We start from the raw sequence: 526,059 nt of genomic DNA on the forward strand, positions 1-526,059 counted from the left end.
GTCAGTCAAATTTGACAGTGGGACAGTGGCCACTTCCCTCTGCAGAGAACCGGGTGGCCTGATGTAGGGGAAGGCAGGGATAACCCAGCCCTTTAATTGAGGAAGGCAGCAGCCAACTGGACGTGAGCGCCGGCTGGCCTGTCAGCCCATGCTTGGCTCTGGGTCCACTGCAGCTTGTGCCCAGCCACGGGGGCTAGGTAAAACCTCGGCTACCAGCGGGTACTAACTGTGCCTGGTGGGGAGAGTTTCCTTCCTAACCATTGCACTAATTAGCTTAACCCTGCAAGATGACAGCTGATTAGCTTGGGCTCTCTAAGAAAATATCTCTCAGCTATTTTGTGTTTGGGTGATCAAAAGTATCCTGATAGGAAATGATATATTATGAAAACCGTAATTTTCTCAAGAATCTGTATTTTGGCCTGACAGTATTTTGAAGAAACCCTTTGAGGGATGTCTTTCTGCAAAGCAATCACAATTGTTATTATAAATACATACCCCAATCGGTCCCTCCTCTGACCTCACACCATCAGATAAGCAGGCTTAGCCTTCAGATGTCTGTAGGGATTACTTTATACCTGTCCATAGCGGTGACTGGGATAAAGTGATCTTTTCTGCAAATACAGTTTAGCCTTTAGGAAGTTACTGCTTAATTGTGTGTTAACCTCAGATATGAGCAGGTGACCAAAGACAGCTTGCCTGTGCTAGTGAGCTATAAATAAAGAGGAGCCTGCAGCTACAGTTGCCTGTGCTCTGCTGCAGGTAAATATTTGCTCATGTAAGTTTAGGGAGGGCAGCTTGCATTCAAATGGCTGACCACAAATCCCCACAGCAGACTGCAATAAAAAAATGCTTTGGTGGCATCGGCTGCCACAGGGTATCAAGACCCTCAGGAAAAAAAAATCCAGTTAATTTTCTCAGTGACATGTTGTTGACACAGAAAGTTAGTATTTGATACCAGAGACTCAGATAATGAAGGGCTGGGACATCACCAGCCTTCACCTCCTAGGCTGAGGCAGGAGCAAGTACTTCTAGATCATCCTGAACATATTTTAAATATGTCAAATGGCAAAAATTCCACAGTCTTTCTAGGCAAACCTGATGTTCATGATACATTTTCTTTCTAAAGGGTGTTCCGTTCTGATTCTCTGATCTGCATCCTCCCTGAAATACATCCGGCCTCTGACTTTGATTAGAACCAGCCAAGTTCTCAGGAGCTGCTCATGTATGTCCTATGTTTCCTGGGTTGTAAATCTGATTACCTCAGTGGTTTTGAATATCCCGCTTCCCTAATACATTCAGGATGGTGATCACTGCTGATGCCAGCTTTTTACAGATTTCTGGCGTGCTAATGAAAAGCTAAGGAGCAGAAAGGCTATGGTGCTGGACAGGTTGAGAGAACTCCACTTCCAGACTCCTTGCAACACCCCTGGGTTTTCGCGTAGCCATGGCAGGTTGACTGACCTTCCCTCTTCATCCCTGCACATCTCTGCTCCTTTCTGTTCCTATAAGTAGTAGTGAAAACATGTGCAGAGAGGGCATGCATATAATAGCAGTTGGATGCCCATGACCAGCTTATTCACTTTAACCCTCCCCAAGCACCTGGGGGTTTTTTGCCACCGTTTGGGACAGGATAGTAGGCTGTATGGTTTGACACAGCACAGCAATTCTTATGTCTGGTGAGTTTGTTTGTTTGACTTTGAATAAGGCAAAACCTTCGCAGTTTGGGTGGGAACATCAAAGCCCACCTAAGAGGATACTCAGAAGAACAGTCAGTTGAGGCATATTGGACAGGGAGAGTGTGGGTCACTTGGGTAGGATGCTGTGCAAAGGCAGAGAGGGCAGAGAGCAGAGCACTGAGGAGGACAAAAGGGATGACCATGCTACTCCCTCATCATTACCACCCCCTGCGCTGTTTTGCAAACTCCTCTGTCAGCAGCACCAAAACCAAATTTCTTACCTTTGCCTCTAAGGTCTTTTGTGGCCTCTTTTCATGCAATCTAGATGTCTCTATTTAGCAAAGGACAGCAGTCTCCTTGACTAGATGCTCTTTCCAGTCTGCACCGTGAAGCAAAGTAGCTCCTCCGTTTAAACACCATGACATCACACTTCAAGGTCATCCTATAAATTCCTTCCTAGAATTCTTCTGCCGTAAGCTCTGTGGAAAACTCAGTGAGAATTAGACTGATGGCATGTGCTAAACATGCTGCCAACCATGTAACTCAGCTCTGACCCACTACTTCAAGCATGGCTGACCTGTGAGGTACCATCTCTGTTGCCTTGTATCTCACATTGGGCTGGGTTGCTGGCACATGGGCCACCTTTCTCTTCTGTCTTTGTACAATGGGTACCTCAGTACAAAACTGGGGCTCTGAGCTGAGATGCAGACAATAAGCAAGTTGGTTAGAGCAAAATGCAGAATTAGTATCAGTCCTTTTCATGTCAAAAAGCTCTTGAAGCTCTGTTAATACATTTTCAGTATTATTCTTTATGAAACAATCCTGCTTAACCACGATGACCCACCAGACTTTTCCCATCTCTAATTTTAATGTAGTTTTATAAAATGGATACATTTGGCATGTCATCTGGAAACATTAACCAGGGAGGTTAAAGGGGTGAGGCTCTTGGGTTTAAAGCATCCATTTAGTGGATAGATAAATGAATTGACTAAGTGCTTGCACATTTGTCATAGGGCTATTATACCTGAATTTTTTTCTGGGCTAGTTATAAGCTATTGGTTAATGGAGTAGAATTAGATTTTTACAGAACTCTGTGCAGATAATTTTCTTGGAAAACATTTTGAAGAGCCTGCCTGTCCAGAATATGAGATGTGATGTTCCGCTGCTGTCTGATTGATTGCTCCTCAAACAGCAGGACTGCAGCTGCAAGCGGTAGCCTGTGGCTCCTCCATTAAAGTTTCTGCACTAGCACAGGAGAGCTGTAATAAAGAGAAATGACAAATTAATGTAGAAGCAGGCTCAAAGCCCTCAGATCTGAGCATCACGAGACATTAAGGAAATCTAACATTTGATCTAGAGCAGGGCTACTTGGCCTGGGGAAGCTCAGGTCCAGAATCGTCATGTCTTCCAATTCTGAGTGCAGACTGTTTAACTTGAGGTCATCCGTCCTCATGAGATGAATGCAAATAAAGAATAATACCAAGGAAACTCCCTCACAACAGGATCTCAGAGAAATGTAGAGTCATCTCAAACCATATAAATACTAAGTAATAGAAAACCTGGCTGAACAAAACACTTGCTATTGAATATGCCAAAAGCTATCCTGCACCAGTGGGGGCAGAAGTGGGGAGATTTCCCCATTTTCCCACATACTTTCCCATAAATGTTTTTCTCTGAAAAGCTCCCTGCCTTTCCCATATTCTAACATCTCATTCAGTCAGGCTGAGGAAGGTACCTAAGGAAAGCTCTGAGATGTTCCAGGGATATGAAGTATTTAATCTCCAGGACACCGTTATCTGAAGTCGGTTGAGACACTTCAGACAGAAATAGGTTCCATCCTAATACACAGTAAGGGAACATATGATATCTTCTAGTTGCTAATTGACAGGAGTCCACAAAATCACCACCAAGAGATTACAGACAAGCATTTTTTAGCCCTAGCAGGGAGGCCAAGGGATGGATAAACCACAGAAATATTCTACAGAAGGTGAGGGTCTATACACTATACACTTAGCAGAGCTTATTTACCCCAGCAAGAGGCCTAGGGGAGGGTGTGTTATCCCTTCTGTACATATCTCCTTTGATGCTTTCTTTTTTATCAAACAAAAATGGTCTCTTTCCACTGTATATCCTTGACCCTTACATATGTTCATTACCAAGCTCTTCATATCATCCTGTTTTGCTCTTTTTCCCTTGCTTGTTATATTTTCCTTGGCAAACAGAGTCTCCTGATGCTCTCTGTGGCTGGGAGGAGCTCCCACAGCACACCCCCGCATCTCAGTTGCTATTCTCTGTTGAAATCCTTCTCAGGAAGCCCAAATGCTTAAACAAAAGTTGCAGCGCATAGGCTGACATGTGCTGCTCTCATGTTTGCTTGTCTGGTAGCTCCTAATTTTAGCCTCCAGCTAGCCTGTGCTCAGGTTTTTTCTCTCGGAGACTTTTTGGGAACATGTTGGCCATTTTGCACTGAGTCTGTGTCTCAGCTAGCACGAGAGGGTTGGGTACTCCGATTGATACTCCTGTGTTTTATGATCATAAAGTTAATATTGTGAATAGTGAGCTGCTTTAGGACCACGGCTTGACATGTTAATTCATGCTGAACTGGAAGTGGACTGGGGCCCAAAAGAGCCTGTGAATGCCTGACCAGGGGAGGCTGAGACAACAGGCACCCAGATTCCTAGCAGGGGCTCATTTATTTCACTCACAGCTACTGTTGGAGGTCAGGGCCTATTTACTGGAACATGATGTGACTGCATCACTTCTGTTAAAATACAAACAAAGAACAGTGTCATCCCAGTGACACTGAGAATGGTCCTTTTAATAAGGTGCATAAATAACAGACTGTCTCACTGGAAACCTGTAATGGTGTCAGTACAAAACAGGGGATAATAAGAAGGAGGTGCCCCCACATATCGTATTAGATATGTTGGCTCTCTCTAGATTTTGTCTCAGGAAGCCCCCAACACTTCTTGGGGGTCCTGCAAAATGCAAGTGTTCAGTTTTGAAACTGATACTCATAGAATCATGGAAATGTTGGCTGGAAGTCCATTCTGCAGGTCTCCTGGTGAAAATGTCTTCCCTAAAGTCCAACCTGGGCCTCCAAAACAATGAAGGGACCACCTCTTGTATCATCTGCTACTGCTGAGAAGTATCTGCCATCTTTGTATCTCTCCATTGGGTGGCTGTAGGCCACCACTAGCTCACCTCTCAGACACCTCTTTCCAGCCCAAGCAAGCCCAGCTCCCTCCACCTCTCCACGAGGGTACGTGCTGTGGGCCCCTGAACACATGGGCAGCCACCACTGGGCCCCACCAGTTTCCCCACATCCCCCTTGACCTGGGAAGGGGAGCTGAGGCCAGACACAGCAACCCAGGTGTGTCCTCACCACCACCAAGCGGTCCAGAGTAAATAACTTCTCTCAGTGCTGGCTGCCTTCCTCCTGCCCAACAGCTTACAGGCTTTCTGGGGAGGAGTTGCTGTCAAAAGCCCTTCATGGGTTCTTTTCTTCCATGAAGTAGTCCAGTTGCTTTTTGAACCTCTGTAAATGTTTGCATCTACAATCTCCTGCGGCAAGGAGTTTTACAGATTTCTTGCGTAGTGTGTGAAGAACCACTTCCTTCTCTTTTGGAGAACTTGCTAATTGCTAGTTTCATTTCTTGTTCTCATACAAGAAAGCACAATGAACCATTGTATAGTATTTATCCTTCCCCTGCCCTTCATGATTTTATAGATCTCTATAGAAGAGATAACAAAAGAGAGTACAAAAATATGCAAGTAAGACAAATGCTGTATTCTGCTTTTCTGTCCCTTTGTTCCCTGAAGCATGTGACTCCTCACGCTTCATTTGAGTTTCAGCTTTAGAGACTCTCTCCTGTCTTCTGTTTCCTTCTCCTTCGTCTTTATGGCACTCCACCAGTAAGCAGCAACTAGGAGTAACTGAGGCTAAACCCAACCATTTTCCTGCTCATTTACCTGTGTTGTTTTGGCAGTTGCTTAATGGTAAACATATGATTTACTGACACGCTTTAGACAGCAACATTCACAAGTTTAATTCCTTGCCTTTGAAAGACAGCCTAGTACAATTTTCCCCTGCATTCCTCCAGGCCACAGAGTCAAGAATGGCCACAGGCAGAGGTGCTCTCAAGACTCCCAGCTGGATTATCATCTGAATTTCATTAGAATTATGAATAGTGCTGCAGATGAAGTTGACTGCGCAAAAAACTAACTTAATCTGTTAAAGAGCTGCAAAAGAGCTGTAATTCTTTCTGAAAGATTGCTTTGGCTTCTTGCTCTGCTAATCTGGTGTTTGTGTTTATGAGGACAGTCAGTATGCATCCTCAAGCAACAATTTTAATGTCTGGTCGACATACGCTGTTTACAGAAGTCACTGATCTTGCAGGCAGTTTGACATTCAGCAAAGAACAAGGCCTGAAGGGAAGGAGATAACCTGCAGGTTAGGAACAACCAGCTGAACCCTACAAAAGCTCAAGAGGAGCTTTGCTAGAGCAAGGGCTTCGGGCTGGGTCTGAGGGAGTGGTACACTTCTAAGCCACCTGTCTGAATCTGACACAGGCAGGAAACCTCTGAGTCCTCAAAATCTTCTGTTCATTCAAGACCTACTAGAAAATAAGCCTATAATCTTCATGTGAGTGGGAAAACTGATGTGGAGTATAGCTGGTGATATCCTGCTAATACTGAAACGAGGGGTTCCCACTCTTCACTCTGTTGACTCAGTTACCCTGAGTCTTTTGCTAATGGAGGACAGTGTTTGTCCTGTGAGCAAGAGATGATGATGCAGAAAGGACAAGCAGCCACTGTATGGGAAGGGGAATTATCATGGGGCTGACACTTACCCTTGCCAGGGACTTTTCCCATGCCTATTAGCCTATCCAGAGCAAACTAAGCTGCGTATTTTTTTGGCCATGAGGTTAAAGGTGATCTCTAGTTAATCCAACACAGCGGTGTGCTGACAGGGAGGCAGTCGTGACTGTGACATTTATTATGCTGCAGAGCCATCTCGTATGGAGGAAAGCCCCTAGAGCTGCACATGAAGGTGGACACAACCCTGCAACAGGGAAGAGGCTGGAGGAGACACGAGGCAGCAGCCAGAAATCTTTGATATGATCCTTTGGGCTGACTAAGTGCAAGTTGCTGTTGGGATGATGCTTGGCCTACAGTTTAGAAAATCGAGTTGTTTGTGCAATAGGTGGGAATTCATAAGGGAGCTGGATCTTGACTTCCCTTCCTTAATGCCTGGTGGTGTCTCTCCTCCTAAAATTATTGAATGGCACCACCTTGTGGGTGCTTGAAGGCGATGAGACTTTCCCATCTTTTTCCCATGTGTTGGCTCTTTAGGGGTACATTTGAATAGTGTGGCATGCAAAGGTTGATTCATTCTCACGCTGCTTGTCAAAGACTAGGCAGTCATCAAGAACTGGTTTTCTGCCAGCTGACAGAAACAGATTTTAGCGCTTAGTGGCTGATTTTCATGGCTTAACTGATTTTGCCTTTGCTAGTGGTCTTACTGGAAAACTGTAAACACAGATTTAATAATTAAAACTTTTCAGTTGTAGAGGAAATGCAGAGGAAAAACACTGAAATATACATTAAAGGTCATCTGCCCTGTACGCAATGTCTTCCCTCTTTCTAAGATGTGAAAATCATGTGGCAGCCAGTCCATGCATCACAAAATTCACTAAACTCATGAAAGTAAGGTGTAACTGGAGAATTTACCATATGTAGTACTGTGTTTGCCTTTAGGGATTACTCCTTTACTGCAGAGTTTCTGGGAAGCATCAGACATATGTTCATGAATAGAACAACAGCTCATGTACAACGAGTCCAAGACTTTCCAGAAAGCATTGGTTGCCTGGTGTGTATTTTATACATCAACAGGGTGCATGTTATCATGGGTGTGCAGGAACCCAGGATGCAAAGTAGCCACTGATGAGAGAGTCAGTGTGACTGTACGTGTATGGAGTATCAATTTTTTTTGGTCGAGTGGGATTATCACACACCTATAAATCCCAGACCACATAGCAGCTCCTTGAAATCTACCCAGATAAGATTTTGCAGAGGGAAAGAGATGATGCCCTGACAAAAAGGACATATTGTAGCCTGGACTACATCAAGAAAATGGAACAATATCTTCAGCAGATCATAGGCAGGTGAGCAGAGAAATTCGTCCACTTTTATTGCCTATGGTGAGAAACACAGTAAAAACATAAATAAATACAAATGGTTAAACTGCCAATTAAATTTTTCAAGCCTGCATCTCGAACTTAATTTCAGTTTTGGAAAAGCGTTTTGCTTTTACAGGGTTGTCCACCCAGCTGTGTGCCCACGCAGGGTTTTTCTAGGCATAGTTACAAGGGCAGGCTGTGCTGGGTGCAAGGTTGTGCCAGAGACATGCTGGAACCCATGGACAAAACCAAGTGGTCAAAGCCACATGGTCCAAGAAGTGAAAAGTGTGTCAGGAAAAGGGATGAGGAAAGCTTGGCAGGGGATAAGAGAGATTTCTGAGAGTAGGCAGTGAGGGTAGGTAGTAGGTAGTGAGGGTAGTAGGCAGAGTCAGGGCAGGAGTGAGAAGGCACAAGGCAAGTCAAAGCAAGGCTCTGGGCTCTGGCCATCCTCCCGTCCCTCACTGTCTGCCTGATGTCTGCTGGCTGGTTCTGCCCCTCGAGCCTGAGAGATCTGCAGGCACGGAGTAGCTTACTGCATGTTACCAATAACCTCGGTCATCAACAAGGATCACGCTATCTTAGGCATTGTACGAGCACAGAATAAAAGACAGCCCAGAGAGCCTACGACATGACGATAGACCAAGATGTACAGATAGGAAAACGTGTGCTATGAAAACAGTTGGGCAGCATGAGAGGCAGTAATATCAGCACATCAGCAGTCTAACCTCTTTGAGTGCTTTTTCCAGCCATGACAGCGAAAGAGGTTTTAAAGCAGGGATCTGGAAGAGGAAATGAGCCAGTCTTAGAGACATTGATGAGGATTTCCTCTTCACTGTCCCAGACGTGCCTATGTGGGAGAAAAGATGAAGATACTCACTTGGAATTCAGAAAACTGATGACAGCAGTGAGCTCCCTGGATCAATCAGAGGCGGATATCAATATCCAGATGTTGAATGGCAGTGGTGGGAAGGATGGGCATTTACAGCCTGAGGAGATGAGCAGTGAATGTTTGCAGCCTCGATGAAAGGGAGTGAGGGAGCCCCTCTAGTGGGAGAATCTGAGAAAGGCAATCGCAGCCATCAGCTGGGAAAATCATCCCTGCAGCAGCATTCAGGATGGTCACAAACATGAATCACGATTGTCCCAAGAAATGGACAGTGTAGCATAATTCATATTATGCAAGGCAAAAAAAAAGGAGAAAAAAATCCAACAGTTTCTGCCAAACTGATTGCAAGAAAAGTCTTTCCTGACTTGATATCTGGCGATGGAGTCAAGCCTGAGCATGTGAGCAGAATGCGCTGGTCTGCTCATGCACACAAGAGGCTTTAAATCGGGTAGAAACAGCAGCGTATTTCATGCGCTTTTCGCCCAGACTCCAGAACTCAGTGTTCATTCAGCAGGTGCTAGGGAAGATCATGGAGACACTGGTATGCTTATATTAAAATATTGGCCCCACCTCTTGTGTGAATCCAAGGTAGCCAGAAGGAGTTGTGGCATGTAACAAAAAATACTATGGAAATAAAAGAAACATTGACTGCCTCTGTTGTTTGGGGAAATCACTATCTCTGTTTCTACCTCAGCTTCCAATTTGTAAAGTAAGGGTTGAACAGTAATTTTTCACTCTTATAAAGAGTTGCTTGATAAAAATCATGAAGGCTCTGAAATGCCGACATACTAAAGACAGGCAACCACATCAGTTTCTGGCCCTGACATATAGTTACACCAAGGTTTTACAGTTTGCAGGTTCTGTTTTAGGACCGGGCTACCAAATAGGACAGCCAGCCAGCAGGGCTGTGGGGGGAGAGGACGGCTCCAGCTGCAGAGCAGGCTTGCTCATGACAGTCCCCTTCTCCTGCAGGAGCCGTGGCTGTCAGGAGGACAATGCCTCTGCCTGATGAAGGCAACTCCTCACTTTCACGGGTGAGGAAGATAATGCATATTAGCCATCTGTAATAGTTTAACACTTTCGATTTTATGATGCAGCAGCACATTCAATATTTCCACCTATTTATGTAGTGGTTTTAGGACTGTATTTGACAGGCTTTAATGTAAATATGGCATTGCTGGCACACAGACAGCTTTTTTTTTTGGCATTGCTTTTACAGTGTCTTTACATAGAATGAGTTGATGTGTGACTCATGTAAATTCAGATTTTTACTTTGCGCAGATGCAGCCCCTCAGTGTAAGCCAGAGAACAGTTGGGGTGTTGCTGTGATTTTAGTTACTAACCTCCAAGCCAACAGTTTCAAATCTGGGATAAAGTTAGATGCCTGTCTCCATGATAGATGGCCTCATTTTGAGAAGGAGTGAGTCCTGACAACTGGAGCTGGCTGGGAGAATGAATTTCTGTTTCACAAAGATGATTCTGTTTTCAGGATATTTTCAGACCCCAGATCAAGATCTAAATCACCGAATTCAAATATGATTTAGAGCTGAACAATATTTCATCTTGCCAACATCAGGACTGTTGGAGATCTCTAGCTGCTGCCGGTGTTTAGCCAGGCTGCTGGAAGAACGAGGAGTCCCAACTCTGTTGTCACCTGCCTGACCGAGCTGTAGTCCAGTGGGGTGGCAGGAGTGAAGGCTGGCTGAGAGCCTTACTCGAGGGGCCGTATGGTTCCCAAGTGCTCCGGTGCTCAGGGAACAAGCCAGCCTGCAAGCCTGTGGACCATCCTTGGGTTTTGGCATGGCAGGGTTGTCCTAGGAGATCCTCAGGCTCCACAGCAGCCCTGAAGGTAAAAGGACCAGAGAGCCATAATAGAAACACTGATTGTTCTTCAGGGTCTTCTGACCCTGCTAGGGTCAGACCTCACCAGAGGCTTTTCCAGAGCTCTTCAGAGGAGAACCATTTCCATTAAAATGTTCCAGTCTTCCCACTGAAGATGCCAGTAGCTTTGAACAAGCAGTCATGGTCTTCAGTGTGTCCACAACTGCGTTGACGTTCAGAAGGTGAGGTGTGTGCACGGCACGGTGCCACCCACACCCCCTGGAGCAACAGCTCTGAGATGAGGGAGGAGTCCCCACTTATGTCATATGGGGTGGCTACCGAAGCCTGTGGAGCCACACAAAGTCTCTAACATTGGTGCTAAGTCAGAAGCTCCAGGTTATTTTCTCTGGCTTCCAGCTACTTCTCTGGAAAGGTGAGGAGCTTCAGTAGGTCCTTCTAGCAGCTCTGTGTAGGTGTCTCAGATCCTTAGCACATCTCCAGTGGCACTAGATATTGCACTTAGGGATGGCAGCCCCCCCTGAATACTCTGTCATTGTCAACATCACTGCCAGGCAAAGCAAAGGGAGGGCCACCTTGGCTATCTGCTGAGGTTTCACACCATCCATGATGCCAAAGAGAACAGCATCCCCCCCAGTCTAACTCCTAAACCCCCGGAGGCTGGATTTTTGATTCACTGACCACAGCTTGGTGCAGAAATGCAAAGCCTGAGACAAGGAGGGAGAGAGAGAAGGAGGGAGGGAGACAAGGAGGGAGGGAGAGAGAAACCATATTCAGAGTGCAATGCACATGACAACTGCAGCATGTGCTGCTGAGCAGAGGGGAGCTTGCAGTCCCAGAACATGAATATAGGCCATGGCCCTTCATTAGCTTGTATTATTATTATTATTATTAGAATGGTACCCAGAGGAATTTTGCTGCCAGTGGTGTCTCTCTCCTTCTGCAAATTATCTCATTAAGAAAAGAGGGCCACACTGATGTTTTGGTTTAATTTCAGTACCTTGCTGTTGAGATCTTGAACGAGTGTTTGCAAAGGTAGCCTCGCATGAGTCACCCAGAACAGTGACTGTAAACATGAATTTGTGCAGGCTCCATTTTATGGAGGGAAAGTGCTTCTACTTCCTAGTTTTTCACTTAAAAACAACAACAAAAGAAAACAAAAGAAAAACAGCATCCAACTGTCATGTATCTTGAAAATTTAAGCCATCCTTCTAAATTCCAACAAAGATCTGAAAGCTGAGCTGATTTCTTTCTGCCTCTCACCTTGGTTACCTTGTAGTAAAAGTTCTTTCCTTATCACTAGTTGTCAACTTTATCAAAAGGAGGTAGTTTTGCTCATGTTCTGCAGAAGACTCTTTTTAAACAGAATATAGGAGGGATTAACTTAAATCCTGCAGTATGCTGAAGCAATTCAACATTCTTTGGGGCATTATTGATGAGTATTTCAGTATGTTTAATAAGGCACAAATAGATGTATTTTTCTGTCCTGAATCAAGTAGATATATGAGCCAGAGGCTTCAGTCAGTGAAAGGGTGGCTTTGACTGTCAAGATCTTTAAATTCTCCTTTAGTTTTCAATTCAACAACTGTTAGCTGGGATCTCACTAAAGGCTGTTATGCACCAACAGCTGTTTCAGGGTTTCTGGTATTTATCGTATTTGTATTGTCAGACAGCTCAGAGGTGTCCAGGATGACATTTTCCTGGGTGCTGATGAATGAGCACTAAGACAGCCCTCCCACAGAAAGTTCATGGTCCAAACACCGTACCTCAATGGACTTAATGGGAAACCACTGTGCCCAAAGCATTTCTGAAGCATCAAAATGCTTCTCCTTTAAGCAGCCTTACAGAATTTCCTGCTTTCATTTTGCTAGTAATCCATCTGCTATTGAGAGAATTCTCACTGGCCAACTTCACATATACATTAAACCATAAAGAAGAAGGAAATGGATGACCAGCTGCAGGTTAGCAGGCTCTGAACTCATTAAATGTGGTAGTAGAAGCAATTTGTCACTGGCTGAGTCATCACAAGTGCCCTGTTCTGGGAATCTTTTCAATACAATTCTTTGAACAAAGCATTAGAGATAAGAAAGTCCAGAAGGCTCTTACTTGGACAAATACATTTTTCAGGTATTTCTGAAGTGCTTATTGTTGATCGGACTGTGCACTTATCCCAGATTAAAAGCCCATTGCAAAAAAACCCACTGGAAACTGCGGAGAACTTAGTGGTTATCTTTGGCTCTGGATGAAGTATATTGTCTATGAGACAACAAAATGCAGGGCCTAGGAACTGGCACTCTTGATGACTAAATTAACTTTGAAGTCTCTGTCAGCCTCTGAGGCCTCAGAAGACACTGCAAAGACTTCCTTAAATAATTTTGTAATGATAGTATGGCTGAAGATTGTTTTCAGTGATCTCTAACAGTTAATTATGGGATTACAACCTGGAGATTGTAAGGTTTAACAGAGCTGCTCACAATCTGGATTTTCCTTTTGCAACGGATTCGATAAAAATAATTTTTAAAATATGTTCATCCCTTTTTGGACCATGAGTTTTGCCAAAAGATGGAATGAAACTGCTATGTTCTGCAAAGCGTCTCAGCCTCAGCACTGGCATTTCCCACACACAAGTACACAGATGTTATGTGTCTGACAAGCTCTTGTTTGCAATACCTATACAGCACTAGAACTACTAAGAAGGTTCAGACAAATTTGTCATCATTGTGTTACAGATGGCACAGCTATAGTTTTTTATTTATTTGCCCATCTGCGTGGTGGTAGGACCTCAGAGTCGCAGTTTTGATGTAGTGTCAGCTGCTGCATGTGCACAGAACAAAGACCATAATGCTTACAGAAAAAATAAAATCTTACTTTGGAGACTGCAAAGCATTTAGCCTCGTTGATATTGTGTAGCACTGAATTCCCCAGGGTAATAATGGGTTGCATAAAAAAGCATTGCTTTTCATCAGTTTTGGAAACTAAATGTATTCATGCCTTCCTGAATGCTTTCTCAGTAGTTGTCAGCCTTGACATTTACATAGAGGTATGGTGAAACAGGGCACCGATACCCATAATCATCACGAGGAAGGAAAACGTCCAACAATATAAGACTGTCTCACAGTCTCAGCCATTCACTGGAAAAACAGCATCTGGTTCAATGTATCTGTAGGCACAGACTGTCTGCAAGGGCTTTTTGTTCTTTAAACAGAGCTCAGCTGACAGGTTACTTTCTGGAAGAGGCATGGTAATCTGTCTATTTATGTACTGTCTTTGAGAGATGTAGTCTCAATTTAGGACAGGAGTTGGGAACTGAAACAAATGGGCTCACGGAAATGGGAGACACCAGGATTTTTGGCATGCAGGCTCTGTGCAATCAGGTCTCAAAAGTATTTTTAAAAAAATGAATAAAATGAACCTTGTTGTTTTCATAGCTGATTAAACTGAGCTGGCATCTCATCCTCCAGACACGAGCATACTACTTGATCTAACCTATATTTGAAGAGATGTATGACATTCAGTGACAGTTAGAAACATCTTTACCCTTCCTTTGGAGTTATTCCAGTGTTTACTGAGTGCCTGCCTTTAGAAATGGGGAATCCCTCCCTGGGAGTTGACAGAGGAAAAGCATTGGATTCCTGGCAGTAGGGACTCTGCCCTGATCAGCCTTCAGCACCCGACAGTCTCCAGACTCTGGCAAGCCTGCCAGCTGCTCGCAAGCAGTTTCCCTGAAAATGGAGAGTTCAATAAGCCAAATAGCTTATTTGGGCCCTGGATCCTATATCTATGAAAGCCCCACTCAGAACACAGAGAGAAGGGTGGTACGAGCGGCACCTCATTGCTTTCTGTCTTCTCCAGCACCCTGAGAAAGTTCACTCTTCAATTCTGCCACCTCACTTGGGTCCTGCTCTTGACCCATCTCCTGGCCCAGCTCACTCTTTGTCCTAAGCCCATTCCAACTTGAGACCTCAGCACCCATCTTCCTTGCTCAGGCTTGTTCAGACCACGACACCTGCCTCCTGCAGCATTCCTCAGGAGGAAAATTGCTTTGGGAAAGACTCAATACTCCCACATCTCTCATCTGAAGGTAAGGGAGGTTTGTCTCGGAGTCGGGGGCCACAGCTAGTGTTATGCCATAGGTCTCTGCCACTCAGGTCACATAGTGACACCCAGACAGTCTTCAACACAACTTGTAGTTGGCCAGTGGCATGCAGTTAAGCACACTGAGGTTATGTATGCCAGAAGAGATGAGAGTGCCTCCAAAAATAAGCATTCAGCTTTCAGCTGGGGTAGAGATAGAGGCCTGCCACATATTTTATAACTTCTGTTCCTTAAAGCAAGAAGATGGATTAAAGGAACAAATATTCATCATAACTCAAGAAATGCTGTTAAAAATTTCCAATAATTGCTTGAGGGGCCAGAGTTCAGAACTTCGCTAACCCCATGGTATTTCATGCTTTGCCATCTGCATCTCTCTCAGCTACTCTTTCCAAGACATGGAGGATGTAACACGAAGTGTTAGCACTAGGTGACCACAATGTTACAGTGCCACAGATTTTGCTTAAGCATCCTGTGGGAAACAGAAGAAAACTTTGCAGATTTACCTAAGTAGTCTCAAGATCCATCTTCAGTCTTACACCTTCCTTCTTTCACTGTTGTGGAGATGCTATCACATTTGCAGCAGGCTCCACTTCGCCTTAAGTGTATTGCAAGGAAGCTCATCATCTGGCATTGCTCTCACGATGCTCATGTTGCATTGACCTATGCTCTTGGTGGCCATCACACTGTGTTGTTGCTTCTAAAAGGCTTGCCCCATATCCACATCCATAGATGCTGGAAGCATTTCCTGTATCAAGGGCTCTGTCTATACCCTGAGCTTAAAAGTGGACAAAGGAACAGGCGAAGGCACACTTGGCCCCCTTGATTTGTGCATTTTCTGTGCATGCTGTTTGTGGCTTGCTGCAGTAGAGCTCAGACTCATTGCAGTTGGGAAGTGAAGCTCTAGGTGAAACTTGGACACAACAGGCACACCCTTCGCAGGCTGGATAAACATGAATCTGCAGGAAAACAGTATGTTGCCCAGGCTCCCCTACCTCTTGTGAGTGCTCCAGGTCTTGGCACAAGGTGGAGGTGAGCATCTGAATGCAGCAGTATGAACAGGACAGATGTCTGTATTACATAATCCCATGGACATAAACTGAACATCCTCCATTTGTCTCTAGATGACTCCCTCTTACATATATTGCATATGATTCTCGCATTTTAGGTAGTTATCTTTCACTTCCAAACTTCTGCAGGTAAATAACCATCTGGGGATTGATTTGTTCTGCATACAGCACATCAGCTGGTCCCATTACATGTAATTCAAATGCTTTCCAAACTGGTAAAGCTCTGCTTATTTTCATTTCCAGCCTCTAGCCATATAGTCAGAGATTGTTTCACTCGTTGTTTGAATTCTGCAAGCAGAAGTGAAATATTCTGCAATTCAGGGCAGGTCAGACTAGATTTTTGCACCATCTCAAAGCCTTGTTTAGTCAGCTGGATGAATTAGAGCTGGTAAGCATGTAGCAGGATATAAAAGAAACCCTTCATGCTCCATAAAACCAGCCTTCTGTGTTAGCTATACTATTCCAGTTTCTTGGCATAGGTAAGCTGTCCACCATTTTCTTAGTAACTGGGCAGTTTCTTTTCTATCCAACACCTTCAGTCTTTGACCTTGGTTTTATCAGGTCTTTTAAGTCACACTCTTTTTCACCGCATCCCTGAGTTGGGATTCACCCTTGCCACCAGCTGAGTCTACCACTCTTTCCACAACCACAGCATTAAGAGCATGAAGAAACCAGAGAGGCGCAGCAGGGCTCTGCACAAGGGTGCTAACACATCACACAGCGTGCCCGCAAGCTGCACCGCGCAGTCTGGGCTGGATGTGGAAAGCAAGACACAGAGAGCATTGCTAGAGGCTCACCGTGGCTGAAGGGGTATCATCCATCACCTACAGATTAGGGTTTTTTCTGGAGGAAAGGAAGAAGACCAGCAAACAGGATACTGAAAAACAGCATACCTCTGAATCAAGAGATCAGGTTTCTGTAACTCTCTTCCTTTGTGCTCAGGCACCTGATACCTGGCAATGGCTTTGCTTCTTTGTGTGTCCTGTCTAGACCATCCTGTGCCCCTCCTGTGCAAAGTGCCTAGAGGAATTCACATCAGTTGTGCCCTGCAAACAGATGCCAATAAAGATCACTGAAGAAAGGCAAAAAGGGAGCAAGAAACATCTCACTGAAGTTTTTGACGTAGGATGCTGGAGATGGTCCCAATCTTCCTCAAAGCCTTTTGTTCTTCTGTCTCCCAAGCAGCATCTTCCTTGAAGTTTTTCACATGTGTGCCCAGGCAAAAGCGTGGTGGGAAGGAGCTGAGCTCAGCTCAAATTAGCCACTAGACCGCTGTGGCCTGTGGCATGCTTGCTCCTCTCTTCAAGGAAATGCCTTGTCCCATCAGCCAGTGAAACGACAAATGTGAAAGCCCCACTCCGAGGCAAACAAGCAATTTATCCTCAGTCCCAGAGACCAAAAGCTGCTGTTACTTTTGTCTGTTTCCAGAAGGTTTCTTCATCCATCCTTGACCACACAGTGCTCCTCATTGCTCCCTGTGTCTTTATACAGAGTGGCAGGAGGAAGAAATGACACAGAAAAGGTGGTAAGCCTAAGCCACATTCTCAGTAGTATGCAGTATGCAAAGCCTTTCTGCTTCGCTTTATTCCAGAGACAGGATCTGTTGAAACCCTCTATCCCTGCAGTACAGTATGGCCATTGCTAGTAACAGGCTGCAGGATTTGTACTCAGTTTGCAAAGGCTCAGCACTGAGGCTTGTCAGGCTTGCTTTGCCTGGACTTTTATTGACCTGCCTGCTGCTTTATTTTAATTTGGTTTATCTGTAAGAGCATTTTTTTCCTTCTGACCAGGTGGCTATGGCCTATTCGGTTTACTTTGATTAGCACTGTATGGTACAACCATAGTTTTATACGTATAGCAGTAACAAGTAGCTATTCTGTGCACCATGAGATGTTCACGACTCCAACTTAATATGCTAGAGTTAATAGAATTAATCATAGGCCTGGTATGACAGCAGAGGCCTTGAAAAGTGGAGGCACAGGATGCAGTGCAGAGGAGTACAGGCATGGGATGGTAAGAAATAGGACACAGGCTTGACTCTGGAGACCTCACAGCTACAAACAACTCACCTGTGGTCAGTTAAAGAAATGCAGATATAGAGCTGCACAAGAATGGTTTTAGGGGTAGCAAAAAGGACAAAGAAATAGTATCTTACATGCATATAATCAACATATATAGTAAATTTGGATGTAAAATTGAGTTTCAATCCAATGAAGAAAAAACAAGGTGTAAAAGCATGTTAACAATCATAAAACTGACCCCCAGAAGATTCTAGAGTGAGGAAGAAGAAACCATCACCATCAACCTCACACTCCTCCCACTGAAGGACTCCAGATGCTAACAATTCCCTGTAACACCCCCACCACCCCAGAATGAAACCACCAACCTCAGGACCCAGAGGAGCAAGGGCAGGGGGAGCATAACACCAGGAACAGGGTAGAAGCTAAGAAGTGTGTGCATAACTATTATTATTATTATTATTATTATTATTATTATTATTATTATTATTATTATTATTATTATTATTATTATTATTGAAACTTTTCCTGCATAGGCGTATTATTTATTTTTCTGTAATAATTAGACCTGGACTAATAATGATTTTTTTATTAGACTGCTAAGATTTCAGTTATACTAACAATAAATTCTTGTCTTTATATATAAGGTGGGTTTCCCTTTTGCCTAGAAACAGTATTTTGAGCATAACACTGTAAGAGGTTCCCAAATAACTCAGAAACACACTATATTTCTCACAGGCTCACAATAACCAAATCACTTTATGAGCTGAAATCACCATCAAAATGTGAAAAATGCATCTGCCCAGGAGAGGTCTAAAGAGGTTCTGCGTCTAAAGGAGAGGTTCTACCTCTTGGTCTCAGCTGAAATGGTAAATGGTGTTTTGGGTAATATAAACTTTTTTTTTCCAGTCTCACCCTTCAAAACTGTTCCTGCTCCTTTGGGTGCTCCCTCTATGAGTCAAAACTGATTGTACTCACCTTCTAGCCTGCACTTTGGAAAGAAGGAAGCCACAACAAATACCTTATGAGTTAGGATGCATTATTTTTAGCCACAGATCAAAATTTGGAGAAATAAACAGAAACTCCCAAACTCTTTATCTTCTTCCAGTTCCTCAGTAAAGCTTTCCAAGTTAATGTCTTCCATTTCTAATGAATCTAGAATGTTTTACAGATGCATTTCATTTGTAATAAAATTCAGAAGAGATGCACTGCCATCAAACATATGCCCTTGGCTTCAGCTTTTCTAAACCACTGAATAAAACAAGAACAGGCCAAGGACAGGAGCCAGCACGGCAGGCAGTACTCTGGCACGGGAGAGATCTGTGCCATTTAACACCACACAGAGATGGGCAAGCCATGCGAAGGACTCCCCTAGTTTTGTGCTGGGCTTCCTGGGCAGAATTACAGTGTAACCTGTAATTACAAGGTAACCCATAATTACAGATGTTTTCACATCCTGGACATCCTGGACCTGTGGTACAGAAGCAATTGCTGTAAGCCCACTGGACGTTCCTGATTCTGGGATTTTGGCTTCCCTCTCCTTGGAGATATTCGCAGGATATTTTCTCTTGACTTTTATGTTTCTTTGCACACATTAGGTTTGACATTGCAGCCACCCCTCAGTGACTGAGGGCTGTCCCTGAAAGGGTCTGGCTTCCTCATTTCTGCTCTCCTGGCTGAAGACTCCTGCACCGTCCCTTGTGCCAGACCAGCCTGTCCTGCAGCCTCAGGGTCAGCTGGGTCAGCAAGCAGAGTCAGTGCCAAATTATCCCTTCTCCATCTCCAAAAAATCATGGTCAACTTTCTGGTCCAAGTGAGCCTGTGAGCTTGCAGTCGCCAGGCTGGGGGCAAGGAAGGAGGGGGGATGCGCAGCACAGGCTGTGTCTCCCGGGGGCTGGATGGCCAAGGAAAGGAAGGCAAAGGTGTCCAGGTCTGCTGTGTGACACAGCCTACAGCAGGTGAAGTGCAGAAATTCATTTGCATTTTACTGCAAAATGACTGCCTGTAAGTCTCTGCACAGCAGAGGGACAGGAGGCACTATGAAAGCAGCTCTGCTCGGTCATCACCCTGCCGTAGCAGTGGCAGAACCACTTTGGTCGAGATGATTGCCATTGGTGATGTATTTAACATCAGAGAAGACGACTGTAAGCCTGCCCGTGCTGGGGTCAATATGCCATGGATTAAGCTGGGAGTGATAGCATGAGGGTACCTGGTACTAAAACACTAAGCTATAATGTCCTGTGAGAGTGTCTGCACGCTGAACCCCTACAGAGGAGCCAACACACTGTAATTCCCCTCTCAGTGTACTAAGCACTAACTTCCCTATACAGATGTACTCTGCATCTCAATTTATCATAGAATCATAGAATAGCTCGAGTTGGAACGGACCCATAAGGATCACCAAGTTCAACTCCCTGCTCCTCGCAGGACTACCTAAAACTAAACCGTATGACTTATAGCATTGTCCAGATGCTCCTTGAACTCTGACAGGCTTGGTGCTGTGACCACTTCCCTGGAGAGCCTTATCTAAACACCTGTAGCAGGTGAGGGCTGCTTAATGGCTATAACCCCTGGGCAAAGACACAGCAAGTCCTGGTTCAGTGCCCAGCCCCATCTGTGAGCTGCTCTGTAAAACTGGGCTATGTTAAGTGTGTGTGTGTGTTTTCCCATACCTGCAACATGGAAATAATGAAATCAATGTAATTCCTAGGGTATAGTCATGATTTACTAGTAGGAAATGCCCTGTGAGAGCTTTAGACAAAAGAGCCTAGCCACTTAAATACTAATTCCCGTCTCTTCTGAGTACGTAAGTCCAAGTTTCAGATGCTTTGGGTTAGCAACTGGAGAAACAAAATGTGTGTCTCCAAGTGCTCGACTAATGCCTGATCCAGAGCGTGCTGGAGTCAGTGGGAACCTCCCTGTGCACTTCAGTAGGCTTTGGATCTGGCCCTGAGCATGCACATAGTTTATTATGACCATGGGTACAAGACAGGTAATACCATGTGCAAATGACTATGTGCATGACTGTGTATGCATTTCCATGCATAACCACAGTAATGGTGGGCGAAAACTGGACATATACTTTTTTATTCCAACCGTATGAAAACTGGCCCTAACATGAAATGTTTGGGGTATAGACTTGAACATCCAGAACTTTGGAAGATGTGCTAGATCTAGACCCAGTTTTGTGAATGGCTTTGTTTTTCTCTTTGAATGACCCCAGACATCATTTAGATATTCAGATTTGATACTTGGATACCCTCTAGTTTGAATATACTGAATATATGTTTGTCTCCTTGCTAAATGAAAAAAGAATTCTTGATTTGCTGTATTTTCCCTGTTTTCCTATCAAGATGGTGAGATACCATCTTACTGCAATCTGTCGATTTATAAGATGCATGGAGGCTCTCCTTCCTTAAACACAAGTTGCCATAAAGGGTGCTTAGTTAATTTCTTTTCTGTGAATTTAATTTTGGTCAGGCCCTTCTGCCTCATCCAACAGGCGCTACACCCTCAAGCCTGTAGGGCTTGGTCCTCTGTGCCTTACCAGAAGGCTGCACAAGTCTGATTGCTTAATCCCACTTCCCCCCATTGCAACTGGCTCTGACCCCAGTCCTGGAGCACGACATCTGAGAAATGCTTAGAACAAAGCTCTCCATCCGCTAGTGGGGCTCGGCCATTAACCTTTTGTTAATGTACCTGCTGTGCAACAGAGAGGCACTTCAGATATTTCCTTGCTAAACAAAGACGGGCGTTTAAACCGAGCAATATGCTTTATGACTCTGGGCATGGTTACTCCACATCCTCTTTGACTCTTTTTTTCTGCAGAGATTGATGTTGGGATCTTAAACATCCCTAATGCCTTATAGACAATCCATTAACATCAGTGTCTCCTAAGTGGCTAGCCATACCATTATTTGTAAAATAGGGATCCCTTCCTAATGCTACGGCTACCAATCCCTTGATTTCCTGAGCATGTAATCAGGCGTATTATCAGCTGTGGAGCATTTTACATTGCTACATATTTTTTTACTATATAATGAGCTGCGTGTGTGTGAGTGACATACAAAAAATAGACGAATATTGCTATTGCACTTACTGCAATGTATGAGCTGATCTGGTTAGACACAAAATGCAGACAGAAATCTGCCTCACCTCTCAAGCTAATTTTAGTCTCTCCCTCTCTTCTCTCTAGCTGTGTGTGTATAAAATCACTTGCAGTCTGACAGCATTCCAGTAACCTGTGCCACGCGCAGAGCGGGATGTACTTACTAACCATCTGCTTGCATGGCATGGGTTAACTGAGCCTGTGGGATTGTGCTTACCTAAACAAAACCACTGCAGTGAGGGGAAAAACAATGAATGGGTGGAGATGATCAGCCCATGCATTCCAGCTAGTGCAGTCCAGGCAGCAATGACAGCCTGAAGGTTGCAGCAGCATCGGGATCTGCATTCCAAGTGCACAGATCTTACAGTGTGGAGTGATTTTACGTGGAGCTGCTCTTTATTTGCTGAGCCATGGCCAGTAACCAGGCCAGCCTGCAGGATGATCAGAGCAGGCACTGCAAGTTCTTATCCTATATGTTCTACCAGGCTGTGAGAGATCACAAGCCTGTGTGGATGCTGGAAGACATGAGAACTATGGAGTATTTTTACTGGGAGGAAAATGCCAGCCTAAGAACCTACTCACCTTCAGAAGCCCTTCTCTATGCAGTGGTGCATAACCACCTGCCTTACGCTCAGTATCTGCTGTCTCATTTTCCAGAGGAGGCTCTCAAGGTGCCTGGGGAACACTTCTGCTATTGCCCATCCTCTGCTCCTCACTTGGCCATGGCGGTCACATATGACAGGAGAGATATCTTGGGGCTGATCATCAAAATTGCACACAAGCTTCCCAGCTTGAACTCCTACATCAATAGGACTGGCTGCTTTCATCTGGAAGATGGGAAAACCCCCCTGCACCTTGCCTGCGAACTGCTGAGGTCAGAGACGGTCCTCATCCTCCTTGGAAATGGAGCCTCTCCCAGGATAGAGGACAGTAAAGGGCTTACCCCGCTGGACGTCATCCTGGAGCAGATGTGGGACTCCAAAGTCAATGTGGCATCAAAGAAGCTCTGCCTCGACTACCTCTTGCTCTTCATGCCCAACCCACAGTTTAAGATGCGGAAAGTTCTGCAGGAGCATCCGGACCACTGGACAGCTTTGCTGGGGGAAGACAAATTCAACAGCCTGGTGGGGAACACACCTGCTTCTTTATATCTGCAAGCTATGCAAACTATTCTCCAGACTCTTCCCCCCTCCCACTTCCCTAAAAGCATCCAGGAACTACCTATACCTCAGGCACTAAAGCCCTTACCATCCTATGGCAAAAAGCTACCGACAAAAAATGTGGTAAATGTTTTTCCTTGACTTTATTTGCCGGGTCGTGGATTTTCAAAGGCAACTTAGGGGAGCTGGTCATCCGCCACCCTCTGCATTTTAGTGTGATTTTAGTACTTAACCTATTAGGCTATGCTGGAAATCCAATATTTTGTGACAAGATTTTAAATGTCTTTTCTAATTGATTGCAGGCACAGCACTTTTAAAGGCAAAAGCCTTTCTTGTTTTCTGTTTGGTTGTGCATGTGAAGGGTTAACTGTAGTTGAGACTGTGTTATGTTTGGTTTCTTAGCTGTCAGCTAGTATCAGTGTACCTGAATTCCCAATACGATAACTGTATCCTGTGTAACATACCTGGGTAAAAAGGAACTACGTGCCCAGTGGGATTTTCAAATGGTCTAACTATGGGACTGTGTTCTGCTAGAGCTGGGAGAAATACCATCCTGTACCAACAGGGTTCAAACGTCAGGTTTCCTTTCTAACAATGATCCAGCATCTTCTAGTAATAACCAAAAAGTCCATGGCTGATGCTGCAGGGACGTAGAGGCAGTACTGCAGGACACCTGATTTTACTGAGTTACTTTACAGAAGGTCATAGCGTGGAGGGCATGAGTTCAGAGAGGGGCAGTGAGTGTATATTCTTTGTGGGGGGGATAGAGATGGGCAGAATAGCTCAGGGAAAGCATCCTGTCTCACCTGGGAGTGAGGGGGTTAAAGGCAATCCCAGCCCTGATGCCTCTACAGACTTGTGCAATGGGGAAGGAACCATTTTCCCTGCTGTCCAGTAAACAAATGGAAATCAGAGCAGGGCCAGTGGAAGCCCTGTCCTTCATAAGTGACATTATTTCTCCTTGACTTGTGTTTTAGGGCTGAACATATCTCCACAAGAGATGTAGCTCACTGACTTGATTTCCCAGTGGGTCTCAGAGCCACCGGCATTTGCTAGTTATGCTAAGCTGGGGTATGATGTTCTGCTGTTACAAGTTGTCACTTGTTGTCAGTTAGAGTATTTTTGCCACCCAGGTCCAGACAGAGGGCCTGATCCTGGAAAATACAAAAAGTTCCTATTGACCCCCCTGGGCACTGCAGGAAGGGTATGTTTGCAGAAAACAGGGCTGGGGTTGCCCTGCTTTCTGGGGAGCTCTGCGCCTCGCTGCCTGGGCAGAACCCTGTCTGTTCAAGGCACTGGTCCTGCTCTCCCGGCCATGCTCAGCACTAACGGAGCAGTGGCAGGATCCCAACTCCCCTTGGGGGACATCCCTTATTTTGGACCCCAACGTTCTCCTCTCTTTGTAAGCGCAACCCTCTGCTCTGCTGAAGTAGCGTAACCCATTTCCCCAGATCCATACTGAACCGCAGTGAAGAAACCACTCATCTCTTTAAATAAATTTGGAGCTGAAGACTGTGGGGCACAAACCCCTTTTAGCAAGGTGCTGGCTAAGAAAGGATGTGTGTTCACCTCTCAATAGCTCTGTGCAAAAATGGCTCATGTCTCATCTGGCTAATTCCCTGCCTGTGCCAAGGCGGCTGTGCTGGAGCTGCACCCTTTCTTCCATCAGCACAGGGAGCACTTCCGCTCGGTTTCCCTGGGCACGGGGTACCTCGCGTGTGCCAGGACGCTGGCGATGCCAGCCACGGCCAGGTGGAGATTTCCTGCAGGGCTGTGCAATGTGCCGGGCACAGCCAATTGGAACATCCTTTTGGAGACACCGGGATGCTCCTCCCAGACGTCCCTTCCCACGTACCATGGAAGAACCTCGGTGCCGGTGCCGCCCGTGCTGCGCTAGGTGAAGATGCAGGCTTGCTTGTGAGATGGAGAAAATGCCAGCCCAGCCCTAAAAGTGGCAAGCAGGCCACGAAGGGGTTAACCCTTCTCCTGAAATCCCACATCCCTGGTGCTGCAGTGTCCTTCCACCCCTGCCCCTGGGGACTTGCATGTCTTTCCCCATCTGTGTCTATTCCTCCTTGTGCAATGGGGGAGGGAGTGAATGGTGGTGGAGAAATTCAGGGTCAATCTCGGGCGAGCGTTTTGCGGAGAGGCTGTTCGCTCGGCAGCCTCTGTGGCAGGTGTAGGCTGCCACAGCTTGGGAAGCAAAGCAGAGCCCAAGGCAGATTTGCATTATAAGCAGTGTCTGAGCTGCTTCTGCCAAGCCCTGCAGGCTCCCCAGCCCTGGCAGCTCCCAGAAACCCAGAGCTGGAGGCAGAGGACAAAGCAGGCACTCACTGCCCAAGGCTGATGAGAGCAACTACGCAGAGCACGGCCCCTGTGGCACCCCTGGAGTCCAGAGGAGCAGGATTGGGTTTGTCCCCAGCAGCAATGCAGTATCTCATCTGGATGTCGGTGGGCGAGAGGCAGAGGAGGCTGGTGATGGATATTATTAGAATAGTAATTAGGGCCCAGGAGCAGAGATCCCAGGGAAGGAGGGAAGGGAAATCATCAACTGTTATTGCACTGGCTCAAAACCATGAGAGTTTTGGTGCTATAAAGAGTTTCAGAAAAGACAGGAGGGAGGGGAAGGCTGTTTGACTTAGGAATCAAAGGAGGCAGGTAGGGATTCTTGGCATTAATGAGGTAGCACTTTCTAATAAGGCAGGGGTCTGTACCCAGAGAGCCAGAGCAACCCACTGGGAGCAAGCGGATCTAAAATGGTGCAAGGATCTCTTGTTGACCGTAACAGTTGTGGGTCATTGCAAAGGTCAGGGTTCAGGCACCTCAGGCTTGATGGGTGGATTTGTAGCAGGCAGCAGGATGCTTGTGTGCATGCATTTGTCCATGCGTGGGGCTACCCTCTATCCACCAGCCCAGACAGAGGATAAGAGATGGATTCTCAGCAACTGCTCAAGGAACTCAAATTCTGGGGCATATCTGCATCTGGTACCACAGGTTGGAAGAAAGCTGCTGGCCTGTTGTTGTCTAATATGCAAAAACTCTGCTGTGCTCAGCCCAGCACGCAACAGGCAGCTACCCACACTGGAAAGATCACTCCACAGCCCTCTCACTCCTCCTTTTCCTTGTGACCTCTTGTGACCCCTTGTGATCTCTTGTGACCATTTTAACAAGAGATCAAGCACCAGCTGGCCCTCAGCTGCTGAGCTACCATCTGACCTCCATGTGTGGTCCCACTGGGCCAGATTTTAGGGCCATTAGCATTGTGGTGATGACTCTTTCCATCACCTGTAGCGATATGAGTGCAGGATGGGGCGTTCTTCTGCTGGAGTGGAGGAATCTTCTCTCTAAACCTGGTTTGCTTATCTTGCAGTGACCTGCCTGTTAGTTTGAGATCCCATTTGTCTTCCTGCTCAGTACAGTGACATTACATCAAATACAGCCAAATCTACCTCAGCCCCGTCTGTGTTGATTTTTTTTCTCCATTCTTTCCAAGCTTGGTCATTAGCAAAAGTAAACTCAAAATATTTTCCAAACTTCCTGCAACCTGACAGTCCGTAGTCTTGAAAAATCCCTATGCTTGCATGACAAACATGTTAGTGACTTTGTTAATCAAAAAGGGTGCTAGGTGCTGTGTAGTGATGTTTACATTTTGCATATGTACATACTGAGTAAGTGTAGCTAAGATCTTTATTTCTGAACTTGGGAAAAAGAATAAAAGCGAGTGAGAAAAGGGAGAGGGCAAAGTCTTTGCTAATCTTTGGATTACAGGTTAGCTCTGCAGGTTACATCTTTTTATTTTCAATTTTGAGGAGCAGCATTGTAAGGATCTGAGTTGTGTGTATGTGACTTCAGTTTCGATGAGTATCACTTCAGTGAGCACGGCGAGCGACTTGGTGTGCATGCGTGCGTGTGTGTGCGTGTGTAAACGTGTGGGCCCATGTGTGCACATGTATGTCTGTGTCTCTGTCTGCCCTCTCCTGGTAAAACTCATAACTGACTTACAGTACTTGTACACATCAGTGATCAATGCCTTAAGAAAGCAGCCTTTTCACGAGATAAGTGTGTGTCCCAAGCTCTGTGCTGCTAACAGGTAAGGACATTTCTTCTTCTCTTGTAAAGAGGCAGCAGCTTTGCTCTTGAAACGGGTGTTTTACCCCTGAACACCTACCACAAGGGCTTCTGCTCGCCAACAGCCACAACCATCCAGTGAAGGGTTTGTGATAGCAGCCACATTTTATTCTCGAATTCATTTTTTTTAATAAAATCTATTAAACAGACTTCTTTGTCTTTCTTTTCTCTGGGCTGCCAGCAAAATTCAGCCACCTATGACTACCTAACCCTATGCTTCTGTCTATTTCTGCAGCACCATTAGCAGGAAGGACAGGCCAGATTCTGACCTCAGTTACAGCTCTTTACACCTGAAGTAACGCTTTTTAAGTCAATTGCATCACTCCCGATGTTTGTTGGTCTAAAGGAAAACAGAAACTGTTTGTGCACTTACATTCTTCAAGGCTCCATAACTCTGACTTCAGCGTATAAATAAATGTGATCCTTAATCCCTGAAAACATTTTTTACATTTTTCGTACTTTGAATGTATATAGATATATATTTTCCATCTCTCTAACACCGCTGGGCATTTCCCTGTTCCCAGTTCCCTTGGCTTTTTTGGAGTCAGCATGACAGTGCCAGATGCTGTTTTTCACTGATTAAGGCCGAATGTTGCCATGCCCAAGTACAAATGAATGTTCATTGTATGATACGACTTTCTTATAAAGCCATACTTTTGTAATTTTGGTTTCTCTTTTTTAGGGAAAAAAAAATCTTCCATATAATTGTGTTTGTACATTACTCACTGCATGATTAAAGATAAAAAGATTGTAACGTGCTGGGAATAAAATATACATACATACCCTGATATAATTAGGTATATTAGCTGTGAAAATCATTTAATCTGATTGTATTACTGTAATAAACTTGCAGTATAAACTTGATGTGTCTTTTATTAGACAGTTGGTCAAAACCACCCACCAGTATCTATTGCTTTTGCTTTGGCTCATCTTGGTGTTTGATGATTTCATTCTGACTGCTGAGCCATTACCTCCAAAAATGTGATCTGAGGAAGATAATATTTTCCTTCACAGGCTTGCAATAGCTGGCTGTGCTGCTGGGGATGACCCCAAGTGATGAGGTGAACCCACATTTCACAGATCTGCTGCAAGGTGGTGATGAATCAGAAGAAGGGGGTCAACAGGGGCAAGTGGTAATTGGTTTTGGAGATTTTCATCTTTTAGGTTTGAGTTCAGCTCATGGCAGCTTATGACAAAGTTGTTTACAGTGAATATTACAGTGCCAGCAGCCTCCTTTCCCTGTCTGGTTTGTATGCAGCCAACAAGCTCCTTTCCTTCCTAAGGTTTTTCTCTGTGAGGAAGGATGCCCTGGAAAGGCTTCCAGCACCAACTCCAACTGCTCCAGTAAGCTCTGCTGCTGCTGAAGGTCCTCAGGCAGATGTGCACCTTGCACCCACTGTGCCACCTCCCTCGGGGTAACAATCCACCAGCTTCTGTGCACAAACACGGACCACCCAGCTCCTCCTCTGCCCTGCCAAAAACAGCTACCCAAAGCATTTCAGATGACAGTATCACAGAGCTTGGACTCCACCGCCAGCTGTACCCACAGATCTCCTCAGTGCGCACTAGTACATACAAGCTATAACCCAAGGAATTTGTATTTTAGCCTGTGCTTGCATAACAAGTTATTGGTTTCATGACGAATGAAGAGAGGGGAATTGTTTTCACTGATCTCACTTAAAAAAGACTATCTCCTTGCCTTCACAGTGGGAGATTTAGCCCTGAACTACTTCACCTCAAGAATGCAGTCCCCAGAGATGTAAGTTTTCTGGCTTATTTACTTCCACCTTTCCTGTATTTGAGAATGAGAAGCTGATTCAATTTCTCTCGTGCCCTGGCAGCTCTGCTGAGCCTGACTATCGGGGCACTAGTGAGTGGCTCTGGCAGCTGAGGGAGCCCTGGGCTGACACATCCCTCAGAGCCAGTCTCATCTAGGTATCAGGTTTTTTACAACTGTAGTTAGTTGTAGCCCACACACCAGCAGGCAGCAAGACAAGTATTTGAATAGAGAGAGAAATTTAAAGGGTATATTCCCTTGTGCAGGCGGAAGCACTGTCAGAAGTAGCTGATGCATTGACCAAAATCCTGCCCACTCCTCTGTTACTTGACTGCACCTCCCTGAGTGAGTCACCCCAAATGCAGCTGATAGGTTTGGCACATCCCATACTAGCCCATGTCTGTCTGGCCAGCACAGCAGCAACGCCTTCTGGGAGCATGGACTGTGTTTTGCTGCACCACCACACTCAGCTGATGATATGGATGACTACGCACAGCCGTCGGGATCCAGCTCCCAAGACACCCACAGTTGTCTCTAGCACTTGGGAAGCCGCTCTGAAGCCAAGCAGCCAGGTTTCTCTGGGGATGACTCCCAAAGGCCACTTGAATTGGAAAATCAATGGTAACTTTCCAGACCAGGTCCCAGTTCCAGCTCTAGTAAAATGTGTTCGTATTTTGCTATGGATCTCCTGTGAAGCAGAGGTTTATTGCTAGTAGGAAGGCTTTTGGTGAATTTCATGCATACAGAGAGAAGATAGCTGTGTTCTGTACACCAGCTATGCCCACCCACGCCATCAGATGGGCAGATTCCCATGCAGAGCTGTGAGGAGGAGGAATGATTATCACAGAGTTGCCAGACTCACCAAAGAAACTATGGAAGAAAAAAGGGAAGAAAAGGATTGGGAGGGGCAGTATGGCAAGATCCCTTCTGGGAAGCAGCTCCTACAGTTACACAGAAATAGGGAAAAGAGTGTGGAGAATCCCAAACCACAGTACAAGCCATGAGAAGCGCAAAAGCACGGAAACCACCCCCTGCCACTTTCTCCTGCAGCTCAGCTTCAGGATCACAGAGAGTGTCAGGTAGCAGTCTCAAAACTGAGGTGATATAATGCCCTCGCCATCCACATTCTGGCTGCCATCTAGCTCAGATGGTCTTTGTCTCATATGGAGAGATATTGTCATGAAGTCTTCAAGTTGGTGTAAGCAGGCGCTGGCATAAGTGGCTAGGAGACACAGGTCCGCCCTGCTGCTGCCTACCTGCTCCCTACCCCTGCCCTCGACCAAGCAAGCCCCAGCAAAGCTGGGTCACAGTGCTGTCACACCAGTGCCACCCAAGGGGATGGGGGCTCTGGTAACGGGAATTAGCAACCAGGCAGGTGGTATTACTCCTTTCCAAGGTTGCTTTTAATTTAAGCAGTAGAAGATCTCATTCTTTGATGCAAAATTAAACAGGGGAGATTTCTACTCATGCTGAACCAAGCCCCCCTCTATCATGCTCTACATTATGTGCACCTAAGAAATACCTTAACTGTCTCCTTAGGCGGAGCAGGCTTGGTATGCTTATAACAGTGAAGGCTTCCGAAATGGGAGAAGAAGAGGCTGACAAGCATTAGAAAAGGAAATAATCACTAGGGCTGACTGGAAATTGATGTTTCTATTCCACCCAAAATTACAATATTGCAAAACATGCTTCAATTCTGATTCAGAATGAAAATTCAAAATATCAAAATTGGTATGGACTCAATCTTACAAGGAAGAAACCTGATACAGATCTATCAAAATATTTCTTAAAGAATAGCAAAATTTTGATAATGATGTAATATTTTGCTTTTTATTTTTAATATTTTATCATATATTGTAGTGTTAAAACACCATAAAATAATGAAAATAGCATGCATTTAAATTCCTCAATAGTAGCACAATTAAAAAAAAAAAAAGACAAAGTCAAAATTTTCTTTATCAAAGCAAACTATTCTGGTAGTTGAAACTCTTAGTTCAGATTTTCTTCTACCAGAAATTTTGTCAAAATAGGAACATAAAAACCACACGGCTGGGTCCACCCAGCACCATGCTGTGTCTCCAGCACTGGCAATAGGAGAGGCCAGGTAAGGAGAGCACCTTTGCCCGACCACTTTCTGCAGTGCATTCCCTGCTTACTCCCTCCAGTACCCACAGCTGTTGGATTGGGAATGTTAGAGGGTACACCCTCGCCCAGTCCTTTAGTATTCATCTTTTGACCTGGTGTCCCAATTTTGTCTAATTCTTTTTTGAGCCTGTTGATACAGTCACATCCACAACACCCCACGGCAGCGAGTTACATTTATCTGCACTGAAGCTCATCTGCCACTTTTTTGCCCACTGAGTTTAGTGAGGTCCTTTAGGCGTCTTTTGCTATCTGTGTGGTGTTTGCATACTTGAAAAAGTCCAGTACCATTGCAAACACAGAGGTTTCACTGTTCACTCCTTTCTCCAGTCATTGGTTATATATTAGACAAAACTAGTTTCAGCACTGATCCCTGGGGAACCCCACTGCTGGCTCTTCTCCATGCTGACCACTAAATCCCACCCTTTGCCATGCTGTGACCAGCTTTCACTCCATGAAATAATTCCTGCGATCCCATGACGGCTTCATTTCTTTAATAACGTTTGGTGTGGAACCTTGCCAACAGCTTTTTGAGAATCCAAATACGTTATGCTCACTGGATATCTCATTTATCCTCTATCCTTTTAAGTTAGGTAAGTCATTTACAAACAATTCAATTTTTACGAAAGTACATTTTGCAGTAAAACCTGTTCTGACAGGAGACGTCAGAATTAAAAAGCATTGTCCATCAGAAGGACCTAAATATTTTTATAAATTGTGCAAAGGCTTCTTGCAGAAGTATTTCCCCCAGCGTGGAAGTGTTGCCCCGTGTGGGATGGAAGCCGGCGGAGCAGTTCAATACCTCACCATGGTACTTCCCCATCCAGTTGTCCTTTCCACTAAAGACTTTAAAAGCTAGATTTTTAGACTTGTAAAATATAGCAGTGCATATATAGACCTGAAATCCTTAATTCTGTATACATCTGTCTCTGGTACTGGGACAAATATAGGTTGGACTGCCTTTTCTACTGTCTCACTTTACTGACCTTATCTCAAAACTTTCTGAAGAACATTATTCTATTATGTGTATATGATACCAAACGTAATTAGCCTCAGTTCACGAAGGAAGTACTTACAGGGTCTCTATCAATGAGGTAATGCCTGTCCCTCTGGAGCAACTCCCATCACAGTGTAAAGCACAGTGTCTTGAGATTGCAGGAGAAATGTGGATGAGATTTTTAAAAAGTCTCTCCTGATTTTGATGCTCTGACTGAAGCTGAAAATGAGCAACTACAGGACAAAAATCTCTGTTCTTCTGCCTGGAAGGTGTTAGGCAGTGACACTGTAAGCAGTCTCTTTTTCTGAGTTTACAGATCTTAGAGAGATGCTGTTTTCAGCTGTGATGCATATATTTTCAGACACTAAACTTCTCACCGATATAGTTGATTACTTGATCAAATGTTTTTTATGGGACTCCTTCTGTGGGTAGAACTGAGCTTCAGTGATAGCTACGGGCTTTAGCTGACTTCTGTACCAGCCGGCAGAGCCCTGTATGGTGACAGACAGAGATAAAATTACATTCCATGCATAATTTGGAGTTTAATGAAAGGAAAGCAGAAATGATAGGAAGAAAGAGCTCTGCCTAAATTAAGTTTCTGCTTAAAGGTGTGTTCCCTAAGCACTCAGAAATCCATGTTTACTTAGATCACCTCACTCTGAGCTGGTGAGCTTCAGGAAGGTGTAAGTTATGGTAAGTAACCCAAATTTGGGATCAGGGAGGCTGAGGGTAGCTTTCCCACAAAATTACCCAGCTCTCCTTTTGCAGAATTAACAGATTCTAGAAGCAGATTTGTGCTTTGTGTTCTTTGGAAAACAGGAACCAGGTTTCAAAAGGTCTCAGTTTTACCCCAAAACACATCATCATCTCTTCAAGTATAAAACATGAATTATATCACAAGGTCCAAACCTAGACCTGTCCATGCCCATTCTTAGCCCCCTTTTGTAGATGTTTAGACCTGGGGAACCCCTTTCACCATAGCCTGAGCCTGTGCCCCCACTGCTTTGGGGGGGATGAACACCCAAATTTAAAGCTCTAATAATTACTGCACATGATACACTATACAGTATGAAAGCACATGCAAGCATCATGGCTGATGTGAAAGAGGAGGACCTGCATGAGTCTTACTTCTTTTTCTCACTCTCTTTTGGTCTCTGGGTAAAAAGACCCTGCCTCAGCCAGGCAGGACTCCATGAGTAATGCTGGGGACAAACAACGTCCCAGTTCAGTGCTGGTGCCAGCTTGCCAGGTTTTGGTGCAGTCGCCAAGCCTCCAGCTGCTCTAAGATTCAGGAAGGCAGCTCCTTGCCTTTAGGAAGATCAGGTCAGACTTTAAATAGGCAACTGCAGCTTTAGTTTGTAGTAGCTACTGCTTTTATTCTCTGCGTGGACCTTTATATCATCCTCAATAAAATCTAAAAACTGTTGAACCTGGGAGTGCTGCTAATGAATATGCTCTCACCAGCTAAAGCAAGAAAAAAAGAGTGTATTTTAAAATGAAAGCCCTGAGTTTAAGTTTTACATTTCAAATGCTTTAAGTGTTTTTTCGTCTTCTTTTGTTCCTGCAGCGTTGCCTGAAAGGCCAGTTTTGCCTGGCTATTGCTCGATTCGCTGCATGGCTCCCTGCATTCAGTGCTCCTGAGCCTTCAGTGCTCAAATCGCCACAGCTTTGAAGTGGATCCATCTAGACCTTTTTTTCCGCCTCTCTTCATCGTCAGTACTGCAAGAGCCCTGCGGGGCTTTTGAACTCAAATGCCACCTTTTATTAGAAGAGAAAATAAATATTGTAACTCATAAAATGGAGGCAACTCAGCTGGGCAAGGCAGGATAAAAATAAAAGGGGATTATGAACAACCCTCCCTTCCTCCAGGCTTGCCTTGGCTTGTTGGCTGCCAGAGCTGCGGTGCATGAAAAAGTAAAAGCAACTTCCTACACCTGTGCAGCTGCTACCGATGATCATTTCCACACACCGCAACTGGCTTGTGTTTTGGGGGGTTTTTTTTACGACTCTTTTAATATTTTCCTGAGCAAAACTGAGGATCCCGGTGGGTTCCGCTGGCTGAAAACCAGCGCGGCCTCTCCTCAGCCGGGCGAGTGGCCGCCGCGCCGCTCCCGGCCGCAAGATGGCGCCGCGACCCTTCCAGCGGCAGGGCGCGGCCGTTGGCGGCCGTGAGGGAACTGGGGCGGTGAGGCGACCCCGCCGCCGTCGTCGGCCCGTCACCGTGTCCGGTTGATGATGATGGCACAACTTTTGGACGCAGTGTCCAAACTAGATCCAAATAAGCAAAAACAGTTACAGGAAGGTGGTGCCACCAAAGATTTGGGGTTTCTTCCAGCAACAGAAGAGCCTCAGGTACCCTAGAAGTTGACCCTGGAGCTGGGCTCTAAACAAAGAGCTATAAACAGAAGCAAATTGTTTTGCACGGGTCTTGGGGGGGTCGCTGGGCAGAGATGAGTTTCAGCCCTGAAGAGCAGCCAGCCATTTCACGTCCTCTCGTCTTTGCTGTCTCTGAGGAACAGGAGAAGCTGTGGTGGCTGAAGCGGGCAGTGGGCAGCTGAGAGGCTCCATATTTGTGTTTAGCAAAGCACGTAAAATCCAGGCATCTGAGGCAGCCCCGCTGGTGCACTACTCCTGCGCAAAAAAGCTCATTAGAGGAGTTGGAGGTGGTGGAGTTGCAAGAGCCACCATTTTCCCCTTTCTGAAGAGCAGGCTGGTGAGACTGACTATGGCAGGACATGGAGGAAGGCATTTCCACTGCGGCCAGGCAAGGAGCCTGCCTGTGAGCGTGGTCATCTCCTGCAGAAAGCAAAGGATTGCTGAGGGGGTTGATACCTATCAGGAGCAAGGAAAGGTACTGCCAAAGATGTCTTTAGCTGTGTTTCTGGCACATTTGATTAAATCTCAAGTAGATCCCTAGACAGTGGTAGCAGGCCTGATAGCCTAAAGTCTCAGCTAACAAAAATCAGTATAGTTTTCTGGAGCTATCACCCTCTGATCTGGGGGTCTGTCCCTTTATTTTTACTCCTCTCTGCCTCAAGGCTAATCAGCAGAGCTTGCAAACCAATAACAAATCGGTTAAAAATCAGCTTTATATGCAAAGCCTAAAATAAAACATCTGTATATATCCCAGAAGCCTTCACAACCTCCTGTTTTATTAGTATCTCTAAAATAACTTTTCTTTCCTGACTCTAATTCCAGCCAGAAGCACTCAGATAATCCTCATAGGACTGTTATGTGTATTTCCAATTAAGCAATTTATAAGCACTGGCTGCGAGGAGCTTTTTGTTCTTAAGGAAATTATTTCTTCATTAAGCATAAAACAAATCTTTTTTTATCCCTGCCTTATCTGAAAGCCCTTGTGCCCCCTTCACATATGGTTTAAGTACTGAACTATGTAGAAGGAGATTAATCATCTTGTATCCCAACACAGGCGAGACAGCAGCTGGGTCAGCCACACAGGGAATAGGCTTTTCAGTGTTTGTTTCCAGAGAGAAGTAAAAGTCAGACAGACAGACACTTACTTTCAAGCTACTTGCCTTTGCCAGAGGCAACCCACACAATCATGAGCCCTTCTGGAGCCTGAGTCATGAAGAACTGCCACAGATAAAATGAAGACAGTCAAGAGGAAAAAAAATCCCATTCATACCCAGCTAATGAGTAGAAGTTCCAAATTGCCTCTTGTTTTCCAGGCTGTGTACCTTAATTAGATGAATCACAGAACACTGAGGGTGGAAAACACAGGCCAGAGAGCTCATAAGAGTCCACGTCATTCTTTTACACTAGCATCATTATCTACCTCCCCGCCAGGGCAGAATGTCCCTCCATTTTCTCGGACAACAAAGTGTCCTGGCGTGAGGCATGGATTAGCATGGAAAATGAAGAGCAGAAATTATGTATGATTGACTTGAGCTAGTAGCACAAGTACTCTATTCCTATTCTTCTCCCCAAATCCAACTATTTACACTTTCTGTAAAGGCACTTACCAGCCCACTTTCTGGTCAGACCCATGACAAAATAGCATGAGTTGCACTGAGCAGCAACATGAGGAACCAACTTCAAAGTGATGGCCCACTTGCTAGTGTTAGGAATTGACTCATCAGAAAGCCTTCTGATGTGGTAACAGGAAGACATTATGAGCCTTGGGCATTCCTGGGACTCTGGGAAGAAACCCCATGTTAGCGTAATAAGTAAACTGCATTCCCTTCATCTTTCTCAAAGCCAGATTAGAAGGAGATAGCCTAACAATGGGACAGTTCCTGAATGTTTAAGATTGGTATCTGGTATAAGTTTACAGTAACAAGTGCAGAGACATGGAAGAACTGATAACAGAAAATGTAATTAGTACAGTTAGTAAACAGCTAACCTATAGAAATGGATAAGAGACCAAGACATTGCGTCATGTAAGCCTATGCCAATGCTTAGCTTGCGCAGGATCAGTGGAAAATGTGTCATGTATTCCAGTGGAACCAGCAGCCCCACATGTTTATCCCATGAATAAGTGTGTAAAATGGCTGATGGTAATGGAGCTAGAGGTGGTGTGTTCAGCTGTGTAGTTCAATGTAGACATCATATAGCTCAGTGAAGAAACGGAGAGTTCAGAATGAACTTAAAACCTTGAGGTTTCTTTCTGAGTCTCTGTATATCATGCCATGCTCAGTAACACCGTTTATCGTCTCCCTTTCTGTTACTGAGTGGACTTTTTTTAGCAGCATAAGGAAGAAATGCTTGGCTGTAGTTCCCTCAGCAAGCCCAATGGCATTGTGTATTTTGGTTATTCTGATTTTACGATGTCTGTCTCCATCTTAAAGGGAAATAATAGGTTTTGAAGAAGGATTTAAAGGAATATGGGGTAATATGTGTCATTGCACATGGCTTCTGGGACAGAGACAACTCTACTGGCAAATGGAGAATCACTGATCTGCCAGGTAAAAAAAAAAAAGTCACTTATGTCATGGCAGCATGAGAGAAAGGAACAGGATAGAGTGACAAGTCATACTTGGTGCAGTCAGCACTGTTGTCAGAATGGAGGGGAGAACAGCAAAGTAAATGTCAGAAACAGATAAGCAGGTTGATAAAGGCACTGTGGAAAGCAGAGATGTGTAGAAAATAATGCTGTAGTGGGAAATTAAGGATGAGGAGGGAAAAGTAGGTGTCAGTGATACTATCATTATGCAGGGCATGAGGTTGATCTGGAAGCTGTGCTTTGGGTTGGCTGCAGTGTCAGAGAGGCCAGAAAGGGGGGAGCTAATCTCAGGCAGAAGATAAGGTAAGAAGATAAGTGGGCAAGAGCACGATCTGTCCTGAGCCTTAGAAACATTGGAGAAGAAGAATCATTGGTATTTAGGTATAGCCTAATGTGCAGAAGAGTCTAGAGAGCAACTGGAGCTGTCTGTCTACTTACCTGAAGGAAAAGGGACATGGCAGCATCTTAGTTACAAAAAATAAAGAGAACAAGAGGAGACAGTCAAAGAGAAAGATCGGGATTTAATTTTCTTGGTGTTCAGTCAGCAAGAGACATGGGGGTGGCAATATTGCCAAAGCAAAGCTGAGTTGAGGGAAATAGATTAGAAGTGGTGAGTCAGATGTGTGAGCTCACGGTTGCACAGCTGATATTTGAAGCTGCAGGAAGAGTGAGGATCATATGAAGCTCCAAGGGGGCATTTCTGGGTTTTAGAGTTCAGATCCCATCAGAACACACAGAGTTCAACAACCCTTAGTCATCACAAACCTGCAAGAGCACGTCAGAGGCAGAGAAGAGAAAGGGAGAGCAGTGGCCAGATATGGAGCTGCAGGAATATTCCTTGGATAGAGGTAGGAATTTGAGAGAAAATCCCTCTCAAATTCAGATCCTCACTGAAGACCTGACCTCTCGGGGGAATCTTTTGTGAGTAAAGGTTTAGGACATGTGCGTCAGCTGCTGTAAAGTCTCTTTTGTAGCCAATCCAGGCAGTACCTAACGGGATGATGCATAACAACACATGGACCACGGAGGCGCCAGTCATATTTCTGTCTATAATTGCACTCATTAAAATAATTTTGTTTAAACAGCTTATCTTTGTTTGCTTTCCAGCAATACCCCTGAAATCTCTTGTGGTATCCAAATGCATTTTTCTCCCCTTACTCAAGCTTTTGTGAAAAGGGAACCGCTTTGTGACATCTCCTCAATTTCTACATACCTGCCTTAGTGACTGTGATAGTAACATGCTCCTCTATTGCTCTGGAAACTAGCTTTACATGCACTGTTTCATCTACTCCTTAATTCTTCCACTGGGGCACTAAATCTGGACTAAGCTGAAATACTAGGACAATAATTCTTAATCCACTGTGGAACATTAACTGAGTGTTAAGACAGCGATTTGCTGTATATTATGAATGTGGATCCATTTCGTTTCCTCTCTGGAGATGCTGATTCACTGATGGAGTGATGTTCTTCCAGGCAAGAAAAGATTAAATAGAGACAACAGACTCAGAAGTAATAAATAAGGCCGTAGAACAAAACTGCCTGATATTATATTATTTTAGAAGCCATATATAATCATGTCATCAGAGACGTGTTGTGATGCACACACGCAAGGGAGCAGAGTTAAGGTGGTGCTTCTAATCTTATACTGTGCTAGTTCGTGAGGTTACAGAGTTTACAACTCTATATTTTACGTCGCATCAATCCAGCACTGGGAAGGAGGTTTGCATCTATTTAGCTACAGCAGTAGTGTCTCCTTTTGGTTCTCTCTTAACCCCATCATAGTCAAAGTGTTCTTCAAAGGAACATGAGCACTATTTCCCCTGCTTCCCAAATGTAAAACTGAGGTGCTGGAGAAGAGGCAGGTGCTTTACTCCCTGAGATCAACAGAACATGCAGTAGAAAGCAACCATGTTTCCTGTTTCCTGCTTTAATACACAGTGTGTGGTCACACTCTCTCCTTACTAGTGCACTACTGCAGAGAGGCTGCATGGCTGAAACTCTGAAGATGAGTTTGGATAGTGCTTCTCTAATACATACAGAGCACAGGCTGGGATCACAGGCAGCCTGTCAGAGAATTGTCACATCACCCTGTCTGAAGGGACCATCTTCAAAACCAGACAGCAGCAATTGATCAAAGACAAGGCTATTGCTCTTCTCTCTTGATTTTGTGATTCTTCAGTCCAGAAGGCAGCTGAGCTGATATTGTTGTCCTGGCTGCTGTTCATACTGGTGCTGGGAGCTTACCAGACCACCCTTCCTCAAGCTTGGGACAGGCAGCACATAGGGAATATTGAGCATAGGCAGAAGGAAGGGGCTCACTGGACTCTGTTTCTGTCTTTTCAGGGATAATGGCCAAATGGCATACATTTCAGCAGTCTTTTGAGTGCACTAATCTACTCCAGGGCCAAAAATTGGTCCATGTAAATTGTGAAAATTAGGCAGTTGTAAAGGTTGTAATTCTCCGCTGAGTGGATCAAGGTGCAGAAAAGAACCTGAGGTTGCTTGTTCATTACAAGAAGCCACACTGCTGTAGGACTTAATGTTGACAAAGAAGCATGCTTCTTTTATCCTGAGCAAACAAATGTCAGAAAGCTGATCAGTGACTGCTTGCAGGTTACGAGAGGATTTGGGTCTGAGAGTCTTCTGTATGTGCAGAACTCCACAAAAGCCCTCTGCCTGTATCTGGGAATCCATTTCACCTAATCCAGACTTGCTAACAAGGTCTGAAGAGAGGGCTTCATCTTTATTCCTAAGCAAAATCAGGGATGCAGAATGCCCCATTTGTTTTTGACAGTCTGTTGTGTAGCTGTATGTAGAGAGATCGAACCTCCAAGACATGCTCTGGAAGTGACCCTGCTCTCTCCTGCAGGTGAGGGTGTTCTCCCAGGCCTGGAGCATGCGTCTCTAATGCCCAGCTCTTCTCTTTTGCTATAGCAAGGGCTGGATGCGTATACTGGTGGCTTACAGTGCTAGCCGCTCTCACTTCATGCTTTGGGGAACTTCACTGTTTCACAGCAGGGTCGTAGTTGACATTCTTAGCACATTCCTTTCATTTCTTTCCCCCGGCATAGCAATTGATATTCCACACAGTGCTGCCTCATTTCTGGTCAGGCTGTTCTTTACAATTTATTTTTAAGGTTTCCCCCCAAACTTGCCTAGTAAGAGCTTTTGCATAATTGCTCCTGAAGATTTGCATTTCAACACAGTATTAGTTCTTGGAGCTGGCTGCAGGCTCATGTCACCTCTCCGCAAGGTTAATCCACACAGCTAACAATTAAATGATCTAAACACAGGAATATGCTTTTGCTTCTGTTCTCAGAACAGCATCTTTCTTTCTTGACCACTTTTTTTTTTTTTACTTTTACCAATTCTGTTGCTTCTGCAATAGGTCTTAAAACTCTCCTAATTGAAGGGGGCTGCAGTATCTGTCAGAAGAATTTTTTGGTGTATTTTTCTAAGTGCTTGTCAGATTCCCCAAGTTTTGCAGCCTTGAGTTAGACCTGGCTGATTTGTGACTGATGGTGCCAGAGAGGTGGTTCTCTTTTTCCTTCCTCCTTAGTCATCTGCTTTAAATTATCATCAGTGATAGGTTTGTTTATCTTCCTCCTTACAGGTTCACAAGGCTTCAGCACCACCTATGTCACTGGATTCAAAGAGAAAGGATGACAGACTGAACCACATTTGCTTTCCAAAATCTAGCTTTAAAGTTTCCCTCTGGACTGGAACTCACTGATTCTAATTCATTTCTGGATGGCACTGATTTAAGTATTTTCTTCAATCCTCTCCCCAGATAAATGATTCTCTATCTCTTTGTAAAGGTTCCTTGATGTTCTGCCTACACTTTCCCTTTGCTTCGGATAATTTTAGAATTCTCCTGTTTCTAACTGTTGCTCCCATTATGATGCTTGGACTCTTGCACACATTTTAAAAACATCTTCTGTCATTCTTACCTTTGCAGTTGTTACTTTGCCATGTTAGTTCTTTTTGATCTTTCTTCACTAGCTTCAAAAGCTCTTTTTTTTTTTTTAATTTGGCAGATAATGTTCCTCAAGTTCAAGCTCTTGTGATCCTATCTGCTCCTATCTGCCACCATCCGTAACCTTTTCCTTATAAATAGTTCTTAGCACTTTGCCAAGATGTCATAATAAGAGTGAAGTGGGAAAAAGTACAGATGCTAATGACATTTATTGAATCCTCCAAGTAATGATCCTTGGCTTCATCTCCTGCCAAAATGTGCTTGATATGCTATCTTTTTGGTCTCTTGCTATGGATATAAAAATGACCTTCCTCCTTATTCTTTTGCTGTAATTTTAAAAACTCTTGTTCCGAATAGGTAGTTTAACTGCCTTACTTGGCAAGTTTAACAACCTGAGGACCACTGGCCTATTTCTTTGATGATAAATGGAAGGGGAAAGTGGGGAGTAAGCTACAGTCACACCATCTCCCTGGGTGATTACAGTAATTTTTTGGAGTTAAGAGCCTGTTTGAATCTCTCTCTACTAGTAAACAAACTGTCAAGGTAGTAAACAAACTACTAGTAAACAAGCAAGGTAGTAAACAAACTAGTAAACTCCTGGCAAGGCACAGCTAAACTCACGCAGCCTCCAAAACAAAGTAGCTGCATCCAGACTGCCTGTTTGGAATGATCTGTAGCCTTTGTCAACCCCCAAACCATGCGCAGGCGTTGTCTGAAAGAGTGTTAGCTGACCCAGATCAGACCTGTGCTGGGACTGTGCTAGCAGTTTAACAGCATAGAGACTCCCTGTTCCAAGCCTGTGTCCAGGCCTAGACTTTACGTCCTTTGTGTAAGGTATATATTGTACTTTGTTCCTTAATTTTTTTCTGGTGTGACTGTTGGACTCAAGAAAGAGGTTCAAGGTGCCTCTCCTGTGATTCATGCTCTGGGACTGAGGCTAAGGGGAACATTTCCATTACTGCAATGAGGTGATTAGGCTCTATGGTACTGTGATAGAAGGCAGACGTTGCAGAGGTATCTAAAATGTTTCATAACGCTGTCTTTCTAGGCACCCTTTCTCCGCAGCTCATGTCAGCCAGACTTTGGAAAATTTTATCTAAAATTGTTCAACCACACATAAAAATGAAAGTATGGCAAGTATGTTGACCTGGTTAAAAATCTTACAATACTTTGACTTGGAACTCTTACTTCTTCCAGGCTTTATAGAAAAAGGCATTTTTGGTATCAAGTAAGCCCCTTTCCCTGTCTCCAAATCATAAACTCTGACTAATTTTAATTTGGACACCCTCAGCAGAAGCTTGTTAGAATTTGGCAGCTAAATTCCTGGCTGGTGACATCTGCAGTGAGCATCCTCCAGCCCTCCAGCTTCTCCCTGCCAGCTCATCTGCCTGTGTGCAGCTCCATGCTGCAACCCATAGCTGGCAGCTTCTCCTGTGGAGAGCAGAGCACTGCAGGATGAGGAGTGGGGAGCAGGGCCAGCAGGCAGGTAAAGGAAATAAAAAGAGCAAAAGTTGGAGACTGTACTAGGACTTGCTATTATAGGAAGGAAGGAGCTATGAGGAAGGAGAATAAGCAGGGAGAAAGCAGAACCAGCCTTTATACAGCCCCATGTCTGTTCTTTCTCATCAAGCATTGAAACAATCCAAGGCTTTCTTGAGTCTCCATGTTTCTTTATTGGCAAATATCTGTATTATGTGGTGATGAAGTATGTATCTTACATCCCTCAAGTTTGTTGATTGAGTTTCTCCCTCATGCAACTGATCCCTATGGATGATAACAGACATCTACTGCTACCAATTACTTATTAGCACATGTGGCAGAGATCTGTACTGGGGACCTAAAAGGTTTCAGTTCCATTTGGAGGTCACTAGGGTTTCATATAATATCATTTATTTTCGATTAACATGGGAAGTGACTTGATAATTCCAATAAATTACTAGGTACTTGAAGTAAACCCAGCTGGAAATACAAATTTCTGTCCAGCTGAAAATCTTAACAATTGCCATTTCACTTGAAACAAAATAGAAAAAAAAGTTACTGTATTTTTGTGTAGAACACTAAAGCAAAATGCCCTTCTAATTTTTCTCTGTGAGCTATGTCTTCAAAGGGTTAACAGAGATGAAGAAAATGAGGAGATCAAAGATTTTATGGAAGGATGACTTTGGTCTCATAGATGGAGTAAGGCAGGGCTTAATCCAAAATTAACACACTGTATGGGTTAATTGAAGGAAACAAATGTGAGAAAGCTACTTCTACTCTTGAACAGCTCATTTAGCTTATCTTTAATGCAAATTGTCAATGCAAGTCCTGTCATGAAAATAAATCTCATTAAAAATACATCACTTCTTCACACACATGTAAACCAAGGAAAGAATGTGCTCCTACCAGGTGAATTTGGTGTTACTCAGCTGCAGAGCAAAGATAATGTGGGTTTCAAAATGCAGTCACTGTTGGTTTCGTCTAGGTTTACATTTTCTGAAACATTTTTCTAAAGGGTAATATCACTCAGTGGACTACCAGAGTCCTTAATGAAAATGGAATAATGGAGGGCTGTAAAGTGATGATTAAAAGGCAGATTTGGAGCAACAAGAGCTTGAAATCCACATTCCCTCTTTACCTGTGGACTCATATTGCCAAAGGTTATGTGTCCTTAGGCTTACAATCTCCTTGAGATTTTCTATGACTTTCTATTGAGTAGAAGTTCAGATAAAAGGAAACTGGGAAAGCAAATATTATTTGAAACTGTATAAAAATGTAAAAAACTATATTGTGCTTATAAATCATGACATCATATTATTATTATTCTCTTGGAGCAGTTTATGGAGCAGTAAAGCCAGAATTCTGTACAGAGATGAAAGTCAATATCTATCTCCATCCCTGCACCAACATTAGTAGGAAATATTGCTAGACATTGCAAGCTAGGAAGGAAAGAAGAAGAATATTAACTAGAGGCTTTTTTCCGTATTATAGTCCCATGTTACAAAACAAACAAGTATATAGTCTTTTTTTGCATGCTTACAGAACTTCCTTTCCACAGAGCAATAAAGGAGCAGAGATTCCTAAACATTTGGGAGGGCAAAGTCTGACAACTACAACATCGGGGATACCTCTAGAGGCAGTGATCTCCCTCCCCTTTAAGGTGAGAAACTCTAATAAAACACATTTGTATGGGAAGCAGGCGTAGAAAGAATTCTAATGATGCTTTCATTGTATTTTAAAATGTATGCATAGAGTGCAGTGTAAGGTCAGGAAAGGTTTTCTTTCATATTTATGGGCCAAAAGGCATCGTCTGTGTCTCCATTCATTCTGCATATACTTTTCCAGGGCTAGGTTGAAGCTTGGTCATCTCAGTGAACTTTAGATCAGGCCCATGACCCGAAAGGGAGTAAGATACGAAATAGGCTGGTTAGCACATTAAATTCTGTTCGGTATCTGGTACAGCCAGAAGGTGGCAGAGCAAGTCTAGTTTACCACGTCTGAATCGCAGGCTCTAGGTATTTTCCAGTCTTGAGGCTGTGGAAAGATGGTGAGTTGCTGCAGTTCTCCCATGTGCACCATTTAGTGGCAACTGCCTGCACACCACTCACAACATTTGCAAGGCTATTAAGAGGGTCCCAGCAAGCTTGCAGAGCTCTCTAGGAAATGCTGCCTGGTCTGGTTTTTGGTTTTTGGTTTTTTTTTAATTATAATTTTGTACTGCTGACTCAACTCTGCTGTTTACTGGCAGTTTGACCAACCCGTCTTTTCAGCAGCAAGCGTGAGTCTTCTGTGTACGCACGTCCTTGCAAACAAATGACATTGGCTTTTGCCGATAACAGCAAGTGAATGAAAGCACATCATTAGAGCAAGTGCTTGACAAGTAGGAGGGTATAAATATGTAGTACATAATTCTGCATAAGTGTTAATATAGATGTCCTCTCATTTCTCCCCTTGGTTACTCCTTAGCACTGTAAGTGACCCACATGAAAAGCAGAGAGAAACCATGTAAGAGGGCAGAGCAGATGAACAAATAGAGAGAAAAAGCAAATAGAGAATGACGAACTGGCCAATATCAGCTGGGATACTTTTTGTATCAGCTTGAGCTGCAGTCCATGTCTTTTAAACAAAACAGCTCTGGGTTGGGTCAGCACATGATGGGGGTTGCTGGGGGAAAAACAGATATTGCACAGAAGTATTGCCAATAATTTGGTAGTCTAAACTGTATCTTCTTGTGAAATTACTCTATTAAATAAGCAGTAGGCTTCAGCAAAATCTGTCTTTTTCTTAAGAGCTACTGCTGCTGGTTAGTAACAAAAAAGCAAAGTTTATTAACAGAAAGAAGCCCCAAGATCTCTGTGTGTTGGGTTTAATGGACTGCAGCAACCCCAGGATAGATATTGCTGCCTCCACAAAAGAAGATATTTACTGTCTTCTGCCTCTCAAGCAAATTTTTGTATGTCACTTTCCCTGAGGCAGCTGTAAAAGGGGAGGTAGAAGAGGGGCAAGAAGAGAATGTAGTAAGCATTGTCTTAGAGTTTGATCACCTTTAAGAAAAGACAGGAACACTTTGGATCTTGCTGGTTTTAAGGGCTTGAAAAACTGATAGATGACAATGGAAATAGAGAGAAGAAGCTCATTCAGTTAAGACTGCAAGAGGAACAGATGATGCAGAGGGTTTTGAACACAGGGTCAGATACAAAGGCAAGAGAACCATGCATGAGGGAGACAGGCAGTAAGGAGAGGTGAACAGAGGATTCTTTGCACTGAAAGTACTGAAGTTACTATACTCTAAATTCTGCATTTATTGTCTGCCCCAAATGTCTGCTGGTTTCAAAGCAGCAATGTACGATAGAATCTGACCCTAAATGGATGTAGTTGTCAAAGTCAACAATAGGAAGCACAGATAGAAAGAGATTTGATATCTTCACTGCAATCCTGCCTCTGGTGATAGTTACTGCTTGAACTAGTCAGAGGAGGGATGGAAACTGTATTTCTTCAAGTCCCTCTGCTAACAGTTCTGTTGTTTTTTAAATTCTAAGAAAGGACCAACTGTATAGCTGGGGAGAAATCCCCCAAAATATCACTGATATTCTCCTGGGATTTTCCCCAACCTTCTAAATTTTTAGCCAACTACAGATAAGATCTACACCCTGAACACTAATGCAGGCAGTGCCCCCCAGACAGACAGACACTCAGCTCTGGACAGAACTGCTTGGGTGAGAGAAGAGGTCACCTACCATGGCCTATGTGGCCCCTGACTGCTCTGCTAACACCAGATGTAGAGATGGCATCTGGAAGACCAACTTATGTCCACAGGCAACTGAAACAAGAGCAATTAGCACAAGCAGCCAGACAGACTGTGGAGATCCTTGTAACTTCCAATTGCTCCTGGCCAGGCTGGAGTTAAACTGACATCTACCACTGAAAGGCTACATAGCTTGTGGTCCCTTCTCTGAGTTTTGCAAACAGTTCTGTGCATGTTACTGCAAGTCCTTTCACATCAAACTGAGGGCTGCAGCTGCCAGGAGGTCATGCGTTGCTCTAAGCATACAGGTCCAAATCTCTTATCTAAAACAATGGCGTTTGGATTGGAAATGCTATTTTGATTCTCCTCTTTTTTTAGTTGCCCCAGCCTTGAAGATGATGGCTTAGAATAGCTGGAATATTTAAAAACTCCACCAAGCACTGTGCTGACAAAACAGCAATTTGTATGTGCTCAGTACTTCTGGCTAATCTCAGCATAGAGTTCACATGCTGAATGAATCTTTTTTTCTTTCATCATTCAGTGTATTAACTCGAGGTCATGCTCCACTGACACTTGCAAACAGCACCCGTCTCTGTCAGTCACAGCCATGCACAGAAGGAGCTTGAAAGGAATTAACTCCATCTAATAGACATAACCAGCTTGCACACAGCCCCTCAGGATGGGAGTGATAGCATTAGGGACTGATGTGAAATTGTGGGAGGAGGGAATAGGGGTTAGCCTGCAGAAATGGAAACGCTCATGTTTGAAATGGTATCACAAATATATAATGTCACAGGTATTTCATTTGTGGCTTGTTTTGAGAGATCTACAAAACCCAGTAGTCATGGCAAAGCCAGCTCCTTTTGTTTTGTATGGTTACAGTTAAAAAAGACCAAATGACACTTTGCAGTCCTGTGAACCGAAGCACAGTGCTCTGTATCACTTCACGAGAAAGAAGTGGTGACTGGATTTTGTTCAAAGCTGTAAGAAAATGTAGAGAGCAGACCAGTAATACCAACAGTAACAGAGCTTTATTAAAGGAAAATGAATAGCAGCAATAAAGGTGCTATTCACAAGAAGCCACTTACACTGCTGATGTGCAACATCACATAAAGGTGAGGTTAGGAAATGTGAGAATTAAGGTCATCTGTGCAACCGATATCTAAGGGTGGATCCATATTTTCTTCTCCTTTCCTCTTTCTTTCTTTCCCCTTTCATTCCAGGAGCTTCAGGAGACTTCTTCCACTGGTGCAAGACTGATTATTTTGGGATTGGGGGTAATTCCACATCTGAATAGATGTGCATAAATTTAATGTGCATAAATTAGCAGCATCTAATTCTGCATTTATATTCTCATCCCAGAATCACCAAGTACTTTACTGAAAGTTTGATATGGCCTTATTGCACATGTGCTGTAGGGAAATGGTTATTTGTATTTCGTGGTCCAACAAATTGAGGCTGTGGGAGGAGCTACTGAAGATCACCACAGGCAATATTCCGACCTAGGATAGGAACTCAGTACTTTTAGCTTTTGTACGCTACTCCCTGAATAATGCTTTCTCTCACTAATGAGAAAATCTGTCCAGGGCAGAAAGGTTAGGAGTATTCCATTCCAAAGAAGAAAATTTGGATGCTCTGACTCTTGTTTTGCCTCTCTTTATACCCAGAATAGGTTTACTAGGCTGGTTGGAAGGAACTGACCGACTCTTCTGTGTTATTAATGTTACATATCTGTCCATAGAATTATCAAGAACTGTCTCAGAAAAATATTAAAGCTGAGTCATATACCAATAACAGCAAACAAATTCACTCTGGCAGCTGCAATACTGAATTTAACTTACTCTTGCTGTGCCTAGGCAGAGTGTGGCATATGGTACTGTGGTGATTTCGTTTCATTTCAGAGTTTCTTTTTGGCATATTGTGAAGTCTAATCACATCTCAAATGGAGTTACTGGAAGCGCAAAGGCAACTCTTTCAATATACTACCATGGTGGGTTGACCCTGGCTGGATGCCAGGTGCCCACCAAAGCCGTTCTATCATTCCTCCTCCTCAACTGCACAGGGGAGAGAAAATATAACAAAAAGCTCGTGGGTTGAGATAAGGACAGGGAGAGATCACTCACCAATTACTGTCACGGGCAAAACACACTCAACTTGGGGAAGTTAGTTTAATTTATTACCAATCAAATCAGAGTAGGATAATAAGAAATAAACCCAAATCTTAAAACACCTTCCCCCCACCCCTCCCTTCTTCCCGGGCTCAACTTCACTCCCCTTTTCTCTACCTCCTCCCCACCAGCAGCACAGGGGGATGGGAAATGGAGGTTGTGGTCAGTTCATCACACATTGTTTCTGCTGCTCCTTCCTCCTCAGGGGGAAGACTCCTCACACTCTTTCCCTGCTCCAGCGTGGGGTCCCTCCCAGGGGAGACAGTCCTCCATGAACTTCTCCAATGTGGGTCCTTCCCACAGGCTACAGTTCTTCACAAAGTGCTCCAGCGTGGGTCCCTTCCAGGGGGTACAGTCCTTCAGGAACAGACTGCTCCAGCATGGGTCCCCCATGGGGTCACAAGTCCTGCCAGCAAGCCTGCTCCAGCGTGGGCTCCTTGCTCCACAGGTCCACAGGTCCTGCCAGGAGCCTGCTCCAGCGCGGGCTTCCCACGGGGTCACAGCCTCCTTCAGGCATCCATCTGCTGGGGTCCTCCACGGGCTGCAGGTGGATATCTGCTCCACTGTGGACCTCCATGGGCTGTAGTGGGACAGCCTGCCTCACCATGGTCTTCACCACCATGCAGTGGAATGCTGCAGGGGAATCTCTGCTCTGGCACCTGGAGCACCTCCTCCCACTCCTTCACTGACCTTGGTGTCTGCAGAGTTGTTTCTCTCACATATTCTCACTCCTCTCTCCGGCTGCTGCTGCGCAGTTTTTTTATTCCCTTTCTTAAATACATTATCCCAGAGGCGCTACCACCGTCACTGATGGTCTCAGCCTTGGCCAGTGGCAGGTCTGTCTTGGAGCTGGCTGGCATTGGCTCTGTTGGACATAGGGGGAGTTTCTAGCAGCTTCTCACAGAAACCACCCCTGTAGCCCCCCAGCTACCAAAACCTTGCCACGCAAACCCAATACAACTGCAAACAAAGGAGTCTGTGCGCCTTACTGCCACATGTAAAGCCACCTATGAGCGTCGCTAGAAAAGTGAACAGGTGTTGTAAACACCTAAATTCAATCTGTGCAAAGACCTCTGCGTCTCTAATGTGTACAGGCAAGCAAGCAGTGTTCTCCAGAGGTTGAAGGAGAGGTTGTGTGTGCATCTCCTCCTGACTCTCTGTTTTGATCAAATGTTCAGTGTGAAAAGCACAGGTGCTGCCTCCATTTTCCTATACATTCAGCAAGATACAGCCTATTCATTGATGATAACTATGAGATTTCAAAGTGAAAAGTGACGTGTTAAGCAGGAGATAGGATTGTTTTACTGATTGAAATTGCAAGTGAAAAGATTATCTTTTCTTTTGAGAAGTATACCAATTTTTAAGGCTATAGACAGCAAAAAGAATGGTGATTTTTACAGGCCAGAATGCAAATTATAGAATGGCACAGTATTACTATGGATCCTGGAAAATGGAGATGTTAGCTGTTTTAATATGAGAGCTGTACTGACTCTCTGACCAATATTAAGCAGATATTGCTCAGATGGTGTGTTGTTCACAGTGATCTGTGTCTTGCTCATGTCTGACTCACGTCTCCTGCATTCTCATCAGGGATCTGTATTTCTTACCATTCCAGCCTCCAAGGTACTGAGCCTCTTGTATCTTGCCATGTGTGGGAGGCCTGGGAGCAAACATCAGGGAGCAGTAGCAGTCACTGCCAGCGTTTCCTGATGTGAAGATGTCAGACAGTGCCCAGCTCTTGGGATCCAACATGGATTTTTCCTCTTCCAGCAGTTAAAGTGCACTTAAGGGGGGGTGGGGGGAAGCCAGAGTGTGAGTCAGAAAGGTGCAAACTTGTAGTTAGAGAAGAATGGGCTTTTCAGTTCATCTTGTTTTTTTGTTTAACAGCCCTGCATCCTATTTTATATCATCATAGGGAAACATCCAGACCTTGTGCATTAAGGATGACAGAAAGTGGACACCCATGGAAGTGAAATGAGCAGGCTTTCACTAGACAATGTGCTTAGCTGAGATTCAGGGTGAAGAGGGAATTCTTTTTATACCAGAATTGCATGATAGTTCACAAATGTCTGTTTGGACAGGTTTGGATAGGAATCCAACCAAAATCCCCAAGGTCCTCAATGAAGGTGTCCTTCAAAGCAAGGAAGGTGTCCTTCAAAGAGCCATGATTCTCCACATAGACACAGAATGAGTGTTGGACAGTCAAGGCTGCCTTGTGGTGTCAGACCAGAATCTCAGAAATCTGCTGCCATCAATGAGCAGATCCCCTTGCTCACAGCTTTTGCTGATATTAAGGGGAATCTTAACATTAAGATAATTCTGCTGACATTCCCGGACCCTTTTCTGGAGATGATATTGAAGTACGAGGAGTGGAGCCAGACAAAGAGAGGTCAGTTTTCAGGAGGTGAAAGAAAAAACATGACAGCAGAGCACAGCAGTTTAAACAAGTCATTTAGTATGTAACAGTGACCACCATGCATGTGGTGATGGTTTTCTCTACTGCTCTGCATGCCTGTTACTGCAACTGAACAAAACTGGTCCTGAGTTGCAAATTTTCATAGAATGTGTAAATTTTGAATTCTGAGTGCTCCGAACTCCTTATGATCTTTGCTGTAAGGAGCCAATCTGCACCTCATCAAAGTCCTCACAAATTTCTGGATAGGTTTGGAATGGACAATTAGATTATTGCTCTAATTTATCCACATATACTATCAGTAGTTACCTTCATGTTCTTTTAATTAGGCTAAAATTTGCCAAAGCATATGAAAAATTGCTTATCCCACTGAAAACAGAATTATATGCTGAGAGCTCACAGCCCATTCTTCAACTTTTGCATAAATATTTTTATTGTATATTTTTATGTTCTGCATTAAAAGTGTGTCCGTGGGAACATGTGCTGGTTGTGAACACTGTACTTTCCACCAGCACCTGCTTCTTGAGCAGGCTAAATGTGGAAGCATGTTCTAATGGTTGAGCTGTACCGTTTATTCTTGTTCTGCAACAGCATCTGTAAAGCAGGAAAAATTGTATCTGGCTGAGTTGACCCAGAGTGAAACCTGACTAAGAGTCTTTAGTTTTGAGCTTCAGTTGTGTGTTGCAGGGAGACTCATTTGTTTTAACTTTTGAAAAAGAAATGTGATGGAATTTGGCCTCGAAAGATTCTGTTAGGATGAGAAATAAAAGGATTTATATTAGAAAATGTCAAAATCAAAAGTAGCCATTTTCCCCACGTTCTTTTCTTTTTTTCCTTTTTGCCAGTTGTAAATGATTGTCCCAAATGCATTCAGACTTCACTAATATCCTAGGTTATGTCAAGACACTGCGTTTTTCTGCAAATAAGCTCTTCATCCCAGATTTGTGGCTTGGCTGTTGAGTTAAGGTTTGCTGCGAGGATGATGCTAGAGCAGTACACCACAGACTGGAGAGAGGGGAGCTGTGGAGATCCTCTACCAGCAGCAGTGTCGCTACCTGTGTGGCACTGCAACCCTGCAGGCAAAGGAAAATAGGAATGTCAAACCCTGGTAGCAGTGGGATAAAACTGCTTAGAAACCCTCAGCTACAGCTTGCCTTGTTGCCCAGCTTTTTGTAAAGCAAGCAGGTTTGTCTAATTAATTAGGAGAAAGTAGGCCAGTCCATTAATTGGACTTAAATCCTTGGATGATGAATATTGACCTAAGCTTCCAAATGTCTGTGCAACAGCTCTCCTTTCTGCATGTGATATACAAAGAAATGCCACATTCTCCCACTTCCAAAAGCCTTGCAGAGTTTCAGTCATGTTTATCCTGACAGAGCCCACATTGTGAGTGTGCCTAGTTTTTGCTGAGGTTAATTCTTTCAAGCCCAGCAAAAAGGCATTGCATATTTGAAGTTTCCTTTCTCTTGAAAGCCTTGTTATCAGGCAGCGCTAGCTCTGAGGAAGACCTGCCTTGGTTGGGAGGCTGCATGTGTTTGCCAGCGGGGCCATAGGCTGATCGAAGATCCTCCGAGGCAGTCACTGATTGACCCAGCATCTCCCCTCCTCAGGAAGATCTCAGTGAAGAAATTCTTTTCTATGAGGTACAAGGTTTGAATAAGCCTTGCTGTAATGAGTGCAAAAGGAGGCTAAATTACCTTTTTTTTTTCCACACACTTACTCATTCCACCACTTCACTTTGGATTTTACTGAAGTCATTACATCAGCCACTGGCATAACCTAGAATATGCTGGAGGGAAGCAGCTTCACTGGTAACAAGTTGTTTTCCTTCTGGGATCTTTCAAAAGTGGTCTCTTTTCCTCACCTCTCTTGAACTGGTTAATTAAATAGGCATACTGGACTGACCACTCATGCCACAGATTTTTATTACACTTACAGATTTTAAAAGGATTTTTTTGTGCACAAAGCTAAAGCAAGACTTCTGTAAATTGGAGGAAGTCCCATTTGCAAAACCAATGTAGTAAAGAATGTAAGAAGAGCACTATTGCATGCCTTTATGTAAAATAATATCTGATGGTTATTTTGGTGAATTATGGAGACATGAATTGATATTGGAGCCTGTGGTGAATCTCTGCTCTAGGCCAAATGTCACAGTTAGTATCACATGCCCAGCAGGGCCCTTGAGAGATACTGTGGAGACTGATATCTCTTTCTACACAGAGATGGTACAGGATAGCCTCACACTGTTCCTTTTCTCAAATTCCATTCTCTCACAGCAGAATTCCTCCTAGAAGGGAGAAAGATAGTTCATTCTCAGTGGTCTGGGGACTGTGAGCAGATTTTATTCTTGATAATCTGGACAAACAATACCTGGAACTGGTTGAAAACCACCATTTCACATATTGCTCAATTTATCACAACTGTAAGACTGTAAAGAAAGCATTAGATCATGTCCCACATAGCTTTTCCTAGGGCAAATAGGGCATAGGGCAAATTCTTTCATATGTCAGATTTCACATCTTTCATTGTCAGATTGTGCTTTTATTGGGAGGGAGGACAGAGTTGTTTCAGTTCTGATGTTGCTTGTTCACAGGAAAAGGTATGTTGAATTCTGAAAGAAAAAAAAAAAAAAAAAGACTTTAATGGCCACATCACACTCCCAAAACAGTAACAGATATCACCAAACTACAGCATATCAGAATGGTCGTTCATACCAAAGGCAAAATTCATCAAGTAAGTCACCAAGAACACTGCTTTTGAAAGTGCCATGTCCTCACACCAACCAAGAGCTACCCATCTGAGCTCGCTAGATGTGACAGCCCCTCCGTGACAATTGGGTGCGGCTTTGGCAATAACCTCTAGAAAAAAATATAATGCATGGGCACTTCAGAGAACAGCACCATACAGAGGGCACTCTGGTGGAACAGAAACATTTGGAAAATGCTCCCATCACTACCCACAGTTTCAAGTCTCTGCAGAATCCTTCTTCTCTAGTACGTGAGCAGAAAACATACTTCACACATACATCAGCATCTTTCCATTCATTAAGTAGAGGTATTTATGTAGAAGTATTTATGTAGAGGTAGGATCTGCACTTGAGTCTACCTTGAGGGTGTAATTGTGTGTTGCTAATGTAATGGCTAGAGCTGGTGATACAAACGACGGCATATGAAAGGTCAATATGCAGAATGCAAGGTTGTGTGGAGCAATTGGAGGAAAAATGGAGTCTGATTTAACAGAGTAAGAAGGAAGAGGGAGGGCAAGGGCAGTGAATGAGAGAGTGACAAGATGACTTTTAAAAATAGGTCCTGCAGAGGTGAAAACAAAAACCTTAACTTCATCATATGCAACGAATGTCTTAAAAAGAAAGATAATAGATAAAGGAAGAAAGAAACAAACCCCAGAATCAGAGCCAAACATTTAACTGATGTAAGTGGGTGCAGAGTTCAGAGGAGCTGTTTCCACATATATCATCATGGAAACATTATGTGTATATCCCCATGGATGCCCTTAAAACATCATAGGTAATGGCATGCCTTAAAACGCAAGTCACAGTATAAGATTCTGATCTCGTATACCCTAGTGAACATCCAGAAGTGGTTTCTACCAAGAGTCTGCATGGCACAAATGAAAGTAGGACTTAACTCCTACCTTCATGTCATGTTTGCCACCATACTTTGCATTTTCTCATGTGCCATCTGACAAATCCATGTGACTCTTGATTCTAACGACAATCAGATAATGTCAGAACCCAGGGCAGCGTTATTAAAGGGATTTAATTGATTTCCCACATAACTTTAAAATAGTATCATATCTTAACAAAAAAATCACGCTAATTTTCTTGCCTTGAAACTGTCTAGTGGTCACTTTTGTGCTTCTATCAGTGCTTTGAGTTGCTCTCATTCACTTTAATGTAAAATGGCTTGGACACTCATATAAGGTTCATTTCAGTATCTGATTAAATATTTCAGTTGCTACATAGTTCTCATCCTCATAGCACTTGGGTGAGTACATCACTTGTCTAGGCCCAACTCCAGTGGAAGTAAGAATTTAAATCTTATTAAAATCATGCAACCAAAAAAAAAATTGGTCTTTTCTTTTCTTTGCTCGTTCTTCCCTTGCTTCTCTGCAGATGTAAAAAATAAATGTATCATTTTGGAAAAGAAAAACTCTATCCAACAGTATTAACCCGATTACTTGTCCTGAAACTTGTCGAGTTTCTTATCCTTGTAATGAGATAGAAATGCTATGGGTCTACAACAGTCATAATAAAATAACAAAGGAAACAGGCAGGAAAAAGAGAAAAAGAACTTTGGCACTCTCTCCTTGTGCATGCTACTCCTACTGATGTAGATTTTAAACTACAAATGGCTTGAAGACCATGGTACCACACTGATTTATGTCACCTGAAGATCTGGTCTAGTATATTACCACTCATTTCAATGTTGACATACTCTGCTGAGGCCACAGAAGGGCTGGCAGGAGATGCTTATCATGTAGATGGAGTTTTGTGAAGTACTCTGAGTTTCTTCAGGTCACAATTTTAAGTACTGCTACTTGAACCTGTACCTCAAGAGGGAGGCAATTCACAGCAATTATATGGAAATCAAGATAGAGGTGTCACGATGAATTCTTGGTGTGCCTGGGTCACATGGAAGTAGTTCTCAGAAAGCCCTTATTCCCTGCACAGTTCCAGTCTTACAGTTGCCTATTAGGGAATTTGGTCTTGGGAGGGACTGTTGCTACAGCGATCTCCAAGGGGCATTCCAGGAAATACAGGCTGCGGGTGTGTTCAGAGGGATCCCGGGCCACCTTGGGGATCCATCGTCCTGGGAGGATGGACCAGCCTGCCCATTCAGAGTCAGAGTCCTGATGCTCAGGACTGTCTATTTATTGTATTTACTGCGTGTGCCTCATCTGATGGTAAACCTTAATGAAGTCTCTGTTACTGGCCGTTCCAAACACTCAGCAAAAGTGCAGATCTCTCATTTCTCTTACAAAGTGCACAGTTACATTTTTACATATAAGAACAGTTTCTGACCAAAAATGTTCTTTCTCTAGTGTGTCTCAGATCCACTAAGAGCTCTGGTTAACCCTCCTCACTTTTAAATATCTGACAGGTGAAGCTGCCAGAGCAGTGTGTTCAGCTGGGCCTTACAGCTCCTCATTTTCCAGGGGGGTGTTTCTTGCGTGCACCCAGACTGTCTTTATGGATCACAGGAAGCATGAAAAGGATTTTTCAAAACAAACAAACTAAACAAAACCTGACTGCTCTCTTTATCCTTTAGCTGGAAGCCATTTCTTCTAAAGGAATCTCATCCAACAAGACAGTAATCATAAATGCGGCACTGAGAGCAAAACAACAAGCAATTTCCTGTACTTTTTCCCATTTTCCACAAGTGCAAATAGCTTCAGTTACTTCCTCAAAGTTTGATGAGTTTCAGTGTGGCCAGTGATCATCTGCAAGGGAAATTTTTTCTTCCTTCCTTGACTTCTGCTTTTCGGTGACCATTAAGCCATTCCACAGAAGCACTGAACATCAGTCCTAACTAATCACCTGCACAGAAACACAAGGAGAAAGGAAGAGGTGGTGGCAGGAACAGCGCAGCTGAAATGCCGCAGATGAAAGACTTTCCGTGTGGCTGGCCTCCGAGTGCTGTGTGGTGTGAACGAGTTGAGTCATGCTCTGAACGCTAGAGCATGAGTAAGAAAGCTCAGCCTCCTCTGAAGCTTGGTTTTATTGATGAGCTGACAACATCAGCTCCTGTTGCCAGCCTAGCTCCCCTGAGTCGCTCTCTGCGTGAGTTCCTCTGCATTAGTCCTCTCTGCCCAAATAGGTACTCTCATCTGCTTGCAGCCAGGGCCAACCGGAGCCACCTGCCATCATGACTCAATGGCAACTGTCATGAACTTGGCATGACTAAGCATCAATGGTAATAACACCAGAAAACAGAGCAAGGGAAGAGGCCTGCAGGAGTTCTGTCTCACCTTCTCATACAGCATTGCCATAATATAAGAACAAAAACTGACTTCATGAGCAGTGGGGGAAGAGGAGGGGTAAGTCTTATGTGCGCTGGCCCCAGTTTACGTGCTGAACTCCTTGCTGATTGAGGTCCTATATTTGAGAGGCCCAGTGCTGACTGGGAAACAGGTTCAGGTAACTTGGGAATGACCATGATATAAGATACTTTTAGAGCTGGAGTTTTCAAAGGAGGTAGATTCCTGATGAAGTACAAAGGGTACTGGGCAGTGGGTGCCCTGACATTCATAGCAGGTTCCAGGTTGGCTGGAGGGAGGAGCCAGACCTTGGCCCCAAAGTGTGGGCTTTTGTACCAAGCCCTGGGTGATGCTGCTCTGAACCCAGGGGATCTGCCCTTCTGAAAAGCACTAAGAGCACTCTACTTATGGAAACTACATCTTCTAAGCACACTGGAGGAAGCAAGCTTTGGCTCATTTGCTAATGTTTCCATTAAGAAGGTGCATTTTTTTAGTCAGAGAGTTAGCGTTTCTTCAGTCAGTGTAGGAAGAAGACCACCTGCCTAGTCCATGCTGATTTACACTGCTCTTGTACTCACTATGATTTATTTGTCAACAAACTCCACTGTGGAAGAATAACAAATGGAGCGTGTTCAGTGAATAGTTTGGAATAACAGTGAGAAGAGATTGCAAGATTCACGAACCAAAAAGAGGGCAGCATTTCTTGAATAGCTTATTCACTTGGGTTTATTTGCCACAGTGAGCTAGGAGCAAATGTAGAGCCAGGGAAAGGTGCTGAGGCCAAACAGGCAGAGTGCCAGGGGGATGGCAACAGGGACAGCAGGCGGTCTTCCAGCTCACTTGACAGCTCTGGGGCCTTAACAAGGGGACCCTAGACTAAGAACAGCATTGTCTACAGACCATGAAAACATCTTCATCCGTACCACCAGTGTATGGAAGAGCACTTCCTTGTTCTAGAGGTGAATTCTTTCTCAACAGCTCACCTAGCCACTGGCCTTTTTGCCAGCACTGTTGCTGGCAGCAGTTGCTAGACCAGATGATAGACTTGTGAGACAGGAGTTTGGGCAAGGCTTTCTTTGCCACTCTGTCCCCTTTTGCTAACCCTCTAAGTTAAAAAGTTACTCTAAATGGGAAGCTGAGGAGCACATAATGACTGTGCTACCTCTAAACTACTTCATCCCATCTTCTTCTGTATGGGTTTACTGAATGGGTGAGGAGAATGATTTAGATGCATTGGCAATTTTCCTTGACCTAATGACCCTACAGGAACTGCTGCAAGCCTTCAAGCTTCTCTAAGCTGTATGGAAAATGAGGGCAACAGAAAAATGGCACATGGTCTCTCCTGGAGCTCTCCCTTCTCTGAGACTTTCATTGCTTCATTGCAACTCCTATATGCCAAGATCTGGGCTAGGACTTTACACAGAATGCCCACCCTTTAGAAGTTCATCAGCACATGATGCAAATTTCTCCAAAAGAGCTTTTATTGCTCCACTATCAGTTTTCTGGCACAGAAAGAAAATTAGGTGAATATTCGCCTGCCCTGGAACATTGCTTTTTTAAATGCAGTTTCAACTGAATACAAAGTTCTTCACTTCTTGGCCAAATTATTCTGCAGAGTCACTTGCTCTACAGCTGCTGCATCCTCCTGCTCCTACATGGCAGCATTTCAGCAGTATCTGGAGGGGAAGAGTCTGCCTGTCATAGCATTACACTGAGCTTTGGGATTCTCCCAAGTGGCAGTCATTATATCACTGTACGGTGATATTATTAGCGTATTTTCATCCAGCAACAGTCAATGTCAGATTGTTTCACGATGTGTTCAACAGGCATCAACATTTCAAAAAACACCAGACAAATGTCTTTTTACTTGACCTCTTTAATGCAATGTCATAGATCATTTGCGTGTTTAACAGCTCTCAAAACATCGATGCATGTGTGCTTACAAAGTAGATATCTTCTCACTCCTTTTTTTCCTCCTTCAAGTGCCATGAGAAATTATTTAAGGAACTTTTAATGAAATGCATCTGTCACTTATGAAGATAAATAGCCATAGTATGGCTTTCCATTACTGGAAATGGCAGAATTAAATTAGAAAATTACAATCCTCAGCATCTTCCCTGACTTGTTTTTGCATAATGTGTTAGAAAATATGCCCACATAGGCAGAATGCTGCAATACCAATAGAGTATGCCATAAAACAAGACCTCTTTTTATGGTTGTTTTGTTAGTTTGCATTGGGGAATTTTCTCGCATGGATGATTTTTGGTCCTGTTTCTGGGCAAGGAGGCCCAATTAGTAAAGGGAACCTAACTAGAGTGGAGGCCCAATTAGTAAAGGGAACCTAACTAGAGTGGCAAATAGGTAACACCCCCCCCCAGCCTCTTCCAAAACATAAGTTCTGGACTTCACTCTATATTGTTATATGGCTCCCAAGCCAAATGGGAAGATCATGGTAGAGCACATGATTCAGACTGTATAATTCCTCATATCCCATCTAGAGGGCATCTCCTTTTCCGTTACATGGAATAAAAATAATGTTACCATTAAAATCCTTGGGGCCACACTTTGGACAATAGCAGTAAACATTGCATTCTGACTCTTAATAGACAAAAAGATGGCTATTAAAGGAGACATTTAAATGAACAGTGGGATGGTGTGAAATTGTCTTTTCAGATGGGGTGGGCTCCTCTTAGTCCCTCAATAGCAAGCTGGTCTTTTTGTCCTCAGAAGCAGATTGTTGGTAATTGGTTTTGTCTTTTTAAGTGAACAGATAGACTCCTTAGAGTCTGGCCCACTTAGAGTAAGCCAGAATGTGATTTGCAGCCTTTAGCCCTGCTGCTTATATAAGCAAAGAGGTAACAATTGAAATAAGCACACAATAGGAAGTCCCTTGTGTTTCTCATCTGTGCTTCCAGCTGGTAATGGAAGATGCATGCAGAAAACTTGTGTCCTTCAGCCCTCCTGTCCAATCCACACCAGCTGCATATGCTCCTGCTCCCCTGCTCCGTCAACTTCCAACTCACCCAGCACTCTTCCACTGATTTTCCTGGTGTTTCTCTCTCTTTCTTTTTTCACGGCATGTGAATTTTGCATTTTTTGTTGCACAGGAGATGGCTTCAGCTCAGACAGGAGTGCTTTACTCGTGCCTGCCACCCAAACTCAAGTTTCATTCTAGGCACATTCCTAATGAATCCTGATCCCTCACTTCCTGAATAAATGCTTTAACTACTGTGCTTTTATTCAAAGCTGGTCACCAATGCTATAATGCCCCTCACCAGCTGGTGTGTAGCTGTTACGCTACAGTTCATGCTGAGCCCAGTGCTGTCTGTGCATGTCAGGAGCGTTCAGCCAGGAGTTGCCTAGAAAAGAGGAAGGACTGCCTTGCATCAGATCTTGTGGGTAGTCAAATGCAGATGCAAAGGCTGATGTGAGCAGAGAATGTTCTTGTAACTCATGAATGTAGCAGGTTAAAAAGAGAGAGAAGGAATTTCCCTATCATATCTTTTAAAATTATGCTTATTTTTTTCCAAATGAAATTGATGTAATTTTTGTTGTTCCTGTTCATTCCAACCTGCTAAATTCCTGAACTGTCCCAAAGGTCCCTGTGAGGAAAAGCAGGGGGGGTGGGGGGAGCGCAGTAACTGAAGGTCCCAATATATTGAATACATTTTGGGGAATCCCAGGGCTCTCTGAGAACAGGAGGCAAGCAGATAAAATGTATGGGGCACAAAGATGGGCTTGTTGAGAGATGAGAGCTTTTAAAGCCCCAGCTGCTTTCCTTTCAGCCTCATCTTAATTGAACTGCTCTGATAACAGCAAGCCTGCATGAAGGAAATGCTCGTTTTCCTAGCTTTGACCTTCAGTAATCCTCCAGGAGTGTGGATAGGGATGCACATCACTTCACTTTTTCCCTGACTATACAAAGGAAGAAATACTCAGATTTGAATACCCAGATGAACAGGAACAGCATAATTGACAAACACAAATAGCACCAATGTCACAAAGAAACAGCATAAGCAGTGGTCAGTGTAGCAAGTGCCTGGTCTCCAGCAGGGATCAGTCTTCAGTTCTTGCAGATGTCAACACGCCCCTGTAATGCCCTAGTTAATTGTGGGATTTTGTTTGAGCATTTACATCCCAAGGTTAGCATGTTTTGCTGACCCTGGTAGAGGATGGCTTATCCTAGGAAGCTTTGAAATTTGATTACCTTTAAGTTACCTGGCACTGCTCTGCATGTTATTAATAATCACACAATGATCAAACTCTTATAAAAATCCAGCCTTAGTATTTAACTCTATGACTTTCTCTGTAGCATATTCTACAGGTTGACTGCATCCTGTGCAGAGAAACGTTTCCTTTTATTTTTTTTCTACATGTAATGCCCTTTAATTTCATCAAGTGACCGCTTGTTCTCTGTCCCTCCATGCAGTCTGGCCAGAGGTGGGATGAGAAACTTCTCCTCTATGCCTCCTGCCATCTGGAACAGGCTTGTCTGTATTTGTCTGCTTCATTGGCTTTCCATCTCATTTCAAATCTCAGCTGAAAACTCCTCCCTTCCCCCTTACTTCTGTCTTCCTGCTCTTATTTATCTCTGAAACTACACTACTGGTTTCTGTAAAGCAGTTGAGAGATGGAGTTTGCATGACAGACAGAATTCAAAGACTTAATCCTTTAACCTTTACACTACTAAGACATGTGTCTGGACCAGGGCTACCTGTGTCTCTACTACGGCTACCTGTGTAAGCAAAACCTGCAGGACCAAGTGGATCTGCAGACCAAGGGGACTTTCTTCTGGGATACATAAAGGAAAGAGTAAAGAATTTATTTAGAGCATTCCTAATTGTAAATGCTAATATCAGCTCCAAAGCACATGGACTTCATGGGCTACAGGAATACTGTAACTGAGTATGCTGTCCCAGCATGGACCAGGGACCTGGGAGCCAGCTGGCCCTCTAGAATTAGCAGAACAAGAAGATAAATGACCAGTGAGTGAGCTGTAGGAAGCCACAGACAGGTTGTAGGAGGGAAATGGTCTTTCATGTCAGATCCTGACATAGGTCAGGTTAGAGGGAAGGAGAGGCTGGAAATAGTATCCAGAATGGGCAGAAAGGCTAGGATTTTTTCAGAGGGAAAGGCAGGACTGAGTTTTGCCTAAGCTTTTTTTAAAACTCTGCCTTGCAAGAAGCTTCAGCATGATGCTGAAGAATCATGCTAGAGAATGGGCTGGAGAATGAGTCCGACTGTCTTATAAAAATGCTGGCAGGTAATGAAAGGAAAATGCTATGGAAAACTGACCCTAAGGTGTGGATGTGGGCTTCCTTTGCACTATGTACTTAACAGCTAATCTTGGAGGGGAAATGCACAGTTGATTAGTGATGATGCAGAATGGTTACTGCCTTGACAAAATGCTGCCTCTTTCCATGTCTCACCATACTGAAAGCCCTCAGGATTTTGATTCAGTTTTGGATGCAAGGAATAGGAAACAGCATCACACATCATGACATGTTGCTCTCTGGCCATAAGAAAAAGAAGATAAAATGAATGCTGGCTACAAGAGGCATTCTTGTAGCAACAGCAACACTTTATCACCCTTTGTGTTTCAAAGTGTTGAGACTCACAGTTAATCCAAATCTGGAAGGCCTGCATCCTGGTGTGTTACCCCGTGCACTGTGAAACAGCTTGGCCTTACTCCACCAGCCCTTGCCCAAGACAGAACACTTTTCACACCCTGTCATGAATTTCAGACTGTCATCAAAGCCTTTCAGCTGCAGCCATCATCTAGGACAGAAAGGAAGCAAGAGATTGACTTTGTCAATAATATTTTGGATATAATAACATTTAGGATATGTTAGATTAAATTCTCAGGTGGTCTTAAGCAGTGGACAAGTCTATGCCCTTCATTAAAAAGCTGAACTAGGAGGAAATTTCCTACTGACATCAGATCTGGCAATCAGTGGAAACCCAAGTATGTGGACAATAACATAATCAAAGCCACCTGGAAGATTTTAATACTTTGAGGAATGCCTGTGCATCTCTCTCTACTTCCTGTCTTCCTCTGTGGCTAATCCCTGATACTTCAGGGCAAAGGAAAAAAAGGGAAAAAAGCCTGAGAAGCAAAATTATGTATGAAGTGGAAAAAGAGTCTTCCTATCCCTGGCAGGTAATCAGTAGAAGCTCCAGAGCATGGAATAAATTTTATGTAAATATATAGTGTAAGCAACACCTTCAGCAAATAGTTGATGAAGTCTTTTTTTCCAAACCCACTTGGTTATTCAAGGACTCATATCTCAAGTTTAAATTGAAGTTCTTTGCCCATCACTACTATATTTGAAAGGCTATTCCAGAATGTCATTCTTCCAATGGTTAGAAACCTGCCCCCAATTTCCAGTCTAAATTTATTCATGTCCAATTTATATCCATTTCATTTTGTTCCAGCATTATCCTTTAGGTTAAACATTTTGTCTCCCTCCCCAATATTTAATCCTCGATGTATCTGTAAAGAGTCATTATCTCCCATCTCTAATCTTGTTTCGCTAGGCCAAACAAGCCAAGCTCTTTTTATCTCTTTTTGTAAGATAGATCTCCTGTTCCTGAACTCATCTTAGAAACCCTTCTCTGCACCCCTTCTAATTTCAGTTTATCTTTTTTGAACAGAGGTGTCAGGAACTGCGGTATCTGAAACGAGGCCTTACCAACATTGTATATGGTATTTTCCTGTCTCCACCGACAAAGCCTGGCCTGATGCACCCTAGAATCAGACTAGCTTTTCACCACTGTATTGCACTGACAACTCCTAGTCATCTGGCACTGGGATAGAAGCACAGGTTTTCCACATGGGCAACATGTTAATTCTATGTGATTTGCTTGGATGTCAAAGGATACATGTATTAAGAAGATGGAAGTTATATGGCAAATTTGTTCTTTTATGCAGAGCAGTTCCCAACAGAAATATTCTAGGGAAAATTCACAGAGTGGAAATTTCCATTCTCCCTTCACATGAATACAACACGCTTTTAAATTGGAGGCCTAACTCCTAAGAGGACCTAGTAAGCAAACACAAAGAGACAAGGCTATTTTGGACCTTGCTTTGCTGAAATGTGGGATTTTCTGACTTGTTTTGTTTTAATTAAAATAACTTTAGAGAAAGATGAAAAACAAAGACTTGCAAGTCTGAAGTCAATGGAAATAAAACAATCTCAGAAGTCCTAATCTCCAAGGGCCTTGTCTTGACTTCAGGAGGGGCTGAGCTTGTTCTGCACCTCTCTGGATTAGGGCCTGAGGAAAGCAAACAATCTTTCCTGCCAAGGGCAGTGTCTTTATGGACTCTTTTGTGCCACATGCAGAATGCAAGAGAAGCTTAAATTACTTTTAAACAAGCACATATGTAAGAAAAGTGTGTGATCATTTGCTGGGGATAGTAACAGAAATAATTATGTAGGGAAGCAGGTTTCCATCTGTTTTTTTTGTTTTGTTTTTAAGATTATAAAGCAACTGGGAAAGGATACACTGAAATGGTGCAGTTCAACATGTGATTAAAATATACTTATTTCTTGTTTCAATATGATTTTCTTGCTTTCTTGATTGGATTTCCATCCAAGCATTTAGTAGAGTCAAGCCGAATACTGAATGTGGTGGTTAAGAAATGTTCAAGAACCTCCCAGCACTTCTAATAAACTGTGTGAGCATTCTGCATGGCCAGAGTCTGCACTGACTTGCGAAAATAAACTTATTCACACTAGTTGTACTGAAGTTTAATGCAGGTAATGATGACATAGAATTGGATCCCTTCTCTATGCTAAACGTTTGGAAAAGAGAGAACAGATCTCATTCTTCGTGAGGCTGTACACAGAAGAGCAGCTGCTCTAACTGTTGTGCCAGTTCAGGGTTGGACACTTTTCTGTTTGAATATTGCACTTGTTGAAAAATGCAAATTTAGGTCTGTCAAAATCTGATTATGAACTGATGTTGATATTAAATTTGTTAGCAACAGACATTTCTGAGTGAAGGCTAAAATTGTTTGTTTGCTGTTTCCCAAAGGGAAATGTTTAATTAAAACACTTACACTTAAGTTTTGAAATAGAAGGACAAACAAAAACATCCTAAAAACAACCTGACATTTTATTTGATTGAAAATGATTGATGGGAGGAAATGGAGGAGGGGAATAAGGGAGTATTTCATGCTGGAAAACTATTCTCCTTTGTTTGCCTGTTTGTTTCAGGTCTGAACAAATCAAACTGCTTTTTGATGTTTTGGTTTGACTAGTGCCCTTGATCCTCAGGGCTGCCAATAAGTCTCAGAAGACCTGCCGAACAGTCTACTGTGATCGTACTTACTTGCCCCCAAAGCTGATGTCTAAGGTTTTGGGAGGAAGCCACAACTTTCTTTTTAATAGACCTTGATGCATTTTTCTGACATTAGTTTGTTACATCACTCTTTGAATCCAGTAAAGCCTTTTGGTACACAGAAAGCAATCTGGACAAAGTGTTACCTGCATTCAAAAAGCCACTAGACAAAGTCATGGAGAAAAAAATAAAGCTCCATCCTTGCTGATACCCTTTCATGCTGCCTCAGTGGACTCAGTGTAACTGAGAATCAGGCCCAGTGTCATTCCCAATGTCAGTCTCGCATGACCTTTCACATCTTTGCAAAGTATGATACAAATTAGTACTTGCAACACTCTTTCAACTATATACCCTGTATACTGAGCAATCTCATCTCATTTTTAAGACAGACAATTAAGATTCAGTAAGATTAAGTGACTGACCCATTGTTACTTAACAATTCATTTGTGAACTGTAAATGATTAATTGGAAGCTCTTGTCTTCCTTTCACCTGGCCAGAATGTTTCTATCGCAATGTAGGGAATAGACCATCAACAAACCTCTCCATCAGAAATCTGTAATCCTTTGCTGATGGCTTGCTTGGCAGGCTCTATCGATACTCTGGGACATAGTCCAAGAAGGGCCCAAAGAAATTAATTGTCTCCTAGCCTGTTTTGAAATATAGGTCAGCCTTTCATGGCTGCGCTAAAGCAAAGACAACCTTAATCATCTAGGACAGCCAGTAAAACCTGGAAAAGGTGGAGGTTTTCAGGCTCTCCCATTGAGGATCTTCCAGGGCAAAATAACATTCTGACTGCCCTGGAGGTAGCCTTAACTTTAAAAAAAAAAAAAGACAAACGAACAAGGAAACCAACTATGCTAAAGTCTGGGACTCCTTTTGTTAGCTTCTCCTACTCTTTCAACCTCTTTCTTCCTAGCTGCCTTTCAATTCCCAGAGTATGAAGCCAGTTTTTAAAACTGGAAACTGAAGTAGAAATGTTAAGTGACTCAATCAGAGAAAACTTAACATAGAGTTCAGAAACTCCAGACTCCCCCTCCAACATTCGAATCACCAAATAGCCCCCCTCTGGAATGATTAAATCATCGTATGGGATGATGCAGGCAACTCCATTGGGCTGCTATTGATGCGGTTCTGATGAAACTTGCTCTTTAGCCCGTTATGAGACTACCAATTCTTCTGGCCCCAGTGTGCTGCCTTTGCAGGGGACGCAAAGTCACCCTGTTGGGACACAGTATTCCTCCACTAAGTTCTTACAGAGCTGGTTGGCAATAGCCCAGAGATATTATCTAGTAGTGGCTTTTCCACCTAGGCCATGTGAACATGAATGTACATCTGCTTGGCTTATTTGCAGAGCATTTGGTAGTGAATTTGCTTCTTAGAACACATTCTTCATCATATTGGGGAAACAGTGAGTTAATTTTTAACCTTCCCCCACTGAGAGATTTAGTAAGTCTTTATCTCCTTGATGCAAATTCACAGTACCAGTGTCAGAAACGATGATCATCAGCACTTATTTCCTGGATGACTTCAGGAATATCAAGACAAACTGCACTTATTTAAGGGTACATTTCTCAATGCTCTCAGGCTTTCCTGCTGTCTTAACATCGGCAGCCATTTAACCACCCTATAAGCTTTCAGTATTTTTCCTAACTTGGTGTAAGCAAATATTGATTGTGACTAAGATAGTAATTGAGTTCATTCATGATAATAGATGGTCCATTGGCTGCACCCATTAAAGCTTCTTTAAAAGCAAGAAACAACTTTAATTGCCTGGAGAGACATGGGATGATATTGCAGCAGATTGGAACCTATTAATAACAGTAAATTCAAGGTTTACCCTAGCTTGTTTATGCTTGTTAGTATTAAAGCTTCACATGGAATAGAAAGATGACTAAAAGGGGCATTCCAGACAGAATACTAGCCTGATTATGCAGCTTTCATAAAACACCCTCTTTAATCACTAAGAATATCTTCATACAGAGCTGCAGAACTTTCTTGAAAAGAGCCTGTTCTCAATTAAATGTTTTTTTTTCCATTACCTGAAGAATCTGGAAATTTGGCATTTGTTTTATGCCCTATCATTTTGTTTGCCATAGGAACAGAGGACCAGAAGGGATCACCGAATTCCTATAAGTTAGTGCAGAGGAAGGATGCACACAGTTTATAAACTTCTAGTGTCTGTGTCTACTTGAAAACCAGAAGCAATTACTAATATGTCTGCATGTCTCCATGAATGATTGGAGGGGCTTTTGTAAGCCAAGACCTTCAAGATATTAACAAAAAGCTGCTTCAGCTAATAATAGTGGCTGGCAGATGTATCTCAGTACCTCTCAAATTTCAGTAAACCTTGGTACACAGGCAATGAGTTTCATTTTTGTAAATATCCAAGCAGAAAAAACTTGTAGAGAAGAGAGGATTAGTAATCTCGGGATGAGGGTAGAGTACCTTTTTCATATATTATTCCACAACCGCATGGTCTTCATTCAGTCCTCAGCATCACCAGTGTTTCAAGGAAGAGAGCTGCTGAGCCTCCTTAGCTTTGGCTTGGAGCTCTGTGACCCTGATAGCACGGCTCCTCCTTTATATATCCCAAAGCACCTGTGAAACAGTATCAAATTAGGATGGTGGGATTTCATAGCCATGCTGCAACAAGAGAAATGGTGAAACAGATTTCTGGTTTCTTCAACCTATTGTCTACACTGGATGTTATCTGAAACCAACTGCTTCATTAAAATTGGCAGGCATGTGAAGAGGACTCTTGAGGACAGTTTCCATTGCACCCTGCAATATACCAAACTTTGTTTTTTTCTGGATTTACAATGGAATTAAATATGGTATTTCATTGAAATGAAATTTCAGTGAAATATTATTATGAGGTCATTCCATTTTTTCTTTAATTGAAAAAAACCCTCCTGTGGTTGGCAGCGTGTCTGAAGCTGACATCAGCAACATCTGGGAGCACAGAGTAACACCTCACAGATGCTGAGCAACAATCTCACTGAAGCTAATGGGCAAGACATTTGTTCATCACGTATGAAAATTAGGCCCCCAGCCAACATTTTCCCATTTCAAGTTAGGAACTGCAATCGCTACTGAGTATCACAAACATGTTCCAAATGTGCCTGCAACAGCATTACATTTTTCAGATATGAAAGAAAGTCTGCTGCAGTTAAGTATTACTGTCCTTTTCATCCAACCTGAAAAGTTTAGCACAAAGGCAAATGGATATTTAACAGATTTGTCACACAAAAAGGCAATATCCTCACAAATCTCTTCAGGAATTCCTGACACTACCCTCCTCCCCACCCCCCAACAGCTGAGGGAGACCTTACAGCCATCCACTCTTGGGCAGTCATTGACTTTTGGGGAAGTATTACTTTAGGAAATTAATGAGGAAAAGCAACTCCTAAGTGCAGTGGGTTCATCTTCATTAAGCAGTTTGCTGATTCTGCTGTCAGCCCTAAATATCAGTTTACCATTGGACTGAGAAGTCCACTCCCTAAAGTCTCTTGCATATGCACTTACTGTTTGTTATTTCTCTTGCAATGCTTGACTCAGCATTAAATTAGCCTCACATACAGAAGGTGAATAGCTGTGACTATTTTTTGCTTTGAAATGGGAAAAATCATGCTTCTGTGATAACACAACAAACATTAAACAAAATGATGGGATGTGTACACCTGCCTGAATTTAAGGTCGCAGTACACCTCTCAGAAAAGGTCATTTTCACTCCATTTGCAATAAGATAAGATGTGACCTATGATCCTAACATGATAATCCGAAGAGCCTCAGTGAACTTGTTCCATTTCCAGAGAATGAGATTTTAAGAGTGTTACTGCCTATAAGGAATTCAGAAATTGTTTCAAAAGCCACTGATGTGCCAAGCCACAAGCCTAGAAAGCAGACCTGAAATATTTTATTCACAGAAGTTTTGAAGGAAGTATGTCTGTGTACTAAGGAGGCAGTCTGGCTGATGCTCTGAAACAGCAAAACCACAAATGCTTGGGTTTTATGTGAAATACATTCTAGTGTATCTTGGCTACAGAATCTGGTGTTCAAAGTGTAGAAAAGTCCCAGACAGGTGATTCAAAAAGACCACGTGTCAGTAGGAGCCTTGAAAGCCATAGAGCATGGCGACCTGGAGAAAATCCAGAAGAATGTCAGGCACATGAAGTTTGGACAGTATGCCCCCCTTAAGAGGGGGACTAGCTGAGGGAGAAGGGAGATAGCTACACAAGGGAGACAGGTTCTGTGTTTCAGAGGAAAAGCCATAACCTCAGGAGGATTCCTGAGCACCTCAAAAGCCTGAGAACCCATGACAGCAGTAAGGGAATGGAGGCAGAGAAATGTACACAATATTTTATTATTTCCTTGCATACATCAGCACTTAAAGTAAAAAGTGATTGTGCTTCTAAATCTTTTCATAAGCATGTCTGTATGTTTTACTCATATGTTTAACTAAAACCCTGAAGCAGTGAATTGTAAGTCCAGAGCACCTACAGGGAAAATCCTTTAAGCTATAAAGCAATTAGCACTAGATCTGGGGACTCAGATAAACTGAGCTACAGGTTGCTCTTCCTCTGTAAGCTTCAGAGACTGGGAACCTGTGTCCAAAACTTCATTGGTTCTGCTGTCTATTCAGATAAATGTATTTGGGAGACCCAACTGGGAACCACCTAATGAGTATCTGGGCAGCAAGAGCTCTTGCCAGTGTGAAAGCAAGCCACACCAACAGCTTTTCAGAGAGGCCTTGTTTCTGGGAACTGTGGTTTGTATCAGTCAGTATAGGACCAGGCTTCACACTGGGCACATTACGCTATGCTGAAATGTTTTTGATTTCCCAATATAGCTCTTTTGAATTAATGTGGTCAACTGAGTCCTCTTGGAGAAACTGCTTCCCAGATGCAGAGTTCCTCTGCAAGGTCCTTTGGTATCTGTGAAACAGGAATGTTGTAGCTAGCTTGACTGCTTTTGAAATTTCAACCGTCACTTCAAATGCCATAAAATTGGCCTTTTCCCTCTTGTGAGCACAATTCACTTGAGGGCACTGAAGCAAGGCAAGTTCATATTTGTGCCTGTATATTGCTCGTTCAGGTGATCAGGGAAGAAATCACACTTCATTGGCGATGTGTTTGATCCTACATGGTATGAAAAGCACAACATGGACTGCACAAATGTGATGCTTACCAGCTTCCACCCTGCTTTATTCTTACCCATATGCTTTATGACCTCTCTTGTGCACACCAGCGTCCACAGGGATGTAAACTCTGGTGCAGATTTAGATGCAGACCCCTGCATTTACGCAAGGTGAGGCAAGCAGAATTACAGGAACATTAATGCTGTCAAATGTCCCTGTGCTATTTTACATGGCACTAAAAGTAAGATGCGACCAGATATCTCTTTTTTGGAAATGAGAATGGCATTTTACCGTATTATAAACACAGTAATTAATCTTACTCCATTTTTGTCCCAAAACCTGCTTTATAGGGTGTTTTGTCCCATTTTATAGCCTGACACATTTTCAGCATTGATTTGTTTGTTTTTCTTAATGGCCAAAACTGTTGTACTGATGCACCTTGGTGCTGGGTGATATTAACAATCAGTGGTTCATGGCTGACACTTGAAAGTGCGGGCATTAAGTGATGGATTAAACTTGTCATTCAAAAGCTCCATCCTGCTTTTATCTGTGGCATGCTCTGTCCTTGATAAAGATTCTCACCAAATAGGAAAAAATGCTTGGAGTATTCAGTAAGAGAAGAGGAGAGATGAATCTGGATGAAAGTGAGAAAATATTTCATACAAGTGATGACTCATCTATTTTTATTTTCCATGTATAATTCCAGGCATGTGTAGAAGGCTGTGACTAGGGGATACCCAATGAAAAAGAAGCAGCTTGGCTGGAATTGAGCACCAAATTTGCAATCAGGCTCTTAATTAGAACACAAACACTGTCAAATAGTAACATTATCACCTATAATTGGTCCAACAGAAAGAAACACTAATTGTGACATTAGCAGCCAGAATGCTTTCAGGCAGGATCCCTGTTAAAATGCAAACACAGTAATTGACATGATGAGGAAGATGAAAAAAAGAAGGTAATAAAAGAGGCTATTATGCTTTATCTTGGCAAATGGAAGGCTACTTTAGAAACACTCAATAGCCAAAGAAAGGGCAGGTAGCTTAAGCAAAGCAGTAAATGAAATAATGAGCATTGTTGATTCACTGTCTTTGTCTTGGGGAGCCAGAGTGATTACAAAGTGATGAGCAAGAGCCAGAATCTACTTTCTGCCTCATTAGTGTAAATTCAAAGTAGCTTCATTGAAGTCGGTACAGTTGAGATTTACAGGCTTGCAGATCTGGCCCCTCAATTACAAGCTCTGGATCAAAGTCTCGCTCTTCCTGGGACGCTTGAGCAGCAAGGCAGAGAGTAAGGAAATCAACCCGTGCCTTTCATAAATCGGATGTAAATTGATCAGCAATTGTTCTGCCTAACCCTAGTGAGGGAAGATCTACCGAAGTAAAGGTTGGGCTATCAGCTGGATCCCATTGGTCTAACCCACCTGTCAGGCAGTTTAGTTCAGCAGGCTGAAGAAGCAAGACCACACTGCATGGAGGGACTATGGCTGCTTCTCCATGAAGTCTGCTCTCTTCCTACACATCCCAAACAAAATGTACGTTGCCATATCCCATTGCCAGTTCCCTTTGTATTCTTCCTGCCAAGCTGGCATGTCTAGATACAGAAAATTTTACCTGGGACTGGTCCCCATCCTCAGGTCTCTCTTTTAAATGTTTCTTGTGTACAGACACTTTGCCTTGAGGCCTTGCCACTGCACCTTGGATCTACCATATCCTGAGCGTACAGATAACCGATGGCTTGGATTGGGAACTCAGTGGGAGGGGGAAAACATAGACAGCATCTCCCTCTGTTCTGTACACCACCAGGAGTGCTTTTACTCAGTAGCGCTACTTCTTCCCAAAATCTAGCTGAAAAGCACTGTTCTTAAATACTATGTCTTTGCTGATAGCTTGGCTTAGTTCCTCGATGATATTTCTCTCCTTTTGCTTTGCTGACACTCCAACACTCCTGTCCAAATTACCATCTCCCCATTTGGCTGTGGGTGAAGCCTTCCCAAGGCAGTGTTGCCTAAGGAGCTGACGCTGTTTACAATCTCAGCTAAGTACAAGCAGAAATGTTAAAACAAAGCAATTGCTGATGCTTGCTCAGCCTATTAAATACCCATCTTCCACTCATGGCACTCCAGTTGCCAATAGTCTTCTGACTGATTTTGAGGCCACATGATATTGCTTAGCTCTATTACCCTAGTAATATTTCCCATGAAGTTCTGGCAAAGGTTTGCTAGAATGTGGATATGTGAAATTTACTGTGTCTTTTCCAGCATGTATACAGTTGCAATTAGAGCCCCAACAGGTAATACAGTTTTCCTGGCACAAATTTTTTCATGTTGGAGGTTTGTGAGTCTTTTACCAGCAGAATGTGCCTTCCAGGGGTGTCACACCCTCAGCTCTCGCAGTGTCCCACCTTCAGCTCTCGCACATGGTTATGCTGCCACTGAAGTCCCCTGTCTGGTGTGTTCTCTGTCACTTTTTTGCTGGCACTGAAACGTAGACCTACCAATGTGACTTTTTTCCTCCATTGTAAAGGTTAGTACTGTATTTAATCCCCCCTCCCCTCATCCTTTGAGACTTCCTTGGTTTTCCTGTGCTTTTCAAAATTAATTGCCAGTGACACAGTCAATTCATTAGCTAAATTAAAAACCTGAGAAGCATATTGTCCAGATCTGCTGATCCCAACCTATCACAGAGTTGTACAAAGTATTTTCTTACCTGGCCTCCATTAGCGGCTGTATTGGCCAGGCTTCTATTCCTTCCCAAATGTCCATACCACTCTTCTTGTTAAAGACCAATTAAAAAAGGAGATAAAAAGGCAGCCCAGCAACTCAACCACTGGAGATCCCTCATTGATTTCTTTGCTTCTCTTCATTCATTAATGGGTCCATTTTCACTTTTTCTCTTTCTATGTATTAACAGCTGTTCCTATTTCATTTAAAGCCTATTAATAAAGACACCTTTTCATTTCAGTTTTCAGCTCTAACCTTCTCGTGTTTCAAGGTAATACAGTGGGAAAAGTACACATCTACATACTTTGATGCACTGCCTAATTTCCTTGGAACTGTTAAATAACAGTCTGTTAGCTGCCATGACAGTCTCAGAACCCCGCTTTTTTTCCCCAAGCACACGCAGATTATTTCATTGAGTGCCAAGTGTGCTTTAGGAATGCAGGGCTGCATCACCACCCAAATGCAGGCAAAGACCACCCTCCCTTTGCCTTGTCCCCAGGCATCTCAGGGCTTTTTCTGTATTATCCCCAAGGGAACATCCCCAAAACAGGTGGGAGAGCCACTTGGGTCTGTAGAGCACCCACACCAGTGACACTGACCAGAAACACATTCCCTTTCTCCTAGGTCAGGCTGCTTCTCTTTCTCAACAGCTTTTTTGGCAAATGTAGTAGAGAAGGCAGAGCCTGAGACAGAGTGAGTGATTCCAGTCCAGGAGATAGGACCCACAAATACGAATGGGGAGTGTGAGAGAAGGCTGCAGTGTGCCACCACACATTTTTTATCTCATTCTGAGGAGAGATCAGAGAGAAGTTTCTAGTCATGCCAGCCTGACTTATCATTGGGGCCAACTTTGACTTCCCAGTTAAGATGAAGGTCAGGGAGATACCTATATAATTTCCGGGATAAAGAGTAAATTTGAGAAGACATGGTCTATCTTAGCAAGATGTTAGGCATAAAGGAATCAATTAAATTGTTCTGTTCCTAGTACCTGAGCTGAAAATCTGAACTGTGTTCCGAGTCTGCCCAGTTACGGTCCATGGGAGACTTACCAATCACCGAAATGAGCCCGGCATTAGGCTCGAATTGATTGAATCCCAGAGGAAAATACTGAGAACTGAAAACTGTAGAAGTCCCACAGCAGCAACTTAATTTGATGGAAATCTGATCTGTACAAGCAGGAAAACAGCCCGCAATAACCTGTTTATAGAGAGAGATTTTTAGAACACTTCCTGTGCCCAGCATACCATTTTCTGCAATAATTGTCATTCTTCTCACTAGCATATGATACTCAGGCAGAGTAAGATGATAGTTCGAAATAATGTGGTGAAGAGGGCAGGTTTGAGGACGTAGTTCTCAATCCACGAATGCGTACCGTAATGCGACTATCCACTAGAGTAAAAGAAGAGGCTGAATGAAAAGACTGGTGGCCCATGATTAATTCAGTCCATTTAACATTTTTTTTCCAGTAAGGAATCTGAGCTCAAAAGAAGCATACAGATCAATTTGAACTACTTCTGTGCTGGATTTTATGTTACAGAACACTTGTATGTATTTCAGTACGGTTCCAGTCATCTTCCTCTTCTAACAAAAGGAAGACTGCACCCCAAAGTGAAGCTTTTAAAACTTAAAAGTGAAGGATTAGGGTTCACATATTAGGCAAGTGAATCTAATGGATTGTGAAATAAGAAGAGTGGGGGGAAAATGAGGGTACATCCAAAGCCCAGTTGGGGAAACGCTGGTCTTGGATGGGCTTTGAATTAACACACCTGTATGAGGCTGAATATGGCACAAAAGTGGCTTTTTTTGTATGAAGTATATTATCTAACTAATCCTTCAGCGATTGTCCTGAAGTTCCTTCCTCAACTCTTCTGTACAGAAAAGATCTTGGTTCCCTTTTCTAGCATCGCACCTGCAATTACACTCTTCGGCGCTACAATTATGGAGGCATTACACTGTGGTTCTGCTCCACAATATCTGTATATTAACATTAATTTGATATAAGCAGAAGAATAACTGCATGACAGAATAATTGCACTCTAATGATTATATAGTTAAAGTACCTGGATTATAAAAATATACATGCATTAAGTATCAAACTAAAGAGATAATAATAAGTCATTAATTCATACAGGCAACTTCCAGAAATATGAATGAGTTATGATTAGCTATCCTAAGGCATAGCACTAATGTAATTACAGTAATTATATTGTATTTATTGAAGGTAAAAAAGGGGAAATTGTTGCATGAACCTTTCTTAAGGCTGTTGTTTTCATTCTGAAATGGAAGAATTTTGTTCAGTTTTTTAGAATGACTTATGCTCTAAGATTTCTTCTCCCCTACTTCTCCCCTTCCCCCCACCCCCAGAGGAAAGACATCCAGGGTTGTTTTGGGGACGTCAGCCTTCAAGGAGGTAAGGAAGGAAGCCAGGAAGGAAAGGAAGGGAAGGGAAGGAAAGGAAAGAAGGGAAGAAAGGGAAGGATGGGAGGAAAAGGAAGGATGGGAAGGAAGGGATGAGAGAGGGAAGGAAAGGAGGGGAGAAAAACGAACAGATCCGTCCATCATTGCCTGCGCAGACAGCCAGAGAAGAGAGAGAAGAGGCGGGGAACGGGGCCCCAGAGCCCCTCACCACACGCGGGTGGCGGCCGGGCTCGGGGGCCGGTGCCCACCCCCGGCCCCGCCGGGCCATGTGGAGGTGCGGCTCCAGCCCTGCCCTTCCCTTCCCAGAGCGCCGGGCCTCCCCCGTGGGCCGCAAACGGCCGCTCCCCCGCCCCGTGCCCGGGGACCGTGCGTCCCCCGCCCCGGCCCCGGGGCCGGCGCTCCCCCGGCCCGGGCGGCGGGCGGCCGGGGGCCGCCGGGCCTTTTTTTTCTCAATGAACGCGCCCCCCCCGCCGCGCGCCCGGTCTCCGCCCGCCCCGCCCCCGGCACATTTGCATAATGACGGCTGCCGGGGACGGCATTGGCTGCTGGCGAGCGGGCTCGGGCGTGATGTCAGCGCTCGCCGGGTAATGCCTGCGTTGTGGCGGGTAGTTGGAGCCGGCAAAGCCCGCGCAGCGGCGGCTCGGGGCGGACCGGCCCGGCGGCGGCCCCGCGCTCCCCGGGCGGCCCGGCCTCCGCAGCGGCCCGGCCCCGCATCGCGCTCCCCGGGCGGACCAGCCCGGCGCCGCGCTCCTCGGCGCCGCTCCGTGGCCGCCAGCCCCGCGGGCGCAGGACGGGGCGCGGCGCGGCGCCCCGCGGGGCGCTGCCGGCCGCCGCGGGCGGGCGGGTCATGGCGGGGGGCAGGCTGCCCGCCCGCCTCCTGGCCGCCGCCTGCCTCGCCCTGAGCTTGGCCCCGGGGGCGGCGGGGCCGCGGGAGAGCCCCGGCCTCTCGCGGCTGCAGAGGAGGAGCCTGGCGGTGGACTTCGTCGTGCCCTCGCTGTTTCGCACCTACGTGCGGGAGCTGGTGCTGGGCCCGCCGGGGCGCGCCGCGGCGCGGTGCCGCCTGCGGCTGGACTGCGCGCCTCTGCTTCGCGCCGCCCGCGGGGGGCTGCCGCGGGCCGCGCCGCCCGCCCCCCCCGGCGGGCCCTCCGCGGCCGGGCGGCGGCTGCGGCGCGCCAAGCAGCTGGTGCTGGAGGTGGGCGAGGGCAGCCTGCGGGACGGCTGCGCCGGCGAGCCGCCGCCGGGCTCCGGCGGGGCGCAGCTGGAGTTCAACCTCACCGAGCTCTTCGCCTGGTGGCTCCGCGCCGGCGACGGGCGGCTGCGGGTGCGGCTGATGCCCGAGCGCCGCGGCGCCCTCCCGGGCAGCGAGCGCGGGCTGTCGGCGGCCATCCGCGCCGCCCGCCCCCGCCTCCTCTTCCACGTCTCCGCGGCAGGTGAGCCGTGCGTTGCATGCCGCGCACCGCGCCGGGCAGCGCCCCTCGCCCACGCCCGCCGAGCCCCCGCTGCGTGCGCCCCCGCGGAGCCCCCCGCGGGCGCGGAGTGCCGGCGGTGCAGCGTGCCCGCTCCGCCGGGACGCGCGTCCAGCCCCTCCGCGCCGTAGCCCCAGTCGCTGCCAGCCCCGCGGCTGCGGGAAGCGCAGCTCCCCCGAGCAGTCGCGGCTTCCCCGAACAGCTTGTCCTTAAGGGCTGCGCTTTAGCCGTGCAAAATGTGTCGAGGGGCTTTTGTGGGGCCAGGAGGACTATTCTGAAAGCGCAGAGGGATTTTTACGAAATGCCGAGAGTTCGTTTGTGCCAGACAGCCGCAAGCGAGACCCAAAGGTTAAAGTGTCAGTCGAAGGACGGCAAGATCAGGTTCTTTGAAACTTAAAAAATACCGTCTTAAAAAGGAAAGCTTCCTCAAAGTGCTGCAAGTGATTCCAAGGTTATGTGCAGGCAGACTTCAGGGAACAGCACAAACATTTCCAAAGCTGGGGCTGACCGCCAAATTTGTACGTTAATGCTATGGGCTGTTGGTATCAATGTTATTACTCTTCTTTAAACATATAAGGTAATGGCCGACAGACAAACCTGCAAGAAGCAGGTTTTCCGCTGAGTTTCATCTTTCTGGAACTGAGTTAATTTCTATCCCTTTTAAAACTGCAGAGGATCCTTAGCGATCTGCACTGTATCAGCTAGAGTAAGACAAGAAGTTGTACATCTGAGGAGGCTCAGGCAGCACTGGTACTTCTGTGAAGAGAGAACCTGGCTTAAAAATTTGGTTCTGGACGGCAGTGATCTGCAGTCAGGGTATGGGGCAGCTCCGTTTCCTCACATCAAGGCTCTGCTTTGGGCCAGTGATCAAGAGAGATTTACATTCTGTGTGTGCGTTGTACCTTTAACACAAGCTCTGATTCAGGCTCTCCCACTAAGAGAATATAATACCTAGAGAACCGCAGAGCCAAATAATTTGTCACACTGAGTTAAGTTAGGTAGCTTTTATGAAGCTGTGTAGAAGTCAATGGTGTGCCCCTGAGTAGCCACCTACTTAATGGACCACAGAATATACCTAAGTAAATTCACAAGAGGTGAGACAAGTCAGTGCTGGGCTTTGAATACAAAGTTGGAGCAACTGATTTTTGATGTTCATCTGAAAAGCTGGGCCAGCAATCTGAATAACTACACACTGAACCCATCTCATTCCTTGCTGCCTGAAACGAAAATCAAAGCAGACTGTCAGAGCAGGCTGGGTGTGAGTCAGTCTTACACTTGTGGCTGAAGTGAGATACCTGGGCTAGCTCTTCCTGTGTCACTTCTGGCAGGGATAACACAGAAGTACTGTCTACCACAAGGTGGCTAGGTGAGGCCAACACTCCCTACCGTCCAGCAGGTCTTGCCTTGCTACATTGCAGTAAAAAAGAATAACTAATAAAAATTAAAGACTCCAAAACCCACTGTCTCTTTTTTCTCTTTGGGGAATTTATTGTGAGTAGCAGTTATTTTGCTTTACAGATCTCCCTCTTTGGCAGTGAAGATACAGCCTTAGCTTTTAATGTCATCTTGCCTCCAGTGCTTATAGCAGTAAGGGAGCTGGAGGGCATGCATTTGTCTTCTTTGAGGACGAAGGTGTGTTTTTCACCTGGGTGAAGTACATGTGAAATAACGGGTGCTCTGATCTTGTGAATACAATGCAGATGGAGCTTTAACCAAAGTTAGTAAAACCCACAGGCTCTGGATGTTGTCTCACTATTAAATGCATATTTTTCCAGAGAGATAAGTAGTAGTTAGCTATGCCCCTGTAAAATCATGTTGGAGACAAGGCTTTGCTGTTCTTACTGCAACACAGTTGTGCAAAGTCAATCATAGGGGATGCAGCAAAAGGAGGAGCAGAGGGAAGGAATATGGACCGTGTTTACCTATATCACAGTAATAACTTCTCCTAGCAGCTGTTCATAATCTCCTGTAAAAATTGTAGTCTCTTCTTGAATTCCACACCAAGGTTGCTAACATGCGTAAGTTGTGTCACTATAAAACTGCATCTCTGCTTTTTCAGCAATGACACCTTAGTGTAGTTATACTGTTACATGGCTTTGCATTGGGTTTGTAACGTGGGTTTGTTTAAAAACATTAAAAATCCATTTTTTCTGCTTTGCGAAGATGCTGCCTATGTGAACACCACGTGTCACTGCCATGCTTAAATTTGTGCCGTGTAGCCCTGCCGACAGCAGGATGTGCTGACACAGTGATAACAGCATGAACAGCATCCACCAGCCCATAAGTGTGCAGATTCTAGCAATTATTAACACCGTTGCAGCTAATGTGTACGGGGCTTAACTAAAGCCCTTCCTAAGGCAACTGAGCCTTTCCTTCATTGGTTAAGCTAATTGGAAATGGATTTCAAACAGCACAATCCTCCCATCAACAGTGTAAAGCTGCTTCACTTACGTTGACATACTTAGCTTTTTTTTTTTTGCCTTTTTTTCTCTCCTCTGCTGGAGATGCCCAGGACTGCAGTACTTCCCAGGAAAAGATATAATTACCTTGCTAAATTATTTTCACCAAATTATCCTCCGTGTGAATGGAGAATGAATTATATTTTAGGATGAGAAAAAATTGCAAGGGGCTGAATTCCCATTGACCTTAAAGGTGACAACAGAGTCCTGTAAATAATGCTTTATTCTCTTTAGCTGTTACGCTCTCTGATACTGGTTCAAAGATGCTTAACTGGAGTGAACCTTTCCCCTTTTTAACAGCGTGTTTGCACAAAGTGTAAAGCAATTCGTCTCAGTGTGTTACTGAACAATTAGTAAAAGATGTACTTACTGGACTGCTGTTGTTGAACAGCCAAACCATAAAGTTCACAGGAATTTCTGCAGGGCTCCTGCAAATACTCTCTATGCCAGATTTCTCTCACACACTCATCCTCATGGGAACAGAGCATCCCACAAGAAAAAGCTTCCATTTAGAGAAGCTGTGGTCCTCAGCCCATCTACCATTTCTGTGTCAGCTTGGCCTTTTCAAAATCGGCTAAGAGAGAGTTTTCCTCTCTTGGAAACACTTTTAGAATTAATATTGGCTGCTTCTCCTTCCTCCAGTGTTTCTCTGGGACAAAAATCAAATTAATTTCAATCATTTCTGTGGAAAAACACACAACAAAAAATGCAGAGGAAGGGAGGGGTGAGCTCGGAGAGGATCGCAGTGCTGCAGATCTCCCATGTTTTAGGCAGGCCTCCCAACTACCAGGTTGCTGTTGACTTTGCTGTCATTGTCTTTGGTTTGGACTGGAAATTCCACCCTAACTCCAAGGAAACCTTTCCCAAAAGAGTTTAATCAAAACCAGTACATTGCCATGGGAAACAACAGCTAGCGAACCTTTCTGTCAGAAGAGTCCTGGCCAGTTTCAGTTCTGGTCTTACAGGATTTGCTATCTCATGTCAAAAAACAGTGGGTCTCTAGCAGGATACTGTCTGGACAGGTTATCGAGTGTTCTTGGGAAAAAATCCTAAATTGTCTCTGCATTGAGACTGTCAATTAAAGAACTGTCTGAGCATCAGCACTGACTGCCCCTTGCATGGCTGATCCTCTGCTGCTGGACTAAAATTACTCCCAGGACTTTTAAGATCAGATAGTGTAGCATGTGTTGTGCAGAGGTCTTGTGGGGACCTTCTTGGCAAACCCATCCCACAGATAATATGGCATGGGTAGGCGCAGGTTTGGGTTAGTCCAAGGTGAGGGCTCTACACTCGTGTGGGCTCCATAGTGATCCAGAGCCCTTGCATCCTAACCCTGCATTGGCATTTGGATTTTGTCATGTTAACATCACAGGTAACCAATCCACTTACTGTAGGGCACCTGAGCCACAAATGTTGCTAAATAGCTTTCTTGTGAGTTTACTCAGGAAGTTTAATAAGCTGAAATGGCCATAAAATAACTTCCCATGAGAACTAATTGCTACTTATATATGCAAAGGTGGGAAGCGTATGTTAAAAAGGGGCATACAGAGATGAAAATGAGTCATTTCTCCCTCTAAAGGTCAATGTACTTTCATTCATGAAATAGATTTAACATTCCGATTATATTTTTTAAATAGCAATGGATAACTTTTCATCCTCTGGCTAGGCGAAATATTACTCCTGCACTGTGGCCTTCATCTAAAATTTTATTAACTTGCCACATGTATTCTCCCTGAAACTGTCTGCATTCACTACATACCAATGCTATTATAATGCTGAGGCAATTAGGCTTTACATCTTTAGGGTACTGCTACCATGCGCCTGAACTCATTTGCAGGAGGAGCCCTTTGCCTAAAGATTGGAAAGAACTTCAGACTAGATGAAAATGTGGTTTTGAAAGTGGACATTTTGTAAATGAAAATCAGAGCTCCAAGGTGAAATTTGGCTGTAGAAAAGTCCGCAGAATTTTTTCCACATATTTTAGAGGTACCAGCATCTAATCAAGGTCTCTTAGTTATATTTTTCTTCTGTTATTTTTTGGGTTTGTTTTTCTGCTTTCAAAGAACAAAGTCTGGAGTTGTGCCATATTGAGCAGAAAACTGGTAAAAGACGTCAGTCACTTTCCAGTTGCTCTCTGTTTTTCTCTCACCCTCGACTGCGACATCAGATGATAAATCAGTGGCAAAATTTGGTGAATAAGACTGAAGCATTGCAGTAGGGCTTCTGAAAGGTTTTCCTTGTAGCGCAAGTGGTTTTGCTCTTTTCTGCTGGGGTTTTGCGCTTTGCCTCGGCTATCAGGCCAGCTTTGCCAGTCCAAAGCATAAGGACGGGCGTGAGTTGCACTTGAGTTTACTCTAGACATAAACTAGTGCAAATTGAGGTTTCCCTTTTCTGCCTTTGGGTTGTCATGGGTGCCAGTGCGCTGCGTGCTGATTACCAGTTGCTAGATCACAGCGAATCCTAAGTGTGCTTAGGAGCATCTTTCCCAGTCCTTCCTGCCCTAAGTATTAGGTCTGTAGCACCTCCCTCTAGACCTCCAGTCGCTGGTGCTCTGCAGAAATGTGGATTTAGTCAGTCCACAGTGCCTCTTCTTGAACTGTAAATGCCTCTTGAAGAGGAAAGTGATTGCCTAGTGATGGGTTTGCCTGGCTTCGTGGGCAGCATGATCCTTGGTCCTGCTGCTGTCCTGCCTGTTCCTGTCCAAGTCACTTTCCTATGCCATCAGCACCAAGAAAACTCATAGCATGTGACTCTCTTGACTGATGGTGCCTTGTTCACTATTTCCATGCAAAATCTAGGGCTTTGCAAATTTGTTGCTAATTATTTGGCAGATAGCGTTAGAAATGATGCTCAATCTTTGAGTGGTTCACGGAAAACATGCCGTGATCACTATTCCACATGGTTTTGCTTGGACCAGAGTTATGCGGTGTTGCTGATCTTCAATGGGAGTCAGGATGACACACAATGTGTTATGATTTCTAGGTCTGTTTTCTGCAAATTTTGTTTACTTTTAGGCTCATTGTTCTTATGAATGTTCTTATTCATAAACGTGTTCAGTAAAATATCCATAAACAAACACCGAAAGGGGCACAAGTATCAGTTTATTATGTTTATTTTTTTATTTGAATGAACGTTTATGGCACATTTTAAAAAGATGTTTTCTCTAAACTTGCTGTGCTTTTATTTCCCCATCCTTAAAAACAGGGAATAAATACCTACAGCAAAGAAGTGCACTGGGACACTAAGTGCTTTATTATACAAATGCAAAGACATTCTTCAAAATCAAAGGCGGTTTTGCAGTGTCTAATTGAATTGTATCCTGAAGTAATCTGGTCATTTAGTTCACTGCACATCTCACATGAACATTACATGATAGGAAATAAAATCTGTGTTTGTGACAATGTTTGTGAATTAACCAATAAAAGTAGAAAAAGTGAAGGGAGATTGGCAGTATTTAGCACTTACTCACAAAATTCCCAAATAAATGAGCGTCATCATAGTAAAGAAGGTATCACCTTTTCAATGTATCAGTGCTAAATCATTTGGGGTGATGGTGTTTTGGGAGTCCAAGTTGTGATTTTCTTCCCAAGCGGCAGCAAATTCCGTGCTGTGCCTGGTCATTTCCTGTCTTTAATTCTCATACCAAAGCATCCACTTGGGCTACCCAGAACTCGAGTACTGAGACTAGGAGATCTACTTTATTGGCACAAATGATTTACCTAACAGCAAACAGCAATTCAGGTTGCCTGCTTTCCAAATCTCTTTCTATCCACTGAGCCACAGCATCTGTTTCCTGAGAAGCCACTTCTGAGCTCAACAGGGCTGCTGAGACTGCAGTGCTGAGCTGAGAAAGGTCCTTTATGAAATGTGCCACATTTGTCTTGCTTCTCTAATTCAGAAAAATTTGGTTGGAGAAAAATGTCATGGAAGCATAAATGCAGATTTGATAAGTCTGACCTTTCTTTTCTTGCGAACAATAAATGTCAGAAAGCTTAAAATGACAAGCTGGAATGGCTGGAGGTTATTTATGTGTTTAAATATTTAGGCAAGAAACACATTTTGAGACTAAAGTCTAATTTACATGAGTATTTTGATTTATGACTGAGGCGGCCAAGTAGCTTCGTGGTTGTCAGTATCCTGCTTAGCATGGCTACTCAGAAATTCCCTGTGACAGCATAGGTAGGACTTAGATATCTCTACTTTCAGAAGCTATAAACTATGTCAGTTGTAGTGAAGGAGAATCATCTTCAGTTGTTAGTTGTGTAGGATCTATGACACGTGGTTGAAGTGTTCTAGCCGTATCCAGTAGAAAGAGCTGGTGGCCGGCTGCAAACAGACTTCAGAGAAGTTTCTAACAACAGGCATTTTCAAGAAAATGGTAAACTATTATTGTACAAAGGTGGAATTGGGCATGGAAAAATAGGTACCAAATATGAAGTGATCCTCGTTGTTTGAAAACAGCATATTAGTTAATATTTTGCATTTATTTTTCCTTTTGGCAAAGAACTTCAGTAGGTAGCTGCAAGGGTAGCTGCAAGAATCGAGTTCTGCTTTGACTTCTAACTTAATTATCTTGCAGTATTGGGTCTGTCGTCAGTGACCGTGGTACAGAGTGAGCAGGGAGGAGGAGAGACTCACATGAGGAACTGGGCTCAGAAGAGGGGTTGTGTACACACAGCTCTGCCATTGACATGTCGTGTGATACAAAATACTTCCCTTTGTGGCAGATACTTCCTTTGCAAAGCAAGGGTAGTTTTGACTGCTTTTGAACTCCATTGGTAGAAGTTGCTATTTTTTGTGGATTACTAGTGCTTTTACTTTCTAAGAACCTCAACAAACACAATAAGGTGCAGTCTGAACTCTCAGATTTCTAAGGGAAAAGCTAAAACAGCCTATCATATTGATTTATTCCCATCTCTGCAGTGCTAATTATAGGACTGCTATTTCCTTCACTTCAGGGATAGCAAACTTCTGAAAGTTAACAATGGCATCAGTTGTGTTTGATGCTACAAGAGATTGAGTTTCTGGGCTTTTGAAAAATTATGAGCCCTGCCTTTGACTATTAAAACACCACCTGTCTTGAAGCCAAATGGTCAAATTTGGATTTGCTTTGAATACTTTGTGAGGCTTTGGCCAGGGTTACTTGTAGCCCTATGAACTGTGAGGGAGCAGGGGATAGGCTGTAGTTCCTCTGCCCATGGCCAGCTGGCCAGGGTGCATTTACCAGCTGCAGCTGGGCACCATCTCCATTTGCAGTGAGGAGCTGCAGGTGTTGGCTGCTGTTGGTGAGTGGGGGCTGCTGAGCAAACCGAGCACTGGCTGTCCTGGGAATGGAAAACATTGTGGAGACAGTGGGAGAAGGTTTGTCCTTTATGGTTTCCTACTTAGGGTATCAGAAACTAACACAGAATGGGGGATTTGAGATTGTTTAAAACTTCAGTGGCCTGCTTATTTCTTCCTGGATTGCAGATGGCAAAGTAGAGATACTAGGCAGGAGCCTTTCATCTAGATGGTTCTAGAAATGTGGGGCATCCCCTTTATAACTTGTCTCTAGCAACTCTTCAGTTCAGTTCACAAATCTCAAAAGTCTTTCAGTGGTAGTTCAATGTTTACATCAAGGCAGAAGAACTACCTTTCCTGCCCAAACAAGGGCACATGCTGAATCCATTTTGGATTGGGATTTCCCCTGTAGCAGTGGACTGTGAAGAAAGAGGAGCAGGCTCTTTCTGCAAGCTTTTCCCCATTTTCTTACTGACAAGCAACTCTCTCTGGTCTCATATCTTATAAAACTTTGATGAAAGAAAACCATGACTCTATCTCCGAGTTACAAGCTGGGCAAAGGGAGAGAAGATGGTTCTGTGTAAGATGAAGAGCAAAGAACACTTGGTGGTGAGTGTAGGGGAAAAAGCAGGGATACTGCAGTGGTGAGGGTGGGAGTACAGTGTGATATGGCTGTGTGTGGATTCTTGTGCTATGTATTTCTTGATGTTAGGAAGAGGTAATACTATTCTAAGTACATACTGAATGATATGCATCAGTAGGCATATTGGAAATGGTGTTTCTCCATATGTCATACTCTTTCTAGGACTTTTACGTTATTGAAGATTTCTTTCCAGCTCAGTTTTGAAAGCTTGCATGGTTCTTCTGAATGCAGTCGCTGTAGTGCCTGTGACATGCAGCTGAGTATCTGCGACTTCACCTATTAGAAATCTGTGGTAATCCTTCACAGCTCTGCAAGTTGCAGCAGACCTCTAATTACAGCTTGTACATTGGCATTCGCCTGCTGTTTCTACTGGCCCGTTAAGTAACGGGCTATCTCAGATGCATCAGAATGTCTGGGCTTTTTATAGCCTCTTTCATGTTATATTCTCAAAGTACTTGAAGCCTTATCACCCTGGTGACAATGCTAAGCATTATTATATCTATTTTACAGAGAGATCATAGAAGCCAGGGATGGAAAAAGCATTATTTGATTATGTTAGACTGCAAGTGCCGAATACAATTTTCTCATATAGAATATACTAAATAGTGATGTCTCTCTCTGCTTCAGCCAAAAGGCCAAGAAAGAACAAGAAATTAGAGTTGAGAGGCTCGGTAACTCACTGGAAATACTGCAGCAGTTATTGGCAAAACCACCTTCAAGTCTTCTCTGCTCCACACTGTGTTTGTGACGCTTGTCTTTCAAATAAATCTGGTTTTGTCACATTCCACACTCTTTACAGTATTGTTTGCTTTTTGGTTTTGGGAGCATCTGTGATCTGCTGAGCCTCTCCCTGTCTTCAGACATCGCCCTGTGGCCTTTCTGTTTGTAGGGCAGCGTATGTCAGCATTAGAGAGTGTGATGCAATGGTTATTTCTGAGGGACATTTCATTATTGATGCTAATTAAACTTGAAACTAATGAGAAAGGATTACTTTTCAGGGCTGGAGAGGAGGCCAGAATAGTTATTATAGGTTAATTATTCTTCTAAAAGACTCGGTTTAAGTAACAATTCATTTTGTCAACTTTTTTTTCTTACACTGTACAAGAGCCTTGTTTGAAGAGGATTCGAAATATAATTGCTGCACTGACCTCATCTAGCTCTCAATCGGTAATCTCCTTCCATCAGCAAAAGGTTAATAAAATCTTTAAGGAAAGGAATTCTGTGCCTTATCTATGAGTAGACAATTCAGAATAGGTCTCCTTGCAAGTATTTCGTATTACCCTTCTGCATGATTTCCTTGGCATACTTTTTAGATTTGAAAAATGTCGTATTCCATAAAGCTTCCAAATTTAATGGTTGCTTTGCAAAACACGCACATTACAGAGGCGGAGAGTGAATCTAGTCGGGGCTGGCTTGAGAGTTGGCACATAAGTCAGAACGTGCTTCCCTTTGTTTTTAAAGGACCAGAGCCTGTGGTCAACCTTAAAAATCTCTCCTCACTTTACAGGGCACTGGGGTGTCCACATGATGACTAGTATTTGCAGAGTAACCGAGGAAAGGAGGAGACAAGGCTCACTTTACATAGGTGCCAAAGTCTCTTTCTCTCTGGGAAGGACTATGGCTTTTGGGGGGGAGGACACACACTAGTGCCCTTAGCTCCTTCCCAGCTCTCATGTTGTCACTTTCTTCCTCTTGGCTCTTTGTAGAGATGAGCAATGGCTTCAGACTGTTGCAATACTGTACTATAAAAAGGGAAAGGGAGAGCTGAATTAGTGATATCGTGAGTGCGGAAAGCTGAATAAAATGTTTGTGGACAGGGAGGATATCAGTCTTTATTAGGTGTAAATGTTAGGGCAGTTTATGTGGTCCATTAACCAGGTGTCTGATGCCTTCTGTCAGGGCACCTGCTTTGCAGATATGGAGCTCTTGTAGTAACGTGAGGGCAAATGTCCATTTTTGAAGGTGATGCTGTGAGCAACAAGGGCTCAAATGGATGGTGGGAGATTGCAGCTCAGGAAAGCCCCTCAGTGCTGGGGCCATTTACCTACTAAGTGCACGTTACAATCTGAGGTGTGACACAGTGTCTTAAAAGGGCAGCATTCACCAGTCCTGAGTTCAAGAAAAGAGTTACATCCTCCACCTGGGCAGTGGTATCAAGTTCAAAGATAAAACATCCTCTGAGTAATCACTCTTGCCACAGGACTCTGCTGAGGCCAGCTCATAGGATTTTGGATAATATTTGAAATGCCGAGTCTCTTTTGCAGTTAAGGTTTTAAATCATACAAAGATTGATCAAAAGCCCGATGTTTCCTTCTCTGCCTTGCCAGCCTACTGTCCTTTATCTCCTGAAACAAAGCAGCATTATCTTTTAAGATCTGATTCAATAACATTTTATGGATAATAATTATGACTGATATTAAGCTTTCAGCAACCAGTCTGTATGGAGACTTAATGTATTGAGGTTTATTACCAGTGTAACCTATCTTTTTACATCGGTTGTAAAGCAGTATCAACTATACTGATAAGAGGAGAAAGAAATATCAATGAACTATTTGCCTCTGCTTCTCTGCAGGGCGCTACTTAATATTGCTAGCACGGTGGGAGCTTGCTGGTGAACAGTTTTTGTTTACAGAATCTGTTTGCGCAACTGCAGAGTTGTGATGAATGAATGAATGAGTGAGCTACAGCAATCCTGTGCTGGGAAAAGGAATCCATTAGTGGATAGACCCTGGAGACCAATCGATCATCCTTTCCGTTTTAATAAGAAGTGTGTGAATTCAAAGTTTTCAGAGATGCTATTTAGAGATGAGCTCCACAACTTCCTCTGAGGCTTATCCCAATGATGGAAGTTCTTGAATGTATGAAACTTCTTTAGACACTGCATATTAGTGGTTTTTTTCCTGAAGTTTCCCAGTTTCCCTGATCTCATCGGGACATAGTTTTATGTATACATGTCATGACTGTTTATGGAAACCCTGAACCAAACTGAAGACCAGGTTGAGCAGAAGAAAGCTCTGGTAGTTTCTAAGTCCTGAAGTGCTGTGCACAGTGGTCTAATATAAATTATAATATGAGAAAGGAAACTCACCTTAGTTTCCATACAGGGTCAACAAGGGAAGTTCTATTGTATTGGCGCTGAAAAAGTCACCTGAAGGACCCAGGACTGGGTCATTGCTCAGCTGAACCTTGTGATGTTCATGCATCATTAACTGTAACTGTACTATATAGTTACCTTTTTTGCCTTGCTCCTCCTCATAACTTTCTGTATAAGGAAATCTACCTCCCTGGTAAGTTCAAATAAGATGCTGTCTGCTTGTGTCCTTTTTGCCTTTTTGATGGGAAAGCAGAAGGGAATTCTAAAGTGCTCTGGGAGCTACATGGAGGCCTTGCTTTGACATCTCTAAATATGTGAGTAATGGGGTGCTTAGAACTGATTTTATGTGTGATGGATGCTCAACAATAAGGAATCACAAATTGTGGGCAGCAGAGCTTGGAGAGGAGAGCTGTTCAACAAGATTAATGGGAAGGGAGACCTTTAGTGTAATGAAAGACACAGTTCAGGCTTGAAAACAGACAATGACACACTAGATCAAGTCTTGAGGAGTTGGACAGTTGGGTTTCCTCTGTAGGCGGTAATGCTATGCATTCATAGAGCCCCTTTCTAGGCAGGAAACACAGAACAGCTGTGAGACAAATGCACTGTGATTCTCACTTCACCCACAAGTGAGTACACTGGTACACCAAGGGATCGGATTGTCTCAGGGTTATCTGTCAAGCTGGTGATAGGGATGTTGAAGGAAACTTAGAAATTTCTTTTTGTTCTAAGAAATGCAGGCCAATGAGAAAAACAGGATAAGACTGCAGTAGAACATAGCTGGGTCTGAGCGCTGTAGGGTTTATTTTACAACCAAAATACAATTCTTCTAAGTATCTCACTGAGCACTCAGTGTAAGGTTGAGGCTGAAGTTGGTGAGATGCTCCTTGGATATCATCTAGCCAGATTTTCCTATGCAAGTGAAACATAATTAAAAAAAAAAACCAACCTTGTTCCCCTTTCAATTAGATAGCTAATAAGAGTTTAAAGGTGTATTTTTTATTACTAGTAGAGATATCAAGTTTAAAAGACAACAAATAACTCAGTATTTTTATTGGAAATAATAATAATAAAAAAAACAGGTGAAAGTGTAGCTCATCTTTCCTTTCCAGCTCACTGTAAGTTGCAAGCTGTTATTAACTCTGAATATCAAGACTAAGGGTGTATGAGCAGGAAGCAGGATTAGCAAAATGTTAGTGGAGCTGGCTACATTGTTATGACTGTAACTGTTATTCTCTCTCTCTGACAAGGATAATAGTGTGTGGAAATGAAGCCAGCAAACATGTAAAATACATCTAAATATAGAGGACAAACTGGCAAATAATAACTGGACCAGTAATCAGATGCAGAAGGCCTTATCTGTAAGTATAGTGGCTTGAAAGATGGCAATGCTGGTAGATAAACATTAAGAGGACTATGAAGCTGAGAACAGATAGAGCAATATCCTCTAAACAGTAAAGAGCTGGAGCATAAGACCCTGGAAAGACATTCAGGACTTATTGCTTGAGAAAGATCCCTAAAGCTGTCAAGCAGATATGCAGCTGGTAAGTAGATGACTCGCTGGGACGTTGACTGAAATGGTAGGAGAAATAAATCAAAGGGGATTGCATTAGTGCAACTGAAAGCAGTATATTACTTTGCTTTGAAGTATAGTGTCCTGTGGAGAAAGCAATGACTGTCATCCCATAAGAATGATCAAACTGAGTGGAGGCAAGTCCCAGATTTAGGCTATAGCATAGGCAGGGGTTTCTCTTCCGTGCAGTCATAATTTCCAGGTTTTCTTGAAGGCCTTGGACTGGAGTTTGATGGGAGGCATAAGGGGCTGATCTTAAGCCTACTGAAGCCAATGGCATCTTCCCATTGTACATCTACTCCACTCTCCTGCTCTCAGGTATGGCCCGGCTGGGCAAGAACCACCTTTCCTGCTCTTTGCTGTCAGACCATCTGCTGTGGGTGCACACGGAGACACAGCACACCTCATTTTTTGTGTCAGAAGATAAGAAATAAAACTTCTTTTCAATCTGGCATTTTTTGTCAGCACTTAGTCTAGATGGTAAGCAAAAGAAGACATTGGTGCTAAGTTTAGTGACCAAAACGGTATTGTCTGTGCTGTCCTTATACAGGCCAAATAAGCGTGTGAGATGCTGAGAGCCCTTGTTCTTGGATTCTTATTGTTTTGCGGAAGGGACTTTGGGGCATAAACTGTTCCACTGTAGCATGGTTGTTAGCCATTAAACACCTCTTGCTGTAGCCAACTCTTAGACCTTTGGCATCCTATGTCTGGGTTTTGAGTTGAATGAAAACAAGGGAAGCATCAGCCCAATAAGGAGAATGAAGGAGTAACAGCATCCTAGTGCAAGTGAAGGGTCTGCATTCTAGTGCAGCTCTCCAGAGTTCAGTGACAGGAGGAAAGCACTTGTCAGGCTTATCAGAATATACCTAAAGAAATGGAAGGTTCTGATAGTCACCTTTCAACTTTACATCCATTGTTTATTAAGCATTGCATCTCTGAAGACCTAGTTTCAAGTTTTTTACCTTTACTTAGAATGAAATTGTTTGATTTACCCCAAGGTACTGTACAGCACGAGCAGACCAGTGGGTCTCCTAACTGAGGATAAGCACCTTTCCCCTTTTCTACCCTGCCTGTGCTACTGTGGTCATGCCTTCATGGTAAGGCATTTTTACATGGTATCCCAGACTTGAAATTAAAAAGGTTAAATTTGCCCTTTCTGCCCCATGAAAAGGTTCTCAGTATATGATACTAACGTTATTTCAATACACTTTTGTCACTTAAAAGTGTGAAAATAAGTTGTTTTTAAAAATAGGGTAAGAGGATTGGAAGGGGGAAATGAAGCAATATCCTTTCTGAAAAGAAAAAGTCAACTAGCTTGAGATGTCCATCTGAATGGAGAACACCACTTTTTACTCAAGAAGGGACAGAAAATGCCTTGTTCCTGCCTCTAAAATCTGTTCCAAAGTATCTGTGATAGTCAAACCCATCTGCAAAGACAAAGAGCTGAAGTATGATCTTGTCTCTTATCAAGTCTTTTATCATCACTCTCATCCCTTTCCCCAGAAGCACTTGGGGATGATGGACTGGGATCCAGATTAAAATGCTTAAGGAAAGAAAAAATAATATGAGGGTCAGACTAGATTATATTAAAGTCACATCAACAGAATTATCAGAGGAAGAGCAGGCAAAGTACCTAAAACGTAATGAAAACTCTTATCCAAACTAGTTTACAATTAACATGGAAGTGCTTTTTAATCTTCTGTGTTAGTTCAGTCTAGAATAATTCAGAAGTATTTTTTTTCCTAGTCTCTAAACTGGTCCAATGATTGCTCCTCTGGGGTAACATCCTGGGAAACATCTGTTTTATTCATAGTTTTGATTTCATAGCAAGACCAAGACTTCTCTCTCATGGGTGCACTGTGAGCCATCTTAGACAGTATAAACTTGTATTCTGCCTCAAGATTTTCATGCTGATCCTCTAAGAAGAAAAGCTTTATATGGTGATGATTTTTGAGCTGCTCTAGACATGTCCCTAGCCTAGCAACAAAAGCCTGACTTTCAGGGTAGCTTTGGGAACATGGTTCTCTGTCTAGAGCCCCATCACTGACCTCCCAACCCTGGTCACTGCTTCACTAAAGCCTGTCTCCAGATACTCATGGACACTGCCATTATCATAGAATTATAGAATAGTTTGTGTTGGAAGGGACTTTTAAAGGTCATCTAGTCCAACACCCCTGCAATGAGCAGGTACATCTTCAACTAGATCAGGTTGCTCAGAGCCCCGTCCAGCCTGACCTTGAATGTTTCCAGGGGTGGGACATCTATCACCCCTCTGTGCAACCTGCTCCAGTGTTTCATCATCTTCAGTGTACAAAATCCTGAAACAATCTTTGTGTCTCTTGAGGACAGAATCCTGCAAAGTCTGGAAGCAGTTCTGTTTTCTCTGGGTAAAACACAGGTATCTCTTGCCTCTTTGTAGCATCTATTGTTGGTACAGATTGCTGGGGTCACAGACAGGGAGTTTCAGCTGTTCCTTTCAGTGCATGCACAAGGACAGAGAGGGTACTTGACTTTTGGAGCTACAGTTTCATGGAAGTTCAGTTTTGAAAATCACCTCTGTAAAAAGTCATAGGTAAAAGGCCTTCTGGATTAGAGCCATAGCTGGAGCTAGAGCTGCAGAGGGGCAAGTTCAGCTCTAGTGATCCGAATCTCACCTGCCTTACATGCAGAGACCAGTGGGGTTTTGTTTTCCAGGCAAACCCGTTTGTTTGTTTGTCTGTTTTTAACAGAAGCCTCTTTGTTAAAGCCTTTTTTTCCTATCTAAGCAAGCTAAATGCTGTGTTATGATTCTGTACTACAGCAAATGGGAATTGCATTCCAAGATGGCCTCTTCCGCTAATGAGGCTGGTTGTGGTGGAAGTTGTACCTCACTGTGACTGACAATGTCATGACTTGGTCCTACGCAGATCTGCCTTGATGCGACTTCCTCCACAGGTTCCTTCCCAAGTCCTATTTTTTATATTGCATTTCTGAACAAGTAACTCTTCTCTCAAAGGCACTCTGTAAAAGCAGCGTGTTGCAGTTCCTCCGAGTAGCACTAAATCTGTGACAAACCTAAGGGAGGTTCCACAGTAAGGTGATAAACTACTGGCTTGTCAACTTTTTTGCTGGCTAAATGGAAAATGAGGCAGGCAGCTTTGCACTTTAAAGTGGAGAGAGATAAGGGCAGTTTCAGTGTTTTGTAATCAGCCATGATCATCCATAAAATGAAGAGTTACTGTTTTTTTTTTTTTTAAACTGATGTCTCGATAGTGAGGGACTCCATTTTTCAGTAGTATTCATGCTTATTCCTGTGCTATTCAGTAACAGAAGATATTTACTAACATGTTAAACAACTAAGATTTCACCTGTTAACCATTTTCCTTGAAATGCAGTTTTTAAAAAGCGTTTATAATTGGAGCTGTTGATGAGGTCAAAACAAGTAAGACTGACACCCAAGAAAATGACAAATTGCTAGAGTTGAGAGTTGTGGAAAGTGAAGTTTTGTAGCAGTTACATAGTCTTTCATGATCCTAATTTTTCAGTAGAATAATGACATCAACAAACCTTGCAATCTTGCTGAAGTGGTAGGGAATAGAAGCAAATTTGGCTTTCTCCTAAGGCATTACACTGAATAGGTTGTGCTGTGATCTGTGTCACTGGGGAACATCTCTGATACTGCAGGGAAGATAAGAAACTCTGACCTCCTGTTTTCTTTAATCTTAGAAAAATTTACATAGTTCACTTTGTTCTTTTCCTTCCTCTTTTAGGGGTTGGATGTAATTTACCTGTTAGTCCTGATAAATGCACATCACTACCCCAGTTAAAACCAGCAGTGAGTCGCAGCCTGGTGCACCTGCCAGGTCAGTGCTTGGCGATGGGCGATGATGGGTGACGTTGCCAGTGGTGCTGCCGTAGGCCTATGCTCTGGCAAGTGAGCTTCCCCAGGTCACTAAAGCTCTTGTGCCCCAAGTGGAACTGTATGTCTGTAATAAAACGTCAGCTGAGTGGTACCTGAAGACCATGGCTTTCCTCTCTGTCTGGACGAGATATGTGAACTGCAAGCGTCTATACCATTACAGTTTGTCTTGGGAGCTGCAGGTCAGTTTCTTGGTACACTAAAAACTTTAATGAGTTTTGCCTTCGCAATTCCTGAACGGGTCTGGAAGTCCCTTCCAACGTCAACCTGTGATTCTGTGATCTGCGACTGCAGACATCATCAAATAGGATTAGGGCAGCTAGAGCTGTGCTGTGTTACCCTGTGTTACCCTGTGATACATGTTCTTAACTCTATTATTCTGGTTTTTTGTGAATGTCAGCGATCTGAGCATCTCTGCTTGGAATATTGTGCTCAGATTTATGGTACTCTGCATACGTGATTGCTCACCACGCACATCAGCAGAATAAAGCAGCATCTCTCATTAGGAGAGTGACGGATTTTTGAAGAGATCATCGAATCCCAAGTCATGCACGAGTTCTCTAACTGCTTTGGGGCACAGCTCGGGTATCTGGTTGTTACATGGGAGTAATATTTGGTTCATCCACAGAGACAGCAGGTCAGGCCATTGACACCTGCCCACTCTGTTAACAGACCAGTGAACCTACTGCTGTTTAATATTTGTATGGTAATACAACACAGTTGAGAATTGAGTTATAAAATGCAGGTCACTCGGTAGATGCAGCAGTCAGTGAGGGAGCGCAAGGTGACAATGAAATGATTCAGATTAGTAAGCGGGGGCATTGCAGCTGTTTGTGCTCTAATTGCATCTCTCCAGATGTTCCTGTGATGTGCGGTAGAAGCCAAGCAGTCTCTAGGCATAACCGTATTTCACTGTTCAGCTTTCCAAACACTCTTCTGTGGTCTGTAGAGAAGAGAGAATTTAAGGACCTAAGCCATTTCATCTTCTCCGCTGTCAAATAAACTCTGTCATTCTGAAGTAACATTTCCTGGGTATATTTTTTTTGTTGAGATTTCTTTTCACATTAAGATCAGCAAAAGCTCTTTCTGGGAAGCCTTATTAAAAATGCAGTTCCTCCCAGGAAAGAAAAGAAAATAACATTTTCAGCATCAAAAGAGATCACAAAATTATCATGAAAAAATGAAATGAATTTTGAAGATTATGCATTGCAGGAAAGTAGGTAAAAGTGACCTCAGGGCTTTCTGCTGTTTGTAAAGTAGTTGCGGTTTTTTGAATAGACATCTGCTAAGAGTATAAATGACAAAGCCTCTCGGAGACAAGAAGTGTCCTGTATTGGGATCAACTTCAAGAAATTGATGAAGATAGCTAATTTCTTTGTGAAATTTATCCTTGTCTATATATTAAAAAACCCCAAACAAAAACCCAACAAAAGGCCATAAGAAACTTCTATTTCTTTTCAGCTACATGCTGTTAGCCTTGCTGAGAATGCAAACACAGATGGCTTCCAGCTCTGTTGCAGACCTTTGCCTCCCAGGATCAGACTGGGTCACTGGCAAGTCAGGCTCTGGAAGTACAAACACTACTTCCCTATTTTGCTCTTATGAGCTGGGTTGTGTTCTGTGGTGGTATAATTAATCACATAACTGCCTGAATTCTACTTGGGCCTTAACTCTATTAAGAAAATAGGAGAAAAAATCTCCAGAAAAGGAGTCATTTCTCCTTTGGCCTTCTTGACATTGTACAAAGGGTACAGAAGAGAGGATTCTGGTGGCTTCAAATGTTACTTTCTATATTGCACACAGCCAAAGTCTTTTCAAACAGTGTCCTTTTTATAAATAAGTTTCTAGTCCAGACATTTAGAGAAAAATGAATCTGGCAGATATCCACCATTTTGTTTTGACAGTCTGAATTGTTTGCAAGACCTTAGCATTGAATGTTTCTCCAACTCTAGTCTAACCTTCTTCTGTAACCAACCCCTCTTCTGTTTCCTCCTCAAACATCCTTTCAGATACACATACGTTTCACAGGAATAGAAAATGTTTATTGTTATTAGCAAAAAATAATGATGCTTTCCCAAGGCCCATGTTTTATCAACAGCTTTTATAAAGTGTCTTTTGCATCCTGAGGTGTGTCTAGCATTTCAGCTTGGAGCAATGCATTGCATACCTGGAAGGCAATGGTGACTGTCTTTCCAGTGTCTTTCATCAATCATTTAAGATGAGTTGTGTAAAATTCAACTGACCCTTCTATAATAACTAGGGGCAAATAGCTTTGAATTGTCATTTTGATAAATTTTGGAGTATTGGCAGTGTTATGGGCTAAGGAGCCAGGCATCCAAGCCTTTCATCTGTCAGTGTCATTATGAAATACCTTAAAAGAACAGGGGGAATGCGTCCTAGCTATTCGATAAATCTTATCTCCATGAATGAGTGGATTTTGCGTGGTTTCATAATCTACTGAACTCTAATAGCCTATATCCTTTGCTTCGAAAATAGCTGCTAGAACAAGGTGTTTGATGAGTCTGTGTATTGTTTTTCTGCAACCCCTTAGATTTTTTTTATGTCAATGAATGACTTTCAATGGTGACTGCCATAGCAATTATTGACCTATGTGATACATGCATGGTTTTAACAATTTATTGTGTGATCGAAACTATTTTTTTACTGGATGGATGCATCATCAGTCTCTTCCCCATGTTTCTTTGTAGGATATAATACTGAAGGCAGGCAGAACACTTTTCACAGCAGCATTGCAAGGAAAAATTCAAAACTAGGTGAAATATTTTGTTATACGTGTTACCAAATAAAACGCTGGTTTTAGTGTCCTGTATAATGCCTACCACATGGTTGGAGCCTCCACTAATAATTTAGTGCAATCTGAGGACTGACTGTTTTATAATTTTCAACATTGACTATGTGTCAGTTTTAGCACAAATTACAAGTTGAGTTCATAGCTTCACACGCCATAGTTTAAATTAAACACAAATAACAATGATATTTGAAATTAAAATAAGCTTCAGTGATAAGAAAGGACAGTCAGTGGAAGCCCAGTGACCTTTTTCTACCCACTATAATGGGATTTCACAGTGCTTTGAAAACTAGTCCCACCAAGTAAATGACCTCTGATGGGGCCATTTTTCTATCACTACAAGATAGATACTTAGCTTTGGTGAGGTCTGACTCTTGTTTTGCCAGCTGTGTTACCATTTCTTTTCTTTTTTTGGAGAAGGCAGGTGAGGAGAGGAAGAGTGAAAAGAAGAAAAGATAAAGTAGTGATGCTGCCTTGCTGTTAATATGTGTTAGACTGCCATGCAAGCTCATTTCCCAGGCACAGGATATTTCTAGCAAAATGGGAACGGATAGTACTGCAAATGTCAAAAACCAAGTCTATACATAGGAATTCCATGTGAAAAGACCCTGGCTTCTAGCTGAATGGTTTATAGGGTATCAGATTAGGAAATGGCCCATTATTTGAATTATGTTAGGTGTATCTAACTCTTACTAGGCTATTAACTGTTCTCCACAGTTTCATGTTGGGTCATCATGACTACTCTTCAGTACAGAGCCCAGGAGAGCAATGTCCTTATGAGATTTTTTTGTCCCAGAGAGGTTGCAGGAGTTGGGCAGAGAGCAGTGAACAATGCAGGCATCCATGTAAAGAGATTTGTGAGCAGATGTGATAGTGCAGGAGTGACCTGCTGGGCTTCCAGGTAGTTTCTATCTCAGTTTTTTTCTTTTCTGTTCTGGGGAGATAGTAGAGCCAGGGCTTATTAGTAAGCTTCTGACTTACTGTGCTTATATTTTATGGCTGTGGTATGTGTCCTTGTGCTGTGGATAACAGAGGTTTCCAGGTGCTGCCTTGTATTTGAGGAAAGATCCTGATTCTCCTGAGGTTCTCCACATAGCACTGGTGCAACAGGATGAGTATCTTCTACCGAAGATAAGGTTCCCCCATGCTCTGAAAGCCTGGACAAACACAGCACTTCTTCGATATGTGGCTGGACAAAACATCTGGGACAAAAAAATAGAATCTTCCCTGGGGTGGGGAGAAAAGTACAGCAGTGTCATTTGAGAGGAGATTAAAGCCGAGTTTAACACAGCTTCATCTTAAGCCAGTGTTAATTAATATAAACACAACTGTGTATATTTTTTGCACTAGTTCAACTTGTTTAACTGACAGCTTAGATTTGTGTGAGTGTGTTTTCAAAAATGAGGCTGCCTAGTTTGATAGTGAATAAGAAGTTCATGGAATAACTTACTAGTAAAGACCAAATTGACCTGTTATTTTGAATACAGTGCAAAAAAGGCTTGACATGAGAGAAATACGAAGAGGCACCAGCAGTATTCTGACAATGCTGATGAATGGCAGGTGGCCACAAGCCTGATTGCTTCTTTTTGGTTGCTGCTAGTGATTCGCAGGCAGGTGGGTGAGAATGTTAAAGGCCTGACACATGGAGTGACAGATACCCTTCGTGCTTGTGTGCGCAATGCAATGGCATGTCTTAAAATAGAGCCAGCTGCATGCATAATTAAGGAGAAATAATTGCAATGCACTTATGTAAATTATCTTGTGGTGCTTCTCCTCCCCCCCCACCCCCTCCCTCCACCCCCATATTTCCATCAGGAAGGTCCCCTAGTCAAAGATTCACCTGATCAGTGAGAAACACTAAAATATTATGTTTGGAACAAGAAAAAAATAATTGTTGTCCTTAAGAGAATAAGAACAACATAATACGAGAGAAGTACGTGGCTCCAAAGTATATAGAGTCAATGTTGGCAATCTGGCAGTTTGTTATATGAACAAAAATTAATTTTAGAAACCTGCATGTGAATTTAGTGGTTCTGTCATTCTCGCTGTCTTGTAACTCAGCTAAATATCTCATATTTCTGCTAGCTGAAATTCTGCCTACATAAGCTTTTTTCATTCAGCCTGTTAGAATCATTCTGGCGATATACGACTGTGAATTTAACCTCATTTCTGTTTGTACTAATTATAAGTTATATTGTATTTTTACTTTCTTTGGGAGGAACACAAAAATTCTATTCTGTATGTCATGGTTTTATATGTCTCCCAGATGACTGTTCTGCATGCATCTAGAGTATTGTTTTCAATAAAATGTTCTTTCACTCTCCTTTGCTCATATCCCCCTTTATCAGTTGAATAAAACTCTGTATATAGCTCTAACGAATTACTGTATTTCCAGATCACTGGTGACTGCACGCATCAGATTCAAAAACAGTAGTCAAGAAGCTGGTGGATATGTTTCACCACTTGGGATGTTTGTAAAATGTTCGCATTAGCCATTCACTCTTCTTGGTGTATGACTGATCACGTAGTACAGAATATACTTTTCAAAAACTCGGATGCACCTTAAGTTCCTAAATCCTGGACTCCTTTTGCAGACCTGTAACGCAAATGGTGGTATGCCCAGCTCCTGCCTCTGAGATCTCATTCTTGCTTTTATAGGATTATTTTTTAGGAGCAACAAGGAATTGAATCACCCTTAGCTCATGCAGTCTTTTGCTGAGACTGCAACGGAGAGTGCAAGCTGTGGTGGTGATGGTGTTGGGGAGTGAACAATTGGCCATTATGCTTTTCACTCAACCTAGTGTTAAATATTGAATACGCCACTTGGCTACTATCAAAAGTCAGTTGGTTGTAGGTATTCCTGACCTAGTCTGGATTTAACCTCATACTGTGCAGTTTGTTTCCTGTCTGTAAGTACTCTTCTGGAACGCGAGAAGTGTGCACGCAGCGCTGCTGTCCAGCAAAGAGAAACGTGGCAACTGCACCATCTCCCTACAGAAATTAATCTGCTTTCCCCTAGGATGCAATGCAACAGGGCAAGGAATAGGGAAAGCAGGAAAGCAGAAAAAATAGCATAAAGCAAGAGATGCACATCTGCTCATTCTGTGCTACATTGTATAATCAAAGCCCTGGAAAAAGTAAAACATCAAGTAATATACGAAGCATGACCATTGATTTCTATTTAATAGTCTCTGCCCTTTTCTCACTTAGGGACAGCTGAATTCAAAATATTTATGGTTGGCTGTGCAGCAAATGCTGGAATGAGCCTTTCCCTGCTCCTTTTGTGTTGCAGTGTCCTAAAATGCAGAGCTTGTGAAACTTCAGAATGTATTTGAGAGAGATATAAGATGTGGTGCAGTCATGTGAAACTCTGAGGTGAGAAGAGTTCCTCTCATGCAGCAATTATCAAGTAAATCTATTCAGTGGTTCATCGACCTCACTTTAAAGTTGATTATCTCTCCTTGGAGCAGTTATTGTTGGTCTGTACATGCAACTGTTTTTGAGTACCGGGTCCAGGGAAGAACGTTTTCCATTGAAAGCTGGCAATATATTGAAATAATTGAGCCACTGTGTAAGTGCAGTATATTGTGGATACAGAGTAGTAATTCCTGAATGAATACAGAGCATGGAACCGCTAATATCACGTTTTAGTACCTGATACGGTGTAAAACTTATCATGTACTAAAAGACAGGGTGTAAAAGCTACTGAAAGGATTAATTTAAATGCAGTATTTCAAACAAGCATCTTATAGCACTCTAATATTACAGGAGCCCAGATTACAGTGCCTATAGAAAACATTGCCCAAAACTTCCCACTTACAATGTTCTTTGATTGCTTATAATTTTCAGCCTTTAAAGCTTAAGAAAAGAGAATTCTCCATGCTGATTATCTGCCAAAGACTCTTTTTGAGTAAAGTTTCAGCTAGGATATCTTATCCTCTCTCAAAAATAAGCATATTAAGGTATTTTATTATGGGAAAAACTGAATTCTAAAGAAGTTGATAACCAACTCCCTGCACTCTTTTTGAGTTGGGGAAGATGGAGCTAGCATTGCGATGGAAGGACTGATAAGCAACATCAGCAATAGCGAAGTCTCACTACTTACAAGAGTATAAATAAAACACTAGGAGAAGTTTTGCCAAACCATCCTTTGGACTTCCGAAAGGTTGGCAGCAATTTTAAATCAATGGATTGATTAAAAGGAATTGCTTGCTCAGTAAGTAAAATCTGCAAAACTCATATAAACTATATGCCAGATTTCTCCATCACATGGTGATTGTTAAATCTTCGAACATAGTTGATCTGTATCTATTTTTGGAAAATATAATTGAGATGGAGCCAATGAATTTGACGGCATCAATTTAATCAATCCCTAATGTTTGCTTGGTTTTGTGTGTATGTGGGGTTTTTTTAAGGTTGGAATGAAGTGAAAGTGCAAAAACATCTCTGTTAAGGACATCTGCAGATACTAATGAGATTAAAATCAAATTGGTTTAGAAAAAGAAGTCGGGCTTCCATCTGATACCATTTTCTGAAAATCACACCCTTGAACTGCAGGGACAGAAACAGTTTCTTCAGAAGGGAAGTGGTTTTTGTGGTGTGTATGCCTACCTGTCAGTGTGTCCTGCATGTAACTGTGACACAAAGTGCTTTTTTCCCACCCCTGTTTTTTGTTGAGCTAGATCTGACACTGCATTTGCCACAGAGTACGAGAATATGGACAGCTTCTGCTGTGTCTAAGAGCAAAGGATCTAAAAGTTCACTGCAGCCATGGACATTGCTTCTTCCTATTTCAGATAACATTTTGGGTACTCAAAACTTCATGAAATGCTTCTCAGGAGCTTTTAGTTTTTAGTTCTTAGTTTACCATTTTGAAGTATGACTTATACTTTAGTCTCCATTTTATATAGATAATCTATTTAAACAGCTCTAATAAGTGAAACATCTGAAAGTTTATGTCCTCACATGTCCAATTCCCTGTTCGTGTACTGAATTTGTCTTTAGGAAAATTGGAGCTCGAAGCTAGATACTAGTAAATTAACCCAGTTTCTAATCTTCCTACATGCTTTTAAATAATATATTAGTCCAGGAATTATTTGGGCCTAAGTATTAGGCATTAATGTATAAATTCAGTGTATAATTCATTAATCAGATGAATGATTTCTAAAGTATCAACAGAAGTAAAGAAGATCTTAAGGGACGTGTGTTTATATGCATATGGACATTACAATGTATAAAATTACCATCCTAATATCCTATTGTGACTTGTGTTTGATACAAATACTGCACAGAATGCAAGTGAACATTTGCCTCTGCTCTCTGCTGTCCTTTCTTCCCCCCCCATTGAAGCACATGCCTATTGAGGCCTAAAATAGACTGAAGTCTCTAGAGATTGGGATAATCAGCTGTATAAGATAAACTTTTACAGAGCTTCTTGAAGTTAAGGCTAAGTCTGTCTCCCAATAGGAGACACTTCCTTTAGGGTGTCCTTGTTTTCTTTATTTTATTTATTTAGCCTGGTTTGCATAACTATGGCCATATTTTGAATTTTTTTCTGAACTCTCTGAAATGTTCTTTATTCATGAACAAGGGATACATCGTCCTCATTTGATATATATTTGGCCATCCTGAAAGTTCTGTGACCTTCTATATGAAGACGGATCATTCTGTATGATCTCTTTTTCTCCTTCTTTGGTGAAATAACCTCTCCCAAATACTACCTTTACCTCTGGAAAAAGATGCACAAGTGCAGCCCCTTGAACTTGTAGACTGCTTGCTTTATTACTTAAACAGCTTCTGCAGAGACCCCTCATTCTGCATGTGAAAGAAACCTAATCCTACAGGTAGGTAGTTGTATTCTTGAGTCATATCCTGAGGTCTTACTGATCTTTGGCAACCTGATGGTCATTTCTGAAGTCAGGCTAAGAAAAAAATATCTGGTCAGGTCTTGTGTTATTGTCTTAAGGAGAGGCCTGTGAGTCTGCAACTGCCCTGTGGTATGCTCTTAAGTAAGTCATCAAAAGGCCTTTCTGTCCCATTGTCTCTGGTGGCTATAACATTGTCATTTTTTTGAAGTGTTGTGAGATTTTTGTCAAGTTAAACAGAATTATTAAAAAATTTGACTCTGTACAGTACACAAAGGTACTGAGGATTATGAATGGCTAGCCAGAAGATGGCTGAGAAAATTCCCCCAGATGTGGGAAAAGTCCATAGAGATATTCTATATAATGTTTCAGCCTGAATAAAAAAATTGGCACCCCTAAGCAGTTGGACTGAAAACTGGCTTCTCCCACTCTCCTCTACAGACCATGTATCCTTCTGTATAGTATATGAAATGCCATAACCACATTCCTGTGAAAGTCAAAAAACAGCGATGACTTCTTGCTTCTACATCTACGCTGTGGTCCCAGTCTAAACTGGGATTAAGGAGGCATGAAGAACTTGGTTCAGTACGCATTTATTAGAAAAATGGCAAATGAAGTTGTGTCAACAAAAGATGTAAGTGCAGCCTAGGCTACCTGTGCATGCAAAGATAAGCAACGTACGTAGGTGCTTGAATGTGTGCTCTTGTGTGAGCATTTCAGATTTTGTTTTTTGCAAGCTACTCAGAATGCATTCTTTCCTTCCAGTCTCCTGTTTTAGGAAGCTTAACTGTCATGTGAGGAACTTAGGCTTTTTCTGAACAGCTAAGTTTCTTTTGATTTTCACTGTTTGCATATTACTCAAAATTTAGATTAGGAGCTTACCAGAAAAAGGGATGTACTGAAGTTCTGTTTGGTACATAGTAGGAATTGAACACATAATTTGCTTAAATGCTTTTACGATTTTACATCAAAAGATACTTCTGAAAAGCAATGCATAAAACCTGAGATTTGAGTAAGATGGGACTGGATGTACAAATATTAGGAGGTCATTTTCTGTGCACGGAGTGACAAAGATTTTGGTAAAAGCAAATTATTAGGGCTCCCAGAAACCATGAAGGGAAAGAATTAACAGTCAGGTCTGTGTCACAAAAACATGCTAGATAGTAAACTGTGAAGTTGCCTTCAATCAATTTTTCATTCAGACTCACTGTTATCTGTTGAACTAATGTCAGGCCATGGATAACAAATGGGATTTGAACATGTCATAATCTGGTAGCCCAGTGACATTATACATTTCAAATCAGCAGTGAGATCTTGATCTTCATCCTCTTTCCCATTCTGAGCATGAAATAACCTTCTGAGGGGCGGTTTCCTTAAATACATCCAAGTGGTAACCCTTGAGAATAGTATGGTCTTGCAAAAAATATTCTTAAATGGATTCTTCTAGTCTGAAGTATTTAACATCAACAGATGTTACAAAATTTCACTGGAAGTGGCCTAGAATGGGAATGGAACATGCCATTTCCCTCTCTCATTTCAGATGGTATAAAATATAGCTGAAATCCAGCTTTTCCCCCAGGTTAAACTGATACAGTCTCCTTCTGAGATTTGAATACTTATTGGGCTTTTTTCTTTGTTCATGTCCTATGTTTCCTCATTTTTGAGCCAGTCTGGAATTAGCAGGGTTAAAGTACTGCAAGGAAGAGTTCTTGCTTTCATTCAAGGATCTCAAAACACTTGAAAAATTAATGAATCCTCATTACAGTTCCATTAGGTAGGTAGATTATATAAATGTGTAGGCTACGGCTAAGTGACTTACCTAGGATTAGTGAGGAGTGTGGCTTTGTAAAGCAGACTTTCCTGTTCGTACTCTTAATTGCACAACCGTGTTGTCACCTGGTCTCATGGGATCTCTAGTTCTGCCAGAACTGGGGAGGTGGGGGGGGGGAAGTTCACCAGTGAGGTCTTTACTGCACCTTCTGCTGAGAGATGACACTGGGGAGGTCTGGATGAGAGTCTCTTGGAGCTGGCCTGAACCGCCAAGCTGACTGCAGTTCGGATAACACTAGCATTTTGATTATTTAGCAAAAATTCAAAAGGCACCGAATACCCTGGATATTAAGAAGGAAATGTTGATGAAATTAGAACCAGTACTTTTACATCTGACTTTCTTTCTTCTGTGGTTTTTTGGTTGGTTTTTGTTTGTGGGTTTGGTTTTTTTTTCCCCATGGAGTAGGGATTATATATTGTTATCTCTTAAGCAAAACTTTTTTTCTCCCTTCATGCGCTCTTGTCTTGTCTGATTCTGAAATGCACTAACTAATTGCTCGGCTCTCTTACGCTAATTCTCCTGAAAGTTCAAGGATGTTGTGCTTGGATGTCTGCTAATTAATTAAAGGTTATGGGTTGGCTCTTAATCAAGGATTTCTTCTGAAATCCACAGCCCGAAATACTCTGTGTATAATGTTCACGGCTGAAATGAGTAGGTGAGGAGACTATTAGCACATTAAAACGGATCTCCGTCCATGATCGAATAGATGAAGTCTAGTACAACTGTGGACACAATTGCTTATCGGTGTGTAAATCAAAGCTTTGTCATGTGGCCCAAACATGGATACTGTATTGCTTTGTGTGAGCATTCACACAGTCAAACAGTATGGCAACAGGACGCTAAAATAACTGGAGATTACTGGGGGTGATGCCAGACATTGCTGCTCTGGCACGCGGTTATGGCAATCCAAACACTGGAGCAGACAGTGTTATGCATGTGGCAGATACACAATATGTGATGCGGAGCTTGCTTTCTTTCCTGAACTAGAGTAAACTACCTTTACATGAGTATGTTCATGCCAGCCAAATGGCCAGTACTGGGAAAGTATTGGTCCTTTAGTACTGGTATATTTAGAGAATGAAAAACTCTTTATTGCAAATGTCTCAGATGTCATAAATTAGCCCCCAGACCTATATGCTGAAGACTGTGGCAGGTCTTTCTGTGGGTTTCACCAAGAGCAGGGCAGGCACCAAGTGAGGGACGTGCTCCAAGAACAGGGAGAGCGTGGGGTTGTGAAAAATCAGGCCCTTCAGATATCGCCCAGGAGCTCATGCAACAAAGAACATTTAGTCCCCTGAGAGGTCAAGGACTGGACCCACGTACGTGTAGTTTGGACATGAGATCTGTATTTATTTTTATCATCTATATATTTTTTTCTAGTTATTTTTGGTGCCAAGTTTAAATCGCACCTTAGCTGAATCTCCTGTTCCCTCAGTCCCAATTGTTTTTTAATAAAAAACCCAATTATTCTCAAGTATTATTTATTGCTGCCTCCTCTGAGGACTATATTTTCCCAGTAGTCTAATACTCACTTTTTTTTTCTTTATATCTCTGATTTTCTTTTTAACATGGGAAATGCATGGGTAGAAATTTGCAAAGGAGCACAGAAGGGGAGTGAGGGGGCAAATTGTCCCCTCTTCTGTCCCATGAGCTGCCCCCTCACCTTGAACGTAAGGTATTCATCACCGTCTCCTCATTCCCCTGATCTCTCGCTCTGTCGTTTAACTGTTCAGTCTGTTACTGAAGTCTGAGTGATTGGAAACTGGCTCAGAGGATGCTTTTCTACTTATGTGTCTATTTTTGTCTAGGTGCAGATTATTAATGGGCTTTTTTTCAGCTATACTCACTAGCATGTAAATTATTTAAATAAAAAACAAATAGTAAGAGGGGGCATCTAATATTATCTTTAAGCAGAAGTTCAGCCCTGAGGACTGCCACCACTAAACCAATCCTACTTTCTTCTGACCAGAAATGCCCAGCAGGTAGAGTTTCAGAACATATAGCATAGGTTGCTACATTAATGTGGCAGATTTCCTCCAGGGAATCAAAACCAAGGTAAGGCTGCAGATCTGTTTCCATAGGATATTTCAAAATGGTATTTCTAATCCAAAGGTAATTGGAGCAAGGTTCTAGGAACTGTCCAGTCTATTGAAAGGCTTCATAGGAGTGGAGTAAGTATTTGTTTATACAGGTATCAGACAGCTACACAGATTTATTTGGCAATTAGGGATTAGTCCATCATGATCACTATTTTCATCCCTACTTCATTATTGCTCAGAAATGTAAAGTACTTGTTCTCTCCCCCCTTAAGGAATACGAAAAATGTTAGGCCACCCTTTAAAATTGCTTGGTCAGTGGTTCTCAATATCTCATATTTCATCCAGTTGCTGAGACTGGATAATTAGGATATTAAGACATGGTCTTGATTAGATAGATACATCTAATTATAATTCAGATTCTACTTTCTAGAAATCTGAATGTGCTCTAGTACCTGCTTTTCTTGTGTGCTCAAAGAGAATCTAAGTTCTCTGTAACTAAGCCATAAAACCCCAGGTGTCAACCAAGTACATGTCTAAATATATGGCTAAAACATGGTACATTTTCTTAAAAGTTAATACCATCTAAAACTGATCTCAGCTTTGAACCGTAGCTGTCTCACTTTTATCATATAGAGAAACGTCTTAATCATGGTATTACTGCCTTTATTTCATGAGAAAGCGTTGCACTGTTGAAAATTTGGATAGATAGCATGCAAAAAGAAATTCCGAAGAATCTTACGGTGTTAAATCACGAATATCATTTATGTGAAGACTAGATCTTCTCCACTCTTGTAATCTGTACAGCTAAAACTTGTTGTATTCTGGGCTGTTGCAGCACCAGCAGTCGTGAGCAAAGCTACACTGACGCCATGTAAGAGCTGTAGATGGTGCCTTGGTATCAGGCACCCAAATTGGCAGGCACCGATGCTGCCAGCGAGGCTGGTGTGCTGTCTGCACTGCCTGGTCCCGCTCCAGCGAGGGTCTGGGTGCTGGGGCATCTGGTCTGTTGGCTTCTAGTTGATGGATGAAACCCATATATAAATATTCTGCAACTTCACAGGGAATAATAGCCCTTTATAATTACAGTTGCACTTTTGCCAACTCCTGCAATTTTACTGCAAGCCTTACGGTATTTGATATCTTCTCTTTAAAAAAGCAAACAAAAAAATCCACTCTTGGAATTGACAGGGAACCAGTGAGTTTTTGTGAAAAGACAGTCTCTTCTTCATGTGGACAAGGGGAGAAAAGTAAAGTAGAGTAAAACCAGTCTCCAGTATTTGGGTTTAAAATCATGAGCTTTCAAAAATGTATGGACTTGAATGCTTGCCTGTGAGTGTTTGGAGAAGTGAACTCACCTATGGAGTTGGCATCAACTCAGCTACACCCTCTGTGGTGCATCTCAGCCAGGGATATCAACAATACGTGAGTTTGCCTGACCCAGGAGGTTTAGTGCACTGCAGGGGCTGGACTGCAGCAACGGGTGGCAGATTGACTTGCTGTGGCGGCCGTGAGCTGCTGTAGCAACGTTTCCAATTTGGAATCATACCTGGCTTAGCCAGATCTTTTAAAAATAATTTTCATTTCTGTCTTTATGTAAGGGAGTAGAAAATGTTCCCCATTTCTTCACTCTTTCTACTTTTTTCAGCCAGCTCCTGTCAAAGGGCAGGGAAGAAATAGGGAGAGGAGTTGGCCACTATGCAGAAAATTTTCTTAAGCGTTTGAGGAAGTAAATACCATTTTGAAGAAGATGCTGCACTTGTGTACACATGTGTATACTTTAGTCACATGCTGCCTGAAAATATTGCAGTATATCCTCTGTAACTTGCTAATATGTCATTAACAGGTTTCAGCATCCGCAATGAGCTGTGTATAGTTTTACATTGCAGTTGTTCTATTTTTGTGTCAGTTGTGCTAGCAGTTTAGAGCTTAGCTAATGTACCATTGACAAATGGCCCTCTTTGAAAGGAGGCTGTATATGTTACATAAATTCATTTACATTGTATATATTCATTTAGAAATGAAACACAGAAGAGAAAAATCAGTGCTTTTCAAATCAAATATGACAAATTCACCAGCGGAAGATATTTGATTTTCTAGCTTTTAAAAAGCAGTCAAGATATTTACCACTCCGAAGTATTTTGTTTTAAACTTAAAAAGACTAAAATATATTCTAGAGCTGAATTTGTCATATTTGATTGGGCAAACTGTTCTTGTGGGCTTTTTTCTTTTTTCTTTCTCTCGGGTTTTCAAGATGAGTTTGAATTTGCAAGGCTGTAGTTTGAACACCTTAATTGAAATGCCGCAACTTCGATATCCTTTGGGTAGTTCTAATGAGACAGGAAGGAAGGAAGGAGCTGAACGGGCAATTACCTTCTACCCCAGAAATGTTAACTCTCTTATATATTATTTGTATTGATACATTTTAAAATTTTCTGGGCTCAGATCCACAAAGGTTCCTGGGCACCTACATTCCACATAAATCCAACTGAGGCAATTCAGCTGAAGACTGAGAACCCCAAAACTGCTGTCTGGTACATTGGGGACCACCCGTGCAGCACCATGCCACATCATCTCGAGCTGTTTGAGGCAGCTCCAAATGGGGTAGTTCAGCACAAGCGGGTACAGCGCAGAAGAGATGCTTGCAGAGGTCCCAGCTGCAGAGGCTTGCACACACGTGAGTTGTGGTCACAGCACTTCACAGGAGCTGAGAGTGTCAGAGTACCAGTCCCTGTTAACAAGACTTCCTAGTGCCTTTTGCATTGATTGGGAGTTTTATCTGATAACGCTTTAATTGTTTGAGTGTAAACTGATAAAATAAATATTGTTAATTTTTTCCCTGAGGGTGTTGCCTGAGGATGATATAAGATCCTGACTCCACTAGTGTTCAGCACTGGGTAAAGAGAATAATTCATTCATCCTTGCCACAGGGAAGTGACAGGCTAAATTATAGCTCACTGTTGTTCTTCTTTGGCTGCGCCTCTCCAGAATAATTTCTTCAAAGAAGAAAGAAGTCTATTATTTCTTGGAACTATTTACAAATTCTGGATATATTAACATAATAGTTGCAGCTGGAAAAAGTATCAGGAGTCAGATTTATAAAAATGGCCAGTGATTTTCTTTTGTCTGTTTAACCAACTGGTTAGAGCAATCACCTAGAGTGCAGAAATTCCAGGTTTAATTTCCTTCTCTGCCTGAAGGACTTTGGACTCGCAACTCCCACGTTGCAGGAGAGCACCTAAGCCATCAAGCAGTGCTGCATTCAGTGGAGGAGGCAGTACTCTTTGCATCTCTGCCAGAGGCTGCTCCATTTTGTGCAGAGCTCTTCAGTATTTGTTTCAGCAAGAGCTGGAGCTCCAGTGTCCCACGTGCGGGGTGAGACGTGTCTCCAGAAGGTCACTGCATCATCTTCTCTCCATTGGACTGGCCACAAATATTCAAGCATCTTGTACAAAAAGGGTAACTCCAGCAGGAGAAGCTGAAGGCGACCCACTTCATAAGGCCTTGTAACTTACTGGTTATAGGGCACTTTCCTGGGAAACGGGTCTTAGATGAACTTTAGACCTGGATAAGAGCAAGGGACATTGGATGCAGAAAGATTGCACCCTCTTTCCCATAGTGACTTCCCCTCCCTGCCACGTACATGCTCTCCCAGGTCTGCAGCAAAAGTGAGAATTCAATTACTCACATAACATTAATCTGAACAGAGAAGATGTGCAAGTTAGGAGATGGAGAAGCAGAAAAAAAGAATGAGAAAAGGCAGGAAATCTTTCTGAAATAAGCAGTTTGTGAGGTTTTTTGTTGTGGATCTTTTTAAGAGCAGACAGCTGAGGTGATAATAGAACAAGTGTATTTAGACTGGTTTTTAGCTGTCTGTGATATTAAATGAGGCAATACTATGCCTAAAAACAAGGGGGAAAACACTGCTGGATATTTATAGGTGTTGGTTTTCTATAGCTCTTTTGTTAGACCGAGTGAATGCTACATAGAGTCTTGTCAAGCCTTTCATTCTTTCTCCCCTTTTGTGAATCCTAGTGCCTTCAAACTCTTTCAGAAAAGAGTCACTTTTGAGAATCTCTGAAAGTAAACAAGTTAAAAAAGAATCAATAATCTTGGCTGGTTGATACATGGAGTTCATCACTGGATCAAACAACCAGTGCTAACGCATGTTGGACTGTGTATTGCTGGGAAGTGTCCGGCTGGGTTAAAATGAGCAACTAGAGGCCATGCTTAGCTGTGAAGTGGGAAAACCTCAGACAGTTCTTGACGTTATGGCCTGGCTCAGAGCAGGCAGCACAGTGCTGGCTACATGGCTGCAGACATTCTACCAGGTGGGATTTGCAGGCTGTTTTTTAATGCCTATTTGTAAAAAGCACCACATCGTTAGAAGGTTTGCAAACCCATGCTTTCCAAACTGTTACTGAAGGATGCAAACCCTGCTGTTCTGAAGAATAAAACCTTTTTAAGGTCATTTTAAAAAAAAGTAATTGAAGCCTCCTTGTGATCATCTCGGAAGGCTGCAGCATGGGATTAAACAGTCTTCCGGTGCCTTGTTAAAATGCCATTTTGAGCATTGCTTCTCAGCCCAGGGGTGCCTGCAGGGCATTTGCTAGAGTGTGTGCAGCTCATCATGCTCATCAGAGGGCCCCCAGTCAAGCATGTCAGCAGCTGTGTGAGGGATGGTCAAACCAAGTGTAGAGCATGAATTTTTCAGCTTGGCTTTATCTGAGTTCTGCATCTTTAATGGACAACACATAGTAAGATGTTTAACTTCACAGTTAATGAGGAAACGTCATAAAAAGAGATGAGGGAAATGAAGGTAAAGAAAGAATTTCTTGGTTATCATCCAGACTATTATTAGGATCTATCTTCACCATGTAGATAAAGTATGCTGCTAAGTGGTATGCAACAGTGAGAAAATGGGATCACGCAGTCCCTCGTGTACATAACCCCAGCCTATGACTAAGCTTGACTTTTACTCTGGCAAAACTGCAGCTAACTGCAAGAGCCAGACGTGAGCTGGAAAACTGAGCCAGACGTGAGCTGCTGAAAACTGCATGGGATGAAGGTCTGCTGCTTCCATCTGAAATGTGGTCCAAGATTTCAAGTGGGTACATGAGGAGTACTGACATTGGCATGAAACCACTTTTCTGTAGAGCTTTGTTTATCCCATATTCTCTTGTTTCAGCCTCCTGTGCCTCTGAAACAGTCCCATTCCAGCTGCATATCTGAGCAAGCATGTCCTCTTAACATCTTAACATCAGAGTATCAGAGTCCCTTCACACTAAGTGGAACCCTTTTCTGCCTTTTTTTCCTCTCCCTTTTTTTTTTTTTTTGTTTTTCCTTTTTACTCTGTTCATGGTAGTTTGCCTGAAGCAATTCATGCTGCTAAGACAAGGTACAATGAAGTGGAGGTCTTCTTCAGATCCTCCTCTGAAACTTGCTGCTTATAGCACTTACACCTCTTTAAGCATCAAGTGGTTCTGTAAAACACTGCTTAGATCAAAGTGGCATGCTTTTTTAGGTATTTTAATCTTTGTCTTGTGATATACAGATTGAATGCTTTACTTGTAGGGACAAAATTATTTTGAAGAGACAATTTCTTGAAATAAAAGCATGTTCTTTAGCTTATTGATGCATCTGAGCCTAGAAGCAACTTCTAAACACATGCCAAGAAAGGAAGAGTGGTGGAATGCAAATGGTGCTAATTGACGCAAAAATTACTGCTCTGATTAATCATAAGATGGCTCAGATACCATCGTTTGACTGGAGTAGGGTTTTCTCCTGAGATGTGGAACCTATTTTTTCTTATTCTCTGCACACAGAACTTGATGTTGCTGCTTAAAGCACAGAAAGGGGTTGCATAAACATTTTAATATTGCATGAGGCTTCTGTAAGCCTGAATGATCTTATGAATGCTAAAACCATGACATACAAGCACAAATGAAAGCAAGCAGCAAAGATCGTGTAGTCTTATCATCTGGATGAACTGATAGATAAGCCAGCACACTTTGGTGGCTTGTCATGTTTTGTTTTCCCTCCTGGGATAATTCAGCCACAAGCTTTAAAAATACTCTGCCTCCCATTATTATTATTTTCAGCATTCCCTTAATATTTAACCTCGGCTAGCAGAGCAGTTACATATCTTTAGATACAGCTATGTACTATGACTTAAAAAAAAGATCATGTGTGAACGGGTTCTTTCATTTGGATGAATGTCATTGCACTTTCTGATCTTATTAACTTCACAAGTAACACTGAAGACTTCTTCCATTGTTCTTGCTGATACAAGATATATGGCTGTAGTAAAAGAATTGAATATCTGAGTAACACAAATTCAGAAATGAGATAAGGAAAAGACTTTGAATGGTAACCAGCTAGGACAACAATCTGCAAAGTAGTTGGTGACTCACATCATTTGCAGTCTTGTAACAACATCCCCCATGTAGTAGCTGTACCACGAATCTGAGACTGAGGCAGAAGTTTGATGGTGCAGCTCTATAATACTCATTGGTTTTATGCAATAAGTGAGCATAATCATCCTTCCAAAAACAGCTGACACCATTCAAACATCGAATGATTATACCGGATCAGACCAGGAACCTATGATGTCTGCCAATGGTCATAGCTTTTAAAAAAATTATTAAAAAAAAAAAAAAAGAAGTATAAGAGTGTGTATAAAGTGGTGCATTCCTTGGTATTATTATATCCCAATTTCCAGCAATTTGTAGCAGAGTAACTTCCCAAGATGGAAGTTCCATCAGCATCATCTTGTTTAATAGCTTTTAATGGGCCTTTCTTCCAAGAATTTGTCTCATTGCTTTTGGAACCCTTTGTACTTCCATGACATTATGTAGACCCCAGTGTCACAAATTAGTAATTGTATCATTTGAGAAACAATTGTGTTTTAAAAGTTGTCAGAGGACTTTACTGTGAACTTCTAGGTTTTGACTTATGAAAAATAATTACCATCTTTTCCCTGCAAGTCATCATTTCATATTCCCTTATTATAGATGACTTCAGTCATCTCTTTTCCAGGCTGAAGAATTCTAGCCTATTTAAGTTCACCAGGTCTGCCATTTGGCTGATCATTTTTGTTGCCTTTTGTTGCCTGAAACTTTTCATGTCTGTGTTGAGAATGAGGGGAAGAGGTAGGCATCTCAGAGGGGAAAATGGGACCAGAATTGTAACATAATGACATTTCCTGCTTTTTCTTGATTTCTTTTTGAATATTTTCTGAAGTTGCCTTTTTGACTTCTGTTGAGTGTTGAGGTGATATTTTCAGGGAACTATGAACAAGAAGTACAAGAACTCTCTTCAGAGAAGCACTGGCTAATTTAGTCATTATTGGATAAATATACTAGGGCTGTTGATCACAATCTAATTAAATTTTGCAGGAAGGAGCGCTAACTCTTAAGCTGTCCTGCTGTCCCTAATAAAACCTAGTGTTTGATGTTCTTTGTTGAAGAGGTTAATGGATACCCTCTGCTTCTTGTCAGTATTTCTCCTTGTTCATCAGCCTGTTCTTCATTGCAGCTGTGACGGGGATACAAGTAGGGACTGTATGGTTGAAATCTTGTTTATTTCCTGCAATAACTGCCTGAGCAAGCAGGAGTTGGTAGTGGAAGGATGGTACTAAAGAGAAATAGGGATAATTAGGGAAGATTAGTGTGCTTCAATTATCTCAAAGATTTACCTTTTTCAACTTGCTTTTCAACAGAAATGAAGTGGGCCTTGCATAGATCCTTCAGTTATCTACCAATTATCAAGGCCATGTTAAAAAGGATGACCAACTTCTGCCAATCTAAGTTATTAATGTTGTAACATCTGGGTACCTCACAGTCTTTTCAGGTACTTACCTTTGCAGTAACCGTGTAGGGGAGATAGGGAACTAATGGTTGGTATTCCCTATCTTCAAAACCTTAAATAACATTTAGAAAACTCCAGCCCGTACCGTGTGGGTGCCTAGACTCGCAGAGTCCAGAGGCCCATCAGATCAGCAGGTGATTCATAACAAGTCCTATGGCAGATAATTGAATCTTGGTCCCAAGGATAATATTGTATTTTCCTTTTTCCCAGTGAACAGCACATGCTTTCTTTGGCCAATTTTTTTTTTTTTTTTTAATACCATAGCACGAAAAAAGTTTGTCTGGTACTCCAGGGCACCTACTATCCACAGATCTGTGCACCAGCTTTGTCAGAGAGCCTCATGCAGGCTTCTGGTGACAGCAGGAACTTAAGCAGTCCCAGACCTCCCTCTGTGGACTGTTTGTCCCTGTGCCATCCCACCCATTGCCCAGGTAGACATGAGTATTGTCTCTTCCCACTTCTTGGTGTTTTCTAATACATTCACTGAATTTGCCTCTTTGCAGCAACTTGTCTAGGACATCTCCTTCCTTCACTGAATGCCTGAACAGATCTTGGGTGACAACAGTTTTTGGCTGTTGCTGTGATTCTCAATGCAGACGGGACTTACCTTTACAGCAGCAGAAGCACTCGGGTTCTGGTTTGCAGTTCTCTTAGCAAGGGACTACCAAGCTGCTTACCATGGCTAAGAGCCATGGGCTCTCTGGCTGTGCAGGCAGTTCTCTGTAGCCTTTGCTTGCTGTGGAGGTAGTCTCTGTGCCACCTTAGAAGAGTAGTTTCTCCCAGTTTATGTCAGGGTAATAAAAAAAAATCTGATTGTTGATGTTTTATGATGATTTCAATATATGCCCAGGGTTAACCTCATGTAATGATAAGAATAACATGTTTGATTGCATTTTCCCCAGCTTTCCCTCTTTCTCTTTCACAGCCTAGTAGAAAACTCAAAAGACACTGCCACCTTGTTCACAGGAGGCAGGAACGAGAGCATTTGGAACAGTAGTGTCATCCTTTTGTTTGATTTACTGGTTGGTTGCTTATGTGTGCTGTTCTGTGTGGATCCAAGTACATTTACAGCAAAACTAGATGCTTTGTAAAAGGCCCAAAATAAGGGAAAGTTGTGCAGTGACAGAGTGGCTGTTAGAGTTGAACAGTTCTTGGGTGTTTTTTTATGTACATGATGTTTCTCTGGAAGAGGTACTCATGTTAAAGGAAACCTCTTAGTAGAAGTCTACTTAGTAGAAGTAATTGCATCAATTACTCTAGATGCTATTGATTTTCGTATGAATTGAAGGGGTTCAGAATCACCCAAGGTCAGACCCCATGTGATGGGATTACAATTAACCCTTGCAATGGCCAAAGCTAACATTACTAATACAGGACTCTAACAATCCTATTGTCTCTCATGACAACGAAGAGATCCTCTGTACCAAGAATAGGAAGGATTCATTGGTTTGCAGAACTAAGACAAACCTAATGTAGGAGGAATGGTATATACTGGGTCATCATGTTTGCTTCCCCACAGACTCAGCTGTAATCCTATTTGAGATTTAAATAACCCCTTTTAAAAGTAGCTGAGATTCCCTTCCTTCTTCCCATTAATACTGTAGAAAGGCTGTTGCTGAACCTCGTTCCTCTACTGTTCAAAAGCTTTGTTTTCAGTTCTGGGTGTACTTCCTTTACCTAAATTTATATTTGTTTGCTCACCTGCCAATAACTCCGTTTGGCTTTAATCACTCTGTTTTTCCCTGATATGTATCTCCAGACCTATTAAAGACAGCAGTCTTCTACCTTTTCACCCTGTATTTCTATTTGATATTTGGTCTCCTTCCATTTTGCTGTTCACACTAATAGCCATGCATGTGATCCAATTCAAACTCATCCTGCTGGAACGTGCCAGAGCAGATCTGTACTCAGCCTGACAGTTCAGACGTGTCTTATGTCTTGTTTTGTCTCATAATTACTGTTAATCACTAAATGTATGACAATACAGGCACTTTCTCCATAGTCTGGTACTTCTATCCAGGCATTCAATTTTTCATTTAAGACTTTATGTTCCTCCTCCTCCTCTTTCCAGAAGGGTGAGCTACTGTCATTTTGAATAACACTGAAATAGTCCCTGTCTCTGTGTACAGGTAACTGCCCCAACACTCTTTACAGTTCTGTAATATATGGTTGTTTCAGTTCAGTCTGGAAAACAGCTACAGAATTTGTATCCAGCAATATTTGTAGGAATGGTTTGAAGACCCCTTTGTTGTGAGTTCCCCTTCCAGGACAGCCAGTTACCACTACTTTGCTTTTAGCTACTCTCGTTTCTCTCTCAGCTCCTCCACCAACCTTCAGCTTTCCCAGTCTCATAGATTCCTTCCATGGCGCTGTCTCAAATATTTTGTCTGCACAGGTGGAATATAAGGCACTGCCCTTGTTTAGAAAATCAATTACCTTAGCAAATATCTATATTAGATCCTCCAGCTTTTGCTAAACCCAAAACACCTTTCAACCCTTTTTCCATTCACACCCAATCTTTTACGCTTCAGAACCTGTTCAGCCTTGAATTCTGCCAGAGTCGCGCTAACAGATCTGTGTGTCTGGATCGCCCGCCTCTTCACTAAATATAGGTGCTATATCTCTGGTCATATGGTACCACCGCTGACTTGATAGATTTATTTAAAAAAAAAAAAAATCTTTGCTGCCGACTTGAAATTACATGTGCCTTATGGCAGAGAACAAATAGGAACAGGCTGTAATGAATATAGAGGGAACTCTCATCAGAGAGATTGCTGGACAGAAGCAAAATTCTCTGTTTCTTTTCCAGTCCAAGACTGAAACAGCCTATAGTATCTAATGGCATAATTTGGAGGTATTGGGAAATTGTTTTCTGTTTTTCATAGGAAATCTCAGTGAAGAAAAGCAATTCACTTTCACTAGCAAAATAGGACTGAAAATTTTGACTCCATGAATACCTTGTTTTTTCAGAGAAAAAACCCAGAATGCTTGCAAGCTTCTCTCCAGAAGCTTGCAATAAATGATGGTGCAGACTTAGGAAGGGATGACAGAAAGACTGGACCACAACTCTACACCTTGGCACTTTACTTCTGATTTTCATTTTAAAAGCTTTGTGGTTTTTCTTTGTTTGTTCTGCCTGATTTCTGCCATATTTATGAAGCAGGCTGTAGCAGTAATCTTGGGTTTTGAGGGCAGCTAGATTACACTAAAGAAAGAAGGCAAAGTAGGAGAGAGAAATGTCATTCAAGATGATCCTAGATGGTATGAGGGCTCTGCGCTCTGTCATAAGTCTGCAATTTGCAGGCTGATACATGTGAACCAGTTTGCCTAACCCCTTTGCCTCCTTTACCTGTAAACAGGGACTGCTGGTCCCTAACCTTTTTAACTAAAGTACTTTGAAATCCTTTAATGAAAAGTAGTAAATATTAAAAATACATAAGACTTCAATTCAAGTTTGATGACTCTTCTCACTGTAGGGAACATGCATTTCCTGTACCTAGCTCTTGAAGATGCAACGAGAAGCGTGGGAAGATGCATGGGCTCAGGGTTGGAGAGGGGCAGGAGTGTATCCCTGGCTGTTTCTGAGCTATTTCTTATCTCGTTGTGGCCTTAATCCTGCAGCACTGGCTCTGAGCTCCTGTATGTAATATGTAATGGTCTCTTCAGATCCTGGACATGGAAGCTCTCTAGGACCTCAAAGGATGTGTAAAAATAAAGTTTTCGGCATAGCATCCACATGCTGCATATAATATGCTGTTTTGTATTCCATCTGTTGCTGTTTGGTGTAAATTTGATGAGTTTTCACTTTCTAAGAAGGAAATCTTATCTTCTTTCTTTATGGCAGGAGTGAGGGAGATTTAGTATTTGGGCCACCAGCAACAATTCTGAGGTTGGAAGTGTCAGAAGCTGTTTTGACACTTCCCCAGGATTGCACTCCTAAGTTAGTGACTGTTTAGCTCACTCAGCACCCCAGTTTTGTTCCATGTGGACAGAAGACAGACAGAATAAGGTGGCAAACAGTTAATAATTTCTGTGGCTCCTGGTCGAAGGGGATTATCATTTGGGACAGCTTGACTGTTTAGGCAATGTTCCCTTATTAATGTCCAGATCGCCATGGATATAACTTCTGTCTCTAAAGACAAAACATAGCTCTTCTGACATTGCTTTCCAAATTCTGCCTGGGGATTTTTTGCATTTTGAGCAGGTGGAGGATAACCACTAACATTTTCTTCTTTTGCTTTCATGAGGAGTACATGGATTGCTAGGGCAATAGGATAAAGAAAATGTTTCAGATAAGACTCAGATGATATTTTTATTCACATGCGTCTATGTGCCTAAATACCGAGGCAGCTGGGCGCATCAGTGTCTTGTTTCTTTAAGAACATTGCCAGAGAGCTACTTTCTAAATGATGACATTTATATATTTTAATATAATGCATTGTGTTCAGAGGAATGTCCAATACAGTAATTTGGTACTCTATATCAGTTCTCAGCTAGTGACTAATCCATCAAATTTGTTCAGCACTACAAAGTCAGAACAAGATTTTTTCTAACTGCCAATGTGGCTAGCTCATGCTGCTCTTAAAAAAAAATCAAGTTGTGGTTTTTTTCCATCCCATATATCATCATCACTGCCCATGGTAAAGACTTTAGAATCTAGGCTTGACTGACTGGCTATTTTTCTTAGAGTTGCATGAGGCAAAGCAGCGCAGAGCTTACTCGTCCAAAGCTATTCAGAGTTTGAAGGTACCCTGTGATAGAAATTTACTGAGCAGATAAGAAAACTTGGAAGGCACGAACGGAGCAGATAAGGACGGCTGCAAATTCCCATGGATTCTTTCAGAATTGGTTTGAGAGTTTTTGGTGTTTTGCTTTGTTGTCTTTTTCTGGCATTGGTGCTGTGCATTTTTGACAAGCCTCAGCAGTTTTAGAAAAGCATTCAGAAGTTTTTGATGCTCATCTGAACCAATTCCATCTAATCAGAACACAAGCTGAATGTTACTATTCACGGGAAGCAATTGTATTCATAGAATTTCATCTTTTCTGATGTCCTCAATTTGTCCTCTGACAGAAGCAACTTTTATTAATCTGTCCTTTCACTGTTATTGATTGACCGTTTATTATGCCAATGCATCCAGCTTATGTTTACACGTAAGCTGTTCAGTGAATCTAGTTGACAGTCATAATTTGAAACTCTCATAGACTGAATGAAAGCACTGTCATATTTCTGTCACCTGCCGTATTCCAGCTTTCAGGGGTAATGGTATAGACGTCCACTGCAAATGCTAGTGACTTCAAATGTTAGACTTCTTTCAGTTGTCAGAGTATTCCCCTCACATTACTGCTTTGGGAAGTCCCTGTATTAGTAGACCCAGCAGCATATTCACAAGAAGACACCACAGCAAGGACGTGGATCTACTGTCAAACTGAGTTCATGTAAGAGATTGTATTGTGGTGCGCTTCAGAACTACAAAAGACAGCTTTCAGCTGACTTACCCGTGGCATGGTGGAGCTCAGAGCTGGGTTATGCACCTTGCCCTTCAGGTGGGCTTTGTGGCATGTGGAGGTTGGATACTAAGTGCTACTTTAAAGCCAGCACAGTATATATCTGCGTTAGACTGCAGCCATTCCCACAACTGCAGATTCCACACACTGTGACTGGGAGTTGACTAATGAATGCTGAAGTACTGAAATATTTACCCAAAGCTCATTAAGGTTGTTCGTTAATGCCAGGCTGGGCTAAAATTGTCGAGAAGTTGGCTTCTTCCTTTCTACTTGTAGCTGGGCCAGATGTATAAGAACAGTCCTCACAGACTTACTTATATACCATGTGTGTAAATGGCAAAAGGCAATGAATAACCAGACATTTCTTCAGCTCATTATTTTTGTTTTGGAACAGCAGCATGATGAAGCATGGAGTTCAGCAGCGCTTCACTTGGAACAGACACTGCACATGGTCTCTCCCACAGGTCCTCTTTTTCTCCATGAGAAATGTGATTGTGCGCTCCCAGCGCAGCAGAATAGCGACTGCATAACTAATACCCACAGTAGCTGGCCCACCCGGAATCGCCAGGCTTTAAGTAAATGCACTGACAACGTAATGGCTAATTACACAACTTAACATGGCTTATCAAAAGTCACTGAGAATGCAGCTCTGCTGTGTGCATATCACATCTCACTGATCTTTGTCCTCATTTCCCCAGTCTGTCTTAAGCTGTTGGCCAGCTCTGCCTTTGCTTGGGTCAGTCGCAGTCAGTTTGCTTTTCTCTGCATAACTCAGCACCAGTGCTGGAGGTGCCTCCCTCCCTGCAGGAGCTCATTTATACCCGTTTCCTTCATGTGAATGAGTGCAGAGGGTAACGCCAGGACTTGTGCGTGGATGCCGCGCAGAAGTTGTCATCTGAAGGTGGTTGCATTGGTCCTGCTACCAGTGAGCTCTGGTTGTCACCTGGGGAGCTCTCTGATGACTGTGTTGCCCAGTGTAGATAATACCTGCTATCAAGTCCTCCTGTTACTGATGACATATGATAGGAAAGAGCCCAGGGTTTGTCCATGGGTTTGGAAGGGGAAAACAGCAGTTTATCTGAGAATCAAACAGATGTAGGTTTGAAATTGGTGAAGAGCCGTGACTAGGGAACCCAGTGGTACCATTTCTACAAGCACGCTTTTCTTAGGTTAGAAATTGCAATTTTTATGGCTTTAACGAGTGCGTCTGAGGTTTTCAAACAACTAATAATATTGTTTTCGAATGAGTATTTTCCCTCTGGTTGTACGTTCACTGTACTGTTTCAGTGTGAAGGTAAAGCTGTTTGATTTCACAATGGGGTTGTTATTTTCCTGTTGAAACTCTAGTTTCTTGGACACCGCATCTTAATATCAAATCCAGCTTTGTCTCTGGGCAGTTCCATAACATTTCCTTTTAAATCATTTCTTAGCTATTTTGGGGTGGGCCGGCAGAAGGACACAGTGGTATGCAGATGATATGAGCCCTCATTGCAAAACCTAATAGCTGAAAGAAGGTAAAGGTACAGCTCATACCCCGACACGTTACTTGTGTTTGGTTGACAGAGGATTTCCTCTTTTGGAGTTTGTGCTTACAAGGTTGCTTGCTGAAAGGTTACCTGCAGGGCCTGATGGCAGCTCTTGTGAGGGTGATAAATTAATATGTTGCACACTAATCTTGGAACGGCTGCTTGCAAAGTAAAGCACTAATCAGCAACGGAGAAGTTGGCTGAACTGTACTCCTTAGTTAGTTGAGGAAGAAAATAAGACATGCAAGATATTCTCTGCTGTAGCCCCAGGAATAACTCTCCATGTTTTTGTGGACCAGCTTTATTAGCTGGGGTCGGTCCTGCAAGGAGGTGCTAAATGAGTCCTGAAGGTGACTTATTAATACCACTCTGGGGAGACTCTGCATTTGAGGGAGGCAGGATGTAATGCTCTGCTTGATAAACTCCTGAGGTGAGGCAGGAGCTCTGGGAGAACCCAAAGCTGAGGAGATTGTTCAGGCCAAACCTTGCTCTGGTGTCATTTTAGGTGGGCTTTTTTTGTTGGGGGGGGGGGGTTGGTTGGTTTTTTTGTTTTTTTGTTTGTGGGGGTTTTTATGTGTGTGTGGGTTTTTTTGTGAAACCAGATTTTGGGAAAGCAGAAGAGAGGGCAGTGTGGAGGAAAGGAGGCAGGAGAGGGGGTTAGAGTCATTATATGGAACAGATTTGGAAAATTTGGAAAGCCATGAGACTGCATCATATTTGGGCATTTCTAGGATGTGACAGTGGTTGCAAATAGCCTTACTGTGGCATCATCTGTTGGGCTTTATTATCCTTATTTGCTGATGACATTCCTGTTAGTCCTTGAAACATGCTGGGCATTTCTCCATTTCCTTCCTTTTGGTTAGCTCCCCAGGATGCTTTGTCTAAACCCTAATATTATAGCCAGACCCAGAAGATATGCAGTTACTATTCTGCTTGAAAATCCATTTTGAATAATGCTGCATATATTTTACAGATTTTATATCCATTCTGTAATATTCTAACTGCCTCCTTCACTGATATACAGCCTCTAGATTTGGTCCTATAGTAATGGGAAAAAATACTATATTACTTCCTGGCTCTTCTCTCCTCATTCTCCAGTTCTCTCTTTCCTTGAAATATGATCTATTTTGTTCTTTCTATTTCTGTTCCAAACATATATTATGCATCCTGATCCCCATATGCACTTGCTATTACTGCTTACTACTTAACTCGGGATTATTTGACTTTACTGAAGCTAGCTAGCTAGCTTAGCCCTCTTTCTGTCCCTCTTTGTCCCCCTTCTTTCCCCCTCTTCCCCCCCTTTCCCTCTCCCCTTTCTCTCTCTCTCCCCCCTCCTTTTCTCACCTTCTATTCATCTGCCTGCCTTTGCCTGCCTATTTTATTTGCATTGTTGGTGGAATGCTCTCAAGGTAAAAATAATATATTTATGAAAAAAGCAGTCTTGCAGACTCACTAGAACAACATTGCAAATTATCAGTTGTACAAGTGTTTTGAAAATGTAGTTTCCGTTTTTCAGAGGGGGAAAAAAAAGGTGCCTTAAAGCGTTGTGCTATGTAAGTATAATTACTTTTAACCATCTATTTTGTTTATTACTCCATCATTTATTTCCCCAGAGAAATAAGACAAGTGAGTTTTGCTTTTTTTTTCTTGTCAGTCCTGGTTTGTGCACTGGTACCTTGGTTAGATGCTGAGTTTACAAGTACTGCAGAGAATATTTGATTGCTTTGTTCTTTTTCATTGGAAGGAGTGATAGGTAAAATGCTAAAAAGGTGAAATTTCAATGTCTCCTTTTCCTCTGTGTAGCTCTTCATCTGTCACTGGAAAAGAAGGAATTTTTTTAACAAATATTTCATAGTTCATGTTTCCATTTCAAAGTGAAATTTGGAAGAATCAATGCTAGAAACCGTTTCTGGAGAGAGAGTTATCTGTATCATTCCTCCATCCTGAGGATGGGAATGGGCAGGACATTTCTGACACTTTTTTTTTTTTTTTAATTTGTTAGGAAGTGGGAGGCAACAAAGACAGCATCCAGCCCCTTTGCCTGGTAAGAAACAAGGGCTGGCTTTGTTAGCACAGTGCTGATCATCTAAAAGGAGCTCAGCTGGTCAACCTGTGCATGGAGGTTGGCTTTAAAGAGGGATCTACTCACCATGCAAGTACCTCTCTCTTTTTTTCTTTTTTTGTACCTATATCACTGCCCTTGGAGATGGTACTCTTCAGATACTGGTTCTGCAGACACTGAGTTTTGTGTAGGTGTAAGTGGACACTTTCCCAAACAGCTCTTTTAAACCAGTGGGCATTTTGTAAAGTCCCACCAGCTTTGTTTCTAACCATCCAGAAAATCAGCAGAGAGGCTCCGAGATTTAGTTCTCCTGCAACACCTCAGCCTACATCTCCCATGTCCCTTTTCCAGAAAGTCACTTCTGCCCTTCTTAAGCCTTGAATTCTTCCCCTCAGTGTGACTGCAAAACCTGCAAACATCTCCTGTAGGGGATCTGAGTGCCTGCAGATAGACATCTTGCATCTCAGACAAATGCTGCCTGCCTGCAAGAGGTCTTTGATATGCTTTTTTAAAGCAATATCCATTTCCTTCAAAAAGGCTGATCTGTCCCATTTGTGATGTGTTTTTACTTCCATAAAACTTGCTGAAGCAATAATCAGCTGTTTTAAAATTCTACTCTCTGCTCACTTCTAAACCACTTGAATGTTTTCCTCTATCCAGGATCTGAGTAGCTCGCTCCTGTGCTTGCTTTCATTTTTTAAAGTAACCGAGAGGTTTGCATGAACAATGAGCTCATGAAAGTGATGAGCAAACAGAACTATTTGGCCAAAAATTCTATCTTTCTATGAACTGACAATATTACAGATTATCTGCTGGGCTATCTGACTGCAATTCAGAGAAATACATGACTTCTCTGGCTTTATTACTGCATCTTGTGTGGGTGAGCCGGTCCTACTCCCTTGCATTTTACAGGCATTGCCGTTATCCTCGTGTTGACTAACATTTAGTTCTGCTGATATGGTGCTTTAGCTCCCTCCTTGAGTGTATTTGATGGCCTCACTGCCTTAAGTAGTGGCTGGCATAAGAATTGTGACCTTCTGGTTCAGAACTTCCAGAATAACCCTATCTGGACCATTTTGTTCCTATTCAAGAAGTACTCGTATACATCTCTAGCCTGCTGTTACAGATAAGAGGAGAACAGAGGCCCATTCTGGTGGTTGTTCTCCAAGAGACTTCCTTTACTAGCCAACCTGAGATGGCCAAGACTAAGTCATGCTGACAGGATGTCATCCCATGAATTCTAAAGAGAATACATTAATCTGACAAGGGTTTTCCATTTAGTCTCCTGCCTGCTACCAATCTGAGCCTTCTTACCAACTGGACCTCAGTTTTTCCTTCCACGTGCAATGGTGACAATGACTTGCTGCTTATCTCATGTTGAGATTTACTAATTGACAGTGCTGTAGGAGCTAAATAGGAAAATGGAGGGGATTTACAGAGGAGGAAAGGTTGGTATTGCTATTTCTTGCATGTTTCCTTTAGTTCCATAGATGTTTATTTCCAGAGAGATCAGTCTTGCTTTATTAATCTGAAGCAGAAATGAAGATGTAATTTGTCAAGCCTATCAAGAAAACTACGTAATGCAAGTGAGACATCAGAGTTACTCAGTGGCACGCAGCGGGCCTGATTCTGCATTCAGTGTGCACCTGCACAGCACAGGGCACACCTAAGCACAGCACAAGAGTGGTTTTAACCTTGAGTAGTGGCTGGTACAGCTGTTCTCTGACTCTGATCTGCAGACACAGCCACTTGAAAAGGTTGTGAGCAGTGTTGTGGGTTACATGCCTCTAAATCCAACTGGCTCCTCTAGGAAACATTTTATTAGTGTTCGGATTCTGCCTCATCTTTCAAGCTGGTTCTACAGAGCTTCCTCTGAATTGCAATGTCTGCTGGATTATGAAGGCTGTGATCCTCCAATATCCTGACTTTATTTGCAATTTGGTAGCAGCCTGATAACTTCCTCCTAGTAACCACAGGGGGAGGATGGAAATAAAGCAATCCAAAATGCTGAATAAATATGAATGGTAGAATCCAAAATAGGTTAGTACATACAGGAAGATTAAGGGAGACGGATGGCTGAGGCATTCACTCTGAGTGGCTGCTGTGGCAGGAGTCCACCACAGCTCAGTCATGCATGGAGTCATCACCCCTGCTTTCAGCAGCCTGTGTGTAGCTGCTACTCCACAGGTACTGGATACTGCCTTCTTGATTGTGATAGAAAAATCCTAGTACAACTAAATTGCTCAGGAGTGTGAGTCCTGTGAATTGTAACTCAATCAAGTAGTTCCATGGGCTTGAATACGCCTACCGGGTAGGGTGGGGCTATAATTTCATAAAAGTCACATCTCTCTAGAGTATCAGCCAAAATCACAGCCTGTTCCTTCTTTCAGAGTAGGAGAATCATTTTTCTTTCTACAATGCCTTGCAATATTACTATTAACTATAGATGGTCTTACTCCTTTCTTTTGGTACATCCTGACCAAACTCTGTAGCCATGTTCAGTTTTTCCAGAGACAGAAAATAAAGATTTGTTACGTAGTCCTTTACATAGTGTTGTATCAATGCACAAGCAAAGTATAACTCCTAATACTTCATTCTTATGGCAAAGAAAAAAGGAATCTATATAGTTAAAATGAAAATGGCATTGAATTAACACATTATTTTGTTGAAGGCCATCGTAAGATCCAGGGCTTGCAGAGGGGAGACAAAATCAATTCATCCTTATTATAATTGCAAGGCTATGATCTTGTTTGCTTAGATGCTATGGTGATAGACTCAAAATTGGCTCTTGGTAAATACAACATACTTTTTGCATAATATTGGTTTAGCTGTTCCAGGAATTTTTCATCTCCAGGTGAAATTGCCTGCTAAAGCAATGTTGAAATTGGCCTTGGTTATGTGGCTTTTTTTAAAGCTTTGCCTGATCATTTCCTAATAGATCATGGTAAATTTGTTTCGTGATCCTATTAAGAAAGAACTGAGGAGACTAAGCATTCATCATTATAAAAATTGCCAGTTTGTCTGAAGGTTCATTCACAAGTGCAAATCTGCCTTGTTAATCTTCTGTTTCCTTTACCCCTGCTGGTACGATTGCTCAAATTTTGCACTAAGTGCAGATATGCAATTTAGCGAGTGTAGAAAATGAAAGCCCTGAATCAATCAGGTGTCATTAAAAAGTCACTTCTGATCTTCTGACAACCCTGCTAGGGGTGCAGGCTTCACTCTGTGGTGTCTCTAGTGGCAAAGGCAGTGTGACTTTTCACTGTGTCCACTCATTCCTGCCTATGTCCTTCTGGCCCTCACCGTAGCTGTATCAGCGTGCTTATTTGAGGGACTTAACTGGAAGATAAATCAGTGAAGTGGGCAGGGCTTAAAAAAAAATCCTCAAACTACTTAACACACTGCGCTGTTTTTTGGGTATGATCCAGTTCAGGCTGCAGCACTGCACACATTTGCATCAGTACAAGGTGGGGAAGGTAAACAGGGAGGATGGGGAAAACACAAAGGGAAGAATGAGATGTCCTCAGGGAAGAAAGGGAAGAGAAAAAGGACAAAATTTTTGCTGGACCAAATGCAATGTGGGATTGTCTGCTGGCCTACTGCTGGGGAGACTAGAACCTGTGAACAAATCAGTAACCTGGCCTAAGCTAGGCCATTGCTGCAGGAACATGTGTGCTCTGCTTCATTGTGATTGAAGAGAATAACTGTTTAGCCAAGAAATGTGATCTCAACTACTAAAATTGTTGGCAGGAAGGAGGGGGGAATGTTGGTAAACAGTTTAATCAAAATGAAAAATGAACGAAAAATTTAAAATGATGACCCATTGTGTCTTCTTGTTTAGATTCACGAGACGTAGAAACCAAGGAGCCTTGCTTCTCCCTAGTATCAGCCGAGACATTCATCTAGTAGACCCATGTTCAGATCTCTGCTAGACTCAGGACAGCAATTGCGTCTCTGAGACACCTTTCCTGCCAGGCTGCAGGGTGTATTTCAGCATTCTCTCCCTCCCTCCCTCCCTCCCTCCCTCCTAAAGCAGTTGAATTTAACCTAAAATAGTTATGTATTGATTGAGATGGAGAGCAAATGTAAAGCTGCCCCAGTAGCCGGGTTGCGACATACCCCCTGGGCCTTCCCAGCTCTGCTTTGAGCCAGGCAGACTGGGGACTGCAGCCCATCTTCACACCATGTCTGAGAGCACTCACCAGCAAGCTATAAATTACACAGAGAGGTCATACTTGCTGGGGCACTCTTTCTCATGGTATACCCATTATTTGAAGCCAAACAGATTTTTTTTTTTTTTTCCCCCTTTGACCATCTATCTTTTTTCTTTTTTTTTCCCTTTCCTTGCCAAACTGTGAAAATACAGATTGAACAGATTCAAATGACATTGCTCTTAAATTGACTCAGTAGAAGTTTTAGTCATAGATGCTATAATGTCACAAAGTTACTGTATTGACCCAGCACAGTTTAAGATGTGTTTGAGGCATTATATTTTATCCAGTATGATATGTATGATAAAGCACTACATAAAGCAATATAGGCCATATGAAGTAAATTAAGCACTTTGAGGTAACAAGTTATTGTACAAAGGGAATGTTTCTACACAGGATTCCCCAGAAACTTCTTGTTACCTAACGTTGTTGTGTCAGAGATCTGGAGAAATTGTAAAATAATGGCAAAATTTGCAAATGAGATGAACAGCAAGGTAAGGTAAACAGCAAGCTTAATGCTCCGGATGCATGAACTAGATTTAAGCAGTAGCAAGGTGAGCTCTGTTAAGCAATGTGCATTGTCACACAGCCAGGCATAAAGTCTGCTAAAGAAACGGGGCTATGTCTCATCATCCCATGTAGGATGAGCATGCAGTATTTTGCAAAGTTATGGCATTGAAAAGGAGATTTCACCTTTGAGGTCCTATCCTTCGGAGCGTTTCTGCTTTTTACTATTGGTGGGTGCTCAGCACAGCTAAGCCTCAGAGCATTTATGAAGACCTCAGTGTGGATTGAGTCGTCTGACTTTTCAGTCCTTGACTTTGAACGCTGTGTTTGACTTTTTATTCTGGCGAGGTCACTGTGATGAGCCAAATGTGAGCAGGGTGTATTGCTGACACTGCTTCTGTGAACAGTAGGAGTCGAGCAAAACATAACGTGCATATTTATTTTGCTCATTTAACATGCAACAAATAATTTAAATAAATTAAAATGCTAACACCTTAATGGCAAATCAATGAATCACTTAATGACAATAGATTCTCCTGTACCTTTTGTGTCTGCATTAATGCTGCATTAGATCAAATGACTTTTATTATGATGGATATGAACTGAACTCATTTAGCAACAGGACAACCAGCAATTTCTTACCATGAGAGTCTCGGTATTTCTGTCAGGGACCTTGATTCAGGGAAACATGACAGTTCAAGGTAGCATTTGAGTTTCTGTACCTCAGGCTTCTATGGAAGTACCTTTTAGAAGGAAAGCTGAGGTTGGGTATGTGCTCACTATGTAGAGGGCTACACAAAACCAGTGAAAACGAATTGCTGAAATCCCACACAAATTCTTGTTATTTTCTGAGTATTTTTGCTGTCTGGATAAAAGGGATGGATGAGTTTTGGGTTGGTTCCCCCCCCCCCCCTTATAACAAAATTAACTATTCAATATTTACAAAATGACCACCCCGCTATCACAAAATTAACTGTTCAATAAGTACAGAATTATCAACTTCAGGATCAACAAAAACCTTGGGGAGCTGATTTTACTTGCAGGAAAATGAAATGGTTTATGTGCAAAACTGGCCTGATCTTAGAGTTAACTGGAGATATTTAATCCCTATTTTAAGACTCTGGGTCAGCTCTATGGGATTGATACACCCTGCCCTAAGGAAACCAAGGCCCCCACAACTTCTGTTGTTTCCCATAATCCTGAACAAAATTCCCACAAAATTCCCCTATCAGAAAAGGCAGTTTAGCTTAGCTAGATGTTTCCCAGCCCATCCGCATTTTCTGTTACAAAGATTATGCTATAGTCATACATTTTATTAGGAGTGATCTTTTGTTTATAATGTACCATGTCGCCATTTGCATGAGATACAGTGTTCATCCAAGAGGCTTGAACCAGGGACAACAGGATTGAAGAGCCAGGCTTTTACATTAGCTATAAATCTCATTCTGGCATGGAGAAGTAGCAGGTTCTTCAAGTTCCTCTAAGCAGCTTCTAGAGAGGCATAATCATGTGCGCTAGACCCTGTATCCTGCATCTGAAACTGATGTTTAGGGCATATCTATGTGGATGGGTTTAGACATCCTGGAGCTTGCTCTGCCTTTGGCGTGGTCTTAGTGCAGCAGTGTGACAAATCTGATGTGTCCCATGGACAAGGCATCCTTAAAAAGAGAAGGCTATTGCCTCCTGTACTGCTGGGTAAGAGCGCAGACGTGTGCAGTTACCGTGAAGTGGCTAATGCATTGTAAATCCACATGCTAGTTTATCTTGCCATAATACATCTGTCTAGCCAGACCCTTAAATTTATTAAGTGAATTTTGGGTAAGAGATATTGTAGTATGTATAAGGACACTTGACTGTGTTATAAAAAATCCTGTGTGAAATTTAGAGCATAGTACCTAACCTAAATTTACAGCAGTGAGACTTTGATGTAACTTTTCATTTGCATCTGAATCCTTACAGAGAGGTGAACTTCTGCTGTGAGATAAGCAAGTTCAGTAAATATCAGCCTTTCATTTGTCTCTGGCACATTGCAAGCCATCTAAAAGACATCCTTTTTGCATTTCTGAGCACAGGAGCGACTGCTGCAGCTTCATGCATTATTGAAGAGTGTGGCCTCAGCTCGTACAATATAGCGGGGATCCAAATGATCAGCAGACACAAGCTGTTTATATGCACACAGATGGGTCAGAAATGAGGTTCCAGAGAGGTAGAACGCAGAGCATAGATAAAAACTTGTGCTTATGCAAAAAGGAACAAATCATTTTTACTGGGGGGGCAGCAGATGAAAATACTGGGCTTTAGAAGTCCAGGTGACCTCTAAGCCCTTTTTTTGTGATAATCTCAGCTGGCCAAGCACTCTGTCTCAATTTCTTCTCTAGAAGCTATTTCGCTCTGTGTATAGCTATTGAATATTCTTTGAAGCAGAACCTCAGTAACCCATTTCCTGGTTGAATGCTCTCACCTGAAGGTCATATCTAGTCATCCATTCCCTTCATCTGACCTGTATCATAATGAAGAAAAGCCTGAAAAGTTATTTAATAGTCAAAGGAAATGCTTTACCATGAGAGAATTGAAGTGCTTGGTCCCTTTAAGTGATCAGGAAAAGATCAAGGGGTCACTTTGGGAGACTTCATGTCCTGTTTTTCTTCTGCTTCTGGCAGTAGCTATGGATGTTAATCCAACAGAGTGAGGTAGGAAAAGGACCTCTATGTGCAAAATGACAAATTCCAATTTGGAGCACAGGTTTCTGTCAAGGGGAGAGGAGGTAATGAAGTGTTGAAACAAAGCGTAACAGCAAGTCCTCCCACTGCCAACACCTTCAGGTCAAGTCTGGATGCCTTTTCTGGAAGATCCGTTCTAAGCAGAAGGGATGGGGCTTAATAAAGTGGCAACTGGGTGAAACGTAAGGACCATTGCTGTGAAAGAGCTCAGATTAGATCTAAAGCTATGTCAATGAATTTATGACAACGCTTGCTTCCAGGTGATGGCATCAGCTTTCATGTCAGGCAAGCGTGTGCATTTGAAATTTTGGAAGTCTTCTATTTTCCTGAGCAGGACAGCCTGAAGATTTGCAAATGTTCAAAACCAAACAAAACCACCCAAAACCAGGAGAACTAATTCTGGTCTACCTCAGCGGCTAGGCCAAGTTCTTTCCCTCTCAAAGATCCTTTAGATGCAAGTACCCTCATGAGCTTCCCTCTTCCTGTGCACCAGCTTTAGCCCCTGTACAGCCACATCCTTTACTGTCCCCTCTTTTCCTGGCATATAATGTTCCCTGTGTTTGTGGTAACACAGGGGTCATTGCAAATTCTCTTCATATCTCTGTCTGTTTGTCTTTGCATGTGTTAATGCTAATTGGGCCTGGACAAATACCATCTACATGCATGGTCTTGTATACCTATAAAATATTCATACTAAGATTGGCAAGTCAGTGTAGCTGGGACCTGAGCTAAGCCAGTAATATAATTTTAAGACTGTAGTAAATATACCAGTGGCTTTTTTTACCTGCTTTGTTTTTTCAAGTGTTAGTTCTACATACATATAAGATGAGTGAGCCAGACTTTTTGTTTAAGAGATGCTAAATTATTTCCATAAATCTTATATTGTTGGCTGTTTAAATTATTATGAGCCAAGGTCCATGGCACTAAAGGCTACACACTACAATGAAACGTGTTCATATTTTCTGTGTTTATGAATTTAAATTATGGTAGGGTAGTTTCTTTCTCTTCTGTCTCATGCTTTTTCTCCTCGGAGCACTCCACTGTGGATATTCACGGATGGGCTAATAATAATTGCAAGGGTTGCCTATTTGTCACCCTGTCATGTGTTGCCAGAGAGTCTTTATTTGTGCTATTAAAAACACACAAATAAAAAACACCTTTTAGCTGTTCGATGGCCCTCCTTGAAGGCCTATTTAGTTTCCAGAGACGAACTGAAAAATCAAGTTTTTAATCCTTAAAAAGAATAAAGAATGAGAAAGAAACTTTCCTAATTAATTGTAACTGATCTAGGTCTGCTTCCTCCAGTCCTGCCACCATGCACCACTTATGCAATGCGTTTCCTCTCTTTATCCAAGGTAGGATATGAGGGAAGTTCAGATCATAACCAAGCAATGAAGAACGAGTAATGTGATGTGCTACCAGTTTGACAATAGCTTTATCTACGTCACCTGTGTATTACAGAATCTTCTCATTTTGAGCTTTTTTTAAAGCAAAACTTTCTCCTACTTTTGTCAACCAAGTGGCTTTGCTTTTCTTTCTCATACATTTCCAGCAATTCATCTCCCACTTTCACCATTGAAACAACCATTTGCAGGTCATAATATAGCAGCTGTTTCCCAGTATAAGGGAACAGCTTACCCAGCTATTGCAAGACAAGGTGTAATGATGCATATGAAATCACAGGTAGAACTTGACTGTGTAGCCCCAGGCAGTTCTCCCAAGCAGGACTTGCCTGGCAGCCTGTGCTTCACATCCTAGTTTTGTCAAAAATATCCTGAGATTTTTTCACTGGGATTAGAAGTTATGAAAATTTTGCTCTCATACCTCTGGTGCTGATATGTGTAGCACCACACTCATGCTCGTGTGCTGAACCAGGGTATTAGCTTAGCAAGTGTCTTCAAGAGTACCTGTGCCGCAGTACCGAGTCCCCTCCCTGCGAACACACATCTGTGGCCTTGTCTGGAGCACAAAGAAAGCTTTTGGGGCAGGGAATGTATTTCTCTTTGTGTGCAGGCAGCGCATAGAAGAATGGAGCTGATCTTGGCTGGAGATGATAGGTCAGGTCACAACAGAAATAGGGAATGCTTATAGTGGCAACCAATGTTATTCTCCTCCCCTGTGGCTGGGCTTTACATAAAGCTTCGAAGTTTTTCCACAGCGCCGTCTTCTAGGATCCTGATAAATTATGTACACTTGCTGGAGTTGGCTATCCGATACTCTCCCTTCTGGTGCTCTCTCTAACAAAATTACTTCCTCTGGGAGCTTCTAGTAATGGAAGAAATGGCCAAGATGAAGTGGGAGCTAGCTAATTGGTAGATGTAGGCTACCTAAGCATTAAGTAAAGTAATCCTACTCAGATCTCATTTCTGTTATCTAAACTTGCTGCTATGTCTCCAGCTGGAAAACAGAGCTTAGGTTAATGAAGATGCACTTTTCCCATGTTTTACAATTGATCTTTCATTATAATAAATATATACAGCACATTTTCAGAGTTCTGTCCGTGTTACAATCTGCTGTTCGCACTTACGCTAATGTGGCCATTTTGCTTTGGGTTTGCTGTGCACAAGTCATGAAAGCCATTAACGTTTCCTTGGAGTAGCTGACAGGCTCTTTCATAATTTGCATGTCCCTTATTGGCATTGGCTGACTTGAGGTCCAGGACAGGTGGTACTTCAGCTTCTGCAAGAGGCATAATATTATTTACTCTGAACAGTGGAGAGTTTTGCTAAATATAATGCCACCAAGGGGACTGAGTTCCTTGGAGTTGGGAATCCACAGAATTATAAAATCTGATCACCAGTTAGGGGTATCAGCCCTGACAAGTAAAAGAAGTCAAAAGGCAGGTCAGCACTCTCCATCTTACATATGAAAGAACAAGCAGGTAGATGTGGAGCATAGTCCTGTAGACTTAATCCTAAACTGTTTCTGTTTCACACTGCTGAAAAGCACCACAGCTGATGAACAGCTGTACTGAGGCTGCTGACATCTGCCCCCATACCAGGGGACACCCAGCAGACTGTGGCTTCTACTGAAATGCTGGACCCTTACGTAGACCATAAACTGTCTTCATGCAAGGTTTTGAGTATGATATTTCTAAATTGCCGTAACAGGTATTATATTTTTTTGTTTGTTTTCCTTTCTGCTGTGTCATGAAAGTTCAACAGATCTAAAAACTGAGGTGGCTGGTCCTTTGAGGACCAAAAAACTATGGTTTCTTTTATGGCTGTTAGTCACAGTTGTTCTATTGCACATGGTTAATAAGTCCAGTAATAATAGACAAACTGCTGATGAGTCCTGTGGTGGTTGTCCTCTGTATATATTTGCTTTTGACATTCAGGATTATCTTAAGCATGTTGTGAATGTCAGGAGAGGAGGTACCATGAAACACCAAGACAGTTCATCTCTAGCTTAACTGTTTTATTAATTTCAGATGCTTTCATCCTACTGTAATAATCCGTTTCTTCACCTCATCCTGCTTTTCTGTGGTCCATCAGGAACCACCTTTGCTTAGCAATGATTATTTTTATATACTTGAAATTTCAGGCCTTGGCATCATTTGTGAGCGACCCTGTGTGGGTACAGTACTGAGTGTGTGTGTGTGCATGTGTGAGCTGCTCTAGCTCATGGAGACACCCAAATGCGAATAACTCAATGTTGCAGTAGTTTGTACTGGCTAATACAGGGCTACTTGTAAGGCTTCCCTAAACCTCAGGTTGGGCTAAGGAATCACTGAAGAGTTACTAAGTGCAGTGCAGGATTTACCACCCAGCTAAATACCAGTGTAATGTGTTTTACTGCTTCTTGGCCTGCTGTTTTCCTCCAGCTTCCTTCTCCATGCTTCCTTGTCTGTCTTTTCAAGAAACCTGGGGTTTTATTCTTCCTTGCTGAGCTCCAGCTCCCAAGATACTGCCTGGAACAAGGCTGCAATGGGTTTTATATTTCTACAGAGCCTTGTTTATGAAAGCCTATGACGTAAAGATGCATAGTCTTTACTGAAGAAATGTGTGTGTGCGCCAGGGATATGATTAGTTTCTGTTGTGTTAGCAACGTTGAGCACAGTTGAGATTTGCTTTATTAGCAATAAACTAATATTTCTGTAGTTTTAATATTGTACAGTCTGTGATATTAGAAGTTATATCACCCTTTAAGTCTTATGTTCAAAGGTTCAGCTGCAGAAGATTTTTTTGTTTGCTGAAAAGAAACTCCTCACTATTCTAGCTTTAATGGTAATAGCACTTTTAGCTTTGAATTGGCACTGGGGAGGGGTGATGTATTAATGCCATCACAGTGTTGCAATTCTAAATGACCAGGGCAGCAAACAATGCGAGAATCTCAGGCACCAGCAATATTCCAATATCCACAATATTCATCCAGCCCTGTGCGTGTCTCCCCAGGGTGAAAGTGGTGCTGCTGTGCTGGCGGATCTCCTTGCTTACCCGTGCAGAGTGACAGAAGAGAGCTCCCATCCTTGTGGGCTGAACAGGGAACGTGGAGGTCACAGCGGTGTGTAGGGAAGTGGGGGTCGTGCTTTGGAGGCCAGTGAGAGGGAAGAGTAGTCTCAACTGTGTTGCAGGCCCCTGCCGGCAGCAGGTCCCAGGCCCCCAGTGGGATCAGATTGACTAGAAGCAAAAGAGTGAGAGAGAGAGAGAATTGCATCTTCCTGCAGCACCTCAAAATCCACGTCCTACAGACTTAATGGAGTTGTGATACTTGGTGGAGGCACAGTCCAGTACTGTGTGTGAGTCTGATGGTATCACCAAGAAGTAGAACACGTTGTGTTTCACCCATGAGTTATTTTTCATCGTGGTTCTCATTGTGTGTTCAGAGATATTTGCAAGGGAGAATAGCTTCTTGGTGTATCGTTGCTTTTTAGGTACGCTTCAGTGGAATTGAGACAGAATTTCTCGACTTACTCTACAGCAGTGTGTTTATGGCATAAGTAGTGAAGAAATGCCCATGAGACACTATTATACTTACCTTCCAGATGATGGATTGGTTATTCCAGCCACAATGCCCATTGAAGGGAGATCAGAAGATAATTGACTGTCAAGCTTTTGAGCAATATTAAGGTCAATTGCTGCAGAGGTCAGTTTATTTGAACAATGGGCCCGTTTACAAAGGGTTACAGAATGCTAATAATAATTTTTGCTTTAATGGAAGTTCTCAACATTGTCAAGGGAGAATTAACTTTTAAATGTTAAGCTTAAATATCTTCTTGAAATCTGAAGGCTCTTGGATAAAGAACCCAGCTTCACTTTTTTTAATTGCAATGAATATGAAAGATTTGAAAAAAATATTATCTGGAAAATGCCAAAAGTCAATGCTTTTATTGCATGCCAAAAATAATTGATTTTTACTTCCAATCAGTCAGCTGAATTGCTAGTGTGTGCATGTATATTATGTGCATATATGTATGTTTATGTTTTTTTCAAATTTCTCAAGGCTTGAGAAAATAATTTGGTGAGAGTGCATAGAAACATGACTGAGGGAAGTAGCATGACTGGGTTAATACTGGGGGGGGGGGGGAGGGGGGAATAATAAAAATCTTATATTGCTAGTAAGCAGAAGAGAAGTTAAACTACCCAAATTCCTGAGGTTTCTGTCCTGAATAGCCATCGAATATGAGGCTCAGGAAACTGCAGGTCAGGCTCTGGAACAGACCAGAACAGATGTGCTCAGAACAAATCCTTATTTTTCCCATGGGGCTCACTGTAGCTTTAAAAAAAAAAAAAAAAGAAGCAATAATTCCTTAACTGATCTGTTCATTTTGTGCCCAGTTCATGTACATCTAACTAATGGGAAAGCTGTAAGACCATGGAGAGCCAAACTGTTGGCCATTGCATATATTAGATCATGTACGTACTACCTTTCTGTTTTCGAATCAAGCTTAGTATCAATGAGATTTCTGGTAAAAATCGCAAGATTTCTAGGTCAATCCATTTGTTGCATTCACAGAAAGTGTTCTTTATACCACTTGAAGTCACCAGAAAAAGCTCACAGTCCTGCTTCCAGCAGAATGTTGGAAAGCACTGATTTTGGCATCTACACTTGCTGCGACTCCCTACTTCTCTTGCTAGTGGGAGCCTTTGAAAGGGGGAGGAAATCACTCTGCCACACACAAGGAAATTAGTCTTTGTTTTTAATATCTCTTTATTTTGTGTGTGTATGTAGAATGACACAGTGAAGCAGCATTGGTGGGAGTTCCCATGTCTCTCAGCCCTCCTGTTCTGCAAGAGCTCTTTCTTCTTCATCAGTTATTAGTACATTTTGTCAGCAGGCTTAGTTGACCTAACATGGTTTTCAGGGAGAGCTGCCACTAGGATGCTCCTTGGCTGCATGCAAGCACCATTAGCTCAGTTCTAAGGATGCGTATTTCTTTTGTTACTGTGGCAATAGCCTTGACTAGTCTTTTGGGGCATTGGGGAGTATTGAGCCTGTGTGCTACCATGTCTGCTATAGCCAAAACTGGACCTATATGAAAGGAAGATAGATGCTGAAGGAGTCTGAGGAAAATTGGCAGGCTTAATAGAAAAAAAAAAACAAACCAAGTCTTGTTCCTATGGTGGACAGGGTTGGAACTCCACCAGAGGTTTGAACAGCTTTCAGAGGAGTGGCTGCGGGACTGTGTCTAGTGTTAGGAACAAGGTTCCTTCAAGCAGGTCTGCATGATATTTTGCAGGCAGATGAGAGCTCTTGTGCTTGTGTTCTTAACCTGCTGGTGGTTACACGACCACAGGAAAGCTATACTCATGTGGAGCTGGTGTGTCCTGCTGAAAGCGGGAACATATTCACCTGGTTTGGCACTGGTAGCTAAGGCTCTGTGTCATTACTTTCTCACCTCACTTAGGGCATGCAAGGCAAGGTGGGCTTGCAGAGCCCTATTCACACATGGCTGCAAAACACCAGAAGACCAGATCCTTGAACGGGTATTGCCAGTTTAAGAGAGATATGAAGACCTCCCAGGCTCCTAGCCATTTTCTACTGCCTAAGTGGTTCAACGAGTTGGTGAAATGCATGAAAATCCCTTTCTTCTAATTAATCACTACACTGTGGGGAATTAGGAGACTGAATTAGTTCCCTAATATCCCTGAGCAAGGGGAACAATCCATATACCTTTGATTTTTACATTAGTCTTCATTCCTTTCCTGTCCTACACGCTTCAGGTGGAGCATTCTGGAGCAGCATTTCAGTTTTATTGCTTTTCCTTCTTTGTGATATTTGTGCAAGCTAAACCAAGTTTAGGAAGGTAAACAGTGCCACCATGTAATTGTTTTGCTTTCTGGTTCTCATGTGCTAGCATACCCCTGAAATGTTTGTGTTACGCGTTCCTTAAAGGAACGCTTACTGCTTGGCTCCCAGTCCAAACAAGTGAGATCCTAAGAAACCAGGACATTTCCAGAAGAGCTTAGCTGCATAAATGTAACTGCAAGACTGGAGCAAATGTTCAAGTGCTACCCTTATGCTATCTTTGTATGAGGAATCCTGTATAATTGGGTCTGGAAATCTGGTGAGGAGCTGGCCGTGACCCTTTCTATATGAGTGCCATCCAAGTAATGGTAATGAGGAGGGGAATGTGCCAATGGATGTAAAGCATACAAGGACTAACTCCATGTTAGTCACGTGCTGAAACAAAAATACTGTACTATGCAAGCTACTGGGCTGCTCCAGGTGAATCTCTGTGGGATGTACAAAGCTAACTCTGTTCAGATTCCTCTGAAAATCCAAACCTCAGGTGGAAGAAAAAGCATGGCTCATGTATGAGTCCAGATCTGTGCAAGATTCCTGGCTAATCTGGGACCAGGGTGCATTGAGGTCCATGCAATGTCTGTGTTTTCATGTGCAATGGGAGGTGGTCTAGAGAAGGGGGAGGACGAAACAGCAAGAAAATGCTGCAATGCAAATAATGCTGTGAGTTTTAGTTAGAAGCAGTATCAGCAACCTGTATATTGCTGTATCTGCTCCAGTTCATCCACCCCTACTTAATAGGCTTTTGGCTTGTGTCTGTTAACAGAGTTATAAAATAACTCTGTTTCTGATAATAGTAAATACCTGATTGTTCTCTGTACACTCAGATGTTTTCAAGTTTTTGGCTATATTCTAGGTTTCTAAATTAAGACATTTTGGTTGTATGCATATTAAGAAGTGTAAGAAAAAAGTAAAGTTTTAGCATATCCTCTTTAGTTTTTGCAGGCTTAAATGATGCCACAAAATAAATGCCAAAAGAGAAACAAGGTTTAGATGGTTACATGATTTGTAGAAGGTCACCCAGGCAGAAACAGAAGTGAAAGACAGAACTTGGAACACGGTAAGCCCAGGAGTCTTGTTCCCAAGTCCTTAACAAGGTTTGTCTAGGAAGGGATGAGTTTATCTTGTCTATGTTCTAGGTACACATTGGAAGATACAGTAAGTTTCTATCACATTTGTTTTGTTTTGTTTTGTTTTAAAAAGGCGGTTGTTAACAGTTGCTTTACTATGTCTCTCAGTTTGGTAAACTTTTTATTCACTCCCTTAGGAGTAATGCATATCTTGTGTACAGAGATGAGCAAATGATTGTAGCAGTGGCTTCTTAGTTGCAAGGCAGTAAAACATTACAATACCCATTTGCGGTGTTGTACAAATGTATGTCTGTTCATCACATTGCCCAACGCTAATGCATTTATATGACTACAAATTCCATTACTTTATGCAACTGAAAGGACAGAGGACTTTGCCAGATAAGGGAGAAATCCCAGAGCACTCTTATTAAGAACCTGATGTCAGTCCAGAAAGGGATGGTGTATCTTGTTTTAAACATTCAACAAACCAAAGCTGAACAAAGGGGAAAATAACAAACTCAAGATGGCTTAAGTTCTGCTTCAGGGCATAGGCAGATTTCCATAGAAAGGTAGAGGAATAATTGTCTGCTAAGCAGACCTCATCTCTGAAACAGGCATAGCTTTGAAAAATAATGATACGAAACTCAGACTATTCTTCTGCTCGCTGAAGAATAAGAAGTCTTATATGCTGCAGGAGGTTGTTCTAGAAATAGTTTTACTGGAGATTAGCTTTCAAAATATTACCATAAATTATTTTTTAAGACAGTCAAGTGGGGCCTGGAAGTTTCTACAGTAGTATTCACGTTAAAACATTACTAAAATCAGAGGGCATAGATTTGCACAGTGTTCCAGTGACAGATACCAAGCTGCGTTCAGCATTTAGAGAAAAGACTTTCCTAGAAGCCTTCTGCTCCAGAGGCTGGTCAGATCCTGGCCACGACTGAGGGTGACTCCTACTGACAGAGGATGTGGAGGAGGCAGCTCTTTTGCCTACCTGGAAGATCTCAGGTAGGGTAATACTGAGCCTAAAGGCAGCTGGATCTGAGCAGGATTGCTGAGTGAGCGACACGGAGTCAGGAGGGCTGGAGCCGAGGTAAGGAGCTCTGGAAAGGGAGATTTAGGGATCTTTGAGCAGACAGCTGTAAGCAAAAGCTGATGCCTCCCAACGTGGTTGCAAGTGTGAGGCTCTCACTATGCCAGCTAAAGGCCTGAGTTCCCCAGCTTGACTTTTTCCAAGCTCTGCTGAGCACAAGGTGGGACTGGAGAATATGCATGCAGGTATAATATTTTGCAAGTCCTCCAAATGACTCATGAGCCAGGGACAGGGTAGCGTGGGGGGAAAAGAGAAACAAGTTATAAGGGTAGTTTAGAATTGAGAGGGATTCATATAAGCAAAAATGGGAATGATGTACTTTTTTCCTATTTCTCAACTAGAACACAGTCACAAGCCCGGGGAGCCGGAGCTGTCGAAGCCCCTCTGAAAATGCCTCTGGACGCCCACTGCATCACTAGGTAGTTAGTGACACCCAGTGACACTTTGGCACCTCTGCCTTGCTGCAGAAGACATACAGTCACTTTTGAAAAATCCCTTCTTTGTGAATGAAGATAAAGACTGGGAGAGTGTTTTAAATTTGTATATTTATTTTCCTGGTTGGTAAAGAGAAGCCTTGAAAGAGACTCGAGAGTGAAGTAGAATAATCAAGCAACTCATTGATCTAAAGTTAATCTGCTGCAACTGCCTCAGCAAATGCTAAAAATGGTCTCCTTTCCTCCTTTCTATAACTGAGGAAACGGCTTCTGCCAATATCTCTCTAACACTAGCAGCCCTTGGCGCTTTTGTCAAACATGCTCTGTGTTTGAACAGATCAAATGAAACTCATTTGTTGTTATTGTTTAAGATTAAGTTGAACTTATGGAATTACTGTGGCATTATTAGGCCAGTTTCCTACGACACAAATAGAATGAAAAACAAAAAATAGAGGAAATTCTGTTTATTTTTTGTTCTAAATCTCCGTGCTGAGGTTTGAGTCTCTGCTGTTCTCAGTAGTGAATTATACAGTATTGTATTCTGCAAAGAAGCACCAAGAAGCTGTCTTAAAAACATTATAATTATTTTACAAAGGTTCTGTGTAGTATACAAAGCATTCAAAATGTTCCCCCAAATGCATGGAAGGTGTGTTTCTGGTGCAAAATAAGAGCAAATAATGCCTTTTAGCTTTGGGCTCTGATATGGAATCTGTACAAATGTGAGTAGGTCACTTAAACTGACTATCTGCTGCTCCATCTGCAAAATGAAACCATTGAGTGCCTAAAGTACCCAGGGAAGACAGAAGAGGTATTTTGGTGCTGACCTGCTGGGATTCATGCAAGCTGAATTTTGCTTTTGTGCTTTCACTGATGGAGAGCATTCCAAATAGGTTTTCTACCAAACCATCAGAAATCATAATTTTCTTAAATGAAAACTCACCAGTCCTCTAAGTCATCTTGAAAATGAGCTATGGCTCGCAACAATTATTTTTATAGAACCTTAGAGCAGTTCAGGTTGCAAGGGAACATGGGAGGTCTCTAGTCCAGCCTCCTGCTCAACATATGGCTAACGTTGAATTCAGACCAGGTTGCTCAGGGCTTTGTCTAGTCAGGGCTTGAAAGCCTGCACATCCTCTCTTGGCCCCTGTCCCACTGCTGTGTCATTCCTACAGGGATTTTTCCTCCCCCCTTATGTCCAGTCAGAACCTTGCCAGCTCTGATTTATGACCATGTCTGTTGCTCTCCCACCACGCACCTCTGCAACAAGCTCGGCTCCATCTCTCAATCATTTTTCTCTAGGTGCTGGGGGCTACTGTTAGGTCTCCCCAAGCCATCCCTTCCCTGGGCTGAACAAACCCCAGTCCTACAGCCTTTCCTCACAGGGCAAGTGCTCCTGCCCCGACCAGCTTGGTGGCCTCCCCTGAACTCACTGTCCAGTTAACCGATGTTTTTCTTGTCCTGGGTGTCCCAAACTGGATCCAATGGTCTAACAAATGCTGAGTAAAGGGGACTAATCACTTCCCTCAATCTACTGTCTGTGATCTTCTTGATACGGCTGGGGATGCTGTTTGCTGTCTTTGCAGCCCTGCTGGCCCACATCCAGCCTGCTGTGCCCCAGGGCCCTTTTGGCAGAGCTGCTCCCCAGCCAGGCAGTGCCCAGCCTGGGTCGCTGCGGGGGTCTGTCCTCCCCAGGTGCAGGGCTTTGCATTTGTCCCTGTTGGATTTCACGAGGTTCCCATTGGCGCGTTTCCCTGGCCTGTCCTTGTCCCTCTGGATGGCAGCCCTGCCCAAGGCATGCCAGCTGCACCCCCTGGTTCATTGTCATCCACACACTTGATTTTAAAACAAAACATAGTCTAAATTGAAAAATAAATCTAAGCACCAGTGGCCTCTGTTCATCCTCCATGTAACTCCACTAATTTTTCTGAATTTAGCAAGATGTTTCTTTAGAAACGTTTTACAAGGAGAGTTTTCCTTGAGTTTAAGGAAATTCACTGGTCTGAAAGCCTTTCTTGTCTTTGTTTTCATCAGTGAGTAAACTTACCCCTCTAGCTCCTTTAGATCATGTGTACCTGTGGATCACAACTTTCTTCAGTTAAAAACAGAAAAGCAAACAAATATTACGTTCCTCCCTACCACCACCATTTCAGGATGAAGTTAAGTTCCAAAGAATATTTGTTCTAAAAAAATGAGCTAAGCCTGGAAAAATCAATACATTGACAGGAGAAACTTTGTTTCTCTGATTCTGCCGGAGGATGCAGGCATTAGGTTGTATCCCACTTGGTTTTAGGTTTTTTACTAGTTCTGTATTGCCTGGAGCTCAGCCACTAGTAAGATACTCGGTAGAGATAATGCTTAAACCACACAGAGAGGGGTTTTTTATTATTTCTTCAGTAAAGTATATCCCTGATGTTTAGTGAGCACATGGAAGCTTTATATATTAGCAAAATCTTTGGCTTTTGACCCCACAGTAGCTATGGATTGTGCTGAATTTAGCTTCCACTTCAAACCAACCTTGCAGGCAGGTATTGTAGGATGTTTTGCTCTTACTGCAAGACTGGAGCATGCTAAAATTGTGAATGCCGCAGCATCCTGATGAAATCCCCAGACAAATGTAATTCACTACCAATCTTAAAATGCTGTTCTACTCCAGAGAATGACTATTCAAAAAAGGTCCTTATTTAATCAATAGAGTAACTCCCTGTGTACATTCAGACACATATAAAATCTGTTAGTGACAACATGATGGGTTTTATTGCTTTTTACTTCTATTAGCATTGCAGAACCAATTCAGCTTTGAGCAAGCTGGAATCTCCACCTTCCTATATTATATCCACCAAAAATAATAGCTGGCACAGCACAGAAGCTCTTAGGCACCTGAGTGCTACCAATAATGGCACTGTTAAGTCAGGTTCTGGTGAGTAACCTACCCTGACCACTGAAAGCACTGGGACTGCACAGGTTTTACTGAGACCATTATTTCAGTTTACATGGTTTTTGCTACTATGTACACTGTACAAGGGCAGAAGAAACCCAGCTTAACTCTGACCCTACGTTGTGTTTGCAGGTTAGGAAATTATTGCATTTTTCATTGTCCAGCTGAGTACTGTTGCTGCATTAATGTAAAGTCTCATTCTAATACTTTTACACAGCTGATTTCTCTGCAGTAGAGTTATATTAAAAATTGGGAGGTGTCATTCAATTTGGTTAAGGAGGTGATCATTTGGATACTGACCTCCAACACCTGCAAAATTGGATGGAAAAAGAGAAGAGAACCTCTGTGCCTGCAGCATTCTGATCTGTTTCTGTGGCTGGTAAAGATACAGCCTGAATCTGTATTACTGGAAAAGCAGCATTACCTAGAAGAGAGAGGAACTCAATTAAGGAAAAAAAAAGAAAAATAAAAAAAAAGCCAAACAGATTATTGTAAAAAGTTTAGATGAAATTCTGAGCAATCTTGCTTATTTCATCCCATATCAATTCTGATTGTCCGGTGCCAAGGTTTCACAAAAAGAGACTTAAAAGTAACAGTTTGGGTTTTGATTACAACGCTGTGATTGCCCTGTCAATGGTGATAGGTCTGTGATAAATCCTTTTTAGACTACAATAGAAGTGGCATCACACTCTGCAGTTACCGGACGTGAGATGATAGAGATCCCTCCAAGCCAGGGTTCCAGACTGGATTTTGATTTTGCACACCTCAAAATTCAAGAGAGTTTGACTGAAGGGTTTTGACTTAGTTTCACTGTTAGTGGATGCACTGTAGGAAGCTTCCAGCTCTAGCTGGTCATGGTGGACATGGTGGGCTAGGTGCTGCTGGAGACACAGAGGCCAGTGCCCTGAGAAGCAGGGCAGACTGCATTTCAGAATAGGATTCAGAGAGGAATGAGGGAAAGTTCTTGACGTTCCCACAGGCAGCCCAGGATGCAATGGTCAGAAAGCAGAAGAACCACCAGCAGATTAAAACTCAGAGCGGGGGAAGTGAATTTGCAGCTCAGGCAGTCTGTACAAGGAGATAATGATGTTAATTCCTGTGAGTAGTGAGCTGGATTCTGATCAACCTTGTGTAAGCAGGTGTACTCCAGAGATAGCAAGGAGCAGAAAAACAGGTTAATGACTATTTTTAGCAATGCAGTAAGGGCAGACTGGACAAGTTAGCACTATTTCCCTGATAAATGTTAGATTGTGGATGGTCAGGGAGCACAAGCATCTGAGATGCCAACTACTAATCGAAAACCCTGCATGAGCTGGACAGAGGCAGGTTTCATCCACAGGAGAACATACTCCGTCCCTCACTGTGAGAATCAGTCTGCTCCTGTACCCTACCATCCCTCCAGTGTCCTTCAGGTGCTCCAGAGCAAGCTTTGCCCTGATGAAAGGCACCTGGCTGCTAAATGCCAGGAGAGACCTCTCCTCAGAGCCAGTGCTGCCGCTGGTACCAGCTCCGAGAGACAAGAAAGTAGTTCCCTCTCGATAGCATGAGAAATCCTGGGCCTCCTGCACTCAGTCATGGGGCAGGAGCAGGGATATAAAACAAGAGGGCAGGGAGAGTGCCTGTCCCTAGTACTCCTCTTGAGTAGAGGAATGGAGGGGAAGAAATAAAGCAGAACTGAAGCAGATATGCTCAATTCCTGAAGACTGCTTCTAGCAGCCCAGAAGAACGACTATAGGGCATCCATGAGCAGGAGGCCATAGTGGCTTAGGAACACCTGAAGCGGAGGCAGATAAGCACTGAGGAGAGCCTGAGGGGAAAGAGAGGATGCTCTTGGTATTAAAATATCTTACTGGGGCCCTTATTATCATCAAGATGTGGGTCAAGTGTCCCAGAGAAAACAGGACCCTGACCACCAAACTGTGTTAGAGTGTTGTCTTGATTGCCAGGTAGTGAAGTTAGTGATTTGGTGGTAAAAATCCTGTTACCACGCCTGTTCTTTTGCATCATCTGATCACCTCTGTATAATTCAGAAACTTTATCAAATTATTCATATCTTTCCCTCTCTTTGCAAGTTGCAACACGTCTGTAGGACAGTGGTCTTTCTCTATTACCTGCTCCAGCTGTCTTCACAGACTTAAGACACCCTGCTGAACCAGAGGCTCTCCTGAGATAAAGTTGTCATGAGAGAAAAGCATGCTTCCTGTTCTTCTTGCCTGGATTTCTTTTAGTAAATGGGATGGAAGGAAAGCTGCTTACCTTCACAAAGCACTTTTTACTTAAGTAGGAGTACAGATATGTGACTCTAAGATCTGCGACGCATCATCTGAGTGGGTTGAATCTGGGGTGACTTTTGTCATGTGCAAAGCAGGACAGTTTCAATATGTGTCTAGAGTCCATACAGTCATCTCCACAGCACGCAGATTAGATGGGGGAAGATGCACTAAGACAGCACCGTGGTGTGCAGCAAACAAATATTTTCATGTGAGATAATCCTCTACAGCAGTGTTGAATAACAGTTTCTTAATACAAATACTTATTCTTCGTGTAGTTTTATAGAGTTTCCCAGAATGTCTCAAACTAGTCCTGGGTAATGCATAGTCAGTTTATTAATGAGTTCTGGGGGGCTGGCTGCTAAGGTGTTACTGGCTGCCATTTATTTCTGCTTGCTAAGCTGTATGAAAAGAACCTTTAAAATACCCCAAATCCTCACCTGATAGTTTCTGTGATTGCTGATACTGTCGTTGACAGAGGGATATTAGGCAGGCCTTGGAAGAAGAAAGGCAGTTTGTAAAACTGATTGTTTCAAAAGACTTCTCCCAAGTCAAACCCAGAAAGTATGAAAAGGCTGAATGCTCTTGCCTCCCTGATGGGACGCAAACTTACAGATTGGCTCTCTGCAGCTCCACACATGCCAGTTCAGCTTACTGCGTTCAGTGATGGATCAGCTGCTTGCGCTGTAAGACAGTTAAAGGTGCGGCTAGGACTACAGGTGTGGGCAGCTTGTAAACAGAAAGGCCAATTTTTTTTGCAAAGGAAAGGAAAATGTGTGGTTTTCATTCTGAAACTGCCTGCCAGTGTTATCAAGGAAGGGTATGGATATAAGAGCATCGTTCTGGTGGGGATTCAGTCTGTTGTAATTCCCACAGTGTGTTGTGCTGTCTCTGACATGCGTCTCCCTCTCTGTCAATAAAAATAAATATCCACCTGAAGTTTGTAGCCAATAGAGAATTTCTTTCATTTGAAGTTTTTATGAGTTTACCAGAGCTGTGCTCGTTCTGTTTTGCTCTTTACTAAATTTTCTGAAAGACCTCATTGGCTCTCCACGAGTTTTTTTTCAGACTTGCCAAGCTGAGTGGCTTCTCCAGTTCAAGGTCCCTATCAGGGGATTTCCAGAGAGGTGCAGCTGCATAGCAAAGTGATATTGTGCCAGATGCAAAAGAATTAGAATTACTTAAGTTGTTTTCTAATGTCAGATTTTCTATCAGGAAATATCATTTTGAAAACTAGGCTTCTGATGGGAATATATCAATTTACACAAAATACTGGGGTCTTTTTCAGTCTGGGAGAAAATGAAAATGAAATGTTTTGACTTTACCACAATGAAGCATTTGGATCATTTACTTCATTTGCAACTATCCTATAGTATATGTTACTGTAAAATTGACATGAAACACTTAAAATTTAATTCCTTTACACAAAAGCATTTGCTCCCAAGCTGGTTTCCTATATAAGATTTTATTTCCAGGAAACTTCAGATTGATTCTTGTTCATTCCAACATGTGGAATGGAAATAAAGAGAAATCATGGAGTTTCCTGCAAAGCAGAAATTCAGATTGCTGCTGGGATCCAGCACCTATTCAGTACCACGGGCATTTGAAAGACCAACTGGTACATAGCTGGAGTACCACACAAAGCAAACAAACAAAAAACCCCAAGGGCTGAAATCTGTTCCCAGTAAATATTTGAGTAATTTCAAAGTATTCATCAACTGCGGTCTGTCCATGAACAATTTGCAAACAGCCAACAAGTGCCAAATTTCACAAACAAACTGTTCATTGCAAAGAGTTTGCCTCTTTACTGTGACTGAGATGTGTGTCATTAAGAAGCCAACTGTTCTTCTTAAACAAGATTTTACCCTCACCATAGTAAAAACTGTATGTGAGGTGCAGGACAGGAGAGTTTAAGGGAAGTGATATTTTGAAAACCTTGCTTAGACATTTGTTCATAAAAATATTTACTGCTTTTTATCCAAGGATTCCCAAGCCCAGTGAGCATCATTACTTCCATTTTAGTAGCAGAAAAAACAAGGCAAAAAGAGAAACTACACAATTTATCTTGGATCCCATTGCAGATAAGAAGAGCTGGGAATGGAATTAGCACTCTTGAGTTCCAGTTCACGAAACAGTATCTATGGGATGATAAGTTGGCTTTTATTTATACTGGGTATTATTGTGGCACTCATCACAGAAGGTGCTGTATAACTCAAAAAAATTCAACTTACTGGTTTCCATAGCAGACTTACAATAGAGGTCTGTATACTCTTCCTTTTCTAGATGCAGAAAATGAAGCATAGATTGCAAATTGTTTTACAGCATTTGGGGCTAGCAGTGGAATAGTGGTGTGATGCTAGCAGTGCTGAATCAGGCTTTTCTGGCCTCCCCTCTCTTAATTTGTCACTCTTATCATCATCTCTACATTCACCTTTAGAGCAACTGCCAAAAGTACTTTGATTTCAAGATGTGCACGCAGATACAACATTCCACACTCAGAGACTAAAGGTAAAACTAAAAAGAAAAAAAAGCCCCACACTGAAGCAGCTCACTGAAGGCAGCTGGTGATGATTCCTCCTTGATTATTGCTTAAGGAGTGTTACTTGCAAGCACCTTATCCCAGGAGGACTTTCTTGGGGTAAAGCCATGGGAGGAAGTCTTCTTGAAGAGGTGTCATCTGTCTTGACAAGTTGCCTGTCCTGATGAGTCTGGTGCTGAGACTGCATTATGATGACTGATGAGACCGTCCTGAGCAGTTAACTCAGCCATTTGTAATCATTTCTCTTACAGGCCTTTTGGTAATCACTTTGGGAAGTTCTTTTTGAACAGTGCAGGTTCTGGGGGGAAGAGAAGCAAAGTTATTTCTCTTTTGCAGGAAAGGATTTAGATACACATAAACTTAGGGAAAAATGAAAAACAAAAATAGGTATAAAATATCTTACTGTCCTTCTAGATGTTCCTGCACAGCTATTTTGTTTTATTTTTGTGTAGCCCCATCCACACACTGGCTCTGTTCCAGCTGCGCAGAATTTCACTTTCACAAGATAGAGTGAAGTCATTTGGCAGAGGCAGAGCTGGACTACCAGAAGTTGGGACCTCAGGGGAGAAGGAAACAGTAAAGGTTGTTTTATTTTCTAAACTTTGCTACTATTTTGTGATGTGAATTTGAGCAGGTCACTTAACCCCATGGTTTCTTAATACCCTTACACATAAGAGGTACGGAATTCTGCAACAAATCCATCATGTCCAATTATTTCCATGTGGTTCATGTCTTCTACTAATTGTTTTACAGCTCCTTATGGGCCAGCTTTTCAGCCCAGCCCTTCTCACCTGTTTTGCCACATCTGAGGAAGGCTGCAGCATTACGTAGGAGTATGTAACAGGCAAAACGGAAAGCTTCTCTTTTCTGTGATAGGCAGATGATAATAACCTGCCTCTTCCTACTCATCTTAGATTGTGTTTAGTTGAGTATTTGGATGGTTGTCTTTATACCAGAAGCCAAATATAAGGCCGAGTAGGACTTCCCAGCAGCATGGTTTGCATCAACAAAGATAACTTGGGCCATCCTGCCCCACACAGAAGGCCCTGCCTTGAGCTGGGGCACCATCTTTTGTATCACATAACTGAACCACTCTGGTGCCATCCAGCAGAGGATAGTGGTGGCTGGTGGCATCAGCTGCTTTACAGCATCACTCACCTCTCTTACATGAATGCTGAGCATTAGTTAACATTTAAGATCTTTGGAAAGCAGCTATACAGAGCAAAACTGTGCCACAGTGGTAAAAAAACCCAAAGAACCAAAACCTAAAAAAATCAGGGTATCTCCAGAGATACTGCTTCTCGTTTTTCTTTTGCACCCAAAAACCAGAATGACAAGTAATTTCCCTTTTACAATCTCTACTTACAGTCAACTCAGAGGTGTCTGTCTGGGTGAAGACAGGAGTTTCTCATGCCTCACGCAAGTACTTTATGGCCTTCATTTTGGCAGCACTTGCAGAACTTCCTTGAGAAGTACTTTCACATCTAACTACCCCACAGTTGTTGTCAGAGATGCTGTCCTTTACCTTAAGCAAAATTAAATATTGCAGTGAAAATAGACAATATAAGCACATTGGCATCTTTCCCAGTAAAGGGAATATGAAGTAGTTTTTATTGTTACTGCCAAGACAGCTGTGTTTTAGATTGAAACAGTCATTGCACCCTTTTGCTATTTCTAGGAATAATGCAGCTTGCCTACCAATAACAAATGTCTAGTATTTTCCCTGGTAGGGAAACACCCTGCATGTATGTTGCTGTTCTGCAACACTGTATCTTAAAAGAAATGTCTAATGCAGCAAATAAATGGTTTCAGCCATAAAAATGGCAGGAAATTCATAATGGTCACTGCTTCACATTTTGTGTCTATTGTACATATGTAGGGCTTCGTATCATTCCTCAGAGTGTTCACTTTATGTTTTGATACGGCAGGAATATTTTTAAAGTTTCTTCTTCTAAAATGCCATCTTTGGATCACAAAGGTTGAGAATTATTCCATATATTAAAGCTGGACAAAGCCTCTAGAGCTGTGGTGACCTTTCTAAAGGTGTTCCCTCTGTCTGCATGGTACAGTTGAGGCACAGTTTCTGTGGGAGACATCGCTTCAGGATTTCTGCCTCTTTGTATGGGAAATCTCCAGTTTTTAACTGAAGTTCCTATGTTTTGTTTCCTTTGCTGCTGGCCTGTTTTAAATGTGAAGGGTGATGTCTGATGTCTGATTTAAAAAAAAGACCCTGGATTTATATTTTCATACGTGGCACCATTATCGAGCCTTCTGCCAACATTATCTTTCACAAGCGCTTGTGCAATAAACATAGAATTTCCCTCCTTTCACAGAAGCAATAGTAGTAATAATGATAGTAATGAGGAAAAATAAGGCTGACTTATGCCACTGCTGTTGCTTTCTTCCAAATAACGAGTATTTACTGGCCACCATTTGCAGCTGTGATTATTGAATGGTTCCCGGCAGCAGAACAAGGCTGGCTTGCTCCTGAGGTGGGCTTATGCCAGGTGGTGCCTGAGTGACTGTTTTGGACATGGCCCCGTGCTTTTTGAGGAAGAAGGATGGTGCACATGTCCAAAATGCTGCTTTTCATAGAGCGCTGTGAAAGAAAGGGGTATATGTAGCAGTAGTATGCGATACAGGGAATGTGAGTTCCCAGGGAAACCTGAATAAATCAGCTGCAGTGAAGTAAAGACACTTCCCAAATTGAGTCAGGCTGAACTGGGACCTTTTGAAATGTCTTGTGTCTGTATTAGAAATCATAGGAAGAAAGTTTGTCCTTCCCTCAGATATGAAATAGGCACATGAAAATTAACTTTTTTTCCATCCAAGCTCAATGCTGCAGTGCAGTGGAAGAGAGTTTTAAATGCTCAGGTCATGTGTGACTGTAGATGGATTCGAGTTGGAAGCGGGACATTTAGTTGCTATATATGAAAGCAAAAAATGTTCCCTAAACTTTGTAATGAATGTCTCCAGAGCCAGAGGTACTGACGTGGTATGAAAATGCGGGAGAAGTGAGTTACCACTATTTTCATCCTGATCAAAGAAGAAGTCTTTAAAAGGTGATGCAGGCTGCCTGCTCTGAGGGTGAACAGCCTCCTGCAGACCACAAAGATTCAGATCTGCACTGAAACTTTCAAATACTCATTCCCCCGACATTTAAATGTTCAAGGAGTTTTTGCATGTAACTTTTTCCACTGAAACTTAAGAAATATGGAGACAAAAATAAGTGAGCATTGAATGCCACACCCTGAAAACAAGAGACACAGATCAAAAGGCAGATGTTGAGAAAAATGTGAGCTTGTATTAAAATTTGCAGGGACTGCGGGCCACTGAGTATCTAAATATCTGCAGCTGTGTTAAAGTGATAACTGCTTAGAGGTGTAAGTTTGTATACGTGTCTGGTTTAGTACGTTAATGTAGTACAAAAGAGGATTTTACGTGTATATAGAGCAGGAGGTTGCTTCTGGGTTCGTTTCTTTTTTTTTTTTTTTTCCTTAATCCCACTACTTAAAATGATATAGGAAGTGTGCAAATCTGATGAGAGACTCCAAGTGGGTGTATGTGCTAAATATGGAAGTAGCTACGCAGAAATCCAAGGTAAAGGCACTATATGGTTTGAAGTCAGTACGTATAATGAATTATTAAAACTCTGCTGAAACAACTGCTATTTTGTTTTCCTTGAAAGCCTGGCCGCTATGCTTCTAGAGGTTATGTTAACTGGGTACAGAATAAGGGGAAGTACCCATAGAGGAGTAATCTGAGACATGCAAATAAACGGCCACTGAGAATATGTGGGATTGGGACCCCAGTTGTGACACGTGAGAATCATATGGTATAATATATATACTGGTATAGCAATCATACTGGTAAGCAACTGCTCTGAAGTCCTTTGGACGAGGAACCCTGTAATGGAGAGTCCTTCTAGGGGCCAGTCCAGCAGGCACTGGAAGGGCTCCCGATGACTGTGAAGGGAGGAACTCTCTAATGTTGACACACATGGACCAAACATTAATACTGCCTCTCGGTTGTTTTGTTGGAGGTTTTTCTAAGCTACAGTACAGCTGCAGCAGACAAATATCCCAGACAACAATGCAAGGGTCACTTTATTTTTACACGTACAGAAAAAATTCAGAACATCTGCAGCCTGAAGTACTTTAGTGTGCCTTGGTAGAAAGGTTACCAGTTGCACAGACTTTAACTTGCGCTTTCCTGCTGTCTGCAGTGTCTGGAGGTCTGTCCGTGCTGCAGGAAACAGCTGGACATAATGGCTTCTGGTTTTCACTGCATCCCTGGTCAGTAATTCAGATGCATTGGTTACCAGTCCAAAGACAAGGACAAGTATTGCCCTGTGCTTGTGCCCCACAAAGTCACCACCCCAACACCCCTTTTCCAGTTGTGATCCTAATATATCTAAAAGCTGATACAATCCACAAGCATCCAAAATTCTGAATGTGTGTTTGTACCTGGAGCTTTGCTGCTAAAGGGCTTTTCCCCTTTGTTTAGCAAAGCTGCAGGCTAGACAGGCGGCAGAAGCCCATCCCTTGACGCAGTCCTGCCAGTAGCCTCAGCTTTTGAGGGGACAAACCAAAGTTGAGAGCAGTTCAATTACTAACTCTCCGTCCTTTGTTTCCTCTGTGTTGCCCACAGAGATGCTTAATTGTGCTGTAAAAGATTATTACGGCAAAGATTAGTCTACTGTTGGATTTCTAAAGGTTTCTTGTACGCACACAGATGAGTAACAACTTTAAGCCATTCCTAGTCTGGTCTGTAATTGAGACCCTGAGCTCTTTATCAGTGATTCATTGCCATTTTGTGGTATCTTACTGGGCAGGTCTTCAGCAGCTGCAGGGCATCTGAGATGCAGTAATATGCTCTAGATGGCAGTATATTTTTAGACTATATTAGTTGAGCTGGGTAGAATATAAGATTGGTCATTTTAATCTTTTTTTTAATGCACTTTGCATGCCACTTGCTTTCAAAGTAGAAATTTAAAAAATTCTTAGATTTAACAATATACATGCAAATACTAAGAAGAATTCACAGAAAGGAGCAAAGAAAACAATATTGTTTCCCCCTGCATTTTTAACAGGAAAATGTGGATTTTTTTTTCCCTGTAATGAGCAGCAACACATGATACTTTGTTAATATTTTCCTGTCACGATGCTTTTGTGGAATTGTAATTTGAGTGTTTCGTGCTCCTCTTCTTCCAGAGTCAAGGTCTGCTGATCAGACCACATCTCCCAGACTTAGCACAGACTCTCCTCGCATCAATAAATGTCCATGGGATGTGATAGTTAGAGGGACTGCCTAGTCGGTAGAAAAGAATGGGGCTGTGGAGCACCTATTTGCTGATTGAATTAATCAGTTTTGAGGCATTTGGGTTTTTTCAATCAAAAGTTAATATTCCCTGTGAAAAGGAGATGGAAAAAAACTACGTTGCTAACAGAAGGGGGTTAAAAGAAAATTTTAAATGAGCCTTACAGAGACAAAAAAGAAAAAAGTAGTCAGGGCCAGAAGGATAACACAGTTGTTGAGTTAAATACAGTTTTATTAGTGACACATGCTTCATGTACAGGAAGTGTATGCTATTCCCAAATGTACTCATCAAGCATCTGCCAGTCAGTGTTGTTGATCACTTCTATGCCTCATGCAGTACGTTTGACTGAATCCACTATCCACAGGTCTGCTACAGCCCACTAAATGCAAATTTCTTCTCCGCAGCAATCCAGCACAGGTTCGGTGACACACATACTATCGTTTATTTGCACTCATCAGGCTTTCAATATGACATAAAATCATTGTAACATAATGCATTATTAAATATATTTTCCAACTGAAAAAGATAAACTTGACAGACTGTCAGCGAACATTTTCATACTTTAGAAAAGGTTTGTAAAAAACCCTGGAGTACATCCACCCATTAATATAAGTAAGGCTGACCAACTATTCAGAGCAAGAAACTGCGTGGAATGAGCTTGCCCTTTGCCTCGTTCTCTGGCTTGACTGTAAACAGAATTTGAATTTTGCTTCTGAATGTCATTTAGACAATGATTTGTATGAGCGTAGTTGAGTCTATGGATTATTCACAAAGCGTTTACTTGGGCTGTTTGTTGGTTTTGGTGCTGCTTGGTCACCTTGATATAATGTGCTCTTTGCACTTTCATGGATGACCGAGTATGTTTGTAGATGGGAAGAGCGGAAAAATGAAAGTTTCTAAGAGGCTGTATGAGTACTGTTAGTGTGATTGTCTGGATTAGTTGTGAGCTTACAGGGAATTCTCAGGCAATCTTTTTTTTCCCCTGGTTGCATCCTTTTACCCCAAAAAAACTGAAACCAAGAACTTTTGTGGAGCCAGGAGCTGAGGAACCCTTTACAAGGACCTCTAGGGAGTACGCTCTCAGCTAGACAGAGGCAAGCCTGAACAACTTGCTGGTCATAGCCAGCCAGGGCTTCATAAATGCCAGGGTCCTGAGAACTCTTTTGCAAGATGGAGATGTTGGGCTTCAGGGCCCCGCAGTGTTGGATCTGCCTCTTCCCAGGATGTCCTTGGTCTGCCTCTGGTTCATAGGAGAATTCTGCAGGGGTTTCCATACCTTGGGACAGTCAGCTCCCTGTAAGATTTTTTGTTTGTTTTAATGAAATTAAGTTGGCTTGGTCCCGAGTAGATTTGGCCTTTTTTTTTTTAATAGGGGGAAAGATAACTGTGTAATATCCTTTCTGTGGAAAATTGCTACCTTTCACTTAGAACTGGAATAACCTTTTCTGAAATGTCAGGCTTTCCCAGAGACTGGAAAATCCAGATCTTAATGAAGGCTGTTTCTAAACACATCATTGTAATATTTGCTAATAACTACTGTGTTGATTGCTGTTATAAACCAGAGCCACAAATACTACTAACGTTGATTTCTGATTTCCATGCAAACAAATATGAATGATTTTGAGATATTTTTCCAAATGTAGATGTAGCTGAAAGTACATGTTGATCCCAGTTATTAACTTACACGTCTATTGCAACTCTGAAATCTAGAGGACAGATACATGAGGTTTGTCACCTCAGATTTACCGCTGAGAAACTGGGAATAATACAGCTCAGCAAAGTGAGAAAGCTTATCCACTGAGTAATGAAGCAATATCCAAAGGTAGTAATAAGCAATATTCAGTTACATGTAGGAATATTCGGTTACAACACGAAACTTTAGAAAACTACGTATGTTAATTGCTGGGGATATTTCTTCCTTCCTACAGAAAGGGTGAAAAAGAAGGGAGGAAATCCCGTTTTTTAAAAATGCCCCAAGTAGAAAGCTTTTCTTGTTGTTCCATCTTTATGTGAACGTGCATGGTTATTCTATTAAAGAGGTATTTTTCATTAAAATAATATATAAATATTTTATTTAATGAATTTGTGGCCTTGAGGCTTGACTTCAGTACACATGAAGCATTTTATATTTTTTGACCAAAACTCTTGGTGAGCTGAATGAATTTCACATCCCCTAAGGAGATTCCTTTGCACAAGTTTAAAAACAGAAATGTCAAATGTTCTCTTCAGGTGCATGTTTCTAGCTGTGATGGAGTACCTTGGGTCAGGATTTGGCCCTGGATATTCCTTTAGGCAGGAATATCAAAGAAACCTCTGTTGTACCTTGCCATACTTCTGACTACTAAAAATGGAGCTGTCAGCTTCCAGTTGCTAATCCATTAATTTTTTTTTTAAAGGTTAGGGTTACTGTTGACAAGTGACAGAGCACCCTGGTACAAACAACTGGAATGGGAGGTTAGCATATTTAAAAAGAAGGAGATAAAATTTTCTTAGTGCTGTTTGGCTTCAATATGTATTGTTTTGGAGAGGGGAAAAAAAATTTATTTTGTAAAATGGCTACAGTGTAGTCTATGTTTGCATTACCCTCGCTGCACAAGAAGCATTTGTTTAGCTGATACAGTCTTCTGTAATTACCTTTCTAGACGTAAAATGCCCTGGAGGTGGAAGAGGAAAGGTCTCTCTTTTTCCTAACCTATAGCTCACTCTGAAATCAAATCATTCCTCACTGTGAAGAGTAGCCTCTTGGCTATACAAAAACCTTTTACCCAGCATCTTTCTCTGAAGATAACTTAATTGGGAAAGATTCATAACTTCTGATACAATCTTCTTGTCTTCAAGTTCAGACCAATAGCCCAAGCAAATAATTTGAGATCAAGTTCCAAAATTAATCCTAAAGAATATGAGAAAAAGGAGTTCTTAGGTTAAAATGAATTGAACTGAATCCATTTCGTTCTTTAAAAATAGAGAAAAACTTTCAATTTTTTATGTTATCTCTTATGCACCTCTTGCTGCAGATAGAGGGGAGGTTTGGGTGCCTGGACTGCCCTGTCTTCTCTGCTCAGATGTTCAACTTTATTTTTTATCTCAATTTACTGCATATATTGGTGACAGAGGGAACATTTCCACTTAGCTGAAGCTGAAGGTAGGCATGATTTCTGAAGAATGCAACATGTAGTGCATTGCAGTTGTCAGAAGCATTTTCCTGAAGGTGAGGAGTGCCAGGGAATTTGGGGTACTGCAGCTGATCGTTGTGTTACTGATTCCCAGGTAAGGCTGATCAGGGTAGTAGCAGTGATTTAATTTTGAGTTCTGTGGCTGCAGCATTAGGGAGAGAAATGCACCTCAGTGACTTTCTCTCAGGTTATTTTGCCATGGGAACAGTGATGTGGAGCAGGTCAGTTTTTCAAGTTTGTGTGAAGTTTTCACAGGATTGTGACCCCAAGGCTTCGCTCTCTGTCAGTACTAAATGCATGACATCTACATTCATTTGGGTCTGTTAGGGGTAAAGAGGCCCCAGAGTTCTTGTCTATGGGAGATCCGTGATCTGCGTTTAGGATATTATATCATTCCCCATTTTGGAGAGTCACTGGGCACAGATGTTATGTATCAGGGATATTGATACTGGTCAGACATCTCACATCAGGCAAAACACACATTGCTTTTAAAACCAGCTTATTTCACGAGCTCATTTTTTATTAATATTCTCTTTTATTTATTATTTTATATTAGCATCAAGGTGAAGCACATTTGTAGGAAAAAATCTGCTTTTAGCAACTATTATAACTATTGTAATGAAACCTGATGTTATTTGCCACAACCAGCTGTGTCAGGGGCTACTGAAAGACGTGTCAACTATGTCTTGATGCTAGGAAGGAAAAGCCAATATAAAGGTTACTCCATAGTTACCTATTACTTCATCATTCACAGTTGAAGGCAGGACACTAGGTTTGATACCTACCCTCATAAATTCCTGGCCTGATCTGTGTAGCCACATTCCAGGCAACAATAGGGGATATTTAGTTATTGTACTGTAACGTAGCATAGAGACCAGGTTTAATTGAGCCATTAGGTATATTAAATTTTTTCCACTCAAGAATGGCTTACAATACAGTGTGAAGTCCATTCTTATCTTGAAGATTATTGCTTTAAGCAATGAGCAAGAGTTACAGCTCTTACATGAGAATGGTTATTTTTTCTCTTGGTTTTGCTATCGTTACTCAGTTACAGGAGTGTGCTAAAAATGAGATTGCACCGAGAACAAGATAGGGCACAACTAACACTTGGTATTTCAGCTTCTGACAAGTCCCTCTGAAATTTTCAAGTTTTCCTTCAGTGGAAGTGGGAAGCAGGGCTAAGCAGAGCTTTAACAGAATCAAAGCAGTGTTTTCCCCAAGGCTTCAGCTATTTACCATGTTTACTATTATCCTCTTATATGTGTCTTTTATTATCCATTACTATTTATCCATTCAAGAGGACAGTTCTTCAGCACTCTGAATTAATTATTACTCTAAGGTAGTCAATTCCTATTGTCACAGAAAGTTTTACCAAACTTTTATTGGGAGGTATTATCAAATTCTTTTGCTGTTATTACAGTGAAGCTTAGCATTGCACCTAAACTAAAAGAATTAAGGTAAGCAACTGTAGTATTCTTGACAAAAATATTATTTAATAGATCAAAAAATGTACTTTTAATTTTATTTCTGAACCACAAATTCTTTTATGGCTTCTCCGAGAAATCAGAACATACCAGCAATGCAACGGTTTATTTTGTTCCATCAAACAAACCTTCCGAACACAAGTTTTGCCTGCCTGTACTTCTACAAAGTTAAATCCTACTTTTGCTCTGAGGACCTCAAAAAATGAGATGAGAATACTCAAGATCCTGTCATCTTCAGAAAATCCAACTTAAAGATTCACAGGGAAAATCTATGCTTTCAAAGCTCATAGCGGTCTGCTTTGCTCACTGACCTTGCATGTTATTTCAGATGCTGTTTCTCTTTGCACCTCTAATATCATTGTGATCTTGCAGAGTTAGTGCAGGTTTGTACGGATCCTCACCTATTCTGGGTCTCTGTAGTATTCTAATCCCCAACAGCGTCTTTGAGATGCATTGGGTTGTTGAACAGGAGCTGGGTACATGTTTGCCTGTTCCATGTACGGGATCTCCACATGCTAACAAAACTTTAAAACAACAAATTGAGGGACTGAAAGGTCAAAGGGAACTTAGAATCAGAGTGAGATTAAAGTTGACAGTTTTTCTAGGTGATGACAATTTTGCTGTTTAAAGCAATTTGTCTTCTGTCTCCCTGTGTGCACATGTATCAGGAGGGAAGAACTGACCAAGAAGTAGTTGAATATCGGTGCTTAGTGCATATAATCTATAAAGCTGTTTAAGATCTTTGTGCTTGATGTGTAGTATACAAATGGCTATGTCATACATAATGTTTATTTTTCTTTTTTTTTAATGAAAGGTCTGAGCACTTCCAATCTCCCAGTGAGCAGCCCTCCTCTTCCTCCTGGTTACTCTGCTTGGAACTTGACCTGGGTCATGAGAGATACATCCCCTTTCTTCTCCCATAGAGGACGACACAGTGAGTAGCATTTATATGTTATCCTCAAGAGGCTGTAACTAACTGCCTAAGGATATTGGTGTAATACTGGAACAAAACAACACAAGTCAAATGATTCATGATAAAATATCCATACTGTCAGCCCCTGAGGGCACTAATAAGCCTTACTGCCCCTCACTAGCCACCCCTGGGGCCTTTCCCCACCTTGCCCATGGGTCCAGGAGCCCCATTTGAGCCCAGCCTGGGGTCAGGCTGATGTCCTGATGGCCCATCACCATCTCCATGGAGGTGCCTGGTGACCTTGGCTGGGCTAGCTTGCCCTGCTGCCTCAAAAACAAGGTCCGAGACTGTAATATTAGGGTGCTGTGTTGGAATCCAGTGATATTGTAAAGAGAAGAGCTGTGTACCAAACTTATTTTTTCTTGCCATCTCCTTTCGTAACTCCCATCCCTTCCAAAATCTGGGAATCTGTTTTCATCTGTTCTCTGGTATGACCTATTTACTGACAAACCATAGCCATTCCACTGTGAAATACTATGGTCGTAGTTAGGACCAGACTGTATAAGGCAATATCTAATATGCAATCCAGAAAGTGACTGAAGTAGAATATATCTACTATATATCTACTACCAGTCTCTATGAGGGGAGATAAGGTGCTGAGAGGCTAATAAGATTTACTCACCCCAAGCCTGTAATTATCTGCTTGAGGGAAAAGTTTGACCTACCTATATGAAGGAGTCCCATATTTCTTCAAATTTATGTTGCAGCCTTTTATGTGTGCAATATATATTCTTTCCACTGGCATACAATATCTGCTCCTAGCTGTTGTATCTGCTTGAACAATGAGGACACACCAATTTCATTTTGGAAGGGACAGTAGTACAATCTTTTTTCCCTCACTTAGCTTTCTCAGAAGTTGCAAGGATGATTTTTAATTTATCCTTTATTACTTCTTCCTAAACTCTTTCAGTTTCTCAGTAATACCTTTCTAAGGGAAGGCTTTGTTCTTAAAACCTAAAAGCATTGATTCCATCTGACAGCATCACATGGAGATAAATGTACTGCATCTAAGCAGAAATGATTTATTGTGATTTTAGCTGGTTGCACAAGATCAAATTCTACCATATTCCAACCATCTGTTTTGCAAGGAAAGGCAGGAATTTGATGAGGTGTTACACAAAATACAATCTTCACTCAGGACAAGTCTAACCTTTTTTCTCCCTCAGGAGGAGTAATTCAGGACATGAACCTTGAAGCTAGTGGGATATCCTGAAGTTGTTTGATTTTTTGCTAGCTTTGCACCTTAAGTTTTCCAAAAGTTGGCAGAACCTCCTCTAAAATTAAAAGGTAGCAGTAGCCCTCAAAGCCACACATTTCAGAATAGAACACCCCATAGCATCACTATGCAGACATACTTCCTGCCCCTTCAGATACGCAGTGTGTGGAGGACTGGCGTGGGTATGTGGAGTAGAGCCTGTAAGCATAGCCCAAGCCTAATAGGACAATTCTTAAAACTTCTCTCTATTCCTCTGCGTACCTGCAGCTTTTAGGCACCTGAATGTTTATTAGTAAAATTCCCAAGGATCTAGATTTCTGTCCAGAACTGCTATGAGCATGACAGAGACTTTCAGCAGCTGATCATTGGCTCTGGATCTTAGCAGCTCTGTGAAGGTCACACAGGGACTCAGCAGAGCAACGCAGAAGACAAACTTAGACCATCCAAGCTCTAAGCAAGTAACCTTGTCCCAGGACCACCCCTGCCTTCTGATTAAGTGGTTAATCCAAAATCACACAATAGTTCATTAGCAGAAATAAAACCCAGCAGTCCTTTACTACTAGAGTGTTTTCCTCTTCTGTCAGAAGCTTTCCTCACTGTTCCCAGCGTGATTAAGATTACAGAGTGCTCTATAAAACTTCTATCAAAACTTTGTTTGCCTAATCATCTGATGGGACCCATCTAATTAACTGGCTGACATTGCTGGAGTGGGGCAATATTAGTTGTCTTGATTACTTTTTTCCCATGTTCTGCTATTGGAGAAATCTCTTTGATTGAAAGGCTGAGTAAATTGAAATGTAGGGTACCTTTTCCTCTGCCAAACTAAATTCCCTGCTCCTATGCTCAGAATTAAAAATTCTGACGGACTGCCTCTAGTAGTTCTGGCAGGAACAGTGCTTGATGATATCTTTGAAACTATATGCAGCAATCCCACAAGGTAATCACTGGCACAACAGGATACTAGAGAATGATGCATTCACAAGACTTTTCTTCTATCTTGTCTAGAGGTTTCTAGATTTGTCTCTATCCAAGCATTGGTTAATCATCAACTACCTCACCTGCCTTTCAGAAAATAAAGACTTAAAAAACCACGTGAAGTCAAAATTATCTGAGAATTCAGCCTGCAGGGCAGGAGGAGTCTCTAAACCTCCATATTTTCGTGTTTTCTTTTGTTCTCTTTGAAGTACACTCAGACTATTTCATGTGGCTAGAACAAACTTTTAATGCATTCTGCATATGCGGACTTATGGTAGCATATTAATCTCCCATTTGCAGCCCTGATGGAACTCTGTCCTGAGACTTAAATGATTAACGGCACCCAGCCACATATTTCATTTCTTGTCCTGGTTGGTTGAATATTAATTTTCTCTTCTGTATAGGTATTGTATAAGAAATCAATTGTCCACTGCATAAAATCCATTAAGCTTTTGTAACAGGGGTTCCAGACGACAGGTGCCCCTTAAGGCCTGGAAGCCTTCATGCAGTTAATACACCCGTCTCTGCCCCATCCCCTACATCCCCTTGGGCCAGCCAACAACACTGAACCTGGAGCATGATCCTGGCAGGGTATGGTGGCAACTGCGGCAAGTGCTACCGATTGGAAAAAAAATCAAATGCAATTCAGCCCATCTAAATTCTGTTTTGAAAGAAGAACACATTTAATGAGAATAACAGGCATAAGGGTTGCCATGTTGGACTGTTTGGGAAACAGGAGATGGCTTTTGCTTTTTAACTCTTCTTATGCCGCTGTGTTGTCTGTGCATCTCTTTGCCAGATCCCCCAGTAGCAGCTGAACTCCTTGGCTGTTGTGAACCAGCTTTGTGCAAAATACAGAAGTACCCCTCTCAGGCTGTCAGATTTCTGCAATATAGTTTACAGATATTTTTTTGCCCCCCTGAAGTTTAGGAAATAGTCGTGTTTTGGATTCCAAAGGTTACTGGGACTAAAACTCAGGGGGAAATAGCAGATTCGGCTACCAAATGACTAGTGTGCTTAAAAACGTTTACAAAAAGTGAGTTCAGCAGAGGAGGAGCACATACCTTCAAGAGTGCATAATTATTCACAGCTTTGATTTAATAGGTACTAAAAGCATAATCCAAAGGATGGCCTCTATTAACAACTTATTAATAATTTCACTCAGTTCTGTGTCTTCAGAAAACTAATTTGACAGGGTTGTTGGTTTTTTTTTTTTACACTTTCTAATGGAATGTCGTCTGTGATGAGTTCATGATTTCCTGAATTGGGTTTGCTAAAAAAAAAAAAAAAAAGTGTTCGACTAATTTTACTGTGGAATAATTTGGGGTCATTCTCACTGCGTACTTGATGCTCAGTAGCATGGCAGTTGCTCAGCAAAGTGTCAGATTACTTATTTTTTTCTCTGGTAGGTTGTGTGCAACTTGCTGAATTCAAGTACTCATGTGCATGCATTCAAAATACCATTTCCTTCATGTGAGCTGGATACCAGATAGATACTGCTGACACGAAACTCAATGAGTCTGAACATCAAACAAAAAGGAAGATGGAGAGAAAGAGGGCAGCAGCCAGATGAATTCGTGTTACAGTTAGGTTCCCATGACTACTTGTTTTATAAATCTACAACAAATCAGACTAATACTGACATCTTCAGAATGATAAAGCTATCGTGATACTTGGCTCAGCATGGCATAGCGAGATGCACGGATATGAACTAATTGTTACAACAAGTTCCTGTTTGGAAGGTGAGATAAAGTCAGGAGAGGAATGAGTAGAATAATACTTTGTCCCAGAGGAAAAATGAATCAATGCTTTCTTAGTAAAGATATTGCAAAAGTGATGTATTACCTTAATTCAAACACATCCTTTTTGCAATCTTAGAAGTACTCTAACATAGTTTTGGAAATTGTGTTTTGAATATAATAGGGCAAGACTTCCATTAACAGCAGTTATTCACACCAGATTAATAGAATTGCTCCATATAAAATAGCAGATTCTGTCACCCCATATACATATGCAAGAATTCTGGTTTAACAATTAGATGGTATTTTTGCCATGTGCAATGGTGCTGAAATCCAGGGGGAGAAAAATCACAGGAAAAGCAGCATCTGCCTAGCTAAACTGAAGGCTGTGCTAAGCAAGAAAGAAGAAAAAATCTTATTGGGGAGAAGTTTTTACTTTCTTTCACGTTATTCTTTTCCTTATATCCTCTTTCATCTGCAGATAATACACCAATGACAGCTCAACATTTTTTCAACAATAAAATAACATACAGTAAGACAACAACTGTCTTTTCTCCCTGTCTCTCAAGTATTCATTTTCTCTAGAGATCTCTCAAACTGCATGCAAAAGGTCCCTTGTATAAATTGTCAAAATATGACAGTTCATCCAACCACTGTTTTGCACCAACTGGAGCATGTTTTCTAACAATCACTGTTAGTTGGTACTTCAGTCTTTAGGCCAGAACTGGTGTTAGAAATGCACTTTCATTTATTGTTTTTGCTGCATGCATGGGAGACTTGGTGGACAAATATTTCTTGTGTGGAGGATGAGCTCTGTCACTTCTTAGACCAGGAGGAATGAAAATGAGAGCTATTGCTGGTTGTTCTCCCAACACCCCCTCCTTGCACCTCTCTCTGTAGCTGTCTTGAAAGACTGCTAATAATTGATTGATAAAGGAGTCCTGGCCCTCTTCTTTGTAGCTTGATTTCCATCGAACAAAGCAGCTGTCAAAAATTTTGGTGATTCAGTCTCTGGTGCGCACTGAGGAGCTGGGTGGATATAAAGTATATGCTGTCATTTTAAAGATTCTCTTAACAAATAAATGAATGGTTGCATTATTGCCGTTTTCTCTAAGCAGTGGCTTGTCCAGCTGTGGCTCGCTCCCCAGAAGATTAATTTAAACACTTCTGGCATGAGGAGAGCCCTGGCTCCCCAGGGAGGCAGGCAGTTCGCCCTGCGCTTGGCACCGAGGCCTGAGCGCTCTTCCCAGTAGTGATTGTCTCTTTGACGGAGCAGGTGAAATTATGCTTCCTGTGGGGTACTGCTCCTCTAAAACTTTTTTTCTTCAGAATGCAATCTAACTTTAATAGCTGCTCCCGAGGGAAACCCGAGCATTTCTTTCAAGGTGGGCGTCAAAGGGATGAGCAGCGCTGGCACAGCCCGCTCAGACGCTGCCCGGCAGGTAGCGCGGCCCTGCGATACCCCCCCAGGATGCCGGGGAGAAACGGGCCGCGTTCAAATCCTCCTTGCCCGCAGCGATCTTTGCCGAGCCCTCGGAGGCGCGCAGCTGCGAGGGCCGACCCGCCGGCCTGCCAGGGGCAGGGCTGTGCTGTCCTGCTGGCTGGCTGAGGGGGGCCCGGCTGCGGCCCCAGTCCCTCCTGCTGAGCGGGAGGTGGAGGGGCTGGGAAGCTTCTACGGAGCTCGCTCCGTAGAGCGGAGGGAATGGGAGGTCGGAAGAGGCCCTGGGCAGCAGCAGAGAAAGGACAGGGCGCTGCCTTGAGCAGGGTGGGGGGCTCTTAGGCAAATGAGGCGAGACCTCGGGGGCCTGCCTTCACCAAGCCGCACCGGGACACCTCCCCTACTCCTCCATAGCCCAGTTTGCCAAAAGGACACGTCCCCATTCCCCAGGTGAGGGCCCGGCTGCCTCACCCCGCTCTGGCGTTTGGCCAGGGCTCTGTACCTGCATAAAATGGCCGCCGGGCTGGCCCGTGAGGCAGGCTGGGCGTTGACCAGGGGAGAGACTGTGGAGAGGCTCATCGCGACCGAACATCAGCACCGTGAGGGAACAGTGGCGTTCCTGTCAGTAAATGCAAGGTCGGGGGAGCGTACGTGAAGACCTGCTGGTGTGGAGGAAGGACGCAGAGCGATAAGCTAACTTGCGCTAAGTAGCTTTAAATTAAAAGGAGGTCCCTGATGAACACAGGCTGCGTCTCAGGGCAGGGAGAGGGGTGGGTGTGCTGCCTGGCTGCTCTCCTCACTGCTTCACTTGCAGGTGGCTGAGGCGCGTCAGGCAGGATGGACCCCAAAGCCGTGCTGTACAGAGCGATGCCGTGGGGCTCCTCGAGTGCCTCCCCAGCTCCTCACCTCCCGTGTCACGCCATGCTGCTGCTCTCATGTTTGTCAGCTCCTGCAGCGGCAGCCCAAAGACCAGGCAGTTACTGTTGGTGCAGGCATTTACTGTTGGTGCAGGCATTTGCTAGGGGTAGTAAGGCCTGGGGTGCCTGGCAGGGATACGTGTCATGCTATCCCTTAAAATGTGCCAGTTTGCCCTTTCTCAGTGCTGAGCAATGGAAGGAAGTAGGTGAAAATTCCTCTTCAAGCTTGCTTTCTCAGCAGGAACCTTGGGTTAAACCCTGCAATTGTTTTTCCTCTTTAATTTGCGTGACCACTGACACCTTTTCCCTTTTCCCCTTGTGATTTTTCCATGCACTTCTATCCTGTGGTGGATTCGCTCATTTTAAACTGCTGCTGTACTTCCAGCTGCACAGGGGAAAGGTGGCACTAGGGATCCATTTGCAGAGTTTCACCCCTTTGTGTCAGCAGGGCAATGCTCGCTTCCAAGGGCCTGGCCTGTATTTGGTGTCCTCCTCGGTGCTCAGCAGGCTGGTGAGCTCACAGCCGGAGAGTACACAGTCTCCTATTTACGCTCCATTGTCAGGGAGAAATACTTATTGCTGCAGGCTTCCTTGTATCACCCCACATGTGTACCCCTGTATTGCTGGATAGAAATTCAGAAGGGCCTGTTGAGGCAATCGAAACCCTTAGATTTAATGCCCTGTGCCCTTTTCTACCCAGAGGGAATGGGAAAAGCTTTAGGAACTGGCTCTGTCCCTGGGATTAATAACTGGAAAATCAATTTGTTATTTCCCTGTCATAAATTAAAAGCTTATAGGCCTTATAACATGAGTATAATAGAGGTTAGTGGGTATTGATGGAGGTCTCAAAGCTCACTCAGCAGAGCACATCTCTACTATACAATGTAAATTATGTCTCCTCCACAAGGCATATCTGTCAATATTTGTATAAAAAAAGACATCCTGTGCAAGAATATTTTATCTGTTTCTATGCTGCTACTGCAATTGTTGCTGCTGGAGGAAGTGTGTTCTTGAGGAAGGTTGTGGTCCTGTTTTGATCAGTGTAAGTGACCTCTACATTGTGCGTTTGCGTCTGTAGATGTAGTACAAATTAGTCATGTTTAAGCTGATGAGATGCCAGTTAGGATGTACATCTCTGAGCTGGTCCTTCTGAGAATAGAGAACCTCTACCCGCTCCCTTGTCTAGTGAGGTGAGAAAGCAATCACACCTTTTCAAAGGTGTGACCAGGCGAGAGTAATGGAGGAGGAGTGATTTGTAAGAGTCAGCAGACCAGGATTGAAAAGGACCTTTTTAAGTCAGACACATGTAGAACTAAAAAGGAGCAGTCTAAAAGGAAATTACCTGCTAAGGTTTTTGTGGTTGAAAGGAGATGTGGTTTAAAACAAATAAACCTAGTCTGTTGTTGGGCAGCTGAAGAAAGGATAATCAGAATAGTTTTTAAACAAGAACAGGCTTTTTATAGCTCTCTTCAGATTATTTTTGTCCTAAAAGAGGCATGTTTCTGTAATGTGTGGTTACACAAATGATCTAAGATGATCCAAAGAGCGAATGATCCATAATCTGACCTGCAGCAATGTAAAAGGCTGTTTCCTGCAGATTAGTGTGTTTTGGCATATTATTTATACTACTATTTTCAGTCATTTTTTTATTAGAAAACTCTAATCAGTTTAACTGAAACAGATGTAGTTGCCAGATATTTTAGTTGTTTGTGCACAAATTATTGCTGTTAGGTATGTTGATTAAAAATAAATAAATTGAAGCACTCACAAGGCTCTAATGTCATCAGACACACATACAGATTCCACTGTCTTTTCAATTGGATAGTAGCTTAATTTACTTTTCAGTCTATGGTTGGTATCCTGCATCTTCTTACATACCAGAAACTGAAATGATTGATATCTACAGCCTTTCTTAAACAGGTGTTTACCTAAATTTGATTATAAGCATCACTTTTGCTTCCTCTTTAAAGACATAATGATGATGAAATAGACTTCTAATAAATTAGCTGTTCTGTCTCTATAGTGTCCAGTGGTTGCAAAAAGATGCAAAAGATTGTTGGACAAGGGGTTGGGGGTTTTTTTGCAATATATTTAAAAAGAGACTTGGCAATTTGCTGGAACTTAAATTCCTATAGAGCCTTTAGGATCTATAATGTCAATATAGCTGTGGCATAAATGCATATACGGGATATAAATCTTTGTGACATCTCTTTAAGAAAACCCACTAAAAATCACAAAAAACCCCACTTTACTGACTAGGCACACTATTCAAGTCCGAAAGCTCTGTATCTAGTCAATTTATATTGGTAGTAGGTTTAAGAAATAATCACTAAAAGTTGTGTTAGATTTAATTACTTTTCCTGCAGCGTTTGCTGTTTTTCAGAAAAGGGCAGAATGGCTTTTATTCAGCTTCCAAAGGCACGTGGCTACTTCTTTATGTGCTTAGCTGAGCAAGAAAAAAATAAACTTGGTGCTGCATTTAAACATGTTAAGACAAAAGTAAAAAAGGAAGGAGAAAGAACTTTTTTTATGCAGAGGCATAAAAAATGGCAGGTGAGTTGTGGAAGCAATTCAAATATTGTGAAAGTTCTGTATTTGCAAATGTGTTTTCTACAGTCTTGTAGCAGCTACCACACCAAGAGCAGCTTATCAGTGAAAAAAATGTATGTGTTGTATATAATGCTTTTTTTATAAAGTATATTATGTTGTCAGTAGTGAAGGACGTTGCGAAAGAAGGAAAGCCTGAGGGTAGGAAGTTAATGTTAGGCTTGGAAGACTGGATGCTGTTTGCATAGACTGTGCTGCGTTGCATCAGATAGCATTTCTTTGTCATCATTTCTTTGTATTGAATAGGATAATAGCACTGAAATTTGTGTCTGATACGAGATTAATTTAAATCAGAGCCTATGAAGAGTGCAGATATTCTGGTGATGTGGGGGGGACTATCAAGTTCTGTAAAAGATGCAAGTATGTTTTCATTAAATCGCAGACGCTCTCAGCTGTATGAGCCAAGTAGTCTCCTTCTCTTTCAAGGAATAACCTGTTGTAAAGGGCATTCAGCTTGACCACAACAGGCATGTTAGGTCATGTCCACTTCTCTGTAGGCTATTCATTGCAAGGGAGGGAAATGGTATTGCTACTTGCCTTTTTTCCTTTACTTTCTCCCCTTCAGGCAGAGGCTTTAGTTGTCTGCAGGGGTCACAACACTAAATGTGACGACTGGTATTTAATCACATACCCCAATTAAGTTGTCCCAGTTGTAGGTCAGAGGCCTGCTGTGTTAAGGGCTCCACAACCGATTGATAGCTCTCTTTTGAGGAGGAGGTTCTGGAAAGTGAGACTGAATGGGGGAACTGAGCTGGCTATCAAGTGCTTGTAGGCACTGTAATCAGAGTGTCAGGGGGTGAGGACTGGAGGAGGAAAATGAGAGTGCCTTGTGGATATTCATGAAGAGCTTCCCTGCCTGGGGGCAAGAGGGTAAGAGCACAAAGGCTTCTGTTCCCAGCAGCTGGATGGGAGAGGAGTGGAAGCAAGCAGTGACTGCTGGAAAGCTCATGAAAATATGAGAGACTGATGGGGGAGAGAAGCCCACAAAGAATTAAATAGTTGATTTGAAATGATTGCTCTTGCCACGTGTTGTCCTTGGCCTGAGCCTTCCCTTCCATTGTCCTGTGGGTTCCGTCAAAAAAGTCCTTGCATGAGCTGTGTTTCTCCCCTCGTCTCCCCTCTTTTTTTTGACAGTGCCTTAAAGCACATACTACTCAAGGTGTTTCCCGTAACTAAACTATACAGTAATGATGATATATCTTCTGTAACATGTGGTTGAGTGTTTGGTTGCTCTTTTGTCTATTTGGGCTTTGATACAAAGTTCAATAGACTCTTAACACTTCATAGGGTTAAAAAGATGTTGGGTTTGTTTTTCTTTTTTTAAAGAACATATAAGGGACTAGAAATAAGTGGTCTGAGGTTTGGGTATGATATTGCAGTAGTAAACTGTATAGCATGAATATATCCACTGTTCCCTGCTGCCTAAATTGAAGTGTGCTTCATGTATCATGAAATTTATATTGATAACATAGAGGCCTGAAAAGGGAAGCGACTTGTGCATTCAAATTTAAGGAAACGTGTATAATCCTTGTTACTGTTGCTTGTGGTGTATATGGATTCCTTACATTATATGGTTTCCATGGTGTTGTGAAGCATTCAAAATACTGAGTGATAAAACACCTGATTAAGAAAATAAAATATAAACTGGAAAAATAGACTCTGCTCCTTCCAGCTTGCTGTTAAAAAGGCAAATTAGCTGGGAAGAGTATAGTGAGAGGGCAACAGTATTAACCTTCAGATTAAAAAATGTTATATCACCAGGAGAGTAGGCTGAACTACATAAATCTGTGCATACTAAGAAGAAATTAGATGTTTAATAGAGAATGTAATTGAAGTTTTAAAAAAAATTAGTTAATTTTACTAATGTCAATTCGGATTATTTGTTCCACTTGCATAGCTATGGCAGGACAGTAGACAGTGTAGAAAACTGCAAAGAAGAGCTGGATTTTTTTGTTGGGCTTTTTCAAATGGATCTAGCCTTTTCAGAAACATTGAGTTAGTTCAGAAATTAGTTAGTTAGTTCAGTTTCTTTCCGTTACTGAATATTGTGTTGATTGCTGACTGTGGTGACAAAAGCACATGTATACAGGGCATTCCAGAAAATTTAGCAATCTTGATGATTAAAAGTAAAATCCGTGCAGGTTATCACTGCATGTTGTGTTAAGCAACTTTGAATTATGGTGTGATAGTAAATTGGACACTGGGAAGTGAATCACAGTTGCACCAGCAGGGTAATTGGTTTCTGAAAGAGAAACATCTCAAAAAGAAACGTCTGTGTTGGAGGCAGGTGCTGGTGGTACTGCCTGGAGGCTAAAGTTTTGTGGCAGCAGATTAAGCTTCTGCTGCTTCTGGTGCCTCAGTGAAGCGTTTCAAACCCAGGGGGTCAGAAGGTTGCTTCGAAGGGTACAGTCCCTATGGCTACCATGTCCCAGCATGTCCCATATGCCCAGGATATATGACTCACTTTGCAGAGTCCTGTGATCACTGAGATGGAACATGACTATGAAGCATGTTCGTAGTCTTTGCACTATAATGGTCCTGGTTGAATTCGAACCAGCATCCCAGAAGAGATTGGCTTTCTGTCCCATTTTATCAATTGACTAAGCTATTTCCCTTTCAGTCTAGGTGATGCCTTTCTCTGCTTTAGCCTGTGCTGCCCTTTTATCTGTCATGAAGGGGAATTACTAGCTCTTGATTTGCTGCTACCTCCATAATGAACCCCCCTGTGCGGTCCATTTTAGACACATTTTTGCCTGTCTGTTTATGGACTTCCTCCATATCTTTCTACCTTGTTACGGAAAAAAGCAAGCCCGAACTTACTGAAGTATAGAATGTGTGTGTATAAACACATGTGTGTATGCGCACCTTCCCGCACAGAGGAAGCTGGATTTAATTAACCTGGGATGTTCTATGTCTGTTTCCTTTTTCCAGTATTTGACTGCAATTTTGAATCTCCTTGTGAGCTGGAATATTCCCTTTCCTCAAAAGATCAGGAGACCCCCAACAACGCCTGGCTCAGAGTGAGTGCAGAGGAGATTTCACAGCTAAACATCCCGGATGGGCCAGAGAGAGATCACTCTGAGAATACACCTAAAGGTAAGATGAATCCACCCCCCTCCTCCAAGAAAAAACCCTACCAAAAAAACCTGAAACCCCACCCAAACAAATATATTCCTTAAAATACTTAAGACAGCTATAATTCTTTTGCTGCCGTAGACAATGAATGCGAACAGTATCACAAACAAAGGGAGTCATTCGGCACGTGAAGGATCTGCTTTTGTCTAAAGGCAATCTGAATCATATATATGGGAAGCAAAATATCCAATATAATATTGTGTAAAATCTGAATCAGGCTGACCCATGCCATGGACCGTATTTGGATGAGAACAGTACTATGGTGCCTATGTTTAAGGTCATTCAGTGGTTGGAAGACATTAATAAAATAGAGTCTGGTTTTACCTCTGCTCTAGGTGCTGTTTACTGCTTGCTTATTTGCAGACGATTTTAGGCGATATCCTTGTGTCCAGGGCTTAGATTTTCTGTTTGGAGAGAAAACAAAAGGTGGGGTTTGCCCTTAATATAAGAAAAAAGTTCCTACCTCTAAAGAGAGCTAGGAAGCGTGAGAAGAAGGGAGTGCAACAGGCTTCTCCTTCCTTGGAAGAAAATTTGGTGTGTTGGAATTATTTTTCCTGCTCGTGATCATATCTGGAACAGCAGCATATTTCATTAATACTATAAGTGCTAAAAAGATTGTTAGGTGTATTTGCACTCTTCTAATCCTGGGAAAGCAGAAAAATTCTTAACATCCTTCCTGCTGTTAGTGACACCTGCTTGAAACCTCTCCCTGTAAGGGTCAGATGATGTTGATGAGAATGGAGCTACAAAATGGAAACGGGGGAGTTAGGGCTACAAGCTTTATCCAGGCAAGGAGAATATAGAACAAAGAGGGATAGGGAAGGACAACAAAGATTATCAGGGATATGGAACAGTTTCCATACTAGGAAAAAAGAAACAGACAAAGATTCTTTATTCTGTCTTCAATGGTGGGACTTAGAGGTCTATAAAAATGCACGTTGAAGAGCAACGGGAAGCAGCTGTGAAGTTAGTCGGTGCTTGGTATAGAACAAGTAAGAGGAGATATTATTCATGTAGTACCCAAATAAACTGTGGTAATAAGATGCATGAATTAATGTTATGGAGGCCAGAAGTATGCATAAGTTTAAAGAAAGATCAGGTGAATTCTTGCAGAATACATTCATTCTGCAAGACATTCATTCTGCAAACAATACATGGTTATTTAATTCAATAGTCTTTTTACAGTCCCTGACTCAAGAAGAGTCTTATACAGAAAGCTGCAAGTGGAAGGATCCTTTTCTTGGTAGCCAGTGTCAGAGATGGCATTTGACTTTGCAGACTTGCAGTCTGACTGCTTGTAACAGTTCTTATGTTCAGGCAAATACTGAGGAAAAGTTTCAGTGCTGCTTTTGTTCATATTCTTTAATTCTGTTTTCTCATCCGTATCAATAGTATAGTACTTTTCCCTAGATAGCCATTATAAATTAATTTTTAAGGCCCATTGCTTGAACACTGATTCATCAGCAAACCTAGTCATTTTGGTGGGATCTGTGTGTAAAGCAGATGGACCACATTTGTGATGCATTAAATATCTTCTAATTTTCACATCAAAGAACATACATGCGCATACTAAGGTACAGCTAAGTGAAAGTTTGAGGTAGATCAGAATGTCTGCTGCTGTTCTCCTTTTTCTTAAATTCTTGTGCAAGCTGGTTGCTGATGACATTTAGGAATTAAAACCTGCTTGTTTTGAATTGAGAAGAGTAGCTGTCACTTTCCTGGAGTGGGGAAAAAAATGGGGAAAACCCATGAGGAAATAAATGTATTGTTCCAGTTGAAGGGCCTGGCCGGGTTGCTGCGGTGCTGCATATTATCGATGTATGTTTCTTTCGGATTCTTTTTGGTAAAGTTATACCTTTGTCTGTATTTAGTCAGTTTTATATGTCTGTCAAAGCAGAAGAGGGGAGACTGTTGGCTGGCCCTGTAGCCCAAAAACAAGGGTAGTATTGGTTGATGAGTTCCAGTTGCCTATTGGCATAAAATTTCATTTCTAAGTCCAAAATTTGGAGGTTTTTTTCTTCATCTGGAATATAGGCAATTTAGGTTGAAACTTGTGTTCTGCTGTTTTCTCCTGTTCCGAGGGGCAAGTACCCAGTGTCACATTGATTTAATGGATTTAGATTTGTGGGGTGGCAGGGTGGGTTGTTTGGGGTGTTTTCTTTGCTTGTTTTGGGGTGGGTTGTTTGGGATGTTTTCTTTGCTTATTTGTTGTGTGGTTTGGGTGTTGTGGTTGTTTTTTGGTTTGTGGTTTTTTTGTTTGTTTGTTTTTAAATTATCAGGCTTGTTGGACATAGTCAGTGGTAATTTTCTCTTGAGCCCCTCAGTAGAGCTGTGGGTCTGCAACTCATAGATGACTAACTCTTGTGCGTATAAAGACTCATTTGAAAATCAACACTTGGAGCTAGCATCTCTCTATTTTAAATCACTTTAATTACAGCTGCTTGGCACAGATAGTTGTGTGGTCTGTTTCAATCTGAAATAATTAAGCACAGTAATTCCAACCCCCACTGTTTCCTGCAAATTGTACTTCCAATTATCTCAATCTCATTTCATCTCCTTTGCAGACAGTAATGCACAGAGATAAACAGATAGCATAACTAGATTTTGGGATGGTTTAGCTCATCCTTGTCACTTGGCTATCAAGTCATGTCAAGACATTGATTGAGACAAATGCCTTGCGTATGATTTATTGTGCTTCATATACATTTCTGTAAAAGGTTCAGTAGGAGATCATTGGTAGATCTCCCAAAGAGAGACATCGGAAGAGCTTCTGTATTTTTTGCCCCTGTCCCCGCAGCATGATACAGCTCAGTCTCTAGGAATCAGAACAAATCAGCATGGATTGAGCTACCTAGAGGAAGAACGAGTTTCAGGTGTCTCAACATTTGGTTGCAGTAACACCTGAGTGCTCTGCTCACTTGACGTGTTCAACATGTGGTGTCACACAAATCATTGATCTTCTGAATAGGGATAGATGGGGAGGTGGCCATGTTTGATATTAAATTATTCAGGGTAAAAGATTGGAGGTCTGGTTTGCAAGGAATTGAAAAAGGATACTTAACTGGATAATAGTGGCAGGTGAAATTCAGTGTAAATTATTGGAATGGAGGTGGTGGGAGAAACAGTCAGAGTTTGGCATATGTAAGGACAGATTCTGAGCTGGTTGTAATCACTTCAGCTGATTTTGGGGTAAGAATAGAGCTGTGAAAACAAACTCAGTAGCAGTCACAAAGTAAATGTAAATTTGTGACTTAACTGGGAAGGGAGTAGAAAATAGAAAACAATAAGCTATAGTATAAATGTGTGGGGCAGCTGTATCTAGAATACAGCATTCTGTTCTGGTTCCCATGTATCAAAAATTATTTAGTACAGCTGGGAAAGTTATTAAAAGAACGGAAACAAGGATGATCTGAAGTATGTAATGTCTGTCTTTTAGGAACACTTAAATTAACTAGGGCTACCTTGCCTGCAAGAGTCATCTAAAGGAACACATGGCAGAGTGTTATAAAAATCCCAGACTTTTCTAAAATCTTTATAAAAGATTTATAAAGGTTTATAAACTCCCAAGACTTTATTAAAGCAGAGAAAGGATGAGTACAGAAGGAATATTTGTTATTTCTTCTAATACAGAATTGGATGGCATCAGATGAAATTAGTAGGTGTCGGGTTCAAAACAAAAGGAGATCCTTCAGTATGTAACAAACAGTAAAACCGTAGAACCTTTTTCCACAAGATATTGTTGGTGCTAAAACCTTTCATGAGTGTGCAAATTGACAGGATATGTGCAGGAAAAAAATAGTTACAGCTACTAAATTCTCAAAACTACCTTTTCTGGCTCAGAAGGCCAAGGGTGGGGAATTACAGCTGTTTGCTCTCCCTGTTCATATATTCTTTCCTATGTATCTACACCTGTTTTCAGAGCCAAATGTCTGAAGTTAATGGCTCTTTGGTCTGTGCTGGTAGGGTTGGTGTGGTAGTGTGTCCCACCCTCACCTCCCAGCCCAGTTTTTTCTTCCCTTTGAAAAAGGAGAGAAATGCACTAAGGGTTTCAGACTGATTTGGAGAGTCAGAGAAAAGGTGCTATTTAAACATTTAATATTATTTGCTATTCTGTTAAAGCCTTGTGAATGATATCGAACCATGCAAAATGGTTATTGGGTTAAAAAAATATTGGGTATTTGGTAGGAAGAATTGCAGGACTATCTGACTGTAGAAATCTATAGAAGGGAGGCTATCAAGGTACTTTGTGTGGTGTTTTGGTTTTTTTTTTTTTAAATTCTGTGCTAAAATGCTTCACTCTCCTCCGTTGCCCCTCTTCTTGTAAGTGGACCAGTGGGTGATAGAATCACTAGTGTATCTGCCAGCTAGGCCCTGCATGGTACATGAAGATCTGCTGGAGCTACTAATATTTCCAAGTCAAACTTATGTAACTTTCTGCAGGATCAGAGATTTAAGGTTAAAATTCCACTGATATGCTAAAGATTGACAGGAAAACCTCCACTGTTGGGATCTGAATCAGGCCTGTATGTGCTGTAATGAGTAGGCAATCCATTGTGGATTACTAGACTTCTTTTCTTTTAATTCATGAATAAGCAAAAAGATGCTATAAAAAATTCAAGCATTCTGCATCACTGACTGCATTTATTTATTTTGACAAGTGTGATTAATTCTTAATTATTTATGATCCTTCATAATATATTCTACCAGGAAATGTACTGCAGTCTATTGTAATGAAATATGAGGAACTGGAGATCTTGCAACTGCGGCAGTATTTCCTAAGGAGGCAGGTTAGGCAACCCAGTTTGTGGTTAGAATGACAGAGTTTGTAGACCAAGGAAGTTGCATTTTGCAGCTGTGTGGACGTATGTGTTTGTCATGCTCAAATGAAAGAGTCATTTGCCTCTCTGATAAACTTGAGATGGGTCAAACCAGCCATAAATTCTGTCCCTCTCAACTCTTGATTCAAACCCAGGGTTTTCTGTACTATGGGAGCCTCTAGGATACAGCTCTGAGTAACAGGTGGTTTAACATCCATCAGAAAGTGTGCCTTTCCAGAATTAATCTCTCCTGCTACCTCATCGCAGTGCTTGTATTTTCCTTCCTCCAGAGAGGCACTGGCTCAGCTTCCTGTCAGCAACATCGCATTGCTGTGTTGCCCATGGACTTGTGGAGGGCAATAATTGTAGTCTCTGAACTGGGAGCACAGCCATGGCTTCCTTTGAAGTCAAACTTTACAAGGAAGAGAGAAACCACTAGTACAAAGTTAATCCTGTGTATTTAAGGAGGAAGGACCAGCAGCAGCTGGGCCCAGAACAAGTACACACAGACTGGATCCAGATCTGTGCTTGATCAAATGTCAGAGTGATCTGTTTCCAACTGTAAATGCAGTTTTAAACTTGAAGGATTAGAGGCTTGACCACTCCTGACTATGGTGATGCAGGCGGGTTGCCTGCTTCTCTTTTAAATCTTGTGATTCTAGATAAAATAAGTGAATTTCTGCTTCTGTTATCTGAAGATTTCAGGACCACGAAAATATGCAGCTACTTGATAAAAATTTTGGATGAAGAGATAAGTTGGGGAGGTATGACCACCATTTCAAATAAGAATCAAAAAAGTAATAAGCCACCCTGCAAATGTGAACACCAATTGAGACAACTCCTTAATGGAAAATGTAGATTAAACTTTCATGAAGGATGGCAAGGGAAGAGGGAGATGAATGAGGACAGTGTCCTAACCAGCCACTGATTAGCTGAAAAGCTCTTACGTAAGTTCTAAAACAAGAAGTATCTGCACATTGTGTTAATGTGGTTTTGATTTTTGTAATTATTACTAAAGAAATGGAGCAAGGCTAAGGCACTGACCATATTAGCAAATGGGAGATAATGAACTGCAGAATTATAAAATGGCTGTTGACTTTAATTTATGATTCCTCAGACAAAGAAGAATGAGGCAGATAATAAAAGACAATAAATAATATTTTGTTTCAGATTACCACTTTATTAACAAAACAGTAGAGTATAAATCAATGTGAACTTGCAAGAAGTGAGTAGTTGAGAAGTTATTTTTTCATGTAGGACTCTTAAGCAGAAAAAAGACTTGTAACACAATTCCACTAAAAATTGGGGAAAAAAAAAGATCTCTGAAAAAGATAGCTATTTACCACAGGGGAAAGAATCAAGGGTAAAGAGAGTAGCTGGGCTCATGCTAGACAGACAAAAGTCTTCCCTTTCCATTAATCCTTAAGCCTGGTTTGAGGATGTGCCTTGATCTCATAGAATTGATCTATTTTATGTGTCTTTTAAACAAGATATCAGAGTATTTCTTCTTTTCTTTAGTAAATCAATACATGGAGTTTGAGGTTTTGACAGGGTGGGTCTGAAAAAAACCCCAGGATTGTCTTCTCAGGAGAATTTCTATTTTGGAAGAAAAATGTTTCTAAACCTGTCGCAAATTTTGACAAAAACCTTGCAGACCTGAATGTTTATTGTGCCCCTCTTTTTAATGCTGGAGAAGAATGTGGATCATCCTAGTCTGCAAAGATTCAATCCAGATGGTTGAATAGTCCTTAAAAAGATACTGCTGTGGTATGATGCCACCCTTGTTTTATTATTTATAAGCATTCAGGTAAGCTACAGGTATCCTATGAAGACTTGTAAACTTTTGCACTTTTGTTTAGTCAAAGTGGGGTTCAGTTTTCTATTAGTTATTTTCCTCTTTAAGATTTAGCCATTCAGTCAGTGGAAATAATTGTTGTGTGTGAGTTGAAGGATCAGCTACATACCACAAGTGAAATAGTAGAAGAATTAAGTGAGATCTGGAAGCAACACATGGACTGAAAATTATTCATCGATCTTACTGCAAATGAGAGATTTATGGATTTGTAGGGCTGACTATCAAGTTCTTTGTAAACAGAGAGGGTTTTAAAATAAAAAATATTATTTACAGTGAATAGTTCTGGCTGTTCTAGTTGAGATTTAAATTTTGATACTCGACTTGGCAACATATACATATCAAGTGTTACAACACAGCCCCATAGGAATTTATGCAACATTAATAAACAAAATGCAAACCAAACTTGCTTCCAGAGTCCATTGGGCTGTGAAGAAAAAAAAATGCAGCCTTTTTATGATGGTCAGATTCCAGCTCATATTCTGTCAGTACAAGAAATGGACCAGATGTTCTTAGCATTTTGCAGCTTGCTCTTCTCATTAGTACTACACTTGTGCTTTGTTATTGCAAAATTATTTCCCTTTAATGAGCCTGCTCTAAAGAGGCAAATTATTGTCTCACTGTAGGACAGCGTGTTTGTTTATAGAGTAGGTACGTATTTATACGGACTATGGATAAGCACGTGGGTTTGTTGATTTTAGAAATCTCGTTTGTTCATTCCTTAATTCAGTGAAGTCTTGCGTGCAACTCAACATGAAGCGTTCTGTTCCCCAAGCTGAAAAAGAAAAATTAATTTCAATGTGCATCAGATGTTAGTATGCTCTAATGGCTTGCTGCATACCTGTGACTAATGTACTTCAACAAGTATATCCAGAAAAAGCATGGACAATGAAGAATAAATGGGTTGTAAAGTGGTCTCTTTCTCACTCTTAGAGATGCTTTCTCCTTGGCAAGATGAGGCATATTAAAAGGACAGCTGGAGGGAAGCATATCCTGCTCTTGGCTGTGTTTGACCTTTTTATAGGAAAAGACTACTGGATTAACACACATTTGTTTTGGTTTTTTTTTCTCTGTGATGTAGGGGCAGTGTTCTTTATCCCCAAATGCTTGTGTATACCCATGCATATGTTGTGTTTGGGGGTTTTTTAATTGAACTTTTCAAGTATAGAAAACTCATATTTGTGCAAAGAACATTCAATTAATTAATAAATTGTTATTTGATAGTTTTAATTTCTTTCTAGTCTGCCTGCTACCTCTACTTTCTGTATATTTACTTTTTTACCATGCCAGTGACAGCTCACACATACGGCTTTGTACGTAAAAATATAATGTATGATAAAGGAGTATCAGCAAGACACTATAAGCCTTGTAGCCTCTTGGCTGCATATTGCCACTCCTTACCAACCATAGTCTAATTATATCCATTGCCAATTATTACAATAACCTGTGCTGCTTTAGTACTTTACCTATGAGGCTCTGACAATACTCTACTAAATAAGGCACTTTATACGGTTTTAAAGAGTTGGGAGAAGTGTTTCTCCATGTCATCAAAGAGAAACTAAAGCACAGTGTGGTTAAATCAGTTGCCCAAGGTGAGTTGTGTTCCTAGCTGTGCCAAACATGTTATATCTTGCACCTTAACTAGTACTAACAGTTAGATGCCTGTTGCTCTACAGTATTTTTGTAATGAAGTTGGCTTGGTCCACTTATAATAAATAGACATTTTCGTGTGGGATTTTCTACAGACGTATTCTGTGAGATTATGTTAAAAGCATCAGTAAATTGACAAGAACTGGAATATTTTCACTAATGTTCTCAACACTAATGATAATGTGTCTGTTCTTGTGTTGCAGTAGCTATCTTACACACCTATGCTTGAATGAATACATTAAAAGAGAGTCACGGAACTCTGAAAGCTAAGAGGTTTTACCGCTGTGACTCTTGCCAAGAACAAAGCCCAAATACTTAAACAGAAGTAAAAAATTGTTAATTTGGAACTGTGGTAGAGAAAAGATCATGATTCAGTCAGGATCTTAGGGTAGGCTAAGCTAAACCCAAGTACAGCTTGACCTTTTTGCCTGATCTAGACAGGTAAATTTGGGTAAAGAAAGAGAAGATAAATTTTTAATATTTCTGTACTTGGTTTTCTGATGAAATTTGAGTTGTTTAGATGCAAATCTGTAAAGGATATGTTAGTACCAATGCTTGTGTAATATCTCATTTTTGGAAAGACACAATTGTATGCACTACTTCAGAGGTGTTGCAAGAAGTATTCCCCTAGGCATGCCTTCAGACGTTAAGTCTTACTCACAGGAATTGTTAATGTTAGAGCTGACTGAAGCAGTTTCATTTACCTTTACCTTAAAGGGGAGGGGCACCTATAAGCTTAGCTGTATAATCCTCAAGTTTTCTCTTAAAGCAGCATAAATGGGGCATGCTTATTTTATCCTACTCAAAGTAACCAAAGAAGGCTGAAGTGTTAAAGATAAGATAGTGATAATTCTGTTTTGTATCTTTTAAAAAAAAGTCTTAATACCATGCAATGCCTGTTTAGGCGGCCCCAAGCAACTTGCCTAGATTCTAATGAATAATCATCCATTCAATTATGAGTTAGAAGCTATCCCTCAAGTTTCATCTGTATTCTTTGTTTGCTTGTTTTGAGAGCACAGTGATTGCACAGAGAGCACAGATGGTGTAATGTACGAACACAAGAATGGCCATACTGGGAGAGCAAGAGAGGGAAGCAAACTTGCAGCCAGGCTTCCCAGAATATTCTCTCGCTATCCAGACAAGCTTGTGTCAGGGACTGTGCGCTGAGAGGAGCAATGGAATATAGTCCTCCATGTTCTGTTGTAAGTCTGCTGGGATACATACTACAGTATCTTGTTGTTGATTTGGGATCTCCAATCCTAGACCCCATTCCTGTGTTGAGCAACACTGCCTTTCTGTGCAGTGAATTACATTGTGCAGCCCTCTCTGTAAAGAAATTGCTTTCTTTAAGTCCCCTTAAATCCCTTTAGTCTCAATGGCACAGTCTTTCTTGTCTATCAAATACAAGCAATCTAGAAATGCTTGACCTTTGTCTTTTACCTTCCCTAAATAAACAGAATTTAAAAGATAAATACGAGTGACTGTCTTTTGTTAAAATGAAAAAAGGCTATTTTTAAAAAACCATTTTGACTTCATGTTAATGGGTTCGTATCACTTGCAAACCCAGGTGAAAGTCAGCTTTGTTAGCTGAATACTGCAGCGTCACAACAGAGATGAGAGAAGCAAGCACCACTTAATTCTAAATGGTATTTCCTTAAGAATTCAAGAAATGTAATAGTGGGCTTTTAGCCATTGTTCTGCATTTTTTCTTCTTCCTGTTCTATGGCTGCGTGCAGATCTTCCCACTCTTCTGTGAGAGGCTGCCTTTCTCAATTATCTGCTGTAAACGTGAGTAAGCAAGATGATGAGTAGACTTCTCCAGATTTGAAGAGGTGTTCAAACAGCAGAACCAGAAGGCTTATTGCTTGCCATTGCCTGTGTTAACAGAATGAACCTGATGTAAGACAGAACTACAATAACTCGCTTTGTACGCTGCTTTTAGTGTGGGCCATCTTGCTGTTTTTGTGTGCTTCCATTGGCGAAGTGGAAAGGTCAGGCAATGAAGGGAAGCATTTTGCTGCGTACCACAGATAGTCATCTCTGGCAGTCATTTGGAGCCTTGCAAGGCACATAAACAGCCTAATAAAGGTTAGATCACAACTCCTTTTCACCTGTCACAGTAATTTTGTTTATCAGAGAAAAGCCCAAGCTGCAGAACTCTGGTATCGATTTTGAACAGCTGAAGGTTCAAGGATGTTCTGTTTTCAAGGTGTTTATTCAGATTGTTGAAGAAATAAAAAGGCCATGTTAAAACAACATTATGATGCGGTTTAATTCCACTCTCAGTGTTTTTCCCGAAAGCGTGGAAGTATTTGGGGAGGACGCAGAGGATGGTTTGTGTTTGACTGCCATGAACAATTAGAGCTTTTCAGGCTGCCAACTGTGGATAGGGCAGGCCCTGCCTGAGTTGATCCTGCACGTCAATGAGGTCACTTCATTACAGGTGAAAGTTTACTGTGACCTACAGAGCTTGGAATTTTACATACTGAACTTTTGTAGATTGGAAGAAAAGAAAAGATCATTCTGGTAGCCTCACTGCCTAAAATACACAGTAGTGCAATTTACACAGTAGTGCAAAACCATTTTAATTCTGTAGTTGTTAGTTTATCTATCCAGTTGGCTAAGGGCAATATATTTAGTGTTATCATGTCATTGTCAAATCAAGGTTCCTTAGGAATTAACAGTTTAGATAATTTAATTAATCTTTGTTTTATCATCAATTAAGGGTTAAAAGCAAGAATCCTAGAGTAAGATACTATAAAATATTATATATCTTAATTCAGAAGCTGTGAATTCCACCTAAAGTAATGACCTTTCCAACCAAGCCAAAGGAGTATCTGTTAAGCAAGAGTAAATTCTAAAAATGACAACTGAGTAAAGATGCCAAGCCATTTGCAAATTAGTGGCAACAGCTGAGTGAACAGCAACAATTAACATTTTTAATAGCAACGTTCTTTAAGGACACTTATTTAAGTGTGAATGCTAGTGTAGGATAGGGAACTGGTTATCTTATCCATCTATGGAGAAAGGTGAATAGAGAGGTAGATGGAGGTTTGGCTTTGCTTGAAGGAATTGGTCATCTAATTAGAGAACAGAAAATCTGGATGCCAGTTACCTGTAAACCTCCTGAAAAAATAGTGATATTTGTAATGGCTTTGAAGCAAGGGATGGCTAAAATGTACTCCAGGCCTTTTCAAGCTTGGTGTTTGACCTGCTGCAGGCAGTTCTCTCTGTGGTCAGCATGCAGAATGAATAGTTAATGGAAGGTTTTTGCTGTCCAAGGGACTGAAGTGCTTTTTGTCGTATGTAAAGCTGAATTGAATATGGACTTCTGGAATATTTGGGGTGTTTGCATTCAGCAATATTATTCCTGATTGCCTTTAAAGTCAAGGAAAACTCAAGAACTAAAAGTTAAAATGTTGACTATTTAGAAATTGAATTTGAGCTTCCCAAAAAACGAAACCTCCTGCTCTGTTGTACAACGGGCATTTGCCAGGAGTCAGTGACAGGACTAAGGGGTATTTCGCTGCAGATGAAACTGTGGAGATTGGCATTCAAGTTTTCCTTGTAGTGATGAGAAATCGCATTGCAAAGTCATACTAGAGCTAATATGCTTTCAATAGTATTGTTATTGTGTATTTGCTTATGTGTTCAGCTGAGATGTTTGAGGAGTTTATGTCATGGACGAGTGCTGAGTGAGCACTTCCAGTTCTTTCCACTGACTTATGGTGAGAAGGTGTCTGTCTGGACAGGTAAGGGGAAGCGTAAAAATGTGCTGGAGTAGGGCAGCTCTTGAGTGATCGTTGTCTTGTATTTTCATTTCAGAGTGAGTGACAAAGTGTAGTTGAAATAACTGAGCTCCAACCAGTTGAGGTACCTCACCTGGGTGTAAAGCACCTCTTAGCTCGGGGGAAGAGGTTTTTTGCATGGAGGAGTTTGGTTGGGATATCCCTGAAGTAAGAGATAGGAATTAACTCTATGGAAAAGATGGGCATTACAGACAATGCCTTTAACCGCTCTCTGCTATGTTTTTTTCCTATCTGTATGAAGTGGTACATTTCAGAGTGCTTTGTGGGTGGGCAGGTGAAATGTACTGCATTAGAGCTACAAATTGATTGCCATGTGTGTTACTTAATGTTACAGCCATTTAACGCTTGGGGAGGGTGGGGCACCAAAGACTGACCCTGAGTGTGATGCCCGTGTTAATGGGCATTGCAGCAAGAATGACCGAAACCACTTGCAAAAATTAACTAACTTGTTGGTTACTTGATTGGTTACTTGGTATGCTACTTTTATCAGCAAGCCAGACTTGGTTTTAATGAAACTAAGTTACTGAACAATTCTTTGTTGCTAAAACAACTATTCATAATACAGACTTCAGAAACTTCAGTGAACTACAGATTACTGTCATTCCTGCAATGTAATCAAAGCCTAGTTCTTGTTCTTGTTATGTTTTCTGAAAAGCACCATCCTATTCCCTCCTCCTCCTCCTCTGATCTTTAACAGGTATTGGCCTCTTGTTCTCCTTTGGAAGCATCTTAGGCTTATTGGATGAAGGGGTACAGACCGCAGGAAGTGGCATTTTGCTAGCCCAGCCATTTGCTAGCCCAGCCATTTGCTAGCAAATACAATGAGCCTGTTTGCGAAATTGCTGAAGTAGCTCCCAGTTTCTCATCATCTGGCTAAAAGAGCATGTTAAGCTGAAGTCTGCGACGTTCCTTAAAGCCTGACACTGTCATGAGGTGATACAGATGTGCATAGTGTCACTGGCAGTGTTGCTGCAGGTATGAGAGCAAGCATAGTGACAGCTCTTGGGGTTTTGTTTGTTTGTTTGTTTTGATGTTTTGTTTTGTTTTTTAACATGAGTGCAATGCCTTTCTTACCTTAGAGACGCTAGCTGGGGCAGTAGTGTAAGGAAGTAACTTTGTGCCACTTTTTCCCACCTCTCTATACTTGAGAGAAATTAGTGCTTGTTATGTATGTGGATGTTATGCACTTCCTGCATGGGGTGGGGGACAGCAGAAAGGCTGGAGTGAGTTTTGCCTCTGCACTTCTGGGGGTGATCCAGTTCATCATCTTTGATCCCTTACAGAGTTGGTATTAGACCAGCAACTTAGACCAACAGCAGCTTGACAACCTGTACTGCAAGCTTGTGAAAGAAGTTCAGGAAGGAAGAAACATTATATTTTGTGAACTCTTTTGCAATTTGGAAAATTATATGAAAGGGGGGGTGGGACTCACCATTTTATTCTCTTCAGAATTAAAACCTAAACCAATGGCATGTAGCTCAGGGAGGGGAAAACTAGGGGAGCAGCAAAGGGGGTGTGTCATGTAGAAACAGTAACATATCTGGTTACTGGAAAAACTCTGCTATAGGGCTCTGTCCTACTAAGGACCAGTATCTGCTGTGTGACAAAATACGCAAAGAACTTGTCTGTGTTTCTTAGGACTACTCAGATATACTTAAAGCATGTGCTTAAGGTTTGTGTTAGATTGAAATACAAGGCTTGCCTCTTTGCAGTATTGCGTTCACAGAATGTGTTATCTGTTTGATAGCATGTCATCTCTGCTACTGAGACCTGCACTTTGGGCACCATGGAACATATTTGTAGAAGGAGAATGACTTGACACTGGCCCCAACACAATGGTGTTTCTACTCCTTTTCAGGCAGAGATAGTGACCAAAAGGATTTCTCCCCTGCACCACCTTTGGTCTATAAAGTACTAGCACTGAGAACAGAGATAATTTATCACCTTTTCCATATTACCAGATGTCTCTTTAATTGATGGGAATCTTTTTACAATCACTTTAAAAAAAAAAAAATTGCTTTTGAGGAATTTTCCCCCAATTGACAGCAACTTAATGAGAGGTTGTGACTTTGTAATCAATTTTAATTATTGTGTAGTTAATAGTGCTAAAAATAACAACTTCAACTTTGATATTGGATGATTGATTTGTGAAGCCACTTGTAAATAATTGGTCTTCTGTTCCCTGAAGGTTTTTCTGTTAATGCTTTTTAGAATAAAGAAAAAAAAAAATCAGGCAAACATTTCAGCAGCTAAAGCACAGATAATATAATGTGCCATAGTAACCACTGCTACCATAACTGGTTTTTATAAGCTAAGAGCTGTGTGTTTTAATAGTTAAACCAGAAAACTGGAAATCAGTATTTCTAGGTGTTTGTCCCATTCCATCACTGACTACTGTGATCATATGGGGGCCATTTTGTCCCTCACTTTGCCAACAAGCAAGACTCTTTAAAATAGTCAGCAGACTCTGTCAAATGTTGTAATGCTAATAAGAATCAGTTCTGGTAAGGCTGATTTACAAAGAGAGAGTAGAAAACTGCATCATCCTGTTATTTTAAGAATACATCTGCTCAGTTTACAGATGACAAGATGGCTTTTTTTCTGCACTGGTGACTGTCAATCCAAAAGACCAGTTTCTTCTGGATTTTTTCCCTGTTGTCAACAACACTAGAGGGTCTCTGACCAGACCTTTGTGGAGCCTGCTCTTCTGTTGTTGAATAATAACTGAGAATTTTACTTTTAATATTTGAAGTAGAGGAGCCTCCTTCTTAATTCCCAGAAATTGTCAGCCTTGTGGCATCAGAGATTTAAATGACATGTTAGGACAAGCCTGTTTGCTTGCATGTATATTAAATGAGGTGAGAAAGAACAAACCCTTTTGGGATCATTGTTGTTTAGAGTAGGACCTCATTCTGTATGTTTGCAAAGTACTTTGAGTTCCTTCAGAGGGAAGGTGCTATAAGTTAATATTACTGTTCTGTGTGTAAGTGATAGTGGGTCATTGGCAGAAATGGGACAGTGAAAATGGATTATCATTAATGTCAGCAAATACAGTTTTAACAATGTTAAAGCCATATCTTTGTGAAACTAAATGAGATTTCTCCTAACACAGCTACTTATTTGTATTCACTATGCATTGCGCAGACTACCTCACTATTCTTAAAGCAACTACCAATCACCACGAGGAGTCAAGCAGACGCTGCATTCTCCATAATTACAAGCAATTTTCCAATTGAATTATCCCATGATTTAATTCCTTAGCTTGCATCTGGAGAGCATCAACAATGTGCAGCTGTTTTGGCTTTGAGAATTAATTGTTGCTAAATGCATTAAGAGTGGTCTTGCTGCAACGATTTCAGAAAAGAGTTAAATCCCAACTCACTTCTGGATTAAACTTTTACTTCTTATTTCCTGTTCTCTTGACTCAACATCATGCTACAAGCCATGGGTTTAGTAGCATTTGTCTTGGGTAGTTGTGAATCTTAATTCAAAGTAAATATGTTTAGTCATTGAATTGAAATCATATTACAATGAAACACAAAGTTTAATAGAACCATGCTAGAGTCAGTAAAGGCTGGAGGGATGGAGATTAATGATAAATTATGCCGGGTTATACTGCTGGTATGACTGCATAGCTATGGTTTGCAAAAGAAAGAAATGGTAACTTTGCAAAGTACAAAATACCCGGTGAAATAGGTATGACTTTTCACATCACAAGGTTCTTTAGGCAGGCCAAGTACTTCAAATATAGGAAGAGCGTCTTAGTCATTTGTCCTTGAGGGAAGGGTGGACAAGCATTTAGACTGGGAGTGGCATGTGTTTTATTTCTGAAATTTGAAAAAGAAATAGAAGGAATATTGAGAGCTTTGTGAGGCTGAGATTATCATCAGGGCTTTCCAGAGTCTGCTAGATTCCAGTGAGAACAGATTTTTTAATCTAAAGTGTCCCAAATTATCTTTTTTTTTTTTTCATTAAGTATGAAGACTGTAGCTAGGGATCTTAAGAATCCTAAAATACAGTGGTGTATTTTTATAAGTCCTGCAGGTTAATGAGAACATTCTTGAACTGTACTTAGTTAAGTAATGATATGAAGAAGATGTGGAACTTGTAAAGCATGCATTAAGTTTCTAGCTTTGACTTCTGTGACCTTTAGACTGGTTATTTAATGTCTAGGCCCCTGCTGTAAACAAATACCTTTTGTGAAGTGTAGTGAATATAAAGTACTCACTTCGTTAACTGGTTTTGTTGCATTAATTCAGATAGCAAAAAATTTTCTAGATTTTTAGCAAGAAAATGTTACTGTTAAATGAATATGGTTTAAAAGATACCCATCCCTGATAAGTAGATGTTATTTATCCAAAGCTCTAGAACATGATAATGTGGCTAAATATAAAAAATTGGCTGGTTTAAGAGTTCTGAGATCCTGCAAGTCCTGTTCATGTATGTCCTGGTTTCGGCTGGGATAGAGTTAATTTTCTTCCTAGTAGCTGGTATAGTGCTGTGCTTTGGGCTTTAGTATGAGAATAATATTGATAACACGCTGATGTTTTGGCTGTCGCTAAGCGGTATTTACATTGGTCAAGGACTTTTTTTTTTCTTCAGCTCCCCATGCTCTGCCAGGTGCCCAAGAAATGGGAGGGGGCACAGCCAGGATAGTTGATCCAAACTGACCAAAGGGCTCTTCCATACCATATGATGTCATGCCCAGTATATAAACTGGGGGAGTTGGCCGGGGGGTAGCAATCGATGCTCGGGGACTGGCTGGGCGTTGGTCAGCGGGTGGTGAATGGTTGTATAATTTTTTATTTTTTATTTTTTTTCCTTTTTTCCCTCCCTTGGGTTTTGTTCCTCTCTCTCTCTCTCTCTCGTTGTTTTCCTTCTCATTATAATTCATTATTATTATTATTATTATTATTTTGTTCCAATTATTAAACTGTTCTTATCTCAACCCTTGAGTTTTCTTACTTTTGCTCTTCCGATTCTCTCCCCCATCCCACCGGGGGGGGAGTGAGTGAGTGGCTGCGTGGTGCTTAGCTGCCAGCTGGGGCTAAACCACGACAGTCCTTTTTGGCGCCCAACGTGGGGCACAAAGGGTTTGAGATAATAACAGATTAACCAGAGCGTATTAAGGAATTCAGATCTGTTAGTAGTTGTGGGACGTGATATTGATCCATCTGTTCCTAGCATTGGTTTACCTGATCTGCACCATGCTCATTTTTTTGCTGTACATGTTAAAGATTGGTGTTGGTTTTTGCAGTTTGCTGTGCTCTGCTTTAATTGGTGATGTTTTGCCTGTGAGATTTGTTATTAAAACAGTGACCTTGGGTTTATTTTGGTATCTAAGTGCTGTACTGAAACCGTTATTGTATGTTGGGTATCATCTTATGGAGACAATTCGCAATTATACCTCTTCCTCTGAGAGGTTTTTTATGGAGGAAATGCAGAATTGTACCTTCACTACTTTCTTCTACAATGCTTCCTCCTTCATTACAATAACTTTTCAGTATTTCGAACAACCTTGGGTAGTTAAGATACTTCTATTGGTATTGCTTGGGAATATTGTTTCGATCTTGTCCAAGGTTAGTAAGCAATTTAAGAATATCATTCAGAGATCTGCCCCGAGGCTGGATAGTTATGAGTGGCAGGGTGTGTGGGATAGCATGGGCAAATGCCTAGGACGGTGGGCACCTCCAGTGTTTTTGGAACTTCACCCCTGAACGAGTGCAGGATCCTGAAAAATTAGTGGACTATTTGGAAAAAGTATGCTGTCACCCTGGCAATTCTAGGGAGACACAAATCACTGCAATGTGCTGGGGTCTGGCCCATGCCTACCGAGCCCTGTTCAACACTATTCAGAACCCTCAAGGATCTGGTGACAAAATGACAGGCACTGTGGCTGTTCCGATTACCCCTGCGACAGGCACTGCGGTGGCTCCAGCCCCCCCTACGACAGGCACTGTGGCTGTTCCGATTACCCCTACGACAGGCACTGTGGCTGTTCCGATTACCCCTGCGACAGGCACTGCGGCTGCAGCTGCTCTGGACAACTCCGTTACAAGCATTGCGGTTCAAACAGGGAACGAACCCATGTCAGTATCAGTCACCCCTATACATAAAAAGAAATCCTGGAAGCAAAAGTCAGCTCGTTTAGAAAGGGAAGATGAAAGAGCAGGGCCATCACAGGGAGAGGAAGAGGAAGAACTCATAAATGAGGCAGAAACCACCCGATCCCTATCCCTGAGTGAGCTGCGAGATATGCAAAAAGATTTCAGCCATCGTCCAGGGGAGCACATTGTCACCTGGCTGCTCCGATGCTGGGATAGTGGGGCCAGTAGCCTGGAATTGGAGGGTAAGGAAGCCAAGCAGCTGGGATCTGTTTCTAGGGAAGGGGGCATTGACAAAGCGATTGGAAAAGGGGAACCAGCCTGCAGCCTCTGGAGGCGACTCCTGTCAGCTATAAAAGAAAGATATCCCTTCAAGGAAGATGTTGTATATCGCCCTGGGAAATGGACCACCATGGAGAAAGGTATCCAGTACCTGAGGGAATTAGCTGTGCTGGAAGTGATTTATGGTGACCTGGACGATGTGCGGTCACCCACAGATCCAGACGAGGTCCAGTGCACAAGACCTACGTGGCGGAAGTTGGTATGAAACGCACCACCGTCGTGTGCCAACTCATTGGCAATACTGACCTGGAAAGATGGAGACGGTCCAACAGTGAATGAAGCTGCTAGTAACCTCCAGGAATATGAAGAAAGTATCTCTTCCTCCCTTGTCTCAGCTGTGGAGAAACTGTCCCGGGAGTTCCAACGGTTCAGAGAAGATATGTCCTACTCCCCACCTATACGGACCAGTGTCTCAGCTATTAGGAGTCAGCGCTCTTCTGCTCAAGAGAGAGGATATAGAGGGTACACACCACGGGGCACCCTATGGTTTTACCTGCGTGACCACGGAGAGGACATGAGGAAGTGGGATGGAAAACCTACCTCAACCCTAGAGGCACGGGTACGTGAGCTGCAAGGAAAAACAATCACCAAAGGGGGTTCTTCCAGGAAAATTGCTGCTCCGGTTTCCAGTGGACAGTTCCCCAGGCAGAGTAAAAGGGCTGATCTTACTTCTGATTTTAATGAAGAAACTCCTGACTCGTATACACAAAAAATGGGTAATGAATATTATGACCAGGATTAGGGGGGCCCTGCCTCCAGCCAGGTGGAGGAAAGGGACAACCGGGTTTACTGGACTGTGTGGATTCGATGGCCTGGCACATCAGACCCACAGGAGTATAAGGCTCTAGTAGACACCGGTGCACAGTGTACCCTAATGCCATCAAGCTATATCGGGGCAGAACCCATCTGTATTTGTGGAGTGACAGGGGGATCCCAACAGCTGACTGTATTGGAGGCCGAAGTGAGCCTAACTGGGAATGAGTGGCAAAAGCACCCCATTGTGACTGGCCCAGAGGCTCCGTGCATCCTTGGCATAGACTACCTCAGGAGAGGGTGTTTCAAGGACCCAAAAGGGTACCGGTGGGCTTTTGGTACAGCTGCCTTGGAGACGGAGGAAATTAAACAGCTGTCTGCCTTACCTGGTCTCTCGGAGGACCCTTCTGTTGTGGGGTTGCTGAGGGTTGAAGAACAACAGGTGCCAATTGCTACCACAATGGTGCACCGGAGGCAATATCGCACCAACCGAGACTCCCTGATTCCCATCCATGAGCTGATTTGTTGACTGGAGAGCCAAGGAGTGATAAGTAAGACTCACTCACCTTTTAACAGTCCTATATGGCCAGTGAGAAAGTCTAATGGAGAGTGGAGAGTAACAGTAGACTATCGTGGCCTGAATGAAGTCACGCCGCCCCTGAGTGCTGCCGTGCCGGACATGCTGGAACTGCAATATGAACTGGAGTCAAAAGCAGCCAAATGGTATGCTACAATTGATATTGCTAATGCGTTCTTCTCAATCCCTTTGGCAGCAGAGTGCAGGCCACAGTTTGCTTTCACTTGGAGGGGCGTTCAGTACACCTGGAATTGACTGCCCCAGGGGTGGAAACACAGCCCTGCCATTTGCCATGGACTGATTCAGACTGCACTGGAACAGGGCGAAGCTCCAGAACATCTGCAATACATTGATGACATCATCGTGTGGGGCAATACAGCAGAGGAAGTTTTTGAGAAAGGGAAGAAAATAGTCCAGATCCTCCTGAAAGCCGGTTTTGCCATAAAACAAAGTAAGGTCAAGGGACCTGCACAGGAGATCCAGTTTTTAGGAATAAAATGGCAAGATGGATGTCATCAGATCCCAATGGATGTGATTAACAAAATAACAGCCTTGTCTCCACCAACTAGCAAAAAGGAAACACAAGCTTTCTTAGGCATTGTGGGTTTTTGGAGAATGCATATTCCAAATTACAGTCTGATCGTAAGCCCTCTCTACTAAGTGACCCGGAAGAAGAACAATTTCAAATGGGGCCCTGAGCAACGACAAGCCTTTGAACAAATTAAATGGGAGATAGTTCATGCAGTAGCCCTTGGGCCAGTTCGGGCAGGGCAAGATGTAAAAAATGTGCTCTACACCGCAGCTGGAGAGAATGGCCCTACCTGGAGCCTCTGGCAGAAAGCACCAGGGGAGACTTGAGGTCGACCCTTAGGGTTTTGGAGTCAGGGATACAGAGGATCCGAGGCCCGCTATACTCCAACTGAGAAAGAGATATTAGCAGCATATGAAGGGGTTCGAGCTGCTTCAGAAGTGGTTGGTACTGAAGCACAACTCCTCTTGGCACCCCGACTGCCGGTGCTGGGCTGGATGTTCAAAGGGAGGGTCCCCTCTACACATCATGCAACTGATGCTCCGTGGAGTAAGTGGGTCGCACTGATCACACAACGGGCTCGGATAGGAAACCCCAATCGCCCAGGAATCTTGGAAGTGATGATGGACTGGCCAGAAAGCAAAGACTTTGGGATATCACCAGAGGAGGAGGTGACGCGTGCTGAGGAGGCCCCACTGTATAACAAACTACCAGAAAATGAGAAGCAATATGCCCTGTTCACTGATGGGTCCTGTCGTCTGGTGGGAAAGCTGCTGTATGGAGTCCTATATGACAAGTCGCAGAAGCTACTGAAGAAGACAGTGAATCGAGTCAGTTTGCAGAGATGAAAGCAATCCAACGGGCTTTAGATATTGCTGAACGAGAAAAATGGCTAGTACTTTATCTCTATACTGACTCATGGATGGTGGCAAATGCCCTGTGGGGGTGGTTCCAGCAATGGAAGCAGAGCAACTGGCAGCGCAGAGGCAAACCCATCTGGGCTGCAGCATTGTGGCAAGATATTGCTGCCCGAGTAGAGAACCTGGTTGTAAAAGTACATCACGTAGATGCTCACGTACCCAAGAGTCAGGCCACTGAAGAACATCAAAACAACAGCAGGTGGATCAGGCTGCTGAGATTGAAGTGGCTCAGGTGGATCTGGACTGGCAACATAAAGGTGAATTATTTATAGCTCGGTGGGCCCATGACACCTCAGGCCATCAAGGAAGAGATGCAACATATAGATGGGCTTGTGATCGAGGGGTGGACTTAACCATGGACACTATTGCACAGGTTATCCATGAATGTGAAACATGCGCTGCAATTAAACAAGCCAAGCGGTTAAAGCCTCTCTGGTATGGAGGGCAATGGCTGAAATATAAATATGGGGAGGCCTGGCAGATCGATTATATCACGCTCCCACAAACCTGCCAAGGCAAGCACCATGTGCTTACAATGGTGGAAGCAACCACCGGATGGCTGGAAACATATCCTGTGCCCCATGCCACCGCCCAGAACACTATCCTGGGCCTTGAAAAGCAAGTCCTGTGGCGACATGGCACCCCAGAAAGAATTGAGTCAGACAACGGAACACATTTTCGAAACAGTCTCATAGACACCTGGGCCAAAGAGCACGGCATGGAGTGGGTATATCACATCCCCTATCATGCACCAGCCTCTGGGAAAATGGAACGATACAATGGGCTGTTAAAGACGACACTGCGAGCAATGGGTGGTGGGACATTCAAACATTGGGATACACATTTAGCAAAGGCCACCTGGTTAGTCACCATTAGAGGATCTGTCAATTGAGCTGGCCCTGCCCAATCAAAACTTTTACACACTGTAGAAGGGGATAAAGTCCCTGTAGTACACATAAAAAACATGCTGGGGAAGACAGTCTGGGTTATTTCTGCCTCAGGCAAAGGCAAGCCCATTCGTGGGACTGCTTTTGCTCAAGGACCCGGGTGCACTTGGTGGGTAATGCGAAAGGATGGGGAAGTCCGATGTGTACCTCAGGGGGATTTGATTTTGGGTGAGAATAGCCAATGAACTAAATGGTATGATGTTAACTTCTATATAATACTGTGTGTCATCGCTTTTATGGTTACTATACACCATATCAATGGTATTTCAATAAGGATCACCCAGGTTAGTGAAGAATGAACTTCGATGAAAGCAAGCAAAGTGCAGTGGTGATGGAACCAGAACTGGCTTCAGCATGCAACAATCCAACACCACACACCATCTCTTCTGCCATGAAGGACTATTATGACAGATGGAGCCCAAAGTCATGGACTAAATGAACTTAATAAACATTTTAGAAGGATGGCCCATAGACCAAGGGAATGATAACTGTGTGTACATATATATATATATCAAGAGACAGGAAAAGTGGTGGTGATTAATTGTATTAGAAAGGTAGAACCTGGGCATGACGTAAATGGTATAGAATAAGGGGTGGATACTGTCCTGGTTTCGGCTGGGATAGAGTTAATTTTCTTCCTAGTAGCTGGTATAGTGCTGTGCTTTGGGCTTTAGTATGAGAATAATATTGATAACACGCTGATGTTTTGGCTGTCGCTAAGCGGTATTTACATTGGTCAAGGACTTTTTTTTTTCTTCAGCTCCCCATGCTCTGCCAGGTGCCCAAGAAATGGGAGGGGGCACAGCCAGGATAGTTGATCCAAACTGACCAAAGGGCTCTTCCATACCATATGATGTCATGCCCAGTATATAAACTGGGGGAGTTGGCCGGGGGGTAGCAATCGATGCTCGGGGACTGGCTGGGCGTCGGTCGGCGGGTGGTGAACGGTTGTATAATTTTTTATTTTTTATTTTTTTTCCTTTTTTCCCTCCCTTGGGTTTTGTTCCTCTCTCTCTCTCTCTCGTTGTTTTCCTTCTCATTATAATTCATTATTATTATTATTATTATTATTATTATTATTATTATTATTATTATTTTGTTCCAATTATTAAACTGTTCTTATCTCAACCCTTGAGTTTTCTTACTTTTGCTCTTCCGATTCTCTCCCCCATCCCACCGGGGGGGGAGTGAGTGAGTGGCTGCGTGGTGCTTAGCTGCCAGCTGGGGCTAAACCACGACAATGTAAAACGTGCAATGTGTGCGGTTAACTTCTCTGAAAGCTTGGCTGTTTTCATCCAGGTATTTGGACAAGTTTGGGCCATCCTTTATACTAAGCCAAATTAGCTTCTGGGTAACATCCTAAACTACCTTAATGTAAGGTAATATAGCCCTATTGAAATGCAGTGTTTTTTCTATTTGTCAAGAGACAGATCCTGCATTAGTATAGCTGCTTATGAAGAAAATTAATTTAAGGAAATTACTTACTTAATACCTGCAGGATATTTGATCTTACACTATGGTATAAAGCTTCTAATTATATTAATGATGGTGAATTTATATGAACGTGGAATAGAAAATAAGTTCTGTTTACATATTTTTTATATTTTCAATACATTTTAAAGACACTGGTTTGTAGAAAGTGTTACTGTTTCAGAGTGTATACACAGATTATCACAATTCTGGATCTGACTCACTTTCTCAAAGGCAATTTGTCTTTGCCCAAGTATAAATACTCTGTACATTTACTTTGGTTTGTTTTGGGGGTTTTGGGGGGTTTTTTTTGTTTTTTTTTTTAGACTGTAGCAAAGTAATTTTTGTTATGCTGAATTGAATCTACAAAGAAATGGAGAGTCCAGTATTTTACCTTTTGTAGCCTTACAATAGAAGAAGGGGGGTGGCAAGCCCCCCGCTATAAACACTGTGCTTTTCAAACACCTTACAATAATAAGGACAATTAGGTTCTGATTATATCTGAATAATATAAACATGATTGGGTTTGCCTAATGATTATGTCTGGCTCATGATTTCTCCTTCCAGCGAGAATCATATTGTGCAGGTTTAATGTAACCAGGACACTAAGGCAACAAGCAATTGAATTAGCCGCTTCTTGCAAAAGTTTCCTTTGTTCTCGCCCAGAAAGCAGCTTTCTGTAGGGCTTGTCTGCTGAAGAATTTCACGCTGTTATTTTTATTCCTTAAAGGAAGGCTTAATTTGGGAACATGGACAAGTAGCAAATGCCCTGAATTAACAACTTTCTTCTCTTAAAAACTAAACAAATGTTATAAGTTCTGTTCTATGGCTGGAGACATCTTATCCCATTCCCATACAAACGAAGTGTTTGGAAAGCCTGTATGGGCAATTGCAGATTCTTCACAAGCTGAAGAGAGAAACTCCTGAAGGAGGAGCAGTGAGAAAGGCGTAGGATTGTTGGACCAACCAATACAAGAATTTATGAGTCATTGCGTCTAGACAGTGTAGAGAACACAGAAGCAGTGGGATAAACGTGGCCACATAGGATTGAGAGGCATTGCTAATATAATAATGGAATAAAGTAAGGAAGCATGTGATGCCTTTAGGACTGGAGTCCTGGAGGCAAAAACTGTAGCAGAAAATGAAAAATCTTGTACATGGAGCATAGTAAGAAATTCTGTTCCAAGCAGGGGTTTTATTGGCTGGAAGTGGAAGTGGTAAGAGAGACTTTAGAGTTTCTGTTAATTGCCACAGCAGTCAGCTGCTGGTGAAGATTTTCTGGAAGAGAGAAGAATATGCTATTGCCGTTGCACAAAGCAGTAACAGCAGTACCAGTCTGGTCAGCTATGTTTGAGAAAGAAAATTGAAAATGGGAATAAGTGTAGAAAAGGGCTCCTAGAATGGTGCTTAGGGAGCAGAGATCTTGCCGCACCAGGTGAGATTACAAAATGGCCCTTTTTAGTCTACTGACATGAGGAGTAGATATTGATGTTTATAAATATATTTGAAGAAAGAAAGGCAAGTGCTGAATTACAGAAAAGAGCTAGCTGAAGGAGAAGGAAGTGTTGACCAAGGAACTTGTGAACAAATACAGGCCACAAATTCATTTAGCACAGAAATGAGAAAGATTACGGAGTATCAGAGCTGTGAATTAGCCTTCCAGTGAAGGGAGCTGGTAATCTAGCCGGTTTTAACATAGCACTTCATATCGTCCATCAACAGATGAAAGAACTGCATTTCCTGGTATTACTGTTATGTGTACCTCTTGCTCTAAAGTACCTACTGTGGTAACTTCTGAATTGTCCATAAGGTGATTATTAGAGCAGGGTTGTTCTTCCCAGCTGTGTACTGCACCCGTCCATTTATACAGAACTACAGTGTGCTGAAAACATCTGTAGCTCAGAGCATGCAGATCCTGTAATAAGTTCCCAGCCTGCAACTGCACCGTCCCACATGGTAGCGCTGTCAATGTTGGCAGTGATACTGTTTCATACAAGTATATCGGCTCTGACTTGCCATTGTTGTGAGGATGCTGGGTTTTCTCTGCTTTTCAAAAATCCTATGTTTTTTTATGGTTTTATTTTCATGTGGATTTGGATGTCCTGAAATACAATCATTTTGCTGAATTTTTTTTTACATCACAGAATGAAAGGGCTTCCTCCACCCCACAGGGTGAAAGTAAGCCACCGGTGCTGTTTGCTTAGCTATACTGTGAAGAAGTAAAAGCGGGCACTTGGCAGATGCATTGGTTCCCCCAAGTCCTCCACCAGCCAAGCACTGAGCACTGCACCGTTTACATTTGGTAACTGAGCAGTTAAGGAAGTTGTTTTCTAATTACCTGGCCAATTATGTGCAGTGCAAAATTCCCTGCTAGTACTGCTGTGATAACCTGAACTGCAGACAGTCTTGTGATTAAACTGTCCCTCGATGATGAAGTCGATAATTAACAAGAAGGCATTTTGCTGAGTAGTGAACAAAGTCAAAGAAAGAACAGAATTGAGTTTTCAGTGCTGTAATACAGTTTTAATGGGGCTCTTCTCAGGAATGAGAATTGTCTTTGACCTCCACTGAAATTAAAAATGCATACTCCTGTGCAAAAATGTGGACCTGATTTCTTTACACAGAACATGATCTTGATGATCAAAGGGCTGGAGAACCTGCCCTATGAGGAAAGGCTGAGGGATTTAGGTCTTTTCTCCCTGGCGAAGAGAAGGCCTGGGGGGGACCTCATTGCAGTATTTCAGTACTTAAAGGGCAGCTACAAAGAGGACAGAGGCTCTCCCTTCACAAGGAGCCACATGAAGACAAGAGGCAACAGGTACAAGTTGCACTGGGAGAGGTTTCATCTCGACATAAGAAATAAATTTTTTTACAGTAAGAACAATCATTCACTGGAAGAACTTACCCATCGCTGGAGGTTTTCAAGATGTGATTTGAAAGGGTGCTAGATAATCTCATCTAGGCTCCCTTTCCCATGAAAGGTTGGACCAGGTGGTCTTTTGAGGTCTCTTCCAACCTGAGCTGTTCTATGATTCGAATTTTAACTGGGTAGAGCACCTCAACAACATATTTTTTCTGTGATAGATTCATGCCAATAAAAACTCGGGCAGCCCATGCCAGCCCTCTTGAAGAGCATTCATAGCTGAACGTCTTTGTCCTTTGTGCCAATATGTGGAGTTCTGTGCTTTCAGCCCTGAAAATTTGAGTGTGCTGTCCAGTGATGACTAAAGATGAAGTTTTTTATTGTTCATTCATCCTGCAGTCCCAAAGTAGGAATCAGACGTTTACTCCTCACTGTGTTAGGTGTTGTATGGACATGCAGTGAACTGGACAGAAAGCCACACAGCTCATCCGTGTCAGCCTGGCATGAGCTAGGAGTCAGGCAGACAGAAAAAGCTATGCTACATTACAGCGTTTTACTTGAACTGATTTTTCTGAAAGTCTGCTTGAGCTATTCTCTTTGGAATTTGTTAGCTTTTATTGAGGGCTATCCACTTAGAAAATTTAATCCTTGTGAAGATGTCAGCTGAGAAAAATTGAAATACTCTAGAGACTGTATTTTTCTCCCTTAGAAAATTCAAAATATTAACAGAAGTAATTATCCTGAATGTGCAAATGTTACAATTACAAGTTATCCTCAACATTGAGAACATAATTAAATTATGGTAACTGGTTTAAATGAACTAAACCTGGATTATTTTATTCTTGCTAAGAGTTGTAGCAAGACAATTTAAAAATATACATGAACTTGTATAAACATCCTTTGGCCTGCTAAAAATTAGTTTTGTACATGGAACAAACCATTTCTCTTAAAAGAAAAAATTTAAGAAAAAGATTAATTTCAGTCAAAAACCAAAACTTCTGGAAAAGATCTTTTGAAGACAAGAACAAGTTAATCAAGGGGTCTATGTTCCAGCTAATGTAGTTCACAGAAACAACAATCATCATTTGGTACATTTAGTGCCTGCAAATGGCTTGACAAACATAGAAAGTATAATGCAGTAATTGCATGAGGTCTGTGGGTACCAGGTTATTATGGCATTGAGATTATCAGCTAAATTAAATCTCATTAGTTTTATATGCTTTTTAAATTTTGTGCTTAGATTCTGAAAATGTTCTTCATGGTTGACCGTGGTACCATCTTCTGTAAAAGAGGAATGTGTCTTCCTCTGTGTTTTTTGAGTGATATTTGTCCTTAGAACAAGTACTTTATGAGTTCCTGTGTGCAGCAACTTCTACTTTGATGGGTTTTAATGGCCTTAAAGGCATAGAAACTTGCATATGATATCTCTAAGGTAAGTCTTACTATGTCATTCATCGCCTTAATAAAATTAGTGGAAATAGCAAAAGCTATAGAGAATTTCGACTGTTACAGCAGATATACTGGCAAGCTCAATTTTCCTTTAACCAAAAGCAAATAGAAGTAACTTCCCTTAAACATCTTTGATGTTTCTGCATGTCAACCATCCATAGCATATGTGACATCAAAACTAGGCTGGACTTTTAAAAAGAAGAATACTTATGAAATTTCCACCATAAAATCTGGCTGCAAGTCCTGAAATGTGATAATATGTTCTTGGTCAATTTAATTTTCCTTCCCTATCTTTAACTTGGGACAGAAACATGTGAATATGAAGTATATTAGCTCTAGTCGGTAGGAATTCAGGCTTTTCTCTAGAGTTGTATGAAAATGTGGGAAGAAATTAGCATTTCTTAAGTTGTAGGAAATTTCTCTCATTATCCTACAGAATTTCATCAAAGCACAAAAAATCGATAGGCCCTTAGACTTGTTTTTATGTTTTGGTTGTTGTAAGCATATGTGTTTAGGTACCTGTGGATTGTACTGTTAGAGAAGCTTCATAAAATGACTCATCTGCCCCTGTAAATTGTTAGAAATGAAACCAGAATCTCCTGCAGGTGCTAATTTTGAAAAGGCTGAGAGTTAATGATGACCTCCAGTGAACTAACCTGTGGGGAGGCCCTAATTTGGGAACAACAATGATAACATTTCTAATTTTATCGTTTTTGAGACTGAAGGTGAGAGCTCTTATGCCATGAAACTAGCATTTCATCACATCTAAGATACTGTTGCAGACACTAGTATTATATCACACTCTTTGAGGTACTGGTGCAAGAAGCACTCAAACGTGTAGGTGTGGAATAAGCACCTAAAACCAACTTCCAGTCATGTCCAGCAGGGGTGGCTTACGTTGTCATAATGAAGCGTTTATAGCTCCATAGAGCTGTGGATATTTTTATCTCTATAAAAAGCTAGTTCTTTCTTATTTTTTTCTTTTCTTTTTTTTTTTTTTTAAATGCTCTTGTCTTCAATACTTTATTGCAGTGAGTACCAGAAGCTAATAGTGTGTTCTATAAAAGCTTTTTCTTTTATCAGTTTTCAAACTGATACATTTCAATGGCTAGACTTTTCTTCATCCTAATGTTAGTAGAGATCTATTTAACATACAGGAAATTATGTTGTTCTTGATTAAAAAAAAAAAAAAAGAAAAAGAAGACTAGATTTATTGAATTATTTTTAAAAAGCTTTCAGAATCTGACTCTCCTTTATCTCCATGGGATTGAGATACCTGAGCACTGTTAGGTACCTAACAGCCTGTAAAAAATCTGTCGGTAGCAGATGTGTGCTATTTATTTGTGCTTTTTTGTTAAGCCTTGCCAGACTATAATTAGAAAGTTTTATAAAAATGTTTCTTTATCTGGACAAAGCATTTCACTGATTTGGTGGACTTCTTCCATAGTTTGCAATGTGATTTGTGCTTGCCTTTTGAGTGAGGCTTAGCAAATTTGCTAAAATGCATTATTGTAATGGTTTAATGTGTATAAATACTTCAGATCTGTGGTACTTCAGAAGCTTGCTATTGAAGTAGTGTGGCTTAATTCACTTCTCAGGTAAAATAACATATTACTGTCAGATCACTCTTTATTAACCAGCTTTCAAAGAATACAGATAAAGACCATTAATTGCTTTTTATCAACAATGTGGTTTTAGCTGGTCACACTGATTATGTAACTGGTATGTCATTTTATAATTGACAGTATATTTCTAACTACTCCACAAAACTCAGTTGTAATTGATAAAAATCAGAGGCAAATGTAAGGAGTTTTCAAGTTACAAAACTGCCTTGGAGAGCTGGAGCTCCTAGGAAGCTAAACAAGTGTCTTCCCATTATTCTAAATAAAATGCACTTGGAAGGCACTGATGAGAGGGACAAGCAGCTAGATTACAAAGGCCGCTGTTAAATAGCTGTAGGTAGACCCTCACTTGCGCAGTAATTCTGGCTTCACAGCTTAAGGGTTTCTCCATGGTTATACAAAATGGGGAGATGGGAGGAGGACTGAGAAGATAAGTAATTATTTCAGTCTGCATATCTTATTTTGAGCTTAATGATTGAAAGGACATGCAAAAATGTTGAGGGATGCTCCTAAAGCAGAAACCTAGAGCTCTGGTGATATCAAGATACAACCAAGTCCTGTGCCCAGCACTTAGCTATACTCTCACTTTTCAGAGTATCAGAACTCACAAAACTTGGTATTCAGTTGCTATAATTTTATCTGGTGGTTAGGAGTAGACTCATTACGCTGGGACCACAGAGAGGAATGAATCAACATATGAGTCTTGTAAGAGACAAGTAACTAAGTTGTTGGGGAAACTGGGAATTGTTCTTAGTAATCTTGTTTACTAGTAAATGCTGTAGTCTGTAAAAGCAGAAACATTTTCCTCTGCCAGTACAAATTCATTAGTTTGCAATTTACAGTGTAAGTTGATACAAAGCCAAATTTTACAAGAGCAAAGTTTATTTGCAAAGAGATCGTGCCATCAGTATGGTAGCTAACTGACTGGAAAGCATATTATCTCTTTCCTTGAAATTCTATTTAAAAGCATAAATAAATGCATGTGGATTTGTACCTAAATAATAAGTTTCATACACAGTACAAAGAAGAGAAGGTGGCAACAGATTTCTGCACTCTAATGTGAGACCAAACTGTATTTCTCAAGAGCTGTTCAAGGAAAGGAGGAAGCCTGGAGAGGCAGAGGAGAGAGGGGTTGGTTGGAATCACAAACTGTGGACTGTTGTATCTGCTGCCACAGCGTGGAGCAACATTGTCAGGGGGCTGAGCAGATGTTGTGACAGTGAGATTTATTGCAGAAGAAATGGCCTTTAGCACGAGAGCTGTGGATTTGCAAAGGTTAGGGCATTGCAAATGGAAAAGAGGGCAAGCCCTCTCCCTTCAGTGGCATAAAATGAGGGTAGTGATTGCAAATGAACTCTTATAACAACTCTTTCCTGGGAACCTTCACTGGCATACTGTAGTGCATATACAAAGGTGTGCACATTTTAGGCACACAACTTTGGACAAAAGTCCTTTATATATAAAAAATGTCTAGGAAATAAGTTGGGGTTTTTTTGTTGGCTTTTTTTTTTTTTAAAGTGAAACAACATGCCAGGGTTTGGCATTAGGGTGAAGAGGCCCAAAAAACCTTAGATTCTAAAATCTGAAGTAAAATTGGCTTTCCTGGAATCACTGTCTTTTCAGGGAATGAATGTAAAAAACAATTGGCATGAATGATTGAAAGTGCTTAGAGTCTATACTTAGAACAGAACTGTTTAAAATCTCTGCCTGTAACTATTCATAGCTTTCATGTCCTTGGTATCTCTTTAAAACAAAAACCCCACATAACTTCTGTGTATGATGTATCATCTTATATGCTACAGAAAGAGAAGGTTTCTAAATGACTTTATATGAAATCAATATAAAATGGCAGAAACTTAATAAATTCTTTGTTGGAGATGCAAGAAGAGTACAGTCAGTCACATTGATTTATTTTTGATGGAGGTGAAACACGTTTAGGTAGCATAATCTATAGCCTGCAGACTAGGGGTTTTTTTTTATTTTATTCCACAAAATTTTCTTGTATTTTCCTTGCAGAAATATCCCTTAGGGTTTCACAGAAAGAAACCCTTTCCACAGCACTGGGTTTCATAGCAATCACTGGTAGAAATACCCATTCTCTGCTACCTTTCACAGGGCTTGGATTCACTTGTAATCTTTCTTGACTAAAGAGATGTGTGGGATTAAACTATCCCGAAAGCAGAGGGGAAAAAAAACATTTTTCCCCTTCTGTTTTTGACTAGCAATCCCATCCCTGGTAGAGAGGCCTTCCTAGTTAAGCATTTGTCAAATAAGCTTAGGAAGCATCCTGGTTTCAAACAGATTGCATGTTTGAGTTGACTTGAATTGTTTCATTGAAGGTGTGTGGATCAGTCCTACTTTGGACTGCCCTGGGGCATCCTCGGCACTCCCAGGCAGTCTCCTGCTCTGTCTCTGCAGCCAGTTCTCTTCTGTCTGTAAACCATTCATCATTGTTGGGGTTTTTATGCTTATAATGGCAATTACCTGTTCTTGAGTTGAACTGTATTTGCAGCTTAATAAGAATTTATAATGGTCTTTGATAGTTTAGGTAGCTTGATAGTTTTCTGAGAGAAAGAACATTAAAATACTTAAAAATTGTATCCTTTTTACAAAAGAGAAGTGGCCTTTACTTAAAGGTTTCTGTATACTTTACTGTACAGAGAAAGTGCTATTAAAGGGAATGATTGGACATGTTTTTATTAATAATCCAGAAGAATACAATCCCACTTCTAATAGTAGTCCTGCCTAGCAAATCACAGCATTGACATTTACAATTCCATATTTCAGCTTACTGGCCTCAAAATAAGAATGTATGTACTGGCATGGTTGGGATATTACAGGACTAAACTTGGAAAACCCGCAAAAATCTTTCCATGGACATTGCTTTAAGTAGCAGAGAGCTCATGGAATATTAATTTTTATCTGTCGTGGTTTAGCCCCAGCCAGCAACCAAGCACCACGCAGCCGCTCGCTCACTCCCCCCCGGTGGGATGGGGGAGAGAATCGGAAGAGCAAAAGTAAGAAAACTCGAGGGTTGAGATAAAGACAGTTTAATAGGGAAAGCAAAAGCCGCGCACGCAAGCAAAGCAAAGCAAGGAATTCCTTCACTACTTCCCATGGGCAGGCAGGTGTTCAGCCATCTCCAGGAAAGCAGGGCTCCATCACGCGTAATGGTTACTTGGGAAGACAAACGCCATCACTCCAAATGTCCCCCCCTTCCTTCTTCTTCCCCAGCTTTATATACTGAGCATGATGTCATGTGGTATGGAATACCTCTTTGGTCAGTTTGGATCAACTATCCTGGCTGTGTCCCCTCCCAGCTTCTGCACCTGGCAGAGCATGAGAAGCTGAAAAGTCCTTGGCTAGTGCAGCAACAACTAAAACATCTCTGTATTATCAACACTGTTTTCAGCACAAATCCAAAACATAGCCCCATACCAGCCACTCTAAAGAAAATTAACTCAATCTCAGCTGAAACCAGGACAATCCTGCATATAATTGCATTATTACTTACTCCATCTTTTCTGACTCTTTCTTTTCAGCCTGGAAGTGGCACACCTGCACTGTCTTTGCATTCTTCTAAATCTGGGCAGTACCACTTCAAAATGTTCTTATCGTGGACATGGGGATTTACTCCCAAGCTGTTGCCAGTCAGTGTCCAGGTATTGGTGGTACTGCACAGCATTTTAAATAAGATTGAGTATTGATTGAGATCCTGGACTTTTCCCCCATACCATGCTGCTGCAGAGGTGATCATATAAAGAAATCAAGCCAATACTGTGGTTTGAAAACCTTTGGGATGATTGTTAGGGTTTTCTTAATGAGTAGGACATTATTCAAAGTTCTTTTTAGGGGAGATTGCTTTTTGTAGGTTTGTTGCCTTTTTTTTTTTTTTTTTTTCCTTCCGCAGAATGTCGGTTTAGCAGTCACTTGCCTTTGTAGTCTACCAATTTCCAGTCTGCACATACTAGGACATTCATATAGCCTGGGAGCTGTAGTAGCAGTCTTACTCATTGTTAGGAAGAGTACTTGCAGTATGTTCAAGTCAGCCTCCAGAGAGATTGCATTTGCAGGCTGTTGTTTTAAGCTTGGGAAAAGCTTTTGAGTGACAGGATGGTCTTGACATTTGATTTAATGTATGAGGTTCTTAAAACTGTTGTAAGTAGTTAAAGATGATAGATACAGTAAAACTAAATGAATACCATTGTGTACAGCAGCAGCAGGGTAGTTTATATAGTAACAAAGCATTACAATGGGTGAATAAGTTCAGCTGAAACGCTAGACCTTGCATATCTTAATCGAAGTTCACATTCCTTCTCTAAACCTTTCGCTGAGTAAGGTTACTGTTAGTAATAGTATAACACAGCAAGCCTTCAGCCTTCTGGGAAAAGCTGGTAAGTCACATTGTTAAGGGATTTTTTCTCATGGCCAATAAGCTACTGTTGAATTGCGTGCAGGACAAGCACTTTGCTTTTTTTTTGATCTGTCACAGATGATACTCCAAGGGTGCTAAACCAGTGATCACATTATGCATTGTAAATCCAAGTTCCTGTATTACTCACATTTACTTTGGACTTCGCCACCTTTTTTAGTGTATCTTTAATCTTTCTCCTTTGGACAGCCTCTGCTATGGATATACTGAGAGACTTCGCATTTTTCTAATTGTTTTTGCCGTAGCTTTTCATGTTGGAAAAGACAAAACATTTAAGCTAAGTAGCAGTACTGATAGTATGCTTGTCTGGGAGTTCCTTGCAGACATCTAGAACATCATTCATCATCTCAGCAGGTCAGTGCTCTCAGATACCATATTTATATCCCGATTTATACCTAAACTGAATGGTAGCAGTTGAAAATTAACACATTCAAGTAAAAAGCATTTCCCTACCAAGGTGGCTTCCCCCTGCCCTTTCTTTATCCAGGGTGGTAGGCTGTGAAGACTGTTCTTCTTGGAGTCATGTTTGGTCATCTGTGGAAAACAAATTAGTGAATAGATTTTAAGGCCAAAGGAGACCATTAGATCATCTGACCTCCTGTGTACACAGTGTATAGAAATTGATCTAGTAATCTCTGTATTGATTCCAGTAAGTTATTTATTAAAAATACACATTGGTGAGTGATGGCTAGCATTTGCTTTGCTTACTATGTTGAGTGGCAGTGTGCAAAGCACACTAAACATTGTCAAAATCTTGCATTATTTCAGTTGTTTGAAGAGAGAGGGTGAAAATACCAAGTTTCTGATAATGACAGTAGATTGCACTTGTAATTTATGTGGGGATCTAAACAGACTGAAAGATAGGAAAAGGGTTTTGGGGGTGGAAGGATCATGTTCAGATTATCCTTTATGCAGCAGTTACCCTGAAAAGTAATTCATCATTTGGCTAAATGTGTTTATTTTTGCCTTATGAAAGAACAGTTTTAAAAGATGCCAAGTTCAGAACCTCTCTCTGTAAAAGGGTTTAGCTGGCTGTAGTCAAACTTCTTCCAAGCTCTGCTTCCTCTCACTGCCTGGCCCAAAACCATGTTGCTGATACTGAGAGCTGTAGTCAGGTACTAGCTCTCTGAAACTTCTGCGTGACTGTGCTCGAAGCCCTGTCTGGTCATCATGTCAGATCAACACAGGTTGGGCTTCTCACCACAGCTGGTGGCAGTGCCTGACTGCAACTGCATGTTTAGATGACCATCTGATGTTATGGTCATATCCTTTTCAGTGTCATGGCCAGAACAATTATCTTCATATAGTCGCTATTGCTATGTTTTTCTTCCTGCATGCCATTTGGCACTGAACTTTATTAAAGTATAGATTGCTTGTACTGGCTTTCTTTTTAATGAATGATTTGGCCTTTTATTTGTGATTACCCTACCTTTACCCCAGTTGCAGACTTTATTGCCTATTGTATTTTTCTTGATGTATGTTATATAGCAGGACCCGTTTACTTAGTAATCATCTGTCTATCATGTTGTAAGACTCGTCGGTCAGTTCTGAAGCCATTTAACCTGTCCCATGTTGATTCTCTGGTGTTCAGAATGTCAGGATCACCTCTTCAAATCTTTTAAAAATACTGGTGTAATGCTGAATTTCTCTTGGAAATTTCCTGTTATTCTAGGAGTTATTAAAGATAAAACTTAATATTTTAGAGAACTCCTTTAGCCATGTCTTTCACAACATGCCAGTGTTATCCCAGAGTAGATTGACTGTGTTTAAAAAAAAAAAAAAGGCAAGAAAAAGCATGAGTTGAATGAACAGTGATTTACTCAAAACTGTACAAAGTCACAAGTGTTGTCTGAATTTACTAATAAAATACCTACGAATAATAAGAAGCTGCTGCTGAAATGTTAAACAGTTGCAAACAATTAGAAAGCATTCTTTTTGTATACTTCAAAGCTACTTTGGCACCTTAAAAAAACCCCAAAACCCACCGTAATTGCTGTTGCTAAAGCCTACTTCTGAATCAGTACTGAATATGTTGGTTTAACAGTAGCAAAGCGCTCAGAAGGATGGACTGTGTCTGAACAGAACTTTTGGCTCACCACCATTCGGGTCAGTCAGCTGAACACTGTCTTGGCGAGAGGCTTCCATTTTGAATGTATTCAAGATTATGATCAAGTAGTCCAGCTGTGACAAAGTTAAATGGGATCTGGATCCCTGTCTGTTATTTTGAACCAGAAATAGCTCAACTCTCACTTGAGTTGAATTTATTTTAATAATGTATTCTGCTTTTAAAAATGCATTATGGTAGTTGGTCAGTCTGAACAGGAAAGGTATTTATACAGTGCTCAGCAGAACCTTAGTTGCACACACGCTGATGCGTCTTTTCTGATAGCAGAAACTCAGTTTTAAGTGTTTGCATAATGCTTGGGTAGACATCAAGAAGGTGGATCTTCTCTTTAATTTCAGTGTGAGGGCATTAAAGATTTATATACAGTTGTAGAGTAAATGGTGAGTGTGGAGTTTTGTGGTGTTTTGTTTTTTTTTTTTAAATATTGTGATAATGTTTGTATGAAGTTCATGTATGTCCTTAAAAGTAAGTTGCATTCATTTATACATCATTGAAGCGTAAGAGCAGAGTTTTAATATTTTTCAGATATTTTATGCTATTTCTAGCTTTAATAAAACATCTGCTTCATAAAATATTAGTGTGAAATTTTTGTAGTATTTGTCTAGGGGTACAGGTACGTTGCTAAGCCAGAGGGTGTTCTTGTATTTATTATGATACTATGATATTATGTAAGTTCTTCCTTTTTTCCTTTCCTTCTTGCTTTCTCCTACTGCTTCCAGATCCATAGTGAAGGGTTGGATACTTCACTATTTCATCTGATGGAGTGAAATGAACACTTTCTGGAAGCTTTCAGCATTTTAATTAAACATGCAGATAGCTGAGGAGCAGTATATATTAAATTTTTTTATTAAAAACATAGATAAGGTACAACGTTAATCAGTGAAAAAGATCTTGCCCTTGCTTTTCTTAATGGATTATATTAGTCATTAGATCATTAGAATGAGTTCAAAGCGCTCCCTCTTCGTCTCATACTGTCACTTTGTTAATACCACTCTCTTATGAGTCACCTTCCCTTTTAGGCAGTAATAAATTTTACCTCTCCCCCCTCTTCTCTTCTTCCCAGCACCCACTTATTTGATTTGTTGTGTAACTTTCAAGGAAAGGCCATGTTACCTGGCTGAGGAGATTGAGAAAGATGCAACTGAAATGAAACAGCTAGGCAGTGAATTAGCTTTGCCGGTTCATATTCTGCTTTGATTTATATTCTTTCAAATGCTTTTGAAGCACAAAAGATGTGCTGGTCTCTGGAAATGAACACTTAATCTCCCTCCCCCTCCACCCCCAAGGCTGACATTAGCTACTTAAGCAAAATCTGATTTATGCAATTGGCCAAGGCTTCTTTTTGACACCTCTATCACTTCCCAAGTGGGGAACTCAAAACAAAACAAAGTGCTTGGAGAAGTGCTCTTTGCTTCCTTGCTGGTACAGATGTGTGCTTGGGTGCAGAATGGCAAACTGGTAGGACCAGCTTTCTGTCCTCACAGCAATAAAAATATCGATAAGACAAGAGATTGGTAATGGGTTTGGGACCTTTTCAGACCTGGGTCACCGGTTCAAATTCAGCCGGTCACCAGACACTGGAAGTCATCGCTGTCTGCAGGGCGTTTGATAGTCAGTGGGAAATGTGTTGAAGAACTCTGTCTTTTCCATCCAAGAACTGTCCACAGGAGCTGGCACTAATTGGCCACTCCTGTTGATAGCTTCAGCAGTGAAGCCAAAGTTTCTGCGCTACCCTGTCAGTCAGTCAGTCCTTAGAGCGGATTCATATCGTGGTAGCAAGGTAGTACGTGGGGACACTTTCTTAAATTTTGACCTATATACTTGTTCTAAGAAAAGCAATGATTTTCATACTTTTTGCTGGGAGATTGGCTGTGAACACTGCATTTATTCCAATCTCTTTCCAAAAAATACAGGACAGGAGTTTTCAAAAACTTTATATTTTCCTTTGATGCAACTGAAAAATGCACACCCCCCATGCCCAAGCAACTGTGAGAGTAACAAAAACTTGTAGCTGCACAGCTGGCTAGTGGGACTAAATCAGTAGTAGATCATGGAGTGCCTCGTAGGATAGGATCCTGATAAGGAGGATTTTTTAAGGAAAGCCTGCTGTCCAGGTTCAGATGAATATTCTGCACCCTGAGTCTAGTAAAGGAGAGGTCTCCAGTAATAAGATGACTATCACGTAGTGAGCAGTCTCTTGCCTGGAGAAAGTAGAATGGAATGCTTTTACAAACACTATCTTAAGCCTGCTGCTTGCTCATCTAAAGATTTCTGTTTGAAAGAGCTTATTTGTATTGTGGCTTAATCTTCTCCTGTCTGACTCTTCTTACGAACGAGCTGCATCTTTTATATTTTCTTGCTTTGCATAGAAGTGTTGCATTCAGTCAGTCCTCAAAAGGAGCGTTGCCTCCTAAGAGTTAATGCTTATCCAGTCAGAGGGTGTATTTGCATTACAGTGCAAACATAAAAGTTCAAACAGTGAATTAAGAATATTGAATTCTCTAAGACACATACTTCCTAAGCAGTTGAAGAGCAATCTATATTGCACACAAAACACTCATCAAGTAATTTCCAGTACAGAACGTGTTTGTAAAAATTTTCCATCTGTTTGCGGATAATTCATGGCTAAATTAATAGAATATTCCTACGTTATTCAGTTATGGCAATGTGCACCTTAGAAATGCCTTGATAAGATGTGCTACAAAGACCAGCTGTATTTAAAACAAAACAAGACCCACCAGATCCGGTGATACACCAGAGGTACATTTCATGATTCATATTACTTGTAGTACAGTGGTTTCCAGGTTCTATATTCCTGGGGAAGGGAAGTACTAAATTCATTAAAAAACCACTCCTATTGTAGAAGAAGATTACATGAAAAAGGTCATCTCAAAGCTTCCTGAAACTAATGAGAAGACTACAAAACCCAGACATTTCAATGGAAAATTTCTTGATAATTTCAGTGCTCTTTGGATCAGGCCAAGTATTTATTTTTTTTATTATAGGATCGCATTTATTTATTAGGAAATATTTCTGATTGACTTTCAATGTTTTCTTGTCATATAAAGTTCTTAAAGTCTAGTTCTGATTTTTACAAATTAAGTATGGGGGAAAAAATGCTTTTTGAACACTCATGCTTCTGCAACTGTTGCTGTGATACCACCACCTTCCTGAGCAGATTCTGTAGTAGAGACCTGCTTGTTTCAGCATGCCGGTAGATTTGCACATGATGATTATCTGTCCACCAAGTTGCAAGGATCAAATGTAGCTGGGGATCAGTGCTCCTTTCTGCCGGGGGAAGAAGGAAGACTGAGGCAATATTGTGGGATCCAACGTATATAGAAAAGCTTGCAAAAGGAACTGGTCTTCTGAAGGGCTTGGGGCAAGTGAGTGTCAGCTGGCGTTAGCAGCCTGATGAAGTGTTGCACAGACCCAGCGTTGTCTTTCACTTGCTCACTCTATTACTGCCAAGTTTCTCATTGCCTCCTTTAGGACTCCTGCCTCAGTTGTCTTTAAAAACAAGCAAACAAAAATGTCTCACCAAAGACCACAAAGTATGCTTCAGAACTGAGACTTGACCTGTGTCACAGCTGTACTTCCTCAAAGGCAGTCTTTGCTGCTGGATCTGTTGTGCTGGAAGCCAGATCACATTTGAGTTATAGCCTTGGCTTCTACACACTTTATTATGCATTTATTAGGCTGTGTACCCCTTCTAGCATAGCTTGGTCACAGAGATAAATTTGGGTGGTTGTCAGATGTTTCATGATGTTTTCTCTTTTTTTTCCTTCAGTTTCATTCATTACAGGCAATGGAACATGCAGCTGTGATAAATTTAATCTGATGATAATGTGTATGTCTGGTATCTGATTCATCTTTGATTTCATGGCTGAATCCCAAAGAAGGGAGAGAGAAGGAAATTAGTAGAGGATCATGGTCATAGAGGATCAAGCAGGATTTAGAAGCTGGTAGAGATGATGAAGTATCAGCAAGACTACTTGCAGCAGAGAAGGTAATAGCTAAAGAGAAACCAGCGTGCACAGGATGGAAAAATACCAAAACTGGAGATAAGAAAAATGCAAAATGAATATCAGTGATTTAAGACTGGGAGTGTGAGACCAGCAAGAAAGCTGCTGTGTGCAAGTAGCTAGAGCAGAGAGAGGGATACATACAAGAAGTGATATTGGTTGCAGGAATTTGCACTGTGCAGCCAGTCCAGTTGCATCAACAACGTTCATTCAGTTGTCCCCTTTACCTCTTCTAGACCACTTCACAGAGTACAAATACCTTTGCTGCTGCCATTGCTGAATGCTAAATAAATGAGTTAATCCTCTAATAAAATTTAGACATGAAATAAATAGGTCAATCCATTTATTCTCTAAGTAGAGTTCAGAAGGATAATGAGGTTTGGCTGGAGGCGGCATGGTGCCCTGGAAGCATATTGCTGCTTAGCCTGTTAATGATCTCAGTATGCTTAATGCTAATTCATTTTAAGCCATTCTTTTGTTTAGATTTTTAAAAATTAGGCTTAAGAAAATACTAAAAAATAATATTTTGAGAGACAAGACCACCAACAGACAAACCTTCAGTGTCTTGTACTTCTGCTTAGAATAAATATAAGTTTCCGTGGTCTTGGTTCTGTCTTGTTCTGTAGGTACTCACCTTGCATCCTATTGCCACTGCTTTGCTACCTTTGTAATTTAGCTGTGGAAAGTCCTCAGACAGATTACACGTTCATGTGTGTGCCACGATAGTTATGTGCCTGTTTAGCCTCTCCATTAATTTTGTAGGCGAGCACATTTCTGAAGAAGTCTGTGAGGTGCATTGGCAGTCAGAATAATGCTCTCTGAATGACCAATTGCAGTAATATCAGTAACGTTTTGTTTCGTTTCCATCTTTCTCCACAGGGCAAAATGTGTCAGTTTGTAAGCTAGTGTATTATGTACTTGCCATAGTGAGGACATGAGTCAAGGAGGTGGACTGCCTTTAGCAGCAAAATGGCGAAGCATAAAGTTACTCCTCCATTTTGAGGATTTGTAATCTAACATTTATGAGATTGCAAGAAAGTCTTATTTCTTTTGCCTAAGCAGCAGACAACTGTATTTTGGTAAAAGACAGTTGTGGATAATAGCTGAGGTCTTGACGTTGGGGGTATGTTCCTCTCTCTAGATCTTACTTGGTTGGATAAGAGCTTCTTCATTTCTTACCCTATTTCATAGTGTTACTTGACACCATTAAAGGCTTGCTGGCCTTTTCTCAAAATGTGATGATTTTCCTGGTGAGCAATTTAAATCCCTATATGACATTTGCTTATATGAGGTAGCTTCTGAGAATTAATGTATTATGAATCATGTTTTAAAACTCAGATGAAAAGTGCAACAGAAATGCAAAATATTTATTATGGTTTTCATGTACAATTCTCTTGTAATGTATGCATATTTGCTACAAATTCATAGTGACATTTATTATCCAAAAATTTTCAGACTTTTTTGCTGTTGGTGTTGTAGGATTGATTTCAGTACAGTCTAGTTTTCGAAAGGCTTTCTTTTTTGAACTGTAATATGCAAATCACAGCAGTAGCAGAATCTCCAACTTCTTTTTCCTTTAATTGAATTTAGCAATTACAAAGCCATGGCACCTATGTGAACTACCGTATGTTATTCATCTTTCTTATTGTTCTCAATTAGGTTGTTGTCTGGTACGGGGATTTTGTCTGCTTCTTCTGCAGTGATTAATATAATAGAGTTATAATCGCACTTATAATCAAACTTTCAGGAAAGCTTATTGGATTTGAGGTGACTTGTATGCAAGCAATTTCCCGACAGCCAAACTGGATGCTTGCAATTTATGGGATGTCAAACCTTTATCATTTCATGGCCAGATTACTAGTACATCTAATAGTCAGGTTTCTGGATTGTTGGTTTTGGTTTTCTTTTCCATTTTAGGGGCAGTATCTGTGCTTCATTAACTACAGTGTAATTTTATAGGAGGCCATTTTTTTCAGATACTTTGTAATTGGCTTGTTATCAAAGTAGCACAAAGCAATGGCCTGTCAACATGAGTGTTCCGGGCTCGGTGAGGTAAGGAGAGCTGACTGGAAAAAAATTGTTTGCTTTAATGACAAAACACAGATAGATTTCTTTTTTAAACTATATATCCTCTCAATGTACTAGGAATATCCAATTTATAGATATATGTATATATTTAGAAGCTACCTTTGCACGGAACAGGAAAAGTGGTACTAAGTTACAGGTTGACACAGTACACAAGTGTGTTGTAAACAAATCCAGGAGATAGATTAAAATGTCCCCAAATAGTGGGACGTCAGAATTCTGTCTTTTATGTATTTTTACCCCATCAACAAGTAGCAGCCTGGTGCTGGAAATTCTTCCTTTTGTCCAGTTACACACTGTCATGGTTTAAACCCAGTGAGAAGCTAAGCACCACACAGCCGCTTGCTCATACCTCCACCCACCCGCAGTGGGAGGGGGGAGAGAATCGGAAGGGTAAAAGTGAGAAAACTCGTGGGTTGAGATAAAGACAGTTTAATAGGAAAAGCAAAAGCCGCACACGCAAGCAAAGCAAAGCAAGGAATTCCTTCACTCCTTCCCATGGGCAGGCAGGTGTTCAGCCATCTCCAGGAAAGCCGGGCTCCATCGCACGTAATGGTCACTTGGGAAGACAAACGCCATCACTCCGAATGTCCCCCCCTTCCTTCTTCTTCCCCCAGCTGTATATGCTGAGCATGACACCATATGGTGTGGGATATCCCTTTGGACAGTTGGGGTCAGCTGTCCCAGCCATGTCCCCTCCCAACTCCTTGTGCCCCCCCAGCCCACTCGCTGGTGGGGTGGGGTGAGGAGCAGAAAAGGCCTTGACTCTGTGTGAGCACTGCTCAGCAGTAACGAAAACATCCCTGTGTTATCCACACTGTTTCCAGCGCAAATCCAAAACATAGCCCCATACTAGCTACTGTGAAGTCAAAACCAGTACACACACATTCTCTGTATGTGATCATCTTCCTTGTTCTCTCCTTGCAGCAAGTGCTATGTGCATGTGAGGAGTGGTGTAGTTAGTAGGCTTGGTACTTTGTGTATGAAAGTACATGCTCTAAGAGGGAAAGGGAAAGCGTGGAAGAGTTCCTTTGCTTATAGAAGATAAAGATTGATTTTATTCAGGACAGAAGTAGGGTAATTTGCTAGCTGTAGAAGAATAGAGGTTGGGCTAAATGTGTCTTTGTTTTCTCACTGTGTAAAGTTTCAAGTGGACCCTGATACTAAGGTACTATGATAGGATATTAGTGCTTTTTCCTGTAAAACTGACAATTCTCTTATAATTGAGATGCTCTTAAGTATCACCAGATATGCAGAGTGTTAAGGGTGGGAGGGTCTTCCTAATCTACCTGAAATAATAACTGCAAAGTTGAAGAAAGTGTCAGCACCTGTGAGAGGGTGCATCATTGACAAAATGGAAAGGCAGATATGATTTGATTTTTTTGAAGCAGCTGGCTGGGGTGGAAAGGTACTACCTTAAAAGTATCTGAATTATAAAGGCCAAAATTTACCAGCTGTGAAGGTTTTAGGATGATCTACATGAAATAAATAGCAGCTGCAACTCGGTTTCTGACTGGGTAAGTATCCACATGACAGAAACCTTCCGTCATAAATTGATAGCCCTGCTGGAAGTCTAGAGGCCAAGGAACAAATTGTCACTGTTATTTCAATAAAGCCAAGATTATTCTGTACACTATAATGTAAGTGGTGCTAGCTTTACCCTAGAAAATATGAAATATTTTGATTCTTTTGAGTGCTGTTATATTTCAGAATGGTTTATGTTCCAAGTGTTTATGAACCATGATCCTTGATCAGCCTTCATCTCCCCTGCACAAGGTATTACAACGTGCAAATAGCAGGGTGATGTCAAACCCTTGAACACCCTTTAGTATTTCCAGCAATAGCATCAAATTGAGTTTGCTGTATATCACCCTCTTAATCTGAGGACTGCAGACTGAGCTGTATAGGACCATAAAGGTTGTCTTTTGGCTTTGTATATCATTCCTCACTATCCTATTTGGTGTGGTTTGGGTCTTGTATGCTTCGTTTACTACAAAGTTGATGTTTTTACTATGATACAAGGTGTCATCTGATTTCCATCTAGCTGTACCAGGTTAGCATTTTCTCAAGAGAGCATTTCTTGGCTTTGTGGGCTGTGTGGTGATGTAAAATTGACTACCAAGTTCTAGTTGTCTGTTGTTTCCAAATAAAGGAAGACATAGTGCTCATACTGGCCTTAATACTATTTTCTATGCAAATTTAAAAAATGAATGAAGACTCACCGACACATTTATTAATGTTCATTTGGGTTGCGGTCTGGAAGGTGCCGGCATCTATAGGATAGCAAGCAATGATCACTGTGAGCGAGGCCTGCCATTTTTGGCTGGCACATAGGGATGCTTAGCTTCTGGCAGAGGCTTTGAATATCAGGTATCTCAAACCACAAAGGTCCTAAGATTCCCCATCTCATCTGTCTGTGCTTGAATGCTGAATTATAGCCGTGAAGAGAGGATGCTGGTGTCATGCATCTCACCAATGTTCTTCTTGTCTCCATCTGCCTGTGTTCAGAGTTCCCATTCAGTTGATTTTCCTACAAGAATGCCAAGAGCTGAAAGTGACTACTGCACCTTTTCTCTTGATGCAAGAGTCATGTGGGTGGTAGTCGTTGAGTGTTGAAGGCTGCCAAAAGAAGGCAGCTTTTTTTCTGTTTCAGCAGTTCTGTTTGTTTTCTTTTACACATTCGTCCTAAAGGAAAAAAAAACAACCCTGTCAACTGTATCTAGAACAAGGGCTACAACCATACTGAGACTTAACTAAATTAAGTACCTTGATAGCTCATCTTCAAAGAAAGAAATTATTTTAAAGCCTTCTCAGTCTGAAAGTCTCTGCAGTGTTCCCTTCAGGATCAGTTCTGCATTTGTAATGAACAGAAAAAGCATGTTATTCCCTTTTTTAAAAAAACAGTTTAATAAAAAAACATTAAAACCTTGCCAGTTAGGGTGAAAAATATTGCCTGCAGGAACTGTAAAAGTGCATGCTGTCAAATATGACATAGATGCACAAATACCTGTGGGCTTATTAGTGCCTCCATAGTGCTGTGCTGTCAGCAGTGTATTTCTACTGCATATGACCTTGCAATATTTACCTTTATCTAAAAGGAAAAGAAGGAGGGAGAGTTATTCAGTGAAGCTTGGGTATCTCCTGTAACCTTTATGGAGCCTCTGCTAACCACTTCATAACAGCCCATAGCACATTTGTTCTGTGTAGGACTCAGGTTATTGAAAAGCAATAGTGGTAAATCCTATGCGGCTGGATGTCACAAGAAATAGGAGAACTCTCTGTTTGCTCTTCATTTTTGTATTACAGTTTACATGTCTGCTGCCTCCACTAGCTTATTCCTAGGGGAGTTTATTTTCCATCCTTAAAAGAAGGCTGTCAGACTGATTTAAGGCCAGAAGTGATGCTTTCAAAAAAACATGGGTTTACGGAACCTTGGATCATTTGACAGGTGGTCATAAGGTTTTGTTTGAAGTAAAAGAAAGCAGAATCTTGTCTGGGTTTAAATAACGTATCCCTTGGCACAAGTTTTGGCAGCCTTGTGCTAATGCCTCCAATTAGGAAAGGAAGGCAGCATAGTCATGCAAAGAAAACTGACCTGCAGGTGAAATGCAAAATGTAGGCAAATTACGTGAGTGGTGTAGAAGTGAGTTAACAGGTAAGATCTTTCCTGTCGTAATAATATAGTGATTTACAGTACAGGTTTTTAGAAGCAGCCTTATTAAAACTAAGTCCTAAGCGTCTTTCCTTGTCGCTCTGTAGAACACCAGTGACATTTGTGAATTTAAAGACAACATGGGTGGTTTCCCAGAAGTATGTTAAATTCATTCTGCTTACATTTGATTCTTGTCTATACCATACTGTATAAAACACTACACCAGTTTACCATAATGCATCAGTTTGCGAAATTAGGTGTTTCTACTAGTGCTTCACTAGCAGGTAAGTCATCTACTGTCAGAGTGAAAATCTGAGGGCAAGGATACTTGTGTTAAGGTAAGCTGTCCCCACTCATGGGCTAGATCTCTTTGGGCTCCTAAATCACTTCTGTACCTCTTGCACATGCTATCTGATGTACCTGTTCATTTCAAAAGTAACATTTGCTGGGTTTTTGCTCCATAGGGATAAGCACTAGGAGGCATTTAGGGGTTAGTGCAGATAGAATCTGACAGCACTGAGGTCAAAATCCACTGTGTATCTGCAGTACAGGAACCATACAAGTTTCATTTACAGCACCTCACCAAAATGTCTCACTTCGGTACTGATAATGGTAATGGTTTTGTGATGAGGACTCACTGAAACCATCAGCTGGAATCACTCTGTCAGGCAGAGCCAGCTTCTAAACTTGAGTGCCATCCTGGGCTGTGTAAAATCCATGTTATGAGCCACAATCCATTTCCAATTCACCTTGCCATTCAGTCCTTGTTCTGTTATCTCCAGGCTAAAACTGGAGTACGGAGATAGTCTTTTAATAAGACAGTAGTTCTCTCAGTCTACAGCTAACAGAAAACAAATAGAACGGAATTTCTCATTTATGCTATATCTTCGGGAAGTGAAAAGAGGATGGAATAATTGTAACCAAGATAAATACACAAGTCATAACCTTCTTAGCATAACTATGCCTGTTTCTAGAAAATTAGAATGTCAGTGAGCTGAAGGTAATTTGTTCAGGATGCCAACAGAATGATGTCTGACTATTTGATTTTTTTTTCTCCTTAGGTAGTTTCTGTAAGACTGAAAAGTGAATGTAGTTGGTCAGAAGAGCCTTGTACCACTTTGCAGATACACCTCCACCCACGTCTCCCCCAAAAGTAATGTGTGTAACTTCCTCAGTTTGATTTTGAGGCAGAAATGCTTGGGAGGGCTGTGATGACATTTCAGAGACATTTAAGTAGTCTTTTCTGACTGTTCCATGAAGAATAAAACTTCTATGATGTATAACGGCTAGTGCTGTTTAATTGAATTTCATGTAAAATTGCTCCATTATAGCTAGGCTTTGTGCTGTCCAAATTTGTTATTTTTTGAGATAAACATTTATCTCTTGAGAAGTAGCATTGATTTAAAAGGCATACTGAAGGTAGGTTTACAACATGTGAGATGATTGGCATGCCCTGTTCAGTGGGCAGATCCCCTGCGTCTGTGTTTTTTGTTTTTAGAGCAAAAGAGCTGTACAGTCTTTCATCCATAATGTTCATCGAGAGCTTGAACTTCTACAATTTCTACTCATGTGAAACCCACATTGAAGCCCCATGGGTATTTGCCTGCAAGAAGAGTGGAGGGCTTAGTTGTCTGCGCTGGAAAAAGCAGTGTCCTTATTATTCCAGTCAGCTCATTGTATGTTCAGAGCCCAAAAGTGTGATAGGCAGTTTGCAGAATAAGTAAAGAAGAAATGGCTCTTCCTCAGCAGAAACGTGATTTATAAGTGAATCGCAGTGCACTCACAGTGAGAATAGTAAACTGAAGAGATGAGGCACAGGAATTATGATTTGGTATTGTAGCAAAAATATTTTGAGATGCATGTGCTTTAGTGGTCACTGTTGACATGACTGAAGCTCCTCTTTGTTTCCTTGTGTGCCATTGTCACTGTCCATTCATAGCTGCCAGCTGTCTTTTCCCTAATTCTCTTGGACTCTTTGGTGCAGCGACTTTATGAGGTATTCTCTGTAAAGAGGCCTGGCCTTCAGTGAGATTCCTAGGCCTTGTAAAAAAACCAAAAAGTTTTTAAAATGATCCATTGGTCTTCCTTGGTACACATTAAAACATTTTTAGAAGGAGATGACAGCACAACCTGGTGACAGGTGATAACGGGAAGGTGGAGGTACTTGGTGCCTTTCTTTTGCTGCATTTTTAGGCCAACACTGCTCCCAGGCCTCGGCATGTAACAGCATGGTTTCAGGAATGGGGCAGCCAGCACTGGGAGAGCACCAAGTTAGGGACTACTCAGAGAAGCTGGATGCATTCAGATCCTGGGACTGGGTAAACCCAAAGCTGCTGTAAAAGTAAGCTGAGGTTAGTGTCTAAAATCTATGAGAAATCATTGCAATTGAAGGAAGTCCTTGAAAACAGGAAAAGACTAGCAGTATGTTCATTTCTAAGAAGGGCAAGATGGAGGACTTGGAGAGCTACAGGCTGGTCTGCCTTATATCAGTCCTTAGAAAGAACATGGAGCATGTCTTCTTGGACTCCATTCCCAAACAGGTAGAGGACAAGAAAATAGTTGGGAACAGTCAGCATGGATTTGCCAAGGATAAATCATAGGTCACCAGCCTGATGGTATTCTGTGTCAAATGACCAGCTGTGTGAGCAACAGAGGACCATGGATGTACTTCACCTTGACTTTAGTAAGGCTTTAGGCACCATCATCCCCAGCACTCATGTGGGAGCTGAGGAGGTCTGGGTGGGTGAACAGCCTGTTGGGCAAGTTGAAAACTGGCTGGGCTGTTGGGCTTAGAGGCTAATAATACTTGGTGGCTTCATGCCCAGTGGCAGCCAGCATGGAGCAGAGCTGGCACCAGAAGTCAGTATTGGGATTGGTAGTGCTCAGTATCTTCATCTGTGACCTGCGTGATGAGACAATGGTCAAATTTCTAGATGATCCTCAACTGAGAGGGCAGGGGGCTTGGCTGATGCACTGAATGGCAGAGCTTTGCTCCAGAGGGACCTTGGTAAACTTGAGGATTGGGGTAATAGGAGCCTTGTGGAGCCACCAGAAGTGAAAAGCGCTGCCTGTGGGACAGGTCCTGCTGGTGCAGCATCCCAGGCTGGGAAGCAGTGGCCCAAGCAGTCCTGCTGAAGAAGGCCTGAGGATTACATGGGACCCAACCCATCACAAATAGGGTAGGCAGCTGTTCAACCCAAAATAAGGTAGGAGGAAGGCAGCCAGCACTAAGAGAAGTTATTATCCCAGCCTGCTTGGTGGTGGTGAGGGCACACCTGGGTTGCTGTGTCCACCCTCAGCTCTCCTTCCCAGGTCAAGGGGGATGTGGAGTAAGTGGCAGGGCCTAGTGGGGGCTGCCCATGTGTTCAGGGGCCCACGGCACGTACCCTCGTGGAGAGGTAGATGGAGCTGGGCTTGCTTAGGCTGGAAGAGGTATCTGAGAGGTGAGCTACTGGTGGCCTACAACCACCCAATGGAGAGATACAAAGACAGCAGAGCCAAAGTCTTCTCAGCAGCAGCAGATGATACAAGAGGTGGTAGCCAGTTTGCTGTTTGGGAGGCCCAGGCTGGACTTTAGGGAAGACATTTTCACCAGGAGGGGGGTGCAGTGCTGGAACAGGTTACTCAGAGAGGCTGTCGAGTCTCCATGCCCAGAGTCTTCTGAGACTTGGCCGAACAAAGCCATAGCTGCCCGCATCTAATGTTGGTGATGGTCCTGCTCAGACCAGGACGTTGGGCAGAGACCTGCAGAGGGGCTTTCCAGTTCATGTGGTTCAGTGATACTGTTGTCAAACAGTGACAGCAGTGGGCAGGTCATTTCCTTCCTTGTGCTGGAAGGCCCTCCAGAGGCCAGAACCAAGACCAGATAGCTGGAGTCCAGCCTATCGAGATCTGATCTCACTAGGACATGTAGCCTTCATCTGAACCATGCTCTGTGCCACTGAACCAACCATTCACCTGTGCCACTATCTTTAGAATAGAAAGGAGAATCTGTTTTATTTCACGAACAAGGCAGATTAGGTAGAATTTTAATTAAAGAGCTAACTGCAAGAAGCAGATGAAGCCAGCTCTTTCAAATGAATGTTGCCATCATAAATGATATTGTTGGCACTTGAGCAGTTCATACTACTAATTCTATGTGATGCCTGATTTTACTGCATTAAGGAGGCAAGCCCCTCACTTTTGTACTATCTTTTTCCAGTTTGAAAAATGGATTTTTAGAGTCCTGAGGTTTAATCAGTTAATGTTTGTGCAATGTATTGAATTTATAAAATGCTATCTAAATGTGAAGTTTAACTGTGTTGTTGGAGAACACTTTTTATAAGTGGTCTGGAGGCCCAGGGAAAAGTCATTATGTGTAAGCTCCTGGACTCCTGTTCTTTTTCATTGATTGCCGGGTCATTTTTCAGCATGTCTGTCAATGTTCAGAGAAGCTCTAACCCATTGTCAGACCTAGGGGAAAGGGTCGTTGTCCCCTCAGCTTGTCTGCTCCCTGACAAATGGTGCATGGGTGAAGCTTGATTTTTTCCTATACATGACTGTCAAGTGGGTTTTTGAATCAGCAGAAGGAAAATCAGCAGCCAGCAGTTTTCACAGGAGAGCAGAGTGGTCCTCAAAAGGTTTCTGCCATCTGCATTTCTTTCCATCCTATAACTGGTGTGCCAAGCCACTCTTCTCCCTTTTCATCTGTGCAACGATGACTTAGGAAAGCATAGAAAATATGAGGAAACTTTGGAGCTAAAAGATGAGTGGAAAGGGGTCTGCCAGACAAAACTGGTATGTAGAATTGATAGTGCAGAACTGATAACTGAGTCACTGAAAGGCAGATTTGGGATGGAAGTGGCGTGGAGACTAGAGATGGAGGAAGGATGGCTGAGCCTCAGGATGGGCAGGGACTTGGTGACAGATGCTTTATGCTATCAGGCATTCAACAAGCTCTGGATAGGATCATCGCCTTTCCCAATACTTTTGGGGAGAATTGGTCAACTAATTGTCTCCTGGTACTGTGTGCATGGATGTACATGTATGTATGTAGAGAAGAGGCTGACAAGGACAGCTTAAAATGTATGAGACATTAAGATACACCATCTCCTCAAGATTTATCTTATTTATGTTATCTGTGGACCAATTTCATGATTCTCCAATGGTCTGAGTTATGACTCTTGCACACTTAAAGCTGACATAATGCAGCCTCTATGTGATGAGTTTAATCCTGGCACAGAATGAAAAGGAGGACGACTACACCAAATAGATTTAATTATGCACCTTCTCTCGTGGCTTTTCTAGTACTTCAGGGGAATAACTCACAGTACTGGCTACTTGTTTAATGTGGTCTCTGATGTTACTGAACTGTGACTTGTTGCAATACCCATTCTGTTCCAGGCACGTTTCTATTCAGGTACTTGTGTGTCAGAATATTGTCAGACTTCTTAATTTTTAAGCTTTTAGCCTCCTGAGTGTAATCGAATAAGCACACTTGAGAGCAAAGTGTCAACTACAGGCACAGCATTAGGCTTCCTTTCACACCCTCCCGTTAACTACTGTGCACACTGTGAAGTACTGAACGGGTGTTCTGCCTCTCTGTTTTTGTTGACAGAACCAGCTTCCTCTTAGCTTTCCCTTTAGGTCAGTCTGTCCATATTGCTCATGATGACAGAAAATTCTCCTACCCTCTAGTCTCAGAACAGAGATCTCAAAAGTAACTTGCCATTTGCCTCTGTCAGCAGCAAAAGAGAAGATGCATATTGGTTAATCAGCTGTGCAAGGCTGAATTATTTAAACACTCTTTTGTCATTGTCTAGGAAAGATTTTAATTTCAGCTTTGAATTTTAAGTTTTTAATTAACTAACTACTTTTTTCAGTTCAGTGCTTTTCAGCTGGGAGCAAACACTGCTGAGTCATTTAGGAATTGGGCTGTAACAGCATCTGGCTCTAGCTCCCATTACGGAAGGCAATACCTGGAGCTTTTAATTATTTTCTTCTTCTTCCTTCTGACTTTTTCCTTTTGAAAAACTGGATGTAAAATGCTTTGTGAAAAAAACATCTTTTATTGTTGTCTATCTAAAGTAAGTAGTGTGATGGGATTCAGCTTTCCATATGGATATGCTAGGGGTTATTAGAATTTAAACTGATAAATAGCAATAAAGTTTTATAATAGTGTTGCTTTGGACACTACGCCTGGGTTTAGGGAAGCAACAGGGGAAACCTGTAAAAGAGCTGTGTGAAGGTCACTGCTAGGAGACTGCTCCCTCTGCGTGTAAGGCTTCAGGGTTGCCTCCAAGAGAATAGGTAAATTAATAAGGAAAATTTCTGGGACTGGAGTGTGAGAAAAAGGAGGACTCCAGTCTTTCCTAACTTCAAGTTATGTTTCTATAGCACTGCTGCAGTTCCCAAGGATCACAGTGAATACCGGTTGTTTGAGGAAGAAGGTTTTTTATGAGTGAAGTCTTTGAATTTAAGAGAAATCATATGGGGCAAATCAAATTTGCCTGATGCCTTAGTGAGATGACAAATTTGACTTTATTTTGCTTTGATGGATTTTTGGCCTTCCTCTTTATATTTAGGAAATGAAAAATACTTGAATAGGAGGTAATTTTAAAGACCCTTGACTTGCGGATATCTGCTCTGATACCAATCTTGGCCACATGCTGTTTGCAGTTGTTTAATGTCTGCCTTAACTTGTCCATTTGTGTAATGTATTACATGCCCACAAGAGTTAGTATGAATTCATTAGCGTTTCTGAATTGCTCTTGCGTCATCTAGAGAAACGTGCTCACATACCTGCTAGGTATTAGAAGTGAAATCCTGGTTCTATTTAAGCTAATAGCAAGAACTCTGATGGACTTCAAAAGAGGTAAGATATCATCCAATTACCATAATTAGATTGTTAAGAATTGTTCAGCTCCAAATTTTGTAATAATTCAAAGGCTGTTGCCTTCCTGAATTTTAAGTCAGATGCAAGTATAGCATGTTGCAAATCTTCTGGTGCTTATGCAGTCACATTGCACTCAGCACTGGAGACTATTCACATTCTTAGTGTTCAGCACATTTCAGAGCCTTGATGAGGCAATTGGAAAAGCCATATAAATAAGCCTAGAAAAAGTATAACAGTATCTCTTCTTAATGTTGTCACTCAGGTAATGCCCAGTTCTTCCGTGGCTTTTACCAACTACTGATCTCCTGCTATGGGAGTTTTGCTTGAATAGTTAATTTGGAAGTTGAATGTAAAATGAAGAATCCAAAGACCAGCTTTGTGGGATGTTTTGTGATACTAGTGGAAATGTTCTCTCCAGTCAGCATCTCCAAAGACCATAAAACTTGATTTAATTTTTTTTTTTCTACTGTACAGTCCCCAGCAGACGTTGACTGTTAATAGTTTTTACAGCTCTAATTTAATCTGGTAGAGTATTGAACTTGTACGTGAAAGGTAATAAAATCCTTTTAGTAAGAAGATGGAGTTTATGTTCAGAATAACAATCTATCAGTTTTGCAAAGGATTGTTAAATTGCTGCTTTATAACTGTGATCAGATTAAGTCAGCCTAGCTGTGTTTTGAGTCTTGCTTTTCAAGAAAGGAAGTTAAAATAACAAAACTATGGTCTTTGGTTATTAGGGAAGAAATCTGCTTGAATTGGCATGGGGACACTTTAATTTGTATCAGATATCAGGATCTGCTCGGTGTGTGTTATTGGCTTGGGTGTGTTGCTAAATATTATTTTCAAATAACGTGAACTTCCCTCTTCATGAATTCTAATGCATGCCACTTTTGTAACTGATTTTTATGTCCCATTGCCCTGTTTGATGTCATGTCTTTAGGATCTTATCTGATTGTGTGATGTCAGGTATGCAAGAACATCTCATGCTGGAAATCCTAGACCTCAGGTGCAAGTTGAGGAGTTGCCTCCGTGTGTTTGTCCCAGAAGAGCCGGTTGCCATTTTCTGCAGTAGACGCTTTCCTTATTTTCCACTGTAACTTCTCAGGCTGCTGTCTTTTTGGGCTGCAGCCACCTTTCCTAGACTGCTGGCTTGGAAAGGTCAAAGGATGCAATAGGGTGCACTGACCTTGCTGAGCATCATGAGGTTGTTTAGCAGAAGAAACTGATCTGGCTCTTTACTGTGTTTAACCTGAGACTGACTAGGGAGGGTTTAGGGTATGAGCAGTTAGCAGGGTGCATTCAAAGCTATTGGGCAGTTATCAGATGACCAGCTTTTAAAGAGGCTAGCAATAGGATGCTAAGTTTGCCCAGTTCCTAGGGCCAAGCGATGGCTCTGTCTTTTGAACATCTCAGGGTTGCCTCAGCATTCTCACTGGCATGAGTTTCAGATGTTTTATGCATCTGTATCAGACAAGGATGTTGGGACAAAGATTGCAGGAATAGGCTTCATTGCTGGTGTAGTTTTGAGTCTTACCAATCTATACCCCTTCATTTGAAAGCTTCTTTGGACAGGTGCTTTATTCATAGTGTATCTGTACATGCATAGTACATTAGCATCAGTTCTCTTCTTTACAAATACTGTTCCCTCATTAGTTCTGAACAGCACAACTTGAAGCTGTCTTCATCATCTCAAAAACATCTTGCTACTAAGCTGATAAGCCATCCTTCCCTTTTTGTGACATGAATGTTAAAATGTTGTAAACAAGCTTCCAAAGGATCAACAGCAATATTTTCATGCAGGCTATATTAATTTGTCTTGTAATATTCCTTTTATGTCAACTACAACTAATTCCCTGTGCTTAAGCATAAATATCTTTTCATGTGTGTTTGTCTGAAGTGACAGCAACTTGCCAGAGACGTTATCAAACACAACACATGAGGATCAGGAAAACCATTGCATTGTGACTGCAGATATTAAAAATGCAGGGAAAAATATGATTAGAAGCTCACTACTTTTGGTAGCTTTCTCCCAGCGTTTGTGAGTGTTTAGTGGGAATGTGGAAAATAAAGTATTTGCAATTTAGACTAGCAGTTCTGAAACAACACAGAGCAATATCAGCTCATAGGGTTTCAGTCACAAAATGCAAACACAGGTGTATTTGGTGTAAAAGACTGAATGCTCTTCCCGCTGCAACCACATGGTTTTCCATGATGATGATGAATGAGCTCAGGACCCAGGAAGTGCTAAGTGCCTGGGTCTGTGGCTGTATATCTAGTTACAATGTGATTATTTTAACTGCATCGCTTTAATATCAGCATTGCGCTGTGCCGCCAGAGTCCAATTTAAAACCTATAGCAGAAGACTCCTGAAATGACTCATTGGTGAACATCTTTCTGAAAAGGAAACGCACTCTTCAGAGCCCTGAGCAGTAGAACATGACACTGGCAGCATGTACCGTGAAGGGGCCTTTCATCTCAGCTTATATCCCTTGATATCTAAATAGCAGCAGCAGTTTGTTTGAAGCTACAGTGCTTTTCCTAGCTATTCACCCGGGAAGATCCCAAGAGCCTTATTAGAGCTGCGAGCTAATAGAAGAAAATAAGCGCAAGGAAATTATAGCTGGAACCTTAGTGTCTTACAGGTCTACGCAGTGATCCCACATAGGGCACGCCATACGGATTCCCTCCCACCGGAGGGAAATAGAAGTGAACACGTAGCTTCTAATTTTACCCAGAAAGTCCATTGGTGTGAAACAGAATATTCTTCTGTCCCTTGGCGTGGATGGGGAATTGATCTCCATGTGATCTTTTAACTCTTTCTAAGTAGTGGTCTCTAATCTGATCCTGGAAATGGTGCTCATATTGATCCCATGGGAGGCCGTCGCATGAAACAGTGGCAAGCAGTGACTGAGAGACTGTGCCTTTGAGGGAAGGGAGGAGTATGAGGATATGTGTTCAAAATGTATCATTTCTCACTTCAGACATGTTAATTATTCCTTTGTGGGGTTTGATGCCATTGATTTCAGTAGCGCAACTCCTGTCAACTTTAATGAAAGAGGATTTGGGCCTCTGTCAGTGGGTTGTTGTCTTTGTATATGTGTGTATGTATCCAGTTGACTGACAGATATGTTGTGTATGCTTTGGAGACAGCAAATTCATGAAACTGGGTTTGTCTGAATTGGTGTTTCAAGACTATTGAGTATGTGCGATGTTAACGTACACCATAGGTGTCAGGCCTGGTTACTATAGGAACTCACTGGTCTGCTCTGTAATAAGCAGATCTAACTTGGTGTGCATGAACAGGAATCTTCAAATTCTGCTGTGTAACAAAGCTTCTGCACTTCCTGTGTGGTTTCATAGCAAGTACCCCCCATTTCAACTTTGGACATGGTTCCAATAACACCAGAGCCAAATGCGCTCTGATAGTTCTTTCCTTAACACTCATGGACTAGATGAGCAGTAAGAGCAAAAAGAGAACATCGCAGCAGACAGGGAAGTCACCCACGAGATTGTCGGGCTTTCAAAAGCAAGAATAAAGTTATGTTTATTCTCTCCTTTTTTAAAATAAAATTTAAAAAAAAAATTAAAAAATTAAAAAGGTAATCTGTCATAGCTTTAGTACTTGCCCAGGTAGGTGACCTCCCCAAAAGAACGCACTAGGAGGACATTTCTGACAAGACTGTGTACCGGTGGTGAGGCCAACACAGCGTAATAGCCATGTCCTTTAGTGATTTTCTAGGCACTGCTTCACAGCAGCGTAGTGTGGGGCTGTTCCTCCTGGCATCCTGGGAGAGTGTGCCAGGGTAGACCCCACCACAGCAAAATTGTATTCCTTTTAGCAATATAATTTAGTAGGTAGACCTGGCCATGTGATGAGTCATAAGCCACAATTGCAAAGTGTGAACCCTGTAAATAGAGAGTAGAAATATAAAAGCCAAAACAAAGGAGGTTAGCGACTATCTCACAAATTTGCTGTAGCAGCTAGTCTTGTTTACTACTAGACTTCACTGATGTTTCAAACCTGGCCCCAAGTCAGGGCGTAAGAGGGACTATCCTTGGAAGCTCTTTTTATTTAGAACCACTGCAAGAAAAGAAGGAATGAGAGCTGCCTTTATTTGTTATTTTTAAAGTCTGACTCCCTGTTGCAAGGCAGTAACATGAGCAAATGGCTCTTGCACCTGGCAAGTTACCATCAGCAATTATTGCAATGCTTAGTGTCTTTCTGCCACCAGCAGAACTCTCTCTGCTCCCTTTCATGTCACAGATTTCAGTGTTCTTATGGGGATGGTACAATTAAAGCCACAAGATTTAGTGCTCTAATTCTCTTTTGTTTGCAACAAAAGGGAGAGACAGGGAAAGATGATACATGTGGCTGGGTTTTTGTTTTTATTTTACTGACCAGCAAAAATACTGTGTATATGTAACTGTGACAATAACAGAGTTTGTTTAAACTCATCAAACCATTCCATTAATAACTGGATTAAAGGCTATTATTTCACATAAAGGAATCTTGTTATTAAAAAAAAAAAATGCCACGGCTACATTTCACTCCTCTTTGTTTACAAACCTCGACATCTGAGCAGGCTGTACCTTATGTATTTCTGCGTGTTTCTTTCAGCACAAATGTTTTCTAGTTTTAGATATGTCATTAATGTGATGCCAATGTCAAGAACACTGTTTCTGACAAGTATGTCAAAAATGCTGCTTATAGTAAATGTGTGTATGGGAGGGAAACATGGTGGTTGACAGGAATCCAGGTTTCATTTTTAGCCCTTCCATTATTACCCTGTATGTGACCTGAGATGAATTGCTAAATCAGACTTTTTCAAAGGGGACATCTGTGAGCATGAGTGCAATTCCCCTGTTCTAAACCAGTATCTGACAGCGAGATATTAAAATCGGAGCTCTTGATCCTCAGTTCAGCAGAGAGAGATGGGAACCACCAAAGGGCGGTTCACCAGATCCGTTTTAGGGTGAGGTGAACTACCACAGGAGCTCAGAGCAGCTGGTTTGCACCTTGTGGTCCACAGCTTAGACACCAAGGTGAAGGTGAGCAGGATCCATTTGTGGCCCTTCCATGGGATTTCTTAGACACTCTGGATCTCAGCTGAGCCATGCTCAGTGATGTGGAAGATCATTCCTCTGAAGGTTCAACCTTGGTATTTTCAAAAACAAGCTGCTGCTCCTGCTAAAATTCATGCACACTTAAAAAGAGGTTTAAATTACAGCCCTGTTGAGCCTTAGTTTCTCTCTCTATGAAATTAAACTGCTCATCAGATCTACATGTTTCAAGTATTAACGGACAGGCTTTATTAATGGACAGTCCAGGAAATGAAATCTCATTGTCTTGATTATCTGCCCAGTCTTGCTAGAATCTGTGGAATATCACAATTCTTCTTGCTTCAAGGGTTGGTCCCTTTCATTTACCTAACTGCACCTTTCATTTACCAACTACACACCGCGATGTGCTTGCTCTGTGGGCAAATTGGTAAATTGGTCAGCTGCCAAAAGGGAGTAATTTGACTTACCTGAAATGAGCAAGTGTGATGAAAATACATTACCTCTGTCCCACTGGATAAGCTTCAGATTATATTGAAATAGAATTAGGCCAAGGGAGTCAATGTACTGGATAATAATGAAATGTTTAATGTGGATTAGCTGCATATAAAATTAATACATTAGAATGAATTGCTGAAGAAAGAAAATGATGTCAGGCCTTTATCCTGACTCTAATGACTTAAAAATGCTGCACTCGTCTGTTTATAGAAGAGCAAAAGTAAAGCTATTGAATTTGTGTTCTTTATTTGGGTGAGAAAAACAGATATAAAGTATTAATATGTATCTGAGTCATCAACTCAAGATCCCACTAGACCAAGGCCATAACATTTGGCTCTGGACCACATCTGAGAAGTTGCAGAGATGGGGATGAACTCCAGGAAGAACAAGTACATGAAAACAAGAATCTAAAGCTAAAACTCCATAATCACCTGCCTGAGCTTAGCTTTGGAAATCTCTTGGTTGATTGAGTTTTATTGTTGCTCTTTGTTATTTTTCCCTGCCAATAATATTTATGGCTTTTTCCACTTTGTGCATTTTCTTCCGGGAGTTAAATCTAAATGTAATCTTTGTTTTGGACCATCCAAAGGTGAGTTGAAATGTTGCTTGCCCGGCAAGATCTTAATGGGTTTCATACAAAATGGGCAAACTTTCCAAACTAGTTGGCAAAGATAATCTTTGACTGGGAGGTATGGAAGGGCTGAAGAGTGAGCTGCGGCATAAAAATGACAAGTATTCACCTGCACTCCGGGAGGCTTTTTGGTTTTTTGTTTTGTTTTGTTCTTAAAGCTTTCTTGTTGCCTCATCTGTTCTAGGTTCGTTCCTGTTCCTCAATGCATCAGAGCGGCTGAGCCCTGTCATCCTGAGCCCTTGGCTGAGAAGCAGCAGTGACCAATGCATGGTTCAAGTGGCTGTTTATAAATTTTACCAGCAGAGTGGAGAATACATTGCTCGTGTCCTTCCCATTGACGAAAGCAGCAGTGAAATATTATCAGTGGAAAGTCCAGAGAAACATGGGTAAGTCTCATCCTCTCATTTGCGTCACAGCTTGACTTGAGAAAAATTACATGATTGTGCAGCAATACAGCCACAAAACGCATGCTGCACATCTACGAAGGGGAGCAGGACACCACACCAGGTAGATGTTGGTCTTTCATGGATCTAAGTTATTGCAGAAGCTAGAGATAGGTTTTTATTTTATTATACAAAGCATCATCAAACTACTGGATCCACGTAACAGTGAGTCTCTGAGTTTATTCTCAGTGCTTACAAGTACAGACGTGGTGTGGATACTCATCTTAAGTTTAAAGCTTTTCTGTCTAATTTGCTCTATCTGATTTCTTTTTACTACTTCTTTACCCAAGTATGCTATTGGGCTTAGAATATCTACTGAGTCTTTGCAGTTTCATGTCGGCATACATTTTAAGTTTTGTCTTGCATTTGTGTTTTTTAAATGCTGTCTCTTGTCAACAGAGCAGTTCAGAGCTACTGGTGGAGGAGGAAAGCTTTTGATCTTTCAAGGGTGCAACTGTTTGAAATATTTTATCCTCTTTGTGCAATTAATTTTAATTGTTGATGATGTCTTAATTTGTCAGACTTCCTGTGCGTTCTTTTAAATTTTGGTTAGCAGCAAAACAGCAGGAGGCATAGCTGAACATAGTAAATATTTCTAAATGCTATAGTAGTGAAGTAACTTAGAATTGAATTTGGATGTATGTGAGGCTAATGTTCTACCTGGCCTATATACTGATTTTTTTTTACTTTTATTTTTTTTATTTCTGCTGTGAAATGTGCGTTAAGAAGCATAATTTTTACTAAGCATCACAAATGTTCTTTGTTTTCATGTGATAGATTAGAGAGTATCTGATAGCAAGTCCTGCTGGCTTGTGCTTGTAACAAGATGTGATTATCTGATTACTGTCTACAACAAATACTGTATTTTCCAGTAGCAAAAGAAGAATGCGCAATAAAAAACCTGACAGGAGATAACCTAACTCATAGAAACAGTTTGAATAGTTGTAATTCTCATGTAACACATGGCCTATAAAAGTGAGGAGGAGAGTTTGTGTGTGGATCTAGATCGTACTTAGTTCCAGCAACATCATCCAAATTGTAAATTACTGTTGATGTCTGGGGAAAGGTAATTAGGGGAGCTGCAGCAGCTGTCTTCTTCCTTAGCTCTTTGCAAATGCTGTGCTCTATGTCACAGCTAATAAACATGCTTTGTGCAAAGTGCCTCCTGCATTGGCAATGCCACTGCTCCTTGGCATTTGCAGGCAATACTGCTGTGTATAAAATGCTTTGCTGTGCTGCATGGAGGAGCTCTAGCTTGGGTCTGTGGGCAGGCAGAACTCACCAGGAGCACAGGCAAGTGCCGAATGTAAGAAACCTTAAAGGGAAGGGAAAGATTACTTTAACTATGATAACAAATGCCTGCCTTTGCCATCTGGTGGAGACAATATGGACTGCTGAGCTGTGTGTTGCAGATGGAGATTGTCACCACAGTAAAGAGGGTCTGTGCTCTTAAAGAAAGTGGTTTTGGCTATAGTTTGGCTGTCCCATATGCTCGCAAGAAGTGTAGCTTGCTCCCCAACAGCATTTCTGTGGCACATAGGGTAGTAAGGATGTGCCTGTTGCTTTCATGGTTTTGTATGGCTGACTCCTTGGTACTCTTGTGTGCTATAAAACTTCACAGTTGGAGCAACTGGCTGGTTCATTTTTCCCCTTCTGGTCCTGTCTCTTCACTGTGAGAGGTAGTAGCTCTTCCCCCAGCTCAGCAATGCAGAAAGGCTCTGATATTGTGCCTGCATAAATGTCACATAGAGATAGTTAAGTATCTACCCGCAGACTGCAGCCACAGATGATAGGGTAGCAGTTTGTTATCATTTGCCCTGAAACTTCATTCCAGAATTTATGAGTCCTCCTCTGCCCTTTGTTTGGAGTGATAATATTTGATTCTCCCAGCTCTGATAACAAAACATGCAAATTTCAGTTTTGTAAAAATCTTTTTTTCTTTAAATAGGAATCAAGAATAGCTGATCGGAAGTCAAGAATAATTCAGTAAAGTTCTTGAATGAACTAGCAACCCTACAGTGGAAGTCTGTTCTGTTTAATATTTTAATTTGTCTTGGAAATTGAGAAGAATTGTATTGTTTTGTAATGAATTCTTTGACCATGCTATAACCAAGTGATTTCTAAAATTTTAGCTCTGGGCGGGAAGTAATGGAATTCCTCAGTGATGAGCCTGTGCTAGAAATAAAAACACTTCAAAGTTTCACAGGTGACACTTCTTTGATTCAATGCATTTTATATATTGCTTTGCAAGCAAGAGGTGTAAAGTGTGCATAGTTCCCAATGACTTGTATGTGCAGTCGTGAGTCCATGCCATTGCTGAGAATCAAGCTCATAGCAGGAAAAGTATGTTTTATTGAAACAGATGCACCTGAAGGGTGGTAAAGCAATAAATTAATTCTAGGGTGGATTTTCTCATCTCTTGAACTCTGCACAGTGTCAGTATCTTTTTACCCTTCTTCTTTTTTTTTTTCTTTTTAAACCACATAACCTGAATTACATATATTAATATCTTACAAGGTCTTCACAGTTCACCTACATTTACAAGAGAAAAAAGTACATGCTGTCAGGTATTACTATTTCATTTAGGGTGAAACTAAGCAGGCAAAGGTTTCGGTTGACAGCACTTTAAGCTGATTTTAAGTATAAATATGTGTAAAGCTATGAAATTTTATTAGTCGGGTAGAGGCAGCGAAGCACCCAATATTTATGTGTTACCAGGGTTCAACCGTGTTGTTTTTGTGTGCAAAATACCAGGTGTGATTTCAGTGGATACTCAGCATGCGTAAAGACTCAAAGGAAGAACTAGTGATGTTCTGTTTGCTCCTCTGGTCTCACTCTCTCTAGGAAAAAATAGCCCAAGCCTGTGGACTAGAGTTGTACCAATTCCATAATGAGGCATAGTCATTACAGAAATTGTTGTGTGGAAGATGCATATTTGTTTTATTTTCTTACTTGACATATTTCATTGCAGCTGATCTATTGCGCGTAGGAAGAAAACTGGCTAATTTAAGATGCATTACACAGCAGTAGGATAGGGCAGATGGAACAGACACCAGAAAGAATATGCCAGAAGTGATAGCTGCAAATGGTTCCTGAGTGATGAAACACCAGAGGCTGGCAAAGGGATGCTTGTTTTGTATTATACAGAAACTTTGCCAAATACAATAATAACTTTTCTACATAATATTTGCAGCAATGCCTACCACTCCGAAGATAATTATGTCCTTGTTTATCAGTTCAACAGAACTGTATACCTTTTAATTTTTTTTAAAGAGCAGAAAGATCTCACTCTGTATTTAATCTCTCGGGTTTGGAACACCTTTGGTTAGACCTTCTCTAATTTAGTTCCTAAGCAATCAGTATGACTCCTCTGTGGGGAACAATACATTACTATACTCTGTTAGAATTAGTTTTGTTGCATGATAGAGTTTCTAGATGATCTGACTTCGTGGATGTGTTTTTGATATGGTTAGTCTCTTCTGGCATCTCTTGCAATTCTGTTGTGTTTTACAAGCACCTGCAAATGATACAGGGAGAGAATCAGTGCAGTGCTATCGATCCTGTGTAATGGCAAAAGAGTTGTTATAATTCTTGCCATGGAGCACAGCACTTTCTGATTTATCCCAAATGTCACTAGATGCGGGTACTGCCTTTTGCTGGTTTTTTTTGCTCCCATGGTGCTGTATGCAATCCTTTCTTTTTGCTATTTAATGGACTTCCTTTTTTGTGTTACTGGAGGTGAGGAGACAGCAAGTACGTTTACGTAGCATATTGGTTATTTAGCAAAGCAGAGTTACTTCCACAATTTGAATGTTGACTTCTGGGTGCTTGTCAGACTGTCACTGTGGCCGCTGATTTTGTTTCACCTCTTATTTATTTTCCCATCTGTTAAATTTATAATTATAGAGCTAGTAAGATTGTAAATGCACTTAGTAGAGTGGGGAAAACACAAAGGAAAACTTGTCAACAAGGTCAGAGTTTGTAATACAGGATTGATTTTTATTTCTTTTGATCTGTGTATTTCAGAGAAGTTAGAGTTGGGCAAGGACAAAAATAGCATTGTTCATTTTAATTACCATTACTATTTTACATCTCTACCTGCACTATTAATGGTAAGCTGCAGTATTATATACCATATATCAAACCAAACTTTTTAATAAGCCCATAGCGAATGACAGAATATCTTCAATTTGGTCTTTCATTGCAGACCTCCCTCATGACTAGTTCCATAACCATGTTCTTGCCCCAAAAAATAATGTAACGAGTGGATCTTAATACTGTTCACATGACTGAAGGTAATTGAGGCCTCCTTGAAGAGGGGAGACAGGGAAGATCCTCAGATCAGCTACTTCAGCAGGAATACCAGGATGCCAGCCTTGTTCAGATGTAGATTCAGAAGACAAGATTTGAACTACTGGACTGAGTTCACTTGTGACATCTATCCCACATTTCCTGCATGAGCTGGGCCCACCACTTGTCCTGTTGTGTTGCTGCTTTTTCTCTATAGAAAAGAGCAGGGTAGTTATTTAGATATTTTTCTGTGTGTTTTTAGATTGTAATTGCTTTATGTTAGCAGGACTTTTGTCTCTTCCTACAAATCCTTGCAACACTTTAGAGGCAAAGGGAGGTTGAGGCTGTGGCACTGAGATCAACGTGATCTGTTCTGTCACCCCACACTTAGGGGATATGGACTGTAGAATCCCTGCGTAGAATTGTTGGTACTGAACTATACATCTTTTGACTTAAGCATACCAATACAAACCACATAAAATGACTTTGCAAGCCATATGTGTTTTTTGGGCTGTGAGTAGGACCTCTAGTCTAGAGCCTTAACCAAAGTTGAGATTCATCTGAAGACTTTTGTGTAAATATGTGAAGTCAAAGGTGTCTCTTAAATAAAACCTGAGATCTGAACATGCATGCGTGAGCAAGGAAGCCGTAAAATACTACTACTCTGTATAGCCAGTACTTTAGTAGGTACACGTATATTTCTGCACAGAGCACTTCCAACAGAGAAAGAGCACCTGTTTCTGAAGGTTACTACAAATCATGATAGGCTATTCCTTTTCCGGCATCTACAACTTCACTTGAGATAGATTGCATTGATAGATGTCAAGAAAAATAAATGAAGGAATCACTAGCATCTGTCACACTTGACCTTGAGGCTTGAAGTCTGAAGGTTATTTCTTGTACTAGTGTTGTTCCTTTTCTTGTTCTTTTTTTTTTTCTTTTTTTTTAAATTTCTTTCCAATAGCTGCACTAGACTGTCTCACAGGCCAGGGGCTTAGTAGAAGGAATTTACTTTCTTGGAACCCTTTAACCTTAAAAGTACCTTTCTCAGATTAGTGGTAAAATGAATTTGCTTGGCTTTTTTTGTGGATGTTTTTTTTTTCCTTCTCCTTGAAAAAACACATTACTAAGTTCAAGCCTTTGTTTTGCAAATGCCTGGACTATGACATAAGAAGAATGAAGACCAAAGTGTGTGTGTTTGGGGTGCTTCATATGGGCACTTAAAATCATTTTTAGGCATCAAAATATGTCTCAAAAAATTTACAGCACATTTTACTCATTTGAGTCATTGTGTCTAAACTATACATTTGAGAAATTCAGGTAATCCAGGAAAATAATCTGGATTTGTGGATTCATTAGAAACTAAGCTCCTCCCGCGTTTGTGGCCAGGTGGTCTGTTGGTGACCTCCTTGGGCTCTGGGAGCTCCTTCTGTGCATGAAATCCCAGAGGCTGGCACATCTGACCCTGTAAAAATGATGCCAAAGTGACCATGGTAACAGAGTTGGGGCACCCTTAAGAGTGGCTGGTTTGGGTATTTATTCTTTTGAAACCAAAAATTCCTTAATATAAATTATTTCTTACATGGCTGAAATGATTTCTTCAGACCACTCTGAGCAACCTAATCCAACTTTTATACTGTCCAAATCCTGGGCCCAAAAATCTGTCGTCTTAAACTTTTATACGTCGGGTCCTTCAGAATTATTTGCAGGCTCTTCTTTTCTGGTTGTTATGCTATTCTCACTTTCCAAAGTCTGGGTTGGTTTTTTTTACCCCCTTCTCTCATTCCTTTAACTTGTTTCCCCTGTTTTATAGATCTTGTTTTCCTCTCTACCTGAGGCTTCTACTTCAATTTTTAAAAGTTATCCCAAACTAATCTTTACAGCCCCATGTTGCGCTTCCTATCAGTGTAGGCATGCCAGGATGAATTTCATTTTCCTAAAACCTAAATGAGCAAACAACCTGCCACACATACACACACCACCCAGCCTCCTCCTCCCAAGCACCTACACGCACTTCATTTTGTCATCTTTGCTTTGCTTTGCTTCGGTGTCCCTTCTGCTATACAGAATTGCAAGCAGTCTCTTTAGGATCCTTTGCTACATAGTGTCCAAGTGTGCTTTTGCACAGCCAAAATGCTTCCAACATTTATTTCCAGAGACTAGGCAACACGCCTCATTAATATTGCCAGCCTTGTTTCTAGTTATTTTTCTGCTCCCCTTAAGCTAAGCTCTCTGTCATTCTTCTGTTGGCAAAGTTTTATAACTAGCCTGTGGTATAATTGCTTTCTGTATCTCCTACTTATTTTTGACCTTAAAAACCTGCTGAGTTCTGTACAACCTCCTCTGCGGCTGTCCCACCTTGGAGCGTGGTTTTGTCATTGTGCACAATTTCCTTGGGGCTTTCCTTGCTAATGCTTAAGAATCTCTTTCTTATCCAAGGCAAATCTACTCTGCCATAGTAAGTGCTATAGAAGATTTACAAGGTAGCATTCCTCCCTTCAAATTCAGAGAGAAATTATTAACTAGGTGCTGATAACCTTGCGAGACTTAAAAATCATGTCCTTGACCCGTCCGGCTGCTTAGGGTGTTAGTGTAGTGGTAATGCGGTTGATTCTGCATTCTAAACCAGGTTCTCAGGTATCACTCTTAAATTATCTTGGTTCTGGTTCATGACTTGCACCACAGGGTTCAAGTCCAGTAGGGCAGCTTTGCACCCTCACTTTAAAGAACACTGTCTATATTGCTGCCTCACCAAAAACGGTGCCTGTTATTCTCAAGTGTTGGTAAATCAGGTGTTTTCCACTCAATAAAGAGGAAAGAGAACTCTGATAAACTTGACCACTAACCTACAGTTTACTTCTGCCTATTAAAAAGAAATAAAAGATTTATTCAACAGGAATTTGCAAGTTAATTCTCAGCAAATTCCCAACTGGAAAATTGAAGGAAATGAAGGCTAAGAAACTGTTTAGATTCTGATGCTTGCTGTGGTGGCAGAGGAGGCGGCTTGGGGTTCTTTTCAGTGATCGAAGAGAGTATTGAACAGGCTTTCTTTCCGCAGGAATACAGTGTGGACTGTGGTGTTTGACACCAGTGTGAAGCACTTTGCAGAGCTTTTAATTTAAAACCTGTGTACCATAGTTGTTAAATAGTATTGCTAATGCCTGAAAGCATTTTTCTGTCATTTTTCTGCCAAATAGCTACCTTTGTTTGCTTTGCAATTTTATTGTTTTGTATGGCACACATGTGTACAGTAGAAATTATATTCCTGTAACAAAATACTGTCTCAAGGGCTCTTTTGTACTGGCAGTGGCAAACCATTAATGTCAGCGGCTAGTCTGGCAAACTAGCAACATGGTTTTGGGTTGACACCAACACCAAAGGCACAGGTTTTGGACAGGGTTGTCAGATCTGCTTTATACACTGCTTTATAAAGCTTATTTCTTGACTTGTGCACTGTGGCAGAAGTCTTTTCCACACACTGTGCTGGATAATGCTTGTTCTTAAAATGAATCAATATAGTGAAGCCGTGAACATTCATGGCTTGCACAGTAGCATTTTGGTATCTTGTATACAGAAATAAAGAGTCCTCCCCATCGCATTTGGAAGTACCCTACCTTTTTTGCAAGGGTTGTGTTCATCTGTTTTTCTTTATGGACATTGAGTTCTCTGAGTCACCGAGTACAGTTGCCAGCTCTTTATAAATGTCAGTCCATAACCTTATGATATTTGTTGCCTCCTATATCAGGCTGACTAAATATGATTTTCTATTGGAAATAGCAGCAGTGAAGTTTGTTTATGGAATGTAATTGGAGCTTTTCCTGGTCATCCCTGGCTTGGCATGCCATTCATGCTGATGGATTGAGGCCACAAAGTTGCATAATAAAGTTCCTTTTGACAAGACAAAGCTATTCTAATCTAGGTCTTGAACCAGCAGCACTGTCTGCCATCCTTCATGAACTTCGCGTGAGGATAAGACTGCAGAAGATCGGCGCAAGTCTCAATCTTTCAGGAGGCAATGAAGTTTTTATGACTCCTCTTCATCTAGCAAGCAGTAGAGTAAATGAGACAAACTCAGCTGTCTCTCGTATTCAGATCAGTGGCCAGTTATTATGATGCCTTTATAATAGAACAAAATTACACTAAGGGGAAGATTTTTATCAAAATATTTACATTGAAATACTTTTATTAAAGAAGCCAAATAATCTGATTTTCTCCAGCAGAAGAAAAATACAAAGTGTAGAAAAACTTTCCCTGTGCAGTGTGCTTGCTCACAGATGTTAAGATAACTTCAGTTAGAAGGTTGCTATCAGTACGTTAAGTGCAATGGATGACCTGATTATTTTTAGGATGTTAAGCATCCTAAGAGTGTCTAGCTAATGTACTACCACACCAGAAAACAAAAACGTGAGATGATCCATCTGGATATTGTCTTAGTTTGAATAGAGACAGTGTTCTCAAATCTAGCAGCTGTTTTTTGCATCTCTGCTCCTTTCCTTTCTAAATGCCTGGCTTTCAGGAGGCCGTGGTGTGGGAAGTGTGGGCTAATGCTTTTGACAATTCAGATCCATATCAAAACCACGATGATTGCAATTTGTTATTATTTCATGCCAGATGAGCTATTCAGAGGCTCATTTCTTAGAGGTCTCTAGATAACATCTGACACAAGTTGATTTCCATTTTTTTAAAGCCAGTTGTCTGGGAACTTGGGCTCCTTTCATTCCTTTAGGCAATTTCTCCGGGTCAAGGCTGGGGCATGTATCTGGACTATTTGAAAGGGAATTGACTCAGCTCTTACGATTTCTGTTTTAGATAGGGGATTTTGATTGCCAGTATCAAGGCAGTTGCAGTTGACAGTGCGTAGTAAAACAGCCCCTCTCAAACAATGAGAGATACCATCAACTTCAGTGTTTATCAACAATCAGACCACTATCAATTTTTAAATGTTTTCTTCAAGAACATCTTGCTTTCTTTTCACTTATTGCTTGCCACCAGTATTCTATTACAAGAGGAAAAAAAAATCCTATATAATTTTACTGACTTCTTTCCTTAATAATTTGAAAACTGGGAGAGTGGTGGTGTCTTGGCCAACAGAATTTCTGTCTTTCCATCTCTTCTCACTTATTCCCAGGGCTCACTTGTTCCCTGCTCCCTCTATATCAACATACTCTTCCCTTCTAGTTTTGTCTTCCAGGCTTTTCTTCTAAACAGGCTTTCCAGCTCCTCAACAGGTCTCACTCTCGCTCTCCTTTCATCTTCACTCCCTGTCTCTTGCTCCTGTCCTGCTTGCATTTGACTCAGCTATATTTCTTCTTCACATGTTCCGTGTCCAAAGGCTGGGGGAGGCACAGAGCAGTTTATTTTGTGTGACCAGGTCTGGTACTGCCTGCTGCAGCCCAGAGTGAGTGCTGGGCACCTTCCCTTCAGCAATTCAGCCGCCACTTCTGGAGGAAAATCTCTGCCAAGAGGACACAAAAATCAGCTTGTTAGAGGCTTGCAAACTGGCCTCATTGAGGTGAATTTTCACAGAAAGGTCCACACAAATGAAGCAAGTGATGCTGTAGCTCTCCAGCAGTGCTTTCATCAAGTGATCTGAAGGACTCTTAAAAACATTAAGACCCTGCTGAAGTAGGTGGTATTATACAGATGGACACAATCAAGCATTAAAGAGATATTCTAGCAGATCATTAGTGAGGTTGGTATTCAATAGAAGTGCGGCTGAGTGGCACTGCATTTATTGCATTATTTTTACTAGAAGAGTGCAGGTTTTAATGGGGAGAAATCATGTTGATGTCTGGGTTTTCAGAGTCAAAGGAATTGATTCCAGCAGAGATGTTAATGTGTATCTTCCTCACCGCACTGTTTGGGGAGCAGGCATTAATCTGCTGAATTTCAGCATATGCACAAAATTTAGATTCTGCATTTGTTGCTATGCAGAAACACTTGTAGGGGCAAAGTTAAGAGGAAAAAAAATTAATTGTTCACAGGCTAGGAAAATTCTAGCTCTGCATCTGCTTCTGAGTCCTCATCATGAGCAGCACATGGCAGATACATTTCTACCCTGCAGGGGACAGGCATTGCACATACTCTTTCCATGTTCTCTTCCCCATGCCCCTCCCAGCTCTCCTTATTGCATTAATACTCCCCACTCCTAAGACAGGGATGTCTGAATTGTGTCTGTCTAACTGAATTGTGAACATTTCGTTCTCAAATTAATCACTACCCAATCCCAATTTCATGTGCCTTTGATGCCTGGTTTTAATTGCCTTAAAGTAGAAAGCTTCAATGAGCAGAGAAATTAAAATTGCAAAATCCTGATGGCTTTTTTTTTTAGTTGAGTTATTTGCCTCCGCAGTCAACTTGAATAGTATGGTTTTTGGTTGGTTTTTTTTTCCTTTTTTTTTCTTTTTTTTTTAAGCAAGTGAATGTCTTATTCGTTTTCCATTTCTGGCAGAGCCGCAGGCTTAACTGCAATGGGTAGGCTACATTTTAGCTCCAGAACATGGAATATGTTTTGCGTTGCCTACGTTCTAGGAGAGATGTTGCAAGTCAGTGAAACGAGCTCTCCCTTTCTTTTGAAGCTGGACTTTTCTTAGGAAGGAAACTGCCATTTGGAAAGATTGAAACCCCTAATATATAATGGAGTCTCAGGGATGTCATGGAGGGGCAAAAGCAGGAATGAAAAGCCAGAAGTAATTTAGGACAATTGCACAATTTCTTTTATCCAGAAATTGTATCTCCCATGAAATCAGAACTTTTCAATTTTGATTAAGTGTTTTCCCTTAGGGCGAGCTAGATGAAATACTGGTTTCTTGGACTGACCCCAAATATCTTCTTAGCTATCTGTTCAGGATTATAGTGGATGTTGTTTTGCTGCCTTAGCTCATGTGCAACAAAGTTTGTATGTCCTTTTTCACAGGGATTGTTCTTTATCCCTCTGATGAGACAGCATGTCTTCTCCCGCCACAATGTGGCATGCCATGGAACTTGCATGACTTGAGGAGCATCATCATGAGTGCTGATGGGAAAACTGTTTATACAAGGAATAACACTACCATTTGAGTATCTCTGTATGACTGTGCCATACGGCAGTATGGCATCATAAGGGAGTGCAGTTGAATGATGAACTGACTCTGAGAGAAATACTGCAGGGCAGCTATATAAAGCAAAGTAAAACATGCTGATAAATGAACATCCATATTTTGCTTTAAAAATGCAACTGTGATGCTACTTTACAAATTGTTGGGGGTTTTTGAACTTAATGAAGTGTAATAGCAAAGCCAAAGGGTCCCGTGTTTTCTCAGACTTAAGAGTAAAGTTACTTTGTGGAGGAAAAACCACCCTGGTGTAGGACAGGTTTATTAATTATTGAGTGAAAAAGAAGTTGTCTGTCAAATTGCTAGATTTCAAATCTGAAATCTGTTGCCTTTTACCGACTTGTTTTGTTTCTGGGACTGATATGACTATTTTTTCCCAGTATTGACTTTTTCTTAATGACTTCTGCTTGTAGTCTTCTGTAATAATTTATGCCATGATTGTGCTCAGTTATTATCTACTGACTGATAATAGAGTTTGTTTTACAAACAACATTCATTGTAACGTAACTGTTCAGTACTGGCACAGCAAGCCGTAGTAATAACTTCTGCAGGTTAATGTTATTCTTTACTCAGCTGTTGCTCAATTATCCATCAGACAGTATCTTGTTTTCTGTTCCTTGCCTGTGACAGCCCTAGTGAGAGTGGTTTGGATTTGTGTTTTTTTCCAGCGTTTAGGTGTAAAATGGATTTTGATGCCTTTTTACCTCAGAGAAGTATTTTAAACATCCTCTTGGAAAGTTCAGGGTGTTCTTGAGGGGCAAAGACATAGCCCTTTTATTGACTGTCTTTTTATACAGTTACCCTTTTTGACCAGAATAGTTATTCAGAGTTGAAGATCCACAGGATGTCTTTGTAAGGAAGAAAAGTTGGCAATGAGGCAAATGGTTTTGGTCACCCTGTTGATTTGAAAGCGTTGTGTTCCTGGAAACTGGAGACATCAAGCACCATAAAAATTTGTTGTTCGCAGCTTGTTTAGCCCAGAAGCCTCTCTAGTCTTGTTTCTGGGCCACTCTCAGTACTTACTGACCTATGTTTAATGTTTGCTCTTTTCTGTATATTATATTCCTGGTTTTCTTCCTTGTTGTCTCTCCCTCACATGTGCATGATACTATATACAGGAACTGGCCATTTCTCTCCCACTCCCTAGAAAGTTACTGTTTTCTCTCTCTTTCTCTTTTTGCTTGACTTTATATGGAGTGAGGGATTTTTTGTTTATGGGCTGGTCATTGCTTGTGCACATAATTTGTGTGTGTTTGTGAGACAGACACACACGTGCATCCATGCATACCTTTTGCTTTCAGACTCTGTTTCAACAGTCTGGTACTGTATCTTCTTACATCCTTCATCCTGGAATGACTGCTGAAGGGTGGCTTTGCTGATCCTTATTACCTTTTGGAAAAGCCATCAGTGTTATGCAAGTCCCATCCATCTGCTAGGGAATGCAATTCTAAAATTATCTTTTAATGGTGTAGAAGAGGCATAAGCTCCGTATGTTTTCAACCACAGAAGGAGAAGGAAAGGAGGGAGTGTTCCTCCAGCTCATTAGTCAGAATGAGAATGAGAAATGGAAACAGCTTCCTAGTCATTTACTATTTGCTCCAAAGTAAATCTATCTAAATATTAGTGCACTGATGATAGTAAAAAAAAGGGGGGGTGGCGGGGGAGGCAAGAAAAAAGCCTTGCCATTAGCTTGTCACGCTCTGTAGCAAGGTACATGGGAGACCAAAGATATATGTACTATGGCATTTCTGTAATGAAAACTTGAGCAATAAAAGTAGTTTCTGCTGTGTTCTGGAAAAGGAATTCTCAGGGGAAATGCATTAACAGTATTTCACATTACAAATTATTATTGCATATTCAGCTATTGTTTCAAATGAGAATTGTGTGTATTACAGGGCGAGGGAAGAAAGATACAGTTAGTATTTCTTCTGTAAGCAGAATTAAGATTTTATGCATCTGGCTGTATCAGTTCTACCCTATAAATTTAAGTTAATACTTTTGCAGAATGATGAGTCTGTTGTCCCTAGGATACTTGATGGACTTACACATGTAGTTCAGGTTACACTAATTGTGGCTGAATATGTGAATCTCTTCACTTTCACTGTGCTTAAATGGAAAAAGGTATTCCAGTGTGAAAATGAGACTTGCTGGATATGTCTAGTAAAGGGTGGTCTCCCATGTTGAATTTACAGACCTCATGTTGTATAAGTTAGATATTACCAAATAACAGTATTTGTGCTCTGAGCGCAAGTTGCATTTTTCCCACCATGCCTAAAAATTTTGAATTAATTAAATGTTTTGTTTCATCCACTCGCCTCTCTCCACCTAGGAGGGGTGTGTGTTTGGAAAGCTGGTTATTTTCATTACCTTCTTACACGGTAATTAATTTTATGACCTTGCACAGGAGGTCACAGTTGTCTTCACAACAACTTGGAATAAAGTTTAAAATGTCATTGAGTATTTCTGTATTAATATGTTGCTAGCAGAAAGCTATTTCTGTGTTGTTAGAATGCTGATTTTCTCCTTCCTCCTCTAGCCTCCTTCCTCAAGGAAGTAGTGTCCTTTCTTCATCTTCATCTACCGTCCTCCCTTGACTGGAGGGCCAAGTGGTCCACTGCTTGGGTCCCTTTACGCTCCCAAGAAACAGCCTCCAGCTGTTCTCTCTGAGTTATTTTTAGTTGGCTCTGACTGCATACCTCAGTTTCCGTTTTCTGATTTCTGAATTAAATTATTGATATGTACTTGCAATTTGGAATTTGGCTTCAAATATGTGTGAAAGTGAGAGACAGAGAAATTATTTTTCTTAGTGTGTTAGTTTCTGGGTGTATAAATTGAAAAGTCTTACAGACAACAGTTGTTCCAAAAGTGGTGTGCCACCAAAGTTCACAGTTCTTTGTTTGCCCCATTAAGCTGCAGAAAAGTGAGTCTAGGGGGAACTGCATCCTATTTCCAGTTTCTGCATTAGCTTATATAAAAGGCAGCAGGAAGAAATGGTGTTTTATCTTAAGGTTCCTCAGTCTGGGAGACTGTCAGGCTGGCCTAAGATTAGATGAGGTCAAAGTAATATCTCAACACTTTGACTGACAAATCACTGAACTTACAGAAGACCTATGCTGATGTTAGCAGAAACCAAGAGATACAGTTAACATTGGTTTCGTTCTACTGTTATAATTACTGCTTTCTGGCAACACTCCAGTGTCTTACCCTGCTCACCTTTGTTGTGGCCTGGCAGAATGGGATGCTGGACATAGTTGCCTTGGAGAAGGCTCCAAAGAAGCATTGCGTAAAGCTTTCCTTCTAATTCTTATGTACTGCTCACATTTGTGCCTTAATGATGTTGCATCAAGACAGTAGGATGTCTAATCCATATCATCAACACCATTCTTTCATTATATTTACATTAAAGTTATGTTAACAGTATCATTAACATCTTAGTGATATTACAGCATAGCCTTATCAGTGTATTCTCAAAATGCTTCTTACTGAAAGAGATTTGCTAAGTACTTTCTTGCTAGTGAGAAATGGTTCTAGCAAACCAGTGAAACACTACCTAATTAAATGAAAGTGGTTAATTTTCCTTTCTCTTCCACTGAGATTGCAAGCCACAGTGACACCCCTAGATATCCTGCCTCTGTACTCAAAATGACAGTAAATTTTCTTCCTCTTCACAATCGCCTGGCAGAGGATCTGAGCCATTCAATTTACTTGCAGTCCCACATGCTGTCAAGATACAAGCCCCAAAAGTTCTGGAGAAACGAGAGTGAGAGTGAAGCACTGTTGCCAAATCAGTAACTCAAGTGTTGATTTGCCATGAGGTTGCCCATCCCAGGTAGGTTAATCTTGGAGCTCAGGTGTGAATGAGGACATCTTAATTAGCACTGCACTGAAGACGTACTGTGACGAAACTATGTAATTTAATTTTGTAGGGGAAACATGGCTGCCCAATCTATGGTGCAAGTACAGCATATTGCCCAGGTGCTTATCAGTGTGCAGCTGACTAGAAATAAAGCAGCTTGACTCAAAAGAATAATCTAAGAAAGGTTTTTGTATTTCCCCATTTATTTCCTTCAGTATTTCTAAAGTTTTGAAATTAGGTTGTTCCTGTGGTGTTCATCATTCCCAAAAAACAGAGACCAAAGCAGGCTTGTTATGAATGTTCTGCTGTTTCTTTTAAAATTGCTCTTCCATGACCATCTGTAGTAGTAAACATGTTTATAATTATATTTACAGGAAACACACATGGAGCAGGTACAATCTGAATCAAAACAAACTGATTTTAAAAGATCAAATAGCTACTGAAAACATACTTGTTGCTTTCTTCTGTAGATGGTCACCTGTGAAGTATGGGTGCTGTTTTAATCTGTTTTAACGTATGCAACATGTGGCATATAAGTTTGGTGAAAGAAATATGGGGAAATATCTCGCCTACCTCAATGTCACCCCCCTCTTTTTTTTTTTTTTTTAAGCAAAATGAGAAATTGTGCCCAGATCTCCCTTGCAATTTTTATCTTCTAAGTGAAATTTCAGAAAGTAAATTTCAATACATCAATTTCAAGCAGCAACAGCCAGACAAGTGAATTGTGGGTATAGATGTTGATTTTAGGTACTCCGAATGCTGGCTGCTAGCAAACTATCCCGGGGGCGGGGGGAGGTAGTGCAAGAAGTTCACTAAGGCAGAAGGACAAAGGATGTTAGAGGACATGCTAGAGGAACAAAGATGTTATGCTAATATATGACACGGTTTAGCCATATATAATTTAATGCTTTGCCCTTCAGCAACACCTTTCAGGCAAAAATCTGCAGGACTTTATCAAATAAGAAGGTTTTTTTATGACATCTTTTCTGCTGTCTTACAGATAGCTGATTAGAAGACTAGCAATGTTAAGTGACTGTTCAGAACTCTGTATTCAGAGCCCAGCAGTCCTGTGTCACAGTTGTGCGTGGTGGTGTTAGACTTCTTCATTTCTGAGCCATTGTCCTGCTGAATGCTTGCTCTGAACCTTGAAGAACTTTTGTCATTGCATTGTTTACGCTGCTCTTTTTTTTTGTTCTCTGTGAGTGCTGTTTCTTCATCACACAGCCATAATTGGGATCCCGACCTTCAGATCTCCAAGTGCTAAAAGCAAATTTTGCAATGAGAGATTTTATGGTTTTAGTCTGATAAAATAGAGCAACAGATGGAATCACTTCACTGTTCAGGATAAACTGTTGCCCAGAACAGGTATGATATCTTAAAATATCTTCCAGAGTTCACTGGGAAATAGGAACAGACACATTTGTCTGCATGAAGTGAAACCTGCCCTAATTCTGAATATTGGGAAAAGCATGACATTTATAGAGATTCCGAAATGTTTGATTCCTAGAGAGAGTATAGTACTCTGCACCACCACTACCACTGAGGCTGGAGGTGTTTTGTGCCTTCAGACAGACTAGAAGAGGCTGGAAGGCATGCCTGTAACAATTTCATATTTCATTATTATTATCCATCTATCTTGCTATAGTGAGTGTAATCCCTTCAACAAACTATCAGTGGTGGTGGTAGACTCTTGCCAAGTCTGAATACAGGTTGCCAGGACTAGTCAGTATGGTGGCATGGATAGAATATTTTCCTGTTAGTTGAAAACACTCACTTGACCTGCTGGGATGTGTTCTTCCTAGCATTGCTCATAGCCTTTGCTGTTGCCTTGCATGAAAAGGTGGTAGTCTTCAGATGGGAATACCTGATAGTTTTACAGCATAGGGAGGGTTAGGTCAGACTTGGGACCACTGGCTAGCCCTGTGTCCCTGTTGTTCCCTTTTGTACTCCTCTTTCTCCTAGCACAGGGAATCTTATTTTTCCCCCATCAGAATAACAAATAAAACTCAGTAATTAAAATTAAGAGACCAATCCTAAACATTCTGTGCATAGTCTCTGCTGCTATAAAGACTGTAAGATTAACCCAAATCTCTACTCATTATAACAGCTATTGGCATTCATCTCTCTTAGAAGTTGTTGATATAAGTTCCAGGTCAATCCAGGTTTCCTTGAGTAGGACAAGTGGCAGGAAAGCCCTGTTCTGGAAAGACGGGCAATACCAGTGGTGCAGAGGTACTGTTGTAAAGAATGAACTTTTGAAGTCTGCTGAGCTCTCTTTTTATTCTTTAGCTCTTTTTCACTCACTTACCATTATCAGCTTTCTAGTTCAGCATGACACTTAAGCGTAAGTTGAATCTTCACAGCGCAGAGTGTTGGTGTTGAAAACTTTCATGTCCTTAAGTTATATGCAGTTCCTTCAGTCTTGAGTGGTCTTTGGAAATTCATTCATTCATTGCTCCTGACTGAATCAGTGGAGACGTGTCCACTTGTGAGCTGCTAAATCAGGTATCCTTCCTTTCTACCATTTCCTTTCTCGTTTCTAGCATATAATATACAGATCTCCCACATGGCATTCAATCAGAAATGCATACAGCAATTTTGGAGGGCATTTAGCCTTCTGTATTACATTCTGCAGGCTGCCAACATCTGTGACAGATCCAAGCACACAGGTGGTAGGATTGTGTTGATGTGCAATATGGCTTGCCCTGTTTTCCCATGTGGACTTGGAGAGCTGGCCAAACATGGGAATTGGCCCAAATGTGAAAGCTGAGATTTGGCTTTGAGAGTTACTAGGAACACAGGCTAGATCAGATCTTTCTTGGTCTAATTTTGTGTTTCCAAGAGTGGAATAGGCTTTTCGAAAAACTTTGCCTTAAGTTGATGCTAGATTATCTGCTTTTCTACATCTTAGATTTTATCCTAGTTTTTTAGCCTAGTATTTTCTATAGCTAGAAACTGCTTTAGGCTTTGAAAGAATTAGGTTAATAAAAGAACATCTTAGGAAAGTTTTTGTTTGTTATTAATTCATTTTTTACCTTTAATTGTTTTATGCTGTAACAAAGCCAACACCTTTTCAAGTGTTAGGTGTGTGTTTCCTTGTCAGGCCCTTCTCTTCTGTCCTGCAGAACAGCCTGGGATATATCCTGGCGCAGACAGTAGACCCGCAACCTAGACCACTTGCTTCACCATGAGTATCAGCCTTGAGATACTGTTCTGTCTGGCTCCTAGCTGGGATTTGTCTATTCTAGTGGTGTTTGGGGTGAGGTGAGTACTGATTCCTCTTTCTGCTAATAGAAATTCCACCATGAAATGAAAAATTTTTTTGAGATAAAAGTATTATTGAGATTGGTATATTTCTATCAAAAATTGTGTTCTGTTACATTTTCATTTTCAGACGAAAACGTCTTTAGCCAGAAAATTCCCAACAGTGTCTTCTTAACAAATTCTTTTTAATAATTTTAACATTAGATGCAATTACAAAGATCTAGTCCGTTTCTGACCAGGTAGTTTTAATGCCATATATTACAACTGACAGCTTGTTCATTAGCATTACTTGTCTCCCAGCTTGTAATGTTTGGAAGTATGAATAATCGTTGTTACTGTGGAAGGAGGCTTTGAGTTGTGACAACTGTTATAGCTGTGTGTTGGTTTTATGAGGAGTGAGTAAATGTCTGTGCAAGTGAGTTAACAGCTTAATCTGCTCCCTTTCTCCCAACATGACTCACTGGAGCATTTCTGTATGCACTGCTGCCACCTCTCTCCCCAGTTGCTGTTTGATTGATGTTAGTCTGTTTGAGCTCTCCATACATGTGTTACCCTTTCTGTACCATACAACTTTTGTCACGGTGCTGATGCTGCCAGCTTTCAGATTGTCATGTGAGATTCCCCTGCAAGAGGATCTGACTTATAGACCCCTCCTGAGATCCATTTAACACACTGAATTAAATTCAAGTAGCTCTTGATGCTTGTTAGCATCTTCTGTCTGACTGACTGGGATCTTACTTCTTAGTTTGAGATTGTTTGTAATATTAGATATGTACATGGTATATCACAGATTTATGCCACTCCCGGGTCCCAATTGCTTTTTATTTTGGGTTTTTTTTCCTGACTGTGCCTCCATGAAGAGCTACAGAATCTGTGGTCTCACTTTACAGTGCATCCTTAGTGTGCAAATGTTTCTCTTCTTGCTTCCTTAGCAATTCATCCTTTTGTAATAATATATTGTGCTCTCAGTTTTGCATACAAGCAGTGCATTCCAGTGTTATCGACTGAGCTGGGAAGAGAATTAAGGTCTGCGTGCAGCTCGGCTGTTGACCTGCTGAATGATCCTGAGTGAGGCTTTTTATCTTGATTTCCTCAGCCTTGAGGACCTTAGAACCTTGTTAAAGAATACATGGTGTTGGACCACCCAAAGTGTAAATGCTTGGCTGCAATGTCTTTTGGAAATGTTTGAGTGCTCACATGTAGTTTTGAAATGAGGCCCTAGTTACGAGTTACTTTCTTTGTTTCACAGAAATCATAGTCATGAGGTGCTGTAAACCACACCTTTGTATCTGATAAGTCTGTCTGAATTTTTGATTGGCCAGCTAGCAATGCCATTGGGGATTTTCACACCACTTCCACGAGCTCCAACCTCACTGTCCGTTGACTATTTTGAGGGCTTAGATTCCTTACATAGATCCCCCAAGTTAAGTTATATCCTAAGCTTGTGTCAGTTCTTGCCTTCAAGTCAAATGATGAACCCCAAATAGTGGGCATTTGTGAAAACGTTGACCAAAGTAATGAATCCAAACACATATCAAAGCCCAGCTGGAGGTGAAAGAGTAGCAAACATGAAAGCTAACAAGAAGGGAGTCCGCGAATACTCTAGTAGTACAAGGAAATTCAGCAAAAATGTTTGTCCATTGGTAAAAGGAAAAGGCAAAAGTAATGGATATTTTTTTAACTTGAGTCTTCACAAGCAAAGCCGCGTCCCAGAGCTCTGTGCATATTAGTACAGCTTGGAAAGGAGAAGTGCAGCCAACATCAGGGGATGTTGTAAACAAGTCAGGGACTGCTTACAGAAGGTGGATGTATTCAAATCCATGGAGGTGGATGTGCCCAAGGGTCCTGAAAAAGTAGACTGATGTGTTTGTGGGGCTGGTGTATAATGTCTATGACAAATTATGGTACTTGGGAAGGAGGCTGGCAAATTCCTGATGACTGAAAATAACAAGTGTTACAGCAGTTTTTTGGAAAGGCAAGAAAGTGGAGGACCTGGGGAACTCATCAACCCCCTTCCCATCCCTGGAAAGGGCATGGTGCACATCATCATAGAGTCTATTGGACTAGATTACTTCCAACCAACATTTTTATGATTCTTTTGTCTGAAAATGGACCCCTGATCTCTGATTTTTGTCTCTTCATTTCAGCTAAAGCTCTGTTTTGTATCCCCAGCTGTGTTCTCCTAAATGTTATATACTCATGATGGGCCTCAAATTGTTGTTCTTCAGAGTCAAAATTCCTGTGAACTTTCAGAAAAGTTAGGTCAGGTCTGAAGCTATGAGTTGCAGCTTAGGTAGTTTGTATTTGGTCTTTATTATCCTTAGCAAATCAATATTCAAAAGTGAATTTCTTTCTTTCTGTGAGATCATTGAGTTTGGGTTCCTCCAGTACCTGGGAAGACAATAAATGCAGGGAATTTAATATCTTGCAGAGGTCAGAAAGAATTGATCTCTTTTCAGTTTATCGTGCTGTAACAATTATTTAATGTGCTATAGGACTGCTGTTTTTTATCGCTTTCCCAAGTATGTGGCTGTATGCTAGAGGCAGACTGCAGAACTAGTGAGAGCAATAGTCTGGCACATCTAATGTTCAGGTGATAGGCAATGTAAGCTTATTTACTACTACTTTAGGTATAAAAATATTATGTTTAATTTTGCCAATTATGTGTTACCGTTTCATATTGTTAAATATTTCAATGTATACTTAAATGCTAGCAGCTCTGAAATGAGGAGAGGGTTCTCAGTTTAATGAGAAGGACATTTTTATTGCTGTTTGCACACTTTGATTAAATAGAAGACACTGAAATTTAAGTCTGATGATTATATTTTCAGGATAACATAATTAACAATAATTTGCTCTTTTCTTAATCCAGTGAGATAATATTTGTGAAATGCCAATGTTCTTAATGAAATGAAGCCAGTGTAATCACGCTAAAAAGTGAATTTCACATGCCAGGACTGTTTCCGTTAACACTAAACTACTGCCCTGGCAATCTCATGCCATAATTCCTGAGCACCCTGTCTCTTACCCACATCTTCTACTGCGGTATGGAATGTCAGGGGACACAGCAAGATCAGGGGCTCCTGTCTTCTATGTCAGAGCTAACCAGTCCTGGATAAATCAGACTGCATGTGAAATGAAAGTAATTAGTACTGTAATGTAGAGTCACTGGAAAAGTTGGTGCCAAGGCTGATTTTCATTCTTACACTTCACTGCTCCTGCGCCCTTTCGAGTGCCTTCCTGGTCTTCTGCTTTAATACAGACCTTGCTATGAACTGAGCAGAGGGAGAGTCCAGGCTCCTACACTGGTGGTGTCTGCCAGGGCGTGCCAGGGCTGCCGCTGCGCTAGGCCCGCAGGGCTCAGTCTGGGGCTGAGCGCCATGTAGCCGTGTGGCACGGGACTGAGTCTCACTAGCAAGCCCAACTGAGGGGGGAGGACTTTGCAGCACGGGCCTGCAAAGGTGTGCAAATGGCACTGAGTAGGAGGTAGCACGTGCTGTGGCTGTGGCCCAGAGTGGATGAAGCTGTCATGCTACAGTCTGTGTCTGACTGTGTAGGTGTGCTTGTTCTCTGAGAGCGCAACTCAGACAGGACTCTCGCAGGAGTTATTGTGATAGATCTGTGCCGCCTCTTGGCTGGGAATTACCCAAACTGTCCGACTCCAGAAACAAACCTGCTGCAGGAGAGGAAGGGTACTGTTCCGTGCCCTCTGAGCAACTTCAGTGAGAGCGCGCCTTTATTTTTTGAAAATAAAAAACCCCAACACAACAAAACAAAAACCCCAGAAGCTCTGTGCTGTTATTGGTCAGCTTCAGCATGATACCGCTGCTGCTGGCTCTATATTTATGTTCCCTCCCACCCCATATATAGCAATTCTATCAACAAGAGCGATCTGTGAGGATGGAGACATGGAAGAAGATACCCATAGGGTCTGCATGTCATTGTGGAGGAGAAGGAATCATTGTGTTTTATCAAATCCTCAACAGCTTGGTCTGCTGGGGATAAATGTTTTTCCCTCACTGCTCTCTGGAATCCTAGTATTCTTCATCCAGCATGATCCCATGGTGTGCAATTGAATTGAGATTCATATGGTGTGGATTGCCATCACAAAAGCATATTTGAGGAGAAATGCCTGAAAAACTTGCCATCTGAGCGGAGATGTTCACAGGATAAATGCTTTCTCCAGCCTCAGTTACCTTCAAAACTAAGTCAAAGGTTGCCAGATCAAATATACCAAACTCTGTTGGGTAACTACCAACATACTGGTGGTCTTGTTGCCCCCGCAGGCAGGACTCTGGCCTCACCAGCCATGACTCGGGGAGGGTCTGGCTTGATTTAGTCATGCTTTTTCTCTCCTTTTTCCTAAGAAGCCTTGGGGAAATGCTTTAAGCTACAGATGCTCTAGAGCTGTAAATCAGTGCCCTTGGCACTGAGTTCTGCTAAAACGATCTTTTCGGGGGGGTGGCGGAGTTTTGGTTTTCTTTCTTCTTGCATCGTTACAGAAGTGATCAAAATTGGGACATTAAATGAAAGCAAAGTTAATTCTCACACTGTGAATTTTGAAGAAGTATATTATTTTTCACTCGCTTCGCTAGCACATTTCAATTTGCAGCTCTGGAAGAAGGAGGGGCAGGAGCTACCCAAGCATCTGTAACTAATGCCTGCTTGTGTTGGAGGTTAATTGTCAGACTGCCTTAAGATATCTGTAATTTATAATGATTATTAATGGAGAGTGAGGCTCTGGTTTGAGTTCTTATATATGATTATCTGCTCAAATTCTTTGTGTACCTAGTACTTTTAATTAGACCATGAGCTTTATAAAGCATACACTTTTGTACTAAATTTCTCTCTTGTTTCTTTTTATTAGTCATATTTCTGCTCCATAGTATTCATAAATCATGTGTCTGGCTTGAAAATAATACTGTTGGCAAGTTCTGTTAATTTGCCTCAAGCTTTTAAAACCTTACCTCACATTTTTAAACCTTTTTTCCCCAAAGCAATGATGACTAGAAACTTTTAGAGATAAATAGTTATTTGACATTGAGAAAGACATCAAATATTGCAAGGCTTGTAATGAATTCACAAAGGATGGCAAGGCAGAGCATTTTGAAGACGTGGATGACTATGTACCTATTACATCCACTTTTCTAAATTATTAGTAAGTACCTGTGTACAGAAAGTGTCACTCAGTAGTTGCTCATTTTCACATTCAAGCATCTGTCTTGCTTATAGCCCGAGGGGTCTGTTTGGGGTACAAATGAGGCTTCCACATTTGAAAGCCTGGCTGAAATCTTTCATGCGATCAAGAGCAGTATTTTCTCCTTATCATAACAGAAACCACTTGTACTTAGTGCTGACACTGTTGCTTGTACTTTTCTGATGGAAGACCAAACACATTAAATGATCAGCAAATCGATGTTCTTATCCTCTAACTGCTAAGTTGACTGCTCTGTGTGGGCTGCAGCCCAGCATGGTGTTCAAGCATTGTATCAGATGTCATTGCCACAGTGCAGCCCAGCTTTTCATCTCTGCTGCTGTTGACACATGACTGCATCCGGAAAGACCTAAAGTGCAGCTTTAACTTAGGCTTATTCTCTTATTCTTTGCGCTTTGCAGCACCTACAGTGTTTATAGTTTCCAACTGTACAGCGTTTTACACTTCCTGTATTTAATTTTGGCTTTAAAAAAGCCCCCTAATTTCCAGAAAGAAGAAAATTCAGTGTAAATATCTGTAATCAGGGAGATGTGGTTTTAAACATGATATGTGAAATAGATCATTCTGATATACTTGTAAGTCTTTGCTTACTGGTTGTCATATGGTATTAGGCTACACTGGCAACAAAATGTTTGCTTTTTCATTCTGTGCCGTGTCTGGTGTCTCACTGGGCAGCCTGGTTCAAGCTGTAATGACTTAGCACACTATCTAAAAATGTGCTGACTCTGGTTGCAAACACAAAAGGTGTGTGATTTAAAACTACCAGTAAGTGTTTGACTTCCTGTTCCTCCAAATAACCATTGAAATGGGAAGCTTTTTGCCTAGGTACCGAAACAGTATAAAGCTTGTAAGCATTTTAGCCACCTTCTGCAGATACCAGGAACCAAGGCATGAAAAGCAGAGGGAATTTCCTAAGGCCCCACACGCCTGAATGACAACACTAGAATTGATGGTTGGTTGGTTGTTTTAGTTGTGTTTTTTTTTTTAGCTGGTTCTCCTTTCATAGGTCTCTGCTTATCTTTATCTTTGTTTTACTTAGTTTTCTCTTCAATAGCGATTTTTTTTCTCCTTCAAAAATTTCTAAAGATAGTGATAGGCTCTCAAAATCTTGGATCCAACCACTTGAACACATCAGTGTCAGGATATTGAATCCCTCTGAATTCCCCTTTAATGGGCTAGATCTGCACGTTCAATGTGGACATCCCAAACTCTTTGATTGTATTTCAGTTTGCATTCAGATCAGATTGCTGGCCATTTGAATCCATCTACAGTTAAAGCTGATTTGAGAGAAACATCAAATACACATGTCCAATTAAACTGAAGTTATCGTGCAGCATATAAATTGCAATCAATTGTTCTTTTCAGCCTTCCTAAAATTCACTGACTGTATTTAATTCAAATCAGCTATCTTTGTGGTTTAGGAATGTACTGCAGTAGGGCAGAGGAGAAATGAGCACAGCTCTCTGTGGTGCTTAGCTTTGGTGGTCTCAAAATGATGGGGTCTCAACATATTTGTGGTCAGCTTAACAGTAGAATAGGCAGCATGTCACGTCTTTCCCCTGCTTTCCTGCTGTAACCACGTCCTGTCAGCCTGGGGCCGCTTCCTTGGGCTCTGACGGACATGTCTGTCCTATCTGCATTATGTTCTGCTACCTTTATAGATGGCATTTGTATATATCCCAGGAACTAAAGCAAAATTGGTACCTAATTTGAAATGTCATTTCAACAGGTTCTTTGCGCTGCTTGCTTATGGTCATGAGTCCCAAGCGGCTTCTCAGATAAGCATTCCAAAAATAGACTTTCATGCTTTTTTTAATAAAAGTTTTGTGTGAAAAGAGGATGAAGAGGAGATGACATGAATCAAGTAATGCTAATGCGAGCAAAGTACCTAGCCTGGAGGGGAGGGCTATGAACTACTATGATCCATGCTCACCTGCAAGGATGATGGAGAAAACTAATTCCACCACACTTCCATATTACTTGTTTGTATGCACATCCCAGATGTCTTTACCTTCCTGTTTCATTTAATGTAACTGTATCCTATTAATAACGCAAAACCTTACAGATTAAAAAAAAATAAAATCTGTCTAATCCAAATTGTTGGAGTCAGAGGCTCGGCTGCGTAGTCACGATAGAGTTCACTCTGTTACCTGTTAAGAGAGGGAGCTTAATTGGAACAAAAGCTAAAAATTTTGGTTCTGGCCTGTTGCTAGCATTCCCCTGGCATGCAGTGACTGAGCATTTAGCATGCAGCAAACTTCTCTAAAACAAAAGGATTATAGGGCTTGCCTTGAAGACAACTGTAAGTAGAAACTACTCCCTAGTCTGTAAGTGGAAGGTTCTGGCTCTAGTGGCCTGATTCATTGTAATATTTATAAACAGTAATTTAAACAAAGTAAAAAATAGAAGGAGGAATTTTAGCCATCTTTAAATTTTTCATCAGCATGTTTAAGACAAGAAACTGGGGCTGAGAAATATGTAAACTGCCTTCTAATTAAAGTAGTTCAATATACAAAGGCTTTCTGGTGCTGTAACTTTAAGGTACAATACGCATTTAATTATCCCCAAGGCAAAAATGACTTTCGGAGTGGTGTAATTCTCCCCATACACAGAATAATATGGTTTACTAAACTGGACCAGGCTTTAACAAGGCCTGCAACAGCAGTAATTTTAGTGGCTCCTTGGAGATTACACAGTAAACATTTTAAAATCTCATTTATAGGAAATGCTTTATTATGGTTTTGGTCAAGCCTAATTTATTGTTAACAGGATTATTAAAGTGATATGAACTGAGGATTGTTCCTGCTGGGTATTACTCACCCTCTGCTCCCAGTAAGGTTGACCAAAATTCAGCATCATCATTTCACTGCCTTATGCAGATGTAGAATACTCTCATGAGAATAACACTTAATTCTTTAACTCTTCCATAAATAAAATACTTTATCCCAAAGTAGCCCACCTCTTGTTTGTTGTAATTTCTTTTGCCTGGAAATTAGAACTAAACAAGGTGTGGAACATGTAAAACTGTCTAATAGCAGTCATTATTTGATTTACTGTTATGCCCTTTTAAAATCAATTGGATTTTTTTCTGTATTTAGCATTTAATGATCACACATCTTAAGATTTTTCAGGAACCAGGGTGTAAGTTGCTTCAGAAACTTCAGAGCAGACTTTAGATTTATTTTTTAGTTTAACTGTCAAAATCCAGGCATAATCGTTGTTCTTTCAAATTCTGTTTGTACTGTTGAAGCATGCCTTTTTTTAGGCAAAGAATATGAATCTGGTCAGAAGTTGGACTCCTGCTGTATATTTCTGGGTTTTGTCCTTCTGTAAAATGACCTACAAAGCCTTATTGACTGAAGATGTGCAGAGCCTGGAGCAAATACCACATTTTAAAGTATCTTAGTACTGTCTTAAAATGACCAGTAGCTTTATTGAGGGACATCAAAACGTTCCATGTGCTGTATTTCTTACTTACTCTTTTCAATTTCATTAAGGAAGGGGGAAGAAGCAGAGGGAGAGATTTCTGAAGCTGCAGTTCCCCAGAGCCTTGGGAACTGGGGGTGTATAGCAGCTGCTGAAGTCACTAACTCATGGAAGGAAGTCAGTAACTGATTGAAGTGTTTGAATCCTGTCTCTTCTTGGGTCCTTTAGGCATGGTCGTTCCTGAACTCTGTTAGTATTGTATTTGTTCTTGCCAGTTGATCACGGGAGAAGTAACTTACCTAGTTACTTCTAGCAATATACTAGTTATGTCTAGTAATGTACCTTGCAGTACATTAATAGTAACTGTGACCTCTGTCACAGGTGAAGAGGGCCAGACAGGGTCAGGTCAAATGTGACTGAGTAAGAAACTTTAGTGCAAACTCAACCCTATATTTTGCAGAAGTTCAGGGTTTGCGACTGACCTTTTTTCAGAGAAAGTGAAATTTTATTCTGGTGTTTCTGGTTCCTTCTGTGACCGGGAGTCGAACAACTCTGAGCTAGGATTTGGAACAGTGTCTCAAGAAATTTTCCATCTCCATTTTAAAAACAGGACTACTTGAAAAGGTTTACATGCTTCTCAGAAGTCTTTGTTTTAAAGCTGAAGCTGTGATGTATTTTAAGCTACTGATGTTGTGGTAAATGTTTTGGAGGTCAAACCAATCTGCAGGAAGTTCTGAGCTCTGTGACATTTGTTTTCAAAGGTGTTTTCTCAAAATGCTGTGCAGTTTGACCACGAGTTCATCTCTGACCGTCCTTTTGAAATGATTAGTGAAGAACAGGTTACATTGGGCAGTGGTGGTTTCTTTTCTGTCTTGGCTTCCTTCTGAAAGTTTGTGTAGCTATTAGGACGCTATCTGTTGCTTAAAAGGAAAAATAGTAGGAACAGAGGTTAATCAAGCTTTTTGCTACATTTGCACAAGTTATTATTTTATTACTTTTCTACAGCAATAGAGTTATCTCAGTTGAAGGAATTGGGGTCCTAGGTGTGGAAACTTGCTGCTATTGTTTGTGGTGTGTTGGTAATGCTTTGGAATAGGGATGGCAGAAGTGCTCAGAAATGAGAATTTCTTTCTTCAGGATTTGTCATTTGAATTCATATCAAACATTCAAATAAACAATCCCCAGAGCTCACACCTAAGAGCTAGACACCCCCCTCCCCATTTCTTCGCTCTTACTAACAGGGAGCACGCTCAGGACTTAAACTCTGATGTCTTGAATTCTAGTCAACTGTGATATGTACAGAGCTGTCTTTTTTTCCCTGGTAGAAGGGAAGGAAAACAACCACAAAACCCACTTCTGCTCATCCTGGCATTAAATGGATGATAAAATCCTGATACTAAACTGACAATTATTTGCAAATCTGTAGAACAGCTTAGTAAAGTCCTTGCCCATGTTTATGTTCGTATTTTAAATTTGAAAAGGATTAATTTTCCAACTCACTGTCTCTTAAATCAGCTAATCATCAACTAAGGAAAATTGTCCATAGCTCTTTGACTGTGTCATTGATGTTGTTTTTATATTCTGGGTGGAAAGTTCATCACCCTTTCCTCTTGCATCAGGAGGAATGCATGTGCTCACAAATACATACAAGCAAAAGTAAGAAGTGATTGTGATTTTTTTTGTTTCCATGAAATGTTCAGAATTATGTGGAGTGTCAATATATCAAAGGAGGAAAAAAAGCATATGACACCTTTTGTTCCCAAGTACCCTGGATGTAAATATATAAATAACATACGCAATTAACTAAAGTCTCCCTGGGTTTGCACTGATGTACCTGACTTCTGCATGTCTCTGTATTTTGAGATTAATTCTCTTGTTTTATACAATGGTTATTAGAACCCCAATGCGGTTGGTAATGTTACTGGTCTCATGAAAATGGATAAATGTTAACCTTGAGAATGCAGCAAATGAACTGGTCATACAAAACCCGAGTCTCTGGTTTTTCATTTCATTTCTGCAGTGACATTTAATTTGAAGCATGTCTTATACATTTCATTCTCTGATTATCTGTACCAGGTATTTACTCCTCTCTGAATTTGCTGCTTCTTTAATTAACTGCAGATATATCTGAAATTCTCTCTTTTGAATGCTCCTTAGCCTGTTCTGAAGAAATGCGCAAGCATCTAGTACGCCGATTTTAGGCTGTTGCTGCCAGCAGGCCTCTAGGTACAACTCCATGTGCAGGTCATTGCGTCTGATGCTCTCCTAAATCAAGGGGATTCTGTAGCCAAATGCCCAACCTTTGAACCAAGTGCCGTCTCTTCAAACCTCTCAAAGAATGGGCGTAATCCACAGCATACCATTGATGGTTTGGGTACTTCTGGTTCAACTGCCTCTTCAAAAGAAAGCAATAGGGAGTATCAAATGCACACGGAAATAGCCTGCGAGCAGGGTTTCTGAAAACGACTGTCCTTTAAGAAGTAAAGTAGGGCTCTGCCAGGAAATGAAACAAGACTGTGAACCTGACGGCCCTTTGTCCAGTGCCTGGGGGTCGGTGGATCGCTCAGCTCTGCTGCCTCCTCCGCCAGGCAGGGCCCTGCCCTTACCACTGCAAGCTTCAGCAGGGTTTCCCGCAGCTGTAGCTCATGAAAATGAGGGCAGATACATGATTGTTTTGCCTGCTAACGACTCACAGTCCTCCTTATCTGAGACTGGCCTGCCTTTGTGAGTTAATGTCATGGTTAAGCCATATCCTACTGATGGGTCGGTTCTGTTTGGCAGGAGTCAGTCTTTGGTTCACAAGATCTGAAGGCAACCCCTGCCTCGTACCGCTAAATACCTTAATGAACAGAAGAACATAAAATCCTCTTAAACTTTGTCTACTGAAAGAAAGAGATCACTGTGAAGGTTTCATCTTAGTGCACGGTTTTTGGAGGGAGACACAAAGATATTCTACAGAGCTAAAAGTTCAAGTTTTTATTACAGCTGCTCAGAAACTTTTGTGCCTCAAGATTTTGTGAAATACTGGATTTTGACAGAAAAAGAAAAGAGTTTGTGGAAGCTTTCAAAAAAACCTGCATAGTATTTTTTGACTAGCTGTAGTTTGTATTTAGACTAATACAGTGCATATTTATTAATGTTTGGGCCACTTTTTGTAGCCCAAAGCATTTGGGGCCATTAAAATTTTGAAAAGCATACCTAGCAGGGAAAGGATGGTATTTCAAATCTTGTTTGAGCAGATGTAGGAAAATAATGAGGTTTGGCTGTATGAGACCTGTTCCAAGTGGCAAGATCTGCCATACAGGATGTCTTTTGTACCAGGCATAGGAGACGTGGTGAATAAATAGTTTGTTTGAGTTTGTGTTTGAGTGGAGCAAGAGGTATGAGATACGGAACTGAAAGAAAATAACGCTGGCAAGGTAGGCTGGGAGCACATATAAATGGGTTTTAAAGAGTGAGGAGAAATGCCATCATTCTCAAGGTTAGATGTGCTCCCTGCCCTTCTCCCCAGTCTGTAGCAGCATGATTAAGCTCCAAACTCCAGAATTATATTCCAATTAACAAAATTTCCCTCTGTGATTTCAGTTCAGTGGGTACTCTGATTTGGTCCCCTTACTGAAGAGCAGGTAAAGCGATCCACATAGAGTTGGTCCTTGGATTTCTTGGAGAAATGTGCAATACAAATTCTCAACCACCTTCTTTATCCCTGTGGTCTAGTGCTCTCTGTAGAATAGAGTGGACCTTCTGGAGTGAATTCTGGTTGGTTTGCTTTCAAGAGGAGGGAACTATAGTTACATCTTACTTGTTTTATGTGGCCACATGCAAGACAGGAAATTTTGGTTATTTCAGTAACATCTTTCTGGTAAATTTATCCCATGCATTGTTTTCTGATGTTCTATAGTCAAGGAACAAAATTGTTACTTTTTTGCAAATGTGCATCTTAAGAGGGATTGATATTTTAATTGAGTATGGTGATCCTTTAATAACACAAGGTGGATTTTGCTGGTGGGAGACTTGCTTCACTGTGGTGAGCTTAGCTTGGGCAGCCCTGCAGAACATGCAGGCAATAGCCTTGGGAATCAAGAAGTTCTGTGTCTTTAAAAGTGGATAAAAGTCTACTTTCAGAGGTTTGGTGCAGAAGAGATCTTTCGCCTCCTGTATGTTGTCCGGTTGCAGACTTTTTAAGCTGTCAAGACATAATTTTAAAACTTAAACTGGAACACATGTGAATATTTTTTTATCCGACTCTAAAAAGATATTTCCAAAACAGATTACAAGTTTCATGCATTCATTCCATTCTTTGCCTTTGTATTGCTTTTTTATTTGGTTGTGCCATCTGACAAAGGGGTTTTCAGGGGATGGGTATTGTGGTTTGCTTTTGGGTTTGCATGTATTTAATTAGATAGCAACACTAGAGTCCCTAATCTTAGCCTATTAAAATGTATTCAGGCCTTTCTGTATTCAAATCCTTAAATCTAAGTCAGTTTTTTACTTCTGGGTCTGCCTTGGCACAGCAAAAGCAGAACAGGGGCATTTCTCTGGTTTTCAGGCATCCAAAAGGTAAAAACAGCTTTAATTCAGTTTTAGTCTGAGGTGGCAACATGCATGAGGCATCCCATATTTTGACCAAAATGACCGTGAGATCGCACGACCTCTCCTCCCTTCATTGTGGTCTTACTCTCCAAACCGTGTAATTAAAAATGAGATTAAAATCTGTATTTTCCTCTGAACATTAGTCTCTGACATTATTGTTTATGTTCTTTCCTGCTTACTATACTCTTACATATATATGCGCATTCAAAGAATATTACTGAAGGATAAAATCAAGCATTCAAAATTTATGAAATGCCAGAATGTTTTCCTGTCCAATCTTAATTCTACCTCTTGTAATTACATTCATTATGATACAGTCTTTAATTATATGAATCACAGTATTTTTAGTACAAGATACATACTTGATTCAGCACAGGGGATAGATGATGCTCACATAATGAGTAGCTATGCCACATTTTTTTTCTCTCATTGTTCAGTTAATGCCTCTGTGGTTTATTTACTGAAATGATTCAAACCTTGCTCAGAAGGCAAAGTTGTTCATTTCCTTAAGGGCTTTATTCTTATCACACTCACGACTAGAATTTTGAATACTTCAGATACTGATTTGTGTCCACACCATCCCAGTCAGGTGGGGAGACTATCTTTATTATGGGGTCATAAATCTGGTCATAATACCTGTGTATGTTGCCATTTTCTATTGGGGAGCTAAGAAAAAGGGGGCTTCAAAAGTATTAACTGATTTTTAAGAGCCCAATTTGAGACATGTATGAGCAGGTTTTTATTATGTGACACTGAATATTCAAAAAGTATCTCCCATGTATTTCACTAGGACAGTGAAAAACTGACAGACAATCTTTCTGCACAGTTTCAAGCTTCCTGACTTTCCAAAAAATCCACCCCAAAAAAACCCCAAACAACAAACCAGAGAAAGTAATTAACCTGGGAATTTTTTTCTGTACTTGGCCCGAGGCAACTACTTATCATGGAAAAGCTGAGACTGGATAGGAATCTACCCCCAAGATTCCCCAAAATTGAAATTCACATTTATGAGAGATGTTGGAAAATATTAATAAGTCATTGTAGTATCTCTACTCACAGTTACTGTAAACTTTTTATTAATAGTTTCTGGTGAATACAGGCATTACAAAAGTGCAGCATATAATTCTTTTCCTCAGCTCTTATCCAATGGCTTTGTCATTCCAGTTTCATTTTACTGTGTCTTTTTTTGTGTGGGGAGAAGGGAGATTTCTCCTTCAGAAAAGATTCTGCTGGAATCTAAAAAATTTCCCAGCTGAACAGTGTGTTTGTAGGAAAAGTCCTTGCTTAAAGAGAACAGCATTTCTTGAAAAGGAATTAATTATTAAAAAGATCTTGGCTGGCTGTATTGTAGAGTTCATTTGAACAACAGCTCTATAGACGGGGCTTGAGGAATGACCAGTGACACCTCTTATGCCTCTATCTTTTTCCTTTTATTTTTTAATTGACTGAGTGAGATTGCATCCATGAGCTGTTCCAATAGAATTTTGGCATTGTAACTCATGTTTTGATATCTTGAAAATGGTAACTTACCTTTTCTTTCAGATAAAATTGACTACTGGCATGGCGAGTAGTTAATTCTTTGTCTTTTATTAGCACGAAAAATGCAGTGGTTTGATTGTGATCATTCTGCTTTAAACAAAAGTATGAAAGTCAACAAATGTCTTGAAAGAAAGGATATTAAGAACTACATGAGATTTTTCTTTGAGGTGATATCAGTTTTTCTGTAGAGCTGTGTGGAAGGGGTTTCTGTTTCTGGTACGGGCTAAACACTACAGTTTCTATATAGGCAAAACACCCACCTAAGCTGCTTGGAATCCCTCCTGGCGTAAAACAGAGTTTTGCTTAAAAAACAGAATGAGGTTTGTCCTGTACGATCTTATCTTAGCTTTCTCATTTAAATGAGAAAATTTTTTTTTTTTTAAATAATCTTTTTAAATGATAGGGAGAGACAGTCATTTTGATCATTTTAATTCTATTTACTTAGTATGATTTTTCAACTTAGGCATGCTACATTTTTAAGTACAGCCATTCTGTCATTGCTCTGTACGTTGTTAAACAGGTCTAAACCCAGACTGAATCAGTTAAGTTCATTGGTACTTTTTTTGTGATAGCATGATTGAAAGTAGAATCTGCCATGTTTAATGCATGGTAAGGCCAAACTAGAAGCCTTATTTCAATGTCTAAGATTTCAACAATGGAAACAGAAGACATGTTAAACTTGACTTTAGATTTAGATTAGATTAAGTCTCTCCTTATACATCTAGGACAGCAAAATTGAGTAATTTTGGAGGCATCTGTAATTATTCTCCAATGAGGACACTTTTTTTTCCATTCTGTGCTGCTACCATCCACTTGTACCCTTCCAAAACGGGACTTGTCAACATTTTAGCACTAAGATCCCAAGCCACGGTTTGTCTAAGGACTGCCAGTGAAATTTGCACATCCGTCTTACCACAGGTGCATACTTGCTGACCCTATATTACTATGAGCTAATTTGTACTATTGTAAGTTCTGCCTTACCCACGTTCCCTCATCTAGAATTTTTCTAGACTGACTAACAAAGCAGCATAGTTTTTAAAAGTGTGAAACAGATCTGCGTTAACAAATACTGCCTCAGTTTTAAAAAATGAGGGATAATTCTGACCACCCAAATGTTGATCTAAGTGGTATTATGTGGCCTGTGTCCCCTGATCTTTCCAGAACTGTTGCTGGGGGTGGACAACTCTCAGCAGCTTTCCCGAATTCTGACACTCTCTGCAAGATGAGATGATTTCTATCAGTAGGAAAAGGCCAGTATCAGAGACAGTGCAGCCCACCTCAGTGGAGTCCCTCAACATATATAACTGGGTATAAATTTGTCATGTATGTGCAAAGGAGCAGAAATTTATGAAGGTGTAACCTGTGGCAGAGGACAGACTACTTTGACATTTAACTATAGCAATCCCCTATCCTATATTCTTTGTTGTATTCTTCTGCTTTTTTTAATACTTCTATTACCATTTGGTAATGTTTGCTTAGTTGGCAACTTAATGATGACACCAAAGAATTCCAGGGTGTTAAGGTAGAACACTCCACGTTGGAGGATCTACCAATTTAGATTTTGCTAACATGTTCAAGGAGAAGGTCAAGTGGTGGTATAAATCGCACTGGTTTAGGTACCCTCTGGACTTTCTTTGTGTTTAGATCAGTTTCTGAATTTCCCTGTGCTGCCCATGGAAACTGTTCTTCTGTAGTACTCAAGTTTATCATGCAAAAGGAGCTTAACTTTAACAGTATCCTAAGAGGGACCCATCCATACCTTCTATCAGCCGGTGTCTCCTAGACAGCATGGCACTGTGGTCAAAGCAGCTGAGACACTTTATTTCTGTTTAGGCTAGATGCAGAATCATTTTCTCAGGAGTTGAAAAGTTCAGAAGGAGAATGCAATAAGATCATTTTCCCTCTATACTTTACAGAATCCTACACAGTAGGATAGACCTTTTTGCTCTTGCATCATTATGTGCAGAGAAAGGTTAGGCTTTCATTGCAGATTTGCTCAAGGCGCATTATACGAACTCCGGAAGAATATATGCTTGAAATTGTCCGGCATGATTTTCAGGAGAGAACAGCAAGAGCAACAAGAAAGTAATATAGACTTGAGCGAATGCTGAAATTATGAGTGTCGTTCTGTGTTTAAAAGCCCTGAAGCAGATTGAAGTCATCAGTCTCTGCTTCGCAGCCCCCATCCATAGTGTCTCCTCATTTTACCTGCATCTGCAGAGTGATCTGTGGTACTTGAGGAAAGGACATTAGAAGAGAACAGAGAACCCTGACAAAATACGTGGGGTATGCTCTTGGGCTGATCCTTTTCAGAGCTACAGGACTGAACTGGATCCAAAAAGAGAGGAGAGCGAGCATTTGGTATCATCTCTGTACCACGCAAATTCAGAGATGCTACAAGGGACGAGCAGTGTGAAGACAAGCTGAGGCTCTCCTGGGAGCTGCTCTTCCTTCCCAGAGCATCCCTGTGCTTGCCTACAGCTCGTGTGCTGACAGAGCCTCCCCTCCACCGACCGGTTTGGCACTAGGCCTTCTTGTCGCTGTTGTGCTAGCAGCAGCTTCCTCCTGATCCCTTCAGCCTCCTCTGCCTTCTTTACATGTCACCGCAGCAGCACCCAGGGATCATGGTGGGCGTTGAATTAGCTCAGCATTTTAAAGGTGGTGAGTGCAGAAAACGTGTTGCTTACATTCACTACTTTTAAAGGGAATTTCAGTTTTCCACCCTTCCCTCCAGCTGCTTTCTAAAGGGAGGGATAGGATTGTATTTCTGAGGCAAGAGAAAAGCAAAACCAAATCTTTATCTTTTGGTCTGGAGGAACCTCCTTATCATAGTTGTCAGAGCTGCAGCTTCTTCACCCTTCAGATGAATGGCAAGACAACTTTTGCAAAGTGTTTTTTTCTAAACCTTATTTCTCAGGAGTTGAAAATAAACCTTGTGTCTTCCTGACTTAATGTTCCCTCAGGGCTGCTTGTACAGCAAGGTTATAGCTTTTGTGGAGTCATAACCTACCACCTAACGAGCCTTCCAGCACCAGGGAAGGCCTGATCTTCTTGTAATGAAAGACAGGCAGGAGAGAAGAAAGAAAGAAAACAAAAACCCCTGAATAAAAACCTTCTGTAGTTTCTCTGTTCCTCACAGAGAGATGAGTCAGTGACCAAACTTCTCTTTTGCTTTCAACCTTTTGGCTGTTGTAAAAAGAGCATGACAAAGGCAATGTCATAATTATTTTTTAACAAAAAATTAAAAAGTTGGAAGACAATTTTATTGCCTGATCCTACCGAAGTGCTGATCCACTTCTCTTCTTCCTTACACCATCAACACTGGGGAAAGAGAAGAGGAGCAAGAGAAGTAAAATGCTGAAGAGGAAAAAGACAGAAATAAAAGAAAGAACTGCTTCTGACAACCATTAGCATTTTCATAAGTTACAATCTGTGCGGTTTGATGGGGCAAAACTTAACTTGTATTTTAGAGAAGATCTCACAGCCAATGGCAGTGTGTGTTGGAACTACAGCTCTGATTTCTCCTGGCAGCAGTATCAGTCTGAATAACCAATACTGAACACTTGCTGAACCGGGGACTGGTGACTTCCAGGTGAATATCGCAATCAACAGAGCCTTTGTCACCCTCTTGCTTGCTTTCTCCTTGCATGTATTTAGTACGTTATATAAAATGAAGCAGGTACCACAGAGGGGTGCATTTTGGAATGCCCTCACGCTGATGATTGAGGTGGGATTTTGATTTGACCTTCTAAACTGAAAAAGGGGTTTTCAGTTGAAGTCCTCTTCTTTTTAGCCAGACTGTCCTTAGCGTTAGCCAGCAGAGTGTTTCAGAGTTTTGGGCAAGAAAATTTTTTGAGAAACAATTACTATCAGCACCTTTGAGACCTCAAGCAGCCTCAGTGTAGTTGCATGGAACAGGCTCATTGTGGACCACAACTTAGCTTAATTCTATGTCTGTGTTGAAAGGGACATGGACAGAATAGTTCCCACCTTCCCCTGCCTCAGTAAGAGCACTGATTCACATTCAAAATCAGTCAAAAAGTGGGATGATGAATTAGAGCTATCTGTAATTATTGTTAATTTTGCTTTTCTTCTTACTTCCCGTTTCCCCTAAGACTGAGCTATTAAATTCCCCAACAAGTAGAAATCTGTTAACATTATTAGTCTAAGGATTTACTTGCAAACTAAGATCTTTTCTTCCAGGGTAACCTCCCTTAGGTATTTAATTTGTACAGCATGTTTTTTCCAGCCTTTCCTTGGTAGAACATAAAATACCAATGGAGCATTTGGCTTTATGGCTTCTGGCTGACTTGGGAAAAGACAGTAAACATTCAGTCCCATCCTCTTGCTCCCAAAACCTAAAAATCCAATAATAACCAGTTTGTTTTGCTGTGTTATGTTCTTGCTGTACTGTGGGAGATTTTACCATTAAAACCACAGCACACCTTCTACATTGAATTTCTCAGTATTTTCTTTTTCCTATTTTAAAATTAAACTAAAGGTAACAGTAGATGTTTGCTAGAGGGAAAACTGTTTCCCTAGAGGGAAAAATGATTTTTTCAAAGAATTCTTCAACATATGCCGTTTATTCTGAGGGAAGAAAAGATGTAAAAATTTAATGAAGTAATCAAAACTTGAAAAGAGGAGAGAAGCATTGTCCAATCGATGGCTTCAAGAGCTGTGTTTGCCAGCACATCCACTCACTAACCGAGTTTGACACTGACAGCATCAAATTTCTGTTTTTAGGACGCTGCCCTGAGGATTTAAGCAAGACATCAGTGTTACAGAAAGACATGTTCTAATGCTTTGTAAAGTGACAAAATTTGCTTTCATTCTGTCAAATTATAGTACTGTGAGCATTAACTAACTGTTGTGGTGCTGGAGTGGTTCCATGTGGATCAGAAACCGCGATTATGGGCATGCCCTTTACTGAAACTTTGTATGTCTCCCAGAGCTGTGGTTTGCAGCATGATACACCAATTACCACCAAAGAAATTGGTAATCAGTGCTGATTAACAACAGAAGGCTTTTTGAACACAGAATTGTACAGAGGGAAACATGCCCAGCAGGTGCCCTCTCTGATATTTAATTATAAGAGAATGTGATGGAGAGAGGTGTTTACAGGACTGGCTCTGGATTACCTACGAGGGGGTTTCTCACAGAAAAGGTTTAAAAGAAAGCGCACACTAGTGTCAGACAAAGGTTAGGACACTAGCTTAATTAGAGCTAATTAACATCCTGTGAGTGCTTTGCTTTTTCAGCCACGCTGCATAACATCACTGTACAAGAACTTTTTGCTGTGGGCTGGAAGAGTCTGATTCTTAAGTGCCTTAAATCAAAGAGCTCCAAGATACTGCTACTGTAAGTCATAGTTTGCAAATGATCTTTGAGGGATTTAGAAGGTGTCAAGCCTATGACTAATGTTAGTTTTCTAGTGCGTGGGTGGTCGTTTAAGTGCCATATAGATGTATGAGGTACTGCAGTTAATGGATTGATTTGGTTGATCATGGGTGTTTTGGTGAAGTTCAGGATCAGGTGGTGTGCTGTTCCCTGATGAACTAGGTTAGAGTAACTGCAAGTTAAATAGAACATTGAAATGCTGTATTCTTTATGTAAAGAAAATTGAAAGATTTTGAACACTTGATCATTTGTTTCACGGATCAAAAATTATTTTGTCCAAAGGCTCTTCAGTTTGTTTGGAAATGAGTCAGTGAACTTGCCATAACTCTTAATGAACTCAGGTGGGATTTTCAAAAGTATGAACATTTGTCTGACTCTTGTCCCACTGAAGTAAGTGTGTTCATCCCTGACTTCATCTGGGGTAAAGTTCAACCACATCTCAGTGCCTGTTTTTGAGAAGCCTACGCTTAGTGCCCAGATCACCTGACATTATTTGGCACTCTTGTTTGCCATGTGAGTGGGTAGGTCCGGGAATAAAGACATGCTGGATACCAACCTTGCTTTCTGCTTCTTAATAAAAAGCTGCTGTTAAGGTCGTAGCTGGGTCAGGCCGGTGGGCAATGAGCAAATATTTGTAGTGCTGCCTCTAGTCCGTAATTGCTCTGAAGATAACAACCAGGCTTGTCAGTCCAATACAACCAAGATGAAAATGGTGGCGGTAGGCTGAGAATATAGGCTGAATATGTAGGTGGAAGCTTTCTCGAAGTGAAACTTTGCGACTTATTTTCTCCTTTCAAATAAAAGCTGGGGAACTAGGAGCATCGGTTTGAATAGATTTTCAAATTGAAACAGGATGGCTGATGAAAACGTGGAAAGTAGCAATGCCAATACATGCTTTCTGACAGTAGTGGATTGTGAGAGAAAGGAGACCTGCAGCCTGATACAACCTGCAGCTCAGATCCTCCAAATAGTTCAAGTACTTTGGGGCAGGTGTATCCTCATAGTGTCTCTACCACATTTTCCACACAGAGGTGCCTCAGACTTGGTTAAAGCATTGAGGTACTACCACACTCTTAATGGAAATGAATTCTTCCCACCCTCTTTTTCTTTCTCCTTATTTTGAAGACCATTTAAGACATCTTTTGAGGTAGTTGTAAAATCAGTTTCTTTGCTTGTTGCATATGTATTTGACTGGAGCCAGACAATGCACTTTCTTCATCTCCCAAATGATATTTTGATAAATCCACATTTAATATTTTTCAATTTTTCTTCTGTCAATTTTTGCAAGCTTTAACAATCTAAACCTCATTGTTGTTATTCCCTTAGTCAGTCACCCGGAAGGATAGGACACAAACACTTAGGCTTGAATTACTGTAATATTTGTGTGTCTGTGCAGTGGTCTCAAGACTTGAACATTTTTATGTACAAGGCAAAAAATAAAGCACCTTAAAAGAAAGTTTAAGTTAAGCATTTCAAGATTTTGGTCAATTAAATCATCACTTAAAAATGTAATGGGTATTTCATTTTCGCTAGAGAAATGTAAGAGGATCTCTGATCCAAAGGTAATTGCTTTGAACTCAAACTGCAATTTGTAGTTTGTTTCACGTGTCACCAGATTTGCTTGTAGTTTACTGGCTACCTTCACCGAGTCTATTCTGTTAAAGGTAGAAGTGCACTTGTTCTGAGATAGATGTAATTTGTTTTTTCTAATACTGTTTAGCAAACAGAATGAGAATTACCATTGAAAAATCTGGATAACAGTAGGGAAACTCTGAAACATCTTGAACAACAAGGGACATGTGAGGAGTTACTATGCATCTTGCCTGAGAGACAGCATGGACCTAGGCAGTGATGCTTTTAGTCGCTGCACCTACCTCAGAGCTGTTTGAGTAGCTTGTGATGCCAGTAGACCAATACCTCCTGTTGAGCCCATGCCAAGCACAGGGCAGTTCACCCCTCCGTACGCCTGCTCATGTATAAAGTCCAACAGCCTGTTGTTTCGACTGCATGTGGTCAGGTAGACGAAGGCGAGAGGTTGCCCACCAGAGAGTGTGAAAGGTGCAACTTTTTCCTAACACAGCAGTACGCTCGTACCCAGCACCCATTTGCAATGAGCCTTTGTAACTCTGGATGAAAAGCACCAAACAAATGTCATAAACGGGTATCTTGGCAAGCTAGCAAATGATACTGAAGCTTTCCACATTAGTTTTTTGTTAAAGGAGAAGTCAGTGATGTGAAGCCTGAATTTATACTCAGGAAATTGTTTTTCGTCCTACGGCATGGGTTTTGAGCAGAGCTGGGCTCAAACAATGTGTTGAAAATTATCTTTTCACAGAATTTTGATCAAAGTACAAATGTCCTTGCCTCAGGAAGCAGTTTGTTTTCCCCTAAGAAGTGATGCTGGAAAAATCAAAAAGAGCAAAGTCTGCTTGCTGGCCAAAATTCACCCATGAATAAATTGCATCACAAAGCTACCAATAACATAACATTTTCAAAGACCATGTCATGCTGTTGCTATAAGAAAAGTGATTTGTAAGACTCAGCATTGTATGGGGACTCTTGCCATAACAGTATTATTAGAAACTATTATTGTTTATAATGCAATAGAAGTATAGACATCTAATAATAATTGTTCTGATTTAGTGGATTCCAGACCTGAACCAAGTTTTGCCAGTTTCATGGTTTGCCTGTTTTGGAAGTTTCATGTAATTTTTTTTGGTGAAATTATGTTGAGGCCTTTTGTAGGAACATACCTATATTTAGTCATATGTTGTTTAGAATAGCAAAAAAATTTGTAATTACTAATACATGTGTGAATCCTGAAGGATCCAAAGGAACTATCCAAATAATGCTACGTGCCCACTGATGTATCATTTTACTTATTTTAATTTTGCTTCTTTGTTACAAAGCTGAGATTCAAGGCTTCTTTTTTGCTCTTTAATACAAGTTTTTGGAATGCAAGAATCCTCCTGTGTCAGGAGCCTCTGAATAGGCATAAATAATTGTTCATGACGTAATTTTTCTTTTCTCTTAGAATTTCCTTTTTAGTGAAAATACCTGCTTCTCATTCTGGTATGGAGTGACACAGTTCTAAGTATAGAAGCTCTGGTGAAAAACGATTCTGACTGTGTACTAGTTCTTTTTTTGTATCCCAGTATTATTTTTGTGTGTGTTCATATGCTTTGGAAGATGAGAATTCCTTCTCCCATCCAGACTCTCTCTGTAAAGGGACATCTGCACTGCCAGAAGAGTTTCAGCTCAACTTGCCTTTGTCATCCTCTGAAAAGAAGGATGCATCTGCAGCTGAGACTTTTAATGTGTTTGCTTGAAAGACTAAATTCTATTAGTAATGGTGACTTCATCTCCAATTCCACACCAGACTGTAAGGTTGAGTAATACTGTTGAAGGCCTTTACCCAGTAATTGGCCAGTGGAATCCCCAGTGGGTTACTGGTGGGCTTGTTAAAGGAAAATTTTTCAAATGCATGTTAAGTTCGGCTGCTGGCAGTTTTTGCTGAATGTTTCAAGTTGTAGTGTCTAGCACAGGCTGGACACAGCTGCTGTGCATTGTCAGCTTGCATGCACTTTCTTAGCAGGCTTAGCTGAAGGAATATCTAAAAGTGCTGTTCTGGCCACCTGTTGCTTTCATACATTATTCCCACAGAAACCCACCTCTGCGGAATATAAATGATTCAGCTCTAGTTCTCTGCTCTATGCAAGTGAAGAGAGATGAAGAAAATATGCATAAGAAAAACAGCTTAGGAGAAAACTCTGTTACAGCACTCCAAAGGATCCATCGAGAAACTTTCTTTGGATCAGGGCTAAGGGTAGGTAAATCTAGTCAGATAAGAAAGAAGAATTTAGAAAGGAATCTGAACCTTTATGGGAAACTTGTACAAATACTTGCCAAGTTTGTCATTACCCCACTTGTGGTGGTTGGTGCAATAGAGCATAGCTGTTGGTAATCCTAGATCTGGTCAGAAGCAGAATCATGCCCATTTTCATTATTCTTCAGTCATGACTCTAAAGGCTGCAGCCATGTAGTACGCTTCTGGCATTTTTTAGCTGGTTTTAATACATTAAGTAGAACTAGCTTCTTTGGAGACTAAGTGTTCCATTTATTCAGAGATGTCTTCCTGCAGTGCCAGTGTGTTTCAACCGTAAACTACATGAATAATTTTTAGCTGCAAGAAAAGGATTTCGTTTTCACAGTCTGCACAGACTCCCAGTATGACTTTCAAGAGAACCTTGCCCTGAAATAGGGAAGGAATAGCTACGGTGTGAATATGAATCTTCATCTTTTGTACTTCATCAGGCATCACATAAATATGGACACAGCATCCTTGTCTATTGCGGTTAGGTCTGTGTGTGTCACTTGTTCCTATCTCTAAGTTTTCCTTCTCTGTGTGCCTCATCTGACTTCTTTTGACTGTTACCTCAGCTGCCCTGGCTCTGTACATACCTTTCTGTTGACACCTTGACTTTGTTGCTGATGCATAATCCACATACTGTCATTACCTTTTCTGCAGGATAAGTTTAGGAATGAGGGATTATTGAACTCAAGTGAATTTTTAGTTCTTTTGCATAAAAATAGGGGGTTTTTTCCTATTTAGCAAGTGTTTTTCAGCAGAATTTCGAGACACAGCTGAAATGGTAGTCCAACATCCAAGTCCAGTTTGTCCTCAGAGGGTGAAAACCTATATCAGGGTTGGTAATCTAGAGACTTGACAGTTTAAAAAAAAAAGAAAAGAAGAAAAAGAAATAAAAAAGGAGGGGGGAGAAGGCTTTGACCCTGCTGAACTCTTTGAATCTAAAAAGCTGTTAGAAGCAAACAGCTTTTGATCACCATCAGCTTTTGGCTGAGTTAAAACACATGACTTAAAGTTAGGAACATAAGACTGGGAACAATCACTAGGATTGCAAGAGCTGGGGCATTAGTTAGTCTCTGCCTTTCTGGTCTCTCCACTGTAATGGAAATTTTTTTTTTTCCTGTCTTTAAATGAACAGAAGTTCACTAGTCTCACCCATTTCTACACAGATTGCTTATTTCAGGAAGCTATGTCCTGTCTTTAATCTGCTGTCTTTGCCTTGTCCCCATTCTTTTTTCTTTTCCTTTCTCATGGGTCCCCATCTCCGTCTCCCCATTTCCCAGAAAATGATGGTGTTGAAATTCACTCTTAAAACTCCTTTTGGTTAGTATTTTTTTCCTCAGGCATTTTTAGATAGGATTTCTGATTCATGCCTTTAAGTTTCAGTTATATGCTCTTTCTGATATTAACAGGTATTTCTATGGAGGTTGTAAGTACAGGATTATTCATAAAGATTATTTCAGGAAAAGAACAACTGAGGTCTCCTTTGGACTGTAATTTGTGCAGTTCAGTTTTCTACCCTGGAAAGATCACTCTACTTTTCAGTGTCTTTCTTCCTGAAATGTTTCATGGATTGCCTAGTGCCCTTCAGAGAATGCTAAATAGCACGCAGAGCGTTTCTTTGCTCTTGACTCACGGCTGTACCCTGACAACCCAAGGGCTGAAGGAAAGGGAGAATAATAGAAGGCTGAGGCAGAAGTTTACAGAGAGAAAGAGTCAGTCCATGCTGGCCTTCAAGTATGTAAATACACTGTTTTGTTTGTCTTGCGCTAGACTGTTGGTTTAATCCAGAAGTGTTCAGAGAGCACCTGTTTTCCCAGCTCGTGTGAACCACAAACTACAACCACAGTGAGAATGTGGTCACAGTCTTGGCTGCCTCTGGGGCATCGTGTCTGAGGCAGCTAGTGCTCTTGCATGTATTTTGGCCATCTTGGTTGTATCCACTTGCTTGTCTGTACTCTGCCTGATTCATTGCTTGCCAGTGCTATGGTTCTCCAACATTCCCTCTGTCCTTCCCACTGGCTCCTGCTCTTTGACTCACTTGCCAACAGATGAACCTTCTGGCCTGGATATGATCTGCCCATGTTCTCCAGTGCCCTGTTTACAAAGACCTGTATACATGTCAGAGGTCTGAATGTTGCCCTTTGCTAACACAAAGTAACAAGAAGAAATAACCTTTTCTCCTTTCTTCCTTCCCCCTCTGTTCATAGAGAATAGTGACCAGAAAAACAAAGTACAAGGTAAACCAAGCACAGAGCAGAATGTCTAATAGGGTCTGAAGGGCTTCCTTCCAGGGAAAGGCTGCTTGAGACTTACTAACTTTTGCACATTTGACAGTAAAATGTTTCTTTCACTCTGAAATGAATTTCAGATGGGAGCGAGATTTAAAACATTTGACAGAAGCTTCATTAATAGCTCTTGATGCTCTTCTAGCTCTTCGCATTTTCAAGGCCTACGTCAACGGGAGCAAAGTACAAATTACTTCAATAAGCTGATAATAATATGTATTTTCTTATTCATGTATCCTGTTTCAGTGCAAGTTAGATTCATTCAACTGAAGCTCTAAGTATATAGCTGAAAAAGAACAATTGAAGATGTTACTGTTAAGCCTCCAGTACCATTGGTCTGGGAGCACCAGTAATTCAGCATGCTTTGTTAAAGAAAACAGCAGTGAAGATGGAGATCTTTAGTCAGTGGAGCATCTTCTAGGAATAGTTGAGGTTGAAGGGCACCTCTGGAAATCTAGTCCAGCCCCCCTGCTCAAAGCAGAGCCAAAGCAGGGTATTTGTACATATTGATAAGATGCTACCTGAGCCTTCTCTTCTCCAGGCTAAAGAATCCTAACTCTCTCAGCCTCTCCTTGTATGTCAGATGCTCCAGTCCATATTGTCTTTATCTAAGCTATTCATGTAACATCTACTTATCAAAAATATCTAGAAGCTATTCCTCCTTGTGTGACCGTAGGGTTGAGAAATCTTTCTTCTACTGGCAGAATTCATGTCTGAGTTAACTGAAGTGGGTTGTTTATGGAGAACTGAGTTCAGGGCTTCTAGCAGAAGAGAGCCTGCCCCATCCATCCATCCTAGAAAGAGTGTTGCTGCTCAGACAGGTTGCCGCATCCACTGCTTTGACCCTAGGCTGCAATTTCTGTGAGCCTTTAGCAGAGTCTTGTGGTGGATTCCTGTGTGTTGCATCTCTGCTTCCCCACTTTCATAACAAGTGGACATCATGAAGCTTTATTTAGTGGTGTGTTGAGGACTTCAGAGTGCCCTTCCCTGCACCTCATGTTCAGGCTCAGGGGATTACATTATGCTGTAGTGGTCTGTTAAACCACTGACAGGTCTCGTTCCAGAAGTAGCTACGTTATGCTGGTGTATCAATATGGTCAGAGGAATAAAACTGATTTTTTGTTCAGTCGGAGTTTAGTAAGATTGAATTTGGTTTGTTTGTCCACTCGATTGTGTGTGATTGAACAGAAGTTCCCTCAAGGGAGGAATCTCTGTGTGTGTGTTTGAGCCAACTCCATTATTTTCTGTATAATCATTGCTGTCTGAGAACTTAGATGTCTGACTAACAAAAGTTATAAGGCAAGTTCTTGAATTTACATGGTTTGCATCAGCAGGCATGAAATGTAATACATAGATTCACCATTTCTCTTGCTGCAATGGAGCGATGATTTACATGGGACATTACCTGCTTGGAAATGAACATTTTGCATCCACTAAGTGCCTCAGGATACAAACTTGTCCCTGTGAAAGTGGAGGGGAGAGGAGAAGGTGCCTAAATCTTTTTTTTTTCATGAAGTAGAAATTGCAAACCATATAAACAGCAGGATAGAAATGCTGGAGTTGCTTGTGCTTGGCATACTCTGAAAGGGGTTTGTTCACATTTGCAAAGGAAAAACAAAAATCTGGAAGGCTGAAACAGAAAATGACCAACTGCAACCAAAGCATTTGCTGCCTGTTTGCTCTGAATGTGCAATTGGCCTTGGTCTTTTAATTATAATCCATAAAGATGGCTCTGTTCCCTACATGCCCTTGGGCTTCCAGGAGCACTGAGTGCTTAGGGCTTGGGCCGCTAATGCTATAATTGAAACAGCTGCTCTGCTCTCTAAGTACTTTATTCATTCACCTTCGAAAATGTTGATGGATCTGTGGCGTGTTCTGGGCCTTTTCTGTAGATGTGAATCTCAAACACAGCCACTTGCTAGACAGAACTAATGAAGAGAATTTGCTACAGCTTTTAGTGTGTTGTTGTAATCTCAGTTTTTAACAGGAGAAGAGAAAGGGACGGGGTGCGGGGAAGGCTGCTCTTCGGCCATAAAGCTCCTTGGACTAAATTCACTTTACCTACAAGACCAGACATCCCAATTCTCTGTTATTCTCAATGACTTAAACTACAAGTGAATGTAAAATATTACTAGGCCAAAAGGTCATTATTTTCACATTCTTCACTGATTTTTAAATTAGCGCATACAGGGAAGAGCCTATGGGAATTGTGCTGTAAACGAGCACAGCACTGGGAGGAGTCCATGTTAATTCATGAAGGCCTCAGGCCAGTGGTTGCCCTGCAGCCCCTCATTTCTCTCTTGCCTTGGGACTGCAGAGAAAGGGCTAAAATGCTGTTGCAGTCGTAAAAGCCTGAAAACTTCAGGCAGCCAAGAGAAGCTCAAGTATACCCATAGCCTTTCTCAATATACCTTCCTTTGCCCATTGTTTTTCCTTATCCTTGTATTCAGCCCATTTCTGAATTACTGCCCAGAAAAGAGTTTGTCGTTGCGCCAGATGAATGCATTTAATCAGCGGAAAGTCATCCTAGTGTGGGCTAATGGCAAAGCTGGGATGCGGCTGGCAGTGGCTGAGGTGGATGTATTCGGTAGGGCTGTGGCAGAGATGGAGTTACTGACTAAAACACAATCACTTGACTGCTCTGACAGAGTTTTAGCCTAATGGTGTCTTCCTTCCGGCCCATTGCTCAGCTCAGCATATCCTACAGACTCAGGCAGCTTTAACCTCCTTGTGACTAGAGTTCAGTATATCCTGAGGCAGTTTACCCATGCAAAAAGAGTTGCGCAGGAGCAGCTGAACTCTTAATTACCCAGGAGCTGGTTCACCCAAGAACAAGCTGAAACTGCATAAAACTGTTGAGGCTAGGCAGAGGCAAGGGCCGCTGTGGTCCATAGGCTAGTTTTTATTCAACAGTATTGATTGTTCTTGGCAGATACGGAGCCTGAGAGCTTTGTGGTTATGTTTGTTAGGGAAAATCAGAGGTCATTGTGAGACTTTTAGAGTCAATAAATCTAAATTTTGATGAAAAAGGCAAAATCCTACTCAGGCAGCCCATGTGGGAAAGCAGTGAGGGAGGAAAGAAAGGGCTGGAAATGTTACTGTGTCTTCCCTGTCAGCCTGCAGCACTCAGATTGTGGTTGTATTCTGTTCAGGGGAGGAGGAACAGCAAGGAAATGGTCTTAGAATATAGTACATTGAAAAATCCTCTTGATGTGACATGAAACAGATGATTAATGTCAGGAAATGCAGTCTTGGTGTTGCTACCCAGTTTATGTTGCCTGAAGGTGAGCTGACAATATGTACCCCTGCACAGATACTTTGCATACCTGCAGCCTTTGCTGTCTGAAGTGGTCAAAGGTTGTTGCAGGTTCATATGGCAAAGCTCATCCTTGTTCAGAGTTTGATTTATATATTCAAAATGGGGTTTAAGTCAGACCCTAGGAATGGTGCCTGGATTGATTTGGCCTTTTTCACTGAGCCTGGGTATTGTTAACTTAATCGAGCTTTACAATATCCTCAGGCGCCACGTATACCTTTTTATACCTAAGTTCACAGAAATGTCACAATGTTTCTAAAGTCACACTGGAATATCATAGTAGGGACCTCTCGCCCCATTTCTGCCTTGTGAGGGAATTGTGGAATAGTTTCCTTTCCAGTCTTTGCCTAATACGAGTGAGCTTGCAAGTGAGGCTTGCTCTTTGAGGCTGAGGTCATGTTTCTGAGCTTTCCAGGATGCTGCAGTGCATGGTCTCCTTCCCAGAATGGTGTCTGAAGGCAAGAGCTATCCCAGCAAATGTTATTGAATTGCATTTACTGATGTTGTTTAAAAAAAAAAAAGACTATTTGAATTTCTAAAACAATTTAATGGGATACTGAGACGAACAGCATTGGCAGGACTGCTGTGTTTTGGGAATGCATGAAGAGGCCTAGGTATTTTCTTTATCAGTAAACACTAAAGACAGTCATCATGTTTTCATGCTGTTTTAAAATCACTGTTCAAAAACACCTTCAATTTCATTGGCAATATTAACTCAAGGAAATGAGCTTCTTGGTTTAGGTACGTTTTTATTTGACTGTGAGGAGCCAGTAAATTATACTAGAACATCTTGTGGAGTCTGTTTTCTATGCATGTTCCTTGTCAAGGCTTTTCTTATTTATGCTCAAAGGAAGTGTGTATGCCAAATGTTGAGACTAACAGACAAATGTATGCCGAGCTCAATAAAACATCCCTGTGCTCCAAGTTCTGGGGAGTTGAGATGCCAGACAGTGGGAAACTTGTATTCCCAGGCAGTGGCAGATGTGGTCGGCTACTCTTGGCTTCCCTTCTGGATGTTCAGCATGGCCTGTTACCATTCTCTTTCTCAGAAATATCCAATACTAAATGAGGGAGATTAGATCAGTGAGACAGAAACAGGCTGAACATGTCTGGCAAATTTAGTCTTGACTGTAGGCAGCATTTCTTCTATTTGGACCTACACAGCAGATGTTATTCTCATATATATTCCAAATGTGGTAAGATAGTGAGGACATTGTTATCAACTATGATAGCATTGCTGTGACTGCTGCTATGTTGAAAGCTGTGCAAACCTTGCTTTCATTGCGTTTCTTTAAAGTTGACATTTCAGTTGTAAGTAGTATGGTCTGTCTGACTTCTGATGTGCCATTTGCTCTGACAAGTAGATGCTGGCCTCCCAAGTTCCATTTCTTTGAGTACAGTGACCAGGTGATTGTTTTAGTCACTCTTTTTTTTTTTTTTTTTTTTAACCATCTTTCTCCATTCAAAGTTGAGTCGTACAATTCAAAGGCCCCCTTCCCCAACAGGGTAACTCTTATAATACCTGCTACATAAGCAATAATGGACACAAACTTTCTGCATTCCAAGCCTCATCTTTCCCCATTCAGATCCTTCCTAATGAGTTGTTTCTTTGAAAAGTCTGTTTGAAGGAAGCAAATTAAATTGGAAAAGGAAGTTGTTCATCAGGAAATACATCTTTCGTCTTCACCCCTACAATTTTATTTCATGCTACCCCTCACGTTGCTTATGTATAGACATCTTCTGTATTGTACAGTTCTGTGGGAGACATTTCACTTCTATTTATTTTGCACCATGGTTTTTTTTATTTATTTACTTACCTATTTTGCACTGCATATGGCACACCTTATGCCCAATGCAATCATATGCCCGCCTCTGTGTTGCAGCCAAGCACTGTGAATAGCTGAAGTTATGGGAAAGGTAGCATTTGCTCAGGATCATCTGCCAACCTTTGTGGTTTCTATGAATCTCTGAAATCCAGTCAGGCTATTTTTTTCTAACCAGACAGCTTTTTATGGGGTTTGACCTGATGAATGGGTTTTAGGAGCCTCTTACAGGAGGTTGGGGACTGTCTTGTAGTGGGCGGGAATGCCTGGAATAGATGTTCTGTAAATCCTTCTGAACCTTATGATCCAAACAGTCCTTCATCTAGCTCTTAATTTTTCTTTGGATACATTGATACCTTATTTTGAAGTCTAGGTTATTAAAGCTGCTAGATAACTGCAACATATCCCTAAAGGATACAGAGTTAAGCATGGCTGTTCTCTTAAGTAAAACCTTCCCTCTCATCCCTCTTTCAGCCTTTGAACCTAAAATCTTTCATGGTTTATATTCCACCATATAGATGGTGAGCAGACACAATATTCATACTTCCCTTTAGCTGTGTCATGAAAAGCCATTGCTGAGTGCCGAGGTAAAAATCCCAGTTTAATTGGTCTCCCAGACACGGCTATTGAGAACTCAGTTATTTCACAATATGTTGCCACTACTCCTCTCTTTGAAGAGACATCCTGTCTTTCTGAAGCCTTGACTGTACTTCACTGTAATTAAGATTAGATTATTTTTTACTTTCAATATTTAAATAAAAAATGAAAACTACTCTGGCACACCTAAGCAGTGCTGTACATTGGGTTGAAAGGATGGCATTTCCTTCTGATCCTCAAAGACAATTAAGTTACTCCCTGAAGCATGAAATTTAATTACCCTCATCAGAAGCAGCATGATGCAGTGGATTAGGACATAGGAATAAGAATCAGAAATTTTTATCTCTTATCCTAGTTCTGCTATCTAGTTATTGACTAAATGAGTCATATAACCTTCCTGTGCCTCCTTTTCACCCACCTGAAAAATGAGGTGTTTGATTTCTTTGCTAAGGGGCTGTGAGGTCTGTATAAGCGTCTAAAGATGTAATGGTTTGTATGAATGCTAAGTGTTGCTGGGATTGCCTTGGCTTACATGCTGCCAGCAGTTATTGCAATTTGGTTTCATACAGTGAAATCTCATTTTTTGGCAGTGTTAGTTTCATTAAAGGAAGTGTAATCAAGCTCATACGCAAATAGGGAGAGGACTACAAGAGGAGGTGACACTAAAGAGCCATTGTGCATCAGAAAAATATGCTGAGCACTTGTTCTTTTCACATCAGTTTTGATCCTACATCTCAGATACGATTACTAATTGTAGCATCCCAGGAGTGCCTCCAACCATGTATTTTGCAAGAGGTGTTCCACCTCTTCCTTGGTGTTCCTCTTCCTTGGTGTTCCACCAAGGAAGTTCCACCTTGCATGGTTTAACTGGGGAATAGAAAGGAAATTTCAGTGCCAGATGAACATATTCCTCTGGGCAAGCTGTTTAGCTCTGCTGTATTTGCAATTGCAGTAGTGTCTTACTGGAATGATTAGTCATGTCATGTCAGTGGGGAGCTCCCACGAAAAACTCAGAAGTGTTTATTGGATGTGATGAAGTGGTTAATTAAAATAACTTGTTCTGTCATTTAAAAAAGCAAAAATGCTTTCTCATGTCTCAGCCCCACTTGGCCAACAGAGCTTTTGAGTAGATGAGTTTCTTAGCATGCCTGTAGCATTAAGTTTACATTTCAGAATGGTCAGTAACCAAAATCGTCCTATAAGTATCTGGGTTACTCTTTCCACAGACATTTTAGAAAGCAAAACTGAACTAATAACAACCCTGCCATTTAGTGGGTTACGTTCCAGTGCAAAGGTGCCAGATTGGAAAGACGTTTCCCCTCCACCACACAGCATAATTTCATTGTCTGTCTTTGAATCCCTCTGCAGTTCCTGTGCTCTTACTTCCAGGGCCTCTGTCTGTATTAAATTCCATTAAAAGATTCTCATTTGTAATCACAAGAATAAGATTTCACTATGAGGCTGCAGTTCTTCAGTTACTTACCTGATTCAATTCTTTACAGCAGTCAGATGTAAGTCTTCAAATTTTCAGGGCAGGGAATTTACTTAAACCAGGTTAGTAAAGCAAAATCTTTGTAACAATGATTTTTCTAATAGACACTCAGGAAAGAGATACAAAAAAATTTAATATTTTTAACTCTATGGAAGTTAACAGGAAAATATATTTTTCTGTAGGTTTTATCTTCTGCCATCTTAATAAATTTCCCTGTGTAGAGTAGTTGTGGTCTTGTAGCATGCTCTAAATATAAGAGGAGATCCTATGACCAATGAAACTCTAGTGGCTTAATTGCAAACCTTCATAGTTATCAAAAAATAAGTATAACATAAAAATACTCTTTTTGGGCTATTTGTGTCTCACTGAAACCTAAAGCAATTTCTGCCATATTGCGATATCTCCCCAGCTGTACAATTCTCAGTAGAACAGCTCTACAAAAGAGCCCAGCATTGCAATCCTAAAAGGAAGGTAGAGTTAGCTTCCTTCTCAGCACACCTGAGGCAATATCATTGCAGTCTGGAGCCAAAATCTTGTTGGTCTCCTGATCTAGGCAAGGTACACACTGTGTCTGACTCATCGGTCAAACCTAGCAGAATTACAGAGCATTTTCTTGGGGTGGGGGTGGTATTAGTTTTATGTTAAAAGCATTAAAAGAGTAAAAGGAAAGAAAATAATTACCATTTTTAAATCTTTTTTATGGCAAAACTTTTGTGAAGCTATCTTCTAAAGGCATCTTGAGGGAAGGGCGAGGAAGCATTCTTGGAACCAGTCACAGGGATGTTAAAGGTCTGATCCAATGACACTAATAAAGGTCTTAGCTGTATTTAACCTATCACCAACAGTTACATCTTGCTTATGCAAAAGGCCATAGAAAAGGGTAGAAAGACAACTGGCATTAAATCAATAGAGGAAAATGTATACCATTTTTCTCTCTTATTAAGTAGAATGATCAGTGAGCGGAAGAGTTTGTGTTGCAAACTTTCTGCATTGCACATCAAGAATTATCTCCTTTAATGCTAAATAATCTCTTGCATTAATATACATTGTTGCCATTTTAGAAAGTAGATCCTTTTCAAGACTATATCATCATGCATCAAATTCAGGCCCTGATGTCTTTTAAGTAATTTTAACATCAGTAAACTGAAATTAATTTAAAGTTGATAATAAAAAATAATTATAAGACAGTGTATTGTATTGTTTGAACTAGTGAGAAAAGAGTTTACAAAGCCTCCTATGGGTCATTTTATTTTTTTTCTCCTTCTGTCTCTTAGAACTGTATTGGCATCTTCTTGAAAACATTTTTTAATTTTCTGTTTGCTGCAGCCAGAAAAGGTCTAGTCTGATTCTTCCTTTGTGCAGTGTCCATTAATTGCTGAAGCAAAAGAAAGTCTGGAGCAGTATGGAGGCAAGATTAAAACCTGTTATAAACTCCTGTATAATTATACAATGGCATGCAGGATGGAGAAAGTTATGTTCTTTCACCAATTCATCTAGTAAAGGGGAAAAATTCTGTTTTGGACTCCTGATAATTTTTAATTCTGCCCTTAACAAGGTTTTATTCTGAAAAATCAGCTTCTAATTTTTTCACTGCCATTACCGTGCCGCAGATGGATTTTGATGTGAAATACTCTGATGCGGCTGCTATTATTACTATTTAATTTCATAATTCCCAAAAGTTCGCTGAACCTTTTATCAAAGAGATAAAACTAAGTCCTTGCCGAGATACATTGCATTTTCCTCCCAGGCATACCATGATAAGTGTTGGTAACAATAGGAGTATTTTCGATGAGAGAGAGCCTGGACCTGGAGAAATAAAATCACACTGTAACTCAACCTAGATAGGAGGAGTCTGTTAAATTCCACAATTTCTTTCTGTGGCGGGTGGAGATGAGAGAGCAAAACACAGCTTGAATTTAGAGACCTTTTTTCTTAAAGAGAGGGGATAGTTCGAAGTTCTTGTCTTCCCTCAACCTCCTATTAATAGCTGCTGGGAGCTCACAAGCTGAATTGTCACCCAGGAGGGGCCATGCAGCTCGTCATTTCCCACAGCACAGTTCAAGTGCATTTAGCCCTCCTTTCCTAAATATAAGGCAATAGGATTTAAGGGTTGGTTCTTTGTTTTTTGCTAATTGTTGCCATATTCTTCTCATATGTTGAAGGCTGTTGCTTTCAGATTGGCCTCTGAATGTGATAAAGCAGTGGCTTTGTCAGAGCCAGGCTGGGATAATGTTCTGAGTGAAACTTAACTTACACCTGGGGGCTGGTGCAAACTGACAGTGCACTGTACTGAAGACATAGGTGGCAACACAGGTGTCAGGCTGGCTGACAGCATGGAAATGAATTCTACCTTCCAGATGTAGATGGATGTCTGGAGAATGGTCACAAAGATGGTTGCTGTACAGGGGATGTCAAGACTGAAGTCCCAAAGCTTGCTGGAATCAAGCATTTTGAAACCCCTCTTTAGCAGGATGAAAGAGCACCCAATGAGTATGTGTGTGTTATATGGATTCAAAATCATTTATCCATGAAGACAGACAAGTGCAGGATGCAAGTGTTCTGGCTTGAGATTTTACTTGAGAGTTCTAGCACTTTTTTTTTTTTTAATTCACTGCCTCTAAGAGAGCATCCTGACTTGTACTTGCAATTAATCAGTGCTGGCATTACCCAGAGGAGCATGCAAAATGGCATCTAAAGCATTAGTGTATTGATTAGAATTAATCAGGAATGTGTTCCTCCCGAAGCTACATGCTGCATGAACAACCGAAGAATGTCTAAACTATAAATATCTCTCAGAAATTAAGTTTCCATGAAAACTGGATTACGGCTTCTGAAACTGGGTAATTACATGTGAAATAAAAGCAGGGGAGCAAACCTGGTACCTGGCAAACTGAGTCATGGATGGGAGGTTTAAGAAAGGTTAGGTTACAGAGAAGTACTTTGGCTTGTTCAGGATCTAACACCTAACCCTTGCAGGGCTGCGCGAGGCCCAAGGTGGTTTCTAGCATACCTTCACATTAAGGAGCATGAATGAGTGATACAGAAGGTCATTTGAAAATGCAGCCCTTGTTCAGGTTGTTCAGCCCTTGTTCAGCCTTGTTCAGCCCTTGTTCAGCCCGTGTTCAGGTTCTGTCACCAGCATTTTCTGTTTTGGAGAAGAGCGATACAGCCTCATAAGAGAAACTCTGGGTGTTGCCCAGGCTTTCTTTAAGCAACAAATTCTCTCTAGATAATATATCCAGGTCTGAACTTGTCTAAAGTCTGAAAATATTTGGACCTAGGATTTTGAGCTGCTCTGTCATTGAAGACCATGGTGTTATTAGTTTCTGTCTAAATCTATGTATATTGCAGATTCTAGGTAACTGAGCCAACTTCTTTCTTACTCTGCCTTCAGTGAAGGCCCTGTTGGGTGGATCTGGCCTGCTGTATCAAGACACTGAGCTGTCCCTAAACAATACAGTATAGTGTGTTGCTTTACAGCATAAAGGATTAAATTAAGATGTTGAACTGTGGTCTTTTTTTATTGCTCGAGGCAGTATCTAGAGAGATCATCATGGTTATTATGGCCAATGTTGTGGTAAAAATAGGTTTTGATGTTGAAGGCTGTGTGGAGACGATAGCTATGTGCACAGTAACTGATGCCTTTGTCCTTGCAGTTGTCAGCTTACCGGTCTGATTCATCAGTCTGTAGAGTGTTTGGAGGTTATGCAAAGGATAACAGGAGCAATCTGTTATCTGCTGTAATTTGCTTTTGGGGCCTAAGTTTCACAGAATTGCAGAATGGTTGAGGTTGGAAGGAACCTCTGAGATTGACTAGTCCAACTTCCCTGCTTGATACAGGGTGAGCAAGAGCAGGTTACCCAGAGACATATCCAGTCAGGTTTTGAATATCTCCAAGGGTGGAGACTCCGTAAGATTTCTGGGCAACTTGTTCCAATGTTCAATAACCCTTAGAGTAAGCAAGTTTTCTCTTGGGATTAAATGGAATTTCTTGTCTTTCAGTCCAAGCAAATGTGACTTGTGCTTGCCTGTTGTCCTTTCATTGGATACCACTTTCTGATTCTGTCTTCTTTCCACCCTCCCATAACATATAAACATTGATAACATCCTTCCTTAGCCTTTTCTTCTCCAGGCTAAACAATCCCAGTTTTCTCAGCCTCTTCTTTTATGTTGGATGCTCTAGTCCCTTAATCATCTCTGTGGCTGTTTGCTGGACTCAATTCAGTAAGTCCATGTCTTTCTTGTGCTGGGAAGTCCAGCACTCGACCCAGTGCTCCAGATGTGTCTCCCCAGTGCTGAATAGAGGGGAAGAATCACCCCTTCGATCTGCTGTTCCCAGTGCAGCCCAGGAAGCTATTGGCCTTCCTTATAATTGAGGACACATTGCTAGCTTATGTTCAACATTTTGTCCACCAGGACCTGCAAGTCTTCTTGTGCAAAGCCGCTTTCTGGCCTGTGCTGGTGTATGGGCTTGTTCCTCCCCAGGGACAGCACTTTGCATTTCCCTTTGTTGAACTTCATGAGGTTCCTGTTGGCCCAAATTTCCAGCCTGTAGAGGCCCCTCTCAGTGGCAGCCCAACCATCCTGTGTATCAACCACTCCTCCCAGTTTGGCTGGAAGCTTGCTGATGGTGTGGCCTGTCCCATTATCCAGGTCATTAATGAAGATAGGAAACATTATTGGCCCCACTATTGTCCCAGAGGTATACCACTAGGGACTGGCCTCCGGCTGGACTTTGTACCACCGATGATAACCCTCTAAGCCTGGCAGTTCAGCCAGTTTTCAGTCCACCTCACTGTCCAGAATGGCATGGGAGACAGCATTGAAAACCTTACTAAAGTCAAGATAAGCAACATCCACTGCTTCCCTCATCCACAAACCAATCATCTCAGCGTAGAAAGCTATCAGGTTGTTTAAGCATTATTTTGGTATGAAGAGGTTCCACATGTGGTATTTCCCCATCTATCTCAAAAGATGACTGAAGTAGCTTTTCTGTTACCTTGCTAAAATGCTTTCTAAAATTAGATTCGTAACATATAGGCCACTAATAGAAATTTAATAAAGCTACTACTAATTAACATCTAATGCATATCAGTTATGCTGAAGTAGATCTTGCTGCTGCCAGGCAGCAGCAAGGACAGACAGGATCTGCAAATGAGTATGGGTCTGTTAAATACAGGGTGTTGTATAGAAAGGTCTGGAGATCAGAGTCCCTATTTTGCCATGGAACGACTGCAGAATTGACTCCCGTCTGAATTTGCCTGCGGGTCTCTCTACTGACCCAGTAGCTATTTTTAGTGTCCCTGATAAATCCACCAGTTAGTGTCATCTTTAGCTCATTTATTTTCGTGTCTCTGAAGAAAGAGGCTGATACTTGGGATTTCTTTTCACATGAATCTTTGAATCTCAGACAATCTATTGTAGGAATTTGTACCACAAAATATGAATATATTTTGTAATGAATCTGGGCTTGAGTGAGTCTGCCTTTTCCAGTCTTGGATTGCAGAGATATAAAATACCTGCTTGGCAACAGCTCTGGGAGTTAATAAAGTTTCTGTGGTAAACTATGAGAGGCCTGAGAATTTCAAACTAAAGTTATTGCACTAGTAACTCAGAAAAGCAATTCCTAAAACTCCTGGCACATTTATCCAGAGGGTTAGCAGTAGCACAGAAATGGAAATCATTGTTGAGAGCCACTGCGTACTTGGAATTAAAATCCATCAGTCTTCTGAAGCTGAGGAGAACGATTTTCATGACGTACAGATGCTTCTGTATTTCATAACCAAAATTAAATCTTGGGTGGTTTTTTACTCTGTTTGTAGGGAAGTTCGTATCCTCTAATCCCTATAATATACCTAACTTGAGATGACATCAAAAGAAATAATGCACACAGAAGCCAGGCATTTAAAATACTCTCAGTACTTTATTTTATTTAATTTCAGTAAAAGTAGATTTATCTGTTTAGGGGAGGGGGACGGAAAAGGAGCAAGGATGCCAACGTCCCCTTCTCAAGCGGGAACCTCGAGCACAGAAGTTGGAAGATAAGATGTGGAGATTAAAATAACTGTAAACAAAAAGTGAAACTTAGCAGTCTAATTTCACTCTTCTTGCTGGAAAAGAAGGGAGGAAGAAACCTAGTAAATCATTAAAAAGCAGTGTTTTCTTTTCTGAGTTGCAAGTTGAACTGTTAGCTGTCAGCAGGGTCTTTATGCAGCCCTTGCTTAGGACTTTTCTTTAGGTCCTTAACATACCTACCTGTTGGCAGCTTCCTTGCCTGCTGGAAGTTCAGTTTTGTCCAGTTCAGTAGAGCGTGATGACACTGTTGTGTCTCTGATGAGAAAAACAGTGTGTCTGCCTCTGGAGCAAAAAATGTCTCCTAGTTGGTAGCTGTATAGGGTCTGCAATTTGGGATTGATCCGTGCTTGTAGCAGGCACAAGTGATGGTTGGCTGGTGCAAATATCATACACATACGTTGTTGTATTTTCTTTCAGAAGTGTGCCTTAACTTGATAACATCTGAATTTTGGCATACTTCTGGAGAAGGAGGTTCTTGTTATGGATGCCAGATAAACAGTGTAGTTTCTTTTGTTCAGAACATATGTTCCAGTGGGTTCCCTCCCTCAAGAAAAATGTGGTCTTGTGTACAGCCCACATACAAGCACAAACCCGTACAACCAGGGGGTGATGGGGGTACTTGATAAGGAAACGTTTGTGTAAGAGCAATGAAAAATGTGTTCCCCTGACCCATTATATCAACTAGAAATAGTACAGTCTTCCTCAAAAATGCTTAATATTGGTGTTTGAAAGCAACTTAAGGAAACACAATAGGTTTTTGTTCTCATCTTTTAAAAATTGCAGCTGGAGCTGTAAAGAGCATTTCCTAATAGGTTTTATTAGACCCCTGTTGTCTTGTTTGGCTCCAGCTGACTGGTTACAGTAAACTAAAAAGAAATGTTTTTTCCTTGGTGCTGCATTTTTTTCCTGTAACAGAAGAGAAATGTGAAAAAGTGGATTTGTAGTGACTGAGTGGCTTTACAGAATCTCTCATCCCTGATCATGTTTATGGTTAGCGAGCAGGCACTGAATAAATTGGGGTGAAATGGGTGATGGGCTCTGTATTGCTGCCGAAGTAATACACGCCTCTTGGGAAGCAGCCCTTCACAAATGGTGTCAACAAGTGGTTTTACTGGCAGCCTGTGCCCAAGGATGAAAGGTGAAATGGGCTGGAGCATGTTATACAAGTATTTTATTCCTTAAAGTTGTCCTTGCAGATCAGAATTCCAGTATATTGGGGAAAAGACAGATACTTATATTTTTACTGTCTACCTTTAGACATGTCTTGCTGGACACAGAACATTTGAAAGTTAAATCAGAGGTGACGTGTAAGAGCTGAGGGTCTAGGAGTAGTTCTTGTGCTGGCTGGCAAGGTGTTTCAGGCAGAGCAGCAGACTCAGCCGATCAGAGGGGGGAAGGTGGACGTTAAAGACAGCCAGGCCTTGATGTCTTCTAGTATCTCAGAGAGTAAATTCAGCTCATACAGACTTTTTGTTCTTATTTACTCTTGGCAACAAGCAGACTAAGTTGAAACACTCTTGGAGTGTGGATGTTAGTCTCCAGGGTTCCTAATCCAGTTCCTTAGTTCCTTGATTTACTTGGTGGGACTGTTTGTTTGTTTGGGAGGCAGGGGGGAGGAAGTGCGAGGAGGAGAAATGGCATGTTTTAGTTGTAGTGCTTCATGCACCTGTGGGTGTTCCAAGCCAGCCACATTAGAAGCAAAGCGTGTTACCTCAACTAGAGACGCAGTGCTGGGAGTTATAGCTATTGTGCAAGCAAGCCCTGGAGGCTGGCTTATTGCCTGAGTGACTAAGAGACTTTGCCGGTGAGAAGCAGGAGGAGTGATATTTAGAGAGGGTGTGCATGTGTGCTACAGATTTCACAGCTTGCTTTGCAAAGAAAGTTAGGCTTCTTTTAAACAGCAGGCAGACATCTGTGAGAAATCCGGGAGCACAGAAGTGTGACAGAAGAGAGCAATAAGCTACTATTTAGCTGGGTTTCCCACATCTTAGCTGGGTGGAAATCTTGGTGCATAGAAGCTTGCTTTTGCAAAATCCATGGGAGGGAAAGGCCCTGACCATGGGGCACCGTGAGGGGAGTAAGGGCTGGGGTAGGATGCACAGTATGACTAGACACATGTGGAGCTGCTGCTTTGGGGGATTTGGTCTCTGTAAAGTAGCCTTTCTTACCGCTCTTCTCCTTTGTTCTTTCCTCTTGCTGTATGATGAGACCAGATGGGTGTTGCTTCAAAGGAGAGTTGGACATCTAGATAAACCGTTTCGGATCTCACTGGAGCATGTTGCTAATGGGAACAAGAGCATAGCAGCTGTGGATTCCTTTGCGATGAAGAACTGCAGTACAGGTAACGTAGAGTGTTACTGCTTCTAGCTCATAGTCTTTTGATGCCTTTTTGGAGAGGAGCATGATTTCTGGCTGTTACAGAATCTTCGCGGAATGACAGCTTCTTGTCAAATCAGTTGTTTAAATAAAAAAAATAGGGTCCCTTTCAGGGAAGAATTTTTTTAATGTTGCCTTAGAAGTTTTAACTTCTTGAAGGAAACAAGATTCTGGGCCCCCACCCCCTGAAAGAATTTCTAGGAAAATTTCATTTTGGGAGAACCAAAGCAGTATTCATCCTGGCTTGCCAGATGCCTATCCTGATGAGTTCACTTTCTGCAGCAGAAAGTAGAACAGATGAGTGGTTCCTAGACAGGTAGCTTGCAAGTCATCTTTTTGATGCTCCTGGTAACAAATTTCAGGGTTATTTTTTTAAGGAACTGTGGAAAACTTGACTCTAATAATGCCTTTCTTTGGCAATGTTCCAAAGCAGTTATTGCTGAATAACCCCTCACTAATACCTCAGTGTAGTGTGTGGAATTTTAATAATGGGCAGCCTTAATGGGGGTTACTTTTTTAAATACAAGCTCCGTTATCAATTCAAGTATGTAAATTCAGTGCTTCATGCCAGAAGCAGCTGCATGTTAGTTCTACCAGCTTTATGGAGCTTGTGAATCATACTGAAATCTTTAGGTGGCATGTCAGTGAAGAATATTATTACTTATAGCACTTAACACATTACCTTTTGTCTATTTTATTTATTTGGAGTACTGCTGAGTTGATCTGCATGTCCTTCTTTTCAACCTGTCTGGGACAGGGAAATCTGCTGGAGAATATACATTATTTTGGTTATTTATGTTGCTCTCCACAAAGGCCAGTTGTATTAAGGGGTTTATTGCACTGTCCATATGTAAAGGTGACCTCTAAGCTCCAACAAGGAACAGGCTGATACTGTGCTGAAAGCACAAGGTGTGTTCAGACAGAATACACCTGTTCTGCTGCTGATGTACAGAACACATCTTCATATCTCTCTAAGGCTGAAAAGAAAGTATTGCAACTCCCCGAAACAAGAAGGTGAATGGGACAGAAGTCATTCACATCCACAGTGCTTTGGGAATTCATTGCAACAAATTTTATGACAGACTGCAGGAGATATTCAGCTCCCATGAAGGTACATCGATTCTTCTCTTGGGAGTGCTTGAAGGAGAGCCGTAGGTGAAGGACAGTCAGCTGACTGAAAGGATAATGTTGGCTGAGTGAGCTCCTACCAGTACTGGGCACCATTCTGCAGATGACAGATGTCAGTTGCTGAGGCTATTAAGATACGTTGTGAGCAAAAGAAGGAACAAATCTCCCATTTTGTCTACAGATTTGTAGCAATTGGCTACTCCCCTGCTCTGCTTACAGGACACGGTGTATGAATAATACCAACAAGGAAGAAAACCACTTGTTCTTTTTTCAGTTGGTGGAAACTGCTAAGCCTTTTGCACACAGCTGAAGATATGGTACTGTGTCCTTTTACTAGAAAAGAAGGTGGTGATGAGCAGCTAAGGGTGGCACCTTAGGCTTGGAGAAAATAGGAAAGCAATAAGAAAAGATTAATCTAAATCTAATTTTTCTGCAGCTGTTAGAAGCCTTTGGGCAGCTTAGCTACTTGGATACCTTAATGTGACTGAAGCACCTAAAACATGGGTGAATTTGGGAAAGAAACATCTGAGAAACAGTAACAAGCCTTCAGCCTAATTTTTCTAAGCCTTTTAAAGACCACATACAAAATTTAAAAATAAATAAAGGCACATAGACAATCTTAGGAAATTAGGCTGCCGTTTCCATAGGTGGATACAGGTATGGATCTAAATTAGATGCCAAGAGAGGCTTGAAGAAGGTAGAAGTTTGAGGTTGGGACTTGCTTTTGAGCATTGGGAATTCCATTTTTTGAGTTCTTTAATCATGGAAAAGATGGGATTCTTATCGCATTTGAACTGAAAAAGTAACAGTCTATTTGGGATTGAATAGGAAAGTAAGATAAAAAAATAAATTCAGATGCTGATAAAATTCTGATTTTTTTTTTAATTCTAAATTTTAAAATTCTAGATTCATATCCCATCTAACTAAAAATTGTTGAGTGGAAACATAACTCTGTCATTGCGATGTCTTAATTGTACTCTACATTTCCCTTTCTTCATTCAACAGTGCAGCAGATTAGAAAATCAAAGTGATATGTCACTTGAATATCTTCACATTTCCCAATTCTCATCCTATAATTGGTCTTGATTGGGTTAGCTTGATAGAAAAAAGGAAATCTTGCAGATGGAGGGGGTTCATTTGGTTTTGGTTTTTTGGGGTTTTGTTGTTGTTGTTGTTGTTGTTGTGGGTTTTTTTGTTTTTTTTTTTAATGCTCAGGATTGGCCAAAACTGTATTTAGTGCATCTCATATCATTGCTGTAGTTCATCACCACCATTCTTCTCATGCACTCCATCCTCTGGCTTTAATTCTTTAAGGGCTTTTTAGCACTCGACATGTGCTAACTGTTGGGGTTTTTTTACAGGAAGTTTTCCTGAACCATAGGATTAGATTCTGATCAGAAAGCCCTACAGTCAATAGGTTTTTGGATCAGGACAGTTAACAGGTAGCATTGCCCATCATCCTACAGCCAATTCACTTTCAATTACTCTCTTAAATGTGAAGCAGATTGTGTTTGTCAGTGTGTAAAACCTAAACTATTGATTGTCTAATTTACAACTTACTATTTAAATGAGCAGTATCCAAAGCGAAAAAAAATTACAAATTGCAGAGAAGTAATATATTAATTTAATAATGTCAGTTAAGAATTTGTTCCTTCTACAAGTAAAGTAATTGGTACAGTGGCATTTTATAGTTGATGATAATTTCTAGTAATAAAAATAGAGTTCATTTCTGAAGTAATGTATTGACTTATTAATGATATTTAATGGGTTTCTTACTGATTTTTTTATTGCAGTTGTAAATTAATTAATTTGCTAACTTATTTCCAAAAGTCTTAATTAAAGTACTTAATAGTAAGCACAAGTAAATGACAAGACATTGTTTTACTTAGTAATGTTCGATTTACCAATTCTGAGTAACTTTTTAAGTAAGGGGTGTGGAGATCAAATGCTTCTAAAACGTGTTAAAGGTTTAATGATGCTCGGAGGCTGTTAAAAGCAGTTATTTCAGACACTCAGCCTGTCCAAGAGGAAGCACTTAGCTTTCAAGTTTTCAAGCTCAGTAAGCAACATAAAAAACATATTTATTTTGGAGAGGGGAGAGAATGTGTGTTGTTGATTAAGTTAATACTTCTGTCCACTCAGCAATAGCTTTTTTCACTAGATACTGAAACTACACAGAAATACACTCATTACCTTCAGAGCTGGTAAGTAGTTAGTTCTGTAACGATCTCATGGTTACGGTACATATGCAAATTTCTGGAAGTTGAAGTTAAGGTTGTACTAAAGGCAAAATCCTTGATCCACAGCAGAGGACCTCTCAAGAAAGGAAAAATTTTGAAGACCTAAAGGCGATTTTACTGGAAAAAGAGATAGTGAGGGAAGAGTAAAAATATGGACTTGCAATATGTATGAAGACATATGAGCAACTGCCAGATAGAATTGTTCATGATTCCATTTGATAAGTAGTCTAGCAACAGATTTATGAATCAACTGCAGGAAATCAATAAGGGCTTTCTCCAAACAGGATTACTTATGTATCTGAATCATTACTAAAATGATGTTTTTGTGTATTCAGACAAAACCTGAATATGTATCATTTCAGTTTTCCCACGTATGCACACTTTTTTCAGTTTGTCTTATAAATTAATTTGATGACAGGATGTTGTGTTAACTGAACTTAATGAAATACCAGTGATCCCCTTTTCAAAATGAGTTCTTGGTGCTTTCTGCTGGAAAATTGCCTAGAAAAGTTAACCTCTTCCAAACCGAGAACTGAAATAGTATCAGTGTATCCGATAGAATCATAGAATAACCCAGGCTGGAAGGGACCTCAAAAGATCATGTGGTCCAACCTTTTGTGGGAAAGGGAGCCTAGACGAGATTATCTAGCACCCTGACCTAGCACATCTTGAAAACCTCCAGTGATTGGGACTCCACTATGTCCCTGAGGAGGTTGTTGCAGTGATTGTTCTCACTGTAAAAAATTTAAACACAGGTTTCTAACTGAAGTCCCACATGACACACTTACAGCTAATTTAGATGTTAATAATTAATTCATAAAAAATTGTGTATAACTTCTAAGTAAGTTTTACTTGAGTAAAATTGCAATATATTACAGAAGATTTATGAAGCAACTAACTTAATTGTGTCAATTTTTTTATTAATTATTTGCTTAGTTGTAATTATGGGACAGTGGAAAGAAGACATGTACCTTCAGTGGAACCAGCCATGTCATCTTATATGGTCTGGAGATCCACCACTGCCCAGAAATTCAGGGGAATGGGTGAACAGAACAATGAGCACCATCAGTATAGTGCCATTGTTATAAAACTGAAAAATAGTAATGCTTTTAAAAAAAAAAAAAAAAGAGTCGTCTTAAATTTCAGAAGTAATTGTCTCTATTTGAGGTTTAGGACCAACATTTACCATAATACTTACTTGGCCTATCCAGGTTATTTTTGTGTAAAGGAAGCAGGAGAATTTCCTTTGGCATTAATGCCATGGTTAAGGAGCTTACCAAGAGAGGATAGATCCAGAGTTAATTGAAGTCAGTGCAAATTATTTGGTATGTTTGGATTAAGTTCTGAGTATCCTTCATTTAAAAAAAAAGAAAAAAATTAGGCAGATTGGCTGCATTTTCCTTGGAGTGGCCTATGCTATTTATACAGTTCCACTGAGCTTTTTTTCCTGTGGATGTAATTTCACTAAGTAGGCATTTGGAAAAGCCTTACTATTTTAAGAATATTTGCCTCCGAATGCTTTGGCAACCACCTTCTTCCCTATTCACCTCTGCTCCCCCATGAGGTATGACTGATTATTCTGACTTCAGGTTGTGTGCCAAAAACCATCTCTAACGTGCTAGTGTTTTAATCCTGTAGGGATCTTGTGTTGGAGAAAAATCTGCTTTACAGATGAGTGTGGTGGCTGTAGTGAAGTTAAATCATTTTAAGGTAATTCCAAAGTGAAAATTATTTCACTTGTGGTTTGTGCCCATTTAAGTAACATAAATTTAATGCACTTGTTATGGGTCTTATCTTTGTTTTCATTTTTAATTTTCATCTTTTTAAAATTAAGTTATAGTAACGCTAGGAATAAAAAATTAAGCAAATTTAGTCTTAATATTGCTTCTAGAAAAGGCACAGTAACTCAATTAGTGGTAGAGTAGCTTCTTACAGTAATGAATTAGTGATTATGCATTTCTGTTGCTGACTGTGAACACCTAGTTCTTGTGGAGCGAAATTTAGACAGTGATGGTTATGTTAAATAATTTAATCTATTTAGAACATTAGTGTACTTGCCAAAGGGAAGGGGGAGATGAACCTGAATATCTAGAGCATTTGGTTTTCATAGGTCTGTCATGCCAGTATGTTGGTGAATGGGACCTAGCCTTCTGTTGTTTTGTTTAGTAATCAACTGATGATATATTTGGGTTTTTAAGATATGAGAAGGGAGGTGTAAAGAAATGTTTTAAATGGTGTAATAATGCTCGTAAAACTAGCCTTTAAAATTGATGCATTCATAAAGAAGGTGGAAAGGCTGGAAGCTGCCACAGCAGGACTGAATATGCGTGTTTCTTAGACAAAGTTTCTGTCTTACTAGAGTGGGCAGGTTCATCTACTCTAATTCAAAAAAGGTTAGGTGATTTGGGTTAAGAAACAGAATTGAGAAATCTCAGCCTTTAAAATCCAAAGCTTTAATAATCAAAAGAGAAGGGCGTGCTCATAAGAGGTACTGGAAACTGCTTGAGAGACACTGCAAATCCCTCAGTTCCCCTGCAAATGTTGGCAGTTGTGGGCCTTAAGTACTTTTTAACACCTTGAAGAATTGGCCAATACATTATCTTTTTAGTGCTGTATATGATTTTTATCCTGACCTTCTCCCTTAATTAAGGCTTATTTCAACAAGGGAGCCATTGATTCAGTGAAAGAAAATGAACTCTGTAATCTGCTTTCCCCAAATTGAACTTATTTTTATTACTATTAATTGCTGCCACTTAGTTCTTGTGATGTTTTAACTGCTTGGATTTATTGAAACAATCATAGGATTCACTATTATCACTTGAGAAATGGGGAGGACAATGATGATTTATGGATGACCCAATGATTTTAAATCAGTATTACCCCAGATTCAAAGATTTATGCAAGCTGATTCCATTGTGTAAGTGGGTGACAGTCTCTCTCTCCCCTTCTCTCTCCATAATAATCCCCTACATTTTCAAAATACTGCTAGCCTGTAACAGGGGGCAAGCAGAACCTTGATTTTGCTAAAACAAAGTCAGGGGTAGTTTTGCTCTTGAGTTTTGTTTTATATAGATCCATGAAGTTCCATGTTAGCTGTAGCTAAGTTTTTTGATTTAAACAGAACTGATGTTTGAAGATGTTAAGACCCAGCTATGCAACTTGATTCATGTTTGTGAAGAATTACAGTGGTCTTTGAGAAGAGGTGAGAGACTGCGGGGAAGCTTAGAAAGTCAGAACAGAAGAGGGAGATGGTCAAGCAACAAGGGTAAGAGTCAGACTGCATGAGCAAAAGAATAAATGAGAGAGGGAGAGATGAGGAAAGGAGAGGTGGCGATAAATGGGTAACACTGAAAACAAATGACAGGATATCAGGCAGGAATAATTGTTCTAGATAGTGGAAATGATTAAAGAGTTTGACCAGTTAGAAAGTGATTGGAATAAACATTTACAATCCAATTGATTAACTAGAGCAATCAAACTTAATCAGATAGCCACTCAATCAACCAGACTGAACTAACTAGATGGATAATCTGTTGAACCAGCAAAGGAACCGAGACTGAGGGAAATTCAGTGAATTGTGAAAACTGAATGAAATGCAAAAAGATTAATCATTTAACATTTAAAATTACCAAGTGCAAAGATAAATGTGTGGATGTTCAGGTGGAAGCTAGTTCCATTTTCTGGCATGACTCAAAAGAGCCCGAAGGGCATTGGTGAGCAAAATCATTTTTTGGAAGATGAAGAACAAGAATGAGGAGAAGATGGAACAAGAAGGAAAGAAGATTTTCTGTGTGCACTTCCAGGTTGTAGAAGACAAAATAATGTCAGCAGCAAGAACATTATTTTTTCAAAGGCTTACATAGGTATCATACACACCAATGCTGGATTCTGAGGTAGCACTGCTCTGTAGTGGTGCAAGGCATACAAGATTGAGAAAAGGTATCCTCCTCTTTCTTTACCACAGTGAAGACTTCTTTAGATTTTGGCTCAAGGCAGTTCTATATATCTGGGCTTATCTTCTGAAGTATTCAAGTTCAGCTTGTTTTCTCTATCTGAGAGGTCTCATTGCAAATCTGCCCCAGTCTTGCTATAAGAGCCTGTCCAGCTCTTTCCTTTTCTTGTCCAAAATCTTCCTCTTTCTGCCTCAGGGAGCCCTGCTTGCTTTGTCCTGCTGTTCTGTTTCTGCATGATCTGCTGCAGCCAGTTTTCTTAGCAAACCAACTGCTGCACCAAACCAGAGACATTGTTTAATAATTCTGCACTGTATCTAGTGTGGGAGAGGTGTGGCACATTGGTACCAGCATTGATGGAGACATTGAAATAGACACTCTGCAACGGAACAACTAAAACCAAAAAGCCCTGACCTTGTAATTCCAAATCAAATCCATAATACATAAGTAGAAATGCCACCTGACTAAGCCTGATGCATCGATTTTTCACTGAAAAAATTAAGAATCTGTAACAGGGGACTGAAATTTTCTGAAAAGGAGAGCATGCCCTTTCAACAAATGAGATTCCTTTATGCTGTATTTGGAAACTCACAACCTGTAGCTGCATATCAGACTCTCGGTCAGGATCATTAAACCTGTATGTTGTGATTCTTTTGCTTTGAAGTCATGAAAAACGTGGGGAAAGAGAGGAACTTTAAAAAGCTACCAAGTGACTTAGAAGCACAAATTAATGGGAACTGTGCTCCTTAGTCCCCCAGGAGTTTTCAAAAATCCCATCATTACTGAATTGCACTGAGGCATGCCTTCCACCTGTGAGGATGAGAAAGGACAGACTGTGCACTGTGCTTCCATGGAGGCAGTTTTACGGAGTACCTCCATAAATGAGGCATACGGGGCTTTTATGAATTGAGCCTTTGAAAGCCCTGATAGTAAGGCATATTGATCCAGAAGTCACACACGGATGGCAAGATCTTAAATTACCAGTCAGGTTTTATTACATGAAAGAAATTTTAAGAATACTTTTTTCCCCCCTTCTTTAAATGATTGCCAGCTGTAGTGCTGAAGTTTTGTACAGCTGAGAGGTTGCAAGCACTTAAATGAGTCAGCTGGATTCTGGGTCCAGTTCCAGACTGAAGTGTATTGTTCATGGGGCATGATTGATGGAGTATCAGCAAATTTGTAAGCAAAATAAGAGGTTTGGAAATGTTTTTCAGATCGACAAAGAAATATAATTTAGTCAACTCTTCCAGAGGGATTTATCATGTTCCGAAAATAATATCAACGGTGGATTTTTCATTTGATGTGAATGGAGATGAGCAAAGCAACTATTTTGATACCTCAGAACTTTGAGGGCTGAGAGGCAATCTGTCTGGTTCTGTGAGATGATGCGGCATACTGGGATCTAAGCTGTTTTGGTTGATTTGTGTGAGCCACAATCTAGAGTAAATGATTTTGCGGAGACTACAGCAGTGAATATTCCGTGCACTTAAGCCTAAATTATGTACTGGATTTTTAAGACATCATTTAGAGCTGTAAGCAACAACTGCATAAATCCAGCATCATGTTATACAGTACAAAAAAAGATAAATATGAAAAGGATGGAATTTCAATATTTCTGTAATATTATCAGTGTTGCTATTGATTTATAGAAAGTCACTGTTGACTCTTTAAGCACCTCATGGAATAACAGTGTATGTACATGTGTTTATGAACATACGTCAATGAAACCGTAATAAAAAGAAAGCAATCACTCTAAGATCAGAAACACTAAGTGTAAAGTTTTGGCAACAGTATTAACTCATTAGGCACTTTTATTGTACACATCACTAGCAAAAAAGTAGTAAAGTGACTCACCTGTCTACAAAAATTGCCAAGTGGCTTAGACAGCAAAGTAGGAGAAGTATTTACTGCATGCGAGCTATTTCCCAAAGTAAAGGAAGTGAGGTGAGTAACTATGAAGTTACTTGGGTGGAGCTTCTGCTAGTGAAAGTTGTAAAGCACGTTGCATGTCATCCCATTAATTGTTGGAGCTTCAACTCTTGCATCAGCTGAAGATCTGTCCCTATATATTTATCAAAGCTTTTGAAAAAGGAGGAGCCTAACAAGAGGTTTGATAGGAACATTGCTGATTTGGACTTCAGTTTCTTTGTCATTGCTGGGCTCTTCACAGCCAACAGAAGAGTTTGGTTTGGAAAACAGAAGAGTTAGGTTTAAGGTATAGCTGTTCTTTCATTGTAGGGAAAGGAGGCTGGAGCTGACGCTTAGTGTTTGCAGTGATACGTATTACTATAAAGTTACATTTTAAAAAAAAGATTGGATTGCAAAATACATTTTGTACAAAGTATATTTTCTAAAAATATTACTTACAACTGATTCAGACAAATGAGAAATGCAAAATAACCTCTTCTATCGTATGTTGGAAAAAAGTTCTACTCCAAGAGATGCTTGACCTGCTCATCTTTGCACAGAGTGCTTTGCAGTGGTCTTCCATGCTTAACGGTGTTTGTCTTCTGTTTTCTTCTAATTTCATCTTTGGAGCACCTCCAACTTCCTCTGCTCCCAAGTGAAATCAGGCAATTTCTCTCATTTGGACAAGCCTATTCCTCCTCTTTCCCTTTAGTCATAAAACATTCCTGCCTATCTAATCTCATAATGAAATCTTTAGGGCAATTGTTACTCCATTATAAGTTTATGTTGTAGCAAGTAGCCTTCATCTTAATTGTTGATTTGTAGAATGTGGGCTAATTTGTGCCTTCATATAGGTCCCCTTACATTATAATAAATGTGCTTCTACTTGCTTCTTCTGTTACTAGCAGTACCAGACATCAGCAGTGTCTGTAATGCATTAAAGTTGTCTTTCTCAAGTGTAATAGCAGTCAGAGCATTCTCTGATTCATATTATTTTTTGACTTTCCAAGTAAACAGTGCATTGCTATCCTGGACAATTAGGGTAATTGCTGAAATGAAACCAAAGTGTCATGACCGGGCAGGATGCCACCAAATGGAAGTCAGTCATGCAAAATTACTCTTCCTACACTGCAAGCCCACAGTGATACTCTTCTCCAAATACTACAGAGGAGTTTATTACTGTTTCCATTTATTCATATTGCTATACCATCTCAGAGCAGTACTCACAGATGAGTCTGGCCTGTGCTGTGCACTGAGTACAAGCAAAGGACAAAGAAATTAGATTGTGAGTTCCTTAGCGCAAATACAAAGGCAGGCGGTAACAGATGAATAAAGATGAGCAAAGCCCTTTGGCCACGCCACAGTGAGTGAGCATTAGGTTAGCTGACACCTGGGATGGAATTAGTTGGGAGGAAATAGAAACAATTTTAAATAGCCCTTCCATTGATCTTAGAAATGAGAGAGTAGTAGTGAGTGAACAGAATCTGGCCATTTGTGGCAGCAACAATAACCAGCAGTTTACTGGTGCATCTCTAACAAGTTTAAGTTGAGGGATTTGACTAATGAAACAGGAAAGAGTAGACTTGCTGTCAGCTTTGAGTTTTTAGTTAATGCTAGGCATTGCCTAAGCTGCGACTGTGTTGGTATAATTGAGCACTGTCTCTGGGGCCTCCTCTTTAGAAAACTGCACTCATTCCGAAAGTTAGTCGGGCAGAGAGCTTGGTCATGGCAGAGCTTCACTGTTTGCCTAAGGAATCTTGCTGTACTTGTGTGGGTTTTACTAAGTGCTAATTGTTCATAAAGAGTGCGTAGGAAAGGCATTAGGTGAAATGGAGACAGTTTATTTTCCAGTTTACAAAGCCAAGCAATGGACTTGTCCCTTTCTCCTTATTTCTTTGTTTTAATAGTGTATAGGAGACCTCTTTTTTAAAACATCTACATTCTGCTGATGCTGGCTGCTTTTTTTAGCATTTGAACAAAGGCCAGAAAATATTTTCAGTGGATAGGAAACAAAAAAAATCTTCTCCTAAACTCCAACTTGCAAAACTAATTTCCAAGCAGTTCGCACAATTCTTAGTCTAGACCTCAACTGAACTGTCAGGGAATAAAATCTGTATAATAAACCAGTCATCTAATTCACGACATCGTGGGATTCAATCTCCCTAGGCAAGATTTAGTTCAGACATTCAGATGCTTTGTTGTATGAAGTTAGACAAGGTGGTATTCATCTTTTGTGACTTCAGCTATCTGAAAGTTAGGCATCATGTCAAAGCTAGTCTCTAGGGTTCCTCTGTAGTCAATAGAGAGAAAAAGAGGCACTTCAGAGAGCAATTCATTCCACCTTTAACATCATAGCATCATCAGAGTGTCAGAAAGGGGACAATGCTTTGCTTGAAGAATTGTAGCCTGGAATTTCTAACAGAACTATCCTTTTAAAGCCAGTGGGTGCTTTAATACCTATAATCTATAAAGTCTGCCCACCAATTCCTCACTTTCGAATGAATAGTGTCAGGCAAGGAACCTTTAACAAACAGATTCTCTATTGAACATCCTCAACGCTCACTGGTTAGCATGCTAGATAAATCATTTTATAGTAATTATTTTGCAGGAGTTTATTCAGAGTCTGTTAGGATAAACCCTGAAAAAAATTAAATGGCTGTTGAATGCAAGATTAATAGTGCTATCCATGAATACTTTACAATACCAGCATTACTAATAGAAGCTTCATCCGTGCAGCTTTGACGGGATGCTTCCAGTCAGACCTAGAAGCCTCTCTGCATTAAAAACACCAGCTGTTCTGGGAAACCTGTATAGCTTATAAACAAGGAATCAGCCCTGGACTTTTACCCTCTGTAGATATTTTATGAATCGGTCTAGAAAAGAAGGTGTATTTCTGAAAAAAACCCACAGTCCTTTCACACAGAAGAACATTCAGATGCAGAAGTGGTTTGTCAAAAGTAGAGTGGTTGTTGGTAGAAGCAGAGCTACAGCCAAGAGCCTTCTAGTGGAGCCCTGTAGATCATATTGCGTCTCTGCATCCTCACAAAATCATTTATATGTAAAAGCTTTGATTTTTTTTTGTTGACCACATTCTTTTATGGGAGACCTCAATGAAGGCTTTTTGAAAAATCCACTCAAATTGAGTTGCATTTGGATATTTGATCTCATGCTGCTTTCCAAAGAGTGGTAATAGAAGATCCACGTTATTTTTTCAGTTACTTCCTTACTGGTAGGTGCAATTCCCTCTCTTGCATTATCTTGTTTATTTTCATTACCCTTGTGAATGACTCCGTCACTTCTGTTTAAGCAGAAGAGGTAACTCAATCCCCTAATAAAGCCTTAAACAACATTGCTTCTAAATGAGGTTAAGATCTATATTATATGCAGCATTTGCCTTGAACCTTAATTCATCCTACTTCTGCAGGGATATCTGGTTACATTCGGGAGTTAGTAATTTCAAATCCAGTTCCTGGAGATCATTGAGTTCTAGCCTAAATTTCAACTGACAGGACTTCTTAGGCATGACATACCATTAACAGTCATGTCAGGGAACTTCTATTCCATTACGTTAGTGTAATCAATGTTTTTTCTTTATCAGGAAAGTTTAAAACAAAATGTGTTTTTCTGAACAGAAAATTGTACCAAGTTTTATTTTTGTTATATGTTCATTGTGACTTAATAATTTTAAATACTAGTCTGCAAAAAAGCTGCTATGATTTCCTGTACATACACACACCCTTTTATCTCCATTTTTGATTTAAAGAAAGGTCCCTCTTGTGCAGTTCTAAATTGAGACAGAATTTCCTCTGAACTTAAGCATACTTGCAGTTGTTTTTTTCCATTCTCCTTGTTTTATAAGCAGACTTGAGCTGAATATCTCAGATCGAGACCAAGCTGTGTTTCCAAGTTTTCCCAAAGCTGCAGAGGTAATGGGAGTTAGCAGTCTGATGTTCCACAGTATGCCCTCTTTAAAAAAGGGAAAGGGAAATACTCCCTCTTCCATAAATTGCTTTGCATGGAATAGTAAGAATATTACCATGTATCAGAATTATCTTACGTATTAGAATGGCGTTTTTTAAAAGTGACTAGAGCACAGCCCCTGAGTTGCTCCTCTACCTTGGAGCACCACTGTATTGTGGCTTTGCTCCTCTAGTCTTTAAGCAGGTCACAAGTGTCTGTAAGATGTTTCCATGCAGCCCAGACAGCAGCTGCTGTTTGAAAATGAGACGGGTTAACATAAAATCCTTGAGTAGGTAAGAACTGTTGTTCTGGTCTCACCTGTCTGACTTTGCCTGAAATAAATTAGGGAGTACTTGCACATGCTGCTTCATCAGCGGATCAGGAGGGAAAGCGCTCCTGAACAGATGGAGGCAATAACCTCTCCTGCCAATGCAGCTAGGGGAGGATGTCTGCCTGCAACCAAGGGACTTACCTGTACCACAGCTACAAATAACTCCAGGATCTCGTTACAGTCCAGTTTAACTCATTAGTGTTGACAACCGTGAGCTGAACTGTTGTTGCTAAGGCTAGAGCGTTGCACTGCCTGGGATTTGTGGAGGGGAGTACCTTCACCTTGTGAATTTGTGACTGTATAGGTGAAAGTGCTTGGGGTCTGTTGACTCATGGAGAGTAACATCTGTAGAAAAGCCTGCCTTGTTTGCAGTAGTTGGGCCAAATACTTAGATCTCATGGCCCTTCTGTGGCATTTCTTGCTGCAGTTTCTTCAAGCAGCACATCTGTATTGTATTGAGTATCAGCAGAACTCAGAGGTGGCATTTCTTGAAAGCACCTTTTTGGAGAAATAAATCACTTTTCTAAAGCATGCGTCCACCTTCAAATGCATGTCCACTAAAAAGAAGCTTGGGTCCAGACTTGGTGCTGGTAGATTTCTATTGCTATTTTCTACTACAATGAAAAGCAATTTCCACTTGAATTTTGGAAATCTGAGCAGTTATAATAGTATCAAGTACTCCAGTGACAAAGTCTGGAAGTAATTTTGGTCAGAAATTGAAAGTCTCTGTTCATAATGTCATCCTAAAACTGTGATAGATACTCAGTGCTTCACCTATGGAAAATTTAGTAACTTACACAGCATCAAAAATTGTTTGACACCACATATACATTGCTGAGTGAAGTTAGTGATTTATAACATTGCATGTGAGATGTTAGTATCTAATTTACTGCATTAATCAGTGAATACCAAATCAGTTTGCAGATTGCATGTAGATCAGTTTAATCTGTCACCTTAATTGTCAGTGAAATTTTTAATGTTGAGTTTACATTAACTGTTTTCCATACTGCTTCTCACTGAGAAAGCAATAGCAGCATAATACCTCCGTAGTGCTCATGTGAAACTGTGCAGGCTTCAGGGTTGTTTTTCACTACCCTCCAAATCTGAGGTTCCCTCAGTTAAATCTGTGTTTTGCTAATATTTGCACATTTTAATGCATGCCAAATGGAGAGAATCTTGTCAGTCCTGTCAGTGCTAACATGGTAGAAAGTTGCCTCTTTGGTACATTGTCTGAGTGAGTAGATTTTAGAGGACAGGACCAAGCTGAAATGACCCAGAGCTTCCTCAGACAGATGCTGCATTAGCATGTGGTAATGACTCAAGTGATTCTGTCATCCTCCGTGCTTGTGATTAGATTTGGTGATACACTCGGTACAATCTTCCACTTGAGAGCCTCCCTGTGTTACACAAGGATAAGCAGCATCTCCATTTTTATTCTAGGTTTGTTAAAAATGCAACTTAGTGGGACAAAGCTATTGAAAATTCTGGTCGAACTTAGTAAGTGTTTTGACAAAAAAAAAGTAAGGGAAGAAACTAAATTTTAACACCTTTTCCCTGGACTTTAGGTTTTTTTATTTGAAACTATGTTAAAAGGCATAAAGGAAGGATGAAATATCTGAAGTGAAACAAATTTTGAACAATAAAAAGTTTCCTGAAGCTAACCAATATTTTATTTCAGGTCAAAAAAAATCTTTTGGAGTAATGCTGAGCAAATGTTTTTCTTCTGCAGAGGACACTTTCATTTTAGGTAGCTCTTTAAAATTAGATTTATTTTTTTTCCTGTGCAAACAAAAATATGCTATTCACATAGTGCTAGTTCTAAACAATAGCGAGGCCACATGTCCCCCACAAAGTGTTATTTCCTTCTGTCACAGGAAGCAAGGTGGAAGCTTGAAGAAGTGAAGAGACTTATCCAAGATCACAGCGTAAAAGCCAATTTGGAAATTCTGACCATCAGATTCTTTATTTGTTAGGCAGCATTTCTGAGGGTAGTTTGCTAGCAATTCAAGGCCCCTGCGCACACAAATGGAGTGCTGGTTTGAAGTACCTCAAAAATGATGCTAGGCTGCTGTGTTTTGGCTGTTTTGTGCTCAGTCCTTGGTTATTTAATCCTTTCTTCCTTTTGATGGGTATTGGGAAAAGGATGCCAGGCTTTCTATTTCCGAGAATACCCTGGATGACCTGGTAACTTAGTCATGGTCCACGTGGAAGGGGCTTAGCAACTGCTGTGAGATACCTTTCACTTCTACTTTTTGCTAGCAGAGATGAACAAAGTTGTCCAGAGACCTTCCCAGCAGGATTGTCACTGGACTGAACAGGAGAGGGAGGTAAAATGGGTGTAGGATGGATGAGTTGTCACAGTGTAGAGAAAACTTGAACTGCTACTGTCTGTGCTGAAACTGCTTCGCACACAGGGGGCCAATAACTTGGATTTGCTATCCTATCTTTGCCAGCTCTTAGTTTGCTTAGCTTCCCTACTGTTCTGCTGAAAACCTTTCAGAGAATGCAGTGGCCGTTGCCCATAAAGACCTGGCTGCTGTGGACGCAGAGGCCTCTGAGCTTTCTGACTATGTTACCGCCTGTGGGACAGTGGATCATTGGTTTTATACATTTTAGATGCTAGGGAAGGCACTTTTATCATCTTTGTGATACCTCATTGACAGACTGTTTAAAATTATATTGCTCACTAAAAAGCAGCGGTAATTACCTGTGGGATGGGAAGGAAGGGCATGGTCAAAGTAGGGTTGAGAGCTGTTACTGTAACTACTGCCGCATAAGAGTCCTGCTGCTGTTTATCAAGAAATCCTGGAAAAGGAGGCAAGGCATTTTTCCTGGTTTAAGTAAAAATTCCAGGGCAGTTGATTTTGTTGACAGTATTTCACTAAACTTTCTGAATGTAGATTCCCCATGCACTATGGGTTATATTCCAGGCTTTGAGGTACCGCGGTGATGTGAGTAGTTGGCCAGTGACATTCATTATAGCTGGTGAACTGCGCCCACATCCCATTAAGTTAAAGCCCCAGGAGGGCTGGAAGTCAGGTATTTTAACTGTTCTCTTTGTAAAAAACATATAGCGGGTATCTAACACCTTTGCACTCAGTATAACAACTATACCACAAAGAGGACCATGGGCAGCTTGAGATGAATGGAAGTACAAATAAAGAGCAACCAATGGATCATAGTAAAAAACAGGAAGAGTTTGTGTTCCCTAATCCCTAAGATGGCTGACCTCCCCAAAATAGCCACTTCTCAGAGATAAGGCTTGATGAAATGCATATGAAGATGAATGTTAATCATTATTTGGTATTTTAAATTGATACTTCAAGACCAAGTGTAGACCCATGTAAATGTAAAGTACCTTTTAGGTCTCGCCCAGTCCATTTTATGGCCAAAAGAAAGTTTGGTGGGTCTTTTTTATTATTCAGTTTGTTTGTGCAGTTTGTGCTGTCAAGTGAGTCCTGTCCAGTACAGTTTGTTAACTGTAACCCTCTCCTAAACTTATGGGGTTTTTTTCCAACATCTCCTTTGAAACCATGCCACAATCCAGTAGATCTTTGGTGGAGAGTATACAGAATTTCCTTATTTCCTGAAATTGCTTTATGTTTCTCTTTTCTTAGTTCCTTATATGCCTAATTGTTTTTTGATTCCAAGTCCGTCAGAGCACTATGCATGTATGACTGGGTTGTGTTCTGTATGGCATTTTCATGTGCTCTGCTCCTCCTTCTGGACCTTCCCATAGTTATTCATGTGTAGCGTACTACCCTTTTGCCACAAAACCAGACTAACCACATTTACTTTGCAGTGGGGCTAGCAACCCCTGCAATATTCTCTTTTTATTACTTGTTTTGTACCCAAATGTTTGTTTGCTAGGTCTTGATGAAGAATGAGCAGTAAGCTGTGTGTCCTCCTACTCCTCTATTTTGTATAATGAATCATTTTACAGTTATAAAGGATTTAGTTATAAAGGATTTGTCTGCCAGGAAGAGGTGCATTTGCATCATATAAATAGATTTATCTAGAGTCAACAAGGTGTTATGCTTTGCTGAAACCTACCCAGCTGGGAGGAGCATTTTACATAACAGCAGCAGTAGCAAATTTGTGAAAATACTATTGCTGACGATAGTTAAGAGAGTAATTAATGGCCAACTGAATCCGTTAGGAAAAAGGGGGGAAGAGGGATTGGAAGAACCTTGAAGGGGAGCTTGCACTCAACAGAAAGCCTATTGACAAAGTGGATATAAAGGAATATTTGGGGTTGGCATACATTTTATGGTACCAAATTTGAAGATGAGAACTGTAAAAGAAATGACTGTCAGTTCTGCGTAATTGTGTAAAATCTTCTGAGAGTTTGATTGCACAGTCTGCTCATTGAAGGGTAAAGATCTTAAAGAAAACCTAGAGTCATAGAGGGAGACGTAAGATGTTCTGTCTCCTTGATCTGTCTTTACACATACCAACTGTTTTATTAAGATTCCTATCACAGTATTAAAAATAATAAAAAAGCCATTTTAATATTATTTAACATTTGTCTAACTATTCTACTGTGGCTATCAACGCACGGGCATCTCATCCTCAGGGCATGGTAATTCTGAGTAATGATATTGGTCAACTCTTACAGTTCTCTCTGCACCTCAGTATATGCTTGGGAAAAAGATCTTGCATGGAAAGCAATAATCAGAGTGTCTTTTAGCATGCCACAAGACAGTAGAGAGACTGCCTGAAACATGGGTGGTTGTCTTGGAATTGTAATGTCATCCCTTCTTGTGTTTTTTCCCTAGTGTCGTCAGGATGTACCTTGGCTTACACAGAGCTAATCACTGTGTTCTTTGCTGACATCTGGTTTTTTTCTGTAAGCATTCCCAATTCGTAAGTCTTCCACATGTTCAAGGCTTAGCAGACATCCTCTGGCAGAGACATAGACTCCAGGAAGGAGTCCTTCTCTAGGCTTTTTTTGATGTTGAGGGCCATTGACCTTCAGCGGCTTTGCTCCTGGGATAATTTCATTCAAGTGTAGCAAGGCCTTGAAGCACAGTCTGATACACAAGGGCAAAGAACTGCTACTTCTCCATCCCTTTGGACTGGCTTCAAAGCACTGAGATGTAGGCAGTTTTCAGTGCATTCAGCTAGAAGAGTCACCAGTGAGTCATAGCATCCACCAACATACTGATGTTCAGGGATGTGTGGAGGTAGGGTAACACTGCAGTGTTTCTTTTTGCTTCCCTAGAACTGAAGGCTGGATAGCCTCCATCCACATTAAGTTCCTTTCAGTGGCAAACCTGTTACATGTCACCAATACTATTGCTCTCCCTCGCAGCAAGTGCTTATGTGCAATTTTATTTTGCTTATGCTTTGTTTTTGAGGTATTGTTGCTCAGTTTTTGAACAAAGTGGAAATTAGCTCCTTGGTGACAATATGTTGTACTTACACAACTACAGAGTTTTGCAGAGGTTGGCACGGTGGAGAAGGGCACGACATGAAACTTTCTTCTCCAGCAAGCCTCTGCTTCTACCTGGAAAAACTATTGCTCTTCCACTGTGAGGCCACTGCTTTTCACAGTAAAGCATTTGGCTATGATGTGAGGATGCATCACTGCACCCTGTGGAAAGGGACCACATATGCATGCTCGTGATTGTACTGATTTGTGATATTCTACCCATCTCCCCCAGCAACTGATCTGCAGTAAGGCCATAAACCTTAATTTAATACTGCTGACAGCTAAAGGAGAGATACTGCTTTAAACAGTTATAGAAGCAGAATTGCATTTTAGAAACGAAAAATATGATTCCTATCTAAAATTATGTTTGAATACAATTAAGTGTCATACCTCTATTTGTGTTTTTCATGACAAGGCATACAAACGTACCTCTGTTTTGGCAGTGCTAAAAGCACATGACTGAGAGATTACAGAGATGCTACTATTGCAGGGTTCAGACAGACGTTATATCTGACCTGCGTGGAATCAACTCTTGATGAGCCAAGCAAGCTTCTCCAGTCTCTCCTTTCTGTGGCTTTTTTCTTAGATGTGGTCAACTTCAGTCCAACTGGTAGATGTTGGAACAGGAGTCAGAGAATTAGTCTGGTTTGGGCAATTTACAGTCTCATTTCATTACGAAATTGGTTGACGTGTGCCTTAGTTTCCTAATCTTTAAAATGTTAGTGATGTTTTTCTTGATGTTGTGTTTTTAAGAAATAAGAATGGGAAAAAAATCCAGTACGTGTAGTGGCAGTGTTGGTTGTGTTTGGAATTGCAGAGCCTGAACAGGCAAAGATAAAATTTACTTGAGTAATTGGAAGTGGATTTGAATCCAGCCTTCTAGGAAGCAAAATGTGAAAAATTACATATATTTCCTATCTAATCAACTATTACACTTTACCCAAAAAGAGGCGCGCGTGAAGTTTGGAAGCACTATTTTCATGACCTGTCTCCAGTAGCCTTGTTTTATTTCATATTTGGTTCCATGTCTGATGTTGAGAGTGGACTCACGTTAAATCTGCTCCTGTAGTCTATTGGTAAGCTTAGAGATCTTAACCACCTCATGATTTTGTCAGCATCCGCCTCATGTGGCAAGCAGCATTCATCTTCCAGTGAGTTAGCAATCCATCTGGCCTGGCCGGTGTTCCCCACGGGTAGGGTTGCTGGCTGATAAGAGCTAGTCTCCAAGCCTGTTCAGACCCAGAGAGATCTGATGGGAATGGCAGAGCTAATAATAGAAGTTGGACCTTTTTATTTTCCCTCTCCAATGTTTGTGTTTTGAAAAATTCACAGAAAATCACAGAAAAGGGGTTTTTGTCTTTTTTTAACCAGTTGCTTACTGTTACAAATATAGTCATTACTGCTTTTAGGAGAGGTATGAAAGCTTGGTGGAGAGGGAGAATGTTTTCTTGGTTTTTTTAATCTCACAAAGATGCAATGGTACCTGATAGAAAAGGGAATCAAATAGCAAATGCAGTCTGATATTGAAACAAGGGCAACAAAAAGCAACCAAAAGAAATGAGATTTGGGATTTTAACAAAATTACTGTATCCCATTGTACTGTTCGAAGTCAGGATGTTCATATTTAGGGATGAAAACCTTAAAGATCTGCTGTGTGAGATGAAATTTTAAAAAAAGTCCAATGACTATGCATACACAGTGTTTCATAGGTATTTGGGAATAAGTATTTTTCATCTCTTTTGTCCCTTTTCCATTTTGTAGATACCACAGAATATGTAGGTACCACTGCATGCTAGAAAATCACACTTCCTTTGTAAAATTTGCTGCTGCTGTTTACTTGCTTACTATTAATTTTTGGATGTGCTGTTGGAGCTGCTTATTCATTGGTAAGCAAATCACAAGAAAAAATACATATGTTACCATGAGCCCTAATAAAAACAAAAAAGCAGCTAGATTTTGTGCAAGATTAATAGGGAAAAACATTATCCTGTCATTTATTGTGCTCAGCAATTATTTGCTGTCTCAGGAGCCATGAAGATAAATATTAGATCCTCAGTCAACTTCCCTAATTGAAAAATGAGAAAGTGTGAAATATGGCTAACTTTCTTATTCCACATTCTTATTTCATTATAGTTTTAAGGAAGCTAGTCATTGCTGTAAATTCAGGAAAGCTACATCACACCAACATTAATGTTGGGAAGTCATTCAATCAAAAGGTAGGAAAAGTAACTAGACCTGGTCAAAAGCATTTCCAAGAGAACGCAGAGGACCTGGCTAGTCTGAATGCTGTATGGCTCTGTAGAAAGTTCATGCTACTGAAACGTGGCAGTGGACAACTACCAGCTCCTCAAGTGTACTATGAAGCTTTCTTCGGTATAAGCAATCATACTGGCATTAGGCAAGGCTGAAGGAGCAGACGTTTTAAAATTTGTATACTAAGCATAACATCCCTACTTTGAAACAGCAGCAGCAGCAGAGAGGGAGAGCACATTAGAACTGAACTGGCTGAATTATTGACATGAGTGAGTTCCAATCCAGTAACTTTTCACTTGCATTTCCTGCCCAACATTTTATCTTTGTCTGAATTCACATGTTTTCAAAGTTCTTGGGCTTATGACAATATTTAGTTATGTGTTCAAACCTCTTAAGTCAGTATTTCCAACCCAGAATTGTTTTGAAACTTTTACTCTGTGAGAAATTTGGGCATTTTTATTTTATGGTTAGATACATTTTGAAATGTTGAAATTTTCTGTGAAATGAAAATTCTGTTTCTATGCAGAGCAAGAGCAAGATTTCTCACCTCGGAGTAGCTCACTGTGGGAATGCTGTGCCCTTAGCATGCAGGGCAGGGGGTGCTCCCTCAATGGGAAGTTATTTATTATACTCTGTCCTGCCTTCATCAGATGTATGGCCCTGTTCATTTTACACTGTAAATTATTCAAACTGCACTGTGAAGACAAAGTAAATAATTTCCTTACAGGTTTTTTCATGGCTCTGTTATTATAACATCTTAGTTCCTTATTAATGTTAATGAAATGAACATTGTCGAGCTCTTGTGATGAGTTTATTCCCATTTTATGTATAGGAAGTGAAATAAGATTAAAGTCAATTTATGTAACTGGAAAAATGGCCAAGCTTTCAGGCATATACCACACGGGCTGCTTTTTCTGCCTGTATCAGGCAGTCTAATAAAAAGAGATCACCTCCTCCTACAAATGTGGCTTCACTTGCATCCTTAGGCAATGACAGCAACAGTAACAATGCTGTTACAAAGATTAAAGCCAGAAATTATGAAGTGTTGACTAATTTTGGCTGCCTGGTGTGAGAAACCTGGAGGCCAATCTTTTTTCAAAGCATTTTTTGAGGACATTGTGTTTTCCAAGTATCTCTCCCACTGGTCTCATTTGCAGCTGCGACCACTTGGCTTCCCCGCAGATCGGAATACAGGTGTCCTGGGGTGGGTGGCTGGAAAATGGGGGCAGTGTAGCTTGCTGTGGAAGTTTTGATTTATGTGATCTGCCCTATATCACGTTGGAGTTGAATGGCCATTTGCCAAGGATGGCTTCAGTTCCCTTAAACATGAACTCGTCTTTCTCTTCTTTCACTTTCCTACCTCCTTTATTTCATACCTTCCAACTTCTCTAATGGTAGAAGCAGGGGTATTAATGACTCGTATCAATAGAAAATTTACTTCGTTCTGGAATATGGCTATCCTCAGCACCAAGTGAGCCATCAGCCTTCAAATGTCTGCGCTGCTGTAACGCTGGAGGGTTGGAGATGAAGGGTGAGGAAATGATGTGCCCATCAGAAATGGCAAGTCACAGAAAAATCAATAATCAGAAACTCCTCAGAATTCTCACTATCCTTTTATAGCTAGACAGCAGCTTTTCTTTGTTTCACACAACCTTTAAATCCCCCAAGTACTCTCTTTTTAAATATCTCTGAGTCAAGGCCTTGAACTCAAACCAAAGGAGGAGCAGATGAAATTGAGAAGTTAATGGCAAATACTTGTGACAGATAAGCATTGTCAGTGGGGCTGCACAATCCATGATTTTTAGTGGTGTTTAGTGGAGGAATGTTAGACTGCAGCACTAGCCCATTAGAAAATATTATTTAAGAGGTGTAATTACATAATAGGAAAGTTTCTCTTTTTTGAGGGGTAGCATGTATGGTGAGATAAGCATGGTGGAGTTCCATGGGTAGGTATTTCTTACTACATACATGCATTTAAAAATGGATGTTTTTCACCGTGTGTGCATTCAGGGTCTTGCCCCAAGAACCGTTTGAGTCAATTCAGCTGTGTCCAGCCAGACTCCTCAGGGATAGCCCAGAGAGCAGCCGCTTTTTGGTAAAACATGCACGAGGGTGCACGTTCATCCTGGGTCTTTGCAATTTCTGTTCATCTTGTTTTGCAGAATAGAAATGACAGGGTTTTTTAACAACAACCAAGTACTGTCCTATTAAGCTCTCTTGTTTTAATGTGTGCTGAGTGGGAGGGCTTTACCTGACTATTGGTCCAAAAAGCTTTCAGTAACATTAAAAATTATGGCCTGAGAAGTTGAATGTAACACGTGAAGGTATAATTATGTTCAGCTTGATTCATCCTGCATGATAATTAGCAGCGTAGCCAGTTTGCGAGGTAAGGGATATCTTTGGAAATGCCTGTAAGAATTTCAGTCTTCCCTTCCCCTTGGCCAGCTGTGGTGGCAGTAAGGTGAAGGTTCCCATTTTGCCCTGGTCAAACATCACAATCTTTCTGGCCACATTCCTCAGAGACAGACATGCCAGAACTTGCCAGTGCACTTCGATTTCTCTGCTGATCAAGGGAGGGCGGAGGAGAGAAGAGGCAACCCAAGCCAGAGAAAATCTGCTGAGGAGTGAAATACATCCCCTTTGGCCCCACAGTCTGAGCAGTAAGTTGCTTATCTGGTGTTAGGCTAAGCCACTTGATTTTCCCCTTTCATGCTGATCTGCTACATGGAAACTTAAGTCCAAAAGCATGGGCAGTCAAGAGCGGTCATTTGTGTCCAGGGTCTGGTACTGGATTTGAACACTGCCAAGGCTGGACTGTGTTCAGAAGCAGGACCTGTGAGATACAAAGTCAGCACTTGTTCCCCAAGGAGTTGTTTGTTTCTCCTTTCAATTTAGAGCCTGAAATGCCATTTGTTTAATGTTGCTGTTTAAATAATGATTTATAAGACTCCAAGCCAGCCGTGGTACAGCTTAATGACTGCTATAATTTATGGATGCCACTGGCTACATAAACACTGCTGTAAATATAAAGGATGTCTCCCACAAATTTTACTTTGATACTTATTTGATACCATTCATTTTCCTTTCCTTACACATCATCTGTGTGTGAGTTGAGGCCACTTGACTCAGCGATCCAGGTCATTCTGGCTCACCTTGCCAGGAGTGATTGGGGCTGGGAAATGAAAAGGTCAAATGTCTATTTTTGTTACAAAATATTTTAATTAAAAATTAAATTTCTTTGAGCTTGGATGCAAACATCTGCATCAGGTGGCCCATTAAAAGGGTCATTCGTATTTGGGGTTTTTTTGGTTATCTATTCGTTTTACTAGTTAATCATCTCCTTTATTCAATTCATTTTGTCTTTGTGTACACAGTAAGCAAGCAAACAGGAGACAGGAATAAATCATGCACTGTCACAGAACCCAGCCATTCCCCGGGCTGCAGTTTTGCTATTTGTGTTCTCTAACCTATACAAGGAGCATGTATATACGCATCTAATGCAAATCTGAGCTAATTCAAGCCCCATCTCCACAGAGATGAATGAGCATGCAAATCTGCTGCTTTGTTTTGGAGGAAAAGCTCCTGGAATTGCTTGATGTCTAGTTGCAACTGACAGCTTTTAAATACCACAGTCAGTTGACTTCAGGAGATTTGTGCTCCTGGGCTGCAACAAAGACACCTGGGAAGATAGTAGGTGCTCTGGAATGCCTTGCTTCCATTATATTAGTGTTAATGCAGTCATGTGCTTGGAAAACTGAGTGCCTTTACAAAGGTAAAATGAATTGAGTAAACAGAAAAACTCCATTGCCTACAATAACCCCTCCTCTGAATCTCTGCATATCGTATCCCAGCAGCTGCTGGGATAAAACACGGACATTGCTGAAAAGATTGCAGATAAACGGAGTGGGACATGAGAGCTGGTAATAAACGTGGGTGTTTCTTCAAAACCATCTGTGGGGTAATTCAGAGACAAAAGTACTTCTGAATTTGAGTAGGACTTCAACATTTTTAAGAGAGTCGTGATGTTATTAACCTTATGGAAGCGCTCTGGGCCTTGTCTCTTAACTTTTCTTTGGGTGGTACTTCCAGCAACACGGTGCCACATAGGTTCATTGCATACCCCTACGAGAAGGGATCACCTACTGGGTTACGAGAGTCGCTTCTTACAGTTTTATAGCATCTGTTTGCACACTGACCTGAGCCTGCTGTGACTGGCTTGTGACATGTGAAGAGCTTTGCTTCTGACATAGGGAAGGCTCTCAGTGGTGTGTCTAAGAGTGCATTTTTGCAAGGAGCACGGCAAGGCCAAGGAGGATATCTTCTCATTGCCTTAAACCCTTACCAAGGGACCTGCAGAAATTTTCAGCAACCAGCTCCGAGTTTCTTGGTCTATTTTTTCTGCAAAGCTCTCCTCTGTAGTCAGCCTTGACCTTGACTGAAATGCAAGGGCACTGTGCAGCCTGTATGCAGCAAGCCAGAATTGCTCTACGGCAGTCAAAAAAATCGAGCTGACAATAACACAGAGCACCCTTTTCAGGAGCCAGGGTCCTTTATTAAAAAGGTTTGGCATGTATTCCCCCCACTCCTGAATTGATTTGCACCATAAAATAAGCTTGAAGAGAAATAGTGGTTGTTTTCCTACATGCTTCATTAATTTTTAGTTTTGGCAGGCAATATAAATAAAAGTATCAAGTGCACATCTAATTGAATCACCAGTGATTCCCAGCTCCCTGTAGTACCAGAGAACATGATGTAGCTGCGCTGTTTAGCAAGCACGGATGAGTTAGGCAAACAATGGCTCACTCTGCCCAGAGGCTTTGGTTTAATCTTGAGCATTTACCCATTTAATATGAGACAGGGCAGGAGTTGTTGCAGTGGGGAATTCACAGCACAGACCTCTTTGTACTTCTAGGCTTGCCTTCTAGGAGTAGTGAACTTGAAGCACACCTCTGCAGAGAGTCAGGAAGGTTTCGGTGAATCGTATCTACGCCCAGATTTTTGTGGAAAGGGCTCTTGCACTTCTCAAGCTTGGCCTCCTCCATATGTACTGATGTAGGATGTTGCTGAACTAATTCCTGCCTCCTCCAGGTGGCTGATCTAGAGCATGTGTCTTTTAGGACAAGTCCTTTTTTTCTTTTTTTTTAAAGTGTCTCACTTGGCTACAATTAAAGACCTTGGGGTGAGAGAATTCCTACGGTAAGGAAAATGATACCCATCAGGCTGGATGATCTCTGACTTCTCAGCTGTCAAGGGAATCAAGTGCCTCCAGAAAAGGATGGTGCTAAGGGACAAGTACTCAAGATCATTTCTGAAAGGACGATACTGGCCTCTGATTGTAATGTTCAGTGACCTCATTTCATAAGAGTTGGCTCCTTTCCACATTGCTAGCTGCCTTTTGCTGCATAACATAGGTAAAATGAATTAGTGATTTTTGTATCTTGGTAGATGTAGTTTGCTGTGGGCTCCCTCACTCAAGGGGAGGGGAGTGCAGGATGCAGGAGTGGGTATAGAACTACAAGCAGAGATCAGACTGTTTTCTTTCTTGCAGAGAGAATATGACAACGTGATACATCCAAGTCATAGGTAATACATGTTGACAGGAGGGTATGATGAAAGCTTGTGTTCTTTCCAAACCATGTAGCCATGGTATTCCTGAGCTAGACAGAGAGGATATCAGTCTTCAGGACTGTCAGTCTAGCAGTAAATTCACATACAATTAAAAGCTATCATGCGTATTGTGTTGTTCTTGAGAAGTACTACGGAGCAGGCTACAGGATTTCAACCCTCTTTTCAAGGGTCAAAGATGCCTTCCAAGTTAAAACACCAGAAATGCCTGGGGAACTGAAGTTCTCTGTTAGGTGGAGCACTAGATATTTGAAAAGATTAAACAGGTCAAACAAAATAATTCCTTTATCAAGTAATCATTGGATTGAGGGGATTTCACAAGGTGTTCTCCCCTTCAGTGTTATCCAGGATCCTGTGACCTGTTGGTTGAGAGGAAGGCAATTCAGTAATCTGAAGTGGTTTTTGTTGTTTTTTTCTCTAGGATCTGCTTCTGGCTCAAAAATGGCTCTGGAGGGTTCCTTCAGCTGCTGGAATGGAACGACGATCAGGCTGGGGCAGGCATGTGACTTCATCAGGGACTGCGCCGAGGGAGAAGATGAGGGAGATATGTGCAGTGAGTAAATCCAAACCCCCAGGCTGCATCCTGCTTTTCCAAAAGTATTGATTGTTTTGAATTTTGATGCCTGAGAGCATTAATAGACTAATTCGGTACTATCAAAAGACCAGTATTCTCCATAACACATGCAGTTTCTCTGGATGTTTGTCTGGAGCAGACCATTTGGTATGTTCCTGTACTCGTCTGCATTAGTTCTGCAGCAGGTTCTTAAGGTGCTCTTAGTGCTTCATCTCTTCCAAAGTCCTGATCAAAAATGCAAAGGAAGTATAGCCTGAATAGCTAGATGCCATACGGAATTATGAAATGTGTAGTTTGTTAGAGCCTTTAATCAAAATGTAGCACAGCATGTGGGAGAAGGGAGAGGAAGGAGAAAAATTCTAAGATGAAAAATGAGTAGAGCCAGTAGCTTGTCTTTGACCAGCTCCTGTGTCTTTGTAATTCCTCTTGTTCTCTATCTTCTCTTCAGCAGTCAGTAGTCTAATAAAATACAGCAGAAGATAGATAGCAGCCTGAGTTTTCTGAAAACTTGCTGTGCCTGAATACTTTGTAATTGTGCCGAATATCCTAGATACTTTAGGACCTTCCTTTAACTGTCTTGAAGATGCCTTATCTCCTTTTCTATACCTCTACATATTCTACCTCCAGCGTCTTCTCCTTTGCCAGTCTACAGATAGTTAGGAGTGGTGGATTGTCAGCTGTATGGTTATCTACAGGGAAAATATATAAAGAAAAATAGTTGTTGAGAGTTCATCTTTTACCAATTTAAAATATGTGTGTCACAGCTGATCTAGCCTATGGACTTTTGTCAGCAGAGCTGCATTGATTTGGTGTGCAAAAAACGTGTTCCCTGACCAAAATACCAGTCCCGGCAAAAGCCTTTGGAATAGAAGAGGCAATTATTCTCAGTTTAGCTTTCATATGCGACAGCTAGAGCAGGGGAGAATCTGGGTAAGGTAATTCAAACAAGCTGTGTTGATATAGGTGATGTCTCAACTAACAGACCTTTGCTGTTTCTAGCGTAAACGTAACGTGAGAGTGACACAACTTCAGTTCTTTGCTGCTAACAAAGAAATAAAGTAACAGATTTTATTGGTGTGGAGAACAGCAGTTTGACCTGGGATCATCTAGTAAACTGGTTAAAAGCTTGAAATGATACGCTTCTCCATCATGTTAGATGTTGTTACAATTTGAAATTATGTTCATTAATGACACACACTCAGTGAACATTAAATTTGCTTTCATAGGAACAGTGTCATCACAGCAGACTTGCAGCTCCTTAGAACCAATAATTCTTCAATTAGTAGTACTGAAACTTTCTTTTTGACTAAGAGCTTTAAAACAGAGCTCTAAAACCTCATAATGGTATTTCTATTGTGTTCTACACTTTAATTAAAAAAACTAGTAAATTATGATAATCAGTAGGTTGAATGCATTTTCATTTCATTGGAAGTAGAGAGACATATTATTTACCATCAGCTCTATGTCCAGATACACTGTTGTGTCTTTCTGCTATAAATGGCTCTGCCTTTGCGAGGGTAATCCTGTCTATATCAGTGGGAACAGCAGAGCTCACGAGGTGGAGTTGCACCAATCATGGATGTAAACTAAATACCAGCACAGGATGGGGGAAGCCTAGAGGAACATGCTTACCTGTTATTTTCAAACATTGGGTGCACCTGTGGCTGGTGTCTCGTCCATATTCACATATCAGGAGGCTGGCTGTGCTTTTGCCCCTAGCTGCCACCCTGTATCCATCCCATGGTGAGCCAGTTGGTAAAGTGACCAATCCCTCTCTCACATAGGCTATCCACAGGGGTTGGTTTGGTTTGGTTGCCTTTTCTCCCTCCATGCAGCATTCATCTGTAGCTATTTGCATAAAGCAGTATAGCACTTACAGTTGTGTCAGCAAAGAATGTTCTGAGAATGTAAATGAGAAAATGTAAAGAGCAGAACCTATTTAACTGCCTGTTTAGCAGAGTATCGCTCCCTAGCTTGAGGAGAAGACCACACGGCTTGTTTTCAACCACAGGTACTGGGAATGAGAGTTTTTACTCCCAGCCAAAAGGCCTGAAAAGCACCATCTTCCACCCAAGCAACAAAAAAGACTGGCTTGCCTTAGCAAGAGCTTGAGTTGTGGGTATGTCTGCTTATCCACTTACAAGCCTGCTCAGTTCTGTGGCTGATTTCTCTGCTTTTGCCTCTTTACTGTGTTGAATATTGTTGGCATAAGACTTCTTACACAAAACAGAGAAATGATCTGATGTTTTAGATGTCAGTTACATCTGCATGGCAGCCCAACACAAAACATATGTCATCTTTCAGCATTTCGGTTGTCATTTTGCTCCTGAGCAACACGGATGTTTTTATCAGCTTTTTGCAAGCATGGCAAAAAGTGATTCAGATATATAAAGCAGAGAAAAGGGTTTCCCAAATGCTTCTGCTTACACAAAAGAGCTGCCAGAAAAAGATGTAGCCATGCTCAAAACTGAGGGCAGAGCTTTTAAAATTACCATTAACCAAAGGTATCTGTCTTTGAGCTTCAAGGAGATGATGGGCTTTTTTTCCTTTCACAGTCTTGTAGCTGTGCAGGTACTGATATATATATTTATTTTTTTCTTCCTATTCATTTGATTTTTGTTCCTTCCTTAGCTGAAAAAAATCTCCCTAACACCAGCTGTTTGTTAACATCTCTTTACTTATTAATGGCAAATGAAATGCAACAGTGCTTGTTCTGCATGCAACCAATTAGTCTGTGTAGACAGTGTAAAATCAGAGGGATGACCCCTAGAGAAAAGCATGTTGCTGTTTGAGTCATAATCAAATATTCTTGCAGGAGCAAAAGACAGCTTCAAAGAGGCAGATGTGGAATTAGATGCCAAACTGTGTTGATTTGGGATCAGACATACAGATTTAACAGACTGATGGAAGTGCCACACTGAAAATTACTTTGCAGAAGCATACTTTGCAGACGCAGGTTAAGACTTCACATAGTGGTGGTCTTATGTCTTTGCTAGTAAATCCATGCTTTTATGGATTATAACTTACTGCAAAAAAATAACATACTTCCTCTTATTGTAGTAGAGAATCATATATGTAATATAGCCGGTATGGTACCAGCTATATTACATATAATAAGACAAGGTAAGACAGAGATGAAAACTCAGATTATTTACTAATACAGATTGGCAGAGCTCTGCTTTACAGGAAGGGAGAATTTGTTTTAGTAGTTTTGTACTTCTCCTCTTAGTTAACAATATTTTGGATTTTGGTTTAGTAATCTTTTGTTGCAGGGCAGCAAGTCTGGGCAAAAATAAAAGTTTTACTGAAAAAAAGTGCATATACTTTTGGCTAGTCCAAAATTATTTTACTTTCTGTCTCAAATTCACCAAAAATTTCAGCCTGGGAAAATACTGGTTAATCGGTCAAAGCATGTTAGGAAAGTAATGAATATAATTTAAAAAAAAAAAAAAATTAAAAAGAATGGAGGTGCTGATAGTATATTTATTATCTAGAGGCCCAGAACTTAGAGGATTCACCCAGGATATGACAAACCCAGGACTGATTCTTTCTTCTGCCTAAGTGAATTTGAACACACATTTCCTATTTCCACGGAGAGTTTCCAAGACTGTGGTCTGGAGTTCTGGTCTAGTTCAGAAGAAAAAGGGTTACTCAAGTCTCTCCTGCGGTTGCTCTTCCACATTTTATAAATTTTACCTGGAATAGGGATTGAAAGTAATGTCCTCCATCTTTCAAATAAATCTCATAACCACTGGGTTATAGGGTAATTTTCACTCTTTGCCTCATTGAATATTTAAAGATGTTAAACACATTGACAGGTGAGATAAGGAAGACTGGTATCTGATTCATTAAAGGAGTGACTCAGGCTGTGCTATGTGGTTGGAGGAGTGCATGCACACATCTGTCAAGAGACCAGATGGCAGCTAGAATAGGAACCTATAAAGTTTGAATTTGTGATAACATGAGCAAGTGACCAAAAAAGCATAGATAATTAATTCTACAGGGGCCAGTTTACTTTCCAGGCAAAAATGCATGAAGAAACCACGGGATTCATTTATGTCCTAGGGATACATACAGCCCAGCAGAGTCTCCCTGCAAGCAAAAAGATGAAGTAGCAACCTGTTGCCATGCAGCGCTCTCTTAAGGTTCCTGTCTTGCATACACTAATCCTTTTGCTTCTTTCTTGATCAAAAGCTGTAGCTCTAGCAACAAATTCTAACCTCTGGCAGTTCTGAACTCAGCAAAGCCTTCTGGCGTTACAGGATAACTCTTTGTTGACTGTGTTGAAAAGTGTTTTCATTTTTTATGCTTCATTTCTGGTAGAATTTGGCAGACCACCTTTGCTAGCATAGAGGCAGCCATTGAAACAAACTCATGTTTAAGATTCATGTGCTTCTTTAAGTTCTTTGAGTAAGTGATCTTTTTGCCTTCTGAGATTTCCTCCTATGTTTGGTAAAGGTCCATACATACCAGAGTAGACTTGTATGCTTGTGTCTTTTATAATATATGTCTGGAATTTCACCCAAAAGATTAAACTATAGTATCTGGTTGATTTACACCTAGTTTTGAATCACGAGCGTGCTCCATCCGCTTCATAAATTATGCCAGTTGCTAATTTTTCTTGCTATTAAAGGATGAAAAGTCTGCATTAAAGTTAAAAAATCCTTAAACTTAATTACCTTTCAAGCAAAATCTAAATCATTCTGAAGGCTTGAAAATATTTGGTTAGGAACAAGTTTAACACTCTACAGCTTTTCTCTACTTCATCACTCAAATAAAAGCAGAGGCTCTCACATTCTCACAGTGCTCCAGTCTCACTGGATTACTCTATTCTCTGTCCTGTATCCCCAAGCTGCATCTTAATCTTACTGAGGTCTAAATTTTTCTAGGTTTCTGTCACTAATGATAATATCCAACATGGCAGGTTTCAATAGGCGTAACTCCCGCCCCCTCGTTTACTTGATTTTCCAATAAAGTCAGATTAGCTTTCCCTCATCAGTTCAGTGTCTGCGCTAACGTGAGTTTGAATTATAAACGTTCAGAAAATTGAGAAGTACACGTTGATGGAAAAGTGCTAGCCAAAGAGCTCTTTGTGGAGTAGCAATATGCGGAATCGTAGGTGCTGTATGTATTCAAAGTAAGAAGGAGCAGCAGAGAAAATGCATCCAGTGCATGGGACATCTGAAAATTCATAAAAAATTAATTTGTGGAGGAGGAATGAAATTTTCTGGGAAAGTAATAGCTTCTTATTTATGCCCGTACTTGTTCATCGACAGTGAGCTTTTTCTGGCCTCCAGGCAGGGATTGCTACTTAGATGACTCCTCCTGCTGCTCTGACTTGTTTACATCATCCTAGGTAGCGTATGGCCATGAAATGAATTCAGTTGGACACTGAGCCAAGCTGTTTCAGTAGGAATTCAGGACACATTATAATGTGTCATTTTCTTTGGCTCCCAGCCTCAGGCTGCGCAATGAAATATAATCAAGTTCTGTAGAGGGGTAGAACACAAGGGAAGCAACTCTCTGCTTAACGGCTTCACATTTAAAGACTGCTGAATGAATTTGGAGATTTTTAAAAGGAAAAACTTGAAAAAGCCTTAACTCCAGTACAGGTTTTGATCTTTCATAACAAATTTGGGTGCTTGTGGAAAATAACAATAAAACAGTCCTGCCATCTCCATGTCAGGTTCCAGGTTCAAATTTGGCCCTACTAGAAAGCCACAGATGTAAGATTTGTTTCAGTTTCCTCTGTGAAGTGAGTTGTGATTCAGGCTCCTAGAAAATCGAATACTCATGGTCTAGACACTGCAGTTGTGGTGTTCGCCAGCTGTTTTCTCAGGGTAGACCAAGGAGTAGGTGAATGTGCCACTGACAATGAATTGCCTTTTGAGGTGTGTGAGTCAAAGCTGAGGCCCTGTGAGCAGGTACTTAATTGACCTGCAGTCTCAGCCGGGGGGTTCTGCTGATATGTAAACATTTTGAATGATCTGGGGTTTGGATATTGGTGCCTCACTTCATAGAGAGAAAATTTCAGAGGGAAAAATTCCTAACAATCACGTCAAAATCTGAGTTCAGGAGCCTCCTCTTCTCATAGAGAAGCTAATGAAATTGCCACTATCACATGACCAGCACATCCTCTTGCTTTAGGAGTTTGTAGTCTATCCTACGTTTTGTAAGTGAAAAATTTTTACTCTGATTTTGACAAGCAGTTGAAAGGAAAAACTAATTTCCTGGATGTGGGGGTTTATAAAGTGTTTGCACATGAAAATTCATTTTTATCTTGCAATTTTAAAGAGATTTCTTGTCTCATTTTCCTTCCTTTCAGAGAAAAAACCCACAACAACAAAACCAAAGATAGTTTTAGGGCAAGTTTAGGGGAACAGGGAAGGAGAAAACAAATATGGGATAAACTGGTTTTTAGTACAGATTTGAGTACACAATGGTGTAAAAACTCTCAAAAGTCAGGAATATCATCATCCCTTTTACGGCTACATCTGTTCATCACAGCAGTTTTTCTGGTTTATTGGCAGAAGGACCACCCCCACTGAACAGCCGTGTTCCACGGGCTTTGTACTGCCAGCCCCAAGGACTGGTTAGTCTATATAGCAGGGTAAATTGCCTGGTTGCTCTTCGTTACTTCTCTTCTGGCATCTTTAATGCCTAATGTAACTCTCTATTAAAAGGGCACCTTTTTCTGCCAGGCTAGCTTTGTGCTCTACCTTTTTCACCATAAAACCCAGTTTGTGTCCTTTTACTACTGGGAAGCCTTCTGGTACCTGGCGGAGTTGTCAGCTGCACGCTGGGTGCAGAATCTATATTAAAGATCATTACTGATTCACTAAAAGTGAAAATCATATTATAGTGGTTGTGACTTTACATGGCATTTTACAAGGTCTGTTGTCTGCTGAGGTTGCGTAGTAAGTACAGAGTCTGGCCTCATGTTGAAGAAAAATGCAAAAGTAGAACTAGACAACGGTAGAAATTAGGGAGGCAGTGAGTGTTTATTGAGGATGATGGGAAAAATTATTTCATGAGTTTTGAAGGAAATGCGTGATTCGTGGCTGAGTAGAGGATGTTCACTTATGACAATATAAGTATATGACTCAGGGCAAGAGGAGCAGTGCTTTGCACCCTTTGTAAGAAGAACTTGCAGTGTAGGTAGAGAAGGAGATGAAGAAGTCATGAAGTTACCTTCTGCTTTGAATGAGATGACTATTACTTTAAAACTGGTTAATTTAAAGTCAAAAAGCTAATGTGTCTTTATTGTTCGGAGCTGGAAACTTGCCTGAAATCCCAAGCCAGTGACAGAATGAGTGGGCTTCAAAGCCTGGAAGTACGGCTTAAAATAAACTATCCTCTTTTCATCCATTCATCTCAACGAAACAGATCCACAGGTGCAAAAACTGAGGCACAAAATGATTCAGTGCTTTACCTGAGACCGCATCAGTGCTTACAGAGATAAGAGGTCTCATTATTGAGCTGGGGTGACTAGAGACCTACACTGTAAGGGAGGGGAATCATGCTAGGAACTTATCCCTCTCCAAGATTTCCCTCCATGGGGCTGCAGAAGCAGTGGTTAGGAAAGCCATCTCCAAGGTGTAACCTTGAGTGGGTTTATACCTGTGAAGCTGTAGAGGCCAGATATTTAGGAGACCCCATAGTGTACACTGGGATGTGTCCTCACACTCGGATACGTCAAAGTGTGTGGGGAGTCACACAGTCTGGGGGTTGTTTCCCTTGCCACCACCCTCCCCATGGTCAGGCATGCGCACGACTCCACACAAAAGGACTGAGTAGCTGGGGGGGGGGGGTCTGCATGCCCTGAGCAACCTGGTCAGAATAGGCACTGCAGCTTCTCTGTGTGCCCAGGAGTCTCCTCCTCAGCTCACCTGGGTTCTTCTGTATGTGTGTGTGTCTTTCCCTCTTGCAGAAAATCTTCCCTCTGGCTTTTACTGTTCATTTGAAGAAGGAAACTGTGGCTGGATGCAGGGCTCTTCTGCGTCCCATCCTTCTCCATGGCGGATTGGAAGCCCGGAGCACAACCGTTTTCCTTCAATAGAAGGTGTGTGAGAATAAATAGTAAGTGCAGAGAAAGAACAGCGGAGAGCAAAAAAGATACACAAATGGTGGGGAGAGGGAATAAAACACAAGGCACGTTTTCCTATGTACTTATATATTCTTCCTCCAGTGAAACAAAAGCCATCTTTAAGTGCTTTGAGCAAAAGACTATCATGCTCACTTTCTGTCTTGAGGGTATAGACTGGTACTTCAGGTCTCCACAACTGACATCAGATACTAATCTTGACCCTTTCTAAACAACTTCACAGCAAGTATTCATCTGCATGATCCTCCTCTGTACTGGTCTGATTTTTTCTTTCCAATTTTCCTATTTACTTTCTCTGTTTCTCTGTTCTGCTTTTTTTCCCTTCTCATTTCCTAATTTGCCTTCTCTTTGCTCCATTGTCCCTTGAGTTCCACTTCTGTATATAATTACTCTATACTTGGTTCCTCTAGCTAAATCCCAGTAGTTCATTTCTAATCCTTCTTGTACAAACCATTGAAGATTTATACCTTGGGCATTGAACTGGTTGAGTTTTTGAACCATTGAACTGCTGGTTGAGTTCTGGCAAACAGGCTACCTGCCACGATAAGCTTTTTCCTAATGCAATAATGTAAATCATTGGAGGCATTTGTTGCTGAGGCACAGAGCATCTAAAGGGATACAATAATAACAGCAGTTAATGGTGTATAGTCCCAACATTGCTTTAGAAAGTTAGATCCAGAGTTAAACATGAAGAGTAAGATTCTTTACTTTTGTGTGAACTGGTATAGGCTACAGTGCATTTATGCCGTCTGATGGCTCAGCCCACAGTATTACAGACCACAAAGTGATGGAAGCATAGGTGAACATGAAGGCAAAGAGCCAGAAAGAGGGTACTGTGGGGAGCTGGCAATAAAGTGCTGCTGGTTCATGATTTGTCTATGCTGTAGAGGCAATTTCAATGAAAGCCCAAATAACCGGGCTCTAAGTAGTGGTACCCTGCTGAGCTGGAGGGCAGAGCTGAAATAGTGCAAATACACACCTTTTCATGCAGAGCTGCCAAGGAAAAACCCTGGTGTTACTACTGCCCTTGTTCCTCTTGTTACAACAAATGATTAAAGGAGCAAAGAGGCCTCCAGCTGCATTAATATTACTCTGGTGGTATTTTGCCATAGTTGTATTTTGTTTTGGGATTGGCCAAGGTAAATACTCTCTTCCAAGTTACTTTTCATTCATAAAAGATACATTTTGTTATTCAGCCTTGCAAGGAGGATGAATCTGAAGTCATGGAGGAACAGAAGATAGCAGTAGGGGGAAGGCAGACAGACAGACAGACTTCTTAAATGCATTTCCTGAGTATGTTGGGTGAAGCTGCATCCCTAATAAATTGAAAAAGCCTTATGCTCTGTGGCATTGTCCTGTAGTAGGAGCCAGCTAACACAGGTTCTGGGGAGGTTTTACAAACCCTGAAAACAGAAGGTGAGTGCTGCAGTTTGACCTTCTTCCTGTTCTTTTGTCCAGGTTGTGCACTCCTCCTTAACACCAGCAAAGCACCAGCAGTAGCAAATACTGTCATGTCCAGCACTGCATTTCCAGCTCCTTTGAGGAACTCCCCCTGTGAGGCAAGTCCTAATGTTCTCTTTTCTTTTGCAATTTACAGGGCTTTTTTTGTGTGTCTGACTCTGGTTTTCTAATATAGGCACTAGGTCAGTAGCACAGCAACCACTTTCTCTGGTGGCTTATCTGTAAAATATACTTATTTAATGCCCCTGTGTGCAGGGGAAAGATATGGTTAGCTGCTTGAAATGGCACAAAATGTGCTCTGAAAAGCTCGGCATATCTTGTCCTCATTGTATGGCCTCAGATGATGTATTACAATCTTCATAATCAGGCGTATATGCTGTAAGGGTAGGACAGCCAGCATTACATAAACACAAAGAGGAAGAAGCTTACTGCGTGAACAAACATTGTATTTGCAAGATCCAAGAAAGAATAGGCTTCAGGACTGCCCCTGAGCTGCTCAGAAAATACGGTGCATGCTTTCTCTAGCACAGCTGGGATTTGAGCTGGCAGGCCTTCATCATGCTGCACCTCAAACCTACAAATCCTCATGTAGGCCTTGTTCATAGGTGCACTGAAGTTAACAGCAGCAGAGATAAATTCATGTAGAATGGAACCAGGTTCTTATTCAAGCAGAAAAGCTGCTGACAGTCGTAAGACATCAACTTAAGCTAGTATATCAAGGCCTGCCAACCCTGCACAAACGGTTGTCATTTCTGAGTCAATTGTACTTAACCCTTAAACTGCAGATTACAGAAAGATGACCTGTCTGCATCTTTTTACTGTAGTCTATAGCCTCACAGATTGTATTATCACTGATAGGATTATTAATGACTTAGGACTTTGAGCCATGGCTAGTGACTTAGAGCATTTCACACCTTGAATGATCACCCTGAAATGTCACACAAGATCCTAGATCCTAGAGCAGAGGGATTTGGGAAAATTGATCCTAACAAAGCACAGTTTGGTGTTCGTTGGTTGAGCACTGAACAGACAAAAGAATCAGATTCTCCCTGTTCCACTGATCTTAAAATGCAGAAAGGACAAGAAGGGATGTGTTAGAAAGTTCTCTGGAATAAAAGTACATAGAAGATGGTGTTTCTTTGGCTTCAAGTTTGGTTTGGTTCAATTCTGTTGGATATCTCAGTTCATATAGCAAAGTGCATCTGTTTTTGCTCTCTTGATATATTCATGTCCTCCTCCTTTAGCAAATACATTCTACCTTGTTTTTCCTCCCTTCTGTGACAAAGGCATATGCAGGTTCTGAATATTTTAAGACCTTGTTCTGCCATGGACCAGCAAGAGCAAGTGTTTTTCATAATCCACCTGACACAGGAATCAGAGTGAATGATTTCCCAATATGTGTATATTTTTTTCTTGTGTATACAACAGTGCAAATAATTAAACTTGCCGTCGGGGGAGAAGCTGCCATGTATTTCATCTGCTCACATGCCATCCCACCTCCGTCACTCCCCTTGGCACTTAAAAGGCATCCGGACGCATCCAGCATTGCAGCTGTCGGTAATAAAGAGTGAAGGAGTTTGGCAAGGGTTTTGTCTCTTGCCTTTTCATATAGTGTAAAAGCTTCTCTTCTCAATGAGCCCCTGGTGGCTTCAAATTCTATTTTACTGGAACAATCTGTCTGTGAGCAGAATAATTTAATTCCACTTTTCAGCACAACACAAGAGGAGAAAGGAGATATTCCCCCCCTACACACTTATTCCTCCAGTAGGTGCCAACAAACTTCCTTATAGTGAAATTATAGTCAGGAAAGAGGTTGTGAAAATACGATAATGCTGCCCTGTATTTATTAGCCCTCAATCACTTGCTGATTGAACTGGCTCAAGTTCAGGCACTAAAAGATGAGTTTTCTTCTACCTGTCACTGCTGACAGCTCCACCTGGCATGTCACAACCAGGACAGGTTCTCTGGAAACTGAAATCTTACTGACAAAACTTGCTCATGATTCATGTGGCAAAGGGATCTCAGCAAGCGTGTGCGAATTAGACCCATTTATTCTTCCACAGTCAGAGCAAGCCATAAACCTGCCCTCCCTCTTATATTTGATCCAGCTCACATGCTCCTTTAGATATCTGCTTGCTCTCCTTGCGTGTTCACTTACATAGTGGCTAGTTCTGACAGCTGATTCCAGTACCCCAGAGAGATTTGGCTCAGATTCACATCCTGCACCAATATATATTAATGATGGAGGCTGTCCTTAAGCCTGTCATTTAACATGCTTCCTCCTCCTTGTATGCTGTGTCTACCCCAGCATCAACGTGCCTAGCTCAGCTGAACTCCCGGGGATAAGACTGAATGTGCTGCCCTGGCTACTCAGCTCGCTCACCTCTCCTGGGTGAGTGGGGCTTGCCCCTGTTCTGTGCACAGGACTTCTTCAAAGGCCATATGCTGCAAGCTGTGAGAGCAACAAGGAGGCCAGCAGACATCGCCAGTTTGCTGATCTTGACTACCCTCTCTTCTCTCCCTGCTACGTGGAAGCTCTGGGGCACTACTAGGCCCACTGCATACTGAAGCTACTACTTTTTCCCTTTATCCTTTAATTTGCTTTTATTTTATCCAGTCATGTTAGACTATTACACCCACCATAGCAAATGCTGACACCCTGCTTTTTAGCCTGAGGTGTACATAGGAATTAATTACTTCAGCCTCAGCGTGTGGAGCATTACCTGCTGCAGTAGTGTTTACCAGGCTGGAGGATTCTGGTTTTTGGCCAGAATGTCCATGGAACCAGGACTCAATGCTGATAAGGCAACAGTCAAGCAGTCCACAGTGGGTGCCAGCCACAAAGAGTTTGCTAATGCTTCAGGCTTGTTTTTTCTCTCTCAGCCTGGCTGTTTAATCTTCCACTGTGATATACTGGCAATGGAAATGACTGAACAGTCTGAGAAAACGACTGCTAACCCCCTGGAGACTTGTGGGGTGGCCTTCCTTGTTGAGGTTCTGGGCAGCTGTTTGCAGTAGTGGTGATGCTAGCACTTGGGGACTCCAGAGCCTGGATGATCTTTGGCATACGTATTGCTGCTAAGTGCAGGACAAGTGCGACCCTCCATCTTTGTGCTCTCCCCAGCCTGAGGTTGGTCGCCAGGAGCGTGCTGGGCTGCTTGCAGGCTGTGCTCCCCTAGCATTTCCCATGCCCTGTGGGAAGCTCCTCATTAACTCAGAAAGGGAAAAATCAGCCTGACCTACTCTGTACTGCCCCACATGCATCAAAAGATGAGAAGAGGGTAAAAATGCATGCAGGAAATACAGTAATAAACACAGCCTGTACTTTCCCACACATGTTTGGGATTGGCCCTAATGTGCCCTGCACTTTGTGTATACCTTTGTATTGCACTTTGCTCCTGTTTGTTTTGAGCAGCTTTATATTTTCATTTTCTTTGTTCTTCAGTGCTTTTGGCAGGTCAGAGTGGTTAGTTTGTGATGCTGCCCTTTGTTCTTGGTTCAGTTAGTTTTTCTCTTTCTTTTTGTTGTTTTATTAAATCTTGGCTGGAGTATCCTGGTTTCAAAGAATCTCTCTGTTGGCAGTCCAGACAGTCTTTATCTTTTTTGTGTTGCACATTCGGTAGAGTCCTTTGCCTATTGACCCCATTAACTGTGTGTTTAAAACCCAGTTTATGTGGTAGAGGGAAACTGTGGCATTTCTATGAAATCTTGGGGGAATGCAGGAAGTGGTATGCGTAGCCCATGAAGAGATGCTCCATTACCCTGAAGTAGCCAGAAAGGGGAGAGGCAACAAAAAGCTCAGGAAATGTTTCAGGAACCAGACTGAGTCACAGTAATCAAGAGTGAAAATCTTTTAACCCACATGTAAAAGTTCATTGGAAACAAAGCACATGTAATTGAGTATAGGAATGCACATAAAGTGCAAAGAATTAATCCAAACAGTGGCCTGATTTAAAGGCAGAATTTATAGAGTTTAAGCAATAAAGCACAGCATTATTCGCCCCTTCTCTTCACACTGTGATTCTCCTCCTCTGAGTGGGAATCAGTTGGCCTGCACAAGGCTGACAGAGCAAAGACGATCGTAGGGTAGTTAGACATGTTGTCATTTTGAAGAAGAAATCCATATGCATGTCATCAGTAGCTGTACTGCTGTCTGGGAATCTGTGAAACCACATTGCAATTAAAGTCCAAGGGAAGTGCTGTCATCTCAGGCACCGCCCATGGCAAAACTAAATTGCTTTGCCTCATTTGATAGCCCCTAGGTGTGCACAGTTTCCAGACTATAACGGCCATCTACTTTTCAGTACTTTGCAAAGATGTCAGAGAACTGACACAAGAACATTGCAGATGTCCAGGGAGCGCTCGCCTTCATGTGGAAGCTGGAGACCCAGTTCTGGCCCTCCACATCTGGACAATGAGGCAATCCCATCTCCCTCAGTCCCAGCGTTGTTGCTGTACAAGTGCAGAGTCACATATGTTGATTAGCTTTTCATTCCATTTTTTCAGAGATGCTCCCTGCCATCTGGATCCTCAGGCTTTGAAGGAAGCTAGAGTCTGTAGGTCAGGATTATGACTATTACTTCTGTTTGAAAGTCACTGCAGAAACGTGAACAGTCCGCAGACTGACTTTTAGAACGGCTGTGCTTTGCTCAGCACAAGGGAATCTGTGATAGACCTTAGTGCCATATCTGAGAAGTAAAAGCCATGCAAGCAGTTTTGGTGTAGGCTATAATAAAGAAGGAGAATAACAACAGAGGTGGTGTTGCCTGGATGGTGATGAAATTAGCCTGACATGTTATCGCATGCATCTCCACAAAAGAAGGTGACTCTTTGCAAAAGGGACTACACTGTGATTTGGAACCAGATTATTTAATTTTTCTGTTAGATCCTGGGTCAAACATTTTAAAGGTATAGTTGTGCTGAAAAAAAATGAAAATGGATTCCTGTGATAGTAAAAAAGCTTTGTGCTTTTGGCCATGTTTAAAATAATGAAAATCTTTTTCTGATGCTATTTTGACATTTCAACTAGCTATTTCTTGAAAGCCACCATTATGTTATGTAAGCCAGTACTAAACTGAGCCAGACTTCTTTTAAGCCTGAAATTACTTTTTGAATGTAAATACGCTCTCTCTAGAAAATAAATATAATATGTTGATGGAAAACAGTATAGTTGAAGTTTGCCCTCTCGTTCAGGTTTATAAAGATGTTTTCATCCTCTGTGGTTATTAATTCAGTTCTCTTTTCTATGCAAAAGTGTTGTATTTTTTTTTAAAGCATGTAAATCAATAATATAAATCATTCCTTGAGTGCATTCTGAGCCCCATGCTGACACCTGCAGAGTGTGACTCTCTTTCTCCTCTATTCCTTGAGCTTTAAATAACTTAGAAGGGTACATGGTAATAACATTGACTCAGAACATTTATGAGCATGAAAAATGCAACATAGATATGCCTCTAGCACAGCCTTTCATGTGCTTTATTTTGCAGAATGTTGTTAGCACCCTGTTTTTATTTTAAAGTGTTGTTTTTAAAATCCATACAGCTTATTCACTGTTACCTGTCTTTATCTTTTCTTGCTTCCTTTGCTACCTGGCTTCTGTGTCATTGGATTGGAGGATCTAGAATATCTGAAATTTTTTGAAGGCCTGGTCACTCCACAGTACTCTGGCAGCAAAACTATGAACTCTTTCTCTTTCTTTCTCTTTTGTTGTCATCTTTATTTTTATGTTTGTTTGTTTCCTGAAATGAAGGTGCTTTTATTCGGTTCTTGATTTTATAAAAGTAAACATAAGTAAGAAATAATGTGAGAATAAATAGCATAAGAATCTGTTCATATAAAATACAAGCTTCTCTTGCCTGCCTAGGTATTTTAAAGCTACATGATCAGATCAGTTAATTATCATTTTATCATTTACATAAGGTTTTTGCTTGCACATCTGAGTCCTAAGCAAGAGCAGAAATGTCAGCAGACTACAAGAGAGACTGATTGTGCACAGTTGTTGATCTGGCCAGAAAACAGGAGCAAGAGCTTTTGGCCATCTTTGTTATTCATAAGAGTCCAAGTCTAAGTTGCTGAGCAGTCCTAATAGATGTCTTTGCTTGTACTGTTGTGTCAACCATTTCTCATTTCTAATAGGAAAAACAATATTGCCAATGTGATAAACTTAATGCCTCAAACGTAGTTCATATTCATGTACAAAACTTACTGAGACTTGGCAAAGGTGTCTGCAGCTCTTGTCTAATTCTGTGTAAACTGCATTCCAACTTGCAGCTTCAGTTTCTATTCAACGATGAGGTGTTTTCCAAGCTTCTTTAATGCCTGACTTACATTTACTGGGTCAGTGCATTCACAGCTGAAAACAACTTCTGCTGTTTCGTGTCCAGCGAAGAAGGCCCAAAACAAGAGTTATGTTTTTCAGAAAAATAAATGTCTGTATTTCAAGAATCCACAGTCCCTGGTCAAGAAAATTTTGAGCAAATCTTTTGAGCAAGTATTATAGGTGGGGGGCAAGGATTGGAGGCATGAGAACTAAGTAATGTGCCATCTCACAAGATGTCAGCCTGTGGTGCAGAGTTGGGGTGTGGGTAGCAAGATAGCCATCAGTGGGATCCAACTACTGCAGTTCCTTGGGAGCAGGATGCCTGTAGGCTCTTCTCTGTCTTCTTAAAAATACCTTACTCCAAGCCTTGTTTGAAGTACATTCATCTTTTCCTCTTTCTTTGGTTACTTGTGCTAAAGATGGACAACTAGCTTTTTCTGCCAGGTAGGACCATAATGCTAATCATCAGGGGCATTGCCACTCAGGAAGGGAGAAAAAAAACCAGCAACTCTCCGGAGTGCCACTGAGGAACGTTTTATTTATGCTGCTGTGTGTGTCATTGGTCCTCAGTCAAACATCTGAGCACTGTTTCATACTGGAATGTTTCTAGCCATTAAAGCAGACTCACAGGTGTAAGCCAGCCCAAAGTTCACCCAGAAGGTTCTTGATATTTTATTTCTTTGCGCATAAGGAAGTGAAATTCAAGTCTCACTTCTTAGATGGTGTTGAAATTATGCAGCTTGTGCTAGAAAATCTACTCTCTTTGTTTTTCTTCACCTCTCTGTTAAACCGGCCAAGCCCTGTTGATATTGATAAGGATTACTTTTTTGTTCTTTCTTGGATGAATCGAGTCTCTTGTTTGTCAGTTCAGAAATGCCACAAACTCGGAGGCTAAGGGGATTCTCAGAAGGCATCTTTCCAGATGGTGTTTAAAGTACAGTGCATGTGGCCATCTGACCCAAGTTTTGCCTCAATGCGCTGTGTGTTTACCATGGGCTCTCTCTCCCTTTAATTTTCCCCAAATCAGTTTAGAGCGTTTCATTTACTGAGTCAGTGGGTTTGCATATGAACAGCTAATCACCAGCTATGGTGGGTTCTAAAGCCAGAAAGCAAGGTGCTGTTGAGCCAATGTCTACCTGCAGTGCTTAATTAATTCCTCAGTGATGTTTCTAGTTTCTGAATATTTTGCTGCTGGTTTAACACAGAGGGAGATGTTTGATATATAATGTTAGGGGTATGCCACCAACAGCCCAGATACAGATTTTTCCAAATGTGCCACTGCACTACTTGCAGGACGCATCGTGTATGTAGTACCATCTGCCATCATTGATGCCGTATTCTGTAGAATGAATGCCAGCCCCATTCGGAAGTCTTTACTGTGGCATCCAGCTCATCATCTGCTCTGGTTCACTTCAGCAGGTGTGAAAAGACCTGGACTGCCCTGCTGTGAAGCTTAGAAACCATGGAAATCACAGCCAAAAATGCCCATTTGGACACAGTGCCAGTTGATTCACTCAGAGCCAGTTCATTAGAGTCTGCATATTGCACTTTGCCAATGAGCTGATCTCCCACATCTAATGCCAACTACGTCTTTCCTTCAAACAGCTGACATGTGTGCAAAGGCATCCATTCCAATCCATCAATTGCTTCAGCTTTTGCTCTAGTGTTACGTTAATAGCTGTCAAAGGCTTGCTCTTTTCTCACTTCTGACTGTGTAGATGTTGCCTCTTACTGTCTGGCAGGTCTCCAGAAGAGACAGAGGTCTGAAAGCTCCTGCATAGTAGGAGCTTCAGGGCTTTACCTCTCAAATTTTGAACTGTCAAAATGGCACAGTGAAGTTGCTCCAACTTACCTGTATTAGAAATTTCACATAGTGCATTACAGTAGAGTTGACATTAGGGTCCTAAAAGTGCTTCACATATGGACTCTCAGTAAGAGGAGTTGCTTTCCCTGCTACAGGTTGAGTGCTTTAAATGTCCACTGGCATTCCAAAGGTATTTAAAAAAAAAAATAAAGTTTAGTCCTGATCAGTTTTCTAAAGGGAAATTACTTAAGTGGGTCTGAAAGATATTCTAATGATATCTAAGGGAGAGCAATCTTCACTGTAATTTCAGTAGTCTCACTTCATAGGCACTTGAAAGTATAAAATGCCCAACAGGTTATTTAATCTTGATTGTCACCTGACATTAAGACCATGTGTGCAATAAGAGTTGGGAGCAGCCATGCAGGTATCAAGTTTGAAGGCATCAGCCTCCTACACCATAAACCTTTGTCAGCAGCCTCTTCCACCAGTGTTGGTTCTGGTGAACTTGTGTGTGTGAACTCAGCCCTCCCCCAGCTTCCTCCCTGGCCATCACTTTGGCCAGTCCTGCTTTTTCTCTCTGGTGTCTACAAGGTGAAAATCCTCACAATTCATCCTATGATTTCCACTGTCTGATATTACGGAAACAGCTATGGGACTCCACAAGTCCTTTCCCAAATTTGGGGTGAGAGTGAGCTGGTAGTCAGACTTGAGCAGCGGCTTGTCCCCAGAAGTGCTGTGGTCTGGTAGGCCCCAGTGATGGTTTGCTGAACTACTGAAAACCTATGCATCAGTCTTGAACATCTGTGGTCAAATGAGGTAATGAAATGGATTCACAGACCCGTACCTGCATATCAGTTTGTACACCTTATCAATGCTTGTGTCATACATACTAGCAGTTCAACAGACCCAGGAGTGATTCCAGGCAAGTGCAGTGATTTTTGGACTGGAGAGGGAGAAGAACCACATCTAGATTTTTTGGTCTCTGTCATAGTTTTGCCATGTGGTCAAAGTCACTGCTGTTTTTGTAACTTTGGAGACAGGCAGGTGAACTGCACTGTTTACCTAAATTCAGTACTGATAATTAGTATAATGGGTACCCAGAATTTTGTTCCACCCACCCCAAAATTGTGAGCGTAAGCAAGGAATAATAGCAATACTTCTGTCCTTTCAGACCCCTAAATCTCACTTGTCTGCCAGGACAGACTTATACCATGAGATAGGAACAGCAAGCAAAATCTAACAGTTGTGTTTTATGCTGAGAAATGGATATGAAAGTTCTGTGCTACCAAAGCAAGAAAGTAAGTAATGTTATCAGGTATTCCTGTGTAAAATATAAATTTAATTCCTAGCATCCTGACTTAGGTGTTGGCTTTGAAGTGTTAAAAACAAGAGGGCTATTTTTTAACATGCATGGACGCTAGACACTGTGCTGAACACTTTCTTGTGTTCAAAAATCCATCGTTACTCTAGCTTTAATAAACTCATTCCTTCAGCATTCTCACCTCTACTGGTTATTGAGGTGAGACCGAGCTCCTGCATGTAATATATATGTGCATTTTACTTATGCTCTTTATCAACAAAGAGCTAGCTCTTCTTCTTCTTCCCAAGAAAATTAGAGGACTATGTTCATGTAATATGGATTCTGAGACTAGCCTGATGTAGAAGGCATTTTTTTTCTTTTCATACAATGAGGGAGAGAAAGTCATAAAATAAGAAAACTACATGAAATAATTTTACATACAGGGATAAATCCTTGGTAATGGACTCAATTATATTAAATGTAACAAAAATGTTAGAAAACCAGTTCCGTAAGGTATTTTAATTAATAAAAAACCTAATTATTACTGAACTTTAATTGGAAAGTCTGTAGAAACTTGGAAAGAGGTAAGGAAAAACTGATTTTTGAAAAGAGTATCTGGGGGATGAGGATGTGATTACTAGTGATGCCTGCTTATTGCAGCTATTCTCCCTGTGTTTTTGCTGCTGCCGAAATATAAAAGTTTATTGCTGAAAAAGTTGTTAGTCTTAACTTGAATCTCTTACATGGCATCTTAGGGGAGTGTGATCTTTGTACTGCAGATAATAGAGGTATTAGCTTATCCCTTTAAAATTACAGACACATATGTGAAAGTTAAAGCAGAGATGCTTTGGACTCAATTTACCGAAAAGAAAGGCCAGTAGTTCCAATATTAAATAGCATATGCTAAGTATTACAGGCTTCCACATCTGTGGAGTTTTGTAAAGGGATTACTTGAGCGTAAGGGAGAGAGAATCAACTTTTTGGTGATTAGAAAACAAAGAACTGAAAGAAAAGTTGGGACTTTTGTTAACTTTCGGGTAATGTTTGTGATGTTTAATCTCATATGTTCTCTTTCTTCTAGCTACGAATGTCATGGCTCATCCATGGTGTCCTGCTGGGAAATATATCCCTGGTGCTGGTCGAGAACAAGACAGGAAAGGAACAGAGCCGGACATTCTGGCATTCAGATAACAGTGAAGGTTTGGGAATATGGCAGTGGATGATCTTACCTCTCCCAGATATACTGGATAGGTATGAGTCTCCTCATCATTCTCCTTCATGATGTTCAGTCATTTCATCACTAGCTACCTGGCAATGAAAATGGCCAGCATTGCTCCTGGAAATGGTTTCCTCAGGGAGAGGAAGCGCTTTGTCCCTGGGAGGTATCTTCTGTTACAGGCGGGGAATGAGAATAACTGAGTAGTCAGAGCAAAGCACCCAATTTTAGAACTCCTAAGTGGTGGTCTTGGTTCACAAACTGGGTCACTGGGTAGTCTACAGCAAGGTGCTTAAACTTCCGTGTCTCCATTTCATTGACTGGAAATAATCATTCTCCTCACATACTGTTTCATGTAGCATGTTTGATCCTCTTACGTGGTTTCCTAGAGTGGGATGTGAGCTCCATAGTTGATTTTTTTTTTATGGGTATCAAAGTCCCCAGCGTTCAATGTGTCTAGATCTGAGGATGAAAGAGATGGGAAAAGAACCTGCTGAAAATCAGACAAGGATGCACCTGAACACCTTTGTGTTAGCTGTAGCAGGAGGCTCAGCTTAATAAAGGGCTGTCTCAGTTATGACTGTATTCTGGCTTTAAGCATAAAAGGTTTATCTGGTAGCATATGCTTAATCTGGTAGCATATGCTTATTTAAAGAGTGTTGTTTTAGCTGTTTCTTACAAGTCAGCTTTAAGGGAATACTCTGTTGTTCATTGTTTACTTTCTGTGTGTGCTCTGGCTTATGCTGTTTACAGAGAAGACACAGACATACTTCACCTCCTGCTGCCCTGGCCCTTAGGCTATAAGATGCATCTACAATCTGTGTCAAGAGCACTGGTGTCCTTTGTCTTTTTGGAAATCTGTGCCCTAGAAATAATGGATTTCATTAAGGGATAGTTTGCCTCATAAGAAGTTTGAACAAACATTGTATGAATATGTCTTTTATCTTGCTGGCTCTTGGGGATGCACGTAGGCTGCAAATACAACAAGGACACTGCCAACGCTTCGGTCCTGAATGTATAATTAATATGTGTGCGTCAAAGATTTAAAAAATATCAGCATTAGGCTTATTGTGCAGTCACTGCTGAAGCACCATTTGTAAAAATACCTGGTTGCTTCATTCCCTTCAGCTGTGTTTCCTTTGAAGAATGGTATATTTTGCCATTATTATTTATGTGATTTATTTTCTAATGTTGCCAGGGGAATGTTTTGTACTTGAATTATTCTGTACTCTTATACTATTGCTTTCCTTTAAATTCTCTCTGGTTGCAGAGTCAGGCAGAGAATACTTTGATCTTAGGAGCCAGGCTAGCAGTGGTTCATGTGGAATCACAGATCCAACTGATACACGGTGCTGACTATTATGTATGAGGTGCTGACACCCTTACTTCCCCATTACTTACAGAGAAAGACAGCTGGGTTCACTGAGGGAAGGGAGTTTGTTGGAGGTTAAGACATAAGCAAGGAAAACTTGTAAGTTTTGGTGTCTCTTGAAAAGTTTTGTCCTGATTTATTCAAATAAAGTGCACTATTGTAATGATTTTTTTTCTAAGAATGATTTACTTGAAACCAGTCCTTCCTGGGAAGGAAGAAATCTCCTGTGAGACTTGGAAATACTGCAGGCATCTTTCTCACCATCTTGAAACCTGTTTCTTCGGAAATCTGGGCTGATGTACAAATTAGGAAGGAATTCTATGGAAGTGTATAACGAAATGGTACTGGGAGACTGCAGTATATATACTTTGGAGATAAATGACAGTTTCATTGAACTGTAAGAAGTATTTAATTGATGTGAATGCAATGCTGGTGCTGCTGAAAGCTTGCTGTGTCTGTCTTTTTCTAATTGGTTCCTGTGTCAGTAGCTGTGAGGGTCTGCGTTAGAAGAAGCATGATACTGCAGATATTACTACAGAAGGAGCTGAAACTTTAAATCGCCTCACAGAAGTAAAGCTCTTGAATAAAGCACACCAGTGTACCAGTTCCACACAAAATTAAAGCACATTCCATTGTGACTGGGAAGCTGAATGGAGAGTGTTATTAATAACAAGATAATATGCTCTAAAACTGCTCAAAAGCACGCTTGTTCAAAAGCTACTTAGCCATAATTTCCATGTTTGGCTTATAGCACTTCAAAGATTCATTAGGAAGACTTCCAAGAAATTAGATCAGCTCTATCTTTAATAACAGACATTTCTTAAATGTTTGATATCCCTCAGGCTGTTGGGAGAAATTATATTTTGGCAGAAAATCACAGCTAGAACATTTCAGGTGATTTGGCAGGAACAGAAAGTAGGGAGGAGTATGACAAAGAAGCTAAATTGGGACTGAGGGATGTTAGATTTCTAGTGCTGCGTTAGCCTGGGGAATCCTGGACGCATGCTTGATTTCCGAGAGTACAATGAGGAAAGGTTTGTCTTCTTTCCTCCCATTTGACACTTAGGAAAGCATCCAGTTGAAATTTCACCCTGTGTGAGGTCTTACCTTTTCTGTGTGGACTTTAAAGAGGCTGAAGTCCTGGCTTTTTACATCTTCCCAAAGTTAGCTATCCTTCCTTGTTCTGGAAGGTGTTGGCAAAACAGTCTTGAGAGTCTGCTCATGTGGCGTGGAGGTTAATAGAGCTGTAACCCAATTCCAAATGCTCAGTATCTTCTGTGCATGGGGGAGGAAGGGCAAAGGGCCTGGTGAAGGATATGCCATCAAAGCAGCTGCAATTACAGAAGCCAGTTGTGGGCAAGAGCTCCTTGAACTGTTGGATGAACAGATTGTGCTTACCAAAGGCAAAACGCAAAGTCCCCAGAGGTGCTTTTTTAACTTTAACAGAGGTGTATTTTAACTTGCCACTTAAATACACTCAACATGAACTAACAATCCTTGCTATACTTCATTTGCCCCCATGGAGCCACCTACCCCTCCCTGAAGAACACGTTATCTGCAAATCACATAATCTGCATAGATCAGTGAAAGCTAGAAAATTGGTCATTTTTACGTACTGGAATTTACCCATTAATGCAGTGCTAAAGTATTTGGGTTGAGAGTAGTGTAGAGAACTGTATTATTGTAAAATTGTTTTATTTGATGGAAAGTTACTCTTTGCTTTCCAGCGATAAGTGATGAGTCTGTTGAGAATTGTTCTTTTTTAACTTCATAGAAATGCAAGTAGGAAACAGAGTCTTGAAAGCTCCATTGTAGTTGGTAGTTTGGGCTTGCTTTTTTCATACATTTGCTTTTAATTAGTAAGTAAATGTGAGTTTAAATTTTCATAATGATACAGTCACGGGAATGGGACAGCAAGAGCAAACAGAAGCCTGAAGTCATTGAAGATGAGTGATTTATGTAGCTAATATTTAGATATTCTGTTAGTTTAACAGTATGGTTAAGGTATGTCACATAGATAAAATACAAGCACATGTAACAGAGTGATTTTCTGGAGTTTGCTGTAGGCTGATGCTTCTTATCACCAACCTGCCTAGCAACTGTTTTGCTAGGCAGTGGAAAAGGTGGAAAAGGATTAGCTCTAATAGGCTGAAGCCTGGCTGGAAAAAGAATGCTTTAAGAAACAAATTCTGATTCTCTTGAGTTAGGCTCCCTTGGTGAAACTGAGGCCAGCCATGTGGAGTGACGTGTAGACTAAATGTTCTCTGGGTCCATCTACCACCTGGCTGGAGTTGCCTGGAAGTGGACTCCACCATGAGCCAGACCAGACCAGACCAGCTCTGGTCTTTTAAGGCCTATATTCTCTACTAAACCTGTCCTTTTCTTTAAAGATTTCACTGTAACTTCTGTGAGAGGAACATTTTTACAAATGGCAAGTATTAACAGCAACCTGTCCAACCTCAGTACAGTCTTCTGATAGAAGAAGACTGTATACAAATATAAAAGGAATGTAAATGTGTCTACTGGTTAGAAAGGTTTCCTTGGCTTCCTTCCTTCCTTAAGTTTATGTTTTTGGCATTACAAAGTCTAAATTTGTAGCCAGTCTTAAGTAGCAGTGGCCAGACGGTGGAAGAAGGAGTGAGAGGAGGAGTTTACTTGAGGTCCCTAGAAACTAAATTTTTAGTCATAAGTAGCAGCACCATTTGCCTTGTCACTGATAGCAAGACTAGGCTCTGTGTTCTTTTAACAGGGCAGCACATTCAGAAAGTAAAAAACATTTTCTTTTGGTCCTATTGTGCTCAGAGAGCTTCAAAATTATTTTCTTGCTGATGACCTTCTCCTGAACACAGACTGAGGAATTTTACTATGCTGGAAGAGAAAGATGTGACTTACCTGGAAGGCGAGGTATGGATGTGCCCTTCCTGAGGAAGAAAGCAAAAAAGTCTACAAACTTAAGTTACCCCAGAAGGTGATATTCTGTTGCAACAAGTCAAAATTCATGTCCAGATGATTATACTTTCTTTCTTTAAACTGGCTTCTTTGCCTATTCCAATCTTGCTGGCTTGCTGGATTTTTATGAACTACACTTGGTGCTCATCAGTTTTTCGTCTGCCTGTCAAAGTGGGATTCCCTTTCAGTCCTCGGGAGTGAAACCCTTTGTTCTGTCTGGCTCCTTCAGCAGCTCTGATCTCAATGGCAGCCAAAGCAGCTGGGGAACCTCTCACTCATTGCTGCAGTAAAAAGAGCAGTAAAAAGAAGTTGTCTCATAGTCGTACTATGCTGTATTTCTACCAGCTGTGGCTAAGCACTCTTCTTGTCTAATAATTTCTTCTTGCATTGTTCTGTCTCTTCCCTCACACTGCTTTCAGATTTTCTTTCTAATAAGTTTCTGGGCATCAGGTTTCCCATCAAGGAAGAAAAAGAAAAGGAAAGTTCTTGGCAACGTTTTGTACCCAGAGACCTGTTTGTCTCCTATTATTCCTGAACTTTCTTCCCATTCTGCTATGAAGAAACATGGACCCTTCATACAAGCTAGACATAAGTCTCCCTACACGTTACCACATATATATTCATTGGTCACATCTACACCAAGATCTCTTTATTCTTTCTTCTTATATCCATCCAACAAGCCTAGCCTCTGTTGCTCCGATGTGGTCCCGCATTACTTTGTTAAAAACAGAGTGAGACTTTAATGCCGTATCACTGCTTTTCTGCTCTGTAGCATTAACTATGTCTGCTACTGTCCTCCTTTTGAAATAGAGTTATTCTGCTGATGGCTGTTCTGTTCATCTGAAAAAGGGGGTTTTGGTGACAGTGTGTGCAGAGTACCTGTGACAGATTTTGTACGTGTATATATTCAGCATGGTTGCCTTTAATAACACCTTTGAATCTCAACCTTTATTACTGGCTATTAAGTAACTTCCTGCATGGCAATTCTGTCACTGTAACTGAATTTGGTTAACATGATTATATTTCTCCAAATAATCTCACTCCACCTAAGTATGCCTTTTGTCCCAAATAGTAAGTATTCCTTTGTGAAGTGAGCTAACAATGCATCATTTGTAACAGAGAAGTTAATGGGAACCTGAATGTAATAAGGGTTAGTGACCTGAAACTTCTCCGTTCCATAAGTACCTCGGTCTCAAGCAGGTTCAGCCATAATTATTTTAGCTAGGTAGAGAGAGAAATCAGTTCCATCAGAGGCAAAACATTACAAGTTATGAAATGGGATCTGTACGTACAGGCATGCTGTGATCATGTCACTGCACGGGGGATTGAGTACAGAAGAGATTAACATTCAATCTTGGTTAATAATCCCTATCTTTATGATAAAAAGAAAAAAAATAATTATTATGAGCCTTTCTAAAATAATGGCATGAAGACAGCTGCCTGAGTCTGGCTAATGGAAACCTGAACTGTCTGTATGAGCCAGGGACAATATTTAGGTGGAATTCAGAGTTGTTACTGAAGGGAGGGAGCTGCAGAATTTGCACGAAATCAGCTTTCTGAGGTCTTCAATTCAAGGAGAATGTTTTTTCTTTCCCTCCAAACAGAAGAGGATATAATACACCCAAAAGCTAACATTTCTGTGCAATGAAGACCTAAAGATAGGTGATGTAAGCAAAACAGTTTGTTCTCATGGAGGCTATATCAACATAACTATAGATGTATTTTCATATTTTTAGCTCTATATTTCCCTCTGTAAATAAGCCCCAGATATTTTTGGAGGAATCAGTCTTCTGTTAGGATCAAGAAAAAAATAAGTAAGCAAAAAGAACCAACTGAACAGAAAATCCAGGATGATGTGATGAAGCTCAAATACTGACCACACTGAAATAAAACCCAAGATTCAAAGATCCTGAGAAATGGGGAAGATTACAGCCCAGAAGCTTTGATGTTATCCTGTTTCTGTCAGATTTAACTAAGTTGGAATATGCTTGGTCCTACCTTTCAAGGAACTGTTCCTCTGGATTCAGATTTCAAAGGTTGGGCCAAAGAAACAAACCAAGAAAAGCCTATTTGTTATGCCTTTGGTGCCATTTCTTGTCTGTGACTCTGTAATATTTGATCAGTAGTCACCCTTGAGTGGTTTTTGAATTTATGTAAAACTTGTATCCTTCAGACAGCCGAGCTGATGTTCCCCAAAGGGGAGATTTGAATTAGGTTTTTTTGGTCCACCTGGTACAGCATTTCCCATCTGCCTCAAATAGACTTTAAAAAAAAAAAAAGGCCTTTGTATGAGTTGCATTCGCAGCTCAGCTGACACTAAACTCTGCAGGATGTAACTTGTACTTCCCAGTTGTCATACATCTAAGGAAGTTTTTTCAAGCTGTGCTCCTGGGGTCAAGTAGGACAGAAGAAGAGACAGATAAGAAGTAATTTGCACTAGTCCTCAAGTAACAATTTTTCTAATATCCAAGCTATTAAAGCCTTTCGTAGCAGCCATATTTTCATTCCTATGACAAAATCTAGCTTACAAACATGGACTTACCTGATGAGGATTTGGATTCCATGTGAGGAAGTTGCCAGGATTTATTAAGCAACAAAGTCGCAACAAGCTTGCCAGCACTAATTTTGCTGCTCCTGTGTAATTGCCTTCAGGAATACTCTTTCATGGCCATCCACCACAGCATCTGTGGTTGCAGTGAGTGTGTCTACACAGTGCTGTGCACCAGTATCTGTGCTGTATAGGTGCCAGTTGAAGTACTGGATGTGCAGTCAGCATGCCCTACTTTGATCTCTGCAAAAATACCAGTGAGACGTTGTCACCTCCAGCGTTATACTGAGTCACTGCAATAACATACGCTTCTGGTGTTTCAGTATCAGCTTTCACCAAAGTCAAAGGGAGTTGTTTCATTGACTTCAGGGATCAAACAGAAAGGAAAAAAAGAGGAGGGGGCAAGGGAACGAGATTGTCTGTGGGGTTTTTTCCATCTCACTGATGTGTGACGTTTCCATCTTCAGTTGTGATTAAATTTCCCTTAATTAGCCCATTAAGCTAAAACCACCAAAGCTAATGATTGAAATGTTGGTTAACTGATGATCTTGTTTCAATGGAATTTGAAAGACATCATATTTCTAAATTAATAGTGGCATTAAACTGGAGAAGAGAAAAAGATGAACTATTTGTTGCAGAAATGCTGGTCTCAAGAGAAGATTTGTACTGAAACTGCATTCATGTTAGAAAAAAAATCAGATGGATAGACAACCAGAGCAGCACTGATGGTCCTAACAGTGTTTGACATTCACATGATTTTTCTATTTTGGAGGTATTTCTGCCATTTTTTTCATCCCTGGTGAACTTCAGGAAACTTCTCAAGTGTTCTGGTCCCAGTGCTCCTGCAGGTGAAATCAGCAAGGCTGTCTCTTAACTTGAATGAACTGTAAATAGAAGTAAAATACAACCTATTGCGTTCTTATATGGGCACATTAGATGGCACTCCCTTCAATCAAGAAATACTCGTTTGTATCATGCCTTTCTGTTCTTAGGGGCTGAACATTTGATAATTCTCATAAGAACAGCCCTTCATTGTCTGAAGAGGCATGACATGAACAGTGCATCAAAGGATAACACCTTGGAGCATGAAGCTCAGGTTCTGCCAAGGGAAATTGCCTAAAGTTATTTCCAGAAGTATTTAGTTGCCAGGTACAAAGAAGGTGTGTAGTAGTCTTTGCAGAAGTATCTGTCTCTTCTTCTATGCAACCTGAGCTAAAGTCTGCAGAAGTTGAGGGAAAAGCTGACATGGAGGACCATGTCTAAGAACTGCTTATTTGTCTTTGTAATTCATTTCCCAGCCTCACTTTAGCAGCTTACAAACATCAAAATGTCCACATCTCCAAGCGGCATTTAGTGTGCACCCCCAGGAAACAGGCCGAAGATCAAATGCATCTGAGACTCAGTTCCAGTGGTCCCTTCAATGTAGCGCCAAGGTTCACTGTGTGCAGGGCATTGATTTTCAGACACAGCCAACTGAAAGACATGTAGCTGAATCCGTTTCCACCTTACCTCTTCCTGGAGGTTTCAGCAGCACACAACAGGGGAGAGAAGCTTCTGCTGAGCTATGGCCTGTAGTTTACAGCCCAAGGTAGGTCCTGGCTCTCCATAACATACCAGACTGTGACCTGTGGTTGTTCAGGACCTGTTTCACATATGGCTCAGTCACCTCTGCTGCTGGCACAGTATCTTACAGGAAAAAGTAGGTCAGAGCCCACTTTGTCTGTCCAAAACCTTTTGTTTAAGACTCACATGGCATGTCTCAAACTGCACAGCTTATGTTTATGCTAGAGCCTGTAATTTCATTTGAAGTGTTGTGGGATGTCAGCTGTGGAGCAAACAGGAGGAGGAGGCAGAGGGAGGACAGCTGATGTACTTGAAAGCCAATTTAACATCCAAGGATTTTATGTTCCTTCCAATTCTCCTCCTAGACATACCCACAATGGGTTTCAGGTATACCAACTAAGAACTGTGAGGCTTCTGGTAACGTCAGACTGCAGTTGCACTTTGTGTGCATTGGGAAGGCAAAAAATACACTTTTGTGATTTTCAGATTTGTTTGGATGGAGCTGCTACCTTTCGAGCTGATAAAGATGGATCATTTAGCAAGGAAATGTATGTCTTGCTGTTTGGAGTTTCCTTTGATGCTAGGGATACTCTTCCTTCACCATATCCACTGTTCTTTGTGTCAATCACCTGCTCTTTCATAGCAGCTGCTCATGTCTTTAGAACATAAAAAGTCCGTTTTAGAAAAGTCTCTCCATATGTCCAATGCATATCTCCAAGGAGCGAGAAATTTCAGTATTGAAGCATCATTGTTTTACTTTACCAGAAATAAAGGAGGAGGAACATAGTAACTGTATCAACTCTTTTCTGTAGTGAACGGACTGTGTCCTGTTCTAAACCCTTTGCACCTTTCAGGGACTGCCAAGATCTTTTTCTGTTTGAAGTTTTTGCTTTGATTGGGTCAGCTTTTCTGATTGTGTCCCCATCTGTAGCTTAGCAAGAACACCAGTTGCAGAAGACGATGACACTTCAATCTAGATATCCTCAAAAGGCACATATATCCCTGGGTTCTGTTTTAGCTTATGCCAAACCTCACTGTCATCGCTGGTGGTGAAAGCTGCACTGTATTTGAGGACAACATGGAAGTTGGTTATGTTTTTGATACAACATAGATACAATAGAGAATGAGGTTTAAATAATATTTTGTATTCTCTTGCAATTTGTTCTATGGCATATGATAGTTTCATGTTTTTGTAGTCTTGATGCAACCTCTCAGCATTGTATCTCGCTTCTGGGCTGTGGTCTGCTGCTTTTAGGAATTGTTCTCCTTCCTAAGCAGACTGTTATGATTTTATGTGGCAGATATGCATCGGGAGAACATGAACTTGCTAAGCTAAGAGAAAACCTAAATCCACGAGTGTGCTAAATTAATGCGTGGTCAATATACTACCAGATTTGAAGTATTTGATTGTGGGTTGGTTTTGCTCTTCCTGTTGACCTGTAGTATCACTGAGGGTGAATTTACAGTGATCTTTCTTCTGGTAATGTAGGAGTGGCAGAACTTCCTGGCAAAAGCCAGCTGAGAGTGTGGAAGTGATTTAAGGCAAACTTGCTCAGCTTCTACAAGGAGATAATGAGTTCTGCTCTTCCTATGGACTACCCGGTGTCAGTTCCTCTCTTTTGTGACTGCCAGGACTGTTAGATATCCTTTGCCTCCTAGAGGGTGGATCAACACCAAATACTTTCTAAATTGGTTTCAGCCTTTGATTGCCAGTTCCTTTTAGAAACTCCAAATGACTTCAGGAGCCCCAGCCTGCTTATTTTTCTTAACACTTCAGGGTGTAAATCACTTGTGAGAATAAAATCACTTAGGTGTCTGATTTTTTTTGTGCCAGAAGCCAGCAGACTTAATTTTCTGTCCTGACACACACACACACACACATATACTTGCACCTGCTTCAGGTTGTATGCCACTGGAGGGAAGAGGGGCTGTATGCTTTTTTCTTGTCTACCTATATTCATGTACAGCTCCTGTCCTCAGATCATCTTTTCTTATTAGGCATGAGGATACTTTCTCTGTCAATTTAATATTTTTATATGTGAAAATAAAAGCTTTCTTCCCCCATTCTAAAACTGCTTTAATTGTGAAAAGCTCTGAGTTTCATGTCTTTAACAGAATTTAATCCCTGTTCTTCCAATCTGTGCAGGTTTTGGTTTCAGATCATCGCTTCATGGGAAGAAGGATCTGATGCCATTATTGCTTTTGACAATGTCTCCCTTAGTCTGGACTGTTATTTAACAAGTAAGTTTTCCTTTTATCTGCAAGTGACTTGTCTTTTATTTCCCATGTAATTGAAATTTGGAAAGGGGTTGAAACTGTGCGGAAGGGATTGGGTGTTGTTATCTTCAAAAGACCCTTGAAATGTAAAGGTATGTTTCAGAAATAACTGTGCTTAGATGGAGGAGACCATTCAGATGCATACTTTATTAGTGGAGCCAACCAGTGAATGAGTTCCAAGTTTGGCAGTAAATGGGTAGTAAGACATATGGTGTGGGAGAGTCAGCTTCCAGCTGAGACAGTAGCATCACCTATCCACCCAAGCTGATGCAGAAGCTAGTCTGTGATATCGAGTTCCACATGACCTGGTTTGCTGTGTGACAGTTATCAAAATGAATGACAGTTGGACTCTGGCTAGGGAAAGACAGGCATCCTGTGATTGACACTAACTTTGCAATAACATTGGGCACAATACTCCAGTTAAATTAGAACAAGGTTATTTTATTTGGACTGACATGCATTTAAGTCTGAATCAGAAACTAGGATCTTCACTCGCTCCTACTCTTGGGAAAAATTTGGATTGTGATCCAGAATTTGTGATTGACTGGCCTCTAGAATATGCCCAGTCTATACCACTGCTGCCAGATTTCACCCCCTTTTTTAGATTTTTATTGAACATTTGTGTCTGGCTCATCTTTCACAATTTCATGCATAGCAAATTGCTTAATTTGTAAATGTGTTCAATGATCTGTCACTCTATACCTCACACCAACAACTTACTTGAGGATTGAAGGATTGCTGCTCTGAACACATGAAACTTCTACCTTGAGTTGAGCAGCAGAACTTGTGTGTTCTTTCATCTCTAGGCTTGAAGCTCTGTAGCCCTGTTCAGATTGAAAACCTCTAAGCCACTTCGTCATCCATCACGTCCAACAGCAGTCAGAATGTTTCATCTGCTTTGTGTTATGTTGATTTGCACTGGCTGGGGCTGTGAGTCTTTCCATTTATACAGTGATACCCCTTGGTTTCTGTGCATAAGTACAATGTACCTCAGGTTCCAGTATTCTAAAGAGATCTTAAAATTAGGCTGTAATTTAAAAAGATTGCACATACTTTTACTGGCTAAAAGAGAAACTTTCTAACAGTTGCTAAAGATTGTATTCTGTATTTCTGCTTTGTGTCTTCATTCACTTGCTGTTTTGCCCACCACTCATTCCTGTTTATTTTTCTTGTATCACAGTTCCCATAACAGTAATGGAAAGTAAATCTGCCCTTTCCTTTAATAATGTTATATCCTGTGACTGCAGGCTCTTATTCTCAGCAGAGAAGGGTCCAGCCCTTAATTTAGCTTCAGTTTTGGATTACATACTGACTCAGCCACCCTCAGTGATACACCAATCTGTGACTTCTTGTTTTCTAGTCAGTGGAGAGAGGACACCTCGAGGTACCACTCCAGACTCAAGCAATTTGCTCACCAGTAGAGGTGGCCAGAAGAAGTTTGGATGGGAACAAAAGCTTCTGGGAAATCTCCAACTCAACACTGCCCCCATTTCTGGTCCAGCAGGTAATTGTCTGGTCTGAGAAGCATTTTCAGACAGCAGAGATTTCCAACTAGTTAGATGTTCAGTTAGATGGGCTAAATGCAATATGATTCCTTTTTTTTTTTTTTTTTTACCAAACCCTTTGTTCAGGGCTTTCCCCAAGTCCCTTACAAGCAAAACAAAACAAAACAAGCTCTAGAAAGCAATTACCTTTAGCTGTTAACTTAACTTGGATTTTGATTGCAAGCTGGTGAAAGAAAGAACCAGAGGGAGCCTCTTCTTGAAGTAAAAGGTGCTTTTAAGCTGTAAGACAGGTTTGTTTGGTGTCCTGGTCATTTAAAATTAGGCAGGAATCAAAGCAAAATGTCCAAATTGACCGAGTCCAGCACGTGGTAACCTGAACACCCATCTCTAGTTAATATAGGCTTGGTTTGAAATAACATAGCTTCGGTCTTTCAGTAATATTTTCATTGCCCATTTGAAAGAGTACAGCATTGGACTTCGTTTTAAAAACATGATTTTTAGTTAGTTAGAAATGTCAATCTTGTATAGTCAATGTTATTTCATTCTCCCCTGTCCCCCCAGCTCCCCTTTCCAACTTAAATGTAGCGGCATGGGCCAAATAGATGCAAGATTTCCATTCCCTCCCCCTCACATCACTGTCTCCCAAATGTTTGTCTCTTCCCTCTCCCAGGCTTGCCCACACATTCACAATATCTGTTTTGGGCTCTAATGTGCATTTCTATTTCAGTCTGCTTCCTTCCCTCCTCTTTGCCAGCTTCTCTTCCTGATTTGACTCAGGTGGCCACAACCTCCAGCCTGCCTGGGGGAGCAGGGCTGACCATAGAAAAGAGGAGAGACGAGACATACAGGAGAGACGAGCACTTGCTATAACTGCCACCCTCAGCACTGTGTGCAGCTGTTTCTCCTCAGTTAGGGCTAGCTAGTTACCTGCCAATTTGAAATACCACCCTTCTTAAGGTAGAGAACAGGGGCGTGATTGGTATATGCCTCCTTTACTTTGTCAGTAAGCCCAGGGATTTGTTCCTGCTGCCTCCTTCTCTCCCACTCCTCCATCTTAGAAAGACTTCTTTGAGTCTGTTCTAGTCTAGGTTATGTTTCACTTTGCTACCTGCAGTGTACAGTTGAAATACATGAACTAGTGGTGTTAGCTCTGATACCAACAGCAGTCTGGTCGGTGTGGTCAAAAGCTCCACACAAGTCTTCAAAGCCTGCCTGAAAAGCTGGATGTATTAGCCCACTCCGTGCTGCTGCAGCAGGGCAGCTGCTGGTACCTGAACTCTCTTGTGAAGCGAGCTTTGGCAGTGGAGGCTGATGATGCAGTCTGCAGTGTAGGTCAAGAGTTGCCATCAAGTGGAGTTTATTGATATTTTATGTACTGAGCATCATACAGCAAGAAAAGTGCAGGCGCACTGACAGGAGTCTCAGGAGAATGAGACAGAGGGAGTGAGCCCATAGGAGAGGATGCTGGGCTGGGTGGACCAGTGCTTTAGCTATAAAGGTTGTGTCTAGCTTTGTTACAGATATCGTGTGTGAGCTTGGGCTGATCACAAAGGTGTAATTTCCCTTTGGAAAGGGAAAGAGTAAGGGTAAGGACACTTACATCCTCTTTGCAGATCCTTTGAAGTGTTCCCTTCAATATCTGTATCTCTGTTTCCTGCCTGTAAGTGGAGCCACCTTTTACTTTTAAGTGCTTTCAGCATTGCTCTTAGGTCAGTGATCTTGTGGTAGGATCTGTACACAGGTGTAGATTATGGACTTCTGGCTGACTTTCCTTAGCAATGTCAATGCTTAGGTGGTGATGTAGTTCCTTAAGGCAGCTGTACATTTCCTTCCAGGGTACCTACTGTTTTAGTAACACAAAAGCCATTAGATACTGGGTTCAGACTGAAGAGTGGCCTGAAGTTTGGATGCAAAGTTAATGTAAAGTGCGTTGTGTGGGTGTTAGGCTAGAAATCTTGTGGCTGTAGGTTTCTTCGAGAATTTTGTTACTTCCTACTTCTCACTAGACCTGAAATGATGGAACATCTTCTAGCCCTTCTGCTCCCTGTCCTATCTGAGGAATGCAATGTAAAGAAGTGCTTGGATAGTAGAAATAATGGGAGTCAGATTGCATGGGGGTAGAAGAAAAGGTCACCGAGGTACTTTGAGCAATTCAAATAATTTGTTATGACCTTGGGGTGAAAATTCAAGGCAATTCCTGTGGTATCTAAGCCAGCTTGCCTAACTTCTGGGCTTGATCCTCGGTCCTGTTCATGTTCTGTCTAAAATTGTCTCCAGCCCTTGAGGTTTGAAATCACTCCTACAGCAACTTTTTCCCCTTTGTGCCCTCGGAGTAGACAGGGCAGAAATCAGAGAAGCTAAGCTGCAGCTTCTTGCAGTGGGAAGTCATTGCATTTCTGAGGATCTCCACAGCACCGAATCGCCTTTTTCCTTTTTTTGCTGAGTTCCTGCTCTCAGTAAACACTGCAGGTGCTTGTTTGGTCCCTGGGCTATGCAGTTTACCCAGCTTTAATCTTGTTTCTTTCTGCATCCTGTAATGCATTTAAGAATCCTCAGGCTGAGTCTGTCAAGGCCTTTACTTTGATGGCGACATATTTACTGTTGTGCGAGTGAAGCAACAGCATCAGCGCCACCCTGAAGTCCCAAAGACTGCATTGACCAGTATGAGCTCAGCCAAAAGTAATTACAGCTAATGTGATCTTTGGCTTGTGTGATGGATCACAGGCTATAATATTTCCTTAAGAAATCATATTAAAACAAAGAACTGTATTCCTATAGCTGAGGAGACAACAGGATAATAAAATGCCCTCCCCAAGTCCCCAGGCCAGCTCAGCCTATGCAGCAGGAAGTACAATCTGAAAGACAGGTACCACTTTGTTTATACGACAGTAAATCCAAAGAAGTTCCATTGCTTTCAAGGGTATGGGCCTTGATTTGCTCCTTTGTAGCTGAGAACAACTTCTTACATGTACCTGCTGGTTTTGCCTGGGCTTGGAAATCCATTTTCAGCAGAAGCAATAGTCATCACCACCAACCTCCCTTGTCCTCTCTGTTCTCAGGCCCCATACCCAGTGAATTGCTTCTTCAGCCTTGCCTTTGCTTATCGTGGCTTGGCATGCCTCCAGGATATGTACACCAAAGGTTCAAAACTCATAACACAGCCATGCTGTGAAAGATCCTAAAGCTTCCAGAAATCTGCCAACCACTGTCATGTGTCATACAAGGGATGATGAATGCAATTACTACAACTAATGTGGTGGTGTTGCGCTCTCAAGTTTCTTGATAATGACCAGGACCAACACAGAAAAATTCCTGTAGGTTTCAAGCCACACAGTAACTTGCAGTGCAAGGTGGCCATTAGATAGATGATCACCAAGCAATGCAAATGCTTTCCTTTTCAATTAATTAATGACATGTTATTTGCTGATGTGCCAGCTTCTTGCTGAAAGGTTGCAGGTGAAACCTGATTCTAAAAGAAGACTGTAAAAAAGTTGGAAGAAAACCTGCGTATACCAGAAGATTGAAACAACTTCAGTGGAACTAGGATTTTTGATTGAAATGGTTAAATCTGTGCGCTGTTTATTTTGTTGTAAACCAGCTTACTTTGGCTTTGTTTTTAAATTGATTAGGTATTAGTTTAAGTAAAACTGAAAGCTGCTCAAACCATAGTATTTCTCTACAGGGAGTTTAACTACCAATTAAAAAGCCAATTTATCTCAAACCAATGCAATTTCCTTTTATAGACAAGGCCAGAATATGGGAAATTCAGGCATATGAAGATACAGTGAGCAATAATGAGGAACTCTAGGTAAACAAATTACTATCATGGAAACTGGAGGAGACAAAATAGGATCCTCAGTAGGCAAAAGGAGATAAGAAGACACAGAGCAATCAAGCTTTAATTAAAGATTTCTGGTGCTTCTGAATAGACTGTAAATGCCATGAGGATAGCCTCTCTTTTGATGTTGCAGCTTCTCATCTGTCCCACTGACAACTTACTCATGTCAGGGCACACAGTACAAAAATGGTGTGTTGTGAAATGTACAAAAAGATTAACCTTTTTTCCCCTCAAATCTTGCATTGTTGTGTCCCATCTGATCTTCATATCCATCAGCCATTGTGTGACCATGGTTTCTTGCATAGAAACTGTCATCAAATCATTTTCTCATCCAGACTGAATTACTGCTTTCCTTCAGCTCCGGTCTCTTCCTCACAACACTTAGTGGTTGCACAGATTTTGTCTTTTGCATCAGGGAGAGTCCTCTTACAAGTACTTACACGGCTGTTTCTCGGAAGAACTCTGAGTCACATTAGTTAATCAGATGAAGGAGCTGAAAGGAACAGCGGAGCGAGTATTAAGTAAAAGAAAATTACATTTGGTTGCTCTTTGTGTGCAATTATACTAACTGAACTGTTGGCATAATGCAATAAAGGTATCTGCAGAATTGTATTTTTGTATTAAGCATCAATTAACACAGTTAATAACAGCTCAGTGCCCTCCCCACAACAAAAGTAGCATCCTGAACAGTGATAGGAAATGTTCAGAGACGGATGGTGCGATCTCAGATTATGTAGGCATGAATTTCTTTATTGCAGTGTTTATGCTTGCTTTCTCTGTAGGATTGAAAATAGCAAAGGTGCAATACTGAAAATCGGCATACAGCCAGATCCCAACATAGCAAAGTTGAATTGACATAAATGCTCTCCAGAGTTAATCATACAATTGAAATAAACAGGGCAATTCACACATTTTAGACCTAAATTTTAAAGCTGCCCACTCTTAAGAATAGCAGTTTAAATTGTGCAGAAGCTGCTATAAATCTCAGACAAGATTTTGAAAGAATTTTGCCACCTCCACCCAACTTGGTCTTTGTTATCCAACATGCATTTCTACTATCCTTTGTAATTGTGAACAAATTCCAAAAAGTTAGTAGCATGTCTCACTTAACACCCTTTATGGAAGACTCCCACTATCTCTTTAAGTAAAACATAAAAGAGAAAATAAATTCGTTTTCTTCATGCTGCTTTGTTAGTTTCTGGCTCCAGAAGGTAGCAAGAAACAAGCTGTTCTCATTGCTGTTCAAAGTCAGCAATGCCCTTGCCCTGTTATACTGACCACAGATAATTTTCTACAAGGATGCCCTGATAGTGTTCCCTTTATACAGACACTTAAGAAAAATCTAAAGCGTGACTCAAGCTTTGAGTATTTCTTTGAAATGATACTCAGGATCAATCTGGCATACATTTGTCATCACTGCAGATGCTCTTCTTGCTGAACTGAAAAACATGTCCAAGTCCTCCATTGCCACCCTCATTTAGAAAATGGAAAGGCAGAGGTAGAAATAGTAACTCCATAAATAGTTGAAAAGCCGGCCTCTTAGTCTAGCCGTACCTTTGTAACAGGTTCTGGTATTGCTGGCAAGACTCACTAATTTTGATGATCATTTTATATCCCATTAATATCATTGTGTAGACACATTTAACAGTTCAGGGACTGTGATTGGGAGCACAATCTTTCTGCCATTTACCATCATCTTTCAAACCCCCGCCCTGCCCCATTAATCTCTGGCAAACAGTCCTGGAAAAGGTAATAATCTCAAATTACTCCTCACAGGACACTGCTAAACAACAGAACCCAAAGCAAAATTGAAAGGTTTTTCCTTCCTGACATCACTGAACATGTTTCTTAATTATGCTTGTAGTATATTTTGCCTACAGACTTTCAGCACAGAGCGACCCTGGAATTACTGGTAATGCATAACTGAGCTTGCTTACGCACCCAGTAAAAGGTGTGTCCCTCCACACGTACCGTGGTGCCAGTGGCCACCGAATGTTAGTGAAGATTAAGATGGGCAATTTCCTGTAAGCCTCTGATTTCCCATATTGGCCAAGTATTGTAAGGGAGCTTGTGAATGTTTTTACAAATAGATGAAGCAAGCATTCTTCTTGTTCATGGCACCAAGTTTGATGACATCTGCCTTCGAGGAAGAAGTAAAATGAACTCCTTGAGGAACAACTAACAGAATTAATTGCCTCCAGAAGTTTAGCCACTGGGGTTCTTATGCCCCTAAAGCATGAGACCTTGTAGCCCTTATTAATAGTTTTGGTTTTTTTTACTCTGTTGGAAGTAGGCATAGCCTGTTAGCCTGAATAGAGGTTGTGGCAGCAAGTTCCACAAACTGCCTGCACGTTGTTTTAAAGCACTGATGCATTTCACTAGTGCATTACTCTAGGTTCCAAAATAAGCCAAGTAGCATGGTGCTTGGTTGGTAATTTTCTCAAATCACAGTAAAGTTTTGATTTGGAACATGTTGAACCTCGGTTCACATAAGCTTAATTTAACAAATGCCAGTTAATACATTTAGGCCCTTGAGGTATAGCTAAAATGCCTATGTCTGTTTTGTGATATGGAGTTTATGTGCTATATATGCCAGTGAAATTGCTTTCTATGTTAGAAGTACAAATGTGCTTTAGGCTTTGCTCCAGTTTTCTCTTCATTGTTGCTGGTTGTTATTTGCAGCATTGCCTGCAGCAGTGCTGCCTTGGGCTGCAAGTAGTATCAGAGCTTCAAATGAATTAGTCATTTTAAGTCTTGTGGGGTTTTGTTCTTTTTGTTTTCCAAGAGCGGGACGTCACTCCCCTTTGCTGTGGCTGAAATCCAGTGCCTTGATTGCTGTGCATTTTACGTATCTAGCCAAGCTGTGTGAAAACTAGAATTTCTGCTGTGCAAAAGAAAATAAGCATGAGTGACTGTGTGTGTAAATATATCAGTAGATCTAATTTGGAAAGAAAAGTTGTGAAGAAGGAATTTTTCAAAATCTGTTTTAATAGAGCCAAAATGGCATTTCTTGCAAAATGTTGTTGCTGGGACCCTAGCAATGTGTTGGGGAGATTGCCAGGGAGCTTGAGGTGGGCAGGTGTGTGGGTGAACAGGCAGAAGACCAAATGTTTCCTCTGCCACGTTTCTTGTGAAAGTGGGGATTCCGTCAAATGAACTGATGTATAAATTAGGCAGTGAAATGTAGTACCCCAATTCTGAATCTCAGTGTAACCTTCACTTTTTTCTTTTTCCCCCACCTTAAACAGGAATTTCCAGTTTTTAAACCCAATTAGTGTCTTACAGCTGCCAATCACAGAATATATAGGGACCCTACGTTTAACTACCTGTTAGTTTTTATCATGGGAATTCCCAGCTCTTTCTGGAAACCAGGCATCTGTAATTGTGTGAAGTTGGACAGACTTCCGAAATCTGCTAGTTGTTTGGGAAGATTTAGACTGGAGAGTCCTGCTTTTTTTCCCATCATGTAAGTGTGAGGTGCTGGCAATGTTAGCCTGTCGCACACTGCAGAAGGAAAGAGAGGTATGCCGTGCAGTATGCGACAGACCACAGTTGTGCACTGATGGAAAAAATCTGTGCTTCTCACCTAGCTGCTTAAGGATTTTCAATTCAGTGCTGCTGCTTTAGTCTTTGGAGATCAAAATCATGCTTCAAATTGAATTACTGTAAACTGCTGTGGCATGCAGCAACCTGTAGAAATGCGCTCTCTGAGCTCATGAGACATGCTGCAGTCATTTCTAGAATCAGGAGAAAATCAGTACTTTACGGGGAGTGAATGGTTATTCTTAAAAAAAGAACTGGTGGGTTATCTAAGATGAGCAGTAGCCTGTTTTGTTACTGGGTTAGTGGTTTAAGATCTTGGGCTACTGTTACATCTGCAGATTGAGGGTTGGCTTTGTGAAACATTTAAGAGAGCAGAGGGAGGGAAGTGCGAGGTTTTTAGTCTGTATCCAGAATTGTAACTAAGACCCATCTGTCCTAATTATGTTGAAATGAGGGGCGACTTCTTCCCATGCCATATTCTGTCCCATTTAATTCAGCAACAAAACTGTTACATGTTGGACTGGCTTTCAGTACCACATATGAAAGCGCATATAAACAGGAGAAGGACTGTTTGCAAGTCAATGCAGCAGTGACAAATGAGGACATCGCACAACACCTGGCTGTAGGTTTTACTGAAATCCTTGCTGGTTCATATCAAGGTGCAGTCTCCCCATGGACTTCACTTGGGCCAGACTTCCTCCTGCAATGTTTTGGGCAAAGGTCACTACCCAGCTCTGCTACTTCTGAAACATGTCTTCTCCCATTCATGTCTACCATCTACCTGAACAGAGCAAGTAAATATGTCTGCTAGCAGTGACTGCAGCAGCTGCAGAACCTGGGAGGCTTTACATATAATCCTGTCTATACCACTGTATCGGTTACAACAGGACCGGTTTTGAAATCTAAGGTAATACCTCCTGTGCTCAGTCATCTCCGGGTTCCTTACATCATACTCCCTGGCATAACATATCTGTGTTTTTTCATCCCCCGTACTCTCATGCTCTTAAAAGCCAGATTCTAAGAGCTTAGATGCACATTCACTAATCTTAAATTACCAGCACTGTTTGCTCTTACCCTGATACTGCCTCTGCGCTGGAAGTGAGCCCCTTCTAGTCTGTCCAAGAGACAGAAAATACAAAAGTTGTTCTGGTTGCTTCAGTTCAAAGTCTGATGGCATAATGTTTGCAGCAGGAGGACATTTTTCTTCTGTTCCACCAGGGCATTGGGCTTTTAAGGAAACAGAGGGCCATTAAAAAGCATTTTGGAATAAGAAGTAGTTAATTGATCCCCTGGAGCCCAGTGGGAGTCAAGAGCTGCCAGTTCAGGTCCAGCTGTGCTGTGTGTTACATGTGTGATAGTCTAGAGATACTTTTGCCAAGGCCAGGTAAGCAGATACCGAAGGAACGAGATTTATTTAAAAGGAGTAAATCAGAAATGTAAAGCTTAACCATAGCAGCAGTATGCACATGCTGTGGTCTGTCCTAGGTTTTATCACTTCCAGTTTTCCATTTTGATTGTCTCATGTTTTGGGCTTATTGTCCCCTTGAAGGTCACCTGCTTCTACCTTTGGGAACATGTTTGATGTTTCACCGGAGACATCCAAATGGCTTCTTATAGTTCCAAACGAAGACACTTACCTGCCTGCTTTACTAAACATATGTTTCAGTGCAGGTGGCTTAGCCCACTGGGATATTGCAATGTTAAATTACTGTGATAGCTGACAGAATGAGTCTCTCATCTTCCATTTTGTGTGAGATTTTGCTTTGGGTTTGAGGGTTTTTTTTCAAGAATAAACATAAGTAACTTCTGGTGCAAGACTGTCGATATCGGAGCTACTGAAGCATTTTGCTTTAGGAACTTTTAGACCTTGCTTTCTTAGGTGCTTTTTCCCTCTTACTTGTTGTTCTTGGGTTTTTTGGGGGCCCATTGGAGGCAGAGGAGGAGAGGGGAATTCTTCCATTTGCCATCTACTAATTTTAAGACTTTATACTGCCACCCATTGCAGAAGGATTGGCAAAATAAGTATGTAAGTATCCATATAAAACAAGTAACAGTAGCAAAAGCTCTAGAGGACCCTTGCAGGGGAGTTTTGAGGAGGCGTGGCATAGATTTTGCAGTAAGAAGGAAGAGATTATTCTCTCAGCAGTACTTAGATTGGCAAGCTTTCCTACAGTAGTAGTTTTGCATTGCTTCATTGGATAGCCTTCTTGGATAGCACAGCCAAGACTGTATTACAAAGGTTTTTCAGAAATACCAGCGACTTTATTTCTTAAAGTCCTGCCAAATTATTTGATCCATTTCATGCATTGAACTTTCTTTTATACGAAGGAATTTAGTTCAACTTCAGGGTTAGTTTGTGAAAAGGTAATTCAGACCTTGAGCCTGGCTAAACTAATGTATTTCCTTGTATGGTGAACACCTCCAGTAACAGTAGTGGTAGAGCTGTTGGCCTCTCTTATCCAGACACATGCAGACCATCATTTCTAGACCAGATCTGTTTAGACAATAGCTCCAAATTCCAGGAAGCAGATCAAGCTAATGCTCTGAACTAATTAGTACCATCACTGAAAGAATCTGCATGTGTTGTATTGTGTTAGTGGAAGCTGGAGGGAAAAATGGTGCCCTTTGAGAAAGCCATAAGGAGGGCTGGCTGGCCTAACATCGTTTGTAGAAATACTGTTCTTTAGATGTATTTCAAGTCTTTTATCTTTAATAGCAGTAGAATTAACTAGTGGAGTTTATTAGATTGTGTATATTAGCTTGTTAATAAGTATGAATGATAAAACATGTAATGTGCACCAAAAATGCTTAGTCTACTTATTTACCCTCTAGATCTTAGTTTTGATTACATATGAAGTATTTCCTGATATACTAGCAAATATGTTAGGGTGGGTTTTACAAGAGCATTGTGGTCTTGCAACTGTGCTGGCCCTAATAATGAATCTTTAAGGAAAAGGCCAGCATTTTTCAGCATCATGTATTCAAATTAAAAAATTAGATTTTTGAGGCACAAATCAGCAAAGCCTTGTTCTAGAAATCTATTTGTACAGGGCCAGTACTTCCAATTGATGAAAATGGCTGTAATAGGGATCCATTGATTTACACCTGCAGATCTGGCCTAGAACATGCAGAGCTGAATGCTTGTTTTACAGGCCTCAGTTAGGTGTTTTACCTTCTGAAGCTTAACTTGAATCTCTTGTGAGCAAATAATTATTCAAAATGCAATTAGTTTATTGTTATGTTTTAATCACTGAGATGAAGTTGTATTTACATGTTTTTATCTAATTAACAGCTACTTTCCCATATAAAATAAATTCAATAATCAAATGTCTGTAGAAACTGAAAGGGTAAAAGGCACCAGTCTTGAGGTTATGAGCGTGTACTTTAACAGCCCAGACAGCAGAGCCCAAAACTGGGTGGTCTGTGTTGCATTTTACTCTACTCTGTGATCTTTGCCTTTTTGAGCCTTAGAAAAAGTGAAGCTATGTTCATAGTTGTGATAGTTTTCAGGAGATGTAGATGAAAAGCTGTCAAATACTGAGATACACAGCACTATGAATCTTTTAAAAGAATTCTGTGAGTATTTGTTGTGGCTAATACCTCAGGGGCCAGGTTCTTCTCTTGGTCCAACAAGAGAGAGTGAATAATGAGCAGAACAGCTACTTGATCTTTGGATGTTCGCATCATGCTTTGTATATGTCCTCATTTCAGATCACTGGTTATTCACAACATGTGGTGCCAGTGGACCCTATGGCCCCACACAGAGCCAATGCAATGATGCCTACAGGAACTCCAACCTCAGTGTGATTGTAGGAGCTGAAGGGATTCTCCAAGGCATTCAGATCTGGAGAGTACCAGCAACCAACACATACAGGTAAGGGAACCGTCTCTGATTGTCATAATAGGTCTTTGTGTTTGAAACTTATCCAAGCTGCAGATACATGCTAGGCATATGTAAAGTACTATATTCAGAAGTTTGGACAGATCTACTTGGGTTTTACTTCTCCTTGATCCTGTGATTTCCAGCCTTTCCAGTCTCAGATTTGTTGTCTGGAAGATGCGACTTTTTGGTGAAAGAGAGAAGGAAAGAAAGAGAAGCAACTGTCTGAGGCAGACAAATCTTTACCCTAAATGGTTACAGGTTGGGAGAGCTCTATAAGTAGCTGAAAATCAAATGTTTTGACCTCCCCAGGCCAAGGGGCATACCTATCCCATATGCCATCCATTGAATTCTGGGATCAGAATGAGTTTTTCCCACTCTTCACCTGGGATAGGAAGCACAATCGTATGTCAGCATTTCTTATGGGACAGCTTGCATCAAGCTCTGCTCAGCATCTTGACTTTTTTGAATCTAGGTATGGTAAGTTGAGCCTCTAAGCCTGGCTCACCACTGTAGCATTGATTTTGGAAGCCAGCCACCTAAATGTTGGGCTCTGTGATACTGAGGGTTCTAATGCTTAAATCCCTCTGTGGAGTTATTTTCAAAGGGAGATCATCAGATACAGTTCAGTGCTACTTAATCAGAATTTTTCCAATCATTTTCTCTTTTTGCTCTTGCTGGGGAAAGAAGTACAGTCAAAGTTTAGTTCACCGTATCTGAATGGTAACATCAACCCATTACCTGCATCAGTTTGTAAGCAGAACTGTCTGAATCAATGACTGTCTAGTGGTGTTTTTTTATGCAGCATTCCCTATTGAAACCAATGATGGTATCATGGATTTCAGAGCAGAACATTCCACTGAAGGCTTTGAACAAATTTCAGTTAAAACGTACTGACACCTTCTTTTTTTTTCTTTTTATTGAAAAAGAATATTAATATTGAGGATAGATGTCAGTCTCTAACAGAAGTCTACCGCAAAGCAGTTTTGAGAAACTGGCTAGGCTAGGCTGTTCTGCATGAGTGGCTATTACCACAAGGATTGAGGGTAATGAAAAAAGCATTAATGATGTTTTACTCAGCTATCAAAAATGAGTTGCCTGAGGTGAATAGAATTTTTCAGGACCGGCATTCTGTAAATATGGTTATAAAGTATAGCCCAAAAGAGAAGAGGCAATAAACTTCCAACATTGTCATTTCTTTAATATCACAGCCCAAGAAGAGCCAGAATTCCAGCGCAATTGTAGGCTGATTTTTGCTACACAACACAAACCACAGGTTCTGCAGGGAGGACCTGTCTATTTAAGTCCTATAAATGACCTAGCAGACTTTTAGGTTCTGTATAGATAATAGATGGCTAATGTCATTGGTAACCTATACATAAATGGATGACATTCTCTTCTGCACCTCTTAAGGCTATAGTAGAGAATTCACAGCCTGGGGAAAGGAGGAGGCAATTGTGGGCTTAAATTAACTTGACATCTTTCTGATTCTGGGCTGCTGAAGGGGCAGCAGAGTCCCCCAGTATAGCATAGCCCTAGGAAAATGTCAAGTTGCAATATCAATTCTAGGGCTTCCCAGAGCCTGGACCCACTGCCTATATTTAGCTCTCCCCTACAGGCCTGCTGCACTGTGGGTCCTGTAAGTTAGCCTGATAGCCATCTCCAATATACCTGACCCAGAGATAAAATCCTCCAGCTGTCTGTTGGGCTCGTAAGAAAGCTGTTGTTATGCCATATCAGTGCGTTTTACACTGTGTAATGTAGAGCCATGAGTTACATTCCTGATAATTGCACAAGAGGGATATAGATACTGTGAACACGAGGCAGAATATGCATTACTAAAATGCAAAGACAGAAAATTCAACTTTGCACAACACTCTGCTAGCACAAGCTAACCACACCCAGAAAACCCCACCATCTGTGAAGGTCTGGGTAGGCTGCCACACACTGTAGGCAGCTTCATTTGAAGACTGGAGTCCTACATGCTCCAATGCTGATATGGACAAAATCATCTGGTTTGCTCCCACAGGACTGCATATTGGATAACAATAGAGTTAGGCAATATAAAAGAATATTTTTCTTTTCAGATTTCCTTCTAAGCATTCAGAAGGTCTTGTCATCCCATATCTAGGCCTATGATAAGTATGAGAGAAGTGAACTGTAATAAATTACACATTACTACCCATTATCCAAATTCTTTCCATTTTTAAAGCAAGAGTCTTTGGTCCATTTTGCTGAGTGCCCCATTTGTTGTCAATTCCACTGTCTTCTCTTTTCTCTGGTCCCTTCTTATAAGGTGGCACAAGAACACGGCACAGTGGAATGCAAAAAGTTGTCCTTCTAAGTTGGCCAGCCTAGGTACTGCATTTTCTCATATTCTCAAAAACAGCTCCAGTGTTTCCCATGACCTGTCTACCTAGAGGTGGATTTTTTTCTCCAGCCCTGGTTTGCACAGCCAGTGCACTCTGCTCATCCTGATCCTTCCTGAAGACGCAGTTTTCTTTTTCAGTTCCTACAAGTATCATAGTAAAAGAAAAGGAGGAAGACAGTGAAAGGTGTTCTGTGTTCTGGTTATATCTACTCAGGGTGGTCTGAATCTTTCTTCAGGGCCAATATGGTTAAATGGATTTCTTCTGTAAAAGAAAGTTGTGCCTAAGGAAGGGCATCCTGCTAAAACTTGAAGTCAAGATAACCCAGCTGTTTAAAAAGTGACACCCATTTTGAATAGGGAATGACTGTCAACCTGAATCTACTGGTTTTAATTTGTCTGCAGCCTTTGAATGAGGCCAAAATGGGTTCTCCTGAACTTCCTGACGTCATTGCTTGTATGCAAAATCTGTTCATACGCAGAAAAATATGGCCCCTAATTGCAGCCGATTAGCCCTGCCAGCTTGCTGTGCCTGATAGTGCACCTCATTAGCCATTACAAAATTCTACAGCAAATCAACTCAGTCTTCAGATTTATGCAGCATCTGTTCAGGGTAGCCCAGTGCTGTGTCCATCACTTTTTCTGCTGGCTCCAGTGCACCCTTACTGAGGAATGATTGCTTTGGTTATCAGCAGTGGCACGAACATAATCATGTCACATTGCGAGGATCTAATGTGCTTTATGAGCCACTTGATGCTCCATAGTTGCTTCAACATCAGAATTGCTCCATGCTGGATGCCTCAGAGCAGTATCACAAGGTGAGTTCTTCATGCTAATTGTTAAGGCAAGTTGCTGGCTGTAAGTGAGCTGGCTGCCCAACCTGTTCAGGGTGCTCACACACGATGGGCACTGCTGGTTTGTTCTGCTTGTAGCCTGTTTGCATGCAGGACTGTGCTGGGCAAAGACCAGCCAGGTGCTAGAGGAAAGGAGGAGTTAAAGCAGAGCACCTGTACTGTAGGTGGTAGGAAGCAGAGAGGAAGTTTTGTGTTCTCAGCCATGCAGTCACTGTTTACATGCTCCAGGTTGAATTTTGCTCTCATGGAAATAGCTGCAAAGCTACTAATGTCAGTGGAGAATCACCTGCTTATTTCAGATCTAAATTGAGCTTGCTGTACCACCACTTACTTGCTCAGAAAGTTGAGTAACTCTGTTGTTTGTTGCAGCCGAGATGTGTGTTTTATCATGATTTTTATGAAGTGCTTTAAAATCCTTTGATAAAAGCTGCCTCCAGTGTGTAAATTGTTTATGTACTTAGAAAGGGAGAGGGAGGAGCTGAGCAATACATTGGTACAGCCAAATCTTTGGGTACATCAACAACAGTAAGGACCTCTGAATGTTGACTGCTTGAAATAAAAGTCCCAGAGCCTTAATTGAGACTGCAGCAGCCTGTATGCAACCTAGCAACTCCTGGCTGGAGACAGCGAGATGTTCATGGTGACTGTGAGTTTAGCCAGCGGGCTTTTGCCTTCCTTGTTTACTGCAGGTAGTGTCGTGTCCATCTACTCTCCTATATTCCTCTGGTCCTGGGAATAGGAGAGCTATTTGCCATCTGGTCCATGCTACCAGGACCAGTTATGCTGTCTGCTTTCGCAAATCTCCCCCTGTCAATCTCATGCTTAATGTTTTCTTTAGCCTTATGTGCTATACTTACCAGTTCTCCTGCTTCTGTTATTTCTCTTCCTTGCTGCAAACCTCTCAAGGGTATGCCTTCTGGGAAACAAGATGTGTTTCGTACATTAAAGGTTGAAACTACAGGGACTTGCTCACTCTGTCCTCAGTGAGTGTTTGCCCAAGAATCAATGTGAAAGAAGCTGTTTTATAACTACTCAAGTTCATAGTTCCATGTAGAGCAGAGAACCACAGTCTTCAAGCTTTGGATTTATATTTATTTAGAGTGTCAGGTCTTCAGGGCACAGCCCTGTGACCCTGTGTACAGTTCAGGTGTGCAAAACACTCGGTGCCCAGAAGTGGTTTGTACTACCTTCCACTTGTCTGGGACAACTCAGGTGCCAGGCTCTTGTTTTCTTTTTCCTGCAGTATCTCAGGCTATGGAGCTGCTGGTGGGAAAGGAGGGAAGAACACCATGGTGCGGTCGCACGGAGTGTCTGTGCTGGGAATTTTTGACCTCCAGAAGGATGATACTTTGTACATCTTGGTGGGACAGCAAGGAGAAGATGCTTGTCCTAGTGTAAGTGATTGCTCTTTCTGTTTTGTTTTAATCCCTTCTACAAATCCATGGAGTTTTGTCTGTTCACAGAGAAAACTGTTGTCCTTGAGGGGTTTTGGGTTATATGGTTCAACGGATAGCTACAGTTTTACTGGGGGGGCATGAGTGTGAAAAGATGAAGTACCACGTCACTGTGCTCACTTCCTTTTCAACGTTCAGGCCCCACTGATAATACACTACAGGTTCCTGATTGATCTGCATATCTCAGAGCATCTGTGTGGGTTTTCAGAGAGAAAAGACAACCCTGCCTTCCTTTCCTCTGGAGATCACTCTTCAAGGCTGACTTCACAGGGCTTTGTCTTTGCTCCGCTGTTGAGCCCAGCCCTGCCATTATCATACTACTCTGTAACTCTGGAGACACTCACCTCACAGGGCCTGTTTGGTTATTCTCTGTACGGGAATAGGAGAGACAAATTAATCACTGCTGAGTCAGTCCTGATTTTTGTGTTACTAACCAATCGTTGCTGCAAAGGCCTTGACAGAAGGGTGCAACTTCCACCATTTGCAGGCACAATAATCTATGAATCGTTTAGTATTCTTTGGAGGATGAGAGAATAGGAGATTCTTATGGAGGAAACTAAGCATTATTTGATGAAATTTCACCTACAGGTTTGAGCTGGACATTTAAATGCTGTGCATTTCTCAGCTGTTAATGGCTGGCGTCCAAGAGATGAAAGCTTAGCAATCTGTTACAGCAGAGAAAGGTTGAAGGATGTAGACGAGAAAGAGGGGTTCTCAAGGCTGGGTGCTGAAGTAAATAATGTTAAAACTGGAATTATACATATCTACAAACAACCATTAATATGAAGCCTCTTTGAAATGAGAAATGCCCTAACTCAAACTTCCATCTAACGTCTATAACTAGGACATTCCAGCTGAGTGTAATATATGGACTCATTAAATTGCAGGCCACTGTAATCTTAGGGAGAATTTATTGAGTGCTAATGTAATTCTTTCATTGAGGCAAAGAGATTGCATTGACTTGTAGAAGGGACTTTTACTAGATTGGATTGTAATCAGTTATGTCTTTGCCATGAAGGATTTTTTTTTTTTAATTCAATTGTAATCTAGTGGTTCCTTTGGGTCATTGACTTTGTCATTTTATTAATCATCCCCACCCGACTCCAAATCAATTAAGGAGAGGGAAGACTAGGGAAAGGAGGATTGTTTAGTTCCATAGGCAAGTCTGCACACACAAAATGGATGCCATTCATTCTCTGGCACAGCCTAGGACACATTTAGTGGTCAACAGAATAATTTGTAACTTGAGGATGCTTTTGTCACGTTCCTCTTCTAAAGGAAAACACATACATGAAAGTAGAAGGAAGCAGAAGGTCAACCCTACTATAACAACTGTTTGTGCATTTTTCCCTTAAAGCGTTGTTGACTTAGTGAGTTCAGTGTGCATAACAAGATAGTGTTACTGAGATGAAACATATAAAGTAAAATAAGCTAGAAGTACAGCTTGCAACTTACAAATACTCACAGCAGAGTCCTACTTGTCGTGCACTTTAGTGCTCCAATTTTAAATCGAAGTGACAGTTACCTCTCTTAGGTCATAGTCCAGAAGTACTTATAAATGATGCTTTAATGTTGTGGTTGACATCAGTTAGTGAATTCAGTGATTTGCCTAATACAGAAGGTTCATTACATTTGGTGCTAACTGGTGGAGGGGAAAAAAAAGCTAAGTAGGAAATATGGAGGCTTTTTAGTGAGGTATTTTCTTTAACATCAGGTCAACATTGCAATAAAAGGTGGGATTGCAGCTGTTTTGGTAGGCTTTGAACTAGCTAGCACTGGTAATTACAGTAAAATTGCTGCTACAGCATAAGCATCAAATCAACATCAAAACTTGCTTGGAACTCTACATAAATATTAGGTGGCTAGTCTATGCTGAGCTCATTGCTACTGTCCATGCTATGACTACCTAGGTTAAAGCTGGCTCTGGTACATCTACGTGAGCCACCAATACAGCTTAGTTCTTGATAGATGCATGTTGGCTGCCTGGACCCAACCAATGGGGCACTGGAAGAGGAGCAAAGAAACTTGGGATCTCTCTATGTCTCCACCATTTGGCTGTTGCATGACGTGGGGCAAGTCACATCATTGCTGAGTTACTCCCGTCCCTGACTTGTGAAATACACATAGTTAATGCTGGGAAGTATTTGCAGCAAATTCTGCTAAATCTTGTATGTTAAAAGTTTATGGAGCTGTTTTACATGGTAATAGATATCAGCACTGAGCTTGCTTCAAAATAATTCAATTAATATGGCAACATATTCTTCTGTCAAAGGTGGAAGCAAAAAGTGAGATTATTCTAGAAGGGCGTTCACTTGCTTCTGCTTATGTAGTTTCACTGGAGGACAATTTATTGGTTTGAGAGGGTGAAGGGTCCATGAGGCCTATGTATGTACAAGGACATGGAGATTTCTTACCAGAATTCAGACCTGGTCTTCTGTTTGCAGACTAATGATGTTATACAGAAAGTCTGCATTGGAGAGAACAATGTGATTGAAGAAGAGATACGTGTGAACAGAAGCGTCAATGAATGGGCAGGAGGAGGTGGAGGCGGGGGAGGTGCAACTTACGTATTTAAGGTATGGAAACATAGTCCCCCTGCCCCTTCAGCATGAACACATCCTGCCACTTGCCTCTAGTATCGCAGCCTGAAATACCTGAGAACCCTTTATACACCTCTGGGGAAGGGTCCACAAAGTGAGCTCCAGGTATCCTTCATTTCCAGTTGATAGCTGTAGTGAGCTGAGATGACCCTTCGCACCTCTTAGAACTGCTACGCAGTATGGCCACACTTGCTTCAGTGGCTTGGAGTTTCCTTTGCAAACATAATAGTTTGAATTGGATTTTTTTCAATGCAAGCTGAGATGCTGAAGCATAATTCTACAGCAAAGGGCAAATTCCACAGGACTTTATTCAAACCTGTCATTGTAGAACATTAGACTTCAGCTACACATTTGGCCTATACAGTGCAATGACAAGAAAAGTTGAGGATAGTCTGTATGTTTTCTGTTGGCAACCCTGTGGCTAGGGACCACTGATCTTTTCTGTCATGGTCTAGCTGAGACAGTACTCATTCCAAACACAGGCGTTAACAATTCAGGCATTAACAATATGTTTAGATCACCCAGCTTCTACATAATTCTACATAACTCATGCTCAGGCAGTTTCCAGTGTAGCAGTCCTTTACCAGTGGAGACATGATATTGCACTATATAAAGCAGCGCTCCTTAGCTGTTTCATTTGATGAAAGTCATCACACAGTAACATTACAAGCTTTCTAAGAGCCATCGGCACTGTAGGTACAATTCATAGAGCTGCTGATGCCACTGTTCTCTGTTGCAGAACTTGGTAGGACTAGTGCTATTCACTAATCTTTTGGATGTGGGTGCATAAATAATACAATGGTGATTTGTAGTGCTGGGCAGTCCTAGATGCTGCTTAGTGCAACATGCAGTAACTAGCATGTGGTTGAACTTCCATTTGCGTGTCTGACTTAGTTTGAACACTGCCTTTATTTCTAAATTTGTTAAGATGGAGAATGGAGAACCGGTCCCCTTAATAATTGCAGCAGGAGGTGGTGGCAGGGCCTACAGGGCCAAAACAGACACATTTCATCCAGAAAGGCTGGAGAATGATTCCTCTATTCCAGGGTTGAATGGAAATTCAGGAGCTGCAGGTAAGGAAAGTTTATTCTTTTTAAGAAAACCTTTGTGAATATGTGGTACTCCCAGATTCCTCCTCACAAGGAGGTGAGGCAAAACTCATGAAAACACAGTTCAGGGGGAACATGGAAGTATAACAGATGCATATAGCATATACCCACAGTGCAGGATACTTGGCCTAAATAAGGGTATCTGAGATGGTATAGCCATAGCAATGGCAACATTTTCCCCAAATAACACAGTACCTCTCATAAGCAAAGCTGTTTGATTTTTGATGGGGGAGTTTGCAGTGCTGATGTGGCCATCCTGCTCCCTGCACTGTTTTGTGCTGTGTAGACATACTCACAGTTTCCCTGGCTTATGCAGAAAGAGCATAATTGCACCCTGGCTAGAAGTCTCTGTGAAGAGACCTTGGACTGAACAACCAGCAGAGCTGAAAGTGAGTCACTGGTGAGTATGTTGTATTTAGAGCGGGGCTGGGACATGTTTTCACTAAATTCCTTTTGTTCCACTTCAGAACTGACATAGGGGTTTTTTAAAAAATATTTTTTGCAAAGAGAGGGGGAAGGCTCTGTAAGCCAGAAACAAGTGGTTGGGGAGTAGGCAGGGATATCTTTTTACATTTTCCGTAGAAAATACTTGTCCTTGTATGGTAGGTGAAAAGAAGTGCAGATGATTAACGTGGTCAAAAGCCCTACAGAAAGGTCACTATAGCCCTGTGTAGCAAGCACATCCCCTCTTCTAACCAAGGCATGAGATTCTTACTTTCAGCTGAGGTGCTTTGAAGGAGTGCTTGTTCTGCAGATACCTGCAGTGTTTTTTACACAAAAATAACCCCTGCCTGTGCCTTTTCTCTTCTCTTAACTGCAGGTGGTGGAGGTGGCTGGAATGATAACACTTCCTTCCTGTGGTCAGGAAAATCCTTGCTGGAAGGTGCTACTGGAGGAAGATCCTGCCCCCAGGCCATGAAGAAGTGGGGGTGGGAGACAAGAGGGGGTTTCGGAGGGGGTGGAGGGGGGTGCTCCTCAGGTGGAGGAGGCGGAGGATATATAGGTAAAGTGGCTTCGTGTTCAAGGTGTCCCTTCCCCTCCTTTAGTGCTAATGATCAGCAAAAGACTGATAGATAATTCTCCTGTAGCTAGCATATTTGACTGTTATGTACTAGTATGTCTGTGTGTTGCCTTTTTAGCGCTAGATGAACGTATGGCATTTAGTCTTTGAGCAAATAGCCAGATGTCAGTCCTTCAGCTGTAATCCTGGCTTTGCACTCTGCAAAATGTGCCATCAAGATCCTGCTGTGATTCTTGAGCCTTCCATTTTGGGGTTATAGTGCTGAAGAAGGAGGAGCCACAGGCTATGTGCTCCCATTGCCAGCACCTGTTTTTTGAGGACTTTGGTCCTGGAGACTGGCAGCCAGGCTTTATGCCAGGGGAAAGACGCAGCTTCTTCCACCCTGCCCTGCTGTGGGTGGGCCTTGGTCCTGCGCAGGTGGTCTCTGGGGGCAGAGGCTCAGGCTGCCAGCCAGGACCCCTCTTAATAACAATGGCAGTGTTGACTTCAGTCAACAAGGAGCTAATTTCATGTGCTGTGGGTCTCAGGACAGCTGTCAGATGGCATTATGTTGATTATAACTGGTGTGGGCCAGATTCAAGATCTCTACTAACCCATAATCTCCTGGGCCACATAGTTTCTTCAGCCATCTGCACTGTGGTGGACTTTTTAACCCCTGGTTCTCCACAGCTTAAATTAAGTGTATGATAGACTAGAAATCCTGAGAGGAAGTAATGAGTTTAAATGATTAAGTGCATGTTTTGTACCAATGTTACTGTGTAATGCTTCTTTTTCCAACAGAATGCCTCACATGACATAATTTTAATTTCACTGGAGGTGGTTAAAGAGGAAAAGCCATTTTTGGGTGGGGTGGGGGAATCTTTGCATGCTTGTAGTACAAAATATATGGCCCATACTGTGCTTCTGATATGTTCTATGTATTGCCCATACTTTGCTCCTGATACGTTCTATGTGCCCAAGCACAAATGAGCAACTCATAAATTCCTTCAGTCCCCACTCCTGGTGGACCACCCTGCTTTCAGGGTGCAAAGGAGAGGAAGGATGTCAGATTATTCATTCCCTCTGCTGACACAGTACATACCTTGATCAGCAAGGGTACTGAACCTAGCCCTTGAGTACTGGTGTTTTCCAGTCTCTTGGCTACATTAATTTTAAGATGGGCTTATATGTTTCACAGCATCCAAATGGTTAAAGATGAAGTTTGTGCCTTAGTTTGCAACAGTCTGCCTAAGACAGAGCTAAGAAATTGATTGTCACAAGCTGCTGCTATTAAATTGAAGTTCTAGAGATAAAAGACCAGGGGTTAATGCCACAACTCGCTAAGTGTTCCCTATATGTTAAATACTTTGATTTATTCTCTTTTCTCATTTGGATGCCTCCCTAAATATGCTGAAGTCATGCATGTTGCAATGGTTATCTGTATTTTAGTGCCAGTGAGCCTCAGTCTGTTAAGGTAACTTCTGGTTTGACGTAGGTGGCAATGCTGCAGTGGACAATGACCCAGAGATGGATGGGGAGGATGGTGTGTCCTTTATTAATCCAATTGGTACTTTATACACTCCAGCACTTAAAGGTATTCATATTGGTCAGAAGTCTTCTAGTGGGTTTATTTCACGTTAAGAATAGTTTGCATCTGTAGGAGACTTTACAACCCTTGGGTACAGCTTAGTGTCATCATGAATATGAGGAGGCAGAAAGACAGCATAACAAAGTCCAATGGAGAATAAACAGGAGTAGCAGGAAGAAAGTAGGTGGAGAGAACATCAAGGCTATTAGAAAACACTTCCCAACAATATAGTCTACCAGCCTATAGAATAATTTTGGCCAAGGAAAGTGGTAACAGAACCTCATAATTCAGATAATTTAGGAAAGAAACAGACAAATCACCTGACTATTCGCTAACAAATGTGTTCCTTAGAGCATCCCGCAGCAAAGTATCCAGGTTGGACCAGGCAGTTTCTAGAGAAAACAGTGCAGTGCTGCCTAGCAGTGCGTGGGAGTGAGAAATACTGCCACTCCAGCCTGTGTTTGCCTAGAAGTCAGTGTCTTGAATATGTTTACAATGTGTTCAGAAAATATAAAAATATCTATTTGCTCAAAAAAATGTTTGCTTTAGAACAGCCAGAAGTATTTTCAAATACAGATGGACTCTGGCCTGATAGATTCAGCCAGAAAGTTTTGAAAACATTGCAGTGTTTGATCTCAGAGGGAGTAAAGGCCAGGAAAGAAAAGAGTGAGCCCCACAGACCGCTGAAGGGCAGGTTTCCCTTAGCCTCGGCAGCAGCCTCCTTGCTAACCTAGTAGGATTATCTGCTCAAAGAGAGCCAGTGCACCTCAGCTACAGTGGGGCTAATTTAGCTGGATGTTATTTTCTACACGAGAAAAGCACAGGAGCTATGGCAGGTGGGGAGAAATTGGTTTCTTAGATGGGGGCCCACCCTGCCACATCTGGCAACTGTGACCACCATGTCCCCTGTTTCTGTCAGTACCCAAGGGAATGATATGAATGATCTTTACAGTAGTTAACTCAGCTTCTTTCATCCACTCCCTAGTGACAGAAGGGCACGGAGAGGTGGATATTAGGCTGCATCTTAACTGCAGTCACTGTGAGATGGACGAGTGCCGTGTTGATCTTGAGACTCAAAAAGTCATTTGCTTTTGTGAGCCAGGCACAGAGCTGGCTGAGGATGGTGTGTCTTGCATAGGTAAGTAGCTGTATGGGGTAGGCTGCTAGCGTGTGAAACAGAAAATGCGTGGCAAAAATCAGTAGTTTGGACTATAAGATATGCTGAAAGTGTTACCTAGTCTTTCTTAAAACTGGATTCTGTTGAATGTTACCTTCTTTCTTGCTGATATATGCTGCAGAGTTATTTTGCAAGGATATAGACACATCAGTGCTGAGGAATGGTGCACAGAGCAGCATTGCTGGTTTGCTTTACAGTATATGTTTGGCATGCTGGGCAGCACTGAGGAGAGTCAAATTTTGCACCTGGTTGCGCTGATGCTCATTCTGCTCTGAAATCATGAAAGTTTGCTCACTGAAGGAATTTTCCAGCTAAACTTAAATTCCAGGTCAGTCCTCTTAAGAACCAAAAAAATGTACAAGGTGAAGGAGAATATAATTCCTGTGGATTTGGACATATAAGGTGCAGGTGCAGAATCTGTAAGAAATTCTGTGTGAGAGATCTCTGAGGAGAACTAAAGACAGTGCCCGTACTTGCCTTACTTGAAAAACCAAGTGCTCAGAGCTCCATTACTGGGTTTCCTTCATAGTCTTGTCCAGCAGTTAGAGCAAGTGACACCAGGGTTTCGGGATCCTGCTCTCAGCTTTGTCACTGGCATGGGAAAATTGTTGTGTATTTTTACCATCCCATCTGCGAAACGGGTAAAAAGCATGGTCATTTTGCCAGGGTGAGGTAAACCTTAATAGATGGTCATTGAATGCCTTGTGGTCCCAAGTGAGGATGCAGCTATGGAATACTTTGTACTACACTTACTGTTACCAGGTTTTTCTGCCTGGATTAGATGCATTTAGGAGATGATATATTGCAGTCCTCCTTCTGCTTTTGCTGTGATTTGGCATTGATAGCAGCACTTTAACCCTGGCAATATAATGTTCTTTCCACCTCCCCAACCTCCTGCCCCTGTTTTTTATGGTCTTGTTTTCATACCCAGGGAGTGCACATGTTAATTCATTGATAGCAAACCACCTGTTTTAATAGCTTGATATTAATTGAGGGAAGTGAAACAATGAGGTATTAGAGGTCATAGATCCTGAGAACTGATCATGCCAGAGTTGCTCCTATGCTATAGGAGCAGCAGATGAGTAAATAGAAGGAAGGGCAGAAAAATCTGTCTGCAAAAAAGTGGCTGCTGGAAGATCATTTCAAACACGTAATTCCTTCTTCTCCTGCCTCTGTTACAGCTGAGCCAGTGGTTCATCTCCCTCTCTCCTTGGTCTTGTCTGTAGTGACTTCAGCATTGGTGGCTGCTTTAATTTTGGCTTTTTCAGGAATCATGATAGGTGAGTGTTTCTCTGCAAAAGATATTTTCATATGAGGGCTGGATCTGAGCCAGGGATAATTGGGCCCTGGGAGGGAAAAGGATTCAGGTTTTTAGCTACTGCTGTATTTAATGACACCTTCCCACACACACGCCTTAACTTCAGATTTCAGTAGTTGTTTCTAACCACAATGACCAATTTGAGGAGGTTTCAGTTACTGACTGCATCTCGAAAGAGACATTATTGCTTGTGTTGTAGTGTAAAGCTGCCAGAACACAGCTGCCACTGGTTTTGTGAGAGCTGTTGGTGCTCAATGCCTAAAAGCAAGCTTCTTTATTTGTGTGCCTATATACAGATTTAGCCTCTTAATGTATGACATTTAAGCTTGAAGTTCTCACATAGGTTCCCCTTTTACAAACTGCTATTTAGTAGGACGTGGGCATTCTTGGCATCTTTATTTGAAATACTAAAAGGTATTTTTCACCCTTTAATTTTCTTATTTTAAACAATTGCTCACCTGCATTTGATTGCAAGCAGAATAGATTTGAATCAATGAAAAGCAGCCAGGGATTCAAACCACAGCTCTGCCACCTTTCTTTGTCCACACTGTATATAGTCTGGGGGAGGGGAGACACGTACCCAGAGCAGCAAATGGCAACTATTAAATTAGATTTGCGCAGCTGTTTCAGTTTTAAGAATTTCAGAAGTTATCAGCTGCACACACATGGTCCTACATGTATGATTTCTGGCCTGACAGTACCCCTTTAAAATTACTAATTACTTCTCAGGGAGTGGAAGAGTAATCCTCTTTCCATCCAACTAGCCTATCATTGTCATCTCAGGAAAGAGCAGCGATTTAAAAAATCAAAGCAAAAGCAATGAGGAGGAAAATGGAGGACAGGAAGGGTTTGTGGATAGGTCATTACATCCGCCTGCTTTTGCGAGTGCCTGTTTACCCCTTAAATTCTTCCCCTGAGCAACATCTGCTGGAGAAGATGCAATAGCTATTACGGTCACAGTCTTTGGGCTCAATCCAGCTCCCACAGAAATCAATAGTAAGGGTAATAGTGGTTTAACCTGCTCACGATTGGCATCTTGCTTTGAAAAAAATATGGCAAAATCAATTACTATTTCAAGGAATATCCACAGGACGTCTTCTTTCAAGGTGTGATTTCTAATGACATTTCAGAAGTATCAGTGAAGTGATTCAAGGAATATAACACTGCCATAAACTGATTTCAAATTTAGTCCAACTCTGTTGTTTAGAAACAGAAGTTCGGCAAAATGAGCTAGTTTTATGTACAATGTGTTATTCTGTGGTAACAGTTTAGTCTATCCATTTTGAACAGTATGATGCAATAATTCATTTAAGATTTTAGTCACTTCTATGTGATTTAGGAAAGTTGGTTATACCCCGACTCCCTCAAGTTTGGAACCAGACTTATACTTGGAAGGTCCAGTTAAACTAAGTTAGAACAAAACAAAAACCTCAGAACTGTAAAATCAGAGATCTTTGCAAGTGAAATTCATTTTACTTCTTCCAAACAGTTCATGAGCAAGCCTGTTTCTTCATAAGATGTGTAAATCAAAGGTTCCTGGATAACTTCAGATTCCATTTTCTATCTGTAATTATTTGATGTACAGAAATAACCAAATCATGTCACTGTCTGGTTTGATTCACCCAAATTTGGCCACACAGCGAATTCCAGCGAGACGTGCTGCATGGCTGCTGTCCTGTTCCAAAGTCAATCTGTGTCTCTGGTTTACTGTATTCTCCATATTTAGTATATCGTCGGAAGCACCAGGAGCTACAAGCCATGCAGATGGAGTTACAGAGCCCAGAATATAAACTGAGCAAGCTGCGTACCTCCACTATCATGACAGACTACAATCCCAACTACTGCTTTGCAGGAAAGACCACATCCATTAGTGACCTCAAAGAGGTGCCTCGAAAAAACATCTCCCTCATCCGGTAAATTCATCTTTGCCTTCCCCATGCTTCATAGTATACACTCATGTATGCTGGCTCTCTTACACAGATGCAAACTCATGTCTTTGTGCAGGCACGTACAAATTCTCATGCACTTTTAGACTCATGCCCCTTTTCATAAGAAAGATGTAAAGCTGCAGTAGTTAGGCTTATGTGGAGGGGACTAGACTTTGGCAGTCTCCTTGAGCTTTTACAGGTGCAGTGTTAATCTTCTGGGATTATGAGAGAAACTGAAGAGTCATCACCAGTAATTTCAGACACATCTTTTGCAGACTGTGCAATGAATGGCCCATTTCCAGTATTAACTGATGAAATGCTGGGAAGGCTGAGGCTTGTAGGAAGCTTTTTTAAAGTCTGTGATGGGGTCTTTGGTAAAGACAATGACATCCTTAAGTACAGTAGCAGGAAAAGCAATGGGTTTGATGCTGCCAGACAGTGTTAAAAAGACAGGAATATAAAGCCAGCAGGATAGTCATGTCTAGATCAGAACTTCTGGAAAGTTTGAAATAGTCTCTTAAGAAAAACTTGAAAATTCAGAGTTCTTTCCCACCTTGCTCTACTGCAGGATACAGTGCATGCCACTTGTGAATGTGACATTAGCCTTGTACCATGCGGTTTTACACAAAAAGCCAAGAAGTGGAAGCAGGAGAGCTTGGAAGACTAGGGAGCTTACAGTGCTAAAAAGATGATGCTCAGAGCAGTCTATGCAGTCTGCAATGTTTTGCTGTCTATCTCATTCCCCCTTACCTGCACATCTTGCTGAACTGCATCTGGAAGTTTCCAGTGTACCCTGTGCTGCTGCTGCCTTTGTCACTTGGGCTCTGAAAGGATTTTTGAAGTGCAGCAAGCTGCAGAGAGCAGACGATACAGCTGGGAATTGATAAGGGCAGGGAAGGTGAGCTTTCTGGGAGGAGGGTGAGTTATGAGCTGTAGAGATCTGTTTTATACCCTCAGTTTGTAATAAGTTGGTCAGGCATAGCCAAGAATAGTGTCTCAAGCTGCTACCTACAAAATGTTATTAAAAGAAGTCGTTGAGTCACAGGCAACGCAAGTCCTCACCATGGTTTCACTGCCTAGGCTGGTCTTTATCCTGGCAAAACTACAGACAGAGCTTATGCAACAACAGAGCAGATTGCCCTTAGCAGCACCTGTTTGAACGGACAGGAGGGCAACAGCCCATGCAAAAACAGTCTACCAATAGACCACAGAATAGAATCAGTGCGGCTCTCAGGCCAGACCTGGCTCTACCAGAAAAGTGCGTGTTGTAGAAGAGAGCCTTATTGAGAGCCTTTTACCTGGACCGAGATGCAGGAATGTCTCTTAGAGGCTCAAACTACTACTGCCCAATGTGCAGCCCATGCAGGGTTAAGAGGGACTCAGGATCTGGCATGCAGCCTCATTCTCTGCCAGAGTTTGCTATGTAGTTATGACATGCCACCTATGTGGTATAGCTATTGTTGTACCAGTTAACGTTAAGCAAGTGAAGACTGAATAGACAGGTATGCAAAGTCTGTATCACAAGGACATAGGACAGGATCTGTTGTGTGATTAGATTAATTCCTTTCTTTTTTTCTTGTACCCTTATTCAAAATAAAACTGTGAATTTCATAATATGATCAGTGACAGAAACAATTCTCAGCATGAATTCCTAGAGCCGAGGGCTTTACAAAGCACTATCATCACCATTTACTGGCTAAGGTACTTACCCAGAATCACAAAGTAAATCAGGAAAAGATACTTGGTTTAGAATTCAGGTCCTTTGAGAACCATTGTGCTTCCTAGTTTCTTGTTCAATGTTTTCTTTAATGGTGATGCATAAACATCATGGGAACCGTTAATGCATTTAGGGTGTGGGAACACCAAGACTTAAGACCTATCTTTATTGACCTGTTTTGGAGCGCCCACCACTAAAGCACTGACACCAAAACCATAGAAGAGTGCTATCCATTACACACTGCAGTGCCAGCAACTTGATTTCACTGGGGGCTGTTCACTTTTGAGGATTGCTTTTCCTACCAATTAAATACATTGTAGGTCCAGGAAAGATCACATCAAGGTCTGGTCCCCTGCATATAGTGTGAGGAGTGGTATCATCAGTGTCAATATCCAGTTCTCCCTGTTTCACTACCATGAAAATTGTGAGCCCATTCTGTGAGCTGTGACCACAGTGTTATAATGTGTGTTCTCTGTAGTAAAACCTTCTTGTCTTCTCTGGTCTGTCCAGGGGTTTGGGCCACGGAGCCTTTGGTGAGGTATATGAAGGTCAGGTGGCAGGGATCCCCAGCGACCCCAGTCCCTTGCAGGTGGCTGTGAAAGTAAGTGACAGTGTATGAGTTATCATGATGGTTTCATGCACCTTTCACCCAAGAGTCCCAATGCATTATAAAAATGAAGATGAATTAAGATAAAAATGAAGATGAATATAGTACTGAAGGATGTGGCTAGAAAGGTTGCTGCTCTGTTGCAACACTCTAATCGATCATAGTGATGGTACAGCTTGTAGCTTATGGGCTTGTGAGACTATTAAAAGAGGTCTGTAAGTGGTAAATAGGCAAAGATTTCCCATACAGCTGCAGTAGACTGCAGGTATGAGAAATAAATCCATCCTCTGTCCATCCTCCACACGCTACACCTGGGGTGGAAATCTGTCCAAAGCCTTTGAGTCAGAGGCCAAAAGTCTCCACAGGGCCAAGAGCAGTTGGCACATATATCAAAGAGTCTGGAGGCAGGAGATGGCTGTCTTTCCAGGGATCTCACCATTCCATTACAGGATGGATATGCACTGGATGTGAAGTTAAATCCTGAGACCCTGGTAGGGTTGTCCAGGCCTTCAGCAGCCTAGCTAGCTTGTTTTCTCCTAGAGGTTACATAGCGGCACAGTCCTACTGCTGGTTATAGTTCGTGGTCTTGGTGGGAGGTAGGAGTATTGAACTGTCAGAGAGCTCAGGAACTGTGGTCTCATTCCTCGTTCTCTATACAGCAGAGTCCCATATACTGATCACTGTTCCCTGTGCACTCTGGGCTATTTCCTTTGCTGGGAGGAGGATGACAGTGGCATTGATGGGCCATGTGTTCTAATCTTTACCTTTCAACAGGCTTCACAGTCTAGTTTAGTGATGGTCTAGCTATTATCTTAGAGTGAGGTTTCTTTTAGAGAAACAAGGATTGCTGCAGACCATGTTAGTGCTTTTGATTGTGCCAGGTGTTCTACATCTGCAAGTTTAAATATCTTCTCCTTGTCAACCTGTTCTTGCTTTTCCAGACATTGCCAGAAGTGTGTTCGGAGCAAGATGAGCTGGACTTCCTCATGGAAGCTCTCATTATTAGGTGTGTATGAATAAGATGAACAGCACTTGTGTAGGCTTGCAAAGCCCAGCACTGTAAAGAAAAAAGGTGCTTTGAAAGGTGATGTCCACGCAACACATCTATACAGTAGTTTTAGTGCATGGCTGTCAGTGTTTTACAAAGGGGATAGGCATTACCATCCTTTTCTATTCTTCTTACAAATAAAGAGGCACCGGATGATTAAGGGCTAAATCTTCAAGAGGGTCCACGCTGGTTTTCATTATCCAAAGTGAAAATATTTAGGCCCAGTTTTCAGAATTGATAATAGGATCCTTTGATTTCTCTTAGAGATCAGAAAATGAGGTAAAAACAAGCCTTAGGAGTTTGGGTTTGACTAGTCAAAACTAACAGATGGCATTGACTTAATGCTGCTGTCATGTTACACGCATGTCAGTGACTGAGTCCTAGAATCCATGGAAATAGTTTCCCATCACATTGAGGTCTGGAGAAATAAGTAAGTATTAGAGACTAGATCTTGAGGAATATCCCCTACATAAGCAGAGGATCTGTGTCAGTATGTTATTTGGAACAACTCCGCCCTAGCCCAGCTTCTGCCCCTTGGATAGGGAAATTAGGAGCAGACTTTTCTCTGTTATCAGACATTCTCTGCTTCCTATGGCCCACAAGTCTTGCTGTAGCCCAAAAAGGATGCAGAATATAGGAAGAGGAAATGCAGCCAAAAGCCACTTCTTCCCCACCTCTGTTTCTGCACTATGCAGACAGACAGAGTGCAGGGGTAGCGCTTTAGCTTTATCCAGTTACCCTACCTTTGAGATTTGTTACTTTCTGAAAAAAACAAACATTCCCTGCAGCAAAATATTTTGATTCTTTTCTGCGATTGTGCTTTTTGGATCAAAGTCGCTCCATAATTGAGTCTCCCTGTCTCCACAGCAAGTTCAACCACCAGAATATAGTGCGCTGTATCGGGGTGAGCTTGCAAGCACTGCCTCGTTTCATCCTGCTAGAGCTCATGGCTGGAGGTGACCTGAAATCATTCCTGCGAGAGACGCGGCCTAGACCGGTAAGAAAAGAGAAAATTGAATTTTATTTAGTAAGCTGCTGCCACAAGGCAAATACATAACTATAAAAGAGCTGATCCATGCAGCTACTATTTCCCAGTATTTTAGAGGGTTAGAAAATTTCTGTTGCTAGAAGACCACTGTGGGGGCAGGACACAGATGTATAGGGAACAGATGTTACTGGGGTTATGCAGAGGTGCCTTATCCCTGGACTTTGCTAGATAGCATTGCAGATACTATCTACAGAAAGAACAAAATCAAAGTTTTAAAAAAAAAAAAAGTTAAACTCTACTCTTACCTTCCTCACACCAGCTGGGGACAGGTTGGGGGGAAGCGTTGAGCTAGTAATGATAAATCCATTATTTAAACTGCTGATAAGGTGCATTTCTGTGGATATCTGTCAGAGCAAGTTTGACATAGGCTAGGAGAGAATCTGGCCTGGAGCTGTTGACGTAATAGCAAATATCTTTAGTCCAGAGTTTTAAAGATTTTCCCACTGAAATCAGCATCAATAGAAACTGACAGTTAGAAATGTGTGAGAAATAAATTGTGACTTCTAGAGAGGAATCAGTATTTCAGAAGAATAAAGTTTGCTGAGTCCCTGGATCAGAAAGGCACCCAGATGTTGTTGAAGTTTAGCACCAGGACCCAGCTTCGTACTTCGTCTCTACGTTTCTTTGACGCAGGACAAAATGCTGGATTTTATCAGTACCAGAGAGACACAAATTGGCTCTAACAGATATAAATAAGATTCTTCCTCCAGGCATCTGGAAACAGATTGACTTTGTATTTTTTCCTTGCAGTCTGGTTTTCAGACATATAAAATGGTCTGTGTTGCTCAGGAGCACTGCAGTCTTGGATAGGTTGCAATAAAGTGGCTCCTGCCTGGATAAAAAGGCTAAATACCCAGAAAGTCAAGATGTTTGAAATCTGAGCAAGCAGTCTTTATAAATAGAGGTTGGTTTTCTGTAGCACCTAGAGATGCTCTTGTCAGCTCATACAAATGGGCTGAACTCGGTGGTAGGTGAATGGGGAAATTCATGTTTTGCAATGTGGGCTCTGCTCTCACCCAGTGCAGAGCAAAATGGCATGGGCAGGGTGTGCTGCCTGGTAGGCGCTTTGTTCAAAACTGCCAGCACAGGCTGTGCTAGATGTGTGAAGTGGCAGGTGAAACAGGGTGGTGTAGGGCAAGGGCATCCATCACTTTGCAATGGAAGCATCTTTTTGGCTCGTTAAATTAGAGAGAGAATCTGGCTCAGTAATGGTAAGGATCTCATGAGGAAGCACCAAGAACATTATTCCTGAACAGCAGGAATTTTTACCTACTTGCAGTAAAATGAACCAGTTGCTTTTGTAGATGAAAAGCCCTTAATCTTTATAGGATGCAGTCATGGGAGCCTTCTGAACTGAGAGGTTTCTTTCTGTTTGCCCTTACCCCAGTCATGAGTTCCTCCTTGCATGCCAGGGCTTCCATTTCTGTTAGCAGTAGCTCTGTGCAACCGCTGTGAAAGCTAATGTCAGAAGAGGTGGATGGTTCACTCCAGGCACAGCATACATTACTTCCTTGGTATTTCTCTTTCTGCCTTCACATTGTCTCCTTCCTTTCCTCTTCTTTCCTTGTCTTTCCTGACCTGTTCGAGGTTACCTGAGACTGACCATAACTACTAATACACACAGGGGCTGTTCCCAGCACCTTGAAGATCCTCCCCTATTCCTGCATTTAACTTGCTCCCAGGACTGACGCAGACGTGGGACTGATGCTGCTGTTTTCTGCTCTGTCCCATGCTTGTCACACTTTGGGAAAGCTGAGGTTCAAATGCAGATGGGCAGTTGCAAGCTGGAACTGATTCAGAAAAACAGTTTCCAGTCCCTCTTTAACAGTTGGGTGAATGTGGACAGCCTGACTGTGTGCAGACACAGATCCACACATTTCTGCTCCACTGCTAACGCCTTCCTTCCCCTTGCCTTGCCCCGCTTCTGCTACCATCCCATGTGGTGGCTGCCTGGCGAGAATGACAGGGTAATTCATTGTCTGGCTGCTGGGGCAGCTTCTGAGGGGCTAATGGCACCTGCGAGTGCTGAGAAATCAGCCTCTGGTGCACATATTTGACTGCTGGCTCAGAAAATATGAGGCTAGGAGACTGACTGATGAGAGATGAGATGTGTGGGGGGCGTTGTGCTCTGTGAAATATGGGATCCAGCTGTGGAAGTGGATTTACCCTCTGCATATACTTGAGGTGTGACAGAATCTCTGTATGTAAGACCTGTGGCTCAGTACTGCTGGATGTATCACTGCTCTTAATGAACCCTGAGCTGTTTTGTTCCTCCTTTTGCTCATTCGAGGAAGGCAGGCAGAAGGTAGGCATAGCAGACTGGATGTCTCGCTTTCCAGGCCCATTAAAGGAAAGGAAAGACAAGAACAGTGCAGAGTAAACAGGCTTCGATGAGCTTTGCTTCCAACAGGAGTTAACTGAACACACGAGACCTAGCTGACTTACTCAGTAACAGAGGTGCACTGCTTACTGTGCAGTAAGCACCGTATGAATTACTGTTGTCATTTCCCCTTGTTTTTTTCCAGTTTTGTATTTTCCATCTTATTTCCTTACTAACTTATCTTTCCCACCTACTTCTGCTTTCAGCCTGATTGCAGAGAGATTTACGTGTTCATTCTCTACCTTCATCCCCCAGTTGCTCTCCCCACTCCCCTGCCAGTAACTTCAAATTCATTTGCCAGTTTCAGTTAAATTTAATAGAGGTGTGAAAGGTATTAACTTGGCATTAATTCCAAGGCTTCAGGAAAAAGAAAGCACCACACTAGAGCAACCACTGAGCAAAACAGTTGTCTTGTTTGACTAGCCACTGGCCAGCAAGAACTTGTGTGACTTACAGCAAGACACATGCAGCATGCTGCCATGTACTCAGCCACTGAAAAGCCTGGAAAGGAGCAGAGGGAATGGTGGAGGAGAAGGTGAAGCAAGGGAAAGGGGAACTTAAGACATTGTGAGGGACATGAAATGGGAAGCTAGAGGTACTGCAGGAGGTATCAGGACATGGGATCCAACTTAATGGGAGATCAAGATGCTGCCAGCACGGTTATTGCATCTTGTTCGCCTGTGTTCTTCATGTAAATAATGAAAGCAATGTTCAGCCGACACGTAATGATTTTTCTGGACTCTAAGCAAGAATGATCATATGTGTAAGCCAAATGTTCATCCAACATTACTGATACAATACTAGTGACTCTTGTGGAATATTGTCAGTTTATGCCAGCCAGGTCTACTCCATAAGCTTCAGATTCATACTTCTCCATGGGTCCAGGGTTTACAGCCCGGAAGGGTTTCTGTCTTCCATTTCTAATAAAGTTTCACATCTATTACAGGATTACCCCTTCCCCCTCGTCTGGAGAGACGCAGTCTGGTAGACTGAGAGACACCTGGAATTGGAGCCTTCGCTCATGATGAGCGTTGCAGAATTGTCCATTCTGGGAAGTTCAGTGCTGATCTTTCTCACACGCAGCACAGCAATCAAAGAACAGCTCTGGAAGATAAATCGTATACAGATAAATGATTCCCCCCCTTTGTGTTGTGCAGCCTGTTGCACAGAGCAGTGATTACACTGAACAGTACACAGGATTTCATTCACCTTTAGCAAGATTGAGCCTCACCTAGGGAGGTGTCACACTAGTGCTTCCAGCATGCCCACTGCTCTGAGCAGCGGTGCATTGCAGCTGGCGTTGTCCATTCATCTGGGGAGCCAAAGCTGTAAAGTGAATCTTTTGGTGTCTCAAGGCTGCTCCCCTTGCAAAATGAATCCCAAACCTCCATTTTTCAAACAAATTACATGGCTAAATTGTCCTTGGCTGGGCAGTCACATCTGTTTTAGGACTGTATTTAGCCAAATAAAAGGTGGAAGGAATTCATCCAAGGAGGGGAAGGAAGGGAAAAAAAAGGGAAAAAGATAAAAAAGCTGTGCTGTTCAAATCAGCTTGTGGCTTAAGCCTACTGACTGCCTTGCAGTATAGCTCAGGTCTGGAATCGATTGCACAATAAAGAATTGGGCTTTTTACTCGGGTTTTCACTTCACGTTTCTGACCCTTGCTCAGAAGAGGAGGGAATAGGTAGACCGAGATATTAATTTCCGTTTGGTTATGCCCTGAAAGGGAAAAAGAAGGCATCTGCATCCTTTCTTACTGTAGCCATCTTGTGTAGCTGGTGAGTCACTTTAACTCCCAGCGGTAAAAAACATTATGCCCCCCTCCCCACAAAAGGGCGGGAGGGGGAAAAGGCTTTATGTTTTCAGGAAATCGTTACTCTACAAAAAGAAAGGTTTAGGGGGTGGCATAGTCCTGTGTTTTAAAGAATCAGTTAAGTATATATATGCAATGAACTATACTGTGTAAATAATAAAATACAGGCAGATGATACATATTCACAAACAATTTTGCTTTATGGCACTGCACTAAAAAAGCAGGCTTTGTTCACGCAGAGATGCAGCATTTTTCAGTTATTTCATTAGTCAAGTATTGAGGCCAGGTTTTTCCTAATTTCTTCAGAAGACGTTAAGACTTTTTTAGGTTTTACCAGCCAATGCCCACTGTTTAACTACAGGCTGCTGCCTGCTGCAGAGCCTGGACTTATTTCCAGTCCCAGTTAGCAGTGGATTAGATCAGGTGGGATGGCCAGCACAGCATCGCATCAGTCTGGAGATATGTTTCATCACAACAGACGGGCTGGCAGAGCCAGCAGTCTCTGTCACTGGCGAACCCATGCTGGTTTGTGCATCAGTGGGAGAGACCCATGGGCAGGTGTGCCTTTTGAGCACTGGTCAGAGTCGTAGGTGTCATAAGAGAGCGCTAGAGGGTGGGATAGGCTTGTTTGGTCCAATAACTAAGCCCACAGATAAATACTTGGCTAGCAAATGGCTGCTGTGGAATAAGCAGTCACTGCCACCCAGTTGTTTGTCATCACCCCACTGGCAGCAGCAATTTCCTCCTCCCCCACAGGACTGGCCGCAGGGTTCACCGATTCACACCTCAGTGCAGAAGCTGATGGATTGGCTTCAGAGGCCAGCAAACGCGAGCCGGGGCTAAGCCTGCCCTTTTCACTAAAGCGTCTGGCTCCTGCTGGCAAGGGCTGTAGACTTCATCAGAGGGGCAGGAACAAGGAGCAGGCAGCCTTAGTCTTCCATAGCCGTTGGCTACACAAACCTTGTGTCAGTGCTCTGAGGGACAAGACAAAACCTACACAGATGTGGAGGAGGGAAAGAGCAAATGTGACTCATGCCATTATACAAAATGTCATTCTCATTGTTCAAGGTGACTTTAGAGAGGAGCTAGTAATAATACAAAGAACTGAGTGAGGACCAGTTCAGGCTACAGATCTCCTCAAAAATCATGCTGAAAATTCAGAAGCGTCTCACATGAGAACTGGGGGAAATTCTTACAGGCCCATCCCAATGGAGCGGGAAAGTCGAATCCAGCTGTTCTGATTTTGTCCCTGGGATTTGTATGACATCAGGGCTGCACATCCTTTGCATAGTTCATGGATATGAACTCTCTCTTGCAACATTTTTGTAATCCCTTTGTGTATTAACACCTGAGCTACGTCACTTGTTGGAGAGTCCCCAGCGCTGTATCAGTGACAAATCATGCTATGTTCTTGCTTTTAACCCATGTTTGTCCCTTGTCTTTTGGTAGAATCAGCCCTCCTCCCTTTCCATGCTGGACTTGCTCCACGTGGCTCGCGACATTGCTTGTGGGTGTCAGTACCTGGAGGAGAACCACTTCATTCACAGGTAGGTGAACACATCTGTGTCAGCATGGGCATGACTTGCATACAGGCCAGCACAGACTCGTAATGCCCTGCTTGATATGTTTATGTCCTGCTGCACCCTAGTGGCTGGATAGCTTTAAACAAGGTAGATAAAATAAAAATAATAGAAGCAATTAACAGAAAAGCTGCTATAAATCAGGTTGTAGACGTCTGTAGTTTTACCAAAGATCCTGAGCTCTCACAGTGCCTGTACTTGTGCAGCCTGTTTGGCTACTCTGCAAATGGAAACACAAGTCTCGTGACAGAAGTCTTCAGAACTCTCCCCGTTATGAATTTTGCTTAGTGCCTTTCTGCTCATTCTGGAACCCTTTTCTTCTCCCTCTTGAAGAATGGCTGTACAAGTACAGCCAGGAGTGCAACACCTCATGACTATTGTTACCTGCTCCTGCAGAACAAGGTGTTTGGCAAGTGTCTAAAATTCTGCCCACTGAGTAGAGATGAGTAGAGAGAGATTGTAGTTCACTCTTCTGAAAGAGTAACCCACAAGGTATGCCACCATGTTATCCAGATCTCAAGGTGTACTTCAGCCCAGCAGAGGTGGAGCTGGAGCTTTACCTACATACACAGATTCAGGCCCCTACCTTCAGTCTTCAGAGCAACACCTGCACATTGTTCTTCTGCCTGTCTCTGACAGTACAACGCCCGTTTGACAATATTTGAACAAGCACGCTAGGAACAGGTCAGTAGATCTTTCCCCGGACAGCTTGGTGTTGGGACTAGTACATTGCTGAAATCAGCCCCACTGCTTGCAACTCCTTAGAGACTTAAAAATAGCTCCTGGGGTGAAGGGAGGCTCACAGGAGGCCCATCCTTTCAGCTGGAAGATGTTACATGAAGTTTAAAGAGGAAATGTTAAAGAGCAGAACAGCTCCTGCTGTTGGGGTAGATTGGAATTTGGGACATCAGTAGTTATCCATAAATACAGACTTTTCTGGCTGTTGTGGGCTCTCTGCAGCTCAGGAAAGTAGGTATTATTCTTTGTTTTGTTTTCTTTTTGGCTTGCAAAATTGTCAAATGATTAAGTGGTTCTTCTCTTTCTGTTGCTTTTCTTCCCTTTCCTTGTAGGGATATTGCTGCCAGGAACTGCCTCCTTACCTGTCGAGGGCCTGGGAGAGTGGCTAAAATTGGAGACTTTGGAATGGCCCGGGATATATACAGGTAGCAGAGCTAAGCCCAGGGTATCCGCAAGTGGAAGCTCACTAAAATGAGGGAGGAGCAGCGTTTGTGCAGGAGAGCAGGCTCATGCGCTGCTCTGCATAAACCTAGCAAGGCGAGAGCGGAGAGATTCCATCCTGATGAATCCCAGCTAATGTTTTTTTGGTGTTTGCCTTCACCTGTAGTTTAACTGTGTTCTGGAGACTTTTCCCATTCCTTACAGCTTTCTTCTGGGTAATGAAGTCTGATAGTCATGGAAGGCATTTTTCCTCCCTCTTGTACCTTGTCCTCAGTTTCTTGTCTTTACTTTCTCCACACTGAACGGCATTGATGTGCCCTTTTGTTTTGTGGTCCCAAATCATTCTGAGTTTAATCTCTCTCCTTGACACTACCCCTGCCCCTTTGGTTTGGTGTCATCAGTAAATCTCCTCAATTTACTGCAGATAAAGGAGGAAGGTGCAGAGGAAGGTCAGGAAAATGTAATCACCCGAACTGGAATTCAGCCAGGACACAGGGTTAACTAGTCTGCTCTTGCAAGAAGTGCCAGGAAATCTTTAATGGCCACAAGCAGTCAGGGCTGCAGTTTGATATCTCATCTTCCAGATAGCACCTCCAGAAGTGCAGCACCATGTCCTGCTGTGCTGAGGAATTGATTTGCCTCTGACTTGGAAGAAGGAATGCCTCGTACTCAGTCACCCGCACTGTTTTTTCCAGTGCCTTGCCTTCTTTCTTTCCTGCTTGGGGATTCTCCTGTGCAATTACTAAGCCAGGCCTGGCACTGCTTAGCTTGAGATCTGGCAGTGTCACAGCCTGAGGTGATGCAAACAGAGTGCTACCTTCAGAAACCCAAGTGTATCAGAGCTACTTCTTTTTTTCCTTCCCCTCTCTCCCTTCACAAAGAGCCCCCACTTTTGCCCCAGTGTCAGATGGGACTCTGCTGGGACAAAGTAGCATCTGTCACACTCACACAATCAGCAGAACCGACTGCCAAGACGAACGCTTTGGTGCTGAGTTTTCAAAGGTGCCTTTGAAGTTTGCACATGTTTCTTTGTCCAGGAATATCCTTTGGATGCTCAGGCTGTGTAGTTACGAACAGTGATACCAGCTTGCATGAGCAGCCTCCTGCAGCTGCCAGCACAGGATTTGGGGCTTGTAGGTTTTATTTTAAATGACGACGACACTAAAGGACTGATGTAATTCCTGTCTCAGGAGCACGGGAGGCTGATTTTTGTACTACTGCCCCAGCTCTAATGGCCAAGCATCCTCCTCGTCAAGCTCCTCGTTCTTATAAAGGGTTTTGGATTTCACTTGCAGTGCTTTAGGCTGGGCACATATGGGACAGGCTTTGTTTATTTTTGGTGTAGATGCTCAAGGTGACTACATGTGAGGTGAGGTGGAGATCTTGCTGTGGCTGAAAAGTGCAGGAGGATGGCTCTGCCAGCAGCAGTTTACTGTGTGAGTAATTGACTGGGAGTATGCACACAGATAAGGATAACTTGGGTTCACCAGATCAGGCCTAAAGCAAGGGAGATTAGAGCAGTCCTTCCATGGTCTGCCCATTTCCACTATTTTTGTGAGAAGGAACAGGTCTCTTAAGCATTTTCTCTGCCATGCTGTTTCGCCTAAGTTGGTCTCTCCTCTGGCTCATAATTTTAACATTTGTAATTATAAAAATCCTGAATCAATGGCATTTTCTGAATTCTTGGCTGACTCTTTGTTTTGTTTGTTCTTTGCAGAGCCAGCTACTATCGGAAGGGTGGGTGTGCAATGTTGCCTGTCAAATGGATGCCTCCTGAGGCTTTCATGGAAGGGATATTTACATCAAAAACAGACACATGGTACGCTTCCTTTCCTTCTCTGTCCCGTCTGTCTGTCTGTGTTGTAACCCCTTTTGTAAAGTGTGAATATTTTGTGAAAAACACATGTTCTTGTTCATTTCTCCTTTACTAAAAAGGCAAGCTGGGCTTTCAGAGCCAGTAATCTTGGAGGAGACAAGGGAACAGAAAGATCAGATCTGTGCAAAGGCGGGTGCTGCTGGGGAGGTGAGCGGGCAGGGAAGGGAGGTTGAGGCAGATGCAGGTGCTGCTTTGCTGCTACAGGGAGGAAAGCGTTAGTTCCACACTGAGGAAAGCAGCACGGGAGACTGCAGGCAGGATCCATCCTGCCAGTGAGGGAGAAGGGCATCGTGTATTGTGGCTTTCATCTTTCTCCTGGCCTGCAGCAGCACTGTAAGCTCTTGACTTGCTGGTGGCCAGAGGAGGGAGAGGGAAATTGGGTGAGCAGGAGGCAAGAGCTTGGGACATGGGTGGAGGGGAAGGGGCTGGTGGGCAGGACACAGCTCCTGAACAAGCCCCAGCAGAGGGGTGGAGGTACACTCGCTCATACAGCTGAGCTGCTGCCTGTCTCAGCACCAAGCAGAAGTTTCCCATTGCTGCACATAGCTCTTTGCAATTTTAATCCACAAGATCGTGATTTCCAAGCAGCTGACCAGATGAATGCTTTGGAGGGGGTCCTGTCCCAGCCATTGTCCCCAGGGCTTTGCAGGCCACACCACACAGGCCCAGGGCTGTGGTGTTAGCTAGGGAACATTCTTATTGTACTCTGAGCTACAGGTGGGGGCTGTGGGGCTCAGAGCATCAGTGGGGATTCACTGGCATGTTATTTCACACAGGGTAGCTTATTCAAGAGGAAAAGTTTGTCATAAGTGCTCAGGCCACTGCTCCACTCAGTCCTCTCTCCAGCAGTGGCTGATGTCTCAGAAAAGCATAACCCGACTTTGACATTTGTTACATCTAGTTGAACAGTGCTGAGTACAAGGGCAAAGCAACCATATTTACCTACCTATATTGTAGACTTCACTCACTTAACAGTCAACTACTAGTATTCATTAAATGATTCAAAGTCCACTGTTACAACTGCAGCTTATTTACGTCTGAATCCTGAAGCAGTGATTTCCACAACCTGCCTGAGCACATGCTGACCGTACTGTACCTAAGGGCATTGCCCCTCAGTGATGGTCGTTCCCGTGTCCTTCACTTTGTTTTCTTTCGCTTCTGTATTCAGGTCCTTTGGCGTATTGCTGTGGGAGATATTCTCTTTGGGATACATGCCCTACCCTAGCAAAAGTAACCAGGAGGTTCTGGAGTTTGTCACCAATGGAGGAAGGATGGATCCACCTAAAAACTGCCCTGGCCCTGTGTATGAGATTTTAACTCTGATATGTTCATGCAAATAACTTCCTGTTTCAAATGCGGTTCTCTAGTCAAAAGTTAATGACTTTTAAGATTGATCTTATCATGGCTGATCTGCCTTATTGGACTTGAGTGCCAGTGACTTCTCTACTATTTAATTTTTCTGTCTGTTCTGGAGAATAATTCAGGGCCCCTTTGAGAAGTACTGTCCACTGCTTGTTTGGTCAAAGATGGTGCAATATTTCTGTGTCTTAGGTTAGCTGTGAAACTGCAAGTGCATAAGACTATTCACAGGTAGGGAAAACTGGGCTCCGTTATCTGTAGCCCTGCCTGCCTTTAGTGAATTGTCCAAGGGATTTTGGGTGGGTGAGTTATTTCTCTGATGTGCTGTGGATTTCACCCCACTGGTGGCCACATTTCAGTGGTTACCAGTACATCAGTTGTCTGACTCCAGGGAAGGCAGAGCACTCTTCCTTGTTAGAAGTCAGAGTGGTGATGCGTGCTTATGGTTTCTAAGCTGCAGTGACTAGCTGTTATGTACCAACAAGATCCACCATTTATGACCATTTCCCATTCTGCTCTTTCAGTTATCGCATTATGACCCAGTGTTGGCAGCACCAGCCTGAAGACCGGCCGAATTTTGCCATAATCCTGGAGAGGATTGAGTACTGCACTCAGGTATCGGTGTTCATTCGTCTCGAATGAGATGGGTGGAGAGGGTTCTTCCTGAGGAGCAGTCTAGGCAAGCCAGAACACGAGAAGAGGAGGCAGCACTGCATTACTGCAGTCCAGGGAGACTGACGTCAGCCTGAGACCAGTGGCTGGGATATTTACTTCAGCCAGTGGTTGATCCTTCTTGTCTTTCACTGCTGAAAGGCACAGGCTTACACAAGCTTACACAGCTTTACAAATAGCAAACCTGTAGCTCTGCTTCTGCTTATAAAGGCACAGATTCCAACAAGCAGAAGAGCTTAGGCAGGCCAGCACCCATATGCACTTCACATGCTTCATGTCACTTGTGTTTACCCTTAAGGCATGGTCAGCACTGAGCAGAAATCATCCTGGCTCAGAGCACCCTTTGCAGGTGGCTTCTGCAGCTGTTGGCAATTTTCTGAATCTGACTGCGCTGGAGAAGGCAGGTGGAGACAGCCACGCTAAAGGAGTGGGAATTCTAAGGCTAGGCAATGGGGAAAGGATGTGGCTGGCTTTCCAGGCCAAAATCTGATTTATTTTTTACCACCATTTTTAGCTTATGAGGAGTGGAGCAGTTTGGAAAAATTTTGCTGCCTGCATCAGCGCAGGCTTCTTGTGTGGCCTCACACAGTTATTTGCCTCAGTCAGTTTGCTTTCCCTCGCTGTTTGGGAGGCTTGGTCTGTTTTTCATGTGTGTTTGGATCCTGGGATTGGGAGCCATTGTTTTCTGCTATCTATAGCTTGCCATGGCGTCTAGCAATAATTAAAGGTTGCCCAGATCACCACATTTTCTCTCAGTTTAATTTTCAAAACTGCTTAAATAGCTCACAACCGCAGTCCCTGTGGATTCAGGCTTCAAGGGGTCTGCCAGTATTGCCTTCTGTCTGCATTCCCATTCCTCCCTTGTTGTGTGGAGGCAATACCTTCATGGCTGAAACTTTCTCAATATTATCTGAGAATGTTATGAACTTCGAGATGATATAGATTCCAAAACAACATTCCCACAGGAAATTTGGCTGGACATAAAAAATGTTTTTCATTGTTTTTGTGCCTCTGCTGTTCTGTGGTGAGTTTTAGGGTTGCTTTTTTTTAAAGAGTTCGATTTTAAGGGTATCCCACTGCATCTCATGGCTAACTGCATTTTGTCAGCATCCTCTACACATGGAATGCGGGCTCTGGGTAGTGGGAACGATGCTCTGTGATCATAGTGTGACAGCTGTCAGATGTCAGGTTTTTAATCAAGTCCGAGTGCACATGATAGTAGCACACTTTGCGAAATTCTCATTGTTCTCTCCGGCAGGATCCAGATGTCATCAACACTGCTTTGCCCGTAGAATATGGCCCATCAGCTGAGGAGGAGGAGAAGGTAGCGATGCGCCCCGACGATCCAGAAGAAATTCCTCCTCTCTTGGTCTCCACACACCAAGACAGAAAGGATGACAAGCAAACTCTGCCATCTCCACCACCCCTGCCATCAGCCATCACTGCTGGAAAACCTCTAGGGAAAATGGGAGCCTTGGAACCGCCAGTGCCGGGGAAGGTGCAGTCAGCCTCAGCAGGGGGACATATCAACATGGCCTATGCCCAGTCCAATCCCCCTTCTGAGCTGCACAAAAGCCGGGGCTCCAGAAACAAGCCCACCAACCTCTGGAATCCAACCTACGGTTCCTGGTTTGCAGAGAAGCAGGCCAGCAGAAACAGTTCTCTGCTGGAGAAGGAGATGCCCGAGAGGGAGAATTTGGGACAGGAAGGAAACTGTACTGTGGGGCCCAACATTGTGACTGGCAGGCTGCCAGGCTCCTCCCTGCTATTAGAGCCATCTTCCCTAACAGCAAGTGTTAAAGAAGTGCCTCTCTTTAGGCTCCGCCACTTCCCCTGTGGGAATGTCAACTATGGATACCAACAGCAGGGCTTACCCTTGGAAGCCTCCACGCCACCTTGCGCTAGCAGTTACGAGGACCCCGTCCTTAGAAACAAGAGCCACATAACCCAGCAGGGGCCGTGAGAGCCCTCTACCCTCTTGACTTTTCCCCCTGTGGCCCCTGAGCCTTGAAGAGATGTCCTGTTACCCAATACACCATGAGCAAGGGATCTGACAGCATTACCTTCCATTTTGTGCCAACTTGCTCCAAAAGTGCCACCCTCGAAGCTGTAATTTCAACTAACCCGAGAGGCTTCAAATCACCAGAGCCCCACCAATACAGTAAAAGAAACAAGGGGGAGGGAGGATACAGGAAACAGATGTTAACTGCAAGGCCCAGCTGCTGTTGCATCAACTCATACGCATGGTTGTTGTCATGCCCTTCCTGTGAGCTTTTCTCAGTTGTGCGTTCTCTGCTTAAATGTAAAGCCGCGGCTCACTGCCTTGAGTGTTTCATGTCTGGGGTTTTCCGTGCCAAACTTGTGGTTGCTGTGGAACACCTGGAGATCTCCTGCAGCTGGCAGAGGTTGTAGTGGGTTTGGGGAGAGCATCCTCTATCCAAACCGAAAAAGGATACAACAGCGCTGAATGCTGACGCAATGGCACATTCCCAAGTTGTGTTCCAGCTACAGTCCGGTCTTCGAAAGTCCTTGAATGCACAGTGGTTATGGGGGTGTTGGCAGGGCAATAGAAAGACACTGGTCATACTGCATCGCTTGAGAGAGGAGAGGAAGCATAGAGGATGGGTGTAGATGCTATGAGGCATTCTGCGTTGGGGCGGGGGCATGTTTGGCTGCGTTTTTTGTTTTGTTTTCTTTTTTCTGTGCTTAAGCACTAAAACTGAGTAAAGCCCTTTAAAATTCCTTCTGTCCTACAAAAGTAGGAATGTCCTTCATCAGGAACCTTGTGCACGTCAAGTGGAGCCAAGGTGAAGTTTTAAAGGACTATGGTCACGAGAGAAACTTTCACCGTGCCCTGCAAATGGACAGCCACCTGCACACCTCAGAGGTTTACAATAGCCTTTGACATACCCTGTACAAACAACAACATAAAGGCAGAAGACTACATCGTGCCACAATCCGGATGCCAGATACTGTCTGTATTTGAAAGGTTTAAAGCCCTTGTTCCTTTAACAAAATACGCGTACGATAGTGGTTTAAAGACAAACACTGCATTGAGTCATTTTGTACACCTTGTGCATGAAAAATATTCCAGTTAAGTGTATTGTCAAAACATAGATGTAGGAAATAATTCACGTGTAAAGATGTGCGTTAGTAACTTCAACTTAGCGTTGCAAGGAGCTGTTTTAGCATGAACGCTATCCAAAAAAGGGGTGCCTATTTCCATAGAAATGGGTGTACTGGAGCATCAGCAAAGGAATGTGAAGGTGTTCTTCAGTCCGAGACTCTTTGTTTCAGTGAAGTGACTCTGAATCTGGCCCTGGATCCAAACATTAAGGTAAGCTTCCTGTCTTCGTAAGAGAACAAACCAGAATCCGCATATGCATACTCCTAACCTTTGAGACGTGCAGACTGAAATCAAAAGGGCTTGGTTTGGGCCACCACCCTTGTAAAAAAAACATTAGAGGGGGCAGGTAGTGTGCTCTCCTAACCTGCCTTTCTGACATCTCTGATACACAGAACTGAAACCCTTTTTTAGAGGAACGCCAAAATTGTGTGTGGTGGTTGGTTAACAGGGCTGTGCTCTTCTGTTGGGGTCAGCTTGAGTCAGGGGCTGCTCTGAATTTCATGTTCGTCTGCTAGGGATGCATCGCACCACTGCTGCGTGGGCTTGGTGGGGATAATGAGGGTTTCGGGTGTTGTGCTGCTGTGCACAGGCTTCTTTAGTTTGAACTAAGAGAATATTTGTGATCTCTGAGGTTATTAGGCTCGCAGCTCTTGTCATGTAATAGCCACTGGGGAGGGATTCTGTCTAGCTTAGGAATGTGTTAGTGTCACACTGGTCTCTCTCTAGCTCAGTAAATTCAATGGGGTACTTTTCTAGAGTCTCAGGAAAGCTGATTAATTCAGGAGGTAATCACCATCAGAACCATTTCTTACACTAGTATATTATTCACATATAATAGCAATTTTCATTTAAATATTCCAGCTTTCTCATTTTCAGAAGGGCTGAAGCTCCTCATTGTTTTCTTTAACTCTTCTTTGCATAGGAGCACACACTGAGTTTTTGCTGCCCTGCCTCTTACATGTAACTGAGGACAGAACCTGACCTGTATACTGATGAGCGTTCTTAAAGAATACACAAGAACAAAAAGTTGTGAAGTTAATGATCTTTGACTAGCTGAAATTATTAATTCTTGGATTTGAGGCAGCACCTCTGATGCTGCACAAATGCAGATAAGCTGCCACGCTATGATGTTAAAGGTAGCATTTCTAAAGAAGCTTTAAAAGCACGAGCTGCAAAAGATGATTATAAGTTAGTTTGTGGGGATGAAAGGGGAAAGGCAAGCTTTCCCCAGCCATGGTGATAGCGTGATTACAGCTCTGCAGCTTGTGCCGTGCAGTTATTTTATCACAGAATTTCAACTGAAATACTCTTACAGAATGGGAGCTGTAAAAAATGAAGGAGCTAAACACATTACTGCTTCTTACCTATGGAATACGTGAGGAGATAATTCTGGTCAGGGGACGTGGTGAATTACTACTGAAATTCTCCGGTCTGCTGAGTACAGTGCATTGAGATAAATACTGTCAGCACTAGCAGTTGGTTTTAAGTAAGCTTCCTTCCTGTGTCTCCAGTGTAAAATGTTTTGTTGTGGGGGGTTTTTTTGTGTTGGCTTTTGGGTTTTTGTTTTTCTTTTTTTTTAAATCCCTCCTCTGAGCTCTTGGAATTCAGAAATGTAGTTTGGGGTAATTTTTAATGTAAAAACCATAACATCTCTGAGCTCTTCCACAGCAAGCATTTGATTTGGTACCCCTGAGTGCTGTCCAAGCACAGTACCCCAGTTTGCAAAAATTGTTTTGTAAATATTGATGCTAATCGAATCTTGCCACTCGGAAACAAGGCTTGGAGCATTTGCCTGTCCTCTTCCTTAGAAAATAAATAATACCATCAATGACAAATGATTTCCATTAATTAATGGCCTGGACCAAAGAGTGCTCTGCTACTTGTGTGCAGGCTGCATCAAAGAAAGCGCATGACAGTTCCTGGTCATTCTGTATTTGCATTGCTTAACTATAAGCGTCTGTCCCGTTGCCAAAGCATTGCTGGGATTTCAGTGACAATGCAAGATTGTATTTGTATCATTGGGATGATGTGAAGAAAGCTTTCCTTAATTATACCTGTTTCGTCTGTCACTAAAGTACCAATTCACACTCCGGCACTGTCAATTACTACAGCATCTCAAATTAGCTGAAAGGCTGACAGAAACGATTGTAACATTTAACCAGTAAGCATGTGAGAGCTGCAGCTGCCATGCAGGTTTGCCCTGGGTGGAAGAATTGCTAGCAGCAGTTTGTTCAGCGAGGTAGGAAAGAAGCTTCTGAAGGGCTTTCCCAGGGGTAGGGCAGAGGGAAACAACAGAAACTCGGCTTTGTGTGCTGGGGTAAAGCTAACAGACTGCAGTTCAGAGGTTATAGACACTGGGTGTTGTGTAAAGAGCTGAGTAATTCACTTGACACGGTTGTAAGGAGATTGTGGCTTAAATTCTGTACAAGAAGGTACTTCATAGAATTTATTTTAGCATTTCTCTTAAAACATCTGGAAGTGCTCAGTGTTCATGTTTCTTCTGTTCCAATTTCTAGCAGTTTCATTCTAGCACATTTCCTGTAGCTGTACACCATTAGCAAGAGGATTTTGCCCAGTCATGAACCAGGAATTTTTAATTTCTGTGTCTAGAAAGATTCACCTGTTCAGTTCTCGGAGCTACAGGGAACAGAAGGGGCTTAAGTCACCCTGAGCTCAGACCAAAGCACCCTGGCATGTGTAAATCCCAAATTCCCTTATTAAACCCCTCCGCGCTAGGCTTTTACAGTGTTGTAGGAGAAAAAAATTCAAGTTATTTTAACCCTCTTACACATTTTTGTCTATGACTTATTTTTTTAAAATGTAGTTTATTAAGACAATGTACATTTTTTTCAGGAACTTGTTTTTAAGACTCTTAATCTTTTTCATTGGCAATATTTACATTCTGGTCTTATGTGTCTTCCTCACTCTACAGTGGAAAAGCGGGAAGCCTATGATCTACAGGATCTAAAGCACGACTGGGAAAATCCTGTGCTACCACTCTCATACTCTGAAAATGGCTTATTTCCATGTGGATGTTACCTCTTTCCTATAGATGTTAGGTAGGTTTCTCATTCTGTAAGCTGCTGAAGGTAAACTAGGTTGGGCTGCCTGTTTATCTGCCTTTCCAGTTGTCCTTCCATCCTCCTTTTCGCTACTGAACCTTGTTTCTCCATCATGTGCCTGGAAATGAAGCGAGGCAAGACACTTCCTCGAGGAGCAGTGGAAGGAGTGGTGGTGGGAGAAGCGCTTTCCTGTAGCGAGGGAAGGAGGTACAGGTACCACAGGTTGAAAGCACAAGGGCTGCATTAATTTGGCTGAGTCAGCCTTTCACACTGGTGTAGTATCACGGGTCCACTGGCTTCCCTCCCCGCGTGTTCACAAAAGGACGCAGGCTCAGTGGGAGAGCAGCTGCAGCCCTGCTGGGCGCAGTCGTGTATACACTGCATGATGTAAGAGGTCTGAAATAGGCAATGAAGGATTTAACTTTGCATGTCTGCTCCTGTTACTGAGCCTATCTTCTGGGTGACAAGAACCTTGACATAGGAATAGCATAAAACAGCCTTTCATGGCAGCAAAGACATCACAGTTTGTCTGTCCCAAAGTTAAACCCATCACAGGAAAATGTCCAAATTGTCTGCATCTGGCTTCTTTTAGTAACAAGCTTCATTATAGGAGTGTCTGTCTCATGTACAGCAGTTTATGCAACATTGTTTATAAAGGAAGGGCCTGTGCACTTCAGGGATACTATGAAGAAAAATACTAATATATGGTCATTGAGTATTTTGTATTGAATAGTGTATTTGTATTGTAAACAAGTGTAGTGAACCACAAGGCATGAAGACAAATAAAATGACTGTAGCTGGCTTTCTCTGTGTTGGGCTGTGTAATGATTGGATCAATGTCAGAGGGAGGTCTCTGGACATCAATTTTTACTTGGTAAAGTTACAGAAATATTAAGGTACACCGACACACAAAGGAGCAGCTGTGGTGTTTAACTGAGACAGTTTGTCTGTTTAAGACTTGTTTGCATTGCAAATGTCATACCTCCAAGTTTCTTACAGAGAAAGGTGCCGTTCCTTCTATTACAAACCACCAAGGCTGGCTTTTACCTACAGGAAATGGGCCAGTATAAAAAGAGAACAAAGTACAAGGTTGAAGAGGGCTTTTGGGTGTTTTCATTCCTAAATGTTTATATCCTAAGACAGCATTTTCCTTTGGGTCTGGACATGGACTTTGAGTAGGTCTAATTATAAGCTGTATTTTAATACAGTCGAGTGCCAGTATTGACTCCTATGCCATAGGTAGCTGCTTTCTCAAGAAATGGTCCTTGAAATTAGGACTGACTTATCTATAAACCTTATTCTCCTTCACTTGCTTATCCACATGCTCATTCTCCTGCAGGATAGTGCTGTGGTTTAGTTAACAAGACTTTTTTCCTGAGCAGGTATCCAGCAGGCACCTCTTCTCTCCCTCCATTTCCCCCACACTTTGGTTCCTCGCTATCTTAACTGAAAAGGGAGCTCTCCTAGGAGTAGAGCTATTCACCGGACAGCCACCACATACTGGTTTGGATCTGGCGCTGGCTGGCAATCTTTGCTCTAATTTCCATTTTTTCCAGAGTTGTCTGTCTGCAGCGAGGCAGCAAAAAGGATGCGGGTGGGTACTCTGCTATGTGGCTTTCATGGACGCTGTTTCAGTTTCCACCTGGTGTTTGACAAGGCTTCTGCAAAATTTGAACTCTGTTAAAAGCCTTGACATAAATGCTGGACTTGCCACCTGTGCAACACTCTCACAGGTGACAGAGCTAACTTGTCAGAGAAACTAGGTTATGTTTTGCAAATCTGCAGTGCCAGTTTTGGATCCTTGTGCCTCAGATCTTGCTGGATAGCAACATTTTAAAAGCACAGGCTCCCTGCCCAGAAAACCATTACTGTCAACATCTGCAAAACAATCACTGAATCCAGCTGGACTGAACTCACTAGAAATTAATTCCCCATCCTGGAACACCTGAAGAAAGTTCTCCTCCTCCTGTCACACCTGTGACCTCTCCTTTCCAGCCAGTGTCCAACAAAGCTTGAAAGATTTCATTGCTGAGAGCACTGAAGAAGTACCTTTGCTGAAACGGGACCCCAGAGGCATGCTGTGGAACAAGGACAAGCCTCAAAGTCTGCACAGGCAGCAGAGAATTGCTGGGGACCATCTGTTTGTTTATTTGTACAACAGATAATATTTTATTTATATGGTTTATAGGGACTTTGAGGATCATTTGTCTTTTTTCTAACCAGTCTGGGGCTGTGATTGTACAGACCTCAGCACAGCACCTAATTTCAAACTTCACTGCCAGTTATTTTCAGAAATTTTTTTTATGACATGAAGTGTCCTCCTGCAAGAGTTGGAGAAAAGGATTATGGCAACTTACCTTGGATTTAGGGAAGCACAAATCCCTTCACATCACCAACTTGAAGACAGCCATCAGTAATCCTTTCTGGAATGGAGGGACTTTAGGCCGCATAAATTGACACTGCTTCTTGCTTTCTTGCAGAAGATCCTCAGTGCTACCAAAACAGCTCCATACTGATAACAGTCCTGACTTGCTCCTCTAACCTACAGTGCTCTAGCTCATTATAGCCAGAGCTTTCAGGAGAAGTATGCAGCTAGCTGAAGCTGAAATTGAAGGGAAAGCACAGTACACCAATGCGCAGATAATATCCATGCCCTCTTCTCTACCCATCAGACAGGATTCAAGAAGTCCTGCAGTCTTTGCTAGCCCAGGCCACTGAGACCCCACTTCCAGATGAACTGGGTGTAGCTACAGAGCTGTGGAAGGTGCAGCCTGACACCCTTGGAGAAAAAGAATTACCAGCAAATTAGAAAAATCTTGGAAAGAGGTTATTCCCATATATTCCTTCATCTGTGCAAGATACACCACACAGAAATAGTGTGACTATAACAAACCACCTGATCTTGCTGCCTTACCCACACACTTATTCCCCTACATACCTCCTGAAGAAGTCCAGCTACCCATCAGATAAAGCCGTTACATCCATTCCATCTTGTCAGGCAGGAAAAAAACAGCATTTCTGATAATAAGTGTTTCATCACAGAAACTAAACTGCCCACCCAGGAGCACAAGGCTGGGACAAAACCAGTGAAACGTGCTGCACAAATGCTTTTGTTTGACAACTGGCAGTTCTGTACCGACTAGCTAGAAGATATAAAAACTTCTGGTTTATATACTGCAGTTGCTGTTCCATGCTGTATCCTGTTTGCCTAATTTGTACATAAGCACAGAAGTGAGAGGATGTATGTTCTGTAACGACCCAATGAAAATTTTTTGCCATACTATTCATCAGGGTTTCATTTTACTAATACCAGCAAGAAACAGATATTGGACAAAGCAAAGTTCAGTACATCACTGAATATCTGCATCTTCAAATATAAAGCATTGATTTTTTTACATTCAAATTTACAGCTTTTATATTCAATTTAAAATTCCCATAAGTTAGACTACAATATGCATTATTTTAAACACAGCTCTGGAAAAATAGCTACAGCAATATTTCGAAGATAACAGCAGCAGAATTCTGTCTAAAAATAGGATATTATGATGTAATTTAAAGTGTCTCTTCTTCAGGGAGGTAAGAGCAAGCAGATCGTTTAAGAATAAAATGACTGTTCTGGAACACAAAACCATCCTGATAAGCTAATGTTTACATATGCTGAGCAATTAAAATACATTATATGTTTAAAACATGGACAAAATACTAGCTGTTTTAAAAGGCTGATGTGCAAATAACATCACATCAAGGTGTGTTGCAATGCTGTACCTAAAATTATCCTTAATTTATCATAAGACTCTTATAATAAATTTATACTGGAAACGGTTCCGAAAGAAACAAAAAGAAACATGTATCACAAACGAATCAAATAATGTTAATAGCTTGCTTGAAAACCCTGCATATAATCCATACCACTGGCAGGAATTACCAAGTTGTATTTATACAGACTTAATATTTATGATGAGGCTATTACGTATAGTTCCACTCCGGGTTTATTTGCATTTAAAAACTGATACTCATAGCCTGCAGCACACCAAACAAAAAAAGTCTTTAAAAATGAGGGAAAGCTCTCCAGGAGAGTACAAAGTGCATTATTTTAAAGAGTGCTTCTTGTACATAGCTCTTTCTACAAATGCATACAACAAAAAGTGCTTTTTACTACACAGACTGACATGCAGCATATTTGTGCTTTTTAAAGGCTTTTTATTTAATTGCTGCTGTTCACTAGGATAGCCGCAAATACTTATATTTATCAGCCCTTTTGCGTTCTGGAGGGGAGAAGAGGAGGGATCTGAATGATAAAATGTAAAAATACTTCACAACTGTTGGAAAAAGGGGGTTTTTGTTTTGTTGGGGTTTTTTTTGCTTTCTTATTGCTAGCAGCTGGTATTGGAATTGACAAAGTGCCTGGTAACCAGACTAATGTCACTCATTAACCACCTCCTCTGTCAAAAGCAGGCAATGCGCAAAGCATTATCAGTTCATTACTACATGGAGGAAAATCGTTTAAATACTGCATGAATCACAAAGCAACTTTAGAGAATATTGGAGATACTCGCATTCTCTAACTGGAACATTATTCAAATAATGCAGCATCTCAAACCCAAGATGCTTTTGCAATAACCTTCCCAGACAAGGGCTGGTTCACTAAGAGAAACAGAACAGTGCTTTCACTTCTTAATGCGACTGAACTTTTTTTATCTATATATATTTTTTTTATCTCTATATATTAAAATATATATTATATATACACACACATACATATATACTTATATATATGTAAAATGCAAATGCGGATTTAATAATTTAAAAATAAGTTTGCATTCTAGATGGGGTCTTGTGTGCTTTAAATACTTACTTCCTATTGTATGAACACATTTTGGCTCAGCAAATATCGTCTACAAGTTTTGCCCCATTAATCCCACGATAGGTTACTCTGCTAGGTCGAACTAAGACCCCGTGGTTCAGCTTACAGGTGAAGTAGCGCTTTTCCCCCACAGAGCCATCATTCTTTCCCTTGGCACTTCTGAGTTCAAGTCCAAGCCATATCCCTGGTGCAAAGTCTGTAGGACCAATGTACCTGATTGTCCCCATTTCATTGGAGCTGGTCAGAAGAACCTGAGAGCCTTCATGCAGCTTCACTGGTCCCTCAGTGTTAGCTGTAGTGGTATTACTCCAGCTGCGCCGTAACACAGAGCTCTTGGATCTAGTTAGAAAAAAAAAAAGAAAAAAAAAAGTGTCCTGTTTCTACAAAACACCCAGGGCAAATCAGTAATTCAGTGAAGTGCATGGGAAAAAACCTCAACTCCCTTTATAAAAAAAAAAAAAAAAAAAATTGGTTTTGATCTCATGTCACTAGCAAAACATGTAATAACATTAACAGGCTAGTACACATGGCAGTCTGAAATAATTGGAAAATCAATTTCCTTTCACCTGATGCTAGGATCTACAATATTTGCCATAGGTGATAGTAAAGGTAAATTAAGCAGTACAAAGCATTTTATTTGGGACTTGAAAGAGTTTAGCCAAAACAACTTTTAACATGCAAGGCTCAGTCCGGATCACCAGGACAAAGTGAAGTCCTTTAACAAGACCCTCTGAACTTCACCCAGCTGTGTGCAAATACAAGAATTTGGAGAATATGCAGATATTATCTAGATATTATACATGCATAAAGATTTTATTTTGGACAAGAAATAGTAAAGGTAACAGCCAGCCCACCCAAACATGTTAAACTCAAGACACTCACCTAACAAAGGAGTTTCTTCTGTTTATCTCCTTTTGTGAAGATGCAGAAGTGGTGCTTAGACTGCGTCTAAAACCTAAGTGGAAAGGTTAATAAGCTGTGCTGGAGTTCTTAAAAAAAAAAAAAAAACAACACACCACAACCTTTATGAACTCATATTCTTTGTGTTTTCTTTTACGCTGCTTCCACTACATTTGCTACACATTCTCCCCTCCAATTTGGAAATTAAAGTGATGAAACTTCTCATGAAAGTAAGTGCCCATAACATGTTCACATTTTCAGAGAGGACAGAAATGAAATTAAACCAAACAAGGGTAATTTGAAGCAGCCTTTTCACAAAAAGCTTAGCTAAGGAAAAAGAAAAATAACTACTTCAAGTATCTCACAGAAGTTTTAGCCATTTCATATGGACCCCTCCCTACACTGATCCCTTCATCAATGTCAATTTAGATTAAAGAGCAGGTTCAACTTATGGTTAACTCCAATTAGAATGCCATACAGTAATAAGGAAAGAGGGTCAACAATCTTCACTCTGACATAATTATTTCTGCCAGTATAGGGTTAATAACAACACACTACGCCACAGTTCCTGCTGCAGGCTAAAATGGGACCAGCCAGACTATTGGCTGGCATTTGGGTTCCTTGAAAATCTCTTGTGCTCTCAGAGAAGTGGGCTTTGTGCAGTAGGTTCTGGTGGTGGAATGGTAGCCTGCGGTAGGCTACCTAAGCCAAATCACAGTGTCTTATGCTCCTACCTGGAAAAGTGTGATTGATTTTACTTGATGAAGTCTCTGTGAGAGAATCCAGAGAACCTGTTAGTCTGAAAAGCAATAACACAATGAAGAAGTCATTTCAACTCAACTCTGAACAAACCTACTGCTGGGGTCCTTCTTGTCAAATATTGATTAAGTTCTGATTCTTTCCGTTCTCCATCCACCCCCAAGAGACACTTAACATTTCAGTTGTAATCAGGCTGGTATGTAAGAGGTGCCTGGAGCAAACTAGTTTATTCAAGTTACTTGCCTTTTACTCAGCAAGACAGCATGTATAATTTTGAGACCAGTTCTTGAACAGTTTGGCTGAGCTAGGATATTCAGGGAAAGAAAAGCAAGAACATGTCTGGCAGAGTAACTAGATACAAATACAGGAGGAGAGAGCACAGTATTCCTCAGATCTTCTGCCTGAAACCTAACAAAGAGACTACAAACAACGTGGTGGATGCTTTGGTTCTTCTGCGCAGTTAGTTGGAATGAGAATAGTATTTCCAGTCATGTCCAAGGGCAACTTCCTTTTATAACCAAATTTAGCTCAGCGCATCAGGATTGGGCCATGAAAGTAAGGTTTAATGAACACAGACTGTATCAGAAACAGAGGCCCTGGAGTGAAAATACTTGAGGTAGCTGCAATAGAAACAGGGGGAGCTGCATTTCCAATTTATATTCTGCTTTCAAAAAGCTGATCTAAAACCCACCAGGTTTTTAACAGAGGTTATAAACTTCCATTAGCAGAAGAAAACATTTATTTCTTCCATATCTGCTGCAAAACTGTTTCCCACTGGAAACATATTAAGAAAGCATTTAGCAACACAAACATTACAACAGCTTCAGTGCTTACCTCTGTACACGAGATGGTGGTGCAAATATACCGTATCTGGGAAGACAACTGAAGTACTGAATGCCTCCCACAGAACCATCATTCTTCCCATGAGGCTTGTCCAATTCAATTCCACACCAGAACCCTACATTTTAAAACATGGTATTTCAAACAAAACACCACAGGCTTTTCTTCATCTAGACAGTTGGTACAGTTGGCATCCAGCCACATCAAGGAAAACAATTTCTAGTTAGAAACTGTCTGGGTAGTTATTTTATTATACATATATATATTATTCTATGTAACTGTGCAAAAGTTTATATCATAATAAATCTAAATATAATTATCTCAGCATTTTTATATGCTTTCAAGAAAATTGACATTTTAATTAATATAGAAAAGGTTAAACCCTTGATACATATACTACAGCCAAACAGAACGTTACTGAATATAACAGTGGCTATTTGACAAAAAGGAGACAGGAAAGAAGAGCAGTGGTGGTTCAAGTTTCCCTCTTTAGTCCTCTGACCACATGGTTTATGCCTCATCTGAGACCATCAACAGTAAAATTAAAGTTTTGATGATATTAATTCATTCCTTCTCTCCATCTAGCAAGTTATAATTAATACAAATTGCAAGGCTGGTTGTATGATACTGAGAGAAGGGTGTAAGAATCAGAACTGGCCAGCAATTCATCTCGTACAGAACACTGAATAGGCATCAAGATGTTAATAAGCTTGATCATTCATAACCTGTGATAAATGTGAGCTGATTATGTAAAGGTGCTAAATTTCATACTCCATTAGCAGTCCTTATGCTATCCATCCCCAAAAGATTCAAAATTTAATTGCAGTCACTTGGTACTAAGGCACTGGATAAAATGGTAATCCTAATTATCAGCTCAAGAAACACAGGAATGACAGCTTATGAATTAGAAGGGCTCAGTACATCAGAAGTTCTCCCCTTCCTGTTTTTAGAATTAAATAACAATCTGCATTGCAGCAAAAGAAATGAAGTTTGGGTAACTTCCAGAGCTTTGATACATATTAAAATTGAGATGCTTAAAAATGCATCTGTTACATTTTCTATAAATTACTGGTTTTGCAAATGGTGAAGATTTGTGATCTTTCCATCCTCACTCCTTACAATACCATGTTTTTCTCCAAAAAAAATTTCATTCCCTTACGTGGGGGGAGAGGAAGCAGGCTTACACTGTCAAACAGGTTTCTGATTTTACACTTGTTAATTTGGAAAACGAGTCCTTTTCTCATTGTTTACTTTGTAAGCAACACCATGAAGGTAAGAGTGATCACATGGAAGTGTAGAATCAGTTAATTGCAATATCTTAAGCAAGGACTGCCTACAATGAAACTGGGGAAAGGGGCAAGAATGAAAAAAGTACGTAGCTTGTGCCACAATCTTGCATTCTGTCAGTCTAACACTTTTTTTAAAATATTGATGCCACCAAGTGTCGAGACAGAGTATTGCCACTTACGTATCAATCAAATAGACCTCATTTAAACTAGGTACTTACACCAATACTTACTTATCAACTGTTTTTGCATTATTCTTGCAATAAGCAGATTATAGATAAGGACATAAAGAACATAGAATTTGGTTACAAAAATAGTATTCAGAAATTACTTTCCATAATTTAGAACAACTCGCTTCCGTTTGAAAACACCTGGCTTCACTGCAGTATGTTTTTTAGCAAGGGCAAGGGAGGGAGGAGCTGAAAGGGAAAACGATGAGAAAATGGTGGTAGAATTTGGGGCTTTTTGAGATGCTTGTAACTTTTCATCTGTCCTGTGACCTAAAGGTTTATTAGTTAAGATTTAAATGTTCACAGTTACCCTCTTAAAGATGCCAAGAAGATACGAATGAGACAGATACATGACATAAGAGTACAGGTATTGCAAGAGATGAGCTGTGTCAAAAAGACTTACTACAAAAAGTAAGGAGAAAAGGCACGTGATCTCAATAAACTATATACCACTTTAGAGACTAAACTGAGGATTTTCAGAAAGCTTTGTAACAATACCTACAATTTCAACATCAAAATATTTCTCCTAATTAAGCTGTGTTAGTGGACAAGTAAAAGTCACATTTTAAACCATTATTTTTTCCTGGCAGTTGCATTAAGTAAGAAATATTCAATGAAACGTAGGAGAGAGAAAGAACTTTGAAAGAAATCAGTAAATTTAGATGGTTTTTGGAGTGATTGAGGAAAAAGATGGAGTTCTCTTAATGTTCACATGCTTACATGTAAGCTATTCCATATTGATTCTACAACACACACAAAGAGTATTGCAAATACCTGGTGCAAATTTTGTCGTCCCACAAAATCTAACAGTGCCTGTTCTCTGTCCTACCACCAGTACTCTGTCTCCAACCTGAATTTCTCCTTCATCAAAAGCATTTTTCCTTGTAGCCGGAGAAGAACTATACAACCCTGTTCAACAGAAGAACAAGATCTGAAATTAGTGACATTATATCTTTAAAATTTAAGAAAGTCTTAAATAGTGAGCTGATTGGTAAATAGAATATCTATCATCTTTAACATAGCGTACCTTTAACATATGGCAACACACTGCAAATTTTGCTTAGACAAAGAATTGCTTTGCTTCAGCATGAAAACTGTGGACTACCGCCTTTTCTCTGCAGTTGAAGGGTACAGCGACCAACAAGAACAGTTTTCCTCTTGAAGATGTTCTGACAAACTTTTAAAAAGTTGCCAAACTTAAGTTTACGGTTACACTACTTCCCAAGTGTCTTTCTTGAACTATCTCAGATTCTTAAACAGCCAAGTAGTTCTACATAAGTATTCAATACAGCAGGAAACTTCTACCTATGAAAATACACCTCAATAAAACAGACCATACCAGCACTAATTTTAGATGAGGCAGAAGACACTCTAGTCACTGCATTTTTAGTGCTGATAGTTGAGTTACGCTTCTTGCAGTAATTCTGTTTGCCTTCCAAGGAGGTAGTAGAAGAGGAAGAGCTGCTGTACACAGGAAAGCCTAAAAGACATAAATGGAAATAGTCCATCAGAGATCGTATTCGGGAAAGGACAGATTAAGCAGAAGGGAAAGCTTCTGTGAGAAGGTAGTTATCTGTTCTCCACAGTGGGCAGAATACAAAGTAAAGAGCCAGAACTAGAGGTTGTTAAGCAGCATTTACACAAACACCTGTCAGGAATGGCCTAGGTGCATCTGACCCCGCCTTGGGAATAAGGTGGTAATTTAGTGCTGGAAGAGGTCTCCAAAAGCCCCTTCTTTGTTACTCCGTGAAAGTTTTCCTAAACAGTCTCAAACATTTATTAAAACATGGGAGCCTTAGTAATAAGAGATCATACCACCACACTTTCAGCATCCAGCCTATTAAAGATTTGATGAGAAGTGGAAGGAAGGTGATATTATGTGAGTGAATTATTGTCTGGATTAAAGCCTACTATATTCCATTACATTCTGTATTAATATTAAAATCTGTACCATAAAATAAGAATGGGAAATAAATCACTTTTATCTCCATTTGCAAACTCTGATGTCTAAACTGTCCGATAAGACTTATGTTCAGCTTTCCTCCTTCCTTTTCAAGGCTCTCCCCAGTTCTCCCCTTTCCTACCTCCTTCTATGCAAAATAAGACAGGGTGCAGCAAGACATGTCTATGCCTCAGTTTCTCAATGTGAGAAACTAATATAATATTGCTTATCAAACTTTCCACAATTCTGAAGGCTTAATTCCTTAGTTTTCGCAAAGCACCTCGATATCGATGCAGGGTTAGGGTGTTCAATATAATTTAATCCTCCAATCTGGCAAAACAGTAAAGAACTGCAGAAAGGCAAATGCAATGGGTCAAAGCAAAAGCTTAGGCATCTGGGGACAGAAATCTAAAGACTCTGAGATATTGGCTACAGCTATGCTACAATGAAGAAAATGCAAATTACTAAATAAATGGTGACTAAACAGGCAAACTTCAACTCCAAGTCCAAGGTATAAATATATGTATGCATTTGCGAACACATACTACAAGTCCATGTTTAGAAGTCAGTCCAGCGACGTATTCACTGGAGGTCAGACCACCTAGCACTTTTACATGAATGCAACAAAAACTGCTGATGCAGCAATACAGAAACTAAAAGAAACTAGACCAGTCATTAAATGCTTCATTTTGTGGGAAATCATGAGGTGGGAGAAGGAAGAGCAGAAGGGAATTCAGCAGGTCCTATAATCTGTTCCTCTTCCATCAGGCAAAACAACTATTCGTTGTATCACTCCTGCCAGATGAGTATTTGACCTGTTCTTAAAAAGTGGGCAGATCTCTCATCAGGGAGATCTTGGGACTTCCTCAGCAATACATTTCACCACATAATTATCTGTACTGTTACAGGGTTCCCCCCCACCCCATATAACACCTAAATTACCACAGTTTTAGCTCAAAATTTCTTACTCATTACACATGCAGAATGGGTTATATTATTCTTTGTATTTGGAAGCTTCCTGTTTTATCCCTTTACCCTTCTGTCTTTTTAACCACACAATCACAAATTCCATCAGTCTTTTCTCCTAAGTCATGTTTTATACCTCCAGTATATGGTGTCTTCTCTGAATTCCCTCCAGTTGATTCACATCTTTTTTGAAATGAAGTGTCTAAAACTAGATGCAGTGTTTTAGCTGAGGCCTTACCTGTGCCACGTAAAGCATCCAGGTCACTTTGTGTATCTCACAGCTGACACTCTTTTTTATACATTCCAGTATATTTCCCCTTTTGCAACAGCATGACATAGACGACTCACATTTACCTTGTAATACTCAATATCCCCATGTCCTTTTCTACAAAACTATTATCAGGCACATCATTCCCAGGGTGTGTTCGTACAGTTGACTGTTTCAGCCTTGCTACATAACTTGGTAGTTATCCTTACTATTCTGCATCTTTTTCCCCAAAGAAAAAAGGAGGTTTTGGGGGGTTGGGGTTTTTTTTTAATATTAAGCCAGTCAGCTATGTGCCAGGCATCATCTGCATGTTTCATGAACAGACCCTCTATCCCTAGTGTCAAAAAAAAAAAAAAACCAAAAACAAAAAAAAACCCACCCAAAATCACCAAAAAACCAAACCCCAACAATCCAAAACCCACACAAATTACCAGACGCAGCACAAACTCCAGGAAAAGCCCAAGCTGAACTAGCCTTCCTGCTTGACAAAGAACCACCACCAACTACTTTCTAAGTTGGATGTTGGACTTTCCTAAAGGTTCTGCACCTGCCTTATGGCAGTATTATCTAAACCACTAGATCCCAAAATGAGGCTTCACTCCACGTGACTTACAGCCTGCAAAGCCTTTGGAGTCCTATTAATTGCAGATATCCTATTGTATCCATCAAACTGAGACACTGGACTGCCAATTAATTTCATTGTGTGACAAGAACCTGAAGAATAAGCTGTTAAGTGCCCTCCATGAACAAAATGCAGGAAACCTCTGTCTACACAAGTTTTTTAGCTCACCTCTGAAAAAGTATCATATAGGGCAGTGCTTAAATACCTTACACTAGTCTCTTCCCCCAAGTCTCCTCCTCACAACTGTTCACTGACAGAGGATATAAAAAGATGCTTTTCTTTGAAAATAATATATTCAAAGTCACAGTTCAAATTATTTCAAAGAAATACTGCTTTTACCAACAGTTGTAGTATGATTTTATGGACAAAACCTCAAAGGAGACCCGATTTTTACAGTTTGTTAAAGACACCCCTGAAAGCGAGATCCCTTGATGTTTAAAGTTCAGCACACAAAATACTGATGCAGTAGAAGTCACTATCCAATTCTGAAACTAGGTAATTGCAGAGAATGATTCATATGTAAAAGTAAATTTTTAAAAAGCTGGAATTTCGTTTTTCATATTTGAAGCTTGTTATTATGAGTATTCCATGATACAATGCCAAGACTGTTAAGTACTGTTAGATGGTAACACTTTATTATACAAGCTTGAACATATAGATATAGGAGAGAATAAAAATTCCAGCAGAATGCACAGTTCTTCATCAAAATCTAAGCAGTAATGATAAAGGGCAGAAGGTCTCCCTCAGAAACCTAAGAAGGTAATTCTGCAGATCCTCTGTAAGATCATTTACTAAGAGACAGCTTTCAGCTTTAAGGGCTTGTCTATATTCTTGTCCATGTATTTGGATAGAAGCTGTTACCAAACCAACGCAGAACTCCAGCCAAACGTCCACACAAATTACTCCTAGTAAGCTAAATGTGTAAAGCCTGCTTGGGACTTGAATACAGACAGGCAAGGCATCTTTTTTTATGGTGTAGATACAGGACTTTTGCAGAGGTAAGGTAGTAATAATGCTTCCTCTGTCCTACCCAACATTTTTCTCAAGATGTTAAAAAAAAAAAAAAAAATTAGTTACCATCTTTTGCAGGTCCAGGTTTTCCCCTGTTAGCAGCCGTAAAGTTGGTTTCAGAAGCACTGCCTTTTTTTGCCATATTTAGGCCTATAAAAAGAATATATACAATTAAATATATACATCCTACCAATGAACAACAATTTTACAGGAAAGTCATGCACAAAAACAATTAGACAGATTTACAGGTTAGTGGATGCATGGATAAAATGGATAAAACTATACAGTTCCTTAGACTCTTGATAAACGAGTAAAACAAGACTGCAGAATTGTTTCAACGGATAAGCACAGGTGTTAAACCCGTTAACACGTCAGAACAGTCCAAACTATCTTGCCAAACAATAAAAAAATTGTCTGAAAAATACTAATTTTTATATTGAAGGAGTTTTACTTAAATCTTTCAAACATTTACATGTATTATATACACAACATTCACTTTTATAGTACTTAAGGTATACTATTCACTAGTATTAATTTCACAATTTCTGCATTAAAGATTACACATTAAGTTTTGGGAGAGAGATTTGAGACCAAATCTTCATTCAGTCTACAAATAATGAAGTAAGTATGCCAACATGATTTTTAAGAGCCTAACTCTTAGAGCAGCAATGTTGTGATATGCATGTGAACTAGTATTGCCACAGAAGTTATAATTTGTGAACAGCCATTTTGCATTTCTGACAGTTTCCTACCCTAACTCAATGAAGAACAAGCTTATCTATGATTTGTCCCCTCCCTGTCATGAAAGAAAAATCACATCTTTTTTATTTAACAACATCTCTCGGCTTAATTCAGCTACAGGGACTGAACTAGTTTGCAAATGTACCGTATTTTCCAAAATTTTATGGTTTAGCCATTAAGGCATCAGATCAAAAAAATAGTGTTTGTGACTAATAACACATTTCTCAATTTGATCACAGTAGTCCTTTTTCTAAAAACTTGAAAAAGACCTATTATCATCAATCTGATGGATTATTCAAATCCAGCAGAAACAAATCAAATTTGAAAATCTCTATACAGTATTATATTTTACTTTGCAGCTTATAACCATACGTACAAAAAGCATATTAATTTTTCTTGGATCATTACAAACCAGTGTATTGCAGGAATGAAGTTTCAGGGAAAGAAATGTAATCTGGTGATGCACATAAACACTGCAAAACAAAGTTGTTCTTCTGCATCTTTATCCTCCCACTCCAGCCAGTGAATCAGTCAGGCACATTAATTCTAATGGACCTTTCAACGCAAGAACACCTTAAAGCGCAGCTTCCAGATTACTGTTAGTGGACATAAGCTCTGCCAGGCAGATAATGCATAACTCGCTCTCATTTCTACCTAAAGCAAGTATCAAATGTGTAAAATTTACAAAGATACAAATGCACCTTCATGACAGAAAAGGTGGTTTATTACTAAACTGTCTGGAACACACCGTCTGTGACAAAGGAAACAGTCCTTTCCATTACAGTTTAATGAGTTACAAACAGTTCACAACAAACTGAATCAAACAGTGAAAAATATTTAACAGAAAAAGTCAGCTTAGATCTGCTCCTGAGCAATGCTCCTAACAAACCGATTATTCTGAGAAGCTTTTTATGCAGGATGTCCATTTATAAATAGCTTAAATCTTGTGCTAATTGTAAACACACATAATTAGGGCTTACTTCTCCCTCAATCTATGTAGGGAAGAGTTACATAAATCATCCAAAATGCATCTCTTCCACCAGCCTGGCACATTGTTTCTACACCCTGTGTATTACTGGTAGAGAGTGGAGTGTTTTAGGGTGCTTGAGTAAATTCAATGAGAATATATGCACATCTTCCATAAACTGTGCTGCCTTAGTATAAGTCACCTAAACAGGGTTCAAAAGGCAAAAGAAATGTTAGTGTAATATATTTAATGACATTGTTATGTAGCCAGCCAGACACGAGGCCAGATTATGCATGGTGGGCACTGTACGCAGCAGGGAAGATCTGTACTCCAAACACCTTGGAACCTAAACAGACAGAAAAGATGCATCGTTCTTGCTTCACAAGGAGGGAACTTACACAGAAGGATTAAGTAATTTGAATAAATTACTAAAAGACTAAGCTAGAGCCAGGGACTGAGCCTGTAACTCCAATTAGTAGACCAAGGCCGTATTACAAGGACATCCTTTCTCTTCTAATTTGCCTCTGGTTTTACTCCGATAACTTAATGAGCAGATTGAAAACACAATCAGTTAAATAGTTCCTTGATCTGCCAGACAATAAATTAAATTTCTTCAATTTCTATACATAAAGTTGTATATAGATTACTTTCTAGATTTTCACTGATTTCAGTGAGATGTTTCAAGTTACCCAGGAAGATCTTCGTAAACGAAATCACGTTAAGTTTAGACATTTAACTGATATCGCAGCCAACCAGAAATTACTTTAAAGGCTCAAGAATAAATGTTGTGGTGAACTTTTTTTTTTAATAAAGTATATAAAGACCTCTATTAGTACATCCGATCACTATAATCACTGAGCAACTACACGCAACGTCCTTCCAGTACTAGTTTAAAGGCTACTGAATTTCTAATAATGATAACACGTAGTTAATAAATATCACCTTCTCATCCCAAGTGATGAACTAATTCCAAACAAGTATTTTAATACCAAGATTTACATGATTGGTGCTAATTCTTGAAGATTAGTATCTCAATCCTGCCTCAACATACAAGAAAATACTCACCAGAATTCACTTTGGAAGTTATGTGCGTCACATCTATTTTCTTGGATTTGACCAAAGGTGAGGACCGCATGGAAGAACTTCGTACAGAGCTTTTTTTGTGATCAGAAGCCTTGCTTATTTTAGAAAGAGGTGCAAAGATACCTGGAGAGAAAATTGTACGTGCCAAAAAAGAAACAGGAGTAATATTAATGCAACAAAACTTTTTGGCTACTATCTTTTACATCAGTTAATTTAGGTTTTTTTCAGCCACGATCATGGCTGAAAAAATTATGAGTTATTATGAGTCTTCAAATTATTATGTGCTGTCAAAGCACTTGTAGGGTAGGAAGGACTAGCTCAAATGAACAGTGAAACCAAAAGGCTTATCAAGCAACTTGAACAGAGTAATTCAGGAAGTCAGTAAAACTATCTATTAGAATCTTTGTCCTAATGGTAACATTCAGTCTCTGCTGTTACAAAACACAAGACTTCGTATATCATGACTGTCCATGAAATATCAATCAAAATACCTCAAGCTGGAAGTTAGAAAACAACTACAGGCGTGAATCTCTTAAAAAGGAAGGCTAAGCAGGTAAAGAAACATGGCCATTATTGTTACAACACAAACAAATAGCTTCAACAATATAGATGGAAAAACAGGAAAGACTATTATCTCAGTGTTTCAAGGAAATAAATAGAAATAATCAGAAATTTTAACTGGTTGGTTGTTTCAGTGGTTTTGCAAATAGTTGCAGCCAAAACACTAGGAACAGTTCAAAGAATCAATAAAACAAAGCACTAAAAAGAAAAGCAACATAATTTTTTATTTCTTTTTATTCTCCCAAAAGGTTCGTATCTTCCAATACTTTCTTTAAAATGCAGGTTTTAAAAAAATGTAAAAAAATTAAAGGTTATACCGCGTTTTGGTGCACACTTGAAGTACTGGACTTTTCCAACACTTCCGTTGTTCTTTCCTTCTGGTTCATCCAGCTCTATGCCAGCCCACTGGCCACTGGCAAATTCCGTTGTGCCACAAAATCTTAATGTACCAACCTAAAGCAAAAAGGATCAACACAGAAATAGTTAAACAAGTATTAAACAAGTTAAACAAGTATTGTTTACGACAACATAGTATAGATTATGAAGGAGACAGCAAGCCATCTCCAAGCTTTTGATCAGAACAGAGAAATACAAACATAACAGTCTCTCTTGATTATTGACATTCTGATCTTCCAATGCCAGCCAATATATTTTCCAAAATGTCTTTCTGCGTATATTTGGTATTAAACAAAAGCAGTGTTATTGAAAAAGTTATTGACAGATCTCATAAGAGACAAGAATTAGACAGTAAGCACCACTGTACAATACAACTCCAAGTCAGCAAGGTACAGGAGTATATGCCTAATGCAAATTTTTACTTTCAGTGTCTTCCACACCAATAGTTCCAGAATCACGGCTAGAGATCTTACTGAATTGGAGATTCCATGGAAATACTAGATTAAAAATTCTATAAATATATCTCTGTGTGTATAAATATGTGTATATATATAAATATATATATTTATATATATATATATATATATTGCAAAGGTTAAAGGGTAAACTTCAGAGCATACTTAATTTTTTCTTTGGAAAAAAAAAAAATCTTAAGTCTTTTATTCCCTCCTCATGATTAAAGAAAACTTAAAAAGCCAGCAAATGTTGTAACATCTTTTTGCTGTTTCAGTATATACTATGTAGACTCTGAACAGATAAGTGTATCAAGAATATCAAGACAGACCAGTCTTGCTGGTGGACCTCAGTCTCCACAAATATACATTATAAGCTCACACACTTCAACCAAACGAGGGAGGAATAACTAATAGAGATGCATTTAACACTGATTTAAATGCATTTTTATATTTGATTTTTAAATTAGTTTTAGTAAGAAAAACCTTTGATCTTTCAGTTGCTCAGTTTTCATTATCTCATGTGACCTTAATAACATTCATTTTTTACTATGACTTCACTGTCTAATCCAGCCCTCAGAGAGTAAACAGACAGAAACCATTTTTTTCTTTACTATAAAACCTTCCAGCTACTCTTTCTTAATGTTCTCTAAAGAAATAAATGTGACCCAGAGCCTATTCTTCTTCTACACTGAAGATCTTCTTTAAACTTGATTGTTATAGGCAGGTACATCACACTAATCTAGACCCAGACTTTTCAGCTACCAACCCAGAGATCAAATTCAGCCGGAGGAAGCTTGGCCAAGCAGCCTAACAGATTCCTCCACTTCCCAGGCACCAGCCAAAGGGCACTTACCAGCAGAGGGAAGGGACCAGCATCGTCAACTGGAGGCGGAGATGGCAAAACTGAGGCTCCAGTTTTGCACAAGCCCTAGGACTAGTGCAGGCAAGGAGCAGAGGACATCTCACACATGAGAAACATGGCAGGAACAGGAGAAAAGAGTTTTCTCCCAGCTATTGGTTTCCCTGCACTCACATTTCCTTGAGTGTCCATTCAGGTAACATATAACCTAGCAGAGCAGGAGCTGGTGAAGCTGAGGGATCCCAAATCACATACACATAAACACCTGCTTACACAGCTTTCTACCCTGTAAGACAACTAGAATGACAGGTGCAGTAGGAATCAAGAGAGGAATCCATTTTCCCTCTGGCATCTACTGTGCTTTGTTTTCAAGCTTCATTAAAGCTGCTATGTTAGGAGACTACAGAAGCAGGAAAGAGAACAGGAATCCATAAACATTGCTCGTAAAAATGCTGCCGTTCCAGTGCCCTCGTCCCAGCTTCCATATTTCAGAAACGAGAACTGATCCAAGAGGAGGTTAAGAATTGGGCACCATTTTCATCATCCTGTTCTCACTTTTGCTCCACCCTGCACACATTTATGAGTGCCAAGGGAGAGGGGAGACAGGGCTGAGATCAACTTCCATTCAGACAAATGGAGAAAGTGGGTGGGAAATGATGTGGGAGTTATGCAGAACAGCTCCTCACACACAAAGAAAGGAAGGGAGGAAAGCAGACGTGGGAAAGGAAGACTAAAAAGCACAATCACATTCCTCCTTCCCACCTGCCGTATGAAAGCTTTGGTTCCCTTAAAAAAAGGAAAGCCCTGCTGGCCTCTGGCAGCAGCAAAACAGCTTCCAACAACTTCTTAAAAACCACTGTAATAGCTTATTCAATAAAAGAAAAAAAGTAACCAAACCCAGGAAGCTTTATCCATACACAGTAAGCACATTACAGTACAAACAGTTCTACAGGCCTTACTTGGAGGAAAGATACACAAGAGGACTAATTTCTTCCCTTTCTTGCTATAAAGCCTCCATTAACCTGCAGTTACATTATCTCCCCTTGCTTTCACTGTGCAATGGCTTTCTGTAAAAGAAACTTCCATGAACTTCATCCTGTCTTTAAAGAATAAGTGGCTTCCTGTAAGTACTTCAGTTAAAATGCCTTCTGCATAGCTAGTGATTCCTTCACTTTTCCTGACCCAATTTCAGGAATACACCAAACGAAAACAGAGACTGGAAGCTGCTTTGCACTCTCGATAGGGTTCACTTTAGAACGCTTCAGTTGTGATAATTACAAATCTGAAGTTATACTAGAAAAATTAGGAAAGGTAAAGCTACTCAAACATAAAATTTTGCTCACAAATGCCTTCAATATTTACCAGACAAATATTTGAAATCTTTAAAAGAGTTCTAGCACTCTTACATCATTTCAGAGCCCTTGCTATGAGAGCAAATAAGAGGTTTGAATACTAACAGCAATATCAATGTTACATTTTTCAAATACATTTTTTAAAATGTGTCTAGCAAGGTAGCTTCTTAACAGCTATTCACAGTTGAGCTGGACCAGTATTAGCTACATTCTTATACTTTCACAGAACCATGTAACAACCCCATTGGCACAGCACTGCTTCAAAGACTTTAGCTGCATTGCACCAGTGAAATTGGGTTACTATAGGCTAAGCAGAATTAAAGTTTTCTTTTACCGCCTTCTGGAAACTATCAGGGCTAATTCAGGAATGCAGACTCATAACTGAAAGCTGGGCAACTCACAAAGTAATCTGTAAATTTTACCATCATTTTAATGTGACACCAAGAATGTTAATAAAAGCTGAGCCATGCTGATCTACTACGGGAGACTTTAAAAATTGTTTACAGATACAAAATGCAGACTGTGCCTGTCAAAACAGCTTTTCATAGTAGTGACTTTCTTTAACGCGTAACTGTTCAGCTTATTAGTTCCAGTAACCAGATCCTTACTGCCATCCAGAGGTTCATACCTACCAGAAAGTGTTTTAGACCCTCAAATTTGAGGTATGTCTCCAAAGGGGTAAATAAATTGACTGTCCATAAATTAGGAGGGCAGTATCAGGTTGCTCATCATACCTTCTGTCCTGCAATAACAACACGATCTCCCAGTTTCAGGCCAAGCGATAAAAGCATGGCCTTGCCTGTGACATGATCATAGTTTGGAATCATGGCTTTTGAGATGTCACATGAGAGGGGCACTGCATCGAGCAATATCTGCTTGATTTCTTTTGCACTGGCCGCTGCATCTGCCATTTCCAGTGGCATATCTACTGGATCAGGAACCACATCCGCTGGAATCTGCCCTTTGTCATTCTGTAGAAACATAGCATAGCACAGGATTTAATGTTGCAACAAGATAAACCTGATTAGGCAAAACCGTAGTAGTTTCTGAAATCCATTAGATATTTTTCCTATAATATAAACAACTATAAAAACATCCACGTTTTCATAGAAGGATGCCAAAACATCCTTAGGTATATAAACCAGCATTTACAGTGACTTATTTTCAAAAGTGCTAAGTGATCAAAATTTTCATTCTAAAGAACATTATTAGTACTCAGAACACATGAAAAAACACACCTGTATGTATCTGCATACCTGAACACAGATTTAGAAAAGCAAGCAAGAATTCTGGTCTGTAATACCAATACTGTAATGCTAATACTTCCGAAAGAATTTACCTTTACCCTGTATATAGTTTACCCCTTGGTGAGGCTTATTCCAAATGCAAGACATAATTTAATTAATATATATTGCATGCACAGAATACTCTAAGTTGATGTCTCATATAAATGGTTGAATAAAGCTGTTCAGGTTTATTTAGATACAGACTATTGCATCAGAGATTAATTAAGGACAGAGTCCCTTCCAAAACACTTCCTATTCCCACAGAGCAATGACTATGAATCCCCATATGCCCCATGTGACACTCGCCCTAGGCCAGAGTTGTTGGAGTACCAGCTCACCGGCAGTTAACCTTAACTCAAGGCCAGTTGGCCAGACAGCAAGTACACTGTTGGGCTGTCAGGCTGCTACAATGGCAGGTTCTACCTACGCTTTCTTCAGCAAAGGCATTAGTAATGGATCTTCACCTATCTGCCAATTTTCATGAAGTCTGTGGAAACATAATTATCTCAGTCTTCCAAATTTGTCTCATCTGAGCCCCTGGACTCAGAAATTACCAGAAGCTCAAAGAGGGAATGACGCAGAGCAAGATTGTATTTGCTTTGTTTCCTTAAAAAACAGACTAAAAGTTCAATCTCCCCTGAGCACCCTATAAATCTCCCTCTCTCAACCCTAGAAAATCATAATCCGTACTCAGCATTTACACTCTGCTGTCCTCATATAAGCAAACTGTCTCTGGTCAGAACTTTCTTGTGGGATTGAAGAACTAAACACCTACTATTCCTTAAAAACCTACAGTCATTCTGTAAGTAAAAGGTCAGCCCCATTCAAGTCACAGTATCTTAAAGACAGGATATAGCAGGGAGTTTGTTTTGAGTTTTTAGTCATCACAGTAGCGATTGTTTCTGTCAGATCAGTCCCGCAAACCAGGTGCCCTGCAAATCTTTGTGTCAGCACAAGGTAGGGGGCAGAGAAGAGGCAAAAAGGCAAAAGTGGGTGCAGTGGCACAGGACTGCTTTTCTCAAGGACAGAGCCCAGCTTTTGCCAGCTCAGAATGCTTGTGCAACTACAAAGCAGTATTCCCTGTGGCAACACACTCTTAAACATACAGCTGCCACAGAATTTGAAACAGGTACATGCAGACTAAATAACAAGACAAAGAAGAAAAACAGTGTTTTTAAAGAGATCTAGATTGAATATCATGAAGAACTGTATGAACAATGATGTTCCAGAAGATTTCACACCAGTGATACATAAAATAATGACTTTTGAGTACCCTTAAAACAACTGTAATTTCTCATTTAAAAGAAAAACTGAATCTGAAAATGGAGAACTGAGATTGTGCCTATGCTAAAAAACAAAACAAACAAGAAAAACCCCGAACAAAAAAAAAAAACCCAACCCCAAAACCCAAAAAAACCCCACAAAAAACAATCAAAACCCAAGATTTGTGGCTAGACACATAGAGCAGCACTCTACGCTATAACTCAGGCCTATTATTTTGTTAATAAGCAGAGCAGTTAATGTTTCCTCCTTATCAGTTACTTATGCTAAGACTAAGTTTACTGCTAAGCAATACACTGCGTTTCTGGAGGTCACAGATTGCACTCCTGTATTTCTGAAAAGACCCACCACTGCCATGACAACTGTTGCAAGACACAAGGGAGTATTAACAAATGAAAGTTCAAGCAACAAATAGAAGAACATCTTGAAAGCTATTTGAAATAGTGAACTAGACTGTGACATAAAAAACACAAACTTCAACACACAAGTATGACAAAGCATACAAAACAGTTGGAACAGGCTGCCCAGAGAGGTGGTGGAGTCACCATCCCTGGAGGAGTTCAAAAAACGTGTAGATGTGGCACTTCAGGACATGGTTTAGTAGACATGGAGGTGTTGGGTTGATGGTTGGACTAGATGATCCTAGAGGCCTTTTCCAACCTTAATGATTCTATGATTCTATGAAAATCATCCACTCTGAGTTATAAATAATTTTTCTGAAGCACTATCACTCCATGTAACACATTTTTAGAAACCAAAATCCTGGACAGACTGTTCCATTTTTCCAGGTACTTTTTTCACCTTTCAGTGAATCTACAACCTAACTCCTTACCCTAAAGGCAGGATTTGCTCCGTGTTCCAGCAAACACTTGACAGCTCCTGTACATAGGTTAAATGCAGCAATATGCAAAGCAGTTCCAAAATCAAAATCACTACAGGTGGCATCCACATCTGCAATTAAACATCACATGTGAGGTATGTAAGTCTGTTATGTGAACATTTCACCCTACAGATTCCTTGAGACATTCATTTTTACAGTTTATATTAACATTTATGCAGAGACACCATTACTTATGTACTAAATGCATAGCAGAAGTAATTCTACATAGAATATCAACCTTATCTGCATCTGCTTATTCGTACCATGAACCAATCTGGAAGATGAGCATTTATTTTCATTCATTTTATAATACTGATGACTTAACTGCAAAATTGTTGCTATTCAGGATGCCCAATCTACTGTGCTAAGATTAGAAAGTTAGTAACTTTAGGTTTGCGTGTAAATTAATGTTTCAGAAATATTTATATTTTATTGCTTCTAGGTGTCAAATGTTAAAATGAGATGCATCTTCAATCACTTGTCTTCCTTTGTGAGCAGCTAGTGGGGCAAAGGAAAACTGATTATACCTCTGCTTTACATTGATTTAATTACTAATGGCCAAGAATGAAGTAAAAGCTACTGATTTTTATAATTTCTTTGTTTTCAAAGAATTGCACTCTAAAGGGTCTTCCACTGATAGTTTGGAAAACAGAGCACTGCATTGGACTAGAAGAGATTTAGCAAAATATATATTTCCATCAATTGTTCCCAATATATCTTTCAATCTGCTATGAAGTTACTACTGTTCTAGAAGATTGAAGTTTTAATGTCTATTTAGTCGTTGGCTCCTCTCCTAAACTATACAAGAGAGATGTCAGTTTAGGTCAATTATGTATATGACAATTAAAAATGCCAGCTGATTTAATACACAAACCAAAAACCAACAAGTATTAGCAATAATGTTCCAATTTGAAATACTGGTGAGGAACATAAAACTTACTTAAGGCTATACAGTCTCCTAGTATTTTCCAGTATCGGTCTCTATCCCAAAAACCACTAGCCCTTCTCACAATGTGATAAACAAAGTATATCCCAACTGTATCAACATCCTTGTGTAGTTATACTAAGTAATATTTTTGGGGCAAATAAAACATCAACATATACAGAAGATATATAAGTATCTATGTCTGTATAGATATGTCAACTTTATACATACTAATAAAGATTGACTCTGAATTTTAGAAAGATCAAATATAATAAATTTGGGATCAAATTTTAAGTTTTACAATTGCACTAATATGAATACAAACTTAGCTATTTTAAATTTGATTGGCACACGCATGAAAAAAGACTGCATTCACATGACACAATCGTAACAACAGCTACATATGCAGATGTACCTTTTATATATCAAATGTCAAAAAGTCATTACCAGTTTACAACTGAGTAGAAGCTGTGTAGTTGTATACAACCATTGAAATATCCATCTTTAATAAGGCTATCAAGTATTTTCTGCACACATAGGAACCAATTTGCAGAAATACTGATGAGTAATGTCAGCTACTGAGTCAGCAACAGTTGCACATACTCCTACTTTAAAAAGTAACTGATGTGTAAAATTTTTTTTTTTTTAATTAGACTAGTGTGACTTCCTCAGACTTGCAGGCTTAATGCTTGGAGTTTTTAAACACTGTTTTCTTACAACTTCGTTCTAGGTCTAGGTTGGCATAGTACAGGTGACAAAAAGAAACACATACATATCAAATGTTACCCAGTAACTACCCCCAAACTATCTAGGGGAAATTAATATGCAGCAATGGTCTGTCATCAGCAACCCATGCAGGTTAGAGTCATTGTCTAATGGCACCACACATTTCTAATTCCTAAGCCTTTAACAATTTTTATATTTAAAACCTCTAAAAATCTAAGATTTAACTATCTCTCTGTTCTAACAATTGAGGAGTAAATCTGTATAAAGAATTTAACTGCACAGTGTCATAAAGGAAATAGTTTAGCAGTAAATAAAAAGGAAATATCTGTGGTACTGGCTGTTTCACAATGGGGGTGTCAGTCAGTATACCACTGTCGTGAAAAGTTATTTATACATTAACAACCATTTTTTTTTCAGTTCAGTATGGATCTATCCAAGGCATATTTGCCTTCTATGTATGTCCTCCCTTCTCTGCAAAATGCCTGATGAAGTATGGAGCTAAGATTATTCTTTCTATTAATTCAGACCATCCATTGTTTTCATGTCACAGGGCAAATAATTTTATACATTTTCTGAGATAAAAAAAATCATCTGCTTATCCAAGAGTTGCCAACGGCCAAGGCATTTAACCAGAGTGGTTTCCTTGGAAATCTGAGCAAATTCCCACCCTTTCTGTAGGCACTGCACAGGAGGAGATGACAACACCAAATGCAAATGAGGCCTAAAAGAAGACCTAATCTGCTGATGCAAATTATGGAGACCGGACTATTGAAATGTGATGTGGACTTAACTACTGTGCGGTCTTATTTTGTCTTTTGTTACCAACCTACACTTGTTACCTCCTAAGCATGTCATCCCAATAACAGCGCTGTTTAACAATTACCTCCATGATTATTCAAGGCATGGTAAGCAAGCCTTGTGTAGTCTAAAAACCTATCAGCTTTTCGGAATTGAGAAAGAGTCTTTAGCTACAACTAGCTAAAAAAGGGCATTAATCATTTTGCAAAATGGCACAATCAGAAGGATATTCAGTAGAATGAATTAACATTTATATAATTTTAGTATTAAAATTGCTTACTGGTTTTGATATCCTGACCAAATTAGGAACAAATTGTTCTGGTTCAGAATCATTTCTGCATTTCCATTTGCATTAGTATAAATAGGGCTCCGATTACCAGTCCTTCATATTATCGTTCCAAAGGTATTATCTATTTATGCCAAACACTAAAGTCAAACTGTTCCATACGCGTGACCTCCTAGATAGCTAAGAAGTGGGAAAAACGAGCATGTCAAAGTTGCTTCAGTCACTAGTTGGCCACATGCTGTTGCCAAATCCCCACTTCTCCGTTCCCCTTCTCCCAGCATTTCAAACATACTTCTCAATGTTTAAGGAATCTTAAAAACCCTAAGAATTTACCAGAATACTTACATCTTTGGTTTTCTGCATACATTCTCTTAGTCCTTAACAACTTAGAATTAACCTGTTTGCTTTCCATTCTACTAGATACTTCTCTACCATCTTGTACAAAGCTCAAGTTTAAAAACCAGCAATGGAATCAGCGCATTAAACCACAAATAAATAGGTTAAGAGAAAAATGAACCAATGAGGCTGAGTAAAAGAATAAGAAATTAGAAATGATTGATGTATAATGGATAAACAAACCCCACACTTAAAGACCACTACACACCAGCTTAGGGTCAACAGAGTAACAAAATACAGACAATTACATGAAACAGAAGTAACAATGCCTACCTTTTGGCTTTGCATTTTTCAAAATAACACTAATAAGTTCTGGAACATCAAAGTAGGCAGCATAATGCAAGGCATTCATATTTGTCCAGCGGCTGCGTAAACTACTATCAGCACCCAATTCGATAAGCTGTGTTGCAAATTTTACAGCAGTTTCAACATCACCTGCAAGGTAAATTTCGTAAAATATGCATTAGAGATTTATTTGAACTCAAAAAACATGCACAGGCTTATGTGTAACACATAATGTACATTAAACCCTTAAAGGTCACAGCAGAACAATTACTATGCTTTTCTTATTAGGATGCAGAAATCTTTGCCTTTTATCATAAAGGGCTGAAATCTCTACTATAGTATATAATAACACTATCTGTTTATCTCTAATGTAAATAATGTGTCACCCATCAAAACCAGGGATTTTAGTATCTGATAGAAGAAAAAAAATTACACACCACAATGCTGAAGTTTATGTTAAAAGATCTGCCAACATCAGAAAAGCTAACCTATGCCAGACCTCACTCAGAAACTTAGTTCAAACTCAGAGGAGAACTGGGTTCGGGTCAACAAAAAAGTAGCACAACATAGAAAAGCTAATAGGGGTGTTCAAACAGAGTTACATATGCTCTTATTTCCAGTAAAAAACAGCGAGTCACCTAAATGTTCTAGTTTCACCGATTTAAGAAAACTGTCGATAGCTTAGTTCCAGTTTGTACCTCAGTCTGAAACAGCCTTTGCTACATTAAATATATGTTTAAGCTGGTACTATTGTTTGCAATACCTATACCACTAACTCAACTTACTCCCAACTGCCACAGCCATAACTACACTACAGTTCTGTATCTTCCTTTCTGATGGCCACTAGAAGAGCCAAAACCAAGCACTAAAAAAAAAAAAAAAAAAAAAAATCTACTGCAAGGAAAAATTCTGTAATAGTCAGTGGGATTAGCCTTTGTGAATTAATTAGGTTTTTACACCTATAATAACATTCCTTTACTCACCAATACCATGAGCCCCTGATTTGCAAGTGTAGTGCAAGAGAGTCATATCAGTCAGTCCATCTCTGTCATTCACATTGCAACCCCTTTTAATGATCTGAGAGATAAAAGGAAAACAATCACATTTTAGCTCTGGCATATCTCTGACATCAGTATTATTTAGCAAGTTATTTCAGATATATTGACTGCTGGATTCATTGCAATGGCTAATAACAAAGAAGCCTGCCAGAATAGACTGTAACTGCAGAACTGAGCAACATGCATAAATGTAATAAATACTATCATAAGAATATAATTAATCTTCATTGTTTACAGATTTTAAAGCTTCTTTATATTATTACTTCTAACATACCTTTCACATGCTGAAAAGTTAACTGCTTAACTGAACAATAAGAAAATGACATCATTTATGAAGTCTCTCCCCTTGTTCTTTGATCTCTCAACAATCCGCGCCCCACTCACAAAAAAGCCCCCAGTTATACTATGGTAGGAAGAATCTTTACTGTATTTTCCCACCTGTCTGACTGTCTAGAAAAGCCTGTAATCCAGAGGAAGAAAAACAAGAAAATAGGATGGAATTACTAGAAACAAGGTGCCTTCTGAAAGCAGCCTATCACAGGTTGCAAAGAGTTCCTAACTCATTTTGTGCCTTGGAAACATTGCCCTTAAGGTCAGGCTTCACTGTAACTTCATATATTGGAGTTTATGATCAATGCTAAGTAGGAAACTGAAACACGAAGATGAAGGGTCTCTAAACAACCGCTTTGAGAAGAAACATTGTTTCTACCATCTATTCAAATGTACTGAATTTTTATCCATCATCTTTCTCTTTCCAAATGAAACTTGACAACATGTGGAATACAAGGCACTGATCAGTAACTACTTGTTAAAAGGCAGGAACTGTACCTGCCTTTATGATTAGTTCTGCTTCTGAATGAACTGGTTTTTTTTGTTGTCAACATAGTATTTCTTTAACACTGAAAGCATTCAAGGATCGTCATTTATACCTCACCTCATTCCCAATAATATCAATATTCTGCTGCACCTGTGGAACCCACTGCCTTAAGATAGCAAACAATTCAGAAACTGATGTTTTGGGGTTGAAAAGTATTTCTTGGCATGCCACATCATTGGGATCGAAGAAGGAAAACTCTGTTAAAAAAAGGAATCATTAGGTACAATTGTAAGTTTTAACACGCATCTAGTTTTTCAAACTCAGAGGCAAAGAATAGCAGAGAGAGTCACTTCACTACTAATCACAGTGGAAAATCAGAATGTTGAATTAATTTAGAAAATTTTCCTTAACATCTAGTCTATTTTTCCTTTAATACGAAGGTCTTGCTTATCCTGAAAAAGTTCAGAATCAGCAACCAATACAATGTTACTGCAAGACTGATCTTAAGTTTAGCCAAGGACTAAGAGAGATGTGCAGCGATTATGCTAATAAGGGTTTACTCTTGCTTCAAGCCAGCCAAAGACTGCTGATTCGAAGCTGTTCCCAAGCACAGACAAGCCTCTTGATCTCTCAGTGATTAAATGCGTACGTGATTTCTCCATATGCTACAAAACATGTCTTTTCCTTCTTCTTCCATCACAATTTACATAAAACATACCAAAATAGAAACACATACACAAATCAGGAAGGCATTCTATGGCCACCATTATTTTCAGATATTTCATGAATGTGTCAATCCCAGCTGGTGGCAGCTGCAGGTAACAAACATCTTTAAAAATTAAGCCACCAAACCAAGATCAGGAAAAAGATATATTTTTAAGATTTTAAGCCTCATGTTGCTTCAGGCAACACAAAGTATAGGTGTAAAAACCACCTTATTATTATAGTATGGTATTTCATGTTACTTACAGGTGTATGTATGTGTGTGCATGTATATACATATACTGTATTTTAAATTTGTGGAATTTCTTCCAACTCTGGAAAATTATATGAAAGAATCTGGATAGCAATGGGTATTAGGAGAGGGAATGGAAGCAGAATCTACTGTCATCAGCAAATGACTGAATCATAGAAAACACTGAACTTTTACCCCCGCCGCAGCTATCAGGGAGTTGCCTTTTAAAAAGGTTTCAAATAAATGTACAGTGTCAGCTTGCATCAATCGCAGAATACCAGGCTCTCAGAATAGACATACAGGTTAAGTAAAATAGAGCATCAGCCATCTGGGTGTATGACATCGTACTAAACTACCTCTGGATGAATCATCATAACCTTTCCTCAAAAAGAGCATACACGCTTCTAGATTGGATTAACAGATAAAAGTACATACAGAGCTTGCTTCCTGGCTATCTAGAGTTCCTCCAACTGCATTGCCTTGATTCAACAAGAATGAAAAAGGAGGACAACTTCACTGATATTTAGCATGAATTTTTATTTGCACCTAGCATATAAAAAAAAAAAAAAATCAAACCCCTCATCTCCCAGCACTACACAAAGTGTGCTTCTTACCTATGTCCCATGCATTGACACAGATCTACTGATTTACCTACTAATATTTAACCTCTGCATAAACCACAGTTGATCTATTGTTGAAAGCTATGAAGTAAACAGACAACTAGGCAACAAGATTAACCATCTTACACAACATGCATGATTCTTACTCTACCAGGAGGATTTCTAGCTACGAACCTGAACCAAATTATATATCAGAAATCAACTCTAATAGACTGTTAGAATCAGCATGCTAGGGTAAAAATCTGAGAAGATATTAAGTACTAACAACAACCATCATAAATACTTAACAGGTGATCAGCTGTAGTGTTTGCAAACCAAAGAAACATTACAGAAAATCTGTTAAAACTGTTCCATGAAAGGATGAAAATGGCATCTAGGTACTTTAAAACATTACTTTCTCCATCTCTGTCTTTCCCATGCATTGATTACAGTGCTCAACTGTATTAAGGAAAAATAAATGCACTTCATGTACTGGCCAAGAACCTTTGTCTGTTGTGGTTTAACCTTCTTTACCCAGATTCAGTAATATTACTGTTACACAGGTGACAGCAACCTCCTATAAATGGAATTTTTTTTTATTCAATGAGTAGGCATAGACCGAGTAGGAGAGATAGTGGTGATATTGCAGTGTTATTAGAAGATATCACAACACAACACTGTTTAAAGAAGGACAAATTGAAATTTTTTCCTAAGGGATAAGAAAGCAGAATGGAATAAATCATGGCAGTACTTACAGTAGAATAGGATGGACAAGATATGATAACAGGGCTAAACCACGTAAAGACACATGTTCATGTACTAAAATATATCATATGGAACTGTTAAATTTCCAACCTGTGCTAACTCATCAAATGGGTCTCAAGAATGCTGAGTCTGTCAGAGACAGAACATTACATGTATTTATTTTTCCTGAATCCAGCTGATTGCTGTAATCAATGCATGGGAAAAACAGAGGTGGAGGCAGTAATTTTTAAGGTATATAGATGCTATTAACATCTTCTGCAATATTCAAAGACATTATAATTGTAGCTATCTATGAAGGTCCTTACCTACAGTGACATTTTAATATATTATATATCCTGTTTAAAATACTATTATAATTTATACATGTGAAGACAATTCAACTTTATTTCGAAAGCTGATCACCAATACTTGCTATAATTTTCTAACACTCATTTCACAGTCCTGACCACCACAAACATCTACACTTCCAACAGAAATATCCCCCTACAGTCTATTGTTTACATACTGAAAGCATGAAAAAAAGTGTAACCCTAGAAGTTTTAAATGTGATATAGATGCTTAACTATATTTAATTACTGCAATTTTACATCTTAACACAATATCTGGTTCTACACTAAGATGTAAAAAAACCTACAAACATCTGACCACACACACACAGAAGAAACAGTAAGAAGGGAAAGATATTATAATTTAAAATGTATGCAATAAGAAAAATAGAAAAAGCACGGATCTTCATCTTTCATTTCCTTTAAAAAATAACAGAGAATTCATTTAACAAGCAGTAAACCTTTTCTGAAAAGAAGGAATAAATTAAGAGTTGATAGCTTTTCTTAAAATTTATTATTCAAATTTATTCTCTGTTGATCACAATTTCATTTTCTGTTAAAAGTACATACCACAGTCCGAAGGCATTGGTGCTGCAGCAACAGAAAAAGTAACAGATGTTTCAGAGTTTGGGAATAAGAACCGTTCTCTTTCAATGAGGGAATCTCCTTCTAAGGAAGGTTCTGGGAGATCCTCTATGGTCATCTTCTAGAAAGCCACTTTAGGAGGAAAAAAATTAATAAATAACCTCATTAGAAATACTCTGGATTAGTTCTATCATAGTAAGATATAATGTGTAATGAGACCAAAATCTTTCCTTTTTGCAAACGTGAACTATTACTACCATTACGTTCCTACAAACTAATAAAGTTGATTAGTAAAAGCTAGTAGAGTATGGTGTCAAGGATAGCCAACTTCTTGTTTTGACTTCATCACTAAACTTCCATGTTATTAATGGAAAACATGATATTTCTCCCCAGTTTTCCACTTGAGCAGTAATGGAAATAATAATGCTATAATTAGCAACCACACAGTGCTGATGAATGGATTAGTGTGTTTCACAGCTTTATGAAAATATGAAGCATCAAGTACCTGTCCTCATACTCTGCATGCATATTCCTTTCCTTTACCATGAGCAAGAACATGCTACCAGCTACCACTTTCTCCTCTTTTAAAATTCTCAGCACTTTAATCTTCCCACACAAAGCTGCAGACAATTCATCACCGAGTGATTCACTCCTGGACTCATGATTCCGTATCAGCTCCTTTCCCAGCTTCTCCCCTCTATGTTTTAAAATAGCATACTTACCACAGTGTTGTAACCTCCACCCTGGTGTTGTTTCCAGTCAATTTTTCAGGCCTTAGAGCAACCTAGGAGAGAGAAGAAAGATTAAATGACCATACGGAGTTATAGTGACATTTTCTAACAACCAGGCCAAGTTACATTCTAGTTACAGTTCATATGCTAAGATCAGAGGAGAGCTAGCTACCACTTGTAAGACATCTACTCGGGCAAATTCAGTAACAAATAATGAAAAACATTATTCTTAATAGAAACAGGCGTTATTGCACTATTGGAGACTACATCTCACAGTTGAAAAACTGAAATTCTCCATCTTGAATTTTCATGGTTAAATGCTCAGGGTAAAAGCAGTGTTTCTGTTAAACAACCTAAAATTTTATTCTGGAGATTGCTGTACAGTGTTCTTTACTCAGGAACTTGTGTAGTCAGTTTGCTTGACAGAAAGAATTCATGGAGCTTCAAGGCATGTTTGTTTTTATTACATTTAATCTATATACATGAGTAAACAATAAAAAAGTAGTCTGTTTTTAAGACATATTTTGGTTTTGGTATCTTACACGCAACAAGCTATGTGAATAGATTTATTCTAATATTTCCCCAAATAAATCTGTCACACTATCTGGGAACCTCACATAATCTACATTCTAATAAGCATTTTGGCAGTGGATTACAGATCTTGAAGTAAATAAATGAAAACCTCCTCTTCTTGCACACCATGCACAGTTCACCCTGTCCTCAACTTGGAAAAGAGGTCCACATGAAAAATGCTCATTTTTCTCCAACTAGTTTATTTGCTCAGTCTTATGCAGCTGTACAAATCCATGTCCTGGCACAAAGGGAAGATCAAAAAGGAGGCCACTGGGAAGGGCAGGACTATTTCTTCCCACAGCATTATCAAATTGCATGGGCTTAAGCATTCGTACATTCAACAAGGCCAAAAATATCACTAATTATTTCAATTATTATTTTCATCCAGTAAGGAAAAGTTAGAGTTTACATTTTGAATGGCTTTATAGTCATCATAAACATGACAGCAACAGCTTTCTTGTATGAGGGACTAGAAAGTCTCTTAAGCTGCAAGTCACTAATTAAATCTCTTTTGTAGGGCAACAGTGAAATAAATTTGCTACCATCTGATATTTGTTCAGAGGCTACGGCAAAACAAAACAAGGCTTTGTAAAACACATGACTCCACAATAGTTTTTCACAGGTAGCACATCAGACACTCTCACCAAATGCACAAAGGAACAAGTAATATGCATGAGTGTAGAAGAGACAATAGCTGAACCTGTTAAGTCAGAAAAAGACAGGAAAGGAATTACAAGCTTTTTGCACAGCGCTACCAGTACAACACTGAGGAAATAAAAGAAGCACAATGAAAACTAGCCAGACCTGATTGAGCAGATGGTAACAGGAAGAGGTGAGATTTGTAAAGTACGATGACAAAAGTTGCTGGAACTAGAAATCAACAGAGACATTTGAAAATTAGTACAAAAAAGACTGCTTATTGCACACAGAAAAGCAGACCGAACAGAACAGAATCTGTGCATTTGCAAGTATCCAGGACATCTTTTACTTTGAGAGGCCAGAGGGGAGACTACAGTCTGTGACATGAGTGAAAAGAATTCAGCACATGAACTACCAAAGCAAAGCAGGCAGGGAAACAACCCATGTTGTTGGGTGGGTGACATGAAGACCCAAGTGTTACAACGCATGCGCCAACCCAACTCTGTAAAGAATGGCTTCACATGTTTACACTAGTGCCAACACCCCCCTGACTAAGCGTGCACATCCTTACACCGTGGGATTTTAATTTGGATCTAGAAATATATTACCATGTCATGACACAGTACTGAACCATGCAATGTCAAGGCAACAACATGTTCTGCACCCATGACTACCTCTAGAGACTGCTAGCTCAGGTATAAGAACATCACAACCAGTTAACATCACACATGCATACCTGTAAACGCAAAAGGAAAGCAAAAGGTTGAAAACTATTTCAAAGAAAGGGAAAAGACAAATGGACATTGTCCTTGTAATGACTTCTGTTCTGAGCAAAACCACAACTGCCTGAGGTATTAATAATATCCAAGACATGCAGACTCAGGTGGGAAGTCCTGGTGAAATGGAATGGAAGGTCTTCCAGAAGAGCAATGGTTTCCCTACATTAGCAAGATGAGTTTAGACAGACAGAAAGAAATGGTTAGAGAAATTCAGTGAAAGAAAGGACATAAACTTCCTCTTCACAGCATTGCCAAACTACCACTAAGCATAGTTTAGCACGGCAGAGAGCATCATACTTACTATTTGCCAGCCATACGTTCTTTTAACTCAATTAAATCTGAAAATGAAAAATAGAAATATCATTGGAAAAAAAATAAGAAAACTTGAAGGCATCATCAGATACACACACACTTATGCTGACAAGACTGAAGAGCAACTACATGTTTCCTGATACCCACACATTACAGAGAAGTGCATGATACCTCTGCATATAAAAAAAGAAAAAAAGTTGTATAATACAGGATTCAACTTTCATGTACTCCAGATTTTGTAATTTGCAATTTGTGTTAAAGCACAAATATAAAATTTTCCTGCAAGTGCTATAAAAAAACTTGCAAATACTAAAGCACTTCAAGTGATGAAAGACAATTGTGCTAGAGCTTTGGTAGCAGAACTTGCCATAGATGTGATGCTATTTTTGACAATAACCACGTATAACGGACTACTTATCGTGCACTTATACGTGCTCAAGAAAAAAAATTAAGTTCAGAGAACAAGACTCTTGCACATACGCTATCTGCTTGCTCCATAAAATTTACAGCACGAGTGGCGGACATGTTACGTGTATACAGGTACACTCAAGACTGGTTTTTCAACTGGTGTGCGGGGCCCTCTTGCAACACGGCACTTTGCTTTGAGAAGCTGCAAGTTTAAGAGAGTTCAGGTTTCGGAGCCGTCCAAGTTGGCTCTGCCCGCGCAACCTCCCGCAGCAGAAAGCGGGGTACCGCTCAGACGCGCCCCCGCGGCGGTTATCAGAGTGAACCCCCGGGACCCGGGGGGGCCCCAGCCGCGGCAGCCGCCGCCTCAGCGCGATGACACTCCCGCCAGGCCACCGCACCTCCCCGGCCCCCCGTTCCCACGCGGTGCTCCCGCCTTGCCGCCCTGTCCCACGCAACCCCACGGCCCCGTGAGGTGCGCGTGTGCCCGCAGCTGCGGCGGGGGGGGATCGCCGCGCCGCGGGCCAGGGCCGGCCGCGGCCCGCCCGCTGCGGCGGCCCCCGCGCCGCCACCCCGCCCCCACCCCGCGCGGAGGGAGGGAGGGCGGGAGCGCAGCGGGAGGCCGCCGGCCCCCGTCCCACTCCCGCGCGGGCGGTGCGGGGCCGCGGCTGCCCCCCAGCCCTACCTGCTCTCCGCCGGGAGGGGCGCGGCCCGGCGCTCCCGGGGCCTCCCGCGCCCGCCCGGAGCTGAGGGAGCCGAGCGAGGCCCCGGCCCCGCGCCCGCCCCGCCCCCGCGCGGCTACCGCCCCGCCCCTCCCCACCCACCGGCCTATCGGCGGCCAGCACCGCCCTCCTCGCCCCGCCCCACTCCCCGGCGGGCCCTGGCGGGCGCGGGTGGCGCCCGTCGCGCAGCCGGCGGGGGCTGGTCCCGTCCTGTCAGCGGGCAGCGCGGCTCGGCGGGGCAGAGCCCGGCCCTCCTCCGCCCGAAACCTGGGGCGGGGTGGTTCAGGTAACTCCGGAGCAGTTACAACACAGGCAGCGCTGAGGTAAAAAGAGGTGGGAAAGAAGCGCTACTGCTGGGGGCGCACCCTGCGGGTGCTGCTGGTCGGACTGTGCGTTTCCTAAACGAAAAAGCAGGGGCAGCCCTGTGCGATCACAGGAGGATGATCACATTTCTAAGCATACCCCCCTCGAACACAGGCCGGAGATGCTGTTTCGCCCAGGGTGAGGGCAAGCGGGGGCTGGAGCAGGGTTGGTTCGCCCGGCACGCAGGCAGGTTAGGACTCTCGTCCGTCCTGGGTGGGGACAGGCCTGGAAGCCGGCCAGGGCGACGCCGAGGAGGGTTAACCCACTGCACCTGCCCACGGTCACACAGCACCGGTACCGCAGCAGTCACGGCCCTGACCAGCGCTCAAAAATAAAGCCAAGGGAAAATTAAAGGCCAGCGAACTGCAGATCGGGCAGCTTTGGTCTGTGGGTGAGCAGGGAAATAATTCCGATGCTCCACACTGCTCACACACCCGAAGAAAAATAGGGATAGGAGGTATGGCCGGGAGGGCAGCGGAGAGAGGCGGCGGCACAGCGCTTCTTAACTGAGGATTTCAAGTGCCGAGTATTCATGAATGCTTAACGCCGTAAAATGTTTATGCACCAACAGCTGCGTAAAGGGATATGCTTAAGGTCACACATAATCACTGGTAGATTTAAGCAGAGAACTCAGAAATCGGGACTTTCCAGTTATTTTAGTAACCAGCTGGAGGAACAAAAGTAGCAGCTTCCAAGAAGGCTTTTCAGGGGGTGCTTATCCAGTGCTGTAAACCTAATAAGGATCTAAACCCAAAGATTGGTAATCTCTAAGAAACCCATGCAGTGGTAAACCCATTTTCATACAGTTTGAGTGCAGGCTACTTGAGGGGAATTTGACCTGGATAAAAAATCAGACAAGTCCTGCTATATTTTTATGCTTAATGTGGGTCACTATTAAGTAAATATAACTGGTGTTTATAATCAGGTTTTTGTTGTTTTTCCAGTGATAATATTAACTGAGAGAGGGAGGCAGGACAAATAATGACAAGTGGAAATTGCCTCAAGTTAAATACTGGAACAGTCAAGAGCTGCAAGTGCTCTCAGACCCCAGAGACTTGAAAACTGAAAGAAGTGGAACATGGAGTTGCAGTTGTGATAGTAAACATGATACCAGATGGCTAGAGAAAAGCTAAGATAATTCTTCCATTTCTTAGAAATGTTCTATACTTCAGAAAAGGCAAAGAAAAATTGTAACCCAGGAAAATGCAGGCCTGCTATTATCACCTCAAGGGTACTTTAGAAAAAGACTTTGAAGTATAACCAAAGACAAGGATGTAAGCGAGATCAAATGTGAGCTTAGTATTGGCAGTTGATGTCTGCCTTTCTTGAGATGCTTGGTGTTCCGGGCAAAGGAAATATTTTATGGCTGATAGTGAATAATGGACTTTAGCAAAGTGCCTGAAATGGAAATTATTAGCAATTCTGGAGAAGACTAGAATTTAGGAGAACTTCAATGGAGGTAAAGAGCAAGCACAGGGGGAAACAGTGTTGAATAGAGTCGAACGGAAAGTACTGGGCCGAGGGAGGTTACCGATGACATCCTGGGGTATTATTCTTGGAACTAATCTTTGTTTCATATTTTCCTTTAATGATTTTGGCAGAAAAACCAGCAAACTGATGAGATTTAAAAAAAAAGGAAATAATTGCTGTTAAAAAGGAATGAACTAATAAGATTAATCTAAGGGATCGTCATATGGAAGTGACTGAGGAAGAGAAAGATGCGATTGTAGTCGACAGCTACACAATGAGCATCATTACCAATACAATGCAATGGCATAAAAAGCAAACACTTATCTTAGGATGCATAACCGGAGAGTTGTGGCAGGAAAGTGTTCATGCCAGCAGGTTCTGCCATCTTCTTGGGAAATTGCATGCAGTTCTGACCACCCTTCTTCTGTGAGAGGCTGCTAATCTAGCGTGTCCAGAGATGATTTGCTAGCACAGTCAAGGAAAAGAACAGTCTATTTTAGGAGGTTACCAGAGCATGGCTTGTTTAATGCTGCAGCATGAAAGCTGAGACAGAGGGTATGGTTGCCATCTGCCATAAACCATGGAAAATCGTGTGTGAATTCAAAAGTAATGTTGAATATGAGGATAAAACTGTGTGTGAATACTTCTATGCTAGAAAATGAAAGCAAGCACCTAACAAAGCATCTCGGGTTCTAGAACCTCCTTCTGGTTGGAGCAGTAAAGGCAAAAAACCAAATGTTTTAGCTCAGAGTGAATCCTGTGACTTAGTGCTGCAAAGGAGACTGGTCACCATTGCCTGACAAAACCCCTGCCTGTCCTGACTTCCACCACTGGGCCCTGCAATGGAAATTTAAAAAAAAAATCTTTAATCCTCATTCTGTACCTTTTCACAATATCTTTTTCAGCCACTCCTACGTGCCAGGATATGAGTCTAAATAAAAGTCTGTTCAGCCTATCCTGTCTGACTCATTCGGTGCTGCCATGGGCAGCAAAGTTGCTGAGCACCTGGAGAACTCAAAACAATGGGCTGCAGCAGCTCTGACCACCTTGGGAGGAAGATGGGGAAACAATGCTTGTGAGCAACAAGCCTGTTTTAACTAAAATATTATTTCACTTCTTGTTTCTCCTTTGGGCAGAAATAGGACATTACTAACCAGTTCCTTCATCTTCACAAACTTACGTGTCAGAGGAAAGGAATCATTTAAATGGCTTTGGAAGACATTGCAGCTTCAAGTAGAGCCACTCCAGAGCGAGGATTAGAGCAGCAGAGAGGTTCTGAAAGTGAGCGTGCTTTCAGTGCATCTTCGGGACAGCAAGCATGTTCAAAAGATGATGGATGCTCTAGGAGCTACCCTCAGAACTGCGTGTGAAACAAGGAAGCTGTGTATCCACCCACAGTCAGGATATTTCTCTCCTACAAAAAAGGCTACGGGTCATTGTCAGTCTTTCCAGCCCTGCCCATTATTTCCCGAGGGACACACCACCCTTCCTCCAAGCATCAGCCAGCGCCCCACCATGTAAATTGCCCTTTCCAGTTTCTGCTAGGTGTGCCCCCTGCCAGCTCCTCAGATCACATCCACCGCGTCGGGATCCACAGCCTCGAGCCTAGCACTTCATCAAGAGCCACTCGGCTCTTCTCTCATTAGCGTCCAGGTAGTGAAAGGAGATCAGCTTCTCTCCAGAGTAAATGCCTGCTCCGCACACAAGCGTACCAGGATTCTCACCAGGACGGCTGCCCCGGCCACCATACTGCCAGGCAGCAGCTGCCACACTGCAGGCTATCTGCAGGTTTGATGTGGTTTCACACAGCTATCAGTGCACACATTGTGGTTTCAGACAGTCTGCGAGAGGAGGCCAGGAGAAATGCTGTATTTATCTCCATTTTCAGGGAAACCCTGAGATGCTTTAGGTGAGGGAACCTACTGCGGACTGGAAGAGCCATGAGGCTAAATACCTACGCTCTTTTCTATAGCGTCTTGGGATATTTTTCAGGAATACAAATCACCTGCACCTCACTTCTAGATCCCAAATCAACACTACCACCTTCCACTAGAAATGACAGAAGCTCCTGCCTGCCTGTTAAGTTGCCAGTCCCTCACCTGATAGGAACTTGCTTTCCTGGAAATTGCTCCACAGCCACAAACTTGCTTACACTTGTGAGAACTGATGTAACCACTGCCTGGGCTAATGGGACTGTCCCCTTTTAATTTTCTAGATTTGCATAACTCTGGAAATCTATACTATATATCTATAAAGCTTTAAAGCTTTATGCTGTTTCACACAATTCTTGGTCCTAACTCTTATCTTTTGGCAGTCACTGTCTTAACCGTTGAAACCAACAGTGAATGTATTAGTTATGACAAATAGCAGGCTTTTAAATACCCATGGATTTCTTAGCAAACAGAAACTATGACCAAGTGACCAGAATACACATTCCAAAAATAATAGACAAATGTAAACATGTCTCACAAAACTACTGCTGACCTCAAGTGGTGTTAAACTCATACAATTTTTCTCAACTCCTTTGGGTCATCCAAGTGTACCAACAGCCCTGTGCAGGCAAGCCCCCAAAACTGACTCTCTTTAATTTTATACTTGTATTTCTTCCTCTGTTAATTCCTTTATAAAGGATTTTTGCTGGAAAAGGAAACCAGTTTCCTACCTGTTTTCAACAACTGTTTTTTCTTGTCCTGCTGCTGTTAAAAAAAAAAAAGGTTGTCCTTTTGCAAAACAGGTTTTTGAAAGCATTGAGTTCATATTTATTGTCTCATGCAATCAGTCTGAAGCAATTGACTTAGCAGTTAGAAATAAAAAAGAGAAGGCATGAGTTGAGCTTCAGACAGCCAGTTCTGAAAAATTTATCCTTGACCCAGAGTCAATATGAATTTTGTCTTTCACTTGCATCATCACCACTAATAAAGGCTCTGTATAGACTCACTGGTTTCATTTAATTCTTTGCAACTAGATTTCCTTCAAACCGTGGTATTCCTATTCCTTACTGTTGTCAACAGGTTTCCACAGGGGAAACAGGGTGAAGCTTTTTAAGTATTTCTGTTAGTGATTACAGAAAGGAGAGAATCTACTCCATCTCCCAGAACAGTGTCAGCTCTGCAGGAGAAGCTGAAATAAAAAGCAGCAATTTCTTATTTACTTAGTGATATCTGGGCCAACAATATGAACAGTTCCCTGGTTATATTCAATTTGCTGATACAAAAGAAGAGAAAGCAGGTTACTTTCAGAGTAAAATAGCTCTTTAAAGTTGTTGTTATCACTCAAGCTCTCCATAATTCCTCAGTGAGCAGAAATTCAGTTTCCCCAGAAGTCATCCACAAACACAAACCTTAAATTTTTAAGACCCAGTATGAGCATTTATGCGTATTCCCCTTTTAAATCCTGCAGCGTCTCAACAGCAGTCCCTTATTATCATCTTTCCTTGTTTCCATAATTTTTAAGCTTATGTTACCGGTTTCACACTGAAATTTCATACAGTTTTTAATCAACTGACTCTTCTTTCATAAGTCCCTAAAATCCATCCAGTGGTTATGACATTGGTAACACCTCTGGGGTCTGAATACCACACATCTCCGTCCAGGTTCAGGCCTTATTCTTGCCTTTTCTAGGGCACTTACAGTGCCACTTTCAGACTAGCCTTTGGTTTTTCATCATCTGTTGCACCAACTATGTCTGAGAGGGTTTGAACATTCAAGTTCTTCCCTCGAGGAGTGCTATGTGACCAGGCAGCTCCCTCAAAATGAGAATACTGCCAATTTTAACACTAGGAAGAAAGTATATGAAAGGAAGGGTGTGCTGGTTTTGGCTGGGGTAGAGTTAATTTTCTTCACAGTAGCTAGTATGGGGCTATGTTTTGGATTTGTGCTGGAAACAGTGTGGATAACACAGGGATGTTTTCGTTACTGCTGAGCAGTGCTCACACAGAGTCAAGGCCTTTTCTGCTCCTCACCCCACCCCACCAGCAAGTGGGCTGGGGGGGCACAAGAAGCTGGGAGGGGGCACGGCTGGGACAGCTGACCCCGACTGACCAAAGGGATATCCCATACCATATGGTGTCATGCTCAGCATAGAAAGCTGGGGAAGAAGAAGGAAGGGGGGAACGTTTGGAGTGATGGCATTTGTCTTCCCAAGTGACCATTATGTGAGATGGAGCCCTGCTTTCCTGGAGATGGCTGAACACCTGCCTGCCCTTGGAAAGCAGTGAATGAATTCCTTGCTTTGCTTTGCTTGCACACACGGCTTTTGCTTTTCCTCTTAAACTGTCTTTATCTCAACCCACGAGTTTTCTCACTTTTACTCTTGATTCTCTCCCCCATCCCACCGGGGGGCAGTGGGCGAGCGGCTGGGTGGTGCTTAGTTGCCACCAGGGGTTAAACCTCGACAGTCCCTTTTGGTGCCCAATGTGGGGCTCAAAGGGTTCGAGATAACATGTTTGATTGGAATGTGCTACATCAAATTTATAGCTGTTATTGCTGTTTAGCTATTAATTGGCAGGATTCTGTGCTTGCCATGGGGCTTGCTTGCCTTACTGTATGTTAGAGTTTAGTGCTTGTTACTGGCTGGTTTTTGCTTTCACTGCTTGCTGTACTGCTGTGCTGCTTATCGTCTGACTCTGCTGTGCCTGGGAACATTGATAACAGCAATGGCGGTGCGCCTGGTCTGGCAGATGGCCAGGGCATCGCTTCTATTCCTGTGCTGCTGTACTGGACAGGCTGGAACTCCAGTGTGAACTCAAGTCAAAGGGACTGTGACCTGTGGATGAGTCCACGTAGGAGCAGAACACCCCAAGGCATCTGTGGCCGTGAATAAGTCCACACGGGAGCACGTACATCTCAAAGTGTCTGTGGCTATGTCTGTGCTGCAGCAGGTATATACCTCTGAAGGGATTGTGGCCCAAGGATAAGTCCACACTGGAGATGGTACACCTCGAAGCATCTGTGGCTGTGGATAAGTCCATGCTGCAGCAGGTACGCCTTGAAGCATCAGTGTCTGTGCACGAGGTCATGGTGGAGGACCTCAAAGCGTGTGGCCATGGATAAGCCCACGACAGAGCAGGTATGGCCCTGGAGTGACTGCAGCCATGGGTAAGGCCATGCTGGAGCAGGTTTATTTCTGAAGGGACTGTGGCTGTGGGTAAGGCCACACTGGAGCAGGTCTATCTCTGAAGGCATTATGGCCCATGGAGAAGGCCACGCTAGAACAGGTGCATCTCAAAGCGACTGTGGCTGTGGATAAGTCTATGCTGCAGCAGGTATACCCCTGGAGAGACTCTGGCTCATAGATAAGGCTCCACTTGGAGCACGTACACCCCTAAGGGACTGCAGTCTGTGGATAAGTCCAAGCCAGAGCGGGGGCAAGGGGAGGAGTTCATTGCAATGTTAAACCCGTTAGTCTGGTCCAAAGGGACCACGGGTGGAGATTGCACTGGAAATACCTTTAAATTGTTGTAACCCAGGATTTGAGTTGCATGTTACAGGAATTACTATAGCAGGAACCACCTGAACCAATGGAGGACAAGCCTTACAAGAAGCAGTGCAAGTGCAGCAGTGACCCGATCTGAGCTGGCTTTGGTGCCCAATAACTCCATGCAACACGCTACCTCTCCTGTCCTGAGTGACCCCTATAACAGATGGAGCCCAAAGTCATGGACTACATGAACTCAGTGGACATTTTGTGGACATTTTACAGGGGTGGTCCATAGACTAGGGGAATTATATCTGTGTACTATATCAAAGGATGGGAAGCGGGGTGGTGGTTAATGAGGTTGTATCGGATAGTGTGGTACCTGAGCATGACGTAAATGGTATGGAATAAGGGGTGGAGAATGTGCTGGTTTTGGCTAGGCTAGGGTTAATTTTCTTCACAGTAGCTAGTATGGCACACGGCCATATGGCACACACGGCTTTTGCTTTAGCTATTAAACTGTCTTTATCTCAACCCACGAGTTTTCTTACTTTTACTCTTCCGATTCTCTCCCCCATCCCACCCGGGGGGAGTGAGCGAGCGGCTGGGTGGGCTTAGTTGCTGGCTGGGGTTAAACCATGACAAAGAGCAAAAGCAATTTACACACAGTGCACATGCATAGGAAAGCCTCCTTTAATCCTTAATTATCTTGGTTCTGGTGCTTTCCTAGGGTCTGTTGGTCAAACACAGTTTTGTGTTCATCTGGCACACTTGTAAAATCGCTCGAGTCAGCAAGTTCACAGGTAAAAACACTTGGGCATCTACTTGAACATGACCAATTGTTTCCTTTTCAACTTGTGTTCTGCAAACAGTAGCGTTGTAAACCAAAATACATTACTATAGTAACTGCACTAGGAATGACATCAACATATAGCAGTCATAAATTACAGATTACAAATTCATCTAATCCCCTTGCACTGAAAAATATTTCCTTGTCATTCTCCTCATCATTCTTCTCTTCTTCCACTGCTTTTTACCCAACTTACCCATTTGGTCTTCTGTTTTGTTGCATGACCATGAGACAAAACATTTTCCTTAGCATTTTCCATGAAGTAACGCATTTGGGTTTTTCTGAAGTGCCTCAGACATTCAAAGCAATATATAACTACTTAATAACAAGAATATTGATGAGGAAAATGCAGTTTCATAAGTGGTTGGAAACAGGCGCATTAAAGTTCCTGCTCTCTCACAGAAGCTAAAAAATTTGACACAACGTTAAATAGTCATATTGCATATACATGCAAACTGCAATTAAAGTTGGGATAAAACAGATGCCTTGTTAAAAACATGTTTTCTATAACCCTGGATCTCTATTTAATAATAAATAAATAATAAACTGAATATTGGTTTGATATTTAGAATAATAAATGGATACCTAATAAATAATCATAAACTAGGATTTTGCATTTTTTTTAACCATACATGTATTTCCTTTAAGATGTTAATGCACGGCCTGAAAATAACAAGAAAAAACAAACAAAAGTGACATGACTGTAAAATCAAAGGAAAAAGCGAAGAAAAAGAACTTCCCAAATACAACAAACTCCTCACATGGACTTAATTGTCAAAATTCCCAGTGCGAACAATGGAACTGTTAGAGGTGCTTTTTGAAGAAAAGTCACAAGAGATTTTATAGCACAGATATTAAGCAGCTACATAAAGATGTCTCTCAACTCCCACTGTAAATAGAAGTGGTACACTAAGGCTAGTTGCTTGATCTACTGTGTTTTCCTTGACTTATTGTGGAGGGCTATAGCATCCTGACCGTTAGGATCACTAGGATGAAGCAGCTGCCTAAATCCGCTCCGTTTCTCCACTTTGAACACATTAGATACGTGCCTAAAAGGGAATGCAAAAAGAGCTGGGACCGTTGTGTAGAAACCACATCATGGTGAGACACAGAAGCAGCCAGAGAGTGAGCTACATGACTTGCAAGAAGCAGAGCCAAGAAGTAATTACCTGACACTTTCCAGAAAAGCATTGAGGGAAATGACTATGCCATCATGTATATTAAGTACAATTTATGTGTTCCAGAAAAATTACTTTAGAAATTTGGAATCACTGTCATGCCTTGTCCCCTGTAAAACAAGGTAATTTTGCTGCCCCTGTTGAACAGAAAAAGAGATTTAAACAACAAGGCTACAGAGAATAATGACTTTCCATGCAGACATTCAGCTATTGCAGTCCAGCACCAAGGAATGAATCATGTAAGCAGTTCTTTAAAGTCTGAGAAAGTTTTATAGGCTTGGCAGCATGCAACGATTTTTGGGAATCGGACAAGATACCCACAGCCACGCAGTTAGAAATCACATTGCTAGAGAGAAGCTGTAGGCTTCTAGCCAGCGTTAGAGTTGGCCACCGTTGTCTGTAACCTTTGCGACACGGAGAATGGCCACCTTCGGTAGAAAAGCTGCATCCGGAAATTAAAAGACGAATCCACGTAGGCCAGTCTGAGTAATGAAGAGGGAAACTGGGGTGTGATTGCTATTATCACCCTCATCCACATACCGCCCTTCATAAATAAATAGTTGGAAAAGATAAATATCTTCTGCTTCATACAATTCCTACTATGGCTTCTTTAATTTCTCTTTCAGAGGGGGATTATTCTGTCCTGATCTCAGAAGTTATTCGAACAACAGTGGGTTTGGTTTTGGTTTTGTTTTTTTTTTTTTTCAGAAATGGGTCTATATATTTGTTTGCTTTTTTCCTTACAGTTTTAACACGTAAAGTCTTGCAGTTAAGAGAACTAAGCCCTAGCCGATGAAAAAGAAATCAAAGTAAGCAAGTCATTTTTGTGAGTGCAAAGAACACGTTAAAATTTTATCCCAAAACACTCAGAGGAAGGACAAAATAAATTTTCCTTTAATTTGTTTTTAATCTGAAATTCTACAGTTTAGATCCGCTACATACAGACATCCTCTTAACAACACGTTCAAAACTTATTCTACAAATACCATTATTGTGCAGTTCAGCTTTTCAGGTTGGGAAGAAGCTATCTAGAAGAGAAAAAGATACTTTCCAAGAATGATCACCTGAGGGGAAGAAAAAAATCAAAATCTCATTTGGAAATCTTAGAAGGAAAAAGTAAACAGCTTATCACTTGCAAGTAAGGGAAAATTTTGAAGACCCTCAAGGCAGAAGTCTAACAGGCATCTCTAACCCATCTGATTTCATGTCTTGTATCCTCCAGTGGACACGTACTCAGTCAAGGTCACCTTTCTCTTGGTTAAGGAGTATCTAGCGGCATTTACGCACATGTTCAAATAATTTCCCTTCAAAAAGGCTTCAAAATACAGTCCCTTCCTTTGGATCTCTGCATTCAATGTATGTTATGTTTTTGCAACAAGGGAAAAAAGGAGGGACAGGTACCAAGTCCTTTTGCCTCCCAATATAGTGCAGAAAAAAAAATCTGCCTTTATAAATACAACACAGTTGCTGGCTGGCTGGTGCCTGCTTACCCTAATGAGCTTAAAATCTTATTTGTAGTGGACATCTGTCAAGACAGAAGTGAGGCACGCAAGTCCTCTTAATCCATTAGCTCTCAATCCAGCAGAGCTTTCACACTCCTTTTTTGAATTGAAGAAGAAAACCCGAGTGGGAACGTACAATGGGACAGTGCACTTCAAGAGAAGATCCTGGGCATTAAGCACGTGAGATTTCGAGGCAAATGACAATGAAAACTGACAACAAAACTGGGATCATGATAGAAAACTCCTGAGAAAAAGGCCAGCCTGCAGTTCGGGATGAAACAGTGAGTTTGATTCTTTGTTGTATTTTCCCTAGTTCATCTGGATTTTTAATCAAAAATAAAGCCAAAGACTGAGAAAGGATGGGCTGCACACCCTCTCACAGTGAGATTGCTAATACTATTGCAAGAAGTAGTCTTAAGGCTTTGAATAAACCCAAAAGTATTTTGCGTATTGATCCAGGAGATAAAGGAATCCCACTGCTTGTTAAAGGTTCATCTTGCTACAGTACTGATGAATTCCACTACCTGAGAGAAAAGGAGGATAGACTATCAGAGCAGGACAAAAATGATAATTTGCAGTTATCTTGCAAGGCTCGTTCAGATCCCCAGATTTCCAGGGAAGACAAGAAAATTGAGAGGACAGCCACAGATGCTGAAATTGTTATGTCCGAACTGATTGAATCTCAAAAACATATCACTGAGGCCATACAGATCAGAAAGCAAAGGTCCTGTGAATCAGAAGCATCAGCTTTCATTTGGGATGACAAGAATGAAAGCAATGCAAAGCAAATCCCAAAGAAAGGAAAGAAGCAAAAAACTCATAAGCTAGCAAAGCAAGGTCGACCTAGCAAAATTAAAGAAAAGTCCATTTTGCCCCCATGTGAGACAGATAAAAAGGTAGATTTCCCAGAACTGCTTGTTAAGGCTCATCAGAGTGCATATGCCTACTTAAATCCCAACCTCTCAAAGTATGAAACTATACTTCATATGGCCAACCAGGCTACCCAAACTCAACTCTTCCTACAGCAGATGGTAAGCTTTCTCGTGCTTTGCTTTGATGAAATCAATGAGCTCTTGGAAGAAATTGCCAACGATGGGGAAAGTCTTCTCAAAGACGTAGGTGGGAATCTGGCATGGCCAGCAGAAAAAGGTGATTTAAAGGAGCACCCTGACCTTCTGCAACAACTACTGCAGTACACGGTCAATAAAATGCAGTTACTGAGTGGGACGCTGGCCTCCCTCACCTCCAGTGCCCTGCAGGAGACATGCAGCTACCTGCAGTCTGCTGCAAGCAACTTGGAAGGAAAACTGAAAGCAAAGCAAAGCTTTGATGAGCGCCTGCTACGGACGGTAAGGCTACTTGAAGCCTCAACAGTGGGATCTTCTCAGTCCCACGGTGATGACAGGACTCTCTGTTCTGAGGACAGTGGCATTGGAGTGGACAATGAATCCCTCAAAGAGTTCAGTGCCCTCAGCCAGCACGGAGGACAAGCAAGCTGTGATTCCTGTGAGCGCGGACATCTGTCCCAAAAGCATGCCAGAACAGTGGAGCACGTGCGTGATGGGACAACGTCACTGGGCACAGCCGCATCCCATGACTGCACACTTGAAAGGCATTTTAAAGATATATTTTATTCGTCCATGCAGAGTAGGGAAGTGACTTCTTGTCAGGGTGGAGTACCAGAAGGTATTTCTACCATGCCCCAATATGCAAGCTTGAGCAAAAGCCATTCCTATAACTCCTTCCAGTCTGACTCTACTCAGGAAGGTGAACATTTCAAAATCTGTGAATCAACAGATTTTCCTTCTGATGATGATGATGATGACGACGACGGAGGGAGCACCCTGGGGGAGGATGATGACAACACAAGTTTATCAGATATGGGGAAGGATGTCCTGCCAAGGAGGCCCCTGTCTTCGCCTGCAGTCACTGATAACACACACAGGCAGTCCATCAAGAGGACGGAGAATGCAGAGACAGAGGAAATTATTCTGAAGATGAAAGATGCCATCAGTGAAAAAATCAAGTTCGTCCCAGCTAAATCCAAGCGTAAAGAATGGGTAGAGGATGAGAACGGAAGAGCAGTCCTAACAACAAGGCCCAGTACAGCAACGGGCAGCCAGAAAGCATTTGGGAGACAACGACGGTCCAGGTCAGAGGAGTCCCTCAGAAGCCAGGCAGAGGACCCGACCCTCCTAGAGCTTCAGAGAACTCAAAAAGAGCTCAGCAAGAGGCTGGAAATGTTTTATGGGAAGAAGGATACAGATAACAACCCAGAGCCTTGGAAATCAAGAACAGCACCTTATTTACGGGATGAGCAAGTTACAGCTAGGTCCTCTAGCAAGCTGAAGGCATGCCTCTCAAAAAATTTCAGCATCCTGCCTAACCAGGATAAAGTCCCTTTGTTCGTGGTTGATCAAAATCCTGCCAATCAGCTGGATGAAGAAAGAGACAGGAAGCCTTTAAGAGCTACTGTGCCCACCCAGGAGACATCAGGAGGCAAAGAAAAGGAGCCTCCTGGAACACAAATGCTCAGTGGCCGCAGCTGTGCCCCCCGACAGTCTGTCAAAAAGCTTATTGAAACATTCAGTCCTACTGACGATCTTGCGAAAGCTGCACCTTTAAGATCTTTAGGACCAATAAAGTGCATCAGAAAATTTGGACTTCCAGTCATTCCACCCACCATTCCCTTTCAGAGAGGCCTGGCACCTTTAAATCTTAAGCATCGTATTTCACCAGTAGAAGACACAAACCCTTCAAACACCAATGGAGTTTCTTCTAGTTTTCCAAATGCCTTTCCTCCTGCACCAGCTGCAGAATTAAGCAAGAAGGACACAAAGGAAGAGACTGATGAAGACATTGAGAACCTGCCACCACCACCACCTGAAATGTTAATGGACACTTCTTTTGACTTATCTGAGCCTGAAGAAACTGCAAGAATAGAAGGAAACTCTTCAGAAGACGCCAGAAAGCCCGCCAAAACAAAATTTCATGCTACTAAGAGAGCACAAGTTTCCCCAAAAATGAAAGCCTCCCTTCAGTCCATTGACTTATTGCCAAGTAAAAACATCAGCGGCCCCAGTGCAATCACTAATAAAGGTCTAAGGAATACCGGAGCAGGGGACGAGAAACTGCAGAGGTACTCTCTGGAGCTGAACCCTACCAACATGCACATCCCTAGTCAGGAGGAGATACTGGCAACCCAGAGAAAAGAGGCTGCGGATTTGTACAAGCAAACTCATAAAATTATTCCTCTTCAAAATCCCAGTGGGGTTTCAAAACCACACAGCAACAGCTCAGAGAGCAAAGAGCCCAATTCACCTGCGACTTCAGTGCAATACCAGAAGCATGGTTCTCCCGATTTGCTCAGGAGAAACGAAAAAGGCTCAACATTTGCCAGGAGGGTATCCCCAACAAGAACTCCTCCTTCTTCTCCACCAACGGAGAAACGGCTTTTCAGCCCTCCAACACACCACAGACACTCTCTGCAGGCTTTTAGCAACCCGCAACCGAGCTCACCCACCATGCAGAGGAAACCCAGTCCCCCCACAAGTCCCAGGGTGCCCAGCCCACCCTCGCAGAAAAAGCTGCCCTCTCCACCACCCCAGCGAAAACCACCCAGCCCTCCTGCGGGGCACAAGCAAAGCTCGCCAACGCCGTACCAGCTGCAGGGCTCCCCAGCCTACCGCCGAGATGCAAGCCCCCCTCTGTTCCACACCACTCCCTCTCCACCAACCTCCCCATCCCGCTCCTACAAGGGGCCGAGAGCTGGGCTGGATGCTGCAGACGAGCTCCAGCTCTCCAACTCCAAGAGGGGCAGCAACATCCATTCAATATTTTGCCCAGCCACTTCTTCCTTATTCGAAGCCAGACCTCCACTGGTACCCACCAAACCCTCTGCGGAGGCGACCAGCCAGCCTGAAGCTTCACTGCTTTCCCAAAAGAGCAGCCTGCTTTTTCGGCAGCCTGGAGACCGGACCAGAAAGCTGTCCCTGAGCGCTGCCAATCCTCAGCCGTTCGTGAGGAGAAGTTTTTCTGACCGCCGACCAGGGGTCCAGTTTCGTCTTCCAGCTCCTGTAGCAGCCAGCAGTGAACCCGCGCTTAACCAAGCAAGGTAAGAAACTTTCCTCTTTGGGCTAAGGAAGCAGAAGTACAGCACTGCGTTGGCTTTCTAAACTCCTGATGGGAATTTAATGGCGTTAAGAGATTTCCCAGAAGAGCACCCTGTTCATGTGCAGAACAGATGGCTGGGCAAAGATAACATTGTAGTTGGACTAGATGATCATTGTAGGTCCCTTCCAACTGAAATATTCTATTCTATTCTATTGTCTTGCCCCAGATTTCAGTAGATTACCAGTCTGAATAAAGGGAAGAGTTACATTTCTGTGGCTTGCTCAAGCCTTACACTTACACATCTGCTGTGACAGGCACCCCAGGGAAAATTCAGTGTTGGTTTCATGGCACAGAACTCCCCTTATTTGCATGGGGGCTAAGGACATCCATATTTAATTCTTAAAAGCTCTGAAGTAACCCTCAGGTTATAAACATCTTCAAATAACCATAAGAAGGTAGGCTTGGACTAGGAGGAAAGGTATCGTTCCTAGCATCAGCCTTTAAGTCAGTAAACTGTTCAGCTGAAATCTGTAGTAAAATGTTTCAAATCAGCTGGCAAGAATGACGGACAGATAACGTGTAGGCAAGGATCTGTATGGATGTAATTATAGCTTGAAATCTTGAGCTTCTCATGTAGGCTTTCAGATCTAGGTGCTGATTTCAAGTCTGATGGGTCCACAGCCCAGTTTTCAAAGTAGAAAAATGTCCCATGGCTACTGGAGAATCATTGCTCTGAAAAAGTAGGTTTAAAGAAATTGAAGCATCAACACGCGCCAGTTCCATGTTTGCAACCATTGATGGCCATTTTTTAAAAATTTGGGCTTAGATTTAAATTTTCTCTACCACTTAAAAAAAAAAAAAAATCACAAAACCAGCCAGGAAACAGAAATGGGTATTTGGGAATACTCAAAGATCAGCGTAACAGCCTGGAAGTACAAAGTGTTGTTATTCTCGTTTCTTAGCATCTCAGGATGTTTAAGTCCATTAAGCTCTAAGCTACACAAGAGGATTAAGACCCTTCTCAGGTAACCTTCCCTCATGTGAGGAGTATTTTTACTCTTGCCACAGAACAGCTGAAATCACATGAATCATCCCCATGAGTAGGGATTGCAAGACCAACCCTACCAGGAGATAAAATTGCACTTGTAAGTGCACGAGCACTCAGTGCATTGCGAGTACAGCGACAGTCGTGGATACTGAAGTCAGGTGTCCCAGGCATTCCCTCCCCAAAGACAGAATAAGGACCGAGTTTCCCACACTGGCAGTAGAGGAGCGTGCTGAACAAAACATGCAAAAACACCGGGAAATGCAAACCGTTTTGCATTCCCAGTTCTAATATTGCATTATATTCTGAGATTTGAAGATTTCCTAAAAGTCCTGTGCATTGTTGCTGGGTTTTTGGTTGTTGTTATGTACTGTGTGAAGTCAGCTTTGTCTACTCCAGTGCCTGCTAGCAGAAATAAATGTTTTCAAGAGAGGCTTTATGCCAAACCTTGCAAGACAAAAGCCCTGGCAGTTTTATGGATCCATTTTAAAAACAGTCTATCATAAATTGTTAGCTAATTTATGCTTCAATGTCAGGTGTATTATCTTTCTATTGTAGTCTGTCAGAGCATAGAGAATAATATAAAAAAACCACTGGAAATAAAATCATCCCTTTCATGAAAAAAATTATATATCCTACTGTTACGATATACAGCATTTTGGAAGAATGAAATATATCCTGAGCCAAATTCGGCTTATGGTTTATACAAATGGACATCAAAAGTAGTCCTACTGAGTTAGTCCAAAATTTTATCAATATAAGCAAAAGGGAAATTTAGCCCATTAATTACCACATGAAGTGATTTAAGATGCAATACACTACTGTGTGTTTTCTTACACTTAAAATAAGCTGCCTGGAGTAAACTTTTACAGACCTTGAATTGAATGGCCCAATACGAATATCACGGCAAATGTGCCGACAGGCAGAAAAGGACCATTTTAGGAATCGGTACGTGGCAAAAGCTCTGAGAGCCCCTCACATCACTGCTGGTCGTCTCCTCCCGCTGAGGACGGGAGTGGTTGCCACAGCTGTGAGCACCACATCCCCATGCACAGATGCTGACCCCTGCTCTTATAGCAGATGCCATAACAGACAAACCACCACGCTCTGATCCATCTTTCTCCTTCAAGTTCATTAAGCATCCAGGGCTTCCTCTCCTTTGCAATTCATTCGGCTGACAGAGGGAAATTTCAAAATGTCTCCCTAAACCAGATGTTGTATACCTAAACATCCTCATTCTGCCCATGTTTGCATCTGGTCTCAAATTCACAAGCTATTCCCACCCAGCTGTCACTCTCCTTTCCTTCATTCCTTCCCTTGCTCTACCTCTCCTCTCCAAATATAACAATGCCTTTTTTTTGGTCTGTGTAGGTGTTTTGTGTGTTATTAGCAGCTTCAAGCACTAGTCACAGGAGGGAGGGGAGACAGAGGCAAACCTGCAATAGCATCACTCTTTTATAGGTAAAACATTTTGAAAACCAGTGAGTTAGCCAGTTTCCCCCATGCTCCCAAACTCTGAGATATATCCCTCCACTTTTTCCATGCCCAGTTAAAACATTCGTTTTCTGAGAAGCAGACTGCTAAAGATAGGAGCTTGTACAAGCAACATGTTCCTCATCAGGCAGCTCAGTGCCCTCTCCACCCACCCCATTTTAGCAGAAACACCAAAAAAGAGGCGACTTCCATCTCATTTTGGTAGCTGCCATTGCAGGCATTAAATGTCAGTGCTGTGCACAGATTTGCGTGTCTCCTGCCCACTCACTGCTCCCCCAGAAGGCAAAAAGCGCTCCTTTCCCAAGCATGTCTCCTGCCCATCCCGTGCTCTAAGGAATATCAGGACTTAAAACACCATTAGCCCTAACTAGGGCTGGAGCTAGAGCTTTTGTGTTTAGTCTTAGGGTACCTGGACAAGAGTTTCAGTTTCAGGTTTCAGTGCTCAAGTCAGTACAACTGGTTCCCTTTTGGACAGCCTGTGGATGGATAGACTGAGCTAAGTTTGCTGGTTTCTAAGCTTGGTCATTTGACAGCAATCAGCCGTTATTGGCATCTTATGAATTGCTCTGCTCATAGAAATCCTGTTAATCTGTAATAGGATTTCTGTGTATGCAGTTAAATGAAATAATATTTCATTGAGACTGCTAATCTCCCAAGAGGTAGAGCAGAGATAGCAGATTAAACGCTATTTCCTTTAAGATGTTGTTCAAGAAGGGCTTGACAAGGGATTGCGTTGACTGAATCAGGCCCAAAGCAAGTAGCCCAAGTGAGACCTTCTGCAGCTGGGGGATATTTGAATCTGGATTAGTTTTGTGACTGGTCATGTATTGTATCACAAATCTCTCCATTCAGCAGTTCAAATCATTAAAGTCCTAGCAGTCAGAACAGGAACATAACAGCTTGTCTGTAGTTGAAAGCTAATTCAGTTTAGCAGTTTATGTACTTAAAATACAATAATGATTCCCAGATAACTCTGGAATATTTCCTCACATTGAGCTTAAACCACTTTAATTAGTTACAGCAACACAGGGCACATTTCAGCATGAAGGCCCATGGCGTGAGATATTCATTACTAGCTCCACTGCTATAATCAATCTTGATTCATAAAGTCCCTGTGCCCCTAGAGATTGCCAGTGCAACCTCAGGAACATCATTTACACGTTCTGTGTCTCAGTTCTCCTGTCTCCAGAGTGGCAGATTTATAGCACCAGAATACACATCCCACAGTCATGTTGGCATACTCAGAAATCACTGTAACCATGCTAAGCAGATGTGTAACAGAGGCAAGACCTTTCCTCCAGCGGAGTCTGGAACAAGACTTTTTCTCTCAAATCTGTCTCTATCTGCAAGTGAACCCAGATTCATACTGAACCCCTGTTAAACATATGAAATGTTTGCTTCCCAAGAGAGTTTTGGGAGGGGACAGTACAGTGCATTTGGCACCACAAGAATAAAATCTGGATGGTGCATACAAAGAGCATATATACAGGACATAGTATTGTGCAGCATTTGTGCTTTGTGGGTTAACGTGGTCTAATCAGCACTGTTTTAAAAAGTCATAATTCATTAGCCTCTTAACTTAAGCATCTTTCCTTCTGCAGCTTGGAGGAGAGCCCTAGAAAAGCAGGCGACTCTCGGAACAGCCCTTGTGTCCCCGAAATCAGAGAGTCCAACAGATCCGCTTCTCACCCCGAGCTCTATGTCGTGGGCCAGGGGCTGCAGAGGGACTGACAACAGAAGCACCCACGAAGGCAGAGGCGTGAGCAAGGCCAGAGGCCCCAGAGGGAGGAAGCAGCGTTACCCAAGCCGCCAAAACACGGCTTCGTTTTTTCTCGCAAGGAAGCAACATGATGGCATTGCATCTGAAAACCCAAACTGGCCCCAACAACCTAAGGAGATATCAGCGGAGTGGTAGCCAGCTGCTTCTTGGATTGCATTTCATGGTTTAACTCAAAGATTTACATTGAGTGAAAGAAATCCTTTGCAGTTGGGTGAGTCTGAGGCAAACTGATTCGATAAAGACAGGACATGTAGCCAAGCCCTTTGTTTCACTGTTTAGCTAAAGGAGTTAAAAAACTTTCAGAAATGATCATTATTTGACATGTTATTTATTCAGGAGGCATCACAGTTTCAGCTTTGTAAAAAGCAGCTGTATCCGGGGGGGGAGGTAAAACCCTGAACCAATTGAGTTTTATTGCAAAAACATCAATGGCTTCAGCAAAGCCACATCTTTACACTAGGTACCATGCAGAGAGAGAATAAGGTCAAATACAAGTTAAAACAAAATAACCCCTTTTAAAGCAATAAAATCAGGGATCTTATTCCCTCAAAAAGGCTTTGATCTTCTAAATCACCTTTGATTATCATGTAATCTCATCGTCTCTAGCTTCCAGGGTACAAGGCTTAATCCCGATTAGAGTAGTTTTGTAATAGCCCAATCAAACAACATTATAAATCCTGAGGCACCTAAGGACATGTATCTTTTTTTTTTTTTTTTCAGAGAAGAGAACAGTAGCACAGAGAATCCTGGTCTCCTGAAAGAGGTTTATATTCTCCCTGATTTATGCAGTTTGAGGGGATTTATTGCAATTTCACTGAAGAGTCTAGATAGATTCTTGTTAATAAAAACACAAGTTATTTACAGTTGATTAACCCTAGGCTTTTACAGCACCCACTGGAATACAGTTTCAGAATGTACTGGATCTTACTCACCTCACTAATTTATCATCACAATTAAGATGCAACTTTTAATTAATGTAATTTTAATTAATTTAATTTGATGTGTTTTCATATGCAACTTTAGTACAGAAAAAAAAAAGCCATTTGTAGTCCTATTTTGAAGGAATAGTTTTAATTTTTCCTACAGTTTTCATGATGGTGGTATCTGGGCACTTCACCTTCACACAGGATTTTTAACCCTTCCTGGCCACCTTCATGATGGGGGAACTGAGGCTCATCTTGTGCTGTACGAATGACCCCTCTGGATACTGAAATTCTGAGTTTTCGTCCAGTGCCTTAATCGCAACCATCCTCCTTCAATTATCTCAGTGCCATTTTATGACACAGACACAAGGAAACCTTAACTGTCATAATTAAGGTGAGGTATTGAATAAAAGAGGTAGCTCGCAGTGACTTGATGGTTTGGATCATCAGGGGTTTGTGAGCTTGAGGTGGCAAAGCAGCCATACCCATAGTGTACAGCTAGGAGATGTCAACAGATCCACCTTGTAATCACACAGGCAGAGGCACCATCCCCTATTAAAGTGGGAAATGACAAGGGAGGTACTGCAAAGATCATCAGCAGGGCAAAGTCTGCAGGCCAGTCTTCCCCCTCCTCAGAAGAGTAGTTCTCTCCCAGCTACATAAAAATACAAATACATTTGCAAGCATTTTGGGTTTGTCTGTTCTGCTGGCAGTAACCACCCAGAATAGAAACAAACCAGAAACATGACAGCAGAAAACCAGCACTTTGCATGCCTAAACGTAGCTTTGAAGATGAAAACGTAACAGAGTGGGAGGACAGCTTCTGCTCAGCTACTACAAACATTTTCTCTCTTTATGGTTTCGTGCTGAAATTTCCCAGCATCCATGGTGGGTGGTAAGAGAAAGTATTTATTTATATCCCCCAAGCACCAAAGTCTTCCGTGGTGTAGGAGCTACAGCAGCACATGGAGCAGCACTTCACTTCAGCAATCAAGCTGGAAACCTCCTCACACATGTGCTAGCTGGACATGGAATCAGGCAAAGCATCTTTCCCCAAAAACCAGGCTCCCCTGAAGATGTGGTACACGAGCTGGCACTCTGCTACAGCATCTCTCCCAGCTTTGACTAAGGCTGTGGTCATCAGGAGGCTCATTGCAAACCCAGCCCCCCTAACACTGCAGCTGCTGAAGGATTCTGATGCTGCCCTAAAGGATGCTGCAGCAAACTAAGCATTATATTCAAGAAACAGAGCTTCTCCAGGAGTGATCTACAAGTTTGTGATATGAACTCATGACTACATACAGCTAACAGATTCTCTTCAGTACAGTTAATGTACAGGACTAATGCAAATAAGGTGTTTACCTTCAATTTGTATTGCAAGCATGAGAATAAGAGTAACTATAGCAAGCAGGAAATTATAGTTTGGCTGGCCACTTTTTAAAAAAATACTTTTTTTTTTTAACAGGTTTTTTGGACAACACTTCAATTTTTCATGAATACAACATTTCTGGAATACAATTGTTTTATAAGACCATACTCAACTTTAAGATTTATTTTTTACTGATGTAAATAAATCAGAGTTTTTATATGCAAGATATGAGTTTGATCTCTCTTACATTCTGTATGCAACCGGCTTAAATCTTAGCCCAATGTTACACTATTGATTCCTTCCTTAGTGCACTAACTAGTGCCCTGTGCTGTAAAAAGTCCATTTGCTTCCTCCCCACCACAGCACAAGCCTGTCTTGTTTTATGTTTTATTGGTACATCAATTAATTTAGGTTGCATTTCCATTAAGCAAATATGTCTTTTTAGGCTACAAGATCCAGCCTGGACACTGACAGACCAGAGCATAGGTCAGCTGTGCTTCCACCCTTCCCCTGTCCCGATTTAAGCTTGAGCTACCTGGCAATTTTGTACTCAGTTCAGTAGAGCTTCTGTGTACAACCACAGCTAACTCGAGCACGGGGTAGTGGTTTTGTCCTAAGGGTTAAAACCAGAGTGCACCCACTGCAGTGGAGTCTCCTTGCAGAGGGGCTGAGCACAGAGTGAAGCAATATCAGCTTTCCAGCCAGGGCTTCACAGCTGCGAAAACAGCAGCTAGCAGCTCCGTGCTGCACTTTATCTGCAGACCTTTAGCAAGCTGGCAGCTGCCCTTGCTTCCAGTGACACTGCTCAAATCTCAAACCTTTAAGGGACTTGTCATTTCATGCCCTCAGCATCTGAAGGTGGCTCGAATACGAAAGCACTATACACACTCCAGTTACTTCTTTCAACCTCAAGAGCTACCCCAGATATTAGCAATACAGTTGACAATGACAACTATGCAGGTTACCAATAAAGCCAGTATATTACAGTGTTTGCACTGCCACACCCTTTAGCATCCAAAGCATTTCATAATCATTTATGAAGTTTTATCATTAAGAGGAATATTCTGAGAAGTTATCCCCTTTGCTATAGGTAGGAAGGAAAGAAATCACAGCACGGAGCTAAAGTAACCTATTCTTACTGTCACGTCTCATCAGTAAGGAGCTGCCAACATCTCCTGAGGAGAAATCCTTCTAGATTAGCAAATCATTAATCCTTCTACATCAGATACACTCAGTGCCATCATGACTACAGCATGTGTAGATGCACATTGCAGGTATGAACTTCAAACTGAGATTTTGGTCTTCCTGGGCAAGATCCTGAAGGTTTTGTAACACTTTCAGTGTGGATTACAGGCTCACTTCCATGTTGTCCTCAGGTAAACACGAAGGTTAATACAAACTCATGACTGTATATTGGATCATCTGAAAATTGGGGGCAAAGATCCCAAGTTTCCATTTCTTGCCCACTGCCCATTTTGGATGAATAATGAAAATATTAATGTCAAAAAAAGATGTGCAGACACAGGCAGTAAATACTTGGCAGGGCAAGGTGATCAAGACCCAGGGCCACGTTATCCCTCTGATCTCATTTCTGTTCTTCTCGCATCTGCCTGCCCTGCATCTATCCAGTTCCACCATTGCTGGCACAAAATTATCTACAGCCTTCACCATCCCTAATAGCTCTCCACTTTACTGACATTCTGAATTTCAAAATCCAGCCTCTTACCTCTCCTTATCATATTCTTTTCTCTTTCTTTACTAATATACAATTCTGTGACTGCATTAAGTAACCCTGTGAGGATTTCTGAAGTTAGACGGTATAGAGTACACCCTTTATCAAGGTTATTTTAAAGGAGAAAGGGGTGATAAGCCTATCTTACTCCCTATGAATCCCTCCTGCTTTAATAAAGTTTTCCTTGAGGCATAGATGAGTTGATTATATAGCAATTAAAGAGAAACTGAAAGCTTTCAATGTTATAGGCTGCCCTTCATTTATTATTACTATTACTGAACCACTGGGTCTTTAATATATGAATGAACGAAAGCTGAAGCCTAAGGATGCTAATAAAGAGCCGTTCTTCCCCAGAGCAGTAACTGTAAAGCTGTGAACAAAACTTGCCAAGCATTCCAGCAGACACACAAAGATATGCAGCAAGGCCGAGATGACTCTAGATAAAACCTAAACTAACAAATTCATTAGCTGCTTGGCTTTTAAATGTGACACTAAGAAGTCAACCTAAAGGGCAATTTCCATCTTGCAGCCTTACGGCCCTCTTATAAGTAATATCAGTTTAATATCTCTTACATCCAAACTGGAAATTAAACCTGCCAGTACAATACAATGGCTTTATTTTCTTTAATTTTTTTACGTTTTCTTCCACTTTGAAGCTTTGTGTCTCTTTGCTTGTAAATATAGTTAACGTGGACAATCAGGGCACAAGGCAATGCATCTTTCTGGACTTTTTTGAATATTGAGGTTTTTATCAATAACCTGATATCCATGGAGATCCTTTCATCTTTATATTTCAGAGAAAACATATGCATATACATACATGCATTAATTATCATAAGAGACCTGGCATACAAGTAGGTTTCCATAGCACAGTTTTTCATGTGGATGAGCCAGGGAACAGAGAGCATCAGGGATGCCCTGCTGTCACACAGTGCTCTCTCTGCAGCTGAGCAGCTAGGCAGACACGGGACTCCTGGTAAGCAGTTACCTAATTCTAAATCTTAGACAATTTCATATCAATCCACATAGCGCATTAACAACAGCTGGTAACAGGGTATCTCTAAGGTGCAAAATAAAGATATAATCTAGAAAACACCATGGACAATTAAAAAAAATACAATACTACATTCTTCAGGTTGAAAAACTCAGTATTTCAGAACTATTTATCCTACCAGTAGCCAAGAGAGGGAGCAAGCATGTACTGCATCTCTGAGCTCTGGTAGCCCTGGCAAGTCAACGATTTCCCATTTCCAGCCCCACAGGGTTCCCCTGACAGCCAAATAGCTAGATTAAGCTTTTCCACAGGAAAAAAAGCCACTGGAAACACCACAGCACGAGGAATGCAGTAGGCATTTAGACGTTTGGTGTATTCCCAGTTTCCCTTGGCGGACCAATAGCTCTGCAGCCTGTCTACTCCCAACACATGGTGAAGCTTGTCGTAACCTCTTCAGAGGTTGTTTACAAACCAGCAAAAATAGAAAGGTACTTCTTTAAATAAACAGTGTACTAATAAATTTAAGAGTCCTTTGATAGGTTTAATTCAGACTCCTTGCTGCAAAAAGGAGACTAGGACTTGTGTGAGCTTCTCTATTCTTCGTATGATGCTTCCCCGGAGACTAATATGCTCCAGAAGTACAAAGCAACAGCGCTGGGGCTGACCATCTCCCACCCACCCATTGCGGGATGACAAGCCTGTCCTGCAAAAAGGTAAGCAGGATCCAATTATCTCACCTTTTCCATCTCAAATTTTCTTTTCCTCCTAAATTTGCACAAGACTGAGCCAAGACCCAAGCTATATCTAAATTTAGTTTTGTAAGCCAAGCACTTACCAGTACTTCGAAGCATCATCAGGAGGACCATGCATCATCCACGTTTGTTTATTACCATGTTTGAAGACTCAGAAAGAGCAATGACTTTAAGGAGAGAAAAAAATACCGCCCTTCAAACAGTGGGTGTGCAGGTAGGTGTAAAGTTTCACTGTCTTTAACTACCATGTATTAAAAAGATCTGAGAGAATATTGGGGCAGGGAGGGGAGTAAACAAGCAGTTCATTTCCCTAATTTTATCTCCAAGGAAAACCCAAAAGGACACATTCACTGTGCTGGTAATGGCAACCCTATAAGCTCACGGACTGAAGTGGGGATTCTGTTCTTCCCTGCAATGTGCTACCCTGCCTGGGCTTTACGCAGAGGCCAGGATTAGATCCATAGCTAAGCAAACACATATGGCCACATAAAATAGATTTGTTCCCTCAGAAAGCCTAATTAACACATCACACATGCATTTTCTTTTGTAACATCAGAAACTGGCAACCATGCAGACTTTGCTGTCAAAATATTACAGTTTGCACTGGGCTGTGAAGTATATTTCCCTAAGGCAGAGGAATAATGGCAGCTACAAATGAAAATGTAAGTTTAACAGATTCAAATGATGATGAAATGGAACTGTTAAATAATTTCTTAAAAGGCAGCATTGTCAATGATCATGCAGTCCACCAAGTGTCGGAGCCAAACCCAGAAGGGCTTGTTCCAGCTACGCAGGAATTCATTACGCTGGCAAGCACTGGCCCCCAGCAATAAATTATCACATAGCTCTGGGCTGAAGGCACCCCGGCTGGAGTATAAATAGATTTGAGAAACCCTTCTCACCTGTTGTTGGCCTCACGGTCAACTCATCTTTCTGCAAACAAGTTACAAACACCACTGCTTGACTGCTGTCCCGGGTAAATATACATATACATGCCTTTTCAAAAGCAGTGCATCTTTTCCCAGTGAAATACGTTTCCTCTTCTTACATATAAAATTGTGATTGAAGAGAGCTATGAGCCAGAAATGACTCGGATTGCAAATGTGCAAAGCTTTGGGATATGGGCCAAGTTTTCTTTGCTCAGGCCTACTGTGAGCACAGAATACATCTAGTTAGAAACCTTTACTCTATACGGGACCTCTGAGGTACATTGTCCCCCAAACATGTAAATAAGTGACACTGTCGTAATGCTGAATAATCAATAGCAGCAGCAGATGACACAAAGAAGTCTTGGGAAAAGAGGAAGAGGAGGAGAGGGCCAGTGAGGAAACAATATGGTGGGACAGATTTAGTCCTTACTGGAATTACACTAAGGAAGATTTTAGGCCAACACTTACTGGGACAAGAGCAATCTGTGAGTTTGCAAAAAAATAAGCTTCCTACTGGCGTGAAACATGAACTACTGTCAGCCCCGGGCAGGACCAGCAGAGGGGCACGCTGTTACCACTACCTTCAAATGGAGTATTAGTTGCACTGATAGTGGACTAATTAGTTGCATTCTCACTGGAGAATGAAACAGCAGGACCTGCCCGCAGCTGCCAGACTGCGCAGGGAGGTCCCGCAGCTGCAGAGATCCAGCCTGCAAGGGCACCTACCAGAGCCAGCGGGCTGATTTGGCTGGAGGGCGGCTGTTCCCTGGGGAAAGCGGAGCATGTTTTGTTTGCACTGGGTGATACTGAAAATAAAAAACTGCCAGAATAATATGGCAGTCAAAGCAATAGACATCCTAGTATTGGCACAACTCTATCCATATGAAAGTCATCTTATTAGTATAGCCAATTTTCCTTCTTGAAATAACATGTACTACTATTTGAATATTTGTGCTGACAGAAATGTGTCAGCACTGAGCAGTTTTATAGCCTGATACATTATATACACTGACAGCATACACAGAGGAGGACTATTGTGTAGAGGAAGTGTCTCCACGTATAGACATGTGTGTACAGATGTGCACACATCTGCAGAGGAAGCCAGAGCAGCAGCAGTCAAACCACAAGGGACATGAAATCTCAGGCTGTGCCTGAAGCCTGGGCATAACTGCAGTGCCGTCCTTGCCAGGACCCAGCAGCGGGTAGTGACAGGCCTGCACATCCTGCAGCCTTCGGCGCAGTCTCCAAAGGGGACAGAGTCTTTACTTTCCGCTCTCAAATGCGGCAGAGGTGAAACATGCTAAACGGCTGTGAAAGTAGCACAGCCTTCATTTATCTGTGACACAGCTATTAGCAGAGAGAGAGGCTTTACAAGCTCCTTTACCACTGCCAGCTGCATTCCAGAACTATTGGGGGGGCTTTTAAGGATATGCAGGGGCAGTTTGTTGGCCAAACAAAGTTACTGGTTTTTTTCAGCTAAAGATACCAAGGCAGAGTGGAGCCTTAAAAGTTCAGGTCAACTCTAATTTTAACTGGGGTGGTTTTCTCACCTCTGCCTGTATCAAAGGCAGTATCACAGTATCAGGATTCAGTGTCAGCTGTCAGAGATTTGATAGCAATGCAACCACTTTTATTCCCATCATCACTATTTAACAAGGATTAAAATATCCACCTCAGTGCAGCCCCCCTCCTGCTTGAGAGAGAGACTTCAGCAGCTGGTTCCCAAGCCCACCTTAACCTTGACAAGAGCAAATTTTACCAGGATCACCTTATTACACTCCATGACCCAGCTGCATCTCTGCAAAAGCAGCTCCCTTCACATGCATTCTTTAATTTTCTGCTCTGCCTTTCACAGCAGCACCTCGAGGCAGCATCGACATTATTTACGACAGGAGCCTTCAGCCTCCACACCATACTTGGGTCCGTCCTTCCTTCCTTGTCCTCCCCTCCCCGGCCACCCTCCCTATTTGCCATTCATTTTTCCATACCATCCCCATCCCCAAAGTCTTCTTGGCACTGCCAAGTTCATGCATTTACATCCCTGCAGGGGTTTGTGGTTGCGTTTCCACAGGGAGATTCAGGGTCCAGCTAACACGTTTGCATGGCACAAGCACTCTGAAGAGCAGAGGAGCCATGCCACCAGGCACGTGCTTTGACTCTTGGTGAGAAGAAAATGCCCATCTGAGGAAATAGTGAATTTTGCAGACTGGATTCAGAGTACATCGCACCAGACTCCCTGCTCGTGCAGCTTCAGAGCTCTAATACCCCCTTGCACAGGGACGTGGCACAAGACCACTCTTACTGCTCTGTAGGGGAACGTAAGCTTTCTTCACTCCTTTACGGTAGAAGCCATGTTACCTTTTCTCCCTCACTTTCCACTGATGACAACAACTCTTACCTTCAGCAAGCAGGAGAAACCATCTGTGACAGCCAGGGTCTGTCTTGGGGCTCTGGCAGGGTGTAGGGTAAGAGTAAGCCAACGTACAAGATAGTATAGCAAAAGAAATGTATGGCAAACTTCTGTGGGTTAGCAGCTGCACTGCACATTAAATGCAATAATTAAATGAATTAAACTGGCCCTGCAAGTGCAGCTTGCAGTCTCCTCTCTTGGTGAGACTTCTGTAATAAAATTATAATAAAAATAAGTTAGAAAAATTAAATATTTAAATTCTTACCAGGGCTGGAAGAAGGTCCAGCACTGCTCTGCCTTTTGTTTGTATCATCCAAAAACCTTAGCAGCTTCCTAATACCTTCCAGGACGTGCACCTGTGCAAACATGTGGCAGGAGAGCTCACCTGAGCTGAATTAACCCCTGCCCATTAACCCTCTGCTTGTCACTGCAGCCAGTCACATTGTCAGCTAAATTTGATCTCACTGTGGTAGGAGTGCCCTTCTCACAGGGAAAATGTCTCAGCTGGAGAGTTAAAAAAAGAAAACACCTAGACAGAAAATAGGTACTGGCAGGCAACGCTTTATTCTCATCACTGTGGGGAACGGTATGCATGAAAGCACTGCTTGAGGCCAACAGCTGCATGCATTACTCGTCGAACCTACTTTGCAAGTGCTAGAACTAAATGCATAAAAACAGGTTCTGGGAGGCCTCATATGACGTGCACAAAAGCTTTTTTTCTCCCAAGTGCAGAAACTTCTCCCCACATTCCCAAGGGCCTGAGCACAGCCAAAGAGAAAGGGCTTTTATTCAGCCCAGCAAAAGCAGCCTGTGCAGAGCAGCGTTTACGGGGCTCCAGAGGGAGAGATCTGCAGAGGAGGGAAACAGCAAGAACAGCTTTTGAGGTAGAAGAAACAAAACCAGGAGGCCCTCTAGAGATGCCAACGGTCAAAAAAAAAATGCCTGTTAAAACAGATCTCAGGCAGTAGCAAACTGCAGGTGCTTAATGAAGTGACATAGTTCAAGATCTGCTATTTAAACTCAGCCACCCTCTAGCATTCTCCAGCGTTTCACCCTTAGCATTTGTGCGGACACATATACCTTGCAGAGCCCTGTCATGCCTGCAAAACAACTGCACGCTACCAGGCCGTTCCTGTTTCTGGTAAGTTGTTAGAAAAATTTCTCGAGGTGCTAAACTCCAAAATGCTCTAGCAGATCTGCAAGGACTATGGCTTCTACCAGGCCCTCAGGATCCCCAGAGACACCGGTGTTTCAGAGCCAGGTCCCTAGCCTAGATCACATGCCAAGACTTCAGAGGTGCATTCCTGAGTGCTGCCTGCTACCAAATGTCAGGAGTTAAAAACAAAAAACAGCAGAAAAAATGTTTTAGAAGAGTCTACTAAATAATTTTGCCACTTTAGTACTGTACTTAGAAGAAAAAGAGATTCCTTAAGAGGTGACCCAATGCAACAATAGTATCTGGCAAGTTGGGGTCCTGTATAGCTTTAGACATACCAAACAATGCAGCCAATAAACCTAAGACCCCAAGACCCCTGGGATGGGCAGATCTCCCTGGAGTATTCTTCAGCCTCCCAGCTTCATACAAGGTCATTGTACCTGTCAAGAATCTATCAAGGCTCTTTTAACCTTCCACATGCTCAGTGTGTTTCATGCTGTTATTTTCCTATTTTTTCTTCTCCCCAAAACTTCCATTTTTCTTTCTTTCAAAACTCTGCCAGTACATTGAGGATTATATGAACACAGATCAGGCTGCTCTGTGTTCAGGTGCTCTGTATACAGATGCACCAACATCTGCTGCTTTCAGCGCTTTCTCTCTGCTCTCATCAATTCTCCCCTTGTGCTTCCAAACCTTTGTATGGTGAAGGACTGGCACATCCCTTCCTCACTCTGAATCTCAGGTTCAGAAGTGTTTTATTGGTCTGTATAAAAGGCAAACCCTTCACTTCTCAAAAGACAAAAAAAGACATTTAGAAAATGTATATATTTTAACAAACTACACCTTGTTCCACAATGCCTGCCCACAGCTTACCTCTCCCCAGCTTCTGTAGGACACCCTCAGCCCACTCACTGCCCAGCACCCCGTGTGTCACCCAGCACCCCCTGCAAGGTGGCACAGCCTCCTGCCCCGAGCCCCTCTCCTGCACCTCGCCATGGGTGCCCCAAGGTGCTGGGAGGCAGTCGCATGGCACCGGTCACCTCGCCACATCAGTCCATTGCATGGGGGAGCACAGGGGACTACAGATAAGACGCATCCCCTGACATGGGAAGAAAATTTCAGTGCAGCTGGGGAGATTTCTGCTGTCATGGGACGGGGGGTCTGAGCTTGACCTGGACATCTCAGGTATCTGCCACTGCACCAGCAGCTACCAGAGACTTGTAAAGGGGCTACCTGGTAGCTTCACACCTACGGCGTACGCTGGCACATACAGTGAGCTGCACACCCTCCAATAACCCCCCAGCGTATCGTCCGGGCTAGCAGGTCCTGGTTTCTCATTATCTGCTTCCCAAATCAAGCCATCTAATCCTACAGCCCCAATGCTTCCAAAGCCCATTTCTTACTTTGTAAGTAAATATATATATATATGCACATCTCTTACTTGATAAGTATGTATATAAAAATATTTTTTTCCTTTTTACAGTTACAAATTGCATTTGCACACTGGTTTTATTTTTTTTGTATCTATGCAAGCTTCTTAGGGAAGATGAGCTCAAGATAGAAAACTTTTGAAAATATTTTCTTTTGGTTTTTTATTATTTTTTAAAAGCCTACATCAAAATGTAACTTGTATATCTGTAGCTATAAACTCTGTAGGGTAAATTTTGTTCTTCAAACACACAGAATAAAACCAATGCCACCGCCACATCCACCTTTGCCTCCACCTGTCCCACTCAGCACCTCTCCATTAGCTTCCCAGAGCACACCAAGCCTTCATTCAACATTCAGGTCCAAAACGTTCCAGAGGTTTTTCGCCACAGACTGAGACTGGCTGGCAGCATGCTCCTTCAGCCTGGAGCCCATCACTTCGTAGAGGCTCTTTGCAAGCTTGGTGACCACGGCCTTGACATTGCCACTTCGGATAGGCAGGGCTCTGTTTCCCAGGAAGAACCAGAGCACAGGCAGGGCGTAGCGCTTGACAGCTTGGGGTTTCCGGGGATAAACAGCTGCCACAAGCACTGCCAAGCAAGAGAGACAAGCTTCTTAACAACCTTTAATGCAAACAAGTACCTACATTTATTTTTGGTTCTTGGAAGCCTTTTCTGGGTAATATCAGCAAGCACAAAGAGCCCGATGATCCAGAAATAGGCAACAGTGGCTGGTCATCCACTGAACAGAACAAACAACCTCTGAGGACCTTGATTTCTCCAGATCAGAGGCTTTGTACCCATGATAGACTTAGCAAAGTGAATCACTTAGCAAGTGATTTACATTTTGTAAATCATTTCACTATCCGCTTCTGCATTACACATGACAAAAATGTCAAATCACTGCTTATTTCCATTAAGAAGTTGTCTAAACCAGCTGCTGAAGATTTTGAAATGCAGCTTAGAGAGGTAATTGAAAGATTTCTAATAAAAAGGATTATTACTTTCTTGTGACCTTTGATGAAAAATGCCAAAAGTCTGATCTGGCAGTTCCCTTTGCTCAGTGGCACACAGCAAACAGCAGTATTATATCACACTTCAAAACTCCAGCCCACAAAAGATGTGTGCTGCATGACAGTTTTATTAGAAACATCAGTGACTAACTGATGTCTTTGGCAGAATGGTCTAATTTGAGCTTTTTTCCCCTCATACTTGGTGGCTTCTAATGAACAGCTGTTTCAAACTTCAGGATGTCTTAGATAATTGCCCAGACCCCATTGCCATGGCATTTGAGCATCTCACGAGTTTAATGGCATTTACCCTCACAAAGTTCCCTGAAATGAGAAAATAGAGATAGAAAAATCTTACACAGGGGGCTGAAATTTAACCAAAAAACAAGCATTCCCTCTCATTCTCTCTGCAGTCTGCTCTCAGCTCATTTTATGAACTGAACTATATTAAATACAAACAAAAATTTACTACCAATAGGCTCCTTGCATGGCAGATTCTGCTGAGAGATCAAAATCTGAAATGGTCTGGAGACAGAGTTCTTATTTTCTGTTCAGTGGAAATGTTATGCAGTAACCATTTATTATTCTATAGTGGAAGGACCTTAATTTTCTCTATGCTGTTAACCTAGCATCAGTCATCAACATTTAAACAGCTCCTGAAAGTACCTAAAAACAATTCTGGTAAGCAGGAAAAAGGTTATGGTACCTATTTTAAAATGGGAGTCTATTTGAGTTTAAATGCTATTAAACACAGTGGTCACTATGGAGCTTCAGAAGAGAAAGAGCTGTCTGTTCCCACTAAATCCCAGAGAGAACATCTGCTCTCTCTAAAGCAGTCCCAATTTATGTTCAAATGCTTTATTTGAAAAAGCGATTAAAATAACTGTAAAACTAAATTCTATGTTTATGGAGGTTTACTTTATTCAAATTATCTTTAAAGGCCCTTTTACATTCTATATGGCTAAAGATGCCCTTTTGAGATTCATAATAAAGAAGCAAAGTGTATTAAACCTTGGATTAAAAGATGCTGGCATAATTAGCAGCGGATTTAGCCCTAATTAAAGCAAGGCTATAAACAGTCTTCTCTAGTATATATTGAGATTATAATTTTTTCCATTCCTTGGCTATTGCTGACATAGCAAGCTAGTGTTATAAATCAATTATCAGCTGCATTTGTAGTGTGTTGGACACCGTTGATATAGAAATAGACTGTTTGCACATCCTGCAAGGCTCAGAGTCCAAGGTCATATCTGCAATACAGGCAGGGAGCCTCAGTGGGTTGGGCTGAACTGCCCGCTTCTGCCCCTCTGCCCCCAAATCCTGCCTTGCACCAAATCCTTGCCTGTAATATGTGTGTTGAGTTTTCACCTGCGCTATGACCCCTCGGCTCTGCAGGATTCAGCCTCCAAAGTTTCCAACAGGAAAACAAGAATCCCATGATGACAAAACAAACTGATCCTCAGAAATACCAGTTGCCACATTTTTTTCTAAAGGACGGTCTTTCACTTTAGAAAAGGGACCTCTTAGAGACCTCCATGACCTTTACTGTACTGTCCTTCAAAGAGAGGAGCCAGCCAGGGTAGTTTTAGCCCCTTTCTTTCCTGGAGGCGAATCCTAAGATGCCCCAGTGAGAGAGCTCAGTGCTGGAGCCCGACGGCCATCCTCATCTCACATGCTGCATGCCTCCGCAGCAGTCAGGCAAACCCCTGCCAAATATACCTACTATGTGTATTTCGCAGGAGCTCAGGACGTTCTGGTGTTTTATGAGCTACTGCACTGTCTATTCAGAGGCATTCCCTCTAAATATTCCCTCTGAAGACTTCTTGACTTAGAAGTGGAGATTAGCCGAAGCAGGCAATACCTGAGAGAGATTCTGTGACATCCAGCAGAGCTTGGCCATTGAGGTAACACACACGCTGGGCAAGTGCTTGCAGCAGCAACATGTTATCTGAAAGAGAAACATGTATTTCTTCTCACTCTTCTGAAGTTATTTAAAAAAAAAAAAAAAAGAAAAAGGGGGAGGGGAAAGGGCAGGGGTAACTGCATTTTGTAAAATAAAGTAAATTTCTGCCAGTTTCTGAGTCCTTTTCATCTTCTTTCCTTCCAGCTTACTTGGGAGGATTTTAAATTCAAAAAGAAAAGCTCTCATTTCACATTTGTAAATCCAAAGTTGACTGCTCTACAAGGAGCTGTGTTAAACATTTCACATCAGGGTCCTCAAAATTTAAATCACATGTAAGCAGTGAAAAGGTTTTGTGTCCCGGAGCTTTGCAGAAGTGACCTCCTCCCTCCTCTAAGGAAAAGGGTGAGAAGGCTCAAAAGTCCACACATCCGTTCACACTTTAAGGATAAGCTGGTGTTAAATCTTTAAGTTACCTGTTGGGATCTATGAACAATTCTCCAAGTTACTCTTACAAGAGAGAATTACTGTTCATTGCCGACACCATCCGCTCTCAGAGGCTCTTGTAACATCTCTGAAATCAGATCTTAGCAGAGAGACTGGAAAACGAACTGATTTCCCAGTTCTTGACTGTCATATATATTTTAGTTTTTCCTATGCTGCCTGTTGCTGACTGGGGTCTTGTTTTAATTTATAAACTGTTGCCTGGATTGGTCTTCAAGCCTCCAGTCTTACCACTTTGATAAGCCAAGCAAAACTTTTCTTGGAGGCAGAATGTGCGTGGGATGCACTACAATACCTCACAGTGTCACCAGGAGTGGCACCGATAAAGCAGGCAACCTACTTCTTTGGGAATCACTACAGAGCCAAATCCCAAAGTGGTTTTGAGTAGCACTGTGCTATAACTGCTCCTTTTTGCATGAGATATAAAAAAGAAGTCCCTAATGATCTTCTTGCAAGTGTGCAGTAAAGAACTGATCCTGCTATCCTAATTAAGCTTCTGCTTCGGTAATTATGCTCTTCTCATTCACCTTTTTAAACAGACACTTCACTTTCTGCCTCACACTCTTGCAATATTGGCAGACGCTGTTTCACACTTGCTGTTCCTCCCCAGGGGAGATGCTGCTTTGAAAAAAACGCCCTGAGATCTAGAGATCTTGAAGGAGCACAAAATGTTAATTAATCATTAATATCGGTATCTACACAGATTTTCAAGGGAACAGTTTGAGTTTTGGGTGGGTGAGGTGGAACTGTTTGTTTGCTTGGCTTTTAGGAAGCTAAGTGTGTAGGCACTATTCACCTTCCAATTTAAGGGTTTCAAATGCCCTGTGCATTTTGAAACACTAAAGCTCGACTCAATAACAAATTTATGCAGCTAAGTACCCATTACTTCAGCTGCCTTGAGAGACCTAAAGACAGAGGAGCTTTTAATGGCTGTTAGAGGAAACAAGGCGCCAAGCAGTACGGTTCTTATTAATTCAGCTTTAATTCTCTGCACTACATATTAGCTAAACCTGTTGGCCACAGGACAGGCAGCCCAGCATTTGCAATATGAGCAAAAGAAGAATCTGCTTCTCCATGCTCTCATTTTCACTGCAGTTCCCTCTTTGCTACGTTAACACCTACAGGGGAAATTTGCCTTCCCCTCTTGCAGAGGGCTCGTTCCTCTGGGAGCTGCTCGGGCTGCTGGCCTGACTCCATGCCCTGGCAACAGGCAGTGGCCATCTGAAGGGCATTTCTTTCATGACAGAGGACAGGGTAGGACAGATGTCAGAGGAGAGCAAGATCTATGTCTTGGTCCCATTGCAGTAGGGCTTGATTTGCTGATTCACCCCCAGCGACAAGGTGGCTCCCTCAAGTGGGATTAGGGTCCCAGATCACAGCTAATGAATCTGTGTGGCCTTCAGCTGGGGACGTCCAAGCCAATGTCAGGGTTAAGCTAAATAAACGATTCAGGCATCATTTGGAAGGAAATTAGTTTGTTTGCAGGTAGAATTTTGGTCTCAGGGATGGGGTGTTTTGTTTTGGTTTGGGTTTTTGTTTTTTTTTTTTTTTACATTGAGTGATCAAGCAATTTTCTAACCAGCTTGAATTTTTGCATGGATCATTAAAGGTGACAAATGAGGAAGTCTCACCTAAAACTCAGAATCTGAGGCATGTCAACACAGAGCCTCGAAGCAATAGCTGGGCTCTTAGCTATGAAACTCAGTAGAGCAATGGGGCAAGACATTGCACTCACCCTAAGCTAGAAGCGTTGCACAATCCTTTAGAGTTCAGGGGGTGGGGTTGTCATTTGCCACTTGATTTTAAATTGTAAAGGCAGACAATTTTAAAGCATATGGGAAGGTTTCACTCATGCATTGTTCCAGTAGAGCCTTCCTTCCCCCACTAAAGCCCTAGATGTTGAATTTTGAAATATTTGTGATTCAGTGGCTGTTTGAACTTTTGCAAACATCCATAAAAATGAGCAGAACCAAAAAAAATATATCCCACCTTGTTTGCTTGAACCTGTCTCTGGGTAAAGTCAGTGTGATGAGAGACAGATATGCCTTGCTCCTGTTCTGATATCTGCCAGCACGGAAAATATACAGTGATCTCTCAGAATTGGTGAGAGGGCAATGACAGAAAGCTCCATACAAAACCCTGAAGGGATCTGTTTGCCGCATCCTCTGTTAGCAGGACTCTGCAACTTTTCCCCAACCTTCTCCCAGGCACCACAGAAAATGGGAAAGGGCCAAGACCAGTACAGGTCTCACACCATTCTCCCCACTTCATGATCAGGAACAACCCTATACTTGGGACACAGAAAGGCAGCAGGTCAGCAAATTCACTGAGTTTGCGAAGCAGCTGATGTGGAGAAAGTTGTTAATTCCCCTTTAAGACCTGCCTCTTCAACACTAAATTTATCAGGCATATTTACCCAGTGCTGCATTTTCACAGCTGACATAAATCTGCGTGGCAAGGGAATTTACAGCAGACCTTGGCTATGTAGTTATTGGCTATAGCAATCTTGCCCCATGCAGAACAACATGTGGAACAAGCCATCATTTACAGCTGGATTTATACCTGTTTGTTCTAAAGAAATGAACTTGGCAAATCATAAATTCCCTTTTAAAAAAAGAAGACAAAGAAGAAAGGTGGAAAATAGACAGGACCAGCTAATGCTTATAATGTAGAGCCTTCCAGGAAGCGGTTCTGCAGAAGCTCTGATGGGCCAGTGTCCCTTCACGCCAACAGCAAAGCAATTCATTTGGGAAGTCAAATTGGGCCCAAACAACCTCCAAAAATCCATTTGTCCCTGAATTCTAGCAAAGTTGTACTCCAGGATTTATTTTCAGCTCCTTCTGGACCAAAGCAGACAAGCAACACAGAGCCAAAGGCTCCTGGGACTTTGGGGAAATGCTGGTACATATTCGAGCCTGTCTGGGAACTGGTGCATAAGGACTGCACCACCACAGCTTCTAGTTACCCAGTTCACCGGTTAGTCAGCAGGAATTCACATCCTTTGATATATAGCATAAATGACATGAGTGATCTGCAAACCTGGCATCAACCATGGAACCCAAACATTATATGTGGAACCTGCTTTTCTGTAGTAGATTTTAATCAGTGTAAAAAAACCCCTGGTGAATACTTTTATTGATGGTATTCATCTCTCCAAAACCAAACTCCTTGCATGTGTAAGTACGCACACACCAGGTCTCATCTCACATTTCAACAGAAGTCAGAGCTGGAGTAAACAGCAGATGAAGAGCCCCAGGGACCCTGGTCACAGCTGCAGTGATGACAGTGGTAGCACAAATATTGCCAGTGTGCTTCTGAATCTACACCAGAAGATCAAGAGGGAAATTCAGGCCTGGATTCATCTCACCAAACTTTAAACACTTCACTGAGGTTTCAGTGGGCAGACGTAAACACCTCCAGCAAGCTACACAGAGTAGCCTGAGACCTCCTCCTTGATGAAAATATGTGCAACAAAAACCCCCAGGTAACGTCAAAACCTCTCCACTAGATCCTTGCAGCTGGATCCCCTGGAGGGATGCGTAAAATGCCCAAGAATAACCTAAGAGTCACAGAGAACAACACTGGCTACAGTCTTGGGTCTGGTTTTCAACCATGTCCCCTGGCTGCAACCAACCCTACCAGCCCCTTCTTCACTTAGAGAGCCACTCAGTTGTCTATCCTTGTACTCATTGTTGTGAATCATTAATATCAACCATAAAACTGAGGTGAGAGAAAAAAATCTTAGTATAATCCCATTCTACTTTACTCCCATCCTTTCATTTCTGCTTTTCTGAGTCCCTTATTTTTAGGTTACTGCCTCCAAATTAAGGCAAATTGAAACCTGTGGCAGGTGAGGGGAAGCAGGGAGCTAACATCAGGACAGTGGCTCCGCATGCTTTTAAGAAATACATACAGCCCACATGTGTACAATCAGTTTCTAGAGCAGATCACAAGGGAATAATTCCAAAGACACTGACCAAAAAGTAGCTGTTAAAAGCTGTTTTAATGAACTGTAAAGACACCAACATAGACATCTGTAGTATTACCCATGAAGGAACATGCCACTGCATTTGCCAGCCCACAGCATGCAAACACCTAGCTTTTGGACAACGATAAGGGATGGGCTGGAAGTGCACTCTGCAGGGCAGGTGCTCCCAGCTGAAATGAGCCTGAGGATCCCTGAGACCTTCAGCATGACCCTGGTAGGCAGCAGAAGACATGCTGCACAACCTGCAGCGGCCATATGGTTCAGGACACAGGGCAGATTGGGACCTCACCCTCTCCTTACTGCAGGTACATATTTTACATCAACAGGCATACTTGCGGCCCATGCTCAAACATCCAGGGAAGGGGATGATAATGGGCTCCTTACCCTTCTGGAAGAAGGCAGCCAAGGCATTTCTAACCCCACACACGTGGAGATCTCCAAGCTGACTACGGCACAAGCATTTCATCCTTCATCTGATCTCTGCTATGATATTTCATAACACAGTATCTTATTAAATTGAATGTCTCAATCTTTGAATTCAAAAGGACATTTTCCTTTGGGTTTTACATGGCTAAACTACTACCTAAAACTGCAAAATGAGTAACTGAGTTCAAAGCTTTTCATATTGGTGTCAGCAAGGGCCAGACACATCTGCTCAGGAGAGCCACCACTGGCAGAGCATGGAAGGAAGCCCAGTGAGAGCAAAGAGCCTCCACCATGTGTTTCAAGGAAAAAGCACATTCCTTTCATCTTGTTTTAGTGGATGTAAACTTAACAGAATGCACATCTGAGAAATCCAGTTCAATAAAAACAAAACACATGCAGTTTCCCAGGAGGAAGGGGGAAAAACAGTCATGACAGATGCTAGTCACTTCCCTCATGCTCTTCTGGCAGGAACTTAAAATAATCCCTAAAATGTCCTCTCTGCTGAATTAATAATCAGACATATGATCTAGGTGATAAGCAGCATCCATTCAGCTGCACATCACAACATGATACAACAGATTGGGATAGAAAGAACGCAGGCAGGACTTCATAAACATCTTGCAGCAGCTGGATATTTCCACAGACAGCAGCAGCTATCAACAGACTCAGTGTTCACTTGACTTTGAGGTGGACAAGCCACATTTGAGGAGAGTCAATGTCCAAGGTTAGCCTTACCTAGGTGAGCAATGGATGCTTCCAGCGCTTTCACAGCTGCAGCATAAATCCCCAAGTGCTTTGAGTTCAGGTTGTCAGTGACTGCTGCTACCAGAGAGACCAGCACTGGGTGTAAGGCGTCTCTGAGCATGGGTGTCATCAAAGCCAGCGCCTCCAGCGCCTTCTGGTTCACTTTCCTGTTGCAATCCTGAAGTCTCAGGACAAAAACATCAAAAATCTGTTAAGAAAACAAACGACATGAAAGCTGGATTAAAATGTCTTTGATTCAAGAAGGGATATAGAAACAAGTATGCAGCAATGTAAAAGATGAAAGTAATCCTTTCTGTCAGGTCAGTGCTTGCTAGCATAATTTCACTGTTTTCCTGTGGGCTACTCACTGTAGTGGTTGCACAATCTCATGCTGGTTGAAAAGATTTTCACATTTTATTAAGAGGCTTGGGTGGGGACAGGATAGTTCATATGGTGTTTCTCTTTACCTGTAAATCATTAAATTAATCCCATTTTAATAATGCAAAATAGCATCTTTTGTATAGAGGTATGAAAACAGGTATTTACGATGCCCATTTTTCCATAAAGTTGTCTCGAGTACTGAGGGTAGTTTTGATTTTGCCAAAACTGTGGCTGGGTGAGATCCAAGTTTTGTTTTATCTCTCTCAGAACCTGCGTCTGGAGGAGTACAGGGCTCTGATGAACTCTTCAGGATCCAGACCATTTGCCTAGCTAGCAGGTAGACTTCTGAAGTTTAATGTGCTGTGCAGTTCTCATCAGAGCAGGTTCAGTCCCTTGACAGCCATATTATCAGGCACCATTTTCTGGAAAAGTGGAAAAAAGCAGCTGCTGGGAGGAGAAGGAAGAGAAGATCTGTCTCTAGCCATTTTCCTCCTCTTTCCAAAGAGAAAAAAGGACCCCCAGGAAGAGTGAAAACAGTCTTTCCTGAGCAAGAAAGGGATGAGGATGGAAGTGAATAGGCAGAGTTGTGTCTGTGCAAGACAAGATAAAGTTTACAGGAGCATCCTTTAAAAAAAAAAAAAAAAAATTTTTCTTCAAATCAACCCAGCCTTATACTTCTCTCCCTCATCCCAACCCATTTTTCTTCTAGCGAATAATTGCCAAGCTTCCAGTGGCTGGATTTCCTGTATTTCAACCTAACTGTAGTAAGAGACAGCAGGAGCTACAGCAACAGTAAATTCTGTCACCATCTCATGAACAGCACCAATAGTCACCTGCCAGAGAAATACATGTGGACTGAAATTACTTGACCTGAAGCCTGGAGTTTAATTAAATTATTTGGGGTGAGAAGGGACCAGCCTGTCCCAAACAACTAGGATGTAGTGCCAAGACACACTGAGTTAAGTTTACTGGAACAGGCTTGGGAAAGGAGCTAATGGGAAAGGATCAATAGAGATGCCCCACATACCTGGACAATGTTAGTGGAGATGAACTGAGGGCTGCTTTTGCAGTGGTCTAGGAGGAGCACCACTCCCTCCATTCGTGTCTGAAACTCTTTGGCTGTCAGGAGCTTGTAAAGCTCCATGAGCTGTTCAGTCTCTTCCACAGTCCGAAGTGACGTGCGATGGACTGTCTGATGGCGTAAGATGGGTACGTCAGAGCCAGATCTCAAACTGGAAAATAAAAACAAGGTAAGACCTTTTGCTGACAATATCTTCAGTTAATTGTGAGGAAAATATCTCGAGGAGACTTCCTAATGATGTGATTTCAGCTAGATTCTGATCTGAAAAGCAACTTTGATCTGATGACAATCATAACAGGAGACACTCTGCAAGTTACATTATCGCTAGTGCTTGCTTAGGAAAACCAAGGCACCAAGGATGGGATTCATCTCATTTATCTTCAGATGTCTTCCCAGGTACTCATTTAGCATCCCTTTGTGGGGAAAAACAGGCACTACTTCAAAGTTTAAATGCTTTATCTTATGGGAGGTGTCTGTATTATAAGGAAATTAATTGCTCTGGAGAAGCATCTCTACAACAGGTATGGGAATCTGCATAAATAGCTCAGATGCATCTAAACAGATGAATCCTACCCAGAGAGATTAAGGGCCATATCTGAAAGGATCCAGAGGATCAGTAACAGAGATAAAAACAGACGCCAGCCATCCCACTACAGTAGTGGGAAGTAGACATTTTTTTTCTACTACAGAAGTAGACATTTTTTTATCATAGAAATTTGTGGGGCAAGGAAACAATCTCTGGCACAGCTCATCTCCACCAGAAAGATTTTACTGAGGAAGAGACATCTAAAGCTTGTCATGTGCTTTGTCAGATATAACAGAAGTGCTCAGTACCCTCCATTAGAAGGCAAGTTGTCCTGGGGCTTCGTCAAGCCGCTGTTCCTAGACTTCTTGGGGCCCTTGGCAGATGGAGGTTCACATTTATGGTCTTCTATCCCCTACGTATATATTAAAAAAAAAATGAATCTATAGAAGATAAAAGAGGAAATTACTTGTTTAAAACAGAAGTTATCACCAGGATCACTGCTGCCAAGAAAGGCTTAGGAAAACATTTCATAACTTAGAGAGGGAGGCAGGCCAGAGATTCAGTGTATTGTCTACTATTTGTTTTCAATAACCCAAGGCAGGTTATAGGTGCTACCATAATGGGCAGCAGTATAAGATCCTGAATTCATTAGTCTTGAGCACAAATGGGAATAATGGGAACTGGTAGGGAACAAGCCTTCTTAAAGGGAATAGCAGGAAACTTTTGGACTCTGCAGGTTGGCCCATTGTGCTGGGAGTTGATTTGGTTCACACTCACTCTCCCTATTCCTGCACAAAGGCACATTCCTCTCTAGAATGTAAATGGAGAGGAATGAAAAAAATAAAAGGATGATTTTCCACTGGATGCTGAATTCACAAAACTTCTTCCAGCTCCACAGTGCATGACAGCAGGGCAGTATTCCCAGAATACAGACAATAGATGTACTAATTATGATTGCCTTGTGCATCTTTTGTATCTTTGGAAATTTTCTTGGCACTGCTACTTCCTTCATCTGTTGCAAAGACTCTATTATCTTCAGAAGCACTATTCTCACTTCCTTGCTTTATTGGGGATGGGGGGTGGGGGTGTTGGGTTTTTTAATGCTTGAAGGTAAAACCATTTTCTCCTACTTCCCTTTCCTGTTTGTGGCTGATATTCAAAATACACCCACTTTATTTCTAACCATACTAGTTCCTTCACTGTCTGCAGATAAACAGGCTAAGGATCAACAGTTCATTCCCAGGAGCAAAATGATTCAGCGGAAGAAGAAAGAGATAAAGAAAGATTAGGTATGATTAATCTCATATTAGCAATCTCAGTACTTTGCATAAAGGAGACGTTTCTCCTGCCAAGCACTTACTTTCTGCTTAATTGTTGCCATAACATCTTCCAAGTCACGTGAGGGGACAGACCGTTTCAAATATCTATCAAATTTTCGATGACTCATCAATATATGCAGCATCTTCCGTCCATAACACCTAACATAGGAAAGAGAGAAATGAATGACTGTTTTTTCTATGGACTATTACTGTATTTTCTCCCTAGCCTTTTGAATAAACAAAGGAAATGTGTTAATAAAATAAGCTCATATTTTAAACTCATGTGTAATACCTTCATGAGAAGGTATTACCTATTCAACAGAGAGATATTTACCTCCACGTATTGCCACTGCACAATGCTGCCAGCTGAACACAAGAGGCAAGAGAAGAACACAGGGCAACAGGAAAATACAATTTCACTCTGAAATTGTGGTTATGCTTCTGTAGTATTGCAGGATCCCGAGAGATGAGTGAAGCACATCTCCTGCTTTGCTGTCATGGCTTATTTGCAGTGTCTTGCTGCCATTGCACAATAATTTACCTTTCTTTAACTGGTGGAGAAGCTAGGACAAATCACCTCATGCTTACTATTTATTATTCTATACTACATGTATGCACACGGGCAGCTAGTTGCTCATGTGTTCTTGCCATCTATTAATGGGAATTTAAATTAATAATCAAAGTAAGGTTTTTTTGTTTTTTGGTTTGGTTTGGTTTTGCTACTATGAAACTACACCTATCTTCAGGAGGAAATTTGGAGGTCATTCAGCCACAGACAACAACATTATACAATGATTGGAAAGAAAAATTTGTGACTATCATAGGCAACTAAATCTGCAGAAGAGGTTTAGAAAGACTGAATACATTGGTTGAAGACAGCTGGAATTTTTCTAGGACAGTCTTAACCTTACCAGAAATAAATGTTTGGGATCCTTCAGTGATGAACAGCGACCAACACTTCAGCTTTACATTGTGCACATAAGACCAAACAAAATTGTTTGGCTGACTAATCTGAGCTCAGTTGAACTGAATAAAGAATCATTCAAGTCACAGGAATTTGGCAATGGTCCTTCTTGCTGGACAACCTCATGTTAGCCAGTACAGTCATTTCCCCAGACAACATTATCCACACTGTGAAGTAATTTTCTTAATATTTACTTTACCTTCCACTCTTTTGTGGTCTTATCATTTATAGCCAGACACCAAATAGTTTTCAAACTTTAGGAGGTGAAATGAAGATCATCACCTTGTGTCCTGATGACAGTCCTGAGCAAGCTTCACCAGCGTGCGCACCAGCAGCTCAGTACTGTCATCCGTGCCCGACAGGAGCTTCTCAGCTCCGATTTGCTCCATTGCAGTCAGTAGGTGTTCGGCCGCACACTTCCGCACCAGGACGTTGCGGTGCCTGAAAACAAGAGAACAAACACTGGGGCAGAGGGAAAAGGAGGGCCACAAGCGCAGGCCTCGGTCATAGCATGGTCCCTGTCATTGTTGGGGGAAGGAAGCATGTGTTCTCACTGCAATTTTAGCCACCTGTAGAAGATTCTGTCCTCAGATAAACACAAGGTTGGCATTGTACAGAGGGGCTACCTGCAAAGAAGAGGGAGGAATTCAGTCTCCCTGGACTATTTAATACTCAATTTCTTTCCCAAAATTAACTCTGAGAAAGAGGGAAATGAAAGACAATTCATGCTGACTCATCAGAGGGCTCCCATTATACAGACAGAGCGGCAGCAGGACTGGGCCTTATTCCACCCATTTGTCTCCAAATTTGCAGACCCTTTAAAAAAATCAAATGGGGGAAAAAACCCTGTGGAGCATGAAGCTGCAGAATATCCAGCAATGCAGCCAGTTTGTTCTTTGAGGCTTGGCAAGAGGTACGTTTGAATGTTTTACCCTTTTTAAAAGCTGAGGAAAGGGTAGCAGTCATTTTAGCCAGGTTGTCCTTTCTAGAGGGTGCCTATTTGAAACTATCAGGCATAGCACTAATATTTTAAGGCAGCATTTGCTTCAGCTATCCCATGGGAGTTGGCCTGTGAAGGCACCTGTAAAGCAACTCACCGTCTCAAGGCTAACATGCAGTGTCAATTTGAATAGAAAGTGGAGCTCTAAGGACACCATGGTCAGAGAGAGTCCTTTCAGCAGGAGCTGCGCCTGCTGAGCAGGCTGTGCCACACCCAGCGGGTTGTCCCCCATGTGCTCTGTGTCCCAGCAATTAGCCTCCTTATTTCTCAAGTTAATAGCATAATGATGATGCATGGTTTTTCCCAGCACCTCTGTGGTTAGCATTGTGAAATACCAAAGGGTGCTCACTGCTGGAATTGCCATTGTCCCTCTTCCCGCAAAGCCACAAGGCTATATCACCACCCTTTGCAGGGACTTCCGCTTCCCCATCATTCACCACGTGTAGGCAGTGTTGACGGATTGTGAGAACAAATAGGCTACAGTAGGGCAGAAGTAGATGACAAGAGGAAGGGAGCGAGGTTCATCAGAGAATCTAATCACTGAGTTCACAGAAGATGCAGGAGAAAGGACCCTTCTCTCCCATCATTCCCCTTCTGCCTCCTGTCTCTTCCCCCTACCCACACAATTTAAGGTGAACGATATTACTAAGAGAAGAACAACATACTGGACTCCACTAGACATGAGAGCAGTCATTGCTCGTGCAGGCGTCACGCTCCCCACCATCATCCCCAGGGATCGATTGGCTGCTTTCTGAATGAACTCGCTGGTGTCTCCCATCCTCTGGAGCAAGACCCGAGCAATCTCATCCACCTCGTGGTCCATGTGCTTCTTCATGGTCTTGAAGAGCTCTCCAAGAGTGCTGATTGCAAAGCGAGACACCTTTGAGCGGAGGTTGTTCACCTGGGGAGGTCATGAGGGGAAACGTAAGAATCACCTTGTAAAGAAAATCAGTTCCCCTAGACAAAAGTCCCAGGAAACAACAAGACTTTTTGCTGTGTCCAGGTGCAACATAAGAGCACGTTAAGAGCAGAAGACCACAAGCGCAGAAACACACTCTGATACCAACTTCTTCTCTGGCCTCAGGCCCGCTTATACAATACAATTTTAATGAGACTGCAGGCCTAAAAAATACTGTTTCACCCAGAACAAACTGTGCTACTTAGCCCATGATGTACACTGCTTTGATTTTAGGCCCTTCTATTGAAAACAAACAAACAAAAAATTAAAGCAAGGGCTTATCTTTATGCAATGCATAAAGATAAGCTAGAGGAAAAGTAGTATTTTCCTCCTGTCAAAAATTGCAGCATTGGCAGTTTGAGAACTCAACTAGGAAACAGAAAATATGGGCTCGAGCCTACAGACCAATTTGCAGCAGGGACTTGAGTCTATCTGCTGTTCCATCTACTAAGGAGAACCCTAGCTGTTGCACTCCAGGCACTTGAGGATCCTGGAGATCACACACAATTACAGCTGTGATCAGTGGGGTTTTACAGCATTCAGTGCTGCTCTGGAGTGATCCCTGCTTCCAAAAGACTCTCCAAAAGGCTCTCGCACAAGGGTAAGGAAGAAACATCTGAGAGTCGTGTGCTTCATTTCAAAGATACTTTGAAGGACAGACCAGTGGTTCTTTCTGCCAGACTTAGTTGTGCCTGTTAATAAAAATGAACAACATAAGTGCTAGAAGTGCTTGTGAAAGCAAAATCTGGGACCAGAGTGAAATGAAAGCTGAAAGATGTCTATGCACATGAGTGTGTAGAACAAAGCGGAAGAAATTTCCTCAGAAATGTAAAAGTGATAGAAAAATCAGATTAACTAAGCTGAAAGGGCTTTTTCTCCTAACCCTGATCTCAGAGCAGGAGAATCTGAGTCCTGCATATCTAAACAGAAAGGTTTGAAGAGTCCAACAACACAAGGGGCATTCAAGCCTCCAACAACACTAAATATTGGATAGAAGGACTGATTTTCATGGAAATGAGCTAAGTCTTACTGTCTTCTGCAAGCAAAGGAAAACTTAACATGTTCAGCAATCGTGTAGTAAAATTACAAGGCAGCTGGTCCAGGCCACGGACAAGTGCCAAGTTGGAAATATAGCCACAGATTTTATTAAGGAGCTTAGGTTGAAACCTCTGTGTTAACTGAGAGATGAGATAGTGAAGCCGTGCACGACTGCCCTGCAAACCCCACAGCCAGGCCGCTCCAAGCACCCAGTGGCTGCAGTGCAAAATTCCTCTGGTGCACAGAGGCAACAGATCAATAGAAAGGGCAAATTACCAAAAAGTATGCAGAAAGGAAGAAGGAGAACACATCATCAGGAAACACTGGAAAATAAATACCTGCAGTCAATCCCCCAGGATGCTGAGGCGGAGGAACTAGAGGAAGCTGGGAGGCAAAAAGCTGCAGTGTTTAATTATAGCTTGGCCAGAGATTTGGGCTGTGGCAAATCACCTGATTAGTGTCTCAGTTTCTGCATTTGTATATTGCATTATAATGACACCTAGCTCAAAGAGGAGATAGGCGGATGCCCTATATACCAGTAAATACAGATACATATACAGACAGATCATACAGATAGGTGACATACCTATTAGAAAAATTAGGTCTAAAAATAGTAATGAAGGCAGACACTGAGTGTCTTGTTCATTCTTGTTCATGTAAATGAACAAGAACAGATCTACTCTATGCCCCACGTATGAGGTACGTGGGACACAATTAAACACAATGTTCTTACCTCTTTGGTAACTGCCAAGGAAACATCATGAAGTCTACAAAGAAGGACTTCTGAGTGGCAGATAGCCAGGCGTCTGACACTTAAGAGTCCCTTCGCCTTCTGCTGCCTGAAAGGCAATTACCAAAAAGATTGATTTTTCTCACCACCCAAGAACTAGGCAGCACCCTCTGAAATTACCAGGGTGTCCCTCAAACAAACAAATGGAGGTGCTTCTCATATAGCACTTAATTAAGTTGTGGAACTTGTTGCCACAGGATGCTGTGGCGGTCAAAAGCATACATAAATCCAAAAGGCAAATAAATGGTTTCAGAGTGGATGGGTTAATTTGTGGCCATTAAACGAGACAGCCTTTCCAAAATCCATGGCATGCAAAGTCCCTATGTCGCTGCTTACTAGAAGCTGGGAGACTGTGCCATGTTTCTGTTTCTTGCACCCTCCCTGGACCCTGTCCCTGAGATGCAGTCCCGCCTGGCTGTTACTGGAGCATTTTCCCTCCTCACCATCCCCAGAGGGAAGTTCAGAAGTGAGAGTCTGCATTGCCACTCCATAGCTGAGTTTGCACTCTGCAATCTAGTCGTGTGTCGTCGTCCCCCCCCAAAAAAAGCAGTATGTCATAAAAGATTCTACAGCTGGGCAAGAAGAGCCAAAATGCTGGATTTTCCAGAAAATCCCTGCTTAAAATAACACTCACAACAGCAACATGTTATTTAAAAGTAGTAAAACCCCGCATCTTTCAGCACTTCCCTTGTGAAGGACCTGAGCTACGTGAAGGCACATGATGCAGTCACTGGTTCACCAGGGCTGCAGGGCAGGCCTGGGGACCCATCCCCCCTGGGGGCCCTGAGTGTAGCCTGGACCCCCCACACCTGCAGCAGCTCTCTGCACCTCACAGGGCACCAAACTAACAGGGAAGAGAAAGGAGAGAGGGGCAAAACAAAGCAATTACACAATGAGATGCATCATGGAAGGTTTTTCATGGTTTTCCCAGTGTGAATGGAGCCCTAGTTGAGTGTATGCTGACCCAGAAATCAAGAAGACTACCAATATCACCTGAAATTTGTAGAGTCTCCTGCTGTCCGTGTCTCATTTCAGGACACACTGTGATTATCAACAAAACATCTTTGGCCCATATTAAGCACTGAGGAAGAAAAAGTTTAATTCTAAAAGTGCAAGATTCCTAAAGGGCTTTTTTTTCTTTTTCCTTGTCTTCTGCCATGAGCCGTTCAGGAGAAATGACAGGCTGAGTAACTCTGCACCATGTCTCAGTCAATTTCTCAGAAACAGGAACTCCCCGTAGGCGCTGCTGGGACTCAGGTGCAGGAGGGCACAGGGAGACCCTGTCTCCTGCTGCTGCTGCCAGCAGCAGGGCCAGAGATAAATCCTTACTCAGTCCCACATGGGTGAGTGACCTGAGGCCCCCAAACCTCTAAACTCAAGACCACTTCCATCCTGCTTCTGGCTTCAGCCAGTAAATCATCTTGTTCCACAACTTTATCTCTTCCCTGAAGATTTCATTTGCAGCTACATGGAGCAGAAGGCAAAGCTAGGAAACAGCATGGACCTGCTGCAGCTGTAGCACTGCTCCGGACCAAGGCAAATAAAAGGCTGCTCTCGAATCTTTATACTGTGACTGCTTTGGAATGGTTTCATTATTTCCCTTTGGACATCTGGGCTGTCTGAGCTCAGAGGCACTAGAAAAAATGTTTCCAACTTAACTTTACACTGAGAAGGAGAAAGAGCGAACAGGGTGCTTTCTTACCAGTCGTTGCTGCTGAGCCATGTGAGCACGTTGAGCAGCTCCTGCTGTGGGTGAGGGAAGGGTCTGGCTTCCCGGGCGTCCCCACACTCTGGCTCTTCTCCCTGCTCTGGGAATTCCAGAGCAATGGCCGGCAGAGAGTTCGCTGTAAGGAGAGGGTCAGACACTGGCATCACATACCCTGGGGCAAGGCGCTCCACCACCGAGCAGACTGCAACCCAATCTCCCAGCCAAGATTACATATGGGTGCAAACTGCAATTGGCTCAGAGACTTCCCTGCTGTCTGGCTCATTGCTTTCCCCAGCACCCAACCATCTCCCAGTCACCCCCAGCTGGGCACCAGCTCCTTGTGTAAACCTGAAAATTGCACACACAGAGCCAGCTCCCAAGTCCGTATAGGTACCACAGCCAGCTTGCAGATTCATAGTGCTGCAGAGCTCACGCTCACTGGGAGCCAATGCCACCCAGCAGGACTTGCTACCCCAGGAGTAAGCTCCTGAGATGTGCACATACCTCCCTGTATCACCTCCCTGTTACCTGGAGCACTGGGGACAGAGGCACCCTCTAACTTTCTGAGGAAACACCTCCAGCTGCCCCCAGTGAGCACCGAGTCTGAACAACCAAGTCCTGCTGGGCTCGAGCGAATCCCCAAGGAGCAACCACCACGGAACAGTGATGCCTGACCCTCTAAATCTGGCAGTGCCTCTGTTTCCATTTACTTCAAGTATTCTAGACAGAAGGCAGCTGAGTGCACATACATTTTAGCATACTATTGGGAAAGTAGTAGTTTATGGATTTTGCTATTTTCCAAGCATTATGAATATTTACTATTTCAGAGGTACCCACTGGCTGTATTTCGAAAATGCTGAGGTGAAATTTATTTGTCATCAAATGTACTTGTTTGCAAACTGTGCAATACCAAAGCTTTCTCCTGTGGAAAAACGCAATTTCTGGTCTAGATAGTTGTGACAAAAAAGCCTTCCAAATGTGAACTGAGAACAAAAATATGTAAATATAGATGCAAATTGTTGGCAAACACACTCTCTTGATGATAAATATACAAGGTATAAGAAAATTTGGATGACAAATGCATTTGTTATGAAACCTATTTGTCATCAAAAGTACTGTAGGTCAAAAATTTCATGTCTTGCACTCAAAAGCTCATTTTCTAAAGTGTAGATGAAAACATTTGAGCTGTCTAAAAGTATTGAGTATACATATTGCACAGAATCTAGATGAACTGCTATGGAGTCTGTAGGGGTTTTATGCTACCTTGCGTGTTCTACAAAGTATTGAGGATGGAAGAACTGTAAAATAAAAAATATTCAGATGGCGACTAATTTGGATGTCACCGATATCACTGTCACTGACATCACTGATGTCACTGCATGAGTATGTACATATACACATCCATATTCAATATGAATGGAGAGCCACATCAGACTAGTTCTGGTCAATTTTGAAAATCGGAGCATCACTAGAAAAGAGCATTCAAAGCATATCATTCCTAGCTCCCTTTTTCTTAACTCACGCTACTCAGGATCGTAACATGAGGTAGGCTACCCACAAAGGAGAGATGAGAATCACTATGCACTCACTATCTGCTGTGTATTTACTGCAAGTAGCAAACAGCCTGGGAGCACCAGGCAGCCTCTCCTGTATGTCATCTGCTACACACAGCCACCGTATTTGGCTGAGGTGACAGAAGAGGCACTGCTTGTTCCCGGCTTGCATTGCAGGCGGTGGGATGAGAGAAGCTAGAAGCCATTAAGCACTTCTAGGTGCAACAGCATGATTGTACCAAGTCACTAATTTCCATGCAGAGACAACCCTTGCTGCAACAGTAGAAAAGCTGGCTGGAGAGCCGGACAGCAGCACAGGCAGAGGGCCAAGACAGTGAGTGGCTAACTGATCATGGTGGTACACATATGTGCACAGTGAGCACACCCTGCCAGACTGCACCGGAGCTCAGCCCTGCAGTTACAGCTGCCTCCTGGCATCAGTGTTGTATTTTGGACTAACAGTATGGGTAAAGCTAGAACTTAAGGCTTTACCACTACTTTATTCAGCTCAACTTTCCGATGGATATGTAAGCACCAACTGCTCCAGTATCACAAAGCTGGAGTGGATCCAAAGCAGGTTTGCTTTCAATCCTCAGGACAAGCTTTGGACCCAAGATCCTACCTGTGGTTGGGGAATGAGGCAGTTTGTTCTCCTTGTGCAAGGAAAGAGCTGGTGCAGGGGCTGCAGCGGAGTGGGCTCACCTGAGGAGTTGCGTGGGAAGCTGTCACCCTGGCTGATGCTGACGGGGATGCTGGGCAGTGAGGGTCTGTTGACCCGCTTCCTTAAGGCAGTACCAGCTCTCTCTTTGCGTGCATTGCTTGTGCTGGGGGAAATGGAAACTGTCCCATTGACAGGCGGTGGGCCAAAGCCTGCAGAGACCGAAAAGGACCTCGTAAGTGGAGAGTGCTGGACAGGGTGGCTATGGGCTTGGAAAGGGCTAGGAAATCTTGCTGGAGCTGGGTAACATCCCTTTGTTGTCCCAAACAACTCCAAGCATAACAGTTGCACACTAACGTGGGACAGTGATCACAGAGTCATAGAATCATAGAATAGTTTGGTTTGGAAGGAACCTTTAAAGTTCATCTAGTTCAACCCCCCTTCAGGGACACCTTCAACTAGATCAGGTTGCTCAAAGCCCCATCCAACCTGACCTTGAACACCTCCAATGACAGGGCATCAACAACTTCTCTGGGCAACCTGTTCCAGTGTTTCACCACCCTCATAGTAAAAAATTTCTTCCTTATATCTAATCTAAATCTACCCTCTTTTAGTTTAAAACCGAATGCAGTGATGCTTTACCTAAGAAATGAGGAAAACTCAGTACCGCTTTTCTTTTGCTTTCCTGTTTCAGAGGCTGGATAGGAAAGTTACATCTCTGGGGCTCCCACCTCAGCACTCCTCACCAGTACTTCACAAAACAATAGCAAGAAAAAGAGCAGATAACCTTGTCCGATGCCCTTGGGCTGAGTGCTGACTCTTAAGTTCACTGCCGCTGCACTCATGGTAGCGCGTGCAGCAGCATAATCAGAGCCCGTCAGTTGCAATTAAGTCTGTAACGCTGCTTGCTCGTGTGGGTAAAACATAAGCACTGGCTAAGGGCTCCAGCAGGGCTCTGCAATGTGAGCTCCTCAGCAGGGAGCGGTGTGAGCAGGATAATCTGTCCTATCATGTGAGCAAGATCTTTTGTCTTTTAATTAGAAATAGTTTAATTTTGTTTCTTCCAGGTTGCACCTTGGTTGCATTCTGAGTCCAAAAGCATTCTTTTGGACTCACTCATTCATCTTTCCTGGAGGCTGCTCTCAATTAGAGTCTAAAACCCCAATGTAGTTTGCAAGACAGAATTTACCTAGTCTGAAATACTTTATAGGAGAAGCGGGGAAGGTGATACTCTGTGACTGGCTCAGTGCGGGCCACGGGCAAGACACTTCATGTCTCTCTTTTTCTTTGGAACACGGAAATAAATCCTATTCTAACTTCTACTAAGATGCAAGTGTAACAGCCTTCCAGTCTGATTTCATAGACATTTGCAACACTATGCAAATAGCAAGCAAGTGAACAAAGAGGCCCACAACTATAGCAACTACTTACTTTCTTTGGCTGCGTCCCCAGGGTCAACACTCTCTGTAGGGAGCTGCAAGGACTTTTCCTTTTCACTCTCTTTCTCCCTCTCTCTACGCAAAAGCTCCATCTGTCTCATTCGCTTCTCATGTATTTTCTTCTGAGCTGACTTGGACAAGGTAACACGGATCTAGTTGTAATGGAAATACATCATGGAGCATAAAGAGAGATACATAAACCATACACAACACTTCATCAGGAACACAGTGGTAGAGTGTCATCGTCTTTCATGCAGCTCCATATACATCCCAATAGCTTCAGAAGAATTCCTCCTTTCCTCACCTTGGCATACAATTACACCCAGTAATGTATAACACTTCATTGCCATAACCTTCCACTGGTCCAAGATACTGTTTCTCAACCCATGTCAGGAAGCCCTGCTTGAACCAAGAGAGTTATAGGAATGCTCCAAGACGTATGAAGAGCTCACATTGCCAGTGAATAGGCAGTTCACTTCCTACAGGCCAGAGTAAGGGAATAAAAACCATCTGCAACAACCAGGAATGAGAGGTAGTTTGCTGTTTCTTAACACTCATAGCCAGTAATTGCAGATGCTTCTCACTTCCTTTCTTCTGAAGGACTCAGCTGCTCTCTGAAAACTCAGGACTCCAAAAAAGGAGTCATGTGAAAACAAGTTTGAGAAACATTGGTCTTAATGAATAGAAAAATTGAGAATGAGAGGGCTGTGAGATACAGCAAGAAAGGTAACCAAGGAAAAGCAAGCTCTCCCATTTTATTTTGCAGTATTGCTTACACTCAACATTATAATCTTTGCTTCTGTGCTTCCGAGCGTGCACTTTGCACGTGTTCACTGATGTGTAACTTGCTCTGCCATTCAGATCCGCTCTAAATTGGCTTCCTGAGTAACCTTAGCACCATCTCCCAACCAGTGACTTCTGCACCAGTGAAAATACTCAAGCAATTGCTCTGTAGCTGTCAAATGTATTCCCAAGAGAATCTGCTCCCCAAGAGAGGAAGATTATGATTTTCAGTGACATTTTGTGCTAAGCACTGAACAGTCACTGAAAATGAAGCCTGCTCACCCCTTACCCTTCCATTGTTGTCCTTCAAGTCATCATCACTCAGAAGGCAAGGGCTCATGAGATGATCCATGTCCTTGGCCTGGCTGAGTGGGAGGCCTGTTAACTGGGACACAGGTTCACATAAATGTCCAGCAGACTTCACGCCACCAACAACGCGATGCTGGAGAGCAGGCAAGACGGGTTCCAGTGTCTGGAGCTCTGATAAGACACGGATATAGATTGTGTATGAGAACAGCAAGGAACATACCACCTCTCCAAACAGATGGGGTACTACCATATTGCACTGGCAGCATAAATTACATTACTCTGTTGGCCATCAGACTTAAACCTACTGCATGATAAAGGCCTCAGCCCTTGGCTTCTGGTGAGCAGCTGTGTTTGATAGAGAAGAGCAGAGAAATGGAGATTGCCCTTGCTAAAAAGATTCTTATCTGTTCCTATCCATTTTGATTTTAGTAAATATCCTCTTTTCCCCAGTTACTAAAAGAACTCCTGGTTTTTAATAGCTATATGCCTTTGTAGAGGTAAGAATCAACATTTCCTCTTCTTTGCTGGAATATTTTAGAGGGTATTTAAAGAAAAGCTTAGGATTGCTAGAGTGTTACCAAAACCAGAATTGTGTTCTTGCCGCTAGAGAATTCATTTTCCCCAAGGAGTTTCATTCTAAATTGTAGCAAGCAGATCAGCCCACTTTCTGGGCAGCCTGACTAAAGGCTGATTTTCTTAATGGGAATAGCATAGTGCAGCTCATTCTGAGCTCCAACAGAGCTGTTAAAACTCAGAGAGCTAATCATTCCTTACATGGCTTCACAGGTGATAAAATCATGTGATAGCCAAGCAGTAAAAAAGGAATAACTTTCTTAAATCAGGATTTTTTTCCCTGTGGAATGGTCAGGTCAATAATAAAAGAGAGAGAGAGATGGTTGAACACTATAGCTCATTTCTAGTCCCGAATGTTTCCAGCAAAAATGTCACCTTACTTACTCAGCAATACTTCTCCCTAGTTGCATTCAGCATCCTAGCTGCATATCAGCAATAAGGGAATCAGTCCTATAGGGCATGCCCATTACTTTGCAGAACTAACACTGAGCTGAGGGACCAGTGGGTCCTATCCCTTTTTCTGCATCAGCAAAATTATTTATTAAATTCTCATCTCTCCTATCACTACAAACCCACAGATGGCAAAGGGACATCAACTGTGTCACTGAGGTTTTCAACTTAAAAGTATTGGCTGACACAGATGCACCAGACACTGCATTTTGTCTTGCAGAACTCTTATTGCTAGTGATAATGCAAGGCAGGAAGAGGGGAGAAGCCAGTAGGCATCTCCTACCACAGCCTCAGTTTGCAATACTGACATATGCAGATAGAGTAGGGGAAGAGATTTGTAATCATAAACGTAGCATATGTGGTTTGAGGTAAATGAGTTGCACAAAGGAAACCTCAGCTCATTACTCAGCATTCAATTTAGGCTTGTGCTTTAAGAGGATGGAAAGCTCAGATCCTGCATAGGCTGGATCCTTTTTTAAGTCTCTTTCTCTGCAAATGGAAAATTCACAAGGACTTCCTATCACACAAGGTTTCACTATTTCTCCCAGTGCAAAAATAGGCAATGTTGACGAATCTACTTCAGATCTCAAAGGGTTCAGTTCAGAAACTGCTCCAAGGGAAACTTTTCTCCTTCAAGTGTAGGAGGAAGGAGCGGGAACGTTTCTCATTTCATGTGAAATGTCTCATTTTTCCCTACTCTTTGTGACATTAGAGAGTGTGCAGGGAGATAAAAGGTATGATCATGAGGTAGAGGAACGTTTTCTTTTCCTGCTGTGCATTTCCAGGGCCCTGGGATACCCCTCCATCTCCTGCCATTCATAACCCCATGCTGGAGTCATTTTCACTGGATCACCAGAGCACATTTCCCAGTGACTGGGCTCTGTGGGAGCCAGCTGAGCACACCAAGGAATTGAAAAAGTTACAGGATGGTTTTCAACCGAACTTTCACAGTGCCACCCACGGGTCAGGATTCCTATGGTCATTTTAGGACAGCCATGCCCTGTACCTACCTAGATATTTAAGGGTCTTCTCTTCACTTCTGCTGCTGGATCTTGGCCTTAATAGAATTGAGGATAAAAGAATATATGAGGAGACAGAAAGAGAAGGGGGATAGCATTAAAGGAGGCAAATTTTCTTAGCATGGTCATTCTGATGAAGGAGAAAATGCAACCCATAAAACCAACAGTATGCAAAGCTGATTAATTGCCATTAAACTTTCAGTTGCTGGAATTACACAGAGCTCATCAAGCTCCAGCTGAAACACAGGAGTCATTCCTCAGTTTGGGCCTTAACTATCCAATTCTGCTGTCTTCTTTTGGAGCTAAGTGGTTCTCACTGTTACATACATCCTTTCTGAATCAGCAAGAGATGTTAAGCCAGTCATAAGGCTGTATTGAAGGCAGCTACCTTTATACTGCTGTAGAAGCCTAACTTTGCCTGGTCATGACTTCAGCTGATGACAGTATCTTGTTACACTGCTGTCTCCTAAGAATAATATTACACCTCCCTGCTCTTTCAAGAAGAAAAAGGAGTTTTCCAACTCAACTGGTAGGTAAGTATATTCAGATTGCACTTTAAAAGCCATGCTGAAGCTTTTAAATTGGAACTATATTTCTACGACTCCTTATTTATTGTTATAACCAGGATAAGGTTGAGAGCTAGATTTCCCCATGCATATCCAAGCAAAAATCTTTCCATCAGTTACAGCCCTATAACTGTTCTCTAACACCTTGCCCCCTTTGATCTTAAAACCGTATGGAAATATTAAACATCTATAGGATTATACATCTATAAACCAAGATTTATCTGGGCTCTCATTTCACAGAGAAGGCCCAGACACAGAGAAGTTATTACTGACATTTACAGAAGCAGCATCTGAATTTGCAGACAGCTATACAATAGCCAATGTTTGCCCTAATAGCCAATATTTGCCCTAACATATTCTTGCAGGTACAGAAATTGGCAGTCAAAGATCACACACAAAAACAGATGCTGTATTCAGATCCATGCAATACAGTTCCCACATGGCACCACAAAGATTACAGAATGAATCAGTATCAGAGTCCAGCAGAGGATGTGTTTTTAAGGTCCTCTTAAGTCCTGCCTCCTCCTCCCCCCCGCCACCCCTGCTCTTAGAGTGTATGATGTTGGTTTTGACATTGTGGTGGATCATCATAGATATGCCAAATGGTGAATGCACAGAAGTTTGCATAAATATATTGGAGAGCTGACTGTGGAAAATAACCTCACGAGACGAGAAGTGCGAAGTGAACAGCGTATTGGAGAAGCAGACACCTTGGCTTACCTCACCTCCAGGGCCTCTTGGAAAACCAGATGCTGAGAGCTTGGGAGAGGCACTGCAGAGCTGCCAGGATCCTCATCAGATGGTCTTGCTGACTTGGGGATAGGAGGAATCAAAGCCATTCCCAGTGACTTCTTCCCATCCCCATGACTGCAACATGAGGGCAGCAGGGAAGCCTGGAAATAGTAGAACGCAGTGCTCAGCTCAAGCATCCAGCCTTCCCCCTTTGATGCCACAAGAAGTTTAGCTATGCTCTTAGCAAGGACTTGGCAGGAAAAGAAAAGTCAAACTAATGGAGCAGCTTGGCCTAGGATGGGCAATGGAAAGGGAAGTGGTGAGGGAGAGACTGTGTCACCGCTCTTGCCAGCTCTCTCCCCTCGCTCACCTCTCTGGCAGTGGCTGCATTCCCACCTGGCATCCATCTGCTTGGCATAAGGATGTTCTGGGGTGCCGTTGCCTCTCTTAGGCTTTCTGATGGTATGGGAATGGGTTTAGATCACTATCCTCTCACTGTCCCTAAAGCACCTACCAGCCATTGCTGAACTCCAGCCAAGTCCCCACAAAGTCATTTTGCATGCTGGCAAAACCTGCTTTTCTCAAACCCATAATTTTTTCTGCTTCTGCCCTTCCTACAGTCCCCCACCAGCCTTTCGGCCCAGACGTTAATTTGCTTTCTGGATGCTCGGCGCTCTCCAGCTCCCGTACAATTCATCATCTCAGGCTCACTGTCATTTATTAAGTTCAGCAGTGCTCCCTACCCTGCTGCTCTGTGTAAGGTCTCTCTGCCTGCTGAAATTACTTCAGGCTCCCCATGCCATAGCTAGGAAGGGGGATGGAGGGAGCCGGGGCAGATGCACACCCTTCCTTAGTATCCCATTGTTCTTGTCACAGCTAAAGAGCTAAATCAGGACCTGTTCAAACTCCAGTGAAACCAACAGAGTTAATGTCAGGGATACATTTGGCCCTGTATCTGCAAGGGTGAAATCAAGTACACCAGCCTTTTATTGGTTATCGTGTTTACAAAAGCTGTTATTCATCTGCCTTCTCCTGCCCACCACAGCAAAACCAAAATGACTGCAGCTTCTGTCCCTCCTGCAAAAGCAATCGAGTGGATTGGGTCTGGTCTCCATTCCCCATGGCCAGAATTGCCAATTTCCATCACTTAGCCCTGGGCAGACCCATGGGAGGGGATGAAGCTGCACTGGGGCTGCTGAACTCTAGAAACATTATCAGAGATAACTGTGCAGAAGGACATGGCTGTACAACTCAAAAGCAGGGACAACCTAAAGTTGAGTTTGCAGGACTGCCTGCTCCAGCAAACATCATTTTCCATCTAAACTGGACAGAGCTGATATAAAAAGCCACCAAGACACTGGTGTGTCTGCAACAGTAACCGCAATGTACAGATGTTTCACAGATATGTGTGTTTTACTAACTGTAGAAGGATATGCTTGACCAGATTAGACACATTTAGTTGCTCCAACTGGTTGCTGGTGTTTTCTCAGTCATAAAACACTAGAGCCACTAGACACATAAAACACAGCAGGAGCCACTAGAGAGCACAGAAACTATTTAAAGACCTCTTCTCCTATTGATACACACTGAGGACACGAAGTCTGCAGTACGCATGTTGCAAAGACAGCCTGAAGCGCAATGTCCAGCTGAGCTCTTACTTGGCTCAGCTGCTTCCCTGGGCTGGCACCACAGGGAAAGAAGATCTCAGACCTCTGCCTACAGGAAATAAACTGAGGATCCACCACACATTATTTGGCTTGGTTTCCTTACTTTACATCCTTTTCCCTCTGACATCAGCTCCTTGTTATTTCCATCACTGTCATCACAGCCTGCGCCATTTTCCCCATCCTCCTGCTCTCCATTGCTCATCCTGCTGGGCTTTGAGGAAGGAAGGCTGTTCCGGATGGGAAGCACAGGCTCAGAGGTGACCAGGAGCCTCTGGGAAGCTGACCTGGAAACTACTGGCTTCAGGGTAACTCCCTTAGGATCACTGCAGTCAGTCAGGCCTGCAAAGCGGAGACACAAAGCGTAATAGAAGCAGCACTGCAAACATAAAGCACCTGAAGCTAGATATTTCATTGGACAGATTTCTTGGAAACTTCTAAATAACTGCACAGGGAAGCATGCTCATACTGGCAGCCACTTGAAGCAGACCAGTGGACAACACTTAGCCACTTCCACAGAGCCACCAGAGGAACACCCTGGTCCTCTGGGCTCCTGCGAGACAAGGAACCCACAGACCTGTGCTTACCCAGAATAAGTCATCTGCACGTACACCCTCCGGCTCCTCTTCCTGCCCCACAGTTGTACACCTGTACAGCAACAGGAGGGCTACGCAGGGGACTGAGAGCAGGGAAGGTTATTGCAGAGGGGCACATGCAGGGGAGAACTGGTCACTGGGAATGTGCGCTAGGTCTCTAGGCTGGGAAAAGACGCTTATTCTCACAGGAGAGCGGGCAAGGCTCCCGCCTTGCCTCTCTGTGAGGCTAACAGACCCTCAGACATCCTCCTTATCTTCAGCTTGTCCTTGATTTGAATGGTTTCTGGGGCAGCACTGCTCACCTCCCTCTCTCGGGGGTCCTGGGTCAAGCCTTGGTGAGAAAGGTGGGAGAGATCACCTCCATCCCCAGGGCTTAGGTCGTACACACTAGCCTGGCTGACCCAGCCATCCAGGGGAGAGATGGCCCTTGGGTATGGAGGTTTCCCAACTCCATCCCCATCCCATAAACTCAGCTGCTTCTTCAAATGGGTTGTTAAGATAGACTGAAAAGAAGCTGTAGGTCAGGTAAAAGGGAAGAAGTGAGCCAGCTGACCTCACAGCTTTACAATCAATCCATCTAATGAGTGAGGCATTCAATGTTTTTTTTAATCATTCAGAAGATCAGTTTGGTTTTATTTTTCATAAAACTAGCATCAGTTTAATTCTTCTGAACAGCATTGAGCTAGCAAGCCAGGAGAGAGAGGTTGAAGGCCCCACTGGTAACAGAGGAAAAAAGATTCCCATTTCAGGACTTGGCTTCTGTGAAGACTACCAGTAAAGACCCACATGGTGCTACTGGTATTTCTGGAAAGCAGAAAGACATCTCAGCAAGCAGGCAGACCTTGCCAGCATTTCTACAGCACCATCCCATCCTTAAGGTCAGATCTGATGGGCAAGCAGAAGAACAACTGGGAATTTACCTGTGGCGAGACCACGCATTGATAGCAAGGATAGAAACAGAACTCGCATCTCATTACCATGCCCGATTTATGGCCAGTTGGGCCACAGTCCCTGTCCTGGCTGGCAGTAGTACTGATTTGACTACTGTTGATAAAGGAGAAAGCATAATGGTCTAATGACAGAAAGATGTGATGCCATGCGCACCACTGGAGCAGGGCAGGATCATCTGCAGCTCTCTGTTCAGCCACCTACTCTGACACAGAGCCAGCACATGAGGACTGACCTCCAAGGACCATTTCTCCCCAAATCAGGGGTTTTTTTCATTTGGCTGAGGCCACCATTGCATATTCAACCCCTTTCCATCCTCACCTTTGTCTCCAGTGGTCCAGCTGCTGCCACAAAACTGCAAGTTCGAATCAATGCTTCCGCCTCGCAGAGCCGTGTATCTGGGTTTGAATTTGGGAATGCTCCCACAGTAGACAGCAACTGCGGCATGGTACTTAGCTTTAAAATAAGGACAGGACAAATGACTCAAATTCGCAGCATTTGATATGGAGAGGAAAAAACAGACACCCCTTCTCCATAGAAGACTAACACAGCAGTAGTGACCTGCAGTCCTGGCCTCTGCAACGGTCTGTTTGACCTCACGCTACTCTGCCTGGTGAGGCGCTTGCATTCTAGCACTTTGACAGCTGAACGTTCTACAAATTTGCATGTGTTTTGCTAGTTGCCCATCCACAACTACAGGATTTCTTTCCTCTCCTTTCAAAGGGTAGGCAACCCACAAGGGTCTCTACAATTTGACAATGTCTAGCAAGTAGATGCTTTCCAAAGCTATTTTGAAAGTCCTTTGTTTCTGTAATTCCCACTCAATTTTGGGTTGGGTTTTGTTGGTTTTTTTATTTCTCTTCACAACAAAGAAAGTACAAGGACACAAACAATTAATCACCAGGTGTTATAACTAAAAGAAGGTTTGCACTCTGCATTAGATGTCCCTAATAATTCAGTGGGCTTATTTGATTACTGTATCTGTAGGATGCAAATTGTCCATCCAAACATCCTCCTTTGTTCTGCTTCATTGTTACAGGGGTTTATTCCCCACTTTCTTTACTGCAGAGACACCCAAAACCAACGTAAACATGGCCTGCCTCCAAAAATTTCTGAACTTTGCTGTTCCTGAAAATTAAAGATTATACACAGCGTGTTTCCCTGCCCCTTATCCTGGCCAATATCTTCCCCATTACCCAGCCTCTAAGGCTGGGCTCTCACTTGTACAGCATGAAGAATAGCTGCTGCACTTGCCAGCATCTCCAGGGTCTTGTGATCAGCGCTTTGAATGCAGCTTTTGTACACGCTCTGCCTCCCTGAGCCGAGCAGCATTCCTGGGCACCGGCACTGCCGCTGCAGGTGAACATCCTCCAGGCAAAGGCTGCAGGAACGGGATTGCAACAAGCCCTAGCTGAAGAAGTCTCCAGTCTGCTGCAGCCCTTTACCTGCTGCGAAATCATCTTGCATTGCCATGGTGGGGGGGGACGATGGGCTCTTTGCAGATGAGTCTACTCGATGTACTGCTGGTCCCTGGGCCCGATACAGCTGCCAGTGGGTTCCCCTGCAGCATCAGGAGCCTACATGGAAAAATAACACTGCTAGTGCAAGTGACAGCCACCAATCCCTGGCATCGCCCTGCTACAGGGGTTCTTGTGTACGAAACTGCTCAAGTCAGGTGGTGTTAAAACAGCATAAATATATATTCAAGCTATGCATTTTCCACATTCTGTCAAAATCATGGCCAGAAAGTCCAAATGCTGGAGGAGGACTGCTGTCAGCCTAACAGGGGAAACGTAACTCCACCCCAGCAGCTGCTCTCCCCATGGCTGTATAAGCATGGCAGCAGAGGCAAGTCTTTCACCGCGCCCATTGCTGTTGGACCCAGTGCAGCGCGCTGGAGTTGTTCCCACTGCTGCTGCAGCAGGAGCATCATTTAACACATTTGATAACAAAGAGCTGTAATGTCACACTGGACTTGCCTCAAGAACAATGGCAAAAATGGGGGGTTCCTTAAACCTCTTAGCCCATTTCTTATGGCCTAAGTGAGAGGTAAGAGGGGATTTTGCAGAGCATACCTTAGGATAAGAGGTCAGGATGGTAAGCCAGCAGTAAAATTCCTATAAACATCAGTGAGTACAGAAGGAGGCCAATGTGAACTGCTTTTGAAAATCCACTCACAGGTGCCTCTAAAGCTCTGCAAACAGAATGACTATCACATGGTAGCTAAGTGCAGCCAGAAGGATCAATCACAGATACAGTTCAGTTAAATTATTACAGAAGGAAAAATGCCTCTGCACTCGATGGAAGAAGCAAAGGCAAGTCCCTATTAATGTGTTCTGTAAGCTTAAAACAAATAACAAAGAATGCCTGTACAAGGACTTAAGGTACCCTACTATCAATCAAACTTACAATCAGAAAAAATGGTATCCTCAAGCAAATTTCAATAGAAATTTTTCATATTGCAGCAAGGTCCTGTACTGCTCCACCCCCTGCCCAAGAGATTTAACTCTGCTCGAAAGCTGTCAAAGCACTCACCTGGAATAAAGCAAGTGATTTCAGAAAGGCTGGAGTTAGCTGAGACAGTTAACCCACTTCTGGCTTTCACCCTTTTTGTTATTCTGGGTAAATTCACAGAGACAGCTTAAGGTCAAGGAATGAAGGTGCTTAGAGGGTTTTTAGAGCCTAATTCCCATTACTTTCAATGAAAGGCATGCACTAAATACCCTTAAAAATACAAATGTAGGTCTATTTGGACTGTGTACTTTAAAACAAGGAATGGAGGTATCATTGTGAGTGTGACTAGGGCACAAAGCAGGGATTAAGATATATTTTCTTTGGTCTTATTGCATAGGATGAATATCTAAGAAATATGCCATCAGCAATTTTGGCAGGTTAAGATCACCTCCTAAATGAAGCTGAGCATGCCCCATTGCTTAAGGTATTAAAAGTGCCCAAAAGAAAGCAGTAAGTACCATAAATGAGCGTATCCTGTAGCTAGGATAGAAGGCTGCCTCTCCCACTGACTTACCCTGTAACACAAAGCCAGGCTCTCCATGCCTCAGTTTTGTTCCTCTGCCAGGCTAGCAGTTTTGTTCCTCTACCTAAATGCTAGCACGCTATAAAGCATAATTAGGAAGGGCATTATTTATGGCACCTCCATGGCCCCCAAAGGTTTAATTGCCTAAATTCAGGGCATAGTTCCTAATTCAGGCCAGCTACATGATATGGAAAACCGCAAATGTACAGCTATGTAGGGCCACCCCTTTCTCCCTTGCACTGAAACCACTATAACCAGAACAATAATGGCAGAGCAATTTGCCCGCAGCCTGGGGGAAGTGCTGGGTGTGCAGGATTCATCTTCTGCCACTGCTGACAGAAGCATGGAAAACGAGCTGGTGCCATTCTCTGTACAGAGAACAGTGGCAGTGGTTCGCTGCTGAGTGAAAAAAGGTGTTAGAAAATGGCTTTCTGAAGAGGAAAAAATGGAACACAGCTGCATTTGAACAGCTCCAGGCCCTGGTGATATTTCGGTAGACAGTAACTGTACTTGTCACCCTTCTGCTGGGTTAATCAAAAGGAAATGCATCCTCTGGGATTTTCAGCTTTTTTGGATCATTAGCACCCAGTAAATGAAAACAGAGATTATTTAATGCTATCATTACTTTCTTTCCCAACTAACAAGCTATTTCTCCGGTGGCTTCCCAGTGCAGGAAACATACAGTATCTTCATATGAAATATGTTGATGCCAACAACCCTACAGAGCCCATCAGAATTGGAGCCGCTGTGGAGGTTGAACCCAGTATCTCACCAGCCAGAGGCTTGTTGTGAGGACAAAATGAAATTGGAGTGATGACAGTTGTTTGGGGGGTTTTTTGGCCAGTGGATTTCAGCTTACAGGGCCATAATGCATCTGTAGTGTGAAGTATTTATGTAGAGTATAAAGCTATCACCCAGTGGAACTGGGCAGTTTCCCCAGGCCTGTGAGACCATCACAAGGCAGATCCCTGCGCTACTGATTGCATCACTCCCCACTTTTCTAAGTTCTTGGTGTTAAAGCAGCTTAGGTTAGACACACAGCTTACAAGAAGTGCTCCTGTATCTTTCTGCGCAATGATCCAAGCGAGATTACACATCCAAAATCTGTTTTGTTTTACCATTGTACTTACTGTTTTGAGGGATTTCTGAACCAGCAAACTTGCTTCCTCAGATATTTACAGTGCATGGCAAGGAGCACCAACAAAAGATGTAACGTGAAAAGCATCACCCACATGATGCTCTTTTTACAAGTTCTGCCCTCAGCTTTCATTTGGAAGATCTTAAAAGTTCAATGCCCCTATCAAAAGCTCCTGCAATGGCTGCTTCTCAGCAGAGCAGGGCTGCTCAACCATGAAACAAGAGTTACCACAAGCAGCAGCTTACCCAGGGTAGCAAATCAAGAGTTAGGAATAAGCTGGTCTGAATGCCAAACCTCATTAGCTCCTTCAAAAAGCACTTGAACAATCTCTCATTCCAACTCTAATGAGGTGTTGTGCTGGACACCACAGTTATCTGAGTACTGTACACAAGTTTGCTCCCACTGAGTGCTGTGACAGTCTCCACTGGAGCTGTGGCCAAGCACGGTTGCTCCCCGAATGTCGGTGATCGATTGCTCTGTGTCCCGTGACTGCTGGACACAACGAAACGAGAAGGAGCCAAGTACACTGACACACCTTTGCCTTGATCATAACCCAGCCTTGACCAAAAGTGTTTCCCCTCTTTATCGAGGCACTTTGAAGACGACCCTGAAACTGTGAGATCCTAAGCCCATGCAGGGGTTTGCAGAGCACCTCTTGGTCCTCGCCCTGAGGGGCCTCCAGGTGCTAATGCTGTATGAACAGAAATTAGCTGACAGCAGTAATGGTGCAGGGGCTAGCACTAGAAAAAGCATGTAACAATCAGCTGCTGCTTCTCTTCTGAGAGCAGTTCTTCATGGCACATAGGATTTCTGCCATGAAGGACTCTAGGAAAGACACTAGATGCCCAGCACTCAAGGCTTGAGTACAGAAGCAGTCACAATCAGCACCTTGAACTAATATATCCCCAAATTAAGTCCAACCAGTGGCCCATGTCTTGAAATGTTAGGCCAGCTGTTTGCCAGCTCACATGAGTTTCTCGTAAAAGCATTTTCCTTAGAAGTATCGGGCTCATCTCCCCCAGTGCCTTCCTCTCAGCTGCCTCAGGGAGAGGGGTCTCCCACCCCATACTCCTGTGTGAAGCCATCCCACAGGGCTACTAAAATACGTTCCCTGGCCAATAGTTTTCTCCTGGTAGGGCCCTGCATACTGTTCCACACATCTTTCATAAAGGCACAAGCCAACTCCAAGCACTCTGATTACAGCAGATTTCCACAAACAGTTGCATGAATCCAAGATAACTCCAAGTGAGCATCCTAAGGGCTCTGTCCTGTTCCTGTGTAATCATCAGGCAGGGAAATTCTCAATGATCTGAAGCAATTTTCAGCTGCAACATGGGATCCGAGTTTTGTATTGAAATTTTTCATTATGAGTAACAGGCATTGGGAGCATGAGGTGCGGGGCTGGCATGCGAAAGCAGGAGCATATCCTCTAATGAGACCAGTTTAATTGTCCATTTTATTACTCTTATATCTACTACTAAAGTCCCAGTACTATTCTTAGTGCTGTATGAACCTTGAAATACAACAGTTCCCACTGCTCAGAATTTATTCTCTGGTCTTTACAGTATTTAAGCACCTCTGTCTTGTTCAGGGCCTAAGTCCACCATTCAAGCATCACTGAAATATTTAAAGCCTCCATTCACCTAACCTACAAGGTATCACCTAACTCCACAGGCATTTAAATCCCTAGAGTGCCCAAGTGTCCACGGGCTGATGCCTGCTAAACACAGGGGCTGTCTCACATCTGACCTGCTGCTCAGAGCCCCACACCGTGGTGCCCAGAGGGCCCAATGCAGGATCTTCAGTCAAGGTGGACAAACACTTATTTTCCAATACCTACCAGCTGGAAGCATCTACCTCGGGTGAGCTGGAGGCCACTAAGAGGTAAAGGAGCAATAGGCTGTCTCTGCAACAAACTGCAATGCTTACAGGGAGGGGGACAAAAAAAGAGCTGCCAGACATGAATGCACAACACAGCAGAGCTGTCTAACAAAACATTGCAATGGTTTGGCTCACTGACCTGACAGAAAACACCACGTTTCCCAACTGCCATCGCTTCCAACGTCCGAAAGCGAACAAAGCCGAAGAACAGCATGAGAAGTGGAAGACTGCAGAAGCAGGGCTAGCTCTGCTGCCGATTCATTGCCTGGCCTGCAGAGAAATAGAAATATAAATCTTAAGGCCAGAAATATACATCTTAAGGCCAGAAAAAAGTTAGGAGCATATAAACGTAACCTATGCAGGCCATACATTTTGAATAAGTCAACTTCAGTTTCTTACAGGTCAGTATCTCCAGCTGAAAAATGTAAATGATGCTTGGAAGCTTTGCAAAGCTCTCAAAGGCCCTAGGGTGACAGATATTACACAAATACAAGCAGTTATCATTGTCATTACAGCAGCAGTCTCTGCAGCAGAGCCCCAGCTTGCTAAATTGTTAGGGGTGAGGGAGCATGGATATTACCAGGAAGAAAGGGAATGAAAAAAAAGTGAAGCAAAGGCATCCTCTGCAGAGAGAAGAAGAGAGAAACAGAGGGAGAAAGTAACCAGCAAAAACCTCTGATAATGAGCAAAGTCCTTGTATCTCAATCCTTCAGAGGGTTCAGTTTGTCCTCCCTCTGCTGCTGTGGCAGGCCGGCATCTCCGCACCCCAAAAGAAATTCAAGATGCATTAGACTGTGGATCTTCCCTCCTCATCCTCCCACATCTTTCGCAGATCCAATTTTCAGAGATTCATACTTTTAGTAATAAAACCCTTTGAAAACAGAGGCTAACCTGGAGGCAAGTTTGTTCGTCAGAGTGGTACTGCTTTGGGACTAGGCATTTACGTATCAGGGAGCCTGCGAGCTCACTAAAGTTCATTTCTCCTCTCTTTGCTGGAGTAAAATGATTCCACTTGTCCCCCACATCCTTTGGAGTGAGGTGCCAAGGTTAAACTTAGCGAAACACAGCAATTTAAACCATTAGCAAGAGCAGACTTGATTACCATCCTGCAGGGGTGAACTGGCACCCCCAGGAGCCATATAACACTGACCTAAACCTCAGCAGGGGCCGATTCAGAAAGTTGATTTGAGTTCGACCTTCCTTGATGCTACCTGGAAAATAACAGTGTGAGCCCAGGAAGGACCAAAAGTGCAGTTCTTGCTTTTTGGCCCCAGTCAGAGCAAGGGGAGTCTGAGCAAGAGCTGAGTGGGGACTTGCCTGTTTGGCCACACGCAGCAGTAAAGGGAGCCCCAGGAGCCCAAGGGCAGCACCTGAGCCAAGGTGGGAGCTCTCACTCTGCCGCCCGTGGCATGGCAGAGGCCAGGCTGTCACTCTTCCTATGAAGAGGAGCTTCCCTGTCCACAAACCACCCGTCTGCTCTGCAGCTCCCTCCTGTCCTCTCCCCTCCTTCCATCCGCCACCCCAAGCATTGCTCTTCCACTACACCTCCCAGGAAAGTGTCTCTCTTAAATGACACCCAAACTTTCTGGCACACAGCTGGAGTCACGCAGCAGAGGCTTCCCTCATGTAGCTTTAAGACTTTTTGAAACAACTTTTTTAAAAGAAAAAAATAAAAGGAAAAATCATCAAATCTTTCTCCCAGATTTTATTGCCTTCTGGGAGAGATGCTTGCACCAAGCAACCTGCACCAAAGCACAGTAAAAGCAACCCCTCTGCCTGGCTCCTGCCAGCCCCCACCAGAGCACCACCTTGCTGAGAAAGCAACAGCGCATGAGACAGGCCTATCCACCAACCTCCTTCACAAACAAGCGTGTCCTTCACTTTGGAAATCTAGCTCCATGTTGTTAAGCTTGTAATCCCCCCAGGAGTTGTAAAGCCCCGCTGTGGGTTGCCTGCCACAAGGGAACAAGGATTTCTTCTGCTCCAGACCCTGTGTTTCCAAAACCGGAAGCAGGGACGGCCATTTGTCAAGCCAGACCCCTTCCCCAGGAGGACAACAGGCTCCCCATTCCAGGTGTACGAGCTCAGCAAGCAAACAGTGTCACATATCAGGAATAAACAAGGCTGCATAGCAACCACTTCTCTGAAGAAATCTTGAGCGCGAAATACAAGGACTATCTTTTGCCTGCAGGGCTGGCAAGCAGCTCCCTGGGTGCTGCAGCCACAAGCACCCTAGGGGCCTCAGCAGCACCCACACCTTCAGGAAGGGACACACTCTGAACTGCAATGTGCTCCCAGTCCCTCCCTGCCTGCTCATGACCACTGCATGACAATCATCCCTAAAGCTGTGCACAACGCGCAAGCAAATAGCAAAGTATGCATCTGCTGGAAACTTATAAAAGGGAGGGGAAAGTTTCACCCCCTTCACTGCAGGATTTGATGACATATGGGCATGGTAAATTGCTTAGCTAGGCAGTGTGAGCTTGGAGCCCCTCTGAGTTAGATCAGTGTAAGTCCATACCAGCCCTACAGAAAGCACCACATTCAGGCAAGATTAGGAAAAGAGAACTAATTCCTTCAGCCTGGCCCTCTCCAACGTGGCATGGTGACAGTTGCTGCACTCTCCACTAAATGCTGCCAAACTGGAATTCTCCACCACCCCCATTACAAATATTTTATACCTCTCCCCTCTGCTGTGGATGATTATGCAATATGCAATGCATATTTAGTTTTGCTACTCTGTGTGTTTTGTTGTTATTATGTTCACTCAAAAGCTACTTTCAAATGTAAAAATATTTTTATCATTTCCATGTCTAGTTTGAAAATCTTCCATAACAAGGTCACTGCTGCCTGTTTTTATAAACACCCATGTACACAAAAAGACAGAGAAATTTTGTACAGAGGTGCAAGGGCTCACATGAGGTTCTCTGTTAACCATGAGGAACAGCAGCTCAACCTGTCTTTACAATTATTTGGATGCAGAATGTCCACATGAATATCATAAGAAAAGGAATTCACTAAGCAGCGAGTCCCAAGCCATTGTACCCAACCTGCAAGCCAACAGATAAGTGGGAAGGGTTTTTTTAGCTGTAGAAATGTGCAATAACAGCTCCTACAAGGGAAAAAAAAAAACACAGAAAACCATTTGCAGGAGTTAGCAATCCTCCTCCAACTAGCAAAGGCAGCACCCTGTTGCGATTTGCAAGGTGACTGTCACCTCACTTGGTAAAAGCAGCAGCAAAGCCAAAGGGAAGCATCTTCCTGTCACTGCCGAGCCACCCCATTGGTACTGGCACTGTAGGAGTAAAGGATTCAGCCTCACAATGAGTCACCTTAAACTACATGATTCTCTCAGCTTCTCCAAGGCTGAGTAATCAGATATGTGAGAAAATAACAACCCTGTATATCACAGAATGGCAGAAAATGAGCTGACTGCAGCAAATGGGTCTCCAAATGTGACATCTCCTGCATGAAACAGGAGAATTCTCCCAAAAGGCTTCTCCCTTTTGCTACAAAGAAGAGGCAGAGGACAGCCCTCAGACTCTGGCACTGCTTTAGACCTTAGGAGACACAAGGAAAATTCTTCCTCAGCCATGTTGCAGGCTTCAGGCAAGACAATCTGCTCCAGCTCCTGCCTGCAAAGCAAGCATAGCAGAAATGCTGCTTGTTCACCTTTCTCTGTATTTTCTTTTAAGGCAATAAACCCTTTAAGGTAGGGAATTGTCTCTTCCTACATGTGTGTGCATCATCTAACAGAGCTGGTCCAGTCATCAGCTAGGGACATTACCATAAAATAGTGGTGACAGTAGCACTTTCCTCAATACAGTGTTTGGTTGTTCCCTTTAATTAAGGGGCCAGCAATGAGCTCCCAGCTCAGCTCTAGTGAAAAAGTGAAGCTCCTGGGTGTCTCAAAATGAGCACCTCTACAGGAAAACAGCATTAGCAGCCCTGAAAAGTGTGACCCTCGTTAAATCACCAAAAGTAACAAAAGTAGAGCAAAGATGGTCAGCTGGTCAGACTAAGACCACCCAGGAGCATCTAATGTCCAGTCTGCCTCCCTGAGCACCTGCTTACACTCTCTTTTCTTTTGGCTCAGTAATATGGAAGCTGATGGGACAGATTCAACCGCAGAGAAACCTGAAAGCCTACATGCTTAACCTTAAAAACAGTAAGCCAAAGTTGTATTTCACCCTTTCTAAAAGGAAGAAAAAAATTGCAGCCATAATCAGGGAACAGAGTACTTTCCCTCCTGAGTCTAACTTGAGTCAGACCCACTTCATCTCCAGCAGCGTCACCCACATGGCCGTGCTCTTATGTCACCTGCACACCCTGTAATGATGCATTACGTTACACGGGGAAGGGGCAGTGTCCATGTGCTCACATGCATCCTGGAAATGAACCTGGTGATGGCTATCACGCCGTTCCTTGAGGCAGCCATGGGATAAACCTTGCTACGAGGTCAAAACCTCTCTCTCAACCATCCATAGCACCCCAAGCACCTCTGCCAGTCACCCCTGGCAGAACAGTCCAATCACCCCTCACAAGTTAACAAAACAAATTGCCTTGAAATCCCCTTTCTCTAGACATGAAGCATGGCCTCTCTATTCCAACAAACACATCTTGGACTTATTTGGCTAAACCTCTGCACTCTGCTTTGAAGCCTCAGGGCACCGTAGGGCTGAGCAGGGCTTTTCCCTCATCCACAGCAGGGATGGAAATCATGCCATCTTAATGCTTGTATCTAGAAACCTGCTCAGCTATTCCTCTCAGCATGTTTTCTTTCATATGGCACACTTGCTGAGCAGCGCGGCCCTTCACAGCAGCCTCCTGGTGTGCAGGCAGCTTCTTTTTTGTTCACAGGAACGTCTGCCGGATTGGGAGCCCTTGGGCTTTCCCCACAGCAACCTTGTTTGTGCATTGGGCGAGGGCGATCGATACCGCGTGGTTTCCGAGCCCATGAGGGAAACAGTCCAGACACACAGAGTAAATGTTAATTAGAGCCCAGCAGACAGTGTTTTAGCCAGTGAGCTTATACAGACCTTTTTAAAATGTTCATTTTTATCAATCTTGAATTTGCAGTGATAGGAAAAGAGAGAAAAAAGCTGGACAGACAACAGGAAGAGTACAGATACTGCTGTATCTGCCTTTCTCCATCTGCCTCTGTTTTGCCCAGCCATGGGGAGCATCAAGACCTCCCTGGCTTTTCCTTATTCATTAGACACTGTCCCCTAATCAACAGGGTCCCAAGGGCTTTGAGAGGGATACCACCTTCTACAACCCTTCCTCCACCAAGTGCTGTCATGAAGAATAAATCAAATTATCCAAAGAGTGACAAGAGAAGTGTGCAGGGCATGCACCTCAATGCCGTGAAAAGCAAGCAGAGAGGACCTGTTAAGATACAAAAACATGCAAGGTAGAAAAACCTGCGGCTTCAGCATCTACATTTTCAGAAATCTCTGTTGCAGTGGAAGACTTCCGCGCCACTGTGTACTGAGGCCGATGCCTGAAACAAAAATCTCAGAAAACCAGCTCTTCAATTTCCTTAAAGGAATTCCTTTCATGTGTTTTGTGAACAAAGCTCATGAAAGAAAACAGGAAAGGAAATGACAACTTTAAAGTATAAACACGCAGACTCAGAAACACTAAGGTCAGGGAAAATTATGACAGTAATACTTTGGACTCATAATTATATTGCAACTTTCCTCTGATGAGCCCAGAGCAGTTTGCATTGCCACAAGTGGCACTTAACACCTCTTCACGAGGTGACTCAGGCAGTGTTAAAATACACTGGGAAACTGAGGCAGGCAAAAGTATTCCAAACCTCACTTAGGACCTCAAAGTAAATAAACTGCAGTGAGACCAGCAAAACACAGATTCTCTTGATCTAGCGACAACTCTCTGCGGCAGGGTAACAATTGGGATTGGGTCAGCTGGAGGAGAAAATGCTGAGGTGTTTCAAAAGGAAGTCTAAAACAACAGAATCACAGAATCACAGAATCGTATAGGTTAGAAAAGACCTTTAAGATCATCGAGTCCAACCGTAAACCTAACACTACCAAGTCCACCACTACACCGTGTTCCTAAGCACCTCATCCAAAAGGCTTTTAAACACCTCCAGGGATGGTGACTCCACCACTTCCCTGGGCAGCCTGTTCCAATGCTTGATAACCCTTTCAGTGAAGTAAAATTTCCTAATATCCAGTCTAAACCTCCCCTGGTGCAACTTGAGGCCATTTCCTCTCGTCCTATCATCCAACATAGGGTTTAAGGACACTACTATCATTTACAAAGGTACTATATAAAGAGCTGCCAGCTAAGCATTATCAGAGCCAAATTTTTTTGATGGAGAATGCAGTGATTCCACAAAATTGATGTGATCTGTGAAAATGTGCTTGTTTCAACTATTTCTGTGAAAAGGTAAGTTTTAGACCTGAACATTTGAAATTTTTTCTCAAGTTCTTCCATGAAATTATAAAATTATCTCAATTCTGAATAACCCTAATTCTATGCAGTGAAAACCTACCTACCACCTACCTCAGACACATTTCCACTCTCCTCACCGGTCCCGAGTCAATGGACATGTTGGGGACCAGGGGGGTAAAGCCCCTCCTACTGTAAGGGAAGATCAGGTTTGTGACCACCTGAGGAACCTGGACATATACAAGTCTATGGGACCTCATGAGATGCATCCCAGGGTCCTGAGGGAATTGCCTGATGTAGCTGCCAAGCCACTCTCCATGATATTTGAAAAGTCATGGCAGTCAGGTGAAGTCCCTGGTGACTGGAAGAAGGGAAACATTGTGCCCATCTTTAAAAAGGGTAGAAAGGATCACCCTGGGAACTACTGACCTGTCAGCCTCACCTCTGTGCCTGGGAAGATCATGGAACAGATCCTCCTAGAAGCTACGCTAGAGCACATGGTGGACAGGGAGGTGATTAAAGACAGCCAACATGGCTTTACCAAGGGCAAGTCAACCCTGTTTACCAAGGGCAAGTCAACCCATGGCTTTACCTGCCTGACCAACCTAGCAGCTTTCTACGAGGGAGTTACCACATCAGTGGACAAGGGAAAAGCAATGGATGTCATCTATCTGGACTTCTGTAAAGCCTTTGACACGGTCCCCCACAACATCCTTCTCTCGAAATTGGAGAGATATGGGTTTGATGGGTGGACTGTTCAGTGGATAAGAAATTGGTTGGATGGTCACATCCAGAGGGTAGCAGTCAACGGCTCAACATCCAGATGGAAATCAGTGATGAGCAGTGTCCCTCAGGGGTCCGTACTGGGACCAGTGCTGTTCAATATTTTCATCAATGACACTGACAGCGAGATTGAGTGCACCCTCAGCAAGTTTGCAGATGACACCAAGCTGAGTGGTGCAGCTGACATGCCTGAAGGACAGGATGTCATCCAGAGGGACCTGGACAAGCTGGAGAAGTGGGCCTCTGTGAACCTCATGAGGTTCAACAAGGCCAAGTGCAGGGTCCTACACCTGGGTTGGGGCAATCCTCAGTTTCAATACAGGCTAGGGGATGATGTGATTGAGAGTAGCCCTGCGGAAAAGGACTTGGGGGTACCGATGGACGAAAAGCTGGACATGAGCCAACAACGTGCGCTTGCAGCCCAGAAGGCCAACCGTATCCTGGGCTGCATCAAAAGAACACGGCCAGCAGGTTGAGGGAGGTGATTCTGCCCCTCTACTCTGCTCTGGTGAGACCTCAGCTGTAGTACTGCATCCAGCTCTGGAGCCCTCAGCACAAGAAGGACATGGAGCTGTTGGAGTGGGTCCAGAGGAGGGCCACGAAAATGATCCAAGGGCTGGAGCACCTCTCCTACGAGGACAGGCTGAGAGAGTTGGGGTTGTTCAGCCTGGAGAAGAGAAGGCTGCGGGGAGACCTTATAGCAGCCTTCCAGTACTTAAAGGGGGCCTATAGGAAAGATGGGGACAGACTTTTTAGCAAGGCCTTTTGTGACAGGACAAGGAGCAATGGTTTTAAAATAAGGGAGGGCAGATTTAGACTGGATTTAAGAAAGAAATTTTTTACAATGAGGGTGATGAGGCACTGGAACAGGTTGCCCAGAGAGGTAGCGGAGGCCCCATCCCTGGAAACATTCAAGGTCAGGTTGGATGGGGCTCTGAGCAACCTGATCTAGTTAAAGATGTCCCTGCTCTTGCAGGGGGGTTGGACTAGATGACCTGTAAAGGTCCCTTGCAATCCAAAGCATTCTATGATTCTATGATTTCCACATCAGACCTTGATGAGACAAAAGCCTATTTCCGGTGCTTCTTCAATATTGCAGTGGAGTAGAAATTGCTATATGCCTGGGAAGTCACAGAGAATATTTTAACTTCTGTAAGGGTTGAAAAAAGGACTTCAAGATGCTTCTTGGATATTCGTGATGCAAAGGGATGCAGGCAAATAAGCTCCAAGCTGCAAGTGTGCCGTAGAGGACAAGGATGAGGTGTCCCAGATACTCAAGCACATCACAGCACCAGTCCCCAAAGAGGACCCACAAACTGGAACAGAGACCTCCATGAGGCAGCAGAAAAGTAGCCCAGTTTAGGATTGCCCAGAGCCCCTCTAACACCCTCTGGTGGTCCAGGGCACTGTACATGCACTGTGCTTTGCTACCTAATTCATGCAGGATCATGTGGTCCTAAACTAAGGCCACTTGGTTCCCCATGTTGCTAATGTAGTTCACTGCATATTGGCTAATTGCAGGCTTTAACTCTCTGCCAAGTGCAGCATCTCACCATCTGTTTGCTCTGGCTACCTGAAGAGTCAGCAGCCACATGAAGCCGCACCTCATCTGGGGACGCAGAGAAACCAGCTGCTAGTGCCTGCTGTCTAGTACAAGTCTGTGTTTCATTTGCTTTACCATAATAGAACTGTTATTATATAACAGGGAGGGGGGAAAACCAACACCAAAACAAAAAACCAGTCATCACCTCAGGACACCCTTCGCAAACACAAAGTCTGGGGGCAGATGGACACAGGGGAAATAAAAAAAAAAAAGACAGGACCCTGGTTCTTACACAGGCATGTCAAAAGCAGGGCCAGTGAGCCAGTTTGCTAACCCAGTGTATGCAAATACACCTCTCATATTCCTGAGGGTTAGATATGACTCAAAAGGCCAAAGCCTTCTCCCCAGGTTTACCAGAATTTACCCCAAATAATTTTGAAAACGGAATGCAGCTGCTATGGTTTTTACCAAATGCCCAGTCTCCTGAACGTCAGCATGGGTACCTGTCTGCTGGAGGCAGACCTGGGCTGGTGCACCTCTAAGCGGGTGGGCAAAGTCTGTTAGCTCCATCAACACTGCACCATGGACCACTCTGTAAGAGCGACATGCGGTGCTAACTGCAGCCCTGCTATATCCACTCTGCTGCCTTGAAGTGCAACAGCAGTGGTTACAGGCCCTGATGACTTGCTTTTAAGTGCTTCGGCGAGCTACTGTACACAGTGAGGCAGCTGCGCAACATCAAAGCTGCACAAAAAATAAAACACTTTCCCACAACACCACATTAAAGCCAAGGCAAGAACCATTAATTGAACCCCAGTGATGCAGAGTTCAGTCCTCAGACTCTAAAATCCTTCTGCTCCTACAGAAAGATTAGTTGCACTTGTCCCAGGAGCTCCATTTTTCCCCTCAATACCATTCATCTGCCGAGCAGAAAATCCGTCAGCATAGTTTGGGGTGCAGGGCTGAGGCTTCAGGACTGCATTTCTGATTTAAAGGGCTCATGAAGATTACAAGCAGAAAACACAACTTCAAAACCTGTAAAACAACAGGTATGTTCATGGTAACAGAGACAGACCACCATGGAGATGAAGGATGAAGGTGCAGGGTAGGCATGTTGAGAAGCCTACGTTTTCCCACATGTTTTACCAGGTGGCAGCCACCAAACCATGTTTGGGATGCTGGACCTGCTAAGCCCTCTCAGCCCCCCATAGCACAGCACAGGTCAGAGAGCGGCTGGCCCTGAATCCACTGGGGGAAAAGTGACACAGAGAAGAGAGCTGTTTCTTTACTTTAAGTCTTACAAACAGCTGGAAACCTCTTGTTTCATTCATTTCTGAAAGAGGAAAGAGTGTGATCATTTGGATGGAAAAATAAAAGTAAAGGATTTATTCAGGCTCTTGAAAATCCATGTAATGAAGGTAATGGAGACTTGAAGTGGTGATAGAGACAAGAGAAATTAGGCCTGCAACTCATTGTACCTGCCATCAACTTTGAAGACATCCTGAAAAACACTTTCAGCTTCCATCAATCCCTGATAAGAGCTTGGCAAAGTGCATACCACAAACTGGAGGAGACCCAGACTCACAGGCAGGTAACAGCCTGTCTCAAACAGACAGCGGTGTAACAGCTTCTTCCTCACTCTCCTGTACTGGAGGACGTCGTGACAAAATAAACACAGAGACGAGACACGATGAGGAAGGACCCCATTTCCTTGTTAACTGCTTTCCGTTCAAATCTTCTGCGTCTCCAGAAATTAGCTGCCTGAGCACACTACGGAAAGGAAAAATAGGCACAAGCTGGTAGATTTTTCTTAAAAAAAATTTAAAAATCTGAGTATTTACAGACCACAATAAATTCATGGAGAAGACTGCAGTGGTAGATGGATATATTCCCCTTTTCACCTTCACTATTTTAAACAAAACTCTGTGCCTACGGCGGCGAAGAAGTTTTGTATAGCTACCTTGAATTTAACTTGTGTGAAAGGGGCGATGGGTTTGGGGATTTTTGTTTGTTTTCTTTATATAGCTGGTCTCAAAATAAAATTGTATAGGATGCAATTCTGCGTCCTCTTCCCTTCATTGAACCTGCGGGGGGGTGGAAATAGTAGGAATTAGAGGACTGAGTCTGACCCCACTAAAATCAAACAGCCGCCGTGCCCAGCCTGTGGACGTTTTGAGAAACGGCTCCTCTTCTGAATCGCATTATCCCTGTCAGCCTTGGGTAGAAAATTATTTCCAGTCACTAGCCCACAGCAGACGATAATAACAAATGAAAAATAGCCAAACTATCATTTACACTAGATGCCAGAAATGAAGTATGGAGGAATTCTGTGGGCACAACACATCAGTGGGAGAACCGAGGAGGAAGAGCATTGCCCCTGCCCACTCCGAGGCGGTGGCAGCACGGTGGGAACAGCTCATTTAGCAGACAGCTGTTTTTCATCAAGCTGGTAGCTGTGTGCTGAGCCTTTTGTACGAAGTGGAGTTTGCTCATGAAGAGGCAAACAATGAGTATATTGAAATGCCATAAATCCCATGTTGGCAGAGCTAGGAGCAATTCAAGCCTCCATGCAAAATTAGGCCTCGTGACTGCACCTAGAGACAGGCAGGTAATTGAAACATCAGTACATCTAGAAGAGACCATGTGAGTGCCGAAAAAAGGAGGATTTGGGGGCAGGGAGAAAAACTTCATGTGGAACTAGTGCCTGGGTAGAGATGACGGCTAACCAATTTGTGGATCCCAAGCCAGCAGCTCCTCAAGGCCCTGCAAAGTAGATCCCACATGGCCTCACCAAGAACAAGGGTCAGCAGCTCAATGGGGTGCTGCGTTTTGCAGTGCATATATACCTTCTCATATCCTCTCTGCACTCCAGCTGCAACAGTATGTTCTTCCCCACATCTTGTTGATGGTCTTGCCCAGCTACACTGCAAGCTTCCTCAGGCTGGAGATCCTTTCCGCGGTGTTTTCCTCAGGAACAAGGGAAGTTCAGCAGCATGCACTTTGCCTCCACCACGCATTTTTCTGCAAGAAACTCTAGGCATTCAGCCACAGATAAGAAAACATTTTGGTAAACTAGCCAAGTAGGGTTATCCCTTCTTTGCCAATGGGGAAATTGAGGCACAGAACTTGGAAACACAAGTTTTCAGAGCCTTGACTGTCACTGGTTTCCCATTGCTCAGTCCTGAGATACTTTGGATACCACTGTGATAGCTTCAGCTGCTAAGGAAACAAATCTCTTCCATACACCTTACTCATGCTGTGTCATTCAATTCCTCATCTGAGTGACAGCAATTATGTTGGCTGTTTCACCATTATCTTAAAGCAAAGCCAGGACTTCACCATCTTTCTCGAACATAAAACTCCATCATCTAGTTAACACCACTTCCTGAGGCTTTAGCAAGGCTTTTTACAAGACATGCTGCCTCTTAAGAAATGAAAGGACTAAAAAGGTGAACTTCCCACAGGGAATAGCTTTGTGTTCTGCTGTGGGGCATCAAGTGCTGCTTTGTATCAATGTGGGCATTTCTTAATGCCAAATTTGATTATTTTTGAGCAGTTACTGAAAGACAGTGGAGGTTTGCATTGTTTGTACCTAGGAGTAGTAAGATAAGTGCCCAAACAAAGAAGTGTCCTTGAAATCTGGGTCTAATGGCAAGCTTAATACTGTGACAGTATTATGTAGTATAAGTACAATACAGTATAAGAGCCTCTGCTGGAGGCTCAGGTAGGGTCATCTTCCTCTCTACAGCTGCCAAAGATCTCTGGGTCTATGGGACAAATATTGACCATGAAATTATAATAAACCCTAGGACTGATTGATTCTGGCGGCTCAAGTTTTTTGTTTTGGGGTTTTTGGTTTGTTCAGTTTGGTTTTTTTTTAACTCTAGGAGCCACAGGAAACCATGAGAGGAGATGACAGTTTAGGTCTTACCTCATTTCCATCAGTGCTAATAGCAAACCTGTAATGGATTTTAAATGTCAGGGAAAAACCTTCAGCACACGGACTAAAAGATGGAATAAAGCTTCTTTATGTAGCCTGTTGTCTGTGCATTTTTTAAAAGATGCAATAAAAACCTTCACTGGAAATATATTCTTCAATAAAAATACAAAATTTCTCCAAACACACAGTTCGGTTGTGATCTTTTATTTTCCACAGAACGGGTAAAAAAGATCAAAACAATTTTCAGCTAAACAGTAGTTGAGATGTCCAGAAACATCTGACAAAGCAGTGCAAACATGTGAAACAAAAAAAAGCTCTCATTTTTATGTCAAATTCTTGCCTTGTTAAGTTTCCACTAAAAAAAAAAATCTATTTTGGCTAATATGCCTAGTGCTTTTGTAGGAAGTTTAAAGTTTTAGAAATTTCCCAGAGAAGCTACAGCTTCTGAGAGGAAGAAGTTCTTGGCCAATTTTTTTCCTAAAGCAAAGGAATGGCCCACTGAGATCTCACTGGTCCCACTGGTCCCCAAAGAAGCCCTAAGGAGAGCCCCAGAGGAGCCTTGGAAGGGACATGGTGCACACAAGACTTGCACACACTCCTGCAATCCAGATCGGCACAGCATTCAGTAACGGAGCCTTGCCTGGGGTATACCGAAATATGCCACCGGTTCAGCCAGCAAAGGATTGAACATAGAGGCTGGCTGCAGAGCCCTGAAGCCTGTTACACTGGGCATTTAAGGCAAGCCTAACTCTGTGTGATGAAGGAAAACCACAGACCTGATCCTCTGAGCTCTAATGCAGTCTGTTTGGACTGAACATCTGCTAAGGCTCACCCCAAAAGCGCTGGTGGACCCTTGCATGGATGGGTCCAGGCACCCTCCTCACCCTGGCCAAAAGGCCAGCCGCTGTCATTTCAGCATCTGAGTGGCCATCCCAGTGTGAAGAGACATGCAGCACACCATTTCTTTGAGGATCACTGCCACTGGCTACAGGCTGCTTTTTCAAAAGTGTCAGAATTTTGTGTACCAGCCCTTACACATAAAACATATCTGCTACAGAGCTATCGGTGCATCACCACAGGAGACAGGGAAGGAGCTGGCATGCACTGCATGTGGTTTTCACATGCATTTTGCTAGGAATAACAAAGGCTATTATAATCCTGCATTCCCAAATGATCCTTTAAAAAAAATTTTGAAACTATGTCTCAAACGCTAATAAGTAAAATCTACTCCCATGCAACTAGCCAAGGAGTTCAAGCTCCTTTGGCAAAGGGCATTACCCACAAAGCAAATAACATGTTTCCTGCAAGAATGACAAGAAGGGAGACCTACCTTCATCTTTGTTTTTTGTTTACATGCTTCCATTAGTACCCAGGGAAGTTTAACTCTGGACTGGGGGACATGGCATAGTCAGGTCCTCAGGTTTCAGCACTCCTCTGGCCATCCATCACCCTGCAACTTCTCAGCAATTCAGTCCCGAGGCATTAAGCTGTCACAGCTCACTAAGAAATTAGACTTGATGACACCTAAGCAGATTCATTAATGCATTAAGCAAATGCAATCTGATTGGTTCCTTTTTTTAGGCGTTTGGCAAGCAGTGTGCAAACAAACCTGGAGGATGAGGCTCCCGGGGGAGGGCAGGCAGCTTGCCAGTGTTCTTGCTCAAACGGAGGGAAAGAAAGTACCAGCTCCACAAAGCCGCACTAGAAGAATTTACAACCTACTGCTTGCTTCAAGACAGTAAAAGACAGAAGGTGGCATCAGTTGCTTCTGCCTTCTGGAGAGATGATGCAGTTTCCATACATGTCATAGCACACAGGGCATTTCAACTGTAAAGGCAATGTAGCACTAATCATGACTAAAACAAATCCCAAGGGACTAACTGTCCCTTGCACGTGGACTGAATGACACAAACCACCTCTAGATTAATCTTCAGGACCATACAGGGAATATTCTCGTCATCCATAACCACATGGCTGCTGGCTATGCAGCTGCACTTACTTACAACCTTCATCGTTCACTGCTTTTCCATCCTAACAACACAGCCCAAGCAACGAGGCCACCAAACCAAACCAGTGTGAAGGGAGGCAGTTGCTGGTGTCAGGCACGTATCTTCGCAGTTAATTCTGTCACGTCCCATAACATGCACCAGCTGTCACAGGTGGTGAGACTCAAACATCTGTCATTCCCAGAGACTCACATTTCATTACTGATAAATATAGCTATTGGCCCTGTAATTCGGTAGAGTTACAGTTTTGCAGGACACTTGAATACATTATGATTGGCATATATTTGACTTGTGCAGGCAGCTTGCCTGTAGTACTTTCACCTTGGGCTATGATCTCATTAGACCTCACGAATTAAGCAGGACCAGGCTGGAAAGATACTTGGATGAGAATCCTTAAGTGCAACAGGACACAGGATACACAATTCCATAAGAAACACACTTCTAGGAGAGACTACTATATGACCAGTTTGGTAAGACATTTTGTGCATGACTGCAAAATATGCCTTCTTTGGTTGGGGGAGAAATCAGTAAAATCCACACCGGTATGGTCTACATATTAAGGATACCTATACTTAATTATAGGAATATTATCTATGTGATCTGATCAAATGGGTTGTAGCTATTTGTATTCTGCTCAACTAAATTTCCCCTGAGGCACCCACCACATGCATTGCCATTCTTCACTGCAAGGTGACTGTAAAGCACCTATATGGCCGAGGGTAACGCAGCAGTTCCCTGCATGGCACAAGAGTGGCTGTATGCTGGGTCAGACTGAGGGTCTGCCTTGCCCATAGCTGTCCTCTGCAGTGGGCTGTAGTAGATGCTAGATGAAAATTAAGAACAGGCAGGCACATAGCGGTCCTTAACCTCCTCTCCAAGTTATTTTAATTTACTAGAACTAATGCTCTTGATTATTTTTCTATAATAAACACAAATGCCAGCCTCATGGTTCTGGAGAACCTAGCAAGAACAAAATAACACACATGCAGCTCAGTGCTTATTCCTTCCTCCAGTACCCAAGGAGTCCACACAGCCTGACACTGCAACCATCTCACTGTAATAAAGTAATTCCCATCTCTCATCTAGGCTTTGCACTCACAGATGGAAAGTCCTCATGTGCCACTTCTCCAAGGAAAAGGCTACCTAGATTGCCACCAAAGGAAGTGAGGCAACCAGACTTCAGAACCCCTACTGATAATTCCCTCATTTTGTTTTAAAAATCTTTTGTTTCTCTCAACACCTATTTAATTCTACTGCTGAATATTTAAAGAGATAAGATGCTTTGCTAAAGTTTTAACTTAGCTGCTGGTTCAGGTAATGGCTGATAAAGCTCTCAAGTTTTAAAGCAAAACAGTATCTATTGACACAGATATTTCTTTGTTTAGAAAAACAAGCTTTGGTTGAAATGTTTGTGAATAAATTAGACAGCAAATATAGCTCATTTTGCTATCTACAATCCAATACTGACTTTTATGCAGAAACTGATTATTAGCAAATATTTTCCAAATAGCTCACAGAAGCAACATTCAGCTGAGTAATTATTCTTGGAACAATTCGCCACACTGCTGCCTCTGCACTCGTAGTACATGCACAAGTGGGTGCTCAAGCCATATGGCATTGTTTCTGCTTCCTAAGTAATTGAAGCAGGCAAAAAACAGAAACAAAATGAACCCTAAATTACAGCTGCTTTTCAGTTTGAATTTTGAGCAAGCAATTATATGTACTAAAATTCTTGAATCTTTGCGATTTCTGAATATTTCACTGAACGAACCAGTAGCTAGGCAAAAAACCTCCTGCAATGGCAACCACAATGCAGCTTTTCCCAGAAGATATCACGACATGATCATGCGTTTTATTCACAAAAACATAAACCAACCTTTCTTCAACCCATTCGGCCTGCTCTATTATTTTTTCATCACAGGACATCTTAGTGAGTCTGAAGTTCTGGACAAAGCAGTCATTTGCTGCAAAAGAAGGTATAGCTGTGTCAAAGTATAAGTTTTTATGAGCGTGTCCTACTAGACAGATATTCAGGGGCTCTGCAACTGCTTGGATAACACTGGAGAAGGCATTTCTGTTTCCCATGCCCCTGGTTTCCAGAAGGACACAAGACCACACAGTTCCACAGCCCCAAACCCCTGCAAGCTTCCTCTGGCACCCAGCCCACCCCCTGCTACCTCCACAGGGAAACACTTTGCTCATGGCCAGGTCAAGGCACACAAGCCCCAAACAGCTGCATATCTCAGCAGTAGAGATGATGGAGTAAATCGATGCCTGTCCATTAGCAGCCCTGTCCTTGTTACACCCAATTGAAGCATGGCGCTTGCCTCTCCTGAAGGACAGCTGTATGAGCACAAACTGTATGGAGCTGGAAAGCAGCAGTAAGAACTTTCAGCCCATCATTGCATTATTTTGGTTTTGCTTTGACACATCAGGAGGGTTACATGAAGATAGACCAGATCCCAAATAGGAGGCAGCATCACCATATGAATGACCCATTATATTTTGGGGAAGGGAGTGGGAGAAGAGGAAGAACCACCAGGCTGCAGTGTGGTTTGCCTGCTCATCACACAAAACCTTTCCCAACACGTCTAACATACCAGCAGTCTCCTGACCAACACCTGCAAAACCTGCAGACTCCTGCATGACGCTTGAATAGTTAAATATATTTCAGTGCACAACCCCCTACCCTCCTATTTCCAAGTAGGAGTCAATGGCCCTGTTTCACATCTGGCCATCACTTCATTTTTAATTTTTTTTTAAGCTGTGTAATTAAGAGCTTATATAAAATTGATTTAAAGAGAGTCTGCACTCTGGATGACTCCACTGAGAGCGAGGTAAAAGAGCCTTGACAGGTCAGGGTTGGGTTCATTTGCTTTGTTTCCTCGAATAGCTGAAGTTTCAAGGAGGGGTCCTAGGGAGTGCAAAGGATCTGAACAGAGGTGTGACTGGAAACCAGATCCCCTGGGGATCTTCAGTTCTTGTCTAATTCATAAATTTCCCAACAGCTCACATCAAGCACTCTGAAGCAGAGATCAGGGCTGAGTTTATGCCCTCCATTAGGATGAAATATTGTATCTGCCCACAGCGGGGCTCTCGTGCCTTGCTCTAAAATATGGAGCCCAGGACTGCCAGAGACAGGACTCTGGACAAGACGGGTGACCTAAGCCCCATCCTACCTGTCAATTCACACATTCCTGATTAAGCACACCTCATCTTTCACCTTTGTGAAACAGGCCAGCTAAGTTAGCTGCAGCTTTGTTCCTCTTGCAAACCTCAGCCTAATTTTCAACTAACTGATTTCACAGCCCTTTGCAGCCACATAATCGATAGCTTATTTATAAATACTTTCTCAAGCTTCATACACAGTGCTGGCAGGTGGTCGTCACAGCTCCAAAACCAAGTGCACACTCCAAAGGCAGAGCTGGGTGGATACACCTTCGCGTCTGTGCCATCATTAGCAAAACAAATTCAATAATATATAGCCAAGGTGTTTTGGAGCGCTCAGCAAAGATTTGTGGGTTCGGGTGCAAGTGCTAAGCAGCCTGCAGAGGCTATTTGAGGGCTAATTGGGAAGGGAGGAGTGAGCAGGAAGCCACAGAGCAACGTAAGGGGTGAGGACCACTGTCAGTCAAGAAGGCAGTTTCTTATTTTCAGTCACATCATCGACCCTCAGCTCCATAGCCATCCCCTATTCTCCTAATATGTTACTTGCTATAGAAGAGCAGTTTGGTGCTCACCAAAAAAAGGGGAGTTCTTCATCTCAGTCAGCCCCTTACCCAGTCAGGCATCCACACCCCAAACGAGCTGCGGGAGCCGGCCCTCTGAAACAAGGCTGGAAACTCTCTGAAGAGCAAGATGAAGCAAAACCAAAGCAGTTCCTGAATTTTCCCAAGTTAATAGCACCTGCTTAGCACATACCGTTTGGTGAGGTATTGGGTGCCCGTGGGGACACACTGGGAGCGGGGGACTGCAGGGTGGTCTCTGTGAGGAGAGGCCCGGGCTGCCCTGCGCCAGTCAGGGCCGGTTCCAGCTGGTCCTGCAGCAGTCCCACCACAGGGCAGAGCCCAGCCCATCAGCCACAGAGGTGGCACCACAGGGAAAAGGTGCTTAAGGAAAGGTGAAATGCCACAAAGACAGAGATGAGTGAGGAAAAAAGTGAGAGAAACCACCCTGAGAGCACCGAGGTCGGAGAAGGAGGAGGGGAGGAGGTGCTGCAGGCATCGCCCTGCAGCCCCCAGTGAGGAGACCACGGTGGAGCAGGTAGCCACACTCAGCCTGTGGAGGACCCCACACTAGCGAAGGTAGATATTTCCTGAAGAAAGCTGTGGCCTGTGGAGGACCTGTTCATCCCGAAGGACTGCAGCCCATACAGAGTACCCACGCTGGGGCAGGGGGAAAGCGCGAGGAGGAAGGAGCACAAGAGAGGAGCTGGACTGGCCACAGCCCCCACCTCCCTTTGCCACCCCATCGAGGGCAACAGGGGAGGTAGAGGTGTCAGGAATGAAGGGGTGAAGTTCAGTCTGGGACAGAGGGGAGGGGAAAAGTGCTGTTTCACTTTTGACTTTGTTTCTCACCATCCAAATCTCTTTTAACTGGCAATAAATTAAATTCATTTTCCCCAAGTGTGGTCTGTTTTGCCCATGATGGTAATTGGTATGTGATCTCCCTGTCTTTATCTCAGCCCATGAGCTTTTTTCCATCTTATTTTCTCCCCTGCTGTCCCATTGAGGAGGCGAAGCGAGAGAGCAGCTGGGTGGGCAGCTGGCAGCTGGCCAAGGTCAACCCACCACAGGTGACATTGCTGCACTGGCACCGAAGTGACAAGAGGAGCTTAAAAACATAGGATCTCCATGTAAGCTCCAAGAGAAACGTGGGGTGACTAGACTCCACAAAACCCACTCTAATTGCTACAAGATGGCTCAGATACAAAGGCAAGAGGTACCAGTATAAAACACTATGATAACTCCTAAAGGCCCCCTTTGGCAAGGCCTGGAAAGCAAGGGAAGATAGCTGCAGCTGTTTTAAGACTTCTCATCGCTTGCAGCTGTATTCATATTTCTAAAAGGAAATTACAGGGCAGCACTCGAGTTCTTCCCTTGAGGCACGTATCAGAGGTGAACTTGCAGTTGCTCATTTTTGTTTCCCCCCCGCCTCTAATGAACAAGGATTTCTTGCACACACATACACCTCCCTTCTGCTCCGTCAGCCTTTCCTCTCTTCACATACTGAGCTGGAATTGTTCCCCATGAAATCATACTTTAAACCCTTTTAGAGTACAGAAATGCAGAATGCTGCAGTTAAGATAGCTGGAGCAGACGAGACCCCCCCCCCCCAAGCCTCCCCTCTCTTCAAGATATTACAGCACTGTCATACAAAACAGCGTTAAGTGCTGTTTTTCAAACGGCACTCTTTATTTGGCCTTGGCAAGTGAGAGATGTTAACCAAAGGAAAGACTGACAAATGGAGGGATGCCAAGAGGAACAAGAGCGGGCGCTCGTAGGAGATGCTAATCCAGCAACTGAAAGCATCAAGCTGACTGGGGAGGTTAATGGAAGGAAGATTTGTACAGGAGAATCTAATCTAATCCTTCAACAGCCATAATGCGATGACACTTGGAGCCCCACTCAGCAAGCCCTATTTTTGACATTCAGGGCATTTCTTAGCAGATGCAATTAAGGCTCTAATCTTAAATCCTCAGGAGAAAATAAATCTTGGGCCTTGTCTAATCAGTCATTTCCTCTCCTGAGTGGCACAGTGACATCAGCTCCTGTACCTGGCCTCAGAGTTGTATGCTGAACTCCCTCCAGCAGTTTGCTAGCTCTCAACAGTCTCAGCAGATGGCACCTACGACCCTCCTGGGCCTCCAGGACCTCAGCTACTCTCCCCACAAGTGAGAAGCTCCTCCGGCTTCTCCCAGCATATCAGTGACATCTCAGTATCAGACCCCTTCAAAAGGACAGCCTCTGCAATGTATTTAACCACATACTTCAGTCTAGAGCAGAAGTTTCAACTGTGGCAAATGCCACTCTGCAACTGTCACTGCCTTCAACAGATTTGTGGAGAGATCAAGGGGGAAATATGGCCTTTACAGAGGAACTAATGGAGGCATTGATTTAGAATAGTTTTTTTGCAGTCACCCCGAGAAACAAAACGACTGCCCAGAAATACAGCTATCCCTGCCCTAACCTCAACATTTCACTCTGACCCCCTCCCCTTTTCACACTAGCCCCTACCAGCAGAGAAAGGTCTAAGTGTGGACAATAAAGCAACATCACAAGGTTTTAGGACTGGCACGCCAGCCAGCGAAGAACAGGGACTTGCTGTTTCCAGACCACCTGCGTATTCAGCCTGTTCACCAATACATTAGGCTTGGTTCTCTTGGGAGGTGCTTTTTGAAGCCACAGGAACTAAAAGTACACTTAAAAATTGATGCAAGTTGAGATTCTGCACACCCTAGCAAAGCTTCATGCACCAGAGAAACACACTGTGCAAATTAATTTGGACACATAGACCATGCTTATTTAACTCCCTTTTCTACAGATATGTTCTCATGAGGACTGGATTGGCATCCTTTATGGTCCCTGAGTGTACTTAAGTTCTGTGTATTTCCAAAAGTGCTATTACTGCTTTACTTAAAAAGTGATCATCAAGTTCTTTCTTTTTTTCTGTCATTCCAACATTTGAAGAGCATTGCAACAGCCTTCCCCACAGAGAAGACAGATCAATGCAGCACGAGACAAGGAGCCAAAAGTCACATTCAAAGGGGCACACGCTGAGGCTTGCCTGCGTTATGGACCACAAAGGCCTGGGGACAGATCCCAGGCAGCGCAGAGAGAGGTGGAGTACTACAGCGGTTTTGTGTTAGCTGCGTTTTCCCCACCATTTTGCAAAACAATCAACAGTTTGGAGCTGCGGACTGAAAGACAAGAAGAAAAGCCTACCTCGATAGTTATTTTGTCTCTTCCAATCCCCAAAAGTTACATTCCCCCTTCTGAGGGTATGTTAGGTGTTTCACTGCCTGGCCTAGCAAGAGAAGCAGTCTGACATTTGGTCCCCTTTCCAAAATACTTTGGATTACAGCACCGTTATCAACACATCCATTTTTAAATGTTGGACTATGACTAGTCCCAGGAACACTACTGCTTCCCACAGCAGTTCTGAACAACAAAGAACTGAGAGCATCGCATCTGGTGAGTGGCTCTGGAGCAGGATTTCACTTGCACTGCTGCCCTCTGCACTACCCCTCAGCAGCTCTCCTTGCCAGGACCAAGTGGGAAAAAAAATTTTCAGGTTCAAATCTGAATTTAAGATGGATTAATTCAATGGACTTGAATTTAAAAACAAGAAAAAAAAAAACCCCAACACCACCAAAAAAACAAAACTGACATAATTGGGGATTGTTTTATGAGTACCTAAAGGAGATTAAATGTAAATATTAAAGTCAGTTTAATAACAATCAATTCCAAAGAAAAAGTCAGCAGTTTTGTTAGAATACTAAAATGCTTCAGCCTCTCCCCAATAAAAACAGCCAAAAAACTTCAAATTTTCTCTTCAATTTTTCCCTCCCTTATCATTCACTTCACCCTCTCCCTTTTTTGTACATCAAACTATTAGTCTGCTCAAAATTCAGTTTTTCTTCTGCAAAAGTACCATTTCCAAGCTGAATTGAAATCTCATTTCAAACTTCAAGCTTTCAGAAATGCAAAGCATTCAAGACACCACTTCTGAACTAAAAGCAATCTTACATCCATAACAACATACACTTCTCCTAAAAGACAATCAGACTAAAAGGAGACCATCCATGAAGAGCAGTGAGGACTGCAGTTCTGACCTGTGGTGCAGAGACAAGGGTGGCCTTGCCCAGCACACAGGAGGAGGATGTTAATCAGCCCACCAGTGTGTGCAGTGTGGTTTCCTACTTGCAACATTTTGGAAGCACCAAGAAGGACCTGGATGCCACCTAGTGCTGTTCCGCTCAGGCTTTAATTGTATAGAAATGCAAACACTAGTTTTTCCTGTCTTTTACAGGCTTAGCACATCTTGCAACAGGTTGGTTTATCACCACTCCAGAGGGACGCCTTTGGAAGATCCAGGGATGTGCAGCCAAAGCCTCCTGCACACTCACAAGCACGCTGGGTGCCAAGCAGACGGTTGCAGTTCTTCTTCTTGCAGTTTCTAGCAGTGGTCATCACGGCACTAATACACATTAGAAAAAAATCGTCTAGAATAAGCAAAGATTAGCAAACTAAGTTAGAATTTATGGAAGTTGGGGGGGGGGGGGTGGAGAGGGCGGCGCCAACCCCTAGAAGCACCAACCAAGCTCCAAAATTGTTATCAGACCCCTTCACAAAGCAGCAGCAAGTGCAGGTTTCAGTGCCTTACAAAGGGAGTCTTCTGTGGCTTTACCTTAGTTAGAGAGAAATTTAGTTACAGATAAAGGGAAAAACCCTTCCTCTAAACATGAAAATATTTCACTGGAAACGAGGAGACTGTAGAAAAGGAATTGTCACTTTGAAACTCCCTTTATTTATAGGTAAAGTCATTTAGTTTGAAGCATCCACCAGAGTTCATATTTTTCCAGAACAGCCTTCCCTTCATCCTATTAGTTTCCTTTTCCAAATCTTTAATTGTATCTACAAACTCTATTTCAGCTACACACCTTGCTTTGAGGAGCCTGAACGCACGATAAAGCTTCAGAGAACTGCAGGTTTGGAGAGGATCCAAGCTCCTTCCAACCTGTAAGTGCTGGAAGCCAGTCAGCTGAAACAGTGACTACAAGTACCCGTGTTCCTACATCCCCTGAGTTCACACCATAAGATTTTTTTGTATTACAGAAATCTCTGAACCAACACAGTGCAACTCCAGCGAAAGCAGATTCTACCAACCTTCGCTGTCAACCCCCCTTTCCCAGAAAATCCAGGTTCAGCGGGGGCGGAAAACATTTCTTTGATCTAATTACAGGAACTTCCAACTTGAGGCAGCTGAAAGGGTCATCGGTTCCTGTACCAGACAGTCTGTGTGATATAATTTCAATCTGACTTACCTCTACACCACATTTTTGGGAAGTGTCACAAATGGTCTCACCCGATTCAGAGTGGGAAGATTTTTAATACTTTCATTGATGTGGACATGAAAAAGATTCTTGTTGATGCCAGTTTCCCACAGCAACTGTTGCCATGGTTATAAATCATTTATTGCCCCCCATTGGCC

At 41.8% G+C, this 526,059-nt stretch overlaps 5 protein-coding genes across 11 annotated transcripts; 3 read left to right on the top strand and 2 right to left on the bottom strand.

Moving 5' to 3' along the window:
* The first annotated feature begins 22,281 nt into the window (after positions 1–22,281).
* On the top strand, positions 22,282–23,172 carry LOC140650309 (ankyrin repeat domain-containing protein 9-like). The gene has a single exon (XM_072858439.1). The coding sequence runs from the start codon at positions 22,282–22,284 to the stop codon at positions 23,170–23,172; it is 891 nt and encodes a 296-aa protein (XP_072714540.1).
* A 53,046-nt stretch (positions 23,173–76,218) lies between these two features.
* Positions 76,219–399,335, top strand: ALK (ALK receptor tyrosine kinase). 2 transcript variants are annotated; one of them, XM_072857093.1, is made up of 30 exons: positions 76,219–76,867; positions 159,168–159,287; positions 171,150–171,314; positions 230,622–230,823; positions 291,230–291,357; positions 318,643–318,774; positions 326,726–326,857; positions 328,358–328,458; positions 338,865–339,034; positions 349,578–349,672; positions 351,069–351,212; positions 362,306–362,468; positions 366,940–367,090; positions 369,595–369,726; positions 370,679–370,823; positions 371,680–371,862; positions 373,355–373,453; positions 374,433–374,585; positions 375,806–375,904; positions 377,669–377,855; positions 380,098–380,188; positions 381,136–381,200; positions 382,110–382,239; positions 387,933–388,030; positions 389,134–389,226; positions 390,960–391,061; positions 392,287–392,421; positions 393,002–393,092; positions 394,408–396,486; positions 399,209–399,335. In XM_072857093.1, exons 1-29 carry the CDS (start codon positions 76,285–76,287, stop codon positions 395,110–395,112), a joined length of 4,794 nt encoding a protein of 1,597 aa, XP_072713194.1. In that variant the 5' UTR covers positions 76,219–76,284; the 3' UTR covers positions 395,113–396,486; positions 399,209–399,335. The 2 variants fall into 2 exon arrangements, with proteins under 2 accessions (XP_072713194.1, XP_072713193.1); XM_072857092.1 differs by lacking the exons at positions 76,219–76,867; positions 159,168–159,287; positions 171,150–171,314; ... (10 more) ...; positions 369,595–369,726; positions 370,679–370,823 and having other exon boundaries at positions 371,714–371,788.
* A 40-nt stretch (positions 399,336–399,375) lies between these two features.
* Positions 399,376–435,633, bottom strand: CLIP4 (CAP-Gly domain containing linker protein family member 4). Of its 6 annotated transcripts, XM_072857088.1 has the most exons (21): positions 435,533–435,633; positions 434,923–435,052; positions 434,432–434,468; positions 433,517–433,582; positions 432,131–432,192; positions 431,394–431,540; positions 428,296–428,435; positions 427,287–427,380; positions 426,292–426,453; positions 422,840–422,958; positions 420,175–420,411; positions 416,696–416,831; positions 415,800–415,940; positions 413,093–413,176; positions 409,557–409,697; positions 408,992–409,126; positions 406,696–406,819; positions 405,837–405,901; positions 405,085–405,157; positions 401,696–404,541; positions 399,376–399,527 (listed from the first exon to the last, which is right to left on the bottom strand). In XM_072857088.1, exons 6-20 carry the CDS (start codon positions 431,524–431,526, stop codon positions 404,220–404,222), a joined length of 2,106 nt encoding a protein of 701 aa, XP_072713189.1. In that variant the 5' UTR covers positions 431,527–431,540; positions 432,131–432,192; positions 433,517–433,582; positions 434,432–434,468; positions 434,923–435,052; positions 435,533–435,633; the 3' UTR covers positions 399,376–399,527; positions 401,696–404,219. The 6 variants fall into 6 exon arrangements, with proteins under 6 accessions (XP_072713189.1, XP_072713188.1, XP_072713187.1 ...); XM_072857087.1 differs by lacking the exon at positions 433,517–433,582; XM_072857086.1 differs by lacking the exons at positions 433,517–433,582; positions 434,923–435,052 and having other exon boundaries at positions 435,533–435,625.
* An 11,073-nt stretch (positions 435,634–446,706) lies between these two features.
* Positions 446,707–454,730, top strand: PCARE (photoreceptor cilium actin regulator). The gene is made up of 2 exons (XM_072858440.1): positions 446,707–450,461; positions 454,601–454,730. Exons 1-2 carry the CDS (start codon positions 446,707–446,709, stop codon positions 454,728–454,730), a joined length of 3,885 nt encoding a protein of 1,294 aa, XP_072714541.1.
* A 12,087-nt stretch (positions 454,731–466,817) lies between these two features.
* Positions 466,818–497,571, bottom strand: TOGARAM2 (TOG array regulator of axonemal microtubules 2). Its single transcript, XM_072858442.1, has 19 exons — positions 497,544–497,571; positions 496,404–496,554; positions 495,365–495,576; positions 494,661–494,896; positions 492,879–493,051; positions 491,584–491,630; positions 489,531–489,721; positions 488,451–488,610; positions 487,064–487,231; positions 484,803–484,944; positions 483,044–483,149; positions 480,980–481,215; positions 479,597–479,755; positions 478,392–478,509; positions 477,340–477,443; positions 476,452–476,650; positions 475,035–475,251; positions 469,343–469,429; positions 466,818–467,062 (listed from the first exon to the last, which is right to left on the bottom strand). Exons 1-19 carry the CDS (start codon positions 497,569–497,571, stop codon positions 466,818–466,820), a joined length of 2,979 nt encoding a protein of 992 aa, XP_072714543.1.
* Between the last annotated feature and the right edge of the window lie 28,488 nt (positions 497,572–526,059).

Source organism: Ciconia boyciana, chromosome 3, assembly GCF_034638445.1.
Source record: "Ciconia boyciana chromosome 3, ASM3463844v1, whole genome shotgun sequence".
Lineage (NCBI taxonomy): Eukaryota > Metazoa > Chordata > Aves > Ciconiiformes > Ciconiidae > Ciconia > Ciconia boyciana.

What these genes read in the sequence shown, in the direction of transcription:
- PCARE (XM_072858440.1), top strand. Translation starts at nt 446,707, where the DNA reads ATGGGCTGCACACCCTCTCACAGTGAGATTGCTAATACTATTGCAAGA. An exon ending in CCCGCGCTTAACCAAGCAAG is followed by an intron (nt 450,462 to 454,600) that starts GTAAGAAACTTT and finishes TTCCTTCTGCAG; the next exon opens with CTTGGAGGAGAGCCCTAGAA.
- CLIP4 (XM_072857087.1), bottom strand. Translation starts at nt 431,526, where the DNA reads ATGACCATAGAGGATCTCCCAGAACCTTCCTTAGAAGGAGATTCCCTC. An exon ending in AATCAATCACACTTTTCCAG is followed by an intron (nt 405,158 to 405,836) that starts GTAGGAGCATAA and finishes CTTTCCACTTAG; the next exon opens with GTTTTAGACGCAGTCTAAGC. An exon ending in AGAAGAAACTCCTTTGTTAG is followed by an intron (nt 404,542 to 405,084) that starts GTGAGTGTCTTG and finishes TTTTCTAACTAG; the next exon opens with ATCCAAGAGCTCTGTGTTAC.
- LOC140650309 (XM_072858439.1), top strand. Translation starts at nt 22,282, where the DNA reads ATGGCCAGTAACCAGGCCAGCCTGCAGGATGATCAGAGCAGGCACTGC.
- TOGARAM2 (XM_072858442.1), bottom strand. Translation starts at nt 497,571, where the DNA reads ATGGCAATGCAAGATGATTTCGCAGCAG. An exon ending in CAGAGGGAAAAGGATGTAAA is followed by an intron (nt 493,052 to 494,660) that starts GTAAGGAAACCA and finishes TACTATTTCCAG; the next exon opens with GCTTCCCTGCTGCCCTCATG. An exon ending in TGTCACAGAATCTCTCTCAG is followed by an intron (nt 467,063 to 469,342) that starts GTATTGCCTGCT and finishes CTTGCTTGGCAG; the next exon opens with TGCTTGTGGCAGCTGTTTAT.
- ALK (XM_072857093.1), top strand. Translation starts at nt 76,285, where the DNA reads ATGGCGGGGGGCAGGCTGCCCGCCCGCCTCCTGGCCGCCGCCTGCCTC. An exon ending in CTCCCATAGAGGACGACACA is followed by an intron (nt 159,288 to 171,149) that starts GTGAGTAGCATT and finishes TCCTTTTTCCAG; the next exon opens with TATTTGACTGCAATTTTGAA. An exon ending in GAGAACCACTTCATTCACAG is followed by an intron (nt 388,031 to 389,133) that starts GTAGGTGAACAC and finishes CTTTCCTTGTAG; the next exon opens with GGATATTGCTGCCAGGAACT.